The 576,716-nt window shown below is 36.8% G+C and overlaps 2 protein-coding genes and 1 non-coding gene across 3 annotated transcripts; 1 reads left to right on the top strand and 2 right to left on the bottom strand.

The window, feature by feature from the left end:
* Positions 1-251,426: 251,426 nt before the first annotated feature.
* On the top strand, positions 251,427-259,135 carry NPFFR2 (neuropeptide FF receptor 2). Its single transcript, XM_036853640.1, has 4 exons — positions 251,427-251,754; positions 256,302-256,401; positions 257,958-258,694; positions 259,042-259,135. Exons 1-4 carry the CDS (start codon positions 251,427-251,429, stop codon positions 259,107-259,109), a joined length of 1,233 nt encoding a protein of 410 aa, XP_036709535.1. The 3' UTR covers positions 259,110-259,135.
* Positions 259,136-275,444: 16,309 nt separating this feature from the next.
* Positions 275,445-566,220, bottom strand: ADAMTS3 (ADAM metallopeptidase with thrombospondin type 1 motif 3). The gene is made up of 22 exons (XM_036852044.1): positions 566,152-566,220; positions 564,816-564,843; positions 545,911-546,317; positions 427,851-428,007; positions 344,298-344,497; positions 313,729-313,812; positions 311,651-311,807; positions 310,796-310,901; positions 310,242-310,385; positions 309,491-309,623; positions 307,898-308,011; positions 305,734-305,879; positions 304,608-304,783; positions 303,314-303,447; positions 301,516-301,639; positions 298,065-298,145; positions 296,123-296,286; positions 290,520-290,685; positions 287,772-287,904; positions 283,808-284,015; positions 281,967-282,084; positions 275,445-278,155 (listed from the first exon to the last, which is right to left on the bottom strand). Exons 1-22 carry the CDS (start codon positions 566,218-566,220, stop codon positions 277,596-277,598), a joined length of 3,609 nt encoding a protein of 1,202 aa, XP_036707939.1. The 3' UTR covers positions 275,445-277,595.
* On the bottom strand, positions 368,647-368,753 carry LOC118896231. Its single transcript, XR_005020137.1, has one exon. It is a non-coding gene; the product is annotated as a U6 spliceosomal RNA (small nuclear RNA).
* Positions 566,221-576,716: the final 10,496 nt, after the last annotated feature.

The following is a 576,716-nucleotide window of genomic DNA, read 5'->3' as shown; positions in this document are numbered from 1 at the left end:
TAAGCCTCATCTCTCTCCTGTGCAAAATGATGATAACTTCTAGTACTTTTGTTACAAGAGTGTTGTGAGCTTAATTAAGATGTTGTGCAAGGTTTACCATAATAACAAACACATGGTAGCACGCATTAATGTTAACTATTGCTCTTATTCTAGTTATTGCTCCCTCTTTTCACTGGCTCTCCAAATTTATAATATCTGAGAAGGTTGTTGAAACTAATGAGGCCTAGAACTCAGTGGAAAATCTTGAAGCCAGCCAGTATTATGAGTTTAGGACCATCACAGATAAGTGGTAAAGAATTCTGATATCAATTTAGTAGCTAAGGATTAACTGCATGGTCAGATTGTATCAAAATCTCAAATTGCATAAGCAGTTATATTTTTAGTAAGATTCTCCATCTATATTGAAAATTGTTGAGTGTTAAGTTCAGAAAATACAGTCCAGGTAGTTGGAAAAAGATAACTAAGCAAGATTAAAGCAGAGATATCTCTATAAAGCCAACAGAAATTCACATGCTAGAGGAGACTAAAAGATACTCTAAATATTGCTAGGGGCAATATGGGAAGATAGCCTTACTGTTCAAGGACCAACTATATGCTGTTTAAAGATGAACTTCCTTCCTACTACAAGTCTTCTAAACTTTTCCTTTGGCTAAACTCTTAGTTTACTTTGCAAGTTAATTTAAAAGTGTGTTTTAATCTTACTATAGATTATTTGGAAGTGCCAAATAATCAAGTGGCACTAATAATCAAGTGTTATCTTAAGTGCCAAAACACTTAAAAATAAGAAGCCCAGAACTCAGAAACATTATTAACACATTATAGTTTCCATTTTTAAGATAATACACATATCCATTTTTATAGAGTTTTGTATTTAACAGTATTTCATCTTCTGATGATTAGTTCATTCAAAGATATACTGGATTGTTTCCCATTAATTTTGCTACAGTTTAAGATTAGCCTGTTCTTTCATTTAAAAAACAATTATAACTTTACCTCTGATTTTGCAATAACATCTACCACTTTTGTTTAATGATAAACTACATGTAGCAAGAGTTGCAACATCTCATTTAGGTCCTCCTGAGAAATCTCTACACAAGCTGCCAAATGCATTCTCTTGGCTGAGTTTACCTTTTTCCAACTGAAAATCAGCACTCATGTGCTAATAGCTAAATACATGAACCTTCTCTCAGTCTTATTTATATAACTCTCCTTTAATTCTTTTACATGTTGATAGCTCACCGTCATTCTGTTGGAAAGAAATAATTGGCTTAATTGAGACATCTCATCTTGTCATGACTACTCTAGTAAATCCAATGGGGGGGAAAAAGATAAAAAAGACCAAGTGAAATCTTCTGCCACAGTTACAGCAGTAGTGACAGCAACTCAGAAATTTATAATAGAAATAGTTAGTTTAGAAGAATTATTTATTAAATAAGCAGTAGAATTTCACGGGAATTTTTTGCCCATAAAGAATCAAATAACATATACAGAAGTCGAAATAAGTTGTTGTACACATGAAATTGATATAATATTATAAACCAGTTAAAAAGCTGATTTGAAGTAATCTCCCACCTCTTTATCTTGCCATTGGCTTCAGAAGAAATGTAGGTTTTTCCATAAACAGGGCTAGTTCTAGGCAAAATTGTGAGATAAAGCCCATCTTTAGTTCTTTCGCTATCACATTTTCTTCTTGTAGTAACTCTTAGATCTTACACCCTTTACTAAAAGAGTATCTTTAACATTTTTATGCTGCAACGGGCTGCTTAAAACTCTCCTATTACAGTAGTCCAGTAGAAATGACCTTCAAATCGATTTCATTTGCCAGAGTGTTTTCATTCAGATTCTCTTTATATTGTTAAAGTGCATTATCAGCATCTTTCCCTGATAAATGACCTGGTGAAATGGATATTAGTAGCATAAAGTGATATCCTTAAAGTTGATGTGCAGAGCAGGAATGGAGGACAGTCTAGATTATAGGGTACTCTCATAACCCAATCACTTTGCTTTTCTCGACTCCCATGAGAAATTCCAATATCCTAATAAGTATCCCTTTTTACTTAAGCCTATTCAAGCTGCATTTATTTGCAATGAAAAGCATCCTAACTAATGTACTTTAGACCAGTCTTCCCTCTGTTGCTGTCATTATTTATCTGAAATGTGAATAGGACCATGTTATTGCTTCCCTACTTATAACCCTTCAGTTAAATGCCTGTGCTTAAAGTTTGTGACTTCATGCTACCTACCTCTGTAGGGTACTCTTTGCATATTAAAATTTAGTACAGCTGAACTGCTTGTGGTTCACTGAACACATTGTGCTGCTGGGCCTCCAAAGGTCTTTGTTCACACTCTTTTCCTTGAAAGACCCCCTTTGGCATTTTGTGTGATTGCTCTTATCTTTTACTAGAGGAAGGCTTTCACTTATTCATTTAACATATATTTAATTGACACCACTTTACGCCAGCTGTCATGCAAATAGTTGGTATTATAACAGTGTACATAACTACCCGGTCCTCATGGACCTTCTAATTCAGCTAGGAAAGCAGATAATGAAAACAACAAATGTGTTGACTGGTGAGTGTGTGGAGGACGGAAGCAGAAGCAGAGGTGGTAAAAGTAGATGCAGAGAGACCAATCTGAAGGCTGCTTTGAAGTCCAAGCAAGGGATGACAGTGGCTCAGCCTGTGGTACTGGCAATGGGATGAAGAGACTCTACTTAGAAGACAGAATTAGGGGGGTAATAATTGACTAGATGTTGGGAGGGAGTAGGAGTCAGAGGTGATTCCCTAGGTTTCTGGCCGAAGCAAGTGAGTATTAATGCCATTTTCTGGGATAGAACAAACTGGAGGAGACACATAGTTTGGGGGAAGATGTGTTAGGGAGAATTTTGATTAGGTACATGGATATACAGTTGACTCTCTATAGCTGCAGGTTCCACATCCTTGGATTCAACCAACCTCGAATTAAAAATATTTTTAAAATTCCAGAAAATTCCAGAAAGCAAAACTTGAATTTGCTGACCATGGCAACTATTTACATAGCATTTATGTTGTATTTATAGCTATTTACATAGCATTATATTGTGTTTACAACTAGTTACATAATGTTTACATTGCATTAGATATAAGTAACCTAGAGATGATTTGAAGTATACCAGAGAATGTGTGTAGCTTATATGCAAATACTACACCATTTTATATAAGGGGCTTGAGTATCCTTGGATTTTGATATCTGTGGGGATTGCTTCAATCCCCCCAGGAGATCAAGGGTTGACTACTACCCTGGAGTGCAGAAGAGATCTGAATTTCCAGTCTGCACTGAGTCTTCCTTCTCTGAGCTGTGCTGTCCCACAGTGCTCTTAGTCTAACTAAAATTTCTTCATCTAGGTATTCCCAACAGCTAGCACAGAAACTCAACATGGTGAATCCTGAGAAACAATCAGTTTAATGGAGGAATTTAATTATCTAGTGAGTTTGTCAATCCTGTGTTTAAAATGAAGGACTGTGATAGAAGTCTATAATTTGATTTTGCTCATTGAAATCCAGGTAAAATTTGAACAAATCAGTGTTTTGATGAACAAGCTGATTCATTTATAATTTTACTTGGAGTTTTATGCAAATCTGTGAATGATTCCTTTGTATTTAAAACAAAAGAGGCTATTAGATAAATATTTTCAACAGAGTGCAGAAGTTAGAAAAATCTCACAGACATAAATGGTTTATTAAGCAAGATGGCTTCATTTATTTTAAAAGGAAAATTTGAACTAAAATTAGAATTATCTTCTACCATGGCTCCATCTACCAAGACTGCAGTAGTTTAAGAAGTCTTATATGATAAACTGGCAAATCATCAGTTTCCCAAGAACACTGGGAAAACACACATAGCTAAAGAAACACACATAGCTAAAGAGAACCATAGATATTTAAGAGAAATGCTTATTCAGACTAGAAAACAATTTTATATTCTGCCTGGAAAGACAAAGAAAGAAAGAAAAAGAAAATAAAGGAATCCAGGAACAAGGTTCATCTGAGCTTTCATCAATAACCTTGGACAAACAGCTACATATTTCTGCCTCTGTTTGATGGAATGAAGTACTCCATAGTCGCCACTGTTATAAGCATAGTCATAACTAGTAAACTGTCAGCTAAGTGTTCTTAGTACTATTGGGAAAAAAAGATATCTAGGTTCAGTTAAAAAGAAATCACTTTATAGCAATTTCTTGCTCAGCTATTTTCCAACACTGAAACCAACTAATTGGTGAAAACAGGTCTGCCTATTAAAACTGCAGTTATTTTCTAGAGCATTGCCAATGGTGGTATATTTTTTTGTATCATTTATAGAGAAAGAGGCAGAGGTTGCTAAAAGAGAAAATGAGAGAATGGGGGAAAAATAAAAGATGAAAGAAAATGAGAATGAGAAAATGAGTCTACTAATGGTAAAATATCTGTTGTGAATAGTACAGATTGTTGTGCCCAAAATGTACATATTTCTCTTCCAAATTTTAAAATACTTTCTTAGAATAGGGTCTATAAAGATAGACTGTGTTAATATTCATAGCCTGTGTTAAACTTCATTAAGAGTTTCTAATAATGCTGTTTCCTATATATTCTGTAATAAGCAGGACTCTATAGAAGAGTCTGGCAATTTGAATAAAAAGTGATACTTAAATTGAGTTATATGGGTTTGAAGTTTTCAGGAGCATATTGTGACACTAGTTCATATTAGATAATCTAATAAATTCTACTTGGGGGAAAATGTATTACCTTGGTTTTCATGAATTTCTTTTTTTTTTTTTTTTTTTTTTTTTTTTACTGTTATTTGAAGGTTTTCTTAGCAACCTTGCTTTATAAATTTATTTATTTATGGCTGTGTTGGGTCTTCGTTTCTGTGCGAGGGCTTTCTCTAGTTGTGGCAAGCAGGGGCCACTCTTCATCGCGGTGCGCGGGCCTCTCACTATCGCGGCCTCCCTTGTTGCGGAGCACAGGCTCCAGACGCGCAGGCTCAGCAGTTGTGGCTCACGGGCCTAGCTGCTCCGCGGCATGTGGGATCTTCCCAGACCAGGGCTCGAACCCGTGTGCCCTGCATTGGCAGGCAGATTCTCAACCACTGCGCTACCAGGGAAGCCCCATGAATTTCTTTTTAGGTGGGTCTGGAAAGTTAAGAAATAGGAAATTTTATGAAACTAATTGTGATAGGCAGAATAATTCCCCACAGACCTCTCTGATGCCCATCCCCCCAACCCTCCCCTACCCCCCACCCCCCTCAAATGCCCACATCCTAATGCCTGGAACTTGTGAATGTTATGCTACATAGAAAGGGGGAATTAAGTTGCTGATTGGATTGCTGTAAAATATGGAACTTTTCCTGGATTATCCTTGTAGTCCCAATATAATCACAAGAGTCCCTTAAATGTGGAAGAATAAGGCAGAAAATGAGAGTCAGAGAAAGCTGTGAGGAGAAAAGCAGAGATTGGAGTAATGTGATTGCTGGCTTTGAAGATGGAAAGGGACCATGAGCCAAGAAATGTGGGCAGCCTCTAGAAGTTGGAAAGGGCAGGAAAACAGGGATGTTAAAATTTCCAGCTCTTGAGGATTTTTCCATTTTTTTCTTATATTCCTCTACTGTTGTAGAGTCTTGAATTTTGAAGCTCTGTTATTATATACATACAGACTTTTAACTGTTATCTTTCTGATACACATCCCCTTTTATTGGGGTGTCCTTTATGTAATACTTTGTCTTGAAGTCTCTTTTGTCTAATATTAATATAACCATGACAGCTTTGTTATACTTTTACATGGTATATCTTTTTCCATGTTTTTACTTTGAAGCTATTTGTGTCTTTGTAAAGTGAATCTCTTGAAAAAGGAGTATAGTCGCATCTTTTTTATTAAGACATCTCCACCTTTTGATTGGAGTGTTTAGTTCATTTATGTTTAATGTTATTATTGATATAATTGAATCTATCATCTTGTTGTTTTATGTACTTGAATGTTTTCCATTTTTCTCTTCTGTATTTTGTTCCTTTGTTCTTTTCTTGCCTCTTCTTGTTGAATGTTTTATTAATTTTTTGCAGCTTCACTTTTATTTTTCAGTGGTTGCTCTAGGACCTACAATACTCATCTTTAATCGAAGTTTATTGGTTTTATATCTGACACTTTCTATTTCACACTTCTCATTTCACATCTGATAGTTTTTATTTCCTACTTTCCACTTCATATTTTCATTCCCATTTCACATATTTTAAAAGCTTACACAGCATAATACCATTTATCCATCCCATCCTTTGTACTTTGTCATACTTTGTATTTCTTTGTTTTATAAACCTTTCTTTCAAAGCTATTCTTTTTGCCTTATATTTTATTTAGTCCTTTAAATATGTTTTCCTATTAACTTCTGACAAGTAGTTAGTGGTCATTGTTATTATTACTGTTCTGTATGTGGTATGTCTTTTTTTTTCTCCAATTGCTTTCAAGATTAGCACTTTACCTTTGGTTTTCAGTAGTTATTATCTGATGTGCATGGTGTGGTTTTTTTCCTATCTATCTTGATAAGGGTTCATAGAGCTTCTTGTTTCTGTAGGTCAGTGTTTTTCATTAAATTTGTGAAAGGTTCAGACATGATTTTTGAAGGACTTTTCTGCTTCATTCTCATCCTCTTCAGGATAATAATTACACATGCTCCCAGTGGTTTATTAGGCTATTTGATATTATCTCACATTCCTGAGGTTCTACTCAGCTTCTCTAACCTTTGTTCTCTCTGCTCGTCAGTTTGGATAATTACTGTTCATTAGTCTCAAGTTTATTACTCTTGTATCTCCAATCTCATTCAATAAATTTAGCATTCTTCAGTTTTTGAATTTCTATTTGATTTTCTTAGTTTGTTTTGCTGCTGAGTTTCTGTTTACTCAAGACCATATTTGCTTTAAATTCTTTAAACATATTATCTTTTAAATCTTTCTCCATATTAATAAAAGCTGCTTTGTTTGTAGTCTTTGTCTACTAAATACTATGTTTGGGCCATCTCAGAGTTGGTTTCTATTGATTTTTTTTTTTAATCTGGATTATCAGTGATATTTGCTTCAAGTGTAGAAATTTTTTTACTATACACTGGACTTTATTGAAGATATGTTATAATAACTCTGTATTCCATTATATTCCTGTAAAGATTTGAATTTTGTTTCAGTTGGCACTTCAGTTACTGGCCAATCATCTTAAACCCGTGTGAGTTTAATATTGTCTTTTCTTAGGGTGGATGTGTGGAGAGCACAAAGCGTTTCCCAAGCCCCTGTAACTTGGACGGGCTCAACCCTTCTAAACTCTATTACTCTTGTAAGGATGTAGATTTTAGGCTCTGTACTGGTGAGTCTGGAGTAGGCCTTACTCTACAGTGAGGTCTCTACTTCCAAGGTGTAGTCTTTCTAGCGTCTTAGCTGGGTGCTTTGGTGTTTAAAAAGGTGATAATGTGGTTTTCCCACTATCAAGGTGGGGCCTCCAAAGTCTTCTAGTCTTCTTGACCTCTAATCTCTTTTCCTTTCTCAACACCTTACTAGCCACTTTTTGGTAAGCCATATATATAATTATATATATAATTTTATATATAATTTTTTATATAAAACTATATATATAATTTTTTTAAAGCAAAATTACTGAGATATAATTTAAATTCCATAATGTTTACCTATTTATGGTATAAAATTTAGTGGGTTTTGGTATATTTAGAGTTGGACAACCAGCACCCTATCTAATTTTAGAACATTTTCATTACCCCAAGGAGAAGCCCTATAGTTCTTCTTTTGGCATGATAGTATGAGGAGCTCCATGGACTTGCTCCCCAAAGAAACTGGTGAAAATCTATGGAAATGATTCTAAGGGCATGTAGCAAATGAAAAGCTTAATTAAGAAAATCAACTAAACTTGGTAAGAAAAGTTACAGTCTGTGGAGTCTGAGCCAAGACCTACTCACTCACTCCTAGCTCCAGCTCAGCAAGACAAGTATAACTAAGTACTCAGGGCTCCCTTTCACCCCATCTCCCAGTTAGAAGGCTATCTTCTTGAGAGGGGCAGGATGCCAGCATTTCTCCTCGTACATCTACCTACCTGTTGCTGGGGCTAAGTTCCGGGTGAGTGTGGCCTAAAAGTTGGTGCCCTTTTTCCTCCCAGCCCCCACTTGTGGGATGTAGACTCCACCTTGGACCTGGCATGGCTAATTGCCCTTGCTTCGGCTTGTAGGCAGGAGCCCCAGGACAAGAGAGACAAGCCAAGGAGATCTGGGGTTGATGCCTGTTCCCTCCGCTGGGTGCTCAGCTCAGCTGACACTCTATACTTTCTATTTTACTATTAATGTCCTAGAAAAAGGTATGGGGATAATTTTCAGGATCTTAAATTTGGCAATGGATTCTTATATATGATACTAGAAGGATGAACAACAAAATAAAACATAGATAAAATTAGTATCCTTTTGAAGTGCAAATTTTTTTTTATCAAGAAAGTGAAAGGACAACCCACAGAGTAGGAAAAAAAATATTCGCAAATCATATCTGATAAGGGTCTTGTATCCAGGGAATTCCCTGGTGGTCCAGTGGTTAGGACTTGGCACTTTCACTGCTGAGGGCCTGGGTTCAATCCCTGGTTGGGGAACTAAGATCCCACAAGCTGTGCAGCGCAGCCAAAAGGAAGAAAAAATTTTTGTATCCAAAATACATAAAGAACTCTTAAAATTCAACAACAACAATCCAATTAAAACTGGTAAAGGATCTGAATAGACATTTCTCCAAGGGAGGTATACAGATGGCTAATAAACACACGAAAGATGCTTGACCTCATTAGTCATCAGGGAAATGCAAACCAAAATGGCAATGAGGCACTACTTCATACCCACTAGAATGACTATATTCTCAGCCAGATAATAATGTGTTCTTGGGGATGTAGAGAAATTTGAACCCTCATAAACTGCTGTGGGGATGTGAAATGGTGCAGCCACTTTGAAAAATCATCTGTAAGTTCCTCAAGTGGTTAAACTTACCATATGGCCCAGCAATTCTACTTCTTGATTTCTATCCAAGAGAAATGAAGCCATATGTCCACATGGAAATCTAAATGTTTATAGCAGCTCTATTCATATTAGCCAAATGGTGGAAAAACCTCAACTGTCCATCAACCTATGAATGGGTAAACAAAATGTGGTATATCCTTACAGAATACTGGGACTGAAATATGGATACATGCTTAACATGGATTAACCTTGAGACCATTATGCTAAGTGAAAGAAGCAAGTCATGAAAGACCACACATCACATGATTCTGTTCATATGACATATTCAGAATAGGCAAATCTATGGAGACAAAGTAGATTAGTGGTTGCCTAGGTTTGGGGGAATGGGGGATCCGTGTGGTGATAGCTAAAGGCTATAGCATTTTCTTTTTGAGGCGATGAAAATTTTTAAAAATTGACAGTGGTGATGGTTGCATGTATCTGTGAATATACTAATACTTTAAATGGATGAATTACATAATATGTGAATTATTTCAATAAAGCAGATATTACTTAAAAAAAAAAAAAAACCTTACCCATTAGCAAGCCTCATATGTCTTTGCCCTGTGCACACACAGCCCAGACTTCTGTGTGGGACCTATGGGGAAGCTATGCCCCTGAGTATATTTCCTGCCTGCACACAGATTCTTCCCCTCTGGTACCCTACTCTGCAAATTCCACTGTTTAAGCTGCCCTAAATTCTACTCTCTGCCTCCTCAGCTCGGTGGGATCACTGTGCTCCACTTTTGGATTTCATCTTGATACACCAAGGTCAGGACATTTTACACAAATAGAGAATCAAGGTAACCTTGGGGCTCACCTTTGTGAGGGTCCTCACCCAGAGGGATCTCAAACTTATCTGTTGTCCAGTCCTGAAAACAGGTACTTCATTAATGCTTTCTTACAGCCTGAACTCTAGTATGGTACTTGACTTTCCTGCTATTCCTTTATACCCAGAAGGGAAAATACTCTAAATGTATAAACACAATTACAAATACCTAAAATATAAAAAAAACTTTGCCTATAAATGTTAACAATAATAAATAATTACTCAAGAACTTTACTGGCATATTCTAAAATTTTAAAATGACTAGACTTTAATTTTTAAATGTTAATATTTCTCCTCAACTTTCCTGTAACTTTGTGTAATTTTCTCTTTTTACCTGTTCTGAAAGTCTATTTTAATGCTAAGATGGAAATTAATCTTAGTATTGGAAAGATCAAGTGTTTGAAGAAACCAGCTTAAATTTTCTGTAATTTTGTTGAAGTGAACAAAATAATTTTTTGAACTAATTGACTTTATTGTAGTCTTGAATAATACCTTTATTTCTTTGCTTTGCTTGAACAGATGTCTTGACTCTGTGTATTGGATATAAGCCTTTAGTGTAATAGCTTCATATATTCACCATTTTAATTATTTTTTATTAACTATCCTGGTGAACACTTCATTATTTTAATAGTCTTAGTTTCTCCAGTGCATTTAATTAGTACAATTAGTGTTTGTTTGAAGTTTAATATTATTTGTGTGTGTGTATACATATGTATATATGTATATACGATATATATTTTTTGGATTGACATTTAACTTCTAGGAGTATTCACATGCAAAATCATTAGGTTAGGTCAAGATGATCTTTCACAGGAAAACAAGACCCTTAGGATAGGTAGTCTAATTAGCATGGGTGGTCTAATTACAGGGAATTTTTAAAAAATTAAACAATACAAAATTGTCAAATTGTTTTCACATTGCTCTTCTCATTCTTGATATCCCAGAGTTTAATTAGTGCTATTCAGACATTGTTTTGATTGAATTGATTGGATAACAGTCAAATTGCTGCCTAGTTCAGTCAAACCACCATTTGGAACACTCAAATGTGTGACTAAGAGAGAAAGGGATCTGATGAACTCAGTTTGATGTCATATCTAAACTCTAATTGGGTAGGGGATAAAAAGCACTAGCAAAGAAAAGTTGTTTTCTGGTAACAGAAAAAATTTTATTCTCATTCTATTTCTAATCAAGTTTCTTTTAAAAAATGGAATCTGATTACCTATTAGATAGTTTACTTTGGACTTTAACTTCAAATGTGGAGACTTTAAACAGGAGGTTAATGTATAACAAAAACTTTACATATTTCTCCCTTTCCTGTTTCAAAGTACTGCCATGTGAATGCTATATGAGGATTCACTCTGAAAAAGGAGTCCAGTTAAATGTAAAGGGATACAATACAATTTAAACACTGGCTATTTGTTATCCTATTTTTTTTTTTTTTTTGTCCTCTTACTTCAGATATCTGGGAAACTACTGCATCCCCACAAAGAAAATTTGGTATAAAGTCACATTTCTTAAAAAGTTTTTTAAAAATATGAATGAATATAGGTAAGTGCTAATGTGAACAGTATCATATGCACTTCAGTATTGCTTTACAGTTTATAAACTGTTTTCCTATACTTTTAATTTCCTTTGTTCTTGACAGCAATTTATGCCTTGATAGGCAGAACATTAATTTTACAAACAAGAAAGTTGACTCAATACCAATGGTACTTGAGATTTTTTAAGATTAGAACTCAGAACCTGACTGCAATACCAGAGTACTTCCCACTAACTGGATTAGAACAGATTATCACCATTGGTAGATAAGGTAGATGGCTTTCTCCTAATGGGGTAAGCAATCTCTTAGAACAGTTGAAAGAGCTTGAACTTTGATGTTAGACAAAGATTTGTATGTAAGCTTTACCTATCAACCTTGATTAATAAAATAATATGAGTTTAATGAAAAAAGTCTAAATGGAAAAAGTTTACTTAAAGCACCTAGGCAAATATAAACATTCAATTCAACACACACACAAACATAATAACTTGTTTTCTATTTTGTATTTTTAGAACACATCATTTTTCTCAATCATGGATAATTCATGAGGAGTTAAATTTCTTGGTTCTACAAATGTTGACTGATAAAACAAATCAGAAGACATAAAATAACCCCCCTTTTTAAAACAGAACTCTAGCCTAATCTGTAGTCATTTGGCATAAGTATAGTGACACATTGTTCATAGCATATTCTTTGTTATACTGTTAATTATAGTATTTTGACTAGCATTAGTAACACATTCATTCACACTTTTGTTCATCCAGGCACTGTTCTAAGAATTGGGGATAAGGTAATGAAAATGCAGTCAAAAATATTTGCCCTAATGGAATGTAATTCTAGTGGGATAGAATTATTTATTAAGTAGTGATAAATAAATAAATAAATCGCTTTCTAATGCAAACGTTTTTAGTGGACCCTCCTTACGCAGGTAATTAACACTACGAGAAATCCGATGAGCCCATATTCTTCTAAATTGTGTGTGGCATATCCATTTTAGTATTCATAGTCCTCTAATACATACGATTATATACTTTTTAATATTAAGGATATTTGAGCCTCTGTTGCCCAAGGCAAATTGTTTTATAATAAGAAGCCCATCCCAATACTATTTTTAAAAAAGTTTTGTACATTTTTAAAGTCACTGAGTACCAAGGGGAATTTTATTTTTGAATTTTATTAATTTTTTTATAAAGCAGGTTCTTATTAGTCATCAATTTTATACACATCAGTGTATACATGTCAATCCCAATTGCCCAATTCATCACACCCCACCCCCACCCCCCGCGGCTTTCCCTCCTTGGTGTCCATACATTTGTTCTCTACATCTGTGTCTCAATTTCTGCTCTGCAAACCGGTTCATCTGTACCATTTTTCTAGGTTCCACATACATGCGTTAATATACGATATTTGTTTTTCTGTTTCTGACTTACTTCACTCTGTATGACAGTCTCTAGATTCATCCACGTCTCTACAAATGACCCAATTTCGTTCCTTTTTATGGTTGAGTAATATTCCATTGTATATATCTACAACATCTTCTTTATCCATTCGTCTGTCGAAGGGCATTTAGGTTGCTTCCATGACCTGGCTATCGTAAATAGTGCTGCAATGAACACTGGGGTGCACGTGTGTTTTTGAATTATGGTTTTCTCTGGGTATATGACCAGTAGTGGGATTGCTGGGTCAGATGGCAATTCTATTTTTAGTCTTTTAAGGAACCTGCATACTGTTCTCCATGGTGGCCGTATCAATTTACATTCCCACTAAGAGTGCAAGAGCGTTCCCTTTTCTCCACACCCTCTCCAGCACTAGCTGTTTGTAGATTTTCTGATGATGCCAATTCTAACTGGTGTGAGGTGATACCTCATTGTAGTTTTGATTTGCATTTCTCTAATAATTAGGATGTTGAGCAGCATTTCATGTGCTTCTTGGCCATCTGTATGTCCTTTTTAGAGAAATGTCTGTTTAGGTCTTCTGCCCATGTTTTGATTGGGTTGTTTGTTTTTTTAATATTGAGCTGCATGAGCTGTTTATATATTTTGGAGATTACTCCTTTGTCCATTGATTCATTTGCAAATATTTTTTTCCCATTCTGAGGGTTGTTTTTTCTCTTGTTTATAGTTTCCTTTGCTTTGCAAAAGCTTTGAAGTTTCATTAGGTCCCATTTGTTTATTTTTGTTTTTATTTCCATTACTCTAGGAAGTGGATCAAAAAAGATATTGCTGTGATTTATGTCAAAAAGTGCTCTTCCTATGTTTTCCTCTAAGAGTTTTATAGTGTCCGGTCTTACATTTAGGTATTGAATCGATTTTGAGTTTATTTTTGTGTATGGTGTTAGGGAGTGTTCTAATTTAATTCTTCTACATGTAGCTGTCCAGTTTTCCCAGCACCACTTATTGAAGAGACTGTCTTTTCTCCATTGTATATCTTTGCCTCCTTTGTCATAGATTAGTTGACCATAGGTGTGTGGGTTTATCTCTGGGCTTTGTATCCTGTTCCATTGATCTATGTTTCTGTTTTTGTGCCAGTACCATATTGTCTTGATTACTGTAGCTTTGTAGTATAGTCTGAAGTCAGGGAGTCTGATTCCTCCAGCTCTGCTTTTTCCCCTCAAGACTGCTTTGGCTATTCGGGGTCTTTTGTGTCTCCATACAAATTTTGAGATGATTTGTTCTAGTTCCATAAAAAATGCCATTGGTAATTTGATAGGGATTGCATTCAATCTGTAGATTGCTTTGGGTAGTATAGTCATTTTCACAGTATTGATTCTTCCAATCCAAGAACATGGTATATCTCTCCATCTGTTGGTATCATCTTTAATTTCTTTCATCAGTGTCTTATAGTTTTCTGCATACAGGTCTTTTGTCTCCCTAGGCAGGATTATTCCTAGGTATTTTATTCTTTATATTGCAATGGAAAATGGGAGTGTTTCCATAATTTCTCTTTCAGATTTTTCATCATCAGTGTGTAGGAATGCAAGAGATTTCTGTGCATTTATTTTGTATCCTGCAACTTTACCAAATTCATTGATTAGCTCTAGTAGTTTTCTGGTGGCATTTTTAGGATTCTCTACGTATAGTATCATGTCATCTGCAAACAGTAACAGTTTTACTTCTTCTTTTCCAATTTGTATTCCTTTTATTTCTTTTTCTTCTCTGATTGCTGTGGCTAGGACTTCCAAAACTATGTTGAATAATAGCAGTGCGAGTGGACATCCTTGTCTTGTTCCTGATCTTAGAGGAAATGCTTTTAGTTTTTCACAATTGAGAATGATGATTGCTGTGGGTTTGTCATATATGGCCTTTACTATGTTGAGGTAGGTTCCCTCTATGCCCACTTTCTGGAGAGATTTTATCATAAATGGGTGTTGAATTTTGTCAAAAGCTTTTTCTGCATCTATTGAGATGATCATATGGTTTTTAATCTTCAGTTTGTTAATATGGTGTATCACACTGATTGATTTGCATATATCGAAGAATCCTTGCATTCCTGGGATAAATCCCACTTGATCATGGTGTATGATTCTTTTAATGTGTTGTTGGATTCTGTTTGGTAGTATTTTGTTGAGGATTTTTGCATCTATATTCATCAGTGATATTGGTCTGTAATTTTCTTTTTTTGTAGTATCTTTGTCTGGTTTTGGTATCAGGGTGATGGTGGCATCATAGAATGAGTTTGGGAGTATTCCTTCCTCTGCAATTTCTTGGAAGAGTTTGAGAAGGATTGGGTGTTAGCTCTTCTCAAAATGTTTGATAGAATTCACCTGTGAAGCCATCTGGTCCTGGACTTCTGTTTGTTGGAAGATTTTTAATCACAGTTTCAATTTCATTACTTGTGATTGGTCTGTTGATATTTTCTATTTCTTCCTGGTTCAGTCTTGGAAGGTTATACCTTTCTAAGAATTTGTCCATTTCTTCCAGGTTGTCCATTTTATTGGCATAGAGTTGCTTGTAGTAGTCTCTTAGGATGCTTTGTATTTCTGCGGTGTCTTTGTAACGTCTCCTTTTCCATTTCTGATTTTATTGATTTGAATCTTCTCCCTCTTTTTCTTGATGAGTCTGGCTAATGGTTTATCATTTGTTTATCTTCTCAAAGAACCAGCTTTTAGTTTTATTGATCTTTGCTATTGTTTTCTTTGTTTCTATTTCATTTATTTCTGCTCTGATCTTTATGATTTCTTTCCTTCTGCTAACTTTGGGTTTTGTTTGTTCTTCTTTCTCTAGTTCCTTTAGGTGTAAGGTTAGATTGTTTATTTGTGATTTTTCTTGTTTCTTGAGGTAGGTTTGTATAGCTATAAACTTCCCTCTTAGAACTGCTTTTGCTACATCCCATAGGTTTTGGGCCATCGTGTTTTCATTGTCATTTGTCTCTAGGTATTTTTTGATTTCCTCTTTGATTTCTTCAGTGATCTCTTGGTTATTTAGTAACGTATTGTTTAGCCTCCATGTGTTTGTGTTTTTTACGTTTTTTTCCCTGTATTTCATTTCTAATCTCATAGCATTTTGGTCAGAAAAGATGCTTGATATGATTTCAGTTTTCTTAAATTTACTGAGGCTTGATTTGTGACCCAAGATGTGATCTATCCTGGAGAATGTTTCGTGCGCACTTGAGAAGAACGTGTAATCTGCTGTTTTTGGATGGAATGTCCTATAAATATCAATTAAATCTATCTGGTCTATTGTGTCATTTAAAGCTTGTGTTTCCTTATTAATTTTCTGTTAGGATGATCTGTCCATTGGTGTAAGTGAGGTGTTAAAGTCCCCCACTATTATTGTGTTACTGTCGATTTCCTCTTTTATAGCTGTTAGCAGTTGCCTTATGTATTGAGGTGCTCCTGTGTTGGATGCATATATATTTATAATTGTTATATCTTCTTCTTGGATTGATCCCTTGATCATTATGTAGTGTCCTTCCTTGTCTCTTGTAACATTCTTTATTTTAAAGTCTATTTTATCTGATATGAGTTTAGCTACTCCAGTTTTCTTTTGATTTCCATTTGCATGGAATATCTTTTCCATCCCCTCACTTTCAGTCTGTACGTGTCCCTAGGTCTGAAGTGGGTCTCTTGTAGACAGCATATATATGGGTTTTGTTTTTGTATCCATTCAGCAAGCCTGTGTCTTTTGGTTGGAGCATTTAATCCATTCACGTTTAAGGTCATTATTGATAGGTATGTTCCTATGACCATTTTCTTAATTGTTTTGGGTTTGTTTTTGTAGGTCCTTTTCTTCTCTTGTGTTTCCCACTTAGAGAAGTTCCTTTAGTATTTGCTGTAGAGCTGGTTTGGTGGTGCTGAATTCTCTTAGCTTTTGCTTGTCTGTAAAGCTTTTGATTTCTCCATCAAATCTAAATGAGATCCTTGCCGGGTAGAGTAATCTTGGTTGTAGGTTCTTCCCTTTCATCACTTTAAGTATATCATGCCACTCCCTCTGGCTTGTAGAGTTTTTGCTGAGAAATCAGCTGTTAACCTTATGAGAGTTCCCTTGTATGTTATTTGTCATTTTTCCCTTGCTGCTTTCAATAATTTTTCTTTGTCTTTAATTTTTGCCAATTTGATTATTATGTGTCTCGGCATGTTTCTCTTTGGGTTTATCCTGTATGGGACTCTCTGTGCTTCCTGGACTTGGGTGACTCTTTCCTTTCCCATGTTAGGGAAGTTTTCGATTATAATCTCTTCACATATTTTCTCTGGTCCTTTCTCTCTCTCTTCTCCTTCTGGGACCCCTATAATGCACATGTTGTGTTTAATGTTGTCCCAGAGGTCTCTTAGGCTGTCTTCATTTCTTTTCATTCTTTTTTCTTTATTCTGTTCCGCAGCAGTGAATTCCACCATTCTGTCTTCCAGGTCACTTATCCGTTCTTCTGCCTCAGTTATTCTGCTATTGATTCCTTCTAGTGTAGTTTTCATTTCAGTTGTTGTATTGTTCATCTCTGTTTGTTTGTTCTTTAATTCTTCTAGGTCTTTGTTAAACATTTCTTGCATCTTCTCGATCTTTGCCTCCATTCTTTTTCCGAGGTCCTGGATCATCTTCACTATCATTATTCTGAATTCTTTTTCTGGAAGGTTGCCTATCTCCACTTCATTTAGTTGTTTTTTCTGGGGTTTTATCTTGTTCCTTCATCTGGTATATAGCCCTCTGCCTTTTCATCTTGTCTATCTTTCTGTGAATGTGGTTTTTGTTTCACAGGCTGCAGGACTGTAGTTCTTCTTGCTTCTGCTGTCTGCCTTCTGGTGAATGAGGCTATCTAAGAGGCTTGTGCAAGTTTCCTGATGGGAGGGACTGGTGGTGGGTAGAGCTGGCTGTTGCTTTGTTTGGCAGAGCTCAGTCAAACTTTAATCCACTTGTCTTCTGATAGTTGGGGCTGGGTTCCCTCCCTGTTGGTTGTTTGGCCTGAGGTAACCCAACACTGGAGCCTACCTGGGCTCTTTGTTGGGGCTAATGGACTCTGGGAGGGCTCACACCAAGGAGTACTTCCCAGAACTTCTGCTGCCAATGTCCTTGTCCTCACGGTGAGACATAGCCACCCCACCTCCGCAGGAGACCCTCCAACACTAGCAGGTAGGTCTGGTTCAGTCTCCTATGGGCTCACTGCTCCTTCCCCTGGGTCCTGATGTACACACTACTTTGTGTGTGCCCTCCAAGAGTGGAGTCTCTGTGTCCCCCATTCCTGTTGAAGTCCTGCAATCAAATCCCGCTATCCTTCAAAGTCTGATTCTCTAGGAATTCCTCATCCCGTTGCTAGACCCCCAGATTGGGAAGCCTGACATGGGACCTTCACTTCAGTGGGTGAAATTCTGTGGTATAAGTGTTCTCCAGTTTGTGAGTCAGCCACCCAGCAGTTATAGGATTTGATTTTATTGTGTTTGTGCCCCTCCTACCGTCTCATTGTGGCTTCTCCTTTGTCTTTGGATGTGGGGTATCTTTTTTGGTGAGTTCCAGTGTCTTCCTGTCAATGATTGTTCAGCAGTTAGGTGTGATTCTGGTGTTCTTGCAGGAGGCAGTGAGAGCATGTCCTTCTACTCTACCATCTTGAACCAATCCTCCTTGTCTGTTTTCTTAATACCACCATTTGATAATTTATACATTCATGTGTATATTTTTTAATAATCTGTTTTCTCTACTACAGGTAAGCTGTGTGAGAGAAAGGACTCTTTTTGTTTATTGAGGTGTAGCAAATACTTAGAATTGGGTCCTCTACATAGTAGATGCTCACAAAATGAGTGCATATGAATATTTGGGGCCCAAGTGCATGTCTGGCCTTTGGCCTATAGAGAGAGCTCAATGGGCTCTGTGAGAAGTGTCAGGTCCATCTATTCCCACCCACAGATGTTTGATTAAATTTAGAATTTAACGTTCTATCCGAAGACACTAGTGTAAAAAACATGGAAACTTGTGTAGAGGTGTACTCAGAACTCGGTGCACTGACCCATTGTTCATCCCCTAGAAAAGGGAGGTGGAAAGGGTGTGCTGTTTCACATCACAGGAAGAATAAAGCTGAAAAGATGATTTCCTGGAATTGCATCTCAATCTATTTTTATTATTCCTCTGTTGTCAGGAAGTCAAGATTGTTTGAACCTTTTCTTGAGAATCCCAAGACAGTACATGCTTTGAAAACAATTTAAACTTTTATATAGGAAGAAATTGCTCAACTATTTTGTGAGCTTCTTACAGTAAGAACACCTTGCTTTCATTTCTCCTAGTCACATACATCAGAAAATGATTGTAAGAGTGTTGCTATGGTCTGAATATTTTGACCCTCACCCCCAAATTCAAGTGGAAATCGTAACTCCGTTGTGATGGTATTAGAGGAGGGTCCTTTGGGAGATTTTTAGGCCGTGAGGATGGACCCTCATGAATGGGATTAATAATCTTGTAAATGAGACCCCACAGAGACCCCTAGCCCTTTCTACCACATGAGGATAAAATCTGCAACCAAAGAGTGCCCTCTCTTGACCATGCTGGCACCTGGAGAGACCTCCAGCCTCCAGAACTGTGAGAAATAAATGATTGTTGTTTATTACTGGGCAGCTACCCAGTCTGTGGTAATTTTATTATAACAGCAAGAACAGACTAAGACAAGTGTCTAGGGTTCTCTGATGTAGTACATGGTGACACCCCACAACCACATACAGGTGACATACTGGTATGGACTTACAATTAATTGTCTTCTCCAAGTAACAATTAATTTCAAGCTATTTCTTGAGTCTCATTTCATCCTGTTCTCAATTATGTTAACTATGGATATTGCCATGTGGTCTTTCATTTCTACTTTTTCTTCACCCTTCAGAGTTTGAAGGCATTGTCTTTCAAAAAGAGCCTTGAAGCTTTCCTACTCTAGCCTAAACACCGCTTCAGGCAGCCTTTAGGACTCTCCCACTCCAGGGTGGCCTGATTTCAATGTTCCCCAGCACCTGTGAGCAGACCTACATATTCAAGATTCCTTTTCTTAGAGCACAGTACTAAATGCAGTTTATTTCATACACTATCTACTTACTCTTGATATTTTTTTTCCAGCTTTTACAGTGTCTACATTCCAGCTACTTTTTAGTAGCTTCTAAATAGTAAATGTCCTTTGTTCTTTTATTAGAAGGTATCACCAGTCATTTTCACCCACTGGGCCCTAGAGCCAGTAGTGACTGACCTACAGTTTTATTGTCATTCAGAATGTCATGAGTTTCTGGATTTTTGTTTCTGTGGGACTCAAAATGCTCCACCTCTGCCCCCAACCCTCCTCATCTCCCCTACCCTAATTCTTTCAACCAGTACACAAAATGTAGCTTCATGTCGAATGTAGGGATAGAGTATATTCTTGCTACCAAGGCCAGAATGGTTACCTTCTATTTTAGTCTGTTCAGGCTGCTATAACAAAAATAAAATATACTGGGTGGCTTACACAGCAAACATTTATTTCTCAGTTCTGGAGGCTGGGGAATCCAAGATTAAGATGCCAGCTGATTTGGTATCTTGTGAGGGTCTGTTTCCTGGTTCATAGAAAGCTGTCGTCTTTCTGTGTCTTTACATGGTAGAAGGGAGCTCTACCCTTATGAACTAGTCACCTTCCAAAAGCCCCGCCTCCTAATACCATCACATTGGGGGTTAGGATTTCAATATAAGAATTTTTAGATAACAGAAATATTCAGCCCATAACACTTTAATTTCTAAAATTCCTGACCAGTAATATAATGAGAGACAGAATAGAATAGTGGTTCAGAGTGCATATCCCCAGAACCAGACTACCCAGTTCAAGTACTGGCCACTAACTAGTTATTTGACCTCGGTCTAGTTACTTAGCACTTCTATGTGTCAGTTTCTTCATTTTAAAATTATAAGATCTACTACATACAATGTTTAAGGATTAAATGATTTAATACATAGAGAACACCCTGAAAGACATCTGGACACTCAATAGATATTAGTTATTTGTATTGCTTGTCATTATATTTTGTATTTCTGATCCAGTTTCAATTTTTCAGTCTATACTGTAAATAGCTATCTAACCAATTATTACACCCACTACATACTGGTCATCTTTGCTGTAAATACAAAAAGAATTTTAACTAATTTTCATTGATACCCTAAGGATCTTGGACAAAGTTTAAAAAAGAGAATGTCCATTCTCCCAATAATTCAAATCATTTATTATGTTCTAATAATTAATGCTTAAAATTGATTATATTCAAATAAAATTTTTGTAATAGTCTAGGGTTTTTTTCGTTAATTATAGATGTTTTGTACCCAGCAATTTGAAAATCGGTGTCTGACTATGCTTTTATGATGCTACTCTAAATTTCTTTTCTTTTTTTTTTTTTGGAGACACCGAGCAGCATGTGAGATCTTAGTTCCCCAACCAGGGGTCAAACCCGTGCCCCCTGCAGTGGAAGCACGGAGTCCTAACTACTGGACCACCAGCAAATTCCTGCTACTTTAAATTTCTTGACCAACCAACATATAACAATTTTCAGTCAATTTTCAACTAGACTATTTGTTAGTTAATCACACAGAATATAATATTTTACATGATGGTTGCAGCCTTCAAAACTTGCATAATTGAAATTGTGCAAAATTTGAGATTAATCATAAGAATAATCAATATTTGCGTTTTTCAGTTAAGTTGGCACTGCCATGTGTTGAGCATAAACACACCTGGGAATTGAAATTCATGATTTCATTTGAGGGAATTTGCATTATCTCAAATCTTGTGTATAAAACAAACTTAATATTTTCAGAGCATACTATTGGTATGTCAAATTTTTAAAATTCATATAAGTATAAAAATGCAAATGTTATTTTGTTTTAAATTTTATTGTCACCTAAATTATTTGTCTTATGTTCTTTTGTTAATCCTTGAAAGCTATCAAAACAGTTTCTAGTTTTTTTTGTTTACTTGTGCAATAGTTCCAAGTAGGGCAATTTTTGACTGGAACCTAGGTATTCCTGTGTATTGGTAGTTGTATCAGAAATCCAACTTGACATTGGTAAAAGGAAAATTTGTTGTGTGTATATGGGAGTATCTCACTAACAGAAACCATTGGGGTTGGTAGGTTCCAAAGACAACTAGAAATAAGCACTTGAACCTCCTGAAGACCCTCTGTCTCTTTGGCATTGGTTCATAAATTATTCTGTGTGCACTTTATTCTTTTGTACTCTAGATCGCCTCTTTTAGTAGGATGGTAGGAAACAGAGTCACTAATAGCTCCCCAGACTTCTATTTCATAGCTACAAAAGTTTGATTGGCACTGATTCTTATCACTAACTTGATTTAAAAAAAGAAGGAATAGTTGTAATTGGATTGACTTTCATCAGGTGCTCATCTTTGCATCATTTAGCTTGGTCAGGAGAGATTCCTCTTATTTAGAAGTACAGCTTGTCCCTGGACATAGAGAAAAGAGAGAAATGGCTCTTTTTTAGGGTCTACTGTGTGTCAGATATTGTATCCAACAAACTTTTGGATATATTACAAGTGAAGGTGTTGATTTATTGAAGTCAGGTGATTAGCCCAAGGAACTATCACTTTCCCATATTTTGATGACATTGATGGCCCCAATGAAAGGCCATCTTATACCCATACCTGTTGCCCTATAATTTTGTAGTCCCTACCTTCTCTTTACTCTGTGATGGTCTTGTGACTCTCTTTGTCCAACAGAATATGGCAGAGGTGGCGTGTGCTAGTTCTGAGTCTTCGTGCACTTCTGCTTGCTCTCTGACTCAGGTGGACTTGCTTGCTGTTGTATCTCAGCCTTGCTATAACAACATGCCTAATCTAGCCTGCTTGAGGTCTGTGAGGGACTCAGGAGTCCAGTCCATGGCCTGGACCTAACTGTGTCCCCAAATTGAATCATGTGTATCAATTCCAGTATAAGCTATGACTGATGTTGGGCTCAGGGGAACACCTCTGTGACCACTGGTTGTGGGTCTCAACCAGGCATTGAGTCTTCATTCAGGAAATGAGCGTTCAGGGAAAGAGTGACACTCTGTGTATTATATGGGCTCTTTGGTTGGTCACTCATATGGAGGAGAGCGGTTACTCTACAGCACACGGAGGTCCACACTCCTAAGCAGATGGCTTACTAGGACCCTACAGAATATTTCTGCTGCTGCTACTGCCTATGCCCCTTTTGCCAAAAAAAATTCTAATCCTCAGGGTTACAGGGAAGAATGCCCCAGTACTCATGGTACACCCATGGCTCAGCCAAGAAGTTAATTTAAGCCTGATTTAAGTCTGAGATCTTTAAAACTACCAAAGCTACCATTGCCATGGGAGACCCCTAATCCTGATGATAATGATTTGAGATTCTCTGGAAGAAGAAACTTATAAATATAAGAAGGGTAGAGAGTACCTCCTCCCTCACCTCAGGTCTAATCAGCAACTACTAAAGACAAAATAAGCAATAAAACAAAAACCAAACAATAAAACCCAACCCAGATATTGGGAGATGAAACAGAAACTGAAACATAGGTTTAAAACTTGACCCAATTGGAAAGCCAAAATTTGCTAAATGAATTCATACAACAAAAATATAAAAGGGTGCAAAATGGTCTTTCGCTGCTAGCGCATATATTCTGCATCAACTTTAACATCTACTGAAATGTACCCATTAGCAAACCTTCATTGATGCTGGTACTCAAATTACAGTTATAACTTGGGATCCCACTAAATTTAAACAAGATACTCCCTATGGTTTTAGGGGAATTAACAAACATAAAAGAGTTAAGGTGAGGTATACCTATTTGTTCTCCATCAGAACTCTTGCTTTGCCTAATTTACCCACAGTCATAGCATTTGTTGCCTTAAAATATCTCATAGCAGACACTGAATCTCTGACACAATGAAGTAAAAATTACTTTAAATCTTTGATGCTTAAAATTGGCTGACAAATAGGACTCCATGGATCTTCCTCACCAGTTAATTTAATACAGCTCAATATAAGTTAAAACAAGGCTTTCAAGCCTTGTTAAAGCCCATTATATAGAACCTATTGAGAGAAGGGGTGACTATCCCCAGTAATTCCCATTTGATAGTCCAACTTGGCCTGCTCTTAACCTAAAAACTAATGAATGGCACCTCACAGTAGATTACCACAATCTTAATGATGTGGTCCCACCTATTAAGGTCCCCATACCCAATATTATTGAAATTACCGATCCTGTACAATCCACAACCAGTAAATACCTTTCAGTCATAGATTTTGGCTGATATGATGCACTATTTCAACAGCCCCTCAGCTGAAGTTTACCTTGGCCTTAGAAGGAACACAGTATACCTTCACCTGGCTATTCATGGGGAATCTCAACAGCCCACACATCAACATCACATGCAGTCGTTGTAGGAATGATTTTTTTTTTAAAGGGGAGAATTTTATTTATTTATTTATTTATTTATTTATTTATTTATTTTTGGCTGTGTTGGGTCTTCGTTTCTGTGCAAGGGCTTTCTCCAATTGCGGCAAGCGGGGGCCACTCTTCATCGCGGAGCGCGGGCCTGTCACTGTCGCGGCCTCTCTTGTTGCGGAGCACAGGCTCCAGATGCGTAGGCTCAGTAGTTGTGGCTCATGGGCCTAGTTGCTCCGCGGCATGTGGGATCTTCCCAGACCAGGGCTCGAACCCGTGTCCCCTGCATTGGCAGGCAGATTCTCAACCACTGTGCCACCAGGGAAGCCCTGTAGGAAGGATTTTAACCTTGTTCAACTCTTTCCAGAGCACAGTTATGGCATCACACGGCTAGCATCCTCCTCCAAGGACATTCATTTGACATACTCTTTGATACATATAAACATTCACAAAGGAGCTGACAAAAAGGAATGGACATTGCTACACACAAAGTACAAGGTCATTGCTACCTCAATAAAATTTCTGGGCATTATTTGATTAGTAAGGGTCTCTTCAGTCCTGGTGCTGTCAAAACAAAACAAACAAACAAACAAAAACTATTGACCTTCTCAGCACCAGCACTGTTAAAATAATTCTAACATCTTTTAGGCCTTTTGGATTCTGGAGGCAACCTAATTCTCATTTATAAATTCTACTCAAGCCCTTTATGTTGTTACTTACAAATTTGCCAACCTTGAATGGGGTTCCCTGCAACAAAAGGGAATCTAGAATCTGACAAAATCACAATCTGGCAATAGTGCCATCAAGAAACTCATGCATTGTATACTCCCATTGTATGCCTCCTGGGGTTTCTGGACCATCCATGATAGCCAGAAGTTGTCCCTGAGCTTCCAATGCAAGAAACTGTCCTCCTTGACTGAATTCTGTAAGCCAGCAGAGTTGAAATTGTTATCTGCGCACTGAGCTTTCCTGAAAACAACTCTCACGGGTCCTGAGTCCACGACCCACTCACTGTACCAGGTCACCCATTAGGCCTTGGGTCATAGAAAGAGCACCTTGCAAGCTAAGAATGGTTGCTAGGCCTCTAAACTAAAATAGAAATGTTACCTGCAGGACAGAACTAAACCTGGGCCCTCTGCCTTATGTCACCTGCAGGAGGGGTGGTCTCCTTAGTCCTCAGTCCCTTGCCAGATGCTATAGTTTTGGAGGAGGTCACCCCTCTTCCAGATCACTTTGGCTACATGGGGAGCCTCTTGAGATCAACTAAGTGAACAGCAAAGGGTGTTTGTACACTTTCCTGGTGGCGTAGCTTCTATCACATGTGAAGGAACTCACTGGAGTTCTGCTTTTCATCCCTAATAAAGGATGGGCCCCAAGGATTAGCACAGCTGGCTAAATTTCTTGCAGTGACCTTAGCACTGGATGTCCTGGCTAACAACCGGCCCCATCTGCACAGTTTTACAGACTCTTGAGCCACTGACTATGGTCTCCCTAGGCAGAAGGTCTGGCCAGTAGTAGCAACGATTCCTTATCCAAGGTAGTCTCCTTTAGGGTTAAGAACTCAGGGAATTTCTTACCTCACAGATACCCAAAATATAAATCAAGGTCATACACGTCTGTAAACAACTAAAGCCACAATATAAGATCTTACCAAAGCACTCCTTGTACCTCTCAGTTCCAGACCCTATTGATAATGACCAAGGCATTCATTTCACTTCTGAAAATATACAATGCTGGGATCTTGGACAAATCATCTCACCACCCTTACTGGCCTCAGGCTACAGACCTCATAGAGTACCATAATGGTTTACTTCAGTGGAAATTCAATGAAGTTAAACATGGCACATTTCAGTCATCATTAATCAAGGGTGAATTGTAATACAGAGTCTAACTCATTTTTGATGATTGTCTGCTGACAGTTTTTAAGCCTCACTATTCTCCCTTCTTTTGGCCCATATCTGGACAAGCTGATAAGAAATCTGGAGTGTTTCCCTCATTTAATGTTGGCAGCAAGTTCAAACCACATTTGTAGTAACGCAAACCCCCTTCCCACCTTCTAACCATCACAAAAATCCAAGCCCAAGCCAGTCTCCTCTCCCTGATCTCTTAAGCCATTTTTTGGACAGGCTTGGGAAGTCCTCCCCAGAAAGTCTCATTTATGTGAGTAATAAACCTTTAATACCCTCTTGGTATATGTATGGTGTTATTAGTCTCAATACCCAAACCAAATTTGTGTTCGAATCTATCCATCTTCTGCTTGGTGACAACATATACATATTTAAGTAATTTCTGCCTGGGATATAAAATATTTTCTCAGTTTTCTTGGTTATTTTTTAAATTAATATATTCATTCTTTTGACTGAGATATCCCTAATAAAGGATGGGCCCTAAGCGTTAGCACAACTTGCTGAACTTCATATATAGTCATCTTAGCACCGAGCACCCTATTGTCTAAAATTTTATATCTTAGGGTGTTTTGTTTATAGAGGAATATACTGGCTGATTCTTATATATTTCTTTCTTGGAAGTGTCAGATTTTGTTTCAAAACCTATCAACTATTTACTTCACCTTTTATGGATACAGCATGTTCTCATCCAAGTAAGGCAATCACAGACATTACTGAAAATACTAATATCATTCATGACAGATGAAATGTAGTAGGTTAGGTGAAACTTGCATGAAGAAATGTGATTTTTTTTTTCAAATTACATACTTAACAAGATCAACCCATATCATTGCTAATTTTATGTGGGAAAAGTGATTTTGTATAATGAAAATTAGAGTACATATTAGTTTTGCTTAGGTGATTTTCCTTGAGTATACTCTTATTGAAAAATTACTATCTTCTAATTTCAGGCATGCAGTGAGCCCTGAACAGTGAACATGAAAGCCTTTCTGGCTGTTACTATATTTTAGTATTTGTCTTTTGCCCAACTAAAATAAATACAAACTACAAAGTGAAAATGACTGCTTTATTCCTGAGGTTTGCTTTAAAAGTACGGTAGACAATAGAAAAACACTGTTTGGCGCTCATAGTTTAGGCCCTAGTGGGAACCTGGATGAAGATGTTGGTGAGAGGAAATCTGAGGGAGTATTCTTAACTATTTCTGGCCAAGGATATTTTGGTTACTGCAGTGTAAGACTTCAGGGAAGATATCCACAGCTCTATGTAAGCCACGGACAGAAAAGATGTCTGTTTCACAGTAGCCAAACTTTTTCTCTCATACACAGGAAATTGGAAAGAATGGAATTCATTGCTTTATGTGCTTTTGAAAAGTAAAAAAGAGAAAATGGAACAGAAATCTTTTATCTCTACCACACATGAAATAATTTCCTTTGTATTTAAATAGTTTTTCTTATAATTTCTATCAAGTCTTCCATATTGATTTGTCTGGTTTTTCAATCTGACTTATCTGTTCAACTTCAGAGTATTTCTCTGAGCTGTCTCATCTCCCATTTTTTTTGTGGCTGTTCTCATTTTATGTCTAACTGCAGCCATTCCTATATGAGCCATCTTAGATTTATGTACCTGTATGTTTCTTTAAAGAGCTTTAGGAGCTTCCTTATGCTATTGATTATTGCATGGCTGATAAACTATTGTAAATTCCTAGAATAGGTGGATAGGTCATCTTTCTGTTCAGAATTTATTTTGAACATCATGGAATTTTTTTTCTCAAACACTCTTTTTCTGGCTTGTGGCTTATACAATTTTGGTAGAATATTTTCATATCTCTTTTTCTTAACTAAATTGATTTCCTGTGGTGATCTTATAAGAGGCTTATACTTTGCAATTTTGAAGTGAGGTTTAAATGAAAAAAGAAAATCATAGTATTTTAGACATCATTGATTTCTATTCTCCTAAGCAATGATAATTTTCAAACATAAAGAAGTTCTCATAAAACAATTTTAACTTCAAAATAAGTTGTGATACGGATTTTTGGAAAACATTTACACTTAAAATAATGTGACATAGACACTTGGAATAACCAAAAATATAACTCTGAAATGAAAATCAATTGCATAATCTTTTGATGATACATACAATTTCATATTTTGAAATATTTATTTCAAGGGTAAGTTTATGAATTGAGAATTTGTCTGAAATGTTATTTTATTTGGAAGTTTTCCATACCATATTCCAATGACTTAATACATTAGTATGTCTGTCAAGCAAATTTACTTATGCATAACTAAAAGTAATTTCTATGTCAATGTTATATTCTTAGTAAATTAAATGTTTGAAATATTTGGGTATAAAGAATGTTTTACAGCTTGCAGATATGAAGTTAGCAGTATAAGAACTTTCTAGATACATGTTCCAATAAATCACAGAATGAGGCTAAAAACCTCTAGAAATGCAAACTTTCTGATCTGTGTAATATTTATGATTGTAAGTAATGTGAAGCCAGCTCTGTTTCCAGAACACGTTCACTGATAAACCCATGTGAATATAGAATGGACTATAGATTATAGTCCTTAAATCTCTGAAGTACTTCCTGTTCCGGTTTGTGAGTTTTCAAGTCTCAGGTTATGTGCCAATCTTCTGTGGTACCCTCTTCCTCTTTGCAATTTAAACCATAGTGTCTTTTCTCCTTTATCTTTTCCTCTAGGCACATATTCTCTTTGAAAATGCCTATTCCCTTTAACCTTATGGAAGACAACACATGAGGATTACAATTTATTAGTTACATTTGGGAATTTTCCTATATAAGTGGAAGAAACCAACATTATGTGTTGTGTTCCAATAGGCACTATATAGTTATGTTGATTATGGCAGTAGAGTTTAACCTAGTTTTTAAAGGAAAGATCTCTTCTTTGCAAGTCTTCCTGTTGCAGGATGTATTTGCTAAGTGCTCTGTTCTCTTTCTGGTCTTTGCTACCTACAATTTTATTAATTCATATATCTGAATGATGATTATGACTTTCTAGACTTTAATTCTAGGCTTTAATACACACACACACACACACACACACACACACACATATTTCAGGAAACTGGGTATTAATGGATCAAGTCTACTTATTTATACCAAACCAAATTCAGATTTAAAAAAATATAAGTGGTTGGAATTTTTCTCTGAGAAACGCATTTATGTTCATGATATTATTTTGTTGGATCTATAGAAAATGATACGCCTCAATTTTATTTAAAGTAATGATTATCAAACATTAATCACTTTGAAATCGCAGAGGGTACTTGTTGCTATGCGTACTCCTGAGCTCCCACCTAGAGACTCCAGTTGAGAAAATCTGAAGTTGGGGAGAATGTTAGAAAGGAATTCTGAGTTGGTGGTGACCAGGCTTTGAAAACATATTAGCTTCTCAAGGCTTAATGTGAATACTAATTACCTAAATTACAGATTTGGATTGAGTGGATCTGGGTGGAGCCTGAAATTCTGCATTTTCAATCACATCCAAGGCATTCTGGGTAGCAAGCCCTTCAAGAAGCAGATCCAAAGGGTCATTCATTTTGAGTGACAGCAGAAGTTTCCTTTTAAACTGTGTTCTGAAGGAGGTAATTAAGGAAATTGGCTTTATATACAGTTCTGTCTTCTGTATGATCTTTCTGTATTTTTCACATATATTCACTTTTTAAACATTTTTCATTCATATACTAAGTATTTATTGAGTGTGTATTGTGGGGTAGGCAGCTAACATGGGGTGAAGATATGCCTCATCCCCTGTGATAGTGGAGAGTAACACAGACCATTTTTGTTGTGCTAATTTTATTTTTCAGTTCTGAGATAAATCTTCGGTTCCTTGAAGAGAGGTAAAACATGTTGGAAATGCTAAAGACTCTGTAGATCTGGGTCATGTCGAGGACCTGGTGAGAAGAAAGGCCAGGCTTCTCAAAGGGTTCGGATGAGTCAAAGAAAGTCTAGTTAGAGTTTGAAGCAGCTGCATTTATGTGCTTAGCAGGCAGCCCTGCCTTGCATACATTGACTCAACTGGTTTTTTCAACACTAGTGACCCACAAATGCCTTAGAAATCAGAAAAGATTCTGACTTTCCATTCCTTTTGATCCCCTTGTTGTTATCCCAAGTTCTTTTGACTTAGTTGTTTTTGCTTCAGGCATTTCTGACAGCTAGACCAACAGAGCTATGTAGTAATAATAGAGTTTCATTGTGAAATCATTTCCTCATTATATTTTATCTTCAGCTTAGGTCTCTATTACATATTATAACTATCCACAGGCTGGCCTCTCATGGTGTTAGTGGCCTGGTTTTCAGAGAGGACAGAGTCCCCAAGCAAACTTGGAAAGGAGGGGTTTGTCTTTGGATCCCACTGTCCAGTTTTCATTAGCATTCCATTCTCTTCCTTCTCTGGAGAGCTGACTGTGATCTGGATCCTTTGCAGCGTGCCCTCCCTAGTTTGAGGGAAACACCAGACTAACTTGAGATCCCCACCCATTAGCTAAGTGGCATCGGGGAAACTCCTTTCGACCTTGAAGCTCATTGCAACTTAGACTCTGAAGTCAGAAGTGCAGTTCCTAGATCCACGTCTTAGTTGTTTGTGATCTTAGACAGTTTTCTTGTTATGATTCAGATTCCTCATCCATAAAATGGTGAGAAATGCTTATCCTATATTAAGAAGATTTAATTAAATAACATCTGAAAATTAAATGTTTACAAAGTGACCTTACTTTACCTGGCATATAAAATATGCTTAGTAAATGGCAGGATTCCAGATAGTGTGGGAATAGTGATGGTTATTATTGATATTATTTTTATTGTTGATATTATATTATTTTTGTTGTTTCTTTTGTTGTACAGGAGCTTTTTAGTTTGAGGTAGTCCCACTTGTTGATTTTTGCTTTGTCATTTGTGCTTTTGATGTCTATCCAAAAAACTCTTTGCCAAGACCAGTGTCAAGGAGGTTTTTCCATCCATTTTTTTTTCTAGGAGTTTTAAGATTTCAGATCTTATGTTTAAGTCTTTAAATCATTTTGAGTTAATTTTTGTGAGTGATATGAAATAGGGGTGAAATTTCGTTTCTCTGCATGTCGTCATCCTGTTTTCCCAACACCATCTGTTAAGGAGACTCATTTCCCCATTGAGTAGTCTTGGCTTCCTTGTAAAATACTGGTTGACCATATATATGTGTTGGTTTATTTCTGGGTTTTCTATTCTATTTCACTGATCTAAGTGTCTGTTATTATATGAGTACCATGCTGTTTTGATTACTGTAGCTTTGTAGCATAGTTTGAATCCAGGAAATGTGATGCTTTTGACTTTGTTCTTTCTCAGGATTGCTTTGGCTATGCAAGATCTTTTGTGGTTTCATACACATTTTAGAATTGTAATTTCAATTTCTGTGAAAAATGTCATTGGAATCTTGATAGGGATTGCATTGGATCTATAGATGGTTTTGGGTAGTCTGGACATTTTAATGATATTAATTATTGCAGTCTATGAACACAGAATGTCTTTCCATTTGTGCCTTCTTCAATTTCTTTAAGCAAAGTCTTATAATTTTCATTGTACAGATCTTTCATTTCTTTGGTAAAATTTATTCCTAAGTATTTTGTTGTTTCTGATGCTATTGTGAATGGAAGTTTTCTTTATTTGTTTTACAGATGTTTCATTATTATTGTATAGAAACAACCAGTTTCTGTACATTGACTTTATAATATATTGCCATTGCAATTAGATATCTTCCATATTTTCATAGATTGAACTCTTGGAAATTTTTCATTTTCTTTGGCATTAAGGTCAATTTTGCACACAATATTTTGGACTCCAAATAAAGTAAATAAAGTAATACTACTTTAAACTTTCCTACTAGGATATTTTGTCGGCTGATTTTAAAATTTTAAAATTTATTTTGAAACAATCTCTTTTAGGTACTTTTGCCTTTTTTTTGAGTAAATTCTGAATCTTTCAGATTTTTTTTCTACCTTTCCCAAGATGTCAGAATGTTTATGTGACATTGTGGCAATGAGAAAGATTTCTCAGATTTCAGAATGATCTCTCCATAGTATATGTTCTAGAAAGGCCAGTGTGTTGCAATATCTGACTAGTGTTTGATGTCCCAGTAATGGTGGTTTTCACTTTTCCACTTACATTTTCAGTTTAAAATTTGTTGAACAGCAGCAACATTGTGTTATCTTTTTGTTTTTTGGCAATAAACAAAATACTCCCTCACTTAATTCCAAACATAATATTTAAGTGAATCAAATTCTGTATTTTATTTTCCAAAGCTATAAAATATAATTTCTTCATATCCATTATCTACAGAGATAATTTATGGCATAGAAATGAGATCATGAAGGAGAAATGAATTTTTTCACAATTTATTGAGAAACCTTTTAAACAGTGATACTTTATAAGGAATCAAGTAGATGAAAAATGACAAAGGCTTTTAGAAGTGTATACTGGTAGAAAAAATGTGCTTTGTAGATAAATTATAAATAAAATAGTTGATGAATCAGTGTCAGAAGTAAAATATAAAAAATATTTACTCCTTATTCTCATTATTAAATTCTGTAGTCATGGAAAGCAGTAGGGCCTGATAGATCATTTAAAATGAAGGAATAATTAGTTTTAGGGACTTGGGTAGGGGATGATGTTGATTTTCTAGTCTGTTTGCTATGAAGTTCCTCAGAACATCTCCAAAGAGGCTGATTCTGAAGCAGGTTGTAAGGAGGAACACATTATGTGGACCAACAGGCATGAATAGTATTCAATAAGACCCTTAATAATCAGTAGTGTTGCACTCCAAAAGAGATTTGCATTCAGCAAGTAGACATGGCCTAAAATTTGATTCCAAGATTAGAAAATATCTATCTTTCCAACTCAAAAAATACTTTAAGTTGTGATAATAATGATGACCATCTATAAATTAAGAGGCAGGCTCTCACCAGACACTAAATCTTCCAGCACCTTGATATTGGACTTCCCAGTCCCCCAAACTGAGAAATGTTTGCTCTTTAAGCCATCCCGTCTAGAGTATTTTTGTTATAGCAGCCCAAACTGGCAAAGACACTTGTGGTATTAGATTTGTTCAGTACTTTAACTAAACCTACCCAGGAGATAAAATTGAACTTAACACACACACACACACACACACAAACACACACAAATGAGTATAAGTTAAAGTGGGTAAATAATTTCTTAAAACTGCATGTCAGTCTACAATTATCTCAATAAAAATTTCAGCTACAAAAATGTAGTAATGATTAAGAGGAGCATGTGCAATGGAGTCAGATCACAGGAGACAAATCCTGGTTCTAAATTTTATTGCTATCTTGACCTTCAATTTCTTCTTTGGTAAATTGGTCAGTAACAATAGTACCAGCTTCATAAGGCTGTTGCTAGAATTAAGTGAGGTAATTAACACAAAGAGCCTAGCATATGCTGCATAGTGAGCACGAAATAAAAAGTTGTAATGCTTAATATGTTTTTTTATTCCCAGCATATTTTGTAAGATTTCTATCTCAATTCAGCTCATAAGATTAAAGTAAAACCTCAGCAAAAACGGTCAGTTTGTCAGCAGTTTAGAACCAAAAGACACAAATATCCTGGGGCCATGTTGAATGTGAATCCCAACTGATTTATTAAATCTCTTGAACTACTTGAGGATAGTCACACAAACTAAAGTACCTTCTTTTTTTTTTCAGAACAATTGAAAAAAAAAAAAAACTTTTTTGGTATTTATCTCAAGGAAAGTAAGCTCTGTAAGTAAATTTGGAAAACCTGAGCTTCCGTCCATCTCCTTCTCCTTGGGAAGTAAATGTGTGACCTTAGCAAGTAGTTGAGCTTATTTGAGCCTTAGTTTTTTCTTAACCTTAGAATCAAAATAATAGCATACAATTTATAGTTAGGAATAACATGTGTTGCAAGCAGTTCACAAATTATATTAGATAGAAAGAGCATGGGAGTTGGAATTAGAATGCCTGGGGTCAGGCCCTGACTTCTCCATATACTCCTTGAAAAATTGAACTCCCTGAACTTCTGTATTTCCTAATTTTACTTATGATTAAACTGCATAGGATTGCTGTGAGGAATATATATGTTCATATATGTATAGTAAGTATCATGCAAATATCAATTTCTTCTATTATGAAGTATTGAGGCTTTATAAGCACTCCACACACAAATAGATCTCATAAATGTTATATAATATACTCGCCATGAACTCTTACACATTTTATAGCACTTACTCAGTTCCTCAAACTACCCTTGATGTTCTTTGAATTGAATTTAGAGCCACTGTGCAAGCAAAACAAGAAAATTAATCTTAATACTTTATAGTTACACTTTATAACACAGATAGTAAAAACTGACAAACTAAGTCCAAAATATTAGATTCCTCCTACATAAGTTTCCAAGCTCATTCTGGAAGTAAAGCCATAAGAATATGATTATGCATGATTTTGGGTGGTTCATCTAAAATCATTTAACCTCAAAGCTGAGTCCATTAAAGAAGAAACAAATTCAATTTTAATAAAATATACTTGTGATAGAGGCAGGGAGGTAGAGGAGGGCAATGGAGACTAATTTACAAATGAATAAGTGTGCCAGGTATTACCAAGGTAGAGACAAAAGACCAAAACTTAAAGAAACAAAATTTGTACTCATTAACCTCTGGCACTGATTCTAGAACAAAAGTTGAGTTTGAGAGTTAATGACAGGAATGCTATGATTGCTACATTGTATTTTATGGATTGTGAACCTTTTGCTCAAAGAGCTCAAGAAAATTACCTTGAATTTCACAGCCAGCAAGTGGCCAAGCTAGGATTCAAATCAGTGCTTTCTGACCTCAAAGTCCCTGCTGTAGACACATATGCCTACTGTTTAAGTAGATACATTGAACGAATCTGCTTAAAAATAAAGTGGTCTGTGAATGGAAAATATTGTTGAGTTGATCTTTCTTCTTCTAGTTTGGAAAGATATCCAGCAATGCCCTTACATAGATGTCAAATTCCCATTTACATGCCAGTTTTCAGGCATGTCTACCTTTATACCTGGACACGACAAGAGAAGGAACCAGCAAGTCAGGGTGTACCATGTACAGTTACCAAAACCATATTTGTGTACACAGCCTGAAGAACCAGCCAAAACTCCAAACAGCATCCTGTAGGAGTCAATGAGCTAATTCCTTAATAAGCCTAAGAAAGATCCTAAGATGGTTTTAGTTTCCTGTTTTGCCTCTGGCTCTTCATGACCATTTTTGAGTGGCAATTTCTTAATGACTTAGGTACATGAAGGAAGAGATGATTTCTTTTGTCAGAATATGAATTGTTGCATTAGAAAGAGCAACAATTCATTTTCTGAATGAACAGAAAATTTTGCCTGTTACAGTAACTATTTTACATATTCTCTTTTCCTACCCACAGTTTAAACGTTTTACATACACAGAATTTCTCATATAAAGTATCACTGAGTTTTTGAAATTGAAGTATAAAAGCAGTCTCTCATATAGGTGTAGGATATTAGAATAACCGTAAATGTTATGTTTGAACGTTCAGTTTTTCCAGGAGCCATGACAAAAGAGGAAATATAACACATACAAAAAATTCTTAACATAGAGAAGAAATACTAACACACATATCAACTTATTATTCTTTCATCATTCTATAAAATCATTCTATCATTCTATTCTATTCATTTCATCAGAATGAAATGCTGATCACAGAGTTCTGATCATTCATTGTAAAATCTCAGATGGATGTGACTTTTCTACACTCCACCCCCCATATTTATTTTGTGGACTCTTACTTATTTTTGGTTTGAGCAATGAATGATGGGGGCAATAAAAGGTGACTATCATGGCTGCCAAGTGGCTTCAGTGACTACTAATAGGCCACCAAATCCCAGCTTTATATTTTCTGCCTCAATGTTCCTCTTTTTATATTTCTTATCTTAATGAATGAAACTATCATCTCTGGTATTTAAAACAGAAACTTTGACATAATCCTCAGCTCCTTTTCTGTCACTCTTCCATCTTCCCTACATTCAATCAGTCAATAGGATATGTTTATGCCATCTCCTTAATATCTCTTCAGTTTTCTCTGCACACCTCCTGGTATATATGCCAGTCTCCTAATTCAGGCCATTATCCTCTCTTGCTTAGGTCACTCCAGTAACTTCTAAATGCTTTTCTTTTCTTTCTTGACTTATTCAGTTATGTTTCTTGGCATTTCTTATCACCTTTTTCTCTGTTGACAAGAAATATGTTTTCTTCTCTATATCCATAATACCATTCATCTCTTTACTAATGATAACTGCTGCTTCAACTATATCCCATCCTTTTGCTTGAAGACTTTATCCTGGAACTCATTGAATTTCTGTTCTACTTTGAACATAGCTTTCTAGAACTGCTATAAAACTCCTATTCTAGTAAACTTTTTCTGCCCATGGGATTTCCTGGTTTCATGCCACTGCTTCTTATAGCCTACATATTTTCTTCTTTTTTGGTATATTTTTATGGGAGTCCACTTGCAAGAAAATTCTTCAGAAGGGTGAAACAGTAAATTTTGAGTCTTTATGTTTTTATTTTGCTTTTGAATATAGACCTTTATGTTCAAAATAGTTTTCCCTCAAAATTTTAAAGACATTGTCCCCTTGTCTTTCAGCATACAGTATTGGGATAAAAAGAATGTGTTGTCTGCATGTATCTCATGCCTTTGTAGGTGAGATTTTTTTTCCTACCTCCAGGGAGACATTAACATCTCAGTATAATTGACATAGTGAAATTTCAGTGATCTAAATAAAAGCAAACACAAAATTACCCTATAGGAATATTGCTCACAATTCAGGGTAATAGGACTCTCATGAAAATAGACATTTTACATTGAAATAAACTCAATTTAAAAAGTACAAATACAGAAAAATATCCCAATATTAGAGATAGTATTTGCAACATAAATCATTCCCGTCTCTTATAAGACTGTAAGGTAATAGATCAGTCTCACAGAGGTGATAAAGTAATTATGTTTAAAGTTGTTAAAATGATACTCATGAAAACCATAATGAAAGAATATTATGTTTTGAAAAAAGTTTACTTTGACAAAGAGCCAAATCTCTTAGAAATAAAAAATTGTATTGAAATAAAAAAGACATCTATATGTAGTAGGCAGATTAAATGACAAATTAGATATAGCCAAAGAGCAAACTAGTCTGTTGGGGTATAGAACTAAGGAAATCATATATAATGTCACTCAAATCTATAGAGTGATGGGAAATATGAAAGAAGTTATGAGATAGAGAAGATAGAATGAGAAAATTCAGTAAATATCAAATAGAAACTACAGAGGGAGAATATAGAATAAGGAGATACAGTATTTGAAGTGATAAAATTTGAAAATATTTCAAAATCTAGGAAAATTACTAATCACATTTATATTTAAGAAGTATTAATAGCTTCATATTAAACCTCTGTGAAGACTACTTCTCTCTTAGAAGTCCTTTTAAATGCATGCATTCAGTTAAAATTGCCTTTGCCTAGCTAATTACTACACATATGCTTCAGAAGTCAATTTAGATGTCAACTTTTATGGGAAGTCTTTGATCTGTCACATTCAAGTAGGGGCCACGTGTACATGAGCTTCTGTGATTGCCTTTATCTTAGACACCCTGAGCATAGCATTTCTGGCTACTCTGACCTTAGTGTTCCTCAGCAGATTCTCATACATTTAATGCTTACATGTGTGTCCTCTTAACATGTGTGTCCTCTAGAACGTATCTTTTGATTGATGAATTTTCACTGACTAGCCCATAGCAAGCATCCATTAGATATTTTTGAACGAAATTGAATTTCACAACATGCAGCTGCTCTTAAGTACACCATAATTGCAAGAACCTCAAAATGAATGTCAAGGCAAGGCTTCCTATATGATTTTGATGTATTACAAAGTCACTGTCACACTTTAATTTACAGCTGAATGTTATAACTTAAAATTTATGCATTATGGTATTTAGAGAAGATAAATCCTATATTCATGGCAGTAAGAAAAAGGTTAAAATACTGTGTTCTGCATGAGAGGATATCCACCTATAATGATGTTTCTCAAGCTTGACTAATGGATGAACTTCTTTAAAGAAAAGTGTACATGAATCTGCACAACTGATTTTATTCACCTGTTAAATTATTAAGGCCTACTGAAGACATAGCAAAGAATGATTTTTGTTGTAATTTATTTAAATGTGTGCAAATATAGAATTCAATTACTTTTATAAATGTGACAAAACCATAAAATCAAAACAAATTTAGAAATTAAACATAAACAAAGTCTATAAAACCATAAAGGAAAATTAATAATATAAACTCGATGTGATACACGATACTACTTTGCTGAAATTAAATCTATTTGGTGTTATGTCTTGAGTTCAACATGCCTCTCCTGATACGTGCCTTGTGATATCTAAATTCTTCCACTGTTTCCTATTTTAAACTACTGCGGAGTCAATTAGCTTTCACTTGGGAGGTGGGGCAGGGTTATATCTTTTATGTGTTAAATCTCTTTTGTTCTTTTCTCGTCAGTTTGGGAAAATTAAAGAAGTATTAATTGGCCCTTCCTCAATTATAAAAACAAATGCAAAGCCAGGCACTGCAATGTTTAGTAATCTGTAGGTCACCTAATTATCCCAGACTGTTTCTTTTAATTTCTGGATTATCTCAGAAATTGAAACATTTTAAAGTTTTCAGAGAAAACTCAGAATGCTAAAATTATGTCTTCATACCTCCAAGTGTCCCTGGGCCACTATCAGAGAGACTCTGCCCTACTACTACCTTGATAAGTGTTAGCAAACCAAAAAATCATTTTATCATCGGAATTCTGAGTCCTTGAATTAATAGGGGATGTTACGAAAAGTTAAAGATAAATGCAGAATGTATAAAATAGAAGTTCTTTTGAATCCAGAGTATTTAAAATTGAGATAATACTTTCCCTTTCCTTCTGTTTATAAGGCTGATTCATCTAGAAATGTTTTCATCTGATTTTGCTTTTCACTCTTTTTAAATTGCACGGTCTCCTTGAAAAATAACTTTCCTCACCATATGTGGTGATTATGTGATCAGTTTAGGCTATAAACTTCTTAAAGATCATTTCTTCCTCAGTGTAAGTTTTGTTGTATATCAGTTACTTCTAAAGGATAAAAGCATGAAAATTAGATTGTTTAAAAAAAAAAAAAAGGGGGCTTCCCTGGTGGTGCAGTGGTTGAGAATCTGCCTGCCAATGCAGGGGACACGGGTTCGAGCCCTGGTCTGGGAAGATCCCACATGCCGCAGAGCGACTAGGCCCGTGAGCCACAATTACTGAGCCTGTGCGTCTGGAGCCTGTGCTCCACAACAAGAGAGGCCGCGATAGTGAGAGGCCCGCACACCACAATGAAGAGTGGCCCCCGCTTGCCGCAACTAGAGAAAGCCCTCGCACAGAAACGAAGACCCAACACAGCCAAAAATAAATTAATTAATTAATTAATAAAAAAAAAAAAAAAAAGGAAGGCACGTTTTTATTCCAAGATATTGAACGAGATTTCTTGCAGGGTGGAGCATCTAATATGAATGTTACCCAATTTAACCTTCCTCGGATGAAAAAAAATAATAGATTTAATCACCCATGGCATGACTCTTGTTTTTGAGTAATTCCAAATGTCCATACTCACTATAAAACTTTATTACGTTAAATGAGGCATTAATTGTCATACTATGTTAAGAAAACAATAAAATAGAATGTCTACCAGCCTATCCTATTAATGAGATATAAATATATATTTTCTCAGTTTCTCCTTAAAAAACAGTTAGGGTTTTGTTTTGGTTTTTATTACCCCTAAGGTGTATTTTGGAAAATAAGCAAGTATATAAGAAAAGTATCATTAGTTCTAAATTAAACTTATTTTATATGCATCTTAGACATAAATATTATGAGGAAATATGCCATATTTGTCTTCCCCTGAAGCCTAACTTTACTTGGCAACTTGGAGCAAATTTAGGATTCCTTTGATGTCCTAATTCCAGGATATCTATCGTCTAAAACCATGGTTTTGATGTTTTCTTCGGCTGTAGTTTCTTTGGCCATAGTCTTAAAAACTTGATATGCAGAAGAGCAGTACTCTTTTGGCTCAGTATAGAGTGGAGAGCATAAAAATCCTCAGTTGTATTCTTTTGTCTTTTTTGAAGTTCCTGAGTTACCTCTAGGAAACACTTTCAACTCCTTGAAAACACTAACATGTTGAAAACTACTAATCTAAATCATCTCAGGACATGAACTATGTTCTGTAGCCAATACAGAGACTTTATGTGGGAGGTGAGTGGGTTCAAAACGAAAACAAGTTGAGGACTCTCATTGGTGAGGTCTAAAAACAACCCTGCTCTGGAGCTAAGCAAAGGAGGGAAGAGGATAAGGACAAGTTTATTACTATTATTACTGTTACTATTTTACCTTTGAAAAATGCCAAGTATCATGGAAATTCCTCTGGGATTAATTTTAAAATTAATGACTTAAATCCAACTTTGGGAAATTCATCAACTTATGGCTTTTGGAGGAATTAAATAGAAAGATTCCCTTCCACTTGAAACCTTAGAATGGCAGATTGATTGAGTGTGTTGAGTTGATTGGAAAGGTTAAATCAGTGGCTGATTAGGGGGCTCTGGCTCACTCATGGGGGAGTGAGGGAGGGATATGGTAGTTATAATTGGAATGAAGGGTGAGCCTGCAGTGGCAGAGGCTAGTGTGATGTTGCAACTGCCTGAAGCATGCCATGTGTTCTCCCGGGGATGTTGTCCCTGTATCACAGGACCCTGGCAGTGGCAGACTGCACAGGCTCGCCCTTCATTCCAATTATAACTACCGTATCCCTCCCTCACCCCCCCATGAGTGAGCCAGAGCCCCCTAATCAGCCGCTGATTACGGTTGAAAACTTCTCCAACATGGGAAACGAAAGAGTCAGTCAAGTCCAGGAAGTGCAGAGTCCCATACAGGATAAATCCAAGGAGAAACACGCCAAGACACATATTAATCAAACTATCAAAAATTAAAGACAAAGAAAAAATATTAAAAGCAGCAAGGGAAAAACAACAAATAACATACAAGGGAATCCCCATAAGGTTAACAGTAGATCTTTCAGCAGAAACTCTGCAAGCCAGAAGGGAGTGGCAGGATATATTTAAAGTGATGAAAGGGAAAAACCTACAACCAAGATTACTCTACCCAGCAAGGATCTCATTCAGATTTCATGGAGAAATTAAAACCTTTACAGACAAGCAAAAGTTAAGAGAATTCAGCACCACCAAACAGCTTTACAACAAATGCTAAAGGAACTTCTCTAGGCAGGAAACACAAAAGAAGGAAAAGACGTACAAAAACAAAACAATTAAGAAAATGGTAATAGGAACATACATATTGATAATTACCTTAAATGTAAATGGATTAAATGCTCCAACCAAAAGACATATACTGGCTGAATGGATTCAAAAACAAGACCCGTGTATATGCCGCCTACAAGAGAACCACTTAAGACCTACAGACAAATACAGACGGAAAGTGAGGGGATGGAAAAAGATATTCCATGCAAATGGAAATCAAAAGAAAGCTGGAGTAGCAATTCTCATATCAGACAAAATAGACTTTAAAATAAAGACTATTACAAAAGACAAAAAAGGACACTACATAATGATCACGGGATCAATCCAAGAAGAAAATATAACAATTGTAAATATTTATGCACCCAACATAGGAGCACCTCAATATATAAGGCAAATGCTAACGGCCATAAAAGGGGAAATCGACAGTAACACAATAATAGTAAGGGACTCTAACACCCCACTTTCACCAATGGACAGATCATCCAAAATGAAAATAAATAATGAAACACAAGATTTAAATGACACATTAGACAAGATGGACTTAATTGATATTTATAGGACATTCCATCCAAAAACAACAGAATACACATTCTTCTCAAGTGCTCATGGAACATTCTCCAGGATAGATCATATCTTGGGTCACAAATCAAGCCTTGGTAAATTTAAGAAAACTGAAATCCTATCAAGTACCTATTCTGACCACAATGCTATGAGACTAGATATCAATTACAGGACAATAACTGTAAAAAATAGAAACACATGGAGGCTACACTACGAGATAAGCAAGAGATCATTGAAGAAATCAAAGAGGAAGTCAAAAAATACCTAGAAACAAATGACAATGAAAACATGATGACCCAAAACCTATGGGATGAAGGAAAAGCAGTTGTAAGAGGGAAGTTTATAGCAATACAATCTTAACTCAAGAAACAAGATAAATCTCAAACAACCTAACCTTACACCTAAAGCAATTAGAGAAAGAAGAACAAGAAAACCCCAAAGTTAGCAGAAGGAACGAAATCATAAAGATCAGGTCAGAAATAAATGAACAAGAAATGAAGGAAACAATAGCAAAGATCAATAAAACTAAAAACTGGTTCTTTGAGAAGATAAACAAAATTGATAAACTATTAGCCAGACTCATCAAGAAAAAAAGGGAGAAGACTCAAATCCACAGAATTAGAAATGAAAAAGGAGAAGTAACAACTGAAATACAAAGGATAATGAGAGATTGCTATAAGCAACTATACATCAATAAAATGGACAACCTGGAAGAAGTGGACAAATTCTTAGATAAGCACAACCTTCCCAGGCTGGACCAGCAAGAAATAGAAAATATAACCAGAACAATCACAAGCACTAAAATTGAAACTGTGATTTAAAATCTGCCAACAAACAATGCCTAGGACCAGATGGCTTTACAGGCAAATTCTATCAAACATTTAGAGAAGAGCTAACATGTATCCTTCTCAAACTCTTCCAAAATATAGCAGAGGGAGGAACACTCCCAAACTCATTCTATGAGGCCACCATCACCCTGATACCAAAACCAGACAAAGATATCACAAAAAAAGAAAACTACAGGCCAATATCACTGATGAACATAGATGCAAAAATCCTCAACAAAATACTAGCAAACAGAATCCAACAGCACCTTAAAAGGATCATACACCATGATCAAGTGGGGTTTATCCCAGGAATGCAAGGATTCTTCAATATACACAAATCAATCAATGTGATACACCATATTAACAAATTAAAGAATAAAAACCATATGATAATCTTAATAGATGCAGAAAAAGCTTTTGACAAAATCCAAGACCCATTTATGAAAAAGCTCTCCAAAGTGGGTATAGAGGGAACCTACCTCAACATAATAAGGGCCATATATGACAAACCCACAGCCAGCATCGTTCTTAATGGTGAAAAACTGAAACCATTTCCTCTAAGATCAGGAACAAGACATGGTTGCCCACTCTCACCAATATTATTCAACATAATTTTGGAAGTTTTAGCCACAGCTATCAGAGAAGAAGAAGAAATGAAAGGAATCCAAATCAGAAACGAAGAGGTAGAGCTGTCACTGTTTGCAGATGACATGATACTATACATAGAGAATCCTAAAGATGCTACCAGAAAACTGCTAGAGCTAATCAGTGCATTTGGTAAAGTAACAGAATACAGAATTAATGCACAGAAATCTCTTGCATTCCTATAGAAATAACGATGAAAAATCTGAAAGAAAAATTAAGGAAACATTCTCATTTACCACTGCAACAAAAAGAATAAAATACCTAGGAATAAACCTACCTAAGGAGAATAAAAACCTGTATGCAGAAAATTATGACACTGATGAAAGAAATTAAAGATGATACAAATAGATGGAGAGATAAACCATGTTCTTGGATTGGAAGAATCAACATTGTGAAATGACTATACTACCCAAAGCAATCTACGGATTCAATGCAATCCCTATCAAACTACCAATGGCATTTTTCACAGAACTAGAACAAAACATTTTACAATTTGTGTGGAAACACAAAAGACCCCAAATAGCAAAAGCAATCTTGAGAAAGAAAAGCAGAGCTGGAGGAATCAGGCTCTGTGACTTCAGACTATACTACAAAGCTACAGTAATCAAGACAGTATGGTACTGGCACAAAAACAAATATAGATCAGTGGATCAGGATAGACAGCCCAGAGATAAACCCATGCACATATGGTCACCTTATCTTTTACAAAGGAGGCAAGAGTATACAATGGAAAAAAGACAGCCTCTTCAGTAAGTGGTGCTGGGAAAAGTGGACAGCTACATGTAAAAGAATGAAATTAGAACACTTCCTAACACTATTTACAAAAATAAGCTCAAAATGGATGAAAGACTGAAATGAAGGCCAGACGCTATAAAACTCTTAGAGAAAAACATAGGAAGAACACTCTTTGACATAAATCACAGCAAAATCCTTTTTGACCCACCTCCTAGAGAAGTGGAAATAAAAACAAAAATAAACAAATGGGACCTAATGAAACTTCAAAGCTTTTGCACAGCAAAGGAAACCATAAACAAGATGAAAGACAACCCTCAGAATGGGAGAAAATGTTTGCAAATGAAGCAACTGACAAAGGATTAGTCTCCAAAGTATACAAGCAGCTCATGCAGCTCAATATCAAAAAAAAAAACAAACAACCCAATCCAAAAATGGGTAGAAGACCTAAATAGACATTTCTCCAAAGAATATATACAGATTGCCAACAAACACATGAAAGGATGCTCAACATCACTAATCATTAGAGAAATGCAAATCAAAACTACAATGAGGTATCTCCTCACACCGGTCAGAATGGCCATCATCAGAAAATCTACAAACAATAAATGCTGAGGGGGTGTGGAAAAAAGGGAACCCTCTTGCACTGTTGGTGGGAATGTAAATTGATACAGCCACTATGGAGAAAAGCATGGATGGTCCTTAAAAAACTAAAAATAGAACTACCATATGACCCAGCAATCCCACTACTGGCCATATACCCTGAGAAAACCATAATTCAAAAAGAGTCATGTACCACAATGTTCATTGCAGCTCTATTTACAATAGCCAGGACATGGAAGCAACCTAAGTGTCCATTGACAGATGAATGGATAAAGAAGATGTGGTACATATATACAGTGGAATATTACTCAGCCATAATAAGAAACGAAATTGAGTTATTTGTAGTGAGGTGGATGGACCCAGAGTCTGTCATACAGAGTGAAGTCGGTCAGAAAGAGAAAAAGAAATGCTGTATGCTAACACATATATATGGGAAAAAAAAAAAAAAAAGGATCTGATGAACCAAGGGGCAGGACAGAAATAAATATGCAGATGTACAGAATGGACTTGAGGACACGGGGAGGGGGAAGGGTAAGCTGGGACGAAGTGAGAGAGTAGCATTGACATATATACACTACCACATGTAAAATAGATAGTTAGCGGGAAGCAGCTGCACCACGTGGTGAGATCAGCTCAGTGCTTTGTGACCACCTAGAGGGGTGGGATAGGGAGTGTGGGAGGGAGATGCGAGAGGGAAGGGATATGGGGATATATTTATACATATAGCTGATTCACTTTGTTATACAGCAGCAACTAACAGAACATTGTAAATCATTTATACTCCAATAAAGTTGTTTTAAAAAAATGAACGATGATGAAAGAATATATATATGTGTGTGTGTGTGTGTGTATATATATATATCTCAATCACTTTTTTGTACACCAGAAACTAATACAACATTGTAAATCAGCTATACTTCAATAAAAAATTTTAAAAACAACAACAAAAAAGAAAAGGTGGAGAAAAAACTTGTGTCTGATTTTTACAGTGCTTTTCCAAAGTACTATCAGAGTGGTTGATTTTTCTGTAAAGTTAACTCAATTTATTAAAAGTCAAATATTCATAAAATTTGTGATTTTACTAAATTTATAAAAACTCTAAGCGTGAATTATGAGAGGTGTTATTACTTTACTACTTATTTGGTATGAGTAAATAATCATGTTTATCCCTTCTAGCCCTCCAGTAGTCCTCACCTAAATTATTTGAGAGCCTGCATGTATACTAATTACAGAGATTTGCAATAAAGAATACTCCCCTCCCAAACTTTATCATCTGTTGCTTTAAAAATTTTACTTTCATAAAATTTAAAATTACTTTTTTAGTGTCTTAGTTGACCCTTGAACAGCTCTGAGGTTAGGGGTGCTGACCCTCTGCACAGTTGAAAATCCAAGTATAACTTTACATTTGGCCCTCTGTAACCCCAGTTCAACAATCTGGGAATCAGTCAACCTTGGATGGCATGGTACTGTAGCATGTATTTATTTTAAAAATCCACTTATAAGTGCACCCTGCAGTTCAAGCCCATGTTGTTCAATGGTTGACTGTATATTATGTTACAGTATAATTCTGTTTCATGTTATAGTATAATTCTGTTACTCTTCTTAAAACTTCAGTGGAAATACAGAACAGCTGATCATTTTTCCACAATGTATTTATCTTCAGTGTTCTGGAAAAGAAGCATCCATGTCAGTCTGTGGAAGTGAAATAAGGTTATTCCTTTATTCATTTCAAACCCAAAGAGGAGCCAGTAGGATACTCAGGTTAAAATGTTAAGCAATCTGTCAAAATACAAAATTGGAGAATGTTGTTGGGTTAAAATGATACAGTGACAAAAACACGTTAAGAAAAAATTGTTAAATGAGATGATGACCCTGAGCAGAACTGTAAATGCAAAAATATAAAAACCATGTTTATAATATGCAATTCTCTAAGGATCCCTTTTTCCACCTTTATTAGCTCAGGTAGCAGCTTAAACAACAAAAATGTATTTTTTCATAGTTCCAGAGGCTCTGAAGTCCAAGATCAAAGTCCAGCAGGGTTCATGTTGTGGTGAGTGCCCTCTTTCTGGCTTGCAGATGGCCCTCTATTCAATATATTCTGACATGGCAGAGAGAGTTGTGTGCATGTGTTCTGGTCTCTCTTCCTGTGAGGACACCAATCCCACCATCTGGGCCCTACCCTCATGACTTCATTTAAGGCTCCACCTCCCAAATACATTCAGAGGTTCCAAAATATGAATTTTGGAAGGGGACACAAATGTTCAATGCATAACACCTTCTTCCCTTCCCTTAATCTTTTGGAAAGGAAATATTTAACAAGGAGATGAAAATAGCCTTTCTTCTAATAGTTGTTACTAAACAAAGGAAAACAAAAATCTCAAATACCAGTGGGTAGGTTTAGTGGATCAGAGGTGAAACTATGCAAGTTCTACTTTACTCAGCCCTATTATTAAATGAATTTCCTGTTCCAATGTATAAAATCATTCAAATTTTTATTTCATGTCAGAGTACTGTAACTACAATTACATTTTACCAAATTTGGAAGCAATTAGAAAACATGTATTGTGAATTGCATTTTTCAAATTAGACTAGCAACAAGATCACACTGTATAGTGGAAATAGCTTAGAGCTTAACATTGGTTGACCTGTCACAAATCTGCCACATTCTAGCCTCACAATTGCTGGTAAGTGATTTAAATTGTCCAGCGCCTATGTCTTAATCTGTAAAGTGTGGGCAATAATTCTGCTCGATACTTTACAAACTTTGTAATTCAGCCAACTAATATTTATGAAAGACCCACTATATGCCAGGCACTATGATTGAAATTGGGATATGGTGTCTTAAGATAACAGATATACCTCCCTTGATAATCTTACTGTTTTATGTAAAAGAGACACATTGAAGAAATATTTACAAATACTCATACATCCAAACATAAAGTGATTTCTGGTATGTCTACTTGTATGTATAAACTTGTAGTCCTATAAATGAATTAGTCAAAAATCTATTAATGATACTTAGTAAATTTATTTTGTGTACTTAAAGTAATACACTATAAAATAAAATTAACATGGGAATTATTTTCTCATGTAAAAATTTTATTCAAACTGTTTGCTTCCAACTATAAAATTGGGTTTTTTTTCACCACTAGAATTCACCTTTTGAGTTACCTAACACAATTTTCCAGACCTCATCATAATTTCTGTCCAAATAATTTGATATCTATACTCTTTGAAACCATGTATAATGCTGTCACTGGAAATTTTATACACTATTATAAAAACATATAGAATAAGTATACTATTATAACATTTTATGTATAATATAAAATACATATAAATTTAAATCACATTGTACATTTATGTTAGCCATTTACATAACATTAGTTTTTTTAATATTTACTGACCTACTACAAGGCATATATTTTTAATTTTCTATTTTCTGTATTGCTATCTAGTAAGTTTGAAAAGGCTGGCTTACAGTAACTTCTAACATTACAATTATTCTCTCAGTAATAATTTTTGGATCTAAATTAAATGTCTTTCCCTTTGGAAAGTAGTAGTAGCAGACATCCAAACCCACTAGTGATAGAGGTAATTTCAGGGTAAGAGATATTGAACAGGTTTATTCAAAATAAAGTCATTGAGAAGTGTCACAAAATATATTAGACATTATAAAGTTTCAAATATGTAATCTGGTACTTTTCTGAAGGATGAATTTTATGGTTAAAAGAGCTACTTTTATTTGTAGGCATATGTAATAATTAGCGAATTAATGTGTGGAGGTATAAATTATGAAACATCTTGCACACATTAAACATTATTATTGAACTAATCCAGTAAACATTTGGGTAATAATATAGGTATAGCATGGGCATGCTTTGGCAGGTGTTAGGGAAATTCTGTGCCATGAGCGTTACATCCCTTTTTAAAAAAATCATTACCACGATCTAGACAATGGACAGATCCATTATCCACAAAAGTTTACTAGAAATGCCACACTTCCCATGCCAGGCTATTACTGATCTGCTTTCTGCAACTCTAGGTTACTTTGCACTTTCTAGAGTTGTACGTAAATAGACTCATACAGTGTGTATTCCTTTTTTTTTTTTCTCTCAGCATAATTTATTTTGAGATTCATCTATGTTGATGTCAATATTATGGTTCATTATTTTTTAGGGCTGAGTAATAAGCAATTGTGTGGACATACCACAAAATTTTCATCTATTTACTGGTTGATGTTTCCAGTATTGGCCTGTTACAAACAAAGATGTTTTATCATTTCCCTGTAAATCTTTGTGTAGACACGTCTTTCATTTTTTTTTGGATCATTTGGTACGCATATGTTTAGCTATTTAAGTAACTGCCAAGTTGTTTTCAGAGTAGTTGTGTCGTGTTACCTTACCACCACCTGTGTATGAGTTCTGTCTGCCTTAAATCATAACCAGCACTTGGTATGGTCAGTCTTCTTAACATTAGACTTTTAGTAGAGGTGTCATCGTACCTCACTTGTCATCTGTATGTCTTATTTTTGGTGAAGTGTGTTCAGATCTTTTACCCACTTTTATATTAGGTCATTTGCCTTCTTTATATTGAATTGTAAATGTTCTTTATTTACTCTTGGTGTAATTCCTTTGTCAGATTTTTGTTTTGCAACTGCTTTCTCCCTGTATGTGACTTGACTTTTAATTTTCTTAACAGTATCTTTTGAAGAGCAAAAGCTTTGTTTCAATGAAAATTCAATTTCATTTTTCTTTTATAGACTATACTTTTTATATCTTATATAAGAAATATTTGTCAAACCCATTAAGATTTCTCCTATATTTTCTTCTAAACTTTTATAATTTTATTGCTTAAATATAGGCCTATGGTCCATTTCAAAGTTTTTAGTTTTATTTTTTGGTATGAGGCAAGGGCTGAGGTTTTGTTTTTGTTTTTTGCATATAGTTATCCAGTTATTCGCTAAATAATTGTTCTTTCTCCATATAATTTCATTGGCAACTTCGAAACTAATCATACTGATCATACATGTGTGGGTCTATTTCTAGATTCTTTATTTTGTATCATTGATCTGTTTTTCTATATGCCAGTACCATACTGTGATGATTACTATAACTATAAGCCTTTAAGATAGGTGGTGGTAGTTCTCCAACTTTGTTTTTGTTTTTCAAAGTTGTTTTGTCTATTCTAGACCATTTGCAGTTCCATATGAATTTTAAAATCAGCTTATCAATTTCTAAAACAAAGCCTGCTGGGATTTTGACTGGGATTGCATGAATCTATAGATTAATTTAGAGGAGTGTTGACATCTTAACAACATTGTGTCTTCCAACATTTAAACAAGTACTATCTCTCCATTTATTTAGCGAGCTTGATATTTATAGTTATCATGTCTTTTTGATGCATTTAGATTTATCTTTACTGTTACAGATTGTGAATTTTCCTTTTTTCTCTTTTTTCTTTATTGTTTCTGATCTTTTATAATTTGATGAATTTCCCCCTCATTTTTCTAATTTGAAAGTTAAATTCTTTTTTAAAACATTTCTTTTGATATTGCCCTGTGAAACTAATTTATATAATATAAAATTTATCAGTGGCTTACCCTAGTACCAAAGAATATGATGAATATAGATCTTTGAGTACTTGGTTCTAATTGTTAGTTTACCAGACTGCATGCTGCTTTATTATTTTCCCAGTATTTTATCTTTATATTAAAAAAATTTTAACCCCACATAAGCAATATTATTACTGTTTATACCATAATTCAGACCATAATTTTAAGAAATTACCAAACTGTTCTTTCTCTTTAACCTCCATCCCTTCCTGCATTTTTGCTTTCTTTCTGAGATCTTTTGTATGTTGTAGTTTTGGTTTGTGAGCTCTTATACTTAGAACTCTATTAGAAGAATTCTTAAAGGATTTACTTGAAATTGTCCCCTAGGCTGGATTTGTATTTGCTTCTGCTAGCCTGCAGGTATAATTCCAACTGAATTGCACTTTAAATAAAAATGATCACCTTGCATATTTTAAAACTGTGCAAAGTATATGGTTTTAATCCCCAAAATTGTGTAAGCTTGGCCTCTGGTTACATTCTGAATTCTTGTTTTTAGCACAGAATATATCCTTATTTTTTGTCAGCTTATCTATGCATTTAAAAAGTGTTTTAGAACTATTTCATGTAGCATTTAAAAAATTACAGAAGAGTTCAGGATAAACAGTCCATCATTCTGCTGAAAATGGAATTCTATACACCTAATTTTGGTACAACTCTTCTATAGCTTCATCGAAACAAAATTTAGAACTCATAGCACTGATTTCATAGTAAATCTCCTGGGAAAGGGCATTTTCTCCAACTGGCAGCTAGGTATGGCCTTCAAAATCTGCCAACATTTGGGAGAGATCAATACCATGGAAGACAGGCATTTATATTTCACATAAATAAATGCCCATAACTGGATGCATTACTGCATGAAGTTTTATTTGTATTTTTAATTGAGACATTAATTTACTTTTATTAACTTATTTTTATATTCCTTAATGTGTGCAATCTATAGCATTATGGTATGTGCATTACTTGGTATTGATACAACACTTAAAATATTCTTGGCCAATTCTTTAAAGTGTTTGGTTTTCATCTATGAAGCACCTTTCTCTGCTGTCCTTCTGTATGTCTTTAGTATTAAAGCCATTCACAGTGATTCCTTCGGCCTGTCCTGGGTTTCAGGGAAGACCAAAGTGCTTCATGAATAAGTAGTAACATACAAACAAAACAGTAAATAAAAGCACAAGGAAAACCTCTTCTTGATTTGTGACATGTGGATTCTGAATTTCCGTGGGCTATTCAGGCGCTAGTGATATCTAACAGCGGCATGAAAGAGATACTATAGCACAATCAGCTTGGGTGGTCAGGGTGCACAACAAAACAGAAACTTTCTCTTAAAGGCTCTAGGTAACCTGTCACTCGAAGCAAATTCTCATATCTGTAATATCTACTCTTACTAGTAATAATACATCAATAACGAAACTTAGAAGATTTTCTGACAGGGACTCTATAAACACCCTCTTTTCATCTTTCCATCACATCTTCTACCACTTCAGCCCTTGAGTTGTCTGACCTCAAAACAACAAAAACAGTTCAGTATTTTTAAATGGAGCAACTGGTTTTCCTATTCAGAAAAAATTTTGGAATTAGTCCTTTGTGTTGGTTGCTGGCCATGTTGATCGTATGTTCTTATTTAATTTACTCGTTGTATAAAGTACAACACCTGGGGAAAGTATTTGTGTTGACTTCTCAGAGTAAGAAAAGCTGCTTACCTGAGTAAACCCCTCTGTACCTAATATAGTATAATAACCAATCCAAAATCTTAATAATTATTTAGGCTTTATGAGGCTATCCAACCAAGCAAGTTATTATCTAGTAGTAGTGTTAAATTTTGCTATGTTATAGTAATCTAGTTTTCACATTAAATAAATATAAAGACATTTATATATTTTTAGCAGAGTTTGCTTAATTCTTAAGCTATTCCTTTTATTTAAACCTCAAGGATGTTCTTACAAGTTGAAGATAAAAACTTTGTTGAGGGTTATTTCAAAATTTGTCTTTAATTTGGTTGCTGCAAACAAGAACTGCTCACAAATGGTTACTACCTGACTTATTTTCTCTGAAAATATGACAGATAAATAACATTATTTTTATTTCATGTAATATTTGGTATTATAGCTGACTTCAATATGCAGAATATGTGAATTGTCATTCAGCTGTTTAAATTACATGTCATGGGAATCATGTACCTACAGTGTTCCCTGTCTTTAAGAGTCTAAAGATTGCAGCAAAACACTACTATTTCAAAATGCACTCAAAAACTGTGTTGTTACTCTATACTAGATTTGTTATATCAAGAAGAAAATGCTTCTTTATCTTGCTTAAAATTTATACTTTCTATTGCCTTATCTAGATTACACCAATCTTGCTCTTTAAAAGACTTTGTTGGTGTCAAAATTTGTATTCTAACTTACGGTTCTACTTATGGCTATATTTCACATTAGCATTAAAATATACCAGTTTAGATTTCTTTTGTCACCCTACCAAGAGCATGTGTTTGTTATGTGTTGACATTGGGTATGATGATGAGGAATCCAAGAACACATGGATGAGATTAGTGTTTGTGTAACTTAATTATCCAACTTCTGATGGTTCCAACTGGCACAGTGAACCTAGCAGGTAAGGAAGAACTGTGGTCCTCTCTGCATTGGAGATGAAGGTCTGTGTGACTGGGTTATCATTTTGCTAATGGGCCAGGTGCAGTTAATTACTACTTTTATCAATGTTCATTGACCCATTGGAATGCAATTAATAAATTGTTCTATTGGCTTAAGGTGAGGGGAAAATTTCAAATTTATTTAGAAAAAAGTTTATCTTTCTCTAACTTGTGATCTTACGCTTTATGTGTATATGGAGGAAGATTCAAATTCCGTTCAAGGTGACTAATTAAGCAAACTTACAATTTAAGAAAGATCACAAATTTTTAAGTGTACAACACAGTATTGTTGACTATAGGTACAGTGTTGTACAGCAGATCTCTAGAACTTATGCATCTTGCTTAACTGAAATTTTACGCTCGTTTATTAGTAATTTAAGAGGGTAAATCTCATGTTAAGTGTTCCTACCACAATAAGATAAAATATTTTTTAAGAGATCGGTTAGCATAGATATTGGCTCTTGAGTTATACTGGTTGTTCAGAGACTGATTTACCATTATTGAAACACAACAAGATTTGACGTGTTAGCTTGGAATTCTGAGTTTGCTAGTTGATGAAGTTTGACTTGCTTCTCACTAAAGGCACTCATCCTGTTAGGCTGCACGTTAAGTGTACCAGGGAGCAGCGTGCTTAGTCACCACAGCACCCCCTCAAACCTGCTTACAAGTCAGAAAAAACCCACTTAATGCCTGCCTACAGTCAACCACTCCAGAGATTCTTTCACGTACTTAACTGGTGCTATCATAAGTACTAGCCTGAGCGCTTTTTATCACTGTCTTATTTCTCCTAAAGATTGATTGTTGCACGTGATTTGTTTCCCACAAGCTCAAAATGCCACTGTGGTAACAGAGCAAACTTGTACTATCTGGAACAAAGGGGGCAAAAATTAAGGCTGTTAATAACAGGTAACTTGGAGAAGCTTTGTTCTAAATCTGAAAACAATAGCTTAGCTCAGCAAAGAGCTTTTCTTCCCTCATGGTCCTTTCTGGGGTTACTTATTTAAAGTGGTGGGAGCATCTCAGGGCATTTGACCAGGTGTCAATGAAGTGAAATGGCCTGTGTGTTGGTTTTGCCACTTATAACTACTCATCAAAGGAAAATATCTCAAATCCCCAGAATAAATCAAGATTTAAACTTTTATTTTTCTTAAAATTTAATTGCAGTTAATTTACTTAGTACCTTCATACCAGGAAAATGACATACGACCACCACTGTGAACCTAGTACCAGAAAATAAATTTTACTCTTTACCTACTCTGTGGAAGATATGATGTGCTATAATTTTCCAAAATTCCAAATAAAATTTTCCAATTTTATTCTTTTCTTTTTAAAGATTTAATTTTATTTATTTTTTTGGCTGCGTTGGGTCTTCGTTGCTGCGCGCCAGCTTTCTCTAGTTGTGGCAAGCAGAGGCTACTCTTGGTTGCGATGCATGGGCTTCTCATTGCAGTGGCTTCTCTTGTTGCGGAGCACAGGCTCTAGGTGCGCAGGCTTCAGTAGTTGTGGCACACGGGCTTAGTTGCTCTGCGGCATGTGGGATCTTCCCGGATCAGGGATCGAACCCATGTCCCCTGCGTTGGCAGGTGGATTCTTATCCACTGCGCCACCATGGAAGGTCCTCTATTTATTCTTTTATGCCCATTTCTATAAGATATCCCTTTACTGGCCTCCTATGCCAGAATTAGCTGCATCAGAAAGCACTTTATTACACCTAAATGGAAAAGTTTATAACACATAATTGTAGTTTGGAAGAAAGAATACTCAGTAGACCAAGTAATTCTGGCACATGATGTGATGTATAAGCTTAGCTTCTTGATAATTCAGAATCAATACAACCTGGAATGATGAACCACTGGGACTATGCATTCCTCAAAGTAGACATACCTTATGCATAGTGATGTTCAAACAGGTTTTTCAAAAGGTACTTAAGGGTTATACTAATCATTGACCCTTACCTCTGTTTCCATCCAACCTGTAGAATTTTTTTTACCCTCATTTTACTAGATATTTCTAATTGCCCTTCTCCATACATGAATACACAAAATTTCACAAAACAAATATTTGCACTTAGAATGTCAGATACATAAAGATCCAAATACACACTGGCACACTGGGAAAGTGGGAGAACACTGATATGCCATGTGATATTGTAGGAAAAGGGATTGTACATGTACTTTTATTCTTTATTTCTAACAAAAGCTGTAAGTCTGGCACATAGGAAAAAGGCTGAACAGATTGACTAGGGCTTGAAAGTTTGAAGGGACCTGCTGGATAAGGCTCTTGACACAGAAGGGTCATAAACAATGTTGGGAACTTGACGTTTTTGAATGAGAGGCATAATGGGTCTAAGGTGGGGGAGGGAGGACCGGAGTGAAATCACTGAACTGCCTTAGAGATGTTGTAGCACCTCTACCTTACGAGGGGAGGCCACTGCTCCCTGCTTCTCTCCCTTTCCAGATTCTTATTATCTGTTGGGTTGTTACAGGGACCTTTGATATTGTCTGGTCCAACTATTTCATTTGGAAAACCAAGGTCCAAAGTCCTCATTTGGTCCTCTTTACTTCTCTCACAGTCTAATAAAATAACCTCTTATTAGTTTCTGTATCTCTTGATTTTTCTTTACTGCAAGACGAGCTGTCCTGAAGCACAGTTCCATTCTACTCAAAACTGACTCACCATTTTCATACAGTAAAATATATAAACTATATGGAATATTAAGTGACTTCCAGTATTTGACTTCATCATTTTTGCACTTGCCTCATTTTCCTTATGGGAGGGTTAAGAACAATGCCCCAAGCACAGTTAAGTGCTAAAGAAGTATTTAATGTTATGACAACTCCCCTCTCTCACCATTACTCATTCCTTTCTACATCTGCTTTTTTTGATCGTATGGTTCCCTCTACCTGCAGTGTCCTTTCTGCCATTTTTGTTTGGGGAATTCTACTGAGTACCCAAAGCCTTTCTTCCCTCTTCTCATCCATATGTATGTCTCCTTTTTCGATCCTCCCAGTCTTTGCTTATACTATTGTTATTAGAACTCTACCCGCATTCTACTTGTATTATGGCTAGCTGTGTACGTGTTTAGGTGGATGGGAAAAGAAAGTTTTGCAGTGTCATCTCTATGATGGGGGGATCATATCTTGTCTCACATGGAATATAGTACATAACAAAGGCTCAATATATGTTAGATGAATTGTCAAGATCATATTGCTAAGGCATGAAAAAACATTTGTAAGGGGTGATTCTGGGCAATTTTTTCCCATTTCCTCAAATTAGGATTATAGACCAAAGTGGCAATACACACTTGGAAGGATTCATTGCTACTTATTTGAAAGAGTTAAAATACATTTAATATACTATAATGTTTCACTTGTCTCATTCGCTTAATATAGATGTGTAGAAACAACATATGAAAACTGGTATCAGGAAACTTTTAATTCACTGAAAGTAAATCAAATAGTGACATTGCAAAGACCAGAACTCTGGGGTCCTGACTCCCAGATCACTGCTACTTCCATTCCTCTTCCTGCCAGATCCAGAGGCAAGCAGACTCAGGAGGGAGATGAGCAGCTTTAGAGACAAGCAGTTTATATTCCAGAGCAGAATACAGTGAACATATTATTCTTGTGCTTTTTTATCCACCCCCCCAACAAAGCAATTCCTAGATTATTATTCAACAAGTTTAGCCCCTGAATTCAGCTTCTTACTCACACCCAACTTTACACATCCTTTAACAGAAGTGACTGATGTTATGTACTTCTGCCTTATGTTCTATCAAACACTCCCACAGAGGTGCTAATAAGCAGTACATTGAAGTGATATTTACAGTTTGATGACCAAAGGAAAGAATCGATGATCATGTGTATTCCTCTTCTGGATTAAGGAAAATTGACACAATCTAATTATTTCAAACTTGGCATACTGAGTCTATAGTGACAATATGAAGCTTCTCTGGTTTTTTGATCCTAGTCTAAGGAATTGTCATTTTGTTATGCTTGGGATCAATATATTTATAATTTGTGTGCTTAAAAGTGATCCTGGGAAATCACCAAACCAGTATATTACTTCTTTCTAAGTTAGTACAGTGAATGAGACTTGATTCTGTGCTTTTCAAGTGATGTATCTGAAAACATTGCCTACGGAGCACAGACTCTTTTATTACTGACTGCGTACTCATACCACTTCATTTTTTTTCGGTATAGTTCATTCCTCAAGCACAAGAAAATAATAAGAAAAAGCACTAACAATTATTAAGAAAAATGCCCATAGGTGTTTAAATAGTGATTTCATGTAAAAGGCAGCATTTTCCTCTTCCCCTCTGAGCTGGAGGCCCAGATCTCCTGGCCAAAGGGAGGGGTCAGCATTCTTCATCTTCCCACTTCTAGGTTATTCCAATCTCACAGAATGACTCTAGTTGAAGTTATTAAAAAGCCCAACTCCCTCATTTCAGTTGAGATCTCAGTACTACTGGGAAAATATTTTCCTCAATCCTCGTTACCTTCATTTCCCATTTTTCACATCACTTTTTTTTTATAAACATACCACTCACCTCAGGCCCCAAACTCATCCCACAACATCATTCTCATTGACAGATCTTGAAACCCGCTTCAGTGTGAAAATAAACATTCTCAAGCAGAACTCTTTCAACATCCACAACATCTGCCTCAAAATGTACCCATAACTTTCTTAAGTACTTTCTTATTTTCTTTCTCTGGGAAGAAGGTATTTTTCAAGGCCACATGTGTCTTTTTCCTTGTACCCATCTCCTCCTGCCTTTTCTGGAAAATTGTTTCATCAATTTCCTGTCTTGTAGCTTGGACTTCCCTACCTTTTACAAATGGTTAACCTTTCTCACCCTAAATCAAAACCTTTCTTCACCCTGATTTTAGCTCAAGTTATTAGCTAATCTCACTTTGCTTAACTACGTGCTCTATCAAAAAGTAGTTTCCAGTCCAAGTCTCTGTCCGACACCTATTCATTCACCACTTGACCCAAATACAACTTCTTTTCTCACCACTGTTGAAAACAGTCTCTTGATAAAGGTTTCCTTCTCACAAAGTTTGGTCTCAATTTCTAGAACTCTACAACCTGAGTGACCACTGACTTCTTTTGGAATATCTCTTCTATTGGTTTTCTTCACTCTGTTCCTTGAAAGGTTCTTTTACCTGAGCCTTTGATTCCTCCCTCTTTATCATTCACATCCAGTTATCAAGGTTAATAGCTTCTACACCTGCAGGAGTCCACCTTTCTATGACCAATGTTATTCTCCTGGTTGACATTATTATCTCTTGTCTAGACCACTGCAATAGCTTCCTGAATGGTTTCCCCAAACCTTTCTTCTTCCTAGAAATATGTTCTTCACAATAGTCACACTATTATTTTTATTTTTCAGTAGTTTTGTAATCTTAGTAAAAATAACACATGATAATACATATTATAAAAGTAGGCAAACAGCACTGAATATAACAACCACAACAACAAAAAACCCTCAGGAAATACCACTGCTAACACTGACACCAATTGTTTATTGAACACCTACTGTTAGGGTGATCTCTATAAACATTCAGGTGATTAGGTATGCAGTCAACAGTTACATGTTTATCTATATCTATATACACATAAATTTAACATAAATGTTAATATACCTATGTTATTGTTTAAAAACACAAATATGATCAAACCATTCCCTTGTTTAAGCAATCTCGCTTATTCACCGTTATTGAAAGATTGAAATTTAAAATCTCAGGCATTCTAGTGCCCTTCAGAGTCTAATTCCAGTTTACCTTTCAAATTTTGCCACTTCCCATTCTGGACTACCCAGCTTTCTCTGGACAGTCTACTTTGTGCTACCGTGTCTTTGAGCATTTTGTTTCCTTTTTCTAGGGAATAACTTCCTTTCTTTCTCCATTTGATGAAATCTTACTTTTCTTTGGCTCAAATGCCAATTTGAGTTTGAATCTTCTCTCATAAAGCACAAAGGATGGAATAACTCAAACTGGGAATATACTATTACTTAGTATACATTTCTATAACAGCTGTTAGAAAATTCTACTTTGTATATTAATTACTTATTTGTCTATTTCTTATCACTAGATTATAAGTGTCTAGAGGGCAAAAATCTTATTTGTCCTTAATTCATTAAACACCTAGTCTAATGAATTTCACTTAGTAAGGTATCAACAAATATTTGCTGAATTGAGTTGTACAAATTCAAAATTTATGGCTCTTTTTGTCTACTTGGTATAGTTTAATGAATATAAATGAGTTTGTACTTACTGTAGTAATACCAAATGGTTTGACTACATCATCCTATATTCTCCAGAACTTTTGTTTTCCCAAATATATTTCTAGAATCCCTAGGAATGCTTACATTCATATCCCAAATGTCTCCTGGGCTGGACCAATTTGTAGATCCTCACTGAGGACACTTTAATTTCTGGCTAATGGGGCCATTGAATTAGAAGCTTTCCCTTGCCAACTGGAAGAATCTTAACTCTCTTCCTCTATAAGCCCCATAGTGTCAGGGAAGGTGGTGATACATAGAATCTGAGCCTCTGCCTGTAGTCTCTTCACAGCTGCTCTGAGTAACTTAGGTATGCTGACACTCTGGCTGCGCTCTGATGTTGCCCTTGACCTCTATTACTCTCAGATATATCTGCTTGTGTCTGTTCCTGCTACCTAGAAATTCTTTCCATATCCTCCTGTTTATATTTAGTGTTCATCTGCTCCTTCAGCTGGTACCAGAACCCCCTCTTCTTTGCTTAGCTTTTTGTTGGTGGGGAATTTCTTACAGTAGACAGGTCCCCTAGTGACGGTTTTTTCCAACAAGCACTTTTAGAGTGCAGAGAGTCTTCAACACAATGCCCCCACTGGGTCTCTCTGCAACTGGGCTCCTAATCAGATGCCCTTTAACCAGTTCCTAGGTCATGTCCGTATATATCTGAAACCAAGTTGTTGACAAGATTCAAGTTCTTTTGCCTTGAGCTTTTGACTTCCGATTGAATCAGGGCTCAGGGCTAGACACATATGTCATATAACTAGGTATTCTGTGATAGTTAGGGAGACTTCGTCATCTAGAGAAACTCTGATGTGGTATTATCTGCTTTTATATGTCATTGCATAAAAGTCTCAGTACTATTCCAGCCAAAATACTTTATCACATATAAAATCATGGTTATAAAGAATCATTTAGGTCTTATAGGCTGACCAAATATATTTTCTTAGAATTCTCTATATAAGTGATTGTGCTATGTAAACCTATAAACCTCTAATGACAAGACACTCAGTATTTTTTAAGATAACTTCTCCATGTCTTTCAAGTAATAAGGTTTATTTTTGATTCCGATACTTTCTATATATTTTAACTTGGGCAAAATAAAATCCTACTTGATAATAAACTATAATGGAAAAGAATCTGAAAAAGAATCTATCTATATATCTCAATATATATGCACACACATACATATGTATATATATGAATCCCTTTGCTGTACACTGGAAACTAACACAACATTGTGAATCAACTATACTTCAATAAAAAAAATTGTTTTAAATAAAATTTAAAAAATCCTACTTGAATGTCAGTTTCCATATCAGTAAATCTTCTAAATATGTCACTTTCATGGGTTTGTTGTGAGAACTAAGTTATGTCTGTACACAGTAGGAACCCTCAAAACAGTTATTATTATAACTACTATACTATTACGGTGATGATTTGGAGAGTTCTGATTTTTTAGAAAGCCTGTTTCAAATTTTTTATTTTAAAAAGTCTTTTAAAATTGTTATTCCTCTCATCTTCTATACCTGAATATCAGTTCAACCTCTTAGAACAACTCTTTCCCGCATGCTGCTGCCCGTTGCCACAGACTTTAAAGTTACATTTCCCCTCAGAGATTACTGATTTAATTAATAAAATCTTTCATGCCTTAAATTTTTAATGTTAAGATTAAATTTATACTTTATATGCTACCTATTTCTTAAGCAGTATATAAATTTTTTCATCTACTCATAGACAAATTCACCTTTGTTGCAGGAAAATTCCGCTTGATGAGAAAATGTCTTTTGTAATCTTAATGTTTTGATGAAATGTCACTTGATTGCCTCTCTTTTTATAAAATAGTAAATATTTTCCTTTACTATCCCAAGAACGATTTTTGTATTAAATATCAGAAATATCTTCTGACTACAGAAATTCAAAAAGCATTGGTAAGTATTACCTAGAAGAACAATGGAATAATGGAGTACTTTTAAGAGCATAGACAAGTGTGTTTTAGGCTGTTTCTTCTTTGTGTTTACATGAAGTCAAGGGATGTGATGGTAGAATCTTATGTAGTCACTTTAAGGACATGGTCTATTGGAACCTACAATTCATTCACTCTTCCTCACTCCTGTGTTGTTCTCATTTTCTTACTTAGCTGAAATTCTATGGCCAAACATTAAAATCACTCCTTTTAACTAAACTCTCATATTCTGTTCTGTTCTGTTCTCTCCTCTCCCTCCCTCTCCTCTCTGCATTCTCCTTTCCCCCTTCTCCCCTCTCGTCCCCTCCCCTTTCCCTTCTCCCCCTTCCCTCCCCCTGCCCCTCCCCTTTCCCCTCTTTCTTTCACCATGTTTTTAAATTTGCTTTGCAAGACCTCAAATTTGATTATATCTCTCTGTTTCATGACTGCATCCTCAATGATGAAGTTGTCTGAAGAGAAATATCAAACCTTGTTTTCTTCTCAATTCAAATTCATGGCCACTAACAGCAAATTAGTATTAATGCTTCCTGGAATGAATACTGTATTTTCCTAGCCATTTTACCCTTCTGTTCCCCTAGGTTACTATTTCCTATTTTTTTCCCTGTCTCTTCCAACCTCCATCCCCTTCTCCCCTATCTTGCCTCTTGGTTGATGACCTTACCACCTCTTTCATTAGGAACATAAATGCAGCCAAAAGGTAATTTCCACAAACTCCGCTCCTAGCCCCTGCCTTGCCCATTTTTACTAGAGGTAATGTCCCTGCTCCTCAGGCCAACGTCTTCACATGTTTACCAGATCCAATCTTCTCTTGGTCACTCAAGGACATTGCTCCAGTACTTTATCTTCTCTCTCCTGCATCATGATGATTTTTCTATTTTTCCATCAGTTCACAAACATGCATGTTTATTTTTCCCTTCTTAAAAATGTGTATGTATATAAGCTTAGCCACTTTCCTTTCCAGTTATTGTTCCACTTCTTGGCTTTCCATTACAACAGAATTCTACAGAAGAGCAGGCTATAATTTTTTATTCCAAGCCCCTTTCTCTCAGCCAGAATTCTGACTCTGCTACTTCTGCAAAATTACTCTTTCCAATGTTACTGGTGATGTCCTTTTTGCTGTAGTTAATAGGAAGTTTTCCATTCTCATTTTACTTCACCAACCCAACAGCAGTTCTTCTCCTTTAGAACATGTTCTTCGCTTGTCTTCCAGTATACCACACCCACCTGGCCTCCTGCTTACTTCACTATTCACTTCTTTTCAGTGTCTTCGGTCAATTTCTCTTCATGTTGTTGATCCCTTTATGATGTATTACCTCAGGGTTTAGTCCTTATATCCTTTGCTACCTACATTCTTTCTGCGATGAACTCATCTAATATCAAGACATCAAGTGCTTTCTTCATACTGACAACTCATATTTATATCTTTAGTCCAGAACTCTCACATGAACTCCACACTCAAACCACAGGCACCTCATACCTAAGTTGTCCCAAGTTAAGATCTAGATCTTCCCCCACAAACATGCTCTTCCACAGTCATCCCGATCACAGGCAAGAAGGATCTCATTTCTCTAGTTGTATGGGTCACGTCTTGGCATCACCTGTGACTGTTTTCAGCAAAGCAGACACAATGATCTTGCCCAAGTATTATTTGGACTCTACCACTCATTTTCTCGTGTTCCTCCAATAGTTCTCCCTTCTTATAGGTACAAAAGCAAAAGTCCTAACAATGATCAACAGACCTTATGTAACTCATTCTTTAACTTTCTATCCTTATTTTCTGTTCTTCCTGTCATTTTTTCTTCTCCAGGAAGTCTATCCTTCTCTCTTTTTTCCCAAGCATAACAGGTGTGTTCCTACTTCAGGTTCTTTGCCCTGGCTGTTTCCACTGCCATAACACATTTCCCTACAAAATCCACACAACAGATGTGCCAGTATTTCAGGTCCTTTTCTTTTGTTTTTTTTCAAATTCTACCTTTTAAAAAGGGCCTTCTGTGACTACCATCCTTTTAAAATGTGTATCTTCCCTTTCTGCTCCATTATTTAACTCCATTTCCTGCTTTATTTTTCTCCATTAGTGGTGGTGGTTACATACTTTTTTAAAACTTATTTTGTTTATGGTGTATCTCACACTCGTCAGAATAAGGTTCATGAAGGCAGGGTTGCTGTCTATTGCAGTCACTGCAGTATCCCCATGTTTACAAGAGTGCCTGGAAAATGGTAGTCACCTAGTGAGCAGCTGTTTAATAAATAAATGAAGGCATTAGATGGTTTATATAAACTTTGGGTAATGTTGAAAAGGAGCGCACTGTTGTGAACAAATGATAAAATGGAAATTATTTTTTATAAATTAAAGAAAATATTCCAAGTATCTCGATCATCTAAGCAGCACATATGCATTACCTATAAAATAAGTAACAGCATAATTTTTTGGTACTTCTTTTACTTTTCTAGAATGTGGAAATTTACATGTATGAACTTGGAAAGGGAGAGGTTCTGAGGCTGTTTTTTGAACCTGATAAATTCATTATTGATGTTACTTTTTATTAAAAAAAACAATTCTGGCAAACTGGAATGATTAGTATTAGTTGTATGCTTTCCTTAAAACATTTTTATTATGGAAATATACGAAAAATTACCAACTCATTGCAAATCCCATACATATTATTTCATTTGTGTTTCTCCAAGTACCTTTAAAAGATAGGGATTTTTTTTAAATTTTATTTATTTATTTATTTTTGCTGTGTTGGGTCTTCGTTTCTGTGCGAGGGCTTTCTCTAATTGAGGCAAGTGGGGGCCACTCCTCATCGCGGTGCGCGGGCCTCTCACCATCGCGGCCTTTCTCGTTGTGGAGCACAGGCTCCAGACGCGCAGGCTCAGCAATTGTGGCTCACGGGCCCAGCTGCTCTGCGGCATGTGGGATCCTCCCAGACCAGGGCTCGAACCCGTGTCCCCTGCATTGGCAGGCAGACTCTCAACCACTGTGCCACCAGGGAAGCCCCGATAGAGATTTTTTAAAACATAAGATTTTTAAAAACACAACCTCAATACTATTATCATACATAACTATAATTCCTTAATATCACAGACATCTAGTCAGCTCTTAAGTTTCCTCAAATGTTTCATTTTTTAAATAGTTTGTTTGAATCAAGAACCAAACAAATTCCACAAGGCTGTTACCCTCCTTCTTTTCTCTAACTTGTTTTTTGTTGGTTTTATGTGTGTGTGTGTGTGTGTGTGTGTGTGTCTGTGTTATTGTTTTGGTTTAGCAATGTGTTCTAGAAATAACTCCTTACCAGTTTAGAGCTAATCCTCATTTCTTTAACCACTACGTATTACTCCATTGTTTGGGTATTCAGAGTCATGCAATCAGTTCCCCCCTGCCCTCACCCCCCCCCACCCCCACATTTGGGTTGCTCCTTGAATTTTGCCATTACCAATAGTGCTGCAGTGAATAGCTTTGGACATATGTCTTTTAATAGTTTACGAATACATCTTTGGAAAAGTTTCCCATAGGTAAATTTGCTGGGTCAAAGGAAAAGGCTTACTTTGTTACTTGTCAAATTCCCCTCCACACAGTTTTATCATTTTGCAGTCACACCAGGACGTATTAGAGTTCCTGTTTCCCCAAATCTTGCCAACAGACTATGTTATCAAAATTTAGAAATTTTGCCAAACTGATAGCTGAGTAATGGTATCTGAGAATAGTTCTAATCTGTATTTCTCTTATTATGAATAAGATTGCATATTTCTTCATGGACTTCTAGCATTTCATTTTTGGGGAATTGTTTCCTTGGTTGTTGTTGTTTCTCTCCTCTACATTTTAGATGTTTTTAACAAACTAGGAACATTTTTCTCTGATGTAAATTATAGATAAATTTTCCCAGCTTGTCATTTTCCTTTGCTTATGGTGTGTTTTGCCATGCAATGTTTTTGCTTTTATGTAGACAAACTTGTCAACATTTCCCCATATTTCTTCTGATTTTTGAATTCTAATTAGGAAAGTTTCTCCACATCCAGTTTATAGGAAAATTCACTCATCTATTTTTATTATTGTATAGTTTAATAATTACACTGAATTCTTTGATTTATTTGGAATTTTCCCTTGTATACTCTGTGGAGAATTGATCTATTTATTTTCTTTGTCCATGTGGCTATCAAATTATTCCAACACTATTGGAAAGTCCACTTTTCTCCCTTAACTGATTTGAGAAACCGTCTTTATTATATACTGAATATCCATATATATAACATCTATTTCTGAATTTTCCATTTAATTCCATTGGTCTGTCTACTCATGTTCCAGTACCACATTGGTTTATTTAGAGGAGCTTTTATATCTGGTAGAGCTAGTCTTCCTTATTGTTCTTGTTCAGTGTTTTCCTGGCTATTTTTAATTGTTCTTTCAAGTGAGCATATAACAACTTGCATAACTGCAGGAAAAACAAGGAATTTTTAATGATATTTTGTTGGGATAATCTTCAATTTATACGTTAACATAGGGAGAACCAATATCTCCACGATATAAGCCTTCCTACTCAAGGACTTGTCTTTCATTTGTTTATGTCTTCTTTTCTGATTTAGAAGAATTTCATGTTTTCCTCATATAGTTTGTTTAGATAGTTATCATTTGGTGTTGTAAATGGAATCTCTGCATTATAGCTTCAAATGGTATTAGTTTTCAAGTATAAAGTATATTGATCTTTTTCAAGTTGATTTTATAACTCGTTCCTTACTAATTCATTACTTGTATTTTTTTTATTGGTTCTTTTGGGTTTCTCTATATGTATTACAGCACCTACAAAGAAATATTCTTACCTCTTTATGCAATTCTCTTTTTTTCTTTTAGATCGAAAATTTTATTATTTATTTATTCTTTTTCTTTTTTTTTTTTTGGCCGTGCCACACAGCTTGCAGGACCTTAGTTCCCTGACCAGGGATTGAACCCTGCCTGGCAGTGAAAGGGCCAAGTCTTAACCACTGGACCACCAGGGAATTCCCTCTTTATGCAATTCGTATGCTTCTAATTACTTTCCTTTGTCTAAATGTCTAATGTCAACCAGAAGTAGAGATTGTGGACTATCCCTATCTTATTCCTGACTTTGGTAGGAAAGTTTTTACTATTTCCCTTAGCTTCCCTAAGTTGAAAACTTTAGAAGTTTAATTAGAATAAAGCCTTTTTTTAATTGAGTGAGTTTATAATTAAAGTTGTATACTTTGTCAAATGCCTTTCCTGTCTTTAAGAAGATAGTCATATGATTTTTCTCCAAAGCTCTATACTATGATAGAGTATATAAATTATTTCCTGATACTGTGTCATCCATGCATTCTTGGAAAAAACACCATTAATTTTTAATGTTATGTTGAATTTTTGGTAATATTTTAATTGATATTTTTATATGATATTGAACTCTAGTTTCTTTTTTTGTTGTTGATGCTTCAAATTAGGTGTTATTTTTATATTTACTCTAACATTTTTTGTTATCGTCTTCAATGGGAGGGTTATTCTAAATTACCTAGTCCACCGTTTCTAGAAGCAAATGTGCTTTTATTCATATAATTGTTTTATTGTTTGTCTCATTTTTATATTTTAAAAATTAAAATTGTATTAAATTAAGATATAACTTACACACTGTAGAATATACAAAGCTTAAGTGTACACCTTAAGTAATGTTTACATATTTAATCACTGCCCTGGTCAAGATCAACATTTCCCTCACCAAACACTCACTCCTTATGTCTCCTTCACACCTATAGGCTTTTAATATTACCATGTTATAGATATCTTTTAAACTCATAACTAAATTAAGCAGCTAATGAATAAAAGGAAAAATTAATATGGCACACATACTATTTATGACATTTAGTGGATAGCAGGAAATAAATAATAAATGTTAATTTTCTTTGTAATTTAGCTGCCAAGAATATAGGTTTTTAGTCTTTACCCATTATGTTTAATGGTACGCTTATGTCTGTTTTGTCTGTTTATAAATGTATTTATGTTTAGTATGGTTGGAAACATGTATTGTGAGATCTGGAATTGGTGGTCATATAGTTCATTCTCTACATTTTACAGATGAAGCAACTAAGAATGGGTGTTGTCTTGCCCGAGTTGATAGGGTTAGATAGTGAAAAAACAGAGCAGAGCCCAATCTTCTGTTTCTAATCTAAGCTTATTCTACCTCACTATATTAATTTTTTTTTCCTAACTGATGACTAATAGCAGATAGTCAACTAATTATTCAGTTAACTACTTCATGCAATATGTATACATACTAGTAATGTGCATTCTATGTATGCCATGTAGTTTAATTCTTAGACATGGGAAAAGTATGTGTTACTGTAATTTTTATCAAAGGAAGAAAAAATTTCAGAAAACTTAGCTAGTTCAAGGTCACTATAGTTATTAGGTGAACTCTGTTTGCAATAAAATAAATGGGGCAAATGAATTGGTATCTGTATTCTTTGTGTATCTTTTAAATTGCTACCAGGTGGAATCCTTCTCTTACTCTGCCTCAGAGCAGTCTCCTGCCTTTCCCAAGGGGTCCAATTCCAGTAGTGCTGTGCTGTAAGCAGTTTGTTATTGGCAGTGACATGAAGGGAGCAGTTTATCAGTGATCTTCCCTTTCTTTCTTCTCAATCAGCAGCCCTCATTTACTTGTTTCTTATAACTGCTTCTACTCATTCTGTGACACCCAGTCTTAGCAAAACCACCTCATTTGAGAGAATCTGTTGGCTTTTTTCACTCCTGTGTAGGAGGGTATGAGTTCATTGCAATTAACTCCACAAAAACTTTTGCTTTTTAGAGAGGACAATGTCTCTTTTGAATTAAGCCAAGGAGTAGGCAATTCAAATTGTGAGTTCCAGCTTCTGCAAGCTGGTTGAGATAGTAAATGGGAGAACTAGGAACTTTTCAATTAAGAGAACTCACCATATATGTGGTCTTTATTAAATCTATGGTTAGCCTTGCTCAAATAAAATTATATTCCCAAAGATGTAACAATCTATAGAGACTCGATGTTTTTCTGTTTCTCAGCTATTGACAAACGCAACTCATGCTCCTCAGTAACATAGCTCATTACACACACTGGTTGTTAATTGGGGGCTCTACCTCCCATAGGTTACCGTGGTTTAGAATTTTTACGTCAACTATAGTTTAAAAAGTACCTCTTAAAAAAGATTCTAATTTCCCTACCATTTCTCCCCACCTCCTTTTACGATCACTGAGAAGGACAAATCGGCAAGAACATTGTGTATCTGACATTTTAATCTTTTGGGAGCTGTGTTAAAAAGTGCCAATTTTCTTCTCACTTCTGCAGACTGAGAATGTAATTAATGTGCTTTCTATTATATTGTATTCATGTAGAAAATATTCCATTATGATACAAACTTTTAAATACCTTTTACATTAATAAGATTTTTGCTGGTAATCTTTGGTATTCAGGTGTTAACTATTGAATGAAAAAGAAGACATGAATTTTTGTAACTGAAAAAATATTTTTTCCCCTAAGTGGAGTCTTGTTGATTTTGTAATTATTAATTCTTTCATGAATTTTAACTAGTACATTTCATATGGCCTTATATTTTCCATAAGGAACTTTGAGATAAAGAGAAAGCATTGCAAATAAGAGACAAGCGTGACTGGGCTTTGAGATTTGAAGTAGAGCAAAACTGAGGGGAAAGGAGGAAAGAAGAAAGGGATTTTAAGAAAAAGACAATATTAGAAGAAAATATTGGAGACAAAGTTGGGAATAAACTAAATGACCAGCGACATCAGCTTCTGGCTTGTTATAGGCGTAAGTTGTAATGAGATAAGATCAAGCATGGACACAGATTTAAATGACCCACATTTTCCTTATCCATTCATCTGTTTATGGACACTTGAGTTGCTTCCACATTTTAACTACTGTGAATAATGCTGTTATGAACATGGGTGTAAAAATATCATTTTGAGACACTGCTTTCAATTCTTTTGACTATAAACACATAAGTGAAATTGTTGGATCACATGGTAACTTTATTTTTAATATTTTTAGGAACTGCCATACTGTTTTTCAAAGCAGTTGTACCATTTTACATTCCCACCAGAGGTGCACAAGGGTGCACTCTACATGTATTCTACATCCTTGCTAACACTTGTTTTCTGTTCTTTTGAATGTGGCTATCCTATTTGGTGTGAAGTGATTTATCATTGTGGTTTTGATTTGCATTTCTCTTATAATTAGTGATGCTGAGCATCTTTCATGTGCTTATTAGCCATTCATATGTCTTCTTTGGAGAAATGTCTATTCAGGTCCTTTGCCCATTTTAAAATCACAGGGTTTTGTTGTTGTTGTTGTTGAGTTTTAGGAGATCTCTATGTATTATGGATATTAATCTGTTAGTCTGACTTGCAAATATTTTCTCCCATTCTTTAGATTACCTTTTACTATGTTAATAGTGTCGTTTCGTCCATAAAATTTTTAAATTTTCATGAAGTCCAATTTGTCTATTTTTTCTTTTGTTACCTGTGCCTTTGGTGTTATATCCAAGAAATTATTACCATTTCCAATGTTGTAATGCTTTTGTCCCATGTTTTCTTCTAAGAGTTCTATTGTTTTAGGTCTTACATTTAAGTCATCATCCATTTTGAGTTAATTTTGGTAAATGGTGTTAGATAAGGGTCCAACTTCATTGGCTTGTGGCTATCTTGTTTTTACAGCACGATTCATTTAAATACTGTTTTTTTCCCATGGAATGGTCTTGGCACACTTGTCAAAAATCATTTTACCACATATGGAAAGATTTTATTTCTGAACTCTATTCCATTGGTCTATGTGTCTTTCTTTATGTCAGTACTACCTTGTTTTTATTACTGTAGCTTTGTAGATAGATTTGAAATCAGGAAGTGTCAGTCCTCCAGTTTTGTTCTTTGTTGCCAAGAATATTTTGGTTATTTAGGGTAACTTTAAGATTCCATATAAATTTTAGGATGTATTTTTCTATTTCTGCAAAAAAAATGTCATTGGGATTCTGATAGGGATTGTATTAATTATGTAGATCACTTTGGGTAATAGTGATATTTTAATATCTTACAATATGCTATTGTAAGGCAATCTGGCTCTAGAAACCATGTTCTTAATTACTGTGCTATACTATGTCCCTATATTAAATATTGGAATTATCTTAGCATATGAGCTAATAGAAGACTGAAGCCCTGTATTATGCTTCCTCATTTCTTCTCTTCACACAGTGGTTGGCAAAGACTGGTTCCTGCCTTAACCTCCTCCTCACGTATAGAGCATTGGTATCACATTCTACTAAAGTCAAAAGCTAGGGCTAACTAGAAAAAAGTCTCAAGGCCCTTTTCTGCTCTTTAGTGGGAAAGATAGTATTTTTAATCTCCATGTAGTCACTTAGAGATGGCACATAAAAGGTTTCCATATTTATGACTCTTTGAAAACCAGCAGTTTTGATGTGACAATAATGAAAAAGCTAACATTGAAGAAACTGTGTTCTATGTAGTAAAACTCTTGGGCTGTTTCTGCTTTTTTGAGACATTGCCTAGAAAATGGGTTTTAAATAGTAAAGAGTATTTTTGTAAATTAATTTTAACAGTTTTTTTCATTGAGTTATAACTGACATACAATATCATATTAGTTTCAGGTGTACATCATAGTGATTCATTATTCATATACATTTTGAAATGGTCACCAGGACAAGTCTAGTTATCATCTGTCACCATGCAAAGTTATTACAATATTGACTATATTCCCTATGCTGTACATTACATACCTGGCCCTCCACCTGTAGCTTCTTTACTTTATAACTGCAAGTTTGTAACTCTTAATCCCCTTCACCTATTTCACCTTCCCTGCAACAACCCTTCTGTCTGGCAACCACTTATTTTTCTTCTGTATCTATGAGTCTCTTTCTGTTTTGTTTGTTCATTTGTTTTGTTTTTTAGATTCCACATATGAGATTGTACAGTATTTGTCTTTCTCTTTTTGATATTTCACTTAACATGATACCCTCTAGATACATCTATGTTGTCCCGCATGATGAGGTTTCATTCTTTTTCATGGCTGTATAATATTCAATTGTATATGTATACCACATGTTTTTCATCCATTCATCTATCAATGGATACTTAGGTTGTTTCCATATCTTGGCTATTGTAGATAATGCTGCAGTGAACATAGGGGTGCATATATCATTTCCAGTTATTGTAATTATTTTCTTTGGATTAAAAACTCATAAGAAGAAATGCAGGATTGTTCTATTTTTAACTTTTTGAGGAAACTATATACTGTTTTCTGTATGGGCTGCACCAATTTACATTCTCACCAACAGTGAATGAGGGTTCCCATTTATTTGGTAGATTTCACCTGTGAACCCATCTGGTCCCAGAATTTTGTTTGTTGGAAATTTTTTAAATTACGGATTCAATTTCATTACTAGTAATCAGTCTATTCAGATTTTCTATTTCTTCATTTAGTCTTGGAAGATTGTATGCTTCCAGGAATTTATCCATTTCTTCTAGGTTGTCCAATTTGTTGACATATAATTGTTAGTAGTATCTCTAATGATCCTTTGTATTTTTGTGATATCAATTTTAACTTCTTTTTCATTCATGATTTTATTTATTTAGGCCCTTTCTCTTTGTTTCTTGATGAGTCTGGCTAAAGTTTTATCAGTTTATCTTTTCAATGAACCAGCTCTTAGTTTCATTGATCTTTTCTATTTTTTTTTTCTCTATTTCATTATTTCCACTCTGATCTTCATCATCCCCTCCCTTCTGCTAGCTTTGGGCTTTGTTTGTTCTTATTTTTCTAATTCCTTTAGACGATAGGTTGGGTTGTTTATTTGAGATTTTTGTTTCTTGAGGTAGGTCTATATCACTATATAAGAATCTATATATAAAGCAGTCTGTTTTAAGTTGGTAGTCACTTAATTTTGAACACATTCTAAAAGTACTACATTTTTATCCCACCACATTTTATTTCATATTTTACATCTTATTATTTTATGTATTCCTCAACTATTTATTTTAGTTACAGTTGACTTTACTGCTTTTGTCTTTTAATCCTCATACTAGCTTTATAAATGGTTGAACCACTACCTTTACTTCATGTATGCGTTTACCAGTGAGATTTTTTTCCTTTGATATATTTTCTTATTTCTAGTTATGACCTTTTCTTTTCTGCTTAAAGAAGTCCCTTTAACATTTCTTGTAAGGCCAGTTTAGTGGTGATGAACTCCTTTAGTTTTTACTTGTCTGGGAAACTTTCTCTCTCCTTCAATTCTCAATGATAACTTTGCCAGATAGAGTATTCTAGGTTGTAAGTTTTTTTTCCTTTCAACACTTTGAATATGTCATGTTTCTTTCTTCTGGCCTGCAAACTTTCTGCTGAAAAATTCTGCTGATAGTCTTATGGGGGTTCTCTTATACATTTTCTCTTGCTGCTTTTAAAATTTTCTCTTTATCATTAACTTCTGGTGTTTTAATTATAATGTGTCTTGATGTGGATCACTTTGGGTTCATCTTGTTTGGGACTCTCTATGCTTCCTGGATGTCTGTTTTCTTACCCTGATTAGAAAAGTTTTCAGCCATTATTTCTTCAAATAAGTTTTTTTCCCCTATTTCATTTTCATCTCCTTCTGGGACCCCTATAATGAGAATGGTACTATATTTGATGTTGTTTCAGAGGTCCCTTAAGCTATCCTTTTAAAATCCTTTTTTCTCTTTGCTGTTCTGATAGGGTGATTTCCACTACCCTGTCTTCCAAATTGCTGATCTCTTCTGAATAATCTAATCTGCTGTTGATTCCCTCATTTTTCACTTCAGTTATTGTATTCTTCCACTTTGACTCATCCTTTCTTATATCTTCTCTTTGTTGAAGTGCTCACTGTGTTCCACTTATTCTTCTCCTGAGTTTGGTGAGCATTTTTATGACCACTATTTTGAATTCTTTATCAAGTAGATTTATTCATATTTGTATCATTAAGGTCTTGTTCTTAGATATCATCTTGTTCTTTTATTTGGAACATATTTCTGTTTCCTTATTTTGCTTGGCTCTCTGTGTTTGTTTCTATGTATTAGGAAATACTGCTACCACTCTGTCTTGAAGGACTGGCCTTATGTAGGTGATGATCCCTCTTGTTCAACCGTCCCCTAATTCTCTTGATTGTCTCTCAAATCTTTGTGTTGTCTATAATACCTGATTTATTCTTGATATGCCTCTGTTGTTGAGGGTGTGCTGAGACCTGTCAGTGTTTGAAGGGGTGGAATCTCATTTAGCACCTAGTTTCAGGCTGATTGGATGCCAGACTGTCAGGTAGCAGTTTTTAAAGTATGTAGATAAACACAGTCATGTGGGACTGCAATTGTATTCCTGCTGGCCTCCAGACTAGGAGATCTTTAAATGTTTCCTGGTGACAAGTGCTAAAATTGGGGCTCCTGATGAGTGTATAAGTTCCTTTCTGGGGAGCTTCGTTGAGCTATAGCAAGGCCAAGTGTGTGCAAGGATCGTTTCTCCCTGATTACTAAATATATGGGAAACCTGAAGCCAGTCCCTCAGGGTAAAGTTCCAGGCTAAGTAAATAGGCCTTTTTCATGGGGAGACTGGGGTTGTTTCAGTCTGCTCTCTGTGTCGTTCCCTGGGTATGGTAGCCTGTCAAGAACTGTCTTTCCAATTGTTACAGCCCCATGGAGCTCAGGAATGTCAGCTGATCAAGGGGTTTCCCCTGTGTTGATTGCATTTATCTGCTTGCTTTACATATGGATGGATAATTGTAAAGGGAAACGTCTTTTTTAAATTGTTAAGATTTATAGAACACTCTGAGAATCTTAAGAAGGAGCAGGGAAATAATTCTATGTGGACAAATTAAAGAAAATAAAATATTCTATGGGTATTTAAAACAGAAAAATGTAGACTGTATGTGTTAATTTCTATATATTCTCAAATGTAAGTTTTATAGCTTAATAGAAAATTAAACGTATAGAATATCAAGAAAGGAAATACATGTGATTTTAGTCAATTCTGGGGAATACATTGGAATGAAGATACAATGTTGAAATAAAGTGGCAAATTCGTATCCTTTAATGTTTAGTTTCCTCCTATTTAAATATAATGATTTGTTCACATGTTTTTCTTTCTTGATGGGAACTTGAGATTCGTTCCTAGCACTGGGGTGACTCTGAAATGTGATGTGCATTGCCTTCAGAGACTCCTGTGGGATTTGACCCAAATTTATCCTCTGTGAGACTTTGCTTGCCATTGCACAATGGCTTAGTCTTTTTCTTTTCTCCGTCTGACCTCCTCACTTCTTGACCAGTATTTCCTTGGATTATATCTTAACATGTAACATTCACAAATATCCTATACTCAGGGTCTGCTCCTAAACTATGGAACATGTAGATGTCAGGCTTTTCTTTAGAATGAGCTAATTGGAATAAGGCAGTTAGCCTTGGGAATTACACCCCACTTCTCCCCATTGCTGGAATTTTGAGCTGGTTCTAGGTAGATAATGCAACGTGGCATGTAGGTATCTAAAACTTCAGTGTGTAATGGTTGAACTCCTAGTTTTCTGCTCTAAAAAGCTCACAAAAATGCTAACTCAAATTTTTTAATACTTTCTAATTATTCCATATCTATGTCTCGTATCACATCTCATGTTGAGAAACTACAAATTTACCCAACTTTGGTCATAAGCAATCCAATTGTAAACAGAAAGGAACTAAATATATCGATGTCTGAAATGTAGTACATATATGAAATTCTTAGGGGTATTAATCTGTGGACAGATCAAAAGAACAAGCGAAAAGGAACATATTCTAGATGAGATTAACTGAAACTAAGACAAATGCCAAATCTTCATCTATTAGAAACTGGCCTGTCAACAAGTACATCCTTTGGAATTAGAAATGAAAAATCATCTATATCAGAATTAAAATAGTGGTTGGTAGTTTGGCTATTGAAACAAAGCAGGTGCATTCTATGCTTAAAATACAAGAAGAAAAGCAAAAATGACAAATAATAAGCAATAAAGAGGAAAGCAATCAGGAACATGATATGATACATAATTTAGAAAAATGAATACTAAAATGACCAAGAAACCAAAAATCAAAATTAATGAGGAGCAATAATATATTAAGTACTATTTGGATACCGCCAGTTTCTGTCTAGGGAGATTTATGTTTTCTGAGTAAAGGTAGCCTTAAAAAAATGAAATCAGATTCAAATTCTTCCTTTTCCCAGGTGCTTTTTCATGACAGGCTGAAGCAGAAAACACTAAAAATGTCTGTTGGTAACATTTTGAAAAAGTTATAGTCTCTCTCAAAATATAAAGGTAACTTCAGAAGACATTTTCTCCAGCTATATCGTGATATTACTGACGTATATCATGTACTTTTAAGGTGTACAATGTGATGACTTGATACACATGTAGATTGCGAAGTGATTGACACAGTAAGGTTACTTAGCAGTTTGATCCTATCACATAATCATCATTTTGTGTGTGTGTTAACATTGAAGTTCTACTCCCTTACCAAGTATATAATACAGTGCTGTTAATCATAGTCACCATGCTATACATTAGATCCCCAGAACTTATTCATCTTATAAGTGGAAGTTCATACATTTTGACCAGCATCTCCCCATCCCACACTGCACTCCCCATCCCACACTGCACCCCCCACCCCTGCCCCAGCCTCTGGCAATCACCATTCTACTCTACTTCCATGAGTTTGGCTTTTTTAGATTCCACAAGTGAATGATTTGAATATTTTTCCATGAACCTGGTAAACTCGTTTATTGTTTCCTATTCTCCATGCATCTCTTCTCCTAGCTGCAGGTCCCAGATTAGATATAACCTCTCCTGGGAAGCATTTCCTGACTTCTCAAAACTCCTCTATTACTTTCACATGAGATTGTGATTTCTCATTTAGTTATCTGTATCTCCTAATAAACTATAAGTGCCACCATGGTCTGTGGCTCTACCACTGAGCACAGGGTATGGTACACAGCAGTGTATTTAATAAATCGATGACTTATGTTGCCACATCAAGATGTATAGTGCAATTTTGAACACTACAGAGAGAAGTCTTGCCTATTTGGTAAACTCACTTTGGATTGTCAGTATGGGTTTTGTTGTGGAAGGGAGAACAAAAGAGGCTGGCAGGATCAAGGGTTCATTTGTTAGTTGATGCACCAGCAGAGTGCCCCTCCAAGGTGGCTTGGCAGAGCAAGCCTTTAAATCAGCACACATGTCCATTCCCTGGGTGTCATGTCTGCTCCATCCCCGTGCAAATCAGGAGTATAGGAAGACCCTGATACCTGCATCTCCATAACTTTCCTTTGCTTATAAGTTGATTCTGATTAAGGCTCAAAATGAGATGAGAAAAATGTCTCCTGTGTGTGGAATGGATAAGGCCTACTCCCTTAGTAAGGGAGTAAGCTACCTGCTCAAAATGGCACAAAATCTCATCTTTTATGTTTCATGGGTTTCTTCACCATGCCTCTGTGCCTTTGTGCATTCTGTGATCCTTTTGCTTAGATTATCTTTACCCCCTTTTGTTACCTGTCATACTCCTCTTCATCCTCCAAGACTCAGTTTACTTGTTTGTTTTTTGGAATTTCCCTAAACCCCCATCAAGTTTGAAACTCTCTTCTGTTTTCCTCTCACTACTTTATTCACATACCTTACCTTATGGCATTCACTGTATTGTCCGCTTCTGTTAACTACACTGTGAACTTACTTAAGGCAGGAGAATGTCTTTTACTTTTTTCTTGCTCCATCCGTATAAATAGCTCAATAAAATGTTCATTGATATATGTGTAGATTCAAAATCACCAGTAAGACTAATAAGAAAGGGACTTCCCTGGAGTGGTTAAGTGGTTAAGACTTCGCCTTCCAATGCAGGGGGTGTGGGTTCGATCCCTGGTCAGGGAGCTAAGATCCCACATACCTCGGGGCCAAAAAAACAAAACATAAAACAGAAGCAATATTGTAACAAATTCAATAAAGACTTTAAAAATGGTCCACATCAAAAAAAAAGAAAAGAAAGACTAATAAGAAAATGCAGAACTATAGGGGATTGTAGAGACATCTACTTGAATTCCATGACTTTGTATTAAAACCTATGGCTATAAGAACCTCTTCTTAAACATTTGGACCTAATTATTTTTATAACATAAGAGGTATTGGGGAAAATTGAGAATGAGAATAATATGTCAATACTCATTTGACTAATAAAAATTTGAAGGGATTTTTAAAATAGTGAACTTCTGAAGCAATGTGTAGCATAAATTATGACTGCAGGCAATAAATATAAAATAAACAAATGAACTTGATACCTGTCATATTTCAGACAGATATTTCACTTCCTTTTACTGGGGAAGTCAGAACTTCTCTACTGCATTTCAATTATGCATTTAAGTACTACAGTAGAATAAAATTGTGACCCGAAAATTGGCCTGCTGAAACTGGCATCAACTACTTCAAGTGGTTGCTTTGAAATATCAAAAGATAACCCTTATATGGGATGAATGCTTAACTGTTTCAAATATTACCATTCAGTAGCCATTAGCTGAGCAGAATTCAAGGCAAAGAAATAAAATGAGCATGACATGCACTCATGACCTAGTGAAGAGAGAAATAAACCAGAAGTTATAATTCAGTGATCGAGGTACTTGACACAGAAGGTGAGGTGACTACTGTGCTTTGGGGGAATATGTTGGTGTTTACTTCCACTCCTCCTCTGTCCCTTCACATGACTGTAGAAGTTGTAACCTAATTTTTTCTTCTCCCATTACTACACCACACCTGCTATTCAAATTCTTAATCTACCATTTACTAGCTTCATGATCTTGGACAAGTAACTTAATTCTTATTTTCCTCATTTATTAAATAACTTAAGTTATTTAAATTTATTAAATACTTAAGTCTTAGTTGCCTTTTTTTTTAACATCTTTATTAGAGTATAATTGCTTTACAATGGTGTGTCAGTTTCTGCTTTATAACAAAGTGAATCAGTTATACATATATCCCCATATCTCTTCCCTCTTGCATCTCCCTCCCTCCCACCCTCCCTATCCCACCCCTCTAGGTGGTCACAAAGCACCGAGCTGATCTCCCTGTGCTATGTGGCTGCTTCCCACTAGCTATCTATTTTACATTTGGTAGTGTATATATGTACATGCCACTCTCTCACTTTGTCCCAGCTTACCCTCCCCCCTCCCCCCTCCCCATATCCTCAAGTCCATGCTTTAGTAGGTCTGCATCTTTATTCCCATCTTGCCCCTAGGTTCTTCTGACCATTTTCTTTTTTTCTTAGATTCCATATATATGTGTTAGCATATGGTATTTGTTTTTCTCTTTCTGACTTCCTTCACTCTGTATGACAGTTTCTAGGTATATCCACCTCACTACAAATAACTCAGTTTCATTCCTTTTTATGGCTGAGTAATATTCCATTGTATATATGTGCCACATCTTCTTTATCCATTCATCTGTTGATGGACACTTAGGTTGCTTCCATGTCCTGGCTATTGTAAATAGAGCTGCAATGAACATTTTGGTACATGACTTTTTGAATTATGGTTTTCTCAGGATATATGCCCAGTAGTGGGATTGCTGGGTGCCTCATTTATTAAATAAGAAAGCTTCTTCATTAAATAAGGATGATGATCTCTGTCTTGCAATGTTGCCATAATATTAATTGAAATATTGTATTTAAAACACTTAGCATAGTTCCTAGCATAGAGAATTTCTCAACAATTTTTATTTTTTTCTGACCCTTTTTATCTTTTTCACTGCTGGGATTCAGAAGGAAATTTATTTTTATGCTTACAATATGGTTTGCATTGGAAAACACTCTATGATCGCTTTCATCTTCTTGTTTAATCCACTCCTTGAAACCATGAGTAAGTCCAGGGCAGGGATTGTGGCTTTACTCATTATTGCAGTCACAGAGCCTAGTACTGTGTCAGTACAAGTGCTCAGTAATTTGTTCAGGGATTGGACAACACCTAAATTCTATTTGTTTTTAAAATAGTAATGAAAGCTGAGCAAAGCTGAGGATGATATAATGTAAGCAATATAAAATCTATATTATTTAAATTTCTGATTCTTCCAATTATAGTATACAGACAAAAATTATTGCAGATAATTGCCGTCAAGTCAGAATCAATGTCAGCACACAGTGGCAAGACAATCTCTGATTTCATTTGATTTAATCAACAACAAAATTACCAGAGATGATCTGATCCTAGAAGCTTTGGTGCAGTGATATAAAGTAAAATCAATTTAATTTCCAGAAACTAGGTCAAGAAGAAGAAAAAAACATTTCTGGTGAGGAAGTGCAATAAAAGAGACAATAATAATGGCTTTATGATCAAAATGGGTAACATAGCCTTTCTTCAGATATTCTAAATCACTTTTTTTTCAAGTTTTTACCAGCTTTATTGAGATATAATTGACGTTTAACATTGTGTAAGTTTAAGGTATCCAATGTGATGATTTTTTTTTAACATCTTTATTGGAGTATAATTGTTTTACAGTGGTGTGTTAGTTTCTTCTGTATAACAAAGTTAATCAGCTATATGTATACATATATCTCCATATCCCCTCCCTCTTCCATCTACTGCCCACCCTCCCTATCCCACCACTCTAGGTGAACACAAAGCACCGAGCTGATCGCCCTGAGCTATGAGGCTGCTTTCCACTAGCTATCTATTTTGTATTTGGTAGTGTGTATATGTCTGTGCCACTCTCTCACTTCGTCCCAGCTTACCCTTCCCCCCTCCCAGTGTCCTTAAGTCCATTCTCTACATCTGCGTCTTTATATCTATCCTGCCCCTATGCTCTTCAGAACCTTTTTTTTTTTTTTTTAGATTCCATATATATGTGTTAGCATACAGTATTTGTTTTTCTCTTTCTGACTTACTTCACTCTGTATGACAGACTCTAGGTCCATGCACCTCACTACAAATAACTCAATTTCATTTCTTTTTATGGCTGAGTAATATTCCATTGTATATATGTACCCCAACTTCTCTATCCATTCGTCCATTGATGGGCATTTAGGTTGCTTCCATGACCTGGCTACTGTAAACAGTGCTGCAATGAACATTGGGGTGCATGTGTCTTTTTGAATTATGGTTTTCTCTGGGTATGTGCCCAGCAATGGGATTGTTGTGTCATATGGTAGATCTATTTTTAGTTTTTTAAGGAACCTCTATACTGTTCTCCATAGTGGCTGTATCAATTTACATTCCCACCAACAGTGCAAGAGGGTTCCCTTTTCTCCACACCCTCTCCAGCATTTATTGTTTGTAGAATTTTTGATGATGGCCACTCTGACTGGTGTGAGGTGATACCTCATTGCAGTTTTGATTTGCATTTCTCTAATGATTAGTGATGTTGAGCATCCTTTCATGTGTTTGTTGGCAATCTGTATATCTTTGTTGGAGAAATGTCTATTTACGTCTTCTGCCCATTTTTGGATTGGGTTTTTTGTTTTTGGATACTGGGCTGCATGAGCTGTTTGTATATTTTGGAGATTACTCCTTTGTCAGTTGCTTCATTTGCAAATATTTTCTCCCATTCTGAGGGTTGACTTTTTGTCTTGCTTATAGTTTCCGTTAGTTTCATTAGGTCCCATACGTTTATTTTTGTTTTTATTTCCATTTCTCTAGGAATTGGCTGAAAAAGGATCTTGCTGTGATTTATGTCAAAGAGTTTTCTGCCTATGTTTTCCTCTAAGAGTTTTATAGTGTCTGGCCTTACATTTCAGCCTTTAATCCATTTTGAGTTTATTTTTGTGTATGGTGTTAGAGAGTGTTCTAATTTCATTCTTTTACATGTAGCTGTCCAGTTTTCCCAGCACCACTTATTGAAGAGGCTGTCTTTTCTCCATTGTATATTCTTGCCTCCTTTGTCAAAGATAAGGTGACCATATGTGTGTGGGTTTATCTCTGGGCTTTGTATCCTGTTCCATTGACCTATATTTCTGTTTTTGTGCCAGTACCATACTGTCTTGATACTGTACCATACTGTAGCTTTGTAGTATACTCTGAAGTCAGGGAGCCTGATTCCTCCAGCTTCATTTTTCTTTCTCAAGATTGCTTTTGCTATTTGGGGTCTTTTGTGTTTCCATACAAACTGTGAAAGTTTTTGTTCTAGTTCTGTGAAAAATGCCATTGGTACTTTGATAGGGATTACACTGAATCTGTAGATTACTTTGGGTAGTATAGTCATTTTCACAATGTTGATTCTTCCAGTCGAAGAATATGGTATATCTCTCCATCTGTTTGTATCATGTTTAATTTCTTGCATCAGTGTCTTATAGCTTTCTGCATACAGGTCTTTAGTCTCCTTAAGTAGGTTTATTCCTAGGTATTTTATTCTTTTTTGTTGCAGTGGTATATGGGAGTGTTTCCTTAATTTCTCTTTCAGATTTTTCATCATTAGTGTATAGGAATGCAAGAGATTTCTGTGCATTAACTTTGTATCCTGCTACTTTACCAAATTCATTCTTTAGTTCTAGTAGTTTTCTGGTAGCATCTTTAGGATTCTCTAGGTATAGTATGTCATCTGCAAACAGTGACAGTTTTACTTCTTTTTTTCCAATTTGTATTCCTTTTATTTCTTCTTCTTCTCTGATTGCTGTGGCTAAAACCTCCAAAACTATGTTGAATAATAGTGGTGAGAGTGGGCAACCTTGTCTTCTTCCTGATCTTGGTGGAAACGGTTTCAGTTTTTCACCATTGAGAATGATGTTGGCTGTGGGTTTGTCATATATGGCCTTTATTATGTTGAGGTAGGTTCCCTCTATGCCTACTTTCTGGAGGGTTTTTATCATAAATGGGTGTTGAATTTTGTCAACAGTTTTTCTGCATCTATTGAGATGATCATATGGTTTTTCTCCTTCAATTTTTTAATATAGTTTATCACATTGATTGATTTGCATATATTGAAGAATCCTTGCATTCCTGGGATAAACCCCACTTGATCATGGTGTATGATCCGTTTAATGTGCTGCTGGATTCTGTTTGCTAGTATTTTGTGAAGGATTTTTGCATCTATGTTCATCAGTGATATTGGCCTGTAGTTTTCTTTTTTTGTGACATATTTTTCTGGTTTGGGTATCAGGGTGATGGTGGCCTCATAGAATGAGTTTGGGAGTGTTCCTCCCTCTGCTATATTTTGGAAGAGTTTGAGAAGGATAGGTGTTAGCTCTTTTCTAAATGTTTGATAGAATTCGCCTGTGAAGCCATCTGGTCCTGGGCTTTTGTTTGTTGGCAGATTTTAAATCACAGTTTCAATTTCAGTGCTTGTGATTGGTCTGTTTATATTTTCTATTCCTTCCTTGTTCAGTCTGGGAAGGTTGTGCTTGTGTAAGAATTTGTTCATTTCTTCCAGGTTGTCCATTTTATTGTCATATAGTTGCTTGTAGCAATCTTTCATCATCCTTTGTATTTCTGCAGTGTCAGTTGTTACTTCTCCTTTTTCATTTCTAATTCTATTGATTTGAGTCTTCTCCCTTTTTTTCTTGATGAGTCTGGCTAATGGTTTATCAATTTTGTTTATCTTCTCAAAGAACCAGCTTTTAGTTTTATTGATCTTTTCTATCATTTCTTTTTCATTTATTTCTGATGTAATATTTATGATTTCTTTCCTTCTGCTAACTTTGGGGTTTTTTTTGTTCTTCTTTTTCTAATTGCTTTAGGTGTAAGGTTAGGTTGTTTATTTGAGATGTTTCTTGTCTCTTGAGGTAGGATTGTATTGCTATAAACTTCACTCTTAGAACTGCTTTTCCTGCATCCCATAGGTTTTGGGTTGTCATGTTTTCATTGTCGTTCGTTTCTAAGTATTTTTTGATTTCCTCTATGATTTCTTCAGTGATCTCTTGGTTATTTAGGAGCAAATTGTTTAGCTTCCATGTGTTTGTATTTTTTACAGTTTTTTTCCTGTAATTGATATCTAGTCTCATAGCGTTGTGGTCAGAAAAGATACTTGATAGGATTTCAGTGTTCTTAAATTTACCAAGGCTTGATTTGTGACCCAGGATATGATCTATCCTGAACAGTGTTCCATGAGCACTTGAGAATAAAGTGTATTATTCAAGTGAATAAGTATTCACTCAAGTGAATAAGTTGTTTTTGGATGGAATGTCCTATAAATATCAATTAAGTCCATCTTATTTAATATATCATTTAAATCTTGTGTTTACTTATTTATTTTCATTTTGGATGATCTGTCCATTGGTGAAAGTGGGGCGTTAAAATCCCCTACTGTGATTGTGTTACTATCCATTTCCCCTTTTATGGCTGTTAGCATTTGCCTTATGTATTGAGGTGCTCCTATGTTGGGTGCATAAATATTTACAATTGTTATATCTTCTTGGATTGATCCATTGATCATTATGTAGTGTCCTTCTTTGTCTCTTGTAATAGTCTTTATTTTAAAATCTGTTTCATCTCATATGAGAATTGCACCTCCAGCTTTCTTTTGATTTCCATTTGCATGGAATATCTTTTTCCATCCCCTCACTTTCAATGTGTATGTGTCCCTAGGTGTGAAGTGAGTATCTTGTAGACAGCATATATATGGGTGTTGTTTTGTATCCATTCAGCCAGTCTGTGCCTTTTGGTTGGAGCATTTAATCCATTTACATTTAAGGTAATTATCAATAAGTATGTTCCTATTACCATTTTCTTAATTGTTGGGGTTTGTTATTGTAGGTCTTTTCCTTCTCTTGTGTTTTCTGCCTAGAGAAATTCCTTTAGCATTTGTTGTAAAGCTGGTTTGGTGGTGCTGAATTCTCTTAGCTTTTGCTTTTCTGTAAAGGTTTTAATTTCTCCGTCGAATGTGAATGAGATCCTTGCTGAGTAGAGTAATCTTTGTTGTAGGTTTTTCCCTTTCATCACTTTAAATATGTCCTGCCACACCCTTTCGGCTTGCAGAGTTTCTGCTGAGAAATCAGCTGGCAACCTTATGGGGATTCCCTTGTATGTTATTTGTTGCTTTTCCCTTGCTGCTTTTAATATTTTTTCTTTGTATTTAATTTTTGATAGTTTGATTCATATGAATATTGGTGCATTTCATATTGTCCCAGAAGTCTCTGAGAGTGTCAATTCTTTTTATTCTTTTTTCTTTAAATTGCTCTGTGGTAGTTATTTCCACTATTTTATCTTCCAGGTCACTTATCCGTTCTTCTGCCTCAGTTATTCTGCTATTTGTTCCTTGTCAAATTTTTAAATTTCGTTTATTGTGTTGTTCATCATTGTTTGTTTGCTCTTTAGTTCTTCTAGGTCCTTGTTAAACGTTTTTTTGTATTTTTTTCCATTATATTTCCAAGATTTTGGATCATCTTTACTATCATTTCTCTGAATTCTTTTTTAGGTAGACTGCCTGTTTCCTCTTTGTTTGGTCTGGTGTTTTTTTTACCTTGCTCCTTCATCTGCTGTGTATTTCTCTGTCTTCTCATTTTGCTTAAGTTACTATGTTTGGGGTCTCCTTTTCATAGGCTGCAGGTTCGTAATTTCCGATGTTTTTGGTGTCTGCCTCCAGTGGGTAAAGTTGGTTCAGTGGGTTGTGTAGGCTTGCTGTGGAGGGGACTGGTGCCTGTGTTCTGGTGGATGAGGCTGGATCTTGTCTTTCTGGTGGGCAGGACCGCATCCGGTGGTGTGTTTTGGTGTGTCTGTGAACTTATTATGATTTTAGGCAGCCTCTCTGCTAATGGGTGGGATTGTGTTCCTGTCCTGCTAGTTACTTGGCATGGGGTGTACAGCACTGTAGCTTGCTTGTCGTTGAGTGGAGCTGGGTCTTAGTGTTGAGTTGGAAATCTCTGGGAGAGCTTTCGCTGTTTGATATATACTTGGGGCCAGGAGGTATCTGGTGGACCAATGTCCTGAACTTGGCTCTCCCACCTCAGAAGCTCAGGCCTGACGCCTGGCCAGAGCACCAAGACACTGCCAGCCACACAGCTCAGAAGAAAAGGGGGGAAAAAAAAGAAAGAAAAAAATAAAATAAATAAAGTTATTAAAATAAAAAAATTATTAAAAATAAAAAATAAAAAAATAAGAAAGAAGAGAGCAAGCAAACCAATAAAAAAATCCACCAATGATAACAAGCACTAAAAACTATACTAAAAAACAACAACAAAATGGACAGACAGAACCCTAGGATAAATGGTAAAAACAAAGCTATACAGACAAAATCACACAAAGAAGCATACACATACAAACTCACAAAAAGAGAGAAAGCAAAAAAATATATATATATGTATATATAAAAGTATAAAATAAAGGAAGCAAGGAACCAAACAATAAACAAATCTACCAATGATAATAAGCTAAACATAAAACAAGAAACAAATTAGATGCAGAAAGCAAACCCCAAGTCTACAGTTGCTCCCAAAATCCACTGCCTCAATTTTGGGATGATTCGTTGTGTATTCAGGTATTCCACAAATGCAGGGTACATCAAGTTGATTTTGGAGGTTTAATCTGCTGCTTCTGAGCCTGCTGGGAGAAATTTCCCTTTCTCTTTTTTGTTCGCACAGCTCCTGGGGTTCAGCTTCGGATTAGGCCCTGCCTCTGTATGTAGGTTGCCTGAGGGCATCTGTTCCCCACCCAGACAGGATGGGGTTAAAGTAGCAGGTGGCTGGGGGCTGCAGCTCACTCAGGCTGGTGGGAGGGAGGTGTACGGAATGCGGGGCAAACCTGCAGCGCAGAGGCCGGCATGACGTTGCAACAGCCTGAGGTGCACTGTGTCTTCTCCTGGGAAAGTCCCTGGATCACGGGACACTGGCAGTGTCGGGTTGCACAGGCTCCTGGGAGGGGAGGTGTGGATAGTGACCTGTGCTTGCACACAGGCTTCTTGGTGGCTGCAGCAGCAGTGTTAACGTCTCATGCCCATCTCTGGTGTCTGTGCTGATAGCTGTGGCTCGCGCCTGTCTCTGGAGCTTGTTTAGGCGGTGCTCTGAATCCCCTCTCCTCGCGCACCTGAAACAATGTTTTCTCGCCTCTTAGGCAGTTGCAGAACTTTTCCTGGGCTCACTCCCGGCTAGCTGTGGTGCACTAGCCCCCTTCAGGCTGTGTTCACGCAGCCAACCCCAGTCCTCTCCCTGGGATCCGACCTCCAAAGCCCGAGCCTGAGCTCCCAGCCCTCGCCTGCCCCGGCGGGTGAGCAGACAAGCCTCTCGGGCTGGTGAGTGCTGGTCGGCACTGATCCCCTGTGTGGGAATCTCTCTACTTTGCCCTCTGCACCCCTGTTGCTGTGCTGTCCTCCATGGCTCTGAAGCTTCCCCCCTCTCCGCCAGTGAAGGGTCTTCCTAGTGTGTGGAAGCTTTTCTTTCTTCACAGTTCCCTCCCAGAGGTGCAGGTCCTGTCCCTATTCTTTTGTCTCTTTTTCTTTTTTCTTTTACCCTACCCAGGTATGTGGGGAGTTTCTTGCCTTTTGGGAAGTCTGAAGTCTTCTGCCAGCGTTTGGTAGGTGTTCTGTAGGAGTTGTTACACATGTAGATGTATTTTTGATGTATTTGTGGGGAGGAAGGTGATCTCCATGTCTTACTCCTCCACCATCTTGAAGGTCCTCCCCTAAATCAGTTTTGAACATTCTATTTAAGGACAAGTTTTCCCTGGTCAGTAATGGAATTTTTTAGATTCTTTCCACATGCAACCAAAGTAGCAGCTGTAGTCATAAATTTTCTTGAGTGTGCCTTAAAAGTGTCTTTATAAGCCATTTGTGCAGTCACTTAATAAATATGGGTTAAAATAGGGAAATATTGTAGACATCCTGATTCACCAGAGATAGAGTGGAAAAAGCCAATCAAAACTTAGTTTTTTTACCTATCAAAAAAGAAAAGAAAAAACAAAACTAATGCCATATATTGGAAATCATTTTCTCAGAAAAAGAAACTTGAGAATTCTAAGTATTGTTCTTTAATCAAGGTAAATATTAGTGGACTGAAAAAAACTCATATCTTCTTTGCTTCAGTAGAAGCCACTAAGAACATTTTCAGCCTATTAATAAAATTTTTATTAGTAATATATAGATAAAATTTATTGTAAGCTTAGTCTATTTTAGGTACCATGATAGCTATGTTATATATTTTATGTTGATATTTTCAAATCAATGAAACAGATTAGGTATCTTTTCCCTTATAGGACTTTCAGAGGTTAAGTAACTTTTTCTAGCTTGTAAGATATTGAGCCAGAGGACCTGAATCCAAACCTGTTTGATATAGTCATAGAGACTACAGGTAGGAAAGTCCATGAACTTCCAAACAGTAATAAACATTCCAGTCTCATAAGTAAACTCAAATTCTAATTTCACACATATACATACATACACACACAACACAAAATAATAATTAAAGGAAATGAAGAGGCTAAAACCTATCTTAGTGATTTAACTGACTTTAGCTCCAGCTTGTTTTGCCAAAAGGTTAGATGAAAAAAACTTAATAGTCAATCTGAGAAAGAAATGGAATATTTTATTTGAGACAAACTGACTACTATAACCTGGGAGACAGTCTCTCAGAGAGCTCTGAGAACTGCTGTGAAGAGGGAAAGGGGGAGGCCAGTATCTGTGTGATCTTAGTAAAGGGGGTATGTGCAGTCAAGCACACACCTTGGTTGAAAGTTGCTTCTAGTTATGAGGAACAGAAATCTTAGTTAATGGCTGTAGTGCTTTTCTAAGTATGGGAAAGTGCAAGAATACAAGTTCACAAAAAATTTCTTCTGAGAATGTGTGTCTATCTGAAGGTCTGTTCTGCCAGTTTCTTCAGAGCACAGAGTGCTTCATCCTGACCTTCACCTGAATACCTTTCAGGGTGTACTGTAGGTCAGTGACTGTAGTGGCTAGTGATTCAATTCTTGTAGAACTGGATAGTGGGCATTATTCTTTATCTTATAATTCCTTACCTTTTGGTCTTAATTTTGACCAAGGTTTGGGAGCATTTCATGACCATTTTGTCCCATGGTGCTAGGAATGCTCATTCCCAGATCAGGTGAAGATTTCATTGACAGGACACTCAATGTGTTTTACTGGACTAGGCCCTGTTAACGGTAGCCAAAACCTCTGGACTACCTGTCTTCCTAGTCTGTTATGGTCCAGGAAATGGTTCCCTTTTGTTGCCTCTTCCCATGTCTAGAGTTATATGTTTACAATCAATTATCTTATAGGACTATATATTTGGTCAATTGTTTCAAGTCAGCTATCATCATCCATTTTATCTGAGGCTCAGTCACACATTTGGTAATACAAGAAACAGTAATCTTATAAAATAGGCAGAATACAAGAAATATAACTAGTAACATTAATAAGGTCATAAGTAAGTATTTAAGCTAAGAATTTCCATTAGGTGTGGCCCGGCATCTCCCCAGGTCATCTGACTAATCTGTTGTGCACCAAATGCTATCTTTAAGGGAAATGATATACTGGTATTTTACATAAAGTTCACCAAAGATGTTTGCATGTAAAAGACCCCTTAGAGGACTGAGAAAGGAATGTTATCTCCTAAGGAGTTACATGGCTGGTGCCAGAAGAAGAAAATCAATCTTTATGGTTGAGCAGGTATTTCTGCCTTTGAGGAGGTCTGGTTAATTCATAGTGCAGATGAACAAAGCACACTAGATGGAAGGGAGGAGGCCAATGGGCAGAGAAAAAGTTTTCTGTTTAAATTTTTCTTGTCTTGCCTTAAAATGTGAATTTTTATTTCATCAGATGGATATTTGGAAATCTTTGTCAGGGGTGCAGAATTTAATGTTAAGGTGAAAGTTGAATAAAACTAGCTGAGTGTGGAAGGAACTAATTAATATTCTCCTTAAAAAATTAAAAAGGTACAGTTGGCCTTTGAACAATGTGGGTTTGAACTGCACAGGTCCACTTACATGCAGAATTTTTTCAACAAACACCTACTACAGTACTACATGATCCAAGGTTGGTTGAATCCGAGGATGTGAAACTGCAGATATGGAGGAGTGGCAGATAGGGAGGGCTGACTCTAAAGTTATACTTTGATTTTCAACCATGTGGAGGATGGGCACCCCTAACCCCCACTTTGTTTGAGGGACCAACTGTATATGACTTTCTATGAAATTAGTGCATTGTGTTTCCGTATTTCAGAATAACGCTCTTTTAAGCAAGCTCATATATTACATTGTCACACAATTTCCAAAGTCATCCCACAGAATGTGCATTTGGGTCAATGAAAATCCCCACTATTTATAGTTTAGTCAGCAATTAAAGGACAAATCTGTAAATCCAAATTTTAATATAACAGTGTTAACTACTCATTAAGCAGCAGTTAATCGATAACAATTTCCATTCAAATGTAAGACATTAGCTCAATTTCTTTTTAGTTGTTCTCAATTTTTACTATGAATTATATTCAAAATGCTTGATGTTTCTCCTGAGCTCATATCAATTTAAATTTCAATTATAAATGCCTTCTGTGTTCTTGAAATAGAGCAAAGTACTTTTCTTTCAAATATTCTTTGTGTGTAATGGTGGATAATATTTAACTGAAAGTGAATTTTTATTATCTTGACCACTGATTTCTTTTGAGTCTATGCCTGAGGGTTTCCTCTACTCCACATTCACCCCAGTGGTTAAAATTTATTAAAGTCAGGATGATGAAAGGAGAAAAATGGAGATATATGCAGCAAAACTTAACACTTGATTTCACTGTCAATTTTATTATTTTAACTTTATTTTAAAAAATTAATGTATTTATTATAAAATTTTGGAAAAACACCTAATGTGTGTGTGTGTATTATGTGTGTGTATATAAAATCATTGATATCTTTGACAGAAATAATTATTAATAATGCAATGGTTACTAACTTCCATTTTTCTCTTAATCACATATACAGATCATTTTTACAAAAATATAAATATAGATCACAGTTATTAATTGGTGAGAACTTTATTTTTTCTTATCTCCTCCACGTCTTTTCTGGTTGGAAACAAAAGTGTACCCCTTTGAACCAACAAGTACTGTTTGCCAAATAATTTTGGTTCTCCTCACTTCTGAGCATTTGGGAGTATTTCACTTTCTGTTTATCTTTAGTCAGATGGGATCATATTTGAGAAAGTTCTGAGCAATTAGTTATGATCAGAAATGATGTATGTCATTATAAAACCAGATCATTTATTTGTAAATGAGTGACCCTCCACAGAGTTATTTTCCCAACCACCACAGCAAACAGCGTTTAAATTAATGTTTCACTGATTTGAATCTGTCATCAATTAAGATGAACAAAGTCCCCTTCTGACCAGAAAAGGACATATAACACGATCAAAAAATAAGCCTGTGTTATTTTAATCCATTAGGATTTTTAGGTTTGTTATCATAGCATAATTTAGTATATCATGACTAATACACATCCCAATTCTCATCTGTTGCCAAATGACTTCAACTTATCTTCATGCAAGGAGAAAATGTAAACAAAGACTATAGAAAATAATAAGACAATTGGGTCAAAATGTGCAAATTCTGTGAAAATTATTTTTAAGACAATTTTTTCTATAAAAAATATATGCTGTGATTTAATAACAAATCAAAGTTTCAGTAAGAAGTTTCTCCTTGTTTTATCAGGACCATAAATAGAGTGATAATATCTCCATAGCAATGGAAAGTCAAAGAAACCAAGGGCTGTTCTCATGCATATGATAAAATAATAATGTGTTCCTAAATATGTCCCTAAGAACAGGCAGAGTTGTTAGGGATAGAAAAAAAAAATTAAAGCCAGAAGATAAATAATATTAATAAACTATTCACAAGACTGATAAAGAAAAAAGAAGGCACTGATTATAAATGTAAGGAAGAAAAAGCGAGATGATGATAACCACAAAAACTTTGGAATTTAAATTAATTAAAGCAGTTATTGTAAACAATTTTTCTTAATAAATTTAAATAGAAAATTCCCCAAATATGTATAAGGACATGCAAGTTATCAAAACTCACATAAGAAAAAATATAAAAACTGAATTCCTTGGTAATTATTAAAAGAAGAAACCAAAATTAAAAACTTTTCCCAAATAAGACCCAAGGATTATGTTGAGAATTATACCAAACTTTTAAGGAAGAAAAAGTAATCATATACAAAGCTTTTTCTCTGTCATCAAGAATGGGACAAGCGGGAAGAAATCAAGATGGTGATGTAAGAGGATGCAGAACTGGCCTCCCCCCGAGGCCACACCAAAAACACATCTATCCATATGTGGAAAAATTCTCACTAAAAACTGAAGACTGACAGAAAGACTCCTGTACAACCAAGGCTGTAAGAAAAATCCACATGGTACCAGGTAGAAAGGGAAGAGAAGAACTGAGGTCAGGACCTGTGCTAACTGAATCAGGGAAAGAATAGATGAACACAGAAGGAATTTTAACAAGGAACTAGAAAATATAAAAAAGAACCAATCAGATATAAAAATAAAATAACATATGAAAAACACACTAGAAGAAATTAACAGCAGACTAGGTGATACAGAAGAAAGCATAAGTGATCTGGAATATAGAATAATGGAAATCACCCAATGAGAACAGCAAAAAGAAAAGCAAATTATAAAAAAATGAGAACAGTTTAAGGGACATCTGCGACAACATCGTGTATACCAACATTCTTATTACAGGGATACAAGAAAGAGAAGAGAAACAGAAAGAGGTAGAAAATATATAAGATGAAATTATGGATGAAAACTTCCTGAACCTGAAGCAGGAAAAAGAGATCCAGGTACAGGAAGCACAGAGGGTCTCAAACAAGATGAATGCAAACAGACTCACATAAAGACATATCATAATTAGAATGGCAAAAGTTAAAATAATTCTAAAGGCAGAAAGAGAAAAATAAAGAATTATATGCAAGGGAATGCCCATAAGGCTATCAGTGATTTTTCTGCAGAAACTATCAGAAAGAGAAATCAAGAAAACAATCCTGTTTAATATAACATCAGAAATAAAATACCTAGGAGTAAACTTAACCAAGGATGTGAAAGACCTATACTCTAAAAACTATAAAACCCTGATGAAGGAAATTGAAGATGATTCACAAAAATGGAAATATATCCATGTTCGTGGATTGGAAGAATTAATATTGTTAAAACGTCCATACTACCCAAAGCAATCTGCAGATTTAATGCAAACCATATCAAAATATTCATGACACTTTTCACAGAACTAGAAAAAAATTTAAAATTTATATGAAAACACAAAAGACCCTGAGTAGCCAAAACAATCTTAAGAAGAACAGAACAGGAGGTATCATGTGCCATGACCTCAAAGGTAACTTGACGTCAATACTACAAAACTACACTAATCAAAACAGTATGGTACTGGCACAAAACCAAAAATACAGATCAATGAAACAGGATAGAAAGCCCAGAAATAAACCCACGCACCCATGGTCAATTAATTTATGACAAATGAGGCAAGAATATACAATAGAGGAAAGACAGTCTCTCCAATAAGTGGTGCTGGGAACACTAGACAGCTACATTTATTTATTTATTTTTAGTAAATTTATTTTATTTATTTTTGGCTGCATTGGGTCTTCGTTGCTGCATGTGGGCTTTCTCTAGTTGCGGTGAGTGGGGGCTACTCCTCATTGCGGTGTGTGGGCTTCTCATTGTGGTGGCTTCTCTCACTGCAGAGCACAGGCTCTAGGTGCGCAGGCTTCAGTAGTTGTGGCACGCAGGCTTCAGTAGTTGCAGGGCACAGGCTTAGTTGCTCTGTGGCATGTGGGATCTTCCCGGACCATGGCTTGAACCCATGTCCCCTGCATTGGCAGGCAGATTCTTAACCACTGCACCACCAGGGAAGACCAAAAGCTACATTTAAAAGAATGAAATTAGAACACTTTCTCACCATATACAAAAATAAACTTAAAATGGATTAAAGACCTAAATGTAAGACTGAAACTATAAAAATCCTAGAAGAAAACATAGGTAGAATATTCCTTGACATAAATCATAGCAATATTTTTTTGGATCTGTCTCCTAAGACAAAGGAAACACAAGCAAAAATAAACAAATGGGACCAAATTAAAAGTTTTTGCACAGCAAAGGAAACCATTGACAAAATGAAAAGACAACCTACTGAATGGGAGAAAAACATTTGAAAATGATATGACCAATAAGGGATTAATATCCAAAATATTATATATAAACAGCACATACAACTCAATATCAAAAAAACAAACAACCTGATTAAAAACTAGGCAGAAGACCTGAATAAACATTTCTCTAAAGAAGACATACAGATGGCCAACAGGCACATGAAAAGATGCTCAATTGCTAATTATTAAATAAATGCAAATCAAAACCACAATGAGATACCATTTCACAGCTGTCAGAGGACTATCATCAAAAAGTCTACAACTAACAAATATTGGTGAGGATGTGGAGAAAAGGAAACCTTGGTACACTGTTGGTGGGAATGTAAATTGGTGCAGCCACCGTAGAAAACAGTATGAAGGTCCCTCAAAAAACTAAAAACACAACTATGTGATTCAGCAATTCCACCTTTGGGAGTATATCCAAAGAAAATAAAAACACTAATTCAAAAAGATACATACACCCCAATATTCATAGCAGTATCATTTACAATAACCAAGATAAGGAAGCAACCTGTGTCCATCAATAGATGAACAAATAAAGAAGATGTGGAATGCATATATACATATATATAATATACACACACACATATATATAATATACACACATATGTATAATATACACAGTGGAGTATTACTCAGCCATAAAAAGAAGGATATTCTGCTATTTGCAACAACATGGATGGACCTAGAGGGTATTATGCTTAGTGAAATAAGTCAGAGAAAGACAAATACTATATTTTATCAATTATAAGTGGAATCTAAAAAAATAAATGAATGAATATAACAAAACAGAAACAGACTCACAGATATAGAAAACAAACTAGTGGTTAGCAGTGGGATGAGGGGAGATAGGGGATATCAGATAAGCATATGGGATTAAGAGATACAAACTACCATGTATAAAATAAGTAACAAGAATATATTGTATAGTACAGGGAAACATGGCCATTATTTTGTAATAACTTTAAATGGGTTACAATCTATAAAAATATTGAATCACTATGTCACATACCTGAAGCTAATATAATATTGTAAATCAACTATACTTCAATTTAAAAAAAATGGGAGATGAGTGCTTGCTATCACCCTTTCTGTTAAATAATTGTACTGAAGGTTTAACCAGTGTAATAAATCAAGAAATTGAAACAAAAGGAATAATACACAAAAGGACAAAATAAACTTAGTGTTCAAAGATATAATTTTATACATAAAAACATAAGTATCTACATATGAATTATTATTATATATGCATTCTTAGAATGTCTCTAACAAGGATACTTGTTGCAGGTCAACATGCAAAAAATCCATTATACTTTGACATGTCAGCAACAAATGTTTAGAAAACAACACTATTACAGTATCTTAAATATCAGTTTCTTACTATTTGAGAGAAAGATGACCTATGTAAATTAAGGAATGTTTATGAATTAGAACATTCAGTAGTCTAAATATATTTATCTCTGGAATTTGAGCAATAAAGTCACTGTAGCCTCAATCAAAATGCTAGTAGAAGATACGGCAGAATTGGAAAAGGGAGTGGCACAAGAAGATTTTGGTAGAATTAGAGTGTGTGAAGTTAGCAGTTCAAGGAATGTGGACAAATTGGCAAGCTCTTATGAAAACAAACCAAATAAGAAGACTGCAAAATATTTGAACTCTTACCACTACAAGGGCAGAACTAACAAGAAACACAGTCTATGTTTAACAGAGAACAACTCAGTAGCCTTGACCGTAGAATTAATTTTTATCATAAGTGTAGACTGTAAAAAGCATGTGAAAATGAAAGCATTTGAGACAAGTACAGCTGTTTAATACTTCCCCCTTGGACAAAGTTCTGGGGAAGTTCATGGGAATGGTTTATGCAATAAAGGATGAGTTAATTAGGAGATCTTTAGTTAAGAGTAAAAGGATTAAATTGAGCCTAGGCTCTTGTGAGCTTATTGATTACCAAATATGCAATAGCAAACCCATTTCACCATTTGTGAACTTTAGACATTGATATTGTAGAAAAGAGATTAAATATTTACTTATGCACCTTGCCTCTTCTGTGCTGTCTGATATATAGTTTCATAGAAGGAAACAAAGAGAGCAGATTTAAAATAAAATTTAACTTTAATCATATTAAACAAGTAGTTTTCTAAACTGATAAAACTTACTATTTTTTTTCTTTTATGGCTCATGCTTTTGATGTTGTATCCAAGAAGTCTTTTGAATGCCAAAGTCAAAAATTTTCTCCTGTGTTTCTTAAAACATTTTTCAAAGGTTTCATTTCTACATTTAGGTCTATGATCCATTTTGGGTTACTATTTGTATTTGGTGTTGAGTATCAAAGTCCTTTTTTTTTGCGTATAGATATATAATTTTTCCAACACCATTTGTTAAAAAGAACATTATTTCTCCACAAACATTATTTACTCAGTACTTTTGTCAAAAATCAGTTGGCCATATATCTGTGGGTTTGTTTATTCTGTTTTAATTGATATACTTGTCTTTATACTAATATCACGTTTTCTCTATTACTGTAGATTTATATGTTTTGAAATCAGATAGTATTAGTCTTCCAACTTTGTTCTTTTCTCAGAGTTGTTTTGGTCATACTAGGTCCTCTGCATTTCCATATGAATTTTATTTATTTATTTATTTTTTAAATTTTATTTATTTATTTTTGGTTGTGTTGGTCTTCGTTTCTGTGCGAGGGCTCTCTCCAGCCGCGGCAAGCGGGGGCCACTCTTCATCGCGGTGCGCGGGCCTCTCACTATCGCGGCCCCTCTTGCTGCGGAGCACAGGCTCCAGACGCGCAGGCTCAGCAGTTGTGGCTCACGGGCCTTGTTGCTCCGCAGCACGCGGGATCCTCCCAAACCAGGGCCTGAACCCGTGTCCCCCGCACTGGCAGGCAGACTCCCAACCACTGCGCCACCAGGGAAGCCCCTCATATGAATTTTAGAATCAATTTATTTTCTACCAAAAATAGTACTTGCTAGGATTTTTAATTAGGGTTAAGTTGACTTTGTAGATAAATTTAGGGACAATTGACATTTTCACATTATTGACTCATGAACACAGCATATTTCTCCATTTGAGTATTTTAAAATTTTTAAACAATGTATTATAGTTTTCAGTGTGCATATACCATATATCTTTTATCAGATTCCTAAGTATTTAATATTTCTGGATGTTATTGTAAATTATATTTTTCAAATTTCAATTTCCAACTATTAGTGGTACCTAGAAATAAACTGGATTTTTGTATGTAATTATTTAACACCTTGTAAACATGCTAATTAGCTTTAGTAGTTTATTTATAGATTCCACTGGATTTTGTATACATGCAATCACGTTCTCTGTAAAGAGGGTTTACTTTTTCTTTCCAGTATGAATATCTTTTTTTTTTTTCCTTTGTCTTGCCCGATTGCACTGGCAAGATCTTCCAGTACAATGTTGACTAGAACTTGCCTTGTTCCTTATACTAGGAGGCAAACATTCAGTCAATATCATTAACTGTTAACATTAAGTGATGGCAGTTTTTCATGTTGAGAAACTTCCTTTGCATTCCTAGTTTGCTGAGGATTTTTTTTTAAAAGATTTAAAAATTTTTTTAAATTTTATTTATTTATTTTTGGCTGTGTTTGGTCCTTGCTGCTGTGCGCAGGCTTTCTCTAGTTGCAGTGAGTGGGGGCTACTCTTGGTTGCGGTGTGCAGGTTTCTCATTGTGGTGGCTTCTCTTGTTGTGGAGCACGGGCTTTAGGCGTGCGGGCTTCAGTAGTTGTGGCTCACGGGCTCTAGAGCGTAGGCTCAGTAGTTGTGGCACACGGGGCTTAGTTGCTCCACGGCATGTGGGATCTTCCAGGACCAGGGCTCGAACCTGTGTCCCCTGCATTGGCAGGCAGATTCTTAACCACTGAGCCACCAGGGAAGCCCCTGCTGAGGATTTTTTAAAAAACCAACAATGGGGAATGGATTTTGTCAAATGCCTTTTCTTCTTCTGTTAAGATGATTATATGGTTTTCTTTTAAAATTTGTTTATATAGCAAACTACATTGATTTTCAATGTTAAACCATTCCTTGGATAAGTCCCATATGGGCATTTGGATGTATTACTTTTTATACATTGATGGGCTGAACTTGTTAAACATTATTAAACATTTTTGCATTTATGGTCATGATAGATATTACTCTGTAATTTTCTTTTCTTGTAATTACTTTGTCTAATTACTAAAGGTGGCCACACAGAATGAGTTGGGAAGTGTTATCTCCTCTTAATTTTTTTGGAAGAGTTTTTGTAGAATTAGTATTACTTTCTCCTTAAATATCTGGTGGAATTCATGAGTGTATTCATCTGAAGTTTTCTTTGTGGAGATGTTTCTAAGTAGAAATTTAATTCCTTTAGAGATATAGGACTATTCAGGTTAACTGTATCTTCTTGTTTAAGCTTTGGTAGTTTATGTCTTTTAAGAAATTTTCCCATTTCATCTAACTGTCAAAAATATTGGCATAAAGTTTTCATAATAATTTCTTGTTATGTGTTTCACATCTGTGGAATATATAGTGATCACCTCTCTCATTGATATTGGTGATTTTTTTCTTCTCTCTTCTCCCTTATCACTCTGGTTAGAAGTTTATGAATTTTATTGATCTTTACAAGACAGCATTTGATTTCATTGAGTTTCTCTATTTTTCCTGTCTTTTAAATTTAATCAGTTACTGCTCTTATTTTCTTTCTTCTGCTTACTTTGGTATTAATTTGCTTTTTCCCCCAAGTTTTTTTGTTTTTTTTTTTGTTTTAATTTTATTTATTTATTTATGGCTGTGTTGGGTCTTCGTTTCTGTGCGAGGGCTTTCTCTAGTTGCGGCAAGTGGGGGCCACTCTTCATCGTGGTGCACGGGCCTCTCACTATCGCGGCCTCTCTTGTTGCGGAGCACAGGCTCCAGACGCACAGGCTCAGCAATTGTGGCTCACGGGCCTAGTTGCTCTGCAGCATGTGGGATCTTCCCAGACCAGGGCTCGAACCCATGTTCCCTGCATTGGCAGGCAGATTCTCAACCACTGCGCCACCAGGGAAGCCCCCAAGTATTTTTAAAGAAAGAAGTGTTTACCATTGATTTTTAGATCTTTCTCTTTTCTTCTAATAATAAAAGTACTTAATGCAATAATTTTTCCCTCTGAACACTGCTTTTGGAGCACCTGCCAACTTTTGTTAGACTTAGAAAAAAACTTAGGTCTGCCTAAAATATATTTTATTTTCTCCTCTGATTTCTTTTTTGACTTGTGGGTTATTTAGAAGTGTTTTTTGTTTAATTTCTAAATAATGGGTAATTTTCCAAATATCTTTTTAAAAAATTAATTCTGCTGTGTTTATGACAATTATTTTATGATTTCAATACTTAGAAATTTATTGAATTATTTTATGCCTTAGAATATGTTTTATCTTAGTAAATGTTTTTTGTATAGCTGAAAATAATGCATGTTCTGCTCTTGTTGGACTGAGTGTTCTTTGATTATCAATTAGATCCAGCTAGTTGTTAGTACTGTTCATGAAAATAAAATGAGAAATTCTACTGTCATTCTTATGTTTGTTTCTCTGTACCCCTAATATATTGTTTTCCTTTGGCTGCTTTTAAGATGTTTGAATTTTTACTGTTTTCCAGCCATCTGTGATGTGCCTTAGTGTGGTTTTCTTTACATTTATTCTGCTTGTGGTTTGTTGACCATTTTCAGCCTGTGGGTTTATCCTTTTCATAGAGTTTGGAACATGTTTTTGAAATTTTTCAAATATTTGTCCTGTCCCTCCACCTTCTCTCCTCCTGGGATCCCATTTGTATGTACATTAGTCTGTTCGATATTGTCAAACATGTCACTAAACTCTGTTCATTTTCTCTTTTTTCTCATTGTGCTACATTTTTTTTTTTAAAGGTGTAGGTGTGGTTTTTTTGTTTTTTTGGTTTTTTTTTTTGTTTTTGTTTTAATTTTTATTTTATTTATATTTATTTTTGGCTGTGTTGGGTCTTCGTTTCTGTGCGAGGGCTTTCTCTAGTTGCGGCGAGCGGGGGCCACTCTTCATCGCGGTGCGCGGGCCTCTCACTATCACGGCCTCTCTTGTTGCGGAGCACAGGCTCCAGACGCACAGGCTCAGCAGTTGTGGCTCACGGGCCCAGTTGCTCCGCGGCATGTGGGATCCTCCCAGACCAGGGCTTGAACCCGTGTCCCCTGCGTTGGCAGGCAGATTCTCAACCGCTGCGCCACCAGGGAAGCCCTGTGCTACATTTTTGATGGTTTTTGTTGTTATACATTCAAGTTCAGTGATATTTTTCCTTTTCTAATATGTTGTTAATCCCATATATTTCTTATTTCAGATATATTTTATTTCTTGGAATTCTTTTTGTGTCTTTTTAAAAATATATTTTTCATTTCTTTCTTTAACATGTTCATAATTTCTTCCACCTTCCTAAATATAGGAAGTGTATTTTTCAAAAGATTCTTCAATGTTCTTCTTATTCTTTTTTCTTTTTATTTGTTTATCATTAAGGATAAATATCAATTCAAAGATTAGGATAGAGTTGAAAGTCAAGGCTCCTTCTCATCCCTTCTATTCTGAATCTTTTTTTTTTTTGTATTACTGATAATGGTTTTACTTTTTAAACTGTGGTAAAAGAAATAATATGAGATACACCCTCCTAATAAATTTTTAAGTCTACAGTACAGTATTATTTAACTATAAGCACAACGTTGTACAGCAGATCTCTAGAACCTTTTCATCTTGGCATAACTGAAATTTTATATGCACTGAACAGCAACATTTCACTTCTCCCTCTCCCAACCCCCTGGCATCCAGCATTGTACTTTTTACTTCTATGAGTTTGACCATTTTAGCTACCTCCTATAAGTGGACTATGTAGTATTTGTCTTTCTGGGACTGGCGTATTTCACTTAGCATAGTGTCCTCAAGTTTCATCCACATTGTTGAATATGACATGATTTCCTTTGTAAGACTGAAGAATATTTCATTGTATCTATATACCACATTTTCTTTATCCATTCATCTGTCAATGGACATTTAGGTTGCTTCCATATCTTGACTGTTGTAAATAATACTTCAGTAAACACAGGAGTGCAAATATCGTTTTGAGATCCTGATTTAAATTCTTTTGTATAAATACCCAGAGTTAGGATTGCTGGCTTATATAATAATTCTATTTTTAATTTTTGAGGAACCTCCATACTCTTTTCCATAGCAACTGAACCATTTTGCATTCCCACCAACAATGCACAAGGGTTCCAATTTCTCCAAATGTTTGCCATATTAAATTTACTTATTTAATTCTTTTGATATTGGCTATCCTAACTTTTGTAAATATTTACTTTCATTCTTTTCATTGTGTTGATTGTTTGCTGTACAGCTTTTTGAGACAAAATAACCATACATTTTACCTCATAGATTCCCATGGAAAGAATCATCGCCTATTGTATATTTTTATTTTCAAGAAACATAGAACACAAATGTGACAATAATAACAAAAAATCTGTAAGGATCATCAATGTTCTTTGGTCAACAACAGTAACAAACCAGCACTAAGTGTTGTGTGTGGTGTCAGTCTGCAAATTATTTGTTCCCAGTTCATGGCAATATAAGTGTAGAAATGGAACATAAGCATTTAGAAACTTTTAAAGAAATTTGACTTTGTTGTGACATAAAAGCATGTGATTTTTTTTCTAGAAATTTGTTTTTGTTGTGTTTTACAAAGGTGTTCTTGAGAGATTACAAATTAAAGAAATTGGTATAGATAGTTTAAGAAGTACTTACCTCTAGTCACAAATGTGGAACTAACAATCTTGTTTTGAAATCAATTATAATTATTTTCTTATTTGGGGAAAATTGCATTACTCTAGTTCAAGAATATGTAATTCTATTCTCAAATCTCATTTTGAGAGAGCACTTTATCAGAGCAATGCTCCTTTTATCCACATAGATGTTTAAATTCTAGGAGTTCTGGTGATATGTCCAACATTTTATATTTAAATATTCATATTTAACAACTGTGATTATAATATTAAAGACTTAAAAGCCTATGATTAAACAAGGAATCTAAGACTCTAAAATCATGAAGTTTCCTTTTTTTCACTGAATTGTTTGGGCAAAATTCTTGAAAAACATAATCATATTGTCTCATCTTTAGGACACATTTTCTTTTCCATTTTTAAGTTTCTGATATAAGGATATATCCTTTGTTTTATATTAAAGAAAAGTCTCCAGACACTGGCAGAGGAGTTCATTGTGACATAGTTGTCATTGTTTGCATAATATGAACCAATTGTCATCTCAGTTACTTGTATTAAATTTGTCACATTTTTCTTAAATGTGACACCCTAATTTGTACTTGAAATGTCTTTAAAATTAGTCTCTGATGTAGAGAAATGAAAAATTTCTGTGTATGAAAATATTACTTGTCACAGAAAGTACAATTAAAGACAGTGAAACTTGTCAACTCTATCAGAAGAAAAAAAATCCTAGTATTTTCTATAGTGAATTGTTCAATATGCCTTGAAGTTATGCTATCAGCTTGACTAGTACTAAAAATGGAGCACAGCTTACAAAAGCAGTATTTCAAAATTTTATTCAGAGTAATTGTTTGAAACTGTGCTACTTTAAGTAGCCAGTCCACTACTGGTTGTTACTGGTTTCAAAATTATAAGGAGCTTGCACTGGAATGTAAATCAAAACACTGTTTGGTTCATCAGGAAAGCCTTGCTATGTAAAAACAGTGTGCTTAAGGATGTAGATGATTTACTCTCTGACACAGCTTATTAATTCCTTATGGGCTGATCAAACTTTAAAAAGGATGGGCTTAGATTCTTGTATCTGTTAGGAATGTTTTCAACTCTAATAGACTGATTAATATATGTCTCCTCAGGCAAGGGAAACAAAAGCAAAAATAAACAAATGGGATTACATCAAACTAAAAAAGCTTTTGCATAGAGAAGGAAACTATCAATAAAATGAACAGACTGCCTACTTAATAGGAGAAGATATTTGCAAGTGATATATCCAGTAAGGGGTTAATATCCAAAATATACAAAGAACTCACATGACTCAACGTCAAAAAAAAAACAGCCTGATTAAAAAAAAATGGACAGAAGATCTGAATACATTTCTCCCAAGACATATAATTAGCCAACAGGCACATGAAAAGATGCTCAATGGAACTAATCAGGGAAATGCAAATCAAGAACACAATGAGCTTTCACCTCACACCTGTCAGAACAGTTATTATAAAAAAGTCAACAAATAACAAGTGTTGGTGAGGATGTGAGCAAAAGGGAACCCTCACACACTGTTGGTGGGAATGTAAATTGGTGCAGCTCCTATGGAAAATAGTATGAGATTCCTCAAAAAATTAAAAATAGGACTACCATATGATAGTACCTGAAGAAAACAAAAACACTAATTAGAAAAGATACATGCACCTCTATGTTGACGGCAGCATTATTTACAATAGCCAGGATATGGAAGCTACCTAAGTGTCCATCAGTAGATGAATGGATAAAGAAGATGTGGCGTGTGTGTGTGTGTGTGTGTGTATGGTTGAGTAATATGTTTATGACTATTTATCAAATAGTCTTTTAAAAAAATATCCTTTCTGCACATAACAAGAAATCCAGAAGTAGGTAGATAATTGCTTGCTGATATTGGTAGAACTACTCAACAGATTCAGACTCTTTTTTTTTTTTTCTTCTTTCTCATCCTTAGCATGCTGGCCTTTTTCCTCATATTGTCACCTGTGATCATAAGATGTTTACAATCAAGTAAAATACAGAACCAATTGCATTTGTCCTTTTTATGAGGAAAGTGAAAGTTTTTCTTTTTTTCCCAGAATACACCTATAAGTATTATCTTAACTCTCATTGGACAGAACCTTGAAACGTGACATACTTAGCTGCAAGAATACATGAGAAATCTAATATGGGGCAGACATAGTGTTTTCAGGATTGGTATAATATAATGGATAAATTAGGTTATGCTGAATTAGCATACAACCCCAAACTCTCAATGGCTTGATATAACATAAGTTTATTTGTTGCTTACACAAAATTTGTGGGTCCATATGATTACTCAGTGTAGCTCTCTTCCATGTGGTGACTTCATAATCCAGGTTGGTCTGATTTTATGGCTAATGGCCAGAGGGTAATGCTCTAGCGTGCTTATGCTCTCCTGCTCTCCGTAGCTGCTTCGTGTGCTTACCAAAGTCAGTGTGTTTGTATGCAAATCTGTTTACATCACTTATATTTTATGTATCTGGTAATTTAGTTAAAATTCTATGTAAAATAATAATGTTTTTAAGAAGGGTTGTTTACTGAAACTTGATTGAATGCTTTTGGAAGAAGTGATAAGGGGGAATCACTAAAAATTACTCTAAGTTAGGTATAAGAAACCAAAGAAATCTAGAAGGATTCTGAACTCAGATTGTTTCATAAGTGTCTTTACTTTGTTGCTCCACTTTAAAGAACTGAAATTTGAAATTATAGATAATATATTGTGGGAGTAAACTACTCAAGAAAGACACATCAACATGGATCTCCAATCAGAGAAATTAAGCTTAAGGCAATGCTGTGGGCTTATATCTAAAGACAAGAGGACCTCTATTTTATTTGTCAAATATTCATCACAATTCAATTCATGCTTTTTAACCTTTCTAATGGAATATTTTCTCTGTTTTTCAGTCTTTGCATTGATTTTGGTTGGTTTCATAATGGAGTGGAATAGAAATAGTTTTTCCCCACCACTTTTAACTGGATCTCTTGCTGCATTTTAAAGGGATTAAAAAAAAAAAAAACAGAAGTCAAACTGACTCTGATACCTGACTTGCTTTCCTCTGAGAGGCAGAAAATTAGAAAGAGAATTGAGGTTGAAATCAATTATTGCAGAAATTGGTTATAAAGAAAATATTATAAAGAAAATTATAATATATAAATTGTGGCTGCCATTTTCTAATATTGTGATTTTTTCCTTTTTATCTCTTTGTTCACTTTATTCAATATGTTATCTGAATATTCCAGGCCTTGACTTTTTACCTACAGTCTTAAATTCTTCTGGTCTCTTGGCTATTCTGTGACATTTTCAGAATCATTTTGAATTCTATGTACGATCCTCTGAATGTCTATTTCAGGAAAGCTTGCCTTAGGGAATACATAATCAAAACATTGAGATAGATATTAACTGTAAGAATAAACACTTCAAGCTCCTTAATTATTGCATAGAATACCTTTCTAGGTCAAATACCGTATAGTTGTTTTCTCTCTGCCTGTTTTGTTCACAAATGTGTGCTGTGTTTCTTTGATACCTGCCCTATGCTGCAAGTTCATATTTCTTCATATTTCTCAGCTTTCGATGAGATTGCTTTCTTCAGATATCTCTCACACTAACATTTATCCTTGTTCTGTCAAAATTCAATTTGTCAAGTTATTTTTCAAATGCTCTTGTTTTCCTATAATCAGACTTCTATTGACTCATTCATTCATTCCTATAGATATCTCAGTGTTCCATGTGAGATCAGGGGATGCTTTAAGACTGGCTTTGAGATAGATGTTTATGGTTCATATCATATACATTTTTTTCCAGCTTGCAAACACTCTCACATAAACATTTCATTTACTCTTCACAAGGGGTATTATTATTCCTGGTTTTTTTTTCCCCATGGGAAACTGAAGACAAGAAAGTAGCAGTCATTTACTCAATGACATGAAGAGTAAGCAGCAGAATTGGTACTATAAGCTATTCTCCTGGCACCTCCACATTGTCACACCCAAACACCAGACTAACAAGTCTCTAAAGCCCTGAAGATATTGGGGATGGGGGCACTCATGCACAAGAGGGATAAAGCAAAACTCATCCCAGTGATGCAATTTGGGTCCTCCATGGCCAACTGCTTGGCCCACTATATGTTGGATACTCTACTTTTTTTCCCTTAGGGACCACTCCCTCTTATTAAAAGACTCTCCCCTCTTGGTTAATGTAGCACAATTTCTCTTGCATCTCTTTCTATATTTTTGTTTTCTATTTTCACTTATTTCCTTCTCTGGCCATTCTTTCCAAGGTTTACCCTTGGTATTATTTTAGGACTTTGCTCACTCTATGCATTTACCTTGGGGAATTGCAAGCTTTCGTATATTAATCAATCTTCAAACCCAGATAACAGAAACACTCTAATTTCTTCAGGTGGAAAGAAATGTATTCCAGGGAATTCATTGCTTACAAAATCATTGGATGGTCTGGAGCTGTGCTGTCCAACATGGTAACCATTAACTGCATGTGGCTATTTAAGTTTAAATTTAAATTAACTATAATTAAATAAAAGCAGTAATTTAGATACTTAGTTGCACTAACCATATTTCAGGTGATCACTAGTCACCTGTGACTAGGGGCTACCATGTTTGACAACACAGATTTATAGAACAGTTTCCTCATGACAGAATATTCTATTGGCCTAGATGGTCAAGTTATAGGTTGAACTTGTAGGAATGACTCTCAGAACAGCATGATAGAACTGGTCCATCAAGGGTTACTACATTTGCCAAGATTAGCAAGCAAGGAAAACAGGAAACCAGTACTACAGATGGTGACTACAGGGTCACGTGGCCTCTGCATAATCTTTGCCAGCGTAATGGATGTCCCATGCCCTAACTCTTGACACACAGTAAGCTAAGGACTAGAAACTGGGACTTCTGCTATAACTGCAACGCAAAAACCAAATATACCCCAAATTGGGCTTGCCAAGAAACAGCAAAAGTATATCTTCCCCTCATAAGGCTGAATTCTGCTTCCAGACCTTTTGAGGATGCGTTTGTTCAGCAGAATCTAGGTCATGTGTTGAAACTAAGCTGCAAAGGGATCCATGAAATGTCTTCAGATTTCTAGCTTCTAGCTTAAGGTACACTGCAAGGGTGGTGAATTTAAATTGAATGAGCCAATATTGATCATCTGCTACAATTTCCAGGTCCTCTTATTTGCTGATACAGAATTTTTATTTTTAGCCCTTTTCTCTCTTATGGACAATAGACACAGGTATTTAACTGCCACCCTTATGTCTTCCCCAGGAGATACTACAGGCACCTCATACTCACATGACTCCTCTCTGTCATATGCTATATCTCAGTGAATGATCAAGTATTCAAGCCTGATCCTGGGTTTCAACTTTGCTTTTGCCCTGTCCCTTTCCTTCATACTCCTCGTCTAGTCAGTCAACAGGTCCTGTTGCTTCTATCTCCCGAGTTCCTGTAGATCCTTCCACATATATTCATCATCATTGCCCCTGCTCCTGCTGATTCATCATCTCCAGTCTCCTCTATTGATTACCTATAATGCACATGGAATCATTTTAGGTTCTCATAATATACTTCACCATTTATTCTTCATTGACAGATCAGTGTTCTTACTCCCCTTTTCAAATGGGGAGTCTGACACTTAAAGAGAATAATAAATTGTTGAAGGTCACACTACTCAATTGTAAAATAGAATTTAAGCCTTAATCTCATTGGTTTCTAGTCCTATGCTTTTAGGTGATGGTTCACAGGTGAGAGAAGTGGGTCAATCCCTGCTAATATGCTCCCTGAATCATCCGGAGCATTTAAAAATACAGATTCATAGGTTCCACCACAGACAGTCTGAATCAGAATGTCTGGTGTTCCTTTCCCAGGGATTAATCTCAACAGGAGATCCATTGTATAGAGTCCATACTCAGCCTAGTGGTAATAGAGCTGGTGAAGAAGAGCTGGAGAATCAAAGAATGTTTAGAACAGTGACCAACCAAAGGCTATTGAAAAGGGTATCAATATGTTCTCATCTATAAGACAAGAAGGTGAGTGGCAGGGAACTAAAACCAGAAAACTATAAGGAAGCTCTGGCCAAAGGCAGGGTAGAAAAGATATTTTGAAGTGATATCTTAATAGAACTTGGAAACCTATTTTATTAACAAAATAATTGGGCCAGAATTAAAATTCTGCAAATCTATATATCTGCAATTCTGTTACCCAATTTTCTGTGTTCTGTGATTCAGATTTCACAATCAGAAGATTGTACTCTCTCATAAACTTATTCCTTCTGTAGCTTCAGTAAATTCTTGATGAAATTTGAATATTAAGTTAATGAAAACCTTACAAAATACATACAACTAAAAATCATCTAGGTCTCTAGCAATGGATATAAAAATTTCTGATTAGGTTTTGTATATGAAGTAGAAAGTTTGTAGAGTTATGTCAAAACCTCCCAGGCACAACTTTGGAAACTGAAACTGACTTACGTAAGCAGATCATATTAACTGATGATTCAAACCAGACAATTCCCTTGGAATATAAAAATTCACATAATGAAGAGAAGTGCTCTGGCCATACTTGGCAATAAGTTTCTCATTTTCAATATTTTTTTGTTGACTTAAGAAGCAAAGTGAATTCCTCTGGGAATTGTAGTAAGATTTCCTGATTAAGGACTCTTGTTGGTCTTCTCAACATTTCCAGATTGAGAATCTTTCAAGATTCACTTCCCATACTATTCTATAACTGAAGAAGTTGCTGAAGGTGTGATCAGTTTAGAGCTCCCATTTACTTACAGGCACCCTGAATAAATGGGATTGGAAAGAGAGCAACAGTTATTTGTGGGGAAAAGAAGGGGGGCTCTCAGTAGTTTCTTGTTAATGTTGTGTTCAAAAATGGTTTTTGGTCTTTTTAAAAAAATCTAGTCTACGGCAATCCATTTCTTCTAGTATTTCAGGCCAATTAGGCCCTACTCTTTCCCTCTTACGTCGAATTCCTCAGCAAATCCTGTAGGCTCAACCTCCAAAACATCCAGAATCTTGACCATTTCTCACCACTTCCACTGCTACCACCTTGGCCACCATCAAATCTCGTATGTATCATTGCAATAGCCTCTTCTGTGGAAGACTGCCCCTTCTGCCTATTCCTAGCTCAGCAGGCAGAGTGTAAAATACGAGTCAAACCATGTCCTAGTCCAGTCTTTTAATGGCTTATAAGGTTTACAGGTGCTGGCCTATGCTCTGAGTTTATCTTCTGTCATTCTCCCCTTGCTCATTCCATTCAAGCCTCATTGGCCTAGCTGTTCCCTCTTTGAGATACTTACACGGACCCAGAGCACCTTTTCCATACCTCTGCGCTTGGCTGGCTCCCTCGTCTCCTGCAGTTCTCACATGTAGCCATCTCAACAAGGCTTTCCTTGACCAATCAATTCACAGCTGCAGTCCCTTCCCCAGCACTCTCTTTGCTTTTACTTTCTCCATAGTACTTATCAGCATCTAACATAATGCAGATTTTCTGTGGATATTTATTGGTTTACTGTCTGTTTTCACAACTAGAATGTAAGCTGTGAGAGTAAGAGTTTTTTCACTTTCATGGTTTTGTTTACTCTTTCATGCCCCAGAACTTACACCAGTTCCTGTAGAATAGTGAGCACCCAAAACAAACTGAAAAAGACAAAAGCTTTGTTGAATACATTCAAGAAATATAAAAATATAATAAAGATATACTTATTTAGTGGCATTATGGAATATTTTAAGTGAATGAAAAAATATTAAAAGCAAACACACATATAGGAATGAAATATCTTCTATTATCTTCCTTCCTCCCTTCCTTCCTTCCATTCATCTACCACCTACCTACCTGAGGCCCATGGTATAACTGGAAGTAGATGGTACTGAAGATACAAACCAGAGCCTGTACTCCTTTGACACTCTGAATCACCAGGCCATGAACAGTGATGGTAATTCAGCTTGGCAGAGTATTGATTTTTTTAAAAATGTGCCCTGCCCTTAACTGTGACTGTAAAGAGGTGGCTGACTGTCTTTCTTTGGGCTGCGACTTACTAGACATTTTATGAATGTTAGGGCATCTGGTAGATTAGTCAAGTTCTTAACCTATGATCTGATTAATCTATTGATACTATGACCCTTATATGTATTTTATACCTTATTAAACTTTGGATATATAATCTTTGCTACCATTTTCATTGAATATTAAAATTGAATATTAAAACATACATACTAATGATATGATTTCCCATAGCTTTACCATTTCCCATAGCTTTCCCATACTAATTATATGATTTCCCATAGCTTTACCATGTACCGTGAAACATACATACTAATATGATTTCCCATAGCTTTCCCATAGCTTGTTTGTATAGAGTTTGTTTCCATTAAAATCTGTGTTCTAAGTAGTTAGTAGTAAATACTGTAACTGTAAATATAGTTTGGGGTTATTTTTGTCTTGTCTACAAAATATAGTAGGAAAAAAGTGAATCTCCATTTCTAAGGGGTATCTGACTACTGTCTGTTCTTATTCATGTTACTTGTATCTTTGGAGTCACCAGAAGTTTAGGCATTTGTAACTTTGTTCCTTTGACCTTACAGTACTCATAATTTGCTTGTAAACTTATTAGTAAGTTTTCAATACCATATAATTTTTATCCTAAACTTCTCTGGAACTCAATCTGATAGGAAAGATGTTCTAAATTTTCCTATATTTTTTATTGCTATTGATTTATCTCTTAGGTCTATGAATGTACTCTCTATATCTATCTGAACTTACTTTAGAACAGTTTTTGATTTACAAAAAATTGTGAAGAGAGTACAGAATTCCCATATACCCCACACCCATTTTCCTCTATTATTAACATCTTACATTAATTTCACCATTTTAAATTTGTTACTTTGTCTTATGTCCTGTTTATAGTCAATTTTTAGAAAAGTTCCTTTTATAGTTGAAAAGAATGTATATTCTTCAGCTCTTGATGAAATTATATGTATACATATAATGTTAATAAATCATATTTCAAAAATCTTGTTATTAAAGCCTATTCTAACAACTGTCAATAACTGAAAAGGGTTTGTTAAAATCTCCCCAGTTTAATTATAGATTTATTTATTTCTCCTTGCATTCTGTGATTCTGATTTTTTGTCAGTTTTTATAAAATTTTCCACGACTTATTTAGAATAAGTTTGATTAGATGCATACAAATTTAAAATAGTTAAATATTCGTGGTCTATAAAATGATTTATCTGTATTAAATAACCATCTTTATCTCTAGTAATACCTTTTGCCTTCAAGACTATTCTGTTTGATATTAATAGAAAAGACTAGCATTCTCTCAGACAATATTTGCTTGATTAATCATTTTTCTTTTTTCAAATTTTCTGTTCTGTTTTAGATGTTTCTTATTAATAGCATACAGTTTTAACAAATCCAATTTAACAATTTTAACTTTTAATTTGAGTACATATAATTTACATTTATTGTAATTATTGATACATTGGGATTTCAATATAGTTTCAAATTTTGTTTTTTCTTATCCTTACTTTTCTATTTCTTCTTCATCTCCTTTATACATATTACTGTTTATCAATTTTTTTCACTACTATTTTGGACATTATGCACTCTTTCTATTCGTTACAGGCTAACCTAGAAATTCTAAAGTAAATCCTTTACTTGTCAAAAATCTAATATTAATACTTTTACTCTATTAAAGAATGAAGGAATCATAGCATATTTAATTCCATTTATTCCTCTACTGACTTGCATAATTATTTTTGACTTGTATTTTATTTCAGTGTATTTTATAAACCTCCAAATATGTTATCATTATTATTGTTTACAGTCGGTGTCCTTTGAAATTAGCCACATATACCACCATGTTGGATGCTTTTTATTACTTCCTGCATCTCAGACTTTCCAGTTGGCATTTTTTTCTCTTGCTTGTAGAACCCTCTAGAAGTTACTCTAGACTGTGTTTGCTGGTGGAAATCCAAATTTTGTTAGAAAAAGTCTTTATTTTACTTAACTATTAAAGGATTTTTTTTTTTTTAGCTATGCATATAATTCTAGGTTGGTAGTTATTTTGTTGCAGCAAATTTGGTGATATAATTTCACTGTTTTCTGGTTTCTTTTGTTATTGTTGGAAAGTCGATTGCAATCTGTCACATTTTTAAAATTAACTTTTCCTTTATCTTTGCAGCTTTTTCTTTTTCTTCATCTTTTGTTTTCTGTAGTTTCACTGTGATGTTTCTATGTTTAAATTTCTTGTTATTTATGTTGTGAGTTCTAGAATCCTGTATTGACATCTTTCATCATTCTAAAAAATTCTCAAAATTGCTATCTCCAAATATGTTCTATTTTCTTTCTTCTTTTTTTTTCTAGCATTCAAACTAAAGCATTATAGACCTTCAATTTAATTTTATGTCTCTTACACAGTTTTCTGCATTTTATTTTCTACTTTTCTAGTTCTTAATTTCAGGTTCACTAACCCTTTTCAGTTGTCAAGCCTTGCATTTAGTAATTAACTTCAATCATATTTCTCAGTCCTACAATTTATATTATTTTTCTTAATATTTGTCACTTTAAAAAAAATTGAAGTATAGTTGATTTACAATATTGTGTTCGTTTCAGCTGTAAAGCTAAGTGATTCAGTTATATATATTTTTTCAGATTATTTTCCATTATAGGTAATTACAAGATATTGAATACAGTTCCCTGTGCTATACAGTAAATCCTTGCAGCTTATCTATTTTATCTACAGTAGCTTTTATCTGTTGATACCATATTCCTAATTTATCCCTCCTCACCTCCCTTTTCCCTTTGGTAACTGTAAATTTGTTTTCTATGTCTGTGTGTCTGTTTCTGTTTTGTAAATAAGTTCATTTGTATCATTTTTTAGATTCTACATGTAATGATATATAATATTTGTCTTTCTCTGACATATTTCACTTAGTATGATATTCTCTAGGTCCATCCATGTTGCTGCAAATGGCAATATTTCACTGTTTTTATTGGCTGATAATATTCCATTTTGTGTGTATATATGTGTGTGTGTGTATACACATTTTCTTTATCCATTCATCTGTTGATGGACACTTAGGTTGCTTCTATGTCTTGGCTATTATAAAATAATGCTGCTATAAACACTGGGATGCATGTATCTTTTTGAATTATTGTTTTCACTTTTTCTAGACCCAGGAGTGGAATTGCTGGATCATATGGTAGTTCTATTTTTAGGTTTTTAAGGAACCTCCATACTGTTTTCCATAGTGACTGTACCAATTTACATTCCCACCAACAGTGTATGAGGGTTCCCTTTTCTCCACATCCTCTCCAGCATTTATTATTCTGACAGGTGTGAGGTGGTATCTCATTGTAATTTTGATTTGCATTTCTCTAATAATTAGTGATGTTGGAATATCTTTTCTTGTGCCTATTGGGCATTTGTATGTCTTCTTTGGAGAAATGTCAATTTAGGTCTTCTGCCCATTTTTTGATTGGGTTGTTTGTTTTTGAGATTGAGTTGTTTGTTTTTGAGATTGAGTTGCATGAGCTGTTTGTACATTAACTGCTTGTCAGTTGCATCATTTGCAAATATTTTCTCTCATTCTGTACATTCTTTTTTCATTTTGTTGATGGTTTCCTTTGCTGTGCAAAAGCTTTTAAGCTTGATTAGGTCCCATTTGTTTATTTTTGCTATTCTTTTGCCTTGGAAGTCTGAGTAAGAATATAATGCTATGATTTATGTCCAAGAATGTTTTGCCTTTGTTCTCTTGTAGGCGTTTTATGGTGTCATGTGTTATATTTAGGCCTTTAAACCATCTTGAGTTTATTTTTGTATATGGTGTGAGGGAGTACTCTAATTTCATTGATTTACATGTTGCTGTCCAGCTTTTCCAACACCACTTGCTGAAGAGACTGTCTTTTCTCCATTGCATAGTCTTGCTTCCTTTGTTGAAGATTAATTGACCATAGGTGTTTGGGTTTATTTCTGGGCTCTCTATTCTGTTCCATTGATCAGTATGTCTGTTTCTATACTAGTACCACTAATTCTCTTCAGTTGTTAAAACTTGCATTGAGTAATTAATTTAATCACTGTAGTCCTCAGTCCTATAATTTGTATTATTTTTCTTAATATTTATGTCATTTTTTATATTTTCTAATTTCCTGCTGAACTTTTATATCTCTGGTTTCTTTTCTGATGTCTATGCTTTTATTTTCTTATCATGTCGTGTTTCCTTGCATTCCAATACGTCTCTGTGTGTTAAACCTTATATTTTTTGAAAAAATGTAAAAATAATTTAAAGCCTAGGATTTTTATTGGCTATTGCCAGGTACTGGAGATGCTATATATCCATAGCCACCATATCTACTTTAAATAACATTGTAGGCTTGAGGTTCCTTGGACCACTTAATCATTACAAGTGGGCTGAAAGTCCTTTAGAGGCTGTTTTACTTTCAGTTCATCATCACCCTCTGGGATTCAGAGTCCTGGCTAAAATGGCTGGTGGTTTATCAAAATTTCCTCTTTAAGTTGACACTGGACTTTGATGGATTCCCTGATGCTTCACAAAAATGTAGCTCAGTTTCTTCTGTATATGCAAATGAAGCTTCGAGCCATGTTTACCTCTCTGAATATATTTTCTCCTAGATTTTAGCCTGTTAATTGTTTACAATCTTCTTAACAATTGGAGAGGAAGCATTTCTTATACCATTCAGCAGAAAAGGAGTCTAAATTATCTGGTCTTAATTCATAGAGGCAGAAACTCCTATTATTTTCTCTTTATCTCTGTTCTAACAGCTCTAGTTATGTGTCCTATCTCAATTGAAATATTTTTTCTTGATCAGTTTTTCTAAATGTTTGCCAATTTTATTAATGTTTTAAATATTTTGTGTGTTTATTGAATATCTTCACTGCATCTTTGTTTTCTGTTGCAACAATTTCTGCTCTTATCCATAGTTTCTTTATTCATGTATTTTAGAGATTTATTTTCAAATTATTTTGCTTTCCTTTTCTAATTTATGAATAAAAAGTAATAATTTGTTCCTTAGGTGCTTTCAGCCATCCTATTAATTTATAAATGATGTATTTTTATCATTCAGTTCTAAAAATTTGTAGTTCTCTTAAGATTTATTTAGTGGTATTATCTTTCCAACATGCATGAAATAGAAGAATAGTATAATGAATCTCCATGGACCATCTCTCGGATTCAATAATTATCAACTTTGTCAATGACATTTCAAATACCCCTACTCATTATTTCCCTTCCACTCGATTATTTTGAAGCAAATCTAAGATTTCAAATTATTTCACTCTTAAATATTTAAGTATGAAGTTCAAAAGATAGACTTTTTAAATAACGTAATCACAATATCATTATCATAGCTAAAAGTATAACCGAAGTACCTTAATATTATCAAATAGTCAGTGCTCAAATCTTTCCTATTGTCTCACATTTTTCCTTATCAAGTGCCTTGCTTGAATCAATATTCAAACATAGTTCACACGTTGATGTGACACATATCTCTTAACCTATACGTTCCCTCCCCTTTTTCTTCCTTTCAACTTATTGGTAATGAAGAAACTAGTCATTTGTCCAGTGTAATTTCCCATGTTATGGATTTTGCTGATTGCATGTTGCTCTGTGTCTGGTATTTCCTGTAAACTGATAATTAGATCTTGAGGCTTTATAAGGTTTGATTTTCTTCAGAGTATATCAACTATGGTGGTGTGTATTTCATATTTCATCATATCAGGAGGTGTATAATGTATGATTATCTTTTTTAAAAATGTTAAAATTGATCAGAGAATTCAGGTATTTTCAGTGTGATCTGTTATTATAAAGTCTGCTCTTCTGTGTTTTTAGCACCCACTAACCATCATTACGTAGGTCCTCTATTTTGTTAGACCTTACAAAGTGATAATACTCTAATTCTAGCAATTCTTTTAGCACTTTCTAGCACTTCTAGCACTTCTTTTTCTAGCCTTCTAGCACTTTTAATATTCTAATTCTATGGCTTCTTATTAGCTGGGATATTTCTATGAAGATGAACTTTCTGTCATTAACTATTTGGTTATGGTATACTTTGTGTAGGAAAGGCAGCATAAATGCTTAATATTTTCCTTTTATATATCAGTTTCAGAATAATAATTTGATTCTTTAGCATCCTTAAAGGTGAACAATAAACTTAAAAATAAGTTTCATTATGAATTTTTGAATTTTAACATATCTGATATGCTACAATTCACTGCAGTTATTCTGTTTTTTTTCCTAGTTGATTTTGGTGAAAGTGCTGCTCTGTTGCTAGCTATTTCAAGTCACCTAGTAGTGAAAGTTATGATTCTTTTCTAATGTCAATTTTACATTGAAAAATAACATATGTATATAAGTCTACAAATTATCAGTACACAATTCAGTAACTTCAAGCAATACCTCTTACATTCAGTAGTGTTCCAAGGGCAACCAGTACTTATTTCTCCATAGCTTACTGTTGACCATTTTTTATATTAATAAAAGTGGCTTCATATTGTATGTACTCTTTTGTACTTGTTTTCCTTCATTACACATTAATTTTGTGAAGTTCATCTCTGTTGCTCCATGTGGCAAGTTTGTTCATTCTCATTTCTGTATAATATTCCATGTACGGATATGCCACTCTTTATCCATTCTATGTTGATGAGTATTGGGTCATCCTCAGGTTTAGGCTGTAAGAATAGTGCTGCTATGGACATTCTTGTACATGTCTTTGGATGAACATATGTACTCATTGGAGACATACCTAGGAGTGGAATTTATGAGTTATAGGGTATATATAGTGTAGTATAGTGGATATATATATGTGTGTATATACATATATGTGTGTGTATATTTATATTTCAGTCATACTACATATTGCTAAACAGTTTTCCAAAGTATTCATACCAGTATTATTCTTTTTGATATTTAAATTGCCTCATCTTTGGCCAAGAGAATCTCCTCTCTTGGAACACATACACAAACACACACATGCACACAAAATATTTTCAGATTAACAGTACAAGTATTGTTTTTAACAATATGATTATCAAACACAACTTAAGATTTTCTTGCAGATCTCCTCGTCCTCAAGGTATGTCACACTGGAGATATACAGTTTTAAACTAACTTGAGATATTTTTCTCTGTGATTATGCTACCAACTAGATACACAGGTCCATTTGTTTCATTTTTCTTCCAAATTCACTTTTTAAATTTTGATTTAAATTTATTTTATATTTTATAAGAATATTTTCAAAATTTCTGCATCTATGGCTTTTAAAGTCATTGTTTTGTTCGTGATTTTTAAAATAAATTGCAGTTGAGCAGAAAATGAGTTGTATGTAACATTTAAAAACTTGGCCATTTAGAAAACATTTCCTGTGTTTTTAAAAATACTACATATATTCTGATTCTTTGGAGTAGTGTTTTACAGATGTTCATTAGATCAAACTTATAAATGGTATTAGTCAAATTTTCCAAGACTGATTTCCTTCAGCTAACCTACTGGAGGAGGATTATACCTCCTGCAAGGTTCCTCATAAACCAAATAAAGCCAGCTGCTTCAGGCAACAGATCCTAGCTAACCACAAAACATGGGCCCCAGCTCCCTGATAGTGCCAAGAGGAAGGAGGCTCGTGCATACCTGGCTGTGAACACCAGTGTGGTGAATCCTACAACTTGTTTCCATCACGTGTGGCAGTATCACTAGTCTTGGATGCTAGCCTCTGATCACACCAGAGGTGGGTTGATTATCCTTCCAACCTCTTATGTGGGGATGTCAGGAGGAAGAGCTGGATCCACATTCTCTCACACTGTATTGCTGTTATATCACAACCCATGATAATACCAGAGGAATGATTACAACTTTTTTAATGAGCCAGCTTGAAGCCCCATGGCCCAATCATCAGGTTCCCTCTGATGTCTGGCCCTGCCAGATTGCTCTGGGCTGCCATCTTGTGACAGGCAATGGGGGCCATGCAAGCCTGCTACTGATCCTGTCTTTTTGAGTTTCCCCAAATGAATGCCAGTCTAGTAAGCCTTATGTACCTGCCATCTGGTCATTTGCCCTTGTTTGTGTGACATTACTAATTTATTGCTTCTTGATCAATCAATCAACTAAAAATATTAAATAAAATATCCTACTAGGATATTGATTAGTAAACTCCCCTTTATAAGATACAACCAGGCCAAATAATCATTGCTTAGAGTTCTGGCTTTGTGGGAATTTGGGGCTCTGACAGATGTATGAGACAGCAGGCGATTTGGCTTAGTTCCTAGAAGGGAGATTGTTGTCTGCCTATCTAGCCCCAGCTAGTAGGCACAGAGATTTGCAGAGATTTTTTCAGTCTTCTTTGACATGTCTTGGGGCTTGCTAGCTCCAGCTTCAAGCAGTGATCTTGCCTTGGGCCCACCATTTCCTACTGTAAAATTTTGGTCCCCTTTACCCTCTAGGAGACAAATTCCTACTGCCTGCTTCTGTACTAACACTCCAGTAAACCCACAGATGAGCTCCTGCCAAGCTATGTTGCTATGGTTTTCTTTTTTATCTCATTTAGCCAACATTGTTTTCTGTTTGGAACAGGTTTTTGAAGCAAAACCCCAATATTCCACATTGATCTCTGCAAATTTTAGGCATACGTATTTTAAAGTCCTTCTTGTTTTCTATTACTTTAAATTTGTCAGCGCCGATTGTTTTTTTGCCTTGACATCGGATTTCTTTACATGATTTAGAATTGTAGTTTGGTCTTGAGTGGGAGGTTGTCTGCTTGTCTATTTGACTTTATGTTCACCCTTCCCTGTCTGGCAGTTCTGTGGCTGTTTTCACAAGGCCTCTGAGGCTCCAGTCTAGAAGCAGGTCTTACATAAGTGGCTCAGCACTTCCATTCCACAGTTATTTTCTAGATCCAGCAAGTGAGTCAGCTGGCATTTATGCCCAGTCCTGATTGAAGTTATCTTTGTTTCCTCCTGGCAGATGATATACAATTCAGCCCTGAGTAGGTATCAAACATTTTCCACTTATTACGTGAGTCAGGAAATTCTGTCACGACCCTTACATTCATGGAGTGACACTTAATTTGACCTCTGTGATAGTCTCTATTATATTATACAAACTCACATCTGCCTCTACTGGTTTTATGGCCTAGGTCTATCAAGGCTTTGACATCAGCCTCAATTGATTGGTCTGTATTTCTAGTCCAAAGGGGTGTTTAGCTTGATTTGAATGTAGTGATTTTTCAAAAAAATCACACATATCTGTCATTGTTATGTATTTGGAATATTTTGTGCCACAAAATAAACAAGTGCTCAAAAACCAGGGACTTTTAAATAGGACAGAGGAGGCAGCTTGAAGAGGCTCACACTGGCCAAAGCTAGGACAATTTAAGCTTTGAAATAAAGAAATGCTAGTAATGGATTAAAATCCATTGAATAAATAAAAAGTCATGGGTTTATACTTATATCAATCAATAAATGAACAAATAAAGGAATGATGGAATGTGAAAATTACCATAATGGAAAAACAGAATGAAAGTAAATACAGTAAATGTTAACAACTGTGGAATTTGGGTGATGTTCTTTGCATTATCCTTGAACATTGTGTTTATTTCAAAATGAGAGTATAAAAACAGCAACATATTGAAATTGAAAATGTTGATTCAAGGAATGAAAAAAGTTCAAAATTAGGAAACATAAGAAAATACCTATAAATCAAAGAAATATATTTAAAGGAGAAAAAATATATTTAAACATCTCAATAGATCCTTTTGAGAATGTTGTTAGGCAACATTCAACATCCATTTGTTTAAAAAAACCTTAGTTATGTGGAATAGAAGTGGCATACTTTATATGATAAAAGTACCATTTCAAAGCAAAATTTAGCCTTATGAATATATTAAAATAAAAAAAGATCTTCCCATTAAAGTTAATAAAAAGACTTGAGTATCTGCTTTCATCATAAGTTTTTATACTTTGGAAATATTGTCTCTTCAGTATTACAAGAAAAATAATGAATAGATTTTGAAAAATATTTTCACAGCATATGATTATCTAGAGAAGCAAATATAGGCAAATAGGGAAACTATTCAAGTTTTTAAGGTAGTCATTTGTTAAATACCTATATAAAAATCAGTGCTATTCTATATATCCATGTAATCATTTTGAAAACACATTGAAAAATAACCCACGTTAAAAATGGGATTAAATCCTTTGAGTTATGGAAGGATTTTAACCAACTTATGAAAGGTGGAAAATATGAAAATTTATTCCACAAATTAGATAGACTGAGTTGACAAAGCCACAGATATGAATACATATAGAAGTACAATGGAATTTGTCTTCAGTCTGCCTGAAAGAACCTTTGAGACCGACAGCTCAGAGTGGGTAGAAAGGAAGTGAGAAAGAGTGCTAAAATTGCAGGGATTAGGGGAAGATGTTACAGTGAGCTCTCCTCCTGGAGAGGAGGTCTTTATCATGGAGAAGGCTCAGGGTGTATTTAAAAATGATTACCTTTCTTCTCCCATTGCCAGACACATAAGATTATCTTGTCTATTCACTGTGAGAACCTGGTGGGATTTCTGAAGGTAAAAACCATCAAAATATGTCCCTCTCCCAAGATTGTGGAACCCAGAGTTTTTCATTTGCATGCTAATCCACACTCTGCATCTAACTATTAATTAACATTACCACGTAAGTGTTCCTATGTTATGGCTCCAATGGCTTCTGTTCTAGATAAGCTGATCTCACCTGTGAGCTTCTGACTTCCCCTTTCTATATTCTGGGGTGGCAGTTGCTAGGCACTTTCAACTTTGTGACAGGTCCAAGAAAAGTTGTTGTTCAGTATTTTCTTGTTGTAAAGACAAGAATGACAACTTTTAACGCTTTACCTGTCAAAGCTGAAAACTGAAGTCCAATGAATTGATTTTAAAAAATTATTAAAGATAATTTTTTAAAGCAGTTTTAGGCTTAGAATGTAATGGAGAGGAAGGGACAGAGATTTCCAATGTACCCCCAACCACCTCATATGCTTAGCCTCCCCCATAATCAACATCACTTACCAGAATGGTACACTCGTTACCAAGGATAAATCTACACTGACACATCATAATCACCCAAAGTTCATAGTATGTCTTAGGGTTCACTCTTGGTGTTGTACATTCTATGGGTTTGGACAAATGTATAATGACATGTATCTATTATGATAATATAAAACAGTATTCTCACAGCCTTAAAATTCCTCTGTGTTCTTCCTATTCGTGCTTCCCACCCACTCCCACACCTGGCAAACACTGATCTTTCTATTGTCTCCATAGTTTTACCATTTTCAGAATTTCATAGAGTTGGAACCATTCAGTGTATGGTCTTTTCAGACTGGCTTCTTTCACTCAGTAATATGCACTTAAGGTACCTCCATGTCTTTTCATAACTGGATAGCTCCTTTCTTCAGCACTGAATAACATTCTGTTGTCTGAATGTACCACAGCTTATTTATCCATTCACCTACTGATGGATATTCTTGTTGCCTGCAAGTTTTGGCAATTATGAATAAATCTGCTATAAATATTCATGTTCAGGGTTTTGAGTGTATATAAGTTTTCAACTCCTTGAGTAATACTTAGGAGTGTGATTGTTGAATTATATGGTGAGAATATGTTTAGTTTTGTAAGAAACCACCAAACTGTCAGAGTGGCTGTGCCATTGTTGCATTTTCCCCAGCAATGAATGAGAGTTCCTGTTGCTCCACATCCTTGTTAGCATTTGGTGTTGTCAGTGTTCTGAATTTCAGCCATTCTAGTAGGTGTATAGTGGTATCTCATTGGTGTATTAATTTACATTTCCCTGATCACATGTTATGTGGACCATCTTTTTATAACATGTTGATTTGCCATCTTCTTTGCAGAGTTGTCCTTAAGGTTTTTAACTCTTTAAAAAGAATTTGGATTCTTTTTTCTTCTTATTGTTGAGTTTTAAGAGTTCTTTGTATATTTTGTGTAACAGTCCTTTATTAGATATGTCTTTTGCAAATATTGTCTCCCAGTCTGTGGCTTGTCTTCTCATTGTCTTGACATTGTCTTTCACAGAGTAGAAATTTTAGATTTTAATGAAGTCTAGCTTACAATTATTTCTTTCATGGATTGTGTCTTTGGTGTTGTATCTAAAAAGCATCACCATACCCACATTTTACCCTCATAAGCCGATCACTTAAAGTAGGCAACACGCAGTCAAATAAGACATGTTATAAAATTTTTTTCTGGTTAAATTAAAGCATAGATGGTCACTTTACCCTACTCCCCAACAATCCACTCTACACTACCAAAATTTATGCCTTGAAAATCTCACAAATCAAAGTCAGTGCAAAATGAGCATGCAAGAAAAAATATCTCCAGTATTTTATGTTCACCATTTTTCATATTGCCAAATGATGAGTTGAAAATGCAGAATTTAGGTCAGGTCTTTCAAATACCTGACATTTGGCATCATGAGTTTAGAATATCAAACTGTTAACTAAAATTTTCAGTTTGACTCTCTCATTTAACATTCTCTTATAGTTTCACAAAAATAAAATTTATTCATTATGTTACGTATTATACTTTTTAAAAGTTTTTTTGATGTGGACCATTTTTAAAGTCTTTATTTAATTTGTTACAATATTGCTTCTGTTTTATGTTTTGGTTTTTTGGCTGCAAGGCATGTGGGATCTTAGCTTCCCAACCAGGGATTGAACCCACACTCCCTGGATTGGAAGGTGAAGTCTTAACCACTGGACCACCAGCGAAGTCCCTTACATATTGTATTAATCAAGGTTCTTTATCCAATAGAATTAAATAAATTTAAAAGTTAACACCCCCACACACTGTAAGGAATTGGCTCATGCAGGAATTGGCTCATGCAATTACGGAGGCTGAGAAAGTCCAAGATCTGCAGTTGGCCAACTGGAGACCCAGGAGATTCAATATGTAGTTCCAGTCTGAATCCTAAGGCCTGAGACTCAAGAGAACCAATGGTTTAAGTTCCAATAAAAAGCCTGCAGACTCAAATACCAAGAAAAGCCAATATCTCACTCTGGGACTAATAGCTGGAAAAGAGCAATGTCCCAGCTCAACCAATTAGGGAGGAGTTCCCTCTTACTCAAACTTTTTGTTCTATTTAAGTCTTGAATCGATTGGATGAGGCCCATCCACATGATAAAAAGTACAATCTGTTTTACTGAGTCTACTGATTCAAACGTTAAACTCAACCTGAATCACCCTTACAGATATACCCAGAATAAAGTTTGGCCAAATATCTGGGCACCTTGTGGTCCAGTCAAATTGACACATAAAATTAACCATCATATATATGAAGGAAAATCTATTTCAAATGATATTTTTTTTTTTTAGGGAAAATTTTATATTGAATTAATGTACAAAGGATTGGTTTATTTGTGATTTCAAAGCTTACCATCTAGGAGCATTTTATATCTATTCATATAAAAATGATCATATTCTAAAGCAATGAGATTTTTCATTGTTTATAACTGAATCACATTTTGGCCTTAACTAAATTTCCTATATTTATTGAAAATATTTCCTCTATTTTAAAATAAGAAAAATATTAAATACAATCACAACAAATAATTCACCAAACCAAAAGGTTTTGAGAAAACCCACTCCTGAATTTCTTTATATTAAATATTATTTTCATGTTTCATATATGAAAATTGATGTTTGTAAAGAAATGTATTTCTAAAATAACATAGAAAAGTATAGACAAGTTATAATAAAAGATATATGCTAAATTATTTGGGAATATTAACTAAAGCATATTTTAAGTCCATTGACAGAACTGTTTTTTCTTTTTAACATCTGTTTGATACTTGTTTTTCCAAAGAAACCATGATTTAAAAATTATAATAAGATCACATTGTTACCTATTTGTTCTGGTAAGGTAAAGAAAAATGGAATCATAGGTGTTGATAAAATACAGAAAAAATTAATATTAAAACCCAAGAAACTAATATATTGACTTTATAAACTTTGTTGTACAAACATATCACATCACTAGACTTGGTGATCTTAGCTAATTTTTAATCTGGAATGGCTCAAGAGCAGTTTCAACAGCACTATAAGGAAATAGGCTGAATAAATGAGCCACTGTGAACTGAGCTTTCTGTTTTCATCTATATTGACAGATCTTGATCATGGTCAAATATAAGAATGTTTAAATATTAAGTTAAATTCAAAATGAAATTTAGTGTAATGTCAGAAGTTTCTAATGCCAATTTAAAAATAACATGAAATTATCATTATTGTTTGTGTAAATATGCCCTTTGGTTGCATGCTATTTATTTGAATTCCTTCTATCCATATTTTGTAACAGTAAGATTATCCCTTAATAACACTATAATACAGGTTTATCTTTAACCTCAGTTTTTGTGACACTTCCCCCAGATTTCAAGTACATTCTCCTTGCTTATTACAATCCTGTCATTTAGCAAAATCTCATTCTTTGGAAATAACACTTGAGTGTAAGGAAAAAGGGGAAGTTTAATGTTTTACCATTCTGCTAAGACAATATTTGCTTTGAGACAAGGCATGAGAAACAGATGCTTTAAGCTACAATATTGATCCTAAGAATCTACTGAGGTTTTTGCAGGAACCAAGATGGCAGAGTAGAAGGACGTGCTGTCACTCCCTCTTGTGAAAACACCAGAATCACAACTAGCTGCTGGACAATCATCGATAGGAAGACACTGGAACTCACCAAAAAAGATACCCCACATCCAAAGACAAAGGAGAAACCACAATGAGACGGTAGGAAGGGTGCAATCAGAGTAAAATCAAATCACATAACTGGTGGGTGGGTGACTCACAGACTGGCAAACACCTATACCACAGAAGTCCACCCACTGGAATGAAGCTTCTGAGCCCCACGTCAGGCTTCCCAACCTGGGGGTCCGGCAACAGGAGGAGGAATTCATAGAGAATCAGACTTTGAAGCCTAGTGGGAGAATTGATTGCAGGACTTTGACAGGACTGGGGGAAACAGAGACCCCACTTTTGGAGGGTGCACAAAATAGTGTGTGCATCGGGACCCAGGGGAAGGAGCAGTGACCCTGGAGGAGACTGAACCAGACCTAACTGCTAGTGTTGGAAGGTCTCCTGCAGAGGCGGGGGGTGGCTCTGTTTCACTGTGGGGACAAGGAAACAGGCAGCAGAAGTTCTGGGAAGTGCTCCTTGGCATGAGCCCTCCCAGAGTCTGTCATTAGCCCCACCAAAGAGCCCAGGTAGGCTCCAGTGTTGGGTTGCCTCAGGCAAAACAACCAACAGGGAAGGAATCCAGCCCCACCCATCAACTGTCAAGTGGATTAAAGTTTTACTGAGCTCTGACCACCACAGCAACAGTCAGCTCTACCCACCACCAGAGCCTCCCATCAAACCTCTTAGATAGCCTCAACCACCAGAGGGCAGACAGCAGAAGCAAGAAAAACTACAATCCTGCAGCCTGTGGAAGAAAAACCACATTCACAGAAAGATAGACAAGATGAAAAGGCAGACGGCTATACATCAGATGAAGGAACAAGATAAAACCAGAGAAAAACAACTAAATGAAGTGGAGATAAGCAACCTTCCAGAAAAAGAATTCAGAATAATGATAGTGAAGATGATCCAGGACCTTGGAATAAGAATGGAGGCAAAGATCAAGAAGATGCAAGAAATGTTTAACAAAGACCTAGAAGAATTAAAGAACAAACAAACAGAGATGAACAATACAATAACTGAAATGAAAACTACACTAGAAGGAATCAATAGCAGAATAACTGAGGCAGAAGAACGGATAAGTGACCTGGAAGACAGAATGGTGGAATTCACAGCTGTGGAACAGACTAAAGAAAAAAGAATGAAAAGAAATGAAGACAGCCTAAGAGACCTCTGGGACAACATTAAACACAACAACATTCGCATTATAGGGGTCTCAGAAGAGAGAGAAAAAGGACCAGAGAAAATATTTGAAGAGATTATAATCGAAAACTTACCTAACATGGGAAAGGACATAGCCACTCAAGTCCAGGAAGCGCAGCGAGTCCCATACAGGATAAACCCAAGGAGAAACACGCCGAGACACACAGTAATCAAATTGGCAAAAATTAAAGGCAAAGAAAAATTATTGAAAGCAGCAAGGGAAAAATGACAAATAACATACAAGGGAACTCCCATAAGGTTAACAGCTGATTCCTCAGCAGAAATGGGAGTGGCATGATATACTTAAAGTGATGAAAGTGAAGAACCTACAACCAAGATTACTCTACCCAGCAAGGATCTCATTTAGATTTGATGGAGAAATCAAAAGCTTTACAGACAAGCAAAAGCTAAGAGAATTCAGCACCACCAAACCAGCTCTACAACAAATGCTAAAGGAACTTCTCTAAGTGGGAAACACAAGAGAAGAAAAGGACCTACAAAAACAAACCCAAAACAATTAAGAAAATGGTCATAGGAACATACATATCAATAATGACCTTAAACGTGAATGGATTAAATACTCCAACCAAAAGACACAGGCTTGCTGAATGGATACAAAGACAAGACCCATATATAGGCTGTCTACAAGAGACCCATTTCAGACCTAGGGACACATGCAGACTGAAAGTGAGGGGATGGAAAAAGATATTCCATGCAAATGGAAATCAAAAGAAAGCTGGAGTAGCTATACTCATATCAGATAAAATAGACTTTAAAATAAAGAATGTTACAAGAGACAAGGAAGGACACTACATAATGATCGAGGGATCAATCCAAGAAGAAGATATAACAATTATAAATAGATATGCACCCAACATAGGAGCACCTCAATACATAAGGCAACTGCTAACAGCTATAAAAGAGGAAATCGACAGTAACACAATAACAGTGGGGGACTTTAACACCTCACTTACAGCAACAGACAGATCATCCAAAATGAAAATAAATAAGGAAACAGAAGCTTTAAATGACACAAGAGACCAGATAGATTTAATTGATATTTATAGGACATTCCATCCAAAAACAGCAGATTACACTTTCTTCTCAAGTGCACACGGAACATTCTCCAGGATAGATCACATCTGGGTCACAAATCAAGCCTCAGTAAATTTAAGAAAACTGAAATCATATCAAGCATCTTTTCTGACCACAACACTATGAGATTAGAAATGAATTACAGGGGAAAAAACGTGAAAAGCACAAACACATGGAGGCTAAATAACACGTTACTAAATAACAAAGAGATCACTGAAGAAATCAAAGAGGAAATCAAAAAATACCTAGAGACAAATGACAATGAAAACACAACGATCCAAAACCTATGGGATGCAGCAAAAGCAGTCCTAAGAGGGAAGTTTATAACTATACAAGCCTACCTCAAGAAACAAGAAAAATCTCAAGTAAACAATCTAACCTTACACCTAAAGGAACTAGAGAAAGAAGAACAAACAAAACCCAAAGTTAGCAGAAGGAAAGAAATCATAAAGATCAGAGCAGAAATAAATGAAATAGAAACAAAGAAAACAATAGCAAATCAATCAAACTAAAAGCTGGTTCTTTGAGAAGATAAACAAAATTGATAAGCCATTAGCCAGACTCATCAAGAAAAAGAGGGAGAGGACTCAAATCAATAAAATCAGAAATGGAAACAGAGAAGTTACAACAGACACCACAGAAATACAAAGCATCCTAAGAGACTACTACAAGCAACTCTATGCCAATAAAATGGACAGCCTTGAAGAAATGGACAAATTCTTAGAAAGGTATAACTTTCCAAAGCTGAACCCAAAGCTGAACCAGGAAGAAATAGAAAATATGAACAGACCAATCACAAGTAATGAAATTGAAACTGTGATTAAAAATCTTCCAACAAACAAAAGTTCAGGACCAGATGGCTTCACAGGTGAATTCTATCAAACATTTAGAGAAGAGCTAACACCCATCCTTCTCAAACTCTTCCAAAAAATTGCAGAGGAAGGAACACTCCCAAACTCATTCTACGAGGCCAACATCACTCTGATACCAAAACCAGACAAAGATACTACAAAAAAAGAAAATTACAGACCAATATCACTGATGAATATAGATGTAAAAATCCTCAACAAAATACTAGCAAACAGAACCCAACAACACATTAAAAGGATCATACACCATGATCAAGTGGGATTTAGCCCTGGGATGCAAGGATTCTTCAATATACACAATCAATGTGATACACCATATTAACAAATTGAAGAATAAAAACCATATGATCATCTCAATAGATGCAGAAAAAGCTTTCAACAAAATTCAACACCCATTTATGATAAAAACTCTCCAGAAAGTGGGCATAGAGGGAACTTACCTCAACATAATAAAGGCCATATAAGACAAACCCACAGCAAACATCATTCTCAATGGTGAAAAACTGAAAGCATTTCCTCTAAGATCAGGAACGAGACAAGGATGTCCACTCTCACCACTATTATTCAACATAGTTTTGGAAGTCCTAGCCACAGCAATCAGAGAAGAAAAAGAAATAAAAGGAATACAAACTGGAAAAGAAGAAGTAAAACTGTCACTGTTTGCAGATGACATGATACTATACATAGAGAATCCTAAAAATGCCACCAGAAAACTACTAGAGCTAATCAATGAATTTGGTAAAGTTGCAGGATACAAAATTAATGCACAGAAATCTCTTGCATTCCTATACACTAATGATGAAACATCTGAAAGAGAAATTATGGAAACACTCCCATTTACCATTGCAAAAAAAAGAATAAAATACCTAGGAATAAACCTACCTAGGGAAACAAAAGGCCTGTATGCAGAAAACTAAAAGACACTGATGAAAGAAATTAAAGGTGATACCAACAGATGGAGAGATATACCATGTTCTTGGATTGGAAGAAACAATATTGTGAAAATGACTATACTACCCAAAGCAATCTACAGATTCAATGCAATCCCTATCAAATTACCAATGGTATTTTTTACAGAACTAGAACAAATCATCTTAAAATTTGTATGGAGACACAAAAGACCCCGAATAGCCAAAGCAGTCTTGAGGGAAAAAAACGGAGCTGGAGGTATCAGACTCCCTGACTTCAGACTATACTACAAAGCTACAGTAATCAAGATAATATGGTACTGGAACAAAAACAGAGATCAATGGAACAAGATAGAAAGCCCAGAGATAAACCCACGCACCTATGGTCAACTAATCTATGACAAAGGAGGCAAAGATATACAATGGAGAAAAGACAGTCTCTTCAATAAGTGGTGCTGGGAAAACTGGACAGCTACATGTAAAAGAATGAAATTAGAATACTGCCTAACACCATACAAAAAAATAAACTCAAAATGGATTCAAGACCTAAATGTAAGACTGGACACTATAAAACTCTTAGAGGAAAACATAGGAAGAACACTCTTTGACATAAATCACAGCAAGATCTTTTTTGATCCACCTCCTAGTGTAATGGAAATAAAAACAAAAATAAACAAATGGGACCTAATGAAACTTCAAAGATTTTGCACAGCAAAGGAATCCATAAACAAGACGAAAAGACAACCCTCAGAATGGGAGAAAATATTTGGAAACGAATCAACGGACAAAGGATTAATCTCTAAAATATATAAACAGCTCATTCAGCTCAATATTAAAGAAACAAACAACCCAATCCAAAAATGGGCAGAAGACCTAAATAGACATTTCTACAAAGAAGACATACAGATGGCCAAGAAGCACATGAAAAGATGCTCAACATCACTAATTATTAGAGAAATGCAAATCAAAAGTACAATGAGGTATCACCTCACACCAGTTAGAATGGGCATCATCAGAAAATCTACAAACAACAAATGCTGGAGAGGGTGTGGAGAAAAGGGAACCCTCTTGCACTGTTGGTGGGAATGTAAATTGATACAGTCACAATGGAGAACAATATGGAGGTTCCTTAAAAAAGTAAAAATAGAATTACCATATGATCCAGCAATCCCACTACTGGGCATATACCCAGAGAAAACCGTAATTCAAAAAGACACATGCACCCCAATGTTCATTGCAGCACTATTTACAATAGTCAGGTCATGGAAGCAACCTAAATGCCCATCGACAGACGAATGGATAAAGAAGATGTGGTACATATATACAATGGAATATTACTCAGCCATGAAAAGGAACGAAATTGAATCATTTGTTGAGACGTGAATGGATCTAGAGAATGTCATACAGAGTGAAGTTAAGTCAGAAAGAGAAAAACAAATATCGTATATTAACGCATGTATGTGGAACCTAGAAAAATGGTACAGATGAACTGGTTTGCAGGGCAGAATTTGAGACACAGATGTAGAGAACAAATGTATGGACACGAAGGGGGGAAAACCGCAGTGGGGTGGGGATGGCGGTGTGCTAAATTAGGTATTGGGATTGACATGTATACACTGATGTGTATAAAATTGATAACTGATTAAAAAAAAAAAAGAATCTACTGAGGAATGAAGGGAACATTTGTTATATGTGATATTGACTGTTTCTGGTTTTGGCAGTATAATAATTGTGGAAAGGGCACTAGACAAGGGGTCAAAGCTTTTAGTTGGGTTAGTAAATTAGAAAAATTTAGATATGCCAAATTAGAAAAATCACTGGAACTACTTTGGGATTTTGTTCATTCATTTATACTTTATATTAGTAGAGTTATTGCATAAAATTTTGTCTAGTTATTAGCCCCTGATGGAATGCTTCACATCTTCCCAGTTAAGTACTTACCAAGTCAAAACCAGAAAACCTCATAACATTGAAAAGTAAAGCGTGGTTAGGTTGTTGATATTTAGATGACCTTTCAAAGAAATTTTTCTTTCATATAAATATTTAATGATCTAATGACATTGCAGTTTGTTAGGGCTGCATTTAACCTTCACTCCATTTTGATCCATTTAAATTTCAGGAACTGATATTTTGTTGACTTACATATCCATTTGAATTAGGCTGCTTTCTTAAAAAGTCTAGTGAATATATATGTATCTTAAAAAGGTGTATATGTATGATTTTAGGCATTTACATGTCCTTTAAGCCTGTGGATATTATCAGGTACGTTATCTAAATAACAGGATATACTCAACTTTCAATAACAAAATGATATGAGTGTCCCAATTTATCCTAATGTTTACCTAATTCTAGGCTTATGGATAAGAAATGTTTTAGAGTTTCTTTGCATTATCCTCTGAAGCAAAGCAACCAAAGTTAGACTTAAGAAATGGGAATTTTACTCTGTACTGTAATTTGAGTGCATTTAGACATAAGTGATTCTGAGGAAACATTAAATATTAATACATTATTAAAAGTTCACTGGATTTCTGTTTCCAACCAAGTAAAATAACTGGAATGGAAATTATTCTCCCATGTAAAAAAACTAAAACCTGGACAAAATACATGAAACAATGATTTCCAGATATTGGCCATCAAGTAGTGCAAGACTATAATCACTGAAAGAAGGGGAATGAAGGAGATGAGTTTTATACTTACTGGCTAAAGGCAATTTCTGGTCTGTAGCAGAGGGATTAAGGAAGGTGCTGCAGCTAGAGAATAACTATACTCTCCACAGAAAGTGCTATCCTGAAAATAGATGTGAGTGGACACCTCCATGACTACCACAGTCCCTATCTTGCACAGCATAATTCCACTTTTCCACATGGAGCAGCTCTTCATGGGCCTTTCTTCTTGAGGGAAAACTTTTAGAAGAGAGGGCTTAGTGATCTAACTGTGGATACTGTCATTGATGTTATATTGGGGCCTGATACCAGTACTTCTTCCACTAGCATCTGATTCGAAATCTTCTTCATCCTTAGCTTTTATCTCTGCAGGTCTTGTTAGATTACCTAGTGGTGTAACCTAAACTGTCATTCCTGAAGAGTCTGAGCCCTTGGAAACCATACATTTTTTAGGCATGTGTTTATTCACAGTTATAATTGGGACAGGGAATCCTAAGAGAACCCTAACTGTATCACCTGATTTTTACATATTCTCCCACTTTGATAAAAGCAACCCCGTGTCCTTTAAGTGATCAGGGTAAATTATCCCTGCCTAGATATTGACTCTTCACTTGCTGGTTTCCAGACAGCCATACTTTATGTAGTTCCAAAAGACCCTCACTATGTCTTGTGGCAAGGGTGCACCCCATGTTGGGGATTAGAACCTCTACTCCTATAGAACCTAGAGTTTCAGGGATGAGAAGCACAAATTTCCCTAGTGAGTCATTGGGAATAATGGGCATTAGGACTACTTACCTATGGAAAATTCCCAACCATGTGATTATAAATAGGAGCAAAGTGCAGGGCCCTGGTGAAACTCTAGGGGGCAAAATAGAGTCTGTGCTGTCTGCTCCTGCAGTTCTTCGCTCCTCTACTCCTGCTTTAAGTCAATCTCAGATGTACACTTGACCTTTAAACAACACGGTTTGAACTTCACAGGTCCACTTACGTACAGATTTTCAATAAATATACTATCTGTCCTCCTTATTCATGGGTTTTGGTAAACATGGGAGCTCTTGGAACCAACTCCCCATGGTTGGCATTGTAGGAGTCCCAAAAGTAGAAAACTAACCTGAGAAAAGAAACAGACATCCAAGTCCAGGAAGCACAGAGTCCCAAACAGGATTAACCCAAAGAGGACCACACCAAGATACACTATAATTAAAATGGCAAAAATTAAAGATAAAGAGAGAATATTGAAAGCATCAAGGGAAAAGCAACAAGTTACATACAAGGGAACTTCCACAAGGCAGTCAGACTTTGCAGCAGAAACTCTGCAAGCCAGAAGGGAGTGGCATTTTAAAGTTATGACAGGGAAAAACCTACAGCCAAGAATACTCTACCTGGCAAGTCTTTCATTCACATTTGATGGAGAGATCAAAAGTATTACAGACAAGCAAAACCTAAAAGAGTTAAGCACCACAATGTCAGCTTTACAAGAAATGTTAAAGGGACTTCTCCAAGTGGAAAAGCGAAGGCCACAACTAGAAACAGAAGGGAAAATCTCATTGGTAAAGGCAAATATACAGTAAATGTAGTAAACCATGTACAAAGGTTAAAAGAAAAAAGTAGTAAAATCATCTATATCTGCAATAAGCAGTTAAGGGATACACAAAACAAAGTGATGTAAGGTACGTCAAAAATGGTAGAAAACAACAGAAAAGATCAATGTAACTAAGAGCAGATTCTTTGAAAAGATAAACAAAAGTGAAAAGGAGGGCCCAAATCAATAAATCAGAGATGAAAAAGGAGAAATTACAACTGACACCACAGAAATACAAAGGATCATAAGAGATTACTCTGAAAAACTATATGCCAACAAGATGGACAACCTAGAAGAAATGGACACATTCCTAGAAATGGACAATCTCTCAAGACTAAACTAGGAAGAAAAGAAAATATGAAGAGACCAATTACCAATAATGAAATTGAATCAGTAAACAAACAAACAAAAACTCCCAACAAAGTGCAGAACCAGGTGGCTTCACAGGTGAATTCTACCAAACATCTAGAGAAGAGTTAACACCTATCCTTCTCAAACTATTGCAAAATATTTCAGAGGTAGGAGCACTTCCAAACTGATTCTACAAGGCCAGCATCACCTTGATACCAAAACCAGACAAAGACATCACACACACACACACACAAAATTACAGGACAATGTCACAGATGAACATAAATGTGAAAATCCTCAACAAACATTAGCAAACCAAATCCAATAATACATTAAAAGGATCATACTCAATGGTCAAGTGGGATTTGTCCCAGGGATACAAGGATAGTTCAATATATGCAAATCAATCAATGTGATACACTACATTAACAAATTGAAGAATAAAAATTACATGATCATCTCAATAGATGGAGAAAAAGCCTTTGACAAATTCAACATCCATTTCTGATAAAAATTATCCACAAAGTGAGCACAGAGGGAACATACCTTAACATAATAGAGGCCACATATATGATAAGCCCACAACTAACATCATACTCAATGGTGAAAAGCTGAAAGCATTTCCTCTAAGATCAGGAACAAGACAAGGATGCCCACTCTTGCCACTTCTATTTAATATAGTATTGGAAGTCCTAGCCACAGTAAAGACAAGAAAAAGAAATGAAAGGAATCCAAATTGGAAAGGAAGAAGTTGTCATTGTTTACAAATGGCATGATACTATACATAGAAAATCCTAAAGATACCACCAAAAAACTACTAGAGCTCATCAATGAATTTGGTGAAGTTGCAGGATACAAAATTAACATACAGAAATCTGTTGTGTCTCTATATACTAACAACAAACTATCAGAAAGAAATTAAGGAAACAATCCCATTTACAATTGCATTAAAAAATACCTAGGAATAAATTTAGCTAATCAGGTAAAAGACCTGTACTTGGAAAGCTATAAGACACTGATGAAATAAATTGAAGACACAAACAGTTGGAAAGATATACTGTGTTCATGACTGGAAGAATTGATATTGTTAAAATGACCTTACTACCCAAGGCAATCTACAGATTCAATGAAATACTTTTAAAAAGACCAAGTGCACTTTTCACAGAACTAGAACAAATTTAAAATTTGTATGGAAACACAAAAGACCCTGAATAGGCAAAACAATCTTGAGAAAGGAGAACAGAGCAGGAGGAATCATGCTCCCTGACTTCAGACTACTACAAAGCTATAGTAATCAAAACGGTATGGTATTGGCACAAAAACAGACACATAGATCAATGGTATAGAATAGAGAGCCCAGAAATAAACCCACATATTTATGGTGAATTAATCTATGACAAAGGAGGCAAGAATATAAAACAGAGAAAAGACAGTTTCTTCAATAAGTAGTGCTGGGAAAACTGGACAGCTACATGTAAAAAATGAGATTAGAACATTTCCTCACACCATAAACAAAAATGAACTCAAACTGGATTAAAGACCTAAATGTAAGACCAGAAACTATAAAACTCCTGGAAGAAAACATAAGTAGAACACTTTTTGACAAATCGTAGCCACATTTTTTTGGATCTGATTCCTAAGGCAAAGGAAACAAAAGCAAAATTAAACAAATGGGATCTAATTAAACTTAAAAGCTTTTGCACAGCAAAGGAGTCCATCAAAAAAAACAAAAAGACAACCTACTAAATGAGAGAAAATGTTTGCAAATTATATGGCTGATAAAGGGTTAATATCCAGAATATACAAGCAGCTTATACAATTCATTATAAAAACAAAACAATTGGGAGATTGGGATTGACATATAAACACTAATATGTATAAAATAGATAATTAATGAGAACCTGCTGTATAAAAAAAATAATAAAATTCAAAAAAAAAAACCCAAACCAAACCAAAACAAAAAACGATTAAAGAATGGGCAGAAGATCTAAATAGGCATTTTTCCAAAGAAGACATACAGGTGGCCAATAGACACATGAAAAGATGCTCAACATTGCTAACCATTAGAGAAATGCAAATCAAAACCACAATGAGCTATCACCTCACACCTGTCAGAATGGCTATCGTCAAAAAGACCACAAATAACAAATGTTGGCAAGGATATGGAGAAAAGGGAACGCTTATATAATATTGGTGGGAATGTAAATTGGTGCAGCCACTGTGGAGAACACTATGGAGTTTCCTCAAAAAATAAACATAGAACTACCACATGACCCAGCCATACCAAAATTCCTGGGTATATATTCAAAGAAAACAAAAACACTAAACATGTATTGAAAAGATATTTGCACCCCAATGTTCATAGCAGCATTATTTACAATAGCCAAGATGGAAGCAATCTAAGTGACCATCAACAGATGAATGAATAAAGAAGTAGTGGTATATATACACAATGGAATACTACTTGGTCATTAAAAAAGAATAAAATTTTGCTATTTGCAAGATCATGGATGGACCATGGAGGGTATTATACTTAGTGAAATCAGCCAGACAGAGAAAGACAAATAGTGTATGGTATCACTTATATGTGGAATCTAAAAAGTAAAATGAATGAATATAACAAAACAGAAATAGACTCACAGAGAACAAACTAGCAGTAACCAGTGGAGAGTGTGAAGGGGGAGGGGTAATATAATGGTAAGGGATTAAACTTAGATGTTTACATAGAGGTACAAACTACTATGTATAAAATAAATAGACTATAAGGATGTATTGTACAGCACAGGGAATATAGCCAATATTTCATGATAACTTTAAATAAAAAATTTTGCATCACTATGTTGTACACCTGAAACTAATTTAATATTGTAAGCTATACCTCAATTTAAAAAAACCCCAATTGACCATAAACATGTATGCCTATTTCTGGACTCTATTCTGTCCCATTGTCACCTTGGCTATCTTTCTGCCAATGTCACACTATCTTAAAATTTAAAGTTTTATAATTTTTCACGAAGAAAACTTCAGGCCCATATTCTACCAAACTCTTAAGAAAGAGAGAATACCAGTCTCACACAAATACTTAAAAAGTAAAAAAGAAAGAGTATGTTCTAACTCATTTTATAAAATGGCATAATTCTATTATTAAAACCTTACAGAGGCATTACAAAAAAATTAAAAATTAAATTACAGACAATATCCCACATGAACAAACATGTAAAACAAATAAAATTTAAATTAAAACAAATTAAATTAAATTCACCAATATAATCTAGGTTAACTATTTTGGTTTTTGCTTTTCTTTTGTTTTTAGCACTTAAAAATGCCATTTTATGGTCTTCAAGCTCAGCAGTCCCCGACTCTTTTGGCACCAGGGACTAGTTTCGTGGAAGACAGTTTTTCCATGGTGGGGGGGTGTGGTTCAGGTGGTAATGCGAGCGATGGGGAGCAGCAGATGAAGCTTCACTCACTTGCCCACTGCTCACCTCCTGCTATGCGGCCGGTTCCTAACAGACTGTGGACCAGTACCTTTCCATGGCCCAGGGGTTGGGGACCCCTGGTCTTGCTTACATTGTTTCTGATGAGAAGTCTGCAAGCATTCTTTTGTTTTTTTCTGTAAGTAATGATTCTTTTACTAAGATTTTTATCCTGGTTGTTGCCTGATCATGGTTTTAATCAGTTTGATTTTGATGTGATTTGGTCGTGTCTTCTCTGTGTTTATGTAGCTTAGCGTTCATTAAACTTTTTAAATCTGTGAGTTTATAGTTTTCATCAAATTTAGAAATTTTTGGCCACAATTTCTTCAAATATTTTCATGCCCCTTTGTCACTTTTTAATCTAGAATGTTCATTAAAGGTATATTAGACTACTTGATTTTACCTGACAGGTCAATGAGGTTTCATTCTTTTTTTTTCTACTTTTTTTGTTTTGGTCCTCTCTATGCTTTAGTTAGGACAGATTTTATTATCAGGTGCTCAAGTTCACTGGTAATTTTTTTCTATATTTTCTCATTGTTATTTCCATCTGAGTGTGTTTCTCATTTCCAATATTGTCAATATTGTATTTTTCACCTCTAGAATTTCCATTTGGGTCTATTAGACATCCTTTTTATATCTTCCATTTCTTACCTCATTATGTTCATATTTTCTTTTAAATTCTTGAGCATATGCATGATACTGGTTTTAAAGTCCTTGTCCATTAATTCTATTATGCCTCTTGTTTCTGTCTTTCTACTGAATAATGTTGCTTTGGGTTATATATATCACATTTTGCTGTCACTCTTATGTCTTATAACTTTTGATTAGATATCAGACATTATAAATGTGACCTTTGCAAATGTTGGATTTTTTTTCTGTCATCTTTTTAAGAGTCTTGAAGTTTGAAAAGGAGTTTATTTTTTTGTCTTTTTGAGGCTTTTTTAAGGGCTTGTTATGATAATTCTAACATAGCCTTTACTTTCGGACTAGTTTAACCTTATTACAGAGGCATTTTAGGTTTCAGTATTGAATTTCTGTGTGTTCAATGAGGTCCCTCTGATGTGGAATTTTAATGGCTCCCAGCAATGTGTGAGGTCAGAATTTTTCAGATTATAGTTATCTTGAAATTTTTCTCTGCTTGGTATAGAGTTTACCCCTAATCAGATTTGTGTCAAGTCAAAGACTTATTGGGACCCCTATTCAGATTTTTGGCGAACTTTCTTTAAAGTTTCCTCCTTTCTGGTACTTTGTCCACAAATTTCATATGTCTTGCCCTCCACAACTCTAATCTCTGTCTCTTAAGTAAGTCAGATGTCCACATTGTTCATGGCATTCCCCTCTCTGCACCAGGATTCAGAAAGTACCTTCAGGCAGAAAGCCAGGGTAAATGAAGGACTCACCTTTTCTGTTTGCTTTCTCTAACGTATGTCTTACAACCCCTGTTATCCAATGTTAAAAAACAGTTGTTATATTTATTTTTCTGTTTTCTAATTGTAAGTAGTTAGAGAGAAGGCAGGTCTCAGATATTCCATTTTGGCCTGAAGTGGAATGGCTTTTGCATTCATTTCTGAAGTGTTCTCTGTGGGATTTGGTTCAGCCACCAAAAACAGAAGGGCTGGAGTTGCTTGATAAGATTATAGATTACCAGGATTTATCCAACACCTGAATAAACCACAATGTTGCAATTTTAATAAGTTTATCAGCTGATTCTTGCACACTAAAGGTGGAAAACCTGCATATCCCTGAAACAGTCTATCTGAATCATTACTATACTTCAGAATGTCTCAGGGAGCATTTAAATTCATTCATACCTGGACCCCTCTTTGGAACACAGTAAGCATTTTAAAATATTACATGAATAAAATAATTAATGTATGAATGATTGTACCCATAAGAGTAAGGAATTTCAATTATTTTTTAATTAACTCTCAACAAATATAGTCAGATTTCATGAGTCAAATTTTTAGAGAATATAGATTAAATATTTGCTGGATATTATTATTATATTTTTCTATAATAATACTTTTAAGAAAAAAAATATATATAATTTGAAAATTCTAAATTCTGTCAGCTCACTTCCATTGCTATAGCCTAGTACATGAGTTGACCTGTTGTACTTAAATTCCTAAATTCACTTGTTTTCAATTATAGTGATGCTCTGCTCAAGAGTACGTTTATGCTTTTGTTTACTCTATATTTTCTCCTAGAATTCTCTCTTCTCTAGTTTTGTCCAAATAACGATTAATGATGCTCTTTAATACTCTTTGTTAATACTTCCCAAGTGCTCAGCAGAGTAGGTACTCAATAAACACTTGTCAAATAACTGTTTCTTAAAACTGCTTTCAGAAGTCTGTTAACCATTTTCTGGATGTCTCTTTTTTTAGGAGTAATTTTTTCCCCCTGGAATATCTGGGAAATTAGAAAAGCTATTTCTCCAGCTGTAGTATAAGCCCACTTATTACTGTGGAAGGTAAAAATGTTTTCATTTTGTATAGATATAATGGTGGGTATCATGTGGTACCATTCTTTCAAAATAACAATTTCAGTAGAGTATTATTGAGTTTAATTAATGTATAAATTATCTGGTCTTCTCAGAAGCACATTTGAGATAATCGTTATCCTAAGCTTGAAAAATACCTACTCTATTTTAAGATGACAGTGTTAATGTATTTGGTTGCACCCTAATGGTTCCCTAGGGCTGAGAACATATTGAACATTTAAAAACATTTTACCTTTCTAACCTGTAAACAAATAAAAAATGTTCAGTTCCCTAGGGAGACATTTTGTTTGCGATGTTTCATGAACCTCTGTTTTCTCCTCAGCGCCAACAGCATTTAAGTGGCTAGTGTTCTGTAATATATAATGTGGGGAAATTACTAGATAAGGAGATTCAAAGTAATTATTCGCCCAATCATTACACACACACAGAAAGTTTCAACACTCTGCCTGGTGTTGAAAGTACATACATTGACCTTGCTTTCTGGGAGCTTACAATTTGTAACAGATGAGAGACATTTCATTAATAAGATCAAAACTAGGGATTTAAATCACATATGACTGATACAAAAATTCCATAGTCATATAGAGCTGTGATTATTTCTAGCTTAATTTATCACTGAAGTTTTAATGAAAGAGGTGGCTGGCTCTTGGGAACTGGATAAAATGTCCATAAGTGTAGAGAAAAAGAAAACTCCTCCCAGAGCTTGAACTGCAGCAAAAAAGGCATGGCATGGTAAAGAGGCACTTTAATGATATGTAACTAGTAACAGATTGTAGTAGCAAACACAACTGTTGTGACAAATAGAGAGAGAGAGCAGCAGCAATAGAAATAGAAATGAGGGGCTGAGTTAGAGCCTACAGTTAGAATTTACAATTTAACAGATATGACTGTTGACAGGCAGGTAGAGTTACAGCAACAGATTGAATCTTGAGTACCTGGGAGTGTGGTTATACTATCAGCAGAAAACATAATCAGGGAACATAAACTGGGAAATAAGATGAATCCAAATATACCAAATTCCTGCAGGGAGAACATCTCAGAGACAGGAGTAAAGGAAAAGTGAAGATTCTGACAGTTCTGAGGTAGACAGGAGGGAATGGGATGGAGTTTAGATCGGATGAATTTGGTCTTGTTGGTAAGATTATAGCAAGATCATCTGAGAGTACGTGGAGACACAAAGGTTAAACCCTGGATCAGTATTACTGATTTTTCCATTTGCCCCAGGTGCCAACATAGCTTGACATGGCACTTATACTGATCCTGTCTGTATTTAAATTTTGATATTTTGTTCCTCATGGATTTTTATTTTTCAAAAGATAATGCATTAAGATATTATTTATCTTGACTATTGAGTTTTTTGGCACCTCCTTAAAATTGCATCTGAGGTACTCCCCTTACCATAGTCCCAGGCTGGATAAAAAGCATAATTTCAGTGTTGGAAAACTGCGCAGAAACTCATGCATAATAGGCCAGTATTTTATAACGAACACAAGTTCCAAATGAACTAAAAATATAACGGTGAGTAAAATTTACCATCTTAACCATTTATGTGTCCAGTTCAGAAGTGTTGAGTGTATTCACATTGTTGTACAACAGATCTCCAGAGCTTTTCTCTCTCATCTTGCAAAACTGTAACTCTATACCCATTAAACAATGATTCCCCATTTCCCTCCTCTTGGTCCCTGGTGGCTACCACTCTACTTTTTGTTTCTATGAATTTGAGTACTTTAGATACCTCATATAAGTGGAATCATACAGTATTTCTTTTTGTCACTGACTTATTTCACTTAGCATAATGCCCTCAAGTTCATTTATGTTGTAGCATATGGAAAGATTTTAATTTCTTTTAAGACTAAACAATATTCCACAGTAGGTATATACTAAATTTTTTTTATCCATTCATTTTGCAATGAACATTTGGGTTGCTTGCACTTCTTGGCTATTGTGAATAATGCTGCTGTGAACATGGTGTGCAAATATCTGAGACTCTGCTTTCAATTCTTTTGGATATATGTGTAGAAGTGGGACTGCTGGATCATACGGCAGTTCTACTTTTAATTTTTTGAGGAACTTCTATACTGTTTTCCATAGAACTTTCACCATTTTACAAACCCACTAAAAGTTCACAAAGGTTCCAATTTCTCCACATTCTCACCAGCATTTCTAATTTTCTGTTTTATTGATAGTACTCATCCTAATGGTTATAGGTGACATTTCATTGTTATTTTTATTGGAGTATAGTTGCTTTACAATGTTGTGTCAGTTTCTGCTGTACAGCAAAGTGAATCAGCTATATGTATACATCTATCCCTTTTAGGATTTCTTTCCCATTTAGGTCACCACAGAGCATTGAGTAGAGCTCCCTGTGCTATGCAGTAGGTTCTCATTAGTTATCTGTTTTATACACAGTAGTGTATATATGTCAATCCCCATCTCCCAATTCACCCCCTCCTCCCCCCCCCCACCTGGTATCCATACATCTGTTCTCTATGTCTGTGTCTCTATTTCTGCTTTGCAAATAAGTTCATCTGTATCATTTTTCTAGATTCCATATATAAGTGATATTATATGATATTTGTTTTTCTCTTTCTGACTTGCTTCACTCTATATGACAGTCTCTAGGTCCATCCACATCTCTGCAAATTGAACAGTTTCATTCCTTTTTATGGCTGAGTAATATTTCATTGTATATATGTACCACATCTTCTTTATCCATTCTTCTGTTGATGGATATTTAGGTTGCTTCCTGTGTAATTCTGACATTTTAAACAATACTAAGTCTTCCAGTCCATGATCATGGGATGACTTTCCATTTATTTGTGTCTTAACTTCTTTCGTCAATGAGTGTACAAATCTTTCACCTTCTTGGTTAGGTTTATTCCTAAGTATTTGATTCTTTTTAATGATACTGTAAATGGCATTGTTTTCTTAATTTCCTTTTTGGTTTGTTTATTATTAGTGTATAGAAACTCAACTAATCTTTATGTTGATTTTTTTAAACTTTAACTTTGCTGAATTCATTTATTAGTGTAACAGGGTTTTTAAAAGTTAATATCTTGGCTCAGAGAATGATGAGAATAGTCCTATTGAACTCTGCACTTGTCAGAATACATATGAAGAATTACATCCAGTTACGTTTGCAATTTAAGAGGGACTCTGGGAAACTAAATCATGTCCTGGAATGCTAGGATTAGATTATTTGCTTTTATAAAAAGGCAGACTGTTTTGTGATAGTCAAAGCAGATTTAACATCTGTTACTGTAGATGATGGGGACAAGCCACTAAGTGGATGTTTACCAGAAGCAGTTTCTACTTAAGGAATTTTATCATTATAAGAATTGTCAGAGAATGCAATGACCTGAGTGGAAAAACTAGCAAGCATTTCATTCCTATAAGCTTTCAAACAGAGATCATAAAACCATATAATATTAGAATGTCACAAGCCATTGAAATATTTTTTATCAATAATAATGGATATAAGCATATCAGTAAAACTTAAATTAGATATCTGTTTAGCATATATTAGATAAATTCATGTTTATTTTGGATCCCAAAGTAATTTTCTAAGGGGTTCATTCCTAAAATGAAAATGAATACAAATTTATATGTATATATGAAATAGAATATTAAAAACAGCTATCTGGAGGAACAAAGATGGCAGAGTAGAAGGAGGTGCTCTCACTTCCTCTTGCGAGAACACCAGAATCACAACTAGCTGCTGGACAATCATCGACCGGAAGACATTGGAACTCACCAAAAAAGATACCCCACATCCAAAGACAAAGGAGAAGCCACAATGAGAAGGTAGGAGGGGTGCAATCACAGTAAAATCAAACCCCATAACTGCTGGGTGGGTGACGCACAGACTGGAGAACACTTATACCACAGAAGTCCACCCACTGGAGTGAAGGTTCTGAACCCAAAGTCAGGCTTCTCAACCTGGGGGTCTGGCAACAGGAGGAGGAATTCCTAGAGAATCAGACTTTGAAGCCTAGTGGGAATTGATTGCAGGACTTCGACAGGACTTGGGGAAGCAGAGACTCCACTCTTGGAGGGCACACACAAAGTAGTGTGCACATGAGGACCCAGGGGAAGGAGTAGTGAGCCCATAGGAGACTGAACCAGACCTACCTGCTAGTGTTGGAGGGTCTCCTGCAGAGGTGGGGGGTGGCTCTGTCTCACCATGAGGACAAGGGCACTGGCAGCAGAAGTTCTGGAAAGTACTCCTTGGCATGAGCCCTCCCAGAGTCTGTCATTAGCCCCACCAAAGAGCCCAGGTAGGCTCCAGTGTTGGGTTGCCTCAGGCAAAACAACCAACAGGGAGGGAACCCTGGCCCACCCATCAACAGACAAGTGGATTAAAGTTTTACTGAGCTCTGCCCACCAGAGCAACAGTCAGCTCTACCCACTACCAGTCCCTCCCATCAGGAAACTTACACAAGCCTCTTAGATACCCTCATCCACCAGAGGGCAGACAGCAGAAGCAAGAAGAACTACAATCCTGCAGCCTGTGGAACAAAAACCACATTCACAGAAATATAGACAAGACAAAAAGGCAGAGGGCTATGTACCAGATGAAGGAACAAGATAAAACCCCAGAAAAACAACTAAATGAAGTGGAGATAGGCAACCTTCCAGAAAAAGAATTCAGAATAATGATAGTGAAAATGATCCAGGACCTCGGAAAAAGAATGAAGACAAAGATCGAGAGGATGCAAGAAATGTTTAACAAAGAACTACAAGAATTAAAGAACAAACACACAGAGATGAAAAATACAATAACTGAAATGAAAACTACACTAGAAGGAATCAATAGCAGAAAACTGAGGCAGAAGAACGGATAAGTGACCTGGAAGACAGAATGGTGGAATTCACTGCTGCAGAACAGACTAAAGAAAAAAGAATGAAAAGAAATGAAGACAGCCTAAGAGACCTCTGGGACAACATTAAACGCAACAACATTCGCATTATAGGGGTCCCAGAAGGAGAAGAGAGAGAGAAAGGACCAGAGAAAATATTTGAAGAGAATATAGTCGAAAACTTCCCTAACATGGGAAAGGAAATACCCACCCAAGTCCAGGAAGTGCAGTGAGTCCCATACAAGATAAACCCAAGGAGAAACACGGCGAGGCACATAGTAATCAAATTGGCAAAAATTAAAGACAAAGAAAAAGTATTGAAAGCAGCAAGGGAAAAATGAGAAATAACATACAAGGGAACTCCCATAAGGTTAACAGCTGATTTCTCAGTAGAAACTCTGCAAGCCAGAAGGGAGTGGCATGATATACTTAACGTGATGAAAGGGAAGAACTTACAACCAATATTACTCTACCCAGCAAGGATCTCATTCAGATTGGATGGAGAAATCACAAGCTTTACAAACAAGCAAAAGCTAAGAGAATTCAGCACCACCAAACCAGCTCTACAACAAATGCTAAAGGAACTTCTCTAAGTGGGAAACACAAGAGAAGAAAAGGATCCACAAAAACAAACCCAAAACAGTTAAGAAAATGGTCATAGGAACATACATATCGATGATTACCTTAAACGTGAATGGATTAAATGCTCCCACCAAAAGACACAGGCTTGCTGAATGGATACAAAAACAAGACCCATATATAGGCTGTCTACAAGAGACCCACTTCAGACCTAGGGACACATACAGACTGAAAGTGAGGGGATGGAAAAAGATATTCCATGCAAATGGAAATCAAAAGAAAGCTGGAGTAGCTATACTCATATCAGATAAAATAGACTTTAAAATAAAGAATGTTACAAGGGACACGGAAGGACACTACATAATGATCAAGGGATCAATCCAAGAAGAAGATATAACAATTATAAATATATATGCACCCAACATAGGAGCACCTCAATACATAAGGCAACTGTTAACAGCTCTAAAAGAGGAAATCGACAGTAACACAATAATAGTGGGGGACTTTAACACCTCACTTACACCAATGGACAGATCATCCAAAATGAAAATAAATAAGGAAACAGAAGCTTTAAATGACACAATAGACCAGATAGATTTAATTGATATTTATAGGACATTCCATCCAAAAACAGCAGATTACACTTTCTTCTCAAGGGCACATGGAACATTCTCCAGGATAGATCACATCTTGGGTCACAAATCAAGCCTCAGTAAATTAAGAAAACTGAAATCATATCAAGCATCTTTTCTGACCACAACGCTATGAGATTAGAAATCAATTACAGGGGAAAAAACGTAAAAAACACAAACACATGGAGGCTAAACAATACGTTACTAAACAACCAAGAGATCACTGAAGAAATCAAAGAGGAAATCAAAAAATAACTAGAGACAAATGACAATGAAAACACGATGATCCAAAACCTATGGGATGCAGCAAAAGCAGTTCTAAGAGGGAATTTTATAGCTATACAAGCCTACCTCAAGAAACAAGAAAAATCTCAAGTAAACAACTTAACTTACACCTAAAGGAACTAGAGAAAGAAGAAAAAATAAAACCCAAAATTAGCAGAAGGAAAGAAATCATAAAGATCAGAGCAGAAATAAATGAAATAGAAACAAAGAAAACAATAGCAAAAAGATCAATAAAACTAAAAACTGGTTCTTTGAGAAGATAAACAAAATTGATAAAGCATTAGCAAGAATCATCAAGAAAAAGAGGGAGAGGACTCAAATCAATAAAATTAGAAATGAAAAAGGAGAAGTTACAACAGACACCACAGAAATACAAAGCATCCTAAGAGACAACTACAAGCAACTCTATGCCACTAAAATGGACAACCTGGAAGAAATGGACTAATTCTTAGAAAGGTATAACCTTCCAAGACTGAACCAGGAAGAAACAGAAAATATGAAGAGACCAATCACAAGTAATGAAATTGAAACTGTGATTAAAAATCTTGCAACAAAGAAAAGTCCAGGACCAGATGGCTTCACAGGTGAATTCTATCAAACATTTAGAGAAGAGCTAACACCCATCCTTCTCAAACTCTTCCAAAAAATTGCAGAGGAAGGAACACTCCCAAACTCATTCTATGAGGCCACCATCACCCTGGAACCAAAACCAGGCAAAGATACTACAAAAAGAGAAAATTACAGACCAATATCACTGATGAATATAGATGCAAAAATCCTTAACAAAATACTAGCAAACAAAACCCAAAAACACATTAAAAAGATCATACACCATGATCAAGTGAGATTTATCACTGGGATGCAAGAATTCTTCAATATACGCAAATCAATCAATGTGATACACCATATTAACAAACTGAAGAATAAAAACCATATAATCATCTCAATAGATGCAGAAAAAGCTTTTGACAAAATTCAACACCCATTTATGATAAAAACTCTCCAGAAAGTGGGCATAAAGGGAACCTACCTCAACATAATAAAGGCCATGTATGATAAACCCACAGCAAACATCATTCTCAATGGTGAAAAACTGAAAGCATTTCCTCTAAGCTCAGGAACGAGACAAGGATGTCCACTCTCACCACTATTATTCAACATAGTTTTAGAAGTCCTAGCCACTGCAATCAGAGAAGAAAAAGAAATAAAAGGAATACAAATTGGAAAAGAAGAAGTAAAACTGTTACTGTTTGCAGATGACATGATACTATACATAGAGAATCCTAAAAATGCCACCAGAAAACTACTAGAGCTAATCAATGAATTTGGTAAAGTTGCAGGATACAAAATTAATGCACAGAAATCTCTTGCATTCCTATACACTAATGATGAAACATCTGAAAGAGAAATTATGGAAACACTCTCATTTACCATTGCAACAAAAAGAATAAAATACCTAGGAATAAACCTACCTAGGGAGACAAAAGACCTGTATGCAGAAAACTAAAAGACACTGATGAAAGAAATTAAAGATGATACCAACAGATGGAGAGATATACCATGTTCTTGGATTGGAAGAATCAATATTGTGAAAATGACTATAGTACCCAAAGCAATCTACAGATTGAATGCAATCCCTATCAAATTACCAATGGCATTTTTTACGGAACTAGAATAAATCATCTTAAAATTTGTATGGAGACACAAAAGACCCCGAATAGCCAAAGCAGTCTTGACGGAAAAAAACGGAGCTGGAGGAATCAGATTCCTTGACTTCAGACTTTACTACAAATCTACAGTAATCAAGACAATATGGTACTGGCACAAAAACAGAAACAGAGATCAATGGAACAAGATAGAAAGCCCAGAGATAAACCCACGCACCTATGGTCAACTAATCTATGACAAAGAAGGCAAAGACATACAATGGAGAAAAGACAGTCTCTTCAATAAGTGGTGCTGGGAGAAGTGGACAACTACATGTAAAAGAATGAAATTAGAATACTCCCTAACACATACATAAAAATAAACTCAAAATGGATTAGAGACCTAAATGTAAGACCGGACACTATAAAACTCTTAGAGGAAAACATAGGAAGAACACACTTTGACATAAATCACAGCAAGATCTTTTATAATCCACCTCCTAGAGTAATGGAAATAAAAACAAAAATAAACAAATGGGACCTAATGAAACTTCAAAGCTTTTGCACAGCAAAGGAAACCATAAACAAGATGAAAAGACAACTCTCAGAATGGGAGAAAATATTTGCAAACGAATCAATGGAAAAAGGATTAATCTCCAAGATATATAAACAGCTCATGCAGCTCAATATTAAAGAAACAAACAACCCAATCCAAAAATGGGCAGAAGACCTAAATAGACATTTCTCCAAAGAAGACATACTGATGGCCAAGAAACACATGAAAAGCTGCTCAACATCAGTAATTATTAGAGAAATGCAAATCAGAAGTACAATGAGGTATCACCTCACACCAGTTAGAATGGGCATCATCAGAAAATCTACAAACAACAAATGCTGGAGAGGGTGTGGAGAAAAGGGAACCCTCTTGCACTGTTGGTGGGAATGTAAATTGATACAGCCACTATGGAGAACAGTATGGAGGTTCCTTAAAAAAGTAAAAATAGAATTACCATATGACCCAGCAATCCCACTACTGGGCATATACCCAGAGAAAACCACAATTCAAAAAGACACATGCACCCCAATGTTCATTGCAGCACTATTTACAATAGCCAGGTCATGGAAGCAACCTAAATGCCCATCGACAGACGAATGGATAAAGAAGATGTTGTACATATATACAATGGAATATTACTCATCCATAAAAAGGAATGAAATTGAGTCATTTGTTGAGACGTTTATGGACCTAGAGACTGTCATACAGAGTGAAGTAAGTCAGAAAGAGAAAAACAAAGATCGCATATTAACGCATGTATGTGGAACCTAGAAATATGGTACAGATGAACCGGTTTGCAGGCCAGAAGTTGAGACACAGATGTAGAGAACAAACGTATGGACACCAAGGGGGGAAAACCGTGGTGGGGTGGGGATGGTGGTGTGCTGAATTGGGCTATTGGGATTGACATGTATACAGTGATGTGTATAAAATTGATGACTAATAAGAACCTGAAGTATAAAAAAAAAAAGGAAAAAAAAAACCAGCTATCTGCAAATTAGTGCTTAAATAAGAAAATGAAGGTTCCTAATCTCTTAATAACCAAAACCAATAATAAGTTTTATTTATTTTCAGACTGGTTAGAAAACAATCAGATTTTATTTGTTTTGGCATTACATAAATTTTCAAAAGACTTTCAAATTTTCAACTAAAAGTTATATATTCATTTGGGTAGTAATCTGTTCTGAAAATGGCAAAGCCACACGTTTAAAAGTAAAAGATAAAGGGAAACAGCTCATGTGGCAATTGCTGTGTGATATCACTATGACAACAGACTATGGATTTATCACAATCAGTTTGGAGTTATTTAGCTTGCAAAATGTAGGTGTTCCCTTCTGCATGGCAGATGAGTAATGATGTATAATGAAATCCTGAGCCACTACAACGTTTTCATTCCTTCCACTATTTCTGGTTAAAATAATATGTTATGGCTTACTGAGTCTGCCTGTAGAGCGTTTACTTTCCTTCTAACTGTATTTTCTGTTCCTTGGCATCATGACAACAACTATGTTGCATTTTTAGTTGGAGATTTTAAGTATGTGCTAATGAGAACTTATAAATGAGACATTCCCTGTTCAACCTTGGCACATATCTAGGCTCTGTGCCTAGTGAATTTATACTCAATGAAGGGACATAGCTCATCAAGAAGCTAAGTTTGTATTACAAATTTAACAGTTCCAGAGGAAAAAAACATCTGCATACTCCTTTCTTTCAAAGAATAGCATCTGCTTTATTGACGTTTAGACATTCAATTGCGGCTGCCCCAGTCACCAGATCTTATTTGAAACGCCTTTTTTCCTGTTGCTTTTCCACTTCCCCATTGAGTTCCAAGCTTCTGGCAGCCTGCTGTGATGCTGAGAGTGGGCTCCACTGGTCACAGAGTCTGCACTGTCTTTGTGAGCATTTTGTGTCCCCCGACACAGTGGCACAATGGGATCCTCTTGCTGCATAATAGCTTACCTGTGAAAACTGCTCCCTTGAGAAGACATCCTCTCCAATCCCATATTTCTCCAAACTGGAGATCTTCCCAAACCTCACCTGAATCCTGAACTACAGCTCCATTGAGGAGTCTGGGGACCAATAACTCTGCCATGTTGTTCTCGCAACACTGTTTCTGGATGTTTTTATACTCCAGGTCTTGAGCTGCATTTCTTTGTGATACACATCTTCTGCACTGGTTTACTCAAGTTTTTTTATTTGTTTCCTTCTGCTGTTTCCCCATCACTTGTGAGAAGGCCCAGTTGAGTTCTTAATACTTTAACATGCTTCTTAATTTGGTCTCTTTCTTTTTCTAATACTACTAGAGATGGATAGTTGTATCTTTTTCAAGTTTTGGGCTATTAGCGATGCTATGGATATTCTTACACATTTTTTTGTACACATTTTTTGTTGGTTACACACCTAGGAGTGGAACTGCTAGGTCGAAGATATTTTATGTTTTGTAGATATTGGTAAAACATTTAATGAATTTTTTTCACAAACTTACACTTCCTCCTACACATGTATGAGAGTTATAGTAGTAGTTGGAGGGTTTTGAGCAAATGATGTTCTGCTTTGAAAGTTACACTCTGGCTAATCTACTGAGGATGAATAATGTGGGTGTAAAGGTGGAAGCAGAGAGAGGAGGGAGGGAACAACAACTGTAGTCATCTAAGCTATAACCAGAATGGCCACAGTGGAGGTGGAAGCAGTTAGATTCTAGACACATTTCTAAAGGCATAGTCAATAGGTCCCACTGACAGACTGGACATGGGGTGTAAAAGAAAGAGCTAAGTCTGAATCTCATGAGTTTGCCTCATCAACTAACAGCAATGAAGACTGAGGATAGGATCATAGGTGTGGGTATGATCAGATGTTCTGTTTAGGACATGTTAAATTTGGGGGTGCCTATTTGACATCAAGGGGAAATGTAAGCAGTTCATTTAATATGAATCCAGATTTCAAGGAAGAGATCCAGAGTAAACATATAAATTCTACTTACAATGACTGAATTACCTTGAAAACTTATCTAATAATACTTTGAGAATGTTATGCTGGTATTCTTTGTCTTCCCCTAACAAATTTGCCTGATGTTTTGTAACCACTTGTTGTAACTGCCTCAGTTCTTGAAGGGTGGTTTCCCCAAGAAAAATTTGCTATGAGGTCTACTTGTTACTTCAAGAGGGCACTTTCCATTCCAGTCCTTGATTTGAACTGTAGCTGGGAGAGATGTTCCAGGCTGCTGCTCTTAGAGATTTTGTTTCTTTTCTTCTGTTAGATTTATTTAGTCCTCAAATTCATTACTGATCAAGAACTAAGAAGAAATATTCTCCTTTTCTAAAAGCTGCTTCTTTTTTCTTATGTACAGCAGGTTCTTATTAGTTATCCATTTTATACACATCAGTGTATACATGTCAGTCCCAATCGCCCAATGCATCACACCACCACCCCAACCCCCCTCCGCTTCCCCCCTTGGTGTCCATACATTTGTTCTCTACATCTGTGTCTCTGTTTCTGCCTTGCAAACCGGTTCATCTGTACCATTTTTCTAGGTTCCACATATATGCGTTAACATACGATATTTGTTTTTCTCTTTCTGACTGACTTCACTCTGTAAAAAAGCTTCTTTAACACCAGTTTTTTCTAGTGCATTTCCTCTTCCCTGTTACATTTGCCTGTCAGGTCTCTCCTGGCATTCCACAATCTCATTGCCATTGGTCTTATTTGTTCCCTAAGATTTCTACCTTTCTCCTAAAGATTTTCTTCCTCCTTTATTTTTTTTCAATTTTCTTATCCTATTGTTCTGATCGTAAAACAAAAGCATATTTTTAAAAACCATCAAAGAGAAGGCATTTTAAGCAGAAATTTTATAAACTGCCCTCTTATCCTCTGTATTTACAACAAGGAAATGACATTTTCAAAACAAGTGACTTCATTCTCAGAATCCTAGAGTCATGTTCAGAGATTTTATAATTAATAAATCAAGAGCCAATCTGAAGTCATATAGATTCCAGTGATTTAATACCCCTTAAATCTCCACTGGAATCTATATGGTTAGACATTCTACTGTCTCCTCCTTCAGACCAGAATATAGTTTCGAAATATTTACAAAGAGATAGAATTTTAGCAGGCTGTCTGCACCTCCTGCCGAGCTATGGCCGTCATAGTCCGCATACTAAGGCTCATATTTACTGAAGTTTCAGCAGACCTGCTATTTTTCAAAGACTAGCATGTTCAGTTATGACTCTAGGAAAACAGTTGTTGGTGGGCTATTTAAAGCTTCCTGATCAGGAGACAACAGATAAAAGCCAGGGCCACACCTGTGAAAAACAGGCACCAGAAACAATACAAGCCTCTGCAAACAGCTGAAGTGAAAATGTCCCTCTTGTTAAACCACTACAAAAACATCAGGGCCCTTCCAGGAATCCCAATCTGTTATTTTTCTCCAATGCCATTCCTCGCTTATCTCTTAATTTTACTGATCAAGACAGCAGATGTTGGGGCTTGAAGGGGCCCAATAAATAGCCAAACTTATCCCACAGGAACTCTGAACTAACTGAGATATAAGACATGGAATAAGATAGATCAAAAGTGAAATATCCCCTTTATTACTGAATGGCTGGATTGGCATATGGTGCTTAGGTATGCGGACAGACATGCTTCCCTGTTCAGAATCTCAAAATTGGATGGACAGACCTAAGGCAGAGCTAGAAAATCAGTCTTCCTAGAGGGCAGGGGTGGAGGAGCAGATCATCAGGGATGTATTTGATAGGAACCTGACCCTCAAGAGGACTAAGAAGGGAAACATCTGAGCCACAATGAGCAGTTATTCTTCCAAAGTCACCAATGAAATGAACTCTATCCATTTTGGGGTAAGTGAGTACCACAGTATAGCCCATGAGCTCAAGGATGACTTGGAATAATTCTTCTATTGATACATGGCAACCAGAGGAGTAATAAATAAATCTTTCTTCCACTGAAGTGCCCCCATGAAATGGCATGGCCTGCACAGGATTCAAATTTTAGAGTGACCACTCTGAGTATAGCATGAAGAATCTGCTAGAGGCAGAGAAACCAGTTAGGAGGCTGTTTCCATGATCCAGATAAAAGGTGATGGTGGTTTCCCCACATCTTGGGTATGTAGAGAAGAGGAACTAGCAACAAGTATGTCATATCTAGGAGAAAGAATCCACAGGATCAGATTGGATGTTGGTGGTAAGAGAATGAATTAGAGGGCTCCCGCAGGTTGCTGGCTTATACAACAGGAAATAGTAAAGTCCTTCATTCAGGAAATAAAGGAGGAATTGCTGTTCCTGGACGAGACTAATAAGCTCAAATTTGTACATACCAAGCTTGAGATTCTATGGGACACCCGAAGAATCACGAGGCTGCTAGAAATAACAATAATATGATATATTAGGAGAAAAGGTGATATACCCTGAAAATACATCCTTGAGATTCATTATAATTAAGATGGACATTGAAGCTTTGGGGGTTATGAAATCATTCAGGAGGCTGTGCATATTGACCAGAGGGCAGAAAAGAGATCACTGAGGAACAGGTAAATGAGAGTGGCAAGCAGGGGAAAAGAAGTCCAGGAAGTAGCCTGAGAGGTGGAGTGAAAGTCAAGGGTATTAAGGGTGCCAAGGAAAAAGGGTCTTTCAAGAAGAGGAATGCTTTCGATATATCAAATGAAATCAAGCTGGTAATATAAACTGGCTGTAGGGACAGGACACGAGAGTCCTCATGACCTTCTCCGGAACCACGTCCATGTTACACAGAAGAGATGGTGAAACACAGATGGACAAGGTTGAGAGTGATTAGTGAGAAAAAAAGACTTCTCTTTAAGAAGTGATGACATAAAAGAGAAATATTGTGGCTAGAATTTTTTTATATCCACAAATTCTTTATTGATGAATTCAAATAATTCAAATAATAATAATAATTGAATACATTAAAAAAAATACAGGTCTACTAATGAGAAGAGTTAAATTCTTTTTTTGTGTGTGGGGGGATAACATTTTGCTCAGTTGGGATTCAAAGTTATAACCAGAATAGGCAAGTTCACAGAGACAAAAAGTAGATTAGTGATTGAGAGGGGCTGGTAGGAAGGGGAAATAGAGAGTAACTGCTTGATGGGTATGAGGTTTCCACTAGGGTGATGAAAAAGCTCTGGAACTAGATAGCGGTGATAGTTGTAAAACACTGTGAATATACTCAGGGCCACTGAACTGCATACTTTAAAATGATAAAACTGTAAACTTTGTTATGTATATGTATTTTAGTACACACACCAAAAAACCCTCTATCTGCATCCTTTCCCCCTACCTCCTCTATGGAACAAAAAGCTTCAATCTGTGTCTTTCCCAATTTTGGGCTTACTTTAAAAAAGAGTCTTATTGTACTATTTATATGTGTAATTACTGTCATTTAATACCTACCAAAAACTCAACTGAGAAATAATATTTATGGTTAAATGTCAAAAACAAAAACAAAAAAACATAAAAACAAAGTTAGTACTCCCTTTCATCAAAATCAATTGCAAATATTTACCTGTTAGTGCTGATCTATAATGAGATTTTACATGTTTCATCTTTGAAAATGCCTTTTCACACAGATAGATATTACCAAATAATGATCTTAGTCTGTGAGCATGTAATTTTAATCGAAAATATGCATCGTTCGGAAAGGAGCATTTAAGAATTCTATTGCTTCTTCTCTGTACATTTGCCTTTTAATATATTATGACAAAGCAGAGCAATCACTGCCAATTAAGGTTAGGTGAAAGCTCTTTGATTGTACAGTTAAATGGATTTTTAAAAACATTTATTTTAAGCTTAATTTTATAGTAGTTTTAGTATTACAGCAAAACTGAGTGGGAAGAACAGAGTTCCTATAAACTTCCTGTCCCCCCACATGCACCACCCTGCCCACCCGCCACTATCAACATCCTACACCACAGCACTACATTTGTTATCATCTGTAAACCTACACTGACACATTGTTATTACACAAAGTCCATAGTTCACATTAGGGCTCTATCTTAGTATTGTATATTCTATGGGTTTGGACAAACGTATAATGACATGTATCCATCATTATAGTTACATATGGAATAATTTCACTGCCCTAAAAATCCTCTATGCCTGGCCAATTCTTCCTCCCTCCCCACTAATGCCTGGAAACCACTGATCTTTTTATTGCCTCCATGGTTTTGCCTTTTCCAGAATGTTATGTAGTTAGAACCATGTAGTATATAGCCTTTTCATATTGGCTTCTTTCACTTAATAATATGCATGTAAGCTTCCTCCATGACCTGATAGCTCATTTCTCTTTAGTGCTTAATAACATCCCATTGTCTGGATATACTACAGTTTATTTATCCATTCTTCTACTGAAGGACATCTTGATTGCTTCCAAGTTTTGGCAATTATGAATAAAGCCGCTATAAACATCCCTGTGCAGGTTTTTGTGTAAACATAAGTTTTTAACTCCTTTGGGTAAAAACCAAGGAGCATGATTGCTGGTTCATATGCTAAGAGTATGTTTAGTTTTGTAAGAAAGTACCAAGCTATCTTCCAAAATGGCTGTATCATTTTGCCATTACCACTAGCAATGAATAGAGTTCCTATTGCTCTACATCCTCACCAGTATTTGGTGTCAGCGTTTTGGATTTTGGCCATTCTAATAGGTGTGCAATGGTATCTAATTATTGTTTTAATTTGCAATTCCCTAATGATATATGACATGGAGCATCTTTTTATATGCTGATTTGCCATCTGTATATCTTCTTTGGTGGGTTAGCCTTAAAGTTTTTGACCCTTTTTTAAAAAATTGGGTTGTTTGTTTTCTTGCTACGTTTTAAGCATTCTTCATATATTTTGGATAAGTCTTTTATCAAATAGGTCTTTTGCAAATATTTTCCCCCAGTATGTGTGTTATCTTATTATTCTCTTGACATTGTCTTTTGCAGAGCAACATGTTTTTAATTTTAATAAAGTACAGCTTATCAATTATTTCTTTTACAATTGTGCCTTTGATATTGTGTCTATAAAGTCATCACCATACCTAAGCTCTTCTAGATTTTTTCTTATGTTGCTTTCTAGAAGATTTATAGTTTTGCATTTTACATTTAGGTCTGTGATCTATTCTGAGTTAATTTTTGTGAAGGCTTTAACGTCTGTGTCTAGATTCGTTTTTTCTTTTTTGCATGCAGATGTCCAGTTGTTCCAGCACCACTTGTTGAATGGACTCTATTTTCCTCATTGTCTTGCCTTTCCTCCTTTGTCAAGGATGAGTGGACTGTATTTATGTGGGTCTATTTCTGGGTTCTCTATTCTGTCCCACTGATGTATTTGTCTATTCTTCACCAACACTCTGTTTTGATTACTGTAGCTTTAGAGTAAATCTTGAAGTTGGGTAGTGTCAGTCTTCCAACTTTGTTCTTCTTCAATATTGTGTTGGGAAAGAGTTTTTAGACATGGGAAAAGACTAGAGCATTCCTATATGATGAGGAGAACTTATCAGTATGCAGGTTAAGTTGAGCAGAGAAGGAAAAACTGTAAATCCAACATCTTTTTGTCAAAAGAAAATAGGCTCCAGTATACATTTCCAGATAATATCCCTCTCACCATTAATATTAGACCTAATTATTTGAGTTTTGTATTAGAATTTAATATTTTAATGTTGATTTTAAGAAATTTTTAATAATAGAGATACTTAATATATGTTAAAATATATGTTTAAAGTATGAAATCTCTAATTGCTTTACCCAAACTTAATGGGAAATAAAACTAAAAATTGTTATCAAAAATAAATTCCAGTCTTGGTCATATTCTCATTATAATTCATAGCCTTGTTGCTCCCTTCCTGTTATTACAAAAGCCAACTCAATGGTCAAATTTTTCATGACTTGATTTATTATATGTGGGGAGAAGTGATAAAGAGGTGACCCAGCAATACTTTCTGCCTCCATTTCCAGGAGGAGTTGGAGAGAATGCAAGAGACAACAGTTAGCTTATAGTCTCACAAATAAAGAATATAAAATCTATAGCTTTTTCCTTTCCTTCCTGCAGAAAGAGTAAGAATCATTTGCAGGGTTTTAAAAAATATGATAAAAGGAAACTCCACTTATGTAGGCTATATAAAACAAGTATAAGTATATATTTTTTTATTTGGATATTAAATTTCACTGGTATATAAAGTGAGATTTATTATAGTAGCAATGTATACCTATTTAAAAATGAGGTTCCAGGAAATTCAAATTGTATAATTCTGATTATGAAGCATTTCGGTGCATTCTACCATGAACCTGAGCACACAGACACACACACACGTACATGAGGTATATGATGATTACTATATTCTGTGAGGTTGACTAAATTGAAATTTTTATAAGTACTATCATAAGCATAAGAGCCAGGAATAGAAAAATACAATATCATAACAAAATTATAAATGAATTCAGTGACATAGCACAATTTGAGGCAAAAAGAATCATTAATAATCATCTCCTTCTACCTCTTCTCCCCAAAGATAATACATTTTCTTAAAATGTAAGTAATATTAAGCAATAATTAGCAATCATTTGCTAAGGGAATTTTTTTCTTTTATTAAAAAAGTAAAAGGAAAAATTCAATTATTATGCTTTTGGCTATTCTCATGAGTAATACTAGTTTAAGATGCTCTGCATTGCTAGTCAGAAAATTTGCTAAATTCTACTGCTATTACTATGTCCTGCTACAGTCATCAAAACCATTGTTGCGGGCTTCCCTGGTGGCGCAGTGGTTGAGAATCTGCCTGCCAATGCAGGGGACACGGGTTCGAGCCCTGGTCTGGGAAGATCCCACATGCTGCGGAACAACTGGGCCCGTGAGCCACAACTACTGAGCCTGCGCGTCTGGAGCCTGTGCTCCGCAACAAGAGAGGCCGCAATAGTGAGAGGCCCGCGCACTGCGATGAAGAGTGGCCCCCTCTCGCCGCAACTAGAGAAAGCCCTCACACAGAGACGAAGACCCAACACAGCCAAAAAATAAATAAATAAATAAATTTATAAAAAAAAAAAAAAACCACTGTTGCTATGAAGTTATTACTTAGTTCCAAATCCAGGCAAGTTGCTAATATCACAGCATGAAAGTAGAAAAAAATAAATATTTGTGAAGAAATATAAGTACATGAACTTTTAGTGGGTGTTTACTATGAGGCAAGCACCATGCTGAATATTCTTACATGCCACCAAACTACCTCATTTAATTCTTATACATTGTCTTTAACCTTATCATAATTTACCCCCCTATTTTATAGACGAGTAAACTGAGATACAGATAATTTAACTCTCAATGCCATTCACCAGACATTTGAACCCAACTCTTCTGATTTAAAAACATAATCAACATACTCTTCATTCCACTGTGGCTAATTTAAGCATGTTAATTATTTTGTCACAAATAACCCATTTACCTTTACACAGTAAAGGCAATGGAAAAATTAATAGCGAGTTGATCATTTTCTTCTTGAAGTCATTGTACTGACAGTAATTCAATTTCTATAAACAGTTTAGAATTTTTTTGGAAGTAGAAAATTTTACATCATTTTTTACCCAAGTAAAGATGTTGGCTTTATGCAGCTTTTAGAAAAGGATTGATTGTGCTTAGGTCTGAAATACACTTAGGTTTTCCACGGTGCTTAATCTCCCCTGAAGTAGTATCAGGTTATGTTGCTGCTAAAGTAAACAAATTTCCTGCTGCGAGCAGAATTTTTTTTTTTAAGATTTCCATAGCTGACATTTTTCTCCTGAACCAGCAACAGGAAAAGAAGAAAGAGAAGATATTCACTGTGGTAAGAACTCAAAGGCAACTTCCAGACACAAAATATCTTTAAAGTTGTTACACTTCTTTTTTATACAGTTAGAGATTTAGAGAGTTAAGAGGAAAAATAAGCATGGCATTTACTGTATTCATTAAATTAATTAATCAGAGCCTTTTAAGGCCAATTTAAATCAATCTTAATTCAAGTGGATGCTCATGATATGTATTTCTTCTTCTTTTCCCCTAAATATCTCTAAAATAGTGATTATTGGGATACTCTTGATAGACAATAAGCTGAGAAGAAAGTCTTAGGAACAAAAGGAATTAGACAGTTCTCAGAGTTAGTGAAATACACAATATCATCTCAAATATTTCCTGGCAAGTTAGGACTGGGGAGTAACCTCATTGACAGTACCATCATATCTGGATAAAAGACAAAGTAAGAAGAAGGTTTGGTCAGTGATGAAAGCATTAGAAAATGGAGGAACAAGAACTATATTTCTGTTGATGCAGAAGAAGGGTGTGTCCACTGCTTATCAACTCACCATGTCATTATGAGGCTTCCCACGTAGTATGTGTCAGCTGTGAAACAGTTCCATCTGCCTGAAAATTCAGCTTCTCCCTGCAATGGGATAAGTTTTGTTTTTTTTTTAATGTCTGAAACATTTATATTAACATATTTCCATACAAATAACCCAAAGACAGTTTAGTATTAGTTGTTTTTGTTTGTTTGTTTGTTTGTATTGCAGGTTCTTATCAGTCATCACTTTTATACACATCAGTGTATCCATGTCAATCCCAATTGCCCTATTCAGCACACCACCATCCCCACCCCACCTCGGTTCTTTCTGGACCCACCTCCTCGAGTAATGAAAATAAAAACAAAAATTAAAAAATGGGACCTAATAAAACTTAAAAGCTTTTGCCCAGCAAAGGAAACCATAAACAAAATGAAAAGACAAGCCACAGAATGGGAGAAAATATTTGCAAACAAAGGGACCAACAAAGGATTAATCTACAAAATATACAAACAGCTCAAGCAGCTCAATGTCAAAAAAACAAACAACCCAATAAAAAATGGCCAGAAGATCTAAATAGACATTTCCTCAAAGAGGACATACAGATGGCCAAAATCACATGAAAAGATGCTCAACATTGCTAATTATTAGAGAAATGCAAATCCAAACTACAATGAGGTATCACCTCACACTGGTCAGAATGGCCATCATCAAAAAATCTGCAAACAATAAACGCTGGAGAGGGTGTGGAGAAAAGGGAATCCTCCTACACTGCTGGTAGGAATGTACATTGATACAACCACTATGGAGAACAGTATGGAGGTTCCTTTAAAAACTCAAAGTAGAGCCACCATATGAACCAGCAATCCCATTCCTGGGCATACATCTGGAGAAAACCATAATTCGAAGAAATACATGCACCCCAATGTTCACTGCAGCACTATTTACAATAGCCAAGACATGCAAGCAACCTAAGTGTCCACTGACAGAAGAATTGGTAAAGAAGATGTGGTATGTATATGCAATGGAATATTACTCAGCCATAAATAGAATGAAATAATGCCATTTGCAGCAACATGATGGGCCTAGAGATTATCATACTAAGTGAATAAGTCAGACAGAGAAAGACAAGTAACATATGATATCACTTATATGTGGAATATAAAAAATGATACAAATGAACTTATTTACAAAACAGACACAGACTCACAGACACAGAAAACAAACTTATGGTTACCAAAGGGGAAAGGTGGTGGGAAGGATAAATTAGGAGTTTGGAATTAACATATACACACTACTATATATAAAATAATCAACAAGGACCTACTGTATAACACAGGGAACTCTATTAGATATTCTGTAATAATCTATATGGGAAAAGAATCTGAAAAAGAATCAATACATGTATAACTGAATCATTTTGCCATACTCCTGAAGTGAACACAACATTGTAAATCAACTATACTCTAATATAAAATAAAAATTTATTTATACTCTAATATAAAATAAAAATCAAATTTAAAAAGATTAAAATTTTAATATGTAATTAAGACTACTAAAGATAAAGGGAACCTTTATGGAAATACATTTTGTTAAGTGGAAAGAATGATTTTATCCTAGAGCTGTTTATTTCTGGATGGGAAAATAAGGGACAAACTAATATGAATACAGAACGTTGTGGAAGGTTTGTAAAAAGCGAAACCTGAAAAAGAATTTTGTACATGGTCAGGCTTGAATTATATAGATTAAATTTAACTAGGTAAATAGATTTTTTAAAAATTAAAAGTAGGCTGGTGCAAGACTGGATGTGGTTCTTCTCTCTGTTAAGAGAAGAAAGTATTCTTGAAATACTGCTTGTGACAATAGATTGTGTGAGTTTCTTTGCCTTCAAGTGATCAATAACTGTTTTTGAAATCTTCTGTCACTTTGGTTAAGTGAATACGTGTTTCACAGTGACCTATGATCCTATTTGACCAAGTGTTTTGAAATTTTTTTGATATTTTTGACAAACTTCCCAAATGTCAAATTCTAACTTAAGTTCTTTTGACCTGCAGCTAACTCTGGGGTGTTTCAAAGAAATCCCTAGAGATCTCAGAGAGATTAGGCTTATTTGGTATGTAAAATTACTTGAGAAGCATTGTCAAGTGATTGAAGATAAATCTTAGGTTATATTGTATGGGTAAATTTCATTAATATATATTCCAAAGTTTATGTGGAATTCCTAAAAATCTGGTATGCCCTGGTATAAACGTTAGTCATAATTCCAGGTATTCTTAAAATGTTGTATGTCACAGAAATATCAAGTTTCTTGTCAATTGCATTTTTTTGAAATTTAATTAATTTATTTTTTATACAGCAGGTTCTTATTAGTTATCTATTTTATACATATTCGTGTATATATGTCAATCCCAATCTCCCAATTCATCCCACCACCACCTCCCCACCCCCTGTCAGTTGCACTATAATCAGATTTTTAACCATACAATTTTAAGTCTTGTCATTTATAGATAATCATTGTTTTATTCTGATGTTTTTATGAAATGCAGGTCTTCAAGAAGATTCATAAAAAGGACTTTTTGGCAAATTAAGTTTCTGATAACTTTTAGATCATACCACTGAACTGAGTAAGAAAGTACAGAACTCTAATGAAAAGCCTGATGACCACATTCAGATTAACAAGAATTAATTACATTGGACTGAATGAACTGACAAATATAACTTTATGACTTTAAAAGCCAGTATATATATTAAAAAATTTTTGTTTTCCAGAAAAACCCTTCCTCTTATGCTATGACCTACAACAAGTTGATAAAGTGTACCTTTGTAAACAAAGATGAAATATTTATCTTTTTCTATCTGATCCTTCCAGAATTTGGCTTCTCTAGCTGGCTCTGCTGTGGACTTAATGGCTTATTACAACCAGATTACAACTATTTATATTAGTGATTGTTGTAATTTGTTCTCTTTGTTTTCAAGTTATTTATGCTTTGTGTCTCTCTCTGCTGTACCATGACCTTATTAATGTTACTAGCTATATTACTTATCCTATTTTATAAGATTGTCTCTTGCATTAACCAGTGTGTAACCAGGCCTCCGACAAAATTAATGACGGCTAAAATCTTGAAGCAGTTGATCATATATATACAACTCTACATAGAATAATTAGTGCAACTCTAGATATGGGAAGAAGCAACAAGGGAAAATGTTTCCTGGATCATAATATACTAGTATGACAGGTGATCCAGAGAATTTTAGATTATCAACAGGGCCTAATCCAAAAATTAACACATTTAGTGACCTATCAACAGAATCTTTGCCTGATCTAGGAGTGAGTCTTCTTTTCACCGTGGGACAAAATTGGTCATGAAGTCCCTCCCAAACATTGGTTAAATTTATGACCAAGAGGAGGCACAGTGGAGGAAGAAAGTCACTTGCCGTATCAGTAAACAAAGGATGTTGCAGCCCTCAAGCCATCAGCCCCTGCGGCCACCTCTGACTGTGTACCCTGAGGGGATTCAGGATGGAAAAAAGCAGGATACTGGCTCTAGATAGTTAAGTGGTATATCAATGAGCCCAGACTCTTGCATCTTCCCATACATAGAAAAGTGCTAAATTCATTAACTTGAGATGCTTGGTTTTTCTGCAATTAACAGTAATCTTTTGATGTCCTGAGTACCTGGATTTTTGCTGCAAATAGTCCTACTACATCCTGGCTCCTCCCTTCCCTCTTCAGAACAGTCCCTCAGAGCTACTGAGAGCCTGTCTCCTGGGCTGTAATCCTCAGCAAGTCTGCCAAATAAAATATAATTCTCAACTTTTAGATTGTGCAGGGGTTTTTTTTTAGTTTACAATATTGAGTTTCAAACATGGGATATCATGCATTTTTATATGTTCTACATTTTTACTTTTAAATATTATTTCAGTAGGTTCTAAAAACAAATTAGAATGTTAAGAGAATAATTTTCAGTCTTCCAGCTGCTATGTTATAATAGATTTTCTTAACATTAATTTTCACACACAATTGCCTCTGTCATTTCAAAACAATATTTTAAAGATGAAAAATAAAATAAATGCCAAAACAAAGATGTTGTCTTTGAGTAAGCACTATAGTTAAAAGAAAACATCTTTTTTTTTAAGAAAAGATGTATTATTGGCAGTATAACACTTTGAGGGTATATATTCAGTTCCTCACTATTACCTAAAATGAGGAAATAAATAAAAGGAATCTATGCACAGATAAGCTAGAAAACATGCATACATAGAGAAGTCACTCATCATGCCAATGTTAGAAAGAAAAACTGCCCCTGACAGCCAGTAGCTGGCCTGGTACTCATAGCTAGTTCTTGGTATTCTTTTGTTGGACATGCACCATTTCCCAGAGAGCTGACATCAGACATGGCAAAAACAAGATTGTTGTGTAATCATGTCTAAAAACAGACAAAAACATAACTATTGTACAAACCACAAGAAATATCAAATATCCCCATATTCCAGTAAATATGAGTGACTGCTGCTTCTTTATTAAAGTCTTTAGCTTCATTTCATTCTTCCTACCTTCTAGATAAGGTTTATTAAGATATCCAATCATAGAATTTTTCTCCACTTCCTGACAGCATCCAAGCCAGAGCAAAACCCTGCTTTTATAAACCCCCCCCAAAGCACCTAACACAAAGCCCAGATCCTAAAATAAGTCTTTCTCACACCCTCTTACTAAGCTGCCCCAGGGTTTGCCATGGGTGGGTCCTCCCTCACAGCAACAGCAATAAAATTGAGATTTGTTTCCCTGGTGGTGTTTGGCTGGAGGGCGCTGACAAATGTCACTGGTTCTTTGAATGGGCAAATTTGTCTCATTATTGTAATTATACTCAATTCTTTCTGCAAAACATTTTTTCTATGACTTATCTGAGTACATGGATTTACAGTCTCTCCAGTATCTAAACTGCCTAATTTCTGTTGTATAAGTCAACATTTTTTAAAAATGAACTTCTACTTCAATGTTATAACAATATGCTTTAAGTCCACTATCTTTACCCTTTGCCATATTATTTTAAATTATTTCAATTTCTTTAATGTTTACACAAATTATGTACACAAATTTCAGTTTCTACACTTCCCTTTCATGTTTCAGGATATAACAATAAACAGAATACTACAGAAAAGAGTAAAACATCTAAATTTAGGGAGGGTAAGTTTGAGCTTGGCTCCTAGTCTACATGGTTGACTTTTTCCTGTAGCACTGTGATTTTTTAATACATTCCTTCAGCTGCTTAGTCTATAAACATATGAGTTATCCTTAGTTCCTTTCTTTCTCTTACTACTGATCACTTTCTTCTTCCACTCCCCTCTCCCCTGGGCTGCACTACAGCCCAATTCCAATTTAACAGTAAATCCTTTACAGTATATGATGACCTGATAATTTATCTTCATCTCCATGTGCACTACCCCAGGTCAAATAATGTCCCTCTGTAACCTGCACTATCACAAATGCCTCCTAATTTATTTTTCTGTTTCCAGAATTTCTGCTTCCCCAATACACATTTTCTACCCAGTAGCTGGGATGAACTTTTATTTATTTATTTATTTTTGGCCATGATGTACAGCTTCTGGGATCTTAGTTTCCTGACCAGGGATTGAAGTTGGGCCCCGGCAGAGGATGCGCCGAGCCCTAACCACTGCACTGCCAGGGAATTCCCTGGGATGAACTTTTGAAAACATAAATCACATCATGTCACTTCCCTTCTTAAAACTTTCCAATGGTCTTTCAGTAAACTTTAAATTCAAACTCCTTATAATGGTTTACATGGTCTAGCCCTGTCTGTCTCCTCTGACGCATTTCCTAATCTTTTCATTTTGTCACTATTGGCTCCTCTTTAGAGCCCTGTTAATATGTCTCCTCTTCAAAAAACTCTTTTCCTACCCCTTACCTAAAAGTCTGTCTCCTCCTAATCACTTTCAAATCCCTTATTCTATTTTTTTCATACCTTCTGTCACTAACTGATATTACACCATTTATTTCTTTACTTGGCTAGGTCATCTTCCCAACCCATCAAATCTGAGGATAATGGAAAGAAACATTAAAAGACAAAAAACCTAGGCACAGAGGTGACCAGAGTTATTAATGCTAAAACTATGAATTCCCAACAGTGCAAACTCCAAGGCAATTCTGTTAAATAGAACACAATTTATAAGAAATATTAGAAAACACTGGGAACCAACTCCTACTCCTTTTCCTAAGCAGTCAATCTGCTGTTGCAGAAAGTGATGGACATTCTAATACATTTCACCAAGATCCTTTCATGTAGATGGACAAAGACAGAGGCATGGGAGAATGACCTAGGGGGATTTGCCACCAAAAATTGAGGTGATTCTCCTCTCTTCACCACAGCCAAAATAACAAGTTATTTAAACATAAAATAGTAATAAACTCAGAATCAGTATGCTTTTTCAGTCAAGTCCCTTTATTTTCTAAGTAATAATTAGATATTACCTGCACTATTTCCTTTATGGTGAGGTCTGTCTCCTTAATGGTGACACTCAAATTTCTAGCAGAGATCCGAGACCTTCTCTAAACTACTCACCCCATCCTAGTTTTATGAGGGGCGGAGAAAAAGATGCTACTGCATTTAAAGTGTCCTGGTCTAATCACTGCTTCTCCCTCTACAGATACCCTGCTTTCCTCTTTTTATAAGGTCATTCATCACCATGGATTCCAAATTCAAATTGTCCTTTCTCATTTTGAGCACAGAGAGGCCAAGATTCATCTATTCTCTAACAGAGCTCTTACAAAATGATAAGATGAAAAAGAATTATCACCACGTAAGCCATAAAACCAAAGAACATAGTATGCTTTTACTCCTTGCCCTTGTCAAAACTTATCTAAATTAATCTAGAGGGACCAGAATAACATGGCCTTGCTGATTCATGCTGTTCAAGTAGCCAGTTCACCAGATTCATATGTTCCTCAGAAAAGACACATTATCACCCAGAAATTGGCCGAAGAGCCCAACTAGTTTGCTAAGGTAGGATTATCTAAGATTCTCCGGCAAAGTGGATATTGGAAGTGAAGAGAATTGAAACATACTTAGAGTCCCTTTCCCTGAACAACCTGGGGTCGTGAAAGGAAAATGTTAATTTTCCACTGTTTACCAACAAGGTCTGTAGTAAAATAGGCTTGCTGTGAGTGAAATGGGCTCACTTCAATGAGGGGGAACCATCCTTACACTGAAGGGAAAGTCTGGAGGCCACCCAAGCCAAAGGAAGTGATGGAGATTGACGCACTTGAAGGCAATTTACAAATACTGACCAATAGTCAAAGGGCAAGCGGATGTTAGTGTGCAACACACATAAGCACTCAAACAGAAAGCCATAGGCATGAGGACACTGCTCTAATTCAGCTCCTCCGTTCCAAAGCAGAGCACCTGGAGTACAACCTGTTAATGGAAGAGTTTAACTCATCCACAAGGCAGATGGAAAACAAGGGTAGAAAGATACGGTGTGTTGTATACTTGAAGAAAAGCTGAGCAGAGACAGAGAGTTGATTACAGGGGCAGCACTCTAACATATATGGAGAAAAAGTAAAAAATGCCTAAAATGACCTATCTCTCTTCATACCTTCAGGCTCAATGGATGACTGCAAGGGTAATGAAAACATTATTAATCAGGCCTTCATCCTAAATTCTAAGGATGACATTTTGTTATTTTTTTAATACATATTTAGTGGAGAATGATTGCTTTACAATGTTGTGTTAGTTTCTGTTGTACAACAAAGTGAATCAGCTATATGAATACATATATCCCCGTATCTCCTCCATCTTGAGCCTCCCTCCCATCCTCTGTATCCCACCCCTCTAGGTCAACACAAAGCACCGAGCTGATCTCCCTGTGCTATGCAGCAGCTTGCCACTAGCCATCCATTTTACATTTGGTAGTGTATATATGTCAGTGCTACTCTCTCACTTCATCCCAGCTTCCCTCCACCACCCCCCTCCATGTCAAGTCCGTTCTCTACGTCTGCGTCTTTATTCCTGCCCTGCCACTATGTTCATCACACCGTTTTTTAGATTCCATATATGTGCATTAGCAACGGTATTTGTTTTTCCCTTTCTGACTTACTTCACTCTGTATGACAGATTCTAAATCCATCCCCCTCATTACAAATAACTCAATTTCGTTCCTTTTTATGGCTGAGTAATATTTAAGGATGACATTTTAACCTTGTTCAGTAAACTTGAATTTACCCTTGGACCATCCACCCTGAATACGTTAAGACAAATAGCAGTACTAGATAAACGTACTCACATTAAAGATCAGTCAAAGGGAGAGAGAAAGCAAGGGAGGAAGGAAGGAAGAAATGAAAAAATAAAGAACATGCACCTTTTGTACCTATGCAAAATTTCTGCAAAAGAAAAAAAAAGGATTAGCCTAACTTACAAAAGATTATTTTAAAGAGCATTCTTTTGCAGAAAACCCCACATTCTTATTATTAAAATAACTAGTTATAAAAGCTAGTATTAAAAGAAGAATGTTTGGAATGAAGTAACATCACCAAAAATTTCAAAGATTCATTAGGTTTTGATGAAGAGAAATTAACAGTGATTCACATAGCTATTTAAGTTGCTTAATGAATAGATTCGGAATTAAAATTGGATTAGTTAAGTTCCATTAAATATCATCTATTTCTATTCCAACAGAAGTTGGAGCTCATTGCTTAGATGTTTATCAAAATATTAAAAGTAAAAATTCTAGGTCACTGGGTAATATAGAATTTTCCATCCCTTTGATTTTATTATCTGTGCCTTAGGTACAAACAGGACTATTTATTATCAAGGTGGGAAATCTCACAGGGTGATCAAATTGAAGACTTTCCCTAAAGTATTGTTTACATTATATCATCTAGATGTATCTCTTCCAACCTTAGTTTTTTGATTACTTCTGTTCTTCTAAATTTGACTCATTTATTACTGTATTCACATATTTTCCAATTTTTACAATTTTTTTACTCTGCCTTAAGGGAATAGAGTTCTTTCCACTTTTAAGCTCATTTCTAAACAATAGCTATTGATTCTATGCAAAAATTAAAAGCAAACTAAATATTCATAATCAATAGTTTCAAACTATTTTGGTAGGCATTTCTTTCTTTCACTTATTAATACATTTTATCTTTCGAGCAGTTGTAGGTTCACAGCAATGTTGAACTGAAAGTAGAGTTCCAATACACTCCTTATGTTCACACACACAGCCACCTCCCCTATCAACATCCTGCCCCAGAACGGTACATTTGTTACATTCAGTGACCCTACACTGCCACAACATTATTATTGTATAATATTTTTAACTGAAATTTTTCTAAGAATTTTGGTGTTAATCTGTTTCTTCAGGCAGTTTAAATGGTGCTATTTGAGGGAGAATAGATATGGTTTTAGAAGCTCTGAAAATACCTCTGATTCAGTGAGGCACAGTTTGCAAACCAGGGTTTTAAATAATACCAGCTGGAAGTTTTAAAGCACTACTTATTGTATCAATTGGTCATCAGATAGTAAGAACTCAACAAAACAATTTCGTGGACTATTTTTTCTTTATGCATTCTGTTTTTAAATTTTTTAAAGAATTCTTAAGAAATTAAGTTCGACAGATGAAAAGATGCTCAACATTACTAATTATCAGAGAAATGAAAATCAAAGCTACAATGAGGTATCACCTCACACCAGTCAAAATGGCCATCATCAAAAAGTCTACAGATAATAAATGCTAGAGACGGTGTGGAGAAAAAGGAACCCTCCTACACTGTCAGTGGGAAAGTAAATTGGTACAGTCACTATGGAGAGCAGTATGGAGGGTCCCTAAAAAAATAAAAATAGAGCTACCAGATGATCCAGCAATCCCATTCCTGGACATATATCTGGAGAAAAACCTAATTTGAAAAAATGCATGCACCCCAACGTCCATTGCAGCACTATTTACAATAGCCAAGACATGGAAGCAACCTAAATGTCCATCAACAGATGAATTGATAAAGAATGTGTGGTGTATATATATATATGTGTGTGTGTGTATATACACACACACATACATACACACACAATGGAATACTCAGCCATAAAAAAGGATGAAATAATGCCATTTGCAGCAACATGGATGGACCTAGAGATTATCATACTAAGTGAAGTAAGGCAGAGAAAGACAAATGGCCTATGATATCACTTACATGTGCAATCTAAAAAAAAATAAAGATACAAATGAACATATTTCCAAAATAGAAAGAGACTCACAGACATAGAAAACAAACTTATGGTTACCAAAGAAGAAAGGGGGGTGGGGGGAGATAAATTAGGAGTTTGGGATTAACATATACACACTGCTATATATAAAATAGATAACCAACAAGGACTTACTGTATAGCACAGGGAACTATACTTAATATTTTGTTATAACCTATAGGGGAAAAGAATCTGAAAAAGAAGATATATACAACTGAATCACTGTGCTATACACCTGAAACTAACACAATATTGTAAGTCAACTATACTTCAATAAAAAAATTAAAAATTTAAGAAAAGTTTGAATTATTGCCATACAGTGCACGCTTCTTAATAAATTACACCTCTGTATCTGTATAAGTGGTGTTTCTGTCTTGTTTTTGCATAGTACTCTTGTTTTCAAAGCACAACGTTACTTCATCTGTTAAGCATGAGTACATTCATTGCACTGTAAAATGACCTTCATTATCACAGCCCTGAAACTCCTTGGCATCCTAAATAATCAAAGAAAGCCCAATTATAATTGGTCTACTATACCTTCAAGTCTAGAGGAGTGTAGATTTTTTTAAGGATCATGTAATGGTTTGAAAAAAACAATGGTGGCAGCAGCAACAACAAAATAACCACGTGTCCTGGTTGTTATTATTTATGCAGACACTGCAATTACATTAAAATTTTTCATATGCCCGTTAAACTAATATTTTACTGTTCAAAATGTACTACTTTATTATAGAATTCTCCATTTATTCTTTATATCTTTTAAATTTTTGTTTGCAAAATCATAGTATGTAGCTTAGAGATTAAAGGCTTCAAGATATAGAATTAACCTAAAGCCTTTGGCAACAATATAATTCTTTAACACTCCCTAAATATGAAGTGGTTGCAACTATAACTTCACCTTAGTAATTCCATTAATAAAGGCTTTATATTAGTGCATGGGTTTTAGATAAATACAGAGAGACTGAGAACACACTGTAATTAATATAAATACCCAAATCCAAGGAAGGAAACCTGCCCAATAAAGATGATATAGAACACAGGACAATGGATCAGGGAACTTTGAACAGTGCAAAGATGACATTCCTTAACCTCATCTGGTAGCGTCTAGATACTAACTAGTCAGGAAAGATGGGAAGTTATCACCAGACAACTTTGGTTTGTACACTATTTTACCTTATCGTCTCTATGTTCATGGTTATGTTACTATCATAGTAGTCAGGTGATATTTTAGCCAGGTATCTCTACATAACAAGACCTTAGGCTAGAATGAAAGTGCTATGCCTTATTTTGGACTCCACAGACCCAAGGCAGCAAAATGGGAAGAAGTGAAAATGAGGCAAAGAAAATAGAGAAGCATTAGGAAGTGATACTTGACCATGCTGGCTGCTATTTCATCATGAGCCACGAAGAGACACAACATATTTCTGGAGAGTACCTGTGCTTGGCCTAGGAGACTTTTCTCAGTGGCTGCAAGGAAAAACCACGCATCAGAGCATGAGCTGCCTAGCGCCCTCCTGTCTCCTATGTCCCATTGGTCAATCACCTTCAACTTCTGGGTTTCATTTCATCATTTGGTCCCGTCTTTGGTTGTCTGGAAACAACCTTGAGAGGAGAAATGACTTTGATCAAAGGACACAGGCAGCCTGAGGCAACCCCACAGAGAGACAGGAACAGGGAAATAAACTGAACTCATCATCTTCTCTCTGTGGACTTTCTTGCTGGGACTCCCCATGAGCTGGATCCAAGCAGAACCACACCAGGGACCCTCGGATGCAGCCCCTACAAGTCAGCTTGCCCTTCCTGGGGCACAGAACAGGGTGGGAAAGGGTGGAGATTGGATGGAAAGGATAAATAAAAGCTACCCAGCACACCTTTTTAGTAAACAGAACTTGTTATTTTGTAATGTGGAATTTATTAAAATGAAATTTCATTTTTTCTTAAAAAAGAAATTCCCAAGGAAGGCTTTCTTCTGGGTTTTTTTTTTTTTTTTATAGTTCACCCTATCTCCTGCTTTTAAACTAGCCTTACCTGCTAGCTCAGTGGTTCTCAAATTTTTGTGAGCATCAGAACCACCTGGAGGACTTGTTACAACACAAGACACTGGGTCCCGCTACCGGAGGCCCAGTTTCTGATTGAGTAGGCCTGAGGTGGGCCCGAGAATTCACGTGTCTGACAAGTCCCAGGTGATCCCATTACTGGTGGTGTGGGGACACACTTGGAGAACCACTCCACTGGCCGTGAAAAGGCAAGTCTCCAATACACACGTTGTCTGAGGCATTACTCAGACTCCTCTTTTCCCTTCACCATTTGGTGCCCAACCATCTGCTGCCCACCATACCTGCTGCTCTGTCTACCTCTTCCCCGCACCCCCCAACACACACAGAGTTTTGATCCTTTATTTATTTTTGCTTGAGATGGCTGTGAATTCAGGGCTTTAATGAACTGACTTTAATCCTTGCCTCCTGCTCTTTCTGGACTAGCCATTGGCCGCTGACCAGCCTCTTGACCATTTCCCTTCCTTTGTATTATCACCCCTCTATCCCGTTTCTGGTTTAGCCCCTGCAAGGCTCTGCATCTCCTGTTCCTTCAGTTACTAACCCCTTGCTCCTGGTTCTCAGGTGGATTCCAGTTCCCAGACTTTCAGAACCCCGTTCTTGCTCATTCCCTTCCACAGTGTCCACCCAGGGCTCCTTTTCCCACCTCTGGGACAGGTAATTGTGGATAACTGAATGGTTTGGGCCCTAACCCCAATCAATAAACACAATCACAATCCTAGTTTCCAGAAGAAGAAGATAAAAATTTAACATATGCTCCATATGATACAGATTGAAAGGATTTTTTTTCTCCTCTAAGTCTGGGTGCTTTACACAGTAGGTAGTTTTTGTTTGCTTGCTTTTTTAGGTAGATTAAGCTGGAATCAGTGTGCAAGATGGACGGGAAAACTGAAGAGACCAAAGGCTCTTTAGAGGTTTAGAAAAAAGAAATATCTTCCAGCTAGAACATTTACTATAACTTTAGTTTGTGTGATGACATACTCACTGGAACTGGGGGAACACAGGGAGGAAAATTCATTACTTTGTGTCCTAAAAAGATTAAGTATTCTATTGGACAGAGCTTTCAGGCTACATATCAATCTTACAAATGGCTAATGTTGGAGAGACGAAGGTCTCATCAACAGTGAGCAGTTTTAAGACATCTGTCCTGCTTTCCTTCTCACAGCTCTGCTACTGTGTGTACCCTTCCTCTTAATCTTACCCACACAAGTTTGGTCATTGCTGTCCTGGTAAAGTGCATTTATTTTCTTATGCACACCATTCTGCTTAAATCATGTTGTTAAACTTGCATATTTCAAAGTAATGATGACATCCTTGGTGATGCTGGGATTTGTTCTGAAAATAGAGTCTGGGAGTCAGCATGTTTTCCTCACTGCCATAATTAGAGTCTCCTGGGTAAGAAAACATACCCTAAAATTTGTGTTTCACCTCATGGATATCTAACATAATAATCTCTAAATATCTGATATATTAATATATAATTATATATAACATATAGTCTTTGAATATATAAATGTATATATTTATGTATATAATATATTAAGTGTATATACACAAACACAATACAGACAGTGCCATTCAACTCCCTTTTAGATTGAAAGACTGCCTATTTTTGAATACTTTAAACCTGTAATTTGGTTATCAGTGTTGATTTTGTTTTTCTTTACCTTCCATTTTCTTGGGCATAAGGAGTTCCTACTATTGAGAGAATGCCAACTAAGGGCTTCCAAAAAAGAATTCTGGAAAGGTAATGATGCCATCATACACTGCAGGATGGAAGTTCTTCTTCCCAGTGTCTTGTCTTGGTTTAGATATGGCAGATCACAACATGCCTTAGTCTCTCAACTGGAAGCCTGAGCTAGAGAATCCATGGATGGTAGTGAAATTTCTTCAACCTCAGTGAAAGTTAAAAATTTGGCAAAATTGGAATACCTGATACCTTCATTTTACACAAGCCTCAAAGAAACATTATGAATAGTGTTTTTCCTGAAGTGTCCCACCCATTGAAACCACTGACATACTCCCTTTTGCAATTCTGCTTAATCCCAGACACTCAATATGTTTGGCCATACTGGAAAATTCATAATATTCAACTGGTCTCTGACTCACTAAGAGTTCCTCTACTTTTCTCTATTTCAATGAAATAGCAAAAAATAAAGTTTTTTCAAAACTTTTCTTTCAAGATGTTCATAAATCTTTTGACATTATCTTCCACAATGAGATGACATGGCTCTTTTGAGTAAAACTAATTTGAAACTAATTAGAAAAAGTTTCACAGTTGACTCAAGAAGATATAGTGTTTGGAGTAAAACTGCTTGTGAAGATAAATGCTAATTCTGAATAATAAGAGAGAAAACATATTACATTTTTACAGAATAAGAGTAAGAAGTGAGAAAGGAGGGAGCAAAAATGACAGCAATTACGAAACACTAAAGTCCCCTAGAAGCAAATAAATACGGTTTTTTCCTTCCCACATAGAGCAGAAGAAACAAAGATTATGGATTTTTTAAATAGTCAATCTTCTCATTTTCAGTATAACATATAAAGATGTGATTAAAAGAAAGATTGTAGCATTTGTTAGAGGCCTCTTTGCTCTCATTTTTGCCCTTCTCCTCCTCTGTTCTCGATCTCAAATAACCACATTCCCTTGGCTTCCATGTCCTCCTGGCTTCTAGTTGGTTAGGTCATTGAGAGTCACTGGCAGAAGACTAGAAAGTGGAAGGAGAGAAGAAGCAGAAAATGTCTTCTCTTTTCTTTCTGTCACTGGTGGCCTTTTCTGTACCATCTGCACCCCTTCATGGCTCTAGCTGTCCACTACACCATCCCTCCCTCTGTGGTCCCAGCTCCCCCTGGACAGGCTCCCTATTGCTCCAGCTTCTTTGGGATGAAGAAGGATCCTGAGCCTGCTAATGCCACCCCTTGCCTCTCCAGCACTTGGAGTGGCAGCAGCTTCCAGCTCTTTTCTATTGGGTTTCTTAGCTTTTCCATCACTTGTGTAACCAATTCTTGATATTAAATTTTTCTATTTGAAATACATCTAAAGTAGTTTCAGTTATCTTGATTTCTATAGTGAGTGATTTCTCTCTACTGATTTTTTTTTTAATGATTTTTTTTTTTAATTTATTTATTTCTATTTATGGCTGTGTTGGGTCTTCGTTTCTCTGCGAGGGCTTTCTCTAGTTGTGGCAAGCAGGGGCCACTCTTCATCACGGTGCGCGGGCCTCTCACTATCGCGGCCTCTCTTGTTGCGGAGCACAGGCTCAGTAGTTGTGGCTCACGGGCTTAGTTGCTCCGCGGCATGTGGGATCCTCCCAGACCAGGGCTTGAACCCGTGTCCCCTGCATTGGCAGGCAGATTCTCAACCACTGCGCCACCAGGGAAGCCCATCTCTACTGATTTTTAAAATAAATTTTATCTTTTAGAACAGTTACAGATTTACAGAAAATTTGTGAAGATAGGTCAGAGAGTTCTCATATACTCTGCACCCAGTTTTCCCTATTATTAACATCTTACATTATCAGGTACATTTGTAACAATTAATAAACATAATATAATTGACTAAAGTCTATACTTCATTCAGATTTCCTTAGTTTTTACTAGATATCTTTTCCTGCTCCAGGCTCCCATCCAGGATACATTATATACACTTATCTTCTGAGATGCCTCTTGGCTATGACAGTTTCTTAAATTTGCTTGTTTTGGATAACATTGACAGTTTTGAGAAGTACTGGTCAGGTTATTTTGTAGAATTGTACTTCTATCGGGATTTAACTGATGTTTTTCTCATGATCTGACTGAGTTTGGGGGAGGAAGACTGCAAAGGTAAATGTCATTTTCATCATCTCCTATCAAGGGTACATACTATCAGCATGATTGATCTCTACTGCTGTTGATCTTGGTCACCTGGTAGAGGTGTTTGTCAGATTTCTCCATTGTAAATTTCCTCTCCCTGCCCCCCTTCTTTTCACATTGTATTCTTTGGAAGGAATTCACTATGTGCAGCTCACACTTAAGTAGTGTGGGTACTCTATTGATTTTTAAGCTTATATCTTGCAATTTTGTAGGATTAAAGGTAGTGCTACTTTATTGTGCAACAGCATGGCTGGCCCCAGTCTAATCTAAAGAATTATTTGTGCCCATCTTGGCTGTGAGTGATTTTCCTTACTTAATATAAATAAATTATAGTATGTCTGTGGCTTATACCAAAATACCTTTGCACTGAAAGGCATTACTTCTTTCTCTAATTCAAATTTAAAAATCTTAAATCAGTCAAAGCTCTTTTATCTTATTCCTGCAAATTAGAAATAGACATCACTCCACAGCTTGAAGTGGGATATCAGAGCCATGCAATGTTTAAAACCTCAAAGATTTCCCTTCCCTGGAAGGGAACTAAAAGAACAATTAGGTATTCATTTGGTAGAATTGTCCCATTATCCTCATATATGTAGGTGATAAAAAAAAAAAACACTGAGTAGCCCCAGAATAAGAGGCTCAGATGAAACAGTTGTGTCAGATCCATTGATCACACAATTAGCAATAAGGGCTAAGTTCTTAGCTGTTTTACTGCAAAAAAAAAAAAAAAAATAGTGGAACTACAGCCTAAGATTACACCATTTAGTCTTCTATAATTAGAGAGAGTGGTGACATGGTCTTTAGCTTCTTTCAACAAGACTGTCTGTTAAAGCAAGTATAGTATAGTTCTGCCACATTGAGCTTACTACTCCTCATTTATCCCTAATGAGTGACAAATATTTCGCAGATTGGCACTTGTCCATGGACCACACAGACTATAGTAGCACTGATCTAGGGGACAATACATAATGGCTTAGTAGCTGTCCACACTTTAGTGTTGCCCTTGGAATATAACTGCGACAGAGCTGTATGACTTCAATTATTCTAAAAATCTGCTTAGAGCACTTTCTTGCTATTATTCTAGGCATATATTTTTTTAATCTAAAATCAAGAAGAAGTGTAATCTCAGAGATGAGAAAAGGACAGAATCATTCAGGAATCATGCAAGGGATTAGATTCTGAAGTCAGGAAATCACATCCACATAACATTGTAAAGTCTAGAAAAATGGAAGAAAGGATTTCATTGGGAATGCAGAACATTTTTTTTGTAAGGAGACATCAAATTTATGTGAATTCATCTCTTTTCCTCATCTCTGATAGGCATTATATTCAATCCCCTAAATTGTTCTTTAATCTGTTCTGGCCTCTCCATTCCCATTGCCTCTGCTAAGTACAAGATTCTTATTTTTCCTGTACAATCAGTCATAGCCTCATTCTTTTTTGTTCACGTTTTGGGTACCCTGCTTTATTTCCCTGAACACTTGTAACACATGTTTTATATTGAGTTGCCAATAATTTCAATATCAGAAGTAATGAAGTATCGAATTATTTGACAGTTGAATTTGTATGTATATGGAGAGATTGATGGATAGATTTAAGTCGATATTGCTGCAACAGTCCATTGAAATTCAGCATTAAGATGTAGATTATTGTGTGGTCTAGCAGACTCTTTTCTTGTCCCCAAAAGAAAGTGATATTTGTTTTTTATGAGACAGGCCTCATGAATGGACAACTGCCTGTTTTTTTGTTTTTGGTAATGATAATATTTATAATCATCCAATATTAGAAACATCCATCTGAAAAGTCTAGCACTTTGAGATGTGCTCAGTGGGTCTTTTTTTCATTTTATTTAAAAAAAATTTTTTTTCTTTTGGCTGCACTGCGCAGCATGCAGGATCTTAGTTCCCCCACCAGGAATCGAACCCGCCGCCCCCTGCAGAGGAAGTGGGGAGTCTTAACCACTGGACTGCCAGGGAAGTCCCCATGGATCTCTTTTTTAGACAGAAGTATTTAAACTTTGTTTCTTCTCCAAATTAAGAATATTTACAAATACCTAATTTCTTAGAACTTTTGAGAATTGATTTGTTATTGAGAATAAAAGAGTATAAATAGATTTACCAACTAATCTTCTATTTTCCTGTTCTATGTAGTCAAGATGGGTCAGTATGTTATTTTTCAATAATTAGTACTTATATTTCACTAAAAATGTCAAAATAATGAGTACATCCAATAAGTGATAAAACCTTCAAATTTAAGATACAGAGTAGAATATTCTTTTTATTGAAAAGGCAATAATGGATAATTTGGAGTGGGATCAATATTTTAATAGAACATCTTGATTTATTACTGCATCGGGCTGGATTTTACTAAATGAATTTGTTGTCAGGAGGCGTCCTCTACAGAATCATATGTAAGTTGGTTATGAAAAAAATCACTTCTCTAAAGAACATGTTAAAACCTTAAGCTGATTATAATTACATTAAAATTTCTTAACTTTCTATTCTTTTTTTTTTTTTTTTTACAAATAAGGTTTTTGTTTTTTTTTTTAATTTATTTTTATTTTTTGGCTGTGTTGGGTCTCCGTTTCTGTGCAAGGGCTTTCTCTAGTTGTGGCAAGTGGGGGCCACTCTTCATCGCGGTGCGCGGGCCTCCCACTATTGCGACCTCTCTTGTTGCGGAGCACAGGCTCCAGATGCGCAGGCTCAGTAGTTGTGGCTCACGGGCCTAGTTGCTCCGCGGCATATGGGATCTTCCCAGACCAGGGCTCGAACCCGTGTCCCCTGCATTAGCAGGCAGACTCTCAACCACTGCGCCACCAGGGAAGCCCTTAACTTTCTATCCTTATAGTCCACATCCATTGTTAGAAACATGCAAAAAGAGAGAAATATTAGCTAATTTTTTTTGTCTTTTTAAATGTCTAATTTCTTCATTTGCATACTATTGGGAATTCTTCATAGGTATGACAAGTAACACTAAACATAAATCCCATCTTCTTTAATTATAAAAAAATTAACATAACACATGTAATCAATGTCTTTTAAAAATGGTATAAACCTTATTTAAGTCTGCCGATAAATTTGATCTTTGGTGATTAGTAGGAAAATACTTTGAGAAAGCAAACATTCAAAAGACACTTTGAAAGAAACCCAGATCTGTTCACTACCTTGTGTTTTTTATTGTGTAATTGATTCAAATATCTCTGGCTTCAATACATTTTAAAAGAGGGATCCCTAAATATAGGGATATATTTATCAGCCAGCTGTCTGGTAGGCTACTATGAAGACTAAAGAGATGCTGTTTATACTGTAATGACAACCATTTCATCTAAATGAAAGTAGCCTAAATCCTACTTCCCTCCGAGCTGGGTGGTGAAGAACATTACTCATTGTTAAGCGTAGAACTTTTTTTTTCTCTCTTAGATCCTAAGAAAAGGGAGACTTAATCTTGGGGGAGAGAGAGAGAGAAAGTGAAACTTGTGACTAATATCTACCATATGACTAAAATCCATCATGATCAATCAGGAAATTAGTAGCTAATGTTTGAATTCTCTAATGCATGAGACACTGTTGTACTTTATACGCCCTAACTTATTTAATGGTTACAAATATCTTATGAGTAGATAATCCTATTATTCCCATTTTATAGGTAAGAAAACCAAATAACAGAGAGGTTAAGTAACATGTCCAACATCCACAAAGCTAATAGTTATGGAACGAAGATTCAAATCCAGGTAGTCTTGCCCCAGAGTCATGCCCTTAACTAAGATGCTCAATTGTTTTTATAACAAATATTATTTTTATCAAAGTAACTGTGTACTGATGTCTTTACAACCATCTCTCTAGTACTGACTTCCTAAAGCATTTATTAGCTCAACAAACATGCTCAGCGCCTGCTATAGGACAATAATAATTCTCAGTGCTAGGTATTCAAAATTGATTAAATCAGGACCCACTTACTTGGGGCTTTACAGTTAATGAAGGAGACAGACATAATAACAATGAGATGTGATGAATTTTAATAGATGGATGCCTGAAGTACTAAAAGGGCACAAGAGGGGGGCCTTCTTTCTAAGGGAAGTCCAAGAAGCTAGAGCAGGATATGCAAATACTCAGTCTTTAAAAAGCAAGGCTGGGCTTCCCTGGTGGCGCAGTGGTTGAGAATCTGCCTGCCATTGTAGGGGACACGGGTTCGAGCCCTGGTCTGGGAGGATCCCACATGCCGCGGAGCAACTAGGCCCGTGAGCCACAACTACTGAGCCTGCGCATCTGGAGCCTGTGCTCCGCAACAATAGAGGCCGCGATAGTGAGAGGCCCGCGCACCGCGATGAAGAGTGGCCCCCACTTGCCGCAACTAGAGAAAGCCCTCGCACAGAAACGAAGACCCAACACAGCCATAAATAAATAAACAAACAAATACATACATACATACATACATACATACTAACATCAACATCATTAAAAAAAAAGTTCTTAAAAAAAAAAAAAGCAAGGCTTGTTTAGAGAAGCACAAGGATAGAGCTCAGAATGGCTGGAGCATAAAGGTCAAAGGCAGACTGATGAGAAATAGAAATGGAAAAGAGGTAGGGGATAAATCAGAAAGCATATTGTATCCAATTGTCTATGTGATATTTTTCACTTTGAAAACAGCATGTTTTAAACAGAACTCATTTGAATAAACTAGCGGTTACCAGTAGGAAGGGGGTTGGGAAGAGGGGAAAGACGGGTAGGGGATTAAGAGGTACAAACTACTATGTATAACATAAGTAAGATAGAAGGGTATATTGTACAGCACAGAGAATATAGCCAATATCTTATAATAACTTAATTGGAGTATAGTTGCTTTACAATGTTGTGTTAGTTTCTGCTGTACAGCAAAGTGAATCAGCTATACGTATACATATATCCCCTCTTTTTTGGATTTCCTTCCCATTTAGGTCACTGCAGAGCAATGAGTAGAGTTCCCTGTGCTATACAGTAGGTTCTCATTAGTTGTTTTATACATAGTAGTGTATATATGTCAATCCCCATCTCCCAATTCATCCCACTCCCCCCGCCCCCTTGGTATCCATACATTTGCTCTCTACATCTGTGTCTCTATTTCTGCTTTGCAAATAAGATCACCTATACCATTTTTTAAGATTCCACATATATGCGTTAGTATACAATATTTGTTTTTCTCTTTCTGACTTACTTCACTCTGTATGACAGTCTCTAGGTCCATCCACATCTCTACAAATGACCCAGTTTCGTTCCTTTTAGTGGCTGAGTAATATTCCATTGTATATATGTACCACATCTTCTTTATCCATTCCTCTGTTGATGGACATTTAGGTTGCTTCCATGTCCTGGCTATATAATAACTTTAAACGGAGTATAATCTACAAAAATATTGAATCACTATGTTGTATGCTTGAAAGTAATGTAATATTATAAATCAACTATACTGTAATAATAATAATAACAGAGCTTATTTTCTTCTGGTGACATGTGGTCCTTTTGTGGAGTTTCTCATTTGGGTTAACAGCACCCCAAACTACCCAATTAACCAAAGCGGAAATATCTGAGGCATCTTCAAAGCTTCTTATTTACTCATACTTTACATCTAATGAGTCTCCAAGTTCTATTGATTCTTTCAATATATCCCAAATCTCCATACAGTCTTCCATTCATCTCTCAATCTAGGCTGCTACCTCTTTACTTCAGTTCTTATTCTGTTTGTCAGCATGTTTTGAGGCAATCTCCTATGTTTCTTCTCTCCAATGTACTCTACGTGTTATAGGAAGCAATCATTCTAAAAGACCAATCCAATCATGTCACTATTCTGCTTAAATCTTCAGTGGCTCCCTATTACCCTCAGGAAAAAAAAATCTCTAAATCCTTAGAACACTCAACTCTTTACCATCTGCCCTAATCTATCTTTCCAGTAGCTTCTTCTGTACTACTTAATGTACACATACTGGAATTCAGCTATGCTGAACTACTTATCATTATTCTAATGCAAATGTAGAATAGCTTAGTGGTTAAGCATGTGGCCTACCTGCTCAATCTGACTAGATTTCAAATCCCATCAATTCAACTGTTATCTGTGTGTTATCAATCACTTTTTAAGAAAGTGATTCGAATTCTCTGAGACTGAATATTCTCAGTTACAAAAGAAAGAATACAGAGAATTGTTGGTTGTGAGGAGCAAATGAGACAATGCACTTTGCAAAATGCCTGGCCTTTATTTACATTTAATAAATACTAACTTTGTGTCTTTTAAAAAAAATTCTCTGTACCTGCAAATTTGCTGTTCTGTCTTCTTGGAATATCCTCTTTCTACACAAGTGTTTGTCTGACAACTTCTTATTCACACTTCAATATTATTTGATGTGGTAAATACTCTAATAGTAAATAGCCAAAATGTCATCTCTCCCAGGGGGTCTTGCCTGGACTCCTAAAGGAAGATTTAGAGAATCCTGTTAAATCCTCCAATAGTGCACCTATTATAGTAGCTATCACAGGAATGTAATTATTCATTTTCCTGCACCTGAGGGACACTCTTTGTGCTTGCTGTGCTCTGAAATATAGCAAATGCACAATAAATACTTATTGAATGAATGATATTGACCAGTTCAAGAAGATGGTTTGTTGGCTTGACTGTTATCACCTTACCGATTCCTGTTATCTTCTCAAGAAAATTTTAAGACTAGTAAAAATCAGATGTCTTTGCACACTTACTTATTTGTTAAATATTCATTGGGATTCTATGCTATGGCATTTTGGTAGATTCGGGGAAAAAAGCAACAACAATATCAAAACAAATACTTAGTACACACGACTGATATTTAAAACCAAGATCTGATGTGCTCATAACCCCTTTTCTTCAAATAATGCTATGATCATCAGTTAAAATAACAAGCCACCTGGTTAAGAATGAATTGATCAACCTTTTAAAAATATATTAATCTGCAAATCCCTGCACAATCACTCTTCTTTATTCTCACATACACATGCTTGAAATACACACAGTATTACTGATATAGAGACTGAGTTTACTGAGATAACACAGTAAATATCTTTTGCATGGCTTTGTATATCAGATCGGCCTAAGCTTAGCAGATAACTTCTGAAACTGGAAATACTTGATAAGTCTACACAGGCATCCACAGGTTGGAGGGGGGACATCCCAGGTATAGTTATACAGATGCACACATACAGGTGAGATTCTTAGCCTTAGGTCATAGGATATTGATTTTGAGTAAAACATTTAAATGCTTTCTCCCTTACTCTTCTCACTTGGAAAAAGAGAAAACTGATGATCTGATCGCTTCGATCTCTTCACGATTCTCCACAATCTATGTTTGCCTCAGTTCATCCAGCTCTGACCCACAGCTCCATGTCCCTGCGCCCTACCCCTTGTCACCTAAGTCTTCTAGTGGCCTTGTCTCTGTGCTCTTTCTCTTGACTTCTCCAGGCACTGATGTTAGTATGTCCTTTTTGAAACTTCTCCTGCTTTAATTTTCATGAAACTCTTCACATTCTTTTCATACCTCTCTAATTTATCCTCATTTATTGTCCAGGACTGTCTTCCTTTTCCTAGCTTCTAGGCACCCCTTAAAGCTCTTTACACAAGTTTCTTCACTTTCCAGTTTTTCACTTACTGAGTCATCTCATACCTACAGCTTCAACTATCACTTTTATGTGTATGACTCCCCAAATCTAAGTTGGAAATGTAATCTCTCTGGCACACTCCAATTCCATATTTCAGCTGCTTCCTTGGTATCACCATCTGGCTCTCCTGAATTCACTTGAAATTCAACATGTCTAAAACTTAGTTGGTACTGTCTCCAGGGTGCATGTCTTTCTTTGGACTTTGTTGTTTTACCCTAATGTATTAGCATCCTCTAGACACTGAAATTCTAAATCTAGTACAGTCTTCAGTTGCCATCTTGGCCTCAATGGCCAGTTCCTGCAATGTGTACCTATATCAGGTATCCTACCCCACCCCTTCTTTTCCATTTTCACTGCCTCTTCTTTAATACGGTTCTCTCACCAAGGCTACAGAAATTTCCTTGCACACCCTCTTTTCCCCAGTTGATCCCGCTTACTGCTACTTTCAACTTTGCTTTTCTCCTTAGGCTTTGGTGTACTGTAAGTTTAGGTAAAGCTCCTTCTCCTCAGTTAGTTTAGACCATAGGGACCCACACATGCCCAGTTAGCCTACCCTTCACCCCAGGCTCCCAGCCATGGTCCTCAAACCATGGGAGGAAAGATGACACAGATCATCTCAAGTAATAGATAACCCAATGTGTATTATACATCATAGAGATGCCAGGAGTAATTAATAGGTTATTCAAGATACAGTCCATCTGTAGAGGTTAATTTTTTTCTACTCATTTTAGCACTTAAAGAAATTTCTCAAATCAACTGCAATCAAATCAAATACATACAAATAACATATTGATTACTGACAGCACCATTGATTACATTATCTTTTCCTCTTCCCTATGTATATAGGTTTCTACTTTAGGAGATGTGTCAAAGTAATAGCTTAGTTTAGGCAGCTCAAAATGTTAAGGAGGAAAGCCTTAGATCTGGGGTCAGAAAATGTATTCTATTTTCCTTTCCAAATCGTGGTTAGCTGTGTGAACTTGGTCAACATTTTGAGTGTCTCTGTGATTCTGTTCTTTCACATTCATATAATATGCAAATAATGCCTGTCCTTATCACCTCCAGAGTCATTGGAAGGACAGATGTAAAAAGGTCTTCAGACGTTCCCAAACTTCTGAGAATTTGGCTAATCATCCAAATCACCAGGGAGAATTTCTAAGTCCCTGTCCCCAGTAATCTCATTTTTAAAGGCTCTCCAGGTGATCTGTCATTTGGAAACTACATTTTACAAATTTTAAAGTGAGAGTTATCATTGTAACACTGACTATTAGAATCTAACATTTGCCTTTCTAGGTCATTGGTCATTCTCATTTCTGAATTTAATAGCATTTAGATTGCCTTTGGACTGCTTTTAGTTCTAGACTTTACATAAGTAATCATCCTGAGAAAAAAACTGAAAAACTTTTGATAACAAGTTTTGGCCTTTACCCTAAAGGAAACCTTGCCTTCTTGCAGAAGGCTGATAGATGGATTTAGTCAGTTTAGATGATTAGAGCATGTTATAGTCTAAAGTGACAATGTAAATCCACTCTTACATGCAATGCATTAAGCTAAATTCTCAAAAGTTATGGGTACTTCAGAAAACCCAGAAACAGGTATTTTAGAGGTAACAAAATGTACTGAATGAAAAAATACTTTTCACTCTAATCCTTTTTTATAGTTCTGAATATCATCTTCCCAAGGACTCTAAGGTTTTGACTTCCTAAGCATTCACCATAACATCATGCTATGTTTTTCCAGAAGCAGTGGATTTAATTTTATCTGTCACATAACTGTTACTGGAGTTTTGGTAAGCTATGATTTTTTTTTAAGGCAGTAAGCTTAGGTGTAAGAATGAGCTGCTGAAATAGAAACCAAGCATGCAATTAGAAATTATTTTGTAATTCTTTTCTAAGATTCAGTACACCACAAAAGAGAGATTAAGCAGGAAAGAAGTCGAATGAGATCATTCTTTGATTTATTAACATCATTTCATAGTATTCAGCAAAGCATTCATCGCATTGTGGTGACATATAAAAGAGGTCAAATAGATCTTGTTTAGAAATTGCCTTGATTGACACTGACTACCTTTCCTTTGTAAAAGAAAAGAAACTAGAGTGTTTAAGCCCCAATTTGCTGCAGGTGCTTAAGCTCCACATTGCTTTGACACGTTCCAACTCTAAGCACACCCAGGCATTCATGATAATACTATCCATCAAACGCCCTGCCCACCCCACCCCCGTGTTTTAACTATGTGAATGAATTTCAGTTTTCCTTATGTAGGTTAGCACAGCACAATGGATAATCACAAAAGCTTGGGGCTCAGGCAGATTTGCGGTCCAACACTGTTTCTATCGCGTATTAGGTGTGTAACTTTAGTTAACTACTAATTTCTGTAAGATCTTGCTACTCAAAGTGTGGTCCGTGGACCAGCAGCATCTGCATCGCCTGGGAGCTTTTAAAAATGCAGATCTGGGCTTCCCTGGTGGCGCAGTGGTTGAGAGTCTGCCTGCCAATGCAGGGGACACGGGTTTGAACCCTGGTCTGGGAAGATCCCACATACCGCGGAGCAACTGGGCCCGTGAGCCACAATTACTGAGCCTGTGCGTCTGGAGCTTGTGCTCCGCAACAAGAGAGGCCGCAATAGTGAGAGGCCCGCGCACCGCGATGAAGAGCGGCCCCCACTTGCCGCAACTGGAGAAAGCCCTCGCACAGAAACGAAAACCCAACACAGCCAAAAATAAATAAGTAAGTAAGTAAATAAAGGAGTTCCTTAAAAAAAAAAAAATGCAGATCTGCAGCCCCACCTCAGAACTACGGAGTCAGAATCTACACTTAAAAAATTCTCCATTAAAATTGCCAGTGAGGTGGGGGTGGGGGTGGTGGTGTGGAGAATCAAGACAACAGTTTTCACAGTGTGTTGTTTTATGAGATACAGCGAGTGACTCAGAGTTTAATGATTATTACATGATGAGTTTTATATGTCTTTTAATTTGTAATAGAATTCTTGCAAGATAGACATTACCTTACTGTCTCATCAAAAGCTTTGATATTATTCCTAATTCACTTTGATGATCTATTTTTCAGGGGGTAAGTGGGATTACATAGGGTGATGGTTCACAATTTTTTTTTGACACTTTAAGAATTTCAGATTAGATATAGAACGCCTTTCTCTTAGCTTTATTTCCCTGAACTTTTTCTTCCAAGCCCTGCCTCCTATTAGTATCTGTTTATCTGTTTAATGTCCTTTTTTCCCCCTAAGGCTTTCTATGCCTTTGGGTGTGTTGATAAACTTCACAAGAGTGTGACCAGTATCTCTACCCTGAACTTGGTAAAGCTTTGGGAAAGATAGTCCTTTCTGGATCCTCAACATAGATATAATCCAGGTTTAAACACACACATGTATGAATCTACAACCTTAATCCAAGGCCAAAGAATTCTATCTTAAAAGATTTCTCCAAGCAGCTTTTTCTTGTATCCCACAATTTGCAGTGATTTAGGCAGAGATATGTAATAGTGAGAGAACTGAATTCAGCTTCTGGAGCCCACTTTGTCATTTAAAAGCTACCTCTGTGATATTGGACAAGCCATTGAATTTAGCGCCTTGGTGTGGACTGGAAATAATTGTACACTGTAGCTTAACAAGTCTACCATGGTTTACCATAGCTCCTCCTGTTGTGAGGGTCAGACCTGATAACTTATGCAAAGGCCCTTCACAGGCCTTACCTACCTCTGATCCCCCATCCCTGTTACTCTCTTAAAGCACCATTATCCCTTTCTCATAATTGTATAAACCTCTAAGTTAATGTATAAACCTCTAAGTTAATGTATAAATGTCTAAATTAATTACACTTTAGGCATGATTCCTCTATTAGCGACTTCAACAAAGCACATTTTCTTGTTAGAATCACTGAGCTTTTCCTTCCGGTTCCCTCTTTCCCCCTTCTAATTACGATGTGAATTCACATTTCTAGAATTCCCGAAAGGATTTCTTGCAAGCTAAAAGACCTTTGCAAGAACTCACAGATCACCGTCTCTTTGGAGAAGGGGAGGGTTGCCACAGTCTGCAGCCTGCAATGAACTCTTTATTCCTAAGAGAACGTTAAAACGATAACGTTTATTGAATGCTTAATATGTACCAGGCACCATCCCAGGCGTTTTGCACATACACACTCATTTCATCCTCAGATTACCCAGTGACTATTATCGACATCATCTGTAGTTTGCAAACAAGGAAACCCGAGGCACAGTGAAGCTAAATCCCTCGCGCAATGTGTGGAAGCCAGGCAACCAATGACCCGATACCAGTCACAGTGATGCTTTCTTTTCTTTGCTGCACACGGATTCTGAATTTCACAAGCAGGTATCCGGCTGTCCCTCGGCGGGACGTGAAGAGCCTCTTTGGAAACCCAGCCTCTGGCTGCTGCCCCCTGCGGGTGACGTTACATCGGAGGGGAACGCGGAGGCGGAGAGCGAGCGCAGAGCCCCGAGCGCCCAGCCCGCGGGCAGGCGCCGGCCGATCCGAGCCGCCAGGCGGTGGCAGGTGGAGCCCGGGCAGGATCGAACCTGTTGCTGAAGCCCAGCCGGGACGCTTCTGGTTCCCGATGCCTCGGGGGGCTCTGCCCTGGCGTGGTGTGCAGGTAGGGGAGCGGGTCAGGCCGGGCTGGGGTCCCCAGCGCCCGCCGCTGGCTTGGATGATTCGTGTTAGCGATTGGAGAGTGTTACCCTTGGATTTTGCGACTTCACTCTTTCGACCTTTCCCAAATCCCTTCCTAGTTCCACAGGGCACCCTCTATGGAGTCACAGTCCGGGAAGGCGACGCTTTGGTCCCCAGCCTGACTTTTGGGGGCTTCTCTGCCCGGGCTCTTCGGACCACAGATGCACGTTCTCAGGCTCGCAGCGCTTGGATGGGGACAGCGACCGCGGAAAGTTGGGGTGGTGGCCTCTTTCTTAACCTTAAAATCCTCCAAAAACCCTGTCCAGAGCCGTATTGCTATAACTTTTGTGTCGAGTCTCCTTGAAGAGCATGCTTGACACTAGAGAGTTTTCTAAACTGCTCTCTTCATCCGTGATGATTTTGAGCCATGATCATTGCGTGTCTGAGACTGCATCTTGTGTGTTTTTATTTGCCAGAAAGGCTAAAATGTGGTTTCTTATCCGGGTGCAGGACACCACAGAGTCCACAGTGAAGGCACTTGGGGAGATTTTTATCTCTTTCTGGGGCTGAGATAGGGTTTCCAAACAATGCCAAGTTTAGCCTCTTTTTTTGCCAAACCCCCAGGCATTTTCCGGAGGTTCAGCCCTTGGCCAAAGATAGGGTCTGGTGTGGAAAAACAGGAAAACTCTCTGCTCTGCACTGTGGTTTTTGTTAAAGACAGAACTTTAAACTAAGAAACAAAGATACATTTGTTTACCCCTTCTTTTACCCTCAGCTAGACTGTAGATTTTAAAAAGATTTATTTATTTTAAAGTCTTAAATATAAGATGACATAAGCTGTAAGAATATGATGGATTTTTTTTTTCTGACCAAAATATTAAGTTATTTTAACCATGTGTCTAAATTTCTCTTTCCATTATACATCCAAATCATTTTCAGTTGATAACAACTAATGAGGGGGAAGACAGGCAAATTGTGGTTTGTAACGTGTAGACACATTTCTGTTTCCTGCTTCAACCCTAATTACGTAAAACAAAATAGCTTGTGTAAAATCATCTTAATATTTTAAGTTATGATTGAATCTTCAAAATTGCTATGAAATGCTCAAAAACAGAACCATTATCAAGAACAGAGAGTTGAGTGGCAACTGTATGCAGAGTTTGAGTCTTTCATCTGTTAAAAGCTGCTGTCATTTAAGAGAACAGGTCTTTACTATATACTGCATTATCTTTAAAGGTGTATATTAACGTTATTAAAAAGCAGATATTGTAATAACCTAAAACATACTTTCACTATTACTTATAATGCAATAACGTGTTACTCATGTTATTATCTTCTGCTTTTTTTTAAATCAACATAAATGTTTTTCTAAAATCCATATCATCAAAAAAGATCTTCCTAACAGCCATTTTTTCTTGATGTCTATAGGTATCTTCAGGAGAATTTGAACCTCAAGCTTATTTTTTTCTTAGTCTATCATCTATCTATCTACTTTATCTGACATTTTTGTTCCTGAGAATTCTGTGACTACATTACGAAGTATTTAAAAGTATGTATTAGAAATGTGTTGTTTTATTTTTATGATGCTTTTACCTCAGAGCTCCTGTTAATCACGCTGCTCACTATAATTCTCTTTTACAGATGTCAAAGGCTGTAGAAGGTATAGAGATAAATTTACTATTAATCAGTGCATGATTTGCTCCTGCAAAATTGTTTATTTATTGTTCTTGGCTTTTATATGTGTATGATTTTTGATTAAAAAAAACTCCTTGCAAATGCCTCTCTGATAAATATTCATGAATGTTTTCACTGTGGTGCACTGAAATGGATTTCCAGCTGTAATACAAACATAAAAGAGGAATAACTTTGTTCCTCAAAGCTTCATATATTTAAAAATAATCATTTTCTAAAATACTACCCTCCTGATTGTGGAGAGAGGGAGTTGATTTTAGGTGGACACTTGAAAACTGTCATACCTAGTAAAAGAAAGAGATAAATATAACCTCACTTATCCTAAGGTATATCTATCTAGTCTTTTAATAATCTTACCAAATAGTTCTGTTAAACACATGAATTTTACGCGTGCAATGAGTCTGCTGTTGACAGCTGATTTTTCTTTCCTTCCTAATTACCTTTAGTTTTAAGTTCTAGCTCTGGGGGATAAACTGGCTCTTAAATGAATTTTCCAATTGCCTTGAAACTGAACATTCGGGGTCTAGAGGGTCCCTTACTCTATCCAACCAAAGGCAGATGGAAAGCTACTGCCCCAGCAGTGAGTTACAATGGTCACCACAACAGACAGCTGTTTTGAATGGGTCTCATGTCCTTCAAGTACCTCGTGGAATTTTGAGATAGAAGCCATAAAAATGGAGAGATCAAGTTCTCTTCCTAGTCAGGCTTCTGACTGGCTCTGTGCCTGAGGCAAATCATTTAACTTCTCTAAGATTTCTCAAATATAAAAGGATGAGTTAGAATATGCTTTCTAAAATCTTTTCGCCCCTCTGGGGTTCCCTGTTCCCATGGTAGGAGGGCAGATGATCCAGGGTGAGAAGGCGCAGATATCCTTGATTGGCTACCTGAAAGCAGCCACCTTTAGGCAAGGCCCTGAAAATTCTATGAAATCAACACCTCCTGTGTCAACTGGACTATTAGAAGGAATGAACGGGGTGTACGGGTGACTGTTCCGGATGTGGCCTCTGGCACATAGAAGATGCACAGTGGTGTTCTTTCAGCCACCCATCTCTGACAAATCTAAAGTTTTTTCTGTCTCCAGCAGGGGAGATGAGCAAAGTGCAGATAAGTTCCCTCTGCCTGTTCAGGTGGCCATTACCGGTAGTATAGCTCCTCCAGTATGGCACAGGGGTCAGGAGACGGGAGGACCAGAGCCTCAAGCATATGATGAATGCCTCTTTGATATCTCATCAACCCTCCAATCACACACAAAAAGATCAAAGTCGGGACAGCACAAAAATTAAATTTATCTCCACGCCACACAAGACTGAGAAGACAAGCCCTATTCCAGTTCCCTGTCAAGCTAGGTGCAACTCTGTTACAGCTAAACACACCAGACATTAATTACATCGGGGGAAGCAGAATAGTGGCATATCCCAAATCACACCACGGCAGTAATTTAAAGAAAAGAGAGAAGAAAACTACAAACAAAATAACACCTAAAATGCCAAGAAATTGATTCTCTCTTAACTTTGTTGCCTCTGAAAATGTAACATTTCTAAATATTACCAAAGTTTATTTCTTACTTTATTTCCTTTTTGGGCAGTTGAGGGGTCTCATTTAAGTGCCTACATAAAATCTGGGTTCCATTGTGTCAATTGCAGACTAAGGCATCTTCTACTAGAACTAATGCATCTTTTTCTAGTCCCTCACAGAAATCTCAGTTGACCTTTGTTTTCAAAACTCTGGAGGGTCTACCAAGCATATGAGAATATTACAGTTCTGGTTGCTTTGGAAAACAGTTTCCCAAAGCCAAATGAGATGGTGCTGGCTAATCTTTAGTGAGCTCTCACTTCATGTGTATTATCTCACTTACTCCTCGTGATTTCAGAAATTGAGTACAACCACAATCCCTGTTTTGTTGATAAGGAAACTGAGGCTTGGAAATAATTTGCCCAAAGTAAACGTGTTTGCTAGACTGAAGAATTGGGATAATGAACTCATGCAGCCTTCAAGTCCATGTGCTTAAATTCTGTACTGCAGGACCCCCAAGTACATAGTACTTAGTACTATGTACATAGCTTACGATCAAAGTACTGATTTCTGCATATGCCAAGCCTTTCTGAACAAACAAACAAAAAAGCTGCATTCTTAAGAAGAAATAAATATGATGAAGTTTGATGAAGTTTCTTATAAGCCGAAATAGGAAACAGCCATTACTTGTGAAGCTTTTTCAAATGCCTGTACCTGAGTCCCACCACTGGACACCAGTGGGTCTGGAGTTGGGTCTGGGTATATGTATTTTTATGATTCTGAGTGAAAAGAATCCACGTGATTACTCTTAGTGAAAATAATTGGTCCCATCGCACATTGCTATTTGCAGCCATAGACAGAAGAAATGTAAGTATTATCTGGGAAAAGGGATATTTAGAGAAAACAGAACAAGAGGATAAACATTTTGTGAATCCAGTCTCCCCAGAACTCCAGCTAAATCAAATAGTTACCTATATTAGAGTTTACTGCCTGAGAACATAAAACTCAATAAGGGAAAATTTCAGATCAGGAAGTTGCCCACGGCCTTACGATTCTCATATTCTTTAGGGAAGGAGGACAGCAGGGATCTGTCAGTTTTGCAAACTGCTTCCTCTTTCACAGAGTGTCATCTCAAACATCCTGCCTCCTTGCAAAACTGAGACATTTAGAGAGGTGTCACCTGTAATACCTAGAGTTTCTCTGAACTCTCCTACTTTCCTTTAAAGTAGGGCATCTCATTTAATGGCTTTACCTAAAGACGAATTAATTGAATTGAAAGTACCTATTTAAAGTTTCTAAATTTTCCTTTTCCATTGCACCCCTGTCCCTGCAATCTTGGCACACTGGTACTAAAGTGAAGGTGGGCTCTCTAAGGACACAGCTTCCAACCCTTATAAGCAGGGTAACAGGCAACCTCTAGCAGAGTTTATAGCCTTACACCTCCCTTGGCCCCCTACTCACAATCTCCTGGTCTTCTCTCTGGAATTCCCCATCCTCAACAGGTTTACAAGGTCTTTTTTCCTTAGGTGGCCATTTATATCATTTATATCACAATGCTCCTTCAGGCTTGAAAGTCTTTGGCTAGAATCCTGCCACTTTGAAGACATTCCCTTTGTCTCCACTTCTTTCAGCTGGAAAAGCTACCTCAACTGATTTTTGACCCACAGCGTGGTTTATGCTTCTTCCAAAACTAGCAGCCCTGGGGGCTCGCTGAAGACCGAGCGGAGCTTTCCTAAGTACCCCTATCCTGAGCTTGCTTTTCATGATATTTTGATAATCCAGGTTTTAGTAACTTCTTCTAATTCAAGTTTTCCTACAGAAGTAGGCCCTTGAAGTGTCTGCAGTTTGCAAGCCTGGCAAATTCTCTCCAAGAGAGCTCCAAGAGCTTAGCTCTCACTCCTCTTGTCCTCATGTGGTCCCTCCAGCGTCAAACGTTTCAAGCTTAGTCCTACTTCAAGCTTTTGCACGTACTCTTCTCCCTGCCTGGGTATCTAGCCCGTCAGAGTTGCACAAGCAGAGATTCTTTTTGCCATTTAAGTCTCAGGTCGGTGTGCCTCTCCACGCCACTTGTCATCACAGTATCATTTGATCTGTGCATAAACCCACTTGCTCCTTGAGACCACCTCCATTTCCGTGTTTTCTTGTTTATGATCTTACTCTCCAGAAGGAGAACCTAAGCTCCATAAGAGATGAACTTAATGCTTTTGTATTAACTCCTGGCCTCAGTGCCTAGAACAATGTGGCACATAGTAGAAACTCAGCAAATATTTGCTCAGTGAAAATTTCATTTCCATTACCCTATTAGTCTCTCCTGCATCCTTTTGCAGGTCCAGTCAAGTTGCTAAAACTTTAACCTTAGGTCCCATTCTTCTTTTGTGCTTTTTTTTCTCCTTTCCACTGATCCTACCTTAACTAAAAGGCCAATCTGTACATATTTTTTCATTTCATGTGGGAGAAAAAATTTTGAAAAAGCCACTTACTTACCATTGACTGCACTATTCTAAAATACATGCAGGTTCCATGGTATCTGTTCCATGGATACCACATATCCATGGTATATGCGGATTTTTAAGAATAATCTGGGTCTAAGCACTAAGAAAGACTAAAATATGGTACAAAATGGTACATTTACTTTTTGGTAAAGTTAAATCCACCCATTCTGCTATTTTCATTGGCATGATAATTTTTCATCTTTAAAATATTTTATTTTTAAAATATATGCATATGTAATTTTATATAAGTGCCTGAATTATATCATTCTGTTGTGCTTAAATTCTTAATTCTTCAATTTCCTTTCTTAATTGCCTCTGCCCACTCTTTTCCTCCTGTTTCCAAACCACAAGTAACCCATGTTAGCAACTGAGTTCTATTATTGTAGATTTTCCTATGCTTTTATAACATGTATAAAAGCATGTATACGTACGCAAACATGCTTGTGTATACACATATGCACATCAATCTTTTTGTCACATTTTCAAAAATGTATATCTTGTTTTTCTTATTCATTAATACCTTGTGAAAAACCCTCCATTGCAACTATAATAGATAAAAATTAAAAATTTAAATGTCTGTATATTACATGATATGAATAATAAACAATGAATTTGACCGATCCCCCCCCCTTTTGAACATTTACTGTTTCCAGTGGGTTTTATTTGTCCAGTTTTATGACAAAATGAGGCTATCATAAAAATAGTTTGTTTTTACTTCTAAGTTCAAGAGGTAAAAATATTTTCCAATTTTAATGTATATTGTCATATTGCTTCTAAAGTGTTACAAATACATTTTCACCAGAAAATTATGAAACTACTCTTTACTCATGTCCCCACAGCCATAGATGTTGTAACTCTTTAATTTTTAATTGTTACATTAATTTGAATTTCTTAACAACTTGTGAAATTGAATATCTTTTCATGTTTTTCAGATATTTGGACTTTCTCTTATGTAAATTGTTTAATCCATATCCTTGTTGATTTTTCTGCTGGGTTATTTGTCTTTTTCTCATGAATTTATAAGTGTTCCTTGAAAACTGTCAATATTAACTCGTATAATATTTTCTGTATTTTCTACTGTCTTAATACATAACTTATACTCTGCACATTTATTTTTATAATCAAAATATTTAATTTTTATTATGTGAATTTTAAGATTTTGGTATTGAATAATATGACTTTCCCTATTCCTAGGTTAGGCATGTAGTCTTCTCGATTTTATTGAAAGATTCTCATTTTTTAAGTGTTAACATTTGTACTTAATTCAAGTGAATTTTTAAAATTCACTTAAAAGCCCAGTATACCATAAGATAGTGGGCAAACTTTTCCTTCTTCTAAGTGGATTATTGAATATTTCATTCTTCCCCACCAAATTGAAATATCACTTTCATCATATATTAAAATTTCATATATGTATTTCTATATTCCCATAATATTTCTATATTCTGTTTCACTGCTCTATTTTTCCATTTCTATGGCAATTCCAAATTGCTTTGTTTATGTTTGCCATGGAGTGTTTTTCTGATGTTTTAAAAAGCATGTCTTCCCACTATTCTTCCTCACAATTCTTCCGGTCTTCTAGGGCATTTATTCTTCCCCCTGAGCTTTTTATCATATTCCAAAACAAATTCTGTAATCTGCTTTGCAAATATTTTCTGTAAATGAACTTTTGTCTATACATGTTTTAAATGCAATTATATTCAAGCTATATATTAATTTGGGGATACTTGACATTTATTTAAATGATTAAAATTTTCCTTCCACAAATATGGTGTTTTACTCAATTTGTCAGATTAAAAAATCTTTTAGTAGGATTTTATTTTTTATGTAATTTATGTTTTATATTCTATCTTCCTGTACGTATTTCTACATACTCTATATTTTGGTTACTGATGTAAATTGGATTTTTTTTCATTTTAATTTCCAGGTGCTTATTGCTAATACTAAAGAAGGCTACTTTCTTTTATAGTATAATATGTTTTGAGCCACCAGTTAACTAATTTCTTCAATTAATTATAGTAGCTATTTACTAGAGAGTATTGGGGGGGGGTTGGGAATAAAATAGTGTTATCAGCAACAAGGAGATGGTTTTGTCTCTTTTCAATGTTTTTACCAAATATACAATATTATTGTCATTGTACACTTATTATAATCCCCTGAGACAAAGTTGAACAATGATCAAAAATAATAATGCTATCAGGTGTGATAATCAAATTTTGCTTAAAATGAGAGTCTTACAACATTGTAGTTTAAAATAGTTTGCTTGGTTTGGGATGCGTGGTCTTTTTTAGTACTTATTTTACTTCTATTCCTTTTGCATATATTTTTTATTAGTAATGCTAAGTTTTAAAAAATTATCTATTAATATAATCACATAATTTATATTTCTTAATTTGTTGATGTAATAAATTATGTTGATGGATTTCCTGACATTTAATCATCCTTGTATCTCTAGAGTAAGTCCTTGCTGATTATTCTTTTTTCTTATTCAATCTGAGATTTATCTAGAAATGAGCTTGTTAGAAGTGTCTAAAAGCATCTTTTAGTATATTACTATATTCTATTTGATAAGCTTTTCAAAATCTGCCTTTATAGTCTCTGAATCCATATAAATGAGATTGACGACGTGTTGGTAGTATAGTGATTAGCATAGCTGCCTTCCCTATAAATTACAGTAATATATTTATATTACTATCTATGTTATCAAGTTTTGGTATTATATTCATGCTTACTAATATGTATAAAATAGATAACTAATGAGAACCTGCTGTATAGCACAGGGAACTCTTAGTGCTCTGTGGTGACCTAAATGGGAAGGAAATCCAAAAAAGAGGGGATATATGTATACATTTGGCTGATTCACTTCACTGTACAGTAGAAACTAACACAACATTGTAAAACAACTATATCCCAATAAAAAAATAAAATAAAGGTGTGTGTGCTACAAAAAGTAATTTGAGGAATTTTCTGTATTTTTCTATGGTCTAGATTTTAAATAATTTTGGAATTGTCTGTTCTTTAAAGGTTTAATAGAGTTCTTCTCTGAACCTTGTTATTTTACCATTTATTTTTACATTTACTTCTGCTAGTCTAGTCAAGTTGATTATTTCTTTTTGGGAAAAATTTGGTTAAATTAAAGTGTTAAGAAATCATCCATCTAGGTATTTGCAATTGTTGCCATAGGTACAAATATTCTCCTATAAATTATTTTTCTGTAGTATAATATTTTTATTACATAAAATTTTTTATCTTGTTATTTTGTTCTTTTGCCTTTGTCTTTAATAAGGCTCAAGAGAAGTTTATATAATTTTGTTGAGTTTTTCAAAGATTCAGCTTTTTAAAATGTATTTTTTCTGTTTGACAAATTGTTTTTATTCATTCTATCTTCCTTATTGCTTTCCCTATTATTATTGATAATTGGTAATTTTGATAATTTTGACTGATATTATTGGTAATTTTTCTAATTTCTTCAGATAAATATTTCAAGTTTTTTTATTTTTGTAATTTCTACTAAAGTTAAGGCAATATATTGTTTCAAAAACTATTTTTCATTGCTTTCTAGAGTTTTTTTCTTTTTTTTTATATGTTATTTGAACTGAGGTTTATCTAGAAGTGTTTTTGTTAGTTTCCAAATGGTTAGGATGTGTTACTGACCTTTTAATTATTTATATCTAATTTTTTTATAGCCAAAGAATATGGCAAGTATACATAGGTAACTCTGAAAATCAATACAGAGACCACAACCCAATAAAAAATAAGCAAGGAAAATGAATAGGTGAATGATACATGAACATGTAAAAAAAGGAGATGCTCCAACTCACTAGTAATCAGAGCATTCAAATTAAAACAAGATAGAGTGACATTAGCACAATGGATGAATAAGACATCCCTTGCATATACGCTCCACTCAACAACAACAATTTGGCATTCATCTGTGGACAAAAGTTCCTTTGTGGTAACTGTGGGATCCAGCTAGCAGACTGTGAAACCCCAGTGCACTCCAAGAAGGAAGAGAGTTGTTTTGAGAAGACAGGGTCAGGCCTGTACTCAGGCAGTTGCCTTGTGAACCCTGGTCCTGGCTGCATACCCAGAAACGACCTTGTACCCCTGAATGTCCAGCTACAGCCCTGTCTGGCTTTTGTTCAGTCAACACCATATACCAAGGGACCTGGGAGGAGTCTCACCCACTCGTGCATCAAGTTATAGACATACAGACCTCGGTGCCATTTCTGGATGCTGTGAACCTGGACATGGCCTGTGAACTGGCTCCAGCCCCTCTGGGCCCTGAACCAGGAGCATCTGAAGAACACTGATTCAGCCAATCACCCACATGTGAGAGAGCCTTAAGGGAACTCCAGGAGTCCAGTGGTTCTAGCACACCATCGGGAAAATACCAGGTATTAGACACATTGAAGACAGTAAGAGGAATAGGTTGACTTTATGCATACCACCCTTCCCCTAGGAGGCACAGCTTAGTCCCAAGAGAGCCCTTCTTGGCCCATGTTTTCTGCTGTGGGGGGAAGTGAGAGCATGGGAGTGAGTACCTGGCTTCCCCAGCTGCATGGGATGCTGCCAAAAAGGCTCATTCGTCCCTTGCCCTGTTCAGAGTACTGAGTCATGAACTGCATGACTCGAGGGCAATGAGCAGCTAGGAGAACTGCAGCCAGGGCTCAAAACAGATGGGGATCCTACTTCCCACATCACAGACTCCATTGGGAGGCCTGCCTATAAACCACTGGGGAAGCTTCGCCTGTGGATCTCCCTAACTGTCCCACTGGCACCCCCAGTACTCCACATGCCTCACACACACACACACACACACCACCCACCACATGGCCAGTTCCCTGTGTGAGTTCCAGGGACTGGAGAGAGATTTGCAGAAGGTTAGTGGGCACATACAATAAGCTGGCCCAAACATGTAGACCTTGGAGAGACCATAAACTTGAGCACTTAGCACTGCCCTTGGGAAAACAAAAGGGAGACTGTCAGCACTCAGCCTGGCTTGGCAGGATCACAAGGTATATAAGCTTAAGGATTCTGCCACAAAAGGGAGCAAGAAGTGTGGAGAAAGTATATCCACAGAGGGCATGCAAAAGCCTCAAACCCTAGCAGGGCTGATGGAAGGTTGCATACTGAAGTGAGTCAACAAACACTGGAGATGACCGCTACTTCAAATGTGAAGATATCAACACAAGACTTTAAGGAACATGAAAAATTAAGGAAACATAACACCACCAAAGGAACACAATAATTTTCCAGTAACTGACCCAAAAGACATGGAGATCTGTGATTTACCCAATAAAAAATTCAAAATAGCTGTTTCAAAGAAATTCAATGAGCTACAAGAAAACACAGAAAGAGAATTCAATGAAATCAGGAAAATAATCATGTATAAAATGAGAAGTTTAACAAAGACAGAAATCATAAAAAAAGGAACTGAACAGAAACTCTGGAGCTGAAGAATACATGAAATGAAGAGTGTAGTAGAGGGTTGCAGTAACAAAATTGATCAAGCAGAAGAGAGAATCTGTGAAGTAGAGGACAGGACCTCTGAAAGTATCCAGTCAGAAGAGAACAAAGAAAAATGTGTGAAAAGAGTGAAGAAAGCCTATGAGATATCACCTCACCTGTTAGAATGGAGAATCAAAAAGACAAGAGATGTGTTGGTGCGGATGTGGAGAAAAGGGAACTCTGTGCACTACTGTTGGGAATATAAATGGGTGCAGCCACTATGGAAAACAGTATGACGGTTCCTCAAAAAATTAAAATGAGACCTACCATATGATCCAGTAGTCCCATGTCTGTTTATATATTCTAAGGAAATTAAATCACTACCTCAAAGAGATATCTGCATCCCCATGCTCAATGCAGCATTATTCATAATGACCAACATATTGAAACAACTTAAGTGTCCATCCAAAGATGAATGGATCAAGAAGATATGGCAGATATGTACATTGGAATGTTATTCAGCCATGAGAAAGAAGGAAATCCTGACATTTGCAACCACATGGATGAAACTTAAGGGCGTTATGTTCAGTGTAATAAGCCAGACAGAGAAAGACAAATATTGCATGATTTCACTTATATGTGCAATCTGAAAAAGCTGAACTCATAGTAAAAGAGAGTAGAATGGTGATTGCCAGTGGCTGGGGGTCAGGGAAAATGGGGAGATTTTGGTCAAAGCATACGAACTTCCAGTTGTAAGACTGATAAGTTGTGGGGATCTAATGTTCAGCATGGTGACTATAGTTAACAATATTGCTTTATATACTTAAAAGTTGTTAAGAAAGCAAATCTTATATGTTATATGTTCTCACCACCAAGAAAAAGGGTAATTATGTGAGGTGATGCAGGTGTTAACTAACCCTACTGTGGTAATCATTTTGCAATATATATGTACATCAAGTTATCAAGTTGTACACATTAAACTTACACAATGCTATATATGAATTATCTTAATAAAGCCAGAAAAAAATAAAAAAATAAATAAAATCAATGTAGAGACATTTGAACCCACCCTTAAAGAGGGACTGAGCTATATGGAATATTACACAGCTGATCCCCCCTTGAGCTCTCTGGCTTATATTTCTTTAAAATGTTATTTTGGATTTTAAAGGAAAAATGTATTTGTTCTTGAGTACCCAGGGAGACCCAATGCCATGTTTATATGTAACCTGAACCAGGATTAAGTGGAGGCCAAATCTGGGTGATTAGTAAAATTATAAAAATTTTAAATGAAGCTAGAAAAAAATTAAAACAAGGTGTCTTTTTACAACCATCAGATTGAAAAATTTTAGAAAGTCTATCAAAGCCAAGTACTGATGAGGATCTGGAGCAATGGAGACTTATTTAGTTTGATCACTTTGGAAAGTGATCAGATTTGGTAAAATTAAAAATATACATGCTTGATGTATGTGTATAAGGAGACATGTATAAGTCTCATTGTCATACAATGTTAATTACAGTATTATCTGTAATTGAAAATGGAAACAACTTAAGTCAGTAGAAAATGGGTAAATATTCATATGATGAATACTACAGCTAGGCCAAAGAGCAGCTGCCATGCCTTGGTTAATGGAGAGATTCTGGAAGGATTTGAGTCCTGCTCTGTCATAACTTTAGAGAGCTATTTGTCCTTTCTCTGTTGCAGCTCTGTAAAACACGGATAATAATACCTACCTCAAGAGTTAAGTATAGAACAAGTTAATCCATGTAAAGTATTTAGAACAGTGGCTGTTACACAGAAAGAATTCATTTAATGTTCATTATTATTATTATTCAGAGAGTAAAAAGAATGAACTAGATCTATCTATATGCACATGGAATAATCTTGAAAACACTATACTGAGTTCAAAAGAAAAAAGTTGCAGAATTAAATATACACTATGATAACTGGAAATCAGTAAGAAACCAAATCCCCACAAATCAATACATTTTAATGCTTGCAAATGTTTGTAGGGAGAATGTAAAAAACAAAATGAAATCATACATAATAAGAGCATCATAACGATTGCCTGAAACCAAAAGGACAAAGCACTAGGAGGCTTTACTTCATATTATGTTTCATTCATAAAATAACAGTCTTGCAACAAATAAGACAGATGTTAATACTTGTCAATACGTAAGTCTTACCTGTAATATTATGACCTTTATATTTAAAATGTTTCAAAACAATAAAAAGATTAAAATGTGGTAAAAATTTAAAGCTGAGAAACTTAAAATTGAAAAGCCAGACATATGTGGGAAAAGTTTTATAGAAATGTAAAAAGAATTAAATTATTATTTAATAAAGATCTCATGTAAATCAGTAAGAAAAACACTAAGATCTCATGTATTAATGGACAAGTTTCATGAAAAAGCAATTACAAAAGAGAAAATGTAAATGGCTTAAAATACATAAAAAGATTCTGCCATTTCACTAATAATTTTTTAAATGTTTGTTGAAGCAAAAATATACAATTTTATTGCTCTCATATAACCAAATTAAAAAAAAATTGTATTAGTGAAACAGTCACTGTATATGTTGCAGGTGTAGCACTGTAAATTTTTAGATAATATCAAAATAATTTAGTGTAGATATAAAATAGTATTTAGTCACTGGGAAAAATTTTGACATACAATTTAAATTTATACTTATTTCATTGCTAGTAAATCAAAAATGCTGAATAAAAAACTCCATAAACAATAACGTTTGGTTATGTCAGTATATATTTAACATCCATTGCCCTTAGGGTACCATCCAAGTTTTTTATTACAGCCTAAAATATGCTTTTTGATTTGGTCCAAACCTATATATTATATAGAGCTTTCCTTGCACTATGCTACCTCTCCATCTCTAGGCTTTAGCCACAGTGAACTTCTGCCAGACTCTGTTTCCTCTCGGTTTTGGTGAATATTGATTTCTGCAGTTCTTACTGACCTCCTCCCACCTGCCCATCCCCTGCCTAAATTTAATGACTCATCCTTCAGGTCTTGACTTAGTCTTTTTCCCACAGGAGACCTGTCAAGTCCAGGTTAGACAGATTTCTCTGATATGCTTGCCCTAGCGCTCAGGGTCCCCACTCATACAACTCATCACCCTTGTAGTTAATTTGTGTTTGTCTTTTATGCAGGACAATTAGCTTTATGTAGGCTGGTAAGTCTGAGTATTGTGTTTAGTTAATAGGAGAACATACTGAATGAATGCATGAATTAATGTATGAATGAATGAATAAAAATCATAGAAAAATGCTGACATGTTAATAGTGTGGGTTCTGTAAGGTTTTAAAATTAATAATAACTTCCTTTCTGCCCACCTGAGTTTGGAGCTATTTAGAGATACATGCAGAAGTAAGGTAAAGAGACATCAAAATATTAGCTTTTTACCCGCCTACACTGTTGGTGGGAATGTAAATTGGTGCAGCCACTATAGAAAACAGTATGGAGGTTCCTTAAAAAACTAAAAATAGAGCTACCATATAATCCAGCAATCCCACTACTGGGCATATATCCTGAAAAGATGAAAACTCGAATTCGAAAAGATACATGCACCCCCATGTTCACTGCAGCACTATTTACAACAGCCAAGACATGGAAGCAACCTAAATGTTCATCAACAGGTAAATGGATAAAGAAGATGTGGTACATATGTACAATGGACTATTACTCAGCCATAAAAAAGAAAGAAATAATGTCATATGCAGCAACATGGATGGATCTAGAGATTATCATACTAAGTGAAGTAAGCCAGACAGTGAAAGACAAATATTATATGATACTACTTATATGTGGAATCTAAAAAATAATACAAATGAACATACTTACAAAATAGAAATAGAGTCCCAGACATAGAAAACAAAATTATAGTTACCAAAGGGGAAAGGGTAGGGGGAGGGATAAATGAGGAGCTTTTGATTAACAGATACATACTACTATACAGAAAACAGATAAACAATAAGGACCTACACTATAGCACAGGGAACTATATTCAACATCTTGTAATAACCTATAATGGAAAAGAATCTGAAAAACAATATCCCTATCTATCTATCTATCTATCTACCTACCTACCTATCTATCTATCTATCTATCGGGTTGGCCAAAAGTTTCGTTCGGTTTTTTCCGTAAGATGTCTCTAGTAGCACTTAGTTGTCTTTAAGTTCATTAGAAACAATTTTGTTAGATTGCATGTGACAGCTGTCATATCATCGTGAATTTTTAAAAAGACATTAAAATTGGTGAATTTTTGTGTAACCATTTTAATATTGAAGAAGGAAGAAAAAAGCAACATTTTTGGCATATCATGCTTTATTATTTCAAGAAAGCTAAAAACACAACTAAAATGCAAAACAGATTTGTGCAGTGTATGGAGAAGGTGCTGTGACTGCTCGAATGTGTCAAAAGTGGTTTATGAAGTTTTGTGCTGGAGATTTCTCTCTGGACGATGCTCCATGGTTGCGTAGACCAGTTGAAGTTGATAGCGATCAAATTGAGACATTAACTGAGAACGATCAACATTATACCACGCAGGAGATAGCTGACATACTCAAAATATCCAGATTAAGTGTTGAAAATCATTTGCACCAACTTGGTTACGTTAATCGCTTTGATGTTTGGGTTCCACATAAGCTAAAAAACCCTTCCTGACCGTATTTCCACATGCTATTCTCTACTGAAATGTAATGAAAATGTTCCATTTTTAAAACAGATTGTGACAGGCGATGAAAAGTGGATACTGTATAATAATGTGGAATGGAAGAGATTGTGGGGCAAGCGAAATGAACCACCACCAACCACAACAAAGGCCGGTCTTCATCCAAAGACAGTGATGTGTATATGGTGGGATTGGAACAGAGTCCTCTATTATGAGCGCTTTCTGGAAAACCAACAATTAATTCCAACAAGAACTGCTCCCAATTAGACCAACTGAAAGCAGCACTCGACAAAGAGCATCCGGAATTAGTCCAAAAAAATACATAATCTTCCGCCAGAATAACTCAAGACCACATGTTTCTTTGATAACCAGGCAAAAACTGTTACAACTTGGCTGGGAAGTTCTGATTCATCTGCCGTATTCACCAGACATTGCACTTTCAGATTTCCATTTATTTCAGTCTTTACAAAATTCTCTTAATGGAAAAAATTTCCATCCCCTGGAAGACTGTAAAAGGCACCTGGAACAGTTCTTTGCTCAAAAAGATAAAAAGTTTTGGGAAGATGGAATTATGAAGTTGCTGAAAAATGGCAGAATGTAGTGGAACAAAAGGGTGAATACATTGTTCAATCAAGTTCTTGGTGAAAATGAAAAATGTGTCTTTTATTTTTTTACTTAAAAACTGAAGGTACATTTTGGCCAACCCAGTATCTATCTATCTGGATCACTTTGCTGTACACCTGAAACTAACACAGTATTGTAAATCAACTATACTTCTATAAAAAGAATAGCTTCATTACTGATGAAACTGCTGATTGAGAATGTGGTGAGGCTGTGGGCAAGGGGATTTGCTGTAAAAGTTATTCCTAAATTAGACAGTTTTCCACTTAATTCCTCAAACACAGGGAGACAACCTAGTTCATAAAATTTTTATGAACACAGAGCATATGATCCTTTATAGGCAGCAAGTTCCAAAAGAGAGTAATAAAAAGGCCAGAGATTCTTAAGTTCATTTTTTTCTCTCAAACTCTGAGTCTTATCAGAGGAGGAGTGAGTGAAGACTTAGAAGGTTCATCTGAGAAAAGCTCTCTCCATGTGGAAACATCAGATGGAAGGAATGTTATCTCTAGCAATAGTAATTTGGGTTTTCCTTTTTTGTTTATATTTTCGGTATTTTCTAATTATCATGCATTCTTTTTAATTGGAAGAAATAACTCTTAAAACATAAGTTGCAACAGTTAATTTTTGTTTGCTACTTATTTTCTCACAAGTGTTAGTTGAACCAATCTGCAATATATCTATACCCATATAAAATTGTAGCTGTCATGTGCGAGAATGAAACAAGCACCTAATGGAAAAATAAACAAATTTCTTGGGAATATCTAAAAGAAAAATATCCATATTAATGATTTACAACTGCACAGGGATAGCCTTTTGTGTGAGAAAATTACGTTTTAAATGAAGTGATTGTTGCTTAGAGATATGAGTACTCTTTCTTTACAGTACTTTGGTAATGTGACCAAAATTTTTTTCCCTTATCTCCTTTTCCAATATTTTCACACTGTTTTTCCACTAGCAATCAGCAATCATGCATTTTATTGGCGCTAATGTGAACTTTATAGCTAGAAAGAACATTAGACATAATTTTGATTTTTCTTTTTAATTTTATAGATTATCAAACTAAAATATATAAATATTAAGTCATATAATTTAAGGACAGCCAAGATGAGGAGTCAACTTTCTTATCCTCCACCTTGATGTCTTTTCTGCTTTAGAATACTGCCATCTACCGCAGTTCACAACTTTTGAGGATCTTAAAGGAAGAAATGCAGGGAAGTCCACAGCAATAAAGCTTTCAATAAAGAAAAGGAAGAAAGTTCCCATTCCCCTAAAAACTCTATGAGTAAAGCATTATGGGTAGTACTACTAGGTCAACTGACCTGTTCTCTGTGGAACATGTTATTCAAATTGAAAGTACTTATCTCTTATATTCAAATATTTTTAAAACCTACCTTTTAACCTTGTGTTTTATGGTTTTAGTGCTCTGTTGCACAGCATAATTGGGTATTTTTCTACACAAGTGAGTAATAAGGATAACACTTCAAAAATAAAACTAAACTTAGAGCACCTCCTCTTAAAATTGCTGTTTGGAAACAAGAGCCGTACTTTATTAGATAGAATCTGATAACACTCAGTTTCAAGGCTGGGTTGTTTTTTTGGTTAGCCTTTTGTTAGACCTAGAGAGCAGTTTTCAACTTTGTGTCCTCATAAAAGTTATCTGTGTGTTCCAATGCATTCAGTATGAACAAAATTTTAATTTAGCTTGCCAGCGAATAGTGCAATAATATTTTTGAGGGTGGTTATTTTGGTAAATATGGGCAAAAGGGCCTAGGAAATTATCTTTTAGCTAAAGCTATAGAAAACAGACTGCCATCGATCTTTAGAGTATGTTGTTTGGTGTTTATTTTAAACAGCTGGGAAATGTTTGGTGGGAGAATTTTTTAAATCTGTTGCAATTGTAGCCTTGAACATGATAGGGTTTGATAACTAAGAGATTAATCTTACAAAGCTGTGTGCCACAAGCTGTATTCTCTTGGGTATTATAAATTCATGTTTGTATCAAGAATTCCAGATATCAATTATTAGATATTGCAGATCTTATATTAGACAAAGACAGATGCTAGCCTTTCAGGTGAAGTAGATACAGCTCAATATAGAATAAAACAATAGTCACACATTACTTAGTGGGCTTTATGTAAATAGAATACCAAAAAGTTGGGGGGAAAAGTCTTCAGCATTTTTGGTTTATTTTCAAGAGAATAATTATTTTATAGACGTATAATTAAAATTGTTCTCACATTGACATCTCCTTAGCTGGAAAACCAATACCATAGTGATTTTTCTTTGTCCATCTATGCAAGACACTAATATATGCATAGAAGAGAAAACTGTTAAAATTTTCCTTTTTTTATATTACCATTATCAGTAAAGGTTGACCAAGTGTGAATGCAGTAATTGCAGAAGAAAAATTTGATATTATTAGTGATAAGTCTCATGACCATAAGTCAAGTTATAAGAGAAGGGACTTAACAGAGCACTAGTTTCAATTAAAATGCGTTATTCACTTGCACTGGAGTTATTTAAAAGACGATAACAAGTTTTTTTCTTCTTCCCACAACTATCCCATCTAGTGTGTTATTTCTGCACATCAATTGTGAAGTTTAACCCTAGGTTAAAGCACATTTTTCCCTTTAGGAAGGCTGGTTTATTTTTAAAACAATATGTAGGCTATATCCAGGGTAGTCTGGTTAAGGGTTCTGTGTAAAAGTCTGAGTCTCCAAACTTTACAGACCAACAAGAACAAATAATATCACGTAGTATACCATTGCCATTAGCCAGAAGACAGAGACTGCTACAAACAAAATTATCTTTAAGCAGAAAACAACAGACACCGATTTCCAGTAGCGATGTTTCTCAAGGTTCCCCCCTCAACCCTTTGTGGAGAGCAAAGTGGATCTGGGGGAGGGGGAAAACAGCATGGAAAAGAGAACTGGAGAACAGGGAGCCTAAGATTGTACTAAAATTATCTCCAGAAAGAGAAATTTTGTCCTAGGAGTAAAAATACTTAAAATATCAATAGTACTAGTAATATTTATAAGAAAAGTATTCTTTAATATCTATCAGTAAAAGTTTTACAGTTTTAAGTGTATGAGTTTTACACATCTTTTCTTATATTTATTCCTATATATTTTATTTTTTGATTCATTGAAAATCAAGCAGTTTTTTAAATTTTACTTTCTAGTTGTCCATTACCAATATATAGAAATAAGTTGATATTTGTACAATTGACCTTATATTCTAAGACTTGCTAAATTAGTTTTTTAGCTAAATTATTATTTATGGTGGATTTTCATAGATATGGGGTTTCTCTCTCTTTTCACATGAAGAGATGTTCACAATCCTGAATCTTCATGAAAAAAGCAAGCTAAAAACTATAGACACCTCTATACCATGCACTCTCAATGAGGGCACTATCATCTCCAAGGGGGTAAAAAATTAGTCTTTGGGGGAGGTAAAAAAATATTTCTCTTTTTATGTATAAAACACAAATATACATACATAGATGTAAATCAAAGATATACACAGTACAAAACAGATGGTATTAAAATTTTATGGTAGGTGATTATGAAAATAATGTCTAAGATGGCTCTGGGTGGGGGGGTGGAATGACAAAAATGGTTGAGAAATACTGCTCTACTCCAATGTTCCAGTAAATGGAATTAAAAAGACTGACCAATAGTGTTGATGAGGATGTGTAGGAACTGGAACTCTAATGCATTACTGGTAGGAATGCACAATGGATCGGTCACTTGCAGAAACAGTTTGACATTATCTCGTTAAAATTAAACACACTTAGACTGTGACTCAACATTCCCATTCCTAGATATTTATGCAAGAGAAATGTAAATATATGAACACGCAAAGACTTGTTCACAAATGTTCATAGCAACATCATTCATAATAGCTAAAAAGTGGAAACAATTCAAATGTCCTTCAATTGGTGAATGTATAAACAAATTTGGTATATACATACTTTGGAATGCTAGTCATTAATAAAGAGTAACGGACTCTTGATACATGCAAAGCATCAATGAATCTCTAAAACATTATGCTAAGTGAAAAAAAGTCAAATCTTAAAACACATACTGTTTGATTTTATGTGAAATTAAAAAAAAAAAAAAAACTATAGTGGTAAATAGCAGATCAGTAGTTTCTTGGCGCCAGGGTTTGGGAGAAGAGATTTACTGGAAAGAAGCACTAAAGAACTTTTTAGAATGACAAAAAAATATTCTATAACTTTACCATGGTGATAATTACATGACTATAAGAAATTGCCCAGTGCATTAAACTACACACTTAAAATGGGTGGATTTTATTGTATATAAATTATACCTAAATAATACTGCAAAAAACCCCACATTATAACTCACTGAATAATAGAAGAATCTGTAAGTGCATACAGAAATAAACAAAAGTTCTTCCTTATAATAGATTGCTAATTAATAAATATAGAAGAAATTGTGGAATTAAAAACACACCATTGGGGGTTTCCCTGGTGGCGCAGTGCCTGCCAATGCAGGGGACACAGGTTCGAGCCCTGGTCTGGGAGGATCCCATGTGCCGCGGAGCAACTGGGCCCATGAGCCACAATTGCTGAGCCTGCGCATCTGGAGCCTGTGCTCCGCAACAAGAGAGGCCACGACAGTGAGAGGCCCGTGCACCGCGATGAAGAGTGGCCCCCACTTGCCGCAACTGGAGAAAGCCCTCGCACAGAAACGAAGACCCAACACAGCCATAAATAAATAAATAAACAAACAAACAAACAAAAAAACCCACACCATTTGGCAACCACCATCATAATAACTGACTCAGACAGGAATCATCAATGAAGGTTAACACTGGTGGGTGAAGGTTTACTGACCGTATCAGTTTCCTAGGGCTGTTGTTAACATATTACCATGAATTTGGAAACTTAAAACAACAGAAATTGATTCTCTCACAGTTCGGGAGCCCTGAAGTCTGAAATCAAGGAGGAGGCAGGACCATGCTCCCTCTGAAAGTTCTAGGAGAGAACCCTTCCTTGTTTCTCTCAGTTTCCGGTGGCCCAAGCACTCTTGGCCTGTTGCGGCATAACTCCAATCTCTCTCTGGGTCTTCCCGTGGCCACCTTCTCTGTGTGCCTGAGTCTTCATCTGCCTTTCTCTTAGGAGGCTGCCTGTCATTGGATTTAGGACCCATCCTAAATGTGGGATGATCTCATCTGTAGCTCCTTAACTTAATCAAAAGCCCTTTTTCCAAATAAGGTCACACTTACAGGTTCCAAATGAATCTTTGGGGAGCCACAATTCAACCCACTACAGCGAAAAATAGGATATTTACATTATCTCAGAGTATCCCCCTCAATATATGTATTTTTTAACATCTTTATTGGAGTATAATTGCTTTGCAACGTTGTGTTAGTTTCTGCTGTATAACAAGGTGAATCAGCTATATGTATACAAATATCCCCATATCCCCTCCCTCTTGCGTCTCCCTCCCACCCTCCCCATCCCACCCCTCTAGGTGGTCACAAAGCACCGAGCTGATCACCCTGTGCTATGCAGCTGCTTCCCACTAGCTAGCTATTTTACATTTGGTAGTGTATATATGTCCATGCCACTCTCTCTTTGTCCCAGCTTACCCTTCCCCCTCCCCGTGTCCTCAAGTCCCTTCTCTAAGTCTGCATCTTTATTCCTGTCCTGCCCCTAGGTTCATCAGAACCATTTTTTTTTAGATTCCAAATATATCCCCACAATGTATTTTTTAAGTGCAAAGAGAAAAAAGAAACCCCACAATGGAGAATCCTGGTAAATGAAGGTCAAAATCATCTGTAATAGTACAAATCTATAGTGTGTGCCTCCTTATGTGAGGCCCTAGGGAGAGTACAAGGTCAGTTCTGAGGTACTTATGCAAAAAATGCAGAATGTGAATCTAATCCTGAGGAAACATTAGACAATGGAGTGACATTCTGCAATACTTTTCAGAAAGTCAAGGTTATGAAAGATAGGAAGGGAGGATGGAAAGACACAGCCAGAGAAAAATTTCTTTAGCTCTAAAGGACAGTGTTGGGAGGTGGTACTATCTGAGTAAGACTTATAAGATGTAGTGTTTTATCAGTGATAATTTCCTGATTTTATTGTTTTGTGGTTGTGTAGTAGAGTGAAGTATTTAGGGGCATAGGGGCCTTATATCGATATCTTACTGTCAAAGAGTTCAGAAAATACTATGTATATATAGAAAGATAATGATAGAATAAATATGGCAAAACGTTAGTATTTGGGGAATCTGAGTGAAAACTATATGGAAGTTATTTTTATTATTGTTGTAACTTTTCTGTAAGTCTGGAATCACTTAAAAATAAAAAGTTAAAAAATTTAGAACTTTGAAAATATATTTCTATACTTGAGAGGAGTCTGGTCCCAGAATGTCAGTCTGGCTGGAACACTGATGTTATATATGCCCTGTTTTATGCATACTGGCCTTTGGCAACAGATCTAGCAACCTGACTGGTTTTCTAAAGTATCAGTTGTTAGTTAGAGAATAATCACTGTACTTCCTCGTCAACCTGTGAACAGGCTTAGGAAAAATAAAATTTCCGGACTGTTAATGATTTACTTTGAATTATTTCACGGAGTTTTCTAATTTAGAGTTTCATCTGTTTTTGATAAAGACTAACTCTGCTGTGGAATTAAACCAAATCAGAGTTCAAGGACCAGTTCATCAGAACATGCCATTTGTTTTCCTGCAACATGCGTCAAAGAGTGCTGCCATCAGGGCTTCCCTGGTGGCGCAGTTGTTGAGAGTCTGCCTGCCGATGCAGGGGACACGGGTTCGAGCCCTGGTCCGGGAAGATCCCACATGCCGCGGAGCAACTGGGCCCATGAGCCACAACTACTGAGCCTGCGCGTCTGGAGCCTGTGCTCCGCAACAAGAGAGGCCCGCGCACCGCGATGAACAGGGGCCCCCGCTTGCCGCAACTAGAGAAAGCCCTCGCACAGAAACGAAGACCCGACACAGCCAAAAAAAAATTAAAAAAAAAAAAAAAAAAAAGAGTGCTGCCATCATGTCCTGGTGTCCCAATATTAGATTGTGTCTTTATCTAGACATGTGGGTTTTCTTGTATCATCTTAATTGCTGTTAAAGAAAATTTGTGTGATAGTGGTGTTATGTGCACTTAATGATTAGAAAAAGAGATGATGGCTAGGTTGCTGACTGGTGAAAGAACTTTGTTACAGTGGGATATGTGTTTCTATGTTCCTTGTTATTTTATGGCAGTGAGCGGTGTCATAAACAGCTAGTATTCTGGCATGATCTAAGGTTTTCATAAGTATGCTTTGGTTAGAATGCAGTTGCCAGATTAAATTAGGGAAAATGTTGAGTGGAACTTCTGGGAAAGGAAAGCTGAACTTGTATATGATAAAACTAAGAGAACTAATAAAGTCTTGGCAGTAGGAGGTATTAGTATTAATTTCTTACTAAAAGGCACTAAGGTTCTGGGAGAGAGACGGGATGCTTTAAAGGCTCAAAATCTGTTTTTCCTATTTGTCGTAGCCCTCATACATTTTAGAACAATAGGTTAAGTTTTCAAATCAGTTTAAAAATGTGCTGTCACAAAGCGATCCATTTGTTTAATTTTTTTTAATTCTATTTTTTCTTCCCACTGCTGGTACATTCTGCAGGTAATGATAAAGTTAAGTTGTTGCACAACAAAATTTACAGATTTATTTTCTTCTTAACCAGTGAAAGACTTCTCTTTGTCACTGACAATGTTAAAAGGTCAACCTAATATGGGAAGGAAGACTATCATTTTTTTTAAACTGTAATTGAATCAGTTCTTCTGCAAAGACAGTCATCCATTCTTTCACATAATGAATGTACAACTACCAAACAATAATTACAGCCACTTACCAGGAAGTAGAACAAAATGAATTTTTTAGGTTTAAGAAAGGAACGAAGGGATTAGTCTCACTGCCACAATTGATGAAAAGGTTTGCCTATGTTATAAGCTTGACATGATGTGAAGTAATAGCCCTAATATTTTTTGGTAAAATTAGAATAAGGCAATATTTCTTAGCCTGAATTATCCTCCCTCCTTTTCTCATATGAGATATAAGATATAAAAGTAAGACAGGGAAGAATATTTAGAGCCTATCAGATGATTCCTCAGGTTATTGGCATATTAAAAAAAAACTTGTCTTTCTCCAATCCTTTTTTTCTGGGGCTGGATCTTGCAAAGTGGACATATTCTAAAGGACTTATTCCTTTTTTAATTAAAAATGCATTTAGTTGAAGGGAAGAAACATAGTACGAAAGGTTGCTACCTAAATTTCAAAAAAAAGATCATGTGATTTCTTTCCACACTACATTAGTATTTTTATTTTTAGTCTCAATATCTGGAATGAATTATACTGCAATGGGTCTAAATATCTGGAATTACATATACTGTATATGGGTTCCTCTCACTATAAGCAAACAATATCCTATTACAAAAGAGAAAAAAATGCTTACGTTGTCTCAAAAAGAATGCTAGCAAATAGCAAAGCATAGAAGACTCTTAGATCAACTGTTACCTTAGATGGAATTTACACAATTACTAGACAACAACAATGCAAAGGACACAACAGACTAATACAAAACTCTGAATTTTTTGTTTTCATGGTCACTATTGTCATAAGTAGCTTTTGTTTTTAACTTAAAAAACACACAGAAATATCGACTGTTTAAAATAATATTAGTTCAACTTTTGTGGATCACTTCAAGATTTGAGAAAATTAAGCCAAATTAACATCAAAAAGCAACAGAGACTTTACAATATGACTCAAAAATTTAAAAGAAATAATTTTTGTAGGTCAACATTTTCAGGATTCCACAAGCAACAATTTTGAAATATACTAGAATATTTTAATTTACCCTTTTTTGTTGTTATTGCAGTTTTAAAATGTGTGAAGATATATCTTTTTTTCTATTTTTGTTTAATCCCTAGAAATTTTATAGTTAAGTTTGAACTACATAAATTATCCCCACAAATATCCAAACTTTTATATGAATTAAAATATGCCATTTATCTTTCTGTAGCAACTGAATGATCAATATGGAAGAGAAATATAACTGATTTTGAGGAAGGTTACTTAGTAGAAAAGCTTATATTGAAGAAGCAGTGTCGCCTATGGGTATTGTATCGGTAAGGTTCCAGTTAGAAAACCAGAGACCTATTTTAGCAAGAAGAAATTTGATACAGATTATTAGGTGCTTGCAAAATTGTTGGGAGAACTGGAGGAATGAAAGTCAAGGAAAACTGCTGCTAGATCTCAGGTTGACTCCAAGCTTTCAGAGCATCAGGACACATGAGAAACTCCCACCAGTGATCGCAGCTCCCTGTCACAGAAGGTGCCTGACTTGCAAGAATGCCCTGAGTCTGCCAAAGTCCATGCTACTTCTTTTTGCTGCCAGAGGAGTAATAGTATCACTTTTATGTCTCTTCCGCCTTCCAAACATCATCTGAGTAGCTCTTGTCAGGGTCTAATGTGGAACTCTGCTGGCAGGGTTAGATACAAAGAAGTGCTCTGAAGGGTTTGGAAATGCTGTTGAGTTGGGAACAGCCATATGGGATAGTCTTCCCTTTGGCTATTCAGCGTTCTTACACATCTTTCTATGCATATTGGACTTCCAAATTACAAGATTAACAATGTAAGTCTTCTGTCTAAAATAGTGAGAATCTCTCTCATGGAAATGAAGATGTGCTTACCCTCTCCCGAAATATAGGAAACCTGTCAATCACTATATCCATTACTGTGTGTTGCTCATTCCTCTTTGAATTGCCACAATTTCCCTTTGATATCCAGTAATCTGAAGACTAATTCTAAATTTATCCACTACCACCACACATTATATAATATTACTTGTGGAAAAGGGAGAAGGTTAAAATAGTATATGTATATAAACAAACATATATGTACACACACACACACACAAATATATTTCCTAAAAAAGCAAGAAGAAAGTATTCATAGTTAATACAGCCTTCATTTATGCACCTGGTCATTAGACCAGAAATGGTATTTATAACTTTGTTCCCTACTTATTCATTGTTGGTTTGATCTCAGTAGGGATGTTTACAGGCTGTGTTCTTTACCAAGCTGACTGACACAAACCTTCATTCTTGGTGTCCTTGTTGTGCAGGTTCCACTCAGTTTTACCATTGAACATGGAAGTATTAAGAAAATTCTCTAGGATCTAGACATACCTTCATTGTATATAACGACAACCCTACTCCTCCCTTGATAATCTGATAAACTACTTAAACTGGTACAGTAATCTCCTTCTTTGCCTCTTGGTTCAGTGACACTCTGATCCCAAAGTAGTTAAGTGGGATCTCAACCACCTGTTCATGGGAGCCATTTCTGTGTCCCCTGGTAGTGGCACTTTTCTTTAAGAACCAAAAAGTTAAACCAAAAGAGCCTAAAGATGCAGGGCTGGAATGGAAAATTTTGCAATTGGATTATTATGAGTATTAAAGAAAAGAGTCACTGCTACTTTTACCCTCTGGTATAAGAGCTTGTGTATTCTGTTGTGGGAAAAAACAGCATCTAATGGTTGTGTTTCAGAGAAAATAGACTAATCCATAGGACTGGCATCATTCTGAAAGTTGTTATTTCTCAAGGAGACAGTCTACTTTTTAATAAAGCCCGTTATTTCTGAATGATAGATTCCATGGAAAGACCAGTGAAGCCAGCAGGCCCCATATGATTGCTTTCCTCCTTCTCCTATATTTCTGGAGCAGAAGCGTAATGGGAAACATACTATGAAAATGAATAATATATCCAGTATTTAGATAATAGTGCTGACAAAAGTATTTCAACAAGAAAAAGCAAATCCATATCCATAGTAAGAGTCTATTTTTGTAAGAAAGGAAACTTACTGCAATGGTGTTAGCCAGATTAGTCTCAAAGAAGGGAGATTTATGCTATTGAACCCAGACATAATATCCATGGATACTTTGATGATAAACCAATTAACTAACCACAGGGTAGCTTGGGAAAGAGGCTGAGTGACTAACTGGAATAGGTCATATTATATACCTGAGTACCGAGAGCCTCCTTTTGGTGGGCATCTGTGTGAGATATAACCTTACAACCTGTGCTCATTTAAATTGCTTGATCTGTATACTTCTTCCCCAGACCCAGTACAGTCCTCCAATAGTGGTCCATAAGCCATTGACAATTAATCATTATGTATCCATGTCTTTGGTAATCTCTCAAGACAGACAAACTACACAACGTGATGCACTAATCAATTTGCTACCACTGGGAAGATTTCCTTCTCCTGATGCCCCTCAGAGCCACTCCTGTCTTCTTTTGGTTGGTGTCATCACACCCCATAGAACTATTTAGCTTGTCATGAGGAATTGTTCAAAAGGCCTTAGGTGTGGCTAGAGGGAGAGGTGGTGAGACAGCAAGAACAGATGTGATAGGAGATGAACTTTATTTGTATAACTTACGTATAATTTCAGGACCTACTCAAGTCTGATCATATATATACCAATTTCACCATAAAGTTTGGTGGATCAGATAATACCTAGAGCACAACAGACAAATCATGTCACATGGTCATTTATTTTTTCCACTGTCAGCAATTCTGTCTCAACCTAAGCATAGTAGCAAGCTAGAAACTGTTTTTGAAAAGGCAGTTTGCCATTTTCATAAGAGAATATGGATTTTCTGTAAAACCCTTAGGTGTGGCTCTGTTTTTCTCACCCTAGAGTTGAGAGGACTTCCATTCGTTGTCCCTGTCTGTCACAAATCTTTTAAGTACAATTGGATCTATACAATCTTAAGAGCCAGGTGGCAGGGTAGCTCGGGACCCACAGCCTGAATCTGTTGTAAAACCTCTCGCTCTGGGCTCCTCTAAAATTTAGCAATATTAGGGGTTATTTAGCAAATACATCAGTTATCTATTAGTAAATATTGTTTGTAAAAGTCACATGATCCCATCAAGTGCTATGCTTCTCAGTTGTTGAAGGTACAAGATACAGCAACTGGCTTTCCCTTCTGAGTGAATAACCATTCATGCCTTGGACCATTATTCTCCCAGAAACTTCATTAAGATGGCAGGTTCCTGAATTTTCATGGGGATTATCTCCTACCCTCTTGTACTCCTGTGTTTTATCAAGGCATCTACTGTATTAGCCAATTTCTGCTCTCCAGGTCTGATTAATATGATTTTATCATTTTACTAAACCAGTAACAGGAATGTGAGCAAGTTCCATGTAAACTAGATTATGAAACAGAGCTGAAGAATTGACATAGGTTGACACGGCCCTGAGGTATGTCATGAGTGAATATATGCTACTGTCTCAGCACATAAAAGCAAACTATTTCTTGTAGTCTTTGACGGTTTACATGGAAAAAGATATTTTTTAGACAAAGAGCTGCAGCCCAGGTTCCAAGGGCTCTGCTGATTTATTTCTGCAGAAGAAGTACTTCTGGAATAGCAGAGGCAATGGAATCTATATCTGATTTAAATTTACAAAAAGACCTTGCCATTCTCCGAAATCTGTCTTCATTATTTTTCCCACTTAAAAATTTTTTTAATTTGTATTTTAACAGCTTTATTGATTTATGTGTAACTGATATTCAGAGAACTGCACATATTCAATGTGTACAATTTAGTGAGTGTGGACACATGTAAACACCTGTGATGCCATCACCACAATCAAGGTAATAGATAAATCCAACACTTCCCAGAGTTTCCTTGTGTCTCTTTGTTTTTGTTTTATTTTGTTTTTAGTAATAACACAACATGAGATCTACCCTCTTAACACATTTTGAAGTGCACAATACCATAAGGTTAACTGTAGGCACTATGTTGCACAGCAGATCTCTAGAATTTATTCATCTAGCATAACTGAAACTTTATAACCATTAAATAACAACCCCCCATTTCCCCCACTCCCTAGTCCTTGGCAACCAATATTGCATTCTCTGCTTCTAAGAGTCTATTTTAGATACTTCACAGAAGTGGAATCATGCAGTATTTATTTTTCTATAACTGGCTTATTTCACTTAGCCTCATATCCTCTAGGTCCATGCATGTTGTCACAAATGATAGGATTTCCTTCCTTTTTTAAGGCTGAGTAATATTCCATCGTGTGTGTGTGTGTGTGTGTGTGTGTGTGTGTGTGTAAGCTAGAGGTTAGTGAAAGACTTTATATCTGCTGAAGCCCATATATCTGCCCATCTGCCCACCACAGCTGGAGGAGTACAGTACGATTCCTAGCTCTCCTCCACCTTCCAAATCTCATGTATTGAATAACTGCCTTTCACTGCTGATCTAACCCAGAGCAAAATAAGTTTTTTGATTTCCAGCCTTTGTGATCAGGGAGCATATAAACAAGGGTGAGAATGGTGCTAATCTATTACCAGGCAATCTGACATAGTGGGTAAGAGTATGAGTCATACTACTTGGGTTCAGATTCTGGCTCCACCACCTCCACCTGCCAGTTGTGTGACCTTTAGCAGGCCACCTAACTTCTCTGTGACTCAGCTGTGCTAGCTATGAAATGTAGATAATCTCCCTACCTCAAAGAAATTGAGAGTTAATGCACATAGACTGTGTATCACATGCCTGGCATAGAGTAAAGCTCAATGGGTTAAGGAATTATTATTATTAAAATCTAAATGTAGAATATGGTTTTGCCAAAATCCAAATAAAATGATCTGACATCAAGTAATCTATTTGTAACTGTGTGGTACCTGAGTTCTTTTTTTAGGTATTCCTTCCCACATGAGTCATAATAATTTAACATCTCCCAGTGCATCGATACTTTATGTTTAAGGCAACATATTCTAGCAGCTAGTTTAGGTCTAATTAGCATTGTTCTTGGGTAAGGGAGGCATTGCTATCTGAAGACTCAGGCTAATACACTTTAATCATTATTTATTACTTTTTCATGAAGGCCAAGGAAATTTTTTTAATGTTTTTAGCACTTAGCTCTTTCCTTATCTAGGTAGGATCACAAATGTGTTTTTTAAAAATGTCCATTTTAGGAATCTTTAAATAATAAAAATATCTCCAAAGGTTTACTTATTACCCATAAAGTAATAAAATCAAAACTTATGATCTTACAATTTAAATTTCTCTAGAATGTTTCTCCAGAAACATTGATTGCAATGTAATCAATTAAATATTTCACAAGCTGAGTTTACAGTTTCTTTATGTTTTAAATTCTTTCAAAAGTAAATATACTGTAACAGGTTGATTACAAAAAAATGGTTGCAATTCTTCATCCCTCCTTGTATCTACACCCTTCCAATGTGAACTTGTAGATTCTTTCATGAAAAGATGAAGACTTTCTCTACCCCTTGAATCTAGGCTGTGCTCGTGACTTTTTGCCAACAAGAGATGATGGTATTCAGGACTTGAGCCTTTGTGACTTTGACTCTCTCTTGCTCCTCTGTCTTTATCACAAGAACATGCCCATGCCCCAGCTAGCCTACTGGAGGATGAGACTTGTAGAGACAACTGAGGCAGAGCTGACTCAGCCTAGTTGTCCCAATCAGAGCCTCAGACACCTGAGAAAGCCCAGTCAATAAGAGCAAAGCCAACCTATAGCTGTTCAAAGGTGTGTGGGTGAACCCCACCATGCCCAGTTCAGATTAACATAATTTCCAATAGCCTTTAGAAGGAAAACAAAATTATAGGCCTCTAAGTTTGTATGGTTGTTTGTTACACAGCATTTTTATAGCAATAGATAAGTATGCATGACACAAATTAGCAGTATGTATACTTAAATTCAGAAAGTATTTTTGTTTAACAAAGTCAGAAAAGCAGCATTCCCCTGTCTTTGATTTTTTTTTCTAAATATGCAAAGATTTCAAAAACACAATTCAGGGAAAATTTGGAATATTTGCTTTCATAACCAAAAGCAGGCTTGTATTTCTTATTCTCAAAGAATCTGTAGCAATACATACAAGTCAGAGGAACTTATTAGTTCTTAACATTTTATGTTCTACATATACTTGCTGCCTATGTTGAAATAAACAAGGCAATTTGAAGAAATGAATGGTTTCTCTTTAGTATTGCTGGGCAGCAGGGAAGTCAGCCTCTGAAGAAATAGCTTTGAAGCAACTAAGGTGGAAAAAAACTTTTGTAAGTATTTTGGGAGTGTGGAGATGATCTGAAGAAAAGTAAGAGAAAAATATAGTGTTATAGTGTTCAGCAATACAGTTTCAAACATTCAACATGAAAGTTTTCAAAACAAAATATTAGTTGGCATAAATAAAAATAAAATCATCTACAGTATTGCTTGAGAAGACAAGAGTGGTTATTTCTCAGTAACTCCACTTTAACTCTGGACCAAGTGAAGTTTTCCAGCTGGGGGGAAATAGGACATGGAAAAAACTATGAGAAGAGGGGGTTCAAGTTAGTGCAGGAAAATCCAGTCTTTCACCTATAATGTGCCAGTCACCCTACTAGGTGCTGAGGATACAGTTTTGGCCAAAGGAAATATCTGTTAATCCATATGAAAAGCAGAATAAAAGCATATATAAGATATGAGTCATAAAATTTGCCTACATGATCAGAGAATGAATCACAGAGGGTGAAGTCAGTGACTGGGTCTCAATTTATGTTTATAGTTTACCAGTTAGAGGAAAAAAAAGGGGGTGACAGAAGTAAAAAGAAATTGTGTATACAAAGGCATGGAGATGTGTATAAGTGACTCAAAATGGGAAAACTCCATCTACCAGGAGCATAGGTGCTCTGGGACAGAAGAGGATGGAGATAAAATATGATAGCAATGATGGTATGTTAGTTACCTACTGCTGCAGACAAACTATCACAAAACTTAGTTGCTTAAAAGAACAACATTTATCTTACAGTTTCTGTGGGTCAGGAACCAACTGGGTATGGTTCAGCTGTGTCCTCTGACTCCCAATCTCTCACAAAACTGCAGTAAAGATAAACACCTGAGTTGTGGCTTCATCTGGTGGCACAGCAGGGGAAGGGTCTGCTTCTAACCTCACTCACATGATAGTTAGGAAGATCCAGTTTCTTGTGGGATATTGGCCCAAGGTCCCCCTCAATTCCTTGCTGCTCCCTCTAAGCAGCTTATAACTTGTCAGTTGCTTCATCAGAATAAGCAAGAAGAGCCAGAGAAAGAGTGTAAGCAAGATGGAAGTCACAGTCCTTTGTAACCTAAACTCAGAAGTGACTTGCATGACTTCTGTCATACTCTACCCATTAAAAGCAAGTCCCTAGGTCCAGCACCCATTCAAGGAAGAGAGCGCGGAGGTTACACAAGAGCACAGATAACAGGAGGCAGAGATTATTGCGGCTATTTTAGAAACAGCCTCCAAATACAGTAAAAGCAATTTCATCCATGAGGAGTACTGGTACTCTGGAAGAGATGGATGATGAGGAAAAATGAAATTGATGATGTATGCAAGAGACAAATTGTGGAGGACACTTTAGCAGCCCAGTGGAATGACAGGCGAGTTTGTATGGGAGGGATATATTGATCCCTGTGCTTGAGAGTAAGAAATACTAATGCTTATCACCAGAGAGATCTAGGAACAAAAGACTTTCAAGTGCCTCAGCAAAGGCTTACAGCTTACAGATGAGCACAGCACTAGCCCACAGTGCTGGGAATTCTTGTTGCCTACTCCTATCCCACAGGTGTGCTGCTGCTGGAGAGATGCTCACAGCCTCACCTGCTTGCCAAACATGAGCAGGGACATGAGTAGGCAAATGTCAATTCATCTAAGGGGCCCAGGGGTCAGCAAGAGAAATCTGAAACAAAACACCAACACAGGCAGCTCAGAGAAAAACAAAACTACTGAACATGCCAGAGATAGTTTGCACAAAAACGGTATCAATAACATTTAAAAAAATTAACACAGAGCATTAAAAGACTGAAAATAAAAACCATTATTTTGGAATCAACTCATTCTGTAGGCAAGTGGAAAGAGATAATGTTAATAACTGAGAATTGAATCAGTGACCTGGAATATCAAGTTAAAGAAATTGCTCTTTGAAAAAAATTGAAGCGATAAAACACAATGATATGGAAATAATGGATACCTAAAATGCAAATAATATTAATTCTAGAAGGAGAAAAAGGAATGGAGAAATAATAAGCAAATATGGAATAAATGAGAGAAAAGTCCTTGGTCTGAAGAAAACTTTCTTTCTCAAGAAATTGAAAGAGAAATAAGATCCAATATTAAAGGTCAGAGGGGTGATCATACCCACTCCCCTTAATAATAGCTGACATTTATCAAGCACTGACTACATACTAAGCACTGTTCTCATGCTCCACTTATTCTTCATAACAAGTATATGACTTAGATACTATTATATTATTATTATCATTCTCATTTTACACCTGGTTAATCTGAGGAACATGGAGTTTTAGTAATTTGCTCAAAGCCACAGAGTTAAAAAGTTGCAAAGCTAGAATTTGAACCCAAACAGCCTGGCTCCAGAGATTGTGGCTTTAACCACTATGCCAAACTTCCTCATTGCTGTCAGCAGGATAGGTAAAGGGCCCTTCTATTACTCATTGAAATGGGAATTATAGACTCTTTAGAGAGTAAGCACACACTACCTATTGAGATGAAAATGATACATATTCTTTGACTTTCTTCTCAAGCTCTTATGGAACATTCTCCAGCATAGACCACATCTTGGGTCACAAATCAAGCCTCAGTAAATTTAAGAAAATTGAAATCATACCAAGTATCTTTTCTGACCATAACGCTATGAGACTATATATCAATTACAAGAAAAAATCTGTAAAAAATACAAACACATGGAGGCTAAACAGTACACTACTAAATAACCAAGAGATCACTGAAGAAATCAAACAGGAAATAAAAAAAAAATACCTACAAACAAATGGCAATGAAAACACGATAAACCAAAACCTATGGGATGCAGCAAAAGCAGTTCTAAGCGGGAAGTTTATAGCAATACAATCGTATCTCAAGGAACAAGAAACATCTCAAATAAACAACTTAACCTTACACCTAAAGCAATTAGAGAAATAAGAACAAAAAAAACCCCCCAGAGCTAGGAGAAGGAAAGAAATCATAAAGATCAGATCAGAAATAAATGGGAAAAAAAAGAAATAAATGAAAAAGAAATGAAGGAAACAATAGCAAAGATCAATAAAACTAAAAGCTGGTTCTTTGAGAAGATAAACAAAATTGATAAACCATTAGCCAGACTCATCAAGAAAAAAGGGAGAAGACGCAAATCAACGAATTAGAAATGAAAAAGGAGAAGTAACAACTGACACTGCAGAAGTACAAAGGATCATGAGAGATTACTACAAGCAACTCTATGCCAATAAAATGGACAACCTGGAAGAAATGGACAAATTCTTAGAAAAGAACAATCTTCCCAGACTGAACCAGGAAGAAATAGAAAATATAAACATACCAATCACAAGCACTGAAATTGAAACTGTGATTAAAAATCTTCCAACAAACAAAAGCCCAGGACCAGATGGCTTCACAGGTGAATTCTATCAAATGTTTAGAGAAGAGCAACACCTATCCTTCTCATACTCTTCCAAAATATAATAGAGGGAGGAACACTCCCAAACTCATTCTATGAGGCCACCATCACCCTGATACCAAAACCAAAGATGTCACAAAAAACACAACTACAGGCCAATATCACTGATGAACATAGATGCAAAACTCCTCAACAAAATACTAGCAAACAGAATCCAACAGCACATTAAAAGGACCAGGAACCGTGATCAAGTGGGGTTTATCCCAGGAATGCAAGGATTCTTCAATATATGCAAATTAATCAATGTGGTACACCATATTAACAAACTGAAGCATAAAAACCATATGATAATCTCAATAGATGCAGAAAAATCTTGACAAAATTCAACACCCAGTTATGAAGAACACTCTCCAGAATGTTGGTATAGAGGGAACCTACCTCAACATAATATAGGCCATATATGACAAACCCACAGCCAACATTGTTCTCAATAGTGAAAAACTGAAACCACTTCCTCTAAGATCAGGAACAAGACAAGGTTTCCCACTCTCACTGCTATTATTCAACATAGTTTTGGAAGTTTTAGCCACAACAATCAGAGGAGAAAAATAAAAGGTATCCAAATCGGAAAAGAAGAAGTAAAACTGTCACTGTTTGCAGATGACATGATACTATACATAGAGAATCCTAAAGATGCTCCCAGAAAACTACTAGAGCTAATCAATGAATTTGGTAAAGTAGCAGGATACAAAATTAATCCACAGGAATCATTTGCATTCCTATACACTAATGACAAAATATCTGAAAGAAAAATTAAGGAAACACTCCCATTTACCACTGCAAAAAAAAGAATAAAATACCTAGGAATAAACCTACCTAAGGAGACAAAATACCTGTATGCAGAAAACTATAAGACATTGATGAAAGAAATTAAAGATGATACAAACAGATGGAGAGATATACCATGTTCTTGGATTGGAAGAATCAACACTGTGAAAATGACTATAATACCCAAAGCAATCTACAGATTCAATGCAATCCTACTGAGCTACCAATGACATTTCTCACAGAACTAGAAAAAAAATTTTCACAATTTGTGTGGAAACACAAAAGACCCCAGATAGCCAAAGCAATCTTGAGAAAGAAAAATGGAGCTGGAGGAATCAGGCTCCATCTTCAGACTATACTACAAAGCTAGAGTAATCAAGACAGCATGGTACTGGCACAAAAACAGAAATATAGATCAATGGAACAGGATAGAAAGCCCAGAGATAAACCCACACACATATGGTCACCTTATTTTTGATAAAGGAGGCAAAAATATACAATGGAGAAAAGACAGCCTCTTCAATAAGTGGTGCTGGGAAAACTGGACAGCTACATGTAAAAGAATGAAGTTAGAACACTTCTAACACCATACACAAAAATAAACTCAAAATGGATTAAAGACCTACATGTAAGGTCAGACACTATCAAACTCTTAGAGGAAAACATAGGCAGAACACTCTATGACATAAATCACAGCAAGATCCTTTTTGACCCACCTCCTAGAGAAATGGAAATAAAAACAAAAATAAACAAATGGGACCTAATGAAACTTAAAAGCTTTTGCACAGCAAAGGAAACCACAAACAAGACAAAAAGACAACCCTCAGAATGGGAAAAAATATTTCAAATGAAGTAACTGACAAAGGATTAGTCTCCAAAATATATAAGCAGCTCATGCAGCTCAATATCAAAAAAACAAACAACCCAATCCAAAAATGGGCAGAATACCTAAATAGACATTTCTCCAAAGAAGATATACAGATTGGCAACAAACACATGAAAGGATTTTCAACATCACTAATCATTATAGAAATGCAAATCAAAAAATGACAATGAGGTATCACCTCACACTGGTCAGAATGGCCATCATCAAAAAATCTGCAAACAATAAATGCTGGAGAGCAGGTGGAGAAAAGGGAGGGAACCCTCTCGCACTCTTGCTGGGAATGTAAATTGATACAGCCACTATGGAGAACAGTATAGAGGTTCCTTAAAAAACTAAAAATAGAACTACCATATGACCCAGCAATCCCACTCCTGGGCATATACCCTGAGAAAACCATAATTCAAAAAGAGCCATGCACCTCAGTGTTCACTGCAGCACTATTTACAATAGCCAGGACATGGAAGCAACCTAAGTGTCCATCAACAGATGAGTGGGTAAAGAAGATGTGGCACATATATACAATGGAATATTACTGAGCCATAAAAAGAAACAAAACTGAGTTATTTGTAGCGAGGTGGGTGGACCTAGAGTCTGTCATACAGAGCAAAGCAAGTCAGAAAGAGAAAAAAAATACCATATGCCAACACATATATATGAAATCTAAAAATAAACAAACAAAAATGGTTCTGATGTACCTAGGGGCAGGACAGGAATAAAGATGCAGATGTAGAGAATGGACTTGTGGACACGGGGAAGGGAAAGGATAAGCTGGGCTGAAGTGAGAGAGTAGCACTGACATATATACACTACCAAATGTAAAATAGCTAGCTAGTGGGAAGCAGCTGCATAACACAGGGTGATCAGCTCGGTGCTTTGTGATCACCTAGAGGGGTGGGATAGGGAGGGTGGCAGGGAGGCTCAAGGGGGAGGGGATATGGGGATATATGTATACATATAGCTGATTCACTTTGTTATGCAGTAGAAGCTAACACACCATTGCAAAGCAATTATACTCCAATAAAGATGTTTAAAAAAATGATGTATTCTTTGGCTCAACATTTTACTCCAAGAAATCCGTTCCCTAGGGAAAAACAGCACAGGAATGTAAGGATAGTTGTATGAGACTGTGGATTACAACATGGAGTACTAAGAAATAGAGGTAAAGTGGATGCGTAACAGTAGAATAAGGATTGAAAAACTTGTTGCGTACTTGTAATGGACCTTGTAATTGCTTCCTTAATATCCATTTCCTTTTTCTTAGAAACAACCTTATTTTTATTTGGCAGTTTTTCCTATATACACCCCTTTTAACCCATGCCAACAGTCCATGCTGTCTGAAAGACGGTGACAGCTAACTATCCTCGTTTTAAGCTTGAGATATATAACTGAGGCCATATTAGTGTTATGAAATAGAACTTTCTGCATCGATGGAAATGTGCAGTATAGTAGCCAGAAGCCAGTAAGCTACTGAGTACTCAAAATGTGGCAGTGTGACTATGAAAATTAAATTATTTAACTGTAATTTAAATTTAAATAGTAACATGTAGCTAGTGTTTACCATATAAGTGCAACCTCAGCTAATCAGTGCAATATCATCACCTGACCACAATAATTAGTTCAAGGATGGTGATACTGATTCAAACCAATGAGACTAATTGAGTTTTCCTGGGGTCTTCTGGGAAAGAAGTTTTCTGCCTCTTTTTAGAAGATGCTTCTGACAAATTCTTTCTTCCTGGATGCGGATGAGGATTATGTGGTCTCGGGAGTAACTGAGAGCCACGCTGGAAACATGAAAGGTAGTCATCTTTAGAATAAGCAAACATGATGGAAGACAAGTGTAGACAGACAGAAACAAACCAGTTTCTTCTTGATGCTAAACTACTGAATAAAACTAACTCTGTAGTTGATCCTACATTTTCTAGTAACATATGCCATAAATCACTCATTATCAAGCACATCTCAGGGGGATCTTCTATTGAATTGGAGTATATCTGTAACATGAAAGAGGTTGTATCAAAATACAATTTAGAACTAATTTCAGTTCAACCGAAATAGTTTTAAGAAATATTTTAAAGGCAAAAAAAGCTAGCTGCAGAAAAGATTACGATGTTACATTTAAATGAATGATTCAAAAATACTTAGAAGTAAGAGATTACAGAGAAACGAGGGGAGAAGGCTGCAATGTTGCATATGGTAATGGATTAGAGCCAGAGATACCAGTATGAACTCACATTTACGTTAATATAGATAAACATGGTTACATATGGAAATATTCGTAGATGTGTGTGTATATACAGGAGTTAGTGTACATATCTATATTTCCTTGCTCTGTCAGCTAAGAGAGCTCAGAAGCAATGATCTGTTCTTTCCCTTTCCCCAATAGCAATGAACACACCTGGACCTAGATCTTAGTTTCTAAAACCATTCTCCAATGACCAGGGCTCCTTAGAGAAAAGGCTGATCATGGGATTGGGGCAAGGAATTCACAAGGTGAAACTGAAGCATCTCATGGTGGCAGAAAGTAAGTAAATGTCCTCTCCCCCCACCCCAGGAAAAAAGGTCAGGGTGTATGTTAAAGGAAACAACTTCAAGAGCTCCCAATAACCAAAGCTGAAACAATCTGAGCAACAAAATAAACGAGCAAGTACTGAATGATAACCCAAAGTATAAGATAGATATTCATGAGTCCATCTTGATATAAACAAACAACTGAATAAAGAAATGGCAAAGAAGAGACAACTCTCTCATGAAGAATTCCAAATAATTTATATAGCTGGCTACTTTATCTTCAAGGAGATGGAGCCCTATTATGCATAGTGTGGGCTATGCATAGTAACTTCCTTCCAAAGAATACAATACGGAATAGTGGGGGGAAAATAACTCTATGGTGGAGAAACCTGACAAACACCTCAGTCAGGAGATTAAAGTCAATGTCAAAACTGATAGTCATACTAATAATAGATACCCTTGATTGGATGTGAATGACACTTTGTTTCTGTGGTCCCTCCATGTAATCATGAGAAAAACATGAGATAAATGTCATTTTGAGGGACATTCTACAAAATACATGACCAATACTCTTCAAAACTGTCAAGGTTATCAAAAACGAGAGTGTGAAAAACTGTCACATCCAAGAGGAGTCTAAGGACGTGTGACAGCTAAATGTATTGTGGTACTGAGAATGGGATTCTGGAACAGAAAAGGACACTAGGTAAAAACTAAGGAAATGTGAATTAGTTAATAATAATGCATTAGTATTGGTTCAGTAATTTTAACAAATGTACCATACTAATATAAAATATTAATACTAGGGAAAACTGAGTTTGGAGTATAAGGGAACTCTCTGTACTATCCTCTAAATTTTTTCTGTAAATCTAAAACTATTCTAAAATATTTATTTAAAAAAAATACATATGTTACGACAGAATCGAAGATGGAGAATGGTGTGGAATGAGGCATAGTAGTCTTATATCGATACATCATGTAATAATGATTGAGGGAGTGAGAAATGGGAAGGGCGAATTAAAGGAGAAAAGACTGTAGCAACATGGAAAATATCCAAGTCATAAATCAATCAGAGCATGGAATATAAAACATATCAATGATATCGTAAACATATAATAATTAAATATGCTTGTGAACAAAAATTAAAATATTTCAGGAATAAATGAGAATACTGATGAATCTTAGGGTGCATCGGAAAGGTTTTCTTCCTTTATTTCTGTTATTTTATGCAGTACCTATAGTAAAATATCAGAAGCAAATAATGTTGAAACTCAATGAGGGGAAAACAATTCTGAACATCATCCACAGAAATTATGATTCAATAGACCTGAGGTTACTCTTCTAATAATTTGTATTTTTTTCAGCAACCCACCCCCTCAGGCCCCGGTGTTTCTCATACACTAACATGTTTAAGAAACAAACTTGAATGCAATGAATGTCAACACTGTTTGGTAATCTCACCCAGCAGAGGCTACAAGTTCATGGAGAAGAGTATAATTAACTGTAAAAATCAGAAGGACATGCAGGAACTGACATTTCATTGAATTTTGACAATTAAGTAGGATTTTGGGCTGTAAGAAAAAGAGTGTGGCCTAAAAAAGCAGATAGCACAGCCAAGGCAGGGAGGAATGAAGTACTTTATGTGTTTGGGAAAGAGCAAAAGGGTCACTGAGGCCAGAGGGCATAAGTGCTGGGCAGTAAGTCTAGAAAGATAGGTAAATGCCGAATGCAACAAGTCATCAAATGCTACTCTGTGGAGCCTTTTTCTTATAGTTTATCACTAATCCATTTTTTTGTTAAAGAATGAAATAACCTAATTTGGTCTATGTCATAGGAAAAAGTACTCTGAAAGGATTCATTGCAAGAGGAAAGAGAGTTGGGTGAGATATCATATTTTGTATTTTTGATATTTGGGAAAAGCTCATTATTTTCTTTCTTATAACTAAATGGTTATAGTCTAAAAAAATTGATTTTATGCATTCATTTATATCTCATCTTAAAAACCTGCATGCAAACTACTCCCCTAACAAACATGTACCCCCAAAATGAATATTAACCATCCAATGTGTTAGAATAGACAAGAGGTCAAGATTCAGACTGAAAAGAAGGCATTGGCTTTGACCGTTAGGAGGTGACCTTAGCAAGTACAGATTCATTGTAGAGTGGAGGTAGGCGCCACTATGGACAAAAGACAGTATTATTCTTCTTCAGGAAGAATGATGAGTGAGTGCTAGATAGATAGGCAGGCTTGTGAGTCATTTTGGCACAAATACAGCCTAATGTATCCAAGTAAGAGGGAGAGTCCATGAGAAAATCATCCCGAGAGAAAGATCACTCATCACTCACTTTTGCTGCACTCCTAGACCATAGATCTATAATGTAATCATAAAAGGTAACTGAAGAAGCAGTATGCACGGTCAACAAAACATATTTTAAATGCTTATTCAATGATGCTGCCTATAGCAAACAGAATTTCTAAGAAAGAGTAAAATATTGCCCTTTCAATTGCAAAGTAACAAATGATCTAAATGTAATTTTAGATTTTCTTCAGAATGAGAAAATGTTCTCCCCATCCCCAAGTATCTAGTAATGACTTGCCCAGCTACATAAAATAAAATGCTTTATTAAAATAATATCTTCTGTATATGTGCTAGGTTTCCATCTTCTACCCCTACATTTATCCTCACATTCAAGCTATTTAAAAATACTCCTTTCCTAAATCAACTATACTCCAGTAAAAATTTTAAAATAAAATAAAAATACTCCTTTCCTGAGTTCCTTTCTTCCAGGCTTTCACCACTGTAACCCATGTATGTGACATGATACATTTATTACATTTTTCTGTTTGCGGGCATAAACTACATTAGAAAAAAATTTTGTCCCTATACAACATATTGTGGGAATACTTTGAGCACTCCTACTACCTCTTCCAGGGGCTGTGATAGACCAGGCAAATGGAAAAGTAACTGCTAACTGTAATAAAATGTAGAATTAAATATAAAGAGAAGGAACGTTCAACCACTCTCCTACTCACCACACTCACATAACTGAGGTCCCTTGCTTCTCTCTTTCCAGATTAATGAGGGGACCACAAAATTTATATTCCATCCAGGATTTTAGTCCTGGGGTAAATGAAGTTCTTTTAAAAAGAGGTAGACTATTAATTAGCATCCCTAAATGTTGTTCATTTTACCAGTCTTTAACACTAAAAATGGAAGTGTTACAGAGCTTGCCAGGCAGCCACTTAAAACCCTCACCTGAAGGAACTCACGGCTCAGATAAGAGCTTCATCTGGAACCATCAAATCTCTTAGCACAGATGTGTCTTATTTCTATGGCAAACCTTCCCCAAGGCTTTAATTTTCACTTCATTCCATTTGCCTGTTTGGCTATGGCAGTTCTTTCACACAGTTTAGCTCTTAGGGAGCCAGTATTAACTGACATATTCTTATAAAAAATAGATTTGCCGCAAAGGATATCTCACTCAGATAAAGTGGGTGTAAATTAGGTTTAGTTTTCCATCTCCATATAGAGATTTTAAAGGTCATTTATATTGTTTGTATGTGTGTTGGGGTGGTATCTTGGTGACATTTTCTCTTTTCTTTGATAGAACCATTCTTATATTAAAAATAAAAAGCACATATAAATTAGGAAAATAATGGTATCTGATTCCTTATAATGTATAGTTGATGTTAACCTCTTAATGTTTGTTCCATAAGGCATGTCATAGTTTATCAGGCATAAATTATCATGTCTTAAATGTTTTGGAGTTCTTCAGTAATAGACTGTCTTATCCATGACTAAAATATAATTTTAAAAATCATGCTTTTTATTTCTTCATTGCAGCTAATTTGTAATGAAAGTTAATTATGTTGACTATCTGGCTACATGTTTTATTTTAGAGTGAGGATTTGCATGCATAATACCACTAACATTTTTAAAAGACTATCATCCAAACAGCAGTATTTGAAAGCATACAATATATTTTTTTCACTAGGATCTAAAGAAACAAAGGTAAGACCAAACCATTTCTCCCCCATCCTCTTTTTTTAAACATTTTAGTTTGAGATAACTGCAGATTCACATACAGTTGTAAGAAATAATACAGAGATCCCATGTACTATTGACCAAGTTTCCCAACATGGTAACGTCTTACGTAACTATAGTATACTACTACAGCTAGGAGTTTGACATTGATACCATTCCTTGACCTTACTTGGATTTTGCCAGTCATATACTCTTATGTGTGTTCATCTTCAGTTCTGGGCAATTTTATACTACTACAGCCAGGAGTTTGACATTGATACAATTCATTGACCTTACTCGGATTTTGCCAGTCATATACTCTTATGTGTCTTCGTCTTTAGTTCTGGGCAATTTTATACCATGTGCAGATTTGTTTGACCACCATGACAATCAAGATACAGAAGAGTTCCAGCCCAAGGATCCCTCATGCTACCCTTTTATAGCAATAACCACCTCCTCTCTCCAACTTCCTTAAAGCCCTGGCAACCACTGATCTGTTCGCCATTTCTAGAATTTTGTGATCTCTATAATGTTACACAAATGAAATCATATAGTATAAAAAACTTCGAGATTGATCATTTCCACTCAGCATTATTGATTTGCTTTTGCACATTTGGCAAAAACAGTTGGGTATGTTTGTGTGGGTTTGCTTCTGGTTCTCTATTTTGTTCCATTGATCTACATGTCTATCCCCAAATTGATCTATACATTTGTCTAATTTCTATTAAAATCCACACAAGATTTTTTTTGTGGACATAGGCAAGGTTATTCTAAACTATATACAGAAAGGCACAGGGCCTTGAATGGCTAAAACAACTTTGAAAAGAAGAAAGTGGAAGGAATCACTCTACTTGATGCTAAGGCTTTCTATTGATATATAGCTACATTCATAAAGGCAATGTGGTATTGGTACAAAAATTAACTCAAGGGGGCTTCCCTGGTGGTGCAGTGGTTGAGAGTCTGTCTGCCAATGCAGGGGACGCAGGTTCGAGCCCTGGTCTGGGAAGATCCCACATGCCACGGAGCAACTGGGCCCGTGAGCCACAATTACTGAGCCTGCGCGTCTGGAGCCTGTGCTCCGCAACAAGAGAGGCCGCGACAGTGAGAGGCCAGCGCACCGCGATGAAGAGTGGCCCCCGCTCGCCGCAACTAGAGAAAGCCCTCGCACAGAAATGAAGACCCAACACAGCCCAAAATAAATAAATAAAATTTTAAAAAATAATAATAATAATAACTCAAAATGGATCAGAGACCTAAATGTAAAACTTCAACAGTATAAAAACATCTAGAAGAAAATAGGAGGAAATATTTGTGATCTTGGTTAGGAAAAGATAAAATTCATAAACTGGACTTCATAAAAGCTAAGAACCTCAGCTCTTCAAAAGCCTGACTGAACCTTTACTGATATACCACCTGACCAGGACATATAAAGGAGAAGGCTAATAATTGATTTAGTAATTCTTAGTTGACCTCCCACTACCCGCCTCTGAAAAAATTTAGAGAGGCCAAAAGTGCAGTGAACACTTGGAGAGGGTATTTTATTGGAGAAAATTGGTGAAGGACAGATTAGGAGAAAATATTTGCAAACCACACATCTGATAAATGACTTGTATATATAATATATAAAACTCTCTCAAAATTCAATGTTAAGAAAACAAATAAACCCAGTGAAAGCTTGGCAAAAGATTTAAGCAAACACTCACTGACGATATACCAGACACAGGGAAATATGCTCACCACCATTACCATTAGGGAAATGGAAATTAAAACCACACTGATGTAGATAAGGCCAAAAGACAGCGGAGTAGAAAGACCCTCACAAGCACACCAAGATCACAACTATCTGCAGAACCACCATCTATGAAAAAGACCAAAATCTACCAGAAAACATCTACCACTAAACACAAAAGGAAGGAACCACAACGAGCCAGGCAGACTCGCAATACAATCAAGTCCCACACTCCCTGGTGGGGGACGCACAAACTGGAGAATAATTATATTGCAGAGGTTCTTCCGCAGGAGCGAGAGTTCTGAGCCCCAAGCTGGGCTCCCCAGCCCAGGGGTCCTGCACCAGGAAGCCAAGCCCCCGGAGCGTTTGGCTTTGAAGGCCAGCGGGGCTTAATTTCAGGAGCCCCACAGGACCAGGGGAAAAAGAGACTCCACTCTTAAAGGATGCACGCGAAACCTCACACACACCTCACCAGAACTAAAGCACTAATTTGATAGGAGCCTTGGCCAGACCTACCTGCTGGTCTTGGAGTCTCCTGGAGAGGCTGGGGGTGGCTGTAGCTCACGCTGGGGACACAGACTCGAGCCTCCTTCTACCCTGTGGAAGCCGGAAGACGCTGCTTTAAGGCGCCTGGTGAGATCCGCCCTCTGGCTCATTAGCACTAACACCTGGTCCCACCCAACAGCCTGCAGGTGTCAGTGCTGGGACGCCTCAGGCCAAATAACTGACTAGGCAAGGACACAGCCCCATCCATCAGCAGACTGGCTGCCTAAAGACTTTCTGAGCCCACAGAATTCTCTAGACAAGCCTCTACACAAGGCCCTGCACACCAGAGTGCCAAGACACAGCTCCACCCACCAGTGGGCAGGCACCCATCCTGCCCTCCCGGAGGCCTGCAAGAGCCTCTTAACCAGCTTCACCCACCAGGAGGCAGACACCAGGCCCAAGAAAAACACAATCCTGCCGTCTCTGGACCTAGCCTGCCCACAGCAGGCCAGACCCTACCCTAGGACCACCTGGGACCCAGCCATGCCCACTAGCAGGCCAACAGAAGCCTCGGGACACCCCGGACCCCAAACCCAATTGTGTCAGGAACTACCCCACCCCCCAGCCCTAGCAATGTGACACCAGATCTGGGATCCCTGGGCCCTGCAGCCAGACTCCAGGACTTGGCTCTACCTACCAGTAGTCTGGCACTAACCCCAGGATCTGGCTTCACCCACTAGTGGTGGTGGTGGGCAACAGCCCCAGAGTCTTCTGGACCCTGACTCTGCCCACCAGCGAGCCAGCACTAGCCCTGGGGCCCACTGGGGTTCTGTAGTCAGCTGCTTTATGACCAGGCCCCGCTAATAAGAAGCCAGCATCTGTACAAGGCAGGACCTGGCAACCAACCAGGCTAGGGACCAACCAAGCCATCCAGGCTGCCCACATAGTCGGATGGCCATGACAGAAGGACCCAAGAAGCCCTCTTAGGGGGAACCCCTAGAGCATATAGTTTGGGTGACGAGAGGGGAGTACAGTGCTGGGATGCATAAAACGCCTCCTACAGAAGGCCACTTCTCCAAGGTCGAGAAATGTAACTAACCTACCACACACATAAAAATACCAATAGCGACTTAGACAAAATGATGCAGCAGAGGAACATGTTCCAGACGAAGGAACAAGATAACACCCTAGAAGAAGAACTAAGTGAAGTGGAGATAGGCAATCTACCTGAGAAAGAGTTCAGAGTAAAATGATTGTAAAGATGATGAAAGAACTCAGGAGAATGGATGCACAGAGCAGAAGTTTTAAACAAAGAGTTAGAAAATATAAAGAGCAACTGGAGATGAAGAATACAATAATTGAAATGAAAAATACACTAGAAGGAGTCAAGAGCAGACAGCAGGGATGGGCAAACTACAGCTCCACTGCCTGTTTGTTTTTTTAAAAAAGATAAAGTTCTATTAGAACATAGCTATGCTTATTTGTTAATGTATCGCGTACAGCTGTTTTGTACTATACAACGGAGTTGAGTAGTTTATTACAGAGAACTTTTGGCACACAAAGCCAAAAATACTTACTCTCTGGTTTTTTACAAAAAGTTAGTTGACCTCTGGTGTAAAGTATAATTCCTATAATAATCCCATGTCCCATATGGTTCTTCCTTCCTGGATGAACCCTTACTGATACACCACCTGACTAGGACATACAAAGGAGAAGGCTAATAATTGATTTAGTAATTCTTAGCTGACTTCCCACTACCCACCTCTGAAAAAATTTAGAGAGGCCAAGAGTTCTGTGAACACTTGGAGAGGGTATTTTGTTGGAGAAAATTAGAGAAGGACTATATCACTTTCCCTTGCCTAAGGTTTCCCCAGACTACTACTATAACATACACACTTCATAAGCAGGAGGCAGGGATACTCCTACCAACATCCAGCCTAGTCAGGGAGTGGGATGGAGGTAAGAGGGAATTTAAGAAGTCCACCATGAGTTGGAGACTAAAGACGCAGACTTAGTGGGTGAGAGACTGGCTGACACTGTCTATGGTAGCAAATGGGTGGTTGTTTTCGGAAAAGAACTGTACTCCCAATACTACTTCAATAGGCTGGCCCTCAGCCAAACATAGAATTATTATTATTGTTTGCTCCCAGCTTTATTTATGTCATTGGTATCTCAAACTTCCAGGAAACTAAATAATCTTCAACTATGAAAGAGGAGGAAAGAAAGTCTATTGGGACAAAGGATCAATAACTTGGATTTTTGCCTTTTCATATTTTGCATTTCAAGATTTAGCCGTGAGGTTGTTTGGGTTTTTTTCCCAGCATTTTTTTTTTACTCTCCTCCCTTTCCCTTACATGCCCTAATCTATTTTTTTTTCTTTTGTTCAACTAAATATATGTCATGTTGAGATTATCACAGAATAAAATACATTTCAATTTTAGATTTGTTTCTGCATATTTGCCTGGGCAAATGATGTTCTATTACATTTTTTCACTTTTTATTGACATAATTACTGATTAAGAAGAGCAACTGAATTATGTCAGGTTCAGTGAATTAGATCTGGGAGACAATTTAGATGTAAAGAGTTGTTAATTGCTATCTAATTAAAAATGAAAGCCTCTGAACCGCCCTACAATGACTACCCTTCCACCCCTCTCCATAGTACATGATGTCTTAGTAGAGAAAACTAAAATTTTGAAATGACATGAATGGGCAAAAATCAAATGACATTTTGGTAATTCCTGAGACTACCAGTTAAGACATATATGCATATTGTCATAGCAAGCCAAAATCTAAGAGAGGAAAGAATGAGGTAGAAGGATGGATTTCCTCATCTTATAAACAGGAAGAGGGCAGGAGCTATGTCTGTCTTGCGTGATACGTACTAAGAAGATGCTCAATAATGACTGCTGGTCATCAGTGTGCCCCACAGGGTCCTTGTGAACATTCTTTTTCTTTTTTTAATAAATTTATTTATTTATTTATTTTTGGCTGAGTTGGGTCTTTGTTGCTGCGTGGGGGCCCTCCCCAGGTGCGGTGAGCGGGGGCCACTCCTCGCTGCGGTGCGTGGGGCCCTTATCGCGATGGCCTCTCCCCTTGCGGAGCACGGGCTCCAGGCGCGCCGGGTCTAGAGCCCAGGCTCAGCAGCTGTGGCGCTCAGGTTTAGCTGCTCCGTGGCACCCGGGATCCTCCCGGACCAGGGCTCGAACCTGCGTCCCCGCATTGGCAGGCGGACCCTCAACCACTGTGCCACGAGGGAAGCCCCCTTGTGAACATTCTTTATGTGAAATAATGCATAGAGAATTACTGAGTACCAAGACATAGTAAGTGTAAAATAAATGTCTTTTCCTTGGTATCACCTGTTACATGCTTAGTGATCAAAGTATCAATCATTGCTCTCTGCTGAAGGCTAAAAGTATTTTTAAAAATAGTCCATGAACTAGCTTAGACAGGATACAAAGATTTAGACCCCTTTTGTTTTGCAATATGGAAAACGTTTCAGCTTTTTGAAGCCTTCAAAGTCTTCTAAGTAAATAGTTCTGATGGTTTGGAACACAGATGTCATTAACAGCTCTATTTCTGTCAGTCTGACTGTAGGCAGGCTACATTATTTTAAGCTATTCTTGCCACCTGTAATGTTCTACTGAGGCCTCTTAGCATGTGAGCTGATAAACTGACCATTAAAAAATAGATCTTAATTAGGTAAGGGTATTCTGGAAATTCAGATACAGAGAAGTAATCTACATATATCTACATGGGTTTTTGTTCTGATTTTTTTCCTGATTATAAGAAAATAATCTTATGCCTATTTATTTGAACATTTTATTTTTTTTCATAGCTGAGATATATTTAATCTATTTTTTATATATCTTTATTGGATACTTGAACATTTTAAACTATATAAAAGAAAAAATTTAAATTGATGGATTGTATTAGTTCTGTTTAGTATTCAAAATACTTTACAATCACATTACTCATATTGTATGCAATTCTTCAAAAATGGATCCTCTTAAAGAAAAACATTTTGAAAGAGTATTAACAATTTATTGCTAATGCAGAATAAAAAGCAAAATGATTATTGGTAGAGATTGAGTTGAATATAAACAGTGTAAGATGACACAGGGCTTCAAAAAGTTATCTATCCTGTGGGAACAAAAAAATACATACTTTAAATGACTAAACTGTTGATGAACTTTGATATTCATATTTAAAGACAAGAAAATTAATAAATATTTTACAAGTCTGTAATTTCCTTATAAATATTCTTAGAAATATTGGGAGAAAAAAGGAAACAAAACTTTTTAAAAAACAATGTAGCATTAATAGAATTTTAGACTCCATCAGAAACACCTACTGCAGTTGAGAGGCTATTTCATGCTAATATTTCAGTGATATACATGAGTATTTTGATGTGTGGGGTGTGCCCTGAAGATACGTGACAGCTGGTAGTTCAATTTTTAACACTAACCTCTGAGCATTGAAAAATATGAGTTGTGGTCCACACAGCAGCTTGCTAGAAATATGTTTAAGACCCACTAGAGATTCTGTGAATTGCTTTATTAAAAGCCTTATTGTTTGCTGCTGTTGCTAATGCACTGGAAAGAAAAATTAAAACAAAATAACATTCAAAAAAATTTCCATGGCCCTTGGTGTTTCTCCTGGAAAGACAGCTAATATGATTTTCTACTACTTTCTACTTATAGAGATTGTTGCAGGAGCAGACAGACTTGGCTAAAAATATAATCTAGGAAAAGCAAACCAAAACTTGAAATTTTGCTGGTTATTTAGGTTGCTTGGATTTAAGCATTAGTAAATTATTCTCTTATTTAGGTAATCTTCATTCAGTTGTGACAGGTGAAACCCCTCTAAAGGATCTAGAAAAGTCAGAGAAATAAATTAACTTTCTGAATAACAAAAATTAACAAAAATTTGAGATTTTTCCCTAGGCTGAGGGTAAAAGGGCATTTGTTTGCTTTCTGGAAGCAGATGGCTAGGATTCCTGGAAGAAAGAAAATTGAAGGGAATGAATGGGGAGGGTAAGAGAAGTTCCCACCAGCTGAGGTTAAAATAAATTTCCCCAGCAAAACCTTTTATTATGGTAGGTATGGCTGGGGAATTTAATGAAAATGCTATCTAACATTCAATTTAAGGTTGTTTCCATTTCTGGCTCTGCTGCAATTCTCCAACATCATCCCAGATCAAATTGTCTAACATAAGTGTACTTTGAAAACTTAGAGGGGAGAGGCCAAGAAGGCAAAAAGGAACAGATAATTTAATGAGAGCCAGAATCTGGGATAAGAAGGAACCAGATGCCCCATTTCACCATTTCACTCCACATGCCTGCACATGTAAATAAATGTTAGTAGTCTTAACACGGACCTAATGTCTGAATTTCCTTCAGAAATTCTGAAATATTTTGATCCCTAAAAATAATTTTAGGTTATTTATGTTTAAATTCTAATTTCATACTTGATATTGTCAACCTTTGTTACAAAAAGGTAAGTAGTTTAGCCAGCAAAATCGAGTTTATTCAGGAATAGTAGAGGAATTGCAATTTGGGACAAACTCTGGCTAACCATAGGCCAGTCTGGAGCACAAACGGGAGAGCGTTCTTTTGTAGAGGGAAGGAGGAAGTTGGGAGGGGTAGTTTGAATGAAAGTTCACTGGACAAGAGCAAGAATTCGGGGTTGTGGCGGCTTCTCATTGGTTGAGTTACAGCAGTTTCTCATTGGCTGGGTTGTTGCTAAGCCTCGAGAAAATCTTCCTTCTTCCTGCTGGGGTATATAAAGTAAGATTCTTCCTGCTGGGGTATGTAAAGTATGCTGCCACAGGTGGTACGAGTGGTGCATGTGTGGTACATGCGTGAGCACTCTTCCTTCAGGGCTTTCCAATTCCATTTTGAATGGGGCTTTCCTTTATTCATTTCCACAGTATATAAATCTGATATCTAACTTAATATTTGATAGTCCTACTGCTGCTCAGAAAATGTATTTTCAATATTCAATATTCTGTGCTTCAAAAATTAATAGTTTCTCATTATCCATAAAATATTCATATTTTACAAGTGAGGAAATTGGTTACTTCACACTAAGATGAATCAGTAACTCAAGAACTGAGTTCATAACTTAAGAATTGATAATAAAACTGTATAGACTTTGCCTTCAAACTTGAATTCAAATTTTGGCTTTGTTGCTTATTTTCTGTATGGTGATGAATAAGTTACTTAATCTTTTGAATTTTCAGTCTTTTCGTTTATGAAATAGGGATAATATACATGAATTTCAGAGTTGCTGGGATGATTAACTGAAATAATAAATGTAAAGCAGCTAATATGTGACTCAATAAAATTCTAGCTATTAGTAGAAAATTCCTGTCTCTATAATGATAATGATAACAATGATAACAGTAATGTTACAAAACCAATAATAATAGTAATAGTATCATTTTTCTCCCAATTTGTTTGTCATCTTTAAGCTCAGATAGGATAGGAAGGTTTGCTTGTTCTTTTTTTTCCTTTGCATATCATTATTAGGATATTGACTTGTGGAAAGGAGGTTTCCTATTAATATAATTTCTTGAATTTGTTTGACAAGTGTAATAAAATATGGCATCTGAACAAAAAGGTAGGTATGCTGTAACTGAACACATCAAAGAGCAAAGAATGGGACGTGATGTAGACTTCAGAAATTTCCTAAGTGTTGTTAGAAAACTACTGGCAAGAAGATGGTTTACTTTAGGGCTGTTATTTTCAACAATGCAGGCAGAACTCAGAGGTCTGAGAAGTATCTTTCTATGCATTCTATGCATTTTCCCTTTTCATAGCTTCATATTGAGATAAATGATTCCATTTTCTTGTCAATGACAGTATCCAGTTGCTAAAATATAATTATTTGAAAACAGTTTTTAAGAGCTAGTTTTCTTTAGAGGAAAAAGAAATATCTGTTCTATTTCCACTTATCTATACATTAAATAATAAAGTTCCATTAAGAAAAATTAAACAAATACTTTGTCACAAAAATCTCTTTGTTCTGCACATTACTTCATTTTAACAAATTTATTGAGATAATTCACATACCATGCAATTCACTGACTTCTGTACATTAATTCTTGATAAAGATATACTTAGTCCCATGAAATCTAAGATTCCAAAGATAAAGTCAAAATAAACGTATTTATGTTAAATACCCAATCTGTAAAAAGGACTAGAGGAGAATAGAGTAGGTCCTCAGGGGAGACAGATATTTACAATATATTTTTCCCTCAAGGCAATAACATTAAAATTAGAGGAATTGGATATAGGTACATAAGTAAGATATTTAAACAGCTTATATACAATATGATAGAAGAGATAGCATGATAGTCAAGGACTTACAATAATCAAATACATGGCATAAAATTAAAGTGATTTAGGGATTTGGGGGAAGAATATATATTTCACACTAGGTTAGTCAATGAAAATTTCCTAGATGAGATAAGATTTATGCTGGGAGTTTAAAGAAGACAGAGCAAAAGGGACATGTCCCTGGGTAAAGATTAAAAAATGGGTAAAAACATGTACAAAGGCAAAGATGTGGAAAACCCTAAGACACCCTCAAGGAACAATGTGTAGATAAAAAGTTAGCTGGAGTGGAATGTTCCTCTTGAGGAGAACTGCACATATATTCTCCAACTGGGATATTCATGAGTAAGGCTGTTAGCCAGGAGTTCCACAAAGCCACAAGACATGCAGCATACTTTCCTGAAATATTACATTTTTACAGGAGTAATTAATTGAAAGTATGATGTTTGTTTTTGAAAAATTCAGATATATTGTGAAGTGAAAACTTTTAAGTCATTTTTTAAGTGTTTAAGCTACTCCCACAAATTTAATGGGTATGGGTTCATTCTCCTTAGCTATTTGAGTCCTTTAGTTCCACTAGTGGAATAACCTGAGTATTGAGAATTGAAGATAAGGGTGATGAGATCCATTGGGCTTAGTTTGTGAAGAAACTTGAATGTCAGATTAATGAGTTTGGACTTCACTTGGTAGGAGTGAGAAGACTTTGAAGAATGCTAAAGAGTAGGAAAACACAAAAAATATACTATTTTAGGAAATTACTAAACTATATAATTACAACTTAATATACAGGATGGATGAACGAGGAGAGATTATAGGCTGAGACCAACATAGAAGATGCAAACACAAAGGATTTGTTAAGAGTTGCCTTGTTTTGAGAGCCAGTTCTATAATGTGATTCATAAAAACTGTTTAGGGAGCCTTCTCGACTATTTTGAAAATTAAACAGACCATTTCATTGAGCCCCTCAATTACTAATTTAAAATCTAAGAATTGTTTATAGTGAAAGAGAAATCTTATGAAGCCTTGACTTGAAGGAAATACAAAGAGACACTAAGTTATAGTGCCATGCCATTTCTAAACTGTACTATTAGAAAATATTACCCATTATTAATTTGTGTTGATTTGTCTTCATCAGAAAAAAATAAACTTTCAAAATGAATCTTATCAGAAGTCATTCAAGACACACATCTCATTTAATATGAGAAATTAAAGCAGATCCAATCAAAAGCTACCCTAAATAGCAAATGTTGATGTGATCATGTGTTCTAAGAAAAATAGCAGTAATTTCAAAAGGTGATAATGTTTTTGAGGATTGGCATTGTTGGTGGAATATTTAATGAACAGTTTAACTGTGGCTCCCTGGCAACAAAGAGGTCTCGGAATGGTTAAAAACTATGATGGAGTAAGTAGCAGAGTCTCGTTTCTGCTCAGCGGGATCTCTGCTTCAGCCACCTGAGCCTTCAGCTGCGTTTAATTCTCTCCATTTCTGTGGATGGTAAAACATTCCTACACAGGAAGTAGACAAGCTACCATAAGAACAGAAGCTCTTAGTGTGCCCCATTAGTCCTAGGGTCCTCTTGATGATAAGTCTGTTACTTTTGGCTTTTTTTTTTTCATTTTTTTCAGGCATGGGACCCTGTTTCATAATAAGTAGGAGGATCTCAATTTCTTGAAGCTTCCAGGATACCCATAGTACAGCTATCTCTTTTTCATAAAGGCTTACAAGGCTTTTTTTTTTTTTTTTTATGGCTTTTACATTTATTAACTGGGTCAACAGTACAAGTCTTTGAGTACATTTACTTAGTTTCAGGTTTTACATGGTTCCAGATGTAAAATGATATACGGTGAAATCCCTGGTTGAAAATGTAAAATGTTTTAATACATTTCTGAAGAGTGGTAAACTACCTAGTTTAAATACTCCTGTGCTCACTTTCCACTCAAATCATCCAAGATGGAAACCTCATAGACTCCAAAGCATATATAGCTGGGAGTGGAATAAAGTGGGCTGGGGATGCCTAGGACCAACTGGAATTTCCATGTTAAGGTATGACTCCAAACTAGCTTCTCCCTTCGTGCTTTTCTTGTGCTTGTCTTTATTTGGTATTTCCAGAAGATATGGGTATCATTAACTCTTGGAAATCAGTTCTTTCTTCAAAATGATCGCAGGCATAAAACCAGAAGTGTGCTACTAACATCAAGGGGATATTCAAGTTAAAGAAGGTTTTATAAGCAATGAATACATTCACAGGGTATTGTTAGGTGCCACAAGAAATTGGGAAATCTGTTATCTTTTTTTGTTGTTGTTGTTGCTCTAGTGTGTGTATGTTTGTTTCTATTTTATAAGTTCTGTTGCTACGGTTTGTTCTCTCCTCCTTCTTACTTATATTTTATTACATTTAAAAAAATTTTTATTGGAGTATAGTTGATTTACAATGTTGTGTTAGTTTCAGGTGTACAACATAGTGATTCAGTGATACACATACATATAATCATTCTTTTTCATATTCTTGGGAAATCTGTTATCTTTCTGTAGTCTACATATTTAAGGATCAATGATTAGGAACATAGAATTTTAAACAATTGTAGTACAATGGCAAATTTTATGTTAGATTTTAGAAGTGTATGAAGTACTGACAATATATGTGGTATGATTTATATTTAATATTTTTAAGGGATGTATAATTGACATATCTGAAAAACTTTCACTTAATTTTCAACACAATATATATACTTTGACAAGTAAATTTAGGTGTTCAGAAAGTAAATAAAAAGCAGCCAGATTTCTGTGGGATACAATTGAGCACATGCATTTGAGTAATGCTAAGTCATAATATGAAGGAAATTTAGTTAAAACTCAGATGTGAGATAATACCATTTTCATTTTAAATGGATTTTTAAATGAATATTATAGATGAAATATATAATTAAAATTATAAAGCATAAAAACTACTTTAAATAGTATAAAATATATGTGAATACATACATGTTTACAGAAAAATTATTTTAGAGAAAATACAAAGAAAAAATATGATCTATTACTACATAAACATATGTATTTTTATTTTTAACCTAAAAGCACTGTAAAAATTAAATGGCAAATTGCTAACTGGAAATAATATGTGAAACATATTTAACAAAGGATAAAATTCCTAGTAAGAAAGATCTTATGAACCAAAAAATGAACACTTCAATATGAAAAAAGACAAAAGAAATAAACAATCACTTAAAAAAATAAAAATTCCAAATTCTGAAACAAAGTTCAACTTCATTAGTACTTAAAGTACTTAAATGTATATTTAAATAAGAAATTAACCATTTTAAAAAATGGTAACTTGGCAAAGATTAAAAAGAAGTGGTGGGAATTTTAGTGCGTACTACTGGTAAGATAGAACAAACAAGCCTTTTTAAACACAGCCGGAATAAATGTGAATTAAGACCAACTTTCTAGTAGACAGTTATTAAAATCTATCAAGCAGAAAAATGATCATACCTTTTGATGTGTTAATTCCCATTCTAGGAGTATTCTAGAAAATGCTAATGAATAGAAGCAAAGATAAAATATCAAAATATTGCTTTAACACCAAAAAAGTTGGAAATTGTCTAATTGTCCAACACCAGGTGATAGGTTAAATAAATTTAGGTTGAATAAATTTTAGTACATATTGCAAAGATCCATAGTCATCAATGAAAAATCATTCTTGGAAAGAATATTTCTTGACAGGAACAAATACAGTGTATCCTTTTATCCCCCTAGTTTTATTGGAAAATAATTGATATATATCACCATATAGGGCTTACAGTGTACAATATGATGGTTTGATTTACATATCTTGTGAAATAATTCCCATAGTAGATTTAGTTAACCTCCATCATCTCATAAAGATACAACAAAAAGAAAGAAAAAAACTTCTTGTAATGAGAACTCAGGATTTATTCTTTTAACTTTCCTATATATCAAAAAGAATACAAATATATCCTTTTAATACAATTCCAATTTTGAAACTTTTAAGTAACATGAGTGCCACTTGCTAGGATATTTGCAAATCCTCAGGCCTTTGGGGTTTATCCTTCTGATAATTACATAACAGAATGTTAAAATGGAACTGTTCCGGTTTTAGTTTCAGCCAAAAATCCCAAGATGATTATATGGGACCCCCATGCAGACTTGTAAAGGAGGATCAGGAGGAACATTTATTCTCAGGTTGAGGAGATAAACAGGCCCAGAATTTGATATCAGAAGAGGATAGGGAGAGAGGTTTGTTGGGGTGTGTTGGGTCATCTACTTGCAGGATGGAGGAGTGGGGTTGCTTGCCCCTCAGTTCGTGCTTAGAAAAGGGACTAAAGGAGACACACAAAGAGTTTAACAGATGCACCTAATGTTTCAGAGAAGACAGCGGACTTGAGTCTGCCTTACACCGGAGACTAGATCCAAAGTGCCAGGACCTGGCTGGCTGGTTGTTTTACTGATGGTGGAATGACAGAGTCGGTGGCATTGGCCAGCTTCCACTTCTAGAGTCTTTCTGGACAAAAGATGCATGAGTGTTAACTGTGGGCTGAGGTGACTGACACACCTGAACCATGGTTCACTCTGATGCTCTACAGCAGGGTGAACTGTAGGATTTCTCGAGGCTGAGAAAAGAGCCAGCAGCCGCCAGAGATGAATTTCCTCACATGAAGAGAACTATCGATGAGAGGTCCATGGCAATAGTTTGTGTCTCTGAAGAGCCCAAGAAAGTGCCCACAGAAGTAAGGGTCAGCTTTAAAGCTTGGTCCAGTCCAAGGAACACCTCATGGCAACCCTAGAAAGAAAAGTGAGACTTTTCCTGCTCCTTTCCATCTCCCTAACCTTGTCCACCTACAACTCTCAAGGATGGAAACCGAGATTGACAAGATGGAGGTGGAGATATGCTAGAGCAGGTCAGCAAAGAGAGCAGACAAGGAGGCATCCTTGGTGGAAATTTAAAAGTTTGTTTATTATACTTGTCTGGCTATATTAAGAACTATGCTGCTTTTTATCATCAGAAAATGATTAGAAAGTAATAAGACTTCTTCCAAATTTTACCCAGGGGCAATGGGGAAATTAGCCTCAAATAATACAATTAAAGGGTCAGCAGAAAACAAATACAGTTGCTTTTACATTGCATCTCACAAATTGTGCTTGTTCAATGTAGCTGTTATATTCAAATAAAATTGTCTCCATCCCATGTGCTTTGGAGATCCAGAATCCACCTGTATCCCCCTCCCAGTATCTCCAGGATTTCTCTGGATATATATGAAGCAATCCTGTTCCTATCTTTTCCTTTATAGCTGCTCTTTTCTCTCTGCCCTACACTAACCCAAACATTAGAACATTTCCCTCGATAATTGAAAAATATCTCCCGCAAAGGCAGTTATACTTAATAGGCTCACTGACAATTTGGGGTTGTAGGCAGGGAGTAGTACAAAAGTTAGTTCAAAATTAAATGTTAGACATGATAGATTCTAGAAGTTCCTTGGTCATGTTCATCTCACTGAACATTATTCTGGTCAGTTTCCAACTCTCAGGTGGCCCACCCCCTCAGCTATGTTGCTGACCCTCCACTTTTAGGAGACTCTCTCTCTATGTTTCCCAACTTTCCCAGTTATTAGCTGTGGAACCTGGGTCAGGTTACCTAACATTTTCCTGTCTTACTTTCCTTATATATTAAATTGAGATATAGTTAGTAGCTACCCCATACTGGGAAGATCAAATGACACACATAAAGCAATTAGCATAGTTCCCAGCACAGAGGTGATATTAAAATACTCAAAGGTAATAAAGTACTTAAGGTAATAAAAAATGTAAGGATAATAAAGTACTTAACTCTATCTTGGGGTATTCTACTCAATGTCATTATGACCTAGAGGGTAAGGTTTTATTGGGACAGTCGCCTTCTCACATGAAGAGAACTCCTCCAAGTATTTTTCTAAGTGAAACAGTTCTCACCCCATTGGAAGGTGTTACCTCCTTAAAAATAATGTTATCATTCTCCCCAGGACATTTATGTAAAAATAGTATAAATGCCGGTAGGAGATAGACTGAAATATTAGATTGCACATTTCTAGATATAAGGCCCTGAAAGGTTATTCAATTCTCTGTGCATATTGTATCTTATAGCTAAAACCTGAATTACTTTTCTTGAAATCAGAGATCTTACTCATTTTCATGATTTACTAATAATTTCAAAGATATAAAACAATTAAAGGGACTAATCAAAGAAGGTCTGGGACACTGAAGGTGGCTCCTTAGGACCCCTCTTCCTGCATTAGATGCTCATTCTCTGGCCCAGAGTAAAAGATGAGGTCTCTAAGTTAGGTTTTATGGTATCACCTATCACAGCAGAGTGAGTATTCAGTCCATGAAATATCTCCATTTTATATCTCAGCTTACATGACATTTTCTAGGGAGTCATACCTCTTCAAAGGCCATCACCTTAGAAGATAGCATTACTCTACCTGGAGGTCCAATTAGTATGTCCAGAAGAACATTAGTCCTTCTTTTCTTTCTCTGGGAGCTTTCTCCCAATGTTTTGGGAGAAAGTGGATTAACCAGCCAGCTTCTTCAACACCTTCAATCAGTTCACTCCCTGACCTCAGTTGCTATTTCTTTGCCGCAAAATTCTAAAGTTATTATTTGTCTGACTACATTTTTTAATATTTTAAACAAAGAATAATGTTTCTAATACCTCGATGACCACCAAGATTTGAAATACCCAATGAGGAGTAGGAATAAAGCATGTTCACAGTGACCATAACTCTTTCAAGCTCTTTTGATATCATTTTGCCATCTCAATTACTGATACCTTCAATTGTGCACAGTTATTTGAACCTTCTTATATGATCTAATGGAGACAGTTAATTGAATGTGCAATGTTTCTAAAGTCAAATTCACTTCCTCCTCTGGAAAATCCAGTTTAACACGTTTTATATCAATCAGAGGTTTCAACTCAGCTTCTTAAAGCATTTCTTTATCTCGGGGAGCATCATTTACATACATCTGATTTTCATTTAATTATATCACTGAACTTACAAATGCTCTATCACACCATTTAGCTGTGACAGAGGTTTATGTAACATTTGACACACTGTACATTAGTGAAACTTACAGTATCACTCAGGGCAATGTGTCTTTTCTTTTTTAACAATACGGATTAATGAGAATCCAGTCTTCTTTCTCCAGAGAAAAGAAGTTCAAGGGTTCTCTCCCAATATTGGCTATTAATCAGCACCAGATGGGAGGGTGACGCTGGCAAAGCTCCTCTCACCCTCTCTGATGCTTCCAAACTCTTTTTGATGCAAAGGAGTGCTGGAATCTCTCCTCAGCCTGGACTTCTACAAAAGCTCTCCCTTCTGTGGTGTCTTCCCATATCATCAGTCTGCACGTTTTCCCAGAGTGCGGCTGAGAAGAGCTGGAGCCGGTTCATGGGCTCCTGCTGCTTCCAAAGCCCCACATGGAGTCTGTCTGCCTATTAAGCAATGCACAGGGGGGGCCGAGACTCCTCCGGAATCCCTTGGCATTTGGTGCTGGATCCCACAGCTCCCACAGAGGCACTTTTGTTCATGAATGGATGCCAAATTTTAGTTGTTAAAAGGGGGTGGAAAAGGAGGGACATTTTATGCTTCCATGATGCTGGTGTCCTAGGGTGATATATTTGAAAGTGCTTTGAAAATTTAAAGATTAGGTGGTTATTACTATATGTCTTGTAGTTATTGCCATTGATTCACCCCTAGTTTGAGCATGTATGTTTACAACATTTTTGTTCTTGCTATTTTCTCTGTCTTTCCTCTTCAGTTATTTTAGCAATCTAAGTTGTCATAACTGCTTGCATTTAATTTACTCGGTTCAGAATTATTAATTTAGTTACTTAATAACTGTAATACCTTTTAATGATAATCATCAGAGTTGAGATTAGATAATCCAACGTAGGTAGAAGTAAATACTGCCACCTTCCTGTCCTTAAATCCTTCCTTGTGTAAATACATGGAAATTAAAAAGGAAAACATGAAGAATACAGTAAATAATAATAGAGGCAATAGGAGAAAGCCCAAAGAGAGAAGGATGACAAAAATGGAAAGTGCTGGCCATAGTTGGCTTTGGTGTGTCTGACGGTCTAAGTAGCCAATGTTTGATGACAATTGCCAACTTGGTCCCTTTAATGAGTCTTTGATACAAGAATAAAGAATATAGACTGTTCTTTCAGATGACCGATTCTTTCTATGATATGTGTGAGACAGTATATTACAGTATATTTAAACCTAATAAATTAGAGTCTTTATGGATTCTTTCCTAATTGAAATTTGGAAGACATAACTACTTAGGGTAAAATAATATCATTTCTAGCCAGTATATGACCTATTACTATTGTGAACTTATAAGAAGAGCTTAAGTTATGTCATCTGGTTTTATTCTGTATAGTTGAATTCAGACAATAATATGGAAGCATTTTTTCCAGATTATAAAAAAAAAAATCTGGAAACAGGAAAAAAGTTGAGAAACATATAAGCAAAACAAAATGATAGTATCCAACCATTCCATCTCCCAGAGTAATCTACTGTTAGTGTTTTGGCAAGTACAATTACTGGAAGAAAAAAATTTTGAATAACTTCTTCCCCTGACTTCTATTCCTGAAGTCCTAGACTCTCTTCCTATAGATAGGAGTCTGAATAAGTTGTGGTAACTTGGGGTTCTAAATGGAGCTCATGAAGTTTGTCCTATTATATCTGTTTTCCCTCCAGAGTTGAAGATGAATGAATGGTAAAGAAATCTCACAAACAAGTATTTTATTTATCACATATTTTCCCATGTAGAAGTAAAGAACATAAGACTAATTCATGGTAAAATGGCTTATGTTTACAATTTAGTTACTTAACATGTAAATACGAACTTGTAAAATTCAGACTTTCTGTTATTAAAAGGACATCACACATTTTCAATGAAATATTCCAAAACTACTGAATCATCAGTATGGGTAGAGTGTAAATTTGCCTTCCTAAAACTGGTATACTCAATTTTCTTATTCCTTATATTATTTCATCTAGGAATGAATATGATTCACAGAGTACACTTTAAATAATTTTGGTTTTAAAGGTGTTCAACCAGGGGTACATTTTATTTAAAACTTTTTAATCAACTGTATGGAACTTTTAAGTGCCCAGTGAGAAAGATGCCAGATGTATGAACAGCAAAGAGCAGTTGTCTTTGATGCATTACACTGAGATAAGTGAGTTTCCCTAGGATCAATCAGGACCTGACTTTTCTCTGCCTCACTATAGTAATACTATGGGTGATGATGTTGTCCCCAAAGTCACATTATTATAGGTCAATCTAATGGCCAACACTATGACCTCATGTACAAGAGTTTTATAATTGCATGTAAGGAGGAAATAACACTTAAGTACGACAGATTCTTTGTTTGACTCTCTGTATTGCATTTTGCATGCTGTCTTGCCAAATATAGTTAGCAAGCCAATAATGAAATAGTGAAACCCATGTTGGCCCCCAAAACAAAATACGATTTTAGTTTCTCAAAAATCTATTGGAAGAAAAGAGACACTTCTCTTTCAAATGGCTGACATGGAGTTTAATTTAATACACCAGAAGATTCCATCTTAACCCTCCTAACGCTCTTATTGCAACAGATATACCATGGATGCATATCTGCTTTGGACACACATGGTTGCTTTCAGCCAGGTATAAGAAAAAAGAATGTGCAAATATAAAGCATTACGTCTTATGATATATTCTACCCATATGCTTGCCAGCTCTAATTGAATCCACAGATAGATGGTTTTTATTAGTAACTCAGCTACCTACATTTTTCTCATGCCTTTCTCATTTGTATTTAAAGTGCTTCCTTGTCTTAGGTACAAATATCTTTAAATATTTGTGTGAATGCTTCTCTTTTGGAGACTTTGACTGAAATGATTTTTCTCAAACTGGTAGGTATTCTCAGTGTGTCTCTAGACCCCAAAGACATTCTCAGCTTGACTTTGTATAGCAGCCTACATCTGGTTTTACTCAAATTCCTTTCTTTTTCTCTTCTCCAAGCCCTCACCTCATCCCTTGCTCACTTTGCTTTTCACTTCTTGTTTTTATTTGGCCTTAGGAATATGAAATACAGAAAAACAAAGATGAATTTTAAAAATTTGAGGAAAGGGAAGAAATTAAATGGAAAAATAATGGGAACTGTTGGAGAATAATGATCCTCTTTGGGTTATTTTCTATTAGTAACAAACTTGTTTACTCCACTGTCAAATTGACTTTCATTTAAGGACACGTATAACCAACCTTCTGTCCAATTTACAGGGCATGCAAAAAAGAGTTAACAGGTAGGCCTGAGACTGCTGTCTTTAGAAAGGCCTGCTTGCAAGTTGGGCCCTGGGTTAGAGTCTGGGAACTTAAATTCTAAACAGTTCCCTATACTGATATAAAGTTTCCTTAAATGGTAGAGTGGCTCACTGTGCCTAGTTTGTTTGTACGACCACATAGTTCATGCTGCACGCTTACTTTCCATCTGGGAGTCTGGAATTTTGATATATACTAAAAAGAAGTTGCCTGTATGACCACTCTCTAATTAAAAACCTTGGGCATTGAGTAATGAGCTCCCTTCCTAGACAACATTTCACACATGTTGTCAAACTCAAACTTGTTGCTGGAGGAATTAAGCATGTCCACTGAGAGAGGGCTCATGGAAGCCTGTGCCTGGTTTCCTGCAGATTTTACTCCATGTGCCTTTTTATTTGCTGATTTTGCTTTGGATCCCTTTGCTATAATAAATATTAGCAGTGAATATACTACATGCTGAGTCCTGTGAGTCCTTCTAAATAACCACCAAACCTGGGAGTGTTCTTGGGGACCTCTGACACACATTGATTGAAATGTCTTTCTTAAGATTTACAGATTTTAAATAAATATTTATTGAATACATATTACGTGAATTGAATGATGCTATGTGAAACCAAGATAAGTAACCCAGACCTATTTTAAGAACTTCACAGTTCTGTGGCTATGTCAACATACAGAAGTGTATAAAAAGAATATCCAATTAACTGAGTCAAAGCAGAACAAGGAAAATATAAGAAGCTTATTTCAATGGAAATTCTGAAGATGTAGATACTTCATCTCGTTCAAATATCAGGAAAGCTCATGGCATGTGAGTTAGCATGTTAGTTAGCAGAACAAGTAGGTTTTGACAGGTTATGATATCTGAAGGCAGGAGGAGGAGGAGTTTTGGAGTGTTTCCCTTGAAACTTCACAAGTGGATAGAAGGTATAGTAAAGAAGTGAATAATATAGAGTATATCAAGGAAATACTATATAATAATAATTGTTACTTGTGGCACAAAGTGGAATTTTCAAATGCTCTTGATCAAAATCCTAATAATTTGAATGCCTTATTTATAACTCATTTTTATGCAAAATTTATGGATTATTATAGAAGGCCCATCAATATATATACATATCGCTGATACACTTCATTGTAAAGCAGAAACTAACACAACATTGTAAAGCAAGTATACTCCAATAAAAAAAATTCCGTAGCATTTTAAAAGCATCTCTCTTAAACTCTCTTAAACTTAAGTTCTCCTGGTTTCTAATCATGTTTTTCTTTTCTGCCTCTTCTTTGTTCAGGTCCATCATGAGTGAAAACTGGGACTCAAACTCTTCAGAAAACTGGCATCGCATTTGGAGTGTCAGTGACACAAAGCATGATCTGTATGCAGATAGCAAAATCACCTATGTGAACTACTATCTTCTCCAGCCTCAAGTGGCAGCGATTTTCATTATTTCCTACTTTCTGATTTTCTTCCTATGCATGGTGGGAAATACAGTGGTTTGCTTTATTGTAATGAGGAACAAACATATGCACACACTCACTAATCTCTTCATCTTGAACCTGGCCATAAGTGATTTACTAGTTGGTGTATTCTGTATGCCTATCACGCTGCTGGACAATATTATAGTAGGTATGTTGATTTGCATGCAGCTCAAACATATTATGAGAAAATATTTGTCCCATATCCCTGGCCATGGCAGCCTCATCCATTCATTCACAAATATTTATTGAGTTCTAAGAACTGCTCCAAGTAGCTGTTCTCATGGGGTCTACATGCTAAAGGAGAATAAAAACAACAAACAAATAGCTATATAAGTAATCAGAGAATAAAAAGAATTATGGAGAAAAATAGAACAAGTGACAGAGATGAAGTGTGGAAGCTGTTATTTTTATAGAGTGTTCACTGAAGGTCATCAGTGAATGGTGACACTTCTTACTGAAGACTTTGAATTTGCTTGACAGTTCAGGGCACATATAATATAGTAGAAATATTAAGAATATTATGGACTGTAAAGTTCAAAGAACGTGTGGTTTCAATTGATGCAATGTCTTCAATCTAATATAAATAGATATTTAAGCCCTCTTGTGGTTGGCTGAGAGATTTCCAACAGTTTTTGATGGAAGATGGAGTAACAGTACCAATAATTTCTCACAAAGCAGTAGTTTCATTCATATAGTGGTAATTTACATGTGCAACATAAGTAATGGTTCGGGTATTACCCTAGAGTACTTCTGAGCCCATATTACCACTTCTTTAGCACTACGTTATACACTCCAGAAGTACAGGAACAGTGTATCTATACCTCCTCTACCTGCTTAATAAATACCTATTGTATTAACTAATGAACAGCACTCAATATATACATATTCCAAATCTGTATGAGAAAAAAATGAAACCAAAGCAGCATATCAAAAAATATTTAGATCAACATGAGCCATATCATAGTTCTTTTCCTTTTGTGGCATTCAACATCGGTTTACTGAATAATAAGAGGTTCTCTTTAGAACTTATTTCTGTTTCTTTCCTTTCTCTGGAGTGGGAGTCAGGGAGAGTTTAGATTGCCTATTCTATCATCAAGTACTACATAGATTCTGTGTTTTTGTGATGCTTGTAATTAAAAAACAATATTTATTAAGGATGTACATTTTCAAGATATTGTGCTAGACAAAAAGAGAGTGAAAGAATTGATAAAAATTTTTGTTGCTCTCAAGAAACTTACTTTACCAATAAGAAATGCTCTCAATATGTCCCCCCCTAAATATCTATAATTAAATTATTATTTAAGAGTTTTTCATATACAGTGCCCTTCCTTAGCCCTGATTCCCATTCCCAGGAGGCGGCCACATCCAGCATTTTTTGCCTTTATTTTTGGTAATTACTACCACATTTCTAAATAACATGTTTTCATTCTAATATATTATCAGACTGCAGAAAATGTAATTTAGTTCTCATTATCCTCTTCTACCCCAAGGGGTGGTTTCCCTCACCAAACTCCACTGAACTGACAGCACTAGGACAAAAGAACATAAATCCGTAGAAACTGAGTATCTGAAAGTGAAATTGGAAAAACAACATGATTGGCTGAAACTTGGTACAAATGCAAGCAGATACATTTATGCAGAACCACAAATATACATTCACAGTCTTTACCTCCCTCATTCTCTCAATATGAGTATATCATAGTTTTTTGTTAAATCAATATTTAGAGTATGCATTCCTATTATTATATGTATCTTACCCCTTGCTGAGCCATGTAGAGTACTATGATACCAACTTTTTCTCTTATAAAATTTTTTTTTTGTTTTCCTGGCTTTAATAGGGGCATCATATTTTGATTTGCTTAGTGTTTTTGGAGTATACCTATCAATAATGTATGTTCAGATTCTCTTCCAGGAGAGTTAAATTTCTTGTCAATACCTTCAAACATATGGAAAACACATCCAAAAAAATGTAAATGGCATCTTTTTCCTGGAGATACCCCTCCAGGTACTCTCTATCCTCTTGTTCCTATCCAGACACATTGCTCTCCAGGTATGGAGCTCAGCTATTGCTCTGGGATGTTCCTTCACTGAGAAGCTAACAATTCTCTTCACCTCTCTTCATGCTCAGTCCCCTGTGCTCTGGATGCCATTTCTTTTTTCTTGGTTTATTCCCCTATTAACTTCTTGTGAAAGGGTGCACTGAGATAAAAGATGTTTGAGATGTTGTAGTGCAAATATCTTTATTCTGCCTTCACACTTCATTATAATTACCTGGATAAAGTATTCTAGGCTGGACTTTTTTTTTCCCTAAAAATATTTAAAGAGATTGCTCTATTGTTAATGTTGAGAAATTTGGTGTTGCTGCTGATGCTATCTGACCCTTGCTTCTTTTATTTATGACTTGTATTTTGCTTTTCTTCCTAAAAGCTTTTAGAACTTCTCTTTACCTCAAGTGTTCTGAATTTCAGGCATTTAAGCCTTGATGTAAGTCTTTTTATTTTCCATTTTTTTTGTGCTAGACACAAACGAGGTCTTTTCAATCAAAAAATGAATGCTTTCAGTCCTGGGAAATTTCCTTACAGAGTTCTACATTTTCCATTCTTCAACTCGTATTAATCAGATATTGGAGGTGCTGTGTTGCCATTCTTTAAAACTTTTTTTTCTTCCATTTTCTTCTCTTCATTATTCTACTTGCAAAGATCTTCTCAACTTCCTCTTCCAAACTTTTTGTTGACATAAAGTCAACAGCCATTTCTGTTATCATATTTTAAATTCTTTGAGCTATTTTTATATTCTTTGTGTTCCTTGTACTATCATGCACATATTTTTCATGGACAAAATGTATTTTATCTCTGAGGTTATGAGTAGTAATTTTCTTTTTTAATTTTTTGTCTACCTGATTCAGATTAGTTTTCTCCTGTTTCATTCTTCCTATTTGTTTTAGTTTCTTTCTTTTATGGTGGAGGTTTCCCTAATAGTCAACTACTATTTAGCTGCTTGTATTTCAGAGTGAGGTACTGTGTGGCTGCCTTGAACCTCTGCAAAACTGGGGTTTGAGGTTAGGCCCACTCTCGGCTTCACTAGTCTGGGTCATTCCTTGGGAAATCCACAGCTATCAGAATCTGCCAGTGAAAATATGTCAGTGTTCTTGGAAGGATCACTTGCCCCAGAAGGAAATTCTCTTATCTACTGCCATAGGGATTATAAGTCTGGCAGCTGCATTCTGGAGCTGAGTGGGTCTCTGGACCAGCAGTAGGAGTACGTGCAGAGTGTATATGTACTTTTACTCTATCCTCCTGCATCATTGTGGCATAAAGCCATTCAAGCACCAATTTTAAGATGGTCTGGATAGATGACAAAATGTTCTTTTAAGTATGCTTGGCTTATTTAGGTTATTGGGAATATTTTTAATTAGATAAGAGTATTTTTAAAATAAGCTATAGGATATTTTTTAAAAGATAAATTTAAAAAATCTGAGCAATATGTAACATTAATCTCTTGGGAAACTAGAATATTTGCGAATGGAAGAATGGTGTTACTTTCCTGTAATAGCAGAGGTGCGTATAGAATATCAAACTCTAAATTTGATTTGATTGATATTAAATATCAAATATAATAATCTTACCAATTTCTTTTATAAACATTCTAGTAACTGGAGTCAGTTAGGAAGTAATTCAAACAGACTACTTTTGTTCATATAAAGAACAAAGTGCTCTTTATTCTCCAAGTATGTCTTAGTCAGTTTAGGCTGTTATAACAAAATACCGTAGACTGGGTGGCTTAAACAACAGATATTTAATTTCACAGTTCTGGAGGCTAGGAGTCCGAGATGAGGGTGCCAGCATGGTCGGGTTCTTGGTGAGGGTCCTTTTCCTGATTGGTAGATTGCTGTGTGTTCACATGGCCTTTACTCAGTGCTTGCACATGGGGAGAGGTCTCACGCTCTCTTCTTCTTCTTATAAGGGCACTAATCCCATCATGTGGCACAATCCCCATGGCCTCATCTAAATCTAGTTACTTCCCAAAGGTCCCATCTTCAAATACCATCACATTGGGGGTTAAGGCTTCAATATATGAATTTGGGAGGGAACACATTCACTCCATAACAAAGTACCTCTGAGGTAAATCATGTCATTAGATTATATATAATTAAATATTAACTTTATTTGTTATACATGTGACTCCTGATTCCTCATAATTTATGGAATACATTTCCAAATTAGAGAAACAATATTCTTCCTGTTTTATTCATTTAAAGGGCATTATTGCATAAGGGTTAATGGCTTGGACTCTGGAACCATACTGCTGGGGTTTAAATTCTCAATATGCTTCTAACTAGCTGTGTGGCAAGGTATGTGATATCTGTGTGTTTGTTACATATTCTATATCATGAGGAGAATAATAAAGCCTTCAAAAGCCTGTTGTGGGGATTAGATATGTTAATAGATGCAAAACATGTATTACAGTGTATAGAATGTTGAAACTACTGTGTAAGTTTTGACCTTATTAGTATACTGAAAAACAGAGATCTGAATGTATTAATGAAAATAATGGGAAACACTGATTGTTCCCTGGATATCATTTAGGAAACAGTTGCATCTGTCTAATTTCATGTCTTTCTCTTCATAATTTCAGTGAAATTAAAAAATATATATATTATCTTTCCAAAGACTAACTGTCCCATTTCCCTTTCAGGATGGCCTTTTGGAAGTACAATGTGCAAGATCAGTGCCTTGGTCCAGGGAGTATCCGTTGCATCTTCACTCTTTACTTTAGTTGCAATAGCAGTAGATAGGTAGGTCAGCACCAAACTCTGAATCCAGAAAATTGGGCATATCTTCAACTAATCCACCTAACCAGTGAAAAATGTATAATCTACTAAATTTGGGTATATCTGCTTAAAATTGTATCCATAATATGTACCCCTTTAAGAGCAAGGCTTATATATATATATTTTATACACACACACTAAGGGTTCAGTAATAAAATAAAACTACTGAAGTTTCCATATTTTAAGATTAAATAATTAGGGATGATGCATGTCTTAGTTTGGGCTGCTATTAACAAGATATCATAGACTATTTGTTGAATGAATAAATGAAAAAATAAAATTTGAAGTTTCAATAGCTGGTTTACAAAAAGAGCAAAATACCTAGAATTGCACCTTTGAAGTTACCCATAATTTAAGGGTGAGTAAATGGGAGAATTCACTGATTAGAAGACTAGATGAAAACTTGGAGTTTAAGACAGAAGACCTTACACCTTCAGTGAAGGACAATGGAGCAGTCAAAGCTCAAGATAACTAGTCATTATATAAAGATAAGATAAATTTGTTTGGAGTTGCTGATGGGCCACTTAAAAGCTCTAAGTTTCCTTACCTGCAGATCTGGAAAGTAATAATTTTCAATTTTATAGAGTCATCACAAAAATCAAAGAAGATTCAAGAGATGATAGTACTTTGAAAAATATAAAATGTTATACAGTTGCATAATAGTATGATTATCTTATAATGAACATAATGAATATCAATAATAACAAAATTATGAATCACAATAACAAAATAGCAGTAAAATGAATCAGGCTTACTCTACATACTGATAACTGTCATGCTCAACAGAGGACACAGAACACTGGGAAGGTGCATAAACAGAACTCATCATGGAAACTCTCAGACTCATAGCTGTGAAACAAACCACCAAAACACTTAGTGGCTTAAAACAGTAATGCTTTAATATTTGTCACAACTCTGTGGATTGGCTGGGTGCCTCTGTGTCGTTCTCCTACTCTGTGTCTTGTAGCTGAAATCACTCACGCTTCTGCTTATGCCATGCTTGCTAATGTTCAACTAACTGGCCAAAGCAAGTTGCATGGCCAAGCACAAGGATCATGTGTGAAGGGACCACAGAAGGGCATGAAGGGACATTTAAGAATATGGGCTCTGGAGCCAAAATACATGTGTAAAAATCATGTGTAATTATGGGCAAGATTTTTTACCTTTTCTATGCCTTTTCCCCATCTTTTAAATAAGAAAGCTTACAGAGGCAATCCATGCAAACCAATGGAAAGGAGCCTGGGACAGAATATTAAATGCTCATGCTCAATGTTGACTAGTTAAATAGTACTTCGATTATTAATAGTGTCTGATATACTCCACTCATTAATTTTTTGAGTTGAAATTTATCTCATCTATTAATTACAGAAACTGGTAATGCATGCCTCCCTACTAATGGTAACTTTCTATATTTGAAGGGGAATATGTATGGAAGACTGTAATTACTGAAATAAATTTAATTAATGACTTGGTCAGAAGTAATGAGGCAGTCCTTCACTGATATTTGCCTTTAATTACAGGTTCCGGTGTGTCATCTACCCTTTTAAACCAAAGCTCACTATCAAGACAGCGTTTGTCATCATTATGATCATCTGGGTCCTGGCCATCGCCATTATATCCCCATCTGCAATAATGTTACATGTACAGGAAGAAAAATATTACCGAGTGAGACTCAATTCCCAGAATAAAACCAGCCCAGTCTACTGGTGCCGGGAAGACTGGTCAAATCGGGAAATGAGGAAGATCTATACCACTGTGCTGTTTGCTAACATCTACCTGGCTCCCCTGTCCCTCATTGTTATCATGTATGGAAGGATTGGAATTGCACTCTCCAAGACAACAGTGCCCCACTCAGGCAAACAGAACCAGGAACAGTGGCACGTGGTGTCCAAGAAGAAGCAGAAGGTCCTTAAGACGCTCCTGACTGTGGCCCTGCTTTTCATTCTCTCCTGGCTGCCCCTGTGGACTCTGATGATGCTCTCAGACTATGTTGACCTGTCTCTGAATGAACTGAGGGTCATCAACATCTACATCTACCCTTCTGCACACTGGCTGGCCTTTGGCAACAGCAGCGTCAACCCCATCATTTATGGTTTCTTCAATGAGAATTTTCGCCGTGGTTTCCAAGATGCTTTTCGCCTCCATCTCTGCCGAAAAAGAGAAAAGCCCAAGGAAGCCTACACCCTAAGAGCTAAAAACAATGTGGTCATCAACATATCTCATCTGTCAGCTCAGGAATCTACAATTAAAAACCCACATGAGGGCTTCCCTGGTGGCGCAGTGGTTAAGAATCCGCCTGCCAAGGCAGGGGACACGGGTTCGAGTCCTGGTCCGGGAAGATCCCACATGTCGCGAAGCAACTAAGCCATGCCACAACTACTGAGCCTGTGCTCTAGAGCCCACGAGCCACAACTACTGAAACCTGCGCGCCTAGAGCCCGTGCTCCGCAGCAAGAGAAGCCACTACAACGAGAAGCCTGCACACAGCAACGAAGATTAGCCTCCGCTCAACACAACTAGAGAAAAGCCTGCACACAGCAACGAAGAATCAACGCAGCCAAAAATAAATAAATAAAATAAATAAATTTATTAAAAAAAAAAAAACATGAGGATATTGTGCTTTGTAGGAAAAGTGCTGAAAAACCCATACAGGAATTAATGATCAAGAATTAGAACTTACCGATAGCAATGAGATGTAAAAGGAGCTGGTGTGATGATTTTAACTCTACTGTGTGTTATATAGTGAAATACTGTTGCTTTTTATGGCTTTGTACTTCAGTTCTTCTTAAGAATGTTAGAAGCTCTCTCCGGAGAGATTCAAATCGAAAAATCTCGGTAATGTTAATGGAAATAGAACTTTGTGTCTTCCCCAAATAGTTTTCATAGAAATCTGAGGATTACATCTTATTTAATGGGGCCAGGTACATATCCTTCTTGTGATAGGGATTTTGTCTTGGGAGATAAAACATATTGACAGCCCAAGCTACAGCTTCATTCCCACCCCTGGATATTGATACTATCCCTTTACAAACCACAGGACCTTAAGATGTATGCCCTCCACCACACAAACACCAAAAAAATTGTGACATTACGACTAGAAAACTGGAAATGAAGGCTCATGCTGAGTAGGCACAAGTAATAAACGCACTTGACACATAGTGTTCACGTGTGCAACTTCATACTCAATCTTTCTAGGATTATGCTCCTTCAGTGGTAATGAAGATGGTAAATAATAATTTACCACGTAAAAATAGTACTTTGGGGTCTTATAGGCATTTGTCCACACATCATTCAGTATTCTTCCTGACCACTAAAGCAATGAGGATAAACTCAGAAGTCAGTTAATATTTTTAAGGGAAATATGAATGTGATTTTTCACATTTCCAGCAGTAATGATAGTGCTGACGCGTCTTCTGCCTTATGTAATGCCAGCAGACCCATGTACATGGTCCTACTTCCCTCTTTCCAGAGGATACTTATTTTGGGGGAGGAATTATTAGAAATTTTGGAAGAATGATGACTAGAATGACGGTGACAAAAATCTAAATTGATAACCGATGGGCAAAGCAATCCAAACTGAAATGCTTTTGACTTTTCAGAGGGAGAAATTCTTTAGCAAACTATGCAGAATTCCTGTTGCCATTCCAAAGTTTCCAACCCAACCAGTTTAGATAGTCTGAATCCCACTAGGTAGTATATTTGAAGCAATTAATAAACTGTATTAGTTGAATTTTAGTCCGATGATGGTACTTAGGAAATACTATTCTGTGAGGGCTATTATCCAGTTAGAAAGAGTATTTTTTATATGCTTGATAATGTATAACAGAAGACAGAAATGTCAAAGGATGCCACGTTATTAATGTTGTTAGAAAATCTGAAAGGCCAGCCTGAGATAATGATAGTCACCTTGTGGAAAGATCTTACTATGTGACAAGTACTTTACATTCACTACTGCATTTAATCCTCACTATGACTGCAAAGTATATACTACCCACATTTCACATGAAAAAATGAAGCCCAGAGAGGCCAAATAAGGTTACTCAACAAATAATTTTGAAACCAGTATTTAAATTCAGGAGTGTCGAATGCCAAAACCCATACAAATAATCAATTTGTTTAAAAAACCCTTTTATGAATTCTTGTTTGCAGGTAAATATTAAGTAAAAGTAGCACTGCTCATTCAAGGCACTTTGATGTAGATAAATAGCACAGACTGGAGTTTGAGGCATTGGAATTTTAACTCTGCAATTTGCTAACTACATAACTAGCAAGGAAATTTACTAAGGTATTCTAAGACTCACTTTCCTTATTGATGAAATAACGTATTTATCACATTATTTATAGGGAGTAATGCAGTATCAGGTACATATGGAAAAATGGCAAATAATTTCAGTGTAAATAGCAAATAATTTCAAGATATTTGATATCGTATGTGCATAAGCCTGTAACAACTCATTATTTAAGCCCAGGGACCAGAGACAATAGTGCAAAGATAATCCATCAAGTTTATCAATATTTAAAAGTCTTAGGTAGACTTACTGGAACATAAGTAAATGTTTTTCAGTCTTAAGTACTTAAAATCAGTCATGTTCATCATCTCTTCTTGTAACGTTCAAAGAAATGTTACATCTTTCTATTTATGAGATTTCAGTTCTTTAAAGGAAATGATGCTTTGTACATTCAGATGAGTTGGACTGAGTGTATTGCATTCCATTGTCATGGTGTAGTTCATGAGCTATAGGAAGTAGGTAGTATATGTCATTAGATAAATATTCCAATGCACTCTTTATGAAGACAATTTTGAGGAAGGCTGGACAATTACAAGTCATCTCCATGAAGTTTTGTTGCTCTAGAAAACACACTGTTGTAAAAGCATTTTAAAATAAATTTTAAGTTATGGAAATAAAATGACATCAAACCATACAGAAATAAAATACACATAAATTATTCTAATTTTGTGATCTAAAATACTAAAAAACAAATACCTAGTCTGTCTAGGAGAAAAAATTGCATGGCCTAAGAAAATCTTTTCTAATTGTAAGGACATGCAATTTTTTTCCTTCAAAGAGTCACAGAATATAGGAATCTACAGGAAGCACAGAGAGCAAGTATGTCCTTATAACTTCAAAAAAAATTTGACTTAGTGTCAAAAACATCCAAGGCTGCTGTAAAATAGTTTACAAACCTGAATCTGAGCTAATGCACCTATATCCTTCAGGGAAAAATAGTTTTTATTTTGAAGGAGAGTAAAGCAATGACAGAAAAAGATAAATTCTATAGATGAGGGAAGACAGGAAGAGGAAGAGGATGGTAGAAGCATTCCTTTAAGGAGAAATTTTAGAAAACTAAGGATTTCCTTGACCATAATTAAGGCTTTGCGGAGAGAGCACCTGCTCCCATAGTTAAAGAGTAACTCCCAAAGCAGATAGTCTTCAGCTGCACACTGGGCGGCCAATTCATCAGCACTGCATCTTCATTATTTCTGCATCTTTACCTTCTAATCGCCCCTTCTATGGGGATAGAGCACTTCCTCAACTATGAGTTGTCTAGTCTGTAATGTTCTTACTAAAGCATTGCCCTGCCTTGAGGCTCACTGCCTGGAGGAAGTCTTCAGTGCTGGGAAAGACAGCAGGAGAACGGCTCGGTGCCATTGTCTAATTCTGGGCTGGAAATCCCACTCTCTTCTTTATTCCTATTGCTGAGAGCCCTTTTAAAAAATAATAAATAAATGGAGGTTGGTACTTAACGATATATACCAACACTGTGATTTCTTCGTTATCCTGTCATTAGTCAGCTGCCTAATGACCATGTTAATTACCTAAGTAAACACCTCAGATCATCTAATATGTGTGAGGAACTTACCAGATCCTGGGGATAAAAATAAATGACTCAGAGCTATCTCCAAGCAACTCAGAGTTTAGTGGAGGAGATAAACATGCCAACAAATAGCTGTGGTGCAGTGGGGGAAGATGCATCTACAGTGAAGTAGACAAAGAACAACAACTCAGAGAGGGCAGAGTCCAGAATGTCCAACTCAGCCTGAAGGAGATACAGACATTTTCACGGAAAAGGTGACATTTAACTCAGATGCTAACGGCGGAACTGGCAGAGGCATAATCAGGTTGAAGGAGAAGCCATTCCAGGCTAAACAAGGAATTGGATGCAGGACTGCTGGAAAGGAACCTGGTACGTTTAGGCAAGAGAGAGAAAGACACTGTGGCAGGAACATGACAGGAAGAGGGAGAAATTTGTATGACAAAAGAAGTTGGAACCAGATTTGGATGGTCTTCTATAACATGCTAAGACATATAGGTCTTCCTACTATAGTCTTATGATTCCGTTCATTTTTCTTCGTATTTTCATACATAGCATCTTTGTTTCTCCTCTAACCTTCTTTCCTTTTCTTCTTGAAATCTTCTCAGAGAAAAGCACGGCTACATTTAATCACAGTATTTTGTTTGCTTTGACCCTTCTTACAGAATGGATTTGATTAAATAAAAGTAAAATTGCTGCCTTGGCATAGCCATTAGAGGTAAACCCCTTCTCAGCTGGAGTTTGTGATGTGTTTAGCTATATAGCTAATCACCATGGTCTGTACCAATTGACAACAGTTAAACAAAAACGAATACGTTTAATCAATGAGCTGGGCTCAAATTAAAGAAATCTTGTTTGTTTTCTCGTTGCCCTCCAGAGTCGAATCTGTGGATCCATTCTCCTCTCGGCTCTGAGAGTGTCTCTAATAGGTCCCCCAGCCTTTCTGGTTATTCTCAGTTAATAAGTAATCTATTTTTCTGGGTGTTAAAATTTTAGTCTAATCAAGTATAATTTTAAAACCATCTTAAATTAAACTGCTCCCCTTCCAGCTCACGAACACTCAAGGCAGAGAAACATACAGGGGGCAGAGAAGCGTGATCAGCCTCTTAATTTCTCCTTTCATCCTCTTCACCCGCCGTTTGTGGCTCCTGCAGGGTCAGGCGTGGGGAAATTGACACGTTAGGGATGGAGAGGAGGTGGGGAAGCAGGAAATTTCTTACTTGATGTGTGAAAAGTTCTTACTGTATTCTGGCTTTATGGGCCTTCTGTGTGACAGATGTGCAGTTAGAGGCTAACTCATTCTTACATGGAATACAGATGACGATTCCCTGGCTAAAGTCTGGGCGCTTTTACTCTCAGTTTCTGCATTTGATCCTGCACACATAGCCTCTTTTATTCTGAGGTTGCCTTGCTACTGGGAGAAAGTCCTCTTGGCATGATGCCATTCAGTAGACATTCGTTGAATCAGAATGAGACACATCGTTTGCTGTTATAAACCTATGTTTATGGACTCAAAGTATAAAAATATCCAGACTCTTGCCTTTGCCTTGGTCCCTTGCCTTTTAAGGAGAATTCTCTCACTTACAGGTCTTACCTGGGAGATATCAAAACTGAATTCTATGTTTCATTACAACTATCCTAACCAGGGACTTCCCTGGTGGCACAGTGGTTAAGAATCCGCCTGCCAATGCAGGGGACACAGGTTGGATCCCTGGTCTGGGAAAATCCCACATGCCGCAGAGCAACTAAGCCCGTGTACCACAACTACTGAGCCTGTGCTCTAGAGCCCACAAGCTACAACTACTGAGCCTGCGAGCCACAACTACTGAGGCCCACGCACCTAGAGCCTGTGCTCCGCAACATGAGAAGCCACCGCAATGAGAAGCCCGCGCACCGCAAAGAGGAGTAGCCCACGCTCACCGCAACTAGAGAAAGCCCATGCGCAGCGGCAAAGACCCAACGCAGCCAAAAATCAATCAATCAATCAATCAATTAATTACAAAATAAAGTAGAGTAATAACATTTATTAAAACAAAAAACAAAAAACAAAAACCTATCCTAATCAACTAAAGTTACTAAAGAACTAGGACCTTGAGGGATCTTGGTATGCCGGCCCCTTACTGGCCCTAATTAAATACTCTTTCCCCAACCAGTAATCTGGGGACCAATTTCCTCCTCTCCAAAGTGTTAGTTTTCAATCATTTATTGGCATATCCATCACGACAGTCCTGCAGCCGTGCCAGGATAACGAGCACTTGATACATATGAATAAATAAATAAACAATGTAAACCAAGTTTTCCTTCTACAAATGTTAAATGTTTTTATGACACGTTTAATTCACAGAACAAACTGGGAAAGAAATAATTTTGCTTTTAAAATCAATTGTAAAGCGTGTTTACAAGTTTTTGACAGATTTTGTGGTGATGTATATATTCTCTCTGTGATACTCTTGTCATACAATAAACCAAAATCATTCAGTGTTGAAGATTTCAAAGGAATAGTACAAGAAACTGACTTTACTATTCTGTACATTTGGATGAAATGGAAAGGTACAAATTTGTGCTAAAACACTAAAAGAGATCTTTGTTTTAAAATATTGTGCCTAGCCCAGGATCTGTAACAGAACAAGCTTAGTTAATTATATCAATTTCATTGAACCCAGTTGATTCAAAATTACACACAGAGTGTTGTGTGTGTGTGTGTTTGTATTTGCATGCATTTTGTGGTTGTTGCTGTTGTTTGTAAAACTCCCAAATATTTACTGGTATCTTTGCTAGAAGAAAACATTTAGAACAAAATGGATTTATCACATCTTCCCAGCGAGAAAAAAAAATCCATTGATTTTCACAATGTGAAAAGGCTTTAATGTGAGATTATCAAAGACATTAAATCTGATTTGCTTTCTGATTTCCTTCCAAGCATCTTCTACAAATCCCTTTTGAAGACATATATTTAATCAGGCTATTCCCCTGCTTAATGATTAATGATAATTCCCCATAATCTGCACAATGAAGCCCTAGTTCTGCACACATTCAAATGTAAAGGCAACTCTCCTTCCATCACTGACCTACTTGCCAAAGATCACCTCTTGCTGTTTCCTGCCGTGTACCAGATTAGTCCTGCCCCAAAGTCTATAAACTTTTCTCTGAACAATCTTTCTTTTTTTAAAAATTTTTAAATTAAATTAAATTTTTTTTATACAGCAGGTTCTTATTAGTTATCTGTTTTATACATATTAGTGTATACATGTCAATCCCAATCTCCCAATTCATCACACCACCCCCCCACCACTTTCCACCCTTGATGTCCATACGTTTGTTCTCTACATCTGTGTCTCTATTTCTGCCCTGCAAACCAGTTCATCTGTACCATTTTTCTAGGTTCCACATATATGCATTAATATACGATAGTTGTTTTTCTCTTTCTGACTTACTTCACTCTGTATGACAGTCTCTAGATCCATCCACATCTCTACAAATAACCCAATTTCATTCCTTTTTATGGCTGAGTAATATTCCATTGTATATATTCTCTGAACAATCTTGAGCCCTTTCTCTTCCCTGTATTTTTGCTCATGATGTGATCTCTTTTAACAAACAAGCAAACAGACAAGCAAGCAAAAAATGTTTAAGAAAAATAATAAAGTGGGTTTTTAAAAATATTAGAATACTTGAAGACTAGTAATTCTGCTACTAATCTTGCTTTTCCTTTTACAGGCAAAATTGAGAGGGTGAGAAAATATCTTCCATTTGCAATAACCACAGAATTTACCAATTTTACTGCCATTTACTGCTCCCCTATCTAAAGGCAAACTTTCCACTTGTGCACTGGTTGTCATTCTTCTCACTTATTCAAGGGCTTTCCTCCCATGATTATGCATCATAAGTTCCTTGCCTTTTTCTTTACTGGATCATGTCTTGAGAATCAAAAATACTCTAGTATCTACAATCCTAAAAACAAGCACAAAAACTTTCTTCTGAGCTCTCACCTCTTTCCAAATCCTTCTGCTTCACTTTACAGAAAAATTCTCAAGAGGTTTTTTAAAGTCAATGTCTCTACTTCCTTTAGTCAATCTCCATGGAGACCACTTCAATCAATCTCTTATCCCTCCCACTCCACCAAAAGTGCTCTGGTCAAGGTCACCATTGACCACCATGTTGCTATCCAATGGTTATGATAAGGTCGTGATCAGGCCTTATTTTACCAGACCTCTCAACAGTATTTTTGCCAACTGATCATTCATTCCTTCCTTCTGAAAACTTTCTTCACTTAGCTTTTGGATTATTACTCCCAAGGAGTTCATCTCCTACCTTACTTACAACATGTTCTCATTGTCCTTTCTGGGACCTTTCTCCTGTTAGAGATCAGAAACTCAGCTATTTCTGCTGAGACTAAAATTTCAGATGTCAAATAAAAGAAAATTTATTTGGTAGTTAACAGAGTGATATGGTAGACTCTGGAGATGATGTGATTAGAAGATGAAGATTATTTCGTTTATGTGAAAGTAACAGTAATGGACAAATGCTCAAGCCAGGAAAAAAAAGGCATTCTAAATTGTTTTTGTGGGGACTGTTATTAAAATGGAGAAAGAAATAGTTGAAAGCTGACAGAAAAATCCATAATATTTGGAAATTGAAAGGCAGTGGGAGGAAAAAGAGAAAACAATTTGAAATATTTAAATTGTTATTTTGATAAACTAATCTGAGTATCTTTGCATGATTGGAATATTTTTAGAAAATGCTTTATTATGTTAAATACATAAAACAATGATCAGGGCAAATAATTTGTAAGAGAAAAATCTCTTGGTCAAACAGGATCAAAGTAACAAATGCGCCTTGGCATACTGTGGTTTGTGGAAGAAACGGATTGAAATATTTTTTGTGGAAGACACTGTTAATAAATTGGATTAAAAAGGAAAGATACATATTTTCATAGAAGCCCACATTGCCTTTTTAGGAAAACAGGTGCATTTGGTATTGTTACTACCACTGTCATTTTGTAAGCAGCTTTTGTCAGGAAAGAGCTCTCTGCAGGAGGCACCCTTTTGCCTTGCACTAACCTTAACCCAGGACCCCCATGCTCTACTCATCTCCAGCCCTAGCACACCTGTCAAATCTTTGGATCACACAATACCTTGCCTAATCTGTTGGTTCTTTCTGTAGATCAAAGAAATAGAAGTGAAGAATAAGTAATTAACAGATGCCTAGATCTTTTCTCTAGCTTCCCCTTCTGTAATCTCCTGAACAGTGTGAACAAGATAGCATCTACAGAAAAATCACAAGAAGTCGACAAGCCTGCCCACAGTGAGGGATGGCCATGACTCTGACCCCCTATCTCAATGATTAACTGAGATTACTTACCTGTGTCTCTTTAAAAGCTTTCATGGCCGCGCCGAATCCTCAGAGGTCGTTTCTGGGGGACACTGCGTCCACCATCTCCCCAGACTGCCGGCATTCTGATTAAAAGCAGCTTTCCTTTCTACAAACATTTCTCTCTCTCTCACACTGATTTTCAGTTGGTGAGCACCTGAACCTGATTCAGTAAAAATTTTAAGCCTACAGTGAGTCCTGCAGGCGGTAAATGTACTCACTTTGTTATCTTGGTTATCTCCGACACTTTACAGAGCTTTAGGACAAGACGATTAAAGAGCCTTAGCTGTTCTTTTATGTTTTCTGTAGGGAATTAATTAGGAGCTGTCTTGCACCAGTTCTCAATTTGAGGTGAATTGTGAAAGAGGTCATTCCGACAGAAAGTACTGTGCTATTGGCAAAAAAGAGAAAAATTTTGAAGGGCATTGTAAAAGTGGTAGTGTAGGCTTTCCATACAGAGTGAAAGTCAGGTTTGAGTTTTGAAGTACCATCTAATGTGACTACTGAGGGATTTTCTAAAATCACTACTCATTTATTTTACTGCACTTACAAAGCATGTTAAGTCTGACATCTATTGACATCTCTGTTTCCAAGTTAGAGAATGCAGAAACAGGGCTGCCTTTTAACTGTTCCCTGTTGTTACCCAAGACAGCGGGTTTCCCAACACTATCCCTCCTTCATGTATCTATTATCTACTAGATTTCTGGTTCAGTCCTTAGTTCACTGTCCCTTTGCTTTCCTTCAAGCTTTGGTCCATGCAATGCCAGGCCACATATAGTAGCTCAGTTTAAATTGCGTATACACTGGCACATGTGTTTTAGATTCATGCTGACCCTTCTCAAGGCAGCCAAATCATACACTCCCCCTCAACACCCAGTTCAATATTAAGTCTTTCCTGGGAAACCCAGAGACAAACGATCCTTCCATCTTATGCATTCTTACAGCATGTATTGTATCAGATATATTAGAATCTAATCATATGCTCTCCTAAATTGTTTCCTAACCATTCCATGAGTTTTTCTTCTTTTCCTTAGAGAAATTGTAAGCTTGTTGATTTAATGCTTATGGCATATACAGTTTGTGCAGCCCTATTCCTCCATCCCATGACCAGTATATAGCATGGAATCAAGATGCGCTGAATTGAATTATGCCTAACAGCTAATTTCAGAACTGAATCTGCAAAAATCAGAGAAATGCAAACTTCTCTGTGCATATCCTCTCTGGGGTGTTTTCTTCAATGTAATAATATCCATTGTTGTGAAAGATGGAGAATGAGAATTAGGTTTCCTATGGAATGAAATTTTTAATTTTTCTAAGGTTAGGTTTAAATAAATGTCATAAAACCACAGGAGTTTATCAGGAGTCTGATTTCACATAAGGAAAACATTTGATGCATATGAAGAGCCTGGAAATTATGTGCTCAAGGTGGTCAAGTCAAAGTTGCTCAGGCTGGCAGGTCTAAGACAAGGCTGTAAGTAGCACTCAGTGTGAGGCATAAACAAGTAAAATGGGGCAATTAACGAGAGAGTTTGCCTGGGGCTTTCTGATCAAGGTCAGCGATTTAGAAACTACACCCCAAGAAAGATTATAGATGAAGAGTGAGATAATTGGGCTGCCTCTTGATCAGACCCAATGCTCAAAATGAAGAGTAATATATGTAAACTGCTACTTGCTGGACTACTATTCAGCCTCCAGAACTTTTTTTGTCCTTGAGAATCTAATAAACTACACGAACACTAATGTCTTAAAGTTTTATGTCCTTCTGTCCTTATGACTTATGTCTACAGCATTTCCCCATTCATTTCAAGGGAGTAAAAACCTGAGTTTAAACTCTAAATAATTTTGTGATTAGTTTGCTGTTGTTTAATGCTCATGCTTGGGAAGCTGATGTAACATGTGACAAGAAACAAGGATGTGTAATACATTTTTTAAAAATTGAAAATATGTTAAGTGTTTATGGTATTTGAAGGAACAAATCTGATTATTTCCCTTGTACCTCATATAACATTGAAATTTTAATACAAAACGTGCAAAAAGCAATAAGTACATAACATTGCTGAGGACAGGAAGTGGTAATTAGCATATAAGGTATTTTTGCAAATATATAGGAGATGGGAAGTAGATAGACTCACATTGATGGATGAACCACAAAAGAATACAGAACATACATAGAGGAAGACTGAAGAGAAGTGAGAAATGTTTTTCCTGAAGAAGCAAGGTTTACAGGTCCTGCCAACCCACCCATCATATTTCGTATCCTCTCCTACCTCCAAATCCAGAAGCATTTGCCTATAAGCTAAACTATAATTGCATTATGCTTTAGTTTTAAATGTGTTGAAATAAGATAATTTAAGATTAATGCCTTATAAATTCAAACATAAAATCTGATTTTTAAAAGAAACATAAAATTGATGGAATTCCATAGCATGTGAAATGATAACATGGACCACAGAAGGTAGACACACCCGTGCCCACTCTGCCCTGGATTTGCTACTCCCTAGAAAGTCACGCATACATCTTCTGAAACCACGGTTCAAAATGAATTGTTCTAGGTGTCAGCAGATGGCGCTTGCTTCCTCTTTTCTCCAAACATGAATACGAGCAAAGCCTATGACCAGCATCAAGGAGGAGCATATACCAAATCTTCCCCTGCTAATACTGTGGTAGGTTTCCTTTGCTTATGGTATTTACTCAAGTATGGCATTTCTGGGTGCTGCCCAATGGCCATGCTGCATGATGCACTCCACCACTACAGGGGGTAACTACAGAAAGATGACGACAAAGCCATCTCTTTGCCCCTACTGTACAGTTCTATGTCTTATTTTTTTCCTCCCCTCCAAAAAGAAGAGAAAATCAAGGTTAATTATAAGTTTAAGAAAAATACTGTATACAGTAACATCTGATTACTATACAAGTAAGTTCTTAGAACAGCTGGGAGAAATAATGGGAAGGGAATGACAGTATGTGCTCTGTTTTGTGCTCATTAGCTGAGCTGTTGGGTATTTGTAGATGATTTAGTCCTTTCATTCCCTGGTTTATTGCATTATCTGCTTTATGCCTGGAGCCATGCAAGTATTATTGTGAATTTCTTCCATTGTATATTTGATGACTCACCTATGCATAAACACCAATGTGACATGCAATATTAATAGACAAGAAAAGCAAAATTACCATGAGATAGTTTTATCCCATTTCACACTGTAAAGTTAACAGGTGCTATAACTTAGTGTTGTTGCAAGTGATTTTTTTCATTCTCAGAAACTTCATGAATTTGTTATTGAATATTTAATGAACTTAAGTACATAACTTACCATCTGTGCCTCAGGTTTTTCATCTTTGAAATGACAAAGTGAGTGGTTTTCCTTCTATTTTTTCAACTGAAATAACACATTGAAGATAAAACAAATCAAAAATAGTGGAATTTCCTCATTCGAATGGATACAAGACTTTCAGCCTCCTCTGCACCCACCCCCTTTCCCTCCACACTTCCCAAGTGTGTCTATCAGGCCTCCCGGCTCTGGAAGCATTTCTGAAACTACCAGACTAAATCTTCTCTAAGGTTCTTTTTGGCTCTAACATTCAGATGGAACAAAAACAGGAAGCCCAAAGTCGCAGCTCACAAGGGATTGCTGCTGTTTAACATGCAAGAGAGAAAAAAATCTTGTCCATAACATTTGCACTTGATTAATACTGATTAATAAAGAAAAGACAGGTTCCAATGTGAGGTTAAAACCATTAAGAGGAAACCAAGAACTTCACCTTGCAGTTCAAAGTGTGGTCCCCAGAGCTGCACCAGCAGGAAATACAGGATCTCAGGCCCTGCCCCAAACATACTGAATCAGAATCTGAATTTTAACAAGATGTATAGATGACCCATTTTATCTTAGTGTTTGAGGAGGACTCTGCTGAAGCAATGACTTTCAACCCTGGCTGCCCATTAGAATCGCCAGGAAAGTTTTAAAGAAACACTGATACTTGATCACCATCCCCATTCTCTTTTAATTGGTCTGTAGTGGGACATTGTTAGTTTTATAGCTTCCAGGTGATTTAAATATGCAGCTAGGGGTGAAAAACATCATTCTAAGTAAATAGTAGAACCCTACTCAAGAAACTAGGAAAATCTCCCAGGCATAACCAAACAGAAGACATGTTTCAATCCAGCCCCCAGGTGAAGAGCCACGCATTGTGATTAATGACTGAGACACTCTGCTGAAAAGGGTACATGTCACTTATCAGTGATCTGACAACCCTCAAAGGTATGTGTGCTGGCATTCCGAAGCAAGTATCTGAAGATGACAAACCTCACCTGACAAATGGATGGCTGAGTCTTGTGGAGACAGAGATATAAAAACATTAACTATGGAAAATGAAGATATAGATGGCTTATTAAGACAGTTTCAAAGAATTTTAATTTTTGGATCATAGATTATGAAAACAAATGTACTCACTGTTAGCCATAGATAAGTGCATAGATAAGTGCATAGTAAGTGAATAAATAGCACAGAGAATCCAGGGTGAAAAAGCAAATACTTCTAGACATTCTAAAATTGCAGCCTTAGACATTTAAGATAGTTTTCAGATATTGATCTTTACAGCTATGATCAGCTATTTAGGTTAGCGATTTTGACTAAATCAAGGACATGGTCCTTTCCTTGACTAAAATCAAATTCACAAGGACAGTAGAGGACCAAGGAGCTCATTTTATGGGGGCTAAAAAAACCGGAGTTAGTTTTATGGGAACAATAAAATTGTGATAATAGAAAGATCTGGGTTGGGATTTTGTGGGTTAGGAGAATAAAAAGTTGAGGAAGGACTCAAAGATATGAAAGAGTACCTGAGTTACTTTGCACTTGTCATTCCTTCCTCCTGGAATGTTCTTTCCCAGAATTCTCTCACATCCTTCAAGTCTTTCCTCTACTGTCACCTTCTAATGAGCTCTACAACCACCATCTTATTTCACTCCACAATATGCTCTTTTTTATCACCTTTTAACATATTATATAGCAAACCAATGTATTATGATTATTGTTTATTTTCTGTTTCCTCTGCTACAAAGTAAGCTCCCGTTAAAGGGCAGGGATTTTTACCAGTTTGCACACGACTGTATTCTAAGAACCTAGAGCAATGTCTGGCACACAATCAGAGCTCAATAGAAATTTGTTGCACCTGTAACCTTTGGGAAAGCTCTTTCTGTCACGTGCTTGGGCCAGAAGACAGGCTGCAGTGAATTCCACAGTGAATGCTGGTGAGCGATGGGAAGAGAAGAGGCAGTGAAGCTAAGCTACGCTCTTGAGAAGTTTGGTGGTGAAAAGAGAAAAGAGCAGACACTGGCTAATAAGGCAGAAACAGAGTCAAGCAGAAGTTTGAGCCTTCCTTGTATGATGAGGAAAACCTGAGCATGCTTGTAGGCTTAGGGAGTCTGGAGAAGTAGGAGAACTGGATAAGATTCCAATTTAGAAGGGTGAATATGGAGGGAAGAAAACTACAGAACTGGCTATGTAGTTAAAGAAACTGTTTATCCAGACCATCCACATCACTCAAAAGCATTTCCAACAACCATGAAAATCCAAAGCAAAGGCGAAGTGAATCAGAGTGGCTATTTCTTCTGACAACTTGAGTTTCACGTTGAGAACATTATAAATATTAAAGCATTCAGCTAGAGGCTATGTTGCCGTCTCCAAGCACCAGGCAACATCTGAGATGCGAAAATAAGAGTTGAGAAATCCAACAGAGTACGTCTCATCATGTAGATAGACCTTCTGGAAATTAGGCTAGAAAAATGTGACTCATGTCAGCAGCCAATATAGGCAAATGAAGATGTCCCATGCATATAGCTGGACGCACTCCTGTGTAGTCTAGAGGGTTGCAACGGGCTTATTTGCAAGTGTAATATACTTCACTAATAAGCCTTCAGATTTTCTCTCTCAAAATGCACACTTCTACTTACTTGTTTAGGTTGAGCACATAGACCCTTGCTTATCCAGAGTTAATGGCCTTCCTTTACACTGGAGCCCCTAATTTCTACAAGATAGAAGCATGATGACCAGGGAAGAAGGCAGTTGCAATACTAATTCCAATTCTAATCCCAGTTCTACTAAACTCGGAAGTGAGATCATGGAAAATTCACCTTTGGGCCTTAATGTTATCCTTGCAAAATGAAGAGTACTGGACTAGATCTAAAGGTCCTTTACAGATCAACGTTAGCTTGTTCCCGATCCTGACAAATATGATAACAGAGAAAGGAAAAGGCTGAGAACAGAAGGGACACTATAGTCATAACACTAGCAAATCTGTGTTCTGCAGTAGAACCTTACAGACTGGAGCGTGTATTTAGGAAGTTTGTACAATGGCCAAAGCAGAGCGCTAGGCACTAATGAAGAATGCAAAAGAAATAGAAAATTGTTTGTTAACTGTAATTAAAGGTCATATGGAAAGGTCATATGGTCCTTATTAGTTATCTATTTTATATATAGTAGTGTGTATACGTCAATCCCCATCTTCTGATTTATCCCTCCCCTAGCCTTTTACTTTTTAATTTTCTTTATTTAGTATTTTTAAAAACAAGTAATGTCCTTTCTGGCTTATCTATGTTTTTATCATTTTTAATTGATTTTTTTCTCTTACATCTTATATTTAAGTGGATTCATGGTAGGTACAGAGGAATGACTTGATATTTCTGCAAAGTGTATTAATGTAAATACATGAGAAACATTTTATTTGATAATAATTTGGGGGCATTACTGAACCATTGACCATCTTTGCAGAAATACATAATTATCCTTTAGTCTCACTGTTTATTGTTTGCAAAGGTAGAGTGGGTATACTCTGCTAAAATTCTTCAAAATCAATGACTGGAGATCATTTGTAGTGAGTTTGTCCTTCCTATTAATTTTTAAAGCTAAATTGTTTGTCTTTAGATCCTGAAACTATGTTCTTTACCGCCATTAATGAGATATAGTGATCATGAGCCAAACTAGCTGTAGACCCTAAAGGAAAGCTGTGGTTTTGTTACACAATGAAGGTGATGAGGAGGAGGCTTGGGAAATTACAAGGACAAAGATGATACTTAATATTTTAGTGAATAACTATGTGTGAAGCCCTGCCCTAACAGTTTTACTTATCTCATTTCTCACAGCAGTCACACAATGATATTTGACAGTTCTGCCTCCTATTTTACAGATGAGGAAACTGAAATCCAGTGAGATAACCCACGATCATTCTGGTATGAGGTGGAAGGTGGAGTTCAAACCTGAATCAGTCTGTCTTTGCAGTTTAGACTGGGAACTGTGGCAAGACAGTGTCTCCCTGTTACAGAAAGAAACACCCTCTTCTGGGATGTCCTGTTCTTCCCACACTCCTGAGTCGTGGGGTGATGTGCTCCCACCAATCCTCAGGGTTCAAACCTGAGGGTTGCTTTTCTAAAAACCACTCTGGGATGACACATTTTAAAAACAGAAGTGCCCTTTTTCCTTTTCATACCCCTAGCATTTATTGCCACTTTCTGTCTCTTCAAGTTCTGTGGGATGGACTTAGGCAAAAAGCCACTCCCATAACCTCTTATTTTCTTTTTTTAAAATGTTATTTAAAAAATATTATGATACAACCTGATGTGAGAAGAGGAGACAAGGTCACTTTGTTTGAACCTCTTTAGAGAAAGTCCAAGTAGCAAATGAACTTGATACTATTTCACTTTGTAGGAGGAAATAACATGTTTCCATTACTCAGTGATGAATCTAATGATAAAATCTCGATTGAGCCAGGTCTATATTTTGTTAACATTTTTATTGCTACGTGCTTCCAATACAACAAACAGCATCAGTAGTGTACACTTTGATAAAAAGGAATTTTTAGCTTAGTAGAAAAGGAAGCTCAAAGATCAGAAGTATAATGAATATATACATCTTTATGGGAGGTGTATGTGTGTGACCAGCTTTCTCTGTGTTCCCCTGTGGACCAGATGCATGCACATGCAAGCAAACTAGAGGAGAATTTCACGCTGGGGAAATTTTTAGGGGAAAAAAATGACTTCTATTTGAGGTTCAGGGATTGTTTTACAATCTGGAATTCACCTAATTCATTTGACTTTCAAAAGTCTTGCACCAAGTAGCAGCGATTCTTTAGAGGTATAGAGTCAATAGGTGAAGCTGTTATTTTTACCATGGTTACAATGCAAACGTTCTTGCACATTCTGTGCTTTGAGAAGTTAACATATCTATATTTTAGTTTGCAGAATGTATTTTTGGACAGTTCAGGAACTGACCTCAAAATCATTATGCTGTCAACACTTATCTTTCTTTTTCCTTTTAAGTGTAATTCATGAAGTATTTCTCTCCTTCACATACTTCTTTTTTGGTGTTTCTAATTCCCTATTTCATTAAACAGCTAGCTATCTGAGCCCATACTATTTTATGTTTCGTTGAAGGGGGAAAAGTTACCAACTTTGCATCAACTACTCTAAAAATGCAAAATTTGCATAACATCAATTTTGTTCAATTTTAGCTCTTTGATTTGGCTGCTGCAAGTTTGCTTAAATTTCTCCTCTATGTACAGAACAAAGCATGCATCTCTAATTATGTCTCTCTAGTTTACCAAAATATGTCATTGATATTAGCGTAAATATTTAGTACATAAAAATACTATCAAGAAAAAAAATCAACTTTTAATAAATATCTTCAGTTCTGAATTCTATATACAAGTACTTTACATCTACTCCCTGGAGAGAGCATTTCTGGCTTCACTGTGAGTAAGGTGATCACTGACATAAATTACTAGCACATTATTGCAGTCAGATGCATTGTGGTTGTGAACATTTGGATATGAACCATGCGGAAAATAAATATTGCAACCATTGACAAATGCTTTCTTGAAGCTGCTTCCAGAGCCCTAAAGCCCTGCTATACTTGATTGTTATTTCTAGTTCAACAATGCTTTTCTCAGCTACTGACATACAAACAAATGATCTCAGTACATTTTTCCTTTGTTAGTAATTACAGTACATTGAGTATACCTGTTTGTATATGTCAACAATGGGACAATTAAAAACAACACAGGAAAGCAGGACAATTCAATGGTGTCTACTGAGGCCCTGGTAAAAGGGTTTCCATTTTGAGCTGCACAGGCTCATTTACTGGTCTCTGTTCCCTGTGACTACAAGTATTCTAAGACACCAAACTTATTCTTTTTCATTTAAAGGATGGAAGGTAATAGGTAAGTTGAAATCTCTGTATCTGCACCTTATCTGTTTTTTTCTCTTTTTCTGTAATTTAGGCGTCACATTGTTGATCAAACAAAACCACACAACAAAACCCCTTGTATTGTCAGTAGCGGTGTTTCTAACTTCTTTGTAATATTCTGCTTTGAAAATCAACTCATAGAACGTCAAATAAGGCAATACTCAATGACAGGCACCTAGAATATCCAGAAATGTAATATAGTAAACAATCATTTGAGAACACATCTCTTAAAATAATACTGATTTCTGCAATATACAGTATTTACACAACAGCTGCAAATTTGCCCATACAATATTTCTAATATAGATAAATAGGAATACAAGTCTAAGAATTCTTTGCTCCATTTTCAAAACCTTTCGTTAAAATGTAAACCATTGGCACCTCTTTTTTATTTTTACTGTAACTTTTTTAAAACAACAACAAGAAAATCAGCTGATATGCACAATTGATTCCAGTCCCTTTTCTGCTTTAGAAAATGACCAACACGCTTAGCAACTTACTTTCCTTCGGTTAATAATCTTTGGTGCTTTCTTCCAATGAATTCTGGTAAATGAGTCAATGCAGAACAAAAGGAGGATGAAAGCAACTAGAAAGTGAACCAGCACTTTTTTGTTCTTCCACGTACGGATAAAATGAGTTGATGATTTATGGAGATTTCCACTTTAAACAAGCTGTATGCACCACGGGGAGAGGGAGCTTGTCCAGATTTTCCACTGATGTCTAGCCTTTTGGCTTCACTTTCTCATCTTTCCAATGTGGATGACCTTAGCGGACGTCTCTTGTCAATAATCTTTTCATCTTTCTTTGAGGTTCTTGCCTGAGAAGAAGCACCTATGGAATCACTGGCTGCAAGGAAGGGGGCAGCAGCCGTTTGTGGAGATGAACTGAGGTGGCCACTCTTGGTGGGTGGGGAGGCCAGTCTCAGAGTCTTATTTTCTGCTGGCTGAGCTCTCCTCTGGGGTAGGTTAGCACCACTGGATTTACTGTTTGGCCTGAAAGCAGCATGTGCATTTGGACCGCCTACGGAAGAGATCTTGCTCAAAGATTTCTTCTTCTCAGCAGGAGTCTCTGAATAGTAAGGAACCAAAGATGTAGGCATCATTAGCGATTCGGGGAGGTCACTGGAGTTAAAGATAGCATCATCGTGAGTTTCAGCAGCTTCTGGAAGGTACGGCGGTGGCAGGGTGCTGCTGCGCTTGCTACATGACTCACAACATAACTTGTTATAACCTGGTATGGAACAGTATCGCGCCAGCACCTCCATTTGACAGAATATGGATTTATCTCCCAAACATGGCTCATCTGCAAAGATTAAAAGACAACAAAATGAGACATACATCCAAACATGAAAGGAGGGCAACATGGATGGAGCTAGAGGGCATTAAGCTAAGTGAAATAAGTCAGACAGAGAAAGATAAATATTGTATGATCTCACTTATATGTGGAATCTAAAAAACAAAACAAACAAAACAAAAAACAGAATCATAGATACAGAGAACAAATGGGCGATTGCTGAGGGAGGGGCAAAACAGGTGAAGGGGATTAAGAGGTACAAACCTCCAGTGATGAAATAAATAAGCCATAGGGATGTGACATACAGCATAAGGAATATGGCCAGTCACATGGTAATAACTTTCTATGGGGACAGACTTATTGTGGTGATCATTTCATAATGTATGCAAATACATTATGCATAGTGTATGCAAAATCACTAGGTAGTACATCTGAAACTAACATAGTACTGTATTTCAACTACATTTCATTTTAACTATAAAAATAAATATAACTAAAAATGAATAAAAGGAGGGAAGAAATTTAAATCGTGTATGAATATAAAAAATTTTAAGTAAAATCTAACATTTATGGGAGTTGTCCACATGAGGCTTTGCATTAAAAATATGAATATTAGGATGAATTTACTAAAATAAGTATTCTCTATGTGCAAAGCACTTGAATTGACCAGTACTTTCACATCTCCATCAAGAGTCTTCAGATCAAGGGTAATTTTTTCTTCCTAGTAGAAATACATATCTGATTTTAGAATGAGAAAATAGAATTAGTTTTACCATATTTTTAAGATATAGAGGGCACTGTTTTTTTAAATTTTATGATGGTTCTGTCTTTATAATAGAGTAGCCTCTCTATTAAATTTAAATTTAAAATCAAAATAAATACTAAAGACCTGTTGGAACATATTAAATCTTAAAACTATATTACCAAAAGAAAAATCAAGATACTATTTTGATTTGGAGACCATTCTCCAGAGTGAAGGCAACAGTTTCATGTTTACCATTGAATGTTCTCAGGTTATTTGTTATTTGAAAGCACAAATCTGGGTAAAGGGTGCCAACTTTCTTATGAATAATTCATGGTTCTTTAATTTCATTGAATTGATAGTACTTTAAAGAGTACTAAAGTAACGCTCAAAAAACACTTGGTAGGTGTGTGTGTACAGACTATTTCTATTATTTTTTAATTTTATTGATCATAGGTTATAAGAATTAGATTTCAAAAAATCCAAACATTGAGCTCATGAAAATGTTAGTTTGTACTTCTTTTCAGCCATTCCAGAGCATATCGTATGCAGAGCCCATGCACACAGTCTAACACAGAATACTGATCCCATATCCAATTAATAAATGCAAAGAATTGTAAATTGTGGCATTTATGTAATATAATCACTTAAAATTACAATGTAATATTGGGTGATTCTACATTGCTAGGTAAGGAACCTGCTATATAACTTGCCAAAGAAATTAAATCCCTTTTCTAAAGTTCGAGGGGAAAAAAAGAGGGTCAGTTGTCAGGGCCAAAACAGGCTAAACTTACCACCTTTGTTAGCGTTATAATGCCGTGCCCACTTCCCAAGTTGTGGAATGACTTGTATTTCCCTGACATTTACACATCTATGATACAGTATGATGTGTTTGAATATTTCATATTAGCTAAGATAATCATCTAATTAGGTTGTAAATGCCTGAGAATCACATTAATGGGTTTCACCTCAAGTATCAATCCCTTTTCCTATCTGAATTATTTTTTCTATGCCTATAACATTTTCTTTTGGCTTAAGGAAAAGTATCAAGCAAATTCTTGCTGACAGTTGGGCATATTTGCAGAAATATATACCTCTACCAGTTATTAAGATCAATAAAGCTTACTCGAAAAGTGTTTAACCTTCTGACAGTAATGCCTATGTAAGAGTAAAATACTATGGTGACGGGAAACGTTATCGCTTCTAACTAGGTAAATTTGTTCTTTTGGTTTTGAAGTTTCAAATATACTTTCCAGAGAAAAATGATTAAATATGTAAGTCCTTTGTCTCCCCCTCATGGTCATACTTGTTCATGCCACCCCACATTTCAAAGGAAGATGTACAAAGAAATATTTTATAAGGTTTCTTTGGAAGAGTAGACAGGCAGTGGGAGGACAGGAAGAGAGAGAGGGAGAGAGAGACAGGCACAGAGAACCAGAGGGGAAGGGACACGGGGGCTGGGAAAGAGAGAAGGCAGGGAAGGCAAGAGACACGGGGAGATGGAGAGACAGATGCAGAATGGCAGAGACAGGGAGGGTGAGGAAGGACAGAGAAAAGTGGAGGAGAAAGAGAGACACTGACAGACACATGTGCCAGAAAAGGGGGAAGGAGGAGTGTTAGAGAGAAAAAGGGGAAATAGAGAAAAAGGAGAGAGTCAGGAAGAGATGAGGAGAGAGAGAAGAGGAAAGGGAGAGAGCAGGAGAAAGAAAGAAAAGAGGTAGAGGTAGGGAGACTAGGAGGGGGAGAGAGAGAGAGAGAGAATGAGAAGAAAGAGTGAGGTGGAAAAAGCACGAGTGATATACACAGAAAGTGAGCAACATACAGACAGCAAGTGACAGCAAGTCAGAGACAGAGAGCAAAACCCACAGAGGAAAAGAGAGGAGAGAAAAGTGGAGATACAAAATGAGACACAAAGGACACAGACAGATGCAGAGAGAGACAGAAAAGGAGGAAGAAGGAGACAGTGATAGAAACTGAAACCATCCAATATATGCTATTTGTTTTACAATAGCAAATTGAAATTATACAGATGTCCCCTGACTTATGACGGTTCTACTTACGATTTTTGGACTTTATGATGGTGTGAAAGCCATATGCATTCAGTAGAAACCGTACTTTGAATCTGGATCTTTTCTGAGCTAGTGATACATGGAATGATACTCTTTTGTGATGCTGGGCAGGGCAGCAGCTGCAGCTCCTGGTCAGCCAGGCGATCACGAGGGCAAATGACTGACACACTTATCACCATTCTGTACCCAGACAACCATTCTGTTTTTTAGCTTCAGTATAGTATTCAATAAATTATATGAGGTATTCAATACTTCATTACCAAATAGACTTTGTGTTAGATGATTTTGCCCAACTGTAGGCAAACGTGTTTGGAGCATGTTTAACGCTAGGCTATGGTGTTCAGTAGGTTAGGTGTTTTAAATGCATTTTCGACTGACAGTATTTTCAACTTAGGATGAGTTTATCAGGATGTAACTCCACTGTAAATTGAGGAAGATCTGTACTTTAAAGAAAAGAGACTGCTTTTGCAATATGGCAAGAGTAAGTTAGGCAAACTTTAGCATATGCACAAGGTATCTATTCTGAAAGCACGCTGTTCAAGTCTATGGAAATGGATGGGCAGGTATTGGAAGTGGCTTTGTGAAAGACATTTATCATCCACATGCCTAAATTGAATGATTTTAGTAAAGTATTGCCAAACCTTCTGCATTATTATGCCTTTGACAATGATGTGAAGTTATAAAGAAAATCAAAGAGAGAAAACAAGTAGCTCCTTCTAGAAACACAAATTGACAGAAGCTACATATACACGACACGGCCCTCACCCCAGCATTACTGCCTACTGGGAACCACAGAGGCCGCAGCGGTTATGATAACGAACTGGAGGGGACATTGCCGCAGACACCCATCTTAAAGAACTCTATTAAGCTAATATTTCAAGGGTGTTTTCCTTTAGTCATTTTTCAGTAAGCAAATGGAAATTCCAGAGCTTGCCCAGAAAGGAAGTTCTGCTTTTTGAGTCTCAAAAACCATGATCAGAACAGTGAAATCAATCAGTGTCACACCTACCATTACAGGGAGGCAGCTGACAGGCTCGGACAGACTCAGGCTTTTCACCGTCGCAGTGGTCACCCGCCCTGCAGAGGACCTGCCTCACCTCTGTCCCTTCGCCGCAGGTTACTGAACACTACAAAAACAAAGGCTGTGATTATAGATGTTTATTTCACCAGGACTTTCTTCCTTTCCCCATGTGCACACTCATACACACACATGCACACACGAGCACACACGCATACACAGCTCTGGAGTTCTTTCTCTACAGCCCAGTGTTACAGTGACTTGGGAGACAGAGAATCCTAGTTTTATACCCTGGGAGCATTGTTCTTTCTCTGAAAGCTTCACAGAATTGCTGTAGGACTAAATGAAGGCAAAGGAGACAATGTATATAAAACAGTTATGCTTGGCATGTAGTAAGCATTTGATGCCAAACAAGTCATTGTTATAACGTAACACCTTCTGTAGTTCCTAAAAGCAGTAGTGGAGCCCGTTTTCAGAGAGCCCATCATGGATCGAGCTTCCCCTTCTCTCACCTTCCTTACAAATGGTGAATTTACTGCCATGCTATGTTGGTTAATTAAACCTCTTTGGAACTACTATTACTCTATTCCCACAAATTCCTTTCTTTAAGGAATGGGCTAACTGCTCTGAAACTAAGCCCAGAAGCAGCCGTGCTATTGCTCTAGGTAGGAGCTGTAGAGGAGGGATGCTTGTTCCAGGACTCTGAGGAGAACGAGACATGAGTTATCCTTAAGGTCCTGGGCAGGTCACTTTCATTTGCCTGTTCCTTCCCTCCTGGGCCTGCTCTCCACTTCCTCCTTTGTCCTCTGTCTACTTTTTGCTGCCCTTTCCTCCAATCCACTCTACTATCACCCTGTGATTCTTCATTTGGAGTGTTTAGATATATCAAAGATCTGCGGTTAATACGGGCAATGAGACACTGATTCAGCCAGTCACCAAGCAGACGTCATTTGGACAGGCACCGACTGGGCGCTGGGGAAGCAAAGCACCTGTTTTTTTGAGAAATGCATGGACTAATGGTGAGCACAGGCTCAAAGACAGGAGTTCCGATACACTGCTGTGATCAGCAAGCCACTGACAGGCCTCTTTGCCTTTGGAATGCAGGGGAAGGACTGTCAGCAAGGGCACCCCTGGAAGGTGGTATTTTGGACCATGGAGCTGAGCCTTGGTGGATGAGGGGGAGATGGTCACATAGGAGGAGGGGGAAGGGCAAGCCAGCCAAAAGGGAGGAGGCTCAGACCAGCGTGGTCTTCGAAACAGTGAACAGTTTACTCAGACTGGGACAAAGAGTTCGAATGAAGGAAGACGAGCTAAAAGAGTTATCATGGGATTTACTGTGGTTATCATTTTGCAATGTATACAAATAGCCAATCGTTAAGTTGTACACCTGACTCCAAGGTAACGTTACATCAACTATACTTCAACAAGAAGAAAAAAAAGAAGCGTTCGTGTGGTGTCAAATGGGGCAGGGCCCTGCATTCAAGGTCAGGGATTTGGAATGCATCCAGGAGGAAAGGTGCAGTCCTGAAAAACTACGGGACAGAAGATCGGTCACCTTTCAGAGGCCTCTGTGTCGCAAGACATCCAAACGTGGTTTGCTCCCATCAACTCATCTTCCACGCAAACACTGTTTTAACCTGTGAGTTTTTCCTAATACCGACAGATGCGTAATGCTTCCCAAATACGTGACAGTTTCTCAATTCACACAAAGCCTACCTGATACGGAAGCCAAATTAAAATACACTTCACGTGCTTACCCCTCCCCCCCACCCCACCCCCCGGCCCCCCCCACCCCCCACCCCCGCCAACGCACACAGAATTCGCACACCCACCTCGTTCCAGGGCCCCGTTTTCCACTGGGCCGGGCAGGGCACTCTGTTACAAGGCCGGCGGCTCTCCGGACGGCCACCCACGCAGTACTTGCTGTGCACCGAGCGGTTGGTGCCATCGTGGGACGGCTGGAGGCAGCGCACGGCGCGGAGCTGATAGCCGGAACTGCCGCAGGTTTTGGTGCAGTGCTCCCATTCTTCTGCCGCCCAGCTGAGGATGGGGGTTAACACTGAACTTGGCGACCGGGTTGCGTGGTGTGCCCCTCCCTGCACCGCAGGCCTAGCTCTTTCTGTCCTCTGAATGACATGCCCCCCACCGCCCCGCGGGGCAGGTTCAGAAAGACGGGCGCATCAAACAAAAAGTCTTAAAACTTTCTAACAGTCCTAGGCGGGGCACATCTATTTGTTATGCCCTAGTATTCTGCCTCCCAGTGACTCTGAAACAACCTTCTCTTTTCCAAAAGGATCATCCACAGAGGGTTTCTGAAACTCATCTTAAAGTTGTCGCCTTAGATTCAGGCATGATGGTAGTTTCCCAAAATAGCACCAACTCATAAAGAAGATGTGGCACATATATCCAATGGAATATTACTCAGCCATAAAAAACGAAATAATGCCATTTACAGCAGCACGAATGGACCTAGAGATTATCATACTAAGTGAAGGAAGTCAGAGAAAGACAAGTATCATGATATCACTTATATGTGGAATCTGAAACTATGCTAAAAATGAACTTATTTACAAAACAGAAATAGATTCACAGACATAGAAAACAAACTTATGGTTACCAAAGGGGAAAGGGGGTGGAGGAGTGATAAGTTAAGAGTTTGGGATTAGCAGATACAAACTGCTATATATAAAAGAGATAATCAACAAGAACCCACTATATAGCACAGGGACCTCTACTCAATATTTTGTAATAACCTATAAGGGAAAAGAATCTGAAAAAGAACATATACATATATATACATATGTATAACTGAATCACTTTGCTGTCTACCTGAAACTAACACAACATTGTAAATCAACTATGCTTCAATAAAAATAAAATAAAATAGAAACCAACTCATTAAAATAAATAAAACCAACTCATTCTCAGCCATATTGCCTCACTGTGTTAAATATCTGAAAGGAAATGTAAAAAGGCTCCATCTGATGCCTGCTATGACAAGGTGATTTGGTTGCTGCTGCTTTTTCATGACCTCATGAGTTTACTCATGTTTGAATATTCTAAATGAGATTACAGTTCCATCTCTATGATTGTTGCTGTGAAGGCTACCTGACATACCCATCTTGTCTGGAAAATTCAGTTCTTCATATAGGCCCTTATTGGACCTGATGAAAAGGTAAAGGTTGTATGCATCTGGGCCTGAGCAGAAACTGCTTCCATGAATGTACCTGATAGAAGTATTTCCAAGGAATTTATTTTCAAAAAGATTTCCTATGGGACATTCCCAAATTCTATGTCCAAATTCAATGTCAGTGCCCCAGCCCTCTCCAAATTAGCTATGGATACAATATGACAGACAGTTCGTCATTGCATATGTCCCAAAGGGTTGTCACCATTGATTCCAACTAGGTAATCAATCTGTTAGTATGTAATGGAGGCATACTATTTATCCTTTCCAAAGTTACTTTCCCTGTGCAATTTTTTTTCTTTTCGTATGTATGGAGCACCAAAATATAAACAGGTTAAAACCTTGGCAGTCTTTGCTATTCAGAGTTTAAGACTGCCATAGGTTTTCAACTGGCAGTAGAATGAATTGTGGCAACTAAGAAATTTTACTCAATTTTGAAGGCTTCCACTGTGACTCTCATTTAAAGACAGGTGTTAACATGGGAAGTATATACTTCATAGTCATAGATACTTTTTGTTACCTTTATTTCCTCCTGAAATTCCCAGAATGACAATAAAAAAATACATAAAATGGCATACACTCATAAAGTGTTCAGCATGATGGTTTGATTTACATATATTGTGAGGTGACTACCACAACAGGTTTAGTTACATCCATCATCTCATATAGATGCAAAGAAAGAAAAGAAAAAAGAATTCTCCTTGTGACGAGAACTCTCAGGATCTCCTGTCTCCATAACATTCCTATGTATCATACAACAGTTTAATGCTGCAGTCTATACACATGTGAACAGCCAATGTTCACCAGACATAGAAAGTCTCTAACACAAATGCTGAACTAAGGGCAAAAAGAAATAGAAGAAGTAATGCACAAAAAAGCAAATCATCTTTAAGAGCCTAAAAAAGGTAAACGAATATATTACATCTTTGAAATAAGAATCAAATGTCTGGAAAACAGAACATTTGATAAACAAAACAGCGCTTGGATGTTAAAACTCTCTTGGATGTTAATGACATAATAGCAAAAATGGAAAAATTCAGCAGGAAGAACAGTAAATACCAGGAGAGAAAAGAAAAGAAAAGAATTAGATCTGTCTAGAAACCCTAACTACAAATTTCCTGGAAAGAATACTGAAAATCATAGGGGAAACTTTTCAAAGAAAAAATACAAGAAAATTTCCCAGAGGTAAAAGATATTAGTTTTGTGTTTTAAAAAGTCTACAAGTATACAGCACAAGAGATGAGAAAAAATGAGCACGAAGGCAGTTTATCACTATGAAATTTCAAGACACTAGGAACAAAATGATCCTACAAACTTTGAAAGACAGAAAAAAAAGAGAGGTCACATAGAAATAATTGAGAATTAGAGTAGCAAATGACTTTTCAAGAGCATCACTGGAGTCTAGAAAATAATGGAGCAAGTTTATAAATTCTGAGAGAAATATATTATAGGTTGGAATGGTATACATACGTGTGTGTCCAGATGATCAAGAGTAAGAGCAGAAGAAAGACTTCTTATATACCCTTATACTTTTAACCTCTTATATACTTTTCTTCGGTGTATAGAAGCTTAATTCTTATATAAAATTTTTCCTTTGTATATAGTTTTTTCATGAAACGACTGAAAGATATGACCTACCAGAATGAATGAATACTCTAAAAGATAAGAAAAAGAATGCAGAAAACAGGAGATCCAATACAAGAGACATGCAGTAGGAATCCCTTGGAGGATGGTAAAAAGAAGCCCCAGGACAGAAGCTGTGTAGGAGCTCAGGCAGGAGCTAGAACACAGAGAACTCTCTGGGACATGTCTCTAAGAAGACACAAGGACAGGATACTTGAATGCGTAGCATTTAGAGGAGAAGAGTTTGGGGATGACTTCGTGAAAAGTAGTAGAAAATGAGACATAAAAATCAAGACATTCACTAACTCTAGGAGAAACAAAGTTTAATAAGAAAAGAAACATAAGCAGAGCATGCTAAGTGACTCAACTGTCAAGAGAGACACATGTTGTGAGAATAATATGAACTCTGAATATCAATATCAGTATTGATACACACACACACACACACACACAAATGAATCTATATATAAAACAGAAAGAGACTCACAGACATAGAAAACAAACTCAAACTTATGGTTATCAAAGGGGAAAGGGAGGGGAGGAGGGATAAATTAAGAGTATGGGATTAACAGATACAAACTACTATACATAAAATAGAAAAGCAACAAAGATTTACTGTATAGCACAGGGAACTATTGATATATTCAATATCTTGTAATAACCTATAACGTAAGATAATCTGAAAAAAAATACATAACTGAATCACTTTGCTGTACACCTGAAACTAACACAATATTGTAAGTCAACTAAACTTCAATAAAAAAAGAGAAGAATAAATAAAAGCAGTTATTTTTGAGAAGCAGAGATATGGGAAAAAAACCCACAGGACTACAGCTTTATACAATTCCTGTGAAATGATCTGATCATTGTAACCAGGTATATGTATTAGCTTTGACTAAAAATTAAGTTAAAACTAAAGAGAGCTAAAGACATTTAAATCCTTTTTATTTTGTCCTCAGTATATGATAGTTAAAATAAACACTTACAGTGGATGTGTACACTCTTGAATATTGCACATTCTTCTAATAGGTTTTGGCTTTTTGTTGGCCTCACAGAAGCTACGGTGAACCATTTTATTATCACTTTTCCTACGGCATCCATATTTAGTGTACTGGAAACCTGGTAAGGGAAATATATTTCTTTGGATTTAATCACTTATTCATTCCATCATACATTTGATCATTCACTCATTCATTCATTCATCAAATATTTATTGAGTCATAAGTCAGGCACTGTTCTAGGTGCTGAAGTTTCAGAAGCAAATTAAATAGTTCAATAAAAATTAAATAAACAAAAATCCTTTATCTTTAATAAATATTACAAAGTATTAAATAGCAACTGCATGCTTGTTAATAAACTAGACCCTGATAAATAGTCTCCTGTGAGAGTCAGATATGAAAACTATGGCGACAATACCCAGTGACATAGGCTTCTACAGGAAAGACATATAGAAAATTGTAGGTCTCTTTGAACGGCTGAAGTACCATATGTGAAGGGGGTGGGAGATGGGAAAGGATCTGTTCTTAAAAGCCTTGAATGCCAGACAAATGTTTGGACTTTATCCAGGGAGTTATTGAAGGTCTCCACAAGCACTGACTTAGACGTTTAAAAAAATATATGTGTATATATTTTTTAATTTTGAAAAATTTCAAATCTACAAAAAAGGTGTAAGGAAAGCACAATGAACATGTTACACGCCTTGCATCTAGATTAACCTTGTGTTACCGTGTCACCATATTTGATATATATTATATATATATTAATTATAATATATAATACACATACTATATATACACTTATATATAAAATGTTGCTGAACCATTTGAGAGTAAGTTGCTGACATCCTGATTCTTCACTTCTAAATACCTCAGCTCATAACAAGCACATTCTCTTACATAACTACAATATAATCTTAAAATCAGAATATTTAACACAAATATAATACTATTATTTAGTATAAAGACGATATTCAAAATTTATCATTTGTCCCTAGAATGTTCTTTATAGCAATGTTTTTCCAATCAATGATCATGCACTGCATTTAGTTTCCACAGAATTAGTTTGGAATAGTTTCTGAGCCTCTTTTTGTCTTTTAGTATTTTTGAAATGTATAAGCCAGCTGTTTTGTAAAATGTCCCACAATTTGGGTTTATTTGTCAACTAATGATTAGATTCATTCAGGTTTTCACTTTGGGCAAGAATATTACATGAATTATGTTGTGTCAAATATCATATATTAACGCATATATGTGGAATCTAGAAAACGGTACAGATGAACCGGTTTGCAAGGCAGAAAGAGAGACACAGACGTAGAGAACAAACATATGGACACCAAGGGGGGAAAGGGGGGGTGGATGAATTGGGAGATTGGGACTAACATGTATACACTAACATGTATAAAATAGATAACTAATGAGAACCTGCTGAATAGCACAGGGAACTCTACTTCACTTCGCTGTACAGTAGAAACTAACACAACATTGTAAAACAACTATACCCCCGTAAAAAAAAGAATTATGTTGTGTCTTTAGGGTAACACGTTAGGAGACTGAAGGATCTGAATCAGGGAAATAATATAATTCTACTCAAATTCATTCATTCATTCATTCATTCATCCATTCAAGAAAAATTACCCTGGAAATAAATGAAGAGAAGAAAATCAAATTTAGTTGGCTAGTTAAGAGACCTTTGCAATAATCTTCCCTTCCAAAGTTGTGAAGGAAACCTGGTGAGGGAGGAATAGACCTGGTAGATATCAAACAAGTGTATCTGATAAGTCTTGTGACCAAGTAGATGTTGACAATACAATAGCAGGGAGGATCCAAATTAAATAAGCATCTTGTGATGAATAAAGTCTCATTTAAAATAATTATCTAAAAACATTTTATGCCCCCTCTGGAGAAAAAAAAAAACAACTTTAAAAATACATCCTTGAGTTTAAAATTATGAAATATTTACCCAGGCATTCCCTATACAAACAACAAAATCATTTCTTGTTCTCAATTATTCAGTATCATTGTGAGAGAATTCTGTCTAGGCCAGTTCCATTCTGGAGCATTTGTTGTTCTGAACTAGAGGAATGGATGATGGCAGAGACTGAGAAACTCTGAGAACAGCTTAATGGACCTACTCTCGAGAGAGCAGAGAGGCAGCAGAATGCAGTACGAACATGTGTGAAGAAGCCAGACTATCCCCCTGGGTTTGTATCTCATGGTCCCGGGCAAATTACTGATCTCCCCTGTGCTTCAGTTTCCCTATCAGTACGATAGAGGTAATAATAGTACTGACCTCAGAGAGCCATTGTGAGCATTCATCATGAATACGTAAAATGGTGTCTGGTACGTAGTGCAACTAAGAGCTCTTTCATTATTAACACTGAAAAGAAATGCATAGGTATGGAAAGTGAAAGTGGAAAAGAAGAAAGGCAAGAACCAGAGGACACTGAATTTAGGAGAGTCTGGAAAGAGTAAAGTGACTAAGGGTACCACTACATGGATATGAGACAAGGAGGAAAGGCCAGGGGATTTTAAGAAGGTCTACCACTGTTATGAATGGATTCCTATCCTTTGTAGATCCTGAGATTTCAGTCAAAATGCTTTGTATTATTCAGTTTTGGTTATAGTTGGTGTTTCTCAGATTGTGGCCTCAATTAGAGACAATCCTTAAGGCAGAAGGAAGAAGATTGGCTTTTATATGAATTACATTTTAATATAATAAATGTGTTCAATTGTTACCTCCACCACAGGGTTTGGAACACTGAGACCAGCTCTTCAATGCCCACTCAAAAGTATCTAATTCTTCCTGGATGACATTGTTGTTGTTGATTGTAGGTGCAGAGTCCTCATGGATGATGTACTTATATGTCAGGCTAGAGCGCGTATCATTCTCTTGAGGTATAATCTAACATACACATGAAATAGATATGTAAATCACCTGAGAGAGTTTTAAATTTGAATGAAAAAATGACAAATATTTCAGAATGTGTATCTTATTAAAATTGGAAGACTTTCAAGTAGCTTCTAAAAATAGAATGTTTTTCTATCACTAAAGTACAGGTATGCCCTGTTTAAGAAAAAAAAAAAGCAAATATATAAAATATCTTGACATTAAAAAGTAAAAAAAAATCCACCAAAGAGTAAGAAAAAAGTTTGTGTTATAAAAATAATAACCTTACAATAAAATTCACCACAAATTTCCTCAAGTTATATATCTCCTGAGTGTACTTAAAAATTATTGTTTGAAAGACTGTTTTGTTATGATAATAAAGATAATAATGTTCCATCCAGAAAATATAGACATCATGGAAAAATATAAAGAAAATAAAAATCATCCATAATTCCAGTAAACCAGAGAAAACTAAAGTCAGTTTTATTATTTTGGGATATTGCCTCAAGATATTTGCATATTATCTGTGTGTGTGTGTGTGTGTGTGTACACACATACATACTTTTCTGGTCTTGCTTATTTCACTTAATGTGTCACACACATTTCCCACGACAGTAAATATTCTTTGAAGACATACTTTTAAATGTCAGCATAGTGTTTAATCCTAGTGTGCGTTATTTAATCATATAAATGAATATTTATATTTTGATTAAAATTTATCCCCAGTTTTGTGATGATTTCTGATTCTCTTTAGTGTGCTAAAGGGTACAAACACTTTTTTATAGCTCTCATAATAGACTAGTGAATGGCCCTTCAGAATAGTTAGAACAATTATTACTTTCATAAGGAAAGTATATGACAATGCCCCCATTCAGCACTGCATATTATATCATTTTCCTCTTTGTTAACCGAATGGGCAAAAGATTGTTGTTTTAATTGCTATTTATTTGATAAATAGTAAAGTTTAATTTTCCTAAGTTTATTGGTCACTTGTATTTTGTCCACTATGTGTTGCATGTTCATGTTAGGTCCTCTTTTTTTTATTGCTATACATACCTTTTTTTCCTAAATAATCTATGCAATAGGAAAATTAATCCTTTTTAAAAGAAACTTTGCAAACATATTCTCAGTTTTTTATTTGATTTTTAGTTCATTAGCAAAGCACTCTTTTTTAAAAAAATAGTTTTTACTGACTTTCATGTAGCTTTTATAGGATTATATCCATTACACAAAAGGAGAAACATGTGTAGTTCATTAGTATTTTAAACTAAACTTTTAGAAACAGCTTTTGTTTGATACTAAACCTGCTAGGATGAAGGATTTGGTTATCTGGGTTCTCTTTTTTCCCCCTTAGTCTTTGTGTTTAAAACAGTATTAAAAATTGAGTGTCAGTCCCTATATTGGCCCTTATATGTGGCCAGATGTCTAAGCTTTCAACCCCAGACGGCCTAGCTGCCATGCTCTGGGGCTCCGAACCTGGGGTTCCAGTCTTTCAGAGAGGAAAAGAAAGGCCATGATGACAGAGCACTGCTTGTCCATAACCCCTGTCCTAGCTACGCATCTCCTTCTTATATCGCCAGCCCACATGGCTCCCTGGGGTCACACTAATATCACTGGCAAAGACTTAAGGCAGGGCTCTGAGGCCAGACACCTGTGCTCCTGGAAAAGAACGCTCTGTAATTACATACGAGTAAAACAGAGCTTCTGATCTCCAATCATTCAAACTTAAAATAATCTAAATAAGAGTTTGATTAATGTATATTTTCCTATAAAATTATCTAACCTAAGGAAGAGAATGAGAGTCCAGAAATAAGCCCACTTAAATTTGGACAATTAATTTTCGACATAGATGAAAAGGCAATTTCATGGAGAAAGGACAGTTTTTTCAACAAATGGTGCTGGACATTGTGGCGGCTTGAAAGATGTGTCCACAAGTCTTTTGACACTTTCCTTCTCAGTAAATGGAGCTTAATTCTCCTCCCCTTCAGTGGGGGGCTGGACTCAGTGACTTGCTTCTAGTAAATAGCAGCAGACATGAAAGGATGTCACTTCTAAGATTACGGTTAAGACTGACTTCTGTCTTGGTTGCACTCTCTCACTTTCTCAGTCACTTGAATCACTCACTGTTGGAAGCCAGCTGTCATGTGATAAGGACACTTAAGCAGCCAGTGGGCTCATGTAGTAAGGAACAGCGGCCTGCCAACCACCACGTGAAGAAGCTTGGGAGCGATCTTCCAAGGCCTTTCAACTACCACGTGACTGAGCCGGGAACTGAAAAGATTCTCCGCATTGGAGGCTTGAGGCGACTGCCGCCACAGCTGAGCGCATCCTCGTGAGATACCCTGAGCCAGAGCTAGCCGGGTAAGCTACTACCAGATACCTGACCCAGAGGAACTATGAGATAATAATGTTCCTTGTGTTCAGCTACCAAGTTTGGGGTAATCTGTTATGCAGCAACAGATAATATGGACATCCACATGCAAAACTAAGAACCTAACCTAGACAAAATGTATACAAAAATTAGCTTAAATGGTTCATAAATTTAAATGATTAAAATGCAAAATGTAAAACTATAAAACTTACCAAAAAAAGAAAATATTTTGACCTTGGATTAGGCAAAAAAAAAAAATCTTATATAATAAGAAAGTCTTGATCCATAAAAGGAAAAATTGATAAATTGGACTTCAATAAAGTTAAAATATTTTCTTCGTGAAAGACACTACTAAGAGAAGGAAAAGAAACTACAGACTAGAAGAAAATATTTGAAAGCCACATTTCACAGAGGACTTATACATTGAGTGTATATAAAGAACTCTGAAAACTTAAAAAGAAAAAAGCAACCTACTTTAACAATGGGCAAAAGATTTGAACAGACACTTTAACAATGAGAAATAATTTTCAAATTTAAAAAAAAGACTTGGAACTGAGTGGGAAGATTTGATTTTAGATTAGTATAATATTTTTATAGGGAATCCAATAAATATTGGTATACAGAATCTAATAATATTCAGATTAAGTTGATGGCTTCTGCTTTTGTCCATGAGGAGGTAACAGAGTTGCCTTCCTGATATTAAAAACAATAAAACTGGATATGAGGGAATTTTTTCTGCAGTGAATAACATGGCAAAGGACAATGATCCCTGTGAGAACAGTAACATGCCAGGCAGGTCCCGGCTTCCTGACAGGGCCAGGTCTGGACCCTGGTACTGGCAGCAGGAGCCCAAGCCAAAACAGCAGTCTCACTGAACTGAGGAGGAGGGTGGAGTTTTGGAACTTTCAGGGCAGGGCACTAAAGAAAAGGGGGCTTCGTGGAGGGGGGTCCAGAAAGCTGCATGCGTCTGAGACTGAGGGCTGGTCCGTGCACGCCCAGGCCAAGACACCATGTCGTCTGTGGATGAGTGGTTGCTGCAGGGCTGAGAGCAGGACAGAGATACCTGAGGACAGGCAGGGCTGAGGGCTCTAGGTGTTCTTATGGCCTCCCTAACACTTCAGGTATTCAGTTAAGGCACCAGAAAGCCATGCAATAAAAATAAGAACAAAATTGAAATGGACCAGCCCTAAGAAAGGATAAACCAAGCCTCAAAGGATTGGTGGGAACGGACAATAAATTAACTACCAGACAGAATAAAACCTAGTGCTTTTAAGGAAGGCAACATAAACCAAATGCCCTACAACTTGTCATCTATACTGCTCAGTGTACAATAAAAAAGTGTAAGAAGTATGAAAATGTGAACCATAATCAAGAAAAAAAAGAAAAGCAGCCCATAGAAACAGACAGTATGAAGCCTCAGGACTTAGAGGAAAAGTTGGACATAATGAGTGAAAATACATGGACATCTCAGCAGAGAAATGAAAATTATAAAAAAAGAAAAAAGCATCGAATGGAAATTCTAGAAAACAAAAGTACACCATCTGACATGTAAACTTTACTGGATGGGCTCAATGACAGATTGGAGACCGCATAAGACAGTCAGTGAACTTGAACACAGTTCAACAGAAATTATCCAATTTGAAGAACAGAGAAAAGACAAAGATTACAAAAGGATGAACAAAGTCTAAGACACTTGTGGAAAAATTTCAACTGGTTTAACACACATGTAAATGAGTCCCAGGAATAGAAAAGAAAGAGATGGGGAAAAAACATAAACTTGAAGACATAATGGAAAATTTACCTCAATTTGGTGAAAAACATCAATCTACAGAGCCAAGATGCTTGGTAAACCCCAAGCCAGATACATACAAAGAACATCACAAACTAAGCATGTCGCAGACAAACTATGAAACAAACAAACCAAAACAAAACAAAAAGATAAGGAGAAAATTGTAAAATGCAGCCAGAGAAAACTGACACATTAAATGCACAGCAGCAACGTAAATGAGGTTGACTTCTCATCATAAATAACAGCTTCAAGAAGACAAATGTTACATAAATGAGTCAAAGACAGCTCCTGTATATTGGCGACCCCTAGGTCGCTTATTTATTCACAGCAAGTTGAGACCCACCCATTAGCTCTAAAGCCAGCTGGCACCAAACTCAGATTTTCACATATCCAGTTGTTTTAAATGTGGCCCAAAAAAGTACATTTCTAGCCATCTGGAGCCTGCTTGCTTTGCACCCCAAATCCACTAATTATAAATAAGACTTTGTGGCTATCAGGACCCCAAGCTGCTGCTGCTACCTTTTGGAGTTCTCAGACCCAGAGTCTCCCCGCTGTGCTGCTGAGTGACATTACCTAGACACATAAACCCCTTCTCGAGTTCCCCTTCCCTCACGAGTTACCTTGCCCTTGTCTCCCTCCTGATGGTGGCCCCATAAGCAAACCTGCTAAGGCATCACCCAAACAATATGTGTGGGTGCTACTGCCACCTCATGGTCATATCTATTTCCTAGATCAGCCCCCAAATTCCTGGAACTCCCTACAACAAGAGAAAAACATCTTTAAAGTGCTGAGAGAGAAAAAAAAACAAAACAAAAACTAGCCACCCCCAATTTTATATCTAGTGAAGATATCCTTTAAGAATGAGGGTGAAATAAAGATGTTTTCAGAGAATTGAAAGCTGAGAGAATAATTTGCTAGCATGCATACCCGCACCACGAGAAATGCTAGGGAAGTTCTTTATATTGAAGGTAAATGATACTAGATGGAAAATCAGATTTACAGAGAAAAATGAAGAGCATCAGAGATGGTAAATATGTGGCTAAATATAAAAATCTATTTTTTCTCTTCTTGTCTTTAAAACATAACTGATTACTAAAATCAAAAATCATAATACTGTATTATTTGGTTTATAACATATATATAATAAAATATATGACAAAGTTGCCCAAAGAATAAAGAGGGGAGGATAAATGGAATTATAAAAAACAAGCAAGGTAAACATGTTTTGAGATAAATTAATTATAAAAATATAAACTAAACCAACTACATAGCGAGCCTGTAATGCCACATACCAAGACAATAACAGGATCATGTAAAGGTCCATCGGTGTGAAGAGTTTCAATGTCATCTTCAATGTTATAATCCCATTCCACGCCAAGATCTATGAAGGTCTTCGACTTGGCTTCCTCCCCTTTGCCATTTAAAATATAGTGGCCTGTAGCCTGATTCTTAATTGCTGAAGGATGAAAAATGAGTAACTGGCATACATTTTATTTTATCATACTACAGCTTTGAAGAGCCATATTAAGTCTATCCCCTTGCATAAATGAAAGACCGTGTTTATGAGCATCAAAGCAATCAAAATGAGTGTTACTTCTGATAGGACTCCTACTTCATTCATTAGGCATTCAAAATTCTCAAGAAGCATTCCTAACCAGTTAAAAACAGTGGCAAGATGGTTAAATAAGAAATAAAAATTAACAAATATTCCCATTTGAAAACACTGCCGAAGAGGTTAACAGTTTCTAACCCATTCATCATATACATTTCCTCAGGAAGGTGGAAATATTTTAAAAATAATGGCTATTTCCACAACAATTAATACAAATGATTTATGCTAGGACAGAATATAACATAATGTCTTTTTTACTGTGTATCTCTTTCAAGTTAAGTCAGAATATTATAGGTACTCAAAATAGTTGAACTAATTTTTAGGCCAACAAACAATTAGTCCTTATGACTATAAAATTCTAAGGTCACATTACCTACTTATATGACCAGGAAAAGCTCTTTACTCGTGATAGAATTTGTAATATGCTGTAGATTTACTATACATTATAAAATAAAATGCTTTCTCTAATGGATAAAAAATAACAAACGGGATTTTAAAGTTTGGAGGTACATTGGTGTTTAATGATGTTAGGAAATAAAATTTCAAAAGTTGTTACCATTACCGAAAATGTGCAGAAAACATGAGTAATTTTAGTTAAATGCATTTATTCCCCTTGAAATTTTTAAAGTAGTCTAATTTTTCCAAGGAGAATAATCTGAATTCTAGAATGAAAAGTAGGGAATTTCAGTTACTGGAGAAAGAAATACAGCTAGACAGCAGAGACTATTTTGGAATCTAGTAGTGAATATACTTTAAATACCAAAAAGAAAAAATTCTATGAAACACCATAAAACAATCCATCTTTTAAGTTACATAAGTTTAGAAAAGTAATTTACTATAAATTTTCATAGGTTTGACAGATGTGTCAGTTTCAGAAATCTTCTTAGTGCTTTTATAGCTCAAGGAATATGTGAAAGCTATGTTTACATTTGTACATTCACTTTGAATACAAACCCCTTTAGAGTGACATTTCTACATGATCCTCTCATAAAGGAGGAAAAGAATCTTCTTTTGGAAATTATAAACAGGATAATTTGCAGATAATAAACAGAAAACATGCAGAAAATGAATCTGCATGTGCCAGTCAGAAACTGGACACATAACAGATATCAGGAAAATTTTTATTGGACTAGTAAAATCCACATGTGGTTGCTTTTCAGTCAAAGAACTTAAAATGCACTGAAAGAAGAGGCATGCAGTATGGCACCAACCAAAATATCAGAACTAATTTGTCAACATAAACGTGGCAAATTTTTCTGATATTATTCTTAATTTAGTGCATTTTATTAACATTTATTTTTCTCATCTCCTAATACAGAGCAAAAGTGCATAACAACTTCAAACTTGTGAAATTATTTTTTTCCCTCATGTCATGATGAACCAACCCAGGTTTCACCAAAAACTGAAACTCTAGTTTTGAATATTTCTTATTTTAGAGAAAGAATAGTTGGGAGAAATGACCAACAAAAACCACGTAATAATGCATTTACATATAATTTTGAATTTTATGTGTATATATAGATACAAATATAGACATATGTATCTGTATCTATATATTATTTCTTTGACATTTCTATGTTTCAGTGCATGTTAAAGCAGAGCCAGCAGACAGAAACACTTACCAAGAATATGAGGAGAAGCCTCGTCTTCTTGGATTAACACATGTCTAGCACCAGGGGGTATATCAAACATCTTAAGGTACCCTTTGCATGTGTAGTAAATATTGGAGGGAGCAAAGAAGAAAACAAAAGCAACAACCGTGGTTAGTCAGGCATTACATTCTCACTGCTCCTGTGTGCAGAAGAGAGCATCCATAAACCGGAAGAAGCAGTTTCAGAAATTAATTTCAAAGCATTGGTAGCTTTCGTGACATCTGGCATAAGATCAGAGGAATCTTTTTTTTTAATTAAGCTGAGGAAAAAAAATTAATCTAGTTTCTAACCCATTAGTCACTTATTTTGTGCTGACCTACAAATTGTGTCAACAATAATTCAGGCAAATACTATACTCCCCTGTGTCCCTCGATGTGATTTTAGTTTTCTAAACCATCCTTTTGAATAGGGGTCCATTTTTAGTGCAATTAGTTGGTGAACTTCTTGAGATATTTTATCTGTCTGTATACTATTTTAAAAGCCTAAGTGGCAAGTATAAACAGCTGAACTTCTAATTAATGAAATATCTTCAGATTTAAACACCTGCTGTATTCTAAAGAAATTACAAAAGAAAAATCAATGAGTAGTTTTCATTTATATTGTGATCAGCAATTAATTTGAAAGCTTTAAACAAGTTTTAAAGGGGAATGTTTTAAAATATATGCTGTAGATTTGGCTGGAATATGTCTGCAGGTTATGTCGTGCATTGCCTCTACACGTACCCTAAGTTCAATCTTCTAATTGAGAAATCACAAAACCAATATGCTGAATAAGTTGTCTTGGGTTTTAAAATCACATATCAATCATATTGCAGTCATTGTCTTATATAACAAACTTTCTTAGTATTATCACGTGTCCTAAAAATTATCTTAAGATCATTTAGAATTAAGATCCTAACCATAAGTCAACAATAATCAGGGCAAATAGAGAAACCAAGATGTTTTACCTTGCTTGTAAGAAAAAAATGAATATAGGAAGATTATGCAACTTACACACCTTCATTACATCATGAAACCTATAATTCATATATTACGTATTGACAGAAATTCAGTTATAAATACAAAATTGCTTATGGAATCAGAAAGAAATCTGTTTTCCTGTCATTTCCTATATGGATAATCATTACCTTGGTGTAGATTTACCTAACTCTTTTACAATATTTATTAGTGTCTTAACTAAATGGAGTGGTCATTTTGGGGTAAGGGTTTTCAGCACCTGAGCCTGGGTGATACTCAGTACATGAAATGTACCATGTTTGCCTGAGTACCAATAGCTGGAAGTAACATGCTTAAGATGCCAAGTGTAGCAAAACAGCTTGATACCATTTATGGATGCCCATCTTTCTGCAGTTTGCTACAACTTACCCAGTACATTTTTAGCTTCCCTTGTTTCAGCAAGAGAAATATTACGAGCTCCTTTGGGTAAAGTGAAGGCGCCTCTCATCTTCCCTTAAATAGAATGTCTTTAATTAGTGGAGGGTTCATGTTTATCAAAGTCTTGTTGTTTCATTGACTATACTATAAGCTATATATATTTTATTAGGTAATATATAAAATATGTTCTGTAATTTTATATGTTGAAATCAAAATGCATTTATAACAGTTAGCTAATGCCAGTAAACTGTTAATAGTCAATGAAAGTAAGACTAAGCATGAATGAGAAATGATATAGTTGATTTGAAGTTGAATACTTGCAGATTTCATTTTCCAGCAACTTGAATTCTTTATGGCACCTCTTGCTTAAATTTTTCCCTGTTGGAAAAGGTTAATTAGTCTATTGAATAACTACGATGATAACATTAGTTCAAAGAAATGGATGTTAGATTATCTTCAAACAGTTTGAATCTGTAAGACTGATTAAAGCTTTCTTCTCTTCTTCAGAACTTGATTCACAGATTTAGCATAATTTTTGAGGTATCTGAAAAAAAGTATCACTGCCTTTTATTACACATAATATAGAATGGATAATAATGGTAAAAACCATTTTCTTTACATTCATTCACTCTGGAAATAAAACAAATTAATTATTTTACACCTAAACGAACAATACATAACTGCAATAAAGAAAGCACGGCAAATTATTTCACATTAAGATGGAGAAAATCACATTACTCCACCAAAACCATTGTGTATGTATATAATTCTAATCCTGTTTGCTTTATTAAAATAATACAATCAGCCAGAAACGGCAATATTTGATTTTTAACAATTTTCAAAGTACAAAGCATAGTAAATTATCACACAGGAATAGCAAAGATATCAGTAACTAGAGTTAGGGAATGCTTAAGAAAAACACATTAGAATATAGTCACCTACCTCTGCCTAGCTCTAAATATATCAAAGAGCAAAGCTGATATGTGTGGAAATGGCTTGAGCTGGGTACCTGGGGTATAATGGGAGTAAAAAGAACTAAGAGAATTACTCTATTTGGATAAAGAACAGTTTTTTATACTTTCTTATTTTTCTAAAAGGAAGAATTAGCGCTATGACAATGTGCTCAAAGTAAACCAAACCTTTGTTTTTGTTTTGTTTTATCTTGTTTTCTGTTATTCTATAAGAGACTATATCTTGGATGGAAGAGAAGCTTTTCAAGGGAAGCCTCACATTAAATTTATCTTTAAATGCTGAATTCTCAAAGACATTTGTCCAATAAATTTGTGGAATAACTGAATAATATTTGTTACAAATTTAAAGAAATTATTCAGTAATCAATGTTTATATCTAAGTCTTAGGAAAATTCCAATGAATTATTATGAAAATACTAATAATTTTGCATATTATTTGCTTTTATTTCCATCTGGCGAACCTTCACCACATGCCTAAGTCCAGGTCATTGACTGTGTAACAAGCAGAGAAATTCAAACACATAAGCAATTATACCTCGGGTTATTTTTTGGTTGTATGTACCTCAAACTTGTTTAATATAAAATTGTAAATATTATGTGAAATATAGACCCTAGATTTATAGATTTATAAATAGGATAAACTTGTTCACTTTTAAAAGAAGCAAAATGAATGTAATATTTTTAAAGTTGTATTTCAAGTTTTATAATATTTTTAACTTCTGATCAACAATTTATGTGCAACAGAAAATTCAAAATAAGCATTAATTCTAATAATTGGTTTAATGCATTTTATTAAGGACACAGAATTAAACAAAACACAGATTTTAACTACTATAATTAATATTGGTTTTATTTGTTCCTTATCTACATTTAGTAGATTTATTTTTTATCATGGACACTATGGAGTATGAATTGTCAAAGTTGTTTAAATAATTCCTTAAAAGGTAATCTGAATAAAAATAAATCAGCAGCTAATTTTTTTATGTTTATAGAGAAAGCGCGGCATTCCTAAAAGAAGTCTCAAACAAATGCAAATCATGGAAAAGGATACTGAATTCATGAGAGACCTCATCTTACCAAGCTTCCTGGGTGTTCTGGTAAACGTCCCCTTTACGGTTCGACAATGGGAATTATCTCCTCCACAGACCCCACACTTATCCTCAACCTTGTTAGAACCGATTTCTTTATCACAGCCCACTTTCTGGGGAGAGAAGATATTAAATGTAGCTAATTTTAACGTGTCGAGTAAAGGTCAGCATCCTGGAGAATGATACACCATTTGTTTCATCATGGGCCCACAGACAGGAACCAAACTTCCTCTCTAGCTCTGATTATTAATCGCTCAGTCTTTTAAAGAACTACTATAAAATAAAATGACTTGTACTCTGGGCAGTAAAGGATAAATTTCCCTCGGTCTAATGAAGTGTTTCCCCCGTCATACATAGGCAATCATCAAACATTTATGGAACACAGAAGTTGCAGTTGACGCTGAGGAGACAAAATTAAGAGGTGTTTTTTCCCTTGTTGCCTTCATATTTATAAAGATGAATACTAAAATAGTGAGTTGTCTATTAGTACAGACTTTACAAGTTGGTAAGGGATGTGAGACAAAACATCACAGATGTAGTGGAGATTTTCATAGTGCCCTGAAGGAACAGACGGTGTGGAAAGGCAATTCAAGAATAAAAAGGGATTAAAACAGAGCCATAGAAGTCATCAAAAGTGGGTTCAGATAATAATATTTGAACCATACCTAAACTAATGGAAAGTTAGTGTTGTATGGTGGTGAAGAATAGTGAAAGATCTGCAAATCACAGGCTGTGGAAGGCCTTGAATATCAGGAAGAGTTTATATTTTCACATTAATTTAACAGGGAACTACTGAAAAGTTTTCTGAACTGGGGTAGGTCCTTAATATAAATCAGTGTTGGATAATGATAATGACACTGCACTCGTAAGTTTGGGACGAGAGTGAGCAGAGAAAATAACGACAACATATACATTTAATGCACCAGATACTGTGGGAGGTGAAAGATGAACAAAACACAGATTCTACTTCAGGGAAATTTTAGTTCAGCTATGAGGCATCTACGAATTTGAGATTCTTTTATATAACACTTTAGTTGTGCTGAAGTGAAAACGAATCAAACAGGAGTAATGTGTTCGGTTAATAAGGATAATTTCTTATCACTTTAACCTGTGAACATGAACAAAAAGTAAACTGCATTAAAAAAAAGATTAAATGGGCAAAAGACAGTTTTTGCATCTTCACTAGTACTTTTGTTCTGATGTGGAATTCAATGTTTAAACTTAGAATTAATTGGAAGGTGAGACAGGGAGAAAGAGAAGTTTCTATCATCTTTTAAACAAACGATAAAACACATTTAGCACTGAATTTTTAAAAAAGACTTGTGTTTAAAAAACACATTTAGCATTGAATTTTTAAAAAAGACATTGAATTTTTAAAAAAGATTTTTTAAAAAGCTGCCAGCACAAAACACATTTAGCATTGAATTTTTAAAAAAGACTTGGTACTGTATTAGTGGATGGCTACTATAACATACTCAAAGCCAAGGCACGGTTCCCAAGTTGTATTCCCAGCCTTGAGGTATCAGAGGAAGCCTCCAAAAATGCATTTGGCTGGAAATTAGGAAAACTAATTAAATCTTGATTTTGCCAGTGACCAAAGTTTGATTTGATTAATTGCAATTTCTTCCAAATTTAGCTTAGCTACTGAACTATTCATAGATTCTCATTGTAATGTGATCTCAGATAAGAAAGAGTTAAAATATTTTTGAAAATATGCAGATGAATGAAAGGAAAAGTAGAATTGCACACTACTGTACGAAGCTTTGGGGGAAGCAATCTGAACTCACCACGCACTCTCCGCGCACACATATGCTGTATGGGTCTTTGTAAGAGCAGAGCGTTCCGTCGTGCACCAGCTGTTTCATATAAGCAACATCTCCAGCCTCTTTGGATTGACAGTAAAGGTGGCATCTTTTCTTGGCTGCATAAGATGGAGGATTAAGTCGACTATTTATGTAAAATGGTATATTCGAACAGTATAGTTTATTTTGTTTGTAAAATATACAGTTTCAATGTGGTTTCCTGAAAACAAATTGTATAAATAAATAAAGAGTAGGGGAAAAGTATGCATACTTGGCATATTTGTTTTAACCAGGGTGACCCTACGCTTTGACATCTAAACTGGGATAATTTTGACAGTGAAAAGGGGTTCTATTAATAATATACACAGGGACAATAGGTATAAACTGGGACTGTCCCAGGCAATGCAGGTCGTATGGCTGGCTACCCTAGATTTAACCACAGCTGTTCAATAAATTTCATTCGGAATCAATTTAGTTTTAGTGACACTTAGAGCACTGAAAGGGTTTCTCTTTTGTTTGACTCAAAGGCCTAGTATAGTTTTTGCTTCTTGTAGGAGCTCATTAATTAAATCTAAGTTATGTGACTCACTTCCCCAAAATAATGCATTGTAATTTTGAATTCCTACCCATATGCATCTTTCCTTTAAAACAGCTTTTAAACTGAACTCAGCAGTGTATTAATTATATCACACAATAATTCTGTAACTACTTTTTATTCACCCAAGTAAGAAATATGTCAAGAAGTTCCCATTTGAACAGATTTAAACGAAAATTCAGGGGTAAGAAGTGAAACATGACAAGGGAATTTCCAAGTGTATTTCTTGATAACCAGTGTACGGTACAAAAGTAAAAGGTTATGAGGTGCCTTTTGTTATTAAATAATGGTCTTTGTCTTATTCCTGACTTGACTGTAAAATAACTATATTTTTCTCTAGTTATTCAGAAAGGAAGGATCACAATATTCCAGAAGCATTTCCTAGAAGAGGGATTTCAGTTGCATGAGGAGACTCAACATCTCTCCCAGGCTTTGCTTTCCACTTGTCTTTCCAGTAGCGATGGTGGCAGGGCTGCTTCCCAGGAGCTATTCCATAATTCTCACCTCTCTAAAGAAAGGCGTGTGTTAGCCTTATTCTTGGAAACCCAGGAGGACCTACCCCTCTAAGCACCAAGTTTTCTAAGTTACCAAGTAGAAATCAAGAGTCCAAGGGATTGCGTGTTGACAAAGCTTAAGCTCTAAGTAACCATCCACACAGCAGGAAAAGCGAGGGCGTCTACTCACAGTCGGGATGTTCATATGGCAACCAGTGGTGTTTGGTATTCTGGTATTCAAAGTGGGAGTTACGCTGCTGGCATTGCTGGGCTCTGAAGTCCTCAAAGTGTTTTTGGCATTCTTCTGTATTACAAAGCTGGTACTCAAAATTAACACCAGGACAATCCTGACCACCATTGATGGGCCTAAAGAAAAGACAACATTTAAAAAGGACTTTTGGCTCTGGTCCAGCAGTTGAAGCTTGCAGACACAGTGCTAGAGGACAGAAAGCCAAGGCTTCTGAGCTGCCAGCACAAAGTGAATGAACTCATACTTCCTAATTTCAATCCCTTTCCAAAAGCACTATCCTCTCCCTGCTGAGGTTTGGTGGTGGGAATTCCCCAACTCAACTTAAATCAGTATATTTTAAAGCAGTGTATTTTTCAAACAGTGTATTTTAAATGCACAGCAAAAGTATATATAAAGAAACAAAAAACAGGTATATGGTCTCAGGAAAATTATAGTTTATATCATGTATAAAACATGTAGAAGCAACTCAAAGAAACATTGATCACAGCTCTATGCCTCTGTTTCCTAATATGTAAAAAGAAAATAATAATCCAATCTTCCTTAGAGAAACATTGTGAGGATTAAATGAGTTAGCATGTTTAAAACACTTAGAACGAGTGTGGCTCACAGTGAACCCTCGCTGTTCTGACTACTATAAGGATAACTTTTCCCCCAACAGTTCGCTGGTCTTCTTTCACCATCTTCCCGTCGCCCAGCTCTGAAGCATCCTTCTCCTAACTCGGAAGTGAGGGAGCCTCTGCTTGGTGCTACTCCTGCCAACAGGCCTGTCCTTCCTGCAGCGGGTCTCACAGCCTCGGTGCCCAGGTCCTAAGAGCACAGCGATCTGCTTTCCCCGCTCAGCTCCTTAATCCTCCTAAACAGCAATTTCTTTAACAATCTCCAATCTTAACCATGGACTACTCTTTACAAGATTGATAAATGGGGATTTACCCAAAATAGAAACTTAAACCGTTAATTTTCATGTTCTGTGTTTTACAGGTACTTCAAGAAACAGAGCATTAGTGACATGATACTGAAGCATTTTCTGGTCTATCCCAATAACCAGAATGACAGGAGTTATACTCACATTGGATTATTGCACTGGCGTGTTCTAAAGCGAACACCAGTTCCACAGGTCCGGGAACAGGAGCCAAATTTGGTCCATGATCCCCAGTTGCCATCTTGTTTCTGCTGATTAGCATTCTTCCACATGCAATGACCTTTATAGCACCACTTAGGGAAATGACACAAAGCAATCATGAAAATCGTGCATATGCTAAAGCTGAAGTTGTTATACAAGGATCACCAAGTGAAGGACTTCATTTCTTTTTTTTTTTCCTTTTTCAGGCAAAAATACACTTAAAATTATCTCAAAGCAGTGCCCTGTACACTGGGTAATTTAGACTTGCATTTTTAAGTATAAAATTAAAATTAAAAAAATAACATTCACTCAGACAAGGTTTTAAATGACACATTTACCAGTGAGTATCAAACATCATAATCAATAAGGATGATCTGAGCACCCAACTTGCCCAGTAGGTGCTATTCTACCCTTCATCCCTCATTATCTATATTACTGGAGTTTTTTAAGGGCAATCTGCTCCCCTTTAAAATAATGACAGGAAACCATATGTCTTAATTTAGAAAATAATTAACATAACATATCTAAAACATATATAACTTTCAAAACACTTGTACATAATTGTTAAAATTTTCCTTCACAATGATTCTGAGAGATATGTGATCTTTACCTTTCTGATGAGGAAAATTGGGACCCGGAAAGGACCATGAGTAGTGTAAGATTCTCTGACCAGAAAAACTAAGTGGGGAGTACTAAAACATGGATACTGTAGAGGCCTAGAGCTTACAGTACCCAGCACACAGCAGATGCTCAAAAGGTGTTAGTTCTTTTCCCTTCCAACCTTCTGACTCACTTTTTTATCCTACATACAATGAAAGTGTTTCTTAAAACTCAACTCTGGGAAATTGAAACATAACACAAATATATTTAGGGAAGTTGGATGTTCAGAGCCACAAGTTGGTTTACAGAATATCTTTTTCATAAAGCAAAAATGAATCAACTCATTGTTGCTTCTGTTTTTTCAGTCAGAAGTCTGTAATACTGAATTTTCCCAAAGCAACACACTGTACAAGTTTAGCAGAGTGCCTAAGAGTTTAAACGTGAATAATGGCAGATTTCATTATTATTATCATGCCTGTAATTCTCATAGCAAGTACAGTTTATACACATTCGAAATAGAGCTTTAAAGGGCTTCAGAAGACCTAAAAGCTATATAAATTTTCTTTGCCAGGTTTTGGTCCTATCTACAATATCTTATTTCCAAACTAGTCAAAGCTCTTCAACTTGAGTTCTTAACATCCCTTTGTTTTGGGTTTCATGATCTTTCCCCTCCTGAGTAGCGTAGCTTGGCACTGGGCCAGTTTCTGAGCATTTGATCCACACTACGCAACTTGAGATTGAAACTTCTGGGCATCTTTCCCCAAAGAGCAAGGCCAAATCTTCTGTACAAGTTCACATGACTTTATTTCTGGACAACTTTCACAAGGAATGGGATGCCAGCAAGTAAATCAAATCCCATTAGGGGCCAGATACTCGGCTGAGCTGCCGCTTCCTATTCTATCAGTAGGGGGCTGTATAGTGGCCTCAAAGATGTCAGGTCCTAATCCTTAAAAGCTGTAAATGTTACCTTATTTGGAAAAGAGTTTTTGCAGATGTAATTAAGTAAGAATTTTTAGATGGGGAGATTATCCTGGATTATCCAGGTGGACCCTAAATGCCATCACATGTATCCTTGTAAGAGAGGGGCAGAGGGAAATTTATACACAGAAGAGAAGGGGGAAGTGTGGCCACAAAGGCAGAGACTGGAGTGGTGCAGCCACAAGTCAAGGAATTCGGTCAATCACCAGAAGCTGGAAGAGCTAAGGACAGATTCTTCACTAGAGCCTCTGGAGAGAGTATCATTCTGCCCATGCATTGATTTCAGCTCAGTGAAACTGATTTTGTTCTTCCAGCCTCCAGAACTGAGAGAATAGTTTTCTGTTGATTTAAGCCACTAAGTCCATGGTAATTTGTTATAGCAGCTATAGGAAACTCGTACACAGTGTTCATGCATTACCACAATGAAACTTTATGTACTATGGTTTTCTTAAAAATGACAATACATGTTATTTAAAGATGATTATTATGCAACATATCTTAAATCTTTATTGTATAAATAGATTATACTCACTTTTCCAGCAGCACATTCGGTCCCATCAAGTGGGGGTCCTTTTTTAGTCTTACAAAAGTAGGGATTATCAGGATGGCTACACCAAAGCTGTTTACATGGGTCAAAGGTTCGGAACTAGAAGAGAAAAAAACCAAACTCTCAGCGACATAGAGATGGAATGACTTGTACCAACAATACCTTCTACACAGTTTCTTCATGTCATGTTTCTTGGATATTTTAATTTCAAGTTAATAGTCAAAGTTGTGGCATGTTAAGAAAACAAACAAACACTGCCTAAGAATTCCAAGTAAAGAATACTTTCATTCCACTTTTCTAAAATAACACTGATAAACAATGATTTGTCTGGGATTCTTCTGTTGACTTTTACTATTCTTTATGCCATTTCTGTCTTATGGTTTTCAAATAGACAATATTGGGATTTTAAAAAGAATGAGTAATTATTATGAACATTTTAAATATGAAAACATTATAGTGGTTTTGGAGCTCTCAAGCCATCAAAATGGCTTCTCTTTATCCCTGAATGTATGAACCAGTCAGAAATAAATAATAAAAATGCCCACCATAATGAGCCAACTAAAAGCAGAAAATATTTGTCAAACTTTCTGTGTAAGATAATGTATGCCAGGTATAACAAAATATATAATACATTCATATAGTTTATAAAGTACTTTCCATATATTTGATTTTCATAACAATCCATGGCTGAGAAATATGGGTTATAAGGTAAGACTATAGTTATGGATACAAATAAGACAGTAACAGAGACAGACCAGAATCTTAGTTTTCTCACTCTTAAGAATGTCTTTTATTTTCCTAAAACACTACATTATAATATCCAAATGTATATGTAAGCACACATATTTGTGTGTACTGTTTCCTCATCCGCTCTCTAACAGTAAATATCTTATCATTCTTTAGATAAATTAAAAAATATATATATATATATCAAACACCAGTTTACCCACATCTTCATTGCCTACACCACTAATTATCCACATACAGACTCATGGTCATAGCTTTTTTTTTTTTTTAATTAGTACTCATTTTGGATCTGGGTTTTTTGTTCTAATTCCTATTACCTAATGCAGAAACTGTAATTTACAGTTACAATCTACACTAGTGAGCCAAAGCTTTAGAATTCTCAGGTCAGGACATTATCGCAGGTCATTAGGAGCTGACCGTGTATACCTTACAAACAAACCAAATATCTGTATATATCTGCATATGGAGGAATTCAAACAGCAGATCAACTTCTTTTGATGAAATACTTTTTTTTCTTGCTCTAACAAATAAAGCTTTCTCCAACATATAAAAAGCCCTTATTTACCAGATGTGTGACTTAAGCAAGTTGCTTAATCTCTGTTAAGTCTTGGCTTGTTCATCTGTGAAATAAAAGTATACCAACTCCCTTCTAGCCTGTCACAAGGATTAAATAAGATAGTATATTTAAAGCACTTAGCTTTAGCATGTACTGACATAGCAAACACAAAATCGTTGGTTCATATTCTTGCACCAGTGAGTCTGTAAATGTCACCAAACAGGAGCTAAGCAAGTAGATTTCAATATGCAAAATCTTAATTGACTGTAACATACCGCAGTGCACATTTTATAACCAACCCCAAAGTCAAAACGACATTGCTCATCCATAGAATAATTGATTCCAGGAAGTTCTGGGAGTTTCGGCCAGTCATGTTCAAAAGGGTCATCAAGGAGACAGTCATAGGAACTGTAGGAAGGAAAATACTGCATGTAGTTAAATGTTCATTTTTTTATCGTGTTCCAGTGAAAAAGTATTCTTAGGTTACATACTCTGGAATTTCATCAGATCATAAAGCAAGGTTACAAAAGCATACCTTTTAAGGTTTTTGGTTTCAGTTCCATTTAGAAAAAGACCATTCATCTTTATTCATCCCAGGAAAATAAGCCAACCATACTTAGAAACACAGTAGAAGCATGACAACCTTGCTCGTGTCCCTAGCTGAACCCGCACATGGTGTGGCAGGGCAGATCCTGACCCCTATGCTACGGGGTATAGGTGGTACCCTATGCAGGCATTGCATGACCATCCCCTCCTCAAATCAACTTTGACCATTAGTCAAAGATTCCATAAAGAATTTACTAAAAGGAAATCACAGTAAAAAAATTCACTTAAATTCTAGGCTCACGGCTTAAAATATTGCAATTACATTGTCGAATCGTGCCAAAAGCTGAGTCACAAGAAAATGTTTATCATGAACAAAAGTTTTCATTCCCTGGGAGTTTGGTCCTGATCAAGGTCCTAAGAGCCAGTTTCACGTCTGTATTTCTACTATAACGTTCTCATGACACGCAGAAGGAGACATACTGAATGTATCTTTTCAGTTCTTGGCCGCTGCAGCGGGACCAGTGGTAACGATGAAATGCTGCTTGCACCAAAGGAGCCATGACACTTCCCATGGCAGTCTCATCACCGCACCTGTTGCCTTGTCCATCATGCTCCATTCCCAGCCTAGAACACAAAGCGAGACCTTACTGGTAAGAATCATCATAGGGGCCATGGCTTTGGCGTAATTTCTGTTTTGAAAATAAGTACAGGAAAATAGGTGTTTTTTAAGTTAATGTGGCTTTTGTGGAGGAGTCACAGACACTGTGAAACTGAGAGCAATCTGACACAAATGCCTTTTTTATTCTATAGCTACGAAAAGCCCAGGAGTGTCTCTGCAAGCCAGAGTCACTCATTTAGTTTCAGTGCATGACCTCTTCACTGTTTTCAGCTCCTCAGACTTGGCAAGGGATGAGAGTTGCATGCTGGCATGCACTCTGCCCAAAGTATGAACAATACTGAGAGAAGCAGACAGAAAAGACCTTGTTTTGTTTTTTGGTTTTCTTTTTGCTTTATAGCTGTCAGCGGTGACTTACACATGGCCAGTTTCATGGGCTACTACAAAAGCAGATGAAAAACCATCCTCATGATTCAGGGTACAACTTCTCACTGGATGACACATGCCTGTGACTGGAGCATATCCTGTAGAGAATAACAATTACTTTCATTTTCATTTTATGAGAAAACCCATTAAGAACTACTACTGGACCTTTGCCTAGGGGGAAAAAAAAAGCTTTTCAGGAAACAGAGGCAGTATTATTTCTCTGCTAGCATTGCACCACATTCTCTTGGGAAAGCCACAGGTAATGGGCTCTAAAAAGATTCATTGGGTCTGCATTTTCTCCTCTCCTAAGGGAAGGAACTGCCTGGGGTTACCATTCTGTTCTGCCCACCAACTAAGCTCTTGTCTTTCTGCTGTAGTGAATGGTCCTTCATATCACGGTACTGATGAAGGGAGCCAGAAATTCCACCAACGTTGAAAAGAAAACGGTCAGTCTAATTTTTTCCGAAGTCTACATCAGAATTTATTAGATAAATGTAAGCTGACTTTGGAAGAAAGCTCTTTGGCAGCAGACATTTCCCATGGCATCTCCCTTCCCATTCCAAACAGTTAGTGGAAATCACACCACATTTTACAGCATCCCCTCTGTACCCCAGATGCACACTCATTATTGTAAAGGGGAGTGTAATTAATCATAGTATTTAGGTGGCATTTAGCATTGCAAATGCCACAGAAGTCACTGGAAGCAACAGAAAGAAAATGTATGCTTGGCTGATGCATGGAGGAAAGTGATGGTGGAGATCTGAACATTTGGACAGACTCCCTGATTTAGGATTGCTTTTGAAAAGTCATGCCCTTAAGTTTTTCTTCTACATATTAATGGAAATACCTTGCATTCCAGCAGGTCCAAAGTCTTGCCTGGTTAAGAAAATTGCATGATCGTGGTGTTCAGAATGATTGGGATCAGATTTTTGTTGTTGGCAAGCCCAGCGACACACGTTCTCCAAGCTCCTGGATGGGTTTCCCCTTTCTATGAGGCTGATGGACTAGGAGGAAACAATATGTTAAAGACATACATAGCATTTTCCCAAAGGCTTCCTTTAATAACGTTCTCTGAAATTAACATTTGAGATTACAGTAATTAAATAATGTACAATACTATTATAGGGGGCTTATTTGGAAATAAATACTTATTTGGAAATAAATATTTCCAAATACTCTCATTTGGAAATTCTACATGCCCATGAGGGATACCTTTATGATCAATATTACCTGTGTGAACGGTGGCTGACACCATTAATGGAAATACGTGACGCTGAGATGTTTTTGCTATTGTGAAGCAACTCGATATTCATCAGTTGGGTAAAAATTCTAGTAAGAATTCCTGATTTAGCTTAGATCTTAGGTTTCATAAATATTAACAACAAAAATAGAGGATAGATGGAAAGATTCGGGCACGAGACTTTTTTTCCCAGAGATGTTAAAGTGAAAGATCTTCAGTTTCAATTTTTTTTTTTTTGGTCCAAAATTAATCAACATACTGGAAGAATATAAGTTCTTCAATGAGCTGGCAAAGCTGGTGGAATCTTCGATTTGAGGAACAGTCAAATTATATAAACCTCACACTGAAAAAAAAAACTACCCTTTTTTTTTAACCTCACAGCAATGAAGAGGGGTGTACTCATATCCTGCAATTCCAAGAGATGGATTGACATTCCTTGGAATGCTGCTACTATCACATTATTGTCAGGAGTTAAAAGTTCAGAGGGAAAGGCCCCATCCTTCAAGAACTCAGGAGCCACACTTCCCCGAGTAGTTCTGATGGAATGAGAAATTGAACTTGGAACCCAAAATTAGTCCCTACTTGGCAGACCGGCTGAGAGCTTTGTTACATTTCAGCAAATGTTTTTATCAGTGTTTACATTCTTAAGAAAAAGATTTGGTTTATTATAGTTGAACACATACTTCTCCAAACAAATGATTTAATAACCAACTGAAGGCTGTTAACATCTCCATCTGGATCTGACTTACATTCAGTGTTGGAGACACAAAGTAGGTCAGGTTTGTGGGATAAACTAAAGATCAATGACACCCTCTCACTAGGAATGATAAGTTTTCATACATAATAAAATGCAAACACATGGATTTTTTTCCTGTTTGCTAAATGCATAATTTCATTAGTATTCCATAATAAGGAGGATTAATTATGGGAGGGGGGACATGTAATTTTAAACATCAGGAAAGCTGCCAAGTTAGTCACTTCCCCTATGTTTTCTCCTCAGAGGGAGAGACCACTTCCTCCATTCCATTATTTCCAAGGACAGGGACACATCTAGTGTCATTTTAAAGCCAGCTAAAGTTACATTACATAAAAATGCCTATTGTATGTATTTTGACCCAACATTTTGCTTTCAAAAAGATTAATGCCCTTTTAAATAAAAAAAATATTCACCGTGTGCTTCACTTTTCTTAATCGAAAAGACTCATATTTCACATATTGTTTTCAAGAAATCATGAGAGGGTAAGGATCTCTGTTATTTTGCTTCACAGATATATTTGAAGCACCTAGAAAGCACCTGACACATAGTAGTCACTCAATATAGATGTTTTGGAATAATAAATGAATCATAAATTTGCTGATGATGATAGATTAAGGAAATTCTCTTTATTTTTGTAATGGTATCCATTCATTTTCATTCATACAGTCATGCCAAAATCAGGATAATTATCTCCAACTCCATAAGACAGAGGTGAACACAGCAAACAGTACCAGCACAAAAATCATTCATTATCTACTCAAATGTAGAGATCTCCATTCATTGGGGCAGTTTTCTCCTCTCAGTTCAGAGCAACTGGGGTCTACGTGAGACATGTCTACGTTGAATGTTAGCTATGGCTTCAGCAATCTAATCTGTTTGCTAATCCAGTCCTTGATGTTCACAGTTGACATATAGTAAGACATTTTACCTTTGCATAGCCCAGCATTATCATGCGCACCAGGACCACATTTATATGCACTCCCAGGGACTCATCATGGTAAATTTCATTCACCTAGAAGCAAAGTAGATAATTACCTGAAGAAAGGCAACACAAAGGATTTCATGAGATGCATATTTAGGGTATGGTTGTGTAATCCCAAATATAGGCGTCAAGTCCCTTTTTTTTAGTTTAGTTTAAACTGATGTCTGAAATGAAATCATCTACTTTCAACTATGGAATAATTCTTGGCTGTGTGAATTACTGATTTTGTAAACCCCACAGTACCACGAACATAGAGAATATGCTTTAAAAGGGCTTCATTAAACTACTGTAGTGTTAAAAGCCCACGTGTGCTATGATCCACACATAACATTCATCACAAGACAGTGACTCTGGTGAAGCACCGGCCAGCTGTGAGTGGCTGCAACCATGTGGCGGAAAAGAGCAAGCATGTCCTCCAGGTGCCCCTGTTGCGGTCAGGGGTGCTACGTCTGGTTGGGGAAGCCCGTGTGCAGGAGCTGTGGTGGTCTATCTGTGGGCCAGTTACTGGGTGGCCCTCCCAATGCTTCCCCACCCCAGGAGTGGGGCAACTGAGGCAACAATTATTTAGAAGTCCTACAGTAAAGAAATCCTTCCATATCTGAATTACTAAGATGACTGTACAAGTACATATAATACCAGTCCTGGGTATAGCTCAGAAAGGCAAAGTTGAGTCACTGCTTTTTATTTAATTTTAAATGTTAAATTAAAATTTCTACAGGTAATTTGGTATACTTTAAAATCACAGATATTAGAACTTAAGCAACCTCAGAGGCCATAGTCCAACACAGATTTATATAGATGAGGAAGATGAAGACCGTAGAGATTAGCTAACATGCAAAAACACTCAGTAAATTATTGGCAGTCTAAAGTAGACATAGCCTCTGGTTATACTAGTGCAAAATTGGTGTGAATAAAGATTGCTTAGTAAGTTGGCAAATGCTAGCAGAAATGGGAAAGGGGGAGTTATCTGGCTACATTTCAAAGTTCTTAGCTGTTCTCAGGAACAGGGAACCAACATTTGTCACAATAACTAAAAGAGGGATGGAAAACCAACCTCAATTCAACTTAAGATCCAGGAGGTTTGGACAGAAGGCACAGCAAATTTAAAGCCTACAGAGGAAAGACAGAGCTTAAAAAGAAATATAACTCAAGGATAACAGGATGCTCTAAGAAAAGAAATTCATGAATTTCTTGCCACACTGACCAAGAAACAGACCAAGAAATCTCAAATGAAATGTTTCAGGAATCTAATGGGACTACACAGAACACCTTAAAATATCAAGGTCTTAAATGTAGATTAAACGTATACTTACTGAATTTTTAGATGGAACTAAAAAGGGAAGAACAGCTAAGATGGAGGTAAAAGATCTAGGGAAGCTAGTATATACTAAAGATGACAAAGTGTCGTTTAACAAGAAAAGATTTAGGCTCCTTTTAAAGTGGAAAAATACATTTATTTATACATTTATACATTTACAAACTCACACACACCCATATAATGGTGAGACACAAGTTAATACCTATTCAAGATAAGCCAAGGGGTGAAAAAAATCTGCAATTCTCTCTTGCATTGCACAGGTGTGCAGGCTGGTACTCATGCCCAAGCTGTCCCGCTATAGGCCACTGTACACCTGAAGTATTGAGTTCATTTAGTCTGTTCTGTCTTACAACAGAGATGTATACAAACAGGAATGTATCCAGACTCCTCTCTAAGCAAAGAGCAAGGAGCCTAGAAAATGTGTCACATAAAAAATGGTGGTAGGATACAGTGGCTAAAGCCTGACACAAGCCACTAGTAGTCTCAGTTGATGTCTTGGTTCAAGACCTTCATTGCTTGTGTGGTCTTCATCTTTCTGAACCTCAATCAAATGGACATAATAAGAATACTACCTCATGGAGTTGGGGTAAGAATTAAAAGATTTAATTCATGCACACAATTGCTCACAAATTTTATGAGTGAGAAGGGCAGAAGGACATTAAAGCACATTAGAGTGTGGGAAGTAGAAAAGAAAACTTAATAGCCACCGTGTGGAAAAGGGGTTCAATTTATTCTGCATATCTATAGCAAATAAAACGAAAAACTATGGGTTCACACTATTAAAGGGGAAGATTTCAGGTCATTATAAGGAAAACTGAATGCTGGCCAAAAAGCTATGATTTCTTATGATCCTTTTGGCCAAGGACAGATTCTCTTATCTTACTCCATGCCTCATACTGCCTAATTGAAGATTTAATCCCCCTCTTCTTCTGGATTAATTATCTGATAAGAAATTTCTAGCATCATAGTTCCAATACAAGTAAAAGTCCAAAGCCGGGTCTGTCACTAATACAATCATCCAGAGAGACTCATGGACATTCCAAGAGACTTCTCATAAGGCAGCTGTTCTCAGTTAGCAACATGGCTTCACACACAAAGTTCTAACATGTACGTAATGTAACTGAAATGTAAGTGCATTTAATATTAAAAAAATGTTCAAATCAATCTTAGTAAGGGCACAAAGTAGGGGAACAATAAAATTTTAAACTAAAGAAAAATAGATAAAAAGAAGTGAATTAATTACTTGAGGAGAAGTGACGGAGGGAAGGAAGGCCCTTACAGCCATGGCAATATAGCAGTGACAGCAACACGTCTAAATGTTATGGGAGACAACTATATCAGAAAACTATTAGAATCATAAAGTGAGAGTTGGCAGTCATAACAAGTAGCTTGTGATATCTGAGCTAGTATAATGTACATATAATCACCCCCAAATTGGTACATTCATTTTTATTTGGTAAATTTTAAAATCATTACAGTGCCGAGAAAGTATCACGCACAAAATGCATGTTCTCAATGGCAATATTACATTATAAAATGATGAAATAAAAAGACACTTTTAAAAAAGTCAAATTTACCATTCACCAAAGGAAAAGTATTATTTAACAAAAATCCCTATTATGCCAGGCTACTTAGATAACAGAGCACTCCAGGAGAAACCAAAATCAGTTATGGAATGTTCTGAGCTGGCACCTATTTGTGAAACTGTCTCACAGTATACTAAATTATTGGGGGTAGAAATAATCAACTATAAGGCAATAATATTTATATGTAGGAGAAAATATTCTTCCAATGTGGTAAATCAACAAATAGGTGTCTGTATTGTGCAAAGCACGGGATATCATTTATTATTTTGCTTTTCAAGGTTTAAAAAAGTTGCTTCCTGTACATTATTCACTTTTAAAATGTACTTAATAAATTGGCTGCTTGTCATCTTGCTGGACCTTATCGATAACAGGGTGCAATGTTGTTATGCTCTGAGACACATAGGATATGATAAGAGTTGGAGAAATAATCAGCACCTCAGGATTAGATATATTCAAAGACCTGGATTCTGGTCCCAACTTTGCCACGGATAAACTGAGTGACCTTGGGTTGGTCACTTAACCTCTCTGAGCCTCTGTTTTCTCACTGGCAAATTATAATCGTACTTGCTCTGCCTGCTTCACACAGCTGCTATTCAAATCAAACAAAATGCCACACAACTGCCCTCAGCAAAATACAGAACACATTAGAACACTTCTACCTATCTATATAAAAAGTTTTAAAGGTTTGTGAATGTATTTTCCAATCTATCTGAAAAAACAAAAACAAACAAAAAATTAAGCAAACAAAAAGCACAACTGCCCCCATCTTGGTTTTCATTGAAAAGGATTCAAAAACTCTTATACTGTAAATTTATTTACTCTCAATAGAATTAAAGATATAGTTTAAATTATCAAAAAAATTTATGGGAAAAATTGTTCAACAATTTTTTTCAAAAATACTCTCCAAATGCTGTACAAAAGCTCTTTCCAGCAGATGGCAGTATGCACATTTTAGAGACGGGTGAAGGAGTAACTGCTTTACACACCTGAATGTACTTACCTACCAGATGGTATGTCTGCCTTTTTGGATATTTTCACATAAATAAAATAACTTCTTTAAAATTAAATAGGAATTTAAAAATATTCTAACCCGAGGGAAACACTGAGTCATTGGACTCTTAAAAACAAAGAAAAATATTGAAGACATCTTTATTTAAATTGTTTTTCAGTGTCATCTGATCAAGACATTACATAAGAGGCATAAAGAAGCTTATGATCTGGCTCTAAATTAATCACGAATTTTAACAATCAATAAATGATATACAAAAAGAACTAAAAGCATATCATACTGAATTAATCTTTTCAATCTGTCAAGATGAATGAAAATAATATTTGTTAAGAAAGCATTTTTACAACACTTAGTGACAAGGAAAGCAACTTTTTCCTAAGTTACAGCAGAATCAAGAACAAAGAAAACAGCATTACATAGATCTTTCCAGGTTCCAGACACTGTTCTAAATACTTTACCTATATTAATTCAAGTAATCCTTGCGACAACATTAAAGATATTATTATCTCCATTTTACATCTAATGAAATTGGGGCCCAGAGAAGTTAAGTACCTTGCCCAAGGTCACACAGTTAGCACACAGAGCAAAGGATTAACACCTAGGCAGTCTGGCTCCAGAGTCAGTAGTTTTTACCAACTTGCTACAGTTCCACACACCTGCAGACCACAGCACTGTCACTATGCAAAACAGATCTAATTTTAGAATAATCAAGAGTGATTCATTACCCCTGAGTTTAAGAACCTGATGTGGAAGCATACTGATAAAGATAACTTAAAAACTTCACTTCCTTTGCATAATTTTCCTTCGTGTAAATGTTAAGAAAATGAGGAATTAGACTCTGCTTACTCCAAATAAAGATTTCTTGATGGTCAATATAATCTAAAAACACACTGGGAAAAATTAAAGAGGAGCTAGAGCAGATCACTGGAAAAACCAAATAAGAAAAGATAGGGCTGAAATTTATAACCAGTGTTTCGGGTTGTAAGCAAAGCGTTAATCATAAACATTCTAAGAAGTCATATATTAGACACTATATAATGCAAATCAGAGTTTATCTATGCAAAATTGAATATCCTTTCACCACGTCAGCCAATCTGTGGAGCATGGGTAACTTTTCTATGAGGTGTTCAGGGTTGAGCCCAGAGTATTTATTAAATTACCTGAAAAAAAGGAGTAAACAGAACATTAATTCAATTTTCAGATGATCTTAAATTGCAAGGGGTTGCCAAAGTGAGGGGGGGAGAAAAGGTAATGATTTTAGGAATATTTGATTTGATTGATCAAGTATTCCTTTCCTTGAAAGGAAAATTCCTTCCAGGTTCATTCCCTGACAGGACAATTTCTCCCAGGACATTTCCCTGGCAGGACAATCTGACCCGCTTTGTCTGGCTAGCTGATAAACAGCTTTGTCTGGCTTCAACAAAGCAACATTAATTTTTCTTTCAGATGGGTGGATGAGGTCTTGAGAGGCAGTATAGCTCAGTGGTTAAGAGCATGGGCTTCACAGCCAAACTGCTTGGGTCTGCTCTTAGCTATGTGACCTTGGGCATAATATTTGTCTCTGTGCCTCAGTTTTCTCATCTGCAAAATGGGATAATTATACCGCTGTCCTTATAGGATTGCTGAGAGGAATAAATGAGCTCATATATGTACCGTGGTTAATAGTGCCTGGGCCTTGCAAATATAAAAACGAAAATTGTTAGCTATCATTAGTAATATTATTCACACAGAAGCAAAACAATGGTATGCATGTATAATTTCTTTAAAGAGACTTTTGGTTAACTAAAGGCAAAGAAGTAATGACAAGATAGCCTGGGTGATTTTGGCTGGACATAAAAGAATCCTGTAATGGACTGGGAAACTATATAACTCTGTCTACAACCATCCCTTGTAGAGCTAAAATTTCCAAACACATACCTGCTTGGATCTGCAGTCCTGTCCTCTATGTTCTTTTTACTCAGAGGAGATAGCTGTCTCCTAACCTGTCAACTCCTCTTCTCTCACCTCCAATTTCAGACTAATAATAACAACTTTAAAAAAATTGAAATATACTTGATTTACAATGTTGTGTTAGTTTCAGGTGTACAGCAAAGTGACTCAGTTATACTCTTTCTTCAGATTCTTTTCCATTATGGGTTATTACACGATATTGAATATAGTTCTCTGTGCTATATAGTAGGTCCTTGTTGGTTATCTATTTTATATATAATAGTGTGTTAATTTCAAACTCCTAATTTATCCTTCCCCTAATAACTACTGTTTATGAATAGTCTTATCTAATATTTACTGAACTGAATTGTGCCTAATGTTCCTAGAGGTGGGGAACTGAATAATAAATGAGTTTGAATCTCTGTTCTTATCATGAATATATTCTAATAGGTAAAATAAACTCTAAGCATGGAAAAAATAAACACAAAAAGACATGCAGATAAGGTCATTTCTGATGGGAATGGGTGCTATGAAAAAAATAAATTTGAGTGATGAGATAGAGGATGAGAGGGAGAGGAAGAAGCTACCTGATACTGGGGGTTGGGGGTGGGTCACAGCCGGGAGACACATGTGGGCAAGAAAGAAATAGGCATGTGTGTCTCCGGGGAACAAGTGATCCAGGCAAACGGAAGAGCTGGTACAAAAGCTCAACCTCTATTATCACGAAAGCTCAAACCCTACAAAGGAGACATCTTCATCACTTTAAAAAGAGACTGAGACCCAGAGAAGTTATACAATTTTCCCCCCAAATGATTAGCACAGCCAAAATTCCAATAAGTCTATGTGATGCCAGTGCCTATTCTCTGTTCACAACCACCTTGCCTGTCTTTTTCTTTCTGTCAGAGAGGATGTGCTAAATCTCTTATTTTTTAGGCTCTTTCCCACTTCCTTAAAGACATTTGCTCCAAAAAATCGACTCCATTTCCCGTATTCAATCGCTCCCCTTCTTGGGGTTCCTTTTCCTCTTTTACTAACGTTCTCAATTTTCCTTCATCATGAAAAAATAAGCCACCTACAATATTTTGTAGCATTTAGTATTGTTTACAACTATGTTCATCAACGATACTATTCAATTTCTTTAGCAATATTAGCTCCTTTTTTTGCTGCCTAGCCCACACACGTCAGCGTGTCTCAATGTTTTGTTTTCAATCCTCTTCTCGCATACTTTCGCAGCAATATTTCATCCACTGCTGTTTCTTCAACCAATATCTATAGCCTGATGAATTCCACATATCTCATACTGATTCACCTCCCTCATGCTTCACAGCCATCTGTTCAACTCTGGTAACAGATCTATCTATTTGGAAGTATACCTATATATCACAAAGTATACTCACCCTCTCCAGAAAACCTGTTCTTCTCTCAATATTCTATCACACTTAAAGATGAAACCATCTTGATTCCTTCTTCTTCTTCAAGTATTACAGTCAATCTGTCACCAAGTCCTGTGGGCATCTCTCACGTTTGTCTCTTCCTCCCACCTCCACATCCGGCAGCTCAGTACGTGTCCTACTCAGTTGGACTGCTACGACAACCTCTTAAAACTTTTGCAAATGTTTTCATTTGGGTAATTTGGGCCCATTTTGGCAGTTCTCCAGATTATCAGGGTCAGATGGTTGTTTTCCAGAAGTGTGAGGCTCTCCTTTTATGTTAATTTTGCTTTTACTTCCCTTAAGCATCAAAGGAGCTTTGGGAGGAGCAAGAATAGGCAATTCAGCTATAAGACCTTACAAACTCTTCCAGGCATTGGAACAGTGGAAACATACCAAAAACTCAGTTAGAACTGACTTCTTTCTTCAAGAATGAGAAAGACGATTCGCTTAGTAAGCTAAAAAGCTTTTCTGTGTTTTAGGACTCCTGGAAAAATAAAGGTTGGAACAAACCAGAGGAAAAACGTTTTTATTGATTTTTCAGTTAAAATCAAAGGGACTGGAGAGCTTCAAGATGGCGGAAGAGTAAGATGCAGAGATCACCTTCCTCCCCACAAATACATCAGAAATACATCTACATGTGGAACAACTCCTACAGAACACCTACTGAACGCTGCCAGAAGACCTCAGACCTTCCAAAAGGCAAGAAACTCCCCACGTACCTGGGTAGGGCAAAAGAAAAAAGAAAAAACAGAGACAAAAGAATAGGGATAGGACCTGCACCAGTGGGAGGGAGTCGTGAAGGAGGAAAGGTTTCCACACACTAGGAAGCCCCTTCGCGGGCGGAGAGAGTGGGTGGCAGAGGGGGGAAGCTTCGGAGCCACGGAGGAGAGCGCAGCAACAGGGGTGCAGAGGGCAAAGCGGAGAGATTCCCGCACGGAGGATCGGTGCCGGCCAGCACTCACCAGCCCGAGAGGCTTGTCTGCTCACCCGCCGGGGCGGGCGGGGGCTGGGAGCTGAGTCTCGGGCTTCGGTCGGATCCCAGGGAGAGGACTGGGGTTGGTGGTGTGAACACAGCCTGAAGGGGTTAGCGCACCACAGCTAGCCGGGAGGGAGTCCGGGAAAAAGTCTGGAGCTGCCCAAGAGGCAAGAGACTTTTTCTTGCCTCTTTGTTTCCTGGTGCGCGAGGAGAGGGGATTCAGAGCGCCGCTTAAAGGAGCTCCAGAGACGGGCGCGAGCCGCGGCTATCAGCGCGGACCCCAGAGACGGGCATGAGACGCTAAGGCTGCTGCTGCCGCCACCAAGAAGCCGGTGCGCAAGCACAGGTCACTCTCCACACCGCCCCTGCCGGGAGCCTGTGCAGCCCGCCACTGCCAGGGTCCCGTGATCCAGGGACAACTTACCCAGGAGAACACATGGTGCACCTCACGCTGATGCAATGTCATGCCGGCCTCTGCTGCCGCAGGTTCGCCCCACACCCGTACCCCTCCCTCCCCCAAGCCTGAGTGAGCCAGAGCCCCCGAAGCAGCTGCTCCTTTAACCCCGTTCTGTCTGAGCGAAGAACAGACGCCCTCAGGCGACCTACACGCAGAGGCGGGGCCAAATCCAAAACTGAACCCCGGGAGCTGTGCGAACAAAGAAGAGAAAAGGAAATCTCTCCCAGCAGCCTCAGAAGCAGCGGATTAAATCTCCACAATCAACTTGATGTACCTGCATCTGTGGAATACCTGAATAGACAACGAATCATCCCAAATTGAGGAGGTGGACTTTGGGAGCAACGATATATATATTTTTTCCCCTTTTTCTCTTTTTGTGAGTGTGTATGTGTGTGCTTCTGTGTGTGAGTTTGCCTGTATAGCTTTGCTTTTACCATTTGTCCTAGGGTTCTGTCTGTCCTTTTTTTTTTATTACTTAAAAATTTTTTTTCTTAATAATTATTTTTTATTTTAATAACTTTATTTTATTTTACTTTACTTTATTTTATTTTATCTTATCTTCTTTCTTTCTTTCCTTTATTTTTTCTCCCTTTTATTCTGAGCCGTGTGGAGGACAAGCTCTTGGTGCTCCAGCCAGGCGTCAGGGCTGTGCCTCTGAGGTGGGAGAGCCAACTTCAGGACACTGGTCCACAAGAGACCTCCCAGCTCCATGTAATATCAAATGGCAAAAATCTCCCAGAGATCTCGATCTCAACACCAAGACCCAGCTCCACTCAACAACCAGCAAGCTACAGTGCTGAACACCCTATGCCAAACAACTAGCAAGACAGGAACAAAACCCCATCCATTAGCACAGAGGCTGCCTAAAATCATAATAAGGCCACAGACACCCCAAAACACACCACCAGACGTGGACCTGCCAAACAGAAAGACAAGATCCAGCCTCATCCACCAGAACACAGGCACTAGTCCCCTCCACCAGGAAGCCTACACAACCCACTGAACCAACCTTAACCACTGGGGACAGACACCAAAAACAATGGGAACTACGAACCTGCAGCCTGCGAAAAGGAGACCCCAAACACAGTAAGTTAAGCAAAATGAAAAGACAGAGAACACACACAGCAGATGAAGGAGAAAAGTAAAAACCCACCAGACCTAACAAATGAAGATGAAACAGGCAGTCTACTTGAAAAAGAATTCAGAATAATGATAGTAAAGATGATCCAAAATCTTCGAAATAGAATGGAGAAAATACAAGAAACGTTTAAGAAGGACCTAGAAGAAGTAAAGAGCAAACAAACAGTGATGAACAACACAATAAATGAAATTGAAAATTCTCTAGAAGGGATCAATAGCAGAATAACTGAGGCAGAAGAACGGATAACTGACCTGGAAGATAAAAGAGTGGAAATAACTACTGCAGAGCAGAATAAAGAAAAAAGAATGAAAAGAATTGAGGACAGTCTCAGAGAACTCTGGGACAACATTAAACGCACCAACATTCGAGTTATAGGGGTCCCAGAAGAAGAAGAGAAAAAGAAAGGGACTGAAAATATTTGAAGAGATTATAGTTGAAAACTTCCCTAACATGGGAAAGGAAATAGTTAATCAAGTGCAGGAAGCACAGAGAGTCCCATACAGGATAAATCCAAGGAGAAACGTGCCTAGATACATATTAATCAAACTATCAAAAATTAAATACAAAGAAAAAATATTAAAAGCAGCAAGGGAAAAACAACAAATAACACATAAGGGAATCCCCATAAGGTTAACAGCTGATATTTCAGCAGAAACTCTGCAAGCCCGAAGGGAGTGGCAGGACATATTTAAAATGATGAAGGAGAAAAACCTACAACCAAGATTACTCTACCCAGCAAGGATCTCATTCAGATTTGATGCAGAAATTAAAACCTTTACAGACAAGCAAAAGCTAAGAGAATTCAGCACCACCAAACCAGCTTTACAACAAATGCTAAAGAAACTTCTCTAGGCAGGAAACACAAGAGAAGGAAAAGACCTACAATAATAAACCCAAAACAATTAAGAAAATGGTAATAGGAACATACCTATTGATAATTACCTTAAATGTAAATGGATTAAATGCTCCAACCAAAAGACACAGTCTGGCTGAATGGACAAAAGAACAAGACCCGTATGTATGTGCTGTCTACAAGAGACACACTTCAGACCTAGGGACACATACAGACTGAAAGTGAGGGGATGGAAAAAGATATTCGATGCAAATGGAAATCAAAAGAAAGCTGGAGTAGCAATTCTCATATCAGACAAAATAGACTTTAAAATAAAGATTATTACAGGAGACAAAGAAGGACACTACATAATGATCAAGGGATCAATCCAGGAAGAAGAGATAACAATTGTAAATATTTATGCACCCAACATAGGAACACCTCAATACATAAGGCAAATGATAACAGCCATAAAAGGGGAAATAGACAGTAACACAATCATAGTAGGGGACTTTAACATCCTACTTTCACCAATGGACAGATCATCCAAAATGAAAATAAATAAGGAAACACAAGCTTTAAATTACACATTAAACAAGATGGACTTAATTGAATTTATAGGATATTCCAACCAAAAACAACAGAATACACTTTCTTCTCAAGTGCTCATAAAACATTCTCCAGGATAGATCATATCTTGGGTCACAAATCAAGCCTTGGTAAAATTAAGAAAATTGAAATCGTATCAAGTATCTTTTCCGACCACAATGCTACAAGACTAGGTATCAATTACAGGAAAAAATCTGTAAAAAATACTAAAACATGGAGGTTAAACAATACACTACTAAATAAACAAGAGATCACTGAAGAAATCAAAGAGGAAATCAAAAAATACCTAGAAAAAAATGACAATGAAAACACGATGACCCAAAACCTATGGGATGCAGCAAAAGCAGTTCAAAGAGGGAAGTTTATAGCAATATAATCCTACCTCAAAAAATAAGAAACATCTCAAATAAATAACCTAACCTTACACCTAAAGCAATTAGCAGAAGAAGAACAAAAAAAACCCAAAGTTAGCAGAAGGAAAGGAATCATAAAGATCAGATCAGAAATAAATGAAAAAGAAATGAAGGAAACAAGAGCAAAGATCAATAAAACTAAAAGCTAGCTCTCTGAGAAGATAAACAAAATTGATAAACCATTAGCCAGACTCATCAAGAAAAAGAGGGAGAAGACTCAAGTCAACAGAATTAGAAATGAAAAAGGAGAAGTAACAACTGACACTACAGAAATACAAAGGATCATGAGAGATTACTACAAGCAACTATATGCCAATAAAATGTACAACCTGGAAGAAATGGACACATTCTTAGAAAAGCACAACCTTCCGAGACTGAACCAGGAAGAAATAGAAAATATAAGCAGACCGATCACAAGCACTGAAATTGAGACTGTGATTAAAAATCTTCCAACAAACAAAAGCCCAGGACCAGATGGCTTCACCGGCAAATTCTATCAAACATTTAGAGAAGAGCTAACACCTATCCTTTTCAAACTCTTCCAAAATATAGCAGAGGGAGGAACACTCCCAAACTCATTCTACGAGGCCACCATCACTCTGATACCAAAAACAGACAAAGATGCCACAAAGAAAGAAAACTATAGGCCAATATCACTGATGAACATAGATGCAAAAAATCCTCAACAAAATACTAGCAAACAGAATCCAACAGCACATTAAAAGGATCAAACACCATGATCAAGTGGGTTTTATCCCAGGAATGCAAGGATTCATCAATATATGCAAATCAATCAACATGATACACCATTTAACAAATTCAAGGAGAAAAACCATATGATTATCTCAATAGATGCAGAGAAAGCTTTCGACAAAATTCAACACCCATTTGTGATAAAAAACTTCCAGAAAGTAGGCATAGAGGGAACTTTCCTCAACATAATAAAGGCCATATATGACAAACCCACAGCCAACATCGTCCTCAATGGTGAAAAACTGAAACCATTTCCACTAAGACCAGGAACAAGACAAGGTTGCCCACTCCCACCACTATTATTCAACATAGTTTTGGAAGTTTGAGCCACAGCAATCACAGAAGAAAAAGAAATGAAAAGAATACAAATTGGAAAAGAAGTAAAGCTGTCACTGTTTGCAGATGACATGATACTATACATAGAGAAACCTAAAGATGCTACCAGAAAACTACTAGAGCTAATCAATGAATTTGGTAAAGTAGCAGGATACAAAATTAATGCACAGAAATCTCTTGCATTCCTATACACTAATGAAGAAAAATATGAGAGTGAAATTAAGAAAACACTCCCATTTACCATTGCAACAAAAAAAATAAAATATCTAGGAATTAACCTAGCTAAGGAGACAAAAGACCTGTATGCAGAAAATTATAAGACACTGATGAAAGAAATTAAAGATGATACAAATAGATGGAGAGATATACCATGTTTTTGGATTGGAAGAATCAACGTTGTGAAAATGACTCTACTACCCAAAGCGATGTACAGATTCAATGCAATCCCTATCAAACTACCAGTAGAATTTTTCACAGAACTAGAACAAAAAATTTCACAATTTGTATGGAAACACAAAAGACCCCGAATAGCCAAAGCAATCTTGAGAAAGAAAAACGGAGCTGGAGGAATCAGGCTCCCCAACTTCAGACTATACTACAAAGCTACAGTAATCAAGACTGTATGGTACTGGCACAAAAACAGAAATATAGATCAATGGAACAGGATAGAAAACCCAGAGATAAACCCACGCACATATGGTCACCTTATGTTTGATAAAGGAGGCAAGAATATACAGTGGAGAAATGACAGCCTCTTCAATAAGTGGTGCTGGGAAAACTGGACAGCTACATGTAAAAGAATGAAATTAGAACACTCCCTAACACCATACACAAAAATAAACTCAAAATGGATTAAAGACCTAAATGTAAGACCAAACACCATCAAACTCTCGAAGGAAAACATAGGCAGAACACTCTATGACATACATCACAGCAAGATCCTTTTTGACCCACCTCCTAGAGAAATGGAAATAAAAACAAAAATAAAGAAATGTGACCTAATGAAACTTAAAAGCTTTTGCGCAGCAAAGGAAACCATAAACAAGACGAAAAGACAACCCTCAGAATGGGAGAAAATGTCTGCAAATGAAGCAACTGACAAAGGATTAATCTCCAAAATTTACAAGCAGCTCATGCAGCTCAAGATTAAAAAAACAAAAAACCCAATCCAAAAGTGGGCAGAAGACCTAAATAGACATTTCTCCAAAGAAGATATACAGATTGCCAACACACACATGAAAGAATGTTCAACATCATTAATCATTAGAGAAATGCAAATCAAAACTACAATGAGATATCATCTCACACCGGTCAGAATGGCCATCATCAAACAATCTGCAAACAATAAATGCTGGAGAGGATGTGGAGAAAAGGGAACCCTCTTGCACTGCTGGTGGGAATGTAAATTGATACAGCCAGTATGGAGAATAGTATAGACGTTCCTTAAAAAACTAAAAATAGAACTACCATACAACCCAGCAATCCCACTACTGGGCATATACCCTGAGAAAACCATAATTCAAAAAGAGTCATGTACCAAAATGTTCATTGCAGCTCTATTTACAATAACCAGGACATGGAAGCAACTGAAGTGTCCATCAACAGATGAATGGCTAAAGAAGATGTGGCACACATATACAATGGAATATTACTCCGCCATAAAAAGGAAAAAAACTGAGTTATTTTTATTGAGATGGATGGACCTAGAGACTGTCATACAGAGTGAAGTAAGTCAGAAAGAGGAAAACAAATACTGTATGCTAACACATATATACAGAATCAAAAAAGAAAAAAAGAAAAAATGGAGAACTTAGGGGCAAGATGGGAATAAAGATGCAGACCTACTAGAGAATGGATCTGAGGATACGGGGAGGGGGAAGGGTAAGCTGGGACAAAGTGAGAGAGTGGCATGGACATATATACACCACCAAATGTAAAATAGATAGCTAGTGGGAAGCAGCCACATAGCACAGGGAGATCAGCTCGGTGCTTTGTGACCACCTAGAGGGGTAGGATAGGGAGGGTGCGAGGGAGGGAGATGCAAGAGGGAAGAAATATGGGGACATATGTATATGTATAACTGATTCACTTTGTTATAAAGCAGAAACTAACACACCATTGTAAAGCAATTATACTCCAATAAAGATGTTTAAAAAAAAAGATTTAGATAAATAAAATAAATAAATCTAAAAGAAAAAAAAATCAAAGGGACCTCTGAAGCAGCAACACTGTGTGGATATTATGTCATATTAATTTAACCTGTGATGAAGGGACTGTGTTCCAGAATGACAGGTACAGGATATTCCAGGGAAGGCGTACATGTTTATGTAAGGGGCAGCTGAACTGATGTGTGCTTACTCCAAAGTGTCTCTGTGACCTGGTATGTTCCGTCCACATTGGAGACATTAAGACAGTTTGTTGAGGCAGGGAGGGGTAGTATAATCCATAAGGAGTTTGCAGGCAGATAAACTATGGTTTGTCCCCTAATTCTGGCACTTAGATACTATGTGTCTATGTTTATAGCACAGTGTCTAACAGAGTCTCTTCCTCCAAATCATTCGGATTCATCCAGAATTCTCTTTTCAAACACAGACTAATCTTCTTTAAAACCGTTTTCACAAACCCTTGTCATTAGCAAGGTGAAATTCAAACTCCTTAGGATGGCACCTACATTTTTCTAAAGGTAGCCCCAGATGCTCTACCCAGCCTCATCTGCCATCTCCCCTAAATACTCTTCAATTTCACCTACAGACACACCTCCAGTGGCTCCAAAGACATTATGAGCTACCACTTTTAGAATCCTTTTAAAATCTGTTTCCCATCTTCCAAAACCCATATTCTCTTTTTCTAGCTGGGAAATGCCAATTCAGTCTTTAAAGACCAACTCAGGTGGCACATCCTCTATGAAGATTTCATTTGCCAATGGCATTATTTGCCAAACCACATCCCCTTCTTTTCAATTAATGTTTACACAGTACTTTGTGGCTGAATCTTTTGAAGAAACTATCACTTTTAATTATTATTTCTTGATTTGTTTATTTCACTGCTAGAATTTGCTTCTTGTGAAAAGGAGCTAAATTTTATTAATTTTTGCCTCCCTAGAATCTAACAGGACTTGGCCTATGGGAAGTTATGTATGCTAGGTGAATAAATGTCTAGAGGACTGATGTGAATTCAATTGTAAAAAATGGGTTAAAGATAATTAAATGACCCAAAATAGAAAACTGCTGCATGATTTGCTCAAGTTGCCTGAACATGTATATTCCCCAGATAAATCTGCCTTGCACTCACATTCAGCATTTTCAGAAACACTAGTTAAGAAATTAAAAGCACTGTAGAGACTGAATCATCACTAAGTAACCAATAACCACATTTATTTGCTAAGCCTTGAATAAGTCCATTAATGCTCTGTTAGGACTAGAGTACTTTCACGGAGTATAAATTTTCTTGTAAGAGTATTAAGTAGGGAAGCTTGCCATGTCCAGAAAACACATCTGTGAGTTACTAGTTCATTGTCCATCACAGATGGCCAATTTCAGTATATGAAAAAATTGAATTCTTTTTAAATTATCAATGAGTACTTGTAATTACAAGTTTTTTTTTCATACTGGGAGCCATCCTTTTAAATGAATTGTTTTCTTTTCTTTTGGTAAATCCTGAGATTAAGGCATTGACTCAATTCTCTGCAGGGCACAACAAACCCAGATCACTTCATAGATCTTAGCAAATGACAAGGATACCTGCCACAGCAAAGTGTTGGTGACACGGAATATCTGGCACATTGAAAGAAAACAACCCACACCCTTAACTGCAGAATCTGCTTTATCACCCTGTTAGGGAGAATCTTAAACTAGATTGCTAGCTGATTCAATTCAACCAGACAAGTAACTGAATTCTCAACTTCAGTGACTTGAATGGTATTCTAACAAGACACAGGAATGAGTAAAGGAAAGACATCAGAGTTTTATTTGGCAATGGATATACAAAATGCCTCGATTTTGTAACAAGAGGCAGTGAATCTTAGGGAGGAAGAGTACTGGATTCTGAAGGCAGAAAAATCTGTCCTGGCTCAGGTCTTGGCTGTGCCACCTATTAGCTGTCTGACTCTGGAAAGGTCACCTAAACTCTCTAAATCTCAATCTCTTAATTTACAAACTAGGACTGAAAATGAACATATTTCATAGTTGAAGAATTTTCTATAATTCTTGTGGAGTATTTAGCACAGGACCAGGCACAGAGCAAAGGCTAAAATTTAGTTGGTAGTAGTATAAGCCTCCATCCTTAACAACATTAAATCATTCTTTTGAATCTAGACCTGAAACTAGATAATTTCAAACATCTTCAAAGATTTCATCATTAACTTTGATTCCACACAATCTATTTTTTTTTTCATAGACTACCCCATCTACATGAATGGCACCATCATCCAGCAGTATTCAAACCAGAAAAATGTAAATCATGGTGGATTCCTCCCTTTCCTTCAGCCCCCGATTTGATCCACTGACAAATTCTATTGATTCTACTATCAATACTCCCTTATTATTGCAATCACCATTGTCCAGTAAACCATCTTCTCTTGCCTAGACGCCTACAGTTGATTTCTAATTGATCTGTCCGCATTGTCCCTAGATCACTGCCATCTATTCTTTACAACACAGAAAGAGGCTTTCCATGAATTTGCTTAAAATTGAATTCAATCTCCTCCCATGACCTGAAAGGTGCTTGCCCTCTTCTTCAAGCTGCACCTGACTCCTTGTACACTGGACTCAAGCCACAGTGGCTTTCTTTTCGTAACTAAAACACTTGTCCTTGTTCAATGACTGGCTCTTTCTTTCATTTTAAATCTCAATTTAACCATCATTTCTTGGGAGAAGGCTTTCTTGACCATCTTGTCTATGTATAATCCCTATCACCCGTTAGCCCTGTTATTCCCTTCCCAAGCAAACTGTTCCTTCCCTGCATAGCTCTTATCACAATCTTTGATGTGTTTATTTGATTTCCCCACCAATCTGTAATCTGAATATGTGTTCTGTCTTTTGTGTTCCCAACTAAATGCTTGGTATACAGCATTAAAATATTTGTTAAAATACTAAACCAGTTAAAATTTTATTGGATGTGGCAATGTGGCAGACAGTGTTTTAGATGTTGTAAATGTGAAGCTTAATAATGTGTAGTAACTGCACCCAAGGAGCAAACAACCTATCAGAGAGCTGCTGCCAGCAAATTCACACATTTCGTAATAAGGAGGGGATATTTTGTTTAAGGTTCACAGGAGTTGATAGTTGATCCTGATCTTGATAAATGAAATATTACCAGAAAAGAAAAATGGGGATGCAGGGGGAGGAAGGAACAATGGGAAGAAGTTATTTTGGAGAGACCAAAGAACAAAGGCATGAAGGTGGATTTTAATTGCCAGGATATCCGTTACCCATTGCCTTGGTTCTGAACACAAAAGAAATTGTGAAAAGATGAGGTTTTCTGAAGCCAACATATCTTATTTCTTCTGACGAACAATAACCGCTGTAACCGAAACAGTACAGAATACGTGTGCTGTTATTTCGTCATCTATAAAGTGAAGGGATTATAATAATATGCTTTTTATGGTTCTTCCAAATGGGAAATCCCATGATTCTTGGTTTTTCTTTTATATTATAAGCTTCTTGAGGGCAGGGATCGTTGTACTGATGGTTCAATAAATGTTTAATGAATAGATTCACTTTTACACAAATTATATTCATGTGATATTTTGCCCAGTAGTCCCAATATATGTGGATTTCAAATTCTGATGCCAATTTATTAACAACCGTGAAAACCAACACAGGATCTACTTTTTGGATTGCTTTTGGAAGCAAGTTAGGTGGGTTAAATTTTAGTCAATCTTGGAATCTTAATACTTCTCTAACCTTTCCTTTATCCTATCATAAATGGATATATTAAAAAGGAAAGCATTGCAAGAGACAAAGAAAGGATAACAATAAGATAGTGATGCCTTCAACCTTCATCACCAAAATGTGTAAAAGTGAATATGTAAAGAAAGAAAAGTGCCAATGATTCCCAGAGTCAAGACAAATGATGGTAAATACTAGTTAGGTGTTGTAGTGGCTGAGAGAAATTCTAGCTTCCAAAAGGATTAGAATAGATGGAACATATGTCTTTTATGTCCTTTTAATTGACTTTCACTCAATAATTTGGTAAAAAAACTAACCAGTTCCAGCAACAACGACAGCAAAATGGCATGATCCTCTAGCACCAGCTTGTATTTCCTTCAAATCAAACTAACATTTAGAAGAGCAGTCTTCATTTCATCACCTTTACCAAACTCTGTGCTTCATGGTCTTAACCTGCCAAGAATTTCTTTATATTCTCCAAATGTCTTAAACATAGTAAATATCCACCTACTATTGGCTCAATAACTAGTTTTTAAACAGAACTAAACAAAGAGGAGAAACCTCTCTGTGAAGTTCTATAATTGCTATCTATCTCACTTCATTTTCTTATTTTGCATTAATTTCCTTCATGCAACCTATATGTAGCCAAATTCAAGTACATACTATGCATCTTTTTGGAGCTTTGAATATTCAACTGTCTTCTCTGTCTGGAATTCTCTCTCATTCATCTTCAAAGACCTAACTTCTAACTAACATTCAAGGCCTAGTTCAAGCATACTTCTTCCTCATATCCTTCCTCATTCCTGTACTTCAAAGACATCTCTAATATTCTTCCTCCATAGCACAGAATCTATACTTGCTTTCAATCAATTAGCACTTTCTAGATTGCTTTATACATACTAATTTACAAACCTAATTTCCCCTAGTAAAGTGCATCCCCAAGGGGGAAAAGCATCTCTATCATATTAGGTTTCTGGTTTGAATAACTGGGTGCCTAAGAGAGTCATTTACCGAGAAAAGGAAGGACAGACAGTCAAGACTCAATTTGTTTGCTCTCAACTCTGAAGGTATCTGGAAGAAAACTATGCTGAAACAAAAAAATATAATTTTTAATAAAACGTCATCAAACTGGTACACTTAAAATACATATTGTATGTCACTTATGCTTTAATGAAAGTTGATGTTTAAGAGTAATGGTTTTCAATATTTCAATATTGATTTTATTTACTATTATATCACATATTCAGTGCATATTTTCTCATGTTGTGGTTAGCAAAAATACACAAATCACTCTCTCTGACAACCTATCTCTACCCATAATTGAAGTCTCCCAAAAATGTCATTTTATATTATGAACTTTAAGAGTTAAAAACACAGTAAATGAAACAAGGGAAAAATCAAATAAGGGGTTCTTTTAATGCACTTAATTTTATCTTTAATTTCATTCTGAAATAATTTCAGACTTACAAAAAAGGGTGAAAATAGAGAACAAAGAATTTCCACATACCCTTCACCCAGGTTCTTCAAATGCTAACGTTTATCAAAATCACAGTATACAGTACAAATCTAGAAAATTAATATTAATATGATACAATTAACTAATCTAACGACCCACTTAAAATTTTCTCAATCATCCCACTAATATCCTTTATTTGGTCCATGATCCAATCTATGACATTCGGTTGCCATATCTTCTTAGTCTTCCTGAATCTGGGACAGTTCCTCAGTTTTTCTTTCATGGTCCTGAGAGTTTTGAAGAGTACTGGTCAGTTATTTTGTAGAATGCCCCTCAATTTGAGTTATTCTGATGGCTCCTCATGATTAAATTCAGTTATGAGCTATAATAGCACAGAAGTGATATTGTGCCCTCTAGAGCACAGGATGTTAATATGACTCATTAGGGGTAAGATTAACTTTGACCCTGTGGTTAAGATGCTGTCTGCCAGGTTTCACAAATGTAAAGTTACTCCTTTTCCCTTTGTGATTAATAAGTCCTTTGTGAGGAGATACTTTGAGACTATGTATATATCCGATTTCTCATTATATTTTCATCCACTAATTTTGTCATTCGTTGATGGTACTTTCCTGCAAAAATTATTACTGTAATGTTTGGCAATTAGCAATTTTTAAAATTTCTATCATTTCTGTTACATTTATTAGCTGGAATTCTACTATAGGGAAGAAATGTCTCCCATTTACTTAGTCAATTATTATATTATATTAGGCAATAATTTACATAGTCATTTATTTACATGAGTATTAACTCACAAGAATTTCTTGTGTGTATATGCCCAGCAGTGGGATTGCTGGGTCACATGGTAGTTCTATTGTTAGTTTTTTAAGGTACCTCCATACTGTTCCCCATAGTAGCTGTATCAATTTACATCCCCACCAACAGTGCAAGAGGGTTCCCTTTTCTCCACACCCTCTCCAGCATTTACTGTTTGCAGATTTTGTGATGATGGCCATTCTGACTGGTGTTAAGGTGATACCTCATTGTAGTTTTGATTTGCATTTCTCTAATAATGAGTGATGTTGAGCATTTTTTCTTGTGTCTGTTGGCCATCTGTATGTCTTCTTTGGAGAAATGTCTATTTAGGGCTTCTGCCCATTTTTGGATTGGGTTGTTTGTTTTTTTGATATTGAGCTACATGAGCTGTTTGTATACTTTGGAGATTAATCCTTTGTCCATTGCTTCATTTGCAAATATTTTCTCCCATTATGAGGGCTGTCTTTTCATCTTCTTTATGGTTTCCTTTGCTGTGCAAAAGCTTTTAAGTTTAATTAGGTTCCATTTGTTTATTTTTGTTTTTATTCTCATTACTCTAGGAGGTGTGTCAAAAAAGATCTTGCTGTGATTTATGTCAAAGAGTGTTCTGCTTATGTTTTCCTCTAAGAGTTTTATAGTGTCTGGCCTTACATTTAGAGAAAACCATAATTCAAAAAGACACATGCACCCAATGTTCATTGCAGCACTGTTTACAATAGCCAGGACATGGAAACAACCTAAATGTCCATCAACAGAGGAATGGATAAAAGAAGATGTGGTACATATGTACAATGGAATATTACTCAGCCATAAAAAGTAATGAAATTGGGTCATTTGTAGAGACGTGGATGGACCTAGAGTCTGTCATACAGAGTGAAGTAAGTCAGAAAGAGAAAAAGAAATATCGTATATTAATGCATATATGTGGAATCTGAAAAAATTGGTAAAGACGATCTTATTTACAAAGCAGAAAGAGAGACACGGACATAGAGAACAAATGTATGGATACCAAGGGGGAATGGGGTGGTGGTGGGATGAATTGGGAGATTGGGATTGACATATATACACTACTGATACTATGTGTAAAATAGATAACTAATGATAACCTACTGTATAGCACAGGGAATTCTACTCAATGCTCTGTGGTGACCTAAATGGGAAAGAAATCCAAAAATGAGGGGATATATGTATACATATAGCTGATTCACTTTGCTGTACAATAGGAACTAATGCAACATTGTAAAGTAACTATACCACAATAAAAATTTAAAATATAGAGACTCTTTTGTTGTATGTATTATAATTCATTATTATCATTTTTTTTTTTTTTTGCTCATATTATCTCAGATTTGGCAATTGGAAGCTACTTTAATTTGGGTCTACAACAAGGTTCTTAACCTAGATGAGTTTCAAGTGGGCTTTGTTTTTCTTAAATGGTAAGTGCTATTTTCCCCTTAAGTACGATTTTCATGGTTTGCCTCAAATTCATAAATAAATCCAAGACTCTAAAAAAATTCAAAACCATTGTTCTTAGCTACTAATACATACATTATGACTGCTGTATTATTTTGATTAGTTGGAGTTTTGAGGTTTGAGGTGATGATTATGGACCAGGTCAGAAAATTAAGAAAAGAGTAAAAGTCAGCAGTATTTTCTTCATTCCTGCAAGTCACTATGATGTTACACAGTAGTTACCATTATAGCCTACTTTTTGGAGTGGCCCATCTGAAGCATTAATGAGTACATATGTCTTCAATTCTCATCACAAAGTGTCCTTCGAATATATTTTTGAAAACTGTGTACTAATGACTATTAACATAAATGTTGAAGTGACGTGGAATTAAAATGGGAGCCAGAGACAAAACCAGTCTGGCCCTGCAACTAGGTACTTGACACTAGGTAAGTAACCTAACAATTATCCTCAATCTCCATGATCTTCAAAAAGGAAATGTTAGAGAGGATCACCTCTATTGTTTCCTCCTGAGTTCTAAAGTGTGATTCTATGCTAGGACATATCAATGGTAACTTTTACCTAAAGGACCTCTGGCAGAGAGAACAAATGGCTGAAAAGACAAACACATTAGAAAACAGACTTTTATTATAGTAAATCACACTAAACTGATTTCTTAGAAGGAGCTTCATGAATCTTGCTTGAGTTATAGGACATTAGACTTCAGCGATGAAAAATTTATATGATAGAATTAGTCTTTGAAATTCTACTTTCTTTTGTTCTTGATCATTAAATAGCCTTCCACCTTACCTTTTATGATTGTAAGTCAAGACCATTTTAAAACTTTTTAGGGCATTTCCTCCTTTTACCTTCAGAATATTGCCAGGAACCATTCTTTTCCATCATATACTAAGAAAGAAGACATGGTACCTATTCCTTTCATTTCACTGGTTTTCCTCTCAGCAAGGTTTATGTTTTCCCCTGCAGCAGTTAAGACATATCCCATAGAAAAGAAATAGTATAAGGGCATAAAGCCCTTGAGTTAGTAATTAACAAGTCAAAAGACTTTAAAAAGAAAACTATATTCAGCTTGAGAAAAAGTTCTTACCAGCCTAGAATACTCAGAGTTCAGTAAGCTGAGCTTCACGGTAGCTCAGATAACAAATTTCTGCCAACAGTATTTGGCTATCAAGATACAAAGAAAAACAAAATTTGGGGGAAATTTCCAGGATAGTCTAATTACTTACATTTTTCATTCTAAGGAATTTCATTTCTATTTCTTTATTGTCAAAGATTTCCCCCCCATTCTCTCCTCTCAGTTCTTGTCGTTTATTGTCCTACTGTGATTTTTAACTAGGGGTGTTCATCAAAATTACCCATTATGCTTGAAAAACAATTACTCTTAAGTCTGTATCCCAAACACTCCTGATTTGGTAGCTTTTTCTTGATTCTGCAGCTTTTTTCTTACAGTTCATGATTCATCAGACCGGACCACTGTTTCTCCAGTTTTTTGCCTGGTTCTCTTCCTCACAGAATGCCTATATCTCTGCCTACATGATATGTCAGAGATGCTTTCCCTAACTTCCTATTCAAAATAGTCCCTCCTTCTCTCTCCTCAACAATATCCCTTTACTCTTATCTATATTTCTTCTTGGCAGTTATTACTACCAAATATTACACATTTATTTCTTCTTTTGACTATTACTTGTCTCCTAGTCCAAGCACCAAGAGGGCAGAGAATTTCTATTGTGTTCATTGGGATATTTATACCCTACGTCTAAGGTAGGCCTTGCCCATAGTAGGCAATGGATCAACATTTGTAGAAGGAGATATGCTCCACAGCTGAGAACCACTTTCCCAGCAAGTCAGCAATGTTACAAAATAGTAAAACGAAAATCTCTCAGTATAACAAGATACGACACGAGTTCCTAAAAAAGACTTACTATATATCACATATCTTTTATTTGAAATATAAAAAGCTTCTCAAGAGTCTAAGAATGGGCGTTAGTCATGCTCTTTTAAAATATATTCATATCTGTTTACTTTTTCTTTATAGATGAGTCTGGGAGAAATTTCGAGATCTACAAAAAGGAAGAGTTAAAAATAAAAGGAGATGCAAGGCAACGGACAATTCTCGCCTTCACTGATTCATTCACAAAGGAGCTGCGGGATGGGTGGAGGGCATCTCTCCGCTCTTAAGGAGTCACATCAAAATCATCTGGGGCCTGTTCAGACTTGTTCACTTGACCCATGAGCCCCCAGAGAAAAGTGCTAATTTAGTGAGCTGTCTTTCCAGTGTCCAAATCCCCAGATTCGCACAACAAATCACCTATGGAACTTTACCACATTCATACGTGCAGTCACCACTATCACTAGGCAATATGGCCCTAAAACAAAACATATTTGTGTCAAAGAGGTGGCAAGTAGTATGGCTAATCTAAAACAGCAGATAAACCAAAGCTATTTAATATTACTCGTGGCATATAATATATTGTGTTTTAAGTGCTTTCCTTGGTTACGCTTAAACTATGATTAATCTGAGTTAAAATTAAATATAACGAATTTTCTAAACAAGTTTCACCTCCCAATAACCCTACCTCCTCCTCCTTCTACCTTGTTAAAGCAGAGGCAATCATTTATTCTCTCACAGTTTCCATGGGTCAGGAATTTGGAAGCAAAACTTGGCTGGGTGATTCTAGCTTGGTTTTTCTCATGAAGTCAAAGTCAGATATCAGCTGGGGCTGTTCAACTGAAGGCTTGACTGGGGTCAAAAGATATAAGGATTCCACTTTTGTTTTTCATTTTATTATCTTTTAAAGCCACTTTACTGAGGTATGATTGACATGTAAAAACTGTACATATTTAATGTATATAACTCAATGAGTTTGGGAATAAATACACACCCACGAAACGAACATCACCATCAAGACCGTAGACATATCCATCACCTCCCAAAGTTTCCTCCTGCTCCTTTATTATTAATTAATTTTTTTGTGGTAAGAACACCTAACATAGTATCTACCCTCCTAGAAAATTATAAGTATACAATATAGTATTGTAAGCTATAGGCACTATGCTACATAGTAGATCTCCAGAACTTGTTTTGTGTAATTGAAACTTTGTACTCTGTGACCATCTCCTCCTCATTTTCCTACTCCCTCTGCTCCCTGGCAATTATCATTCTAGTCTCTGCTTCTATAAGTTTGAATATTTTAGATTCCACATATAACTGAGATTATGCAGTATTTGTCTTTTTGTGTCTGGCTTATTTCATTTAGCATAATGGCCTCCAATTCCATCCATGTTGTTGACAGTAGCAGGATTTTCTTCTCTTTAAGGCGGAATAATATTCCATTTTGTGTATAAACCTCATTTTCTTTATTCATTCATCCATGGATTGACAATTAGGTTGTTTTCATACCTTGGATTTCACCTTTAAGGTGGCTTACCTGTACAGATGGCAAAGTGATGCTGGCTATTGGCCAGAGGTATCAGTTTTTCTTCACATGAGCCTCTCCACAGAGATGCTTGAGTGTTCTCACAGCATGGTAGCTGCTTCCCCCCAAGACCTATTTACGCCCTAAACACTGGGGTAGAGTTTTTTTCTTCTACCCTTCCCCTAGACGCAACGGGTCTTTGTCTATTCCCTGGACACAACAGGCTTTGTTGCACCTCCTCCAGCAGTGTAAGACTCTTACTTTTTGGAGAAAATGGTCCCAGGAAGGGAGCAAGGCTTTGTGCCTGCCCCCCTCTCCAGGGTATTCTTGACAATGAAACCAGCTCAGTGAGGTCTGCATCCCTTTCTCTCCAGATTCTGATCCAGGCTCATCAGTGGCAAAAGGGAACAGGGTTCATGAGACTGGGGGCTGAGATGGGGCTCCATCCCAGGCTCCGTACATCACCTTGAGCAAATCCCTTGGTGTTTTCTGCTCTGAGAGTCTGGGAAAATCAGGGGCATCAAATGGGGGTGGGAGGCTGTGCTCCTTGTTTAGATCTCCCACAACAGTTGAGCTAATGTCAACTGGCCATCTGCTAAGCACCTTCTCAGTTCTAGACATGCTATGTTCACACTCTTCTTTCTTCTTTTGAACTCTCCTGTGAGCACAGGACTGCTATCCCCATCTCACTGGTGAGGAAACTGAGGCATTGAGATGTTGCTACGTGTATCTACAAGGCCTCTCACCTTGGGCAGGCTTAGACCCAAGATTGTCTTGCCTTTCCTCTATAGTCTGCCGCCTCCTACACATTTACAGGTGTTTAAAATAAAGGATACAGCTCAGGAACAGCCAAATGGAAGAGATGCATAAGGCAAGGTCTTGGGGGAGGGGTACGGAGCTTCCATGCTCTTTCCAGGCTTTCACCCTCCCAGCACTGTGATGTGTTCACCAACACAGAAGCTCCACCCTGTCTTCTTTTGATGGTTACCATCGCCACATTATCATTATCTGAGACTCTTTTACAAACTTCAAATAATTTTAAAAATTTACCTCAATTTTATTGACATTTTAAAGCCTCTGTTTCCTCTAGAAAAAAAGGTAATAATAATTCCCATCTTGCAATATACTTGAAAAAAATATAGACATCCAATAAATGCTAATTTACTTCCTAAACACTGCTTTCATTATATTGTTAGGCTGATTAAAGCCTTCATTTGTCATTTATATCCTCTTATTTCAAGTCCAAAGTTTCTGCCTCTCAAGATTGTTCACAATCTACCGCTATGTTATTTACACTCATTTGTTCATTTATCCATTCTTTCACTAAACATATGTTTAACATTTAAAAATTTAAGAACCCTTTTCAAGATAAGAAAGTATGAAATAAAATACGAGCATCCCTTTGAAAAGGAGTTCAGTTTAAATTAAAGAGACAACCATGAAGCAAATCACTGGGACCTCAAAGTACTCCCTTGGTTCAGGAACTATGCGGTAAATATCACCTGGGTTTTGATATGGAGACTATATTTGACTACCAGGTAAACTAAAAGAAGAGCGTATTTGCTGACTAGTTAACTAAGGTAAAGGTACCAAATGAGACTAACGGAAACTGTGCTTTTCCTCTACCATGGGGACACGTTTCTCCCCATATCAATGCAAGGAAATGCACTTTTTGTTGTCAATTTTCTTCTACAGTTTCTGTCTGAACCTATGTGGCATGTAAAGAAAGCCTCTGTGTTTGTGTAGGGCTTGAGTTTGGTGAGCCGTGATTTTAGATAACCATGGGAAGTCATAAAATGGCTAGCATAGGAGTTAATAATTACTCCAACATCGTTAGGGAAAAAACCCAATTTTCTTGGCTTCAAATTTCCATGAGGTAGTTTCATTAGAATATCATTATTGGTCTTCTTCATGCCTCCAACTCTTATTTAATTGATCAATTTGAGATAGGGCATGCTCATCTCAGTGTTGTAGATCTAACAGTCTACTATAGGGCAATGGCGGGGGGGGGGGGCGGGGAGGAAAGAAAGAGATTCAGTCTTCTATCTGTCATGCTTAAAGCTCTCTACCTGTCCTATAAAGGAAACCTGAAATTATCCAGTCAGATAGAGGTGGGGGGTTGTGAGTAAGATTGTCTAATTTAGAACAAGGTTTCTAAACCTTAGCACTGTTGACGTTTTAGACTGGATAATTCATGTTCCTTTATTGTGTCGGGCTGCCCTTGTGTTGAACATGGTTTAGCAGCATCCCTGGCGTCTCCTACCAGTGGAAGTAGCATCCCTTCCCAGTTATGACAACCAAAAATGTCTCCAAACATTGCCTAATATCCCTGATGGAAGGGGCTGGGACAAAGTGCTCTCCGCTGAGAATCACTGATTTAGAATAAGAAAAATCTTTGTGGCTATAAATTTAAGTCATGTGCAATTCAGCTCTTATAAATAATAAAACTATTTATTCTCCATCTGTCTGTTCACCATGTCTATCTTTCAGTTGGCTCTAAACTTGGGAAGGGAAGGGGGGACTGTTATTATTATCTCCTCAAGACCTCTACCTACATTAATTACTTCAGATGCAATGAACTTATTAAGTCTGAAAAATTATTTTCTCTTTTCCAGTTCCATTCTCTGATGCTCAGTTAGCTTTAGAATAATTTCTAGTATTTGAGCCAGAGACTCAGCCTATTACTTAACCTATTTAATGGTATTAAAAACAAAAGTCCTTTTTCGATGGTTATAAAACCAAAACCGCAGCACTTTGGTTATTCCTTGACACCTAAGCTTACTGTCTGGTGAATATACTATATTCATTTCTACTTTCTTGTCAATGGAGTCTACCTAGAAAACCTTTACAATTCCATGTGCCCTTTAAAAAACTAAAGAAAACAAATGAAAAAAACCCCGAAAACAAAGCCCTAAAGACCCAATTTAACCTCCAGCTTCCTGATGAATTAGAGAATTAGTGAACATCTTGTATAGTCTTTCAATTTTATGAATACAGAAACTAAACCCCAGGAAGGGACATGACTATCTAAGGTCACAAAGTCAACCAGAAACAGAGCTAGAGGTAACACCTCTGTCTCCTGTAAGTCCCAATTTAATACTCTCAACACTTCACAACTCGATGACTGTTGCTCCCTCTAAAGTCTTGAAGAATTTATAATGCAGTACCTCCCGATATATCTTAACAATAGCATGCCTTTTATCGCTCAACCTTTGCATTTTTTTGCACCTTTTTTTATCCTTGACTAAATTATAAGTACTATGAGGCCAAGGACCGTATTGAGTCTCTGCTGCATTACTCCAAGAACCTCCTGTAGGTCTGAGCACCCCTTAGGGTCTAGGTCTATCCTGATTGACTGCCTCTCTAGTGGTAGGAGAAAGCAGCCCAGGGGCACAATGCATAATACAAGTAAAAACAGCATCTCCACAGGAATTTGTTTTCTGTGTGATAATCAGTCTTCATAATGGGAATTAGTGCCAATGAACAAATAAAAATGTGTCTGAGTTTCTATACTCATTTTCCATTTCACAGAGACATGGTATATGTAGAATTTTACACATTGGCATCTCAATGAACAAAATATATTTTTAATATATTGGCTTCAGTATTAGGATGAATAAACTCATGATAAATAAAACTAATAATTTTTCTTCTATAGTATAATTGTTGGAAATCTAAGCATGGAAAAAAAGAAGGTAAAATACCCAAAGAATTACATTAAAAGTCAAAAGCTGAAAGAGAGAATAGGCTTAGGTACTAAACTTGCCAGATCAATATAATATGTATTTTATAATTCTAGAAAATAAAACATATAAAATAGAGTATACTACAATCTCAATTATCTTTTAGAAGTAGATGATTTATAGATTATTTCTCCTCAACTGCTCTCTGCCAGTTCACACGGAAAAAAAGAATACCAGTTTGAGGATACTGACTAAATTTCTTCTGGCCAAGACTAAGTCTAATAAAGAAGACATAAAGAACAAATTTAAAAAGAGTCCTTGGGTCTTCCCTGGTGGCGCAGTGGTTGAGAGTCTGCCTGCTAATGCAGGGGACACGGGTTCGAGCCCTGGTCTGGGAAGATCCCACATTCTGTGGAGCAACTAGGCCCGTGAGCCACAACTACTGAGCCTGCGCGTCTGGAGCCTGTGGTCCACAACAAGAGAGGCCGCGATAGTGAGAGGCCCGCGCACCGCGATGAAGAGTGGCCCCCGCTTGCCACAACTAGAGAAAGCCCTCGCACAGAAACGAAGACCCAACACAGCCAAAAATAAAATAAATAAATTAAAAAAAATAATAATAATAAAATAAAATAAAAAGAGTCCTTTATAACTTCCAGGGCAGCACTGTGCCAAGAGCTGACTGTGCTTTACATATATTACCTTCAATTGTAATGTTGAAAAACATTACTCTATTCAAAAGCTCTAACAACAAGCATCCACACAGAGTTAGCAGGCCTAAATAATTCCTCATCATCCTGGGATGCAAAATGATGCTGGAAACAACTATCTTGTATGTTAAATATGTAGATCAATATTTGAATTGAATGCAGTTATGGACACATTTTGGATGTGGGGCGCAGTCATGGGAGACGTCACAGAGGTTTCCAAAAGACTCTAGCAAAACAGGGGAAGTGAATTAAAAGATCAAAAGAACCTCGAAAAGGAGTCACTACTCACAATGTTCATCAGGGTGAGGAGGTAGTTTTGGACGTGCTCTTTGCCATGGAAACGGACCACAGAGTCATCCACTCCCAGCAGCACCTCGATGTTGTAATCGTTTTCTCCCGCGTGTCTGCGTCGCCTCATGGCTTCATTCAGCTGCTGGTCAATGCTGCTGTAAACAGTACCTAGATCATCAAGGCCTTCCAGATCCGATTCTATTAAGAAACAAAAGGAACCCAGGCATTTCAGTTTCCCCAATGGGCCTTCTAGTAACTTCTTACAAAAAAAGATCTTCTTGGGGGCCTATAATTATCATCCATAGTCACCAGGATGTAGCTTTTCAGTTTATTCCTTAAATAATGTGCACATGCATGTGTTCAGATAGACCTCCTATAAATTCAACACAGAACAGCAACACGGAGGGCAAAATAATATTACTGCATAGAAAGCAGTGCCACCAGCCAGACCGACTGTTCCAGGAGGAACAGAGTATTTAGTCTTCCTCCAGCTGTATCCTCAGGGCAGAGCCAAAGGGTGCAGAACATATGCAGGCTAAGTAGCTATTAAATAAATGGAGACTATAAATTTAAAGTTCACAGATTAATAAGTTAACAGTGGTTAAGTTACTTTAATTATGGAGTGTGGAATTTGTATCACATAAATCTAAATTGCTTCTTTTTCAAGTAGCCTTAACTTAAAAATCAAATTATAGCATGGCAACACAACAAATAGCATTTAGTGGTATGATTATCAGTGACCATATATTACTTTATTTCTTATGAGTGTGGTTTTCTAGTGAATGCCATTAGGCAGACAGTATAGGTCTTCCACATTTGTACTGGCCATCTTCTGGATAGCAGGCCATTTCGATAGCTGTATATCTGAATCCGTGAGATACCAAAGTAAAAAATCAGTCAGAAAATTACCTATAACAGAAGAATATAAAAGTATAAACTATTTTATGCTGTGGAAGGAATTTAATTATTTTTACTTTCCAAGCAGATATACATATACATAGATACACACAGAGAGATATACAGATATCCATGTACATACATATCTCTAGATCATCTATCTGTCTATCTATCTATCTATCTATCTACCTGCTTGCTATCTATCTATCTACCTGCTATCTATCTATCTATCTATCTGCTATTTATCTATCTACCTATCTATCTACCTATCTGTCTATCTATCTACCTGGAGAGAAAGAGAGTGAGAGGCATTCTCAGGTTCTAGTTATCTAGATTATCTAATTACCTAGATTCAGATTACCATAGTTTTCATGAAGAAAATGCTTTGGTGAATTAAAAAATAAAATATGTTATATGAATACTAAAATAAAAGATATTAATCAAAACTGCCGGTACAGAACTGAAAGAATATGCATTCCCATTTCAAATATATAAAACCTGGAAAGGATTTTATTTTACATACTGCCTTGATGACTAAAACAATCACATATCTAAAAACAAGTTTGACAGAACCAATTTTGACTCATGCTTTATATGGAGGCTTATTTAATGTTGCACTGAGGCCTGTAAGCCATTTGAAGCAGTGTCTGGCATTAATGAATAGGCATTTTCCTCTCCATCTTTGTGGTGTTAGTAAAGTTGCAGGGGAAAAAGCAGTGTCTCTTGGTCAAGAAGATTGATGACCAAGCCCTAGCCACATAGGACTAGAAGTAATAGAAGTACAGATCTCACTCATACCCTTTCCACTTTTAAAAAATATAGAGAAACACCAGCACCCTCCCCTACAAGTATGGGCACAGCCTCTGAATATGACTACTCAGGTTTGAAAGCTATACTGTAATTTACTTTGAGCCAAGCCCAAATGCTAGATCATTAACTGGGATTTTTCTGCTCATCAGGGAATCACATTGGCTCTACAATACGTAAATAACTCTCACCACCATCCACATCAAACAGAAAGCTTTCCTCAAAAGTTGTTTTTAAGAGCTGTAAACCCACACTGAGGGCAAGAGACTACACCTGCAAACAGCTTTACTATTCAACCTCAGTCCCTTCACACACTTGAGAATGTGAAAGGTTGTGATAGCTAGCGTACAAATAGGAAATTCATACATGAGCTCCCAGTTCTAAAAATGGCTCTTTTTGGCAGAACTGTCAGTGGCAGTATCCAATGGAAATATACTAGAAATGTCATCATGTCATTAAGTCTGATGCATGAATGAAGAAGGCTGAATACTTATTTCAGAAGGACAGTTCATCTTGCTCTAAGATACCTTTGGTTTGGCCTTTGCATCCCTCCTTAAATAGGTGGTTTTTTGGTAAGAGAATCTATTTTTTCATTGCATGAGGAACCTGAGAAGGAAGAAGGACGTCTTTTTCTTTCAACCATTGCTTTTATTCAATCAAGAATACTTCTTACATTTAGGTCTTTAATCCATTTTGAGTTTATTTTTGTGTATGGTGTTAGGGGGTGTTCTAAGTTCATTATTTTACATGTAGCTGTCCAGTTTTCCCAGCACCACTTATTGAAGAGGCTGTCTTTTATCCACTGTATATTCTTGCCTCCTTTATCAAAAATAAGGTGACCATACGTGCATGGGTTTATCTCTGGACTTTCTATCCTGTTCCATTGATCTATATTTCTGTTTCTGTGCCAGTGTCATACTGTCTTGATTACTGTAGCTTTGTAGTATAGTCTGAAGTCAGGGAGCCTGATTCCTCCAGCTCCGTTTTTCTTTCTCAAAATTGCTTTGGCTATTCGGGGTCTTTTGTGTTTCCATACAAATTGTGAAATTTTTTGTTCTAGTTCTGTGAAAAATGCCATTGGTAGTTCGATAGGGATTACACTGAATCTGTAGATTGCTTTGGGTAGTATAATCATTTTCACAATGTTGATTCTTCCAATCCAAGAACATAGTATATCTCTCCAAAGAAGATATACAGATTGCCAAAAAACACATGAAAGGATGCTCAACATCACTAATCATTAGAGAAATGCAAATCAAAACTACAGTGAGTTATCACCTCACACCAGTCAGAATGGTCATCATCAAAAAATCTACAAACAATAAATGCTGGAGAGGGTGTGAATAAAAGGGAACCCTCTTGCACTGTTGGTGGGAATGTAAATTGATATGCAGAACAGTGGAGAACTATCACTATGGAGAACAGTATGGAGATTCCTTAAAAAACTAAAAATAGAACTACCAGATGACCCAGCAATCCCACTACTGGGTATATACTCTGAGAAAACCATAATTCAAAAAGAGTCATGTACCACAATGCTCATTGCAGCTCTATTTACAATAGCCAGGACATGGAAGCAACCTAAGCATCCATTGACAGATGAATGGATAAAGAAGATGTGGCACATATATACAATGGAATATTACTCAGCCATAAAAAGAAATGAAATTGAGTTATTTGTTGTGAGGTGGATGGACCTAGAGTCTGTCATACAGAGTGAAGTAAGTCAGAAAGAGAAAAACAAATACCATGTGCTAACACATATATATGGAATATTAAAAAAAAAAAATTCTGAAGAACCTAGGGGCAGGACAGGAATAAAGATGTAGACGTAGAGAATGGACTTGAGGACACGGAGAGTGGGAAGGGTAAGCTGGCACGAAGGTAGAGAGTGGCACTGACATATATACACTACCAAATGTAAAATAGCTAGCTAGCAGGAAGCAGCCGCATAGCACAGGGAGATCAGCTCAGTGCTTTGTGACCACCTAGAGGGGTGGGATAGGGAGGGTGGGAGGGAGATGCAAGAGGGAGGAGATATGGGGATATATGTATATGTATAGCTGATTCACTTTGTTATACAGCAGAAACTAACACAACATTGTAAAGCAATTATACTCCAATAAAGATGTTTAAAAAAAAAAAAAAGAATACTTCTGTCCCTATTTCCTCCTGTGCCATACAGTGTTCTTTTCTGTGATTCCTAAAGTGGGCAATGTCAAACTTTTCAAAAAAGACAGTGGTTGAATAACTTCTGGCACTTTTTATTTATATACATTCCTATTAATTACAAATAGTTCTGAGGCTGTGAAATATCTTCATTCATAATGAATTTTTCCCAGTATACATACTTTACGATATAATGATCACAAGCTTTGTAATCAGATATACCTGGCTTCAAATCCTGGCAGTGTCGCATCCTAGAAGTGTGATTTTACTTAAGATGCCTAACCTCTCTGAGTCTCAGTTTTCTCATCTGTAAAATGGGATAATAATACCTACTTTGCAGAGTTGTTGTGATTAATGTTAGTAAAAACACTGTATACAGTGCTTAGATATAAGTGCTCAACAAATTGTATTTACTGCTATTACTACTACTATGATGATGATTATGATGCTGCTGCTGATTTCCCACTAAGAGAAGTTTTCTACACCTTTTAAAGCTTCCTACATTTTATTTTATATGTCACATGTCAAATGGTTATAGTTCTTCTAAAATAGAGGTGAAAAAAAATCTGGAATTAATAAAGGAAAATCTGAATTGCTGATAATTTTAGAAAGAATGAGGGTAACAATGTCTCATGCAGAGCACAAAGTAGATAAAGCAGAGAAGAATCTGGGATGTTGCTTTCAGTTAAAATTAGGATTAAATCCAATGAGACAAACTTGCTTAGTAGATTAAAAATCTAACATCAAATTGGAAAGAGCTTATAGATGGCACTGATCTTCACTCAGTGCATATTTATTGAGTACCCACTCAATAAATGGTAGATCCTGAGAAGATTAAGAACTCTTTAGTTGTTAACTCTGGGAACCACATGGTTGTACCAGATTTACATTCAGAACGAACCTGAATTTGTATCATGTAGTCACAAACAATTATATTGGCTTAAATCACTTCCACAACTTCTACTTTAAACAGACCTAATCAGGGCATTAGAACATGCCTTTTAGTAATAGTTCACACCTTTATAAAGCTTCAGAGTTGAAAAGCAGGCACACACTTTGACAAAATGTATGTAATTCTAATTCTGTGTCTAATTCTACCATTCTCTCTGCGCCCCCATTAGTATAGGAATAAGAACACTTTAAGGTGAATATCATGTTAATCATGTCCAAACACTCCCTATCAGACCTGTTTTCTGCTTTAAGGACTGAGGAATCACAGCGAAGTCAATAGGCAAGTTCAAGAAGTGAAAGCAGAGTGACATTTTGTGTTGGGTGTTGCAGACTATGGATCTCTGTGACACACTGTTGGCATCCTGCTAAGTAAGTGCATTCAAGGTGATTTGAAAGGCTGTGGCTGAGTTGGACAGCAGAGATTGATTGATGTGATAACAGAATTAGCAGGAAAACTGAGCATCTTAAAATATATCAATCAGGGCTTCCCTGGTGGCGCAGTGGTTGAGAATCTGCCTGCCAATGCAGGGGACACGGGTTCGAGCCCTGGTCTGGGAAGATCCCACATGCCGCGGAGCAACTAGGCCCGTGAGCCACAACTACTGAGCCTGCGCGTCTGGAGCCTGTGCTCCGCAACAAGAGAGGCCGCCATAGTGAGAGGCCCGCGCACCGCGATGAAGAGTGGCCCCCGCTTGCCGCAACTAGAGAAAGCCCTCGCACAGAAACGAAGACCCAACACAGCCATACATATATACATACATACATACATAAAAAGAATGTAAGCAGACAAGAATAGCATTTAAAAATATATATATATATATATATATATATCAATCAATAAATAAGGCCTTGCAATAAGTATAGTGTGCTACTATTCCCCATGCTTCATTCCAAAAAGCTGATGCTTAGGGTACTTTTCAAGCTTCACAGTAATATCAAAGGCAATCCCCTTAGCACTTAGAGTGAGTTTTATGTTTTTCAAACTATTTGGGAAATGTATGTTTTTGAAACTTACCTTAGAAGTTACTGATGAGAATTAATTAATATTTTGGAAACATTTTGACTGTACCCTTTTTTTGTACCCCGTAGCTTCCCAATGGCTGTAAAGGCACTTTCAGAAAAAGAATGATTTTACTATAAAGTCTGTTTTTACAGAAAATATGAAATGTTTGGGGGCAAACAGGTGACCAATCAAGTCACAGTAAATATAGTTATTTTTAGAGTTAAAAGATAGGGGCTTCCCTGGTGGCGCAGTGGTTGAGAATCTGCCTGCCAATGCAGGGGATATGGGTTCGAGCCCTGGTCTGGGAAGATCCCACATGCCGTGGAGCAGCTGGGCCCATGAGCCACAATTACTGAGCCTGCGCATCTGGAGCCTGTGCTCCGCAACAAGAGAGGCCGCCTTAGTGAGAGGCCCGCGCACCGCGATGAAGAGTGGTCCCCGCTTGCCACAACTAGAGAAAGCCCTCGCACAGAAACAAAGACCCAACACAGCCATAAATAAATAAGTAAATTAATAAATTTTAAAAAAACAAAAACAAAAAAAAAGATAGGATATAGTGTTAAATCAGAATTTTGAACTTACCAAACAGATAAAGTAGAATATAATTTGTTTTGCTAATTATAACACTTGGGCCTAAGACATTTTCAGGATGGAATATGGCATGTTTACATGCTTAATTACATTTACAGGAAATCTAAGTGTAGATTGGTGAAATCACTTCCCACCCCAGAAAAAATTCCTATGGTTAAAAAATGACAGGAGACAAACTTAAAACTGGAAAGGTACAAGTTCTGATCAAATTCTGAAACTGATACAAATACATTTGGGGTTGGAATACAATCTTAAGCATACTGTGATAGGGAATGTGATAGAAGCATCTACCCTACATCCATTTTTTTACGCCTAAGGAATAGATTGTCAATTCTATGTGAGGTAGAAATAAACCCAGTTAAAAGTCATTCGCAAAAAAAAAAAAAAAAAAAAAAAAAAAAAAAAAAAAAAAAAAGTCATTCGCAGACTCCCTTGTGACTAAGGACCACACATCTTGGTAGGTGAGCTCCTTTGGTCCTTCACTTAGTATTCCTTCTAGCTGCCTGGACCTTGGACATGATATCAAGAGTTCTTTGAGGTAAGCCTGGATTCAAGGCATGTGCTTAGTTTGGTAGAATAGCTATAAAGAAGGGATCTGACCCCAAGGTGACTATGGAGCTGGCATCCCAGCCCTGGAACCGACTCTGTTACACAAAGTGCTATGGAGGATAGCACTTCCATCATGTTTAGGCCATGTTTGGGTTTTCTTTTATATGTCACTGAATCTAGTCTTAATAGATATGACATTGACAATATTTAATTTTATTGTGTAGATTCCCCCTGCTCTCCTACTCCCTTTGGGAATGCAAATTAATTTCATGTTAATAAGAGAATGATAAAGTAAGATTCACTTTACCAAAATGTCCCACAGCAGCTTTCTCTGTAGTGCATCTACTTCAGAAAATGAGGAAAAAAATGTTTTTCAGTAACAATAAACACAGAATGAATCTATATGTAGAAATTTGGCATTCTTCATGAACAGACTCCTGCCGTGAAAATGAAGTGACTGGAATGCCACAGCTGGATTTTCCAATGGTAGGTGGAGATCCTAAGATCAGAGCTAAAAATAGGCATAAAATCCAACACATGTCATCTGTTAAGGTCAGAAACAGAGAGGAGTTAACTTAAGTAATTGTTTTGACCTGTTTGTATCATTGAACAGTGATTTTTCCATGGATATAATTTAAATAAATTTATATTGTTGTGATTCCAAAAAGATACAGTAACAGCATCTCCACACATATGGGGGCACCATTCTACCAAGATTAATAAAATGTTTCTTTGAAAAGCATCTGGATCCTTCACCAACTGGGAAATTCCATAGTGATAGTTCAAAGAACTATATTCAGGCCAATTTATGATGCCAATTTTGAAGTTTCATTAAGTAACTGTTGCTCTTTTTTTAAAAAAGACATTACCATTGAATGAATATTAGTCTCCGTGATTTCTTTTCCCCAATAGTTCTAATTCTAAAGTACAGGTTTGCTTTTGTTTTCACTGACTACTTTAAGGGGTAGCATATGGCATTTTTAAATGGAAAACTTCTTACTTTTTAAGTAAAAAAAACAATGTTTTCATGCTTTGAGTTTGTGATCATTAGCAAATGAACAAAATAGAAAGGTCACTTCAATATCCAATATATAGAAAATCCTGACTTTTATAACAATCTCTTATATGTCAGTTAGAACGTTTTTAGCTGCAAATAAAGAAAACTTTATTTAAAGTGTCTTAAACAATCAGGAAATATATTAATTTGCACTACAAGAGGTCCAGAGGTAGGGTGATTCCTGGGCTGATCAGTTCATCAATAGATCAGGTACACACTTCTTTCCATCTTTTCATATCCTGCTTTGTCTTCCGATTCGCTTCTTTGATTATTTCAGAATGGCTGCACCAATTCCAGCATCAGAGCCAGGTACCACAAATTGTATCTTTTTTGCATGTCTTTCTTAAAAGTAGGCAAAAATCTTTCCTAGAAGCCCTCTGGTACATTTAACTACGTGTTTCAGTGGCCTGAACTGAATCACAAGGCCATGTAAAAATCAAAGATAAGAACTGAACTCACACATGCCTTATTCCAATCAGAAATCAACTTCTGTAACTGAAGCCAGCCTCCTCTGAAGTACATGTTTAGAAAAAGTATGGGTTCATGAATAGTACGGAGACCTTATTTAAAAAGGTGAAGGGGGAAGGCCTTGAAATAAAAGAGGAGGGGGAAATGGAAGCTGCACAGGCAACTCACATTGCTGAATCCTCCTTTATAAGTCCTCCTCTTCCCACATTCCCTAGTAACAGTCTTCCATGGGTCTCTTTTACTCTATCTTAGTTTGCATTCATGCATTTTATGTTTCATTTCTCTTATTGTAATCTGCTTGCCTACAGATCACTTCTGCATTCTTTTGGCCCGGTAATGGCTGTTGACATTCAGTCCTTCGTTCCTATAGTAGTGGATTCATCACTGCTGCTTGCTCAGCCCCATTCCAACCGTTTCTTGAATAAATCACTGAAATGTCTGGGTGTGGGCAGGGTTGTCAGACAAAGTACAGTATTCTCTATTCAATTTAAATGTCAGATAAACAACAGTTTTTTTGGTATAAGTATGTCCTGAATATTATCATGGGACCTACCTAATACTAAAAACTTCTTCCATGTTTATTTGAACTTCAAATTTAAAGGAGAATCCTGCATTTTTAGTTGCTAAATCTGGCAAATCTAGGTGTGGGGTTTCTGTCTTTCTCCAGGCAGTTCATGTAAGTACAACGATCTACACCCTCCTGCCTTCACTTCCCCACTCCACCCCTGGACACTCAGCTCTAGCAGTGGGCATTGACCCAGGCAGGGCCAAGTACTGTATTCCATTTCCTTGACTCTAGTAATTGGATGGGTGGATGGCCTAACTCATGCCAATGAAACTATGACCTAGGACCGTTTTATTTGGAACTACTAGGGAAGAGAAGTTCTCTCTACTGAGCTTGAAACTGGCAGAATATAACTGTGAAGGTGCTTGGGGAAAGCTCGGGAGAGTTGTTGGTCTAAGGTTAATGCAAGAAGAGGAAAGTGAAGATTATTAACGGAAAGAATAGTTCTGTTCCAGTGATGACTCCAAGCCTCTGAATTCAACCATTCTTTAAACCTTGATTTTTTCGGTTTTGTGAGTCAATAAACAATATTACCACCTGATTTTCTTCTCTTACTGCTTTCGAAAAAAATTCTTGCCGAAGACAGTTTGATGTTAGTTCCTAACAACTGAAAATAAAAGAACCCTGATGAATAAACCCATCTATAGCCTTCCTGCTATAGTCATCAATTTTCCTTCCCACTCTTTAATAAACTATTCTTGGGCTGTACAGTCCCTTGAAAAGGATGATATATTCTGTTTATATTAAAAATCTCCCAAATTAATTGTTTTATTCTCTTTATATCATTTTAAATTTAAGGGCTTTTCTACTAGTGACCTACTTTCTAGTTTGTTTCTTCCATTGCTCTTATTCAGGTAAAAACATAGTTTAATTCTGGAAGATAGTACAGTTTTTAATTTTCAAATTTTACTCTCTCTACATTTAATAGCATTCTAATGAACGTTTCTCCTCCTCTTGAGTAAATTATATTCTTTCTTATTTATGGCTTTTGTAGTTCAGCTCTACTAAATCAGAGTAGAGGAAGTGGTCCCTATACCCAATTTACTAGATTACATCCTACTAATCTGACACTGCTAGAAGTTAAAGTTTTCTAAGTAAACTCAACTGCATAAAGGACAGATAGAATTCCATTTCATAGCTGCCAGTTTCAAAGCTCAAGTTACTTCTATCAGTTGCCTCCTATATGCTACTTTATTAAGGGTAAAGGGATTTCTTTATCCAAATTTCCCCAGAAACTCTACTTTAGCATACTAAATTTTTCTCCAAGGGTATATGGAATGATTTAACAAAAATTTAAACAAGTCCTTAGAGCCAAACTATGAATATTAACATTAAGTATTTATTATTTCTGATAAATAATTAAAGAACAGGGCTACTTGACCTGGCACTGTTCTAAGCACTTGGGAGTACAGCAGTGGACAAATCAAATGTGGAGCTTGCCCGTATAGAACTTACGTTCCAGTGATAAGAATGATGAAGTAGTGTAAGAAGAATAAAACAGGATGAGGGGAATAAGAGTGACAAGGTGAAGTGTGCACAATTTTTAGTTAAGATGTTCAAAAGAAGGCAGAAAATGGACAGAGATCTTGTAAAGTAATGGAACGAGCCACATGAATATCAAAGTTATATTTGTGTGAGATACATGTAAAATTTTTATACATATATGTAAATCTTTAATTTATATGTATATTGTAGATCTTTCAGAATGAGGTTGTAGAGTATAACACAAAGAAAGTCAGAATAGATTCAGAGTGTGGTAGGCAGACTTTCTAAAATGGCCCCACAAAGATCCCCAGAACTTGTGAATTTGATGAGATATGATTACGTTATATGCACAGTTGACCATGAGACAAAGGTATTATTCAGTTGGCCCTGATCTGACCTCCTGAGCCATTAAAAGCAGAGAGCTTTTGCTGAGAGAAAGGGGGAGGAGAGAAGTTCTGGAATGTGAACCATGAGAATGACATGACTTGCCATTTCTGGTTTTGAAGACAGACGCAGCCTATGCAAGGACCAGAGAGAGGTCTTCAGTTGCTGACATTGAACCCTAGTCAGCAGGGAGATGGGGATCTCAGTCCTACAACAGCAAGGACCTAAACTCTGCCAACAAACTGAATGAGACTGGAAGTGGATTCCTTCTTTCCCAGAGCCTCCAGAGCAGAGTTCAAACTGTCTAGAACCTTGATTTTGGCCTTGTGATACCCTAAGCTTAGAACCCAGTCCAGTGACCTTGGTTTCTGATCTATAAGAACTTCGAGCTAATAAATGAGGGTTGTTTTAAGCCACTAAGTTCTTGGTGTTTGTTATAAGGCAACAAAACAAATACAAAGAAAACAGAGGTCTAGGCCCAGCTTTGCTATGATCCATCTGTATGATTTTGAGAAAGATGTCAAACTTATCTGCACCTCAGTTTCCTTATCTATAAAATAAATAGGCAGTGCTAGAGGATCTTCTTCCTGACTAAATTTCCCTAATTAATAATTGGGCCATAATTTCACTATTTTAGATTATTAAAGTTGCTTATTGTTGTTATGGTTTTTTTGATCATATATGATTGATCATATGTATAATTGATCTGTTGCTAAGTCCTTGATCAAGGGTACAATTCACAATTTAAATATATTTGTACATGGAAAAAGGTACTACACTATAAGAGATCCTACATTATGATATAAAATATTTCATGACAATGTAGAAGTCTAGTAATTTATCACAATAAGAAAAAAATCTTCTCATTCACCTTTAAAGAGGAACCAAGTGTCCATAAAGTCTGGAGGCACAAACAAATATACAGAACATTGTCAAGGACATCTTCAGTCTCTGCTCTGAAAGATAAAATATTATCTATGTTTCCAGATTTTATAGACAACCTATAAAAGGTTGAGTAAAGGTGACATTTAGATTATTTAGCTATTTACACATCCATAACACAGACCAGAATTTTATACTAAGTGATTAAAAATTCACTTTATGCCTTTTTGTTGTGATGCAGCAAAATTTTACTATGCTACCTCCAATAAATTTTCTTTTAAAATTTAGTTATAAAAATATAAAGTTAAAAATGTATATTATCATAACATTAACTATTGAAGAAATAGTCATTCAACATGTTTTTATCTAAAGTGCTATGTTCATTTGAGTAATACTGATCAAATAGTTTTGGCCTATGTTTAGATGGAAGGTCACTTTTCATAATTATATCTTATGTAGTCAGTATATTTGAGCCATAATAATTACTGCATATTTAAGGCAAATTTACAATAGAACCATATTTGTTACCAAATACTATGAATGGAATAGTACAACTCCTAACCCACAAAAGACATTATCCAAGTTAAATTTAATAACATACCATTTTTGGCATTCGAATAAGATTTTTGATTCATTCCTAGAGTGAATTTCCACTAAAGTCACTTATTTGCTAAAAATAAAACTATTCTTAGTGTAAGGAATAAAATTTGCTGGAGAAAAAAAACTCTGTTATATTTACATTTTTAAAAATATATGCCCATAATACATCCTTCCAGATAGTATTGATCATGTGGAAGAAAAAAATTGGGGGTATTTTTCTATCGTCTACTTTTTTAACTTATGGAATATAGTTTTAATAGCTATTTAATGCTTTGAATTCTAACATTTCTGTCAGTTTTGACTGACTGATTTTTTCTCATCCCTCTGGGTTGCAATTTCCTGTATCTTTGCATACTTGGTAATTTTGATCAGATGTCTGACATAGTGAATTTTACCTTCTTGGCTGCTGAATATCTTTGTATTCCTATAAATTTCATAAGCTTTGTTCTTGGATGTGGCTAAGTTACTTAAAAACAGTTTGGTCCTTTCAGGTCTTGTTTTTAAGACGTATTAAGCAGGATCAGAGCGGTGCCCATCTAGAGCTACTCACCACTACTGAGGCAAGACCCCTCTGCACGCTCCATCCAGTGATGGGTGAACCATGAGATACTCCAGTCTGCCTCATGGGAACAGGCACTAAGCCCAGCCCTATGGAAGTGTGGGCACTGTTCCCCTAATCCTCTTGCGTGGTTTTTTTTCCAAGCTCTGCAGTTTCTTCACCTGTATGTGCTGATCACGACTCGACTAAATACTAGAGGGGAACCTCTTCAGATCTTCAGACTTTTACCTCTGTGTAGCTCTCTCTTCCTCCAGACTCAGCCTGTGAACTCTGTCCACCTTCATCTCCCAGACTCTCAGCTCTGGCTTCTCAACTCTGTCAGGCTCAGCTGGGGTTCTCCTTCCCTGAGATTCAGACTAGAAATCCTCCAGGCAGTAAACTGGGGTAATGCTGAGTCTCACTGCATTTGTTTCTCATTTCTTGGGGATCACTATCCTTCATTGCCAGATAGCCAGTGTCTTGCAAACTATTGTTTCATATATTTTGTTCATTTCTGGTTGTTTAACGCAGGAGGGTAAATCCAGTCTCTGTTATTCCACCTTGGCCAAGAGTAGAAGTTCACTTAATTTGGTTTTGCTAAGAACATATGGTGGGGTTTAGAAACTTGGATTTATAGGCATGTTACTCTGCAACATGACTTAGAATTTTCTATAGCCATTGAGCTTTCCTTAGTTGACTTTCTATACACATTTAATTGGACTTATGGAAGTTGGGTAGTAGTGAAATGTTCAGTGTAAACACCCTGATAACACTCTTTTAATACAAAAATCATACTTTTATGAGATATTAAATCTCCTGGAATATGTCCTTGCAGCACACAGGGAGAGAAGGGAGAGAAAGCTGAGCAGTATTCAGTAAATCTCAAAAAAAAATTCTATTCACCTTTCTCATAAAACAATATGAGTTTCTTTGTTCATTACAAGCTGGGTGAGCCAAGAGGCATTCACCGTAAATAAGTTTACAGAAAGAAACTGTCTTCCAAGGGTAGCACCCACCCAAATCTGCTTATTACTTAACACAAACATGGAGCAAGTTCAAAAAATTAAAACCTTAGCAAACATAGGTATCGCCTTACAGTCCAAAGAACATGATGTTTGACATAGTCATTGAAAATGTTTTGCAGGCTTCCCTGGTGGCGCAGTGGTTCAGAATCTTCCTGTCAATGCAGGGGGCCCGGGTTTGAGCCCTGGTCCAGGAAGATCCCACATGCCACAGAGCAACTAAGCCCGTGCGCCACTACTACCGAGCCTGCACTCTAGAGCCCGCGAGCCACAACCACTGAGCCCACGTGTCTAGAGCCTGTGCTCTGCAACAAGAGAAGCCACTGCAATGAGAAGCCCGCGCACCGCAACGAAGATCCGCAACTAGAGAGAGCCACGTGCAGCAACAAAGACCCAATGCAGCATAAGTAATAAATAAATAAATACATTTATATTAAAAAAAAAAGAATGAAAAAAGAAAATGTTTTGCACTGAATTTTTTAGAGATTTACAAACTAGGTTTTAAAAAAACCACATTTAGACGATAGAAAATTGGGGGTGAACTTTAGGAAGTCATGTTACAGAAGTGAAGGCAAGAAATAAATTCTGTAAATCAGGTTCATTGTGGGCCATCCCTTACAATCAACAACAAGGGCCACAACAAGCAGGATGAAACCACTCACTCAAAAAAGGAATCATCTTGTGATAAGTGAAAGAAAAGGGTAACAAGGACGATTCATTGGTGTACTAGGGTCTGATTGTATCTAAATTCATCTTTCTAGATTTTAAAGATCTTTTTGCAATTTGAGTGCAAGAAATCTAAACATTTATATGTTCAACTCAAAGTGAGGAATGACATATTTGATAGATTAACATGATGGAGTGAAACCATTAACCACTGAAGTGTCATCAAGGTCAACAAATGCTGAATTTCTTCAAATATCAGATGGGAAATCCAGACTACAGGCAGCAATTCTATTTCTAAGTGAGTGTGCATGGATTTCATCTTGACTTATTCAGTACTTTTAAAGATCTAATAGATTGGTAATATAAGGAGAATTCCCACAAATGAAAACGTTAGAGTTTCTAGAAAAGGCTCATTACCTCCTTTCCTCGTGCTCCCCCTTCTCTTCCTTCCCCCCCCCCCCCTTTCTTTCAGTTCCTTGCTCCTTTCATTCCCTTGTTGCTTTATTTCTTTCCATCTCTTCCTTAATTCCTTCCATCCATCTATTTCCAAACATTTCTTGAGCACTTTTTCAGCATAGAATTTGATCTGGTTTCTAGGAATAAAGCCCAGTTCCTGTCACTGAGGTGGTTACAGCTTAATAGGAAAGAAATATAAATAGATATTTTCATACAAGGTAAGTATGTAACTGAAGAAGAACCAGCTTCCTACCTGGAAGAATCTGGGAGCATTTCAACAGAGGAGGTGACAGCTGCACTGGATTTTGAAAGACACTCAGAAGTTAGACACGTGGAGAAATAGAGAGGGCCGTTCTAGGCAAGGACATAGTGTGTGCAGAAGACCTGAACAGTACTGATATCCTGGGAGAAGAGACTTTAAAGAGGATGGAGCAAAAAGTAAAGTGAAGATTTGTGCTGACAGATGTGGTCACTAAGGGAGACTGAAGCAAGATCATGAAGAATCTTACCTATTTTACAGACAGGCTTGGAGCCAGTTTTCTGGGGGCCTGTATGATCTCTGTATCATGCCTGTTATCCTGGCATAAATACTAGTAATGTTTTCTCTCCACTTTCAAATGTGGCCCAGTTTGAACAAATTAAGTGGTTGCCCTACTTAGAGGTCTCTCAGTATAGAGTGTGATTTCTAGAAGGAGAGCTGAACCTACATAATTCTCTTGTTATGTGTGCACTTAGGTTCGATGATAACAGTGAGACTGCAAGAACAGGCCTCCCATGTTCTCGTTGCAGTGATGTGCTTTCCTAGTTGTGGATGCAGGTGTGTGAATCCGGTGATTTGGCAGTCGACATCCATTCCAACTTCCTTGCATCCTGTACTGCTGCAGAAGCTGAAACTGTGAGCCCCAATGTGCTTGCAGCTAGGCTCCCAGGTGAGCATGGGGTTAAGCCGATTAGAAGCACTCGGGTGAGATTTGAACTCAGAAGTGGCAAATATGGTTGGAGATGCACTGTGGGGACTGGGGTTTTTTATATTAACGTCCTAGGTCTGGTCGCCAGCTGCGTGGATGCTGAGAGGAAAGTGTGGTAGCAGTAGTGCCAATTTGTTATCCTCAGAGAGCATCTTCGGTGGCAAGTTCTTGGAGTCAACAGGTCCAGCAGCGGCAGCTTGCTCCTCTTCCCCCTCACAGCAATAGCAGCTGCCCGGGTGGGCCAATCAGCTGCATCATTCTGGGAACTAGTACTGGAGCCCAAGCCTAAGGGCCACTCCTCCAATCCTTCCAACAATTTAAATGTGCAATTAATTCTTTATACTAAATCCTTTCATGCTTAGAAAAGCTGGTGTGGTTTCAATTTCCTGGAACTGAACCTTGACACATATATAGTAAGTTATTTAGCAAAACTGGACCTCAAATCCACAGCCATGTAATAAGAGGGTTGAGCTATTCAGTGACCTGCAAGATCCCTCCTACCTCTAGAATTTTGCTTCTGTGATTCTATACTTTTGTGGAGTTTGACGAATACCTCTATTTTTCTCTCCCGTATCCCTCAGAAACTGCTTCCAATATGGCCTCCAGCTTACATTTCCATATACAGTAAGTTCCCTACATACGAACCTTCAAGTTGTGAACTTTCAAAGATGTGAACGTGCCCCTGTATGCCAGCTGTTGTACTGTACTACTGTACTTTTCAAGGTACTGTACTGTAAGATTAAAAATGTTTTATTTTTTGTGTTTTTTTAATGTATTATTTGTGTGAAAATATTATAAACCTATTACAGTACAGTACTATATAGCCGATTGTGTTAGTTGGGTACCTAGGCTAGCTCTGTTGGACTTATGAACAAATTGGACTTATGAGTGCACTCTTGGAACAGAACTTGTTTGTATGTAGGGGACTTACTATAACTGTTTCACTAGTATCACTATTATTACATTTTTAGTATTCAGAAAATGCACCAAAAGCCATTGGATGTGTTCAAGACAGGGATGAGAGAGGACTCATTCATTTAACAAACATCTAGTGAGTACCTATTATGTGACAGGTGATCTTAAGTAATATTTTATAAACGCCTTGACCTAGTCCAGGCATTTGTTTACACAAAATATTCCTGGAAGTACATTTTATCTTTGTGTGGTTTGCAATGTAATAATAAAGTTCACTTCCCAACCTGTAGATAGCCCTCCTTACCCCTTTCCACTCCAGGCTACAGTCACTACAGCTGCTTCTTTACAGAAGCTGACCTGAGTCAAATCAGGATTTCTTTTCCTTTGTCGGTAACCACTGTCTCCAGTTCTAGCCCATTTTGCTTTCTTCAGTTGAGTGAATCATCCCACATTCTCTTCACTGATGCAGTCTTCCAACTCGACATTTCATTCCTCTCTACTCTTAGTTTTCCATATGCCTCTTTAGGTGGTCCTTTGCTGGATCCTGTGCTTGTCTCCAATTGGCTGAGAATCACCCAAGCAAGGCTCTTTTCTTTTTACACATGTTCCCTTGGATAAATCATTCAGTCATAGAGTTTTAATACATTTTAAACCCTTGAGCTACAGATCCTGAGTTATAGGACATTTCTACATTGCTGGTCCAATGGCTTCTCATCATTATTATTCTCAAAACATTAACTTATCTCAACATAATACATCCTTCAACAATCTTCTTGTACTTCCTTTCCAGGCAATCAAAACTCTGAAGTCATTTTTACTTTGCCTGCCCCATCAAGCCATCGCCAAATTCTGATAATACTTGCTACACAATATTCTTAGATTTGCCATTTCTATCTGCACTTTTGCATCCAATGTCATATTCCACGTTCTATATATTGGACTGTGTCTTCTCTTTTGTTGTTTTCTGTCCACACCCATCCTATGTTCAGTCACTTAAATTATCTTCTTTAAATGTTACTCCAAGAGCATTTGGTAGTGCAAATTTCCTTTCCTCATTAAATCTAAACCTTTTATCATTGGCCAAACATTTCACTACCTAAAGTACACATCTCTTTTTTGTATCCTAGTTTTATTTTTTTCTCCAGAAGAGTTAACCTAATTATTGGTCATTACACAGTCTACTCATTTTTGCCATTTTTCTTATTTCATCAGCCTAGAATGTTGTCTACCTGAATAAAAGAATATCTCAAAAAATCCTTTAAGGAATTGATCAAAGCCTTCCCTGTTCGAGGATCATCTCCTCTGACTCTAATCAATATATTTAGCAGTCCCAGATAACTTTCCACTAACATTTGTCAAGCCAAAAATTCAAAAAAGAAAAAAAAAATTGTTCAAGGGTAAATTCATGTGCTATATTTTTCCTCTTGTTTGATAAAAGTCAGAATAAGTTCTTGGTAAAGCAAAGACTGGTCACAGGTGATAAAACTCACCATAGCACATAACTTTATAAAACAACAAGGCTGAAAGCTAGGTATATACTACATAATGTTTGTTAATAATAACTGTTGTACTCTTATAAGAAGCATATGATATATGAGTTAGTGCACCTTTATCCAATTTGCTTTGGAATGCGTCATTATATTGATTCCATCATAATGTAGACAGAGGAACATAAATAAATGTTCTTGAATGCAGAATACTTTTGTGAGTAAAAAAAAATCTGATAATTAACGATTGCATCCATTTTTTTAAAGTGGTGAAATGTGCTAAAAAGTAGTCCAATGAGCCTGAAACACATTAAGAGATCAATAAATGTTCGTTAAACAAATAAATGAGTCAACAAACAAGCAGGTAAGTGGTTTGAGTTTAGAGAAAATGAGGATTTAAATGGATCATAATGTATCAATGCACAAAAAGTGGAAGAATGGAAAAGGAAAGCATAACAACTAATTGTTGCTGAAGTTTGTAGTGGTACTAGAAGTGATAATATCAAAGAAAAACTGGAGACAAGTCATACATCTGAGAGTAGGTGTATAATTAAATAAATTATATCTCATCATAATACATACAAAGGCACACACTATAACACTGTATGGAATTATATTATAGTTCATGTATATGTATACATTTATTTACATATATATACATATAAAATACAGTCAATCTCCAATATTTGTTGATTTTGTATTTGTGAATTTGCTTACTCACTAAAATTTATTTGTAACCCCCAAAAGTCAATACTCTCAGTGCTTTCTCAGTCATCTGCAGACAAGAACAGAGTGGCAAAAAAATTCAATAAAGCAAGAAAATAAAATAAAAAGGAATTATGATTTATAAGGGAGAAATAAACATGTCATTATTTCTATATGACATGATTGTTTTTATAGAAATCCAAAAGAATCTACAGAATTTATAAATGAATTAAGCAAGTCACTGAATACAAAGCCAAAATAGAAAAAAATTACTTGAATTTTATATATTAACAGCAAACAAAAACAAATGAAATTTATCAGCAATTAGGAAAAAAATCCCATTTAAAAGAGTATAAAAACTCAAATTCTTAGGAAAAAAATCTAACAAAGATGTGGTAGACCTCTACACTGAAACTATAAACATTAATACTTAAAGACATTGAGCCACAGAGTTGGAGAAAATATTTGCAAAACATATCTAACAAAGTATTCATATCCAGAATATAAAAATACACCTACAAAACAATAAGAAGAAGACAGCATCCAATTTTAAAATGTGTCCTTAAATGTGCACTTCACAAGTATAACAATCTAATAGTCTATGGATATATACAAATGTTCTCAACATTGTTAGACATCAGGAAAAACAAATTAAAGTCACGTAAAACATACCTACTATAATCGCTAAAACTGGAAAATAAAACTTGACAGTATCAAGCATTGGGTAAGATATGGATCAACTGGAACTCTCATACACTGCAGGTGGGAATATACGTTGGTATACTACCTTGTAAACCACTTAGCATTATCTACTAGAGTTGAATATATGCATATCCTATGACAGCAATTCTACTATGCAAACACTAAGCAGAAATGAGCACATATGTACACCCACCACAATACACAAACAAGAATATTCATAGCTATTTATAATAGCCAAAACTGAAAAAATAGATAGGATGACTAAATCATGCTAAATTGTACAAGGGAATAGTACAAAGCAATTAAAAAGAACGAACTGAAAAGGGAACCCTCCTACAATGTTGGGGGAATGTAAATTGGTGCAGCCACTATGGAAAACAGAATGAAGGTTCCTTAAAAAACTAAAAATAGAGTTGCCATATGATCTAGCAATCTGACTTCTGGGCATATATCTGGAGAAAACTATAATTCAAAAAGATACATACACCCCAATGTTCATAGCAGCACTATTTACAATAGCCATGACATGGAAGCAACTTAAACACCCATCAACAGATGAATAAAGAAGATGTGGTACATATATACATATGTGGTACATATATACAATGTGGTACATATATACATATGTGGTACATATATACAATGGAATATTACTCAGCCATAAAAAAGAATGAAATAATGCCATTTGTAGCAACACAGATGGACCTAGAGATTATCATACTAAGTGAAATAAGTCAGAGAAAGACAAATATCATATGATATCATTTATATGTAGAATCTAAAATATGATACAAATGAACTTATTTACAAAACAGAAACAGACTCACAGACATAGGAAACAAATTTATGGTTACCAAAGGGGTAATATTAATATTACAAAGGAAGTAGGATAAATTAGGAGTTTGGGATTAACAGATAGTTACAAACTACTATATATATGAAACAGATAAACAACAAGGTCCTACTGTATAGCACAGGGAACTAAATTCAATATCTTGTAATAAACAATAATGAAAAAGAATATATATATATATAGAGAGAGAGAGAGAGAGAGAACATTTACTTATATATAAAAAACGGAATCACTTTGCTGTATAACAGAAACTAACACAACATTGTAAATCAACTAGATTTCAAAACAAACAAACAAATGAACAAACAAACAAAGGGGTAAGAAGGAACTTTTGCAGGTGACGGGTATGTTCACTATCTTGATTGTAGTGGTGGTTTCATGAGTGTATTCATACGTCTAAATTTATAAAATTGAACACTTTAAATGTAAAATGTGTTCAGCAACTTATCAATTATATCTGAATAAAACTGCTTTATAAATGGAAAAAAAAAAAAGAACAAACTGCTACTGCACACAGCAACATGGACTAACCTCACAGATATAATGTTAAGTTAAAGAAACCAGATAAGAAAGAACAAATGCTGTATGATTCAATTTATATTATATATATTAACTTCACGAAAGGCCAAAACTATACTATGTTGATAGAATTCAGAATGGTGATTACCTTTGGTGGGTTACTGACTAGGAGATGGTACAAGGTAAGCTTTGGAGATGCTGGAATTATTCTATAACTTTATATGCATGATGATTACATTTGTAAAAATTCATTGAGCTGAAAACTTAAGACTTGTGAACTTTACTGCATATATACTATAGACTGAGAAAAAATTACAAAAAAAGACCAAAAAGATTTAAATGTAAATTGAGTCTCTCATACACCAATACCTGTTTGACACATGAGTATGGAAATATGAAACTTTGGAAAACATCATGAAGTGTGTAATATAGAAATCTAAATTGATGCAAAATAATTTAGGTAAGAGTGGCAAAAGGCCCCCCACAAAGACTGACTTCTCTCCTCCCCAAAAAAGTGACTTGATAACAAAAATACTTTAAATCAAGCCACAAAATTTACTTCCTAGGGGGTAGAATGTCAGGTTAATGTAAGCCCAGCTAGAGTATAGAGGACATTTGCCAGATTTTTGCCAAAGAATGCCTATGAGATCATTCTTCAAAAGGCCTCACCTTCATACTCCTGACATGATATAAACTACTTTGATATTTATGTATGCTGGATACTCCTTTAGTAAACTTTATAGGTCTTTAAATAAAACCATCTGTCATTCTAGCTAACCTTAAGAAAAAAAAGAAACACGATTGTTCTATAGCATGCTTGTGTATGTAAGAATTACCTAATTCTTAGGGTCTCTACCCAGACATTTTACTGCACTAAGTCTACAATGGGCCCTAGAATCTACATTTCAAGAAGTACTCCGGCAGATCCTGAATCAGGTGGTTTGGGTGCACATTTACGGTACACTGCTCTATATACTACAGTATGAACTAATCATTTTCTGTTGATCTGCTTATATTAAAAATGTAATGGCTTTTCTCTATGTGATCATAATTAGCTTGGATGATAGAACCTAATACAATAAACAATAAACTACATATGTTCTTCTATTTCAAAAACTTATAAGTGTTTTATCTGCTATTTAGATTTCATTTGTCTCAGTCCTATCAGTGTAACAATATTAACCTATGAAATAGTCCAAGAAGGAAAGTAACTAAAGCAAAGCCTTTCCATATTAGTTAAGAATTATTATATGCATAAAATGATTTCTCGCCATGTAAAATATTAATTTTTTTTATTAATAAGAGAGGTACCTCAGACTTGGACTGGAGCCACCTAAGTCTGCTAACATATACACTCAGGATTAATTGAGTTTAACAATTGTAAAAGCCAATGTGTATTATTAAAATACAGGGGAGAGATTATAAAGTGAATTTACCTAGGCTGAATGAAAGGCAGAGAGGTGCGAGGCCTTCCAAAAGAAACAAACAAAAAAAAGAGAGAAAAGAAAATAGGTAAAAAAAAATCTAAGAAAGACTGAAGAGACCAGAGAGGAATAAATAACCTGCATTTTAAAACTGGCTACTGACTAGATGAAAATCAGAACATTCAGGTTGTTGTAAGTGAAAGAGCAAGACTTCCTAAAAACCCATGCAGAGGACTAGGAAGTAGAAAATATAACATTCAATAAAATTAATTTTTACTACTGGAAAAATAATTTCTTAAATAAGCAACAAAACAAAACAAAGCAAAAAACCAAAACAGTGAAAAAGGTTAATATAGTTGCTTATATTATCAGCCTTGGGAAGTGCCCTTGATTTTTTTGCTTCTGTAACAATATAAAATGGAGATGTTACCCATGAGACTTAACCTAGATCTCGAGGTATTACCATGCAAATAATGAATTAAGATTAGTGAACTGTTTTGAGTTACTCAAAATATAGTATACAGTTATCCAGATTATTATGCTTTTGATTTATACTAATTAATTAAATTATATGAGTTAACATTTTACTAACATTTATTATCATGAGCATGAAAAATTAAGCAATTGTCATAGTGGAAATATATTACAGAGAAAAGGCCATGTTGAAAAAATATATGTAATTGCTAAATCTTTCACTGAAAGAACACAGTTATTTCCCCTCCTCCTTCCAGATATTGGGCACCATTTGAATTTGAAGGTGCTAGAAATACTAAGACCTTGTTTGGTTTAATAATAACATTATTGAGGATATGCCAGCAATGCTGATGAGATCTACCTACCAAGCACTTAAAATGCTAAATGAATGACTAAACTCTATTAGCAATTATATCAATCTGAATGCACATTACTACTTTAATATGACAAAAACATTATCAGTGAATTATCATCAAGGGTAAAATTAAGTAGTCTTATCTTTAAGAAGCTGGCAAAACTGGTAAACTACACTGAATGATTAAGTATTACATCATTAGGATTATTTTGTATATAATTAATGAACACTTTTTATTACAGAACTGTAGGAAGAATTATTCTAAGGGACGAGGAGAGAATGACTGAGCAAATCATTATTCCAATTTCCAATGTGGAAAAGGCAATTGTGGCTTGCTGATCTCACAAGGTTACTGACTTTGGATGGGACAGTTCTAATTTTTCCAATCCTTTTTTTTTTTTTTTAACATCTTTATTGGAGTATAATTGCTTTACAATGGTATGTTAGTTTCTGCTTTATAACAAAGTGAATCAGCTATACATATACATATATCCCCATTTCTCCTCCTTCTTGCATCTCCCTCCCACCCTCCCTATCCCACCTAGGTAAGCATTTATTATTAATAAGTGAAAGGCCATTTCAGGCTTTACTAAAATCAGACAAGAGTATTTTACTAGCCCAGGAATTCAGAATTAAAATCACTTCTTCCTATAATAGTGTTCATGCCTTTATAGTTTAGTTTGTATTCGCTTGGGTGTGAAATAAATATTTATTTTATTTTATTTTTATTTTATTTTTTAAACATCTTTATTGAAGTATAATTGCCTTACAATGGTGTGTTAGCTTCTGCTTTATAACAAAGTGAATCAGTTATACATATACAATATGTTCCCATATCTCTTCACTCTTGCATATAAAAATATGGAAAGCTTCACGAATTTGCGTGTCATCCTTGCGCAGGGGCCATGCTAATCTTCTCTGTATCGTTCCAATTTTAGTATATGTGCTGCCGAAGCGAGCACTCCAATCCTTTTTTAATTGGGGTAAGGCCACACAGTTATGGAATCACTCTGACTGCCCAGATGGCATTTGCTTTTACTTATCCCTGTATAGTTCATGTGTGTGTTACAATCTTAGGTCAACGCCTTTTACACAATAAATAGATTATTTTTTCCCTTGAATTTCCTACTTTCTGGCAGTGACCAATATTGCAATCATGATGAAGTTTAAATCAAGCAATGTTGCAGTAAGCTGAAAGGAATATAGACCCTTGACTTGAAAGATCATGTTCTCATAAGATTCTACAGGAGCTAACAATTGTCAAATAGAAATTTCTTTTTAGAGAATTGTGTTTTCCAAATTTTTGACTGTGTGACATAGCAAAACAGCTTGTACAAATACACTTACTTGCTTACATTTCTACATGTAAGTAAAAAGATCTTCTGTGAGAGACTGAGCAACAAATATTATTTGTTGAAATTTACAGTTTTACACAAATGAACATACATTACCAAAGAGAAGAATGAGTGCCAGTGTTTTTCTGTATGATGGAAATTCACACACACACACAAAACAGATTAAAAGACACTACAAAATATTTTGCTTACTAGCACCACGTAGACTTTCACACTTAAGATATTTTCTTCTGTCATTTTTAATATTAATATTTAAGGTTGTATAATAAAATTTTGCCAATTGAACTATTCTTTTAAAATATACTTTAAATACAAATACTAATAAATATCTCTATTTTGCCTCTTTGGTATGAAACAGCATATACTATACTTACTGCAATAAAAGATTTTTCTTTAAGATCCTCTTTTATTTTTTCTTATTTAACATATATCTCATTAACAACAAAATTAATACTTACTATATCCTAAGCACCATTATAAGCACTTTAATATATTAATTTAATTAATCCAAAGACAATGGGAAAACTGTAGAATCAATCACAGAGAAAAAGAAACGTTATTTTCAAGGAAACAACAATATGGCAATTTGACTTCTCAATAGAAATGATGAAAAGCATAAGGCAGTGGAATCATATTTTTAAAGTGCTCAAAGAAAATAGTCCACTAAAATAACCTTCAAAAATAAGGCAAAATAAACATATTTTCATATAAGCAGAATGAAAATAGACAAATAATCAAAACCTTTGTTAGCAGACCCACAGGAAAAGTTATACTAAAGGTAGTTCTTCAAAACAAAAGTGATATCTGATGAAAACTTGTATAGAAAGGAATGAAGAGCACCAGGAAAAATAGAAAAATGAAAATGAATCTTTACCATTTTTGGGAATTGAAAAATATTTGTAAGATTAAAACACATCACAATAATTCAAATGTTGGTAGGGAGCGGTAAATGGGATTAATTGGTCTAATATTCTAGTAACTCCCTAGGAAGTGACAAAAATTATATTAAACTATAATAAGTAAGGTATGAATAATTTGTATAATTTTGGGGTAAACACTAAAAATATAAAAGAATATTTATGTAAACAGCTAATCAAAGGTGGAAATGGAATAATAAATACTTGAGCCATTCAAAAGAAAGCAAGAAAATGGAGAAAGAGGAAGACAAATTGGGACAAGACAAATAGGAAAAGAGTAAGATGGTAGATATAATCCCAGATATATCATCACTATTGCTGTGGCTGAATTGTGTCCCCCCAAAAGATGTATTTAAGTCCTAAGCCTTGGTACCTATGAGCAGAGCCTTACTTGGAAATATAGATCTTCCCCTACTTACAATGAGGTTATGTCCTGATAAACCCATCCTAAGTTGAAAATATCATTAAGTCAAAAAGGAAACTAACACAATATTGTAAATCAACTATGCTTCAATTAAAAAAAATTCATTTAATAACACCTAACCTACTGAACATTATAGCTTAGCCTAGCCTACTGTACATTAGCCTAGAGTTGGGCAAAATCATCTAACACAGAGCCTATTTTATAATAAAGTGTTAAATATCTTATGTAATTTATTGAATACTGTACTGAAAGTGAAAAACAGGATGGTTGTATGGTTACAGGATGGTTGTAAATGTCATCCGTTGTTTACTCTTGTGATCGCGTGGCTGACTGGGAGCTGCCCAGCTTCACAAGAGAGTAATGTATGCATATCACTAGGCTGCAAAAAGAGCAAAATTCAAAATTCAAAGTACCGTTTCTACTGAATGCATATCACTTTCACACCATTGTAAAATCGAAAATCTTAAGTCAAACCATGGTTAAGTTGGAGACCATCTGTAACATCATTGCAAATGTAATCAAGTTAAGATGAGGTCATACTGAATTAGGGTGCACCCTAATTCACTGACTGGTGTCCTTATAAGAAGAGGGAAATTTGGACACAGACACACAGGGAGAACATCACGTGAAGACAGAAACAGAGATTGGAATGATGTGTCTACATGCGAAAGAATGCTAGGGATTGCCTGCAACACCAGAAGCTGGGAGAGAGGAATAAAACAGATTTTCCCTCAGAATCTCCAGAAGGAACCAATTCTATTGACACCTGGATTTCAGACACCCAGTCTACAGATTGAGGAAGAATAAATTTCTGTTTGTAGACCCCCAGATGGTGATACTATGTTATGGCAGCTCTAGGAAACAATTACATTAAGTGAAAATTAAATATATATTTGAATTAAAAAATAAAGATTGTCATGCACCAAAATAAAAAAAAAACAGTAATATACTGCTTATGAGACAGATATTAAATACCAAGATGCAGAAAGATTAAAAATGAAAGTTTGGAAAACGGTGCACTAAGCAAACACTAAAGAAAATAAAGCAGATGTATCTATACTAATATCAGATAAGCTAGACTTTAAAGCAAGGAACATTATTAAAATAAAGAAAACATTTATAAGATTTTTAAAACTCAATCCACTAAGTAGATATAGCAATTTTAAATTCACATGCAACTAATTGTATAGCTTTACAATATACAAAGCAAAAATTGACTGAATTAAAATGAGAAAAAATACCTTTAATCATGGTGGATAGTTTTAAACAACCAACACTAACTAAAGAACAAACAGATTTAGAAAACCAGTACATTTCTAGATGATATGAACAAGACAGTCAACAAACATGACTGGTAACAAACAGCTCTGTGTCCAACAATGACAGAATTCACATTCTTTTCCAAGTGATCATGGAACATTTGTCTATTGTTGGACCATAACATTTTATGCTGGGCCATAAAACAAGTCTAAACAAATTTCAGAAAATTGAATTCAGTGTTTTTCCACTATAATGGAATTGAGCAAGAAATCAAAAGCAAAAACAATTAGAAAATCTTCAAACATGTAAATAAAGGAATACACTCATAAACCATGTGTTAAAGAAGACATCACAGTGGAAATCAGAAAATATTTTAACTGAATAATAGCATATTAGAACTTCTGTGATGGACATAAGGCTGTACTTAGAGGGAAAATTTATAGCCTTGCATGCCTAAATTAGGAAAAGAAGAAAGGGTGAATATCAGCTTCCTAATATTCATCTCAAAAAGTTATAAAAGGAAAAAAGAATAAAAGTCATTAAACTAGATGAAATAATAAAGAGAAAAGTGGAAATAAAATAGAAACAAATATAAATTTAAAAAATCAACACAGCTAAAAATTAAATCTGTGGAAAGAGGATGTAATATTGGAAGACTTCTACAAAGATCAGAGAGAGACAAGTACAAATTACACATATATGAAAAAGGGAATATCATTACAGATCCTTTAAAAACTTTATACAACTTTATGCCAATAAATTTTAAAATTTATAAGAAATAAACAAGTTCCTTGAAAAACACAGCTTACTAAAAATGATGCAAGAAGAAAGTGAAAATAAAAATTGTACTACACTTATTAAGGAAATTAAATTTGTAATTAAAAACCATCCAGAAACTCAAAGGACTCCATGGACAAACTATGAGAATTAATAACTGAATTTAGCAAGGAATATGGATATAAAGTCATTATAAAAATTATGTTTCTATATTCCAGAAACACACAAAATTTTATTTAAAGATAGAATTCATAACAGCATCAAAAAACATCAAATAATTAGGACTATATCTAATAGAAGATATACAATACTTACACAATGAAAAGAATAAAATGTTATTGAGAGAAAATAAGAAAAACCTAATTAAGTAAAAGGATAAACCATTCATAGTTTGGAATATTCATTATTATAAAGATATCAATTGTCCCCCAAATTGATTTATAGATTTAGCACAATCCCAATTGAAACCTCAGTAAGTTTTTTATTTTTTTTGTGGATGCTAGAAGGGAAATTTTTTTAAAAATTACATGGAAATTCAAAGGGCCAAAGGCAGCCATGGTGATCTTTAAAAGTAGCACAGATTTGAACAACTTACATCCTCATATATCAAAATCTATTAGAAAGCTAACCTGGTTAAAAAAAAGTGCAGGGCTTCCCTGGTGGCACAGTGGTTGAGAATCTGCCTGCCAATGCAGGGGACACAGGTTCAAGCTCTGGTCTGGGAAGATCCCACATGCCGCGGAGCAACTAGGCCCATGAGCCACAACTACTGAGCCTGCGCGTCTGGAGCCTGTGCTCCCAACAAGAGAGGCCGTGATAGTGAGAGGCCTGCGCACCGTGATGAAGAGTGGCCTCCGCTTGCTGCAACTAGAGAAAGCCCTTGCACAGAAACGAAGACCCAACACAGCCAAAAATAAATAAATAAATTTAAAAAAACAAAAAAAAAACAGAACTCCTTTTAAAAAAAAAACAGTGCAATGCTGATGCAAAGACTTACAAAGAGGCCAATGGAAGAGAACAGAGAGTCTAGAACAGCTCTATACACATATGATTACCTAAAATACAAGGCAACACTACCATGACATGGGAAAGAATGGCCTTTACATTAATGGTGCTAGGTCAACTGGATATTCACATGGAGGAAAAAATGAATCTTTAGCCATACCTCACATCAAACACAAAAATTGAAAGTAGATGGTTTGTAGACCTAAATATGAAAGGAAAAACCACAGTGTGAGAAAAGGTACATATATACATACATACATACACACACACACACACACACACAATTATATATATTAAAAAGTACTCAAACGTGCATGAAGAATTCCTCTTCTACAAATCAATAACAAAAGCAGAAAAAGGGATGAGACTGAAACAGGCAATTATGTAATGTGGATAACCAAAAGGTCAATAAACATATGATAAGATGCTCAATCCTACTAGTTATCAAGAAAATGCTAATAAAAACCAGAATGAGATATCACTACACATCTCAAGACTGGCTAAAATAATAACAACAACAACAATAAGACAAAGTGTTGATGAGGATGTGGAACAACTAGACTTTTCATACACTTTCTGTTAACAGCAAATATTGATAAAGCTACTCTGAAAACTGGAAATATCTACTAAAGATGAATATATGACACAGAAATTTCACTCCTAGGTGTAAACCTACCAGAAATGTATATGTATGTGCAACAAATAATACGTACAAGAATGTTCATAGCAGCCCTGATTATAACACCCAAAAATGGAAACAACCAGGTCCATTAACAATAAAATGGATAAAGAAACTGGTGCAGAGGGAGACCTTCAAGATGGCGGAGGAGTAAGATGTGGAGATCACCTTCTTCCCCACAAATACATCAGAAATACATCTACATGTGGAACAGCTCCTACAGAACACCTACTGAACGCTGGCAGAAGACCTCAGACCTCCCAAAAGGCAAGAAACTCCCCCATGTACCTGGGTAGGGCAAAAGAAAAAAGAAAAAACAGAGACAAAAGAATAGGGACCGGACCTGCACCAGTGGGAGGGAGCTGTGAAGGAGGAAAGGTTTCCACACACTAGGAAGCCCCTTCGCGGGCGGAGACTGCGGGTGGCGGAGGGGGGAAGCTTCAGAGCCGCAGAGGAGAGCGCAGCCACAGGGGTGCGAAGGGCAAAGCAGAGAGATTCCCGCACAGAAGATCGGTGCCGAGCAGCGCTCACCAGCCCGAGAGGCTTGTCTGCTCACCCGCCGGGGCGGGCGGGGCCTGGGAGCTGAGGCTCGGGCTTCGTCGGATCCCAGGGAGAGGACTGGGGTTGGCTACGTGAATACAGCCTGAAGGGCGTTAGTGCGCCACAGCTAGCCGGGAGGGAGTCCGGGAAAAAGTCTGCAGCTGCCGAAGAGGCAAGAGACCATTGTTACGGGGTGCATGAGGAGAGGGGACTCAGAGCACCTCCAAAACGAGCTCCAGAGATGGGCACAAGCCGCGGCTATCAGCACGGACACCAGAGACGGGCATGAAACGCTAAGGCTGCTCCTGCAGCCACCAAGAAGCCTGTGTGCAAGCACAGGTCACTACCCACACCGCCCCTCCCGGGAGCCTGTGCAGCCCGCCACTGCCAGGGTGCCGTGATCCAGGGACAACTTCCCCAGGAGAACACACGGCACGCCTCAGGCTGGTGCAACATCATATTGGCGTCTGCTGCCGCAGGCTTGTCCCACATTCCGTACCCCTCCCTACCCCCGGCCTGAGTGAGCTAGAGCTCCCTAATCAGCTGCTCCTTTAAGCCCTCCCTGTCTGGGCGGGAAACAGACGACCTCAGGCGACCTACACGCAGAGACGGGACCAAATCCAAAGCTGAACCCCGGGAGCTGTGTGAACAAAGAAGAGAAAGGGAAATCTCTCCCAGCAGCCTCAGGAGCAGAGGATTAAATCTCCACAATCAACGTGATGTACCCTGCATCCGTGGAATACCTGAATAGACAACGAATCATCCCAAAGTTGAGTAGGTGGACTTCGGGAGCAACTGTTGACTTGGGGTTTGAATTCTGCATCTAATTTTTTTCTGGTTTTAAGTGTACCTTAGCTTAGTATTTAGAGTTTATTATCATTGCTAGATTTGTTTATTGATTTGGTTGCTCTCTTCCTTTATATATATATATATATATATTTTTTTTTTTTTTCCTTTTTCTCTTTTTCTGAGTGTGTATGTGTATGATTCTTTGTGTGATTTTGTCTGTATAGCTTTGCTTTTACCATTTGTCCTAGGGTTTGTCTGTCAGTTTTTTTGGGTTTTCTTGTTTATTTTTTTAGTATAGTTTTTAGCGCTTGTTATCATTGGTGGATTTGTTTCTTGGTTTGGTGCTCTCTTCTTTCTTTCTTTCTTTTTTTTATTACTTTTTCATTTTTTAAAATAACTTTATTTTATTTAATTTTATTTTTTCCTTTCTTTCTTTTTTTCTCCCTTTTCTTCTGAGCCGTGTGGCTGACAGGGTCTTGGTGCTCCTGCAGGGTGTCAGGCCTATGCCTCTGAGGTGGGAGAACCGAGTTCAGGACACTGGTCCACCAGAGACCTCCCAGCTCCATGTAATATCAAACGGCGAAAGCTCTTCCAGAGATCTACATCTCAACGCTAAGACCCAGCTCCATTCAACGACCAGCAAGCTACAGTGCTGGACACCCTTTGCCAAACAACTAGCAAGACAGGAACACAACCCCAACCATTAGCAGAGAGGCTGCCTAAAATCATAATAAGGCCACAGACACCCCATAACACACCACCAGATGTGGACCTGCCCACCAGAAAGACAAGATCCAGCCTCACCCACCAGAACAAAGGCACAAGTCCCCTCCACCAAGAAGCCTACACAACCAACTGAACCAACCTTAGCCACTGGGGGCAGACACCAAAACAACAGGAACTACAAACCTGCAGCCTGTGAAAAGGAGACCCCAAACACAGTAAGTTAAGCAAAATGAGAAGACACAGAAACACACAGCAGATGAAGGAGCAAGGTAAAAACCCAACAGCGCAAACAAATCAAGAGGAAATAGGCAGTCTACCTGAAAAAGAATTCGGAGTAATGATAGTAAAGATGATCCAAAATCTTGGAAATAGAATGGAGAAAATACAAGAAGCATTTAACAAGGACCTAGAAGAACTAAAGAGCAAACAAACAATGATGAACAACACAATAAATGAAATTAAAAATTCTCTAGAAGGAATCAATAGCAGAAAAACTGAGCCAGAAGAACAGATAAATGATCTGGAAGATAAAATAGTGGAAATAACTACCACAGAGCAAAATAAAGAAAAAAGAATGAAAAGAAATGAGGACAGTCTTAGAGACCTCTGGGACAACATTAAACGCACTAACATTCGAATTATAGAGGTCCCAGAAGAAGAATAGAAAAAGAAAGGGACTGAGAAAATATTTGAAGAGATTATAGTTGAAAACTTCCCTAATATGGGAAAGGAAATAGTCAATCAAGTCCAGGAAGTGCAGAGAGTTCCACAAAGGATAAATCCAAGGAGACACACACCAAGACACATATTAATCAAACTATCAAAAATTAAATACAAAGAAAAAATATTAAGAGCAGCAAGGGAAAAACAACAAATAACATACAAGGGAATCCGCATAAGGTTAAGAGCTGATCTTTCAGCAGAAACTCTGCAAGCCAGAAGGGAGTGGCAGGACATATTTAAAGTGATGAAAGGGAAAAACCTACAACCAAGATTACTCTACCCAGCAAGGATCTCATTCAGATTCGATGGAGAAATTAAAATCTTTACAGACAAGCCAAAGCTAAGAGAATTCAGCCCCACCAAACCAGCTTTACAACAAATGCTAAAGGAACTTCTCTAGGCAGGAAACACAAGAGAAGGAAAAGACTTACAATAACAAACCCAAAACAATTAACAATGGTAATAGGAACATATATATCTATAATTACCTTAAATGTAAATGGATTAAATGCTCCAACCAAAAGACACAGCCTGGCTGAATGGACAAAGAAACAAGACCCATATATATGTGCTGTCTGCAAGAGACTCACTTCAGACCTAGGGACACATACAGACTGAAAGTGAGGGGATGGAAAAAGATATTCGATGCAAATGGAAATCAAAAGAAAGCTGGAGTAGCAATTCTCATATCAGACAAAATAGACTTTAAAATAAAGATTATTACAGGAGACAAAGAAGGATACTACATAATGATCAAGGGATCAATCCAGGAAGAAGAGATAACAATTGTAAATATTTATGCACCCAACATAGGAACACCTCAGTACATAAGGCAAATGATAACAGCCATAAAAGGGGAAATTGACAGTAACACAATCATAGTAGGGGACTTTAACATCCTACTTTCACCAATGGACAGATCATCCAAAATGAAAATAAATAAGGAAACACAAGCTTTAAATTACACATTAAACAAGATGGACTTAATTGATATTTATAGGATATTCCATCCAAAACCAACAGAATACACTTTCTTCTCAAGTGCTTATGGAACATTCTCCAGGATAGATCATATCTTGGGTCACAAATCAAGCCTTGGTAAAATTAAGAAAATTGAAATCGTATCAAGTATCTTTTCCAACCACAATGCTATGAGACTAGATATCAATTACAGGAAAAAATCTGTAAAAAATACAAACACATGGAGGTTAAACAATACACTACTAAATAAACAAGAGATCACTGAAGAAATCAAAGAGGGAATCAAAAAATACCTAGAAAAAAATGACAGTGAAAACACGATGACCCAAAACCTATGGGATGCAGCAGAAGCAGTTCTAAGAGGGAAGTTTATAGCAATATAATCCTACCTCAAGAAATAAGAAACATCTCAAATAAATAACCTAACCTTACACCTAAAGCAATTAGAGAAAGAAGAACAAAAAAACCCCAAAGTTAGCAGAAGGAGAGAAATCATAAAGATCAGATCAGAAATAAACAAAAAAGAAATGAAGGAGACAATAGCAAAGATCAATAAAACTAAAAGCTGGTTCTTTCAGAAGATAAACAAAATTGATAAACCATTAGCCACACTCATCAAGAGAAAGAGGGAGAAGACTCAAATCAACAGAATTAGAAATGAAAAAGAAGTAACAACTGACACTGCAGAAATACAAAGGATCATGAGAGATTACTACAAGCAACTATATGCCAATAAAATAGACAAGCTGGAAGAAACGGACACATTCTTAGAAGAGCACAACCTTCCGAGCCTGAACCAGGGAGAAATAGAAAATATAAGCAGACCAATCACAAGCACTGAAATTGAGACTGTGATTAAAAATCTTCCAACAAACAAAAGCCTAGGACCAGATGGCTTCACAGCCGAATTCTATCAAACATTTAGAGAAGAGTTAACACCTATCCTTTTCAAACTCCTCCAAAATATAGTAGAGGGAAGAACACTCCCCAACTTGTTCTACGAGGCCACCATCACCCTGTTACCAAAACCAAAGATGTCACAAACAAAGAAAACTACAGGCCAATATCACTGGTGAACATAGATGTAAAAATCCTCAACAAGATACTAGCAAACAGAATCCAGCAGCACATTAAAAGGATCATACACCATGATCAACTGGGGTTTATCTCAGGAATGCAAGGATTCTTCAATATACGCAAATCAATCAATGTGATAAACCTTAATAACAAATTGAAGGAGAAAAATCATAGGATCATTTCAATAGATGCAGAAAAATCTTTCAAGAAAATTCAACACCAATTTATGATATAAACACTTCAGAAAGTAGGCATAGAGGGAACTTACCTCAACATAAGAAAGGCCATATATGACAAACCCACAGCCAACATCATTCTCAATGGTGAAAAACTGAAACCATTTCCTCTAAGACCAGGAACAAGACAAGGTTGTCCACTCTCACCACAATTATTCAACATAGTTTTGGAAGTTTTAGCCACAGCAATCAGAGAATAAGAAGAAATAAAAGGAATCCAAATGGAAAAGAAGAAGTAAAGCTGTCACTGTTTGCACATGACATGATACTATACATAGAGAATCCTATAGATTATGTTACCAGAAAACTACTAGAGCTAATGAATGAATTTGGTAAAGTAGCAGGATACAAAATTAATGCACAGAAATCTCTTGCATTCCTATACCCTAATGATGACAAATGTGAAAGAGAAATTAAGGAAACATTCCCATTTACCACTGCAACAAAAGAATAAAATATCAAGGAATAAACCTACCTAAGGAGACAAAAGACCTGTATGCAGAAAACTATAAGACACTGATGATAGAAATTAAAGATGATACAAACAGATGGAGAGATATACCATGTTCTTGGATTGGAAGAATCAATAATGTGAAAATGACTATACTACCCAAAGCAATCTACATATTCAATGCAATCCTTATCAAACTACCAACGGCTTTTTCCACAGAACTAGAACAAAAAATTTCACAGTTTGTATGCAAACACAAAAGACGCCAAATAGCCAAAGCAATATTGAGAAAGAGAAACGGAGCTGGAGGAATCAGGTTCCCAGACTTCAGACTATGCTACAAAGCTGCTGTAATCAAGACAGTATGGTACTGGCACAAAAACAGAAATATAGATCAATGGAACAGGATAGAGAGCCCAGAGATAAATCCATGCACATATGTTCCTTATTTTTGATAAAGGAGGCAAGAATATACAATGGAGAAAAGATAGTCTCTTCAATAAGTGCTGCTGGAAAACTGGACAGCTACATGTAAAGGAATGAAATTAGAACCATACAGAAAAATAACTAAAAATGGATTAAAGAACTAAATGTAAGGCCAGATACTATCAAACTCTTAGAGGAAAGCATAGGCAGAACACTCTATGACATAAATCACAGCAAGATCCTTTTGACCCACCTCCTAGAGAAATGGAAATAAAAACACAAATAAACAAATGGGACCTAATGAAACTTAAAATCTTTTGCACAGCAAAGGAAACCATAAACAAGACGAAAAGCCAATCCTCACAAAGGGAGAAAATATTTGCAAATGAAGCAACTGATGAAGGATTAATCTTCAAAATTTACAAGCAGCTCATGCAGCTCAATATCAAAAAAAAAAACAACACAATCCAAAACTGGGCAGAAGACCTAAATAGACATTTCTCCAAAGAAGATATACAGATTGCCAACAAACACATGAAAGGATGCTCAACATCACTAATCATTAGAGAAATGCAAATCAAAACTACAGTGAGGTATCACCTCACACCAGTCAGAATGGCCATCATCAAAAAATCTACAAACAATAAATGCTGGAGAGGGTGTGGAGAAAACGGAACCCTCTTGCACTGTTGGTGGGAATGTAAACTGATACAGCCACTATGGAGAACAGTATGGAGGTTCCTTAAAAACCTAAAAATGGAACTACCATAAGACCCAGTAATCCGACTACTGGGCATATATCCTGAGAAAACCATAATTCAAAAAGAGTCACGTACCACAATGTTCATTGCAGCTCTATTTACAATGGCCAGGACATGGAAGCAACCTAAGTGTCCATCAACAGATGAATGGATAAAGAAGGTGTGGCACATATATACAATGGAATATTACTCAGCCATAAAAAGAAACGAAATTGAGTTTTTTGTAGTGAGGTGGATAGACCTAGAGTCTGTCATACAGAGTGAAGTAAGTCAGAAAGAGAAAAACAAATACCATATGCTAACACACATATATGGAATCTAAAAAAAAAAAAATGGTTCTGAAGAATCTAGGGGCAGGACAGGAATAAAGATGCAGACATAGAGAATGGACTTGAGGACATGGGGAGGGGGGAGGGTAAGCTGTGACAAAGTAAGAGAGTAGCATTGACATACGTACTCTACCAAATGTAAAATAGATCGCTAGTGGGAAGCAGCCGCATAGCACAGGGAGATCAGCTCGGTGCTTTGTGACCACCTAGAGGGGTGGGATAGGGAGGGTGGGAGGGAGACGCAAGAGGGAGGGGATATGGGGATATATGTATATGTATAGCTGATTCACTTTGTTGTAAAGCAGAAACTAACACACCATTGTAAAGCAATTATACTCCAATAAAGATGTTAAAGAAAAATAAGGAAACTGGGGTGCAGCCATAGAATGCAAAACTATACAGCAATAAGGGTGAATGAAACACAGCTACACGGAAAAAGATGAACTTTACAAAAATAAATTTAAGTGAAAGAAACTCGATACAAAAACTACCTGCTGCATGATTTTGTTCATTTAAAGTTCAAAATCAGGGAGAACTAACTTATAGTACTTGAAGTTAAAATAGTGAAGGGAAGTGTCTGAACGCTGACAATGTTCTAGGTCTTGATCTAGACGGGGGCATTCTTGGAAAATATACAGCGCTGTGGGACATTCATGCGAAGACTAATGATTCTCTCCACAGCTTAATGAAGAATATGCTAGAATAAGCATATTGCCTATTTCTTCACTTCCCAATACAGAACGTGGTACAATGGATCCCAAAAACCAAATGGTTTCAAAGCTTATGACTATGTTAGCAATATGAAGAAAAAGTGCACACTTTGCAATTGTCATTCTATATTTCTTTTATTGTGACAAAATTAAAAAGATGTATTTATTTAATTAAAAATCTGGGTGCAGCCTATTCTACTGCATGTTTGGGAATAGTTCTCCTTTTTCTCGTATAGAATTTTTATTATTATTTTCTTTCTATGCTTTGAGTCATCCAAGCTAAGAGTTGTTTTTAGCATTAAGCAGCTAACCCAGAAGCAAAGAAACCCAGTCACAAGGGATTATATCCTTCAGGACTGCACTAGAATTATTATACATATGAATTATTTAAATTGGATAATTTTATGTGGCAGAAGGAAGAAGAAAGTTATAAATAGAAAGTAAAAGATGTCACTAATTATTAACTAGGCAATATGAAATAAACATTTCTATAAATAGATTTTTATATTTTTTCCTTACACTAAATTTTCTTCCACTTCTGTTTCTTCCATCTTGTCCACATTGGTGGATTATTTATTGCTCTTTCAGTTATATATTTCAAGAGAATGAGGTGACTGATTATATTTTTGCATAGTTGCTTGGTTTAAAATGCTGTGAAAGGAATTTATTTTTAAATTTGGAAGCTGTTACTATGACATCAAAAAAATGACAACAGAAAAGGCTCGCAAAGTAATGCTCTCAACAGCACCCTTAAATTCTAATGATTATAATCTTTTAAACCTCTTTCCCTTGATATAAGTAATTACTACCTCTAAATGAAAGGAGGTATTTCTAAGAAATCCCAAAAGCCACTACTTAAGCTTTATTGTTCTGATTCTTCACTATTGTCTTAAGAAATGCTTCCCAGATCCCACAGGTTACTGCATGAAAGAAGATTGTTTTTATAGTCATGGTTCTGAGCTGCTAGCCCTGAAATGTTTCCTCCCACTATATTTCTTATTGATGTAGACCTTCCTGGCTATCTATTTTTATCACCAATGCTTCCATTTCTTCTATTTCTAGCATTATCTCACCCTTCAGACTTTGTGCTAGGCGCTGTCTCTCTGTCCCACAACTGTGACTCACTGGTCTCTGGAGACCCTGAGTAAATACTCTATTTCATCCCTCTGTGTTAGCAAATTGGTCCAGCACAAGGTCCTTGACTTTAGCACAAGGAATTGCTCCCTAACAGCCAATGTATTTCTGGGAGTTCAGTCTATTCAATACCACAAATATTTCCTGGGTATCTATTATGTGCCCAGCACTCTGCCAGGTGCTAAAAAGAAAATAAGTAAAACAGAGATTCCTGGCCCTTCAAAAGTTTTGATGGACAAGACAGGGCTTAAACAAGTAGGTACATAGATATATGACTGTAATGATTACTGGGAAAAGAAAGTACTTGGTACTCTGGGGACATATGATGGTTGACCTGACCCAATCTTCAGGGTCAGGAAAGGCTTAAAAGTAACATTCAGCCAAGATCTAAAGAATGATAATTAGGCAGTGAGTCACAGCAGGCAGGAACTTGCATGGCAGGATAAGGATTTGTGTCCATGAAAAGGGACTTACTTTCTATTGGAAAATTATAAAAAAATTAACCAAAGATAGGGAATGGGGAAAAACTTTGAAAACTTGACAGGGGGAACTAAATTAAAAATATATTCCAGTGCAAGAATGGTTTCACTTCAAAGAAAAAAAGTAATCATTCATCATGAATTTTGCCAAAAGTCTCTCTGTGTCTCCAAAAAAACAATTTGAAAAAGGACCCCCCAGAGATATGATAAGGACATTATGTGGCATAAAATTCTATAAGAGAAAATACAGGTGACAAAGGGGAAAGTTGCAAAGCTAGATATCAATTTACGTGGTGAAGAAGAAAAGGGGCAAAATGCCATGCACCAGAGATATGGCAGCCATATAAATATAGGAGAGGCAAATTTAAGATGAACATTAAAAGAGGACCCATTAGGAAACACCTCCTGAGCATTGCAGACCCACAAGGGCAACTAAAAGGGAAATGCCTGGCCCAGCAAGGGACTGTCACCACCTTGCCTCAGCACCCGTGCCAGTGTCTGTTCTGATTGGTGTGTGCTCATGCCACATTAGTAGTTAAATGCTTTAAATATCACCCTTAGAAAGGAGAGAGGATGGTATGATTACTATCTCTTTGCAGACATCTTTTCAAGCCATCAGTGCAAATCCTGTATTTACAACCACAGTTGGTTCTTTCTCTGCAACTTTATTCCATGTGAATTCATATAAGAAGTTCCAGGAGAATAGAGAAAAGAAAATATCAAAAGGGGAAAAGGATTTAGGATTACATATCATTGCAGAACAATTCCCCTTGAGTACTGTTAAAACCTGCTCAGAAACGTCAATTTACAAAGGCCTACCTAGATTGCTAAAGAGAAAGGACACAGCAGTCACCAAGTATGACTGGTGTACCTCTGCTTCTCTGTTCCAGGATTTTCCAAAGCTATGTAAACCTTCCTTCCACGTATGCTAGAAGTGTTCCATGCTGCCATCTGATGTGACATAGTTCCATCGCCAGCAGCTCTGCCACTTTGAGCCACTTAGGTCTACAGCCTCTATATCCTGAGTGGCCATTTACTTTGCCAAATACTGGAAAGAAATAAAGAATTCCTACTTAGAGGTCAGTCTTCTCTCTACTTATGTTCAAAGAAAGGGCATTTTCTCCATTATTTCAGCTGCCATTTCTTAGCTCAAATACTGGGATTAACAAACCAACAATGGAAAACCTAGGAAAATCTGGAAATAACGGTGAATGAGCACTCTGAATTTCTTCAAGTATTTATCCCTGAATAAACTACACCTGACCTTTGAACAACATGGGTTTGAACTGCACAGGCCCACTTATATGTGGATTTTTTTCAACAGTAGATACTGCAGTGCTACAGGATGCAAGGTTGGTTGGTTCCCGGATGCAGAATTGCAGATACAAAGGAATCACGTAAAGGGAAGACTGACTATAAGTTATACATGAATTTCTGACTGCTGGGGGGTTATTTGTTTAACCCCTGCGTTGTTCAAGGGTCAACTGTATTTCAACCTGAACTGACTCTTTCTGCATATTCTGAGTAATGATCAAGTGATCACGCTTAGAGTAATAAGAAAACACCCTTCCAGGAAATGTTTTCTGGAAAAATTCTCTTCCATAGGTGGAATTGAAATGGATAATGTATGAATGATCTGATCTCAGCTTATAAAAATCTCACCCATATTAAAAGACTGTTGTTTCTTACTAAAGTTCCTTCATTGGTTTCCATATAAAATGGTGGCATTCATTGCATCTACCTTAACAGCAGGTACAAAACACTGGGCACAATAAATGAACCATTTAGTGAATCATAATGCACTTTAAATAGGATATTTTCAATTCAGTATTAAGAATTAAAATGGCTATTTACCTCTTTGTAATCATTAGAGAATGTGGCAGGAGCACTTGTGGATTCTCTGTGTTTGAGGTAGTACAGTTCCTTCTAAAGGTTGATCAATTAGTTCAGAGCAAAAGGCACAGGTGAGTGTTACATTATGAAGAAATGCTCTTCTTAAATATATATGGAAATTGAAAAAATAATATACTTTAAAAAATATTTGAGGAAAGCCATAAAGCACAGTAACAGGCTGTATATAGTGAAAGTTATGGAGTAAAGAAACACTTTCCCAGTCTAAACTGGGTAAAAGTGTCGGTCACTATTTAGCTGTTCTCTTGGGGGCACTGCTTGAAATCCACACTATCATTTTATTGACATAATCTAATTTTAACTTTTTAAAACCTTCAGAAGATTTCAGTGGCAATGGAAAACAAAAAACTGCATTGCAAAGACAGTAATCATGCATAAATGGTAGAGTAAAATAATAAGATGCTGAATATAGCATGTCAGAAATACGGCATATCTAGTGTGGGAGAGACAGAGGAAGAGGGAACAAGAGGGCAAAAGTGGGGCAACAGCAAATAAGGCACACATATCGAAAATCTGCATAAGTATGCTTTTAATCAGTGTTTGTTGAACATCTTTTGCTCTTAAAATGACTGTTTTTAGGATCTTCAGAGAAGAGTGAGGGAGAAAGAGCAGATACTAATGTTTTGGGAACAAAGAAGGCTCTCAGTATGACTTAACAAGCTTTTCAACCTAATCAAACAAAGGAAATCCTTTTTTAAAAAAGAGGCAATTCAACAAAGCAGGTGGATAATGAGAGGACGGGTGAAGGCATAGGGGTGAATATATGGCTGTTCTTTTACTTTTATCTGGAAAGAAGTTTTAGATTTCCAGAAAACACATACACTTAATGGAATTGAGCCTAGAACCAGCTGTATTTACTGGAATCACAAATATTTCTCTTTTATAAATAAAGCTCCAAGTATTTTTAAATTGATTGATTACAATGAAGTATGTCAGGTTTTTTTGGAAGGTGTATACTTGCAGTTATAGATTTTTATGACCAGGATTTCTTATTAAAAGCTCTTGAGTTGAAAAATGGCATCCAAAATAATCTCACTTAAATGGGAGGCTGTGTGTAATACAGAACAAATGTAATATATTAGGAACTGGACAAAAGGGTTATTATTGCTGGCTCTCCCACTTTCTAGCTGAGTCAATAATTTATTTAATCTCACTGAACCTGAGATAGCTCAGTAAAATGAGTATAATAATATCTATTTCATACATATTATTCCTTCATTTATCTTTTAATTCACTGGACTGTAAGATTTATGAGGGCAAAAATCAAGACTGTTTGGTTCATCATTCTAAACTTAGTTCTTAGTATATAACAGACACTCTATTATATTTTTTTGAAAAATAAATTTAAGAAAATACTTATAAAGCACCATACATGTCAGGCACTATGCTGAATGCTTGGAATTTACAGAGAATAAGACAAAAATGGGACTTATCCTCAGGAGAAAAAAATAAAGCACTTTACCTGTATAAAATAAATATAGGTAAAGTGTTTATCCTAGTGCCCTGCACATGGTAAACTTAAAATGAGTTTCTAGATGTCAGTTGAGTTCTGCTTCCCCATATCTAAGAGGCTTGTGGGAGTCCAAAGCCCTCTCCATGATTTCAGCAAATTCCCAAAAGCTGACTATTTTATGGCTCCCCTCACTCCGTGTCTTTATAGAATGCCTCCTTTACATCTAATGCTAACTCTAACACTAAGTCCTTTCTTTCTCTGACTCCAAAGAAAGATCCTCTTTCAACAAATATTTGATGAGTTTACTTCCTTGAGGTTCTTCAGGGAAGGGTGACCTAACCCACTATCTCCTACCATTTCAGGGTACCCAACCCCCTTATAGTTCCTCCCTCTCTTCCTTTTCTGGTACCCCAAGCAAATCCATCCTCTTTTCTCAAATAGGAAAGTTCTGCTCCCACTCAACTCCATTATGATCACATTTTCTGACCCAAACAGACGTTTTATTTTTTTTTTTTGCTACAAAATATTTCTTTTTTTTTTTAACATATTTATTGGAGTATAATTGCTTTACAGTGTTGTGTTAGTTTCTGCTGTATAACAAAGTGAATCAGCTATACATATACATATATCCCCATATCTCCTCCCTCTTGCATCTCCCTCCCACCCTCCCTGTCCCACCCTTCTAGGTGGTCACAAAGCACCGAGCTGATCTCCCTGTGCTATGCGGCTGCTTCCCACTAGCTATCTATGTTACATTTGGTAGTGTATATATGTCAATGCCACTCTCTCACTTAGTCCCAGCTTCCCCTACCCCTTCCCTGCGTCCTCAAGTCCATTCTCTATGTCTGTGTCTTTATTCCTGTCCTGCCCCTAGGTTCTTCAGAACATTTTTTTTTTTTCAGATTCTATATATATGTGTTTGCATACGGTATTTGTTTTTTTGGGTTTTTTTTAATATAAATTTATTTATTTATTTATTTTTGGCTGCGTTGGGTCTTCGTTGCTGCACACAGGCTTTGCCTAGTTGTGGCGAGCGGGGGCTACTCTTCATTGCGGTGCGTGGACTTATTGTAATGGCTTCTCTTGTTGTGGAGCACAGGCTGTAGGTGCGCGGGCTTCAGTAGTTGTGGCACATGGGCTCAGTAGTTGTGGCTTGCGGGCTCTAGAGCACGGGCTCAGTAGTTGTGGCACACAGGCTTAGCTGCTCCGTGGCATGTGGGATCCTCCTGGACCAGGGCTCGAACCCGTGCCCCCTGCATTGGCAGGCAGACTCCCAACCACTGTGCCACCAGGGAAGTCCCTGGTATTTGTTTTTATCTTTCTGACTTACTTCACTCTAGGTCCATCCACCTCACTACAAATAACTAAATTTCATTTCTTTTTATGGCTGAGTAATATTCCATTGTATATATGCGCCACATCTTCTTTATCCATTCATCTGTCGATGGACACTTCGGTTGCTTCCATGTCCTGGCTATTGTAAATAGAGCTGCAATGAACATCGCAGTACATGACTCTTTTTGAATTATGGTTTTCTCAGGGTATATGCCCAGTAGTGGGATTGCTGGGCCGTATGGTAGTTCTATTTTTAGTTTTTTAAGGAACTTCCATACTGTTCTCCATAGTGGCTGTATCAGTTTACATTCCCACCAACAGTGCAAGAGGGTTCCCTTTTCTCCACACCCTCTCCGCGTTTCTTTTGTGAGGATTTTTTGATGATGGCCATGACCAGTGTGAGGTGATACCTCACTGTACTTTTGATTTGCATTTCTCTAATGATTAGTGATATTGAGCATCCTTTCATGTGCCAAACTGACTTTTTATTTTTATTTTTTTGCTAACATAGGCTGGTTCCTTTTTAAGGAGAATTCTCAAATTATTGATATATAATAAATATAATAAAAGAATAACACTTTCTCTGCCTATTTATAATACCTACTACTTTCATAACTATATTATTATTGTTGTTGTTGTTATCAGAATCTGCCATTTGTATTTCTGAATAGAACCACATGAAACCATCTTAGATGGGCCATTAATAGTAAGCGAGAGATCCTATGCAAGAGGTAGCTTTCATTATACACTGATGAAATATAAGTGCTTCCTTTCATATAATTCTATATGATGTCTCCAAACCACCATCAACATGACTTAGAATTTTTATCTGCAGTCACATAACTTATAATGGCTATACACTGTCTTAGCTTTCTATTTGCCACATAACAAATCGCCGCAAACTTAGAAGCTTAAATCAACACTCATTTGTTAATTCACAGTCTTACAGGTCAGAGTCTGGGCAGGGCAGAAGTGGTCTTGTAGGTCAGAGTTTGAACAGGACTCAACTGTTTTTTTTTTTTGTTTTTTTTTTTTGGTTTGCACAAACCTGAAATCAAGATGTCAGCCATGCTGTGATTCTCATCTAAACTTTGGGGTCCTCTTCCAAAGTCTGAGTTGTTGGCGTACTTCACTTCCTTGTAGCTCTATGACTGAAGTCCAAGTTTTCCTGCCAACTGTAAGGCAAGGCTTTAGCTCCTACAGGATTCCCTTAGTTTTTTGTCACAAAGCCCCACAGGCAGTTCACCACACGGCTTCTTATTTTCTCCCAGGCCAGCAAGAGCACATCTCTCTAATACTTCATTTTCTTTTCATCAGGCCCTCTAATGAGGTCAAATTCATCCAGAATAATCTCCCTTTAGGTATCTTCTCATACTCATAGGTTCTGCCCACACTCAGGGGTAGGGGACTATACAGGGAATGTACCCCAAGGGGTGGAAATCCTGGGGCGATCTTAGTACCCTTCTTATCACACTAACTATCCAACCAGTGATCCTGAATGAACCTCTTCCCCAGCGGCCACAGGGGCAAGGCAAGCAAGTGGCTGAGACTCTCAAATGACACAGCTCACTTCCATCTACTTCACATACTGGACTTCCTGGCAGGTAATTTCTCTTTTAACAAGTAGTTATCTAGGTAAATTAAAAGGCTTATAAACCTCTGGACCAGATAAATCACTTAGAGAGATCACCCAGTCTTTAAAACCTCTTCCCTTACTCACATTCCATGATTTTATAGGAAACAAGTTCAAATCAATCATAGAACCTATAGTCTAGAACTTATGATAGAGTGAAAAGAGCATTTAATTTTTAATCAAAAATATGGGATTCAAGTTCTGCATATACCAATTATTCATTCTGAAATTCTGAGAATTTATAGTATCATTATTCACTTCAGTTTTACAATAAAAATGGTGATAATCATTGTGATAATAATGAAAATCTTCATAAGATTATTGCAAAGATCAAAGGAGAATGCATATTATAAATATAGTAAAAAGTGGTATACACGTATAATTGTTATTTATATTATTGGCATTATTATTAGCACCAATCCCCAACCAGGTTTGGCAGAGTCTAGGCAGGACAGAACTGGTCTTGTAGGTCAGAGTTTGAACGGGACTCAACTGTTTTATTGTTTTGTGTTTTTTTTCCAGGTTTGCACAAACTATTGTTTTTAATCTGCCCAACTCCTTTTCCTCTTTGTCCCTTCTCACTCATCATATATATTTTGTATCAGTGGGGATGGAAACAACAACAGAGCATGTTGCTATGGAACAGCAATAATTGAGGAGAACACAGAATGCTTCTGTGTCTACCAAAGAGTATGTAATTCTACATACTCATGAACATGTATTACCATAGGGCCGGTGGATGCTCAAGCATTTTCTATAGATATTTACCATCTTCTTAAGGATATATTGAAAGAAGCTGTCAGAATATTCAGACTCCCAAATGAATTCCCTGACTGTGGTACAAGAGCTATTATGATAGAAAAGACCAGTGGAAGCCACTGAGGCAGTGACTCCTTAAAAACAATAGCAATTTTTTTTTAATTACTGTATTCCTGTTGAGCCATTCAGAGAAAATTACTAAACTCAAAGACCTAAAGGATTCAGGAATGGTGATTCCTGTCACTTCTCCATTTAACTCTCCACTTTGGGTAAGTGCAGAAGGTAGAGGGGTTTCAAATAATGATAGTGGGTTTTTATAAAAGTAATCAAGTTGTGATGATAATTAAAGCTGCTGTTTCAGATATTGTTTGCTGACCTGATGAAATTAACAAAGCCTGCTTCACCTAATGCAGCTTTCATTTGATAAGTGATACTTTTTTCCCCCCTCTATTCTGTTAAGACAAGAACACTACTAGTAAACTGTGTTTACCTGGCAGGGCCAGCAGCCTACCACATACAACAAATCCCTCTCACACAATCCCACAGCACACCATTCTAGTCTACAATACTGCATTCATATCACTGACAGGTTCTAGAGAGTAAGAAGCAGCCGTTACCCCAGATGACTCTATGAAACAAATGTGTGGCAGAAACTGAGAAAAAAATCTCATCAAATACATGACTTTGCTACCTCAGGAGTTTTTAAGGATCCATTGGTTTAGAGCATGTCAGCTTATTTCTTTCATAACGAAGGACAAGTTGCTACATCTTGTATACTCAACCACTGAGGAGTGAGAACATCCAGTTAGCCATTCTGACTTTTGGAAGTGAGCTTTATCACTGACCCATTCACCATATTATTTTTAAAAGCTGCCAGTTTTGAGGGGCCCCAGGCAAAAAAAGGGGTTTCTCCTGCTTGCCCAAGATACAGTGCAAGTTGCTCTATTTTTATTCATTATGGTCAGACAGTTCAACGGAATGTGAAGAATCTGCATGGATTGGGGTGCTATATAAATACTGTGATAAGTTTTAATAAGAGAATCACAGCACAGCCTTTGTGTATGCTTATGGTATAGTAATAAGGCCAAGTACATGTATGCAAAAAACTTTCTTTTTTAAGAAAATAGCTCAGTTCCTACTCATCTCTGGGGACACTGAATGCCCAATCATGAGATGCCAGATAACCAAGCAATTTGATCATTCTGAATTGAGTGTTATCTAATTAATTTTGCTATTATGACAGGAATATCCAACAGCAGTCCATCTCCATCATGAAATAAAACCGATCATTATATGGGATCAGGTCCTGAAGGCACAAATTGTTTTTTTTTTTCTTTTTTTTTTTTCCACTAATTGTTGATCATTTTGCTTACATGACCCAGTAAGTGTGCCTGCTCCTAATACTTCTCTGCTTCTCCCCCGATTCACACCTATATGCTCCTGGGAGTTCCTCTTTACTAATTAACTAGAGATGAAAAACCTCTAGTCTGTCTTATTGATACTTCCACAAGATATACAGAGACTATGCTGAAGTAGACTGTGAAAATGTTACAGGTCCATTTAAAGGTGGAGCGAAAAAAACAATGAAAAGTGATAGTTCACAGTTCGCTGAATTTAAGCACTATGCATCATCTGCTACTTTGTATGGGAGGAGAAACAGCCCAAGGTTAGGATCCACACGTCGATTCCTAGGTTGTCTGGTCAAATAATCAGAGTCATGGAAAAAAATGAAATTGGAATTTTGGTGACCAAGAAGTTCAAAGGAAAAGTTGGGATAGAATTTTTGGAATGTAATCATAATCTGAGGATACCTGTATCCCATATGAATCATCACCAGAAGTCTCCTCCAGAACAGGTTCTTAATCAGATGGACAGGATAACTCCTTCTGTACATGTCAGTTAGTCTCCTTGCCCAACCAGCTTAGCAGTGAATAAGGCTGTGTATGGGATCGACAACATGAACTTAACCTCTTCAGGTCTAGTCTGGATCTCTCCACTGCTGATAGTCCAATTTGCCAAGTACAGGATCCATCTGCACTATGATGCCATACCATGGAGGAAGATACCTACGTAACCTATTTCACATCATGGCACACATAGTTAATGATAAAATCTGTTCGGCACCCTAGAACAAACAGACAAGGATACTTAGTGCCAAAGGTAAGGGGGTCATTATAACACACCAATAACCCAATTTTGGTACATGAAAGTACTATGGCAAATCAACTGGAAAACATCATATTAAGAGGACCAGACAGAATGGCTACTCTGTCTAATTTCACTGTGGAAGATTTAGCAATTGTTCTCACTGAAACAGAAACTTGTTTGGGATTTAGATTTACTTTTATTGCTTAACATGAGTGTCCTAACATTACCAACTGAATTCCTTACACCACCATTATGCGTCTCACATAATGATGTCTCCAATGCACGAGTTCAATTCAAGCAAAAGAATAAGGCTATAGGTTAACATTTAAGGTTCATACTCCTTTTTATGCACCCAAAAGAATGCGTTTTTGATAGCACAATTTGGGAAATAAAAATTTGTGAGATTGAGTTACACTCTTGTATATTTTATGCTATGAACCAGTGACTGACATATGGGGCTGTTTCAACAAATGCCAAAATAGAAGGGTCATGAACCAAGGAGCTGAGTCTTTAAAAATTAACCCAATGACTAATATCAATTTTCCCCCTAACTCTGTGATTCTGAGTACTACTGATTTCGTTATTTTAGTAACAAAGGGAAGAATATTTTGGCAGGGAACACAACAATAGTTTCATTGTATGGGAAGCTGAAATTGAATGCCCAAGTTGTTTTAGTCTCCTCATTGGCTAAGATGCTTGGTGAAAGCAAGGAGAATATAGAATGAATAAAAGAAGCTATAAATATAAGTTATGACCCAGAAGCCACTTGAAGAAGAAACCTTGCAATAATACACATATATACTTCTGTAATTTTTTTCTCACTTCTTTACTTCCCCTATTATGATATATATGGTGAGTAAGGGGGTGTCTATATTTACCATTTGGTCTACATGTTACAGAATATTTAGATGATAATATAACAAAATGAGGAAAAATAGCTATCATCTAGACCTAAAAAACAGTGACTTTTTGACAAGTATGATTTTAGGATATCTTCCATTGGGGTATAAGGACACCTGGATCTATCTATAGTCAGGGAATTCCACATTTATATTAGGTAGGGAAATTGTCAGAATTGTATATATGGTGGAAAGAGGGTCCTTGAGAGTCAAAAGGCAGAATTTATTGCTGATCTCTTTATTTTCTTCTGCTTAGTATCTCTGAAGGCAGCTCTGACAAACTGCCAACCATAAGACCTTTGCTAAACCCATCAGATTCCATTTTTACAAGTTAATCTTTAGAAGATACCTAAAGGAATTGAAGGCTGATGGAACTGAGTGATCCAACAACAGCACTCAGAGAGCACCTCCATGACTCTGCAAGTGAAGAGCTCAAAGTTGCCTCATTCTTCTAAGTCTAGCACTTACTTATTTGTTCAGCTCTTTCATTCTTTGAACTACACAGGATCTTTTCAATTAATTCCTTGTTTTCTTTGTTTAAGTTATTACAGCCATATTCTGTTGTTTGCAGGCAAATAACCCTAAGATTACATGCCTGGGAAGTCAAAGACCTAACTTATAAAACCACTCAGAAGTTCCCCTCCTCCTTAAATTCTCATTCACAGTTATCCTGGGGAGCCCTAAATCTGAGTTGGGATTAAATGATATACCAGTCATTCGTTCTTGAACCTAGCTGTGGAGCAAGAATTACCCATACAATGTTTTAACAACACATATGCTTAGGCAACATCCTAAACTTATTAAATTACAATATCTGGGGATGGAACCCAGGAATATGTATTTTGGACAAATGCTGTGGACTAGTATGCTGCACGTTAGGGATTGAAAGCTGCTTGATTAGACTTGCAGACTGAAATTTGGAGGCCATTGGACAATTCGGCTGATGTCATATTAAAGTATATTCAATATCATATTCAAATATGGTTTTGTATCTTCAACCACCAATTTTTAAATGATAACTTTTAAACTTTTAAATTCCAGGAGAGTCATTCAACAATAACTTCTTCTTAAAATCTAATTTTAGTTGCTAAAAAAATACTAAAGCATGATATTCTTCTTTAGAAGATTACTTCCACAGAATCGTCAAGTTCGTGCCAAATAATTTTATAAAGACCTGGCAAAAGCGAAAATAAGGGTAAAACGATTACTCTGAATACAACTAAAATGATCTTGTAGATTAAAGAAAGTAAAAGTAATGTAAAATATAAACTAATGTCAAACTCATCAGCACTTTACATGATTCCATTTTCATTAATTTTATTTGTGTACTACATCTTTTATGCACGTGTGCACACACTATCTTGCTTTCTTGCTCTCTTGTTCTCACTGTCTCTTGCTCTCTCTCCTGTTACCACTTGTGAGAGTGCCCGTGCTCGAGCACACACACACACGATACACTTCTCAACCATGTAGAGAAATCCCATTAATGAGCCCATTTTGCAAGAACTTTACATCACTATGTTATATGTATAAATCACTGTAGCTCATATAAGAGATTTTGCTCTCTGCCTCAGCCTCTACTCCTTTCCCCTTCATACGTAATAGTGTATTCCTCTCTACAATTCTGTCTTTTACCTTTCCCTGATTTGTCCTTTTTAAGCTTCTTTCAGACATCACCCAAACATGACTTTGAGACTTTTCACTTTCATAATTGGTATCCACTTTTGCATATTCCTACTCTTCCCTCCTACCTTCATTAACCGCAATTCCAAATAGGTAAGGATTAAAAAAATTATAACACCTAGTTTGGCAAATGCCAAAAAATGCTGTGTAATTTATAAGTTTGAATATAAAGAAATGTCCAAAGAAGATCTATTATCAAGTAACATACTTCTTTGTAGGCAGTTATTTTAAAATACCCCTGGGGTTTGCAGTAGAATTTAGTATGGTTTAACTTTTATTTAAATTATCTCCTGCTGGACAAATAGTTCTTTCCCTGAAGCAAAGATTATTACCTATAGTATATCCAGTGAATAAAAAGGTTCTTCTGTTTCAAGAAGAAATGTTTTCCCCACTATTTCTAACTTATGTTTGGTGCAACTTCCATATAAGTGCTTCTAAATAAATGACAACAGTTCACTGCTGGTATGGTTGAGTTGAACCTATTCAACTAACTCTCTTATAATTAACTGTAAACATCTCTTATAATTAACTGTAGAAAGAACAGCTCCCTGAAGTTACTTGACTTAGGTATATGTATATATATATATGCATATATATGTAAACATTGAAAATAAAATGATATAGCTAAAAAGATAACAAATAAAAATTAAATTACATAAAATATTCAATTACCCCAAGAGAAGGCAAGAAAGGAGGTACACAGAGACAGAGAGCAGGTAAGAAAAACAGACAAACAGAAACAAACAGTAAAACTTAATAAGACCTACCTCCAACCGTATCAATAATTAAATAAAATAATTAAATGAAATGTTCCAAACAAAAGGTAGAGATTATAAAAATGGATAAAGAATAATAATAAGAAGCTAGACCAAGCTATATGCTAAGACAGTTTGAAAGTAAAAATATCAAGAAAGAGACAGCATATATAAAGTGAGCATAAGATAGCTGAGTGCAATATTAATATCAGATAAAGTAGATTTCAAGAAGAACAGTGAAATTTGTAAATTTCATAATTATAAAAAAATTTAATTATAAAGTTTTTTTTAAAGTTGGACTTCCCCACACAAATGTAGAGAACGGACATATGGATACCAAGGTGGGGTGGGATGAATTGGGAGAGTGGGACTGACATATATACACTACTATGTATAAAACAGATAACTAATGAGAACCTACTGTATAGCACAAGGAACTCTATTCAATACTCTGTGGTGACCTAAATGGGAAGGAAATCAAAAAAAGAGGGGATATATGTATACGTATAGCTGATTCACTTTGCTGTACAGCAGAAACTAACACAACATTGTAAAGCAACTATACTCCAATAAAAATTAAAGTAAATAAATAAAAGTTGGATTTCCTCAATTTATCAGAAAGACATAAAAATCAATTGCTTTTAATTATACTCAAACCTCATTCAGTTAAGTAATCTCTATGTATTTTTTTCATGTTTGTTAAGTATTCTGTAACACAGTAGAGAAAATGTCCCTGCATTAGTTGTCTACTTTCACGGTGATCATGTTTTATATTACCATTTCTGATTTTCAGCCATTATCTATATGGGTACATACTTGCTATGAGGTTTTATCAAAAAGCCAATTAATTTCTATATGGTATTTCTTCAAAAAGTCTCCATACTCACTCAAGAGATGCCACTCTTGGTACTCTCCCTAAAATACATCATTTGCCAACCAAACTACTTCTTATAATCAGTAACCAAAATAGAGCTGCTGTTTTCTTTCACATCTCTCTTTCCATCACAATTGTGTTTGTGTATATGGATGTATATATATGGGCATATGTTTACACATATACATACATTCTTATTTTTAAATGCACATTTCATCCATATGTGTCCCTCTAGCCACACTGAAATTAAAATTCTTACTCAAAAATATTGACAAAGAACATTTTGCAAAGACAAATTAAGCAACAGAAAGCAAGAATCTTGTGCTCCTTTAGTTCTCTAATTTAAAGAAAATTAACTGTATGATTAGTGCAGTAACAGAGAGGGATAATATGACTTATTTTTCAAATCTGTTTTCAAATGTTAAAGTAAGGAGAAGAGAGGAGAGGAGAGGAGAAAAAAGAGAGAGAGAGGCAACTGGATATATACCCAGGGCAGCATTACAACGTTTCACAAATCAAATCATAACTAACTTTTCCAACATCTATTAAGTGTGAACCTAGGATTCAAATGCAGGCAGTCTGACTGGGGAGCCGCCCTTTTAAGCCCACTGTTCCATTTCATGAAAAATAACCAGGGTATAAAAACACTGTGAGGTTTTTAAGGGTTCATAATGAAGCAGATCTTCAGCAAAGTGAACTAGCCTGTCTTTTACAAAATCTTATCCACGGGCATACCTATTTTAAAAATAAGGTGAATGATAGAAATACAGTATGTAGTTGACACATCAGAGTTCATTTAGAGAAATAAAAACTCTTATTAATAGCTAATGCTATGTAGAATCTCATAAACCTCTTCTTCATGTCTGGCTATTAAAGGAGGTTTAGAGTAAGAAAGCTATCTAATTTTTCAATGTTTAATAGATATTATCAAGTTATAAATTACCAATTAGAATTTCTTTTGAAATTCTGAGTACATTCCCCGTAGAGGACTAAATCTAATACCTGATATAAAGTATCAGAGAACTAAAATTCACAAGATATTTACAGGTTAAAAGATGCTTTTCATATGAACATTTTATATAATCCTCAAAACAAGTATGTGAGGCAGGCATCCTGTGTTATTAGACCTATTTTATAGACCATGAAACAGAGGTCCACAGAATGTTAGCCATGCTCCCAAGTTATATGATGGATAACTGTAAGAATTAGCACTGTTCTTAAGCTTGTGATCTGAACCCCACCATACTCAGTCAGCTATACTTGCTACCTCTTTTATTTACCATAAATAATTACAAAAATAGAAACTACCTTCCATAAATAATGGCATCACAAACCAGGCACTATTCCACTGTCAACTTTTGTTTGAATCACCTAAGTAAAACTAGGGTGTCAAGTCACCTGCAGGTTGACACTTGGAGGAAGGGAGTCAGGCTTGGAGGTGTATGCTAGGGTTGTCATGGGTGAGTCTCATCTCACTCTAGCTGTAGTGCACAAGGGTAATTAGCAAGAAGAGGCACTTACAGTTTGGGGGTGAACTTGTTATGGTGACTACAGTACTATCAAAATTTCCCATTGAAATTAACTTGAATTTGGTGCCTAGGGCAACTTAAGTGGTATTGGTCAAAACAGAAAGGGGTCAGTCTCCTTCTAACTGATTAAAAAGCTCAGCCTCAAAAATGCTATTTATTGGGGCTTCCCTGGTGGCGCAGTGGTTGAGAGTCTGCCTGCCAATGCGGGGCACACGGGTTCGAGCCCTGGTCTGGGAAGATCCCACATGCCGCGGAGCAACTGGGCCCGTGAGCCACAACTGCTGAGCCTGTGCGTCTGGAGCCTGTGCTCCGCAACAAGAGAGGCCGCGATGGTGACAGGCCAGCGCACCGCGATGAAGAGTGGCCCCCGCTTGCCACAACTGGAGAAAGCCCTCGCACAGAAACGAAGACCCAACACAGCCATAAATAAATAAATAAAATTAAAAATATATATATATTAAAAATGCTATTTATTGCTGTCTTACAGTACATAACTAACAAAAGAGGGAAAAAGCGGCTTTTTTGCAAGTTCCTAAAGAATGTTATTTAGCAACATCAGACACTAATGAAGTAATTTTCTAACATCAAAGTATAAAAGCATAAATCCAGGTAATTACCAAATAATCGTTAGCAGCCAATCTCTGTCTCATTTGTTAGTGAGATAGAAAATAACTGAAAACATATTATTCATTACTGAAGAAAAAAACTATTCATCATATATAAAGAAAATATTAATATCCACCTTTGAATAGATATGTACCCATTTTGAGATGTATCTTTCATTTTGCAGCAGAAATTATGGTTCTACTCTGTCCAAACCCTATTGCCCTGTTCCTATTTCTCTGGGGCAAATGAAAATAATAATAAGTCCAACAGGGCAGATGGTCTTATTTGCAGCTGGCATTAAGCAACTCCAAATATCGTTTTAAATGGAAGGAGTAAAGGAGAGGAGGAAGGGACAGAGGGACTGAGGGGCTGAGGGATTGAGGGAGAGAGGAAAGGAAGGGAGACATGTTACTCTTAAATGAAAGCAACTAGGATATTTTGTTTAATCATAAATTTATACCATATAAGACAGATACAATACTAAAAGCATCTACTCTACTGGAGAATAACAACATTTTCCTTAGTGGCCTTCCTCCATGTGAATTTATAACTGTTTCTGGAAGGGAGTAGTATATCAAAAAGAAAGACTTGCAGTGTTTATATCTGGATAAATTGTAGAAACAGTTTCTCCTAAACTTATTTATGGTCTATCAATGACCAACTCATTTTCAACTCCTTAGACAACAAAGCCAAAAAACAGAATTCTAGGGCTGGTCAATAGGCATCACCATAAGAAAGAAGTTGGAAGACAGGGAGGAGTAGAAAAAGAGGGAAGGAAGGAAGGGAAGAAGGAAGGAGAAGGAAAAAAGGAAGGCAAACAAAGAACCTTACCAAGAAAATACATAGTGGACAGAGTCAGCCCACTCATGAGCTGATCAATTAGTCAATTTTTTCCTATAAATTAGTCAATGGACAGAGTATTCAATTATGTAATTGGCCAATCTTTTTTTTTTTTAAACATCTTCATTGGAGTATAATTGCTTTACAATGGTGTGTTAGCTTCTGCTTTATAACAAAGTGAATCAACTATACATATACATATATCCCCATATCTCCTCCCTCTTGCGTCTCCCTCCCACCCTCCCTATCCCATCCCCCTAGGTGGTCACAAAGCACCGAACTGATCTCCCTGTGCTATGCGGCTGCTTCCCACTAGCTATCTATTTGTAATTGGCCAATCTTGCTTTTTAAAACAACAAAGTCCTGAATGTCATTTCAGTATGAATCTTTACCCCAAAAGCACTAGTTATAAGCAAACAATAAAGGGATATTACGAACTTAAAAAAAACCATCATGAAATAATACCTAGAGATGTTACATGAAATATAACCAACATCCTTTTAAATGAAAACCTGGCCTTGCAATAAAGAAGATATCGCCAGGACCAGAAAAAAAGAAGGAACTGAAAACCTCTGAAGTGTAACCCTCATTAAGCAGTCAGGTGAGGAAGCATGTTAGGGCAAGGTGAGAGGGTTTGGGGGGAGCAGGAGATAGCGACCACCTCAGTTAAATAGGAGCATAGATTTTAATACCCACAAAAGGACAGGAGAAAAGGACTAGAGCACAGAGGCTCTTGAATAGTCAGATCACTGATAGACTGATCAATTTGTAAACGGGATAATATTAAAAGTTTTTCCATTAGCGTAGGGAGAAATAGAGACTCTTCTCTACAATGAATGCTGCTGTGACAATTCTGTTGTCAGCTTCCTATGTCACAGCTGTACCTGCAACGGGGAGGCTTAGACCCCAGCCCGCTGATCATGTCAGGAAAGGCTGGTGCTCCCCCAACCTCCAAACCTCACCTGGTAATACAAGCCTGGAGCGAAAGTTCTGCCGGCTCACACTGTTATTGTACTTGACCGAGGATCACGCTAGAAGAGGAACTGGCACTTCCCCAGTCACACAGCTTGAAAGCGCCAAAGCCCAAATACTGAGATCCCTCTCCTGAAGTCTGTCATCAAGACCTGTTAGAGTTATGTGTGCTGCCCTCGAATGTGATGAGCAACAGAGGCTCTGTGTCCCTGCCCCCAGGACTGCTTTCCCCATAAAATTTCCCCAATGTGCACTGCTCTAGTAACTTATATGTGTGCTGATTGGCCATTGACCCTTGTCAGCCTTGTGGTCTTTCAACTTCTAGATTGTTACACTAGAAAAAAATATTTGAATTTCTTTCTTGTTCAAGTCACTGCATTCTAAGGTCTCTTGTTGCAGGAGCTTAGCCTACATGCCAACCAATACAAAGGCTACATGCTGTCCGGGGTCCGCAAGACAACCCACAGGTTTGTGATTCCTTAGGAGGACTCACAGGACTCAGCATATCATCATGCTCATGGATAAAATTTATTACAATGAAAGCATACAAAGAAAAATCAGCAAAGGGAAAAAGCACAGGGGTGAAGTCCAAAGGAAACCAGGCACAAGCTTCCAGAGTCCTCTCCAAGTGAAGCCACACAGGATGTGCTTAATTCCTCCATCAATGAGTCATAACAACACATTTGAAATTCTGTCTACCAGAGGAACTCCTTAGAGACTCAGCATCCAAGATTTTTACTGGGGACTAGTCATATAGAAAACATCTGCCTGGCACATACTAAATTCCAGATTCCCAGAAAGAAAGCAGGTGTTCAGCACAACCACACTGTTTGTACAGTTTAGGCACAGTGAACCCAGTACTGGGAATGGTAGGAACTTCCTGAAATCCAAGTTCTCAGTTGCCAGCCAAGGGCCAAACTTGCAGACAGGTCTTTCTAAGGATATCAGTCTCAGGATTGCTATGTTAACTCTTTTCTGTACGTATGCTCTAATATTGCATACAGATCTAGTAAAAATATAAGACATTCACAAGAATAATTCATATCAAATTTGTTAATGAATACCCCTCAGGTAGGAAGGAGTAGAAAGGGATGAATAGTGGGGCTTTAAAAAAATAGAAAGATCCAAAGCAAATATGGGAAAAATATTGATAGCTGTTTATGATACATACATAAGTAATTTTATTTGTGTTCATTTTTGTAACTTTAAAATGTTTCATTTAAATTAAAGGATGAAAGTGAAAAATGGCCAAAAAATTAAAATCATACAAAAAGGAAACTATTTCTTATCAGAGTATATCATTAATAGCATCTAGGAAGGACTATGCAGTGGAGAAACAGCTTTGAATCACCCCAAATGTCCCAAGGTTAAGAAAAAAAGTTGTAAGGTCCATAAGAGTATGTCACAAATGAAGTAGTTTTTTAAATATTCTGAAAAATATTTTGGAATGATAAAGATAATGGGTACCCAAAAGAGAGTGTGAGTTTAGATCAATATTTAAACTATGGTCAGTCAATCAATGCCCCACACATACCATTCTATGTATTCTAAGCCACAAAAGTTCTTCGCATATTCTAGAAATATTAACTACACATTAACAAGGGGTGAAATTCTCTAGAACTCTGATGTACAATAGTTATTTAGCTCACCATTTACTTATACTGCATTGGCCAAAAAGTTCCTTCGTGTTTTGAGTAAAAATAAAAGACACATTTTTCATTTTCATCAAGACCTTTATTGAACAACATATTTACCCTTTTGTTCCACTACTTTCTGCCATTTTTCAGGCAACTTCATAATTCCGTCTTCCCAAAATTTTTTATCTTTTTGAGCAAAGAACTGTTCCAGGTCTTTTAAAGTCTTCCAGGGAATTGAAACTTTTTCCATTAAGAGAATTCTGTAAAGACCGAAATAAATGGAAATCTGAAGATGCAATGTCTGGTGAATACAGTGGATGAATCAGAAATTTCCAGCCAAGCAGTAACAGTTTTTTCCTGGACATCAAAGAAGTATGCAGTCTTGCGGTATCCTGATGGAAGATTATGTGTTTTCTGTTGACTAATTCTGGACGCTTTTCGTCGAGTGCTGCTTTGTTTCAGTTGGTCTAACTGGGAGCAATACTTGTTGGAATTAATTGTTTGGTTTTCCAGAAGGAGCTCATAATAGAGGACTCCCTTCCAATCCCACCATATACACAACATCACTGTCTTTGGATGAAGATCGGCCTTTGGTGTGGTTGGTGGTGGTTCATTTCGCTTGCCCCATGATCGCTTCCATTCCACATTATTGTACAGTATCTACTTTTCATCACCCGTCACAATCCGTTTTAAAAATGGAACGTTTTCATTACGTTTCAGTAGAGAATCGCAAGCAGAAACATGGTCAAGAAGGTTTTTTTTCGCTTAACTTACGTGGAACCCAAACATCAAAGCGATTAACATAACCAAGCTGGTGCAAATGATTTTCAACACTTGATTTGGATATTTTGTGTACATTGGCTATCTCCTGCATGGTATAACATTGATTGTTCTCAATTAACGTCTCAATTTGATCGCTATCAACTTCAACTGGTCTACCTGACTGTGGAGCATCACTCTGTGAGAAATCTCCAGCACGAAACTTCGCAAACCACTTTTGACACGTTCGATCAGTAACAACTCCTTCTCCATACACTGCACAAATCTTTTTTGTGTGTGTTTCAGTTGTGCTTTTACCTTTCTTGAAATAATAAAGCATAATATGCCGAAAATGTTTTTTTTTTCTTCCATCTTCAATATTAAAATGGCTACACAAAAATTCACCAGTTTTGATAAGCTTTTTTTTAAATGCATGCTGATATGACAGCTGTCACAATACAATTTAACAAAATTGGTTTGAATGAAGTTAAAGACAGTTAAGCACTACTAGAGCCATCTTATGGGGAAACCGAATGAACTTTTTGGCCAAGCCAATATTTTTCCTAATGAAGGTGAGAGAAAGGAAGAGAAAGACTGGATGCCTGCACACATGTATGTATGTGTATGCCTGCAAGAATGACAGAGAGAGAGAAAGAAAGGGAAAGATAGATGGGAAAAGGAGAGAGGAAGAAGAACTGAGGAGAAAAAGAACGAATACAAATGAGAGAAAATATGTCTGGCCTCTACCACTAATCCAGATACTTCCAAATTTAAAATGTACTAGAGGTGCAAATGTCCTATGTTTTCAAATAATACTTTTTCAAGATATCTGACAAAGTTCAGCTTATATAAAGAATGTAAAATAACAATTAAAATCATATTTAATTTCAGTAATTTACATGTAGCTGTCCAGCTTTCCCAACACCACTGGTTGAAGAGACTGTCTTTTCTCCATTATATATATTCTTGCCTCTTTTGTCGTAGATTAATTGGCCATAAGTTTGTGGGTTTATTTCTGAGCTTTCCATCCTATTCCATTGATCCAGATGTCTGTTTTTGTGCCAATACCATGCTGTTTTGATTACTGTAGCTTTGTAGCATTGTCTGAAGTCTGGAAGGGTTATGCTTACAGTTTTCTTCTTTTTCCTCAGGATTGCTTTGGCAGTTCTGGATCTTTTGTGGTTACATATAAATTTTAGGATTATTTGTTCCAGTTCTGTGAAAAATGTCATGGGTATTTTGGAAGGGATTACATTAAATCTGTAGATTCCTTTAGGTAGTATGGCTATTTTAACAATATTTATCCTTCCAATCCAAGAGCATGGGATATCTTTCCATATCTTTGAATCATCATCAATTTCCTTTATCAGTGTTTTATAGTTTTCAGCATATACTTCTTTCGTCTCCTTGGTTAAGTTATTCCTAGGTTTTTTTTTGGACACGATTTTAAACATGATTTTTTTTTTACTTACTCTTTCTGATATTTCATTGTTAGTGTAAAGAAATGCAACAGATCTCTGTGTGTTAATCTTGCATCTTGCTACCTTGCTGAATTCATCTATTAGTTCTAATAGTTTTTGTGTGGAAACATTAGGGTTCTCTACATAGAGTATCATGTCATCTGCAAATAGTGACAGTTTTACATCTTCCCTTCCAATTTAGATATCTTTTATTTCTTTTTCTTGTCTGCTTGCCGTGGCTAGGATTTCCAGTACCATGTTGAATAGAAGTGGTGAGAGTGGGCATCCTTATCTTGACCCTGAATTTAGCAGGAAGGCTTTCAGCTTTTCACTGTTGAGTATTATGTTGGCTGTGGGTTTATTTAAATTAGTAAAGATATGGAAACAACTCAAGTGCCCATCAACAGATGACTGGCTTAAGAAAATGTGATATATATATATATTTTTTTTAATTTATATATACAATGGAATATTACTCAGCCACAAAAAAGAATGAAATATTGCCATTTGCAATAACATGGATGGACCTAGAGAATATTATACTTAGTGAAGTAAATCATAAAAAGAAAGACAAATATTACTTGATATTACTTATATGGGGAATCTAAAAAATAATACAAATGAATCTTATGGTTACCAAAGGGGAAAGGGAGTGGGGAGGGATAAATTAGGAGCAAAGGATTAACAGATACAAACTACTATACATAAAATAGATAAGTAACAGGATTTACTGTATAGCACAGGGAATTATATTCATTATCTTGTAACAACCTATGATGAAAAAGAATCTGAAAAAATATATATCTATAACTGAATCACTTTGCTGTACACCTGAAACTAACACAATATTATAAACCAACTACACTTCTATAAAAAAACAAAAGAAAGAAAGAAAGCTAAGTGAGAAAGCATATGAAAGAAAAAAAAACATATTTATATAAGCAGGAAGCACTGGAAGATTTTATAGAGTGATCACAGCCCTGCAGTATTTGTTCGAGAAGTTCTACATAAGAATTACATCATGAAATACTAACCAACTCTTTTAAAGCCCCTGGGATTCTGCATGACCACTTATATTTAAAATAATAACAAGTACATTTATTTTACGATGATGTTGTTGATGATGCACCAGCCGCTGTTCTAAGCACTTTATCTCATTTAATTCTCGAAAGAACCCAATGAGGAAAACACTGTTTTCCCCATTTCATGTGCTGAAACTGAGGAATAGAACTAAGTAAACTGTCTAAAGTGGAGCCCAGATTCACCCAGGCAGCCTAGGTCCAAAGCCTGTATTTTTAACTTATTTTGCCCACTTCATTTCCTATTATCTCATTCTTTATGAAAACGTAATATTTAACCAAAAATAACTACATTTCCTATACTGATTACTCATAATTTTGGCAAAGCTAATGTTATTATACAGGAAGGAGCAAAAGGGTATGTTTCTCCTGTGAATTAAAAGAAAGCTTCAGTAGCATTTCTCCCTGACCAACAACAAAAGCATAGCAAAAACACCTGTCTAGGAAAGCACTTCATTTCCTAAGCTGTTCTATGAATACCTGAAAGCTATTTTAAAAATAAATAAATAAAATAAACTGTTCCTGAAAATTGTCATGACTTCCTAACTTCCCAATGATGACCTCTTTTTCCTGGGCTCCTAGAAAAAAGAAATTCTGGCCAAACATTTTTTTAAATTAATTAATAATTAATTTATTTTTGGCTGCGTTGGGTCTTTGCTGCTGCGCGCGGGCTTTCTCTAGTTGTGGCGAGCAGGGGTTACTCTTTGTTGCAGTGCACGGGCTTGTCATTGTGGTGGCTTCTCTTGTTGTGGAGCACGGGCTCTAGGCACATGGGCTTCAGTAGTTGTGGTGCATGGGCTTAGTTGCTCCACGGCATGTGGGATCTTCCCGTACCAAGGGTCGAACCCGAGTTCCCTGCATTGGCAGGCGGATTCTTAACCACTGCGCCACCAGGGAAGCCCCAGTCAAACATTTTTTTAAGCTCCTTTTATGTCTGGGGCAATGGAAAATCGCTATGAGCTCACAGGGATGACTGACTGCCTTAGAAAATCATACTGACAGAATTATAGGGCCCCAAACAAGGGTGCTCATCTTTGTCCCACTGCAGCCTCTGCTCATCAGACCACATCTGTGGTACTGTGTTCAGTTTGGGTACCACCATTTAAATGTGACATTAGAAATGCAGAGTCAGGGGTAGTTACGGGGAAGAAAATCCTTCTCTCAATAGCACTTTTCACTTCTAAAATACGAAATAGTTCATGTTTCTTTATTATATGTATACTGTCTTTCTCCATTGCTAAAATGGGTGTTGGTCAAGCTAGGTTACAGGTTTGAGAGGTGGAGGAGAAGGGAAGGAAAAGGAGAGTATTTCTGGCATAAGACATGACATTCCCAAAGGCCTACACTGAAGAGAAAGCTTAGCAGTCCAGGAACTGAAATTTCTATGCAGCTGGAGTGTAGACAGTGAAAGAGATTGGTAATAGAATAGGCCAGCCAGGAAAGAGAAGGTCAGATCATCGAAGCCCTTGTGAGTCAGGACAAGAAGGGGCTGAGGGGAGAACAATGGGGGTGGGTGGAGAGGCCAGGGAGTAATGAGAAGCCGTTGAAATGTTTAAAGAAGGGACCAAGTGTCTGTGACTACAGTTTGGAAAATGAACTTTAGTCGTATCAATTGAAATTGTCAAAACTGTCAATATTCAACTGTTTTGGACCCACACAGATGGCAATTCCCTATGGTTCAATCTCATTAAAACCTTCCTAAAAGGAAGGATAACTAGAGACCAGGAAACTGTTAAATAGTGCAGGTAAAAAGATGAGGAAACACCACACAGTGATAGTGAGGCTATGGTTACTGAAGTCGAGAAGCTGGATGATAACTTGTCAAGGCTATTACGGATGGGATGCTTTTGTAGGAAAAACAATTAACTAGATGACCTAAAATCTGGATTCAAGAGCCTGAAGGAACCTTAGGAAACATGACAACCAACTCTAACCACCCAACCCCACCCTATTTTTACAATCAGAAAAGTGATGTATTTTCACTCTTTCACTCAAAAAATTTATTATGAGTATATTCTGGGTGCCGGTCTGAGCACCATGAGTATAAGGATGCTTCAAGGAGCTTAAAACTTAGTATGTCCATCTGGAGGGTGGCTACAAGCACAACAGAGAAGCAAGCTCCTTAGATCTCACTGCTAGCGGCAAATGAGGACCGAAACTCATATTTTTTTCCTGACTCCTAGAGACACAGGTCCTTTGCACTGTACTATGCTGCTCAGGATTCCTAAGCTTCACCTGAGATAGGCAGCTATAGCTAGGTCTCTTAGCCTCACCGTGCCATCTAGGAACCAGAGAAGCAGCACAGGTAGGATAGGAATTATTGGCAAGCAGTTCCAACTAACCCCAGCACTGTTCCCTTGGTAGCCCTCCTTACTGTGGTGGTCTCTGTGCTCCATGAGCGCAGGGCTTTCATGTTTATAAATCTGGTTTCCCCAATATTGCCTGATCTATCACTACCCTACCCCACCAATTTCTTCTTGCCTTCCCACATATGAAAAAATTCCACCTCCTTCATCCAAAGTAGTGGGGAAATCATATGATTCTACCATAACATTGTAATTGAAAATTCACTTTATCTGAATATCCAAATTACCCTTATAATTTTGTCTCTGCATGCCCCAAAATTAAACACTGGGGTAAGGTGATAGTTAAGTTTAAGGCAGTCACCATCTTTTTCCAAGAACAGTTCTAGAGGGGGAAAAGTGAGAAAGAGAGGTCAAGGGGGGCGGTAAAGGAATCCAAATTCTTTCATTGACTTCTTTGCCTAAACCCAATTTATTTCTTCTTCCACTTTTTTTTTTTTACTCTATGTTTTTTCAAAGATAACTGGAGGCAGCTAACTTTATTTTATTTCTAACAGTTAGAAACTCGAAAGGAAATTTTGATGCACTCTGTCTTCAAAAAATTGTGCCTAAAAAACATTCTACTTCTAACCCTCAGATATTTTGCAATAGAAATATTATTCCTTATTTCCTTCTTATTCTTTCCTATTCTATTCCTTATTCTATTCTTTCCTTATTCTTTCCTATTTCTTCTTCCTAATGACCTAGAGATTTTAGATTGGAATTGGAGTCTGCTATAAGATACAATCTTTATAAACTAGGAACCAGAATAAGCAGGAGAACCTGAACTAAAATGGTCACTACTTCCCTTAGGTTAATAAATTTTCTTCTTTGTTGTTTTAATTTTTTTCAAATATGTAATTTATACATGAATGCATGATTGCATTTAGAAATTGAGCAGTTAAAAACATGCAAAAGTCTTCTCTCACCATCCCATCTTCCAATTACTATCCTATTCCTAAAGGAAGTATTGTTATTTGTGTTAGCACTGTCACCAGTTTTGTCATGAAAAGTCAAGAGATAAATCTTGTTACCCTCATATATAATATTTTGACATATAATGACAAAATATACAATCAATCCTTTCCATATACATAATACCTAAGTAAACTCAGAACCAAGGAAATAAAAAAGATGTAAAGATCATTTATCTCAAAACAATAAAATAGTATATACTTAAGTTAAGAAATATGTAATAACAGCTGGATTAATGAAATGATAATCCAGGGTAAGAAACAGAGTTAAGAATTAATAACATCAACTCATCAGTTTTCATATATTACTAGTTAAAATTATCATGAACAGCATAATCCATGAATTAATTTTTGGAACTTTTTTTTCTTTATTAAAGAACTAAAGTTGAAAACAAGCTATTTTCATGCAAAGAATAGTACTAAATTAAAAGTAAACAGTCTAAACAGTCTATATCTGGATGTAAATACTAGCTTACTCTTTTTTTTCATACTGATTTTCCCACAGGAAGGAACAGATTAAAGGGTGGATTACTTCAAGCACTATAAAGGTCTCTAGACTGACCCCACTCTTCAAGGGAACTCTTTCAGAGGAATAATGCCATAAAGAACAGTGAATGCCCAAGAAAACCCACAACTGAGCCCTTCAGAGGGCCTTCATTCACCCGTCCCCATTGACTGCCCTGGCCTCTCTGAGGGAATTCAAAATAATTCACTGCCCACCATAATACTGAATTCACAACAGAGAGGAAAAAAGGTGATGGAGCTGCTTTGCATCTGTTTAATTTTTACAGAAATGTTAAGGGGGTTAATCTTCTACAAGTCCAGTCATGTGCTTTCACAAAGGGCCAAGAAAGGAGTCGCAAAGCCTGCCATGACTCAAAGGGAGGCTCTTTGTGTCTTCTTTTCTGCACTATGTCTGACAAAGAAGCTGCCTAAGTTCTTAGGCATTGGGCTCTTGCCTGAATTCTGAAGTCAGTGAAGCAACAATGATGTCATTGCTTCTGAAGAACACTGTTGGCTGAGATAATGAAGATCTCTTCACCCAAAGCATTATCATTTCTGTGGCACACATTTCCTAAACTTTCAAATACAGAAGTATCTTACATGTTGGGAGGGGTGTCATATTTTTCTTTATCTTTTGCATTATTGAAAAGAAAGCATACTGAGACAAGTTTCTCTCTTGCCAAAACATATGTTTTTATGTTTAGTTAGTAGATACTATTGGACTAGAGTAGTTTACTCATACATTTAAAAGAGAAAAAAGATTATGCTTTTCACTGAGGGATAGGTATATGATTCAATCAATATTCTGATAGTAAAAGTCCAATGGTTGTTAGGCCACTTAATCATTATATAAGTAAGATCCATTTCTCACACTTTTAGTTCTCAATATATGTATACAAATGGCTTGGGAAAGCAAATCGACTTACCCAAAGAATATAAAAACACTTTGAAGACAGTTGTTTCCCCCCAAATTTTAAAATAATGGACCCCTTTGAAAATCCTTTACAAGATATGAAACCTCTCTGGGAGAGAAGGGACCACACAAATATGCACATAAATATAAAATTAAATTCAAGGAGTTTTTAGACCTCTTGATGCCCTTGCAGACTAAGAAACTCTGCTTTACAGAGTACAATTATGTAGAAAAAAAATTTTGTCCAGCTCTTTTTGGAAGTATTTCTGTAGAACAATGACTTTCTTAAGAGACTGAGCATTTTCTCAAAGCATTTTCTACTTCCCTCTGATCTGTCTTAATGGTAAGCTCTTCTTCAACCATATACAATGCTAGTTATGAAAAAAGTAGATCTCCCTTAAATTATTATAAATAAGAAACTTGAAGGAAGATAAAATTGTAGTCTTTATTCTCAAAAGAGATCGTTGGATGAGGTTAGATGAAAATAAGAGATGGATATGAATTAAAATAGGCCAACCATGTGTGCTAGAGGTTGAAGTTAATTATCTCCTTTAGTCCTCAGATATGAGACAAATATTATTATCCACCTTTCAGATCCTACAAAATCAAGGCAGACATTTACTCTCTTCTCAAAAACATGGTCTAGTGTTTACCAGGTAAAGCTTAATATAAAGACACATTCCATCATTCTAAAAGAAAGAGATATGCAGTCTCCCATATATAAGGACAAACAAGAAGGCAAAGTTGGAGAAGATGTGTATTTATGGAATTTAGAGTTCGGTAAAGTTCAAAGTAAAGAGTGTTAGTGGGGAGTGGGAATCACTGATGAACAGCAAGAGAGAGAAAATAGATAAATAGGTTCCAGGTGCCTGAGGACAATGCTAAAATGTTTATATTTTATCTAGTAAGGAATGGGGAATGACTTACAAGTTTTAGACTACATAATGATTTATAAGCATTTCAGTTCACAAAGGTCACTAAATTTTCAACCAAAAGCAGCAATCTCCAAAGCAAGATATCAGGACACTTACATTACAGAGATATGTAAAAATAGTTATTGGAATATGGAGAAAAAAATAGAACTTCTACCAAAGTTATCTTTGTTATATTTTTTATAATTTCTATCTCTGTGAATGTCCTATAATACGATACATATGTTCTATAATGTATAAACGATAATGATACATTTGTGTGTATGTACACACACACACACACACACACACACACACACACACGGTGGTGTGGGCACATAATCCACAAAGTTTGGTAACATTGTATCTCTAAATGGACTAGAGGGAGTTCAGAAATAGAATAGTTAGGGGACAGCTGCAGTATTCAAAACAAAACATTAGGTTCTGAACAAAAGTAGAAACAAAGGAGACTGAAGGGGCTATCTTGAGAGCTTTCTGGGTGTATAATTTGTGGGTCTTTCCTGCCAACTAGATAAAGGATACGAAAGTCAGAGGGTTAACTGGGTGGATGCCAGAACCATTCACTAAGACTAACATCTAATAGGAGAATCAAGGAGCAGTTTAGGAATTGGTTGATGGTTAGAGACAAGTTCAATGTTGGCCATGGTGAGTTAGAGGTCTTTGTGGGATATCCAAGTGCAGGTGGCTAAAAAGTGGTTGAATATACAGTCTTGGAGTTCAAGAAAAATGTGGACGATATACACCACCGTGTAATTCTCCCACAGATCACCAATGGTACAAAACGCGAGAAAAGAAGAGGACAAAAACCTTAAGGAAGACTTGCATGAAAAGGATGGAAAGAAGAAAAATGATCAAGGAAGGAGGCTAAGAAATAAATCCAAGACTCCAGTCATGAAAGCCAAGGGTGAGTCTAATGTCACAGAGAGGTAAGGTGAGTAAAAAGCAAAATGTAGCAGCATAGTTTATCATTAAAGAGTTTTGTTATTTATTCGGAAAATAAATGAAATAGCAGGAGCTGAAAACCAGATTCTAATAAATTAAGGAAATAATACATATCATAAGATGGTATATGGCAAAGTGTAAAAATGAACTTTTAAGAACTATGGAATTTCAGGGAAAAAAGAAAAAATCACTTTCATTGAAAAATGACCCTTGAGCTGGATAATGAACACTAAATAGAGGTGACAAGAAGATACTCAAGAAACAGAAAAGAGTATGAGTTTACAGAAATAATAACAAACAAGGGATGCAGTAAGGTAGTCTATCTAACTACATTAGATGTCTCTCTCCAATCTATATCTAACCAGGCACAAAAATCTCTTTTTTTGCTTCTTACAAAGATGAACACGTGACATTACTTTTGAAGCACACTGTGTGGGAATATTTATAATTATTTCATGGTTAAAATTTTAAGATTTTTTTTGTATATTAATTAAAAACTAAGTAATGCATATAACAGAGAACCCTGATCTCTGCCCCGTCCCTGAATACTCTGCTCAGACATTGAGTGGGGGTCAGGGATGGCATAAGGCATTCTGCTGAGCATGTTACTTAAAAATTTTTTAAGTTCAAAAACATAATGACTATAATGGTCACAAATAGCCTCACATGAAAGTGGCCCTATAAAAATGTTTTGCTCTGCTTCTTAAAATGCATTCCACTCCATCCACTCTTCCCTTTTCATGTTGGAGTAGACATATTGGATGCCCTCGTCACCTGGATTTCTCTGGTAACTGCCAAGCTGCCTCCATCCTGTCACCCCTCTATTCTATACTCCATGTGGATGGAAGACACATCTTCTAAAATACATATCACAAGACTATATCACTTCTGTGAGTACACTGGGGGTTTGTTGTTGTTGTTGTTTTAATTTGTAAAATAAGGGCTTTGTAATCTGGCATTAACTGACCTTTCCTGAAACAAATATGAGAAAAGGATACAAACTATTGTTTTGGCAGTGGTAAGAAAGGACACAGAAAGGTGTGAGAGAGATTATGAGTCGATTGCCCTTCTTATGTAGGGCAGTACATCACCAACAGCATCTTAAGGTGGTCGAAATTTTCATGATGAAATAATGGTATCTGGAGAAGTTGTCCAAAGTCCCTAAGGTCAAAGAGCTCATCGGCAGCAGAGCTACTGTCTGAACCCAGGCTTGTCAGGCTCCAAAACCCATACCAGAAAGATTTACGGATATTTGGTAAAGATGATACTGGACGCCATAAAAAAGAGTATCTCTTTTGACACCATGTCGGATAAAACTGAATAGAGGGGAAATGCACTACTAAATAATCAGAAAAGAAAAGATACCCAAATAACTGATCAGAGATAGGAAGGGATAGGAAGGCTACAGTGAGTGTGACAGAAGCCAAGAGAACAGAAAACCTCAAGAAACAATATGCTACCAAACGTCATGAGAGGCCCAAGAGAATGAGCTCTAAGAAAAAAAAATCTGTTGAAATGTTTAAGTGTCTTTCAGTATCTGGGAAAAACTATTTATGTAAAGTGCTGAGGTTGAGAGCCAAGCTGAGGGGGAGCTGGATAAGAGACTAAGCGATAAGAAGGGAGTTAAAGAAGATACATTCTTCACAGAAATTTGGCAACGATGGTGATGGAAAAAAATATCTACAAAGGGGCAAAAGGGCCCAAATTCCAGCCAAGTATTTATGAAGACAGAGGAGACCTATACCGTCCAACTGTACACTCTTTGCATCTGCCGCTTAAAACCCATAAGCATCTTTATGGAAATTCATAAAGAAGAAAAATGCCTTTAGAATGAGAAATGAAATGTGTGGCAGTTGCCATGGTGACTTAGTAAGCAAGCTCTACATCATAGATCTGGAGCACCCCACAATCTCTTCTGCGCTGTGCGTCTCCTTCCTGATTCCCATTCAACAACCACCCTCAGACACTCAGACTATGTAAGGAAGTCCCCTCAGACCATCAACAGGGGACTGCATCACACAGTCTGGGTTTGATAAACAGACATCTGAGGTGATAAGTGCTCTTTCTGGATTATCTTCCTTGGAATTTTCTCCTGTGAATTCCAGAGAAATTTTGACACTGTGGGTCTTATAGAGAATTTCATTTTTGACCTTCTTGACAAATGTCAGTTGAAAGCTCGTTTTGTTCAGTTTAAAAAGTACCTGCAAAACCTGCACTTTTTCATCAAATTAAGAGTGTGGAAAAACATTTTTAATAATTTTCCTTGGGCAAGGTACTTAACATTTCTGAGTATCAGAATCAATCACTTATTCATTCAATCAATATTTATTGAAGATCTGCTCTGTGCTGGTCCTTGTGCTAGACCTTGAATAAGCAATGTTGAGCAAACAAGAAAAATTGGGGTAATCCCACCTATTCTATGTCACATAATTCTTGGGAGAATCAAATGAAATAAGGCACATGAAAGAATTTTGAAAACTATCAAGAAGATATATACCATGGTGCAAATCCTTGGCTTGGCTCTTTACATTTAAATTAATTTAAAATTAAGTAAAACAAAAAATTCAGTTCTTTAGTCGCACTAGTCACATCTCAATTGCTACATATGCCTAGTGGTTACCGTATTGGATAGCACTGCGGTAGAACATTTCCATCATCCAGAAAACTCTATAGCAGAGCAATTTCCTAGAAGCTGAAAGTAGAACACAAGAGTGAGAATTTGCATGACACCAAAGGGAGAAAAACAAAAGTGATGCTGTGATGAAAGCATATAACAAACCACACGTTCAAAGAAAGATAGCTGGTGGTTCTTATAAGATTATAAAAGTACCACAAAGGGAAAGTGTAGTTATGATAAAAGAGTAGTAAGAGGTAACTTTCATTGAGTGTTTAGTACATGCCAGGAACTAAAATCAAGTGCTTTACAGATAAATCCAAAGACAACCCTTTGAAGTAAGTACTATTACTTTCTCTGACTTGTTGATGGATGAGGAAACGGAGTCTCTGATAGGTTAAGTAACTTGATATAGGTCACAAAGGTACTCAATGGTAAGTCTCTGGGCTAAAACTATACTAAAGGAAAAAAAGAAATTTACCAAGGGGGGAAAGTGGGGTGGAGGGGGGCGAGTGGGATGAACTGGGAGATTGGGATTGACATGTATACACTAATATGTATAAAATAGATAACTAATAAGAACCTGCTGTATAAAATAAATAAATAAACTTCAAAAAGAAAAAAGAAAAAAAAATTTACCACATCAATAGCAGCTAAGACATTGACTCAATCAGCTTAAATTAGTCATTATGTAAAAAACAAACAAACAAAAATCCCTTGAGGTAACATGATTTATATTTGTGCCTTTTCTACTTTTAGTTATTAATAGTTATTAATAATAATATCATCATCATAGTATCACCACTATGTCTCTACCTGAATTTTTGTCTTGCTTCCTTAGGAATGTCTTCCTTTCTTCCCAGTCATTGCATCCAGTCATCCTTCACTATCTACCTGAAGTCCCTCAAACACTCCAGCCTTCACTGATATTTCTAAAGTCACATAACATGCTTTCTAGATCAGTCATTATAAGACTAATTGTGTAACGGTTTAGTTTAGTTGTTATGTTTCTTTATCAATCTTTATGGAAGTACACTATACTCTATGGGAGAGCATATGTTAAGTACCCAATAAACAAATAAAAATAATATATTTATATCAACAATACACTAGATTTTTGCCTAAAACTCATCATTAATAATTACACATTATGTCTTCATACTTTGTGAAGGCATAAGCTGTAGACACATTCCATCTCTGATAAATGTTTTAGTTTTCTTATGAACTAGCTGAAAAATGTGAGCTTTTTTCCTTCTCTGTGAGATAGGAAATAGTAAAGATGGTTTAAAAGATACATGTTAGTCTTGTAACAACAACAAAAAAAGTCACTGCTTAGATTTTTGGATTTCTTTAGTGTTCTAAAGACCCAGTTTGAAGATCTAATTTTAAAACTGGCTCAAGAGATCATATTCAAATGCTTGAGCCTGTTTTTACAGGATATCCTTGGCTAACTTTACTCTAAGAAATTTAACACAGTTGGACTGTATCCCTTTGGCTTTGAAATACCTTTCACAGGAATGGCCATTAAGGTGGGGTTAGAGTATGTATGCAAAGGGGGTGGAACAGAGAATGTGTGTGATCCTATCTTAATGCAATATGTTCTTATATCAATCAATATATGTTTTCTGAAATAATCACTTATATTTTCTCTCCATACCTAGAAATATAAGGGGTATTCTCAATAGATTAAACACTGAGCACCTAGTTTCCCATTCCCATTAGTTTTTCTAATGTCTATCGCATTTAAGTTGTTCTTTTTAAGCTTTAGTTACTGGAACGGGGGACCTAAGGTAAGGGACTGCCTTCATGACTGGTCTTATTAATTTTTCCTTTGTTATTGCCAAGAATTGAAGAAGACTAAAACAGATGACCTCCCTATTTGTACCGAAGGAGGATTGGACATGGTACCTCTTTCACTTTCAATACCATTATTCTATCTCTGGACCAAAAGTTAGAAAAATCTGCAAAAGTAAGTAAATGGGCTCCTGAGGACTATATTAATACTACTATTCTCTGATTTGCATAAAAATCATTTATTGTTTTAACCATATCATAAATAAAATATCAAGATTCTATATTCGCAAAGAGAATAAATTTGATTTCTTCTTTTAATCACAAGTAAAATACTGTAAAATTTGGGATAAAATTCCATATTTGCAGATATTAATTGGAAAAAGAAAATAACAGTCAAGTAGGATTAAGACTCCAAATTTAGATATATAGACATTGGAAAACTGAAAATTCCCAGGTTCTTCTAGAGACTCAGGATGTCAAAACCATATCTGTGATTTGTTTTAGATTACAAATCATGAGGTAAGGTATACTTAAGTTATAAAGATAAAATTTATTTTTTCTGACATTAATTCCATTTTAACCCTGTTTTTTGCTATTTTGCACTTGACACCTTATCATTCTTCACCCCAAATTACATGTATACAATAAGAGGGGATACAATTCTAACAAGAGCCCTTTCAACAACCCCTTGATATATATGGTTTCTGCAACTACAACAATATGGAACTACAACAATGTGAATCCCAGAAATAGGTTGATTTGTGAAATGGGGATGATATTTCGAAAATATAATTATCTTCTCGGCCTTTGTGCATAAATGACTTGCTAACTATCCCCAAACTCTAGCTGGGAGGTTGGGAAGGGAAAGGAAAGAGGCTGTTGGACACTAGGATTGTTGCATCAAGAATATAAAGAAACTCCATGTTCAACTTCCGGAGTTCAAATAAGATTTTTCAAAATAACAGAGATCTGTAGGCTAAAAGAGAAAGGATTTTCTAGATCCTCATAGCTCTCACATAACATATCAACGCTAGGCCTGGAGACCAGAATACAGAGGTTTTTTATTTGTTCTTTATTTGTGTTTTCCTCCTATGAGAAAAAGTCCTGACCATTGTCAGTCTTTTTTCTTTTTATTTATTTATTTATTTATTTATTTATTTTTGTCTGTGTTGGGTCTTCGCCTCTGTGCGAGGGCTTTCCCTAGTTGCGGCAAGTGGGGACCACTCTTCACCGCGGCGCACGGGCCTCTCACTATCGCGGCCTCTCCTGTTGCGGAGCACAGGCTCCAGACGCGCAGGCTCAGCAGTTGTGGCTCACGGGCCCAGCCGCTCCGCGGCACGTGGGATCCTCCCAGACCAGGGCCCGAACCCGTGCCCCCCGCACTGGCAGGCAGACTCTCAACCACTGCGCCACCAGGGAAGCCCCATTGTCAGTCTTAATCATGAGGCTGGAGGAGTGAGGAAAAATCATTTAATTAGAGGAAGAAAAAGGCAGGCTTGGCCCTTTTGATCTTGGACTGCTTTTGGGATGAGGAGACAGTGATTTCGGATTTCTTCCCAGTTCCCCTTCGAGGCAGAGTCTCAAGAGAAGGGACATGGTGCTAAAACATACAGATCTCTGAGGACCTCCAAGGGCCACAGCCTGTTTTCCTGCTCTATTCTGGGGACTCTGGAAGGAGAACACTGCATTTGCTAGCACATCGATCCAGTTGCAGCCAAGGAAGCCATGAGTCCCCTTGGTTCCGGTGCTGTAAGAACAGCAGTATCTGAGCTTCCTGGGGAGCCTGTCTAAGAGGGTTGCTGAACCAGCATCAATGACGTCCCACAACAGAAGCTGCAGGCAGATCACGTGGGCTGGGGAAATAGGAGCCCTAGCCAGAACTCAGGGTGGTCTGCTGCACCCATGAGAGCAGACTGGAGTCAAGCTGAGAAGGCCCAGCAGGGATGCCAGTGGAGCTAGCAGCCAGGCCAACAAGGACTACCAGCCCAGAGAGGCCCACTCAGCCAGCCAAAGAAGCCCACATACCGGCTAACATACAAAACTTCTGTACAAAATCAAAATGTGATGCGTTTCACATTTAGGATATCTGGGTTTTTTTTTTTCTTCTGTTTTTTTTTTTTTCTGTGAATATTTGTAAAGAATTAATATGTGCTACAAAGTCACCATTTCTATTAATAAAAGGAAGGTCCAGTTTCATAATTCCTACTACTGAAAGTAAATTCTTGGCTTCCCATTTCCTTAATTTGTATTCAGGATACAAAACTTGAATAACTCAGATTATTTGAGTTGCTTTATCCAAGTTGTCATAAGGTCACAAAAGGAAGAAACGGAGACAAGTGACATGCTTGTGGATACTGTGAGTTGAAGTCTGAGTCTCATTATAACTGGGGCCATATAACTAGGAAAGATGAAAAGTCCAAAAAGGTTGGGATTTTACTTAACGATAAAAATCTGGGTGATTAATGTAATAGTGATTTTGTCCAACATCAAAGCTTATAGATCTCAACTCTATAAAAATAATCCCAATGTATACCATAAATGTTCATTAATAATTTGTAGAAGCCTGAGGTAACAGGATGTTAGAATACGTCTTCCATAAATTTAAGAAGAGAACTAGTGAGTGATAGTGTCTTTAAGATGCCCAGTGGAATTCAGATGATAGCAACCCTCTAACAACCCTATAACAACAAATGCTTCCACTGACTTTTCAAATGTTGGGTCATCACAGATGACAGAAGGATGTTGAAGAGAAATAAACAACATATCTAACCTGATTAAATTAATTGTATCTCTTTTAAACATAAATAGGGAGGTGCATCTACTACACCTAGCAGTGATTTCCTTAGGACTTCCCACTAGACTTGAAAGTCAAGCCCAGCATCACAGAAGGAGGAAGGACAACGTTTATTTGCATCAAATTGCTATATTGACTTTATCTACAAATGTCATCCGAAACTGGGAATGTAGAAACTTAAAAGCTGTTCTAATATTTTAATTTCTTGTTACTAAAAGGCTGTTCAGTGACATTTTATTAGTACGGAGCACAGGACATAAAAAGAATCTGCTTTTATCACTCATTTGTCTCACCAAAAGGGGCTTAGACATTGCTCTTATCCCCTTAGTACGTGGGGTAAGTCCTGATAAAATGGAAAATGTGAAAACAAAACCTGCCAATGTGCTGAAACAGAGGACTGAATTTAGAATGCAAAACGTTTTAGTACCACGCAGACTTTATTCTTAACATTTAAAGAGCACACAGAAATCTATAAAGCACACTGAAGAGAAATAAGCCTTGAGCATTGGCTTATACTCAGGTATTGCCTAAAAAATACTTAAAAACTGTCCTTTGGACAAGAATATACACAAAATCTTAGGATGCTTGGTATTACTAACCAGAGCTCTGAAATAATGAACAAAGATCTCAGCACAGAATCAAAGAACCAGTTAATGTGGAACGGCATATAAGTGGTTAAAATAGTTGTGAACGATGAGCAGAAAACAAAAAAATGGAAAAACAATTTGAATCAATGCCTCTTGTCAAAGATTTTTTTCCAGATATTTAGTAAGGTACTGTAAAGTGATCTAAGAATATGCTGTATATAACTACATATCGGCAGTAAACCTTATAGTATATATATTATATATTAAACTTAGGGAAATGGCTCCAATCATTCCTAAAATAAATCTTTCCATCATATACAAAGTCCCAAGTTCAAGAACTTCCATTAAGGATTTTTAAATTTACATATTTAGACCAGATGAATCACAGCTGAAAACTGGAATAAAATTTCTGGTGTCTAGAAAGAACAAAACCAAGTATTCAGCTCCCCTGGCAGAATCATGCATTAAAGGAGCATTTATTTTGGTCTGAGTGTAGCCCTCACATTTTAATTCATAGTCCCCATAATCTAATCTCAAGCAATTTTCAAATAAAAATATTATTTCTGTGCTACACTTATTTCTTCCCATTGTCCCATTTCTCTATGTCATCTACCTGAAAGATTCCCCACATCGAGACAGGGAGAAAAAGATCCTATAAAGAAAGAGAGGATTGAGAATAACACACCTGAATCCTCTGCAGGGATGCAAGGGTCCCTGCACACATAAACAAAAACTGTTTGCAGAATACCAAATGAAGATGATCAGAAGCAAATAGCATTGATCCTCATAAATAAATTTTATATTTGAAGTTAATGACTCATGATTTAGCAGGAAAAAGAAAACAATGACAAATATAAATAAAATCTACTTTATAGAATATTATCTTTGAAAATATCACTCATATTAGTCAGAAACAGAAATGATGAAGCAAAAGATTACTTAACCTCCAGAAATATTCTTACACAAATAATCCTTACACAAATGCTTCCTACCCATTTACTAATGTGAAAGTTTATAAATTGTACATGTAAAGAAAATAAGTACAGGCTTTAAAATGGGTCTAAACAGGAATACCTGGCATGTGCAGAGTCAAAACATACTTAATATTTTACTAAAAATAGAGTCTATCCCTCATAAGCAAATGCAGTTGAAATGAATAAAACCAAACATTAAAAGTATATTTTGAGGGCTTCCCTGGTGGCTCAGTGGTAAAGAATCCACCTGCCAGTTCAGGGAATGTGGGTTCGAGCCCTGGTCCGGGAAGATCCCACATGGCCGCAGAGCAACTAAGCCCGTGCACCACAACTACCTAGCCTTCGCTCTAGAGCCCATGAGCCACAACTACTGAGCCCACGTGCTACAACTACCGAAGCCCACGTGCCTAGAGCCCGTGCTCCACAACAAGAGAAGCCACCGCAATGAGAAACCCGCGCACCACAAGGAAGAGTCGCCCCCACTCACCGCAACTAGAGAAAGCCCGCGCGCAACAACCCAACGCAGCCAAAAAAAAAAAAGCATATTTTGATAATAGGATATATTTTATATTCAGAAAGAGCAAATACATTTTAAATACTAACAGATTTTTCTTGGTGTGAACTGCTCTTTCATAAGTCAATAATTGATATAGTTACTTCTGAGAGGCAATCATTTAATTTAAAAATCAATATTTGGCCTATGTTACCTGAATTAGCTTCATACCCTAAGATAAATTAACTGCTTTCAATTTCACTCCAATCACACAGACACTATATCTGAAACCTTACAATTCTCTTTCTCCATTAATGCCACATCAATAACTAAATAGTAATCCAGCAACTCTGAATTCTCAATACTATTTGTGTATTTCCATATTCAATACCTTATTAGAAAAAATACGGAGTTACATTTTGTAACACTTTAATCCTGGTCTGTATAAACGCTCCTTTCATTGTACCTATTCATGAAGAAATAGAATAGGCCCAGGAAGACATGTTAATAAGGGGAATATTATCTTTCATGTTTCACATCTGAAAGCTCCTTTAATCTCCACTCTGCTTCCTGATTACTTAATATAATAATTCAATCTTCAACTGCCTTCTTTTGTCAATAATTATTATAAATACCTAGATGATAAAACATACAAAACCAACCTGAAAAGGAATTCCGTAAATACGATTAGTATTTCCACGTGAATCCAATGGGAGTAGCCTTGACAAATAGCTGAACTTTAGATTATATTATAAACTAATCTGTGCTTCTGTGAAAAATTTATCATTTAACATCTACCTAAAAGAATGTTTGCTATTGACAGACCTTAATGATTTAGTAATATTATGTGTCTTGCTTCATTTAATAAGAAAACATCTGCTAAAATTAATTTTTCGCGTTTGATTTTTTTTTTTCTTTTGGTGGGTTACAATGTCCACCGATGTTTCTCTTTGATTAGGGTATAAGTCATGAGAACTTCCAAATACAAAGGACTATAGCACCTACTCATGTGCCTACAGATCAAGGAAGGGCTCTGTGCCTAGGAAGTTCCTAGTGTCACTAAAATAAGGAATAGTCTTCCCATTATTCTAGTTCTTGTTTCATAGTTTCATTCCCTGGCAACCAGGAGCAACTCCCAAATCATTTCTGACTTGTACATGTTTCCCACCTGGGACAAAGACACTCCTTCACAGCGCCATGACAACCACACCAGCAACACAAGCACTTGGGTTCATGCAGGAAAATGAAAATCCTGAAAGGAAGCCAGGAGATAAAGGCTTACTATTCCTTGTTTCCCACTGGTAGGAAGTAATTACAAAAATTACTTTAACACAAAGCTTCTGGTGAATGAATAGTTTGTAATTTGCGGGGAGAAGCCTAAGGGCCCAGGGATTAAGAAAAAAATATGAAAAGCTGAATGATGTCATACAAGTACAGTCCCCCTCCCCCCCCCAGAAAATAGACTGCCTAAAGCAAACTTCTTATTGATGACAATGGAGACATTCTTAAGAGATGATCAGAAGTACATTTTCTTTTTTATCTGAGTTTAGACCGATGACTGATTTAAACAGTGGAGGTGAACTTTATGACCCTTTGATAGTTTATTAGCCATGTCGTTACCAAATAAAATTTCAAATCAGTAAAATATAAAATAATTTTGTACAAACTGAAGATGCCAAAAATGAATGTGATCTCCATACTCCCAAAGCAGAAATCAGAAAAAGAAGTAAATTCAACTCTCCCCTAAGATGAAGTAGACAAATTTCTTTATCATAAGCATGCCAGGTTTATATTTGTTGTTAATGAAAAGGATGGTATCCTTTGCCAGAACCTGGCTGCGCTATGTGTTGTGAATACCTGCCAGTTCTGCACTGGAAGAGATTATTTATATTGCCAAATGTAAAACTGCTTTACGTGTTATTCTTAAAAGAGTAATTCTAGAGCAGAGTGCTCTATTTATGATTTTACAAGTTCAATATATTTTTAAACACTATTCATATTTTTCCTCATTTCAAAAACAATATAAATTCCTTAAGGGTCAAGGAAAGAAAATCTGTGCCATATTTGGGAATGGTTGAGGGTTTTTGTTGTTGTTGTTGTTGAATTGTACCATATAATGTATTGTCTCAACAGGTTCAAAGCTGTGACTTTTATTGGAAAACTAGATAAATATTCTTAAAGATAAGGAATCAAAATACAGGTTTGCATTTAGTCAAGTGGAATAACTTAGGGCTCTTGAGTATGGTAGAAGCATAAATTTTGTCTTATTTTTACTTTGTTGTTTTTTTAAGGACATAATGTCTTCTCTCCTATAGTGATAGGTAGCAAACATCTTTCATGGGCTCCCAAACCTGTGCAGTGTTCATTTTCTGATTCTCACTGATACAGATTTTGGAATGAGAGAGTTGAAGGCAAGCAGAGACATTCTAAGCATCCATGAGCCAATATCTGCCACCTGACTCCCAAGATAACCTCTACCCATCCCTACTACAACAGGTATATAAAGACACTCATGCAATGACTCTGGGACATGATTATGAAAATACACTATGAGTTTTTTTAGTTCACTTACTATCCCAATGGATCCTTGAACGTAATATATCCAAAAGTATAGCCACTTGTCATCCTTCATCAAGCCTATTTCTACTTCTCATTTGAAATACCTGAATTCTGGAAAGAGAATTCTCTAGTCTTCCAGATTAGGAATCTGAGTCATCCTTGATCTCTCTCTCTCTCTCCCCCCATCTACTCTATCGAATAACCCCATCTGTTTTACTTCAATCTCAACCCAATTTGGCTCCTTCTCTCCTTCTCACTACTACTCACCTAGTTCAGGTAATAATTTGTTTTAATTTAGAGCACTTGCAACAAATTACAGACCTCAAATGAATGGCAGTTCTCAGTTGATAAAATGACAAGGCAAGAAATGTGTCCAGGCAATCAGTGTGACAACTAGCAAAACACTGGGTTGGCCAAAAAGTTCATTTGGGTTTTTCCGTAAGATATTATAACAGCAGAGTATTTACTTACAGGGACTCTACTGATAGAAGTGCCTTGCTTATGATTAAAACTCCTCCTGACTTTCTGTTAGAGAAATTTATGAAGCCCATGGCCCTCAAATACATCTCTTTCTAACAAAGTCTTACGTATTTTATTCCTCTTCTTATAACTCATTCAAGAGAGACCTCATGTCTCCTAAAATAACATCCTATACTGATCCAGAAAAGCACTATTTTATATGGTACTACAGTTTTCATTTATAAATCAATATACCTTTCTAATCCTGGAATCTGTTTAACTTTACATTTTAGAATGATGGAAAAAATTATAAAAATAAATTCTTAATTTTCACTTGGAAACTATTTAGGCCATGAAAAAGCTTGGCTCTCAGTCCTATAACCAAGAAGTTAAAAGAAGAATTTAAACTTTATAGTATGGTACTTCGAGTTCTAAATTTGAATCTCTATTTAAGGTAGGAGGATATTTACACTTTTAAAATATATAGTTACATTTTAAGACTCTCAAAAGGAGGTAAATTGATATCACCAGCAACTCAGTTCAATCAGAACTGTATAAATAAGAAAATTAAAATTGTTAAGTTCATACTAAGGTTTATCACAGAATATTCTAAGAGAACTGAATGGTTCTATTTTGGTTCCAGTTTTAAGATAACTGAGAGTTAACAAAGGAACCCCTTTTGCTTTGACCCGTGACTGTTGAAAACCTTTCCAATATATATTACTCTAGGTTGTGACCTACTTCTACCATAAAGTAATCTTCTATTTGCAACTGAAAAACTCAAACAGTCTTCAGAGTCTGCATTCTTAAAATTTCCTCATATAATCTGAGTATATTGATACTGATGCTACTGGAATTTATATTTTTAATAATTTCCTAAAATAATGTCCCAAAATATCTTAATTACATCCAATTCTTTTAAACTTATATACCTTGACTCCTAACTTATTTCTCCTAATCTAGCATCTAAAAATGCAATAGGTATTAAACATAATATTTCTTGCAATTTTCTGATTTCAAGAAAAAAAATAATCTCTCCTCCTCTACAAATATCAGACTATTGGAAAGTACCATGGGCTGATATTCATAGATACAGATATCTTCAGGGACTGAAATGGAGCAATAAGGTACAGTTTGGTGAAACTGTAGTGTGACAGATGGAGCAAACAGGATAAGGGTCATAGACACTAATCTGGTTTCCAGTCCTCCAAGACCATTCCATACATGTGGGCTATGGTTTTCTAAAATATGTTTGACCGTTGCCTCAAGAGATATTAGATATTGTTAATATATAACAACCAAGACTACAGAAAAAGTACTGTATCCTACTATCTATCCTTTGACATACCCAGTATTCTGATTTAGAATAACATTTTTAAAACATGAAAATACTTATAAATGAGAATTAATGGTAATGTATTCACAACACGAGGGCAAGCAATGTCTAACTATTCAACTTTAACAAAACTCAATATGTAAATCTTTTGCAGAAGGTAATTAATATCAATAATTAATAACAACAGCTAACATTGATTAGGCAACTATTATTGCTGAGGGCTACATTCAGCAATCTGCATATAGTAGTTCTAATACTTATTACAATTGCGCTATATTTTTTTTTTTTTGAACGATATATTTTTGTTTTCTATTCACAGATAAACTGAGGTTTAAAAACGTTAACTACTAATCTAACAACTTGATATTGTAGAGCTATTGCTCACACATGTCTATCTAACTGCAAAGTGTATCCTCTTTCTATTACACCACAGTGACCCTCTGGGATAGGCACACATTTCATAGTACTGCATCTATTAATACAGACCTGTTGTTTCAAACCAGAAATTTCTCAAAACACTGTCAGACCATGTTAATTTTAAATGTACTTTAGATTGTACTATTCCAATTAATATAACATATTAAGGGAAGCCGGTGGCTTCCCTTAAATCAGACTAATAACTAGGTAACAACTCTCAAAAGACATCATTAATCTAGAAGACAGATGGCTGCTAAATTAAGAAGATTATCTGTATCCCTGACATTTCCCTAGGGGAAATTTCCATTGCCTTCAATTCAGAAAGTTGGCCTGGCAAAAGAAAATACAGTTGACCCTTGAACCACAGGGGTTTGAACTGCCTTGGTCCACTTATATGTGGATTTTTTCTAAAGTAAATACTACAGTACTACATGATCCGCTGATTCTCGGTTAGCTGAATCCAGCATTGGTTGACCCTGCGGAGGTGGAAACTCTGATGCTGAGGACACGCATATACGGCGGGCAGACTATAAATAATACACGGATTTTCCAGGGCAAGGAGGATTGACACCCCAACCCCAACGTTGTTCAAGGGTCAACTGTACAGACTTTTTGAGATCTGGTTAAAAAAACATGGATTCCCATAGTTCCTTTCTTCTCCATAAAGGGAACTTCTATACCCAACTTATAAAAACATCTCTTTAATACAAAGTTACTTTCAGATCTCATTAAAACCAAAATAGAAAACCTTCATGTGCCATAATTCACTTGACTTTAGTGGTTTAGCCTACCTTAAAATAAAATTCGACAGAATCATTCAACTCATTGTCTCTTCCATATTGTAAAAAGTTTTGCAAAATAGACAAAGTCAGATAGCATTCTTATTTTCAAATGTATCTATCAGCTGGACTTAAAACAAAATATAATTCTTTGCCATGTCAATATATCTCATTTTAAAAGTTTTAAAGTAATATTAATAATGCATAATTTAGATACTTCTGGAAGACACAAATATTTTCAAATTTTAACACAAGCTAGAGAAAAGATCATTTTAATGTGAAAATTTAAAAGAAGTCATAAATAACAAATTGGGGGATACAATAATGCCCTGAAATAAAATAATACCTGTAACATATATTCCTCTTATGCATTTAAAAACAGGCAAGCCATATTTCATGATTTATAAACATAAACTTATTTTGCTACCTCCACATTTTATATAAGAGCACATGACAGTCACATTCTCTTAACTGATGGGAGAGTTGATTTCAATATATCTTAGAATCACAGTTAATTATTATCAAAGATGCCTACCTCTGTAGTAGAAGTCTTGGGACATATCTATGGGAGCCCGTTCTACTGCTGATCTCTTGTAGACAACATGAATCCTTCCCTTTTCTTCCTCCATCTGCTTACCTCTTTCCAAGGGTTCAATGAAATACTCATCATTATCACCTTTTATCATTCCAGCCTAGAGAAAACATAAAATGTGTTAATGTTAAAAGAAATATCTATCGTCTTTAGCTCACAAGTACGTTTTTAAATGGCAAGAATACAACTTTTGAAAACTAATGGGTTTTCTTTCCACTTTTGGTTATAAATGTAAAATGGTTAAGCCACGATAAATATCAGTTATTCATATAAGACAGAAATTCATCTATGGTAGGAATAAAAAATTCATACAAGGTAGAATAAGAGCTTTATATAGGGTAAGAATAAGGAAATCATACCATCTATATATTTTATCAGACTAAAAGAAGTACATTTATATATTCTACTCAGTATCTTATCTCTAAAAAAATCTTATGGGCACGTAAATTCAAGAAACATCTCTGATTTCCCATAATAACCCATTGTGCAGCTTCTGTCCATGCATGTCAAGTATCTACATCTTCTGTAACTCATTTACATCTTCCTGCCATATCACTATGGTATGAGAGGAATGAGTTCCATGGGGCACTCACTACATCAAGTTATTTCTGTCCTTAGTTAGCCTAAGTTTCATTGGAAACCCCACATTTCTAATATTTATTAATTTGAAGAACTAGCTCATATTTGTCCCATATTAATCTAATTTCATGATTTTACATAATTTTTTTCTTCTCAAGTTTCATCCTTTTGCATGAAAAGGTTATCTTACATTCAATCACTTCCTCCCACCTCTCTAGTGTTTCTTTCTGACACGGTTTCATCTTTGGTTTATTTAGAAAACATCAGGACTATACTATTCAATACTATAGCTGAAGAGAAATGATGGTTTTGTCTGAAATTTATTCTTCCTTAAGTATCGAGTCCACATGACAGTCAAATAGTTATAGTTCCTATTCCTACTGTAAAGGTCATACACTAATATGGAGTATTAATTTGAACAGCAGTACATTTATTTGAAAACAAAGTTGAAGAAATAATGTGGTAGTGTAGAATTGTAATTATTTTGAAAATATTTATCAGATCTAAGTCGTATTTTTCTTCTGAGGCCCTTATTCTATATTTTCAAATATGAGGTCACTGGCTCTTATGGATTATAGGCAAGGCTGGGGGGAATGGTTCCCATCCCTTCTACCCATTGGTCTAATGGCTCCACCCCTCCATGTCAAGCAGCACAGACATGAAAGGTAGGTAAAACCTTGTCAAATAGCATTCGTTTTCAGCAAATATGCCTATGACCATGGCTTTTCTGTTGTAGTCAAATCTGTCACCCCTTTCCAATTCTGTTTTCTCCCACTAGATACGCTCTATCCCCTCCTTTGCCTGTGTAAGCTTCATAGAGAATTCTTAGAAGCTATGGTATCTCCATATGCCATTTCTACGTCCACCTAGATGTTGTGCTCATACAAACAGCCTTTGTATTTACACCTTGTCTTACAAGGAAAGATCACTACAGCTCTTTCACAGTGTTTAGTTTTTACCCTCTTGAACAAACTTCTAGCCTTCATTACAAAGAACATTGAGCTAGTGGGCATTCGGTAGTAATGCTGATCTTCCAGACACAACTCCAACATTTGGAGTTATTTTCTCATCTGATCAATTACTTTTCCCCTACTCTTGTACTGCACAATGCAGTGTTTTCACAAGTGGCCTGATTAGATCTTTACCCTTCAGAGTTGTTCCTCCTGTCAATGGATTCATCTCCTCTACAATACAGCTTCCAACATCTTTCTCATGCTTTTCAATTGTCATTTAAATCTCTTTAGCATTAGTGTCATATTCTTAAATCTCGTTTTACCAGTAATTTCAACATCACTTTTTTGCCTTGCTCAGGCATGGATGGGTTAATAATGTTCATAAAACAGATTCAAGCTAAGCACAAACACAGTAAACATATAACAAGTTAACTGTACCACACCTAAGGCTGAAATGTCCAGCCTCATTACTAACGCCATCTGTTGGTGGGAGGCAGTGTTAACTGGCTTTGTCATGGAAACACAGGTCTGTTGATGTATACCTAAGTTTACAGGTTGAAGTTTATCAGTATTCATCTTCATTGCAGTCTTTTCTTTGCCCCAGATCCATTCAGTCACAGTGTTCTGTAAAGTCTCTTACATTCTTTTCCCATCTTTCTATTTCCACTGCCACATCCTTAGTTACAGACCTCACCATTGCTTATTTGGATTACAGAAATTGCCTCCTATTGTGAGACTTTCCATAGATCATAATGATTCTCCCAGATGAGTGCCTAACCCTGGGTGGAAACAGGGTCACTGAAGCAGCCAGCAACCTCTGAACAATGGGCAATGGTTACTGAGGACACTTGAAAGTCATGGGGAAAAGGAGTAAGGATTAACCCACATGCCATTAAAAAACATTTCTACATACCTTCCATTGCAGACACTCAAATCTCAGGCCCCATGATGTTACTTCTCCACTAGATCACAGGTAAAATTTAACACAGCTAACCCTCCCCCTTAGAAGGCAATTGAAAGTCTAAACCAGGTGGGGGCAATATCAATGGAAAGGCAAAAGCTGGGTCACATGACCACCAATAATTCCATGGACAGGAAATCTGAGAGCCTACCCTTTTATTCATCAATTTAAGCAAAGTTTAATGAAAAAAAAATACCTTATCTAAAGCACTGTACTAGATACCATAGTAAAATTAAAAATTCTCAAAGACATGGTTCATTTACCCTCCAGTTGAGGACAATCTAGTCAAATAAATAAAATATATGCCTAAAGGTATTCAGTGAGGTATGTTATGAAAAGTCTAGAAAGTAAGTGAGATGGCAGTTGTTGAAAGTCAAATCAAGTGAGATTCTTTTCCCACAGGCCTGCTACACAAGCAAACTGTCAATAGGAGCTGTTGATTCTCCATCTGAAATTATCTAAAATCTATTTCAACTGAAATCTCCCTAGTGCCCATGGGAATTTCACTTTGGCCACTGCTGTTGTTCACACTGTCTCACATTTTCACATAGCATAGCAGCCAAAATTGCTTTTTCAAATTATCCTATTATTTTAGGCAAACTAGAATGTGGTGACAAATGGACTGACTATGTAATGGCTCAAAACATCAGGTGCTCCTTTCTTGCTCACATAAAAGCTCAGAACAGTCCTAGGTCAGCCGGGAGGGGGCTCTGCTCCACACAGCCATGCAGGGGTCCAGGCAGATGGTGGCTCAGCCATTTCAATACAAGCTGCCCAGTCAGAAAGGGAAACAGCAGGAGGAAGCACCCATGGGAGATTTTTATGAGATGGCCCTGGTACTCACCGCTACCACTTACTTCCACGGGTAGTATACAGTCCCATGGCTGGCTCACAGCCAGCTGCAAAGGGTGTCAGGAAATGGAATCTGGCTGTGTGCCCAGGGAGAAAAGACAAACGTTTTTTGATGAGTAGATTGGCAGTCTCAACCTCAAATAAGATCATGTCACTCCTTTGCTGGAAACACTTCAGTTGTTTCTCATTGCACCTAAAACCACACTCCTCACCATGGCTTTCAAGGCCTGCATCATCCAGCCCTGTCTAGGAACCCCAAGCACTGCCACTCTCCCATACTGACTCTGCCCCAGCCTTTGGGGCCTTTGTTCAGTGTTGTTTTTCTTTTGATATTCCCAAGCTCTTTATAGCCTCAGGCTTTTGAAATGCTGTTGGTTCTACGTAGAAGGCTCCTCTCCTACCATTCCACACTTCCCTTAGCTGGCTATTTTTTATTCACCAGGTCTCAGCTTAAATGTTGCTTCCTTAGAAATGATTTTCTGACTTCCTCACCCCCATGTAGATTAAGTACCCCTGTCTAAATTAGGATCCATCTTAGCCATTCATTCTGACTCAGAGCAATGTGTTTTCTCTCACGGCCCTTAACACAAATGCCAGGTTGTTTTACCTAAATGTTAACTTTATGATTCTCTGTCTCCCCTGTGGCAGTGTCAGCTCCTGGGGCAGACTTGTAACTCTTAATTCACCTTTGTCTCCTTCAGCACCAGCACAATGGCTGCACAAAATATGTCTTCAATACATTTTTTGATGAAAAATGACATAAATGAATGGTAAAAGGGAGGGGATGAAGAATTTTTAGAGACTTATGGTGGTCTTCAAAAGGTGGAAGGATTGCCATACTGGTGATGTGAGAGGAGGCATTAGAAGTGAGACAGCTCAGGCTTGAGCAAAGGTTGTGAAGTGCGAAAGCCCAAGACATGCTTGAGGGCAGTGGGTAACCCGTTCATTCAGAGCACAGTCTGTGCAGAGCAGTTCTGGGAAACAAGGTTATGGAGGCCTTGTGTCACCTCGTGTCTGAATTTTAATTTGTAGAATGGAGAACAACAACTAAGGTTGATCAGATGGACTAAAATGAAGTGGTGTTTAAAGATTTATCTGACAATTAAGTTCCAGATGGAAGAAAGAACTAGGAAACAAGCAAGCATGGGGCTAAAATCAAAGTTCAGGTGGCAGAAGTGGCAATGTGAACAGAAAAGGGGAAAGAGGAAGGAAAAAGGAATGAATTCAAGAGTGAGAACAGGAAAAAATAAATACTTGGTCGCCTGTTAAAATGTAAGCTCCTCTGCACAAAACCTTCCAAGGGCACCCCTTCCACACAGATTAATAATCAAAGTTCTTAGGATGGCCACTCTCAACACCACCACCTCCTGGGCCTCATCTCTTTACTCTTGCCCTTGCTGGTTCCACTTTAGCCACAGTGGGCTCCTTGGTGATCCCTGACACCCCAGGCACGTGCCCTCATTAAGACCTTTGCACTGGAAAGGCACTTTCCACTTGCACTTTCCTTTCCTGGAATCTCCTTCCCCCAGAATTCCACATGCCTAACTCTTTCACCTCCTTTAGTCCTTGACTAAGTGAAGCACACCCTGATCACCCACCTGCTTCCCCCACCCAGCACCCCAAGCCCTCTTACCCTGCTCATCTTTTCCATTACACTCACTGCTTCTAACATACTAAATAACCTAATCATTTATCATGTTCATTGTTCATTCTCAATCTCCCACCACTATCCTGCTGGTCAGGAATTATTTTCAGTCTGTTCTGTTCACTCTGCATCCCAAGTGCCTAAAACAGTGCCTGGCACAAACTAGATGCTCAGTAAGTATTTGTGGAATGACAAAATGAGAAGAAAAGGAAGAGAAGAAGATGCAATCCAAGATGACTCCTAGATCTTGAAGTTGAGTGACTAGGAAATTAAGGCTTTTGTTCACAGAAACAGAAAGCTACAAGGGAAAGCTAATTGGAAAGGCAGGAAGAAGATTAGCTTATTAAGCATGTTCACTTGGGGTAGGGGTGAAAATGCCCAGCATGCAATGGAGAGACGCAGAATTGTTATTCAGAAAAACTGCCATAGCCATAAATATATTGGAGACGGGATGCATATTCTCAGAGGCAATAGCTAAAACTGTTGGGGGAAAAAAATGAATAAGAAAAGTTCATAAAGAGATTTGAGGGAGGGCCAATAGCAAATCTTGGGAAATGCTCACAGAACCTTAGAATATTACTGTATAGGAAATTCCTAAGATCTGAACTCAGAACCATGGCCTACCAGGCCCTACATGGCCTGACACTGCTTATTTTTCTGGCTTCTCCTAATGCTTTACACCTTGCTGTTTCTGCTCTAGCCACATGGTCCCCAGCCTCACCGGCACTATCCCCACCTACATAAATTAGCTTCCCCTCCCTCTCTATCCTAGACTTTTTCTTTTCAAGGCATTACCTACATGATTGTCTGTCACCCTTTCGGAACATAAACTTTATCAAGCACAGACTTTGTCAAATTCACTACTGTATCCCAGGGCCCAGAACAGTGCCCGGCTCAAAGCAGGTGCCTAATATTTGAGGGAGGGCGGGAGAGGAAATTAATGTAAGAAATGGCCAAGTTGAAATAAAACATCTTAGAAGGAAACTGAAAAAGAATGGCAAGACATATGGGAGGAAAACAGAGTAGAGTGTTATAGGCATCAAAATAGGAGAGAGTTTCATCAAAGTAAAAGTAACTGCAGTGAAGATGACACAAAGAATGAAGACTGTGAGAAGAAAACTAGAAAAACAAAAGTGTCTAATTAGAGTACAGTGGGGGCTGAAGAGATATTACAGTGAATTATGGAAAGAGCAGGTGATAAAGCCACACATCAATATATTTCAGATCCTAGACTATTCAGAGACATTATAGGTAGATTCTTCCACTGCTCTTCCCACCCCACCATATTGATTTTTCTCCCTCTGTAGCTACCAAAAATGGAGTGACTATTTAAAAAGTACTCTTGTGTTTATTTTACAACCTAAATGCCCATCAACAGATGACTGGCTTAAAAGCATGGGCTGTGTAGGTATGTATATATATGTGTGTGTGTGTGTGTGTGTGTGTGTGTGTGTGTGTGTGTGTGTGTGTGTGTGTATATATATATATATATATATATATATATATATGATGGAATATTACTCAGCCACAAAAAAGAATGAAACACTGGCATTTGCAGCAATGTGGATGGACCTAGAGAATACTATGCTTAGTGAAATAAGTCAGACAGGGAAAGACAAATGCTGTATGATATCACTTATATGTGGAATATAAAAAATAAGACAAATGAATCTATATACAAAACAGAAACTGACTCATAGATATAGAAAATAGACTTATGGTTACCAAAGTGGAGAAGGAGGAAATGAGGGGCAAATTAGGAGTATGGATACAAACAGAAACAAACTACTATATGAAAATAGATAAGCAACAAGGATTTACTGCATAGCACAGGGAATTATATTCAATATCTTGTAATAACCTATTATGAAATATAATTTAAAAATAAATATATAACTGAATCACTTTGCTGTACACCTGAGACTAACACAATATTGTAAATCAGCTATACTTCAATTAAAGGAAAAAAAAAGGTACTTGTGCTTTCAGACAAGACTGACCCATGCAAAAATCATCAATACTAATAGTTAAGCAGTAAAGGCTCTTTTATCCACTAAGATATTCATTTAGGTAGTCGTGCATTCAACAAACATTTTTGGAAGCTCAAAGACCATGCATTGTCATACCTTAATATTAAATAACTCACACTCCTGCTCTCAGGTCCTCACAATTTTATATCACAAGATACAATGGAGTGACTTAAAAGAATAAAACCCAGTATGTGTACAATAAAAAAGTCTCAGACTATGACATTCTAAGCATTGGTATTATTTACAATGCTGCCAGAAATTTACAACTTTTAACTTATAACAGAAATATTTAGAAATGTCACACACGAGATTATATATGGTCATAAAGGATTCTGTTTAAACAGATGCAGTCATTTCTTATCTATCTCTAATGGTATTTAATTGATGTATGGTACCAAGACAATATTTCATAAATTTCCCTTTATGACACAAAGTCCTCCACATTTACCATTCTGTGATATCATGTAACAATATAGGAAATATTTATGGTATTTCTCAAACTATTTTCCAAAATTTAAAGCAGATTAATTTTTAAAATATTTACTCTGTTTAGTACAGCATTAAGCACATTATATTAAACATATTTTATTATATTTTAATTAAATCTTCACACAATCCCTTTGACATCAATTTATAGGGGATATTTATAAAACTGTGATCTTTGCTAAAAAGCCAGCTGCATAATTTCCCTCTCATCTGGTCAACTCTTCCAGCTACATCATTCAGCTCAAACACTGCCAAGAATCCAGAATTAAGCCAAATAGCTTCTGAGCATGGAAACAGCTATCAAAAAAAGGCCACCCTCCTTACTCACTAGGAGAGGTCCTTACAGCCATATTTGACATCCAATTCTACTAAACCAGGTTAGATGGTTTCCTAATCCTCATCAGAATGCAAATGGCAAACAAGAGTAATGGGTGTGGGGTCCAAGGAGTTTCAGATGAGATAATGTCCATGAACACCCTTTGTAAACCATAAAGCCCTACCACAAATGTGAAACTCTAGTCTTTATATGTCGACAATAATAAACAGCAGTCACTAAGAAAAGACTAAATTGTGTTCAATTTGGTTTAAAATGAAAATCAATATAGAAGACATTTTTAAAAGTTTCAAAAGATTTACTAAGGTTTTTTGAAAATTCTGGGCCAGGTATTCTAAAAATCTTATGCTATGGAAACAGTGTATTTTTAGTTGTGACACCTAAATGTTGTTTTACTGCAATGATTCTCAAAGCTATTAAGGAAGGAGAGGAGAGCAAGGTAGCTTTTTTTGAGAATGCCAGGAAATATGTATCAAATAATGTGATACATAATTGAAGCTGAAGCTAACTGAATATCCATTATTTTGTGTTAAATTGGTTACAATCTTATACTAGGACATAACATAGAAAAGTAGTACTAAGTTTTAAATGTCTAGTTTAAGTTTTAATTAAACTAATTTAATTGAACTTAGTTTAGTTTTAAATGTCTAGAGGAACACTGAGAAAATTTTATATTAATGTTGTGTATGCATGTGAGAGAGAATAAATGTAAATGTAATATTCAAGAAAGACTATCATATACTGTAGTGGTACAACAACTCCATCTTAGCTCACTAAGGTCCATAAAAACACATTTTGAGAATCACCATTTCACTGTGTTACTTCCTCCAACATTTATTCTATCACTATGTCAGTAAAGCACATTGCCTAGTTCCAGTTTATCATTAGAATGGACAGATGTTATTATATTGAATATGAATATGATTTCCACATCTTTCCTGAATTTCAGGGAGTATTTCAATGACATCCCCATCCCCCAAATTTCTACAGAGGAGGCATTAGAGAAGGCAACATAGTTGAGAAAGGATGGAAAATAGAATGAGGAGAAGTGACACAGCCGTATTTTTTAACCAAAGGACTATTAATTTACATAAAGAAGCTTATTATTTGGGATGCACTTGGATAAAGTTTACGAAGATTAAGAAATAGCCAAAAAATCCCCCAAGCCACGTTACCAGTTTCCACAAAGCCTTCCCTTATTCCAAAGCCAAAAGTAATTTTTAGCCTTTTTGGACTCCCAGCATTTTATCCATATTTCTATGGTACTTATCACTGTCAATATTATATTATAATTATTTATGTCAACTGTGCTAGTGTCTGGAATGTAAAGAGATGTTGAGTAAGATGTCAGCTGAACTAAACTATAAATGTAATCAAATTCAATATTTATCTTGGGGTTTGACTGGCATTTCATTCAACAATGATCCCTCTGGATGACTTCTGAATCTCAGCAGCATTCAACATAATCCTCTGCTGATGAACTGATGACACTACATATATATTTGCAGAATCTTTTCCTTGAAAGGAGTGAAAGGCCCTCCACAAGGCAGGTGTTATAGTTGGAGCCCTAAATTAAAAAAAAAAAAAAAAAAGATATGCCATTTGACTCAACTAATCTTGACTCCGTTAATCTTGATTCAATTAATTGCTAAACAAATGGGTCTAACCTTAACCAGTGAACACTAGACATCACCATTTCAGTTCCTTAGTTATACAACATAAACTCCAACCCTCGGCTGACTGACTCTTATGAAAATCTAGGTTGCAAGAAATAAAATTCTAGGAAGGTTTCCTGAAGGCGAAAGAATTGTCTATGTATCCAGTCTCATTGCTTTATTTTTTCTCCTCTCCATTACCAGCCCTGCCTCCATCCAGCCAGGCCACTGTTATCTGGGCCCCTAATAAGACTGTTTTCATTCAACTATGTAAAGCACTACAACATCACCCTATGATGAAGGAGATTACACAAAAGAGTCCTAGGAAGCTCATTATCTTTATAACAGTATGTTCATTGTTGAAGACCTCTCTCAATATCATACTCTGTTTGCTATGTGAGAATCCAGGGGAAAAAATCTCTCAGATTTTAGTAATAGGAACAGTTTTTCTTCTTCTGAAAAACTGGTTCAATTTTATTTTATAAGCACTTCATATTATGTAATTAACCGATATCTGTGAGAACACTCAAAGTCAAATTTGTATTCTACCTTTAAGACAATCTTGTGTCATGAAACCATAGATACTGAACTTTTCCTGGACATTAGTTTTCCTGCTCTTGTTTTCCCTTCTGTTTTCAATATTTTACTGTGTGAATGCATATAAACCGGCCCATATCTTTATCACATTGAAGGAGGTAGGTACTAGTTGAGTTAAAGTACAAGACTGCATACTGCAAGCTAAAACTAAGACATTATGGTTTAATTTGAAACAAGAAAGTATATTTTTCTGAAAATGTGTAAATTATAGGATTAAATGTATTAACAGTGTTTACTTAGCATTATTCAATATTTCACAAATATCTGAGTTGTCCTAAAAAAGTTGAGGGTAAATTATTTTTATCATTTTTAGCAAAGTGTAACAGTTCATAACTCTAAATCTTGCAGTTCATAACTCTAATTTATTAATGATTTATGGTGTACAGTATAAAATATAAATATTAATTGTATTTATTTCTAATTTGGGTGTTGATTTTATGTAGCTAGGGATTCCATCTATATTAATAAATACTCACACCCAAGATATAACCTCAGTAATCTTGGCAGAGGACTTATGTGAACCAAAACAGCATGTCTTCTGTTATTTATTTCCTCTCATTGCTTTGTAAAACATAAAGCAAACCAAATAAACAACAATATCAACAAATAACAACAAAACTGAATCAAAGCAGCCAATAAGAGAAGAACAAAAGAGCAAAAAAAAATTTTTTAATGAAAAAAAGTGAAAGAAGAGAAGTTAGTCCAACCAAGCTTTAGGATCCAAATTCAGCAAAATGAGAGAATGTACATGAGTGAGAGGCAGAGTGACAGAACAGGAACTTCTGAGGAGTCCTTGTGCCTTTCACTATACAGTAAAAATCCACTCCAGGCCCTTCTCCACCTCCAGTATAATATGTGCCTCATACAAATGTGCATCAACAGTCATGATAAATTTGTTGCTAAACATTTATAAAGGTAAAATGTCCCAAAATGTTAAGGTACAGAAAATACAGTTTATATTTTCTTTTGTAGAGGGAAGCGGAAAATTGAAAAACTGAAATTATGCAACACTCTTAAGGACTTTTTGCAATTTAAAAGTCAGTTTAATGATTGAACAACCCAAAAAGAAATCATGTGTACTGTGGCTCACCCATAGCTACTGTGCTTGTATCAGTACAATCACAGAGGGAAAGGATGGGATATAAAAGTGAAGAAGAGGAAGAGGGTGTGAAGGGGACTGAATCTGAAGATGAATGGAGAGAGAGGCTTCCCCTACCCTAATTTTCAGAAAGTCTTAAAAATCTCTAGTAAAATGATTTTCATAAGCGTTTGACATTTGTGGAATTTATGGCATATAAATACTTTATTCATTTAAAGAAAACTTTTGTTCTTTTTCATAAAGAGAATAATTCATCCCTAATGTATCTGATTTGGTTTTTCATATTGAGCTTTTCATGTAAAGCCATTTTATCTAGTAATTTCCCCAAGTCAGGATGAGGTTTATAGGGACATACAAAAAAAATCACTAAGAAAAAACTTAAATTAGATGACTAATAGGATCAAAGATGTGAACCTTCATTTTATTAACACGATCAGTTCAGAAAACCAGTAGATCCTTTCTGATTAAATGTACGGGACTTCCTTTATGATCTTGTCATTAACATGCCTAACTGCCAGGCTTAAGGATAAGGTGACCCTAGCTTACAGAGCACAAAGGAGGAATCTTGCTCGATTCACACAAGATGTGGGTTCTGATCAGAGCTTTGCTACTAACTACTATGACTTTTGAAAAGTCATTTAAGTTCTTTGGTGCTCAGTTTCATAATCTAAAAAATTACAAGAGTTTTACTAGATTAATCACTAAAATGACTTCCAATTAAATTATCGTCCAATAGTAGAGCTCCCAGGAAAGATGTATTTGAAAAGCTATTGCCTGCCAATATCCCAAGGCCCGCTTAGTCCCATGATAAATAACTTGAAATATGATTTTAAGATTAATATAAAGTAGGTCTCAAACTTTAGTGTGACAAAGAAATTAGGTCCCAACCTCAGAGATTTTTCCATGTTTCAACTCCAGAGAGTTTGATTCAAAAGGACCGGAATGGAGATCAGAAATCTGCAATTTTAACAAGCACTTCTTTTTAAATGCTGCAAATAGTGGTAGTCTGGAAATTACAGTTTGAGAAAAACTGCTTAGAAAATAATGTGCCAATCAAAATGAATTTCGGTATATTTACTCCCTTATGCTAAAACAAATTTTCAGAAGATGACTATTTAAATAAAACATGAGTAAATGGAATCTATGAATCGAACTCTAAATAATAGTCATCCACTAAAGATATAATAAAATATGTATACATTTCTCAGGTTTTTTAAGAGTTTGCAGAGTGAGTCAGGCTGTCTTAACAGTTATAAGAAAAATAAAAATCATATTCTTTCATTTAGTAGAAAATAGATATCTACTAACAGTCAGCTTTCACAGGAAAGAAAAAGCTTTATAAATTCCAACAATTAAAAAATAGTTTAAGGGGAATATAAAATCCAAAAGAACCTAATGTTTTGATCTTAGAAATTATTCAAAATAGCATTATAACATTATAATACATACCAAAATACATATACATTCTAAAACCTCTTGAGTCAATGAGATTAGTGATTAATAATTATTATAGCTAGGAGTGTGCATTATACTACATTTTAAGGATACATATTGAAGATATATTTACTGTTCCTAAAAAGATAAGCCAGATCACAATTAACATTAATAGAATTAAAATTAGTAATGACAGGTACAATTTAAAGTGCAGAAATTCTGCTTGCAAATAGGAATTCAATCTAGATCAATTCAACTATTCTTTCAGCACTTGCTATTTTTCTGCCATCAGGTGGATATTGGCAAGCCGGCGTCATGTTCAATGTCTCGAAGGCCAGTGTTTCTCAAAATGAATCACCTGGAGATCTTGTCAATACAGATTCTGACTCAGTGGTCTGAGATTCTATATTTCAAAAAGTCTCCCAGGTGATGTGGATGCTTCTGGCCCTTGGACGACACTTTGAGTAACAAGGCCTCTGGGCATTTCAACCGCATTGAGTTAAACGGAGGAAATCCCATGAATTAGATACAGGTCAATTGTGGTAGATTTTATTTCCTAAAGGTGGCCTATAACACAGTCTCTCATTCCACATTGCTTTCCTCAGTATGACTTTGCCACTCTCCCATCAAGAGGAAGAGTTTAATTGTCCCACCACCACCTTGAACCCAGGCCAGCTTTTGTGATTCACTTGCAATGAAAAAAAATGTGGTGGAGGTGTCATTGCATGATTTCTGAGCCTAGTTTGGAAGAAATCTTGAAACTTCTGCCTCAGTCTCATGGAGCACTCTCTTTCTAGATGCTTCCTCTTGGATCCAGCTGCCACACTGTGAGTGACCCAAGCCACATGAAGAGGCCATGCGTCAGCACCCTAGTAACAGTCCAAGCCTTTGAATCACTCAGCCTAGTCACCAGACATGTGAATGAAGAAATCTCAATATAGTCCCAGCACTCAGCCATTCAAATCACTCCCATTCTTTTGAGCATTCCCAGATGAGGATCCAGACGTTCTGCAGCAAAGGCAAATCATTCATACTTGTCCTCTCTGAATTCCTGCCACACAAAAATCCAAGAACATAATAAAATAGCTGTTGTTTTACACCCAAGTTTGGGTGGTTTGTTACATAACAATGGAAAGCAAAGAATGGAATTAGAGTTAAGGTAGAAGAAGCATGTAGTGAATGAAAGCAAATATTTGATCCTTATATATTATTTTTAATTGTTTAGACAAAGTCATATAGCTAAGAGAGGGAAGGTCTGGTGACAGCCAAAACTGTTAAAAGAATGCAAGGGAAAGTCTGGCTGGAACAGAAGGTGAGTCCTGAGATGAGGCAAGAGATTATAACAGAAATTGAATGGGGACAATAGCAAAGGAACTTGGGAGGCATCATCAACAAATTAGATGGAAACCTGAGAACATATAAAGGAATTCAAAAATGGAACGTGAACTGTTAAGACTGTAGGATGGTTTCTACTTCCATCAATGAAGCCTCTTTCACTAGACTAACTAGAATACCCATAAAGCAAAACATAAATCAAACCAGAGAGAACAAAGGAAAAGTTGTAAGGAGAGAAAGGAAAGCAAGGCAAAAGAACACCCAGCGGGCATAAATAAGAATGCGAAGAAAGGACTATGGCACAATGGCTAAAATGGCTCATCCACAGTTCCAGGAACTGGGATACAGGGAGGAATATGACAAAGCCCTACCCAATAAAGCTTAAAATACTAGAGAAGACAATAAACAAGTAAGTAAATGATGTACTTTCATACAGTGGTAAGCATTAGAAAGAAAATAAAGCAGGCTAAAAGGACAGAGATATTTGGGGAAGGAGAAATGGGAGAGGTCTGTAAGATCTGTATATACTGAATATTAACCAAGAAAGAGTCTATGAAGAGCAAGTCGTAATGAGAGAAAAAGGAAGGAGGAATTATGGATAAATTATCAACAAATGAGAAGAAAGCCCAAGATAGCTTCTTAACCATAATCTGCCAGTTCTGGTCAGAAAGTACTAGCCAATGGAATGTAGGTGGAAGTGATATATGCCACTTCTTAGACTGGTCCATAAAATCCTCCAAGTCAGTAGATGAGAGAAGAGAAAGGTTAGGTGTTTGTCTCTATTTCCCCTCCGTACCACACCGTATATCTGACAGTGGTGGTGTCTAGTCCCTTTAAATACCCCCTTTCATGGCTCCAGCTTTAATACCATTTCCCTGCCTTGCCCTTTGAGATCTTGGGACAAAACAACATTCAATGCTTGATGGGCTCTGGGTGCCTCACCATCCCATGTTAGTTCCCTTACCCTTGTCCACATCCCATTAAATAGTCCCTTTACAAAATTCTTCTAGTTAAATCTTTTTAAAGAATGTCACCTCTGCCTACCAGGACTCTGACAGATATACTACTCAACGTCATTAAAAATTTGAATAAAGAGCATAATACTTAGGTCTTTAAAAGAACTAGTAAAAATGATAGCACTTTAGAACTGAGAGTGATCTTGGAAATCACCTTGAGTCCATTCACCTTATTTTACACTGACGGTACCAATAACCAATGACGCATTTTCCTTTTACATTTTCTACATAATTGTTATATTTAGCTCACAACAAAAGAAAGTATATGCCAAGCTTTTCATGTATTTCAGAATACTTATTTATAATATTTACAATATTTTCAGGGGAAAAGTAACAGGAAGCAATTCTCAAAATTAATGCCCAGAAACTAGTTCTACATTGGAACAGCATCCACCTCAGCTGGAAAGCAAAGAACATATATTTCTCAGTCCTCATTCTTTCAATGAAACCCTACTCCGTTTACAGAGCTGCCAAATGGCTGAAACAGCCCAAAACAGTTTACAGTACTGAAATATACTGACTTTTTTTCCCTGATGATCTTCTTATGATGAAAAAAAACAAGCTTTAACCACAGCTGACCCTGATCATTAATGTCCGCTCCTGATCAAAAGCCACACCCTGCCTGCAAGTCACATTAAAATGCTAAACCATCTCTCTAGCTAGAAGTTCAGTAGCAGCAAATGTCCATTATCAAGCTCTGTGGATAATGACATCTTCTAGTTCCCTCTATTTCCCCCTAAATTTACCCTTGCTCTGCAGCACTCATCTCATATCTTGGGTTTCTTCTAATGTTCTTGTTCTGAGGTGCAACATTAGCTAATGTGCACTATTCCAAGAAAAGCAGGCATATCTGTCAAAAAAGCTATACCTTGTTACAAACCCAGCCTTGACCTCAGTCATATCAAATATGAGGCTAAAGCATTTGTTATTTTAAATAGCTACATTTGTTGATCTAATGTGTATCTGCACAGTCTAGTGTTTCACACATTTTATTAAATCCTCATGAATCTTTCCTCCTGCACCTTTGGTCTATGAAATACAGTGTCACACGAACATGGTCTCGCCCCATAACAAAATTTATTAAAGGTATATGCTGTTGCTAAAATATATCTCAATGTTGTAACCTTGGTTAAATAGTACACATATATATAAAATCACTGATTAATGCTTTTGTTCTTTTCAAACTGTATGTGTATATCAAAGGGATGTGAGTTGGGATTAGAAAAAAAATTGTTTCTTTCAACAACAAAGCCATAATTTATTTAGAATGGTTGGCCTCTCTTGCTTCCTATTACTATCCAGCACATCAATCAACTGGACAAGTGAGGTAGGTAAAATCTCAGTAAAAGAGTAGCTAGCTGACATTTGGCCATATATACTATCAAATACAAATGGCAAGCCTCCGGCTTCAAACCTACACATGTCCTGATCTTCAAATGGCCCTTGAGACAGAGTAAAGAGACTGATGTTGGTCTGCTTCCTGAGATTCATATGCTGCAAACAAAATGGAGCCTCTGTCCCCCAGGAGAAGGTAGTTATGCACCTAAATTTTGGGGGTCTAATCCTAATTACATGATATTATAAGAGATAACAATGTCGATTTACACTTATATAGCCCATTCCACACTTATCTGCTCATTCAGCTTTTTTTTTTTTTTTTTTTTCATTCAGTCTTTAAAGCCACCTTGTGCTATTTAAAAACCAGGACTCAGGGAAGTGAAAATGACATGTCCAACGTCATATAGTGAGTGGCAAAACTAGGACTTGAACCCGTATCTTTCAACTCCTAACCTGATGTTCTTTCCACTGATCTCGGACCTATAAGAAATGAAAATCCCGGAGTTCCACTGTAGACTGACTAAATCAAATACTCTGAGGTTGGGTCCTATGGTAGGCAGAATTCTAAGGTGGCCACCATTAATGTCCTTATGACTGTCAAAGATTTGAAAGAAAGATAATCCCCAGGTCTTCAAAGTTACGGAGAAACAAACATTCGTAAATATTACTATGGAATTATGAATTATTACAGCCTTTCTGGGGATAAATTAACATTGTAAATCAAAATTCTCAAAAAGGCACATATCCGTTGACTCAGCATTTCCACTTCTAGGAGTTTAAATTTACACATGCCAAGTGGAAAAAATAAATAGGAATTAAGTAAATCAATTATGGCACAGCCACATTAAAATTAGGTTCTTGATGCATTTTTACTGCCATGGAAAAATGCTGAGCTCTAATAGTTAGCAAACAGCAAAATGCCATGGATAGTCCACACCACTAGAACCATCTGACATCAAGGATTTGTCAACCAACTTCCTAAAATATTCTCAAAGTAACTAAATGTTTATAAAAGAAAGCTCTGTACAAAGTCATTGTAACACAAAGATGATCAGATCAGTAATTTTTTACCCATGGTTCTGTATCCCCCTTAGTTGATATTTTATGGTGATGATCATAATCCAATTTCTATCACAATGTAGCACTCTCAAATAAGTGTTTAGGTTGAAAAGTGTTTAGGTTGACACAGAATATACTCTGCTGGGGTTATGTGATCAGTAACATTCACCAGTTCCAACACTCGCAGCCAGGTCTCCACATTTGTCCACTATGAACCAGTCCTCCAGGGGGTCATAACAACAGAAGCAATACTAGGATGAGCTCTCCTAGAGTCACATGGCTTTCATTATTTCAGTACTAATAATTCAGACCCATAAAGTGAACGAAACAAGAATCCTTTCTGCATAAAAAACAAACTTATGGTTACCAAAAGGGCAAGGGCAGGGGGATAAACTAGGAGTTTGGGATTAACACATACACAGTATTATATATAAAATAGATAACAAATAAGGACCTACTGTATAGCACAGGGAACTATGTTCAATATTCTGTAATAACTTATATGGGGAAAGAATCTAAAAAAGATATATATATATATATATATGAATCACTTTGCTGTATGCCTGAAACTAATAATCCTTTCTGGTCTTACAACTGCTAGGTGGAGTCATGTGGTATATCTATATTCATAAATATCAATAATAGGTCACACACTAATAGCAGTAATGGCAAGACACAGGCAGTTTTGGAGAAACAGAAGTACCCTTACTATTTATAAGATTTTTTCCATTAAATAGGATGGGTGTTTAGTCTGATGGAACTGTTTCGTAGTTTTGAGTTCCCACAACTGTTGTTGTTGTTGCTTTTTCTCCTTCCTGTTGAGTTTTAGCTATTGTGATTTACAGTGAGATTAAGCCCAAGTAAACTGACAGCACCCTCCTTTACTCTACATGTAAAGGGCACAGGGAAGAAGCATGAGTACACGGAGAGGTGAGAGGAATAAGACAAGAATTCGTGGTCCCATAAACAAACCTGCTGAAAAGCTCAATGCATGATACTGTTCAGAAATAAAAGTTCCTTCTTTAACGTAGAAAAATTCTAAATCAGTATTTCTCACACTTTTTGGTACCAGGACCCTTTTATACTCTTTAAAATTATTGAGGATTCCCAAAGAGCCTTCATTTATGTAATTTATGTTTCTTCACATTTATTATATTAGAAATTAAAGCAAAAATTTATCAAATATTTATTAATTCATTTAAAAGTAAAATAATCCATTACATGGTAATATAAATAATACATTTTATGAAAAATAACTATGATTTTCAAAACAAAGAAAATTTAGTGAGAAGAATGTTACATTTTTGCAAATCTCTTTAGGTCTGACTTAAAGACAGTTGGATTCTCCTACCTGCTTTTTTTTTTTTTTTTTGAAAAAGAATTTATTTTTTATTTATTTTTTAAAATTTAATTTTATTTATTTTTTTAATTTAATTTATTTTTTTATACAGCAGGTTCTTATTAGTCATCCATTTTATACACATCAGTGTATACATGTCAATCCCAATCTCCCAATTCATCACACCACCACCACCACCCCCTGCTGCTTTCCCCCCTTGGTGTCCATACGTTTGTTCTCTACATCTGTGTCTCAATTTCTGCCCTGCAAACCAGTTCATCTGTACCATTTTCTAGGTTCCACATATATGCATTAATATATGATATTTGTTTTTATCTTTCTGACTGACTTCACTCTGTATGACAGTCTTTAGATCCATCCACGTCTCTACAAATGACCCAATTTCATTCCTTTTTATGGCTGAGTAATATTCCATTGTATATATGTACCACATCTTCTTTATCCATTCGTCTGTCGATGGGCATTTAGGTTGCTTCCATGACCTGGCTATTGTAAATAGTGCTGCAATGAACACTGGGGTGCATATGTCTTTTTGAATTATGGTTTTCTCAGAGAATATGCCCAGTAGTGGGATTGCTGGGTCATATGGTAATTCTATTTTTAGTTTTTTAAGGAACCTCCACACTGTTCTCCATAGTGGCTGTATCAATTTACATTCCCACCAACAGTGCAAGAGGGTTCCCTTTTCTCCACACCCTCTCCCTGCTTTTGAATTCAATCTGTTGTAATATATGTTTTGTAGCCTCTGGAAAACCCCACTGTACACTTGAGTAAGAATGAGAGTGAAAGAAGCAAATAATGTATTAGTATTATTATAAAAATAATTTTGAGCTCACAAAACCCCTAAAAAGATCTTAAAGACATAGAGAGACCACCTTTCTGGTTTGCACGGGACTATCCCAGGTTTAGCACCAAAAGTCCCATGTCCTGGGGAAACTCCTTAGTCTGGGCAAACAAGGCTGATGTTTGCCTCTCTGTACTACACTCTAAGAACAGCAGTGCTAAAACAAAATCAAAAAGATGGACTTGCTTAAGATCACAACATCCGCTAACTACTGCTCTACCTTCAAAATCACGAGTCTACCTAATTCCTGGCTACACAGAGTTATTGTTAGTTTTATACAGTTTTAATAATAACATACTAATTTGAAATCATCAGAATCTGCCAAGTAGCATACTCTTAAGCATATGCAAAGTAAAGGTTCGATATATTATATTAGGAAAATCAAAATTAAGCTCTATTTAATTTTTTGCGGTTTGGGACCTTGGGATTGAACCAATGTAACTGAATAAATGTCCCTTAAAATATATTATTTTTTGAAAGAAAAGTACTACATGCCATTCCACTAGATATTTATTCAAAAAATGCAATGAGAATTCTTACTATTTACAGTAACTAATTACCTTGAGCAACCACAAAAGTATTTAGCATCCTGAGAATTATTTCATTTTTCAGAAAGTTTTACTGAATAAAGTATATTGAATTTGGTTTATGACGTTCAAGTGCCAAACCACACATTTTCCCTCCATCACCTTTAGTTCCTTTTAAATGAAACTGTGTATGAGTAAGTCTTTAGTCAAATAATGCAGTCATCTTTTTTCCATCATTTTTCCTTTTTTTAGATGAAGTATTTCTAAAATGTTATGTATATAACAACTAACAGTGACCAGTATAATCTTTTAATGATTCCTAAGGTTCTTTTTTATAAAACATGATGACAAAATCATATTATTTAGATTAAAATGTTATAAGAAATCACCATCGTAACCAGGTTTTCCTTCATATGAGATATTTTACATTATTGAATTGGCAAGAGACATTCATTTCAAGCTCAAGACATTTTTCTTGCCATTTTTTTCACAAAATTAAATGTGTACCTACAGTTGCTATGTTACTGGTATAAGCCTTACCTTGGCATAGCAATTTTGTTTAAATAAATCATTTTCTAAAAAGGTGTTTGCGGAAACTTTAAAATATATTTCCAACAGCAATAATCCCCTAAGAGAAAAAAATGTGACTTCCTTCTCCAACTTTATTCTTTTGAGTTTTTTTTACTCTTAAATTGTCTACAAGTTCACTAAGAAGGATATTTATGATTTTTTAAGAAAAAATTATGTCATAATGTCAATGCAAAATTTCAGAAGATATAAAGGACATTAGTTAACAGCTTTTCTACTTCAAACAGAAAAAAAGCAAAATATTTTACAATGAAATACCACTAATATTTCAAATTTCACAAAAAGGTCACTTGTAATTGCCTAAAAGAATAACAATTATATAATACTAAAAATGTAAAAAAAAATCAAATAGGCAAGTGAAAGATGAGCTTCACAGTATTTTTCAAACATACTTCAAAAGAGACAAAGGTCTGATTCCCTTTTTATAATTATTCATCAAAATCTGTTAAAATATTATAATTTAAAAGGTATTTTTATTGAACATTAACTGCTCTCTAGCAGAAACATCACACTCACACACTAAGATCCCTGCCATCAGTTCCTCTAAATCTTAGCTTACTCTCCACAAGGCCAGTCAACTTTTTGAGAGGGGTGAGGGGAATCACTTCCCTGATTAAAAACTTCCATGAATATCAGTTTCCTAGAAAAGTCTGAACTTCTTTTCTTAGCATAGTATAAGATGCTCATTCAGAACCCCAAACACCGCATCTTTTGCCAATTCATTCCTCCAGCAAGTAGACCTTAAGTGCCTTTCAGCACCTGGCCCACAGTGATGCTCAGTCACACCTTCTGCATCAGTCACACCTTCTGCATCAGTCACAGCAACCTCCTTACAAGCTTATGCCCATGTGTCTGTAGACACACTCTTCCTTCTTCCTGTTAAGATATAGCACAGTGCAGGTGAGAATTTTACACAAGAGGAACAATTCAGGAAAATTAAGAGTGTTCACTTTGTCAGTTTTGCCCATCCATAAATAAATTAAAATAATTTCATTAAGTCCCATAGAGGGAAAATATATCTATTCCATTTGGATTTCTACTCTTTTACTAGAATTCTGATGAGAAAAAATTATCACTTTTGTGTGTGTCATTTTTTTTATTGAAGTAAAACTGACATACAATAAAAACATATATCGTAAGTGTTCAGTATAATGAGCCTTCACGACTGCAAATGCAACCAACACTAAAAACAAAATACAGGACGTAGCTGTCAGAATAAAAAGGCTCTCTCATGCCCCTTTCCAGACAATTTTTCGCTCCCATCCCCAGGCAACCACTTTCTGATTTTATCATCGTAGATTTTAAAAAATCTATTCTCAGATTTCATATAAATAGAAACATAGTGTGTGTAGATTTTTGAATCTGGCTTCTTTCACTCAGTATAATATTTTTGAGATTCATCCATGTTGTTGCATGGATCAGTAGTTTCTTATTATTATTGCTGAGTAGTATTCTTTCTATGTGAATATACCCTATATTTTTCATGTATTTATTGACGCTTTGTATATCTTCTTTTATGAGATGTCTGTTCAACTCTTTTGTCCATTTTTTAAAAATTAGATTGTTCTTTTCATTACCAATTTTAGGATTTCTTTAAATATTCAGTGTATTCACATATTGTTTTTCAGATATATATCTTGTGAATACTTTTTCCCAATCTGTGGTTTGCCCATTATTTTAATGGAGTCTTATAATGAGCAGAATTTTTAATTTTGATGAATTCCAACTTATCAATAGTTTTTATGGTTGCTGATTTTTGTGTCCTGTTCAAGAAATCATTGTCTACCCCAAAACTTTCTATTAGAAGCTTTTGGGTTCTATATATACATATAGGTCTATGATGCATCACAAATTAATTTTGTACATGGAGTAAGATAGAGGTTGAGGACTCATGAATGGTTATTTGAACTGTCTCAGTGTTTGGGAGCGACAGCATTCAGCCCTGTGTGGATGAAGTGGGGCAAAAAGCACTCCACTTCTCCTCTTTGGAAAGAGGATGAGTGGCCACCTCCACCAGTTTTGGACCCTGGGGTTAAGGCAGAGGAACGGATAACACCTTGGTCTCTATGCATTCCAAAGGAGTTGATTTAGAAATTGCATGGTTTCCAACTCTTGTGTATGCCCACAGGTTACACAAATGACTTTAAGTATTCTCTGGAGTCTTTGTTATCAAAAATTGCAGTGCCATTATTCACAGTAGTCCATTATTCGATGTGCCAACAATCCTCTCTAACTTCGGAGCATCCTTCTTCTGTTATAATGGTTCTCTCATCAGAGATTGCATCTTTCTCATGAGAAAAAAGCTAAACACAGAGATGGTCTTGGTTTATCAGTCAATTCAATAATGTAGCTACCAACGTAAATATCCCTAGTATTTTTCTACACAGAACCATTTTCTGGTGTTCCCCAAAACACATTATAATGAAATGGAAGCCTTAACAAGAAGTCCTCAGTGAGTGACTACATTTGTTGATTCTGCAACTTAATAATGTTGAGGCTGACATCTGAGCAATTCTCATGTCTTTTTCCTCATGGTCACCAGATGACTGCTGCAGCTCCAGCCATCATGTTTTCTTTGGGTTCTGTGAGTCAAGATTTCAGACAGGGCACAATAAGGATGGCTGGTCTTTGCTTCACAATGTCTGTGGACTGGATCAGAAGATTTAAAGGACTGGAAGGGACTCAAATGCCTGAGGTCTAGAATCATCTGAAGAACTGAAGAATCTTCATTTATACATCTGGCACCCTAACTGCCATATCTCAAAGACTGGGTTCTGAGAGAGATACCAGAGGGGGGCATATAAGAAGAATCACCTAGATGGGAAGTACTTCAGAGGGACTGCTCAGAGTGGCAGGAAAGGCAGCATTACATGAAAAAAACTTACTGGTGCATTTTAACTAGTATCAAGAAAGAGGCAGTTTTCTCTGTGTGTGTGTGTGTGTGTGTTTTATCTTGAAATAGATCTCTGGCTGCTACTTAGGAAGATACTTGCCACTCATGTAGAAAAGGGTAACATATCCTTGAGTTCAAAAACTAGACCAATCACTGGAAGTTCTTTGACCTTGGGGTAGTCACCTAATATCTCCAAACTTTCGTTTTCCCCTTTGTATAATATTAATACTATAATAAGAGGATTATTATAGTATATATTAATATGTTATAATATGATACTGCAATAATAATACTATCTTGATCAATTACTATGAGTGTTAAGTAACTGACCCATCATGATGTCTGCAACATAAGAAGCGATTTTCATAATTAATTCCCTGCTCTTATCTGCCTGGAGAAATCCTGTTCAGTCACCACAACCCAGTTAGAAGACATGTATACCTAAAACTCCCTCTCTCACAGGGGCAAAGTCAGTTCCTTCCATGTTCCTCACACTTCTATTACAGCACTTTAATCCAATGTTATAATTATGCATTCATTCATTCAACAAATATTGAGATTTCTTGAGTGTCTACCACATGTCAAGGACTATGTTTGGGAATTGATGTGCATTGTTCAGTAAAAACAGTTTGAGTTCCTATCATCACAAAGCTTACCCTCTAGTGTTAAAATGTCTTTATCTGCACCTAGAGAATGATCTGGGTGAGGGTCGCCACTATATCTTATTCAACACACTCTCTGGCCATTGATAGAGTCTCACAAATGTTTGTTGAATTAATTTTCTGCAAAAGATAGGATAGCTTAAGACTTGCTCACAGCTAGTTCATTGTTAGGCAATCCAGCACAATCCATATTAAAATAAATTAATACAATTTTAACAGGCAATGTTTCCATTTAGAGGAATCTGCGATCCCAGAGATAATAGAATAAAAAGATTAATTAATTAATTAATTAATTAAAAAATAGATCCAGGAAACCTCATTCACATTCCCAGTTCAAAAATCTTGTTCCACGTTTATACTATTATTAGGTCAACTATTCCTCAAAATCCTGACAATGTAAAAGAATGATAACTGGTTATTTGGTGATCCTCTGTGGTCAATCAACTGTGATCTATAGGTCACCAGTTCCAACCAACACAAGCCTAATGGGCTGCAGAACAGTTATCCAAGGGACACACAGTCACATATTCATGGAATTGAAATACATAGGTAAGTAGTCACCCTAATGAGTACTCCTTGCATGTATCACCACATCCTGAAGGAAACTTAAAAAGCAGCTCTGTTATTGGCTACAATGGCAGCAGGCAAGAGGACATATGCTGCATAGCTACTGCTGTGCATGTCTGAGTATAAGTGGGTCTGATGCTGACTTCCTTTCTGAAGAAAAACTATAAACACATAAATGCACAGACAAATTTGGTAAAGTAGCAGGACACAAAATTAATGTGCAGAAATCTCTTGCACTCCTATACACTAATTATGAAAAATCTGATAGAGAAATTAAGGAAACACTTCCATTTACCATTGTAACAAAAACAGTAAAATACCTAGGAATACACCTACCTAAGGAGATAAAAGACCTGTATGCAGAAAACTATAAGACACTGATGAAAGAAATTAAAGATGATACAAACAGATGGAGGATATACCATGTTCTTGGATTGGAAGAATCAACATTGTGAAAATGACTCTACTACCCAAAGCAATCTACAGATTCAATGCAACCCCTATCAAACTACCACTGGCATTTTTCACAGAACTAGAACAAAAAATTTCACAATTTGTATGGAAACACAAAAGACCCCGAATAGCAAAAGCAATCTTGAGAAAGAAAAATGGAGCTGGAGGAATCAGGCTCCCGGACATCAGACTATACTACAAAGCTACAGTAATCAAGACAGCATGGTACTGGCACAAAAACAGAACAATAGATCAATGGAACAGGATAGAAAGCCCAGAGATAAACCCATGCACATATGGTCACCTTACCTTTCATAAAGGAGGCAAGAATATACACTGGAGAAAAGACAGCCTCTTCAATAAGTGGTGCTGCGAAAACTGGACAGCTACATGAAAAAGAATGAAATTAGCACACTCCCTAACACCATACACAAAAATAAACTCAAAATGGATTAAAGACCAAAATGTAAGGCCAGACACTATCAAACTGTTAGAGGAAAACATAGGCAGAACACTCTATGACATAAATCACAGCAAGATCCTTTTTGACCCACATCCTAGAGAAATGGAAATAAAAACAAAAATAAATAAATGGGACCTAATGAAACTTAAAAGCTTTTGCACAGCAAAGGAAACCATAAACAAGACGAAAAGACAACCCTCAGAATGGGAGAAAATATTTGCAAATGAAGCAACTGATAAAGGATTAATCAGCAAAATTTACAAGCAGCTCATGTAGTTCAATATCAAAAAAACAAACAACCCAATCCAAAAATGGGCAGAAGACCTAAATAGACATCTCTCCAAAGAAGATATACACATTTCCAACAAACACATGAAAGGATGCTCAACATCACTAATCATTAGAGAAATACAAATCAAAACTAAAATGAGGTATCACCTCACACCAGTCAGAATGGCCATCATCAAAAAATCTACAAACAATAAATGCTGGAGAGGGTGTGGAGAAACGAGAACCCTTCTGCACTGTTGGTGGGAATGTAAATTGATACAGCTACTATGGAGAACAGTATGGAGGTTCCTTAAAAAACTAAAAATAGAACTACCATACGACCCAGCAATACCACTACTGGGCATATACCCTGAGAAAACCATAATTCAAAAAGGGTCATGTACCGCAATGTTCACTGCAGCTCTGTTTACAATAGCCAGGACCTGGAAACAACCTAAGTGTCCACTGACAGATGAATGGATAAAGAAGATGTGGCAAATATATACGATGGAATATTACTCAGGCATAAAAAGAAACGAAATTGAGTTATTTGTAGTGAGGTGGATGGACCTAGAGCCTGTCATACAGAGTGAAGTCAGTCAGAAAGAAAAAAATAAATACCATATGCTAACACATACATATGGAATCTAAAAAAGATTAAAAAATGGTTCTGAAGAACCTAGGGCCAGGACAGGAATAAAGACGCAGATAAAGAGAATGGACTTGAGGACACGGGGAGGGGGAAGGGTAAGCTGAGACGAAGTGAAAGAGTAGCATATATATATATACACTACCAAATGTAAAATAGATAGCTAGTGGGAAGCAGCTGGATAGCACAGGGAGATCAGCTCGGTGCTTTGTGACCACCTAGAGAGGTGGGATACAGAGGGTGGGAGGGAGGGAGACGCAAGAGGGAGGAGATATGGGGATATATGTATATATCTAGCTGATTCACTTTGTTATAAAGCAGAAATTAGCACACCATTGTAAAGCAATTATAGTCCAATAAAGATGTTAAAAAAAAATGCAGACAGTTCCTTCTCTTGTTGCTAGAAAAGCAAATAAGGAAAGAATTCCCTGCTACTCTCAGCAAAGTCTAAATTGGGAGGTAAAAGATGTACGCAAATCTCAGCGTATGACGCATGATAAAAATTTATTCCTCTTGTGTCTTTCCAAGATCGTAAAAAATAAGTTGGTAGCTGTCATCATGGTCTTATCCTGGACGTTTAAAGATAAACATTAAACACCTCGGGGTATTTTTTTCCAATTTAAATCTAAACCCAGGTTTACAATTACCGTCTGTGTTAAAAGTAGTATGTTCAAATGTGAATTTCTCTAACTTTTTAAATCCAGGGTTTAAGTGTATGAGCATTTGCATTTGGATGTGTGTTGAGTTTTCTTTCTTTATTCTTCTTGTTTGTGTGAAGCTATAAAACATGTTTTAAGGAATTAAGTGGTCAGTTAGCCTCACACACAGAAATGGCATTTGAAGGCTGCATATTACAGAGGAAAATAGGATAACTGACTTTTTTATTTTTTATCTGTTTCACTATTCAAGTTGGGATGCAAACTGGAGGAAATAAAGAATAAATTCAGATCATAGTACTAGGTAATTCATAATAGCCAAGAAGTGGAAATGAGCCAAATGTCCCTCAACTGAAGAATGGATAAATAAAGTGTGGTAGAGCCATACAATAGAAAACTATTCTGCAATAAAAAGTAATGAAGAGGGGAGACCTTCAAGATGGCGGAAGAGTAAGACATGGAGATCACCTTCCTCCCCACAAATACATCAGAAATACATCTACACGTGGAACTGCTCCTATAGAACACCAGCTGAACGCTGGCAGAAGACCTCAGACCTCCCAAAAGGCAATAAACTCCCCCATGTACCTGGCTAGGGCAAAAGAAAAAAGAAATAACAGAGACAAAAGAATAGGGACGGGGCCTGCACCAGTGGGAGGGAGCTGTGAAGGAGGAAAGGTTTCCACACACTAGGAAGCCCCTTCGTGGGCGGAGACTGCGGGTGGCGGAGGGGGAAGCTTCGGAGCCACGGAGGAGAGCACAGCCACAGGGGTGCAGAGGGCAAAGCGGAGAGATTCCCGCACGGAGGCTCGGCGCCGAGCAGCACTCACCAGCCTGAGAGGCTTGTCTACTCACCCGCCGGGGCGGGCGGGGCTGGGAGCTGAGGCTCGGGCTTCGGTCGGATCCCAGGGAAAGGACTGGGGTTGGCGGCGTGAACACAGCCTGAAGGGGTTAGCGCACCACGGCTAGCCGGGAGGGAGTCTGGGAAAAGGTCTGGAGCTGCCGAAGAGGCAAGAGACTTTTTCTTACCTCTTTGTTTCCTGGTGCGCGAGGAGAGGGGATTCAGAGCGCCGCTTAAAGGAGCTCCAGAGACAGGCGCGAGCCGCGGCTATCAGCGCGGAACCCAGAGACGGGCATGAGACGCTAAGGCTGCTGCTGCCGCCACCAAGAAGCCTGTGTGCAAGTACAGGTAACTATCCACACCTCCCCTCCCGGAAGCCTGTGCAGCCCGCCACTGCCAGGGTCCCGTGACCCAGGGACAACTTCCCCGGGAGAACGCATGGCGCGCCTCACGCTGGTGCAACGTCACGCAGGCCTCTGACGCCGCAGGCTCGCCCCGCCTCCTCCATGCCCCTCCCTCCCCCAGGCCTGAGTGAGCCAGAGCCCCCGAAGCAGCTGCTCCTTTAACCCTGTCCTGTCTGAGCGAAGAACAGACGCCCTCAGGAGACCTACACACAGAGGCAGGTCCAAATCCAAAGCTGAACCCCAGGAGCTGTGCGAACAAGGAAGAGAAAGGGAAAGTTCTCCCAGCAGCCTCAGAAGCAGCGGATTAAAGCTCCACAGTCAACTTGATGCACCCTGCATCTGTGGAATACCTGAATAGAATAGACAACGAATCATCCCCAAATTGAGGTGGTGGACTTTGGGAGCAAATGTAGACTTGTGGTTTACTGTATGTGACCGACTGGTTTCTGGTTTTATGTTTATCTTAGTTTAGTATTTAGAGTTTATTATCATTGGTAGATTTCCTAATTGATTTGGTTGCTCTCTTCCTTTTTTTTTAATATATAGATATATATATTTTGTTCCTTTTTCTATTTTTGTGAGTGTGTATGTGTATGCTTCTCTGTGCGATTTTGTCTGTACAGCTTTTACCATTTGTCCTAGGGTTCTGTCTGCCCATTTATGTTTGTTTGTTTTTTTAATATGCTTTTTAGTGCTTGTTATCATTGGTGGATTTGTTTCTTGGTTTGGTTGCTCTCCCTTTCTTTCTTTATTCTTTTTTTTAAATTACTTTTTAATTTTTTTAATTTTTATTAATTTTAAAATATTTTTTAAATTTAATAACTTTATTTATTTTTATTTTTTTCTTTCTTTTTTTCTCCCTTTTCTTATGAGCCGTGTGGCTGACAGGGTCTTGGTGCTCCGGCCGGGTGTCAGGCCTGTGCCTCTGAGGTGAGAGAGCCGAGTTCAGGACACTGCTCCACAAAAGACCTCCCAGCTCCACGTAATATCAAATGGTGAAAGCTCTTCCACAGATCTCCATCTCAATGCTAAGACCCAGGTCCACTCAACAACCAGCAAGCTACAGTGATGGACACCCTTTGCCAAACAACTAGCAAGACAGGAACACAACCCCACCCATTAGCAGTGAGGCTGCCTAAAATCATAATAAGGTCACAGACACCCCAAAACACACCACTGGACGTGGTCCTGCCCACCAGAAAGACAAGATCCAGCCTCATCCACCAGAACACAGGCACTAGTCCCCTCCACCAGGAAGCCTACACAACCCACCAAAACAACCTTAGCCACTGCGGGCAGACACCAAAGACAACGGGAATTACGAACCTGCAGCCTGCGAAAAGGAGACCCCAAACACAGTAAGCTAAGAAAAATGAGAAGGCAGAGAAACACACAGCAGATGAAGGAGCAAGGTAAAAACCCACCAGACCAAACAAATGAAGAGGAAATAGGCAGTCTACCTGAAAAAGACTTCAGAGTAATGATAGTAAAGATGATTCAAAATCCTGGAAATGGAATGCAGAAAATACAAGAAACGTTTAACAAGGACCTAGAAGAACTAAAGAGCAAACAAACAATGATGAACAACACAATAAATGAAATTAAAAATTCTCTAGAAGGAATCAATAGCAGAAAAACTGAGCCAGAAGAACAGATAAATGATCTGGAAGATAAAATAGTGGAAATAACTACCACAGAGCAAAATAAGAAAAAAGAATGAAACGAATTGAGGACAGTCTTAGAGACCTCTGGGACAACATTAAACACACCAACATTCAAATTATAGGGGCCCCAGAAGAAGAATAGAAAAAGAAAGGTACTGAAAAAATATTTGAAAAGATTGTAGTTGAAAACTTCCCTAATATGGGAAAGGAAATAGTCAATCAAGTCCAGGAAGCACAGAGAGTCCCATACAGGATAAAACCAAGGAGAAACACACCAACACACATATTAATCAAACTCTCAAAAATTAAATACAAAAAAGAATATTAAAAGCAGCAAGGGGAAAACAACAAATAACGTACAAGGGAATCCGCATAAGGTTAAGAGCTGATCTTTCAGCAGAAACTCTGCAAGCCAGAAGGGAGTGGCAGGATATATTTAAAGTGAAGAAAGGGAAAAACCTACAACCAAGATTACTCTACCCAGCAAGGATCTCATTCAGATTAGAGGAAGAAATTAAAACCTTTACAGACAAGTAAAAGCTAACAGAATTCAGCACCACCAAACCAGCTCTACAACAAATGCTAAAGGAACTTCTCTAGGCAGGAAACACAAGAGAAGGAAAAGACCTACAATAACAAACCCAAAACAATTAAGAAAATGGTAATAGGAACATACATATCGATAATTACCTTAAATGTAAATGGATTAAATGCTGCCATCAAAAGACACAGACTGGCTGAATGGATACAAAAACAAGACCCGTATATATGCTGTCTACAAGAAACCCACTTCAGACCTAGGGACACATACAGACTGAAAGTCAGAGGATGGAAAAAGATATTCCATGCAAATGGAAATCAAAAGAAAGCTGGAGTAGCAATTCTCATATCAGACAATATAGACTTTAAAATAAAGACTATTACAAGAGTCAAAGAAGGACACTACATAATGATCGAGGGATCCATCCAGGAAGAAGATATAACAACTGTAAATATTTACGCACCAAACATAGGAGCACCTCAATACATAAGGCAAATGCTAACAGCCATAAAAGGAGAAATCGACAGTAACACAATCATAGTAGGGGACTTTAACACCCCACTTTCACCAACGGACAGGTCAACCAAAATGAAAATAAATAAGGAAACACAAGCTTTAAATGAACATTAAACAAGAAGGACTTAACTGATATTTACAGGACATTCCATCCAAAATCAACAGAATAAACTTTCTTCTCAAGTGCTCATGGAACATTCTTCAGGATAGGTCTGTAAAAAATACAAACACATGGAGGCTAAACTATGCACTACTAAATAACCAAGAGATCACTGAAGAAATCAAAGAGGAAATCAAAAAACACCTAGAAACAAATGACAACGAAAACATGACAACACAAAACCAGCAGCAAAGAGGGAAGTTTAAGCAATACAATTGTACCTCAAGAAACAAGAAACATCTCAAATAAACAATTTAACCTTACACTTAGGGCAATTAGAGAAAGAGGAACAAAAAACCCCCAAAGTTAGCAGAAGGAGAGAAATCATAAAGATCAGATCAGAAATAAACTAAAAAGAAATGAAGGAAACAATAGCAAAGGTCAATAAAACTAAAACCTGGTTCTTTGAGAAGATAAACAAAATTGATAAACCATTAGCCAGACTCATCAAGAAAAAGAGGGAGAAGACTCAAATCAACAGAATTAGAAATGAAAAAGGAGAAGTAACAACTGACACTGCAGAAATACAAAGGATCATGAGAGATTACTACAAGCAACTATATGCCAATAAAATGGACAACCTGGAAGAAATGGACACATTCTTAGAAAAGCACAACCTTCCCAGCCTGAACCAGGAAGAAATAGAAAATATAAAAAGACCAATCACAAGCACTGAAATTGAAACTGTGATTAAAAATCTTCCAACAAACAAAAGCCCAGGACCAGACGCCTTCACAGGCGAATTCTACCAAACAGTTAGAGAAGAGATAACACCTATCCTTTTCAAACTCCTCCAAAATATAGCAGAGGGAAGAACACTCCCCAACTCATTCTACAAGGCCACCATCACCCTGATACCATAACCAGACAAAGATGTCACAATGAAATAAAACTAGAGGCCAATATCACTGATGAACATAGATGCAAAAATCCTCAACAAAATACTAGCAAACAGAATCCAACAGCACATTAAAAGGATCATATACCATGATCAAGTGGGGTTTATCCCAGGAACGCAAGGATTCTTCAATATAGGCAAATCCATCAATGTGATAAACCATATTAACAAATTGAAGGAGAAAAACCATATGTTCATCTCAACAGGTGCAGAAAAAACTTTCAACAAAATTCAACACCCATTTATGATAATAACCCTCCAGAAAGTCGGTATAGAGGGAACTTACCTCAACATAATAAAGGCCATATATGACAAACCCACAGCCAACATCGTTCTCAATGGTGAAAAACTGAAACCATTTCCTCTAAGATCAGGAACCAGACAAGGTTGTCCACTCCCACCACTATTTTTCAACATAGTTTTGGAAGTTTTAGCCACAGCAATCAGAGAAGACAAAGAAATAAAAGGAATGCAAATCAGAAAAGAAGAAGTAAAGCTGTCACTGTTTGCACATGACATGATACTATACATAGAGAATCCTAATGATGCTACCAGAACACTACTACAGCTAATCAATGTATCTGGTAAAGTAGCAGGATACAAAATTAATGCACAGAAATCTCTTCCATTCCTATACACCAATGCTGAAACATCTGAAAGAGAAATTAAGGAAACACTCCCATTTACCATTGAAACAAAAAGAATAAAATACCTAGGAATAAACCTACCTAAGGAGACAAAAGACCTGTACTCAGAAAACTATAAGGCACTGATGAAAGAAATTAAAGATGATACAAACAGATGGAGAGACATACCATGTTCTTCAATTCGAAGAATCAACATTGTGAAAATGACTATACTACCCAAAGCAATCTACAGATTCAATGCAATCCCTATCAAACTACCAATGGCATTTTTCATAGAACTAAAACAAAAACATCCACAATTTGTATGGAAACACAAAAGACCCCGAATATCCAAAGCAATCTTGAGAAACAAATACGGAGCTGGAGGAATCAGGCTCCTGGACTTCAGACTATACTACAAAGCTACAGTCATCAAGATAGCATTGTACTGACACAAAAACAGAACAATAGATCAATGGAATAGGATAGAAAGCCCAGAGATAAACCCACGAACATATGGTCACCTTATGTTTGATAAAGGAGGCAAGAATATACAATGGAGAAAAGACAGCCTCTTGTTGAAGAGGTGTCTTCAGCACCATTCAATAAGTGGTGCTGCAAAAACTGGACAGCTACATGTAAAAGAATGAAGTTAGAACACTCCCTAACACCATACACAAAAATAAACTCAAAATGGATTAAAGACCGCAATGGAAGACCGGACACTATAAAACTCTTAGAGGAAAACATAGGCAGAACACTCTATGACATAAATCATAGCAAGATCCTTTTTGACCCACCTCCTAGAGAAATGGAAATAAGAACAAAAATAAACAAATGGGACCTAATGAAACTTAAAAGCTTTTGCACAGCAAAGGAAACCATAAACAAGACGAAAAGATAACCCTCAGAATGGGAGAAAATATTTGCAAATGAAGCAACTGACAAAGGATTAATCTCCAAAATTTATAAGCAGCTCATGTAGCTCAATATCAAAAAAACAAATAACCCAGTCCAAAAATGGGCAGAAGACCTAAATAGACATTTCTCCAAAGAAGATATACAGATTGCCAACAAACACATGAAAGGATGCTCAACATCACTAACCATTAGAGAAATACAAATAAAAACTACAATGAGGTATCACCTCACACCAGTCAGAATGGCCATCATCAAAAAAATCTACAAACAATAAATGCTGGAGAGAGTGTGGAGAAAAGGGAACCCTCTTGCACTGTTGGTGGGATGTAAATTGATACTGCCACTATGGAGAACAGTATTGGAGGTTCCTTAAAAAACTAAAAATAGAACTACCATACGACCCAGCTATCTCACTACTGAGCATATATCCTGAGAAAACCATAATTCAAAAAGAGTCATGTACCACAATGTTCATTGCAGCTCTATTTACAATAGCCAGGACATGGAAGCAACCTAAGTTTTCATCGACAGATGAATGGATAAAGAAGGTGTGGCACATATATACAATGGAATATTACTCAGCCATAAAAAGAAACGAAATTGAGTTATCTGTAGTGAGGTGGATGGACCTAGAGACTGTCATACAGAGTTAAGTAAGTCAGAAAGAGAAAAATAAATACCATATGCTAACACATATATATGGCATCTAAAAAAAAAATGGTTCTGAAGAAACTAGGGCCAGGACAGGAATAAAAACGCAGATGTAGAGAATGGACTTGAGGACACAGGGAGCGGGAAGGGTAAGCCAGGATGAAGTGAGAGAGTGGCATGGACATATATACACTACCAAATATAAAATAGATAGCTAGTGGGAAGCAGCTGCACAGCACAAGGAGATCAGCTCAGTGCTTTGTGACCACCCAGAGGGGTGGGATAGGGAGGGTGGGAGGGAGGGAGATGCAAGAGGGAAGAGATATGGGAACATATGTACATGTATAGCTGATTCACTTTGTTATGAAGCAGAAACTAACACACCATTGTAAAGCAATTATACTCCAATAAAGATGTTAAAAAAAAAAGTAATGAAGAACTGATGTGTACAACATGGATGAACCTTTAAAACATGCTAAGTTAAAGAAGCCAGTCACAAGGAACACATACTGTATGATTCAATTTATGCACAATGCCTGGACTAGTCAAATCCACAGAGACAGGAAACAGATTAGCAGTTGCCTAGAACTGAGGGGGTAGGGAAAGGAATGGGAGGAAATAGAGAGTGACTGCTAACAGGTACAGGGTTTCCTGTTGGGGTGATAAAAATGTTCTAAAATTAGTTGTCGTGATGGTTACACAATTCTGTGAATATAGTAGAAACCATTAAATTTTAAATAGGTGAATTGTATAATATGTGAATTATATCTCGATAGGGCCAGCTGAAAAATAGATAACACTTTGTAGCAGTAAATGACATAGGTAACTACTTTGTGTAGAAAAAGAGAACGAAATAAATACTTATCCATATTACTAAGCATAAATCTGGGAGGATAGAGAGGGAGGCAAAGCTAGGAGAAAGACCTCTTCTGAGTCTAATGCCACAAACTGAAAATATTGTATCTCATCCAATTAGTGCAGCTAGCAAATGTTCTAATAATCTGTGACAACATTTCTCAACGTGCTTCAAAGCCTCAGTTACATACATAGTCCTCAATAATTTGAATACTAGGGGGAAAGCAATTCTATAATAGTAAAAGAGAAAGATTTTTTAATGCATTTATTTTGAAAGGTTGAACACGAAAACAGAGCTGACAACAAAATATCAAAATGTTACTTTTATCAGGAAGACCTAGTTATAAAAAACAGACTAGCTAAACCAAGGTAATATACATAGGGTGGAGGATCTTCCTTAAAGTGTTAAACCAGTGTCAACCAGTGTTAAACCCACTGCAGAAAAACACAGCTAAGTTCTGCCACTTTAACTATGGGATAAAACTTTAGAAGACAATTTGATTTGCATATCGACCATGTCCTGTGCCTTTGCCTATATTTATGAATCTTTAAAGAAAGATTTCAGTTAAATACAAAAATTCCATGGGTAAGATATGACAAACAATGCTAAGCGTATCACAGATGGGCAGAAGCTTCAGGTAAATTAAATTAGTACAAGGGATTGAGTATCTATCAGTTAGGATGCTTAGAGAAGCAAGTAACAGAGAGAAAACTATATGAAATGGAAACAGGAAAGGATTAATCATCTCATATACATAAAGTTGTATGAAAGGAGTGCTTAGCTGCTCAACTGACCTCAAGGATCCCAGAACTTTTAATCCTTCTACCTTGTATCCCTATTCTCCAGTGACGTCTCTCCTAATGTTTCCAAGCTAACTGAAGCAGTTCTGGGTGTCTGCTACTGACAATTCCACACCCAAAGGGAGGAAGGAAGGGAGGAAGAAAGGAAGGGAGGGAGGGAGGAAGGGAGGGAAGAAAGGAGGGAAAAAAGAAATAAGACATTTACTTGATGTATCCCTTATTTGGGAAAAGGTCTTTTCAGAGGTCCCCTGGTTGACTCCCTCTCAAGTCCCAGAGCCAGAAGCAGGTCACATGACCATGCTTAAACCAACCCCTGGCAAAGGGAATGAGACCACAGTGCCTGGCTCATTCTAATCATGATTTGCCCCTAGAGCTGGAGAGTGCAGTCATCACCTAAAGTCCACTGGGAGGGAAGAACAATGAACAAAGGCAGAGCGCTTCCAGGAAGAAAGGTGAGCAACAACTACAAAACAAAGGTGATCAAAATGATACGTGGAAAAAAAAAAAAATGATACGTGATCCAAACACCATCTCACACACGGAACAAATAAACAGGCTGTGACCTACAGAGGGGAAAGCTATGATGAAGTCTTCTAATTCGTAAAGGACCACAGAAGACAGAAGATCCCTGATTAATTTAATTTCAGGCCTTACAAACTATAGCTCTCCACCAATACATGCAGGGAAGACTCCTGAGAGGCAGTAATTAGACCATTCATGTAAAGGCTGACTCACCATCAACTGAGAATATAGTCTTTGGACAGGAGGTTGAACTGGCTAATCTAAGATTCCTTGTACCCCCTTCTCTAGTTTGGCTGAATCAAGCATGTAGGAAATTTGCCCACAACTTCCTCCCTCATCCTCTTCACAAATCTGCCAATTCAAATTAAAAACCTAAAACTGATATTCTTAAGTGGCAAGAAAAGAAACAACAAAATGATTTTTCATAGGTCGAACAGCCTTTTCTTGTATCAGACAATAAAGAAAATTCAAAGGGGTCTAAAGCAATTCTAAACATCAGTACCATTTGTCATTTCTCTCATTTTCTTCAATCACAGCTCCATTCCTATCACAGGCGTGTTCTTATGGTTGGTCTAAGTAGAAGAACAGATTGCTGATCACACAAGGGCTCTGGCTTCAGCCAGAAGTTACTAAATAAATACCAATATCTGAGAATTCCTTATGCCTTTCTTTGTTGTTATTCTAACTGCCAACATGAACAAGCAAAGGAGCAATGAAAGAATCTGCCGCTGAGACCATGGGGGGAGCCTGTTACTTCCAATCACGCCCCTCTTCTCTACCAAGTCCTACCTTCCAATTTCCATTCTGACCTATTTTCATGCAGTTAATATTGATGGTTATTTAGACAAATAATATGATCTCAACACAAACTTATTTGACATTAAGAACAGAACTTCAGTCGACTGCAAGCAAAGTTATTAAGTTTATATTCAATTACTGCAAAATTTGAGTCAGGACATTCTCCCTGACACCACATTTGAAAATAAATTTAACAAAATGTAGATGTGAAATCTACTTAGGTTTTTCTTGTGTTCAAAATCAGCTCAGATTTTGCGATGTGAGGTGAAAAGGACCTAAATTTAATTGAGAAAGGTCTTTGATTGCTCCACACTCCCCTTCACCTCAATCATTTACATTTTTATTTACACAGTTGATAGCAGATATTAACCATAAGGAGCACAAGTGACTCTAAAAGGCAAAACTCCTCACCCTAATGCAGCAAGTGTCAGCCAAAGTTTGTCTTTTCCTTTGTTTTGGAGAGGAAAATAGGAAGCCACCCCATGCAGCTCATATCTAAAACTGTAACCACTTATCTCTGCTGGCCCACAGATTTCACCAGTGTATTATTTGCCAGGCACATCATATTGCTACTTACACAGAACTTTTCACCAAAACCTAGACCTATTTTTTTAATCCTAAACAGTTAATTTTTGAGTATAAATCCAATGGGGGAAACTCTCTGTCTTTATCTCACCTGATCTTTTGCCTGTCATGTATGCACTTCACCTTATTACCCTCTCCTCTCAGAGGAAGCTATAGAAGTTTAAGGTTCAGACCCCTTATTTACACAGGCATTTCCATGATGCACTGCAAAAATAGACATTTTAACCTCAACTGTTTAGACCACTGTCTTTTTCACTTTGACTTCCCCTCTATCACCCTTGCCCTTATGTTGGGAGGCATTGGTGAGCATTTGGGGGATCTGTATAGATAGAAATTGAGCTGGGAGTATATTCAGTTTGGGTTCAGTGGGATATATTTCTGTGGTTCACAGTAACTTTCTCGCACAGTTCAGTTATTGCTAGCTGTCGCCAGGGTAGAAATGCCTTTCTGGGTTACAAAAACATGAGTAACAAACTAGTTTATGAGTGTTGTCAATTCAAAGATTACTTATGATTAGTCACTGTGTGTGCAATCTTGAAATGCCATGAAATCTTAAAGCTCATATATGAAAGAAATTTGACAGATGCGTCCCACATTTTGGCAATAATCCTAAACATTTACATGACATTATCAGTAATAGGCTGTGATACTTACAAGAACTTCTCTAAATTTTTCAACAATAAAAATATAATTTTAAACAGCCATGATAAATACTGAGTTAATTATTCTTCTACCTCTGTAGAAAATATTACAAAATTGTTGTAATATGAAGAAGCAATATCAGAGTAAGCGCACCTCCCAAAAAAGTAGAAGAAAAAATGTTGTATACGTGCAACAGCTGTTTCAATTAAGAAAATTATGTTTTCACTGAATTTTGTGATACTTGTGGCATCTTTTAAGCTCTTTACTTTGTAATTTTTCATGGTTTCTTTCTCATTCTAAGTAATCACATTACTACCTAATTTGTATTAATGATTCTGCATTAGTCATCTTTAAAGGGACCCCCACATTGATTAAGTTTCAGATCCCATAAACCCTAAAGCGACATTTGACTCATGGCTGAAAATGCTATCTTTCCTTGGCCTAGGAGAAATCATACTCTTCGCATTTTCCTCCCCTATACTGACTACTCCTTCTCTGTCTCATTTCCATTTCCTAGACCCTTCTCTAACCCATTAAAAAAAAAGCATACTTCATGGGGGGAGGCATGAGGACTCTGCTCTGGGCCTGCGACTCTTTTCTGACAATTTACTTCCCTTAGGTGATCCCATCCAATCTCAGGGCTCTAAAGAGTATCTTCCAACTGTGGATGTCACCTAACTTCTCTGTGAGGCTCCAGTCTTGGTTACACAACTGCCTACTCGACATTTCCAAAGGAACATCTCAAACTCCACAGCCCAAAGAGGACTCTTGAGTTTGCTGTCTAAACCCGCTGTTCCCCTAGTGGTCCCCATTTTAGGAGATGGCCCATCAGTACTTTTCCTCACATCTAAAGTCTGAGAGTTACCACTGTTGCCTCTCTTTCTCTCACTCCACACGTCACATTTGTCAGCAAGTCTTGTCAAGCTACCCTCAAAACATATCCCAAATCCATTACTCCTTTCCATCTCCCTTCCTGCTGCTATTATAGTCCAAGCCACCATCATGCCTCACCTCAAAGACAAGTCTCTGCCTTAGACTCTCGCCCCTCCCGCGTTACATTCTCTACATAGCAAGGTGATCTTTTTTTAAAAAGTAAATTGTACCACATCATCCCTCTGCTTAAAATCCTCCATGGCACCTAAAATTAAACATTTTACTCTGGCTTAGAAAGCCATACAAGATCTGGCTTTTTCCCATCTCAGTTACTTTGTCTTCTAACCCAAAGCTCACCTTCTTAGCAGTTCCTCTCTGTCTGATATGTTTTGCCCCCCGATCCTCCTGATTTTCCTCAAATCTCACACTTTTTTTTTTCAGCTGTCAACCTAAATATCATCTCTTCCTGAGCACCTCAAATGTGTCAGCCACTTCTTGTCACATCACTCTATTTCATTTCTCTGTGTCACACTTAGGCCTTTGATAATCTGAGAGTTTTCTTATATGTTTATCGGTTTACTATCCGTCTCTCCCTAGAAATCTTGTCTGCTATTTTCACCATGGTGTCCCCACCAGCTAGAACAGTGCAGCACATACCTTCTTACAATTGTTCTGAAAATTGAACCCTCAATACATTGTTCTGGAAAATGACATGATAATCTTGGTGTTGATGACTCCAAGCCTGTCTCAAAGATTGAATTATATTGTTTGGTTTGAAAAAGGGGTAGACAAAGCTGTTACCACATCTTTCTTCACATGACCACAGCTTGGAACTATTCAATATATTTTTCCACTTCAAAGAGGCACTGAACAATATAATCAGTTTTGTGGTCATAAATATGCTCCAGGAGCCACATGACCAGGCTTTGGCACTATGGAAGAGCAGGTAAGGCACTCCTGCACTAGAAAAAGACATCCCATTTAGTTTTTCAGGTGAGACTTGCTTATTGTGTCTGTGAAAGAGGCATCAAAACTACAAAAACCTACATTTAATCCCTTATATGACTATTCCCAAATTGCTGTTCTTAGCAGAATTCTTTTTCAACATGCTGTTCTACCATGCTTGTGTAGAGGTGGCAACTAGTTTGTCTTAGAGAATTTATTCCTAGGCTTTCAATAGTGCCAATGTCATGAATACACATAAGGCCTGGCACGATTATGCCATTTAAGAATGTCTAGGATGAACTATAATCTGTGGAATATATTCTACTACTGCAAAAGTGTAGACTCCATGAAGCTTTTGTCAGTCAGCATTATCGGTCCAATCCATCTGGTGGCTGGTACCATCACCACCATCTCTCTCACCTGCCTTGCTAGAGATACTTTCATAAGGGTGCCAGCAAGAGGAACCAGAGAGACAAAACAGTATGAATGTTTCCATCCATCACTACCCTCAGAAAAAGAAGAAACAGGAGGAATAGGAGAAGGAGTGTTGAGGGGATGGGGAGAGAGAAATAAAAAGAGGAAGGAAGGAAAAGGGAAGGGAGAGAGGAAGTGAACAGAGAGAAAGAGAAAGGAAGGAAGGAAGGAAGGAAGGAAGAGGGACTTTCCCAGTGGCACAGTGGATAAGAATCCGCCTGCCAATGCAGGGGACACAGGTTCGATCCCTGGTCCAGGAAGATCCCACATGCCACGGAGCAACTAAGCCCGTGCACCACAACTACTGAGTCCGCGAGCCACAACTACTGAAGCCTGTGCACCTAGAGCCCGTGCTCTGCAACAAGGGAAGCCACTGCAATGAGAAGACTGCGCACTGCAACAAAGAGTACCCCCCCTCACCACAGCTAGAGAAAGCCTGTGTGCAGCAACGAAGACCCAACACAGCCAAAAATAAATGAAATTAAATCTTAAAAAAAAAAAAAAATTAAGAAGGAGATGGGGAGGGAGAAAGGGAGGGAGGGAGGGAGGAGTGAGAAAGGAAGGGGGGAGGGAGGGAGGGGGGAGGGAGAAAGGGAGGGAGGGAGGGAGGAGGGGTGGGGGGAGGGAGGGAGGAAGACAGGCAGAAAGAAAGAAACTGCCATCAGATAAGATGTTCCAAAGGAAAATAGCACTAACACACAATTTCCATTATTTCCACTGAAGAGACAGACTGCAGACAAGTGAAAGGACAGCATACCTTTTCATAAAGTCATCTACAGACCTTTAAGAGTGTCAGAGCCTAATTCTGGCCAGAGAAGTTGGCCAGATATCTAAAACTGGAGAGGATCAAGTCTGACCCAATCCTGGCTGGATCTACGAATTCCTGAAGGTCAAGTAGCATTTAGCATAAAGTGACTGCCTGTCTAAAGTGAATCTGCGCTACTCGGAACAGATGTCAGGCGAAAAAAAAAAAAAAGCAAAACAAAAAACAGAACAGTTGATAATGGGAAAAGAATGGCACAGATTTCTCAATAATATCTGAGGTCATTTTTGCTGACAGATTCCAAAATGGTAGCAAATCATAAGTATAGTAGATTGGCAATCAAAAGAAACTATATGAAACCAAACATTTAAAAGATAGGTGTGGACACACTAGTGGAAAAGCTAGCCCTATCCTAATGCCAGTATATTTAGAAATAAGGCCAGCGCTATTTTATGACATAAATTGAACATTTTTCAGACCTAGAAATTTGTAGCTACAGATACAAAAATAGAATGATACTGGGGGAAGAAAGTCTGTTACACTAACTGGCTCCAAATATTTTCCAAAATTTCAAAGTAATGAAACCCAAACCCAAACCCAAACCCAATATATTTCTGAAAATATTTTCCATAAATAAATTATGCATGTTGAAGGCAATATATGCCACCCATTATGTTCATATGTAATGGGGCATTATTGGAAGTTTTAAAGAGAAACAATACTTTTAAAGTTTAAGGGTTGTTTCCTTTTATTCAAGGAATCATATTTATAAAAACAGAAACTGACTACAAAAATAAAAGCATGTGCTTTGAAATCTTAAAAAGTATTGGCCAGCAATAAACCTTATCATCTGCAAAGTATCATCTATAACAATAGAGTCATGTTATAATATATGCATTCATAATATATTTTCTGTATTAATATAATTAATAGAATATAATGTAATACAACATAACATAATTAAGTAAATATAGTCATAGTATGTATACCAGTCAATGAACATATTTGGGATATTATTATTTCCAAAAAACTGATCTTTCTTTCTCCTTCTCGTAAACAAAATTGTCCCGATTACCTTGAGGAAGTACAAGCTAGAACTCAGGTATTTTACATTTCAAATTGCTTCCAAATGAAACTGTTTGCTTGAGCTGCCATATCTGGCCAGAAAACAGCACGTTCGCACAGGAGTTCACCAGGCCTTCCTGTTCAAACTGCCTCAGCAAACAGCCTCCACCTTTCAACTAAATTTCTTAATAAGTCAAATTCAGTACTGGTCTGGGGGCCTACAGTTCTCATAATACGTATGTAGGCTTGAGCCAATTTTATGCATCAGAGCCGATGGGGTCTTTGCAGCATAGCTGGTCTTAGACACACACTCCTACCCAATGAGACAGGTTCCCTTGCTTCGCATCACCACCTTCTTCAGAGCCTCTCCCACAACCTGAAACCACTATTTTGGTTGCGACTGCTTGCCCATGTCAAATTGCCAGATACCGTTCTACCAGGTTTCAAGCTGATGATCTCCTAAGGAGTGTAACAGATTTTATCTCAAAGAACACTAAACATGAAGAATGGTCTTGGAAGAAGGTCGGAGAGGGGCCTGGGGTGTGAGAAATGCCCCTGAATCCATTGCTGCGTACTTTGACTCTACTTAGAAATTTGCTATCACATTTGTATATCAAAAGATCTGAAGAGTCCTACTGTAAAAGAAACCTGGGTGCTCAACCAAATGCTCCCTAAACATATTTGACTACAAACCTTTGCTCTGCTTTATTACATTTCCTCATTTCATTTTTACTACCTATTAACATTCTAAAGAAAACAGGCAGAGAATGTCAGATACCACAGTATGATCTCACTTATATATGAAATCTAAAAAAAAAAAAGAAAAATAGCTCATAGAGAACAGACTGGTGGCTGCCAGAGGCAGGGGGTTGGGACGTGGACGAATGGGTGAAGGGGGTCAAAAGATACAAACTCCCAGTTATACAGTAAATGAGTCATGGGGATGTGATGTACAGCACGGTGACTATAGATAATAATACCGTATTGCATATTTGAAAGCTGCTAAGACAGTAGATCTTAGAAGTTCTCATCACAAGAAAAAAAAATTGTAACTATGTATAGTAACAGACCGTTTTGCAAGACACACAAATATGGAAACTTGTACTCCTGAAACTAATATAATGTTAATTATACCTCCAAAAATGCAGAAATAATGACATCATCCCTCTGAGGAGAATCTGCATTTATTAGGAAGTTCCTGAAGAATCTTTGATAATATCATTGCAGATCCCATGGCTGTTGGTAGTAGAAATAGTTGTAGTCAGAGAACCATTCCTAACACATCTTGAATTATTCCACCTAGTAGCTACAGAGTCTGCCTGCTGTTAAAAATAGCAGCTAAGATTTATTGAGAGTTTAGTGTGTAATGTTCAGGGTTCCAAGTATTTACATATATTTACAAATGCAAGTTGCCTAACAATCCAATAGGTAAGCACTATTTGTTATCCATGTCAGACAGATGAGGAAACTGAGGCACAAAAATGTTAAATCACTTAAAGGAAAACACAGCTAGTGTGTGGTGCAAGTTGGATTCAAATCCAAGCATCTGGCTCCAGAATCCCTGCGTATTATTATCTTTAATAAACATTTAAAATGAGATAAATCTGTATATTAATATCTTTAATAAACATTTAAAACAAGATAAATCTTTAATAAACATTTAAAATGAGATAAGGCCATAATTACCCTTTGGAGAACAACCAAGTAATACAAACACAAAGTGGTATGGTCCCAGTATATAGTCTTTAAGACTGGTACTTGTTGATTTTCTTCCACTTTGCTTGTGAAAGAAGTGTTTTAAAACAAGGACCAGAGAGCAAACTCATTAGGAATGGTTGTCATGATAGTTAAGTTTAAGTAAAGTACCAACTGAGCTTCAGGAGTTAAAAGAGAGACTCCCTTCCTCCATAAACAGCAAACTTCTCATTCAACAGTGAGAAAAGGAAGAACTGGATAGATTTTTACTTTAAGGTTGTATTAACTTTGCCAATTTGCTTGGCAAAGGTGGGAATACGTGTAGACACACACACTTCTGAACTTTTACAACAAAGACGAGGAAAATTAATATTTTACGCTCATTCACAATGACTAAAAGCATTTTGAATTAAAATATTGATGAAATAAGTAAATTCTATATCTCAACTCATAAGGACTGGCCATCTTATTTTGTGGTACTAATTTTTTGAATTAAGTGTTGGATCTTTTATTACAAAGTAATATATTATTGCATAGAATTCTGAAATATTAACTTTTATCCTAATAATTCGCTTTGACCTGAACATTTTTGGTTTTACAGATAATTTGTTATAAAATGATTTGTTGTCGAAAGGGCTAGAACGACTAAATTAAGAAAACCCAAGGGTATGGGGAATTGTGATTAGAAAATATATAGTATGAATTAGTGTAATTATATTATTAATATTTTATTAATATACTCATATTAATGGAAATGTAAGGTCATGTTTTGGATTCAAACCACCCCATCACAGCGTAAACTGCTGAAAAGGTTTGTAATGGTTTGGAACGCAAGCTTTGGAGTCTGACAGACCTGAGTAGAAATTCCAGCAGGTTCAGTGTTCTTGTCTGTAAAATTAGGATCAGTATAGCAATCAGCCTAGAGAGTTGCTTCAGGAATTGCTGGCTCAGCGCCTCAGCACAAGCTTGACACGGAGCACTTCCCACTTCTTAGCTGCTATTACTGTTGTTCTTATTAGTCAGTAGGCTTTGTCCTAGATAATATCACTTTAGTTTAAAAATTAGGTTAATAAAATATAGATTGAGGAAGACCAGAAGAGGGATGTTAATAGCACTAGGAGGATGAAACAAAGATAGAAACAGTAAACAGTGCTTGGCCTGGATACGTGGGAATAGTGGAGGAGAAACAGGGTTTGAAATGCATGAAGACAGAATCTGGACTGCAGAAAATTCTCCCAACCCTCAGATGGGTAAAATTTTAACTGAAGGAATGGATTTTCATCAGTGCCTGCTCAAGATGGAAATTCACCCGTCAGAAATATACTTCCTAAGTCAACATATATAATTATGAACACTACGTACTGATTTTTTCTTTTATGATGAGAAATGTATGAGATTGAATTCCTTTGTAAGGCACAACCCAATGGCAGTACTACAAACAGTAAAGATGACTGTATGCACATGTTGTATGCTTCTCAGTTATCATTAATCAAATACTAATTCTGATCAACCGTGCTAAAAGAAAATCTGACAACCTTCCATATTCTCTACAAAAATGATATTGCAGAATCATTGATAAATAAAGAGGCAATTAAAGTTTGGGAGCTAAAAAGTGGAGAAAAAAACATAGAAATATGTCAAACAGTCACAATAAGAACACTGTGCTTCTTCTGGATTTTGAAATGTTAGTAACATTTGTCAGCTTTATCAAGTTTGTAATTTTTATGATTCTTTTTCTCGTGCCAGATAAATAGCCAGTATTGTACCTAATTTTATACAAGCTTCTGACCCCACAAAACCTGAATCCACCCCTGACTTTAATATATCCTCTACAAAGCAATGTCCATAGTGCGTTGCTTAAAGATCCGCTATATCCTACGGCTAAAGAGAAAAACCTTTTAAATCATTTCTAAGTGATTTTTAGAAGTAGCTAGATCTGCTGATAAATGCTGATAATTCACTTACAAAGGCACTCACTTATCCCTACCAGCATTCATGCCCTCATGATCCCTACCTTCCCTGCTACACCACCCCTTGGAGAGAAACTGTGGAGAAAATGTGCATTTTCTGCATACATGGTGCTTAGAATGGTAGGCTCCTCTTGTCTGGTTGGTTCATTATTTATACTTGCATATTTGCTTCTTCACTTGTTCTGCTTGTAAACAGGGCACGCCTGTGTAGTGCTCTAAGCCAACACCAGGAGGAAGTTCAAAGGATCAAGACAGAAGAAAGTCCTTGAGACACTTACTCAAGTGAACGGATTCAAAATGCCATGTATTGTAAGATAACCGTCTTAAACGGTAGAAATAACCATGGCAGGAAATTACCCAAAATGTAAATAGTAGAGATCTTTGAGTTGTAGGGGTGTGTGCATTTTTTCTCCTTCTACAATATGTGTAAAGTTTTTTTAGCACTTCTAAATGCAAAATGAAATCAAGATGTGCTACATTTATACCGAACGACAAAAATTAATAAATGAAGAATGCTTTTTCCAGTAACCCGAAATGTCCTACATTAGTGAATGAATTTTACCAGGCTCTGCTTGGTCATTGTCGACAGGCATTACTTACAAGAAACTGGCAGAACATAGCAAAGATTAGAGATAAATCATTTAATTTCACAGGCTGAAAATCATTAAACACATACACAACAGTAATAACACTCTAATTCATTTGTAATATAAGGGAACAAAACCAATTTTATTTTTAACAGGTTTGGAATGCTCAGTGATCTGGGATCTAGGCCGGCAGAGAGGAACGACAGCTACTCCAAATTAGATATTACATGCTTCTGGAATTAGTTAATATAGATTGTTGGATGTTTTACTCTCAATAGAAGTGGTTGTTTTGCTTTAAATGGAATGCAGTAGTTCCTAGATAAGTCACTAAAGCTAGGAGACATCAAAAGATGCCTCCATGTCACCAAAATACAAACAAATATTTATTGAGGACTTACTACGTGCTAACTATGTTGCCTGCTCTATCGCCAGCCTGGAGACACACTACTATTACATTTTACCCTGAGTTGTAAAGATGACACAGCTAAGCGGTGGCAGGTCTAAGATCAACAGATCCTACAGCCTGACTGTTCATTACTATACAGCACTGTCTTCTCTCAGAATCATGAAAGACTGATTCAAAACCAACATTCATCCTTAAAACATACAGCACACTTCATGTCCTTCTTTCATACTCTCTCTGCTTCTTTGTTCATGAAATACTCATTATCTCAACAGACAATTACAGAAAGATGGTGATTCATCTTTGGGAGAGAGGACACAAAGTGAAGAGCAAGAACCACAAATGACAGGGAGTCCCTGTCACTGACAGACTGTGTCAGTGACTAAAGTCTATCCCAGATTGACAAGAGAGCAGAGCTTTAATGAGTGAGTCCAAGGCTGGTAATATTTGGAGGTGGAGGTAGTGGCCTTCATGGTGATGAGAAACAAAATGGATAAATTCATTTTCTTACTGTCAGGAAGGAAAAGGGAATCCTAGGGCTGTATTTAAGATTATTAGAACGTACATCACTGAAAAAACAGGTTTCAAATATCCAAGTTCACATCAGCCAACCGTCCCAGAGGTCTCCATTCTCCAAATTATAGTCAATCAGTCTCTCTTTCTCGCCACCACCATCCCACGCCTCTCTCTCCCTCTCTCTTTTTCTCTCTGTCTCTCTCCCTCTCTCCCTCTCTCTGAAATACGGCCACTTATGCAACTAGAGACAAACTGATCATGATGTTAATTAAAAACAAGCATAGGCCAAATGTCCATGCCCTCCTTGCCTTAAAAACAAAAACAGCAGCAATCAAAAGAATGCTTAAAGTTAAGCATAAGAAATTGACAAAAGAATAGGAACAGAAAAATGGTCAAAATAGGTTCTAAAAGGTCTGATACTAAGGTGTAAGTGGTTAAATAAATGCAGATGGGGTTTTGAGATTATGAATGTTTTATAAGTTTCTTTCGATCTAGTTTTCTTTTGTGGAGTTTGAGTGGATGACGATTCAATGAATAACTGAATGAATGATGAAAACTATGAACTCTTTTTGAAATCATCCTATGACACTTTTTTTTCACACTCCAGGCTTTTCTAAGATACCCTGAAGCCCTCTCCATGGTCCCCAGGTTAATAACTTCTAAAGTAAATAATGATAGTGATTACAAATAGGTGATTACAAATAGGTGCTTTAGTGACTAACTCCAGATACCAGAAAGGGTTTCTGCTTATATGTACCATACCATTTTCAGTAAGAGTAGGGCTGAATGTAACAAGGACCTTGAAAGAACACTTAAATATTCTATTGGAAACTGGTGACCACAAATGACGCAATGTTATCAAGCTCAGTTTGTTTACTGCCCATAGAGCATCAATTGCCAAAAACTGGCAAAACATAGGAAATATTAAAGAAAAATGCTAGTGAAACACAGCTTTGTATACAAAAAGTCCTTTTAACTTTTCAGAGGTGTTTTACACACTGTAAACCATTAAACATCAAAACTACTATTAGATAATGAATGTATTACAAAGGCTCAGGACCAGAATCCACTTTAATTTGATTAAGTTTGGAGTTTGATGAAGGACGAGGACTCTGTTTAAGGAAGAAGCCTAGGATTAGAGAACAGATTGAAACCAGGGGGTAAAACTTAGGAAGAACTAGTAACTGTGCAGATATTGGAAGATGGCTTTCCCAGTGTATATCAATACCTGGTCATCAAGAATATTTTGGATAAAAAATTTTAAATCTATTTACTTAATATTTCAACTCTGAGACGGTCATACAAATCCACACCATCAGAAATATTTTTGAAAAGAATACTTAGGGATAAATGCAAATGATCAAAACCAATGTATATAGCAGAGCATCAAGATTAAGAAAATGGAGTTTTAAAGCTGGACAGACCCAAGTCTGATAGGTGGACACTGCATCCACCTCTAGAAAAAGTTTCAGTTAGTTTCTCAAAGCTTCAGTTTCATCATCTGCGAGAAGAAGATAATAATAGGATTAAATGAGAAAATGCAAAAGAAATCCAGTGCCCTGCACATATAAAAATCTCAAATTATACTTATTACTAACAGCTATCATCCTAATGTCAATAATAGCACTATTATCATAAAGTTATATTATCAGGGGAAGATTTTAGTATTCCCAATTTTTAAACAGAGCCAAAAAACAAAAAGTTAAGTATCAAGAGTATCTCCTTATTTATTTATTTATTTATTTTTACTGGTCATTAGCTAATTTGTAAACAGATATGGTCATCTTAAATAGTAACAGATTTTTTTTCTCTCGTTTATTGGAGCTGCTCAGGATGGATTTTCTAGTTTATCTTGCTCCTCTACAGAGTAACTGAGCTGTGTAAGGAATGATAATTATGTACCATATATCATATGAATATGTGTGTGTGTTAACAATTTGAAACAACTTCAAAAGCCACCAGAATTTCAAAAAACTGAGGGAGAGAAGAAAAAGAGCTTTAGGAATGCCGAAGTTTTAGAGACCTCACATGAAGAAAGATTTTTAAAAATTAAGTTAGCAACAATAATTAGTTAATGAGTGTCCAAGCTCAAAGATCTATCAATTCTGTGAAAAACTGAGACACATAATTTATAACAAAATCATATATTAATAAAAGCCATACAAAAAGCAGGCTTAGAATTAAAAAGAAGGTTAAAATAAGTTGTTACCTATACCTAAATTTGGAGAATACTTTTAGCTATACTGTGTCAGAAAGAAGAAATTGCCACTACTCATGCTAGATAAGGTAAAAAATACCCTTGCTTATTTTATAAGATCAAAGGAATATTCAAACCTGGAAAGTACCATTACAAAATGATGTCACCCATTCACAATCAAGAGATATAAAAATGTTCACAAACTTTGAGAAATCTCCCTGTGGAATTTATTGTAAGACCATGAGTCAAAAGAAGCATTAAGCCATAGGCATTCAGATAGTCACTGCATCATTACATATGAAACCAATAACCAGAAAGAAGCTAGATGTCCTGTCATAAAGCAAAGGCTAAATAAATTTGGAATATTCAATTAAAATCAACAGTCACAAATTGAACATGTTCTACATGCCAGGCACATCGTTAACTAACACAGAGAGCCTTGCTCTCAATACAGTCTCACTCTAACATATCAATTTGATGAAATATGATACAACCATTAGGAAGACAGTAAAACAAAACAGATAAACCTTCATGGTAAAAAGTTAATATATAAAAATATGAAATAGAAAATATGAAATACAGTGATCTAAATCATATAAAAAGTGGACCTAGAGTAGAAGTTAATTATAGGGTGCTAATTCATTATCACCAATCTTAATTTGACAAGCTACTTCTCATGCCATCTGTTATTCATCAAACATCCCCTTTAAACACTTTTCTTTAGTGGACAGGAGAGATTTTCTTCTGTCAATTCCATCTGTTTGTGGCAACATGTGCTATAGCAGCACATAAATGCTACTATACTCAGAGAATGAGTATAAGCAACTCAGAGAGATTCTGAAATTGACAAACCTACTCCCTTTAAAAGAGAGGGTCTCATACGCAAGTGAATTTTAAATGTACTCTTATGACCAATGGTAAAAGTTCCAAATTCATACACTTTTTTTTTTTTTTGGCTGCGTCGGGTCTTCGTTGCTGCGCGCGGGCTTTTCTCCAGTTGCAGCGAGCAGGGGCTGCTCTTCGTTGCAGTGCGCGGGCTTCTCATTGCGGTGGCTTCTCTTGTTGCGGAGCATGGGCTCTAGGTGCGCGGGCTTCAGTAGTTGTGGCATGCAGGCTCAGTAGTTGTGGCTCACAGGCTCTAGAGCACAGGCTCAGTTGTGGCGCACAGGCTTAGTTGCTCCGCGGAATGTGGAATCTTCCCGGACCAGGGCTCGAACCTGTGTCCCCTGCATTAGCAGGCGGATTCTTAACCACTGTGCCACCAGGGAAGTCCCCAAGCTCATACTCTTTTAACACCTTTATTCAAACAAATCTAATTTCTCTGCTCAATCCTTCAGTTCAACCATGCAATGAAATGTTTTCATATTCCCTGATCTTTGGCTGATTTAATAACTTCATTTACTTGGGCTAAGTGATATGTTTGCTACATGCAATCCAGTTTTCACTCAAAGTTTTATTAAAAGTACTAATAAACATTTCACATGTGCAAGATTGATAGACTGGCCTGTCCTGGTTCAAGTAGTGACATGTTGAATGATATTATCTGGGAAACAGTCCTTATTTCCTTTCTCTAGTTCATCCTTTATTGTTCCTTTCCCTTTCTTATTTATTCAGTCATTCAGCACACATTTATCATGCGCTTACTATATCCTGTATTCTCTTCTGAGCACTGAGGGTTAAGCAGCGAATAAGAAAATAATCCCTGTCCTCACAGAACTCGCGTTGCAGTTGAGGAGATATAAATTAAAAAAAACAAATATAATTTCAGATCATGATAACTGCTATGAAAAAATAAAGCAAGGAAGTGGTTAAAGAGTGGCTGGGGTGAGGGGTCTGCTGTTTTGACTCTTCTGAGGGGTAGGAGGTTTAAGCAAAAGCCTGAATAGAGTGAGGGGTTGATAAAGTCACCAACCTCAGGGGACTATCAACACCTGTAACAACTTAAGCAATATTACTAATCCCTCTTGAGAAATGTAAACCAGAGAGATGATTTATACTTGTTTCCTTTCTGTGCTGTTGGTTCTAGAAAGCCTAGTCACGGCCCATGGCTTCTGGAACAATGAATAGTCATGAAGACTAAGGGCAGCCTAATCCCAAGCACGCCAAACAAACATGACTGCATTTTACACAGGTACAGTTGGTCCGTAGCTCTGAAATGCCCAAACTCTCAAAAAGCCAAACCCCCTTCATATTTTTGTCAGGTTATCTATGCTTGAATATTTATACCAAGTAGCATCATACATTGCAATCAATTAAACAAAAACATCCTAACTAGACCAAAGAAAAAGTAAGACAAAAGCCATCCTGAAGAGCAGGGTTAATTATTCTAATGAAGCATCTTCCCACAGGTCCCCAAATCTCTAACTACAAGAGTATCCATTCTCCATAGCCTCTGTCTAAAAATAGTGGTGGGATTTAGGTGATTTTTTTTTTCTTTCTTTTCAGTGTTTTTAAATCTATTTTGGATATTAGAACAGACAAACAAACAAACAAACAAAAATGAAGTATCTGATGAGACTTTTTGAAAAGAAAAATTTCCTCTTCCACATCTCTGCATCTATTTTTTTTTTTTGAACTTGGCCAGTTACAGGTGGCTAGCAGCAAAGAGCCCTACCCTGCCGTTAACCACATAGAAGCCTCACTGAAAAGGATCAAGAGCTCTGTGTTTCATCAATTTAACATCCCAGCATTAGCACCAGCCAAGCAGACACAGCCGGGCTGCCAAGACAAACAAATGGGGCTTGGCAGAAGGGGGGCAAGTTTCTGGAGACAACCCTCCAGTCTAAACTTCTTAAGGAGTCAGTATCAATGTGCTTTTATTGAAAAGGTGCTGCTCCATCGAAAAAGCACAGATTCAGTTCAAACACTGCCACCTTTCACTGGTTATGTTGGCTTAAGGTGTGTGCAGCTCAGTGACTGTGCAAAACCTGCGTCACAGCTACCTGCTCCTCGCTTTTTTTAATCCCCAAACCAAAACTTTTGGAGCCACACTGAACACTGGCTGTTTTATCAGAAAGAAAATAAGAGTAAAGAGGATGCTGGGCCACAGAGCCTTTCCCTGCCTCCACCCCGACCTCATCCGAATAGGGAGTTTACAGTCAGTGAATATATGATTATAGGTCCCCTCTGTTTCTCTTGTATGGTGGACAGAATTTAAATTTAGTATGGGATAGCACTCCTTCATTCCTCTTCTACAGTTTGTCAGTAACCAAACATTTCTTAAAGGTTAAGCTTCTTAGAGATGGTGGGGGGAGGCTCAGTTCTGAAACCTAAAAAACACTGGAAATATTTTACAGGAAATTCTAAATTTTTAAATGTAAATCTTAAAAGTTACCATTGATAAACATTTATCGAACATCTACATCTGCTCTGTGCTGAACTCTGGGTAAGATGCTAGAGATACAAAAGAGAATGTGGTACTCAGTCTCCTTGAAGAACTAGCCATCTAATTCAGTCAAGTACTTCTGGCAACAACTAAAAATAAAATTACAACATTCTGACAGTTTGAGAGATTTGGGTTCCCAAGAATTTGCAAAAAAAGAATCTCTATAAAGTAATGTACCGGAATTCCATGAGCCAGTTTGAAAGGTAGTCTCATTACTGAATGTTCAAACTGCATAAACTTCATCCTAGAAGTTTTAGGTGTTTATTTAAACTGTGTGTCACCAAAAGAGGATTCAAGTACTCACAGCAACAGTAAGCCACCTTCACAGGAGTGGCAGAAGTATTTCATTCATTTATCCTCTAAGTATTGGGCTTCTAAGAGGATCCAAGCACTCCCTTCTAGGTGCTGGGAATATGATGGCAAATAAGACAGAAAAAGCCCCCATCCTCATGAAGTTTACAATCCGGCTTGAGAGAGAGAATATTAATCAGCAAATAAACGAGCAATATTGCTGAGTCAGTGACAATGAAAGTGATCAAAATCAGTCAAGTCTTGGGAAGAGTTGGGGTGGAGGCACAAGCACTGGGAGGGCTGTTTTAAGAGAGGGTAATTCTAGGGAGGCTATTTTGCAGAAGCAATACTTGAGCAAAGATCTGAAAGATCCAAAGGAGCCAACCATGTAGAAGGAACAGCCAGCAGAGGGAGCAGCAAGAGGAAGAAATGAGCTTAGCAAGTTCCAGGAAGAACAAGAAGGCCAATGTGGATGGAATGTAGTCAACCAGGAAGACGTGGCAAGACTAGGGGTCAGTCTCAGCCAAAGTCCAGACCATGGAAGGCCTGGAGACCATGGGAAGAAGTTTGGATTTTATTCTGACAGTAATGGGAGACTACTGGGGTGGGAGGGTTAAATGGGGGGATATGGAGGGAGGATGATCTGATTTACTTGATTTACTTCATTTACTTGATGATCTGATTTACTTGATTTACTTGTTACAGCCAGTCTCGCTGCATTCATTCATCCAAGTATTTGTTGAGTATTTATTATATTCTAGATCTTGGGGATATAAGAGTGAACTAAAAAAGGCAAAATCTCTACCTTCATGAAGTTTGGGCATGAGTGGAGATTCTAGGGGCAGTTAACACAAAGCAGATAAACAAGTTTAGTACATCCAGTGATGAAAACTCTTATGAAGAAAAAGGCATCGAAGAAGTGGAATATGATAATGGAAGGTGCTATTTCAGACAGGTTGGTTGGGGAAATTCTCTCTCATAGAGGGACAGAGATCTGCCAGGGAAGTGTTTCAGGCAGGCAATCAATGGAAAGGTCCAGAAAGAGAGCATACTTGGCTTGTGGCTGGAATGTGGCCTGGGGGAGGATGTAGAAGAAGGAATTAGAGAGGTAGCATGTGGCAGAGTCTTGGCTGCCTTGTGAACAGTGGTAGTTTGGATTATATTCTGATTGACAAGGAAGACCATAGGATGGTTCTGAGCAGAGGAGTGACAACCTGATCTACATTTTAAAAGGACTGGTCTGACTGCTGGGTAGAGAAAAGATGGTAAGGGAACAGGGACAGATGCAGGAAATCCTGTTAGAACATAGGAAATTTGAGCGGCTTGGACAGGAGGACATGGTCAGATTCTGGATATAGTCTGAAGGCAGAGCCAGCAGAATTTGCTGGTGGACAGGATAGGGGGTGAGAGAGAATGAAAGCCTTGAATGATGATTCTAATGACTTTATCTTGAATGCAATGCTTTTTCTAGTTACCCTCCCACCTCTCTGGCTGCATCTTTTATATATCCCTGGTGGGTTCCATTTAGTCTAATTTACCTGCCCAAGTTCTATCCTTGGCCATCGTCTCTTCTCTGTCTACATACTCTTCCAGAACATTTCCGTGTATACCCATCGCTTCAATTATAGCTGTCTGTGATGATTCCCAAAGTAACCGAATGGGAAAAGGTAATACTTTAAGATCAGATAGATCTAGACTCAATTCCAAATTCCAGCACTTCCAGCTTTGTGATCTGAGGTTGGCTATGTGACCTCTCTGAACCTGCTTCACCATATGTCAATTACAGATGGTAATACCTCCAGGGGATACTGAGAGAATTAAATACATTAAACACATTACTGTATCCCTGGTACATTAAAAGTACTCAAACATCATTTCAAAGTTGTGTTTTATTCTGTTTTCATCTTTATCCCCAGCTCAAGGCCCCTCAAAAAAGCTTGCTCCTCTCCTCTCTTTTCCATACAGTCACCCACCTTCAGCCTCTTCAGGTCCAATTTCCAATTGCCCGGTCAGCAGATTCAAACTCCTACAGACCTCTGGATTTCACTCCTTCCTGTTAATCCTATACCTAGTTACCCCTGGATTCTGCTGACCACCATCTCAAGTGTTACTACCACAACCTTATCTCAGGCCACATTACTTCGCACTGAATCTATTTCTGACTTCTCCCAAATGCTGTGCCAGTGATTCCCCCAAAACACAAGATCATATCACTCCTTACACAAAAGCAATGAATGGCTTCCTATTATTGAAATAAGTTCCAAACTTACTCATATATAGTCAAGGATACACTGGTGTCGGGCCAATTGTAGATCTCCAGCTACTCTCCTGAGTTATCCTATCTTAACTCTATACTCTTACAACTGAAAAGAGTCACACTATCCTCTTCCACCATGACTTGCTCCATGCTATTTCCTCTGCTTAAAATTTTCCCTTCCTTCCAGCTCTCTAAATTCTATACCTACTTGTCCTTTAAGTTCAAGCCTTACCTCCTCTGAAGCATCTTCACGGCATGTGTCCCAGACGAAGATGGGATCCCTTTAGGTGATGCCATAGTAGCAAGTTTGCATCACTTCATTACTGCCCTCACCACATCTCATTATAATTGCTTGCTTACTTGTACAGTGCTCCCCACTGGACTATCATCCTTGAAGAAACAACTAGTGACTCATCTTTGCATCCTTGGCGGCTACCACCCCACAGCAACCCTGCAGTCCAATTACATCCGAATGTTCCAGGAGATGTAACTCTATCCCAACATCGCATGGCCTATATTATCAGAACAAAGAAGATTATGACCCCTGGACCATTTTGCTCCAACAGCCATACCTTCTCAAAATCAGAATCATGTAAAGATATATTATTTCATTAATCCTTCAGAGATTTTCAGAGTTTGGAAAAAAAGCTCCTTATGTAGAGCTCAAGAAAAGTCTTCATTGTATCTAAAAATGGTCAAATGATAAACGATTTTAGACCGTCTCATTTACAAACTCTAACTCAATGAAAAAATATACACAGTATACAGATAAGAATCTGGTTGGCAAAGCTTCACAATTAACATGGTTATGATGCTCACAAAATTTCTAATTTTTTTCACAGTAATCATCATCCAAAGTTTATAGGAGTCTTAAGGAACAATAATCAGGACAATAGCCAAAATTGATTTTCAAATATGAATACTTTAATAGCAAATATTATATAATTACTTCACAGTTTTCATTTTTTTAAAAAAGTACTTCATAGTTTTACTATAAATTACCCACATGGCAATTATATAAGTGAGGAGCTAGATATATCGCCTATGTTAAGGAACTCTCCATATCTAGCCATATTTAAACGACAGATCTGGAGTAAGAAATAATGATTAATAAAAGCATTGTCCAAATACAAAAAGGCATGTAATACTTTCCTTTAAGGCTTAAATTATGACTTAGGAAAGTCGTATCATTCCTTTCAGACACCACTGATTAAACGGAACATAAGAAAGTTAAACTAATAATGTTAAAATTTGCATGTATTCAAACAAACAAACGAACTTGAGACTAGAACTTGAGTCTTCCTGACTTGGATTACTGCTAATTTTGCCAGCCCACATCACCTGATCCCTCCCTTCAACTGCCAGTCACACTTTTAGGTTAAAGTATACATCATCTATTTTTCATACTTGGAGGGGTGAAGGGCAGGGGAAGCAGTCTCCTGGGTTTCAATAAGAAGATAGCACAGCATCTTTCTTACCAGGAATAACCATCAGATAACTGTTCAGAATTTTCCATATGCGATATCCTACAGTATATACATAATTATAAATCATTCTACAATCACATAATTTAAACCCCACTCATCAATCATTACGTACATAACAAGTTAGCACTCTTGCCCCCCCTAGTGGATGAATAAATACAAAATTGTGTTTGTTTTTTCCAGAAAGGTAAAAATTATGTCTGAAGTGTATGCATGTACAGTCATCCCTTGGTATCTGAGGAGGACTGATTCCAGGACCCCCGTGTGGATACCAAAATCTGAGGATGCTCAAGTCCCTTATATAAAATGTAGTCTGCATATAACCTACACATATCCTCCCATACAGGGATGAATAATTATCTCTAAACTACTTATAATACCTACTACACTGTAAATGCTATGTAAATAGTTGTAAATTCAATGTAAATGCTACGTCAATAATTGTCAGCACATGGCAAATTCAAATTTTGCTTTTTGGAAGCTTCCAGAATTTTTTAGAATATTTTCTCTCCACAGTTGGTTGGATCTGCAGATGCAGAGCTTATGGATATAGAAGGCTGACTGTATATTCAGAAATACGCTTAGAAAACAGATATAGTAACTATTAACCAGTTAACAGTGTAGTCCAAGAGCCTCATGGAGACTGAGGTGAAAGATTCCATATTATAGTGAAATGAGACGCTTTGAATTCTAACTCCAACCCATAGGAGCAATGCCATCTCAGGCCAGCTGGTTAACATCTGAGGCTCCACGTCATCATCTCTAAAATGAGTCTGATGATAGTGACTTCACAGGTTTGTCGTGAGGTAACATAAAGTGCCTTCCTTGCACAGTACGTGGCACACATTAGAACACTAATAAAATCAGCTTCCCTTCCTCCTTCCTGCTGTCGCCCTTCACATCTCAATGGTTGGCATACACAAATTTCTCAGGCCCACCCTTTCCAAATATTCCCAGTGTGCCATATTTTTTTAGATCATTTTTCTTAGGGAAGACTTAAAATCTGTGTACAAGATGAGAAGAGCAAGTTGGTTTCCACTCACGTTCAGTATCACTTTAGTCCAGGCAGATACTGGCTCTCCTGGTGGTTTCATTCTGAATCAGGATTCCAGCTCTTTCAGCATATCCTCTGACTTTGTGCCTGGCCACAGGCAAAATGGCTTAGCTACACTGACTGGATTTCGCCACCTCTCAGACAGATACCCTAACTGCCTCCTATTGTATTTCTCAGGGGTACGGTGAGGATTACCAGGACTATTTTTTGGAAATTCCTTTAAATTTCAAAGAAAAAAAAGAAAAAAATTATATAACAGTAAGCATTTTTAAAAATTATTTGCATTATCCTATACATCCATGACTTAGAGCAGTGGTTCTCGAAGTTCGTTCTGTGTATCCCTGGGGGTCCTGAGACCCATTCTCTTAAACGAGTGTGCAAGGTCAAAACTATTCTCATCTTAATATGCAGATGTTTTTGCCTTTTTACTGTGTTGATATTTGCACTGATGGTGCAGAAGCTACCGTGAGTGAAACTTCTGGCACCTTAGCATGACTCTAGGCATTGGGACCGAACTGTCCTAGTAGTCATGATATTCTTTATCTCTGTACACTTATAGTAATAATAATAATTTTTAAAAAGCCAGTTGAACTTAACAGTGTCCTGATAAAGCAGTAACAATTTTATTAAATCTTTAGCCTTAAGAACAAAATTTTAAATATTCTGTAACATAATGGGAAGTATACAACCATAATCACACTTCTATTGCATACCAAAATATAAGGGAGATTGCAAGGAAGATCACTTATGTGATTGTTTGAGATGTGACTTGAACTAACCACTTTTTTTCACAGAACATCATTTTCACTTGAAATAACAATGAACATAAATTATGGTTATTCAAACTTGGCTATCTGGCAAACATCTTGAAAATGAATAAAGTGAGTCTGCCTCTTCAAGGAAAACAACGGACAGGATTTGTAGCCAATGATAAAATTCAAGCTTTCTAGTGAAAATTAGAATTTTGGAGTACTTGTATCTTCCACAGTAAGCCTGACAGCCTCCCAACACTGAAAGACTTTTCTGATTCTATCTGTGAATATATTAACAAATGTTGATATTGTAATATCTCATAACTCAGGGAACCAATATTTTCCAAATGACCAATGCATGAAATTACAAGATCATACATAGCTAAATGATCCACTGAAAGTACAACATGGACTTTGACGTAACAGAGTACAAAAATACTTGATATGGTTTCACATTCCACATTGCAACTAACCTTTAAAATGTTACTAGTTGTTGAGTTTTAGGACAGAATAAAAGAATATTCTCGGGCTTCCCTGGTGGCGCCATGGGCTTCCCTGGTGGCGCAGTGGTTGAGAGTCTGCCTGCCGATGCGGGGGACACGGGCTCGAGCCCTGGTCTGGGAAGATCCCACATGCCGCGGAGCAACTAGGCCCGTGAGCCACAATTACTGAGCCTGCGCGTCTGTAGGCTGTGCTCCGCAACAGGAGAGGCCGCGATAGTGAGAGGCCCGCGCACCGCGATGAAGAGTGGCCCCCACTTGCTGCAACTAGAGAAAGCCCTCGCACAGAAACGAAGACCCAACACAGCCATGGATAAATAAATAAATAAATAAATAATTTAAAAAAAGAAAAAAGAGAATATTCTCAATTATTTGAAAAGGCTATTAAAATACTTTATTTTCCAACTGCATATGTTCATAAAACCAAGTTTTCTTCATATACTTCAACTAAAACCAACACATTAAAATACAAAGGCAGATATGGAAACCTAGCAGTCTTTCATTAAGCCAGATATTAAAGAGGTTTGCAAAAATGAAAACCAATGCCAACCTTCTCTAATATTTTTTTGAAAATATGGCTATTTTTCGTAAAAAGTTTATGTTAGCAATATAATGGGCTTCTTATTGTTAATTTAAATAAACTAATAAATCAACATTTTAACATTTCCTCAGCTTTAATTTCTGATATGGTAATGTAGACAGACATAACCTGTATAAACAAAATCTCTTTGAGGTTTTCAATAGTTTTTCAGAGTATAAGAGTTCCAAGGTCAAAAAGTTTGAGAACCGCTGCCTTAGAGAAACCAACATCCCCCACTGAAGAAGGCTGTCAATAGAGATCACTTCTCCCTCAGTTTGAAGCTGGAATGTCAAAAATTATGCAAAATAAAGCAGATACTTTAAATTCCTAAGATAAATACAAAGAAGACCTAGAAATGAGAATTGAGTTTCTGAAAGTGATATTACTTCACATCTGGAAATCTTGGTCCAGGAAAAAGTGAGACAGGACTTGACAGTATAAATGACAAATAGAAAAAGTAATAATGTTTTTATAAATATTCTGATATTCATACATTCGCAATTCCACTACGTCCTTTGTTTTTGCCAAAGCCAAAATTTCATGCCCCATAGGAGAAAAGAAGCCTATAAAAAACAAACTACATACTGATCATTTTTCTTCTGAAAATAAAATGTTATCCTCTGTTACTGCAGAATACATGCCAAATACAGAAAGATCCTGGTGAAATATCTTTTAACAGCATGCAAAGCAATTCATTGTAGGTTTATACAGTATATTAAGGACACATAAACAGTGTTTTTGAACAAAAAAGTTGCTCATAAGTTTTTGCTTCCATGAAAAGCAGATTGCTTTCTTACTGTTTTCACCAAAATAAGCTAATTAACCTACTAGATCAGGTAATAAATTTCTTTGAAGTTAAGAATCTAACAATGTCATCTTGTCCATTCCCCAATATTTATTTGAAAAGAAGGTATAAAAATGGAATTCCATTCAAGGGAAGTATTGCTTCTTTCATTTTGCAGTTCTAGTGAATCCCCAATCTCTATAACAGAAAAATCGGAGATATGCTAGTGAGTGCTCTCATGGTGATAATTACCATATATGCCACACAAAAGACAGTCAAGATGAAGGGTAAAAGTATTTCTTTATTCATAAATAGCTCATGTTGACAGCTGTAGGATGACTTAAGTGACTCAGGAAACTTTGGCTGATGATTTGTTTCATGTTAAGACATTGGTCAATCTGAGTTGTCTCAAACTTAATTGTAATATTTTATGATCATGAATATGAGTGAGGGAGAAATTCATCTCAAAATTAGCATAAAGTACAGCAAAACAAAATCGAAAATTTGCAACAGGGTAACTTGGTACTTCCATTTCCAAACTCCAAAAATGAATGTCAGTATTAACAAAAACAATGATAATTAATGTATTTAGAGCCTTGCTATTCAACATGTGTACCCAAAGCTACAGATCCCAGAGATCCTGTTTAAAACGCAGGTTATGGACTTCCATATCTAGGAAAAGAGGGTAGACCTACTTCTATTCCACCTAGGGATTCTTTCCACTAAGTACAGCTGAATACCCTGGACATTATATATACAACAAATATATGACTCTAAACATGGAGAGAAGAGAGAATGGTTAGAGATCTGTGGTGAGATGCTGGCTTTTCTTTTTGCCTCATGTACTCCAGACTTGGAGAGGAAAAAGCTGGCAAGTCAGAAATAACAACAGGCACAGAAAAAAAACAAAAGCTCCAACAAAAGACTGCTCTCTTTAGCCAAAGAACCAGGAAAGGGCCAGCCCCAGAAGATAGAAAATTTTAGACAATAACAGCTCTACTCCAGCCAAACACCACAGAAAAATCTATGGCCCCATCCACACCCACACCAGCACCAGCCAAGTGAAGAGCCTAGACTTTCACTCTGTCAATGCTGTTATGAGTCACCCCAACACTCCAGCTGACGTGTGAGGGAAAGCCAAGTGGGAAGCTGGAACTTTCACCCCCACAAGTCAGTAACCAGCTCTTCCCCAGTCCTTTGTGTTATCAGTGGAGATCACATGGGAAGCCAAAACTCCCACTCCTACCCAGAAGTAATGAAGCATCCTTCCCTCTCCCCATGATCAAACTATATGCTGACCATAAGCAATCAACAAACTCACTTCAAATATAAAAGTATAAGCAAGATGAAAGTAAAAGAACAAAAAAAGATACGTCATGTAAACATCAATCAAAGGAAATCAAGTGGCTACATTAATATCAGATAAAACAGACTTCAGAACAAAGAAAATTACCAGACACAGAAAGAGATACTATACAATGATAATATCATCAATCCACCAAGAAGACATAGCAATCTTATGTGTATGGAGCAAATAACAGAGCTGCAAAATATGTTACACAAAAAACTGACAGAACTAAAAGGAGAAATAAACAAACCCACAATTATATTTGGTGTCTTCAACATGACTCTTGCAAGAACTGATAGAACCACTAGACAGAAAACAGCAAAGATATGGAAGAACTGAACAACACAATCAACCAACAAGATCTAATCAATATTTATACAACATTCCACCCAAGAACAGCAAAATACACATACTTTCAAGAGCCCACAAAAAACAGACTATATCATGGTCCATAAAAAATCCCCCCAAATTTAATATAATTGAAATCAGACTGAGTGTATTCTCTGACTACAATGGAATCAAACTAAATATAATAGGAATAACCCCCAAACACTTAGAAATTAAACAACTACTTTAAATAACCCCTGAATCAAAGAGGAATTTTCTAGGGAAATTTTTTAAAAAATTTAATGAATATACAACACACCAAAATTTGTGGGACTCAGCTAAAGCAGTATAGAGTGGGAAATTTATTGTATGAAATGAATACATTAGAAAAGAGGAAAAGTTTAAGTTTCCACTTGAAGAACCTAGGGGGGAAAAAAGAGTAAAATAAACTCAAAGCAAGTAGAAAGAAGGAAAAAATAAAGAGAAGAAATCAATGAATCGAAAAGAGAAAAATAATAGAGAAAATCAATGAAACAAAGAACTGGTCATTTGAAAACTTTAATAAAATTGACAAGTCTGTAGAAAGACTGAAAACAAATAAAAGAGAAGACACAACTTACTAACATCAGGAATGAAACAGGAGATTCATTCAAGACCCTACAGACATCAAAAGGAGAATAAGGGAATACAATGAACTCCATAAAAATAAACTTGACAACTTAGACAAAATAAACTGCATTTTTCAAAAACATAAACTACCACAACTAATCCAATATCAAATAGATACTTTGAATTGTCCAATAGCTATTAAGGCAAACAAATTCATAACTTTGAAAATCTCTCTACCCCCAAAAAAGGAACCTAAAGGCCCAAATTGCTTCACTGGAGAATTCCACCAAATGGTTAAAGAAGAATTAATACGAATTGCATACAATCTCTTCCAGCAAGTAGAAGACAAAGGAACACTTACCAATTCATTTTATGAAGCTAATATCACCCTGATACCAAAACCAGACAAAGACAATAAAAAGAAAAAACAAACTCCACATAAATATCCTTTATAAATATTGATGCAAAAATCCTTAATAAAATATGAACAAGCAGGATTCAACAGTATAAAGAATTATACAACATGACCTAATGAGGTTTATTCCAGGGATGCAAGACTGGTTCAATATTTCAAAATCAATCAATCAATGCAATTCACCACACTAACAGGATAAAAAAAGAAAGAAAAATCACATGATCATATTAATTGATGCATAAAAATCATTTAACAAAATTCAACACCCATTTATGATAAAAATGCTCAGAAAAATAGGAATAGAAGGGAACTTCCTCAACTTGATCAAAAGCATTTTCAAAAAACCTATAGATAATATTATACTTAATGTAAGATTCAAGAGTTTCCTTTTAAGATTGGGAACAAGGCAAAAATGTCTACTCCCATGCACGGACTACAGAGCCAATTAGTCTGGGGTGGAGGAGCGCTAACAAGAGGGACTGGAGTTTCTAAGCAAACCTGAAGCACCTGGAGCCAACTGGAGCCTCCACAACTTCAAAGAATGCATATAAACTCCTAGGCCGAAGGATGAAATCAATTCTGCGGGTGTCAAACTACTAGTGCATCTGAAAACTCTTTGAAAACGATGAGGATCTAAGCAAACTCAAGACACAGTAACAATTAATGAAATCAATTAACATGCAATGATATGGATGAATCTTGGAAATACAATATTAAGTGAAAAGAACATTTCACAAAAGAATTGCATATAGTGTGATGCTCTTTTAAAACATACATACACAGTTTAAAAAATAAAGGAGTGGGAGACCTTCAAGATGGCAGAGGAGTAAGACATAGAGATCATCTTCCTCCCCACAAATACATCAGAAATACATCTACATGTGGAACAGCTCCTACAGAACACCTACTGAATGCTGGCAGAAGACCTCAGACTTCCCAAAAGCCATGTGGCTGATGGGGTCTTGGAGCTCTGGCTGGGTGTCAGGCCTGTGCCTCTGAGGTGGGAGAGCCAAGTTCAGGACATTGGTCCACCAGAGACCTCCCGGCTCCATGTAATATCAAATGGCGAAAGCTCTCCCAGAGATCTCCATCTCAACGTTAAGACCCAGCTCCATTCAACGACCAGCAAGCTACAGTGCTGGACACCCTATGTAAAAGAACTAGCAAGACAGGAACACAACCGCTCCCATTAGCAGCAAGGCTGCCTAAAATCATAATAAGGTCACAGACACCCCAAAACACAACACTGGACGTGGTCCTGCCCACCAGAAAGACAAGATCCAGCCTCATCCACCAGAACACAGGCACTAGTCCCCACCAGCAGGAAGCCTACACAACCCACCAAAACAACCTTAGCCACTGGGGGCAGATACCAAAAACAACGGGAACTACGAACCTGCAGCCTGTGAAAAGGAGACCCCAAACACAGTAAGTTAAGAAATATGAGAAGACAGAGAAACACACAGCAGATGAAGGAGCAAGGTAAAAGTCCACCAGACCAAACAAATGAAGAGGAAATAGGCAGTCTATCTGAAAAAGAATTCAGAGTAATGATAGTAAAGATGATCCAAAATCTTGGAAATAGAATGGAGAAAATACAAAAGGCATTTAACAAGGACCTAGAAGAACTAAAGAGCAAACAAACAATGATGAACAACACAATAAATGAAATTAAAAATTCTCTAGAAGGAATCAATAGCAGAATAACTGAGGTAGAAGAACGGATAAGTGACCTGGAAAATAAAATAGTGGAAGTAACTACTTCAGAGCAGAATAAAGAAAAAAGAATGAAAAAAACTGAGCACAGTCTCAGACACTTCTGGGACAACATTAAACATACGAACATTCAAATTATAGGGGTTCCAGAATAGGAAGAGAAAAAGAAAGCGACTGAGAAAATATTTGAAGAGATTACAGTTGAAAACTTCCCTAATATGGGAAATGAAATAGTCAATCAAGTCCAGGAAGTGCAGAGCCCCATACAGGATAAATCCAAGGAGACACACACCAAGACACATATTAATCAAACTATCAAAAATTAAATACAAAGGAAAAATATTAAAAGCAGCAAGGGAAAAACAACAAATAACATACAAGAGAATCCCCATAAGGTTAACAGCTGATCTTTCAGTAGAAACTCTGCAAGCCAAAAGGGAGTGGAAGGACATATTTAAAGTGATGAAAGGGAAAAACCTACAACCAAGATTACTCTACCCAGCAAGGATCTCATTCAGATTCGACAGAGAAATTAAACCTTTACAGACAAATCAAAGCTAAGAGAATTCAGCACCACAAAACCAGCTTTACAACAAATGCTAAAGGAACTTCTCTAGGTAGGAAACACAAGAGAAGGAAAAGAACTACAATAACACACCCAAAACAATTAAGAAAATGGTAATCGGAACATACATATTAATAACTACCATAAATGTAAATAGATTAAATGCTCCCACCAAAAGACAGAGACTGGCTGAATGGATAAAAAAACACGACCATATATATGCTGCCTATAAGAGACCCACTTCAGATTGAGGGACACATACAGACTGAAAGTGAGGGTATGGAAAAAGATATTCCATGCAAATGGAAATCAAAAAAAGCTGGAGTAGCAATTCTCATATCAGACAAAATACTTTAAAATAAAGATTTTTACAGGAGACAAAGAAGGACACTACATAATGATCAAGGGATCAATCCAGGAAGAAGATATAACAATTGTAAATACTTATGCACCCAACATAGGAGCACCTCAATACATAAGGCAAATGCTAAGAGCCATAAAAGGGGAAATTGACAGTAGACAAACATAGTAGGGGACTTTAACACCCCAGTTTCACCAATGAACAGAGTATCAAAAATGAAAATAAATAAGGAAACACAAGCTTTAAATGACATATTAAACAGGATGGACTTAATTGATATTTATAGGACATTCCATCCAAAAACAACAGAATACACTTTCTTCTCAAGTGCTCATGGAACATTCTCCAGGAAAGATCATATCTTGGGTCACAAATCAAGCCTTGGTAAATTTAAGAAAATTGAAATCGTATCAAGTATCTTTTCTGACCACAGCACTATGAGACTAGATATCAATTACAGGAAAAAAATCTGTAAAAAATACAAACATATGGAGGCTAAACAATACACTACTAAATAAACAAGAGATCACTGAAGAAATCAAAGATGAAATCTAAAAATACCTAGAAACAAATGACAAGGAAAACATGACAACCCAAAACCTATGGGATGCAGCAAAAGCAGTTCTAAGAGGGAAGTTTATAGCAATATAATCCTACCTCAAGAAACAAGAAATATCTCAAATAAAAAACCTAATCTTACACCTAAAGCAATTAGAGAAAGAAGAACAAAAAAAAAAAACCCCAAAGTTAGCAGAAGAAAAGAAATCATAAAGATCAGATCATAAATAAATGAGAAAGAAATGAAGGAAACAATAACAAAGATCAATAAAACTAACAGCTGGGTCTTTGACAAGAAAAACAAAATTGATAAAACACTAGCCAGACTCGTCAAGAACAAAAGGGAGAAGACTCAAATCAATAGAATTTGAAATGAAAAAGGAGAAGTATCAACTGACACTGCAGAGGTACAAAGGATCATGAGAGATTACTACAAGCAGCTCTATGCCAATAAAATGGACAACCTGGAAGAAATGGACAAATTCTTAGAAAAGCACAGCCTTCCGAGACTGAACCAGGAAGAAATAGAAAATATAAACAGACAAATCACAAGCACTGAAATTGAGACTGTGATTAAAAATCTTCCAACAAACAAAAGCCCAGGAGCAGATGGCTTAACAGGTGAATTCTATCAACATTTAGAGAAGAGCTAACACCTGTCCTTCTCAAACTCTTCCAAAATATAGCAGAGGGAGGAAGACTCCAAACTCATTCTACGAGGCCACCATCACCCTGATACCAAAAGCAGACAAAGATGTCACAAAGAAAGACAACTACAGGCCAATATCACTGATGAACACAGATGCAAAAATCTTCAACAAAATACTAGCAAACAGAATCCAACAGCACATTAAAAGGATCATACACCATGATCAAGTGGGGTTTATCCCAGGAATGCAAGGATTCTGCAATATAGGCAAATCCATCAATGTGATAAACCATATCAACAAATTGAAGGAGAAAAACCACATGATCATCTCAATAGATGCAGAAAAAGCTTTCAACAAAATTCAACACCAATTTATGATAAAAGCCCTGCAGAAAGTAGGCATAGAGGGAACTTTCCTCAACATAATAAAGGCCATATATGACAAACCCACAGCCAACATTGTTCTCAATGGTGAAAAACTGAAACCATTTCCACTAAGACCAGGAACAAGACAAGGATGTCCACTCTCACCACTATTATTCAACATAGCTTTGGAAGTTTTAGCCACAGCAATCAGAGAAGAAAAAGAAATAAAAGGAATCCAAATTGGAAAAGAAGAAGTAAAGCTGTCACTGTTTGCACATGACATGATACTATACATAGAGAATCCTAAAGATGCCACCAGAAAACTACTAGAGCTAATCAATGAATTTGGTAAAGTAGCAGGATACAAAATTAATGCACAGAAATCCCTTGCATTCCTATACACTAATGATGAAAAATCTGATAGAGAAATTAAGGAAACACTCCCATTTACCATTGCAACAAAAAGAATAAAATGTCTAGGAATAAACCTACCTAAGGAGACAAAAGGCCTGTATGCAAAAACTATAAGACACTGATGAAAGAAATTAAAGATGATACAAACATACAGAGAGATATACCATGTTCTTGGATTGGAAGAATCAACATTGTGAAAATGACTATACTACCCAATGTAATCTACAGATTCAGTGCAATCCCTATCAAACTACCAATGGCATTTTTCACAGAACTAGAACAAAAAATTTCACATTTTGTATGGAAATACAAAAGACCCCGAATAGCAAAAGCAATCTTGAGAAAGAAAAACGGAGCTGGAGGAATCAGGCTCCCTGACTTCAGACTATACTACAAAGCTACAGTAATCAAGACAGTATGGTACTGGCAGAAAAACAGAAGTATAGATCAATGGAACAGGGTAGAAAGCCCAGAGATAAACCCACGCACATATGGTTATCTTATTTTTATAAAGGAGGCAAGAATATACAATGGAGAATAGACATCCTCTTCAATAAGTGTTGCTGGGAAAAGTAGACAGCTACATGTAAAAGAATGAAATTAGAACATTCCCTAACACCATACACAAAAATAAACTCAAAATGGATTAAAGACCAAAATGTAAGGCCAGACACTATCAAACTCTTAGAGGAAAACATAGGCAGAACACTCTATGACATAAATCACAGAAAGATCCTTTTTGACCCACCTCCTAGAGAAATGGAAATTAAAAACAAAAATAAACAAATGGAACCTAATGAAGCTTAAAAGCTTTTGCACAGCAAAGGAAACCATAAACAAGACAAAAAGACAACCCTCAGAATGGGAGAAAATATTTGCAAATGAAGCAACTGACAAAGGATTAATCTCCAAAATTTACGAGCAGCTCATGCAGCTCAATATCAAAAAAACAAACAACCCAATCCAAAAATGGGTAGAAGACCTAAATAGACATTTCTCCAAAGAAGTTATACAGATTGCCAACAAACACATGAAAGGATGCACAACATCACTACTCATTAGAGAAATGCAAATCAGAACTACAATGACGTATCACCTCACACCAGTCAGAATGGCCATCATCAAAAAATCTACAAACAATAAATGCTGGAGAGGGGGTGGAGAAAAGGGAGGGAACCCTCTCACACTCTTGCTGGGAATGTAAATTGATACAGCCACTATGGAGAACAGTATGGAGGTTCCTTAAAAGACTAAAAATAAAACTACCATATGACCCAGAAATCCCACTACTGGGCATATACCCTGAGAAAACCATAATTCAAAAAGAGTCATGTACCACAATATTCATTGCAGCTCTATTTACAATAGCCAGGACATGGAAGCAAGCTAATGTCCATTGACAGATGAATGGATAAAGAAGGTGTGGCACATATATACAATGGAATATTACTCAGCCATAAAAAGAAATGAAATTTAGTTATTTATAGTGAGGTGGATGGACCTAGAGTCTGTCATATAGAGTGAAGTAAGTCAGAAAGAGAAAAACAAATACCATATGCTAACACATATATATGGAATCTAAAAAAAAAAAAAAAGGTTCTGAAGAACTTAGGGGCAGGACAGGAATAAAGATGCAGAAGTAGAGGATGGACTTGAGGACACAGGGAGGGGGAAGGGTAAGCTGGGATGAAGTGAGAGAGTAACATGGACATATATACCCTACCAAATATAAAATAGATAGCTAGTGGGAAGCAGCCTCATAGCACAGGGAGATCAGCTTGGTGCTTTGTGACCACCTAGAGGAGTCGGATAGGGAGGATGGGAGGCAGCCTCAAGAGGGAGGGGATATGGGGATATATGTATACGTATAGCTGATTCGCTTTTTTATAAAGCAGAAACTAACACACCATTGTAAAGCACTTATACTCCAATAAAGATGCTAAAAAAAAAAGTCTGTTCTCAGCACTCTTATTTAAGACAGTGCAAGAAGAGGACATAGAAACATTCAGATTAAAAAGGAAGAAATAAAACTGTCCTTAATGCCAGATGATATGGTTGTCTATGTAGGAAATTCCAAAGAATCTACTCCCCCAAAAAAGTCATAGATCTAATAAATTGAGCAGGGTAGCCATACAAGGTACACATGCAAAATCAGGTATATTTTTATATAAGCAATGAACACGTGGGCGCTAAAATTTAAAAACAACACCATTTACAACCATTCAGGGAAAGAAAGATAAAGTAGTAGGTATAAATCTAAGAAAACATGTACAGGATATATATGCTGAGGACTACACAATGCTGATGAAAGAAATCAAAGAAGATCTAAATAAATATACTGGATATACTGTGATCATGGATTGAAGATTGAACATAGCAAAGATGTCAATTCTCCCCAAATTTTTATACAAGTGTAATACAATTCCTCTCAAAATCCAAGCAAGATTTTTCATAGATATAAACAAGATATAAACATAGATATAAACAAGATTACTCTTAAATTTATACAGAAAGGCAAAGGAACTAGGATTGCTAAAGCAATTTTTAAAAAGAATAAAGTGGAAGTAATCTGTCTAAATAGATTAGACTAAATATACAGACTAAAACTACAGAATTTCTAGGAAACAAAGCATTTTGAGTTTGTCAAGGATTTCTTAAATGGGACACAAAGATCATAAAATAAAAGAAAACATCAAAAAATTAGACTGCAAAATTTTTTTTTAAATTGTGCTCTAAAAAAAAACTTTAAAAAGGCTAGTCACAGATAGAAGAAAATAAAATATTATTATCCAAAATAGAAAAAGAATTCTTAACTTCAAGAAGACAATCCATTTTTTTAAAATCAGCAAAAGATTTGCACATCTCAAAAGGAAGGTATATGAAGGACAAATACACACAGAAAAAATACTCAACATCACCAATCATTACAGCAATGAAAATAATCAAAACTTGTATGAGATATCCTTACACACACATAAGAACAACTAAAATTAAGAAGACTGACATTACCTAATGCTGGCAAGGATGCAGAGGAACTGGAACTCTCTTACTTTGCTGTGAGCAATGAAAAGTGGTAAGGCCAGTTCATAAAATAGTTTGGCAGTTTGTTATAAAGTTAAACATATACTTATTATATGATCCAGCAATTCCACTCCTAAATATTTATTTAAACAAAGTGAAAACCTGTCCACACAAAGACTTCTACTCTAATGTTCATAGCAGCTTTACTGTAATAACCAAAAAACTAGATGAATCTAAAGGTCTTTTTTGATGAATAAACAAATTTTGATGCATCCATACAGTGGAATAGTAAGTATTCTGCAATAAAAATACACAAATTACGGATTCAGCAAGAACATGGCTGAATCTCAAAACCATTATGATAATTGAAAGAAGGCAACATACACACACACACACGCACACAAAATACCTATTATATGATTTCATTTGTATAAAATTCTAGAAGAGGCAAAATTATAGTGAAAGAAAGCAGATCAGTGGTTGCTGGAAGTGTAGGAAGGGAACTGACGGCAAAGGCTCACGAGGGAACTTTTTAAAAGCCATGATGTGGTGATAGCTCCATGACTGTATACAATAGTTAAAACTTATCCAACAAATTTTGCCTAAAATTGGTGAATTTCACTGTATCTGAGTTATACCTCAACAAAGCTTAGTTTTTAAATTCTATAGCTAAACTAAATCTTCTAGTCTTGGTTAGGCAATATGAGTGATTAATCTTATAATAAATGTTTTAGTTTTATTTCTATTTCTGGCAAGCCCTTCCCTCTTTTATTTCTCTTCTTCCCAGAAGAATAACAATCCCTCAACAACTAATTCCAAGAAACACACCTGGTCTACCCTGGTGTCAAGTGGAAAACAAATCTGTTGCTAACAGTGGTTCTCAGAGAGGTTTACACTGCCCCTACTGTGCATCCTCACTGCAAAAGAATACACTGATTTGGATAAAAGTGCAGGTGGGACAAGGAGTACCCAAATCTCATTAAGATAGCATTTATTTGCCACATTCCTATTCTAATATCCTTTGCTCCTTCTCCCTTCCCCATACAATCTACCCCAATTCCATTCTCTCTTAAACACATCAGAAGTACTGTAATGTGTAAAAAAGGAAAGCAAAAGAATAATAAATCCTTAAAAACCTAACAATAAATTATAGAACATGTTGCATATAAAGGTACTATCCTAGTTTCTCTCATATGTGAAATTCTTCAAGTGATGTCCTGAGAGCTACTGGCCTCCTTGTTTCTTTTAAATATTTAATTTTTTCAATATCACTCATTAAACGAACATATACCTTTACCTTTTCCAATCTCAGAAGGCTGACCCTCTACATCTTACTAGAATATTCCTGAGTAGAGCAGGCTTAAAGCAGAAGAACAAAAGACCAAGAGACAGATGAGTGTACCTGAATCTCATTAAGGCACAGATGGAGTTACATTTGAGTCACTGCATCTGCTCTACATTCCTACACCAGGCTAGAGACGAGGTCAGGAAAATTCAACTCCCTCGAATTTCTATACTCACCTTAGCAGAAATGGGGTGGACCTCCCAAGCTACTCACAGCAAATCTGCTGTGCCCACAAGTTTCATATAGGAAAAACCAGGAATTTCCCCAATTGGTGAAGATAGGTATCATGGCAGGACGTGTGTGAAGAGTGATGATAAGGGTTATTACTGTTGTTATGATTATATCCTAGATTTAAGGTGGACACCTGAAAGATACTCAAGTAACAAAGCTGTCAAATGGTAGCTATAGACCATTCTTGGGAATAGATTTCTAAAAGCATAAGCCCGAACAATTCTCTTCAGTTTGAAAAATGCTGGATTATTTCTCCTTTTATCTATTTCCCACATTACAAAATTTTTTAAAAACCAAGCATCTGCATGGGATTGGTATGCTCAAGACTCTTGAAAATAACTGTGTGAAATGTTATGTTAGATGAAATGGATTAAAAAGAGAAATGCAGCCTGTTAAACTTCTGATTATTTCTGCAGCCAACCACGTTTTCATTAAGCCTTGGGCATGTGGGTTTGTGATTATTTTCATGATAACAAACACTAAAACAGGAGAATAAGATCTGCAGTTTAAAGAATGCAATCCTCCAAAAGTTCTCCACATAGTCCAATATACTGCTCTTGCATATCTTCCAACTCTGTTATTCCCTTTCTTGAACCTCTACAGATGTGCTAATCACAGCCATTCATTCACAAAAGGCTTAAGCTAAAACTTTTTATAGTTTAGGCTAAAATTCAGTTATCAAGTAGTGATTTCAGATCTGGTATAAATTTTAAAAATTTGAGCAGATCATGAAAAATAGACAATAAATCAAACTTATGTGTATTCTAGTACAAAATGTTAGTAAGTTTGCCTGCGTCGTCTTCAAGCCCTAATTATTTGTATTATAGTTTAACGGGTTATCGACTTTTTTAAAGATCAATGAGAAAATATGTTCACAATAAAATCATTCAAAGAGTATCTTTCTACCAGTTCTCTTGTTTCCCAACTTTCCATTTTTTAAGTTTTGTTAATTTCCAACCCCTGATTTCTTTTCTTTTCTCTCCTGAGATGTACTTCCTGATCCTAACCATGTTTACATTTTTAATATCTTCTAGATTTCTAACAGAAATAACAACCATGTATCTAACTTCAGGAAAGCACTGTGTGCAGATATACACATTATCTTAGTTTAAGTCAGACCAAAAAACCTCTATAATAAATACGATTCCTGCTTTATAAATGAGGAAACTATGACCTACAGAAATCAATTAATCTTGTCCAATGTAACAAAGTTTCTAGATGGCAGAGCCAGGCTTTATCTAGTTCTAATTTACTTCAAAAGCCAGTACTTGGGCTTCCCTGGTGGCGCAGTGGTTGGGAATCTGCCTGCCAATGCAGGGGACACGGGTTCGAGCCCTGGTCTGGGAAGATCCCACATGCCGCGGAGCAACTGCGCCCGTGAGCCACAACTACTGAGCCTGAGCGTCTGGAGCCTGTGCTCCGCAACAAGGGAGGCCGCGATAGTGAGAGGCCCGCGCGCCGCGATGAGGAGTGGCCCCCACTCGCCGCAACTGGAGAAAGCCCTTGCACAGAAACGAAGACCCAACACAGCCAAAAATAAAAATAACAAATAAATAATAAATTTTTAAAAATTAAAAAAAAAAAACAAAAAAACCAGTACTTAACTTCGTCATCATGGTCAGTATAGACCAACCTAGTTAAACTAACATAGTTTGATATTCATACACTTTACCTATATCCCTGCTTACTAGTCCAGTACAGAGAGGCCTGACTCCCATTTGCAAATACAAGTTTTTGAACTAGAGGTTCTATGTGTTTCACAAAGACAACTGACAATCTAGCTCTCTATTGCATCTCTGAAGCAAGAGCCCTCCAATGTTAATAAATTCAGGGCTTTGGGTATGTATTTTTTAGAGTGCATCAAGAGGACCAAACGCTAGTAAAATCAAACTTTCAAATAGGCAGATTTCTGATATCAAAAAGTTGAATCAAAAATAGGAGAAAAAATGTATCTTCTCCAAAACAGCTGAATTACCAGATGGAAGAAAGAGTTTAAGAAAAAGAGTGTCAAGTTCATAATCTGAGGGAAGAATCTAGGCTTTCAACAGTCAATGCACTCATTAGAACAGCTGGTATAACAGCTTGAATGGGATATTTCACCCCTACTCTCTGATGCTTTTCACTTCTCATCTACTCTATCACTTCCTAATTCCTCCTCTCATGTCATTAGTTTAAAAACGTGGTAGGGCAAAATACAGTCTTGCAAATAATAAATGTTCAATAAACTATCATTGTTGACTGGATTTAATGAAAACTGTGCTCATTCACCACTTTCATTTTATGGATGAGAATTAAAAAAAAAAAGATACTGAGAGGTTGAATTTTTCACAAAGTCACAAGAGGAGAAGCAGCATGCCTACTCTATGTCAGATGTTGGTCTAGAGGTTTTAAATTCTTTATAAAAGGTATGTTGACTCTTGGATCATCATCTTTTTCACAGAAAACATGACTCATTATAAATACGTACATTAGCAAATTATATTGACTAAATGTTCAGAAAAATAAACAGAAGACAATAAAGGAAGAAAAAGCTAACAGATTTTCTTTTCTCTGGAGAAGGAAAAAAGGATGCCTGTGCTTAAAATAGGTCCTTAAAATTCTGCAGGAAGTAATTTCACTCCATTGCAAGAATCAATGACCTTCTTAAGAGGTGGCCTGAAGCCAAAAACAATCCACTAGATGAGAGTAAAGGGGAGAGTCACAGGGCCAACCAGCAAAGCAAAATTTTAATAGCAAATACTAAGAGAGACAGAAGCCCCAGGCAACATACATAGATAATCAGTTACATCATTCTGTAACTATCACCTTTGTTTCCAGATTTCCGAGGAGTGCACAGTCCATGGGGCAGTGACTCGTTAACAATACCTTTCCCTCCATATTCAGTGTTTTATTTTCTCCCTTTACATATAAACCAAAGCATATCACTGTAAAGTCAGGTTTTATATGCTGACTAGCACAGAACCAAACAAACCTGGTATATATTAATTAGTAAAGAGCTCTATTCTGCTAAAAAGAGCTTAATAATCTAAATAAGCACGACATCAATAAGAACTCTGATGCGTTCATAAAGCTTGATTTGTAAAAACTTTGGCCCTTTCCTTATCTATCTTCTTGGCCACATTTGAAGTAGAGAAAAAAAATATAAAGAACTGTCCAAATCTTATGCACTTTGTGTTTGAGTCCAAAAATTTCTATACATGTTACTAGAGCCAGAAAAGTTACACAATTCAGTTTCTTATTACTCAAATTGAAAAGGCTATGTTTACACTGTTAAGAAACTTACACTTTCTATACTATTACCTTTGTGTTTAGAAAGAATGCAGGTGACATTCACTACCTCTATGTACAAAAGGGAAAAATATGAGAAGGGAAATTCTGTCATACCACTTCAAAACTCTGTCTTGTAGAAATACACAGTTGAGGCGACCACACATGTAATAACAATTCCAAAATAAATAGCTAGAAAATAATCTAGTCACACCTACTCGTTTCAGTTCAATTATTTCTTAATTACCTGCAGCAAACCCCACCCCCAACTTTCCCACAGTAACCCATATCCACTAGGTGTGCTGCCAGCCCAGATCCTGAGAACTTTACAATTTAGGGAAAAGACTTTCTTGGAATATATATGTCAGCATGGTAGAAAGGAAAAAGCATAAACCAGACCTACTAAGCAGCAAGAATTTTGCATGGAGACAAATTAACACATTATTTCCTAGTTCAATTCAGTACTGTGTCTGTTCTACTTCTTCCCATATAAGCAATCTTGTTCACCACAAACATACCATGTGCCCACTATGTGCCCGTCATTATGCTAAGTGCTAGGGATAGAAGATGACTATGATGGGAAAGCTTTTTCCTCATTTCTTCCATTTAACCTTTTGACATGAGTTGTAAGTTTGTAAAAAGAAATTCATTAGACTCTTCCCAAGATCCAGTTCTATTTCCTATAAACATAACATAAGAAAGGAGCATATGTGATCCTACAGAGGAAATTTTCAACCTACAGGCTTGGCAAAATGAGTTGATAAAATCCGGAATGATTAAGGGATCATCAAAGCAGTAGTTTTTAATGTGGCTTTCTAGCCACATCTTTGAATGTAATAAACCAAGTGTTCCTATTTTGTGCTTTGTCTTGCTGAAAGCAGCATTGTTCATGCAAGTGTTCATTTCGGAAACATTTTACCAGAGTAAAATAACTCCATCTTGTGGATTGTCACAACCATGGCATTCCGATCTCATCTTTCTTCAAGCTTGTAGCAACAGGACTATCATCAGCTTGCTACCATACAGCCTTCACAATCTGTAGAATGCTTGTTTCCTGTTGGATATTAACCCTCACAAGCACCACTCCAGTACCGCTGAGGTGTGTAAAAGTGCCTGCCACTCCCAGCGTCACCACTGCTACCACCACGACTGAGCTTAGCTGTTCCAGACCACCAGGACCAGTATTGCTTAGTATCAGAGGTAGTTGGTTTTCCTGTGAGTAGTACACCAGCCCTATTCATTTTTAAATCCATTGAAATTCCTAAGAGAACAGATATTAAAGAGTGAGGAGGGTTCTTTAAAGCTGAGATATGGGAGAGGGGGCCCAATGGCTTCGCCACTGTATGTGGTCTTCTGTCCTTTTGCACACTCTTCTCCCATTTCTTTTCTGAAGATGATAATTATGATTCTATATACTTCAACTCAAATACACCTAGGAAATAATACACTTATGATAACAATAAACACTCAGCCACACATCAGTAAAACTCTTCCATTTTGATGCCATATTTTGAAAGCTCAAAACCTAAAGGGACTTGTCTCCTCCCATCCTCACCCCTCACTTTGCACAGTAACACTTTCTAATATCCAGTATTTCCTCCTGGCGTCATTCTAGTTCCCACCTTGGGTGGCTGTCAGAGCCTTGACACTTTGCTTGTCCAAAGGGAAGTTATTAGATATTAAATGCATGAACCAAATAACTGAAGGTCTCTTCCCTATGTTATCCACAAGTTTAAAATGGAAGGGAAGCAAAGCTTTCAGAAATGTTTTATCCTAAAGACAAATGTAAATGTATTTTATCCTATCACTTAAAGCTACAGAAACTTCTACTCTGGAAATAGGTATACAGATACTACCACAAAATCCGGACCATGTTGTGTACCATGATGAAAAAAGTAGGAATAGTAAGGCCTTGGCATGTAGCAGAATTAGCACCTTTTTTTCCTATTTTGATAAGTTATTCCTTCTGTTCTATAGAATGTACCTTTAAACACACTCTTTTGGAGAACTTGCAAAACACTTTCCTGTCGTTCTCTTACATTATGGAAATGACATGACTGAAGACACATCAATGAGAATCTTTTACTTACTATACATCATTTAATATTATATTAAACATTAAAATATTTTATCAGAAGATAGCTCAAAAATTAACCCAGAAGAATATCATAAAATACCAGCTAAGTTTTATTTAAGGAAAGTATATTTTCACACTCTTAAATATGATAGGATTACAAACATTCAAGGGTTCTGCAACTAGAGCACAAGTATTGAAAATTTGACAGTCTCCTCCAACAAAATCTCAACTTTTCTTGTTATAGGTTAATAATCATTGTTAGAAAAATAATGTCTGTTTGCATTAAAATTGACCAGCTAAGCTCAACATTATGCAGAAGTTTGTCTAAATAAGTTGAACAACAACAACAAAAAATTTAAATACATTGTTGAATTCACACTACTAAAGATAAGTCTTCATTTGTGCTTTGAGGATCTTTCAGCTCAGTTAAAAGATAAAAAAAACCTACTAAATTTGCTTTTCCTACTTGAGACTTTCAAAAACTCTGGTAATTTAAAAATTTAGATATCAGCTGTGCCGCCTTTAGCTGTCTGGCCTCTGTATTTACACATAGGGATGCTTCCGCAGACGATTACAACTATGTACGTTCAGACATAACTAAAAGGACTAATACGTAGCCCATTTTTTTTCCATATTACATGTAGTAAAATATGTCTTTTGCCTTCTGGAGCTAACCAGTATATGCTGAAGCTGGCAATATTTACAATTTTGCTCAAAAGCAAACACTCTGTTTCTGACTGCTGTGCTCCATCCTGGTCTAACTGCTCCCTATAACTTTTTATATGATCCACAGTGCCTTTGGCAATTGAAATCTGACTTCCTGGCATTCTTGCCATTGGATCACTGACAGTGTCAGCTCCACTCACAGTTAATTAAAAAAAAAAAAAAAAATGACATCACAACTCAACCCATCTTATGTTGCGAGTAATAGATGTGATAAAAAGGTTTTTTACTAGTAAAGCCTGGACAAAAAACCACTTTGTTTTCAGAAGAAAAAGTATATTCATGAAAATACAATTGTCAAAGGAATATAGGATGAAACTACCATCTTGGTGCATCTACTATACTGTATTTATCAGAGAATACTGACTTGTCATAGACAAGGAGAAAAGAATGTTCTAACTCACCCTGGAATACTCTCATATACAAAAAAATGTGTTATTAATAAATGAGATGCATCTAGAACTAAAATGTTACTTAAGAATGTAGAATTCACTCACAGACTTTCCTCTCTCATTAACTTCCATATAAAGATACCTAATACTTTCAGTAAGAACAGAATTCTTGGCCACTTAAGTAGAAAGGTGGTTCAAAAGTAAACGATCTGAATGATCAGTGTTACAATAATTCAACTCCAAACCTCTGAACTAATTACACGTAGTTCTTACTTTTTTGACACTATTCACAAGCTAATACAAAATCCTTTAAAGCAGGGTGTTCCAGAGTGTGGTCCACAGACATCACAATCATCTGGAATCTTAAGACCCCACCAGACCTACCAAACCCAAAGCTCTGGAAGGCAACCCAGACATCTGTATCTTTAGCAATCACCCCGGCTGAGACTCATGCCAAATGAAGTTGGAGAACCACTGATCTAGAATCTGAAAGGTCTGAAAATGACTTCAGAAGATATTTTTTATTCTTTTGTCTACAGTGTGTGAACTACAATGAGAAATTTCTTCCCATTATTAAAGTATAATGAGAATCTATCTAAAATGATCAACTCACAATGTAAGTAGCAAGCTTTCGATTTTTGCTGACAGCACGGTACTTGTTTTTAACTATAGTAAATCAAGTTCTGAATCAGAAGCCAAACAGCACACCAGAAGGAAAAGCTTATTTCAACAGGAGGATCTACGCCTACTGATATATAAGAATACTCATAAAAGTCAATATAAATTGTACTCAAACCAAATGATGTGAGAACACACTTCTTAGCCTAAAAAAATAAACTGCCTTCATTAACAACCAAAAAATGACTTTCCATATTAAGCTGACCTCAGCACCTGTTATTTGTTATACTCTATAAAAATGTATCTTTGGGGGCCTCTTGTATTTCTTCAAATTTTCTCTTTGAGGGAAGAAAAGCAGTAGTAACATACTACAGTATGTTACTCAGTACGTCAACTACAAGAGTAGTGAATGAAGGAAAAAAGTGGCAGAGATCATCCAAAAGCAGTATATAAAGTACGCATGTGTGGGTATGTATATCTGCATATGTGAGTGTGTATAAATCTTGATTTAGTTTCAGAGACCTCTTAAGTCCATTTTTTCACTTTTTTAAAGAACTGCAAAGTGCCATCACTGTCTATGGCAGGCTTCTTGTGTTTGCCTGTCCAGCATCTCTTTTCCCTTGTGGGGGAAGTACATCTCATGGTAACCACACCTCATGCCTCTTTTGGAGAGCAACGGCTCTGTGGTCCATTTGGCTCCAGTAGACCATCAATTATAATGCCATATTTCAAAGGGTGACCCAATCCAAGATGACTTAATTAGAATCTCACTCCTGGGAATTTGAATCTAGAGAAAAGCCATACACGATGATAATGGCTGAAACCCAACCATTCCAATCTCCCCCAAAATAGATTTTGACAGAGAGTTCTTGAGCTGTCCTGGGTCCTGCCCTCTTGAAACTTGGCTCTTTGGCTTTTCCTTCAAGTTCTGTAAGATACCTAATATACTTCCAGTATTTTCTATCATTCCTTGTTAATCAATACTATTTCTCTTGCCAACAACAACAAAAAGCCAACTGATAAGGATGGAATATATTGAGAACACACCTTGTTTTGGTCCACTATTTGTAGGGCACTGTTTCTCAATGAGCATTTAAACCACTACAAAATCCCAACACTTTCTCCATGAAATCCTTTCAGAATGATGAAAAATCAGAAGCCACCCTTGCATTTATCCTACTAGCCCAACATGAAACTCTCTATAGGCACTTTGTTTACTTTCTACCTAAGGACTTGAAGTCCCTTGTTTTTAATGTCCAATACAGAGTTAAATGCCCTTATCTTTTTTGACTTGCATGTTAAATACTTTATTGCCCATCCACATGGGTAATATAAATAAATGCCCATGTATTTATGCTTATCTTTTAAGTCATTTATGCCCCTATTCACATCAAGCATGTAATTTTTAGCTTAGAGTATACACAAATAACACAATAACTTGGAAATGCACACTATCATTCACTATGCAGAATAATATGCATAGTTATATGCCCAATTCGAAAAGTACATCAACTAACTGCAATAAACAAACACATGCACATTATAAAATACACATAAGTCTTTAAAGTACAATATGAAAGTCCCCCTATGTAGACACACTTCACTCACCCTCCAGATTTCCTCTCTGCTACTACTGCTAAGAATTGGGGTGTTAGCTTCCATTCTGTACCTCAACAATGACTCATCCATAGTAATGGTTCTGAAGAAGTCTAGAGGCAGACTGAATGTGAGAGTTAAAGTAGATTAAAAATTTTAAATTGTTAAAATTTCCCACCAATAACTCTTGGACTGAAAAACAGTTATTTTTATTTTACTTTTCTAAGATATTTTTCAAGGCAACTGTAGAAAACAATGAGCATGGTCCTATTTAACAAGGGGAAATCAGTCAAAAAGGATTTAAATGATTTTCTGATACCTGAGAAAAATAAGAGTTGGGGAAAATATTTTATGTTTTTAAGACAGAAACTTTGAAATATCTAGTTGATTCAACCATGAATATATTTCATTATATCAATAGTTAAGTCACAATCACTTGTAGCTATTTACTAGTAGATTCTATAAGACTTTCTTCTCAGGAATGCTATTTTGGCATTATTTGAGTTAACAAGAGCAATTTTATTTTTTACCAATTTAAACTTGTCCCTAAATTATATCATTTGGTTTCTATAAACATTCTGTTCTTGGAGTTTGTTTCCTTTGCTCAGCCATTTCTGTCTCTTTCTCTGGCCCCTACTCTTCTTGCTCTAGAAACATAGGTATTCTCTGTATATGTGGAGTCAGAGTGTACTTGGGGAATCTCTGTACCTTCTGCTCAATTTTGCTGTAAACCTAAAACTGCTTTTTGAAAAAGTCTATTTAAAAAAATCGGTATTCTCCAAAGCTCTATACTTCAGCTCTCCTATCTGGACATCCTCAACTCTATCCACTGTCCCAGCTTTAGTTACCTCCTTTATGCCCTTGTCTTCCAAATTCCTCCCTGGCCATGGTACTCTCTCCAGAGTTGTACCCCCAACTTCCAAACGTCTACTAAACATCACATCTTCACATCCTGTTGGCACTTCAAATTCAGTGTGTCTTAGGGAGAATTTATCAAATGTTTTTCTTCTCCTGTTCTTCTATTTTCCAGATTTCCTAATCATGCCAACTCAAAACTTTCAGCTCGTCTTTGATCCCCCTACACACACTCTCCTCTTCCTCTCCATCCACATTAGTTGCCAAATTGTAGAAATTCCACTCAGTAATGTTATTCAACCTTTCCCTTTTCACTCTGTCCATGGGTACTTCTCTAGTTACTAATTATACTACCTATTATTGTACTGTATTGTGTCATTGTACTGTAGCTACTGCACTTGCCTTTGAACTGTTCTCTACCATTTCCCTTCTACTTCTATTTCACTCCACACCATGTAACCTATGTAATTAATCTTCCTGAATACAATTCTGATCAGGACACTCTTGTTTATAGCCACTCCAAACCTCTTTACAATGTTCTATGATGAAGCCAACTAAAGTTTTCATTATCCTCCTTCCTTCCCCATACTTGTCTTGTCCAAGTCTGTATTTCAATATTTTCCTCCCTATGAACTGGCATTCCCTCTCTTTCCTATTTCTCTATGCTTCAAAATTAAATATTCTTTAAGACTCACCTCCCTGAAGTCTTCCTTGACTGCTAGAATGGGAGATGGGAGTAAATATTCTTGTCATTCTGTCCTCTGAATGCCCATTTGCCCATCTCTCCACACCTAGATAGATAAATAGATAGATGGATAGATAGATAGATATCCATTTCATTTTCATTGGTATGACAGTTATTTCTATAACCCCTATGTTATCAGGCCTTGCCATCTGTGGGCACAGTCAGATGAGTCTTAATAGTAATAAATTAAATGTCACCAACTCTTGTACCCACTAATATGGGATTTCTAGGCCCATACAAGTCACAAGTATTTCTGGAAGACTCCAAGAGATGTTTCCCATATACTTGTGAACAATTCTCTCACTGAAGTTTTTATTTAAATATCCTTTTATATTTCCATGGAACTCAGACATAAATCTATCAAGAGGTACAGCAGAAAAAATATGAAGAACAATCATTATTCTATGCTCAGAATTGTTACATCCCTCAATGCCCAAGACCAAGTCAAACTCAGAATAGCTGGATTCTTCTTCCCTGAGGTAAGCTCTCTCTCAGGAGGCTCATAAGATGTTCATGCAGTAGGTTTCTCCTAGGTTTACCTAACCAGTCTACCAGCTGTGCTCCACACCTGTCTATATTTCTTCCCAGACTCAAACTGTAGTCCCCATTCCTCACTGTACTGTAAACTCTCAAAGACCATGTTTAAATAATCTATATCCATCCTCACCAAAACATTTCACATACTTTCATATACACAATCAGCCCTTAATTGCAAAATAAATTAAAATAAAATAAACAAGAAGTCTAAATTAATGATAATTTAGCAATATTTAAAAATCAATCCAAATATTTATAACCTTTATGTCAGATAATCCAAACCCTAAGTATTTAACCCTAATTCTACACAGTCAGTGGTCAACCTCCCTTACCTATTTCTCCAATGCTTACACTCCCTTAAAATAACAAACGTCTTCTGAAATCATTTTCAAAAGGGTGAGAATGAGAACCTGGTATATAGTCTACAGGACTGTTATTAAACATAATACATATAAAGTACTTAGCAGAGTGTCTGGCATGTAATCAGCACTCAAAAAAATCTTTGTTTATATTATTCTCATTGTAAAAGCTAGATTTGCTTATAACTGTTCCAAGACAAAATTCTACAAACACCCTCATTCAGATTCGATGGAGAAATCAAAAGCTTTATAGACAAGCAAAAGCTAAGAGAATTCAGCACCACCAAACCAGCTCTACAACAAATGCTAAAGGAACTTCTCTAAGTGGGAAACACAAGAGAAGAAAAGAACCTACAAAAACAAACCCAAAACAATTAAGAAAATGGTAATAGGAACATACATATCGATAATTACCTTAAACGTGAAAGGATTAAATGCTCCAAACAAAAGACACAGGCTTACTGAATGGATACAAAAACAAGACCCATGTATATGCTGTCTACAAGAGACCCACTTCAGACCTAGGGACACATACAGACTAAAAGTGAGGGGATGGAAAAAGATATTCCATGCAAATGGAAATCAAAAGAAAGCTGGAGTAACAATACTCATATCAGATAAAATAGACTCTAAAATAAAGAATGTTACAAGAGACAAGGAAGGACACTACGTAATGATCAAGAGATCAATCCAAGAAGAAGATATAACAATTATAAATATATATGCACCCAACATAGGAGCACCTCAATACATAAGGCAACTGTTAACAGCTCTAAAACAGGAAATCGACAGTAACACAATAATATTGGGGGACTTTAACACCTCACTTACACCAATGGACAGATCATCCAAACAGAAAATTAATAAGGAAACACAAGCTTGAAACGACACAATAGACCAGATAGATTTAATTGATATTTATAGGACATTCCATCCAAAAACAGCAGATTACACTTTCTTCTCAAGTGCGCATGGAACATTGTCCAGGATAGATCACATACTGGGTCACAAGTCAAGTGTCAGTAAATTTAAGAGAATTGAAATCTTATCAAGCACCTTTTCTGATCACAACGCTATGAGATTAGAAATCAATTACAGGGAAAAAAACGTAAAAAACACAAACACATGGAGGTTAAAAAATACATTACTAAATAACCAAGAGGTCACTGAAGAAATCAAAGAGGAAATCAAAAAAATACCTAGAGACAAATGACAATGAAAACACGACGATCCAAAACCTATGGGATGAAGCAAAAGCAGTTCTAAGGGGAAGTTTATAGCAATACAAGCCTACTTCAAGAAACAAGAAAAAATCTCAAATAAACAATCTAACCTTACACCTAAAGGAACTAGAGAAAGAAGAACAAACAAAACCGAAAGTTAACAGAGGGAAAGAAATCATAAAGATCAGAGCAGAAATAAATGAAATAGAAACAAAGAAAACAACAGCAAAGATCAATAAAACTAAAAGCTGGTTCTTTGAGAAGATAAACAAAATTGATAAACCATTAGCCAGACTCATCAAGAAAAGGTGGGAGAGGACTCAAATCAATAATATTAGAAATGAAAAAGGAGAAGTTACAACAGACACTGCAGAAATACAAAGTATCTTAAGAGACTACGACAAGCAACTCTATGCCAATAAAATGGACAACCTGGAAGAAATGGACAAATTCTTAGAAAGGTATAAAGTTCCAAGACTGAACCAGGAAGAAACAGAAAATATGAACAGACCAATCACAATTAATGAAACTGATTAAAAATCTTCCAACAAACAAATGTCCAGGACCAGATGGCTTCACAGGTGAATTCTACCAAACATTTAGAGAAGAGCTAACACCCATCCTTCTCAAACTCTTCCAAAAAATTGCAGAGGAAGGAACACTCCCAAATTCATTCTATGAGGCCACCATCACCCTGATACCAAAACCAGACAAAGATACTACAAAAAAAGAAAATTACAGACCAATATCACTGATGAATATAGATGCAAAAATCCTCAACAAAATACTAGCAAACAGAATCCAACAACACATTAAAAGGATCACACACCATGATCAAGTGGAATTTATCCCAGGGATGCAAAGATTCTTCAATATATGTAAATCAATCAATGTGATACACCATATTAAAAAACTGAAGAATAAAAACCATATCTCAATAGATGCAGAAAAAGCTTTTGACAAAATTCAACACCCATTTATGATAAAAGCTCTCCAGAAAGTGGGCATAGAGGGAACCTACCTCAACATAATAAAGGCCATATACAACAAACCCACAGCAAACATCATTCTCAATGGTGAAAAACTGAAACCATTTCCTCTAAGATCAGGAACAAGACAAGGATGTCCACTAACACCATTATTATTCAACATAGTTTTGGAAATCCTAGCCACGGCAATCAGAGAAGAAAAAGAAATAAAAGGAATACAAATTGGAAAAGAAGTAAAACTATCACTGTTTGCAGATGACATGATACTATACATAGAGAATCCTAAAGATGCCACCAGAAAACTACTAGAGTTAATCAATGAATTTGGTAAAGTTGCAGGATACGAAATTAATGCACAGAAATCTCTTGCATTCCTATACACTAATGATGAAAAATCTGAAAGAGAAATTAAAGAAACACTCCCATTTACCATTGCAACAAAAAGAATAAAATACCTAGGAATAAACCTACCTAAAGAGGTAAAAGACCTGTACTCAGAAAACTATAAGACACTGATGAAAGAAATTAAAGATGATACAAACAGATGGAGAGATATACCATGTTCTTGGATTGGAAGAATCAATATTGTGAAAATGACTGTACTACCCAAAGCAATCTACAGATTCAATGAAATCCCTATCAAATTACCAATTGCATTTTTTACAGAACTAGAACAAAAAAATCTTAAAATTTGTATGGAGACACAAAAGACCCTGAATAGCCAAAGCAGTCTTGAGGGAAAAAAAATGGAGCTGGAGGAATCAGGCTCCCTGACTTCAGACTATACTACAAAGCTACAGTAATCAAGACAATATGGTACTAGCACAAAAACAGAAATATAGATCAATGGAACAGGATAGAAAGCCCAGAGATAAACCCACGCACCTATGGTCAAGTAATCTATGACAAAGGAGGCAAGGATATACAATGGAGAAAAGACAGCCTCTTCAATAAGTTGTGCTGGTAAAACTGGACAGCTACATGTACAAGAATGAAATTAGAATACTCTCTAATACCATACACAAAAATAAACTCAAAATGGATTAAGAACCTAAATGTAAGTCCAGACAGTGTAAAACTCTTAGAGGAAAACATAGGCAGAACACTCTATGACATAATTCACAGCAAGATCCTTTTTGACCGACCTCCTAGAGAAATGGAAATAAAAACAAAAGTAAACAAATGGGACCTAATGAAACTTAAAACTTTTGCAAAGCAAAGGAAACTACAAACAGGATGAAAAGACAACCCTCAGAATGGGAGAAAATATTTGCAAACGAATCAACGGACAAAGGATTAATCTCCAAAATATATAAACAGCTCATGCAACTCAATATTAAAAAAACAAACAACCCAATCCTAAAAGATCTAAACAGACATTTCTCCAAAGAAGACATACAGATGGCCACGAAGCACACGAAAATCTGCTCAACATCACTAAGTGTAGAGAAATGCAAATCAAAACTACAATGAGGTATCACCTCACACCAGTTAGAATGGGCATCATCAGAAAATCTACAAACAACAAATGCTGGAGAGGGTGTGGAGAAAAGGGAACCCTCTTGCACTGTTGGTGGGAATGTAAATTGGTACAGCCACTATGGAGAACAATATGGAGGTTCCTTAAAAAACTAAAAATAGAATTACCATATTATCCAGCAATCCCACTACTGGGCATATACCCAGAGAAAACCGTAATTCAAAAAGACACATGCACCCCAATGTTCACTGCAGCACTATTTACAATAGCCAGGTTATGCAAGCAACCTAAATGCCCATCGACAGATGAATGGATAAAGAAGAGGTGGTACATATATACAATGGAATATTACTCAGCCATAAAAAGGAATGAAATTGGGTCATTTGTAGAGACGTGGATGGATCTAGAGACTGTCATACAGAGTGAAGTAAGTCAGAAAGAGAAAAACAAATATCATATATTAACGCATATATGTGGAACCTAGAAAAATGGTACAGATGAAATGGTTTGCAGGGCAGAAGTTGACACACAGATGTAGAGAACAAACGTATGGACACCAAAGGGGGAAAGCAGCGGCGGGGTGTGTGTGATGAACTGGGAGATCGGGATTGACATGTATACACTGATGTGTATAAAATGGATGACTAATAAGAACCTGCTGTATAAAAAAATAAATAAGATTCAAAAATTCAAAAAAAACCCCTCAAAATTGACTATTTGTTAAATTACACATAAAAGTATACTGTACATTGCCAAATACTGTACATTGCCTACAGCTTATATTAAAGTCTAACTTTGTCAATAATCTCCTCTATTAAAATTGAAGTTATTTATAGTTTTTAATTATCTACTTCCATTACTATAATAAAGAGCAGTTTCCAGAATAATCAAGCCATAGTAACCGCATACAAATGAATGCTTTCCGTGAGCAAACAAAATTATTTCAACAGGTTTCCAGGCTATTTAACTATAGCACTGGTCTACCTAGATCTCTGAAATAATGTCAAAATATCTAGATGTTTATTTGAGATGGCCCCAAAACTTACCACGAAAAACGGAGCTTTAAATGTCCCTTTAACCAAACAAGGAAGGAGAACTCAAGAATTTCAAGTGAAAACATGAAAACATGGGAGACTTCTACAGAAATTTAGCTTATGTGAGATGGCAGGTTAAATTGCTGGAACCAATACATAAAAGAAGGCTCCAAAGGAGGGACATTTCACAGTCAAATAGGAAATGGAACATCCTTTCTTCTACACACAAATCCGTGATTGGAAAAGAAGACTGGAAACCTTTCCTCCCACCATTGACCTTCTGAGTAGGTGTGGTGGGCCAAACTTCATCCTCAACATTCACCACAGATTCTGATCTGTTTAACATCTTGTCCAGCCTGCATGGTCACTGAATGCAATTTAATCCAGTTAGTTTCTCTCCATTCAACTTACCTTTCACCTCCATGAAATTTCCTCTCTCTCAGAACAGATGAAGCAGCACCTCCTACGTTGTCCTGGTTATAATCCTCTTGAGATGACAGCACCCTTCATGTTGAGGGCACTTCACAGAACACTTAAGGTTACTTGATTATCAGGGAACAGAAAATGAAAGGGGAATGAAGTGACCTACAAAGTTGGTGATTCATATCAGGTACTGCAATGAGAAAAGAGTGATCCTCTGCAATCAGACTGTTCCCATTACTAACTTTAGAATAAATACAGATAGATTATACTTATCAGATTGAACCTTCAAGTCTCCCCCAACACAGGTTCTATTCTATTCAATCACTACACCTTATGTAACAGCTTTTTTGGAGACTGGTATAGAAATGAATCATAACCAAAAAAAAAAACAAAACAGTCTTCATTTCTAACAATGTTAAAATGTTAAGACATTTTTTAAAGGTTAAAACCATTATAAAAGTTAAAAAGTTAATGTCAGACAAAAGTTAATAAAAGGAAGAAAGACATATCTAAGGCTAAGTGAATATCAAAGTGAGCTAATTTCCTAACACTAGCAACTGTTTAACAGAACTCTTTTAAGTCTTAAAAATATAAAATCCCAACTGTAACTGCACCAGATAGAAAATAATATTTACTTACTTTATTTTCAGACAGGGGCTCTTCTATCAAAATGAATGGGAGAGGATAATGATGCCTGAATTTAATATCTTAATTTTTAATTTTACAGGAGTTTGGGGCATTTTCAATAATTTCTCATATAGCAAAGAGTAAAGGCTTGACTATTCTAAAAGTTGAATATGAGAGGAAAAAAATGTATGCAGAGTATTTATTCAGTCTACATTTGACACATGCATTAAAAGGAAAAAAACTTTCTATTTCCAATGAATTTTGAGGCAGTTTCTTTACAATTTCATAAAGATAACACAGGCCCAGAGTAATAAGTTCTGTTTTTCCTAAAAAGCACAGTTTCTAGAGTTCTTATCTGTTTACACAACTAACATTAAAAAAAAAAAAAAAAACCTGAGGACAATGTTTTCCCATATATTTTATAAGCATTTTGTTTTTCAATATTGTGAAAACAAATTAAACCAAACTAAAATTTTATGCAACTGTCGCTCTCAAATTAAAATGAAATATACAAGAAAACTTATTGCCTACATTGTGTAAAGTAATATGTGAAGCAATTCTACACTTTGCACTAAATTTTAAGATTAAATATGAAGAATCTGTATTGAAAACTTTTAAACAGTTTTTAAAATAATTGCAGGACTCATCCCTATTGCCTTTGCTAATTTAAAAAATTTAGAAAATATCAAAATGCAGCCCACTCAAAAGTGACTCATTTGACATTGAATTACTTCCGTGCCTAATCTGAATGATATCTTTAACATATAACCTGATTACAATTGTTATACAATTGTATAACTGTCTACAAATGTTATAACTTGAGTTTAGCCCTATTGGGAAAAAAAAATTATTTGTCTCCGAAGGTTTAATGTATCTTGTTTTCTATTGTCAAGAAATGAGAACTGTGTGACCTAATGTATTTCCTTTTAAGCGTTAACTGCCAAAAACTTTAGAGCAACCTTTATTTCCCAAGTGTTTAATCTTGTTCAGTTCATATACTTGAAAATATTCCTTTTAGCTTCCTTCACATGGTCTTTGTTTTGATCTTTCCTTAAATGCTTAGCTGGCACTGTCCTAACATGTAATCTCCTTGAGTCCTTTCAAAGTAAGTAGAAGTAGAGACTTCAACGAAAGTAGAAAGGGAGGAGGGATGGGGAGGGAGAAGGACAGACAGGAGGAAGGCAGGAAGGTACGCAGGCACCTACACACACACCTATACACACCTGATCCTCAGAATTGCCGCAGATCTGCTGCTCTGTTTGAGAAAACAACAATAGACTCTTTCTAAATAAGTACATGTTGACAGTGTTCTATGATTTTTAAAGCTGAGCAATGATGATCTGTATCAGTAAGAAACAATAAAAACTGAGCACATTTAAAAGAATAATAATAGTTAACTTGATTTACTATTTATTATGTCCCAGGCACGGTACTAAGTGCTAACATGGATTATTTATTGCTCACAATAACCCATGAAACAAGTTTTATTATTATTATTAAATTATTATTATCACCATTTTGCTAATGAGAAAATGAGATTTAGAATGGTTTTATGCCTAGTATGTGCTGAAGCCAGGACTCACACTGCTAACTCCAGAGTCTGTGCCATTAGCCAGTATGCTCTCTTCATTGTTATTAAATAAACTGCCTGTTGTTCACCTGGTATATAGTTTCTGAAGCACAGAACTGGCATGATGCTTCATGAGAAGTAGGCATAGGGCAGCCAGCTCAAATAAATACTGGAATGGATAATAATTTTATATTGTCAAACCAAGTATTCATGTAAGCTGAAGAGAAGGAAAAATTAGAACTGGACACAATAGGAAGCTGCCCTAAGACCTCTCAGAAGCACTCTGGATTCCTAACCAAGTGCTAGACAGGGAAAACGGTGGAGACAGGAATGGTGAGACCTGAGTTCCAGTTCTTTCCCTGCTGCTTATTAAAAATGTGTGATGCTGACCTCACCACTCCAGTTCCCTGGGCTTCAGTTTCCTCATCTCTAAAACCATGGGAATGGCTCTATAACTGCAGCTGTCTGACTAAATCCCAGGAGGACATGCAGGCCTTTATTACATTCCCCTGTTAGGTGTGCTCACAGCTCCAGGGTGGTCCACGCTGGGAAAAGCATCTGCTCCGCATCACTGAGAGTCAAACAGACAGAGTCTTAGGACCCCACTCCTATTTAGTCAGAGTAAATGCTTCTCCTTTGAGAGATGCCACTTCACTGAGGAAGAATACTCCAAGCTAGACAAGCCCTGGATAAGCACATGGATCAGATAAAGGACCCAGAAGCAAGCTGTGACCAAATGTCCCTTCCACTCAGAAGTGCTCCACCACCCAGACATAACTTAGGAAAAAAACAAAACAAAACAAAACTCAAATTTCTCCCTGAAACCTCATCAATTATTAGAGCATCTGAAATTAAAAAATAAAATAAAAACAAAAAAATAAAACAAAACAATCACTAAGGCAATTAGGATAACTCAGAAAACAAGCCAGTTATTGGCCACATTTAGTGTGGAATAGTTCATCACCCTGATAGAAGTGACACTTAAAAGAACTTACAGGAATAAATCTGCTGATTTTCTTTTGGCTATAAGCGCCAAAGAAAGAGAAATGGGCAGTCAAGATCAGACTTCAGTAAAACAGTGAAGAATGGAAAATGTGTGGTCCTCTTCTTTTGTTCATCTCTCCCTGATGGTCTATTTTCCCAGGCATTGCCCAGTTCTCCCCACCTTCCCTGACCTATGCTTCATGTTCAGTCTCCCTCACCTGTCCTTTCTCCTAACCCTTCAGTGCCCTGCAGGAGCAAGTTTGCTCAATTGATAATGCGATTTAATCTAAGTTAGAAACTCCTAACTAGAGAATATGACATTTGCATTTTCTAATCGTGAAAATTCCAGGCAAAATGACTATGAGTCGGGGTGGGGTGGGGGGTAGGATCCCCTTAAATCATCCCCTGGGTACCTGTGAATAGCACAAATCAAATTCCCCCCAGAGAAACGCAGGGGTGTGTGAGGGGTGCAGTGAGGTATCACAAAAGAATTGAAGAGTCGGGGATTTGCCAGCACCAGCCTTCTAGGGCTTCTCCCTAAGCAGGAAATTGCTGCACTGCTCCACGGTTTCCCTGCACCGGTGCCCAGGCAGCGGGCCAGTTCGCTAACCCTTTCCCTGGCCTCGCACAGACAGCATCATCCGCGCAACCCTGGCCCCGCCATAACCCTGGCTGGCTTGAGAAGAGCTGGCAGAGAGAGTCCAGGCTGTGCTATTTAAAGCTATAAGCAGCTACTGTGGATGGAGATGAACTGCTTTAGCGGCAGAGGATAAGGCCAGATGCAGAAGATTTTCACTTGCCATAATGAAATTCACACACCTCCTGGAGGTAGGCGCCCAAATTTGATAGAAAACAGCTCAGTTCCATTTATTAATTACTAGTACTCATCTATCTATCCCAACCAGCAATTTTTTTCAAGGTTAAACTGCTTGATTTCAAATTCTTAGATTCAATTTTCAGCCTCAAAATATACTGATGAAATATATATACATTTTTGCTATATATACATCCCCCAGAAACTCACAAGGTTATATTTTACATAAACATATACACATACACTGTTGTATACAATAGGTATATGGATAGGAAGTACATGTGTAACGAGAGATCCAGATATGTGTCTATGCTGGAATTCAAGCTGCCCAAGCTTTCTGAAGTATTAGGAATACCCTCTGAGAACAAGGATAATATAAGTCAAAAGTACAGGTTCTGAATGCAGGTATCTAGGTCTTCCGTGAGACACAGAACAAGACACTCATTTCCCTGGGCTCTTAATCCATAAGTGGGAACTGCTGTCAGGATTAAGATAATCCTGTAAAGGACAGATCTGTGTCTGGCACACAATTGTCGATGCCCATAAATTTTTAACTAGTATGAGAAATAAGATAAAATACCTATGAACAAAATAGTGCCATTTGCAGAGACGTGGATGGACCTAGAGACTGTCATATAGAGTGAAGTTAGTCAGAAAGAGAAAAACAAATATCGTAAAATATCACTTATATGTAGAATCTAGAAAAATGGTAGAGATGAACTTATTCGCAAAGCAGAAATAGAGACACAGATGTAGAGAACAAACTTACGGATACCAAGAGGGGAAGCAGGGGTGGGATGAATTGGGAGATTGGGACTGACATATATACACTACTATGTATAAAATAGATAACTAATGAGAACCTACTGTATAGCACAGTGAACTCTACTCAATGCTCTGTGTTGACCCAAATGGGAAGGAAATCTAAAAAAGAGGGGATATATGTAAATGTATAGCTGATTCACTTTGCTGTACTGTATAAACTAACACAACATTGTAAAGCAACTGTACTACAATAAAAATTAATTTAAAAATTTAAAAAATAAAAGCAATGTACATACCTAATTAAAAATACTTTATTGCTAAAAATGTTAACCAGCAATAATAACAATAATAAATTCACAAATTAAAAAAAAAAAGATAAAACAACTATGGTAGCTCAGGAGAACCACGGTGACAGATTGGTTTTCTTCTGAAAGTCAAATTTTATCTCAGCCAACCCAGATAATCTGACCTTGTGGTCTCTTTGCCCCCTTACTTCCTAAAATGTGCTCAATAAGCACCTTATCTAGAGAACTCTTATTTATCCTTAAAAACTCAGCTCAAATACCATTTCCTCAGAGAAACTTTCCCCGATCCCTAGCCTATGTCAGATGACTTTGTTACTTATTTCATAAAACAATGTCCCTTTTTCTTGATAGCATTTATGCCAGTTGATCTTTACTCAGGTGACTTCACAGAAAGTAAAGTCTGTATTTCCCACTTCATCTAAACTCCATGGGGGCAAATATGATGCCTGTTTTTGTTCATTGTTGCATTCCCAGCACTGAAAGTATATAGTAGCCACTGAATGAATGAAGGAATAAATGACTCAGCCAAGTTCTATCCAGATATTAATCAATCTATTTATCTCCTCCTAAGAAGCAGAAAGAGAAAATTCACTCACAGGAATATAAAGACTCCTAGGAGTTACCAAGAGACACAAAAGTTGGAAAAACCATTTATTGTCTAATAGAAGACAAACAATGCAAGAAACTGAAGAAGTGTGGCTTTCTGTACTTGGCTTGAGAATAATTCTTACCTTCCATCAAGGAGAAACCACAGAAAGAAATGAAAGGTTACAAGGCAGAGTTCCGGGTACCAAAGGGAAAGGATGGAGGGGAATTCTGCACAGAAGCATTTCAATTAAAAGTTCATAAAACCTGGAAGGTGATAGTGAGAAGATTATAGTATACTGACATGGAACTTATGTCCTGTGTCTTCATTTATTCAGTAATTCATCACATATTTATTGTGCACCTACTATTATCAGGCATGGTGCCTGGTTTTTGAGGACATAAGAATAAGCGTTACAGACACAACTCCAACTCTCATGGAGTTTACAGTTTAGCAGGGGGGAAAAGCATTAAACAATTTATGTGTGATCAGTGCTCAGAAAGAACCATAGGTTGCTGTAGTAAAAACCTTGACAAGAAAGTCAATATGTTTATTTTCTTCCAAGGAATTAGTCCAAAGTATAACATTTTTATAATGTCTTTTTTTTAATTCCTTTTTTTTTTTTTTTTTTTAACACGTTGCCATGTTGACTTGTATCTGCTTCCTTTGCCTAACAGGAGTAAATTAAAGAGACACACTATACCTCTACTATGGTGTTGAACTCAAGTGTGGGCTTGCATCAAGATGATGTTGCCCCTTCACTATAGTTCATATGCGAAAGAAGAGGAGATAGAAAACTAAAAGAAAAAAAAACTTAGTTATGAAAACTACAGCATTAAAACGCTATTCAGAAGGATAGAACTGATTTATATGAAATCTTAGGAACCTTAAACTTTCAAGTTCATAGCACCCCCTTCAACTGCAAAAGTTATGCACTGGGAAATCTGAATACATCCAAGAAAGGTCTATAATTCATCTTGCAAAAGTGGTAATCAATTCTCTATTCTGATATTCACACCATTCAGTCTGTCAGCATTGATTTGTTGAGCACACACTGTGTGCCAAACACTGTTAAAGACCCACGGGAAAGAGTCCTTATCCTCAGTAGAGAGAGTCTCCCAAAAATAAATGTAAAAAATAAATTCAAGATAAATTTGAGATGCAAATAATGGCTACAAATAAGATTAAAATCACGATGCAGATGCTGGAGAGGAGAGAAGATGGCGGAAGAGTAAGACGCGGAGATCACCTTCCTTCCCACAGATACAGTAGAAATACATCTACACGTGGAACTGCTCCTACAGAACACCCACTGAACGCTGGCAGAAAACGTCAGACCTCCCAAAAGGCAAGAAACTCCCCCCGTACTTGGGTAGGGCAAAAGAAAAAAGAAATAACAGAGACAAAAGAATAGGGATGGCACCTGCACCAGTGGGAGGGAGCTGTGAAGAAGGAAAGATTTCCACGCACTAGGAAGCCCCTTCGCGGGCAGAGACTGCGGGTGGCAGAGGGGGGAAGCTTTGGAGCCACGGAGGAGAGCGCAGCCACAGGGGTGTGGAGGGCAAAGCGGAGAGATTCCCGCACTTCCCGCACGGAGGCTCGGCGCTGACCAGCGCTCACCAGCCCGAGAGGCTTGTCTGCTCCCCCGCCGGGGCGGGCGGGGCTGGGAGCTGAGGCTCGGGCTTCGGTCGGATCGCAGGGAGAGGACTGGGGTTGGCGGCGTGAACACAGCCTGAAGGGGTTAGTGCACCACAGCTAGCCGGGAGGGAGTCCGGGAAAAAGTCTGCAGCTGCCGAAGAGGCAAGAGACTTTTTCTTCCCTGTTTCCTGGTGCGCGAGGAGAGGGGATTCAGAGCGCCGCCTAAACGAACTTCAGAGACGGGCGCGAGCCGCGGCTATCAGCGCGGATCCCACAGCAACAGGGGCGCAGAGGAAAAAACGGAGAGATTCCCGCACAGAGGCTCGGCGCCGAGCAGTGCTCACCAGCCCGAGAGGCTTGTCTGCTCCCGGGCCGGGGCGGGCGGGGCTGGGAGCGGAGGCTCGGGCTTCGGAGGTCGGATCCCAGGGAGAGGACTGGGGTTGGCGGCGTGAACACAGCCTGAAGGGGTTAGCGCACCACAGCTGGCTGGGAGGGAGACCGGGAAAAAGTCTGCAGCTGCCGAAGAGGCAAGAGACTTTTTCTTGCCTCTTTGTTTCGCGGCGCGCAAGGAGAGGGGATTCAGAGCGCTGCCTAAATGAACTCCAGAGACTGGCGCGAACCGCGGCTATCAGCGCGGACCCCAGAGACGGGCGTGAGACGCTGGGGATGCTGCTGCCGCCTCCAAAAAGCCTGTGTGCGAGCACAGGTCACTCTCCACACCGCCCCTCCCGGGAGCCTGGGCAGCCCGCCACGGCCAGGCTCCCGTGATCCAGGGACAACTTCCCTGGGAGAACGCACTGCGCACCTCAGGCTGCTGCAATGTCACGCCGGCCTCTGACGCCGCAGGCTCGCCCTGCCTCCTCCGTACCCCTCCCTCCCCGCGGCCTGGGTGAGCCAGAGCCCCCGAAGCAGCTGCTCCTTTAACCCCATCCTGTCTGGGCGGGGAATAGACGCCCTCAGGCGACCTACACGCAGAGGCGGGTCCAAATCCAAAGCTGATCCCCAGGAGCTGTGCGAACAGAGACGAGGAGGGGAAATCTCTCCCAGCAGCCTCAGAAGCAGCGGATTAAAACTCCACAAACAACTTGATGTGCCTGCATCTGTTGAATACCTGAATAGACAACGAATCATCCCAAATTCAGGAGGTGGACTTTGGGAGCAGGATATATTAATTTTTCCCCTTTTCCTTTTTTTTTGTGAGTGTATATGTATATGCTTCTAGGGAAGATTTTGTCTGTATAGCTTTGCTTTATAATAGCTTTATTTTACTTCACTATATTATAGCCTCTTTCTTTCTTTCTTTCTTTCTATTTTTTCTCCCTTTTACTCTGAGCCATGTGGACGAAAGGCTCTTGGTGCTTCAGCCAGGCATCAGGGCTGTACCTCGGAGGTGGGAGAGCCAACTTCAGGACACTGGTCCACAAGAGACCTCCCAGCTCCACGTAATACCAAACGGCAAAAATCTCTCAGAGATCTCCATCTCAACATCAAGACCCAGCATCACTCAATGACTAGCAAGCTACAGTGCTGAACACCCTATGCCAAACAACTAGCAAGACAGGAACACAGCCCCATCCATTAGCAGAGAGGCTGCCTAAAATCATAATAAGGCCACAGACACCCCAAAATACACCACCAGACGTGGACGTGCCCACCAGAAAGAAGATCCAGCCTCATCCACCAGAGCTCAGGCACTAGTTCCCTCCACCAGGAAGCCTACACACCCCACTGAACCAACCTTAGCCACTGGGGACAGATACCAAAAACAACGGGAACTACGAACCTGCAACCTGTGATAAGGAGACCCCAAACACAGTAAGATAGGCAAAATGAGATGACAGAAAAACACACAGCAGATGAAGGAGCAGGGTCAAAACACACTAGACTTAACAAATGAAGAGGAAATAGGTAGTCTACCTGAAAAAGAATTCAGAATAATGATAGTAAGGGTGATCCAAAATCTTGGAAATAGAATAGACAAAATGCAAGAAACATTTAACAAGGACGTAGAAGAACTAAAGAGGAACCAAGCAATGATGAAAAACACAATAAATGAAATTAAAAATACTCTAGATGGGATCAATAGCAGAATAACTGAGGCAGAAGTAAGGATAAGTGACCTGGAAGATAAAATGGTGGAAATAACTACTGCAGAGCAGGATAAAGAAAAAAGAATGAAAAGAACTGAGGACAGTCTCAGAGACCTCTGGGACAACATTAAACGCACCAACATTCGAATTATAGGGGTCCCAGAAGAAGAAGAGAAAAAGAAAGGGACTGAGAAAATATTTGAAGAGATTATAGTTGAAAACTTCCCTAATTTGGGAAAGGAAATAGTTAATCAAGTCCTGGAAGCACAGAGAGTCCCATACAGGATAAACCCAAGGAGAAACACGCCAAGACACATATTAATCAAACTGTCAAAAACTAAATATAAGGAAAACATATTAAAGGCAGCAAGGGAAAAAAAACAAATAACACACAAGGGAATCCCCATAAGGTTAACATCTGATCTTTCAGCAGAAACTCTGCAAGCCATAAGGGAGTGGCAGGATATACTTAAAGTGATGAAGGAGAAGAACCTACAACCAAGATTACTCTACCCAGCAAGGATCTCATTCATATGTGATGGAGAAATTAAAACCTTTACAGACAAGCAAAAGCTGAGAGAGTTCAGCACCACCAAACCAGCTTTACAACAAATGCTAAAGGAACTTCTCTAGGCAAGAAACACAAGAGAAGGAAAACACCTACAATAACAAACCCAAAACATTTAAGAAAATGGGAATAGGAACATACATATTGATAATTACCTTGAATGTAAACGGATTAAATGCTCCCACCAAAAGACACAGGCTGGCTGAATGGATACAAAAACAAGACCCATATATATATGCTGTCTACAAGAGACCCACTTCAGACCTAGAGACACATACAGACTGAAAGTGAGGGGATGGAAAAAGATATTCCATGCAAATGGAAATCAAAAGAAAGCTGGAGTAGCAATTCTCATATCAGACAAAATAGACTTTAAAATAAAGACTATTACAAGAGACAAAGAAGGACACTATATAATGATCAAGGGATCGATCCAAGAGGAAGGTATAACAATTGTAAATATTTATGCACCCAACATAGGAGCACCTCAATACATAAGGCAAATACTAACAGCCATAAAAGGGGAAATCGACAGCAACACAATCATAGTAGGGGACTTTAACACCCCACTTTCACCAATGGACAGATCATCCAAAATGAAAATAAATAAGGAAACACAAGCTTTAAATGATACATTAAACAAGATGGACTTAATTGATATTTATAGGACATTCCACCCAAAACAACAGAATACACATTTTTCTCAAGTGCTCATGGAACATTCTCCAGGATAGATCATATCTTGGGTCACAAATCAAGCCTTGGTAAATTTAAGAAAATTGAAATCGTATCAAGTATCTTTTCCAACCACAACGCTATGAGACTAGATATCAATTACAGGAAAAGATCTGTAAAAATACAAACACATGGAGGCTACACAATACACTACTTAATAACGAAGTGATCACTGAAGAAATCAAAGGGGAAATCAAAAAATACCTAGAAACAAATGACAATGGAGATACGACGACCCAAAACCTATGGGACGCAGCAAAAGCAGTGCTAAGAGGGAAGTTTATAGCAATACAAGCCTACCTCAAGAAACAGGAAACATCTCGAATAAACAACCTAACCTTGCACCTAAAGCAATTAGAGAAAGAAGAACAAAAAAACCCCAAAGCCAGCAGAAGGAAAGAAATGATAAAGATCAGGTCAGAAATAAATGAAAAAGAAATGAAGGAAACAATAGCAAAAATCAATAAAACTAAAAGCTGGTTCTTTGAGAAGATAAACAAAATTGATAAACCATTAGCCAGACTCATCAAGAGAAAAAGGGAGAAGACTCAGATCAATAGAATTAGAAATGAAAAAGGAGAAGTAACCACTGCAGAAATACAAAAGATCATGAGAGATTACTACAAGCAACTCTATGCCAATAAAATGGACAACCTGGAAGAAATGTACAGATTCTTAGAAATGCACAAACTGCCGAGACTGAACCAGGAAGAAGTAGAAAATATGAACAGACCAATCACAAGCACTGAAATTGAAACTGTGATTAAAAACCTTCCAACAAACAAAAGCCCAGGACCAGATGGCTTCACAGGTGAATTCTATCAAACATTTAGAGAAGAGCTAACACCTATCCTTCTCAAACTCTTCCAAAATATTGCAGAGGGAGGAACACTCCCAAACTCATTCTACGAGGCCACCATCACCCTGATACCAAACCAGACAAAGATGTCACAAAGAAAGAAAACTACAGGCCAATATCACTGATGAACATAGATGCAAAAATCCTCAACAAAATACTAGCAAACAGAATCAACAGCACATTAAAAGGATCATACACCATGATCAAGTGGGGTTTATCCCAGGAATGCAAGGATTCTTCAATATACGCAAATCAATCAACGTGATACACCATATGAACAAATTGAAGGAGAAAACCATATGATCATCTCAATAGATGCAGAGAAGCTTTCGACAAAATTCAACACCCATTTCTGATAAAAGCCCTGCAGAAAGTCGGCATAGAGGGAACTTTCCTCAACATAATAAAGGCCATATATGACAAACCCACAGCCAACATTGTCCTCAATGGTGAAAAACTGAAAACATTTCCACTAAGATCAGGAACAAGACAAGGTTGCCCACTCTCACCACTATTATTCAACATAGTTTTGGAAGTGTTAGCCACAGCAATCAGAGAAGACAAAGAGATAAAAGGAATCCAAATCGGAAAAGAAGAAGTAAAGCTGTCACTGTTTGCAGATGACATGATACTATACATAGAGAATCCTAAAGATGCTACCAGAAAACTCCTAGAGCTAATCAATGAATTTGGTAAAGTAGCAGGATACAAAATTAATGCACAGAAATCCCTTGCACTTCTATACACTAATGACGAAAAATCTGAAAGTGAATTTAAGAAAACACTCCCATTTACCATTGCAACAAAAAGAATAAAATATCTAGGAATAAACCTACCTAAGGAGACAAAAGACCTGTACGCAGAAAATTATAAGACACTGATGAAAGAAATTAAAGATGATACAAATAGATGAGAGATATACCATGTTCCTGGATTGGAAGAATCAACATTGTGAAAATGACTCTACTACCCAAAGCAATCTACAGATTCAATGCAATCCCTATCAAACTACCACTGGCATTTTTCACAGAACTAGAACAAAAATTTCACAATTTGTATGGAAACACAAAAGACCCCGAATAGCCAAAGCAATCTGAGAACGAAAAATGGAGCTGGAGGAATCAGGCTCCCTGACTTCAGACTATATTGCAAAGCTTCAGTAATCAAGACAGTTTGGTACTGGCACAAAACAGAAATATAGATCAATGGAACAGGATAGAAAGCCCAGAGATAAACCCACCACACATATGGTCACCTTATCTTTGATAAGGAGGCAAGCATATACAGTGGAGAAAAGACAGCCTCTTCAATAAGTGGTGCTGGGAAAATTGGACAGGTACATGTAAAAGTATGAAATTAGAACACTCCCTGACACCATGCACAAAAATAAACTCAAAATGGATTAAAGACCTAAGTGTAAGGCCAGACACTATCAAACTCTTAGAGGAAAACATAGGCAGAACACTCTATGACATACATCACAGCAAGATTCTTTTTGACCCAGCTCCCAGAGAAATGGAAATAAGAACACAAATAAACAAATGGACCTAATGAAACTTAAAAGCTTTTGCACAGCAAAGGAAACCATAAACAAGACCAAAAGACAACCATCAGAATGGGAGAAAATATTTGCAAATGAAGCAACTGACAAAGGATTAATCTCCAAGATTTACAAGCAGCTCATGCAGCTCAATAACAAAAAAACGAACAACCCAATCCAAAAATGGGCAGAAGACCTAATAGGACATTTCTCCAAAGAAGATATACAGATGGCCTACAGACACATGAAAGAATGCTCAACATCATTAATCATTAGAGAAATGCAATCAAAACTACAATGAGATATCATCTCACACCAGTCAGAATGGCCATCATCAAAAAATCTAGAAAACAATAAATGCTGGAGAGGGTGTGGAGGAAAGGGAACACTCTTGCACTGTTGGTGGGAATGTAAATTGATACAGCCACTATGGAGAACAGTATGGAGGTCCTTAAAAAACTACAAATAGAACTACCATACGACCCAGCAATCCCACTACTGGGCATATACCCTGAGAAAACCATAGGTCAAAAAGTGTCATGTACCACAATGTTCATTGCAGCTCTATTTACAATAGCCAGGACATGGAAGCAACCTAAATGTCCATCGACAGATGAATGGATAAAGAAGATGTGGCACATATATACAATGGAATATTACTCAGCCATAAAAAGAAATGAAATGGAGGGTATTTGTAATGAGGTGGATGGAGTTAGAGTCTGTCATACATGAGTGAAGTAAGTCAGAAAGAGAAAAACAAATACAGTATGCTAACACATATATATGGAATCTAAGGAAAAAAAAAAAAGGCCATGAAGAACCTAGTGGCAAGACAGGAATAAAGACACAGACCTACTAGAGAATGGACTTGAGGATATGGGGAGGGGGTGGGGTGAGATGTGACAGGGTAGAGAGTGTCATGGACATATATACACTACCAAATGTAAATAGATAGCTAGTGGGAAGCAGCCGCATAGCACAGGGAAGATCAGCTCGGTGCTTTGTGACCACCTAGAGGGGTGGGATTGGGAGGGAGGTGGAGGGAGGGAGATGGCAAGAGGGAAGAGAAATGGGAACATATTGTATATGTATAACTGATTCACTTTGTTATAAAGCAGAAGCTAACACACCATTGTAAGGCAATTATACTTCAATAAAGATGTTTAAAAAAAAAAATCACTAATATAGTGTAGAGTGACTAACGTTTCTGTTTTAGCTAGAATGGCCAAAAATTCTTTTTTGAGGAAACGGAATTTAAGTTAACACCCAAATGATGAGTAGGAATCTCTATTTAAAGATCTAGAAAAGAATGTCCTGGCTGAAGAAACAACATTTCCAAAAGGCCAGAGACAGAAAAAATTTGGATTTGAAAGACAAAAGGAAGACCAGAGGGGGTCGAATGTAGTAAACAAGGGAATGACATCAGAGAAGCATGCTAAGACCAGATCTTGTAAAACAGTGGTTTCCAAATGTAGTGTCACCTGGGAACTTGTTAGGAATGCAAATTTTCAGGCTCCTCTACAGACCCACTGAATCAGAAACCCCAAAGTGGCACCTAGAAATCTATGTTTTAACAAGCCCTCCATGGGATTCTCATGCCCACTAAGGTTAGAGGCCTCTTGGAGAGAACAATGATTCTCAACCCTAGCTGCATGTTAGAATCATCTAGAGCGGCATTTAGTCTACTTATACTGAGCCTTACCCCAGACCAAATGAATCTGTATCTCTGGGGTTGGGGTTTAGGCATCTATATTTTATTTAAAAGCTCTTTAGGTGATTATGAGACAATAATTATTGGAACTACTGACATAAGGGTCTTAAAAGTCATGGTAAGATGTTTGAATTTTAATGGGAAGCAACTGAAGGCTTTTAAACAGAGAAAAGTTCGTCGAATTTAGAAATGTCACTTCAACTTCTATGTGAAGGATGAAGAGGGTCAAAAATGAAAAAAAAAAAAAAAAAAAAGGAGGTCACTGTAGTATCCAAGGAAGAGATGATAGTGGTTTAGATCAAAGTTGTAGCATTGGAGATTTCATAAGTAGATTCAGAACATATTTTATAAAACAACCTCAAGATTTATGGATGGATTTTATGAAAGAAATGAGGAAAAGAGGAGTCTAGCATAAGTCTAGGTTTTTGGCCTGAGAATTAGGGTCCAAACTTTTCTCTGTGGAGGAAGTCACGCAGGGGTAGCTGTCAAGGGATGATCTTCAGCCCTGTTAAGTTTGAGATGGCTATCTGACATCCAAGTGGAGAAGTTGAATGGGCAGCAGAACACACGTACAAGTCTAGAGCTCAGAGGAGAGGTCAGGGCCAGACACATAGCGTCATTACTGCTTGATGGTATTTGAAGCCATAAAATCACATGAGATCATCTAGGTCGAGAGCGTAGCTACAGCTCAGTGTAGCACTGAGCTGGTGTATGGACAGAGTACAGGGTTGACTCATGAGAGCCCACAAAGTGTGATGGCCCCAGACTGTTAAAGCACAGGACAACTGAAGATCTCAAGGTCTCCGTGTTGCCCCGTGGCATAGTCCCACCACCAGTTCTTTTTTTGTTTTAAATATATACATTTTTATAAATTTATTTATTTATTTATTTTTGGCTGTGTTGGGTCTTCATTGCTGCGCACAGGCTTTCTCTAGTTGCGGCGAGCGGGGTCTACCCTTTGTTGCAGTGCGCGGGGTTCTCAGTGCGGTGGCTTCTCTTGTTGAGGAGCACGGGCTCTAGGCACGCGGGCTTCCGTAGTTGTGGCTCGTGGGCTCAGTAGTTGTGGTTCACGGGCTTCAGTAGTTGCGGCACACGGCTCTAAAGCACAGGCTCAGTAGTTGTGGTGCACGGGCTTAGTTGCTCCATGGCATGTGGGATCTTCCCGGACCAGGGCTCGAACCCGTGTCCCCTGCATTGGCAGGCAGATTCTTAACCACTGCGCCACCAGGGAAGCCCCACCACCAGTCTTGAAAGCCAAGTGACTTTAGAAACTTGCAAGCACTTCGTAGTGACTATTGGCTACTGAATAAATTAAAATGAGGATACACTTCAAAGCTCTACCTACCACTGGGAAATCTTTATATGAATCAAAAGAGGAATCTCAGGATCAGACACAGTAAGTAGTTTGTCCAAGTTCACAGTTTCTGTGTTCTGCCAGAACTTGGCCTGGGGAGATGGTGCTCACCAGTGCTTCCAATGTACATGTAGCCTCCAGGCGAGGGGACCAAGAGAGGAAGTGGTGGTTGTACACAGTTAATCCAATCTGGGAAGGATGGGTGCTGAGTCAGACTGGCTGCGATGATGACTGGGCAGGGGGGCAAGAGCCAAGACGGTATTACAAACCAAAGAAAAAAGTTCAAATTCCTTACCCGAGAAAGCAGGTCAGCTGGGAAAAGCCAGTATCCAGTATCATTGCACATAAACAAGAAACAGACAGTTGAGTTATGGTGTCTGGCACTAACTGAGAACGGGTTAGAAGTATAAATTTTCAGGTCCCTACGCAGACCAACTAAGTCAGAAACTCTGAGGTGGCTCTGAGCAAGCTGTGTTTTAACAAGCCCTCAGGAGATCCTGATGTGCACTAAGGTTAGAGGCCCCTCGCGGAGAACAATGATTCGCAACTTCAGCCGCCTATTCCTCAAATGCAACCTCTGAGGAACTCTCCCAGGAAAATGGCTGCATCAATAGAGCTGGCACACATTCCTGTGTTGCGGTAACTCGGTACTCTCCCTACAGCATAGCCAAGTCACAGTCTCTTCTGCTCTTAATACTTTATAAAAATATGAATATATTTCTCTCTGTATATATATACATATACACATATGTGTGTAGATAGAGAGATAGGTAAGTAGGTAGGTAGGTAGATAGATAGGTTTCTCTCTACTCTGATTATTTCCACATTTCATTAGGAGTCAAGCTATAACATCTCCCAAAACTGTAATAGCAGTTAGGTTCTTTGGAGCTTTCTAGAACACAGGATTTATTCATAGTTAGTGGATTAAAAATAAATTTAAAAAAACAGAAAAAGCATTATTAGAAAGTAACCATATCTCAAAAATAACACTCATACATGCAATTTCCACTCCAGACCATGATTAATAAATAATGGTCAGTGTGACGTTTTGATTTCTTCCTTGGCCAGGAATGCACGGTCCCTAAGGATAAATAGAATACAAACTTAGTCATAGAGTCACGGAACATCAGTTTCTAGAAGGGATTCGCAGGAAGCTTATAGTCAACAGTTTCCTAATTTTAGATCTCTGGGCTCTAGGAACCAGTGGAGGCAATGACGGAGATCTGGGAATGACTGTCACTGTGTCATAAGGCTGAACAAAATGGTACAGGTCTATGAGTAATTTAAGCTTTTTCATTGGAAAGATCATCAACCAGTATAGAGAGAGAATAATTTGTACTCACTGGGAATTTTGACCAGCAATTTTGTATATTTTTGATCATTAACAGATAGGTAAAATTGTTAATTACTTAATAAATATTCTAACTGGTTTACAAAGTATTTCAAAACATAAGATCCAACAGGCAGAACAAAAAGAATCACTGATCTAATTCAAACCCTTAATTTTTTAAGTACGGGAGAAGAGTACCAAGGTAGTTTCATGGGTACAGTTCAAATTTATAACATCCTCATAGGTTAACATGTTTCTAAAATTTTTCCAAGCACAGCATATAACAAAAGGCCCTCTTCCTGAAAATTTTAGGTTAATGGCTAGGGCCAATAAATAGGCTCAGAGGACTTCCCTCATCATTATGCTAAGTCTTGGTGTGGTACCACAGTTGAAGCCAAAGGTGACAATGACGTGCAGCTGACCAAACAGAAACAGAGATCTTACAGTGACTAATTTTATCTGGATCCACATCACTATGCTTGGTCTGCCTTCTTGTCCTGGCAGCCAGTTAATACCATCCTCAGAGGCAGGTATGCAAATAAAGGACTATATGAAGCCAGGCAGGAAGCATGAAATATTGGCACTCTATAAGGCAAGATCAATATCCTGTAAGCCCAACAGAAGTATTACTGCCAAGATTCCAATCACTATGTTAAAAGATCATGTTTCACAGATAATGCTAATAAAACGTTTCCCACTGTGTTTGGGTGCTACTGTTTGCAGAATCTTCTCACTAAGTGCTGTTCTTCCTTTTCTCTTGGGCTTACATGCTCAGACTGGGGTCCCTCTATGTTTCATATGACACCCAAGTACTAATAGCACAGTCCTCTCACTCTAACGATCTTCCACTTTTAGGGACATCACCGGCAGAAGAAGGCCTTCCAGAAATCTCTTATGTTTAAATTGGGGTTGAAAGTCCTATCAGCAATCAAAAACCACGAAGACCTCAAAGTCTACTTTGATAACGCCATTTAAGTTCAAAAAATGCATTTTCTGGTAGTTGGAGCTAGGGACCCACCATGCCACCTTTATCTCCAATCCCCCCCCAATTGCCTCCATTGACTTATAGCCTTTTTTTTTTCTCATGGAAGACTCTAGACTGGAAACAAAAACAGATATAAGATAGCATATTAACTACTATCACCAAATAAAAGAAATATGAAAACAAGACTATGAAACAACAGTATATACCACTAATGCCACAGAACTCTTTATCGCTATCCCCAAAATGTCTCACTCTGAGGTTCATAATTTAAAATATCTGACCAAAATGAAAAGCCTAAGAAGTATGTTAAAATTATGACTAATGCCTCATTAATGCCATTCTAGCCAGGGTATGGCTATATCACACCACTAAAGGGAATGTTTCCTAAAGCAGAAGTAGTGTGCTGTGTATGCACTGAATGATTAGTGGTCAATTGCATAAACTGAAGTATTATAATAATACAACAATAAGAGGTCAATCACAGTCACTATATCTTTGTCAGCTCTGAAGAATCTAATACATGGAACAAGAATATTTTCACTTTATATTTCTAAGTAGAACCTAAGAAAGAACTTTCTCTATGGCAGAGCTATATATAAATAAGACGAAAAGTAGTGAGTTTCCCATCCTTAGAAGTCTTCAGGAGAACACAGATTAGAGTATCCCCTCAGAGAAGATGATGCTAAAGGAGTCCTGAATCAAGTGGAGAAGGTCATCTGAAAATTACAGGATTTTCACCAAAGTATTCACTTCACAGAAGATTGTATTTTCCACAAGTTAGGTCACAGGCCTGAGTTGGGTACTGCAGCACGTTTTTTTACTTTGCAAACTAAATCAACATCATTATTATTAATCACAAATATTAAGGACAAATAATTATAATAAATGGAAAAAGAAGGAAGGATTGGTAGTAACAATCATTGACTTCTCAGAGCAGGCTGGTGTGAAAGATGCATAATATTCGTAAGCCCTCAACATAACAAGCATTACTTTCTCCTCTTTACTGATGGAAAGAGACTTCCACAAGTTTAAACAACTTGTTTAAAGTCCAAAGCTGGTAGGTAGTAGAACCAGAAGTGGAGTTCAGTTTGTCTGATTCTAAACCAATACCATGCCCGCTCCCAACATGAATCATCTCCCCTAAACCACTTTACAAAAGTTTTGACTTCTGTCATCAATGGCATTTTACCAAACTGAACTCTTCCAAAGTATCATAACTCTAAATAGCTTGGCCACTTATTCTCTTCATTGGTGTTTACTGATTATTCTCGCTACAAAACTCTACCTGGATATCTTCTAAACATTTTATAAAAGTAAGCTATAACAATCTAGATAATGCTTTTCAAAACCCTTCAGGCTATTAATATCCTTTCTTTTTTTTTTAATATTACTGACTCTGGAGTTAGACATTAAGTGCAATCATATATCTCTATTTCTTCACTCAATAAATAGGATTTTTTTAGAAATTTGTTATAATATGGGGTATTTGAACCTGTTTATCAAAAGACTGACAATTCAACTACAATAAGAGCAATGATCTCTTGATATGTTTAGTGTAGTCTAATACTGCTCAAAAATTAATCAACTCTTTTGAAAATAAATGTTTTGAAAAAATACCAAGTGTTTAAAATTTCTTATTTTAGAGATAGAGAATTCAAAGTCAAAGTCGGCCAACCTTAATAAAAAGTACAATTGAGTTTTTTATTCTAAATATTTTTTCAATTTCACTGTGATAGGCTGACAATCGTAAGATAAAATCTCCCTTTTCAATTGTGTTTCTAATTAATCTCTCTACATTTCTAACAGTATTAAAAACATACAAGTTAATTCATGTCATGCCTCCTTGTCAACCATCCATATTTTAAGGAGCATATTTAGGTAACTTTGGGTAACAGAACTGCTAGGTGCTTTGCTGTCAATCGACCTGAGTGCCATTCCAGCTTTGCCATCAACTCTAAAGACTTAACAACAAATATTGTCAATAGTCTTTGAATCAAAATATTTAATGAAACATTGATTTTTCTCGACCTTTTCTATGGTTTTTCATATATATGTGTGCATATGTGTATGCTTACGTGTGTGTGTGTATATAAACATATATGTATGCATATATGTATTTCCATACACACACGTACATATAGTAGATACGTTAAATGACATAAAATAAAATGGGATTTAATATCGAAATCAACTCATTCACTAACAGCGTATTTTGTGTGTCTTGTTTTTTGAGAGTTAAGTAAACTTGATCAAATTACACTTTATGCTGTAAGCAAAAATCACTAAAACAACATTAGAAATACTCCTTAGAGAATAGGAAGAAGTAGGGGATAGAAATATACAGTAAACACAGTAAGAAAGGAGAACATTTCAGATGGAAGAATTACAGCTATAGAAGGAGGTTTACTAAATAAGGCACCAAATTCACCAAACTTGAAAGGTTGAAGGACCTAGATGATAGGAGAAGAAGTCAGATTTTTCAAAATCAACTTCCAAACCCTCTCAGATAAAATTTTGGGAACAAATTCTAGAAAAAAGTTACTGAGAAAAATACCTCCCTAAACTCCAGAGGAAAAGCCCATGACTTCAGCAAAATCTTTCTATGAAGAAAAGCAACATAATCAAGGAATACGAATCCTTGCCCTTCTCTCATCCTGAATGCCCATGCAAGCCTGTCAATACCAACTACACGGTCACTGAATTTGGTCTTAATAAACATCACTAGGTTTTATCCTCCTTTTTCTTTTCTCTCTCTCCCTTTTGTATTATATTTGCTCCTATATTCAGCTAAATACTGACCAAGACTACCTTGGCTCTCCCATGTATTCATTACATACATTATAAAGTTCATGAAATCAACTTACCACACCCTCTCTTCATTTTTATGGCCATCACAAATATCTCCTACCTTCCTCAGAGGCTCCTCTTCCTACCCACCCCATCCTCTACCATCATCGGTGATCACTTTAACATATACGGTTATCTTTTCAATTGTCTGGTATCACAAATATTGCTTTCTCCAGGAAGCCTTCTACTATCCTTCCAAGCATAAATATTCTTTCCACCATTCAGACTCTCACATGTCATCTATCCTAGTCTTAGAGCATTTAAAACATTCGGCCTTCTACTTTGGTTCTACGTTTGCATATCTTATTTCCAGTACTCTTGGAAGACAAGGATAATGCCTGGCTTACCTCAGTATTCCCCACAGCAATCAGTCTAGCACTTTGCATATCCTAGCACTTCAGAAAGCTTTATTAACTTGATCAGTATTCCTAGAGGCTAAGATTGTCACATGAGTAACAGTTTTTGCAGTTGAGGACCTTGAGGCTGGGTTTACTTTGCAAGAACTCTATGACCTCAAAGCCTGATTATGCACAAAGGCATCATATCAACATCTTGCTGTGCTTGTGTTCTTGTTTTAGTGATAATTTACTGAGAAGACGATATTAAAGATGTGGTCAGCACTATTTTCAAAGTTCTTAAAGCATTTTTTGAGTATCTTTAAAAATCTCTGTATTAGAGTTATAATGAAGTCATAGTTGCCACTGCATGGAGAAGAATGGAAGCATTACTTCCCAGGCCAACTTCCCCTCCCCTTTTATTTTCTGTTTTTCCATTCCTACACAAAGAAAGATGTGTAATATCATATTTACCTTTTTCCCAATTTTAGCTCATCTTTAAACTTAATTTAAAAATTTACTATACCAAAGATAGACACGATAATGGGAAATAAATCATAATCAAATTGATGTAAATCAAATCATAAGCTGAACAAGTAGTACTCATAAATAAACATGAATAGTTTAAATTAATTACAAAATAACAATTAAAAAGAAATATTTTCAAAATCATACAAGAGAAGTATAGCCAAAAACTTTGGAAAAGGCTTGACATATGTATGATTTTGGCTTTATGCAAATTAGATGCAAAATGTGAAAATGATCAAAGACTTTGCCAAACCTTCCTTCTTCACCCCAGATAAGCACAAACTGGCTGCCTATTTGAGAAAGGAGGCATGGTGGGAAATGTAACCAATAGCCCAGATCCAGCAAGATTCAGCACAGGCAGGTACCACTCACAACTAGGATTAATACTGTCAGCTCCCATGGGCCATGGCTTGACCAAATCTCAGGAGAAGCAATGAGGCCTGTTATGGTACTGTTTCTCCCTAAGCAGTTAAGCTAGTGGACTGGTACCCACTTTTTCCTTCTACTAATGGAAATTAAAGGATATAGGAGCTTTGAGAATCTTCTAATCCTACACGGCTAAAACAGCCTGGTGTAGGTGCCTAGAAGTAAAACAAGGTTCCAGTCCTTTGTTCCCCAGACCTACTAAGATCTCTTAAATCAGCATGTAAACCGTGAAGACACAAATCTCCCTCTGTCCCATCAATAAAACACATGACACCTTCCATAGACACGTTTCATGGGAGAAAATGGTGGGAGGCACCTGGCCTTTAGAGATCAGGTTCTCCTCATAAAAGCAGATGTTCAGGGGGCTTCCCTGGTGGCGCAGTGGTTGAGAATCTGCCTGCTAATGCAGGGGACATGGGTTCAAGCCCTGGTCTGGGAAGATCCCACATGCTGCGGAGCAACTAGGCCCGTGAGCCACAATTACTGAGCCTGCGCGTCTGGAGCCTGTGCTCCGCAACAAGAGAGGCCGCAATAGTGAGAGGCCCGCGCACCGTGATGAAGAGTGGCCCCCACTTGTCACAACTAGAGAAAGCCCTTCACAGAAACGAAGACCCAACACAGCCATAAATAAATAAATAAATAAATAAACAGAGCAGCCCTAAACTTTGAAAAAAAAAAAAAAAGCAGATGTTCAAATGTCAACATCTAAAGATCAGTCCTTGAAAACCCTAAGTCCACTATAAATAGCTACAGATTTGTATCTATTTTTAGTATCACTATTTTTCATAATTACTAGGCAAATGTTCTCAAACCCAGGCACACTGGCTCATAATACTTTTTAAAATAGTCTTTTTACAAAGTGCTTCTGCAGCTGGACTTACTAAAATAGGCATAGCGAGGACATGTTTCTGAAGGGACCAAATCCCAAAGTAAAAGTCTTGAGGCAGGGAAGTCTTAAGGCTGTTTTCTTTATAAGTTTGCAGTTGTCCACAAAGACTTCATTTGGCCATGCACACTCCAAATCTAAAAAGGGTAAGTTACCTCCAATACTAACCAGATGTGACTATCAGATATTTTAGAAAAAGGTTCTGCTTGTGGCTCCCAAGTTGTTAACTTCAAGCTTCCAAGACCCCTGTCCTAACAGTGAAGAGTTCCCATTAGATGCCTCAGGAGGCCTCAGAGTGGTCTTGAGTGAGAACAAGGCAGGAGGAAGAGAAACGAGGAGGAAGAGCATCTCCCACCTGTGTTTTTACCAGGCCTTTCCTGAGTTTATCCAATTTACATATTATTTTATTAGATAACCCCTAGTGATTTCATTTGGAGGAAGAATTCCAAATGTTAAAAAATATTGAAAACTTCTGTCCTAGATAAACTCCCTTGATCATAAAATCAGCCCACAAGGAAATCACTGAGCTGGGATAACCCCAAAGAGCCATCATCACTCAGTTCTTCCACTCCCAACCAGTTTCTCTCTGATGCAATCCAGAGGAATTAACAAAGCAATATTGTTCTAGCAAGTCTAGAAAAATCCAGTTTCATTATGTTATGAATACATGACATAAAGCCTACTAACCAAATAACCCTTTATTTTGGCAAATTTGAAGACCACAAAGTATGATTGTGAGCCACGACTACACACAGGGGAGATTTAATGGTGTTACAGGGCAAATGCCAGGGCTCTATGTAATAAAGAAATTTATTTTCAGCTGGGATTCTCAGCCAGAAGTGTCTTCCCACTCAGAAGGGTGTGAAATGCCTGCCATCACCATGACTCCTGACCACTGGACTCTCACCTTAGAGACATAGAAGCAGAGAGGCAAAGCACGTCAACGGCCTCCAGCCACAGACCACTGGGAGCACATCTGCAGTTGACAAGCTGGGTTTATTACATGTTGCACAGAGCCAGAACGCACACCAAAGGGACCCGTGAGCAAGTCAGTCAGAGAGCTTTAGAAAGAACCTATTAACAGGATTAGGCTTTGGTTGGGTAATTTGGAGGAGGGCCTAGAGAAGCAGGCTTTTTAAAAATTGGATGCTGTCAGAAAACAAGAACAACACCAAGTTTGAATATTGTAACAATTCTCACCTATAAGTGGGTAGACTACAGCAGGCATAAAGCTGCAACTGGTAAAGAATTAGCTGTCACTCCTAAAACGTAGTCTTGTGATTCACTTTGTTATAAAGCAGAAACTAACACAGCATTGTAAAGCAATTATACTCCAATAGAGATGTTAAAAAAAACCCCAAACACGTAATCTTGGCAAAGAATCAGAAAAGGTCATGCTAGACTGGAACAGATATTGTTCTTTGCCACACTGGGTGAAAATCATTGTCAATTCGTTCATGCAGAACACTTTGATGTTGATTTCAGAAACCCACAGAATAATATTTTCGTTATTACGCATATCTATGTCTAGATCACATTCTAGACCTCGGCTCTGGATATATCACTCAAGGCATTTTTCTGTCCTTCTCAATAATGCCCATGTTAAAGGACCTTTCCTGCGATCATTTCATAGAGTTACCTGGAATAAGTAGACTCTACTGACTCTTTCAGTCAAGTTTCTAGTGTCTAGAGAGATAAAAACAGCTAAGCATTACTGCTTGCTTTTTAAACTATCTGGGGTGAATAAGCAGTTTCTTTTCTCCCCAGTTGGTCTTGGACTGATAGTTTTGTAAAATACAAGGAAAACTAATTAGTAGAAAAATAAAATGAAAAAACAAGACACAAAACACCAGCCCCAACTTTTTTTTTTATTATTATTAGGCCCAACGTAAATATAATAACTCTGTCAAACTGTCAAAAAAGTTTCTTTATATAGTCTCGCCTTCCGTATTTATCTTGTCACAAACCTGAGTCTATGGACACATTTGAGTAGTACTGCTTTTTTAAATTAATTAAAGCATTCTGTTTAATACAAATTAATTCTGTCTCAGAGCACTGCCCATTTCAAACATACATAGTATGCCACAAGGCAGTATTAGCGAAAAAGAGGTAAGGAGTTTCACTCAGGGAGAAGGCCACGCTAAGAACTTTCCAACCTCAGTGAAAAGTAAATACCTGTGGCTGCTCCCTATGAGCAAGAGATCAAAGGACGCATGTAGAAAATCAGATCACGGGACTCCCGTCTACACCAGTCTAAAATGCACCCATCCAGGTAGGGCTTCACTGGCATTCTTTTCCAGAGCAGGGGCCTTAACTTCATGGTTGCTGGGCAGAGATGTTCCCATTGGTATTTTTAGGGCAGGAGTGGCTGTGCTTTCTACTGGGACAACTTGGATTTGATTATAATCCCGGAGCTTCCCAGGGCAATGGCTTTATAGCCCATCCGGTTAATCCTCAGGAATCTATGTTATCTCAGTATCCCTGCTTCCCTTCCTAAGGTCAAGAAGGTCAAACCTAAATCCCCACACAGCAAGCTAAAGGAACAAAAAAGGTTTAGGAATCAGCTAATCAGCCAAATTTATTTACATTCCTATCAGTTTTACTTCCTACTTCATCTCTGCTAAGAAGCTTATCCTCTCCAATGCAATTCTGCAATTTTAAGAACTTGTCCCCAGCTTAATGAAGTAGCCACTGGTGTTATCACTCTAATGTATTGATCTGTTCTCTGTAACCGTGCTTCTCTTCCTGCCGTCATCTTTACTCTTCCTCCAGAGCTGCTATGAGCTGGAAACTCTAGAAGAGGCTTCTGTTTCTGTACACCCACAAAGGCAGCACTGCCTGCTGTAGGCTAGACACCACGCTCTTCCTGCATCAAGTGCAAGGCCTGAGCCACTCATGTCTGGTTCGAAATTCTGTCCCCATTCATAAAATCTCTCCAGAAGATACTTCCTTATACCACAATTTTTTAAGTTAAACATGATTCTAATATGTATGTCTAATATAAACACACACGTACATGTATACCAGATATTTTGACACTTAAAATCTATGGTAAATTTAACATCTTTGAGCTCCATGAGGATGGTAATCGGGATCATTCCTTTCACCATTTCACAATGCTTGGAATAGCGCTTGACCCATAACTGGCTTCCCAGAAATATCTTTTAATTAACTAATTAATTAATGGATCAAAGAATGGAACAAATGGATACTTGTGGTTTACACTGGTAGAGATGTGCGCACGTGCACGCGCACACACACACGCTATATCAACATACACATGATGCCAACAGTTAACACCGTATCTTAAAAATGAGAAATTAATCCTAATAATTAATGTTCGTTCAAACTTCATATCTATTTTCCTCTTCCTTACAACAACTTGCTATTGCCCCAGATTTCTGTATCTACGACTAGATAATTTGACATGTACAGTCAGAAAATTACTGATTGCTAAGTCGGGTTTAAAAATCACTATGATAACCCATTAAAATAATTTCCTTGCCTTTTGCCTTCCTTAAACTGATTTTCAAGCTTCAAATCTTCTACCTCAAGCTTCAATCTTAACCAAGGAGATAAAAAATATGTAATCTTTTTATGCTATAAAACGTAAAATAACACTAAATTAAGTTTATACTCAGTATATTTTACTTAGAAGTATTATAAAACAGTACCTTTTTTTTACAATTTATTTCTTTTTATATCCTGGTAGTGTTGAATCAACCTCTCTTAGTGAATACTTTAAACTTAGTCTTTTTAGAAAGCACTATCTATTGTTTTATTCAATGACTTAGTTAATTAAGATCTATTCAACGTTTGTGTGGAATGAGAGGAACTTGAGAGATTCCTTGTGTCTTCAAACCCCAGACCATGGTACAACACCAAATGTGACAGTATGGTCCTAAACTGACAAGGGTCCAACTTGGAGATTTGGACCTGCCACACATGCTCTATTCAGTTTTCCATCCTGGCTTCTAAAACCCTACAGAACATCAAGAGGCAGTACAAGACCTCAAAATAAAGCCTACAACCATTAATCCACCAGCCTTGGGTAAAAACATACGGTATCATAACTCCTTTGGGTTGTGCTTATGCATAGAGAGGACAGTGGCAGAAGATTCAAGGTATTGTTGGGGGACCAGCCAAGGTAGAAGGAATGCAAGGAATATTTTGAGAACTCCCAGAAGAGAGACAAACAAAGACATAGCTCTGAACTCCCAAGAAACAGCAGCCTGGCAACCATAGAAAGAAAAATGGTTGCTCTTTCTGAACAAAGACTTGGAGTCAACTGTGAATGGAAGAGACATAAACATTGACACACTTTTCAAATAACATCTGGAGATACAAACAAATAAAATACTTCACATCTTCACAGCATGTGAAGAAGGATCAGTTACTATTGGCCTCATCCACAAAACTAAAGAGCCATATACGGGTATTCTATTCAAAAATAAAGAAAAAAATGAGTCAAAGCCACAATACAGAGAGAACTACATCTCATGTCCATAGAGTAATGCTATTTGAACAACTCTAACAGAGGAACTTCTCATTTCCCATTTTAGCATTCTTTGGGAAGCGAAAGAATGCTTTCAAATACTTTCTTTAAGAGGATATCCAACGTTCCACATAGAAGGGAAATACTATCATTTTGAAGGAATCTATGCTTCTTTAGAAAGTTGTCAGAATGATTTTAAATAAATAAGGAAATAAAATCCCCAGTGTTACACAAGTGAACATATAAGCCAAGAATGCTAAAATAGTTGTCTTTGGTTTCTTAGACTAATGTTGTCTTCATGTCAAATTAAGCCAAAGCACACATCTTTGTCAGTAAAATGCTTTCTAATGCTTCTTCCTGAACTTAAAATATAATAGTGAGGTTTTCTTTCCACCTCTACTTTCCAAACCATGCTGAAGCCATGCTGCACTCCCAAACACCTGCAAACACACAGACACAAAAGGCAATGAGTCTTACCAGACCATCACAGTTGCTTATGGCAACAGAGGTTCCCGGAATGTCCATGATGTCACCAACATAAGCACAGTTAGTCTGCAAAGGCTCTGTTTTCCAGATTCTTTCTGAAGCACTTCCTGGTTGATGATCATTAATGGGGTCAGTTATATTCCCAGGCACCAGAGATGCCTCATGCCATTCCACAACAGCGCCAGGAGCTACTAGCTGAGTGTTGGGCTTTAGTCGCAGATGAAAATCTCTTCCAAATGCTGTGATGTTAAAGAACAATTGCTCAGAGTTGGAAGACACGTCCCTCGCTGACCTCTTTTTATGATTTGCAGAAAGAATATGGGAGAGATAGTGTCCTTCAAAATTTGTGCTGACTGGAGTCACCAGCTCATACTCTCTCTGTCTCTTTACTGGTAAATCTGTGGGGTGAAAAATAGAATTGTAGAACCCTGTATAACAAGAGAACACAGGAGGACATAACATAGGCATCAAGTGCCCACCTCACAAGACCATACCTCGACTTGCATAATAAATATATTCTTGAACCATCTCATAAGTAGTAAATTTTGAGCATTCAAATCGTTTCTCAAATGCATTTAGGTAACTCTGTGTTCAATGAATCATTTTTTTAATTTTTAAAAAAAGTTTACTGCAATGTGAATATTCATCTCATTTATATGTTTGAGAATATGAACAGAATAACTTTCCATAAACTGTATCTGGTGTGCTTATAATCAACACATACTCCCAGTTAACTTATCATTGGCATAACTGATAACTGCTACAAACTTTTAACAAAGTTGCTATTATGTAGAAAAAACTTTTTCTGATTGTTTTAATTTTTTCCTTGTAAGAATCCTAGAATTTATACTAATCACCATAGCTACTTTGTATTACATCTACCATTGGCTTGTAATTTATACACTGTAGTTTATGGTGTGGTAGTTTATACATATCTTTCCATCATACCACCCTAACAATCATACTTCACAGGTGAGGAAACTGAGATTCAGGAGGTGTGTGTCCAAGGTCAAATAACTGTGAAGCTCAGATATGTCTCCAAGTCATACTCCAAAGCCCATACACTCACTCTGCTACATCATGTTGTATCCCATAAATCACAGAACATTTTCAGCAAATGAGGAGAATGGAGTAAAAAAGAAGAAATAATCATCTATAAACTGAATACACTAGTACTGGTTAGTCAAGAGCAAATGGCATTGTCATTTTGCACCACATTCCTTACATGGGAAAGACACTCATTTGAATATGAATTCAATATTTGGGGTTCACTTTACAACACGCATGGCCACTTACATGTTAAACTGAATTTCACAATTAGAACTTAATTCCCCAAGTTTAGCCAAATGAGAGTACTGTGTCTGCTGAAATGCAAACATCCTGGGGAAAGATAACACATTAAATCAACCATTTCTCCCTTAATAGAAATGATTTTGAAGACAGAAGGAGATGAGGAGGGCAATAAGGATGAAGAAAGAATGCATGGAAAGGAAAATCTGAGAACATGAAGTTAAAAGTTCCCCACCTTCATGATTCTAGCCTAAGACTAGTCTTGTAGTATAATAAAGTACCCTGAAAAATTATATGATTCACAAATACTGCTCACCTATGGAAACTTCATGCATGTTATCTAACACATTAGCATATGAGGCCCATAAATGAACCTACAACCTATGGTCTTAAAGTATCCTTATAGAATCACTATATTTCGTTATTTCTTTTCCTGCTTTTTAAATAACTCAAAAAAAAAATGTGTAAAGTACCAGAAGACAAATGAAGGTATTTTGCAACTTGGAAATTCCTTGAGTGCATGTTTGTTACCATTATGCCACTTATAATGACTGATGTATTTAAACAAAATATCCCCCTTTATTAAATGCACAGAGTAAGTAAAACGGTTGTACATATTTACTAGGCAGAGAAGGAGTGAGGGTGGTCATATCACAGAGCAGAGTGAAGCCTGGCTTCCACACTGGGAGCAGCCGCAACACAATTCCTGCTTCACAGGAATTGACTCTCTATATCACAGTCAAAGACTTACACCAGGCATTGGGGTAAGCACAGGCGCACAGATTCGGTCTCCCTTACAACCAAATCCTTGGTGAATACTTTTGTAAATTCTGGTTTAGAGAAAGAACTTGAAATTTTAGGGAATGAACTCAAGAGTCACAGAAACAGACTGATGGAGGGGAAAGTTTCCACAGGGATGGATGAATTGGGCTCTTGGAGGTGGACAGACAAAGCCAACCCCAAAATAATTCCTTAAGGATAAGGAACTCCCCATTCAACTCGGTATTTCCAGTATCATCTAATATAAGATTTTGTACCTGCCAGGGTCCCTCATCAGTAGGATTTGTTTACATGTATAAGTTAGTAATGCAGGCAACTGGAGAACATTTGCTTTGTCTATGGTGCTCCATGCGCTGACTTACTACCCAAGGCCCATGAGCATCCGGCTGCACCAATAATTCGAGCTGTAACTCCTTCTTTAACCATCGGTTTACTGTGTCAAGGGAAGGAAAAGCGATGCTTCATTTAATGTATGGATTTCTTATCTCCGATGAAGGGAATTCACACAACTGAAGTCTATAAACAATATACCGATGCCTGGATTAAGTGACTGGAGAACTAGAAAATTTAGGAAGAATGCAGGAAGTCTCCTCCACACCCAAGAGGACACCCAGAGTTTCATGCTTACAGTAAACCATACACCCTAGATTCTCTGGGATGAGTCCGTTTTTCCACTGTCAGACAATATGTTCTGAACTTTATTCAAATAAAGATGGAGCATTTCTATAGAGCTTTGTCTTATCCAATGTTAAATAATAAGCCATTCCTAAACGTACACATAAGAAACATTTTTGAAATTAAACTGTGAATGAGTCATTTTCCAGTTGGGAATTAATGGAAAAGATGCATTTAGCCCCACTGGACGGTAGCTAATGGAATGGACAAAGGAGCTACCCAGTCACCTGTCATTTATTGCAGAATAAATATCAGGCACTCTGCTTTGTGCTTGAGAATATACCTTCTCTAATTCTTACAACAATCACAGCTGGTAGGTATTACTATCCTTCGTTTATAAATGAGAAAGCAGACCTAGAAGGCCTGACACGTAGCAAACAAGGAGCCAAAGGAAATTTTCAATTCTGATCATCTCGATGCTGAAGATCACGCTCTCCGTCACTGCAGAATAGATGGAACATCTTGCTGTCAATTTCTAATTTAAGATCTGATTTTAAGGAAAACTACCACAAGAATGATGACGTCCTGCCTACCCGCAGCCAGCCAACCAATTTTTCCTCTATTGTAGCTTCAAAAATTATTGTAAAAGGCTCTTAAGTTCTTGGTCTTGGGGAGAAAAATAAAGGGGTGGTGGATAAAGCTCAAAGCTATCAAAAGTATTTAATCTCAGGTTACAATCACATATGCAAACCAACATTAATTTACTGCTTTCAGAAATGACACATTTCACAGGGCCAAATACTTCCACCAAACAATACAGCCTATGGTCAAGGAAGAGACTACAGTGCCAGAAAGCAGAAAAGTCAACACCTGAACTTGAGCAAGTTCTTTATTTTTTCTTTAGGCTTAGTGTCCTCAATTGTTAACTAGAGGTTAGTAATAGTTCCAACTTCATAAGTTTGATGAGAGGTTTAAATGAGATTATCCAGAGGATTCAGTAAATTTTAACTATTTTAACTTAAATGTAAATTAGTCACTTATTAAAATAGTGCCCAGGCGCAATTTTAAAATATGAAACTATATAATTGTCAGCTGGGGTGGCTGAAGGGCCACAGCAATAGGCATGTAAAGGTTGTGTGAGCTGTAAGTTCCACAAGCACAGAAAGCTGGGGCCACTGTAAAGCCACACTGTGGTCACTAATTACCCAAGCATAACTCAGAAGCAGTGAATTTTGCACAACCCACTGGCATCCGTGCCTGCCTGGTCCATTCCCACCTCCCCCCACCGACCCCAGTAGTATGGATGAACTGTCTGCGGTCTTACCTAAGAGCAAAGCCTCCGTTCGTGTACACATCCTAGACCCTCTGGCCTTTGCAAGACGGCTTCAGCAGTTGTCCTCAGTTTCTTTCCTCATCAATTTTCCCATCACTAGATCATTCCCACCAGTAAATAAATAAGCTGCCATATTTTCCATCTTTGACAAAAAACTTTCTTGATGCCACATCTGCCTCTAGCTAAGTCCCCATTATTTCACTGCCCTTTATAGCAAGACACTTTTAAAAAATTGAGTATATTAGATATCTCCAATTCCTCTCTTCCCATGCTTGTTCTTTCTTGAACCCACTCCAATCACGCTCTTGTCAAGGTCACTAGTAACCCCATGTTGCTGACACCAATGGTCAAGACTCCATCTTCTTACTTGCCCTATTAGCAGCATCTGACTCTATTTCTCTTTCCTTCTTAAAACACTTCCTTCTTTAGCTTCCAGACACCATTCTCTCTGGTTCTCCTCTTCTCCTCAGTGGTCTCCCCTTCCATTCTCCCTCCTCATGTTCCTTTATTCTCACGACCTGAACACACTGCAGTGCTGCAGGACCTTGGTCCCGACTCTCCTCTTCTGCATCTACCCTCCCTAGCCTGGTGAACTCATCCTGTCTCCTGACTTTGAAGATCTTCTCTCATCAATTCAATTGCTGCTGGATCCTCTCCCTGTGGATATTCACTAGGTACCTCAACACTTCCAAAAGTAAACTTCCTACCTTCCTGCTCCCAAACCTGCACCTCCTTGCCCATGTCAGCAAATGGCAACGCTATCCTCCCAGTCACTCAGACCGAAAACTTGACTAAACCATCCTTAATTCTTCTCACACCACACACCAAATCTTTTAACGAATTCTACTGACCCTATCTTCAAAATATCTCCAGACTCTGACCACTGCTCACCACCTCCCCTGCTGCTACCCTAGTCCAAACCACCATCTTCCCCTTCACAGGTCATCCTCAAAACAGAGCCAATGACAGATCATGTCTCCTCCTCAAAACCCATCCCACTCAGAGAAAAATGCCTCACAAGGGCCAGCACTGGGAATTCTCACATCTCAAGGTCATTGTGCTCACTATTTCCTCTGCCAAAGTGTCTTCCCCCCCGACAGCTGCATGGCTCACCCCTCCATTCCTTCAGGCCTTTGCTTAAACTTGACCCTCCCATTAAGGTCTTTCCTGCCCCCAGTAACTGTCTCATTACTATCTCCCTTCTGCATTTTACTTCCACAAAACTTGTCACCATCTCACATACTCTAAATCTTATTTATATGTTTATTTGTTCATTGTTTCTTTATACCTACTAGCGTATAAGCTTCACGAGGGCAGGGATTTTTATCTTTTCTCTTCACTATAGTTCTCCAGTGCCAGAAACTGACTCTGAAGTCACTCAGTAAATATATGTGAATGAATGAATGAGAGCAGTTTAGCCTGAGGGAGTATCTAAAATTAGAATGCATCTTCTTCTCCCCAAATAGTAATTTACCATCAAGCGATCGATGACAGCAAACCACACAAGTTGTCATATGCCTCTATTGCCCGAATTTGCTTGCAAACGTTGGGTATATTTCTCACCGTTCCTGCTGGCCTATAAATCAAACATTTCATAGTATCCAAAACTTACATTTTAAGCTACTGAGAACAATGACAAAAATGGATCTAACCATTAAAACAGACCTCCTGGAATGCAGACACAGGGCCCCTCGTGCTTAGGAACCAGAGGCAGGAGATTAGTCCCCTCTCTGCATCCCTCTGGATAGTCACAGAATTATAACTCTACAGGTCAAAGATGAACAAGACCTTGAAAGATCATCTCTTCCTTGCCTCTTTCTTACAATTAAGGCATCTCAAGTAGAAGACGTCATGTTTTCTTAAGTTAGAGGTGCAGTACCTTTCACCTACTCCCGCCTTCTGGGAGGAGAGATTTTTCTCTGAGTATTTAGGCCCCTCCGTCCCCCTTAGCTCACCCTTCCCCCGTGAAGAAGCATGACGGATGTGATTAGCAAGTCTGGGAAAAATAAGCAGTTTGCGAAGCTCAGCACTCCCTCATCATCATTCCTGGCCTGGGAACGATGCTGATAAGGACGCTGTTCTCTTCCACCTCCTCCCCAGCAGCAGGCTCTGTCTCAGCCCAGTGGGCCTGACACACACTGGGTGGGGTGCCCTGTCCGCCAGCCCACTGCCTGCCCACGTGACAGCCTCGTGCTCCTCCCCAGCCTCTTTCGTAAGAGATATTTTCACTGTGTCTTTAGATTTGCTATTTCTCAACGTGTTCAGAACCCAGGCAGGTCAGAGGCGTATGTTTAATTGAGGACCTCCTCAAAAGCTTGAACTACCTATAAGAAAAAGTACTGTCACATCTTCGCTGTCAGTCTAATGATAACATTAACAATTCTCCCGGTCAGGGAATTCTTTCATATCTAAATTCCTCATTCTAGAGTTCAACATAATGACTTCTCCCATCTTGCACTGCATGAAAAAAAACCACCTTCTTGTGTATCTGTGCATGTGTGTATGTGTGCTATGTATGTACTTCTTTTCACAAACACACAAATATTGCACACAACTTACATCAAAGGATGTAAGGACCCGATGTTCTGCGCTTCCATATACTTAAAAGACCTTTGAGCTAGTCAGACTTTCTGTTTTAATGTCAGCCATGTTAGACTTTTCTAATAGCTTCCAAATTTTACTCATTCCTGAGGCTCTGGACCATTTACACGTGTCTGTGTTTTAGCATGATACTTACACATAACAGACCCTCAGTAAATACAGGTTAAAGAAAAAGAAAAGTTGCCTCAAACTGAAACCTGGATGGGTCAGTTTCACTGTGCTGAGAAGAAGGTGTCATACCCTCTCTTCACCCTTAAAATATCTACACCAAACTTCTCATTTTCACCTGAGTATTCATCTTGTCTTCCTGACTTCACTATTTCTGTTCATGATGTGCTGATTCTCCCAAACTCCCACGCTAAAAAAACTGACTTCATTTCAACTTTTTCCCCACTTTATATCATTCAAGTCCTACTGATCTCACCTTAAAATTTCTCTCAAATTAATCCCCTTTTTTCCAATCACCTTCAAGTTCTCATCACCTCACACTGAAAAGCTGCAAGTACCAAGTCCAAATGCCCCACATATAATTTCTCACTACCAAATGCCGTATACATTGTATCAGAATATTTTCTAAATTACTGCCAGAAAAATTGTTTTGAAGTCTTATGTCTAATATGCCTAGGATCTACCACTCATTACCTTTGTGATTCTGGTCACTTAAGACTTTTTATGTCAGTACTCACCTGAAAAAATTAGGGCAACAGTATTTAGTTCATAGGCTTGTTGTAAAAATTAAATGGCTTAATCCGAAGTGCTTAACACAGTATCCAGCATATAGTAAGTGCTCAATAAATGTTAGGTATTAATATTACCCTGTTATTCTTTATGAAGAGTTTCAACTGGCTCATCATTACTTCAGGATAAAATAAATTCAGAAAATTGATATCTGTATTTCCATGTCAGACCTGAAAATTGCTTGAAAGACCATCTACTAATCAAATCCCCTCACTTCACACATAAGAAACTAAACTCAAAGTTAGGTAATTTAACCCAAATCAAAACTTAACTTTATCATTTAAGGCCCTCTGCATTCTGTCCCTAATTTCTTTTCAACATCATCTCCCATATAACCTAAGGAAACATTCTAATGGGCTCACTAGCTTAATCACTCCTGCCTTTAGAGCCCTACTCTATTGCATCAACCGGGGGAAAGGTCTGTTGCTTTCTCTCCATGTATGCAAATCTAACCCGGCCCTCACGGCCTTTCACAAGCCCCATCTTTTCCATGAAACCTGCCCTGTTAAACTGCCTAAAGTACAGACCTCAGGGTCTAAACTTCCTAGCTCGGACTGTCGTGCACTGTCTGCATAACAGTTATAAAAATCCCTATGGGTGAAAAATTATATGTTTATGTCTTGTCCTTTCAGAGATTTTAAGCTCTTTGGGGCAGAGGTGTGATCTTACATGTGTTTAAATGTCCCCAGTGTACATCAGTCTTTGGGGAAAAGAGAAATTAATGGCTATTTTTGGAAGTGGGGACTCTCGGGAAGGAGTGCTCTCACAGCATCACCCTGTAGCCCAGGCTTTGGGATCATCTATACTCCTTCACACATCCAGCCACATATGCTCACACCTGAGGACAGGCAGGCTGGTATCCTTCAAGTATGTTGTAGAACACTACACAAATTGTTTCCTCGAGGAGACTAGATGTCCCCCAGCCCATTACAAAGACCACACTCTAGAACGGCAAGATGAAGAGAAGTTTCCGTAGTACAATCGACATTGCTAGGACCTAAGATGGCTGCAGCACAAAAGTCTCATGTATCACGGCAATTTTTAGCTGATCTAATTAAGACCAAAACTACCCCAGGCACACAGACTATTGGAAATACTTGTGATTGATGCAATGTGGCTCTAATTTCCAAGCAAAGAAGGGGGGGGGTATGATGGTTGAATACTAAAGGTCTGGAGTCAAAACGCACTGCATTTGAATGCTGGTTTCAACCTCATGTGCTCTTTGGCACATGGGCTTGAAATTACGAAATTAAGGCTCAGACAGGTTACCTGTAAAATAGGAGAAGAGATAAGGCACATAAAGGGCTTAGTCCATCTAATAACATTTTCAATAAATGAAAAATTAGTTGGTGTTATTATCACCATCACCATCATCATCTAGCTAGAGCTGTACACGAAGGAAGTCAATATCAGATTCCTTCCGTGTCCCAGCACCCTCAAGCCTCTCCCCATTCCAGTCCCACACAAATCTAGTGTTCTGGTGGTTAGAAGGGATCTTAAGCTCCATGTCAACAAACGGCCCTTAAGTCTAGACTGGCTGTAACAACCCACGCTCCATTACCAACCCAGGGACTGGGAATCTCTCCCGAGAACTGGCTGATTGCTCTACACTAGAGGCAGTCACACAGGCAATTTCCTTTATCAGGTATAAATTCTCAGTATGCAACAATCTGGCCACAAGAATGAAATCAAATAAGCATTTTCAAGATCTGCTTAAAGAAGCAGCTCCAACAACAACATTTCCAAATCCTGAGCCAAGGGTAAGAGAATGACTTTCATCAGAAATGACTGGAGCCAGCTGCTCCAGGAAAGATGTGAGTGGGTGAAGAGTGGACGTTTAAAGAGGACATCACATGCCAAAGGGCTCACCAAAGCCGTAACGCTGACGGGGAAGGGACACATCTTCTCTCAAAGGCAATTAAAAATTAATTGTGACACATGCTGAAATTCTGAACGCAGCCAAATTCCTTTTTCCTCACTTCATCTCCTCTAGGCTCCTATCACCACAAGGCAGAGAAACACTTTGATGTCTTTTATTTTAGTTGCAAACCTATTTTCATAGCTATTTGGGGGGGGGAGGGGGGAGGTGCTTTGCTTTTACTCACTATTAAGAAAGAACAAATAGTTGTGAACTTTAAAATTCTTCTCATTTTTTTAATCTGGCTTTTTCATAAATATTTGTTGCAATTGCACAATGTTTATGTTCAAGAGAGTCATTTAGGAAAGAACAGCACATTCTTCAGCATTCCAGAACATGAAATCAGGTAAGAGGAGATCTTTTAAGAAAACTGTTTTCAAGAAAAATATCCAAGTATTTTCTTTGTTTGCTACATCTTAAAATGATCAAATAATCAATAACAGGATAACAAGTAGAGATTTATTTTTTTTAAGTGAGGCCCAAATGCCAAACACTTAACATTCCAATCTTAGTTTTTAAAGAAGCACTTCTACTGGTTATATTTATCATCATTGGAAATTTTACAGACTCAAGAGCAATATTAGACATTCTAAAAATTAATATTTCTCATATGTCTCACAATTTTTTGATGGATAATACTTTTGAAGACTAATATTGAGTCTAGAATTTAAAGCCAGGAAAATTAGCATTTGTCCCTAGGGCCAAAGGCTGGGGAAAATATGACAGATAAGAAATGCGGATAGTAGCTTTAAAGGTTTTCACTGAAACTTTACTTGTGGTAATTATATTTTCCAAATCTAAAATAGTCTGGCTTATGGTTTGACAAAAAGTATGAGAAACTAGGACAGTCCACTAGGCTGCTGTTTTAGTATCCTATTGCTGCTGTAACAAATTGCCACAAACTTGGCGACCTAAAACAACATGAATATGTTATCCTACAGTTCTGGAGGTCAAAAGTCTGAAATAGGTTGCACAGGGCTAAAAGCAAGGTGTCAGCAGGCTGCATTTCTTTTGGAATCACTAGGAATGATCTGTTTCCTTGCCTTTTTCAATTTCCAGAGGCTACCTGCGTTTGCTGGCTCAAGGTTCCCTCCTTCCATCTTCAAAGCCCGCAACATCAAACCAAGTCTCTTTCACCTCCCCCTTCCATCTATAAGGACTTTCCAACAGGTAATCCAGGATAATCTCCCTATTTTAAGGTCAACTGATTAGCAACCTTAATTCCATCTGAAGACTTAATTCCGCTTTGCCATGTAACGTATTTACAGGTTCCAGGGATTCAAACACAGACATCTTGGGGATCCATTCCTCTGCCTGCCACAGCCAACAGTTCCCATCGATGTGCCAGAAGTCCTGACAGCTGTGACGTTATTGCACATGTGTGCCGCCTGGCATCCATCCCTCCTTGTTCTTTAACTGAACCTCAGTTTTCCCTCAGGTTAACCATCTCACACTCCACTCTCAGTCCCTGTCAGTCAAGAGTGAAACATCTCAATCCAGGCTATTCAGAGCACCGAATCACTGAGCACAGTTCGTGGTTTGAGAATAAGCTTATGACTTGAGCCAGGTAGCCAGTAAAAGCCCTACCAGGAGCTATTAACTGGAGCAGCCAGAACAGAAGTGTTCTGTCTAGTGGGGTAATGAGAGCCTAGAGTTGCTGGTGACAGGCTTTGCCACAACTTGGATAGTCACGATCTTATGCTACTAGAGAAATAGAGCCAACCCAGAGGAAAAATAAGAGAGAAACAAAGAGGGAAGGGAGAAAGGGAGAGAAGGAGGAAAGAAAGGTGGGAGGGAAAAGAGGAGGGAGGGACAGAGAGCGTAAGGAAGGAGGGAGAGAGAGGGGAAGGAGGAAGGGGGGAGAGAGAGACTGATTCCTGACATTATTTGAGCCCTAGATCCAGCTATACCTGACTTTGATTACCTGATCAATTTCGTCTTCCTTAACCACTGTCAACTGGGTTCCTGTTATTTGCATCCAAAGGAGTCATGATTAATACAGGAACATTCTCTCAATGAAATGGAAAGAAGGAATTTCAATAAATAAGGTGAAAAGAAAAGAAAGAATTATGTCCAGTATACACAAAATATAGTTGGTGTGGAATAACTTTCTGCACTATTCCTTACTCAACTCCTCCCTCTACTGCTATATTCCAATGAATTAAGCAGCACTACATTGAGATACCAACATGAAGATAATACATGAAAATAGAACTCTTAAAGAGCTGTCACATGGTGAGCTGAGTGGCTGGATAGTGTACAAGTCCATGACACACTAAATTAAGATGCCTGGAAAGCCACAGTGGCAGGCAGACCTATCAGAAATGTATGGACTAGAATGAGGTAGCTCTCCTTCAGTAAAAGTGTTTTTTAAAAGCACAAGACTGGGCTTCCCTGGTGGCGCGGTGGTTAAGAATCTCCCTGCCAATGCAGGGGACACGGGTTCAAGCCCTGGTCCAGGAAGATCCCACATGCCGTGGAGCAACTAAGCCCGTGCGCTACAACTACTGAGCCTGCACTCTAGAGCCCGCGAGCCACAACTACTGAAGCCCGCGCGCCTAGAGCCCATAGTCCACAACAAGAGAAGCCACCACAATGAGAAGCCCACGCACCGCAATGAAGAGTAGCCTCCACTCGCCGCAACCAGAGAAAAGCCTGTGAGCACAGCAACCAAGACCCAATGCAGCCAGAAACAATAAATAAATTAAATAAAATAATAAAATAAATAAATTTTAAAAGCACAAGACTAAGACATACTACTAATAATACCTATTATTCTAGCTTGCTTACCATGTGCCAGCATTTTATGAATGCTTTAAAGCTCTGTGAAGTAAGTAAGAGTAGTATGTCTATGTCACATACAAGACAATGAAGCTTTGAGAGGTTAAGGTCATCGACTAGAAAGTGTTGCAGTCAGGATTTTAAACCACACAGTAAACAGAGTCTGTGCCCCTGACCATTTGATGGAGGAGAGGCAATGAATATTAATAGTTCCTCTAATGCATACACTGGTTAGCTTTTAGATTAAGGAATGGACTCTACATGTAAAAAAGAGAGGTTTTTACATATAAAAGAAAGAGAACACAAATTCATATGAATAATTATTTCAATGATTCTTTCTGTTTGTGTGCATTAGTACATATAAAAATATATGTACTAAATATGAAGAAAAATTGTAGGAAATGTGATTTATTATCTAAGTATTTGAAAATTCATATGTTTAATCCTATTTTACTTTCTACAAGTTTCCTAAATACTATTTTTGTTTTATCAGTCACTTCAAGAACAAGACAGACTGTTTCACGCTGCTCACAATTTGTTCTAAATTCCATAAAGATTCATCATGCTGAATTTGTGGCACTCGTTTTTATAAACAAGAGACTGACATTTTACCACAAAATCTCTTCTAGGGATTCATAGTTAGTCAGCAAAGTCATGTAAATGCATTCGGAAAATTAGGATGGATGAATTACATGTGGGAACAGAGATTCCTAAGCTAGGAAACTTTTCCCACGCTTTACTATCCATTCTAAAGAATACACAACTCTCAAATTCTGTTCTATGAGGTGGACAAATATTCTTAGAGTACTGATAAAATTACAAAACATTTTTATAATACAATGGTTCATACTCTGAGGTACGTGGTAACTAGAAAAATGATTAATTCATTGCATCTTTCAGAGATTGCATAACCAAATATTTAAAAATTATGTTCAAATGTGAAGAAGAGCAGAACCAAACCTAATTTAAAATTAAAATATTTTAAATCAACACTTTCCTATATATTGCTACTAGGAATTCAGGTCCTACAAACGTCTTCAAAAGTCATGCATTTGTCAAAATGTATCATGTTAATTTGGTTTTACACAGTAATCAACTTCTAGGGCGCTCTCCTAAAGGAGTCATTGGAAAAGTGGGCAATAATCTATATACAACACTGTGTGGCAATGTTCACCATCATGAGAAAATGGATACCATTAGGGAAATGATTACATAAAATAAGGTTTATTAGTATGATGGGATGAAAATGATGTTTATGAGGAGTTTGTAATGATATGGAAAATTACACTAAAATATTAAACCAAACAAAATCAGGTATCCAATAAAAACCCCATAATCTGTGTATTAAAAGAAGACTGAATAAGAATATGCTAAATTATAACAAAAGTTTGATATTTGGGATGATTGTCAAAAATCTGGGGGATAGGGCTTCCCTGGTGGCGCAGTGGTTGAGAATCTGCCTGCCAATGCAGGGGACACGGGTTCGAGCCCTGGTCTGGGAAGATCCCACGTGCCGCAGAGCGGCTGGGCCCGTGAGCCACAGTTGCTGAGCCTGCGCTCCCCAACAAGAGAGGCCGCGATAGTGAGAGGCCCGCGCACCGCGATGAAGAGTGGACCCCGCTTGCCGCAACTAGAGAAAGCCCTCCCACAGAAACGAAGACCCAACACAGCCAAAAATAAAAAAATAAAAAAAAAAAAAAATCACAACCCTAAGAGGTACAGAAAATTAAAAAAAAAAAAAAAAATCTGGGGGATACAGAAATAGAAGATAACTACAAAGGGCACATGTAAAGCATCTATAATCAGAACAAAAACTGATTAATTAAAAAAGACTAACTCAACAATTTATTATAGAAGTAGCACAGCTTAGAAGTAAAAGCTGATCTCTATTAGAGGAACTCTGAGGAAAGCGTTCCCAAAATTCTGGTAATAACAATCCTCTTTGAGGAAGCAGTAGGGTTCCATTTAAGTCTTCACTGTCAATAGATCCAGTCCAAGCAGTATAATCAAACTCTTCATATTGAAACCACTCATGATTTTAGCAGGCAATTTGGAATTGTCCCTAATGGATTTCCAGGGTAATCTCGGTTGGCTACCCATAAGCAAAGAATGATTAAAGATAATCGTCCTGGAAACAGAGATGACCTTGGAGATTTCTTAACATTTCTGAGCAATATTATGATTATTTGGTACAATGAAAAAAGAAAACAGTGAAAGTATGGGGAAGGAATAGTTCAGCTAAACAGCGGTAAGTTGCTGGTGATAGGTAACATGCTGCATTTAATAACATCTTCATCTAAGAAGCTTAAAGCATTTAACTTTAATCATTATGATGTTCTATGGAGAGGTGGGAGCTAAATCAGTAAAGTCAAGAGTAGGATCTTTAGTGCCAGGGAAGAACAATGGCTTAGGTGGCTGAAATTCTAAATTTTACAAGGGATCCCTTTAAACTTGCTTTAGACCACATCTTTTAGTATTGCTGTTGGCAAACTGGATTGACAGATTTCAGTCTTAGCTTATTTTATTTCCACTGATGCCAGCAACATGGCAACTTATCCCAAATAGACTTTAGAGCAAAATTAGTGAACACTCCAAACCTGCACATAATTCTATTCAATTTGACAAATACTTATTGAGCACAAACACAAAAGCATAAAAAACTGATAAGCCTAAGTCCCTGGCTTTGTGGAGTGAAACAAGAAGTCACAAGGAGCCTTGATAACATTGAATAATTAATTGTATAGCCATTGTCACCATCCTCATTTTCCTGGGGACCAATTAAACCTGGACAGGGGCACAGAACAAGAGCATTTTAGGAACATCAGAACACAGGCAAATCCCAGTATGGTAATAACCTGCTTACTAGATCTATGCACTGAATAACAAATATTTGAGAGCCCACAAGGTACCAAGCTCTGTTTTATGTACAGGTGATACAGCAGTCATCAAGACAAAGTCTTTGCTCTCTCAAGGGCTACGCTAGTGGAAACACTTACTGTATACCAAGGAGAAGGTACAGTGACACACTACACCTTGAAAACCAAACGAGTACCTGAAAATGGTGAAAAATTATTTCTCAGGAAACCAGATATTTGAGAGGACAAATTAGCAACTTTATGTGGTTAAGAATAAAATGCAATGGAATTTGAAACTGGGAAACAGAAATAGGGCAGAGAAAGATGGATATGCCCCAATTCTAAGAGCGGGGGTGGGAGAGGGGAGACAGCTGAACATCAAAGTCTCACAATGGTTTTTCCTCTGATAACACTCAAGCAATCTCGAAGGCGTGGCTTATGAAACAAAAGGACTCAGAGGACTCTTTTTCGGATTCTCCAATTTCTACAGAACTATGATTATTTCCTAAGCCACATGTGTCACAGAGCAAACCTCCTTACCCAATCAGGCCAGCCAGCCAGCTACCCACAATTACCCTAGGCATCCTACCAAGGCCATATTCTGAGTCAGAAATGAAAGAGCTCCCTGATATGTCACAGAAGTACTCTACCAATCTCATGAAACACATTTACACATATATACACATTACATACACATTCACATATGCACCTATATGTATGTATGCGTGCATGCATACGTGTGCATATGTGTGGGTATATGTATGTATGTGTGGGTATATGTATGTATGGGTGTATATATATATACTGTGTATGCATGTATGCATGGGTGTATGTATGTATATATGGGTGTAGATAGGTAGATAGCTCCTCTCTGATAGACAAGGGAGCAGAGAACTAGGTGACAGTTCAAAACCTATTTGCCCGTTTTCCCAAGAGTCACACACCAAGAGGGCATTTTTCCACTGGGTGGAGAAAAAAGCAAAGAAGTCACATCCTGTACTACACACTTCATGGGTGACATATATATATATATGTTCTAACCTGCCCCCATCACAGACTGCCCTCTACTCTAGGGGGTTGGAGCATATCAGATATATATTTTTTACTGGTTTCCTAAGCCAAATACTAAAAAAGTATGTATTGTTTTTCTATTTATAAAAAGAATTAAAAACTGGCAAAATTAATTGATCCTGTTACAAGTCACCTTTTGTGTGGGAATCCTGCTAGGAAAGTGGCACAAGCACTAGTAATGTTCTTTTTTTTTTTAAGCCAAAAATCCCTTAAAGTACTCTTTTCATATCAGAACATTTTTTTAAACCCCACATTTGTTTATTTATTTATTTATGGCTGTGTTGGGTCTTTGTTTCTGTGCGAGGGCTTTCTCTAGTTGTGGCAAGCGGGGGCCACTCTTCATCGCGGTGCGCAGGCCTCTCACCATCGTGGCCTCTCTTGTTGCGGAGCACAGGCTCCAGACGCGCAGGCTCAGCAGTTGTGACTCACGGGTCCAGTTGCTCTGCGGCATGTGGGATCTTCCCAGACCAGGGCACGAACCCATGTCCCCTGCATTGGCAGGCAGACTCTCAACCACTGCGCCACCAGGGAAGCCCCACTAGTAATGTTCTTATCGATCCGGGTGCTGGATACCCAGAAGTGTTCCCTTCGTGAAGAATCAGCAAGGTGTACACTTATATGCACCACCCTGCACGGATATTATATCTCAATAGAAAGGAGTTTTTAAATTTAGCTTCCTAACAATTTGTGTTTTGTTACTAAATTATATTTACCTCTTCTTGAGACATTAAATTATTCACAAATTATTCAGAAACATGGAATCTTCTCTAGCCAATTTGTAGATCAATAAATTCATTAATTCTACAAACCTTATTACTTTTTCTTAATTGTGTCATTGATCAAATAGCACCTCCAGGCAGTTATATAAAACTACTTTTGAATCAATTATTGGAAAAAAATTACTTAACTATATGTAGAAAAGTACATTTACCAAAACTCCAGGTTAGCAATCCCTTGATGCATGGGGACAGGGGAAAGGAATCTCATTATTGCACATCAAATTTTTAAAATACATTTTTAAATCCCTCTTAAGAACAACATAAATGGTTACAACCCAAAGCCAAATGGTACACTTCTGCTATCACAAGACTCATGAGTCAAATCTATTTTCACCTTTATTTCTTCCCTTAACTCAATTCGGAAATGGTAAATGAAAATGATAATAATAAAATAAAGAAATCTCATAAAGCAGAGGAACTTGGGAGCAAATAAATCTTCAGCAACACAACCTAAGAGTGCCCTGACCTCTTCTCTTCTGTGCTGTTACTCATCTCCCTCTTAACAAATTAAAGCAGACCTGTACTACTTTCTTCCCTGAGGACGAGAACTACCAAAGTAGTTTATATTAGCAAAAGGACTGGACCAAAGTCTAACCCAGGGCCTCTTACATATGAGCATGCTGAGTCTATCTGAAAATTTAATCAAAGCAATGTATTTTATTCCTTGTAGAATGAGTAATCTTAAAATAGTTTTTTAATTTACATATTGAAATGTTGGGATGTTTAAGTAATCAAATGTTTAAGAAATAAAAAGTAAGACAGCTTTCTTTTCCTACTTGTTTGAAGACTGGTGAAAAAGAAGAATCCTTCTTTAAAAAGATAGATGTTGATGGCTGAATGCTATCAACTACAAATGACAAATGTCTCTTCATAGACATTGTATTTTCAATGCAGTTCTCAGTCACTTTCCTCCTGTCTGTCCTGCTCTTCCTGTGGAGGTCTAAGCTTGTGGAGGAGTTCCAACAATGCTAAGCACTGAGTAAGAAGGGAGCATTCTGACACACGATGTCATATGGCTACAAACAGATACTCTGGGCCTGGATCTTGGGGTCCCTCCATTAGTTTACAAGTATGGAATTCCCTGAGCTCTCCACTATGCACTACAGCAGGTTACTGTATAACCTCTCAAGCTTCATTTCCTTCAAATCTAAAATAGGCACAATGTGTCCCTACCCCCTAGTGCAGTTGTGAGAAATAGATGACATAAGGCACATAAAGCAATTAGCACTGTGCCTGGCACACAGCACACGGGCAACGGTTTGTAACTACTTCTGCAGTAACAAAATCTTTTCACCTAAACGATGACTTTACCATATCACCTGACAAATACACAATTTACAGAGACCAACACTCTGCCAAAAGGAAAATTATCTTTTAAAGTAACCCAAGTTAAATGTGTATGAAAAGACTGAAATGGAGCCTGGCTTCTTGACAGACGACTTTCAGTTTCTGCATTCAGAACAAATACATTATTATAAACAGCTTCAAAAAAGACCATGGACTTTGGAGGACATGTTACAAGTCACACTCCCTGAGCCTCAGTGTCCTCACCCATAAAATGGGAATAATTCCCATATCATCAGGCAATACCGAGGTTTTAGATGTTATCTGCAAAAGGCCTAACAGTATCTTACACATGAGTAGATAACGATTTCAAAGCAGATGGCATAAGAAAAGCCATCAGAGGGATTATTCAAAGCTGGAAATATTTTAAGAGAAAACTTTCCATCATCTGTGCTTCATTTTTCTCTTCTTTGTAGCATTCTTACGCTTTGTTTCTCTTCTAATCAGATTTGCTCCTCTTAATGCTACAAAAGTTGATTTAATTTATCTCCATATCTTCTTCCAGTCCCTCCGTCACCCTCCCAGTACCTACCAGTGGCTTGTCCAAAGACAGTTAATAAATCGACGCCTGAAAAGTCCAACTGCAGGAGAATTTTTACATCACTACAACTCAGCCTGAGGAAAGTGACACCCTCCTCCGGAAAGAGGAAGAGAAGAATAGAAATGTTACTGGACTACCAATTGTTTCTTTAACCATCAATGGGAGAAATTTCAGAAACAATATTTTGCTTCGCTTACTTCATTCCCTACTTTCTACTAAGATAAGAGTGACATCTGAGAACAAGGCTTACCTATTTGCACCATTTCTTCATTACCAGCCTGGAAAGGAGGGGGAAAAGTAAGAAAAAGAAACAGTTACTGGGTTTCATCTTATCACCTCATGCGTTTTATTTCTACCATTAATGCTTTTCAGGAGCTGGCTAATCAGGAGATGCTGGAGACCGGGATTGGTGCCTAAAGGCTGCACCTCAGTTTGTAGGAGGTTCTGTGACAGGAGCATGAGCCAATTCAATAATAATTTGGGACAGGGTGTCATTTGCTCGTTTTAATTTTAATTTAACATTTATGAAGCCAGCAAAAAATAAATACTGACACTCGATATTCTCTTCTGAAAACTCCGAGTACTGGGTCAGGAGTAGAAAAGAAAGTCTCTGAATTTACACGTGCAAAAAGAAGTCTAAATCCTGATGTATCAGATTTGAGGTCAGGAATCCACCAGACAATTCTCTACTTTTCACCCTATGGTCAGATCAGGCAGACCCGAGACGCTACAAAAACTCACAGAGAAATTCTGTACCCAAAGTCCCACCGGCCCTATGCTGATGTGATTTACTACAAACGTCTCGGCTCATCCCGCTGAGCCTTCTCAAGGACTCTTCCGAGAGCATCGGGCTTCACCTTGAGTCTCCAAAGGGCGGGGGCTGGGTCGAAAAGAAACAGAGCTGCACTCAACTTCGCTTTAAAAGGAGGAGGAGTTGTGCAGAGGGGGAGGGGAGAAAAGCGGCCGGCGCCTCCAGCCTCTGCCCAGGAAAACGCAGGGCAGGAAACGTCCCCGGGCCCCCCTTCCCAACTGTCAAACCCCGGCCCTGCCGCGGTCCTCCCAGGACACGTGTCTACTGGATCGCTCCCTGTCCGGCCCAAGGACTTCCTGAAACCCCCGCCTCCGGCTGCCCGAAAAAGCTGTGAGTCAGTGAGGAGGAGAGAAAGTCCCGCGAACCCGACTCCGGCTGCTGCAACCAGAGCACTGGGATCCCGGACCCAGCGTCCAGAACTTCATTCAAGCGCCCAGACCGCCCTCCGGAAAGAGGAAACCCAGATGGCCCGGCGAGGATGCGAATTGGTTGCACTTTGTCACCAGGAATTGTTCCGAATGCCGCAAAAGTGAAGTCCTAGGTGTGACAAGCCTGGGCTCCCGAAGTGGGAGTCCTAACCTCCCGTGCCATTCAACCCCCCACCCCAGAAAGCCCCGCACGCTGCGCCCAGCCCTCGAAACACCGTCCGTGAATGCACCAGATAACAGGGAAGGGTGGGAGGGGGGAGGAGGAGAGAGAGGAGGGGAAAGAGGGGAGGAACTTTTTCGGGAAAAGGTTGGGTTTGAGTTTTTTATTGTTATTATTTTCCACTTACTTGTCCATCAGCTGAAGTCCTAACCTCTACCAGAGCGGCTGCTATCAACCAAAGTGACAGGAGAACCATCACGAGTCGAGTTCACTTTTCAACTACTGGGCAAAGCAAATGCCCAGAGCAAACCCACCCCCCCTCAAAATAAGTTTCTTGAAAAAAGAAAAAGAAAAAAGAACAAAAAAATGCAGAATTAAAACAAAAACAAACAAACAGAAAAAAAAACTGATCTTCCGTGCTTTGCTTCAATGAAAATGAAATCTGAGCTCTGAGACTGGCCCCCTCTGGTCTGCAGTTCTTTCCACTTCACCTTCTCACCCCGTCCTCCCAAACAGAGTGTGCAGGAGCGAGAAGGTGCTGCGAGCCGGGCATGGGCTGCGCCGGGAGAGGGGGAAGGGACGAGGGGCTTCCAACTATCTCTGCCCGAAGCGGCTTTTTCTAGGCTTTTCGAGCACCATGGGTCCCTAAGGTTAGCGCTGAGAATGCTTGGGTCCCCTGGAGCACAGCAGGGGGAAGTATTAGCGAGAGAGACGAGCGAGCGGGAGCGGGAGAAAGAGGCAGGGAGAGGGCGATTCCGCCGCTCGCACAGAGGTGGGGGCGGGAGGAGCCGGAGGGGAGGAGGAGGAGGCAGGCGGAGGAGGTGGGAGGAGTGGGCCGCTCGCCGGCTCCTGTTGCTCGCGAAGCGGCCGTATGCTCGCTGCCGGCGACCCGCGGGGCGCTAATAAGGCGGCCGGAGCCCCCCGGGCGGCCCCTCCCGCCGCGGCGCCCACGTCACGCGGGGCCCGGTCCCGCGCCCCCCGCGCCAGCCGGGACGGCCGGGGCGGGCGCTGCCGGCGCGGGAGGAGCGGGGAGGAGTGGGGAGGACGGCGACCGTGGTCGGCCCCAGGCAGGGTCAGGCTTTGAAGCCGCGCGAGGGGGCTCGAGTGGCCCGGGCTCGACACCCCCATCCCGGGATCTTCTCCTTCCCCGCGACATGGGCGACGGGAGGTGGCGGTCCAGGGGAGCCACCGGCCCCGACTGGCGGGACCGGCTTTGAGTTAATTATAGGAAGGGGGAGGGTCTAAGGGTCGGTCCTGGGTTTTAGGAAGTTCGCCTCCTGCTCTACCTTCCCTGCTCTCCCCGCCGGGTCTCCCCGGAGGGAACCCCTGTAACCTCCAGGTCGTAGCGATGCGGTCATCCTCCTTCCGGACACCAGCCGCCTACCACGTTTCGTAGGGGTGGTTCCTACCCCCTTTCAGTTCTTGTTTATGCTTTATTAGTTTGTGTTAGTTTTAAACGATGCTATGTCTCTTCCTTGAGTCACCCGGATGATTCCGTTTATCACTAGAGTACACAGGCCTCAGCGTCTCTTCCTCTCCCCAAGATTAAGTTATCAAACGATTTCTGCCCTTTGTGGCCCAGAGCTTTCTGGGAGGAGATAGCACCAACCTGGGCTCCAGAGACTTGAGAAGGGTTTGCTGGAAGCCGAGCGCAGGCCCGCTTCCCTGGGGTAGACGCTTGTGGGCGCTTTCCAGGGAGCAGAGGGGGTGGAAAAGGAAATATTTCCAACCTCCACTGACCAGTTTCTGACACTCCCGCCCCAGAACAGACCATGAGAGAAGAGTGAATAGGCACAAATTTAGGTATAATTTTCAAGACTTCAACTGGAAGGCGCCTTTCAGAGGCCTTCCTAAAATAAAATGTGTAGAAGCTTCTGTTTGTAGCTTCTGGATGATTCCATATGTCATAGCTCCTTTTCTTTTTTAAAAATGGTGTGCGTTTGGAGGGAATACTTTGGTTCATTATTTAAAGTCTGCATCTTTAGCTTACACATGGCAGGGTTTGTGTTCACTGATGTGTTATCCGCTAAGTCTTCTCAGAATCATATATACAGGACACTTACATGTTCAAGTGAGAAACCAAACAACTGAATGACCCCGCCTAGTAACATGGGGTATTAGGTTAATTAGTTAGTTATTAGCTGGAATAATAATTAGACCTCAGCACTGAAGTATCTCTATATTACTTTTTCCCTTCAATTAAAGCCTTCAGCATTTTTGTAACCTATCATTGAATTACTATCTGGGGGTGATTTGCTGAATTTTGTGCCTGGTTTTCTTATTAAAAAGAAATAATCCTCGTGTTCTATAAATAAAAATTATGTCAATTTATGCTGACAAGTAAAAGAATTATAGAGTACAAATCAGAAACCCTGCGTTCTAGGCCCAGCTAACAGCTGTCTGACCTTGACAAATCACTAAAACTCTATTTTGGTTTTCCCTCTATGAGATATTTCAGCTCTAAAATTATCTGATTTTAAGTAATAAAAAGTACTGTATTTAGCCATGTGATTACTGTGGTCCTTTTTGTGTTAATTTCATAAAATTCAGACATTTGTTATCATCATAACTCCTGCATAACAAGCAATTCATGTGACTTTCATAAAAGCAGTCTCTTTAGATGTTTTTGGCCATGACCATGGAAAGAAATGTATTTTACACTGTGACCCAGGAAAAATTTTCATGATTCAGGACTTATTATATGCAATAACCCTGATATTTTCTATCTTATTTGTTTTGCTTTGTTTTGTTTTGTTTCCCAAATACTGCTCAGGATCTACTTCATTGATTTCACAACCCAATGAGTTCATGACCCTCATTCTGACAAACATTAATTTGAGAGTATATAATAAGGTTTCTAAATAAGTTGAGTTCTTATTAATAAGGCTCTCCCAATATACAAAGTTTCCCAAAGTATGTCCCGAAAATTAAATGTTTCACCAAAAAAAAAAAAAGAATTCTCTGACAGTTTGTGAAATGTTCATATGAACACAATGAAATGGGTTTCTTTATTTCAGAACTTCACAGGGACTTTAATATCCTAAGTGCATTGTGAGTGTTCAAGAGAGAGATGTAGTGCACTCCAGTCCTCCTACTGATGTGACCACAGAGTGCTTTTTTCTCATGCTTTATCCTCTGAGGAACACACCTGGGAAAATGCCATTATGAAGACCAATTACTAAAGTAAAATGAACTTTGAGATGGGTAGGATTCACATACAGATTCCACCTCAGTTTTCTCAACTCTAAAATCGGTTTACTAACGATGCTTTTGCAAAATGTTCATGAAAATTAACATAATCTTGCTTGTAACCTGTTGAGCACGTTGTCTAGAACATAGTAAGGGCTTAAATGAAGATTTTCTTAGATGAATCTGTATGGCGTATGTATAGATAACCCACTGATAATGAAATATGGCAAGTTCTAAGAAAAGTAGGAAAATATAAACAACTAAAACATTATGAACTTTTCATTTTACCAGAGATAACAGTAGGAATAAAAGGCAAAGAAGTCACTGAGTTCCTTCCACAAGCTGACCCCTGCCTACCTGCGGAGCATCAAATCCCCACCCTTCCCTGCAGCCTTCTTTGCCTTCAGCAGCAGTGGTTTGTTCCCACATCCCACGTCCACACACTTGCTCATATTGGCTTTCCAGTCATAAGACCCCTCCTCTTCCTGTCCCCAAGTCAAAGAAAGGCAAATTCCAGGAGATGCTAATAGGTGCTCCACAAAATACTAAAGCAATACTTTGAGTATGTTTTCTTCCAAAATATGTTTTAAGTAGAGAAATAATTTCAAAAGTAATCACATGTATGTAGTCTCCCTAATTGTGAAATCATCCCCTTTAAGACTTAAGTTTCATGAAGTCGACTGATATATGGGTATTTTAACCTGTGCATCCTTGTGTTGGCAGCAATTAACTAAGCGGAGAGGTATGTGTGTGTGTGTGTGTGTGTGTGTGTGTGTGTATTTTCTGTTTGATGCTGTCAAGTCAATGTTGTCTATCTTGTCATAACTTGACATTTTGATACCTAATGTTTATTGTCTACTAAACATAAAAATAAAAAAAACTTGTCATTTCTTACAGCAAAGAATTCATTTATAGGCTTGTTGTTGTTTTTGCTGTTTACCTTTCCCACACTTTTTTTTTATTGAGACTTTTTTTTTAGAGCAGAATTGAGGTTCGCAGCAGAATCGAGGGGGGAAAATACAGAGATTTCCCACATCCTCCCTGTCCCCAAACATGCATAGCCTGCCCTACTGTCAACATCCCCCAAAATGTAACAGAAGAGTAGTACATTTGTTAGAACTGATGAACCTACGTTGACACATCATAATCACCCAAAGTCCACAGTTTACATGACGGTTCACTCTTATTTTTGTACATTGTATGGGTTTGGACAAATGTATAATGACATGTTCTATCATTATAGTATCATACAGAGAATTTTCACTGCCCTAAAAATTTTCTATGCTCCACCTACTAACCCTCCCCTACCCCTGGCAACCACTGATCTTTTTTATAGTCTCCTTAGGTTTGCCTTTTCCAGAATGTCATATAGGTGAGATCATGCAGTGTGTAGCTTTTTCAGATTGGCTTCTTTCACTTAGCAATATTAATTTTCCTCTGCACCTTTTCATGGCTTGATAGCTCATTTCTTTTTAGCACTGAATAATATTCCATTGTCTGAATGTACTACCATAGTGTATTCAACTACTGAAGGACATCTTGGCTGCTTCCAAGTTTTGTCAATTATTAATAAAACTGCTAGAAACATCCTTGTACAGGTTTTTGTGTGGACATAAATTCGCAACTCCTTTGAGTAAATACCAAGGAGCGTGATTGCTGGATCATATGGTAAGAGTATTTTTAGTTTTATAAGAAACTGCCAAACTATCTTCCAAAGTGGCTGTACCATTTTGCATTCTCACCAGCAATGAATGAAAGTTCTTGTTGTTCTGCATCTTAGCCAGCATTTGTGCATCTGTGTTCCAGATTTTGGCCATTGTAATAGGTGTGCAGTGGTATCTCACTATTGTTTTAATTTGCATTTCCCTGATGACATATGAGGGAGAATATCTTTTCATATGCTTATTTGCCATCTGTATGTCTTCTTTGGTCAGGTGTCTGTTAAAAGCTTTTGGCCCATTTTTTAATTGGGTTTTTTGTTTTCTTATTGCATTTTAAGAGTTCTTTGTATATTTTAGATAGCAGTCCTTTATTTTTTGCAAAAAATATTTTTCAAACATTTCCTCCCAGTCTGTGGCTTGTCATCCTTTTGACCTTGACTTTCAGGGAGCAGAAGTTTTTAATTTTAATGAAGTACTTTCCCACACTTTTAATATATCTAATGACCTTTGGACAATATTGATTAAATAGATTGTAATTTTTAATTTTTTCCCTATGGCCAAATAAATCTGAAAATTTCTCACCTTTGTTCCAAGTGTAAGTACAGAACTTTATTGCATCATAATTGACTAGATTTATATCCACCTCCCTCTCTAAACTGCAGCTTCCTTGAGGGCACTGACCTCTGCTTTACTCACTTTCAATTACAAGTTTCTAGCACAATTTCCATCCCATAGAAGTTGCAGAGTACTTTAAATACTACACCCTGAGCACATCCAGGGAAAATTATGTCCTTTTTTCCCAACCTGGTGTTGAGCTTTGTTCCAGGTCCTAAGGATCTCAACATCTAGAACTAACACAGGGAAACTTTAGAGTAGGTACATGGGACTGACCACGATAGGACCATGAAAGCTAGACCTATCGACTATCATCTCCAACTCTTCACCCCCTATAGCCTCAAAAAACACAGTTACAAGACTTGCAAAATGAGGAAATGGGGCTGATAACAGCACACATAGAATTAATTTGTTGATCACTGGGGACAAGAATTTTCCTCTCACATGGAACCCTCCCCTGTTTTATGTAATTAATACTGATTTTTCATTTGTGTATCACAGAATCAAGTATGCTGTGTATACATTATTCTTAATATTATTATTTCTTTAACCAAGGCATTAGGTTGACTAGGAATTAGGATGCTAACATTTCATACTCATAGAATAGAGCCTGGCGCATAGCAAGCACTCAAAGAATATTTGTTGAATGAATGAGGGAATGAATATTTACTGTCTCTACTTAACAGAGTGAAATGAGTAGGTTTTCTTTTCCCCCTACTATCAATGAATAAGCAATTTCCATCTTGGACCTTTTTCACAAGAGTTTTTGGACATCCCATTGAAAGAAAAAAATATTAAACAGGAAAATTTATGAATACAAGGATCAAGAAATTAGAAATGGAAAAGCCTTACTAGGTCATCTAGTTCATGCTTTGGCTAGTGGTTGAGGCAGTGTTGTTCCCACAGCCTTTTCCTTCAGAGGAAAACCAATATCTTACAAGGGTAAATTTGAACTTCAGGATTTTTTATTCAATCATTTGCTTTTAGAAGAATAATTCCACTATGGGACAAGACTTGAAGAAAAATTATTTCTCATTCTCCTTGATTTTCCTTTTTATTCTTGATTTAAGATTGTTCATTTCACCCTCATCTTTGACTAACACTCTAAATAGCCTTCTTTCTTTCCTTGATAAAGTTTGGCTTAACAATTAATATATTTAGCTGTTTATACCCAACTAACGTTAACAGATAATATTATCTACCTTCCATTGTTTTTATAATTTTTCTCTTTTTCCTCAAGTTTTTGGAATATTTGTGCTTGGAAACTCTGAATGATAATAGAAAATCAGAGTCTTCCTGGGGTTTAAACAGAAGTAAGGGAGCAATTAAAATTTAAAATTCTTCCAAATGTTCCTTGATATGTTTCTAGAAGGGTTCCTGGACCCAATTCTAACTTGCATGTGTGTGGAGGCTTCCCCACACCAACAAGCAATTCCAGGGCACCAGCAAGGTGTCCAAGAATTCAACTCAGTTCTGACACTGTCTCCCCAGAGAGAGCATCAGATTCCACACGTAAAGGGCTCAGTCCTCAATACTGTCCTCCGTTTCAGATGCCAATCTCAAGCCCAGGTTGTTACCTGTGCTTCTAACTGATGGGCTATAAACTGGAGGTTCCTATGACCCCCTCCAACTCAGGATGCCAATCCCAAGTACAGGTTATTACCTGCACTTCTGACCTACTTGCTATAAATCAGAGGTTCCCACCAACTTCTCAGGTTCCAATAATTTGCTAGAATGGCTCACAGAACTCAGGAAAACCTGTTTACTCACTAGATTACCATTTTATTACAAAAAAGGATATTAAAATATATGAATCAACAGTTGGATGAAGAGATACCTAGCACAAGGCATAGGAAAAGGGCACGGAGCCTCCAAGCCCTCCTCAGACCCACTCTCCAAACCCTGTACTTTGGGGGTTTTATGGAAACTTCATTACATAGCCATGGTTGATTAAATCATTGGTAGTTGGTGATTGATTCAACGTCCAGGCCTTCTCCCCCATCCCCAGGTGGAGTGGGGTGAACTGAAAGTTCCTCTCTAATCACATGGTTGGTTCTCCTGGCAACCAGCCCCCACCTTTGGGTGGGATCCAAAAGTCACCTTCCCCGAAGTGTTCTGAGGAACTAAAGATAAGAGACCAAATTTTATCCCATTGCCCCTTGTGCTCAGGAAATTCCAAGGTTTTTGGGAACTGTGAGCCAGGAACTACGGATGAAGACCAAATATCTATTCTCCCTATAAATTACAAAATGGCAATGACATAACCTAATAGTTATATCCATTTTATTAGAGAAGCCTTTAGAATTATCATCAGATTACTTCGCATTGATGCCATGATTTTCCTATGTTCCTATGTTAGGAACCCTAACATAGGTGGAACTCCAGATAAAATAGATGAGAAGTTAAGATTATTGAATATAGTCGATGTATTCTCATGGAGAGGCAGGGGTTCAAAGTCAGACATGTGACATAGTGTTTTTCACATAGCAGACCATTCAATAAATATATGATAAATTTAATAAAATAGTTAACTGACTCCTACTAATTATACCAATGCTTGTATTTTGAAGTGCCATCAAATTGTCAACTTCAGAACTATGCATTGTTTTTTACAACTGTCGATTCAATGCTACAAAACATTTGGGAGGTACCTCATGGTACCTTTTGTACTGTGAATTACCACTTAAAAATATTAGAATAGGATTCCCAGGACTTCCTGGTGGCACAGTAGTTAAGAATCTGCCGGCAATGCAAAGACACGGTTTGAGCACTGGTCTGGGAAGATCCCACATGCCGCGAGCAACTAAGCCTGTTGCACCCAAAACTACTGAAGCCCGCACACCTAGAGCCTGTGCTCTGCAACAAGGGAAAGCCACTGCAATGAGAAGCCATGCACCGCAACAAAGAGTAGCCGCCCTGCTCACCACTAGAGAAAGCCCGTGAGCAAGCAACGAAGACCCAACGCGCCAAAAAATAAATCAAATTAATTAATTTTAAAAATAAACTAAACTTAAAAAAAAGAATAGGATTCACCATTTTCAATGGAACTCAATAGGATTTTTGAGGGAGAGATCCAGCAAATTAGCAGTTACTGTTCATAAATTGGATTCTCTTATAGGAGGATAGTGTAGATTACCTTCAAGCCAGAATTTAGTTAAGTGTTCTGAATGTACACTAGAGTCAAACAAGATGGAAAGGGTTTCTATGGGGGAAAAAACTATATTAAAATTACATTTGAGGGCTTCCCTGGTGGCGCAAGTGGTTGAGAATCTGCCTGCCAATGCAGGGGACACGGGTTCGAGCCCTGGTCTGGGAAGATCCCACATGCCGCGGAGCAACTGAGCCCGTGAGCCACAACTACTGAGCCTGCGCGTCTGGAGCCTGTGCTCCGCAACAAGAGAGGCCGCGATAATGAGAGGCCCGCGCACCGCGATGAAGAGTGGCCCCCACTTGCCGCAACTAGAGAAAGCCCTCGCACAGAACGAAGACCCAACACAGCCATAAATAATAAATAATAAATTTTTAAAAAAAATTACATTTGAGAGAATCCTCCACTTAAGTAAGAATTGTTACTGTTAGTTAACAAAGCAATTTCCATAATAAAATTTACTGTAGAGTTTTGAGATTAGGATCTCCACTTTTTCCATGCTGTCTGAAAGCAGAGAAAGAAAGTCAGATGTCTTCTGGGTATTCATCCAATGACTAAACAGAACTAACAGTTTCTGCTATATGGTGAGGCACAATATATTTTGCACATCATGGCAGTTCAAACTAACAGAGAGAGTTCATTTCATTATCAGTTTTCTGAACCCTCATATTATTTATCCATTGACTGGCAGTCTTCACAAGTCCTTCACAAAGTCTTCTAACAGAGAGAGGTTTACGTTTTATTGCAATTTCTGAACCCATATTATTTGTCCATTGACTGGGAGTCTTCACAAGTGTTTTAAAGGGTTTTGTCTTTTTTTTTTAAGGGAAAAAACAAACAAATTTTGCATTCCACTGAGTTGCCAAAAGGTTATCCCCAATTTTAACCTCATAAAAACTTTTCAATAAGATCAATTCTTTCATTCTCAGGGTAAACTATGCATTAATTAAAGTAGCAATTAATGTTTCCAGACTAGAATTAGAAATAATTTACATAGAGAAAATGGGCAGAATAAGACAATCCCCAAAGCAAATGAAAAATTAGTTATGAAATCACAACCAGTCCTAGGCTATCTTTCCTTAAAAAAAACACAACTCACAATTTTAGACTATAGCTTTTCAGGAAGAAAAACAAAGACAAAACAAAACAAAAACTGAACTTTGATCTGGAAGTTTTGGGTTTTTATCAGAATAGATTCTTAGCCAGGTGAAAAACCAGATGTAATCAAGCGAGAAATTGTTACTGCTCTTATTTGGTTGCTATTATTACAAAAGTTCACTTTTTTTTAAGACGAAAAACCCCCACTAAGATTTATGCCTAGTGTTCTTGTTCTGTTATTGTCACACTAAACAAAGTGAGAACCCAGAAGCTACCACTATTCTGGCAAATTCCAATGATAAATGCTTACTAGAGACAGTTCAAATGTGAAATTATAGAATAATTTTAGTAGTCTTATGCCATCCCAGAAAGAACTTTTGCCACCAATGTAACAACACAGAATCAAATATTCTAATGATATTTTAATGCTTTGTACACATTAGGAAAAAGTTATCAAAAATATTTATTCCCTGATTTATTTTTATCAATGATGCAAATTAATTATTAATTTATAAAAAGTAACACAAATCTATAAACTCCAGTTAATCCTCAAATTTGTTGCCTTAGTTAAAAAAGAAAGTTCCACCATTTGAACTAAATACCTGTTTATGACAATTCATGCTGAAAGCATTTCCATTTACTACGTAGTTTTCTTCTCACTATTAGAAGAAATGTTAGGGGCTTCCCTGGTGGTGCAGTGGTTGAGAATCTGCCTGCCAATGCAAGGGACACGGGTTCGAGCCCTGGTCTGGGAAGATCCCACATGCCGCGGAGCAACTGGGCCCGCGAGCCACAACTACTGAGCCTGCGCGTCTGGAGCCTGTGCTCCGCAACAAGAGAGGCCGCGATAGTGAGAGGCCCACGCACCGCGATGAGGAGTGGCCCCCGCTTGCCACAACTAGAGAAAGCCCTCGCACAGAAACGAAGACCCAACACAGCCAAAAATAAATAAATAAATTTATAAAAACAAACAAACCAAAACATTTAAAAAATAAAAAATAAAAATAAAAAAAAATAAAAAAAAATTAAAAAAAAGAAGAA

Source organism: Balaenoptera musculus, chromosome 5, assembly GCF_009873245.2.
Source record: "Balaenoptera musculus isolate JJ_BM4_2016_0621 chromosome 5, mBalMus1.pri.v3, whole genome shotgun sequence".
Taxonomy (NCBI): Eukaryota; Metazoa; Chordata; class Mammalia; order Artiodactyla; family Balaenopteridae; genus Balaenoptera; species Balaenoptera musculus.
This window is presented reverse-complemented; position numbering and strand designations above follow the sequence as displayed.

What these genes read in the sequence shown, in the direction of transcription:
- NPFFR2 (XM_036853640.1), top strand. Translation starts at nt 251,427, where the DNA reads ATGAGTGAAAACTGGGACTCAAACTCTTCAGAAAACTGGCATCGCATT. An exon ending in GCTGGACAATATTATAGTAG is followed by an intron (nt 251,755 to 256,301) that starts GTATGTTGATTT and finishes TTTCCCTTTCAG; the next exon opens with GATGGCCTTTTGGAAGTACA. An exon ending in GTTGCAATAGCAGTAGATAG is followed by an intron (nt 256,402 to 257,957) that starts GTAGGTCAGCAC and finishes CTTTAATTACAG; the next exon opens with GTTCCGGTGTGTCATCTACC.
- ADAMTS3 (XM_036852044.1), bottom strand. Translation starts at nt 566,220, where the DNA reads ATGGTTCTCCTGTCACTTTGGTTGATAGCAGCCGCTCTGGTAGAGGTT. An exon ending in TAAGCAACTGTGATGGTCTG is followed by an intron (nt 428,008 to 545,910) that starts GTAAGACTCATT and finishes TGTTTTCTCTAG; the next exon opens with GCTGGAATGATAAAAGGTGA. An exon ending in TGGACCTGCTGGAATGCAAG is followed by an intron (nt 310,902 to 311,650) that starts GTATTTCCATTA and finishes TATTCTCTACAG; the next exon opens with GATATGCTCCAGTCACAGGC.